At 43.5% G+C, this 499,119-nt stretch overlaps 2 protein-coding genes, 1 long non-coding RNA gene and 1 other non-coding gene across 7 annotated transcripts; 1 reads left to right on the plus strand and 3 right to left on the minus strand.

The window, feature by feature from the left end:
• Window positions 1-9,821: 9,821 nt before the first annotated feature.
• On the plus strand, window positions 9,822-13,244 carry Syx17 (syntaxin 17). Its single transcript, XM_076822572.1, has 5 exons — window positions 9,822-10,235; window positions 10,304-10,499; window positions 10,579-10,790; window positions 11,601-11,817; window positions 11,887-13,244. The coding sequence occupies exons 1-5, from the start codon at window positions 10,107-10,109 to the stop codon at window positions 12,033-12,035; spliced, it is 903 nt and encodes a 300-aa protein (XP_076678687.1). The 5' UTR covers window positions 9,822-10,106; the 3' UTR covers window positions 12,036-13,244.
• A 1,068-nt stretch (window positions 13,245-14,312) lies between these two features.
• Window positions 14,313-479,288, minus strand: LOC143374237 (puratrophin-1). 4 transcript variants are annotated; one of them, XM_076822217.1, is made up of 23 exons: window positions 477,917-479,288; window positions 419,053-419,919; window positions 374,270-374,467; window positions 210,238-210,438; window positions 208,012-208,981; window positions 182,674-182,763; window positions 156,805-156,922; window positions 142,875-142,968; window positions 142,662-142,748; window positions 142,237-142,323; window positions 137,370-137,587; window positions 136,602-136,740; window positions 85,550-85,675; window positions 19,067-19,514; window positions 18,383-18,635; window positions 17,948-18,023; window positions 17,678-17,851; window positions 17,103-17,474; window positions 16,752-16,895; window positions 16,448-16,661; window positions 16,241-16,357; window positions 15,882-16,085; window positions 14,313-15,674 (listed from the first exon to the last, which is right to left on the minus strand). In XM_076822217.1, the coding sequence occupies exons 1-23, from the start codon at window positions 478,067-478,069 to the stop codon at window positions 15,448-15,450; spliced, it is 5,577 nt and encodes a 1,858-aa protein (XP_076678332.1). In that variant the 5' UTR covers window positions 478,070-479,288; the 3' UTR covers window positions 14,313-15,447. The 4 variants fall into 4 exon arrangements, with proteins under 4 accessions (XP_076678332.1, XP_076678323.1, XP_076678341.1 ...); XM_076822208.1 differs by having other exon boundaries at window positions 15,882-16,088; XM_076822226.1 differs by lacking the exon at window positions 477,917-479,288 and adding an exon at window positions 446,208-446,980 and having other exon boundaries at window positions 15,882-16,088.
• LOC143378404 (U4 spliceosomal RNA) lies at window positions 355,831-355,971 on the minus strand. The gene has a single exon (XR_013088263.1). It is a non-coding gene; the product is annotated as a U4 spliceosomal RNA (small nuclear RNA).
• A 9,285-nt stretch (window positions 479,289-488,573) lies between the features above and the next one.
• LOC143374101 (uncharacterized) lies at window positions 488,574-491,686 on the minus strand. Its single transcript, XR_013086607.1, has 3 exons — window positions 489,396-491,686; window positions 489,145-489,308; window positions 488,574-489,080 (listed from the first exon to the last, which is right to left on the minus strand). It is a non-coding gene; the product is annotated as an uncharacterized LOC143374101 (long non-coding RNA).
• Window positions 491,687-499,119: the final 7,433 nt, after the last annotated feature.

The raw sequence follows: 499,119 nt of genomic DNA on the forward strand, positions 1-499,119 counted from the left end.
ATCGCGCGTTAGGCAGTAATCAAACGGTCATCGACGACTCGCGTATTAATTAATTCCCCGAACGATCGGCGTGATAATAGCCTAATCTATACGTTGCGCTGCCGTCGGACAATCGCGCGACAGTGGAGGCAGTGAAAATTGGTCAGCCGGGCGGGCTTCTGGCCGACCATTAGTTGCGCCAGTAGTTGCGGTCGCGATAGTCAGACGCGCCAGTAGAAGCGCGTCGCATTAGTCAGACGTCGGAACTCGGGTCGTTGTGATACTTATTTGGCGCACTTTTCTTTCAGCAAACGTTTAAACTTTTGAGATTACGATCGTTAAGTGTAGCTGAGTAACATTAATCGACATTGAATTACTCATATTAATATTATTAACGTCTTTATTGCACCAAGGGATCCTTAAATTATGTAAGACTTCTTTTCGGGGAGGGTCGCGAATTTCTTACGTTTTCTTGCACGGGGTGAGGAGTGAGGTAGCGTCTTACGTAATATTTTCAACCTAATTTCAATAAACACAAATTCTAACAATAATGTTCCCGAAAAGAATTTTACTTTAAATTTCCCCCAACCGAGTTGGATGAACCTTTAAAAGAACCCTTAACGGTTCAAACCTTTGGAAGAATTTGAGTAACTGAAAAGATGCAATTTAAAAAATATTACGTAAGGACGGGGAGGAGTGGGTTGGTGTATAAAATCTTACGAATTCTTGTACTGTAGGAGGGAGGGAGTGAGAAATCGTCAAAATTACCCTTACGCAATTTAAAAACGGCCTCCAATGGAGTAGTTTAAAGATAAGTTTAACAGAGACAAAGAGGAATAATGAAAGAGGACGGAAACAGAGAGCAAACGATATTCCGGAATCGAAAAATCGAACTCTAATCGTGAACGACAGTCGAAGCTCGCTTAACTGCTGCGACACTGGGATCCGCCGTTTTCACGCGATGCTCCCTTTCGCTTTTAATGCCGTCGAAATTAATTAAATGCCGACAAACGACAGGCGGATACGCAAGGTGGTTGGCTGAATGAGAAGCGTCGTCGTGCTTTCGCTTCCACAGACTTCCACCTACAGATTCCCTCCATCCACCTCTTGCATTTCACGCCTGGACGATTTCGCGCCCAACAGAGGGCACGTAACCCTGTTTCCCTCCATCTTCCTTCCCCGCCGCCCCTCTCCGTCGCCCACCCATTCGCGTCCCACGAATGGCTCGCTCGTCGGCTTATCAATGAGAGGACGATTGTATCGAGTAAATAGCGGGATAGAGTTTCGAATGGGGCGCGCCGAGGGGAGGTCGCTTTTGGAATCGTAGTCTCCTAGTTCCTCGGAGATTCGATTACCCGGCGCTTCTGTCGAGACAACGCGACAGTTGCGCGGCAACGGGCTACGTGAACCTCGTTCTGTAGTATGTACTACGATCGAAAGTCGCTGCAAACGCTGAAGCAACATTGTATCCAGCCAGCTGCCGTTTATGCGGCCACGTACGTGCAGATAGGCGGACGCGTCGAGGAGGAATTTCTTGAGGAAATTCGAAAACACGGGCCGGTCACCGTGAATTTTTCTATGCCACGTCATCGATTCAATAATCCTTATTTCTTAGGGGAGAACTTCGTATAGATGTCTAAAACAAAGACTGATTTTTTGAGATTTTTTTCAAACAACTTCATGGAAGCAGTTCCCACTGTAATTCCCTCAAACAAAAAGCACAAGAATTTTGTTGTTTAAATAAGATTACGCTATGGATCAATCTATTAGATTAATAAAAGTGTTTTATTAAAAAATGATTCCTACGCAAAACTTCCGTCTTCGTGGTGCAATAGATATTACATAGTTGAATAATATAGTTAAACTTATAGGCTCATCTAGAGAAGAACTTAATATCCTATATCCATTCACTGGGAGAAGTCGATTGGTCAAATATTTTTTTAGTTATGCTGCACACCAATTTATAACTTCGACGCCGTGAACGCTGGGAACTGCTTCCAAGAATCGACATATATTAACTATTTTTCATTATGGAAAATATTTTTTTTTACTTTTAAACGTGACACCTACTATTGTAACAAACATTTCATGGCGATAAAAATGTCCCACAGGATCGCATCGATAATTCCCTATACAAATTGCGCCTTATCTTAGTAATTATGACGAGGTTTTTTTAAGCGTAACGCTGAAAGGACTGCGGGGTTAATTAAGAAAGGGGATGAAAAGAAATCGCGAGGAGATCGCGGAAAGAAAGGGGAACGCGAGATATGCGCGTGTATATACCTACACGTGTAGTTCTTAGATAGAACGGCGCACAACCGAGCCGTTCATTAATCAAGAGGAGATAAAGAGCGGCCGTTGGTTCCTGAGCATCGAACTATATATATCTGGCGTGAACAATGACAAAAGAATTTAATTTCATCGCCAGTGATAAAAGGAAGCGGGCCCGCCGCGTTATTTACTCGGCCGACGGAAATGGCGCGGCAAGTAGCGATACATTATCCCCTAAATGCGGCGAATTTGTTCTTTCACAGCGCGCGGGATCTATTTCACCCAGCGTGGCAACGATTCCTTTGGCAAATGCGCAGCCCCGATAACGTCTCGCGAAATTACGGTAAGTTTCTTGGGCGACAGACGAATATCCATCATATTTCTTTGGAATTGTCGCGAACTACCGAACGCGAGTATTTCAAATACAATTAATCAAAACACGTTTCCTTTACTCCCTTTCGTAAGAACAGCCGCGGCTCTGACGTAACAAGTGTTGCTCTAATCTTTTCCAATAGAAGGGGCGCGACGAGAAGGAATTATAAACATTAAATACACTCGCACACGCCCACGCAGTAGAATACATGCTTCTTCCATTAAGGCTGATGAAAAAGTGTGTTGTCATTAGTCTCCATTTGTCACGTCGAACGTGAATGAAAATCAGTTTAACCAGGCGATAACAGTGGAAATGAATGTTTTTATTTCGACCGAGCGCGTTGTCCGATAATTTAACAAATTTGTTTACCGTCGAAAGGTGGATTTTAATGGGATTCATTATATTCAGAAAACTTCGCTTCTCGCGCTTGTACGGTACGCCGGTTAAATCGGATATTCGATGAAAATCAGCAAACCAATTTGCCCGTTATGCTCGAGCGATCCTTTCGTTGGTTAATCTGTTTCGAATACTCGATACCGTTTGGGCGAATTAATTCGCATGCGTGTGCGGAATACCTCCCATTATATTCCCCCGCTTGTCTTCGGGGGGAAAAACGAACATTATAATTGATAACGGCCATTCGTTAATTAAACTGTCTTCTAACTGCATAGGTACCAACGGGTATATCCTGAGATTCAATCGCCCGCGTTTTGATCCCTCGGAAACTAGATTGTTCCACGAATTCATTCACCAAATTGTCAATGAATTTTCTATTTCTGCCTCTGAAAAAAAACCCCGTCACTGTTCCCCGCGTTGAAAAAAGGAACGCTCGGCGAAACGAAGCGAGGTGCGGTGGATGGACCCAAACTGTCAGGATCGAATGTAACGAGGTCAGAGTTCTAATATCCTGTTCAGAAGAATCTGCGAAAAAAAAAACAGGTCACACGATTTCGAAAGTGACGCAGTTGCAGTGCAGGCAAGCTTCGGCTCCGCTGCCTGAAAAATGGCACCATTTATTACATTGAAATCGCGATGGCGCCTCCCGTAATTGTCTCCCTGCCTCGCTATTATTCAATTTCCGTGGTCCAAGAACAAGCGAGACGCCAGTAGCATCCGTCACGGGCAGTTTCTCTGCAGGACGAAAAGAAATTGCTTTCCACCGTCTCGGGAGCAAATTCGTTCCCGCGAGATACGAGTGACAAAGAGGAAACCGTTGCGCCGCCCGGGAATACCACTTGCACGGAATTAAATTATTGACAGGCTTGCAGGCACGTTTCAAAGGCCATAAACTCGACACCCCTAACGCGTAGATATTTGGGAGCTGCTTACCGCTGGGAATTACGTGAAAGTGATGCGCCGAAATTAACGAACGAATGGAACCGCATTGAAGTTTATGCAGAATTAAGTTCCCCTTTGAAAGCGACGCGCATTTCTCATGACTTGCGCATAAATTCTGAAGCGACGCACGCGAACTAGAATCCAACGGCGTGTACAATTTACTAGCATAGCTTTTCGCAAGCGCTGTAGGTATTCATGCCCGTCGAAGAATTCCCAGAACGTTCGGTATTAGCCAGCAAGGGGAGAAGGAAGGAAGGAGGAGAGAAAGAGCAGGCGAGTAGCAATAATTCTCCTCGCGACGATATTTCAATAACGCCGTATAAAGTATCGCCGTCCACCGATATAAGCCCGATATTCAATGGGTACCTATCAGTTCTCCGTCGCGCACGGCATTAAATCTGCATCCGATGAAACCGATTCCCCCTTGAAAATCGCGCAGAGGACTCGGCCCGAGCAAGAAAAAGGATCTGCCATCGACAACGACGTGTCCCCGACATTCGTGTCTGTCGATGATCCGAAAGAAAGGGGGACGCCTGCGTCCGTTTGTCTCCGGCCAACAGGACCGCCAGGGTAATCGAAGAAAAAGTGCGGTAATTACATTTGGACCTGCTACACAGGCTGCGCTGATAAACTCACAAGGAAGCGTCCCCGATCCGAAAATTCTGATTTTAATGTGGAGCATATATTGGAGTATGAGAAGCGATTTCTTTCTCCGCGGAAATTCACTCTGAGGGGGTGAAATCAACCCTTGAAATTATCAGGTTTCTTCGGTTCTTTAATCTATACCAGGGGTGCACAGGGAGCCGGTTTTGGAGCCTAGCTGCGAGCAACCCGCCTGTCCCGTTGATAAGATTGAAATCGGTGAGGAGAACTGCAGTAGTGTATATAGCTGGGTCCAAGTCACACCGAATGTACGTACACTACTGCAGTTCGCCTCACCGATTCTAACATTAGTAAGGGGATAGGCGGGTTGCTCGCAGCGAGGCGCTAAAAACGGCTCCCTGTACACCACTGATCTATACTATTATATAAAATTGAAGTTGCATACTTTGAAATGCGGTTTATTAGTAAATACGAATTGTACGCACAAGTGTGTTACATCACTTTGTTCGACTTGACGAGAGGAAGGTTCTAACGTTTTTAGTTTTTTTAAATACTGATTTTTAAATAATAGTAGATCGGGACGCGACCGCCAGGCGGCTACCGGACGAGCGCTTCTCGCTTGCAAAATAGCACCGCGGCGGGAATAAGTGGCCGAGGGCTCTCGAGTTTACAGATTACAGATTATGAATTAGTCACGCTAATATTTTGGGCGAACCCGAGACAGGGAATGCTAGTATAATTTAAGAACGCAATTTTAATTATAAGAATTGCTCGGTTTTCTATGCTCCATCACAGCACCAAAAGAAATATATAGTTTATCTCTGCTTTTCAAATCCATCTACCGAATTTTCGGTATTAATTCGGAAAATACTGCCTTCCGAACAGAGACTTAGAAAAATTTCTCATTCTGAATGGGAACTCGAACCGAGCCCTGATGTGCTCCGTTTACTGATATACTCGAAACCGAACGCTTTCACCCCGAGACAGCGCAAAAAGTAGTCGCCCTTCGTAATCGCGTTACAACTGCGAGCGATTTTGCAGTCGCGTTGCGTCGGGTCGCGCAAACTTCGTTTTCTAACGGGACGGCGGGGCGCGGAGGGCTAGGAAGTTTGATAAAAGCGTGAACAGGTGATGAAACGCGGCGCGAACGTTCACGGGCGTATTCAAATTTTAAACGTGGATGGGAGCCGCTGGTTACGACCGCGACGTGATGATAGAATATGGGAAGAATATAATATACTATATAGTGTACATATATAATAATAATAGGGCCTGCCACCCCGGGGGCCATGTACCGAAAGTTTAACCGTTTCGGACCGTCCGGTAACAAGTTCATGAATAACCGAGGAGGATCGCGAGCACGGTTACATCGTAACGCGCTAATGACGCGGCATCCCACGTTCCTGGACTCTGACGCCCCGTTCGGATTAATTTTCTCGGCTCTGCTGTCGTTGCAGCGGGTTCTGGCGGCGCCTTGCCCTTCTGGATCGTTGGATAATGCCCGTGAAGCGATAGGGTAGGTGGGGGTATTACTGCGGACTTTTAAGGTAGGTTAACTTTAAAACCCTCGATACGGCGTTCGAATGAATGAAAGTTCCTCCTTCTTTTTTTAAAAGAAAGGTGGAACCTTAATAATTCCATAAAAAATATGAGGGCAGGGTGATAAGCACAGATAATTAAAAACACAGAGATTTGTCGATCAATATCATTGCAGGTGTTACTGCGGACATGCATGCATTACTGCGTGTTAATTACTAACGAAATACCAGTTACTGCGCATGTATTACTGCGGTCCGACGTCAGGCGAAACATAACCTTAGTACAAACATCACGTCAGTGAATACGGTCGGAAGAAAGGTTAGATTGCGCTGTCGTCGGTCCGTAGTAATACATGCACATGCTGTAAAGTACTGCACCTAATACTGCGTTGAGAAATAAAAATTAAAACTAAAATGCAGGTAACTGATTTACTGTTTTTCTGAAAAAATAACTCTTACTCTATCGAGTAATAACGCTGCATTACATGTATTACTGTTAATAACAAAAATATAAATGTGTTTCAAGTAGGTGTTCATGACCGCCATATTGGGAATCGACCAAAGTTTCGCCTTGACGAATTTCAAAATACGATAAAAGAATTAATAATAACTTTGCTGTACATATTTATTAATAATTATCTGTGATAGAGTTTAAAGAGTAGTGTAAAAAAAAATTTATCATAAAATTGGAACTGTTCTTATTATTATTATAGTGCACTCTTTATACGTCTATTCTTCATACCTTACGTTTTTTTTTTTTTAAGTGAAATAAATAAAGTAGCAGTAATAGGGACACTGACAGTAAATGGGACATCTACCCAGTTGTTTTGAGTAGAGGAATAAGGAGGAAGAAGACTTTACTGTGTAATGTAAAAATTTGGTTTTGAAAGATGAGAATGGATATACATGCCACAGATAGAGAATCGTAGCGCAACAAGGAGGGACGATCACTTCGGCTTTTTCCAATAAGACAATTAGCTCCGCAGAACAAAGGGAGGAAACAAGATAAAGCAGAGGAGGGAAAAATGGTGGCGTGCAACGGGAGCCAGCTTTGTGTGCAAAGGGATAAGAAGACACTGCCCATTAAAATGCAGCGTGCTCGTCTGCAATCAGGCTGCTACAGGGCCCTAACTAGCTATGGATCCGACTCCAGCGAAGTATACGAACCTACGTCGAGATGAATCAAAGTGTAATATCGATGTCTGAAGAACTGCGAAGAATTCGCTTCCATTCACCTACGTTACAATTCCACTACAGCCATAGGATTAAATTTACACAAAGAAACTCAGGGATCGAAGAAAAATTAAGTCCATTACAATTTTTAGTATTCTGTTTTTGATGCACCTTCTCAATTATATTGAAAAAAGAAAGAATTTGGGGTAGGTACAACGACCGCCCACGATATTAAATTCCAATTTATTATCAAATGCTCGAGTCAAGCTGAGTAGTAAGAGTTAAGAATTCGAAGCTAAAAGGAGTACGTAATTTTGACACTGATTATGGTTGCCACGTACGACAGAGTAATCGATCCAGAGTACAGCTAATTGAATAGGCGCGAACAAGCAAACGAAGAGTAGTTGCGACTGTTCCTAGCCGGTCTGAGGAGTTCGAATGCCGAGCACGTGCCTTTGTTACGGGATAATACCACTTCCGAATTTATACCTAAACTCCGCCTTAGAGACTTGAGATTCGAGTTCCTAATTAACGGGCCAAGGAGGACAAAGCGCTGGCGAAATAAACAATGTAAACGTTGAAATTAAAAGAACGTTACCGCGCTGACTGACATGCAACACTGCTTCAGCTAAACGATCAAGAATGAGACATGTTCTCCCATAGAATTGGAATTCAGTTTAAATTAAAAAATAAACTCCTCAGTCCACTTACCTTCGTCGACAATGTCTACTCCCAACACTGGAGATCTCGATTAAAAATTACAAGCTCTAAAAGGGTAGCAAAAGATAAAAATACTCGAGACTGCAACGTACAAGCTGCCACAATGATCAATCTCGTCGAAGCCACCTCAACATCCACCCGTAAAAGGTAGAAGTCGATGGGCTGACCCAGAGGATGGAGAGTTCCTCAGGCGAGAGTACTGGCTCGGAAAAGGAATCACAGAAACAGGACGCGACAGACTCAAAGACGAGAGTGGTCGCCTATGCCGATGGGAAAGGCACAGGGGACGGAATTCATATCGAGATATAGCCCATGGTAATTTGAATGTTGTCTGAAATAAAAGGTCACCAGGAACCAGGACAACGCGGATTCCACCGGTATATATGACGTATGGCGGTTAATGGAAGCCTGCCGGACGGGAAAAAAAGGGAGGAACGGGAAAGAGAGACGAAACGAGGCCGTATGAAGAGGATGGGGGGACGGTGAAGGGACGAAAGAGAAGACTCGATTACACGTCACCGGCAGCCGAGAGCCTATTTGGTTGCAATCGGTTTTTCATTACCGAAAGCTTCATTGACTTTATACCGAATTGTACATTCGCCAGGGCCTCCGTGAAATTCATCAAGATCGCACGTCCTCTCGGTGCAACGTTCGCCGTGACTTTGCCGTTTGCTATTGGCTGACTGTGCGATTGTTCGCATTGATCGAACTCTAACTTACCGAAGTCGCGTTGCAAATGTGTTCGAAATTATTAGGAGTTCGAAAGCGATTAGGAATTATATGGAATCAGTTTCTTTTCTCGGTTGAATCGTGGAAATTGAGAGCTTAACTATTTGCATGTATCTATCAAAAGTTCTGAATAGCTCAGCTTCATCATTAACATTCCTACCGAGGAAGAATATAATTTTAAAGACTGTCTGGTGAAATTTTTAAAAATTTAAAAACGAAGCATTTTTTAAACAGCCTTCAAATGACCCTCAAATAAATTTCACACATTATTTAAAGGGACCTTCCGCTCTAAAAGTCGATTTTATTTATTTCATTATTCGAATGTTCGACCTTTTTAGGAATACGTGTTTAAAAGGATTTGTTGAAATTTTTAAAATTCCCGAAGTTATAGGCATTTGAGTAGCGGCAAATGCATGGGCAACAACCGGCCACTCGGCGCCCACGTATAACTTTAAACGCGTTTTTGTCGAAACAGAGTTCTCAAAACGGTGGGACCTGTATCTCCAAAAGTTATTATCCGATTCGACTGAAACTTTTTTTATTTTCAAGAATGGCTAGGGGGGATCCAAGAGAAAAATACAAAAAATTGAAAATTCATAATTTTCAAAGGCGTTGAAAGGATGAAAAATATAGAGAAAAAGTGATATCAAACTTCAGGTGTCGTTATTTTCTAAAAAAATGTCATTTTTGTAATTTTTTCTGGTTTCTCCCCTAGCCAGAAGTATATTCTTCAAAATAAAAAAGTTTCAGTCGAATCGGATAATAACTTTTGGGGATAAAGGTCCCACCGATTTGAATCAATTTTTTGATTCCTTGAATTTAACGAGTGCCGTTTGCAATGATTAATTATAAAACAAAGAATGTATTTCTATAATATAAGACATCATTAATACAATGCAAAAAGTCCCATTAAATTATATATAGTAGTTTTCCTTTAATTAATTCCTAAAGATCACCTATTTTTTTTAGCTCTAGACCGTTTCTGTTTGCAAAATGGTACGAATGCTGCCATCTCTGATAACAACTTCGAGTCCCCACAAATGGAATACTCGCAACGACTACCACAGATGGCACGAAGACAGCTGAATGGCTAAGAACGTAGTACGTGCGTAGCCCACGATTAATCAGCTGATTGGGTATTTGCGCGGAGCTCCAGAGGCAACACAAAAATAAATTGATTGTGACATGGGATATCTGCTAACGTGACTTGTTGATATTTCGGTGTTCTTCAACAAAGTTCTTCAAAATCATTAGAAAAGAGACCGTTTCTCCTAAGACATTAATGGATACGTCTCTGGGAAGGCCTGACTTAAGAATCCTCAGAACGCTGACGTGAACGAAGAAATAGATATTTTCGTAGCAAACAAATAAACGCTGAAAACATGTCCTCGCCAGAGAGCATTACGATAAAGCAGCCTATTAGGCGTCTGGAGATCCAAATCAATAACTTTAACGTCGCCATACCGCATCACGTTGATTTATTAAAGCGACACAAATGTAATATTCAGAAAGTAAGTACGCTTAAACGAGGGTTTGGTTAAGCGACAGGCGTTTACATGCAGATCCTTTGTTTCGGCAGTATCAAGCTCAGCACGAGTGGGACAAAATGCACAGGGAGCACATAAATGTATCGAGAATAGTGAAACAGTTGAAGGAATTACTGTACCAAATGGATACTCTCCGAGGACAAGTTCTCGATGCAGATATTACTCAGTTTGACAAACTCACTACTAATGCTCGTGCGAGTCTTATAAGCGCGATTAAAGAGTACTTAGGTAGGATGGAAAATTAATACTCGTTTAGCTGCATGGACGTATAAGCAACAACAATAGAATTACACTTACATTTCTGCAGAGCTGCAGCTGAATTTGCCCCTGTCGCGGCCAGAGTCACCCAAAGATGAAGATCAGACTAAAGACCACCCACTTCACGATCGCTATGTCCAGTTGCAGGAAGAACAGCAGGACTTGCATCGCCAGGAGGCATGTCTGCATACCTGGAATGATCTGCAAGAAGACATACACCAATTACATCAACTCTATGTTGATTTTACTAAGATCGTAGATGTACGTTGCTTAAGGGGTTATACCTAACCAGGCGGCCGAAAAGAGGCGAATATTTGTGAATTTTGTTTGAAGAAGCGGAAGCATATATTTTTACAAAACTTTTTGCGCTTAAAAGAGCAACATTTGAAGAGCATTTGGTAATTTTTTCGTTGAAAAATATTTATGTTTATAATAAAGTAACAACCGACATCCAAGAAGCATTTTTAAAAATTTGGTTTTGCGGTGAGCACTGCCATTCGGAACAAGATTGTATAAAATCAAAAAACAAAAAAGATTTCGTTAGCATATTAATGTATCTTCCGATTAACGGAGGGAATTTCCGAAGTATTAATTTAAAACAAAATGGCGGCTATATAAAGTTGAAATCCAGATTTTTTCGTGCAAAAAATCCCGCGAAAAATCTGAATTTCAACTTTATATAGCCGCCATTTTGTTTTAAATTAATACTTCGGAAATTCCCTCCGTTAATCGGAAGATACATTAATATGCTAACGAAATCTTTTTTGTTTTTTGATTTTATATAATCTTGTTCCGAATGGCAGTGCTCACCGCGAAAGCAAATTTTTAAAAATGCTGTAAATATTTTTCGACGAAAAATTACCAAGTGTTCTTTACATGTAGCTCTGTTAAGCGCAAGAAGTTTTGTAAAAATATGTGCTTCCGCTTCTTCAAAAAAAATCACAAATATTCGTCTCTTTTTGTCCGCCTGACTAGGTACAACCCCTTAATGGATACACTTTACGCTTTTACCCTTCTGTGCTCGTAGCTCTGAAGGGGTTGTTTAAGTAATATTTTTTCTTGTACAATTAGGATCAAAAGGAGTTGGTAAACTCTGTGGAAGATGGCATAGAAGTGACGAGCATAAACGTGAAGGAAGGTGAGAAGTTTCTTCAAAAAGCTGCAAGGTACAAAGTCGCTATGTACCCCTTAGCTGGAGCTCTGATCGGAACCTGTATCGGTGGACCGATTGGCTTAATAGCAGGATTAAAAGTCGGTGGACTCACTGCGATAGGTTGTGGGCTCTTAGGTAAGTTCTATGATTCTACTACGACTTATTTCATATTTATTAGTATTATAATGTGCCTGATGATTACAGGATTTACTGGAGCGTCTCTCATAAAGAAGAAACAAATAGAAATGCATAAAACAAGCAGTACTGTGGGGCTAAATATGACTGAGCAGGCATCGCTGCAGAAATCAATATCTTTGCCTGAAGATTTAAAGGAGAGTAAGAAAGAATTGTGACCCAAGCAGGAATGTGATACTAATGTTAAGAAGAAGAAGGCTTGTAATATTGTTTAATTCCAGTGGACTGATATTAACGTATATTCTCAACATTAAGACGAATTTTTTATTTGTGTAAATAAATCGATAGTACGTGAAAAACTACCAGCGATATTAAGATTAGATATTTATGGAAGTGGCTTGTGATTTATTACAGTAAACACGTTGGGTTTTTTAAACTGTACGTTTTTAATATAAAGGAAATTGCAAAATGTTTTGCTGGGGCCAAAGGTCATAGAAAACTCCGCTATTTCGTGAGATATAGGTGTACGATCTATGTAGATGTTCGAAGACGTTGGCGTTGCATTGTTCGTGAACATCGATATGAACGAATGCGATAGACTGAATAACAGTAGGTTATTAAAAACATCACTTTGGATATTTATACAGTGTTACTTATATATTTCTACGGACGCATCGTACTTACCTCGACTGTAAAAGCAGTTTGTAAGTATCTCGCTTGCCCGCGGAACCAGTACGATGGAGCACTCTGGTCACGTGATGAAACCAACTTTTCTATGCTTACACGCCTTGCACTTTTGAATGATTTGTACAATTGTGGATATTACACAAAACTGAGAGCCTACGATTGCTTGTAAATCATCTGTGCAAATAAAGTGTTTTGACACGAAAACCGAACACTGCCACTAAATTAATATACGAACTACGAACGAGAGGGAAAGAGCACTTCGTGCCTTACGCGTAACGAAAACTCGACTGATACTGGATATATCGATCATTCAGCCCGCCACTTTGATCGATATCTCGAAACTTGTACACATTCACGTTCAAGTACGATATACAGGACCTATATTGCAGGTAGATGCACGTGTCCGAATCAGATTTTATACAATTTTTGTTGGTAAAATTCTACTTTAAATGGACAAGTTCTGTTTATAGTTTATTTGGAGGAGAGAAAGGGGGCAACGTGAGACAAATCAGAGGTTAAGTTCGCTACAAAAGGCACCCAATACAGTATATTTAGCAAGTAATAAAATACATCGGTGTTAGACACAGTACAATACTGAAATAATCATGTTATCAATGTAAATATATGTATATATACACGATCTCGTTATAATGATGCGAAATACTTAAATCTATATAGACTAAAATGATCTACTTAAAAAAATATTAATAAATATCTACGAGCGTGTAATATTAAGTGACTATCGGTGTATCTTAAGGTACCGGCGTTAACGTTTTCTTCATTTTATTACCTCGCTAACCTCATTAAATTCGACATCCCTAATTCAAAAGCAACACCAAACTCATATCCGTGGAAAATAGAGAATCATTCCTTTATTTCCTTACGCGCTTTGTCTGGACTTTCGAAGAACGGGACGCTCAGCCGGATGCACCGATTCTTTTATGGCATGCGCTGCTCCCTCTCATCCCGATTCAATTTCGATTCTCGAAATAATCGCTGGGGATCGTAATGTACAACTAAAACTCACGAATCGTGAAAAAGAAAAAGATAAACGGGTGCATCGGACTGTGCCTGGTAATTCTTTGAAACGATCTACGGACTACAACTACGTCTCTAAATATCTTAACATTCTTTTTCCCTTCGTACCCCAGAACACGAAATAAACGAGTTTGGTCACTGTCCATGAGGTATCATCGAAATACCTTGGCAGACCTTGGCAATAACAATGGCTAATCCGACTGACTCGCTTGGGGACGGCGTAACAATGCAGAATTATGCGACAGGATAACTGCTGATTGCTACGTCTGCCAGCGTTATTCTCTTTCTTCGGAACCGGTACAGGCGATTGTGAGTTCTTGATCGAGGCTGCGAATTTTCTACCTAGAACGTGGCGCGAAGCTCTCGCATGCTACGCGCAGACCTACACGAATTTCCATAATTTCGCAACGGATAGCAATTCCGTTTTCCGCCAGAAACATCAGTCAACGAACCATAATCGAACCTGCACAGTCGAAGCGCTAAGCTTCTCGGGGGTGGCCGGAGAAAGAAACATTGGAAACTATGCGTGGACCGTCTTAAGTCAAGCTTACCATCGCCTTTTACTCCTAAGCTCTCCCAAAACGTCCACGCAAGGGTGCAACGGAAACAACGTAATCCATTTAACCGCGAACTATGCCGTTCGTGGGAAAGTAAACGAGAACGAAGATCGTTAAGGGGGTAGAAAATTTGGCTTCCGTGTACAGGCCAGAGTTAAGGTTTACATCTACGGGTGATCAAAGGTTTTACAAATGACTGACATAAAAAGAATATAATATTACATATACATATATTTAATATATAATCTGGAAATAATTATTTAGACTATTGGTTATGTTTACTTGCGGCTACATCGTATAAACCTTTAATATTACATTATATTACAGAGTGGTATGTACGTGTGCGCATTGTTTTGACATTCCTGAAGGGACGCGCGGTGATCGATTTACGGTCGGAAACGCATTTAGACAACGGAACAGAGGATGGGACCTGCACGATTCTCGACGATGGAGCACCCGAAGAGATGACAGCTTGTGAGACGGTCTTCGGGTGTTCCATTGAAATAAAAAAAAAAACAATAAACACCGCGTCCCCGATCTGCGACGTCACTTCGCGTCCTCAATATCGTAGTAAGCGCGAACACAACGTGGAGATGGAATATCAACATTTATTAGCTACACATATATATATAAATAAAGTATAAAAGTATCATCGGACGAGTCACTTGGGAATTTAAGAAATATTCTCAGTCGCTGGTATCAGGAATGCCAATGTTAATGAGAGAAATGGCAACAGGTGCATGCCGTTTGCGATACCGCAGGCGCATTGTAAACATGCAGCCATACACACATATATATATATATATATATATCCCGTCGGAACATGTCTCTACCTATGATTCTCTTGAGCACGTTGGTGGATTCGAGGAGATAGTATAAGAAAATACACGTGTCGCCGTTACTTCTGGAAATCAATTGGTTTTATAAAATTCAGACGTGACAACTATGCGATCGCGCGGATCGGTGAAACTCGAAGCGTATCAAAAGATAAATTCACTTGAAAGTTGAGCTCTCCAGGAACGTCCGCGAGTGTACCTCTCCTCTCTCTCTCTCTCTCAAGTCTGGCGAATAATTGCGTTCGTCTGTGTAACTCACGCGGGTGTAAGCGTAATAAAGCGCAGCCTATTGGACCTATACTTTCATCGTCTAGTTCACGGTACTATGATCGCCCAAGAAAATACACGCTCTAATGCTCTCTACCCCGGTACACGCGCGAGGGTATCGCCGCATATTGCGAAGCAGCGTGCTCGGGTGACGCCGCACTGCACTCGCCGTAAGACAACTTGCAAGTGAATCAACAAAATATACTCTGCTCTATATCAGTGCCATCCTCGTCAGGGCTGGCGTTTTATAAATTAATCGACATGTCTTGGTCGTAAGGTGTGAGATTAGTGTCGGACGAAGAAGCCGAGGTAACTGTTGTCGCTGCGGTCGCGCTGGTCGGTGATTGCAGGGGCGTTGAGGTTGTTGGCAGGTGGGACGTGGGACTCTCTAAAGTCGAGTTCCAGTGACTTCTCTCGGTACCGTCGCCACCATCGTCCGAGACGATCGAAATATCGGCTATTATGCCGCTTTCTGCAATTCAAGCGGTGCAATCAACAGTATAACGAGGTGCAGTATCTTTCGTATGTTAAGCAAGCGACTTTAAGAGCCATCTTCATTAAGACTTTTATGTTCGTTTCAAGGAATAGTAGATGAGCCTGTATCGACGTCTTATTATTATAGAAGTTTCGTTGAGTAACACGCTTGTTATCGTATCTCAACATCAGAAGAATTACGTACCAACGCTGCACTGACTGTTCAGAGTAGTGCTACGATGGTGGGGCCGAGGACTCGTGTCCAGACCAAGGTTCAGCGTTGTGGGAGGACCACTGCTACCACCGCTACTCGACGATGAGCTCACGGAGATTACGCTGTGTGGCCTCCTGCTGCAGCGACCCGAGTCCTCTGACATCGATACCGCTATCGAGTTCCTAAATCTAGGTGCTGCTTCAAGGAAGAAAGTTAAATTAATACCGCCCGTGATTTCTATCGGGACACTTTTCTGCCCATAGGTCTGAAATTTGCTTTCGAAGCAGGCGCTCTGCCGCCTGCGACCATTCAGAATTTATGACAATCCTGAGAAAACAGTATATACTCACTTTTAGAGAGTTGAGCTACACTGATAGAACGGTCATTGATCTGATCCGCGCTAGGCCTAATGTCCAAACAAGGTTTGTTTCCGATGCCCATGCTCGACATCTCCGCCAGGCGCACTTCTACCCTCGCAAAAGGCATTCTCGTTAGTGAACGCCGCAAAGGCCTCTGTTAGAGGACACGCTACATATCAAAACACAAAGTGACCGTACCTCTGTTTCGCAGCGCCTGTTTCCATAAAAGGTTGCTCAGCTCCTCCGTCCAGGCTTTCTTAATGTCCTCGCTGGCGCACTGCAGCGTGTACGTGTCGCCCGGTTTCCTCTTGCGGAACCAAATCTCGAACTTGGTGGGCGAGTCCGCGATCACGGCGGTCAGCCCGATATCTGTCGTTTTGATGCTGTGCTTGTAGATGTAGATGTCGAGGGTCTGAAACAAGTGAACGTATCGCTGCCGTTCGCCCACGACGAATGACGGAGGATGCAAACGCAAAGCCAGCCTCCGGTGGCGGTCTCTCACCTTCCTATCGGGGAATCTCCTCGCCTTGCTGAAGAGGATAAGGTCCTCGAACAGGAACACCTGTCGCAGGCACTTCTTGCCCTTGCCCTGCCACACCAGGAACTCGTTCTGACGGAGTAGCCTGCCCTGCTCCTTCACGTTCACCTAGAATTTCGCATGGTTTTCGGTACAGTCTGCGGGGAAGCGGGGCTACGTCAGAAAACGCATTACATACACTCTCCATCGCCATTGATGACGCGACTGTTTCTTCTACTACATCATTATTTGTTGTTAGTTAGTACGTTATCGATCCCGCGATTCGTGCGGTTTAGTGTGTTATCGTTCTCGAGTCAAAGTAAAATGCAGACGTACGTCGCAATCCCGAAGGGAGTCCATCGCAAGCAGGTCGTTCCCGTGGCGCAGCTGGAACCGCACCATCTGCTCGGCCGCCCTCAGGTCCGCCTCACCCTCGACCATCGGCTTCATGCCGTCCTCCTTCTCGTCCTTATCCTCTTTCCCGGTCATTTGGTCCGAGAGGTCGGTGCCAGCTTTGACCAGCTGCTGCAGGAGCAACGCGTACTTTCCCATCCGCTGCACCGGCTTCAGCAGGTAGCTGGCCAGGTCCATCTTGTCGCCCAGCTCGAGCTGCTTCTGCTTGAAGAACACGGTGCCGTACTCGGCCATCAGGGAGTCCGAGTTAGGCTTGTTCTTGTTGTACAGCGCGTACAGGTAAAACTTCTTCTCCTGCAAGGGATGAACCATTATTCAATAAACGTCATCGCTACTTAGATATGAGAAAGGATTCAACAAGAAGAACTTCGAGAAGAGAAGTGAAAAAATCTCAAAATAACACTCCAACGAATACCGATGAAAACACCCAAACAGCAACTCAAGAAAAAGTCCCCCAAACCAGGAAACCCGATGTAAAGCCAAAGAAGAAGACTCACGTGTCTCAGGAAGCACTGTCCTACGTTCATCGGCGATTGCTCGCACTGCTCCAGTTCCCGCAGGAAGTGTTGACTATGGAACTCGTAGATCTTCTCGACGTTGCCGAAGATCACGTTGCGCTGGCCCCTGAGGGCCTGGGGTATGTCCTCCCGCACCAGCTCCGGTATGTAGTTCTTCAGGGGGGCGACAAAGCAAAATGCCGTTAATCGGGAGCCAACATTCGCCGACTCGTCGCGCGAGTCTTCGCTAATACGAAAGGGAACAGTTACCTCTATTATGTACTCGAGGGACTTGACGTAGTCTCGCTCGGTCTGTATCATTTCCCTCATTATGAGCAGTATTGTTCTGCAAGGTGAAATTCCTCGTTAACGACGTAGCCCGGGCGCGCTCGCCTAACAATCCCGCGCATAATCGCGTAATGGAATTATTATGGATAAACAGCGGCCGCGCATTGTTCGCGCCAGCCGAACACGGAAGAAAAATCGTACGAAAACGTGACGTGAAACCCGCCGCGTCTCCCACGCCGCGCGGCGACGCAACCGCGGGCGGCTTTTGACGGCTGCTGGTGGAAACTTTTAATGAGAATATTAATCAGGCTGGCAACGGTAATTACGCGCGTCCATCGTTAATTGCGTCAGCTAGCGCGGGCCGAAAGAAAGGCGAAACGGCTCGAAGGGAGATCACTTCGCAGCGGCGCTACGTACTTTTTCGCTTTCATGCCGGGGGCGATGCTGGCTGCTCTGTGGAGGTGCGAGTTCACCGGCGGTTTCACCAGCCGCCGTGGAGCCGGGCTTCGGGGCGGCGTCCGCGGGGGTGAGCAGTCCAGCAGCTGTTCGGCGCTCTCCCGAAGCTCCGCGATGTTGTCCAGGACAGGTCGACCACCGCTTCCTCCTGATCCTACGCTCTCCATGGGACAGGCGTACGATGCGCTGCTGTCGCTGTCGTCCCACGAGGTTCCTGGGACGAGCATTGCAAGTTTTACGAGGGCGGATGCAAGAGGTCCGTCGTTGGACGGGTAAAATTGGATAAAACTTTGAACTCGATTTCTCTGTACGTAAAACTTCATCCAAGTTCGTGACTCGAACCTCGCGCGCTGCGCTCGTTAGAGGAAGTCTCTTCAGGGAATATTGAAATCTCTGGGTATATTAAATCCCCATGTTCACTCTCCAAAATTGTTAAACACTGTTTAAACTGTTTGAGAAATAATTAAATATCGTGCTTCTTAATAGTGATCAAGCATTAATTCTAAAAGGACGAAAGACTGAGGCTGCAAGACAAATATAATTCTGTGTGCCTATATCTAGGTGGCACTCGCAATTAAAGATGTTTCTGGTGATCGCGTTAAGTTTGTAATACTGAAGGCTAAAAAAAGATAAGAATAGACTCACTCTTGGCTAAGCTATCCTCCCAGGACGTTGCAGACTCCGAGGCAGCAAAGGATCGCCTCCTGGCTGGACTGCCAGGCGCGGAAGTCGTCCTCGCCATCTCGAGGGCTTCCGCGCACTTGTTCCTGGCGATGCGGCATTGTTCGAGGAGGATCTCGTTACCGAGCTTCTCGGCGAGCGCCATCATTTCCGTGAAATGCTCGGGCGGCAGGGGTGGTCTGGCCATCAGGAACTGCTGGGCCCTCCTCTCGCCGGCGAGACGGGCCTCCTGGGCCCACTCGTACGCCCTGTCCTGAAGCAGACAGCATCTCGACGTGTCCTCGAGGTATTCTCGCCTGTCCTCCAGGCGGGAGCCGAAACCTCGAAGGTGCTGCTTCAAGGATCTCGCGAGTTCGCGAAGTCCGCTCGCGCTCGCCGCCTCGGCAAGGTCGCTTCCTTTGTCAAGATGTCTCTGCAACAGAGAATCAGCAGATTTTGCAATGTAATCCATTGGTTCGTTCAGCCGGATGGGATGTGATCTACTTTACGACAGCAAATCTATATTCTGTTTCCATTGGAGAACAGCTGTCCCCCAGGGAGTAATGTTTGCTCGGATCTACCATGAATGCGATATCGCGTGTAAACACACGGAAATATTTCATTGGTCAGGTCACAACAAAAGAGAAGAATAAAGGCTCTCCTTCGCCGGTGGAAACGATACCCTGTTGTCTACGAATCGAACTGGAACACCCGCGGTGCAGCACGGAACCGTCCCTAATGGAGGGACGCCATAAATCGACATATGGGGGAAAGGAACGTGGAGATGAGACACGGGGACTGTGCGGTCTCCGCTATGGGACATTGTCTATTTGTGCACGAACGCGAGCGAGGGACTGTTTACACAAAACCCACTTCATCTATAGGGTGTTCACCTATGGTCGATTCGCTCCGTGCGTTGGGAACTTTGCAATACTTAGGAGCTTTGGAGTCGGATTAGTTGAAGTTCATGTGTGATTCACTAAGCTACGATGTTCTGTTGTCATTGAAGTAGAAGATAGGTACAACACGGAATTCATATTACATCGTGGAAGCCAGAGGACCATTGAAATTAACATCTGCGTGAGAGATAGATAAGAGGCTTTTTTGAGTGAATTTCATGAAAAGATGATAAAATTGAATGATCATGAAATTTCATGAAAAAGATGGCAATATTAGTAATAGTAATAGTAATAGTAATAGTAATAGTAATAGTAATAGTAATAGTAATAGTAATAGTAATAGTAATAGTAATAGTAATAGTAATAGTAATAGTAATAGTAATAGTAATAGTAATAGTAATAGTAATAGTAATAGTAATAGTAATAGTAATAGTAATAGTAATAGTAATAGTAATAGTAATAGTAATAGTAATAGTAATAGTAATAGTAATAGTAATAGTAATAGTAATAGTAATAGTAATAGTAATAATAATAATACATAGTAGTAGTAGTAGTGGTGTTGGTAGTAGTAGTAATAATAGTAATGGTAATAATAATAGTAATAGTAATAGTAATAGTAATAGTAATAGTAATAGTAATAGTAATAGTAATAGTAATAGTAATAGTAATAGTAATAGTAATAGTAATAGTAATAGTAATAGTAATAGTAATAGTAATAGTAATAGTAATAGTAATAGTAATAGTAATAGTAATAGTAATAGTAATATTTTATTTGGTGGAAATAAAATCCACTTATACACAGAAAAAAATGGCAACAAAGCCATAAGCAATAAAGCCCTTAAGTATGGAGCGTTGATATCGTAGATATTGCAGATATTCCACCGCTAATCAGGACAAATCCGTTACCTAGGTTGATCCTCTTAATTCAGACAAAATTTTAGAGTTAAAAGTGCGCAGGGGGTCGGCAAAAGAGGACTGCAAAAATGATACACAAATGTAAGGCTGCAGTTAAGTCAGTACGTTTTCCCATTTCTCCAACAATAGCAGAATAAACTCGATCGTTCAACTTTCAATACATCTCGCACGGATGAATGCGCATCCCTTTCCACAGCGGCAATATGTACCAGTGATCACGGAAGCGTGAAATCCCGTTGGACATGGATCAGTAGCATCCTGGAACAAGGACGATCCCGATTGAGTGCCCGTGACGAAACTGCATCACGTCCCACGGTGCTAGAGATACAGCGCTCGGTTCGCTCATAAACAGAGATAGATGGATCGTGTAACTGTTCACCTTGTAGAACAAATTCACGCCTGTAATCGCGGGGATCGAGAGTACATCTTCGATCACGATGGGGCACATTACCGAGGACAAAACCTTTCATAAATCGACACGCCTGTCGTCTCGAATTTCGCCCGCATTGTCCGTACAAACTAAACATTCGAACTGTGATCGAAGTTAAGATAAAAAAGCTGCTCTTCGACATTCAATCAAAGAGTTGCTTATAGGAATTGATATTAAATTGAGGATATTGAAAAGGATATTACGGATTCCATAGTAAGCTAAGAATTAGTCTTCGACCCTGAATGAGTTAAAAATGTTAGGACGAAGGTAAATAATACTTAGAAAATTCAAGCTGAAGAGGCTATTCTTTAATTCTGAATTAGATTTACTCGCGGAAGTAGACACAGGGGGAGTTCGGGAGACTTGAACATATGAGAGAGTTGAGCTGCTTCAAATATCTGTTTTAAATTTTGCGGTAGGCGGGCGGTTGTCAAGCCATAGCGTGCGAATTCTTTACCGTTACCATGTCATGTAACAAAATGACGATTGGTAATCCGCTTTAGCTGTGAGTCAGGAAAGCGTGTTTCTTCGTGTTCAGATTGAAATACAAAATAAAAGCTCAATTAAAGTATATAAGATAATTATTGTAACGTCTAAAGTTTGTGGCTACTTATTATAAACTAAAGCAACTTGTTGTTTTTTTTTCATTTGTTTCCGAGTTACTAGAGTATGGTCAAATCTCCCCACATGGTGGATCATATATCCCAGCGCTCGGGGAGAGATGAGCCAAATCTCATTTTTTATAAAATTGAATTTAGTGCTTACATTTATTAACTTATTGAAATGATATAACCCTCAAATTATAGCCTGATAACAAGGCTTTACTGTGACATAAATACAAAATCGATGCATCTCATACCCTAGATTTCATGGACCTTCAAGTAAAAGGTGGTTCGACTCTCCCGGACTCCCCCTACAGTTGGCGTGTCTTTGCGAAGATATGGAATATTTAGAAAGCTGAAGGAACTGTTCCATTTCTGTCGCCAGAGGTGCAGTTGATTAAAGTTTCTATGTTTCACGTTTCACAGCCGGCTGAATCTATCATTTCAGGACCCCCTCCCCAAATAGGGGAAGAAGGCTTCGTCTACTTTCTGTATTTGCTCTCTCTTGAGACACGTGGCCGGACCCCCGAGGGTCTCAAGCCATCGGAAGCACTTTTCTCTGCTCTCGGAATGGAGCACGCGGATCAGAACCGTGACACGTGCAGCATTATGCCGTTTGCTCCGTTAACGACGCGTCGTAGACGTCGATCAAGCACGGTCGCTCGACGGTTCACGAGCATCGTTAACGATCGTTGCGATTATTTGGAGAACGCTGTCATTCAGCTGCTATCGATTTGGTTATCGCCTTATCGGTATCAATCTTGTTCTACCCGGCAATCACTATAACAGGGGAACGTTGCAATGCCACGTGGGCCCAGCGTTACCATATCTGTCTTCAGTATTTATCTACGTAGAAACAAAGTAAAAAAAAAAAGAAGGGGAGAGATATATCACAATCTAACCCTTTAGCCACTTTCCAAATATCTACCAAAAGCCTCAACGATTAGAGCTCCTAATCAAATCTCAATGAGATGACATAAAAATTTTCAAATTTACACTCGCATAAATTTTTCAAACATTCTTCAACGCCACCCTTTCTAACGATCATCCTGTTTCTCGTCGCGAGTAAGTTACTGATTAAAACGAATGCGTGGGAGATAGTAACGTACAACCAGGATGCTCGACGAAATTTCAATTAGGATATTGAAGTTTCCATCGAATCGGATCGATTCGAGTTGCGTTCGCTCGCCCGATTATGGATGGTCGAGAAGGTACGTGAAATATTACCAGGGGAGGCTCGCCCTCTCTCACCGCGTCGCGTTTAATCAGCAGATTCATTTAGATCCAGAGCGCGGGTTCCCTCGCGACGAGCCAGCGATGCTCTCGACGAACATCGCGTGGCTGGGGTGATAATCGGCTCCGACCCGAGTGGAAATTCGCCCGCATCTCGGCGAAAGTTTCCATCAACTAGGCGGCCCGCATTTATTTAATTTTTACGAAAGTGCCACGGGTAAAGGCGGACTTAGACGGTTCACTTTGGTCGAGCAGCGTGTTGATCCAACAAAATTGAAAGCAAAGTACAATGTAAATTACCATTCAAAGTCTTTAATCGAACTAAATATTGAAAAAAGTTGACAGGGCTTCTACTTTTGTTCAATGTAGAGCGCAACGTAATTTGCATACGCGCAGTGTGCCAATTTAATAATAACGTAACAATAATAATACTGATAATAACAGTAATGACAATTATAATAGAAGTAGTGGAGTAAAGGGGAAGATAAGGTAACGGCTTATCTTGAGTTTGTTAGATTTGACCGCCTGGTTTTTATCTCGGCCTTGAGAGATGGAAGATGAGAAGCACCCTTGTCTCCAGTTATTATCTGAAGCGGTTGGTTCTCCTTGTTGACCTCCTCTTCCAGTTGCTGGTAGGTCTGTGCGTCACCTTTAGTTTTCACTTCCCGCCCCGCCGTTGGAGGTGGCATGCATCCGGTGCCGAAAAGGAAAATGTATTTCCATGCCCGCTGTCGAGGGTCGCAGGACGGTAGATCGAAATACTGACGCCAATCGACGTCTGGAATAGTTATTTTACACAATTTCCATTGTGGAATCCTTGATTCCCTCCTTGCTGTTTCCACCACTGCCTGCCTCGCCGTTGAAGATGGCATACATCCGGTGCCGAAAAAGAAAATATATTTCCATGCTCGCTGTCGAGGGTCGGAGAGTGGTAGATGTAAATACTGCCGCCAATTCACGCGCGGAATAGTTATTTTACGCAAATTCCATTTTGGAATCCTTAATTTCCTCTTTGCTGCTCTCGCTCTGCCACCGCGCTTCGGCATTTTCGCAATATTATAAAATATGTCTGTATAGACGTAATATACTTTCTTCTCGCGGTGTGACGATCAACTGACCGAATAAAGCTTATTGTTACCATAGTGCTCAACTGCGTTGTATATATTGTCCTGAATCTTCCGTGTCCTTACGCGGTTCGTTTACATGGCGAGTGTATTCTTATGGCGCAGCAAGCTGGTTACGACGGAAGTTCGAAGGTAGTGTGTTTACTATTTAGTGCAGGTACACTGGTATTGTAAGCAGGGATTGAATGAAACTGTTAACTTTTATAAATAACAGTTATTTATCGAACTTTTAACTTTTAAATCATTTCTCTTCTGTTTTGAGTTAAGGGGGCAGACCACTGTAAAAAATCGGAAAAATTGATTTTTTAACGACCAGCTTCTATTGTTTTTATCAACATTTCCCCAATTTTGTGCCCCGAAAACATGATTTTTTTATCAGTGGTCCGCCATATTGTATTTTTTTGCGATTTTTACTTTTTTGATCGTCACGTAATAGACGTAGACTTCTAGTTTCTAAATATTTTTCTCTTTTTGAATTCGGATTAACCATACGGCCTGGGCACTGTCAACGCGACAGGCACGATTTTACTGCAGCGCACATTTTGACGAAGAGTATACAGGAAACAGATTTATGAATTTGATTGAAATAAATTTTTTCTTACCCTTCGATATGTACATTATTAATTATACTAAGCAATACATTCATTTACTGGCGTTAAGTGGTTGAAATAAATTCCCGAAAACACCCTTACATTTCGGACTGTTACAGTGGTCTGCCCCCTTAACTCAGTACTTCGGATATTCCGTTTCACCAGTAGAGCGCAAAGCTCTTGCATATGCGCGCGGTTGTGCAGTGTGCCAACTTAATACTAATATAACAATAATAATAATAATTATAATATGCAATAAAAGTAGAGGAGTAAAAGAAAAAGAAGCGCTAGCGGTTTGGCTTAAGTTTGTTGCACACGTGTAAACACGCAGCTTGGGCATTGATAGGTTTTATTTCGGCTGCGTCGATGTATTGTTTGTAAACAAAGTTTGCTATATTGTAACAGAAATTTTTTTTAAAGGCAATAAGAATATTTTAATATTATGATGCCTTTTCTTTTATTCCGACGTATCGCCATTCACCCGTCGAGTTCAGCAACATCGACGACTTCGCTGCTGTTTCTTCGTTAGGTTTATTTTAATTTCCTGACCAATTGCCAGTAAACGTTCACGAATTATTTCAACCCTGGCACGTACAGTTCGCTTCGACGTCATTTGTATCAAAGTGAACCAGTTCAATGAATTTCATTGAAATGTGAAACATTCCCCTTAATGTTCCACGATCGCGACTTCTATCGCGGCCTCGTTCGAGAAATCATTCGGAGGAATGCCTAACACGCGAAAGTGTGCCTGCGCACGCCTTGTTTCGCCCGCGTTTCCATATTTATAAGCGTGTTACAGTCTCGCGCGTCCGCTCGCGACGGTGTCTAATTAATTTACTGGAAACACGATAATCCCGCGGTCAAATTTTCTGCGCACCGGGATTCGATTCTACACGACGTAATTCCCGGCAAGTAGCGCGGAGAGAATCGAACCTGGCAAGATCTCGGTGACCTGGACGACGTGGAATACTTTGAAGTTAGTACGCGGTACCCCACTTCTTGCTATTTATTCATTCATTTTCCGATAGGTGCTTCGGTATATGAATCTAGCGAAACTAAATCGGGGAATTCAGCTGGAAGCTCAGCTAAGCTAAGCTACGCTACGCTATGCTAACTTTTAAAAAATTAGCTTCAATTTCCAGCAAAAGCTAAGCTAAACTGTGCTATGTTTCTTTCGAAAGCTAAGTTAGCTGGATGTAGCACGAGATTCCCTTGCGAGCGATTTTCCGCAAACTCTTTCTCGAGCTAACTTAGCTTCCGAAAAAACATAACACAGCTTAGCCTACCTTTTAGTGAAAACGGTTCCATAAGGATGTATTGAAGCTAATTTTATAAAATTTAGTTCAGCTTCCACGTGGACCTCCAGCTTAAGTTGCAATACAGAAGAAACGTAAACTCAGGTGTAAATCATGAGTAATGCCAGATGATGTATTAAAATACCTAAAGGTGGGTCCTCAGCAGCGAACAGTTCGCGAACAGGAAATTCAATTCCCATACTGTTCGTGAACAGTTCGCGAACGCTGGTGGAGACGCACCTTAAGAAATCAATTTCTAAACATTACATGTTTGCTATGAATACTCAGCGTACCCCCTTCCTTCGTCAGGATCAAACCACTGACCAATTTACCCGCGCCAGTACCATTGCAAGAATAATAAGCAGATGTAAAGGAGAACGTAGCCCGAACTGTACTTTTGCTCGTAACGCAGGAAAAATCAGGGCGCTCTCTATCCCCTGATTAAACAACTGCCCCCCAGTTATGTAATCGAAGGCGGCAGTCTATCATCCAAACGCAATTGCATATTTAGAACGCCTCGACCGGCTCGGTACGCGCTCCCGCAGCCGCAATTACCATCCACCGATGATCGTCATCGTCGGATCGTGACACGACAAGTATACGCAAGTCGTGGATTGCGTAACGCAGCCGATAGACAGACGCAACGGGAAAATCTCGACACGCCGGCCAGGCCGTACACCTCGTTATTACGCCGCGGAATGTAGAAAGGCGTTTCGCGGTGGTGCATAATTGGCGAAGCGTGAAAGCAGATTAGCTAAAAACGTGACCAGCCTCCGCGCACCCAGCCCGCCGGTCGGAACGATCCGTGTGTGCCTGCTAATCGCCACGTATCGACAATTATAACACGCTAAATCGCCGATTAAAGCGCCCGCGAAGTCGCGACGTCCGCGATCGCTGACACGCGGAGATCGTCACGGCACGAGCGTAAGAAGATTACACACTTTCCAGTTACCCGCTCGCGGATAATCCGTTTCCTATGCTCTGCTAGTGCGGCGGATTAGAATCGTGGTGGAAGCAGAAATGCTTCCGTCATCTGTGCAGTTGTATGAAGGGGTTTTAGAATCCCCTCAGGGTATAAAGTTAGCATGCGTCAGGTCTGTTTTGCGTGAAGAGGAAGGTACAGTTTGGAGAGTAAAAGCAAATGAGTGGAAAGGGAATTGTATTGCTGAATTAGGATTTGAATTCATGAGTTGGAAGTATGAAGTGATTTTCTGAAGTGATATTCTGAATAACTGAACTGTAAGTTCTTTCAGAAAGTCTTTCTCTTTAAGCTTAATATTAGAAATTTTAGTAAACAGAATGCAGGTCCCCTTTGCTTAGAGTTCAACTGTGTTCCAAGTACCACCTCCTCGCTAACGATTCAAGGCTTCCGTACGGTAACCCAATCTTTTTCACTGTTACCCCAGACTCGACAACTGTTAATCCTCCCTCGGCGAGGATCGAAGCATTCCTCGTCGATCCCTCGCCAGGGATCGTTCATCATCGACAAGCTTCCGCGTCTATCGACTTTCTTGGGAGCGTGGCCGACGGTTCTACCGGTAGCCACTTTCCAGATTCACGACCAGCGAACCGGACGTGTCACCATTGAAAACGCGAGCTGGGCTCGCGTTTCAGACGCGCTGCAGGTCCGGTTCCGAACGGTTTTCCTAGTCGAACCGGACTGCGGGATCACGAAAAACGCGCTTCCCTGTTCCACGGAGGCAAAGGCGCCGCCGAGGACCGTTTCCAGACGACTGCAAGGATCGGGTTGTTGACCATCGTGGTATTTCATGCAAGAAAGTGGCAAGTACCGGTCCCATGGGAGCCAAGTACGCAAGTTCGTTGTCATCAGTGATTGCAACCTACGGAATTCCAATTAGGCGCGCTGCCGTTGGATGGGGAGGGACTTCAGGTTGTCGGGGGCTTATTAAACCTCGATTGGCGGGACCTGGGTCTTTGTTGACCCAATCGTAACATTCGCGAGTGCACGAGGAAATGGTAATGGCAAAGATCTCGAAAATTGAAAAAATAATGTCACGAAATGGAGCACTCAGGCAACACTGTCAGGAAACTCAAATGGACGTCTGCTCAGGGATAGATTTGTATATAGTAGGGCGGAGCGGAAAATTTAAATTTGAATTTTCAGTTCGCCTGGGTGCGGGATAGTTGTCTTTTGATTAACCAAACACCACTGTAAAAAGATTTTGGAAAAATATTCATGTCTGCAGGTTCCTTTTTCTCCTAAAAATGATTATATGATTATATGATTATATGATTATATGATTATATAACAACTATCCCGCACTCAGGCCAACTGAAAATTCAAATTTAAATTTTCGCCTATATAGTATGATTATATAATTATTTTTAGGAGAAAAAGGAACCTGCAGACATGAATATTTTTTCTAAATTTTTTTACAGTTGTGTTTGGTTAATCAAAAGACAACTATCACGCACTCAGATCAACTAAAAATTAAATTTTCAATTTTCGCCTATATAGTATCGCTCTGCCCTAGTATATAGGCTAAGGAGAATGCAGCCTAGGGCAGCAAATTGAGGGGCGACAAATTGAGGGAGGCAAATTTTGAGGAGCGGAAAAATTTGGAAAGCGACAAATTTAGGGGGGACGACGAAGTTTGGTAAGCGACAAATTTTGGGGAGCGATAAATTTTTGGGAACGATACATTTTTGGGAAGCGGCAAAATTTGGAAGCGACAAATTTTGGGGAGCGATGAATTTTGCGGAGCGACTAATTTTTGGAAGCGGTAAATTTTCGGGAGCGATAAATTTTGGGAAGCGACAAATTTTAGGGAGCGATAACTTTTAAGCGAAAGAAATTTGAAAAGGTTAATACACAGAGGCTTGAGACAACTTTAAAACTATTTCACTTTCTTTTCATCCAGCAAATTAGGAATAATTCATGTGTGTGTTATCAAATTGAAATAATTCTAAAATGCTCACAACTCTTTTAAATTAAAATATTTTATGATACTTCACGGGAAGGGCGGCAGACGGTTCTGAGCCTAGAGGCGCCAAATCTTCAAATCCGCTTCTGCTTTCGCTTGCTATTTGACTATAAAAATACAATGACTCTAAAATTCATCGATCGCTCTGATCCCTTTAAACCTTTTCTTCCTGTTTCGACAATCTTTTAGATACTCGAAAACGCATAAAAATTTGTGCGAAGTCGAACTGAGGTTCTAGATTGAAGTTACCAGTCTCTTTCAGCCATTAAATGCCTAACTGAAATGAATCCTACCCTCAGACTGGAATCCCTCGAAATTTAGACATCACAGTAGGTCTCACAGAAGTAGTTCCATCACGAGACCGAAACTATTCCGGCTGAGAATACGGTGCATATTAAAACAGTCTCATCTTGCAAGTTCGTAAATCTCGCTGCGGACTGGCGACGGTGTTTCGTGCACGTGCACAGTGGCATCGCGTGGAATTTTCTGCCGTTTCGGTAACGTGCAATAGAACACCGATAGGAGAAAGTTATCGTGGCAGGTGATTTGTTACTTGGAAAGGCTACGTCGTTGGGGTCCGTCTGCCTCAGACGCAGAAGAACTTGGCCGTTCGTTCGGTTCGGGGACGGAGAAGACAATGCCGTGTCACGATCGCTTTCGTTTTTCTATTCGGAGAGGAAGTCGGGCGGAATTGTGGCGCGACTTCAGTTCACGTGTCTTCGGAACGCGATGCAATCGTCACCCGCTAATGATCCGCGTAACTTTAACCCTCGATCTCTCTGGGATTCATCGTCGCTTTTAGCGTTTCAGCTTCATTTTTTATACTGCTTTGTTTCGAAGCATCATTAGGCGGTTCATTGAAATGCTTGGATGAGTGTGACAAGGTTGACCTTTTCTACTTGCAGTTTCTTGGCGTAGAGTGCACTTTGATGATCGAGTCGACGGGCCTGGCAGAGATGCTCGAGAGTTTTATGTTCTTTTCTTGTGCCATTCTTCGGTGTTTAGTGTCGAAAGACTTTGCGACACGGAAAGAAAATGGCTTGCTTTATGCCGAGTAGATTGCAATTTAGCCGCGCCGAAAGTTTCACTTGCCATCGCCTCCCGGTTCGAAGCGTAATCGAACGAGTTCGCGGGAAGAAAATTCCGTTTGTACTTTCTCGCTGCAGGTGCAAAGAGCGAACCGGCAATCGTGGCCGGCAGCTTCGGCTAGAAACATTCGCTTTCACGTTTATCCGCGAACGTTCGCTAAATCGATTGCTCATGAAGGGAGAAGCTGCAGCGAGACGCGCTAAGTAATTGACACTTTGCGATAGATTGATATTACAAATTATTATTCCACACGACGTCCTTTCCGATCGTCGCTGAGTTAAATATTCGATACTTGACTATATACAATTTTTAATTGTTCCTACTTTGGTCTCGATTTTATTTAATAATGTGCATTTAAACACAGGGCCGCAGCTGGGGTCTCGCGCTCCACGGACCACATGTTAAAACCTTACTTCTCACAGACAACAATATAAAAAACAGCCTAGTAATACTTGCAAAATAAAATACTTATTTTTAAATATTAAACTGATAATAGAAAATCTAGAGGCAGCTGAAAAATTTGTGAGGCCTCCCGTCTCCATTTCAAATACATCGTTCTTTCCTTAAAATATAAAACCAACAGGAACAACCCAATTGCATAAAATTCATGAACGTGAGCGTGCCACCAATGAGGCAAACAACTATCGACCTACCTAATAGCTATTCAGTTCCCTATATCTACATATTTCACACAACCGTAGAAACAGACTTGCCCTTTCTCTAATAAAAATATAAAAGCGACCCTGATTAAACATCAACCCGAACCTACCCCTATTTCAATCAGGAATTCTTCGGAGACGTCAGAAAAGATCTGACCTAAGCTGTCTCAATGGTAACGCGTCCCATGACACCCGAGGAATTTTCCAAACCTTGCTTTCACAGAAACTTCTTTCACTTGTGATCCTTGAACTTTCGATGCTTCATGGGTCACTGCGAAAGGTATAATAAAGAACTGCTCGTGCCGACGAAGGAGCAGTGGTAACAGAACTGGCGTTAAAAGGAGAAAGAAGAGGAAACAATGCAATTTTGTTAACCGATCATCACAGCGCCACGAAGCTCAGTGGTGCGACAGATAGGGTCAGTCTCGCGGTCAATCATTGTGAAACTTCGTGTCCTCGAGACTGGGGAGTTCTTCGGGTCGTAGGCCAAAGAAATTCCATCGAAGAGGACGTCGATTGCAGTCGAAAGCCAGGCAATCGCCGCGATCGTTAAACCGGAGTCATCAGCTCGGGTGAAGGGTACCGCGAAATCGTATATTTTCCTTGCAGCTCGAACGACGGGAATACGCGTGGAAAATTGCGGCATTACGGCCGCCGGAATTAGCTTCGCCGCGATAGAAATCAATGAAAGTGAAGGTTTTCTGCGCGGCCACGCGCTCGCGGAAAACCGTGATCCTTTCTTTTACCCCTAGGCCATCGAAGTTCGCGGAGAAAGACTGTCACTGGGATAAATAGACTTCGTTAAGATTCCTGGCGGACATTAGCCGGCGTGTGAAAGCGGCGTGAAATTGTCGAAGGTTGAGGTCAACGATGGCTCTTCTCCCTGAAAGTTATGAGTTTTCTAAGTCGGTTACACGCGCCGGGAACTTCTTGTTTATGGCTCGAAACGAAAATATCGAGTGATTCTCGCCCGATCGCTTTCTAAAGTAAATTCCAGCCGCTCGGCGGAAACCCTTTCCTGAAAAGATTCCACGTTACTTCGTTTTCCTAGCTTGTTTCTGTTCGAAACGATTTGAAGATCGACTTACGACGTCCCTCGACGGGTTCAACGCCGCGTGAAGATGATTCTTATTGGCAGGAAGACGCGCGATCGAAACGATGATAAAGCGCGTGAAAGGATCAAGGCGATTCGGAACAGCCTTCGATCCACGAGTCGATTGATCGTATTCTAACAGTTGCTTTTATTAAACGAATTATTCGAATGCACGCGCCTGGGCTACTGTGCGAACACACACGATCATTAAGAGGATTCTACCATCTGGATCGCATCTATGTGTTCACGATCCACATTTATCTCCACCGAGGAGATCGGCGCGGTTTAGTTAGTCGGAATACTTTTATACTCCGTGACATCTTGTAACTGGATAATTTATCGGCAGTCCAACAGATTTGTAATGTGTAATATGAGAAACTTGCGCCTGCGTGATTCCTAAGTGGCATTCAGTGTACATTCTGTATACGTACTTAGTAAACCGTGAAACATGTAGGGGAGACCGGGGCAAAGTGAGACGAAAAAAGTTTGTAGTCGAATAAAATTTTTCCCTATCGATAAAAATGTGTGGAAGTAAATTTATAATGTAATTTAAACATTACTGTTGATAAATGACGATTAGCAACACTTAAAATAAACTTAGAGTATATTAAAATACAACTTGAAAAGAAAAAGCCAAAACGACCACTTTACCCCATATATGGGGTACCCCTAACCTAAACCTAACCCTAACCCAGACCTAACCCAAACTCGAAAGTGAGCTACTATTTGGGGTAAAGTGAGCTGAAATAAAATAAGAACTTTAATTAAGGATATAGGTAATTATTAACCCCTTCCGCTGAACTGACGTGTGTAGCACGTCAGCTTCTGTTTTTTTTAAGCGTGGTTGTCAAGAACTGTGGCAGATTTTTCATTTCTTTGAGGTTAGGTTCTGTTTCATCACGTTTCTCTAGCCAACTGACAGGTTAGAATATTGCGCAGTTCACTTGCGCATCTGTTCTTTGCAGCTCAGTTTACTCCGGACACTTTGCCCCGAATGTGTACTCAGTGGAAAATTAATTATTTAATAATGTTAGGATTAATTTTTTCTCAAACGCGTGTGCATGTATGTTTATAAGCTTGTTTTAAACACGTATAAAAAAATTTCAGTTAAAATAACACATTTATGTCTCATTTATCCAAAAAGCTATATTGAAAAGAAAACCAATCAGAAGTCTCTAAAAATTAATTTTTAAGTTTTTAAATGAATTTCCATTTTTCGATATCTGAATCTCATAATTATCATTGTGGTATTACACACATTTATTACGTCACAGAAATTTGTAAATATATTCTATTGTTAAAGAACAAATTAAGAAAGCTCATTTCACCCCGAAGCTCACTTTACCCCCGTCTCCGTTATGGCATATGGAATGGAGATATGACACAACTGAGAACGTTGCAAAAGATTTTAGACCTGCAACACTTAATGTGCAATATAATAATAATAAAACGTCTTTATTACACCAAGAAGAGAAAATATAACAAATGAAATATTTTACAAATACGAAACAATTCACCCACTGAGCATAAAGAAAAGGAAAATAGAAGTCCTGTATTGTACTTCTTCGATACTCCATACCGAAAGAAGCCCCATTCTTGATTCAACAGTCGTCTGCAAATCTTCGACAGCTACTTCATAACTCACGCCGCCATTCAAACGTTCCGAAGCTCACGCAGGAGAAACCGTCGATAAAATATTTTTACAGGTCGAACATCCATCCAAGCTCGCGATACAGGTACAAACCACGAGCCGCGGTTACACCCTCGGAAACATTACCGAGAAGACCACGCAGGACGTACGATTTACGACAGTACCGAGCGGTACGTGGCAACAGAATAAGGATACACCCTCGTGGTTACGCATTCCTCTCTCGACTATTGCCCTCCTGGATGCACTCCACGCGCCCTTGGACCTTTAGTCTCGTTACACTGCGTACTTTTATCTCGGGGAACCTGGATGCGGGAGAACCGCAGCGAACCGTTCCAGCAACGCGGTTCTGCGGTTCCTCTTGGAGCTTTCAAAGAAAAAGGGAAAGGATCCAGGCATTGTATAGAGTACAGAATCGAGTGGAGAATGATTAATTCGAATTATTCAGTAGTGTGTATATTTTTTCCTGCAAAAATTACGCGAAAAAATCAGGATTTCAACTTTAAATAGCTGCCATGTTGTTTTAACTTAATATTTCGGAAATTCCCTCCGTTAATCGGAAGATACATTAATATAATAACGAAATCTTTTTTGTTTTTTGATTTTAGATAATATAGTTCTGAATGACAGTGCTCACCGCAAAAGTAAATTTTTAAAAATGCTTCTTGGATGTCGCTTGTTATTTTATCATAAACTTAAATATTTTTCTCCGAAAAAATTACCAAATATTCTTTAAACGTTGCTCTTTTAAGCGCAAAAAGTTCTGTAACAATATATGCTTCCACTTCTTCCAAAAAAATTCACAAACCTTCGCCTCTTTTCGGCCGTCTGACTAGGTATAACCCCTTAAACGAAACATGTAAGTTCTAACAGAATTTTTTTTAAAAACGAGGGTTGGAGAACATTTTCGATCCCAGATAAGAACATTAAGACAAATGACACTGGGTACATAAAATAAGAACGACAAAACAGAAACACGCGAGAACGAAAAGTGAATCTAAGCTAAAATGGCTCTAAGCGCACATACCAACGCCATAAAGCTTGGCAATTTAAAAACCACTCCAGCCATAAAAGCAACCAGCGACTCCCACCCAAGAATCGCCAGCGAACATACCTATCGGTGGGTTTCTACTCGCCAGCGATCTATGATCTAGTCCGTGCCTGTGAAACTCGCGGCGGTTTCGTAAGTCACGATACGTCGATCGCAGCGATCCATGCCGTGGAAAAGCGAGAACGCTTTCGATCAGGTTTTCGATTAACATTAGCCGCCCGTATCAATTACCATATGCAGCGACACGCTCCTTTCCAACCTCTCCAACGACGAGGAAGACATTTGCTCCTAGCCGCGGTCCGAAGGTCAACTTCCTTTTCAATCATCCGTTGGCAAAACCGCGCGTACCGTGTCTCTTTACACGCGAACGTAACGGGCGAAACGAGCGCGCGCGCGCGTGATTTAACGACCCTGTAAAATGTTTGTCATTCACGACAGAGCTAACACGGCCACAAAGCGCATAAAAGGACCCCGCATCTGTCGTTCCCACTGTCTGCCACCGCGGTGCTCGGCTATCGAACCGCTCGGAAAATCTGTTCTTTCTGTCGCGTGAAAGTCCGCAGCTGCCTTAATCCTGCACGCTCGAATCAAGAACGATCGTGGTCCAAGTTACTACTTCGTTGCGCCTCTTATCAGCATGCGATGCACCTAAACTGCATTGGTCTAGTTTCGCGCAGATTTCGCATTGTAATTGGAACTGACCTGTCCCACGAAACGAAACTTGAGCACAGAAGAAGCATCTTTAACATCTACGAAATTATTTTCTTGCGATCTCATGTGTGTTATACTTCATCTCTGATTATCAAAGTTCCAGATTTGCTGTTCCTCAGATCTCATCTAAAATATCACAGTTAAAGTAGAAATCTATTATTTTTTTTCTAATTTATTATTATTATTATTATATAGGAGATCTAGGAAAAAGTTTTAATAATATTTTAAGGAGATCGATCCTCCTACAAAAGCTGCACAGCTCCAAGGAAACCTAATCACCGAAGGCCATCGACACTAATTATTCGTGAAATTAAACACACCATTTCTATTGATGAAATCGGTACATTTTAAGGGGGAACGCTGTTCCCATGGTGAAGCTCGGTGAAATTACACCGGCGACAGAGGCGTACTCCGAAGCGTGCGAATCACATATCGGAACATATGGGCGAATTAAGCCCCTTTGTTGCCTTAATCGACCTTCTCCCCTTTCGTTTAATTTCCACGAGGCACACGGTCCGGCCGTGGCATCAAAGGCGCAGGAAGCTCGACGGTAATGCCCCCATGAAAGGACCAGCCACGAAAATCAGATTCGAGTGTCGCCACTCGAGTTTCATTGACGTTAATGGCCGGTGATTGTCCACGCACCTGGCTCGGTCGGATCAAAGAAGCAACGATCGAGCGGTACGATCGGGATCGTCATTGCTGCGGAAACCCTTGGCTCACGCTCAAACGCACATTCGCGGCACCTTCGAGGGCGCGTGCCCTTCGGGAAAGGGTAGCGACGCTAATTAGTGGAAGCAATTGCACCAGTGGGCTTCAATGCAGAAACTTGTAATTGTTTCCACGAATTTCTATGGCGGGCGAGAACTAAATGAGTTGCTCTGATTCCTTGGGGCATAAAGATACTCTCCGAGAATACGCTTTGAAAAGACTGGGCGCATAATTCAAGTCCAACCTTCTTCAATGTACTTCTGTACATTCAACTCTAATTGAGGGTAACATGGCCTGCATCTTTGGAGAGCTCGAGTAACTGCAACTGCAGAAACGAGGGTCTTGAAGACCTCGAGGATCTGGGTTAATATTGAAGTAGTACGAAGTATTATACAGGGTGTAAGAAAAGAATTTCTCATGGGCTTCGTGAATAAATCTTTTGATCACAGCAGGCTTCATAAAATATATGATTACAGAACTCAAGTAGTAGGTACCCAAGAGCGTCCGCAGATTTTTTTTCAGGGGGAAGGGAGGAGAGGGGCAACTTTGAGAAACGGTCGAGTTGAGAGGCGACGATTGGTTGCTTATTTAAACCCCTTTTGTAGCGTCAATTTAGTTAAAAACTTAAAATTGAGATTTAAAAATATTTCATCGTTTAGTATAAACTTAATAAAGATTAGTTTTTTAAAAATATGTGATTGTATCTCAAGCCGGGGGCTGAGATACTATCATCTTGCAGTGACGGTATTCCTATACCACCTATAACCCACATAACTTATCACAATAATTCCTCAAATCTCAGTATCTCCCCTCATTAAGCTATTCGCGACTAGGGGAGACCGGGGCAAAGTGAACCTCGGGGTAAAATGACCTTTCTTAATTTACTCTCGAACAATAGAATATATTTACAAATTTCGGTGACGTAATAAATGTGTGTAATATCACAACGATAATTATGCACATCAGATATCGAAAAATGGAAATTCATTTAAAAAATAGAAATGAAGTTTTAGAGACTTCCAATTGGTTTTCTTTTCAATTTAGCTTTTTGGATAAATGAGTCTTAAATGTGTTATTTTAACTCAAAATTTTTTATACGTGTTTAAAACAAGCTTATAAACATACATACTCACGCGTTTGAGAAAACATTAATCCTAACATTATTAAATAATTAATTTTCCACTGAGTACACATTCGGGGCAAAGTGACCGGAGTAAACTGAGCTGCAAAGAATAACCTAACCTGTCAGCTAGCTGGGAAACAACGCGGCGTGATGGAACAGAATCTAACCTAAAAAAAATGAAAAATCTGCCATAGTTTTTGACAACCACGGTTAAAAAAAAAACAGAAACTGACGTGCTACACACGTCATTGCAGCGCAAGGGGTTAATAATTAATTACCTATATCCTTAATTATACTCGTATTTTATTTCAGCTCACTTTACCCCAAATAGTAGCTCACATTACCCCATATCCCAGACCTAACCCAAACCTAACCCAGACCCCATATATGGGGTAAAGTGGTCGTTTTGGTATTTTCTTTTCAAGTTGAATTTTAATATACTTTAAGTTCATTTTAAGCATTGCTATTCGTCAGTTATCAATAGTAATTTTCAAATTATATTATAAATCTATTTCCTCACATTTTTATTGAAAGGGAAAAATGTTATTCGACTTGAAACTGTTTTCGGGTCACTTTGCCCCGGTCTCCCCTACTTCGCCGCGATGTGCCACAGCGATCTCGATCGGCCTCCACCCCTTTTCGCAACTCCAGCAAGCCACGCGTCAACCTATCGAAAAACAATTAACTTTCCATCCCCGTGACCACGGTATCTCGCGGTGATTGCTCAATCGTCGATGCAATCGCGTCGTCTGAAATTGCCGGTGACAAGAATTCCACGTTTCCCCGCTGAAAAAGGCGCAGACATGCACGGTCGGTTGCGCAAATCGAAAGGCATGCCGGTGGCAGCGCCGTTAGTGCCTCGTTTCGATTCTGAGACCCGGCGATTCGTAGTCACCAGCCGCGTTCCCGTATAAATAAATCATAATCTCGCGACTGGGGCATTTTCCAGGTCCGCGCACGGCTGTTGCCGTGTTAATTGCGCCCGGGCTTGGAAATGGGACGTCAACGGAGCTCCTTCTTGCCTGCCTGTCTACCTCTCCACTCCTGTGCTCCGTTCAAAGGAGTCCTAGAAGAACGCCACGCGGAGAGCAGACATTTCGCCTGACTGCTCCAGTTTCGATCGCGCGTGACTTTGCAGCCCCACGAGCCCAACGAGCCGTTCTCCTGCGCTCCTACTAACCCAAGACATTCACGTTTTATTTGGTAAAAAGGTTACCGATCGCGCAGCCTCTCCTCCTGTTCTAGCTGATCAATAGAAGGATCTGCTGTTCCGAGAATTAAGTTTACGATTTGCTACAGGTAGCGATTGCAGAGGCGATTAGAAAGAAGTCCTGAAGGCAGGTAGTGTATTTGATTTATTGGCTTTCATCTACGCGCAGGGGCATCTGGGAACCTCGCTGCAGCTCAGCAGAGTTGGGCATTGTTCGAATAAATTTTTATTAATTTTTATTATTACGAATAATCAGTGGATCTCCCATTTCTGCAGATTTTTATGTCAGCTTTGTGTAACGCTGAGGTCCGCTATTTTATCACTTCAAATTTGGATTATCATACACTGGCTTTACTACTCGACTTCGCACGAAATTTAAATTCTAATTTTATAAAAAAAAACTTTTTTAGTTTTTTTTTTTGTGAAAATGCTCACATTCGTCTGAATTAGTCAGGCATAATGAGCTGAGACACATTTCGTGATCCCACATTTTATCGTTCGAAAGTTTTTAAGCGACAGACAAACACATAAATATATAAAAGCTTTTTCTGCTTTATATATGAAGATTCCTATAGATTCTTTCGTCTTTCTATATCTCAGCTAAGAAATGCTTCTCGAACGGAGATGATTACGTGCACCCCGTGGAAAGTTAAACAACGTTACCCAACATCTCCAGGCACAATGCAATTAAACGTTGCACCGTTTACGTAATCGTGCGAAGAAAGCAGTTCACTTTGGACGCCGAGCATCCAGCGCCGCTGGAATTGCAGGATCTGAATCGATTTTAATGAAATTTCAGAAATGAATACGAATGAAATCCTTGGGAGCGTGCTCGTTATTCCGTCCGCGTTACTTCCACTAACGCGCACCGTCCTGTAACTGTAAACGAAAGCCGTGTACAGTTGCCACTGCCATCGCGCGAATAATCACTCTGCATGCTGCGCTTAATTACCATTAATTACCGCATCGAACGTTCTATCGTTAAAGCCTCTCCTCGAGTTATACATACGCTTACTCGCGCGCTCGTTCCTTTCATCAAACTTTGTTGCACCTTTTCGGAAATAACACCGAACGAAACGGTGTTTCGACACCGTTAATAATCACCCCGAGGCTTCGAGTACCTCTTCGTACAGCAAACAAGTAAATACCTTCGTGGTTCAACGACCCGTTTCTTACGCAGGCCGCAGCAATTTGCGTTCATTGTATGCTGATCTACGCGCAAAACTAAACAGCATATGATTCCTAAATTTTCCACAGACCAGCCTCTTCTTAAATTTATGGCAAAAAACTCTTCAAGATGCCTTGCGAAAGATTCTCAATCAGATCTACCTTCGCTAGCCTGCATAAAAGGTGCAGAGGGCTTTTGGAGATCCAGGTCTCATTAACTATCGCGAATTGTTCTCTAATAACGTAAGCGAGATGAAATCAGATTTCGCGATGTATCATTTTCACATGCCGACTTATGTTATCCGCCGAGGTTTTCCCATTTTCGCGGGTGCCACGCGCCTAGAAGCATTTGCAAGCTGAATTACTGAAGATTTCTATGCCGCATTAAAAATACAGTACAAGTCCGATTATTGCGATTCGCGTGTACGATAATTACCGCAACGAGCAACTGAAAAAGTGAAATCACCGAAATAATTGAATCCGAGTTAAACGGCGGGTGCACGCGAACAGAAATACTCGCGCATATTTACGTCGTTCACGGGGAAATACTGGGTTACCAGGTGATTCAAAGAATCCTCTCATTACGAGCATTACTTGCACTAACTGTCAATGGCACGGCATCAGAATACAGTTCACCCACCACTATTTCGTAATTTATTATGATGCTATATTTCATGGCGAGAAGCATGTGTCAGAATTTCGCGGAAAACTTGGTTCATCGCGGTCGATGAAGCACGCGATGCGTGTCAGATGTTTTTAGCGTAATTGTTACGTGTATATACTGCTGGTTCAGTAACAACGCTTGATTTTGACCAATAATATTTATTATAAATGACCGTTACTATGGTCGAAAAATATGTGAAATGTATTTAAAGAATATGTATTACAAATGTGTATTACAAAACGTGTATGGCCGTTTCCAAGGCCGACAAGAGCCAAGAACCTTTTCTTATTTTGCTGGTCTGAGTTCAGCTCTTCCTTCGCCGCGTACCCTCTAACGAAACCTCGGTTTTCCCCACCACCTGGTCTGCTACGGAGGTCCGTTCAGGGCGGAAATATTTGCTTTCCAATCAGTGTCCTTAAGGTGACACGTTGGGCGTTTTCCTGGATTTTACCAATACTCCGCCCACCTTTCCAAATGAACAAAATGCAGTGGGAGACACCGTACCGAGACCCCGAGACAGGCCCCAAGGTCCCGCGGCAGAAACGACCCTCACGTGCGCGACCTGTCCAGGGGGTTTATGATGCGGCAATCACTATTGAGTACCAGGAGAAACTCCAAGACCCGGCATACCTGGGATTCGGAGCTTTCCCCTGTTTATGATGCCAGATGTTTAACAGCTGCAAAAGTCGCGCTAATGAAAATTTAAGTTCAAAAATAGCGAAGAGAGCACGTCCGCATCATAAACCCCGTCGCCTTTCGAATCCTTAACACAGAAGTGGCGCGATATATCCTTGCCAGTGGAATCCTTCAAAGTTTCTTGTCAAATATTCATGCAACCTCCCACCCTTGGTTCATTACTAGAAAAAGTTCTCCCATTTTTCAACTTAATTGAGCTGCTTCAAAGTACCATTCCCAATGTGCGGTACACCCCGTGTTGCGAAGCTGTGATTAACGATCGATCAAATTCATCTACGCCGTCAGCCGCGATTATTCTTCGCGGAGGAACGCGATCTAGTGGCAGATCAGATGCTATCGATACTCGCCACGGCTCGGCTATCCGCTGATAATTCGATTCCGCCGGTGACCACGAAATGCTCAAGTACATCGAGGCGGCGTTAAATGGATATCCTGGTTGCCGTGGACCATTCTCATTCAAATCAGAACCGGCCTGTGTGCTCGACGTCGAGACCGTTTCATTTGTTATCCTCGCCGCACGCGTGTTTGCCCGCATCCCGTTTCACGGCCATGGGTAAACAACGATAACCCAGGTGCACGGATTAACGTGGCTTTCGCGTGTGCAAATCTGGAATGGGTAATAGCTACCCTCTTCGATATCGCTGGGTGGTTATCGTAGGATATTTGGCAAACACTGGTTGCTGTGCTGTGGAAAAGCAATCTTCAGTAAGCTTTTGTAGCAAAGAGATGTTCAACCTGAGCGTAGGCGCGCATTGATCTTTTCGATTGGCGATTTCGAACGTAGGATAAATTGCGCTACAACATTGCAAAGCCCAGTAGTTGAACTACACACTTTATATCTGGCAACACCACAAAGTGGGACACAGGGCTGAGTTTTAGGCGTTTTCTTAAAATTTTGATAAGGAATAGGTAACTATATTTTGTCGCTTTATAACTGAGTAATAGATTGAAATACAGATTTACCAAGAGCCGTAGAGGTTACAGCATATATTGAATTGTGAGGTTAAGTTACTAAAATTTTGGTGAGTAGAAATGCGGACACGACGGTGATTCACTTGACCCTAAACCTAATCACCTGTTTGCTACTTAAAAAAATTAAAAATAGTAAAAAAAATCTACGTCCAGTGCACAATGCGGTATCTGTTTTTGTTATTAAATAAGAACTTTCACTGCAAAAACTATATTCTGCCCAATTATCGAATACCAAAACGCTGCTCCATACCACAACCAGCTGAAACACAGTCGAAAAATCATAACTGTCTTATTTTAATAGTTTTTCGTTGCTTATGCTGCACTTTGATTAGCCCCAAGCTCGTGCAACACTTGCGTAAATGTTTAAATAATTATTTTGTTGCAACTATAGTACAAACGTAACGCATATAATAATAAGAAAAATACCAAATGAGCAGAAATGGCTAATATAAATTCATTTAACAGAAAATAAACAATACCAAAAGTGCACACAGTGGGACCGAAACTACGAGTCCAAAAGCAGACCGAGGCATCGACTCTAGTATAATCGTTCGACCGTTTGCCTTTCAAGAATTAAGCATTCAATTTCCCAAATATAGGTGCCTACTCCGAGGCAGGCATCACTTCCAGAAACCCCCTTCTGAAACCCCCGAAAAACAACGGTTCACGAGCCTAGAAGTCAAAGGCCCCCACGCAAAAGTGCCCGCCGCACTGGCAGCTCATTAGAAAGCAGCGCTGGATCGCCGCGACACCCGATGCCCGAAGTGATCGGTATAAAAATTGATTTACCAAAGTATGCCAGCCGCCGGGGCATCGTTAGACTACTAATCTTGACCCAGCCCTCCGACAGACCAAGCCCTGAATCCCCCTTCGCCTTTAACGGTATTCAGAAGCGAGTCACGTGGCCTCCAGAAGGCCTTCGAGCCTGTCCACGGAATACCGATATGTATCCCGGGACCGCGGGCCTCGAGAACGTTTACCCCTTAAAAGCATCCTCCTCGTCGGCCGTAGACCGTCTCCGGGGTCTAAAAATAATAGTAGCCGCGGCCGGTACACGCCGCGATAGAGGCGAACGCTACGATGCACTTTGTCACCGGAACGCATCCGTATGCGGCGCGCACGGACTGTTAACGCGTGCACGCCGCAACGGCCGCATACATTCCCCGAGATTTGCGGCTTGTACCGCCGCGGCGGGGGTTGTACGCGAATTAATCACGGCGGGGGATTATATCCCGCGCGAGAGTAACGCTCGCGTGACGAGGGGCCGCGGGCTCGCTGTGATTCGCGGGATTACAAGCCGGAATTCGCGTCATGCGATCGGCGCTTGCAAGTAGACGGACGCTAAAGCTAAGGCTCGCGCGGAAATTCAAACGAAGAGCTTGGTATGTGTAATGGAGTTGTTCGAAGGAGATCGCGGAAGATTACAAAGTCTGGAGTTTGCGCGGAGCTGATCGGTTGGCGTATCGCAGCGTTGCGTTACGTTGAGCACCGTCGCCCATTGAATTTTAATTCCCCGACAAATTCCTCTGCCCTTGGCTCACCCCGAGCAGTTTACCTGGACCGACTCCCCCTCCCGCGATCTCACCGACCGTCTTCGAGGCAGCTTGCGGTTCTCGGGTTCACACCTCGCGCGCGAAGACGCGATACGATCTCTCCTAACCGCTGTCCCACATATCAAAAACACGACGTCAGATATCCTGGTGGACGTGGCTCGTGCAACAGCACGCGATCGTGGGTCGATCGACCGCGTGCATTTATTATCGCGACCGCCGCGATAATCGCCAGATAACAGGATCGCCCACATGTCGCGCGCCCTCGACGACAGGAATGCCGCGGCATTATTCCGAACCGCCGCTGACGGATTCCTCCGTCTTCGGGCGGGAGATCGCGGCTTTGGGACCGACGGTCCTGCGGTCTGGCCCCTTATGGGGCGAAGGGACACGCCCACGGGGCGCTAAAAATGCGTCGCATCACTGTAGTGGAGCACTGCCAAAAGGACAGAACCTCTTTTGGACGCGTCACGACGCCGACGCGGGTGATTATTCTTCTCTCCGCCGTGCAAGTAATCCCTGGCGTCCTTTACGGTGTCTAGGTGATTCACTCGCGCAGAATTTGGCCTGGAATGGCCACGAGTGACGGAGAACGGTTTTCGTTCCGCCAGAAGGAGAGCTGGTGTTCTAATACAGATCGATGACTCAGGACACGCTTCCTTCGGCGGAAAAATATTCGCAGATTTAGCGCGAGGTCCTCGACGGGGTGGGTGAGAAGTTGTGGAATGTTTGGGAAAAGGTGAACAATTGCTTTTGAAGGGTTCTTTAATTTTAATTGATACTACAGCTTCGTACCTGTCGACAATTCCTCTAATATAATTAAAAGGGTAATTCGAATTTGAAGTTCTTCTGTATTCCGAACCCACCGAGCACAGGGGACAATCATTCCCCACCAACTTCAACCGACTCCAGCCGTGCAAACCCCCTGCGCGAGAATCCCAGGCGAAATCTCGCGCGTTCCACCACCGTCACCGCTAAAAATACATCGAATTAAGGGGAATTCATCGCGGTGGTAGGCCTCGAAACGGCCACAGGGTCTTTTTTCACGGAGCCAGGACAAAAAGTCGCGAGATCTCCTGCGCATCTGCGAACAATTACTAGCGTCGCTGAGAAATACAGCTACGAGTTACATTTCAAGCACGAACTCGAAGAACCACTCACCCTTTGGGGGATGTGACCCTTTCGCAACTCAACGTGGAGTGAAATTATGTCATAATGATTATTGTCAATTTACTTCCCTAGAATCCATTTGGGGGGAGGAAAATATTTTTAATGTAAATTCAGTAAAATTCATTAGGCGATTATAAAAATTTATTTAAAGAATAAAATCCAGTTTTCTTTTCTTTTTACAAAGACCCTTCTTCGGGGGTGCCAGAGCCCCTTGGCCTCCTCCCTCTGGGTGCGCCAATGGATAAACCACCGTCGCATTTTATATCGACAAACCCTCGCGAAGCTTGAAATTTGCAAGTACACTGAACAGAATCGATTCACCATCTGGTGGGAAAAGATGGATGAAAACCTCTCTGACAGCCCGATGGAAAGCGAAAGGCTAGGCCACGTTCTATCAGGGAGATTGTGCGGAAGGATAATCGTAAACCCTTGCTGGATACTTGCACGACAGCCCGTTGCGCAATCCTGCGAACCGGGCAAATTGAACATGAATTTTAATAAGCCGTGGCCAGCACTTGTTTCCCTCACGGCTATCGGTGGCTGCTGGCTCGTTAGGCGACAGCTAATGGTTACGAGTGTATTCGACTTAATGCTAACGAGATTGCAAATGAAATCGGCGCTGCAGCGTTGTTGCTGGTAACGTGATTTTGATTCGCTTTGTTCACAGTGCGCGGCGGTTATCCGCGGAAGATCGATGAATCGAGTGGTAGCTTTTTGCTTGGCAATGAAATTGCTTGGTTTTGCATACCGGTAGAGTTCTCTTTGCATTGGAATGAGCTTCAGAGCGCTGACCTTGTGGACTGTAGTACGATGGAGGAAATAGCAGCGATTTCATTCAGAATGATGCATTCTGTTCGTCGAGTGTCGTAGAAATGGGAAGATATAAAATTGGTTCAACATGGGTATTGAATGTAAAAACTGGGAAGCTTTAATATTCGCGAAAAACATGTATGGAAGTATTTCCATTTGGAAATACTTCCATACATGTTTTTCGCGAATATATATATATATATATATTTTATTTTTCGGTACTGGGTATTTTACCTGGTTTTATTGCTGTCGGCAGTTAACGGGCGGCCTACCGGGGACTGTAGGCCCTCGATCGCAGCGAGGAAGCAAAACTGTGGGGTGGGTAGGTCTTTCCCGATAATCCGGGGAAAAAAAGCATTTCAATAATCCGAGGAAGACTGTATATCGCAGTATATTTTCGAATACAACATGTTTGGTGATAGTGAGACTCTATAGTTGTATTCTATATATATAGAAGAGTCTCACTATCACCAAATAGTCTTTTTCTAATGAATTTTGATATGTTGAAATTTGTATTTGAAAAAATCGTTATGGATAAAAGCGATTACTTTTCCTTAAAATTCACCAAATTTAAAAATTGTATTATTCAGATTTAAAAATTCACAGAAATATTGGCAAACGCATATTGCGGGGTGCGGTACACGCCGTGTGACCACGGAGGGTTAAAGAGGAAGGACCAAAGTATATTTTAGCACATTTGTTATTAAGTAAATTCATTCAAATAAAAAATGAAAAAAAATTAAAACAGAATAACATATCAACTACCCCCACAGTGGGGTGAATTGATACATTTTGCCTTCGTCCAAATAACATTTTTTCATCCATTTTGTATGTATGTACTCAAATTTTCGCTTACTATATATTAAAGGGGAAGAACCAAATTATATTTTGGCATATTTGTTATTAAGTAATTAATTCAAATAAAAATGAGAAAAATTGAAAACAGAATAGTCTATCAACTAGCCCCGGTCTCCCCTATCAGGTACTGCTTTGGAAGTTACTCCGAAAGTTTCGTTCACAAGGAAGCTGTAGAACTGCACACCACTCTAAATCCCTGCTAATTGTCCCCGCTATCGGAAGCGAGTGGATCGCGCGGTACGCATGATCGTGAGCTACAGATTTCTCCGATCGATAGTTCCGCCCGCGACGGAAGCCAGCTTTCCCCTTGCGCGACACGCAACGCTCGGGACACCTCCCCGTCATTTGTATTCGGCCGAACTGTCAGCGTTGCGACAGCGAGGCCTTCGCTTCCTTATCGAGGAAAACGGATAACGCGACCAACCCGAGCAATAAAGAAAAAAAGGAACGTCCCCGATATGGAGAGCGGGTTTCGAGTGTCCCCTTGTCGTGAGCTGCGGCGTTCCTCGAACCAGATAGAAGTAAGCAGAGATTCGAGGGACGCTGACGTTTGGAAATTCGCGGCATATCGAATCGTTTCGCCTCGTCTTACTCGACCAGCCCGCGGTTGCGTACGCACCGAACTTCTCGGAAGCTATCGGTGCTTTACGGCGAAGCGTGCTAGCAGAGAAAAATAGTTGGAGCTCCGCGAAGCACAACAGCATCCATTTATTTGGACTGAGGTGCTCCGAATAGCGGATGAGACGCGTGCATGTGCTCTAAATCGAGACTCAATACGGCAAACTCTCTGGAATTCTGTAAACATTTGAAGGACAGGTAGACTAATGATCCTGAAGGAACGTTTATAAAATAAGCAATCGAAGATATTTGTTGTGACACAAATTTGAAATCTAATGGTCGGTGCAAAAGTTCGTTCGCTCACTGTTAAATGTATGGAAATGTGTTTATTATTATTACTAGTACTGTTATTAATTTTTTTACTTGAAATTTTATCAGAAAAATAGCAAAAGGTCATGGATAGCAAAGGAATATAATTTGATTAAAAAAGATGTAATATATATAATGACAACACACTCCTATATTTGAAGTAAAGACGAAATTGCGTTTTTCTGCAAAGACAAAAATTTTATTTACAAACCACGTGTATGTACAACATTCATAATTCCTAACTAAAATTTTGTACACTAGTTTACAAGATTATGTATCTGTGAAGAAACGAGTTCCTCACCTGCAAAGACAAAAAAACAACATTTAAAGCCTTTAATTCAGGGGCTATAAATTCTTTACAGGCAGTTATTTTACAGTTCTCTGCCTTGGTCGTTTTAACTACCTCTAACCTTTTCTTCTCTCCGTCTCATAAAGACAGTCATGACACCTATTGAATTCCGTCGATAAAGCGGTAAATTCAAAATATGTCACTAAGAAAACGACACACAACTATATGAGCGTGGTTGTTTACTTTACATGTTTTTTTACATTTAATTAGCACTTTGCTTCGATACAGCAGGCAAGCATTTGCACCGACCTAATAGATGCTAAGAAAATCCTCCGTTAAGAACTGTGGGACTGAATCCACGTTTCGAGCACGCATAAAATCGAGGCAAGCAGAAGCAGCGCGAGAGAATCACCGCGCGATACACTTTCGTTACGTAAAAGCCGGTCGTTGCGCCGACTAGACGCACTTTTCCCCGGCTGGAAAAGCGCGGAACACGGCGTATCCGAGGGAAGCATTCCAGCTGTAGATCGTGCGAAAGTTCGCTCGGCCGTATTAGCTGCGGCCGAGGCTCGTACGCGCGTGAAATCCGGATTATTGTCACGGTGCAGCGCTCGGATTAATGCGATTTAAGCAAATCCAGGCGAGCGCAATTAAACGAGGGCCAGCGGCGGACAGACGGAGCGGAACGCGGCCGGTATTCCGCCGCTCGCGGTCCCCGCGATCCTGAGCGCCGCCGTTCCGTTGCGTAATGGGACTTACCGCCGCCGTGCAGGTCGTAAGGGTCCCTTATTACGCGTTAATGCGACGGAATGATCTAGAAAGGCAATCGATGGTTTTTCGAATCGCTTCTCGTGCTCTTCCGCGGCGTGGAACAATGGGGCTGAACGGCCGCGTTGTTGCGAGATCTCGTCGCGACCCGATAAATTTGGGTCGCTGAAATTGTGGAACAACACTTCTCGAATCTCGTGCGGTAGGTATTCCGAGCGATAGAGAGGTCTCCACTGCGCATGCCCGAGTGGAAGATGGAAAAGTGGGCGGAGACTTTGTGTCCCTCAACTCTTTGGGACTGATACCGATGGCTAGATTGCTCGTGAAGAAAAATTTTATTGTGAAGATTTGAGCAGAGTCGGCCTTCTCTATAAAGGAACCCTGATGCAAAACATTTTTTGGGGCCTCAAGCGGCAAAAAAACATAACATATTTCACGAAGAAAAGGAGAATAATAACATTAATAAATAAAATAAAATAAAAAGAATAAAAGAAATAAATAAATAAATATCATTAAAGCTATAATTAAAATATCATCAAATACAAATATTATTATTATTAGTATTAGTATTAGTATTAGTATTATTATTATTATTATTATTATTATTATTAATTATACGGGAAATCCCCATGATTTACAAAAAATAAAGCCAGGTATTAATTACAGAGTCTGCACAATAAATTAGCCAATAATAAGTAGCTAAAAACGCTAATTTAACTAAACTTAAAGGATAAATAAAATACTAAGTACTAAGTACCGAAATAACAGTTTTTATTTTTTTATTTTGGTCGGCCCTGGATTTGAGGTGAATTTGTGGGAAAATTATTAGAAGTCTATCGTTTTTTCAGTGGTAAATTGGGAGTGTTCTTAATAATCATATCTCATTGACTAATACACAGAGAGTTGCAACGATTGGTCTAAAGAATGTTTGCAATCGATTGTAAGTAGCGTGAAGCGATTTATCCACGTCAGTAGGAACATCGCCAGAAAGTAGGATGCTATTTAAATGATTTTTCTCAAAGAATATTCCGCTTGGAATTCAATAAATGGTAAATTATTGGCACAGTTCCGGGTAGGATTACAAGGCGCACTGTTTACAGTTACAACCCGCCACCATTCATTATACAGCTGATTTAATTGCTCAATTTGCATGAAATTCTTACACCTGTTTGTTCCTGTTCGAGGAAAGTACGCGGCACCCTGTATATTATATAATCCTAAGTTGCACGCGCGGCAAGAAGAAATCTTATCGCGATTAAACATCGACCGATGAAAATTAATCCCCCCGATGCAGTTACTAGCGTAGCAATTACTGCATTACGCTCTCTCGTAATGCAAAAACCAACGGCGATCTATCTCTCTCTCCCTCTCCATGTCCCTCCATTCAGTAGAAAGCGGCGTTCGGTGGAACGTGAATTAGACTCCAGTAACTCCATCAGGAGTCATCTATCATTACTTTTTGCTTAAAACGATCGACTTCTAATTTTGATGGTTCTACTGCAAAAAGGTTATTCAAGAGTCAGAGTTTCCCAAAGATTGATTACTGTATAAGTAGTTCTATCTGAATGACTACCACTACTTAGTAGTTTTTCTCAGGATCTATAATTTATATTAAATTCACGACCTATATTTTTTATCTTCATCCAATATACTTTTTCCTGTCTTCTTTATCTGCTCCACTTGCGCTGCACGTGTTCGAAAGGAATCCTCAAGAAATTTTAGAAAAAGTGGTCCATTACAGCTTCTCTTGATAAAACTTGACCCTAGACTACCTTTCACAGATAAACACTAACTACCCTGCCACGAAATCTCTTTCTACTACTCGCTAAAGAACAATGGAGTCTGTGGAGTAATTTTACACCAAAGAGCGTGCCCTACAAAGATGGTTTCCATCTCTTTGTCTCAGATGACTCTGTAGACTTAACATTCCCCCTAGAATTAAAGTCTCCATCTACACACATACGTGTGGATATTTCTGGTATTAACCTTCGTGGGCACAGCTTCTTATAATCACAAATTCGTCGGGGTTCACTGCATCCTAGCGTAAGTTTTCAGTAACCATTTTCGTATTTTTGTATCTTTTAGCTTTTAAGTGATAATTGTACATCCGTAATGCTTTAATAGTGTTTGTCTCGAACTGTAAATTTTGATATAATGAAATTTAACTATTTAAAAATTAAAAAATTTAACTATTTCGTAGTTAAAAGAATAGTTTTGGATAAAAGCGATTTTCTTTGTTAAAATTTACCACATTTTTAAATTTTAATATTAATACCTAAAAATATACAGAAATACTGAGAAAGAAAAAATTCACCTGGGATGCGATACATCCTAGGTGACCACGAAGGATTAAAAATTGTAAGATCCCTTAATCCCACTACCATTCACGATCAAAGTACCCAAACAACCCTTCTCCGAATTAAATTCAAACAGATTATCAAAGTAGATTGGCGTAATTACAGTAACTGACAGAGGAGCCTCACATTTGACGAAGATTAACCAACGCTCTGTATTTTGTACGACCAGTGACGCAATAAATACTTTCAATATGTAAAACAACCCCCTCTGCACGTCTGCCCTCTTATGATACATTACATTCTGCGCATATTCGCCAGCGGCTACCTCTAACTCGAGCGTGCGAGCTCCTTCCTTTCATCCCTCGGTATTTATGCACTGGAGATTCCTTTAAAAGGTACGTGGAGCATTTTCGAGGATAAACGCGGTCCGAGACGGGTCCCCGCGGATGGCGAACGCGGGGAGTCATTTGCCTCTCGCTCATATATATTTTTAGCGCCTCGGTTGGTCAACATTTTCTCTTTCCCAGCGTCGTCTCCCTTTCTCTCCTCCCTCTCGTATTTTCTTTCGGGCACGTCCTCTATTTGCGTTCTAACGGGCGCAGCTGCCGCGGAATCGCGCGCATTTTAATTGCACAGATCACCGAGCTATTTCAAGGTAAAAGCCGCGAGGGTGCATCGGCCAGCTTTCGATCGGATCGTCTGTGTCGCTGCAGCGCCAGGTCGCTTTCAAACATTACTTTTACTTTCGTCCTGAATGTCGTCGACCAGGCGAGCCACTCATTCTCCTTGTACTCGCGGAACTAATCGCGGAGAGTTTATTGGCCATTTTAGATGCTGCGAGCTGATACTCGTTATCAGAATCCTCCACCGAGTAGGGGAGACTGTTGTACCTCGGGCATAGTGTACCTTGAAACATTGTCTATTACTGGATAGTGGTGCTATATAAACAGTTGAAACTCATTACAGGTTGTAGAGAATGCCGCTAGGTAACTCTAACGGAAGGTCTATTTGTCTGTGGTGCAACAAGTGTGTGTAGTGAAATAAAAAAATTTTTAAGGGTCAGAAGAAAATTTTTCGTTTCTGTAATTTTATTATTTAATAAAGACATTAAATTGTAACTGTGACCAGTATTACATACATTGTACTCTACATCTCCTGGTGAGTATTATCATGCTTACTTCAATAGTTTTAGTGAACATCTAAATTTTGCAGACATATTGGTATAAATGTGCACCCTCTTGTACCTTGGAACACATCCTGTACCATGGAACATGGTCCAAGGTACACGATGCCATTTTTTTATTTTTTTTTTTCTTGAATAATCACGCCACGAAGTAAAGAGGGTGTTAAGAGGGCTCCAATTGATCCAGATGTTCTGAAGAACGCTGTTCAGGAAGTTGCAGCTCCTCCAGCGACTAAAATATCAATTAGGTAAGCATGCAAAGTAAAATGTTGAATTAACCACTTCGTCGTGACTACTGGCAAAATTCCGGAACTCAGGAAGCGCAACTTTTGATTATAAACCAAAATTTGACAGAGTTCGAAAGTACAAGAGGTTGTGTTCCATGGTACATGACCATGTTGTACCATGGAACATTTTACATGGCACTGACATTATAATTTTTAACTTTCAATATCACTGTAAAACACAAAAATAATTACAGAACGTTGTAAAGGAATATTCAATAATCATCATCATCACTTTTCAATTAAAAAATATTCTAACCAAAAAATAAAAAAAAGTAACACGTAAAAAGTGTTCCATGGTACGACAGTCTCCCCTAAATAAGTCCCTACTTTCATCGGAGTTTGTTCGCAAAGTAGCTAGATCAGGATACACTAGCTTCCTATAACTGTTCTCCCCTTTTTTCACCCTTTGCAACGGTTCTGCGCAATCTTTCTTAACCATAAAAAGAGATTCATTCAGCGGCGGAGGAATTTGTAAAAGCGATGACGAGGGTTCTCGAAGGTACGTACCTAAGTTATTGGATCACTTCTCGATATAGATCTCGGCAAAAAGCCTTCAATCTACCCGAGAGTTCTTGGCGCGATATTATTCGCCAGCGGCGGTGGTCTATGATTAACGGAGCCCCCCGATCTGGCGCCACCAGGGAAATGTACGAGATACCGCGAGATACGAAGGAAAATATTTTCCCCTGGCCAGTTTATTTGCAGTGCGCGTACGCTTCCACGTGGAATTCGCTAAAAACACCGAGCAGATTTGTTTCCCCCGGCCACTGTAGCTGGTGGCGAGACTTCAATGCACTCGCATGCAAATTCTCAAACAAACCGTGAACACGAAGTTTGGAATCAGTGCAGATGTCTTGAGACTGTAATAGGCTTGGAATTCTTGAAATTCTGGGAAGTTTCGATTGCCTCGGCAGCATCGAGACTTCTGAAAACCCCCGTTTCATCTTTCTCGAGAAAGATTTGAGAACTGTAGTAAACAAAGAGCAGTCAGTCGATTTGTAAACGTCCATGTTTATGCAAATCTCCCATTATCCTGCTTCCTTCGTCGACCTTGTTACGAGTGTAAACAGGTAAACAACTTTTATCGCCAGACTTGACGTTAATCCCTCCCACTAGGATCGTAATAGAAGACTATAAATAGAGGCTAATAGAAATCCAAGTATTCCTTGTAAACATTCTTGGAATTAATCAAGTTGAAGTTGAACAGTTTTTAAAAAAATAGGTATTATACTTCCTACGTAACAGACTCTTGGCTGAATAAATTGAAGAACATGTCTCCATTCCCCAAACAATGATCTCCTAGAAATTTCAAAAATCGAATTCATAGAAACTCCTCAATCGACGAACATTAATTTATCTTTCACGTTCCTGTACACGTGGCGTTTCTACCAGTGTCCCTGCGCATGTATTTTATTTCTCCAACCATCGCTTCCTCGAGGTTTGAAAAGGAGCGGAGATCCGCTAATTAACACCACCGCGGTGGAAAACGCGAGCCGACAAAGGCGCCTGGATCGCGTCACACCCCTTTTCCACACTCAAGTATCGTTGCGTCTAGTTGCTGTCGATTCAATCGCAACCCCCCTCTTTTTCCTTGATTCGAGATCCATTCGAGCCCCACGCTCGTTATCGGCACTCCTCCATACGCCCCCGCGCTGCACCGTCTACTAAAAGATCGGGTCAATTGTAAATACACCGCAGACGCCATTGGAAGCACTCTCTGCTTATCGCGCACCACTCCAGTCGGGTGCGTTAATAAAAGTGTTTGCTGTGACATTTCCATGGGCAAACAAGTTTTCCAGTTTTAGACGGAACGCTACGGGGTGTTGCATCGTCGCACTGCATTGGGGACGCGCGTTTCGGAGCGAAACTATTTCGAGTCTACTACTTAGATCGATCTCTTTCAAATTTTCGAACTGTTCGTTGATTATCGAATAGGTGCAGCTGCATCTATGTCTTATTGATGAGACTTGAAGCTTTTAATTATTAAGGCGTAAGATTGAATTTATTTCTATATTTATAGGAAATGACAGGTCAAGTGGTGAATTTATTATATACGCGATAACGTTAATATATCTAGTGTTAATGAATGAACGAATGTTATGGTGTTCCTTAGAATGAAAGGTGCGATAAAATGCTGGGACGCCCGCTAATTTTATTCCTTTTGGCGTGCAAAGTAAGTAAGCAAAATTTCGGCGCAATCGGATTATTCCGAACCCTGCCTCAAGAAGCTTAAAGTTACAATATACCTATTATAAACGTTTGTTTATTTTTATTATTTTTCCTTCGTCCACCTCTAGAAAATAACCGTTCACTTGGAACAAAATTTGCTGGAACGCATTAATATTTGGCTGCCATAGTCCAAAGACTGGACAAATGGAAAATTTGTACCACCTTCGTTCTTACACCACTTGACGATATCATCTTAACGATATTATCGATATATCGTTAACTATCAATAAGTTATCGTTACGATACCGATAACCAATAGTCCCAACTCCAGTTCCCTCACACATTTGCTTACATACAGGGTTGCATATTAAAAAAAAAAAACAGCTGTTTGCAAGACCGCAGTTGCAAGTGATCCGAATGTCCCTCGTACCTACTATCTGATTTCGATAAAGTATGAACCCCCATTTGCAGGGAAGACTTGCAACGTTGCATTCGTTCATTCATCAACACTAGGTATATTAACGTTCTCGCGTACATAATAAATTCACCACTTGATCTGTCATCTCCTATAAATATAGAAATAAATTCACGACTTGGTCTCGCGGTGGACATTTCCCAAAAGCAGAGTGGTAGCCAGCTCGTTAGCTAAATGCGCATCGAAATATGTATAGCTTGCAAGGAAAACTTGGAAACTAAAAACGTAGAAGATACGTTCAAGTCGCCTGGCACTTGCATGCTTTTTCTCTTACGTAATCATCTTATTATTCTTTTACTACCTTTGTAGATTAAGCGTGACCGTGTTGCAGCGAACCTTGCATTTTAATGCCGCGTTCCGTCTGGCAAACTGAATATAAATGACGGAGATAAAGGAGGAAGTTTCTAAAGGGGCCATTCACGGTAGACTCGGCGTTTTCGTTCGTTTCAAATCCTTTTAAACCCGAATTGAAGGCGATTCGTATATCGCGCGAAAACGGCTACGCGGACGATACATATTCAGGTCAGACGTCGTACAAGTGCGACGAGAAGCCGTCCGCGTACGCTAAGCGAGCCACGTCGTGATAGTTAATTGTGTCAGATTCGCGGCGATTCGTCGGAAGAGATAAATGACAAGAAATCCCCATTAGCCCTTAATTCCCGGAAGAGGGAGTAAAAAAATAGGATCGTGGATAGGTACAGCTGCACTAGAGAGACTTTCAGTGGCAGGTACTATTGAAAACGTGACTCCCTATCGAAGACACTTCGTTCTACATGCGTCAGGGATGAATGTTCAGCTGTGAGAATGCTCACCTCGAATTATTCTGCCCTCCTTAGTTATTAAAATGTCCTATCTAGCATCTTGAAACAACCGAGGAAACTGAGGCCTTCTCATTTTTAAATTTGGTAATAAATTTACCATTTTTAACTATGAAAGAAGTGTATTTCTAAGTAGTATGAATATGTGTAATATTATGCACATATTTTTTAACAATATAAAAATTAAATTAGTACGAATAAAGGTTTAGTGTCCCTGCATAACGTATTTTATAAGTAATCAATTATTTTTACGGGTCTGGTAGAAATAGGTGTAAATTAAGGGGACTAGGCAGTCGTTTTCCGTGAAAGAAACACTTTCTTTTTAATGCATTTGTAAAAAATAACGAAAGCAAATCCGGATGTATCATTTTACCCAATGTTTATTATCATCAGAGAACATTTTAACGTTCTTCTGTAGCTTTCAGGTAATATTGGTCTTAAAAAGGGACATAATCTAATTTCAAGGTGTGATTCTTATTGGTTACATCCGTAGTTTCCCGCTGAACCAATAAAAACTAAAATTAAAACAGGATTATTAAGTTAGTGGCCGAAACACGGCGATTATTTCAAGAAAAATTTGATCGTGTTTCTGCGCTACTAAAAATCCGCGACTTATTAATTATTTGATGAAAATCTCGAATTCTTACGGACCATATCAGAGGTTTGGCGGTAAATGGCGCATGTTTTACACATCCTGTAATTTTTTCGAGTCGATCTGAACCTCCGTTCTTTCGCAATTACTTAGGCGAAAACCAAGAGAAAAAAGAGTCGAAAAACACGCGTTTAAAGTTTCTGGGCAAAGGCGACACTGTAGGTTTCCACTTGACCTTTTTAGCTGCCAAATCAACAATTTTGCGAATTTTAATATAAACCAAGCGGCAGTTTATGCAATAAAAAATCGATTTTTCAACTGCCTAGTCCCTTTAATAGACAGTAGTTCCAGTGATAACTAATGAGCATAACAGTATTGCTTCACCCAAAATCACGGCACCACTGTCTCACAGCGCATTGAAAGGCGTTTTGCCCCGGTAGTAACAGCAATATTCTTCTTAAGTCGCACCCATAAAACTGAGCAAACGCTATCACCGCCACTTTGACTGATTTCACGCACCTGATGCTTACCGAATATCTACACTGGCCACGAAAATAACGGACCACTATACCTAATTAAATTCATCCAAGTTCATCCTAATCCACCACACCCCTGCAACCATATCATTTAACCCAAAAAAAAAAATAAAGAATTCTCATAAGATTCGGTTGATTTGACATTTGGAAGGCAATCACGAGCGGGGCCCGTGTCACCGCAAAAAGGAGACGCCACGCCTTGCATTGTCGCGCGCATAAGAACACGGTATCGTTTCCGTTCGGCCGCCAGGGGCGAGCGGGAAAAAACGAAAGTGGTTTCAAACTGGATCGGATCGTTAGACCGGTCCTAGGCCTTTGGTGCCTATTATTTACCTCGCCACGCTGAACGCACCCCGCTGGACCATTAGCATTCCCGCAGATTCGTGCGCGGCGAAAGCCTCGCGCGAGGGCATTCTGCACGGATTTCGTCTGACTCCCGGCGGTGGGCATCCGACGAGGTAAACCACGATGCACAGTGTCAGTGACGGTGTCAGTTCGGTATACGCGTAACCCGAAGAGAATGCGACGCGTCACGATCGACGCGTCTCTCCGCGAAATTTCGACGGAGGCATGCGTGCTCCAAACGAACTTGAATCGTACGATTACTGACACCAGGTCAAGTATTAATTTAAATATACAGAGTGTTTAAAAAGCGGGTGGCTAATTTGCTGCACTTCTCGCGAACTGCTCTTTTTCATAGGTTCATTCGCGGTTTTGGTATCCAGCATCGTGCTTAAATGCTGCACCAACCCTTTCGACACACTGTGTATATATATAGTGTGCACAGACACTCGCGATATCACGATGGACGATTACTCGAGTTTACAGGGACATTAGACCGGCCAGCTCGCGGTTGCAAAGGTGAAAAAGAAGAATGAACAGGGCGCGTAATGTATTCTGCGTCGAAGTAGAGCGTTATCTTCGAAGGTTCTTAAAGTGTTTGCCAGCTGTTATCAGCGAATACGAGTATACTAACGTGACGTTAACAAATCGTTAATCATCCTTGTGCACTTTGGGAGCACGTGCGACCACGCCGCCAGTGTGCTCGCGATACGGAATGCGCCGGGCTTATTGTTTTTCAATAGGCAACGTCAGCTGTCGAAGAATGCCTGTCTTGCGTCGTTGCTGCCGTCGCTCCAGACATGGTAACAAAAACAAACGCTCTGCCATGCTCCGCGACCCAGTATAATTCCACCTTCCTTGCATCGATGGTTCCATCAAACTCCTATGTACATGCTTCCACTTTGTGACTGGTGGATTGGGGATGGTCGCAATGGTAATCTGCACTTCTCTGCGCGAGGAAATCGGAGCAGAACGGTCAGAGCACGAAAGAAATTGATGCTAGAATCGGCGGAGATCTTCGCAGGTGCAAATGCAGGATGTTTTTGACGGATTTGGCCAAACATACCGGGAAAAGATGCTCTAGACGAACAACAGAACAATCGAGAATCCAAAAAGTAGAAAAAAAAGTATAATGGCAAAAGTAAAGAAAGCGAAGAAGATTTTGATACAGTCAGATGAGTAAGCAATGATTGTTTAACTCATGTGTATCAAATGTTTAATAATCATCTGTGTTTTCATTTATATATTTTAGAAAAAAGTTTATTTATGTTCATATTTGTATTTAAATAAGTAAAACAGATGCGTTACAATTTATACATTTTCTGTGTTTTCATTTATATATTTTATAAATGTTTATTTGTGTTCATATTTGTATTTAAATAAGTAAAACAGATGTGTTACAATTTATATATTTTAGAAATGTTTATTTGTGTTCATATTTGTATTTAAATAAGTAAAACAGATGTGTTACAATTTATATATTTTAGAAATGTTTATTTGTGTTCATATTTGCATTTAAATCAGTAAAACAGATGTGTTACAATTTACCCCAGACTGCAGCACATTGCAACAAAGGTTGAGATTTGTTTAAGATGAAGCTAGACATCTAAGTGTCAAATTATTTCCTGATTGATGAAACAACTTTCGAGAAAAACTGCGAAAACTTTTTTTGTCGCAATCCGCCCCGGCCTCCCCTATGATATAGGAAAGTTGTCTAATTAGTGCCTAAGCTAGCCTTCGATTACATAAAACAATTCGTGCCATAAGCCACTGTAATCGCCTTACAGCCGCCATCAGCAGACAACGATAAGAATACAGCATTCCATTTAAAAAGAAAAACCCAAGCTGACCTTCATGTCCCGGAAGCGACATCAAATATAAAGAAGTCGTTATCATTGTCAGCGTTTCTGTACATTTCTAACGCGTCACTTTTGTCCGACCAAGTTCCCCTCTACCTGCTATGCTTTCAGAAATAATTATACATACTCCACTCCGACACAAGAGCAGTATCGAAGTCACGACACGTGAACTCCGCCGTCTGCTTGAAAATCGTACGATTTCATCCACTGGACATCTAGAACGCCGCTCCGTTCCGATAAACAAGCAATTTTTGGTGGCCGCGGACCGGTCGATTTATTTTCACCCACGTAGACGTCAGGTTCGACTACGCGTTTCGAGTAGGAGTCGAGGCGCAGAGAGCAGCGGAGAGAACACGCTCCGCGCGATTGGCGCACCAGGTAAATTCCTGGCCGGGTCGAGGCACTCGCCAACGCAAATACCCGAAGAGAGGCTTTCGCAAGAGGCGATCGGCCCGCATTTAAATACCACCGTTGCCGTTTCACTCCGTCCCCTCGGCCGTGTGGGTGCACCTTAAAGTACACCTCGATCGCATCCGCGACAGGGCCCGGGCGGGGACGGAGGGGCCCGGGGTTGCACAAAGCGATGCATTTTAGCAGGTTGATGCCGCGGCGTGATTTACTCGCGCAATAGAATGCGCACGATGCACTCCGAATGGTAGGAAGAGCAATAACTCCGCGCGTAAACCGATAGGCGTGCTTTAATGCCCTATCTGCATGCGGATCGACACGTCCCTCTTCTCCTCTCTTTTCCCACCCGTCGATATTCTTAATGCGTTCGTAACCTGTTATGTTACCATAACAATAAGAGGATTCCACGGCGGTGACGCGGTGGGACAGTTTTTATGAACACGCTCCGGGCGTTACTTTGTGCGTTTCTCTTTGGGGTAGTGTCGTTCGTGTGGATATAGAAATTCTTCTTGGCGCTGGTTGCGGCTTTCATTGCTGACGGGCGTGGGTACGTTGGTTTGGGATCTCTTAATTGGTTCCGCGCCACGGTGGATATTCAGATTTTTGGTGGGAGTATAAAAACTGAAGGGAAAAGTAGATTGCGATGTTCAATTCTAGGGAAATAATAGTTGCGTAATACTCTCCAGAGATTCGGCTGTTTTTTATTACCCATATTTTGATTTCGACACTGAATTGGGAAACGCAGTTTTTCGTGGAGGCCAATATCGTGGCCCACGTGGAACAAAAATAGTTTTGGTTGAATTGCGGAGATACTTTTGTATAAAAATTATCGATTAAAAAAAAAATTGAATTTAACCAAGAAAAAAACGAACCTGCTTAGATAATATAACTTCAACTTGATATCTAAGTCTCGCTGAAGTTTCTTTACAAGCAAACATTTACAGGTCTTCAAACTGTTTCCTGTTTTGAAAAATTGCAACCTTCTCTGTATCAATGAAACAGGAGTAAAGAAAGAAGATCTATTGGCGTCGATAAGAACGAAGCACTTGAATAAACTTACAAAGAGGACTTCAGAACACTATTGCAGAACCTAACTCCAAAACCCACTTCACATTGCCTGCGACACTCATTAGTAAATATTTAATGAAATATACGAAGACTCCGGAATATTCCCATGTTCAAAGAAAAAATTGTATACTTTACTCAGCTTCCCAGATAATAAGTGCACCAAATTTCCAAGGTACCCCTTGACAGGCATTTAAGATCACGAATAACCTTCGAAAACACTTCTACCTGCAAAGAAACCTCCAACTTCACTTCACACTGCCTGTGAACCACAAGCCAGTCGAAACGAAAAGCTCCCTCAATTTACTCTCAGGCTCGCAAAATCGAGAAGCAAAGATGCTTCGCGCTTGACGCGGGTAAACGAAGAGGAATCGCTCCACAGGCAACAACACGCGTGAACGTTAAACTGAACTCACATTAACCCTGGGCACCGAGGCCGATCTGCCGTTGATCCTTCTTCGTCGCAGGATCCTCGCGCGCTCCCTGTCCCGCCTGGTGCACCTGTCTTCCTGTCGCGGTACCAGAGGCAGCTGGGGGCCTTCCTCGAGGGAGCGGACCCCGAGCAGGACGCACCCTTCGTCCTCGTCGACGCCCGCCACGCCGCTGCAATTCCGCATTCCATCGGCCTCCGTCTCGTTGCTCGACGAACACTTGGACAGGTCCTCGGTGGACCTGGACGACGTGATCGTCGCCTGGCGACACTTCTTCCTCTCGATCACGAACGACGAGGCCCTGGCGCGGCGCGCCGGATGGTCCTGCTGGCTCCGCCTCGCGATCAACTGCTCTGTCTTGGTCGGCAAGTCCTGCGACCTGCTCGTCCGCGAGCGGTACCTGGTCAACTGGCCGCCATCGCCTCCCTTGCGCGAGGCCGCGCTCTTCGACGGGTTCTTCGCGAACACGGAGTCTTTGGTTTCCTTCCGATCCCTGGTGCTTTGGCTCTCGTTGTCTTTGGTCGTGGAGCTGTCCAGGTCCTCGGGTGTCGGCGAGGACCCGTTCCCCGGCGCGGAGACGCTCCTCCTCAGGCCTCGCGATCTCTCGAGCTTCGAGACATTGGTGGAGCGGGTCAGAGTGTCGTTGTACTGAAAGTTCACCGTTGTCTTGAAGCCTTGGTCGTCGCAGGTGGCCCTGCAGTCCACCACCTCCAGCAGCTTTATCGAGATCTCGAGCTTCTCCTTCTTCACTCTAATCGAATTCTCCTCGATGATGCGACCGATGTCCTCACCGTTCTCAGGAGCCGCAGAACCGGCCGGCGACTTCGTGTCCACGCGACGACAGGACTTGAGGCACTGATCCTTCCTCGCCTCCGCGCTCTTCTCCTCGAGGGAGGCTTTCCTGTGGATGTGCGAGGTCTTCAGCACACGTGGAAAGCACTTGACGTCCAGCAGACTAGCGGCGTCGACGTCGTCTTGGTCGGCACGCCGCTTTTCCGTGCACTGAGTCTCGCGCGCTCCGTCAGCGTCGACGCACTGACGGATGGAGATCAGACGGCACCCGCCGTCGTCCCCACTATCTTCCTCGATGATGTACATCCGAAATAACTACGTCGCGCGCGTCATCGTTTCGTTACGAAGGTATTTCGCGAACCGGAGGTCGCGCCGGTTCCTCGCGGTGCTTTTCGACTTGCTTTGGACGTCTCATAGTCTCTTCGCGCTTATAACAGTGCCAGCTTGATATTCGCTTGATAGTTGGTGTGCGATATTTGGTTAATAGCTTCTCTCACTGACCACCTCTTATGAAAGCCTGGGCACGTTTCCGGACCAATGTGCCGGGAAGTGGCTCGACTGAATCCTTATATTATTCTAGCTGTAGGTACATCCATTTAACGATCTACGTATCGTTTTATCGCGTCCATTGTATCCTTATGCGACGAACTGAAGTTTCAATGTTGAAACGCACCGGTCGGTTTGCAATGATTTTGGTGTGTAACAAGATTGAAAGCAACGTGACTGGAGCTACAACGCCGTTTCTTCTTTCAGGCTGGTCCTTCAAGGCTCCACTTTCAAAGTACAGTAATTAATTCGTAACCAATTCAAGGTATTATCGGCACGGAGGGGGAAACGATTATCCCTGTCGCGGTTTTTCAATCAATTGCGAGTTGCCTTCTCCTCGTTGCTTTTGAGCCTGCAACGCATTCGGAGGGAGAGCCTCAATTTCCCAACGCCGCTAGTAATTCGCAGTTATTCCCTCGAACAATCATTCCGCAAGATCATCGTCAGCAACATTGCACGTCGATATTAACCGCCCTCGAAGCGGCGTAATCATACCGCACCAAATAAAACCGCCGGTATCCGCTCGCGAACCGCATTTAAAAATACTTTTCTATCGAAACCCTCTGCCTGATTCCCTTCGAGAGCAAAGCGAAACGAAGGGCGACGACTGGCACCGGGTAGCTCGATTTCAAATTGCCCGGCGGACGGATCGTAGCCGCCTATGCTTTTGCAACACTCGAGTGGTGTCCTCTTTCGTGCTCCTCGGGCGAAGGCCTCGTTATTTTCGAGTCGTCGGTCAAGGATCCTCGCGATTACGAATTCCGTTTGCGCGCCGTTTCGTCGCGCTACTGCGAAACGGTCCCAAGCGACCAGCGAGCGGCTCCTGCCGAGTTTCGGGCTTCTTCCAAGCTTCGGTGTGTCCCTCGTAATCGCAGCGAGGCTCCTAGATCCTCGCCGGTTCAGCGAGAGGGCGCGGGCAATTTGCACGGGCGCGAGAGCCGCTGCTCGCGTCACGCGATCGGTCCTCGCGAGGGCGAGCCTCACGACTGATCGAAGGCACGGCCGCGAGTACCGCGATCTTTCCACCGCAACGTTCCTCGCGCTCCGTCCTTTCCCAGTCTCTTACATTCGCGTCAACCGAACTGCTCACCGAAAAACGCCCGGCAACCGACGATTACGCCTGGACCCGGCGAGCGCGGTGATTACAGGCTAGACACCACCGATATTCCCGGCCCCGTGGTGCCCTTTTCACGACACAGTAGATCAAAGATCAGCGCGTATGAAGCCGTCCAGTGAAACGAAAGGGAAGACACGCGGGAAGACGCGGCACGCGAGCGTGGTCCCCGTCGGTTCTAGCGATCGATCGCCGACAGCGGATCGCTGCTGATCATCGTTTTACGGTAGGTCGGAGCCGCGCGAGCCGGAAAAAGAGACGCAGAGGCGTCGAGCGCCGGTGGCCTACTGCTGGGGCTCTCCTAATCCCGCGCACGGTACAGCACGTATGCAACACGCACACTCACGCACCCAGGCCGGCACGCTCACGTTCACGCTCACGCACAGGCACAGAACATTGCGGTGCACATGCACGGGCCCTGTGTCAGGGTGGCACACACGCGATTCCGTTCCATTCGAGCACCGCGCTCTGCCCGAGCACTCGCCTCTAAACTCTCACCGGTGCGCCGCGGCTCGTTCGGGATCTCTCTATGCCGCGGTGCCCCGCCGCTGCTCTCCGTCTTCCTTTCTCTGTCTGCGGAGTGGAAACGCCGCGTAGAGGAGAGGAGAGCCCTGTCCCGAACACGTACGCGCGAACGGGCCCGCGTACGCGTCCTCCAATCACCGCCCGATCCGCCACTTTGCGGCCTGGAATGCCTTTTCCTTTCGGAAACCCGCTCGAACCGGTCGCCCTCGCCTCCGCTGCTCTCCACGCACCGCCGTCGATCCTTGGGTGCCATTGGCAATTGATAGATCGAACGGGGTGGGGGTCGACAGGGAGATGGGCCACCGCGAGGGAGGCGACGTCAAATCACCCCCTCGATGCTCCTTTCAGCCGCTCCTTTCGCATCGATTTCGAGTTCGGATTCCATGGGTTCCTGGGTTATGGTACTTAAGGCCCTTTCGCACGGGGCACTTTTGTAGCTGGCGATATTTAAATTTATTCGCAAGGTTTCTGCCTTATCGCGAATGTGCACTGCCGTTTAGAAGTGTTAGCGCTCATACTCTGTGTGGGATTATTGCGAAAATCGTTGCTTTATTGAAGGATTCTAGCAAATTTTATTTTATTGAGTACTAATTCTACTACTCGGCTTTGCCTGACATTTAAATTCTGATTTTATAAAAAATATTTCATTTATTTTTTGGTGAAAATAATCACATTCATCTGGATTTGTTAGGCATAATGAGCTGGAACATATTTCGTCACCCAGAGTTTACCGTTCGAAAGTCTTTAGGTGACAGACAAACACACAAACACTGCCTGCTTTATAGATTAAGATTTTCAATTAAAAGCAGTGAAAATTCGGTCTGTACCAAATGTCACGTTTCGGGCAAATACAGCGGGTCTCCTAATACTTATGCAGGGTATGATGTATCTGAAATGTTGGCCTCGAATCGGAGAAGTGACTGATTCAAGGATTCGTCTGGCTTTAAAGACTTCAGCTTTGTTGGATAGTGCATTGGCCCTGTGCAGATGAGACCATCGGGTACGTCGGTGTTGATCAAGGTGGGAGAAGAAGGTACGGGCAAAAGGTCAACGAGTTTGCTATTGTTACAAGGTTTTGTGTAATGCACACCACTGTGTCTGATCGTGAAAAGTAATTGCAATCGTAATCGGGGAATGGTACTCGTGAAGGAAGATAAATAAGGTATGGTAAGTCTAGGTTCGTAAACGATTGCATTGCAGTGAGGTGGCAGGAGATAGTAGAGTTTTAAAAAATTCACTGTCAACTTTGAAACCTAAGGGTACGTTTATGTTAGAGCTGCGATAAACGATAAGAGCGAGATGACTGTATAGATGACCAACGATATAAGCGTCGAGAAAGAAATATTTAGAAAAAAATATATAAATATAAAAAATATTAAATATTTTTTTTTATTTTCTCTTTATTGCAGCTCCAACATAAACGTATCTTAACACGAATATAAAGCAGGGAATCCACCGGGAAGCTAAGCTAAGCTATGTGATGCTATGCTATGCCATGCTACGTTTTAAAAAAATTAGCTTCAATACATTCTTATGGAACGTTTCCACCAAAAGCTACGTTAAAACATAGCATCGCATAGCATAGCTTAGCTTAGCTTCCCGGGGGATTCCCGGCTTTAAAGATAAAGAAGAGTGCAGCTCGGTATCGATTGGTCTTCAGTTTTTGATTCCATGATGTTTTGCAAGAGTTTGTATGGCTTTGTAAATGGAGTAAGGAGACGGCAGAAAGTCCCATTTTGTGAGTTGAATTTTCAGTTTCATAAGAATATTCAACACACAAAATACGCTTTTCATGCTTGCAAGTATGCAAACTCACGTCCATTACCTTATCACGCAACTGAATTACTTATTTTTCCAGAAACGCAATTATCGCGGAATGTTTGTCACCGTTTCGAATACTGCTATTAAAAGTAATGAATGCATTTCTTGCAAAAGTGACTTTGAACGTTGAATTTGAACCCGCCTTATTCATTGATTAATATATTCTGCTGTACTCTACTGAACAGCGCAACGTGTTGAAATGGAGTAACAGAAAAACAGATGCCAGGAAATTGCATCAAGTCGCATTTTCTACCTCGAATGTCCCCCTTTGATGAAAATATTGAAAGCATTTCATCAATCCCTGATGAATATTAATAAATATTATTTAATGAATATTAATATTATTACTATAATATTATTACTATAATATTATTACTAAAATATTATTACTAAAATATTATTACTAAAATATTATTACTAAAATATTATTACTAAAATATTATTACTAAAATATTATTAGTAAAACATTATTACTAAAATTTTATTAGTAAAATGTTATTAATAAAATATTATTACTAAAATATTATTACTAAAATATTATTACTAAAATAATATTAATAAAATATTATCAATAAAATATTATTACTAAAATATTATTACTAAAATATTATACTATAATATTATTACTAAAATATTATTACTAAAATATTATTAATAAAATATTATCAATAAAATATTATTACTAAAATATTATTACTAAAATATTATTACTAAAATATTATACTATAATATTATTACTAATAATATCATTACTAATAATATTATTACTAAAATATTTCGCAATAAGCACACTTTCCCACTGGTGAATACATTTTTAATACCCAAAGGACGCCAATTTCGATCTCAGTAGTAGTGTCCACGATATCCATGATAATTAATTAAAAACTCGTCAACCACGTATTCATTACCCCTTCTATATCTGCCAATTCTAATTCCACGACTGGTGCCTCGAACTGTATTCAAAAAATAAAATATCAATGAATTTGGCTGTACCCAAACTCTGCTAGCAGCGCGACCGTGGTTCGGTGCCATATGGCCAGGATCGATCGAGCTCCGAAGCAGAAGAGAAGTAAAAAAGAACCGTATACCCAGGAAAGTGTCCCGCATGGGTCGCTAATGGAGCCACTTTTGCGCAAGGAGCGCCGATACAGGCCTGTCGACAGCGTTTTCTATTGTGCCATTTCTCGGATTGCATCCGGTGTAAAATTTCACTTTGGATGTACCTGCTGGTATTAGCCGTCGTTATCGAGCCTGTTTTCTGTCTTCCTCGTGGTTTTCACGGGTTTTTGCGTGCGGCGAGCCACCACGCGACGTACCAGCCGAGACGTGAGACTGGTTTCGCGTCAAACCCGGTGCCGTTCTCGATCCTAGATCGACCGTTTGAAATCTTCATCCATTTCTTACAACGTCCACTAACCACTGCACGTCGCAGAAACCGCGACAGAACCGCGACAAATCGAGTCAATCGACTTAAAATTACTTAAAAATTCAATTCCTACCACAAAGTTCTACTTGAACGTTTTCATCCTCCAAGATCTCCACGCTCACAAATATCGCGAGCAGTGCAAAAATTCCGACACAGAACGGCTACCCTCTTCGCAGGGAATCGACAGAACAGACCTCGTTAACTCAAACTTCTTTTACACGCGGCCCGAACGAGTTTAGATTCCGGACCACTGTGCCGAGAAGAGATTCTCCTAAATCTTCGCAATATTCTACTTGCATACAATTGGATAATGTAAATATCGTTTTATTCTGTTTATCGGATCCTTATGCGATAAATCGAAGCTTCAATGTTAATATGCACCGTTCAGTTTGCAATAAATTTTGGGATTGAGATGCTTGAAAAGCAATGTGACTGGAGCCAACCCATTTCTTTCAGCATGCTCATTCAAGGCTCCACTTTCAAAGTACACACAGGTTAATTCATAGTTCTTTTCCACGCGGCACGAACGTGTTTAGTTATACCAATCAATCAGGACTGTATACATAGAGAAGGGATCCCCGCAGGGATTTTCGAAGCGACTGCACGCCGCGATACTCGCCCGGCTCGCGTCGAGGTTTCTCTGCTCGCACGTGCCTCGATCGCGGATTCGTTTACGCACGTGCACGCGGGATTCCATTAATTGCTCCACGCACCATCGACACGTGATGCACCCGCGACGCTCCCCGTCGCCGATGGACGCGTGCGACGCCGTTAATTATAGCCCGTGCAAATAAATCGGAATGCTCGCGCGATAACGAGACCGTGAGAAATAGCGGCGCACCGCTCTTGCCGCGGGAATAAGTGCAGCTCGAGTGATGACCTTTCGGCTATTTTCTGTGTGCTCTAGCGAATTCTGCTTCGCTGCATCGAGACATTGTAATGGAGGGTACTTAAAGAAGCAGTGGTGGATTTAAGGGAAAAGGCCCAGGTGGCAAATCTTCTGGGACACCCCGTATACATAACAGAATTAGAAATAATTATAAGCTGAATGTCCCAATTTACACTCATTTAAGATTTTTACTCGCCAAAAAGAAGGTGTGAAAAATTTGTTCGAGATAAAAATTTATTGAACTCCAAGAGCCCATTGTCTGGAGATTGTTCCCCAACGAACAGTAAAAAGGTAATTACAAATTGATCATTTGTACACAACCTCTCGAGTATCCCAGAGCGACAAGTCCCAGCACTTGTTCAAAAGCGGGGCTAAATTTTAATGTTACACGAATCGCGTTAAACTCCCTAAATCGTGAAGAAATAGGAAGTAGGGGGGTAACATAGGAGTTTTAATGGTTTCATAGCAGAGTAATTCTTTAATTCTTTAATAATAAATCAACCAACTCAAAAACTATTTAAGAAAGATATTTCAAGATGTTTAACTATTAGTAATTTGTAATTAAATACAATGCTCTAAATGTCCGCATTTCTCCTCACGAAAAAATAGCGATGTAGGTACGTATTTCTCACCATTTGTACCAATTTCTGCTCACATAACATGTTGCCTTTTCAGGTTCAAAGAATTTACATCTTTTATGGGGAGATTTATAACACAGTAGTAAGCATAAAATAGTGATAAATAAAAAATAAAAAGCCTTCGAATAGAAATAGAGGTTACAGATTCTACTCACCTGTTTTCCACTTAAAAAATTAAAAATATTTAAAAAATCTAAATCCAGAGCACAATGCGGTATCTGTTTATTTTATTAAATATTTTCTGCCCAATTATCGGATACCAATGGTGTCGATGTTCCTTAGTACAAACAGTTAGAACACGGTCGAAAAATCGCGAGTCTCTCGTTTTAAAAGTTTTTCGTTGCTTATGCTGCACTTTGTTTAGCCCCAGGCAACACTCGCGTAAATGTTCAATTAATTAGAATTATTTTATTACAACTATAGTCCAAACGTAACGCTTATAATAATAAGAAAACTACGAAATGAGTAGAAATCTGTTCATGAGTAGAAATGGGGACATTTCCCTTATGCGCGTGCGGTATGAAAATTATGAGAAACAAAAAAGATATAATGTTTGTATAGAATCATCATTGGAAAATGTCCCTAGGGGTTTTTCCGGGCAGGGGCCCAGGCGGCAACTTCTCATCGACCGCTCGTTAAATCCGCCACTGACCTGGAGTCTCTTTAAAGCGTTATAAAATCGTCAATGAGGGGTCGTTTAACGATTTCCTTGGTGAAAATGGCACGCAGGTAAGCAACGTGACCACGTTGTATTGTCCACAAATACGGAACACGGGAAAAACAATCAGCATTCAACTCCAGGTGTCCACAATTCAAGACCATTCACAACTTTCCGACAATCCTGTTGGAATATGTACAACGATAGACTGTTCCTAGAGTTAGAGTGTCAGGGACTTTAAGGACCCGGTAACTTATGAGTTTTCCTTTCTTTCTCTACAGGAGACCCAAAAGAGGGGAAAAAACGGTCTTCTCGACCCCTGCGCTTCTCAGTCCGAGAAAACCCTCTGAACGGATAACTTGTATCGCGCTAAAGACTATTCTTTCTATTACTTTTAGTTTAAGTTTCATACAGTTCTTATTATTATTATACTGACGTTCGACTGTGTAACTTTTATTTTCTTAAATAAATAAACATTATATTCTAACAAATCCAATCGCTATTGACAAGCCCCACCGCTCCACGTTCCAACTAAAATCCCGAAGCTTCCTATCCATAAACAGTAAACCAAATTACTCACTCCTAAAGCCGTAGAGAAACTGTTAGCCCGAGCCTCAGCAGCCAAATCAGGTCCCTACCATGAACCCTGTTCCTGTTATCTTCGACAATGTTCCTAACCAGTTTCGAAACTAAAATTTTCAGCAGGTACCCAGCGCGTAACAAACGATCGGCGGTAATTACAAGCTGAAAAGCGAGCGTGAACGCAGCGGACTCCGCAGCGTGAAGCAGGTAGGTGCATATAAGAAAATGCCTGCTACCTAATCGCGGTCGCGGCGCATTCATCAGCCCGATCGCGAGCCGTGCTATTAAGGATCGGCGGGCATCTCCTTACGGTCGCCATAAATTACTGGAACGAGGATGTTCAGCTGCCAGGATCGGTTTTTCCCGAGCGTGCGACCGTAACCCGAGCATCCGCGGATCGATAGAAAAAATCGCGACGTGTCGCGGGCTCGGCCCGCTTATGATTAAGCGACATCACCGAGGTTGCAATTAGAAGCTGCGACTGCACCGTTAGGCTGTTGCCCGGAGTGAGTACCGCGGGACACCGCGCCCGTCGTCCCTGGGACGATTAATTTATTCCTCCGCTGCGATTCGAGAAAAGAATGCACCGCAGGGCGGAGCGACGAGCACGCGTCTTGACCTTGCATCGATCATGGGAGTGACACCACTCCGTGCGAACCAGATACCGCTTGGTATTTCAAGGACGAAGGATTATCGACTGGCTTAGAGCCTGCGAGCCTGATCCCGATGTCCAGCGGAGTGTTTCTTTTAATTCGAAGTGATGTCGTGGGTGAACGTGTTTAATAGATGGCTGTTGTCGCTTGGACGGCTTAGGGATTCTGGAACAATAGGTCTCAGTAGCCAGCGAGGCGTGCACGGCGGTTCGTTGGTAAGGATACTCGAGGCTGATAGAATAATCGATTCTCAGACGGGGCTGTGCAACCCGCTGCAGAGCGGTCTCGCGTGTAGAAAGGCTGGCGTGCCTCTCGGCTCTGAACGGGAGAAAGGAGAGCCGAGTGCACGGAATCGATGTCCTTGCGAGGCTGCATGTCAAAAACGGAGTGGGTTCATGGAATTCGGGGCCGTAAACACGCTGTCAACCTTTATTTTCCACGGCTGCGGCGTACTGCCTACGTGCGCGGAATAAGCCAGCCGGGGAAACTTAAGAGGAAGGGAGAAGAGTTGGAGATTCATGAGCGTCTTGGAGTGAAGTTGCTTAATTTTCAAAGGGGAATAGGTGGAATAGTGTAGAATCACAGGCATTGAAGTTATCTTGATTATACGAGAAGAAACTATAAATGTACCTCTTAAGAAAAGATATTACACAACGTGAACTGGCAATATAAAACAGCTGCTTGAGCTACGCGAGAATCGAACAGCACCAAAATTCAGGTGCCGGGATGAGGTGAGTGTGACGGTGCCAGGATGAGCAACTGTGAAAGCGAAACTAAGGAAGCAGTGGAAGGATTGAACGAGTAATGAGTAGGTTCAATTGAACAGTAGAAATGATGGAGGACATTATGTAAATGCCAGAAGTGAAAATTTTTAGTATTTTCTTTTCAATCGCGGTAACGTGGTACTTGTGTGCGCAGCTCTACCTTGCGACAACCCTAGAAACTAAAAATATATAATAAACAAATTTTTGAGTGAAACGATTTTATTTAACTTGATCAATAATGAACTAAAAGGTAAAAAATAATTCCTTGTAATCTGTTAACGAAGTGCATATGAAGTATTAAAGGGGGATTCTCGTCTAACAGCCCCAAAAGTAACTGGTATTTATAATTTTTTTTTTAAAGAACTGTTGGATTAAACTCTTTTGGGATATAAGGAGGCATCTTTAATCCTTCGTGGTCACACGGGGTGTAATGTACCCCAAGAATAAATTTCGAGTTAAAATGTCGGGTCTTTACGACTTCCACAGGGGATTTATCGCAAGGAAAAAATATAAAAAAAATTAAAAAATCGCTTTTTTCCCACAACGGTGGAAAATCGCTCATTTTCAACTACAAATTTTATCGTATCAAAATTTACATTTCTAGAAAAAGACTAGTAGACCATGAATGTATATTACGAACGTACAATTATCACTGAAAAGTTAAAGGATTACAAAATACGAAAATGGTAACGGAAAAAATGACGCTGGGGTACAGTGAACCCCGTGTGACCAACTTGTAATTATAAGGTGTGGCCACGAAGGGTTAAACTTGGAGAAAATATATTTTTAATTATTGTGGAAGCCAGTGCACCTCTTCGACGATGTAACTCCTACATACATAAAAGGGATTCCACAATAATTAATAAATAATAAGAAGGGTCGACATAAAAAAAATATTTTCTACAAGTTTAAAGATGCCACTTTATATCCCAAAAGAGTTCAATGCAATATTAACATTAGCTTTTTAGAAAAAAAATCATAAATTTCAACAGCTTATAAATTTTTATAACGCATATTGAAAAAAAATTCCTACTTTGTATGATTAGTACAGCCTATTGGAATACATTACTGCTACTAACTCAATTTCGCAAACATCTGGTTAGTCCGTTTTTGTTCTCAATAGCTCATCAATGTACCCAGAATAAATTCTGCTTCATGAATTACTGCGTCAGTGCACCATTCCACCCGAAAAATAAAACACCTCTTCCCTTTCTTGCATAAGCAAGAACCAAACCCAGCCATTCCCTTCAGCGTTCCACGTCGATTCGCGACGTGCCGCGGCGAGTGTCGCAATTCGGGGCTGTCTTCGCGGACGGTGTTCAAGGCCGCTGGGGACGAGTCCAGTGAACCGGGTGGTTCGTTAGCTCCGAAGAATAAACGCGATGTTCGCGTAACGAATATGTAATGCCGGTGCATACGCACAATGGCATAGTTGCGACGAAAGTGGCTCGTAATCTGGGCTTAGCGTCGCGGCGGGAATTCATACGCGAGCGTCTCTCGTTAGCCGAGAAAGGAGTGTCCGTTTTAACGAAAAAGGAGGATCGACCGCCTTTTCATATTTCCTTCCGCTGTCACGAACACCCGTGGCCACGTTTCGCGGGGAAATCGTGCGGGACGAGAGTCGATCGATCGACAGGTCGAGCTACTTTTCAGGAAGTGGATCTGATTTATCATGGGAAGTAGAAGCTGTCGATGTCGGTACGTACAGCTTGACCTCTCGGTTTCAGGTAACAACGTCGAGCTTAATTGGCTGCTAGTTAATCGATGACACTTCCGCGGTCACTTAATTGCACCACCGCAGCTGATGCATGAAAGCGACTAGATTTATCATCAATTTATTTGTTATTACTGCGGCAAAGGTCTGGATGCTTTCGGTTGCATAAGGTGCGAAAGACACGTTCAGCCAGCACCGAGATACTACAATAAAACCTGCCTACGATTACCGGAGTCATTGATAGAGTTGTAATTTGTGGGAGTACCTCTGAGCTGCAAGTAACGCCGAGAAGAAAAAGGAAGCTGCCACTTGGAGCTGAAATCACCGCAGCAGTTTTTCAAGTCATCGTTGCGGAGCATTCCTCTTATCTTTACGATTCGCCGGCGTAATCTAGATCAGCCGTAAACGCGTATTATTACACGGCGGAGCGATAGCCCATGGAAATCATTAATTAGCCGACGATCTGAAGCGATTAAAACGGTCTCCGGGGAGGGACGAGGAACGGCTGCGAGCAGGAAATCAGAGCTCGCTAGACCAACGAGAGAGAAAAGGAGGAGCAACGCGACCGCTGGGTGCAAAAACTCAATTACACGTGTCTGCTCATTCTTTTTCTTTCTGGTTGTTTTACGAAAGCTGTTAATTCCAGAGAACAGTGGCCGATTTAGCTGAACTCGAAAGTGTAGTAACCCAGTGGCACGAATATCACCGCTGTTCCTCGCTGATTTTCTCGTTCGTGAGTGAATGTCGAGCAAGCCCCACCATTGTATGCCGAATTCCGCGCTCTTTTCGCAGAGGTTTGCGTCAGAATTGTAAATAAAAGCGAAACACTGTCGCGGCAGCCTTCGATGCTCGAACCATTCGAAACGACAAGTTGCGTTTCTACGAGCCTCGAGCGTTGCGCGATCCAATGCGCGTTTTCTTCCTCGACACAAGCGTTGATTCGCGAATGGATTAAACGGAAAGATTTTCTGTTGGAAATGCACGCGAAGTCGGTAATAAATGGGGAAAAATGCGATTTCACATTGCAAAATATTAAAGCAATTATTTCATACGCTAGAAGTTTCTGGTCGGACTCGAGCGCTCTAGTTACTGAAAATGTCGACAGCGTGTGTTAATTAGTTGAAGGTGCATGAAACGCGGGCTCGCTCGAATGATAGGCGGTTTAGTGAACGGCTAGAGATAGCGCGGAGAAGTGTGTCAATAAATTAAGGCCAATTATTTGACTCCGCGTTGAACCGAATCGATCGTTTTCATTCTGCAACGGTGCACGCTAAGTTTCTGCATCGGGAGTGAAGCGTCTTTAAAAAATTCTGCGCAAATGCCATCGTCCGTGCCTTTGTTAAGATTTAGTTTCAGTTTGTAGTTTAGTGTTAGCTTTAATTTTTTCTGTACCTTTGGCATTCTAATGTTATGCTCTGACGCTTATACTTATACAGAGGTTAGGCTTTTCACCATCCTATGTATTAAAATCGGTGAAATAAAGTCGAAGAAAGATATTCCACGCGTAGTGAAACAGAAAACAATACTCGTAAGTTACAGTAGCATTGTAGGGTAAATGTCCCAATACCTGGACATTTAAGGGGTTATACCTAGTCAGGTGGCCGAAAAGAGGCGAATATTTGTGACTTTTTTTTTGAAGAAGCGGAAGCGTATAATTTTACAAAACTTTTTGCGTTTAAAAGAGCAACATTTAAAGAACATTTGGTAATTTTTTCGTAGAAAAATATTTAAGTTTATAATAAAGTAACAAGCGACATCCAAGAAGCATTTTTAAAAAGTTGCTTTCATTACATTCGTAACCAGATTATCTAAAATCAAAAAAACAAAAAAGTTTTCGTTAGTATATTAATTTATCCTCAGGTTGACGGAGGGAATTTCCGAAATATTAAGTTAAAACAACATGGCAGCTATTTAAAGTTGAAATCCTGATTTTTTCGCGTAATTTTTGCAGGAAAAAATCAGGATTTCAACTTTAAATAGCCGCCATTTTGTACAATTTTCCATAAAAAAAAAATTTTCTAGCAAAATAAAGATTGCTTTAAAACTATGTAAAAAAAATCCAGGCCCAATATTTTTATTTATACGAACAAAAAAATCCCAAACTTTTTAGTGGTTTCTGGGTGGGGTCCCCACTTAACTATGACTGACTTAAATCAATTAAACTAAGAAATATTCGGTGTCTACTCGTTTCAAACATCCGTGCTGTTCAAAGATCCATGCAAACTATCGTAAGCGGTTCTCCATTCGCAGATTTCTCGGTTCGAAACACAATTACACGGATCGAACGTGACAAATTCACGTCACGTAATTCCTGACCAACTATAAAAGCAATAAACCACGAGGGACACTGGACATCTTTCACAAACATCTAAATTATTACAGTGATCGTTGAGAAAGTCGAATATATATGCATGCGAATGAACTCGGGATAGAAATATCCCAACTCCTCTTTCTCCTGATTTTCCTGATCTGCAAGATAAAATAGTTTGTGGCTCGGGATAAAACAAGAAACCTGCTACCATTCGAAACAGAGCATGAATTCTGTGGGAGTAGCGATGAGCAAGTTCGAGGCTTCCCAAGGTGATCTAGTATCGAGGCATACACTATTAGATGGCTACCAGCCAAAGGCACCTAGGCAACCTTGCCCCATAACGCCTACAAATTTCCCTATTGCTCTGATATTCCAGGTGCATCCCTTAGCAGAGGCGGGGCCACTCGACAAAAAAAAAAAAAACATAAAACGGTAAAAATGTTTAAGTACGTCAAGAATGCCAGTCGCGAGCCACGAGAGTGTCCCGCGTGAAGAGCTCCAGAATGTCGCCGACACCTCGCTCAGGTGGCAATGGACAAAACACTCGACACCAAACGACACGTTTTCAGCGATGACATCTCGTCGAAAGATATTAAGGTACAGTTACGTTTTCCACTCATTTCTACGCGGCACAGGTACGCTGGCCAGTGACTGCGCATAAAGCCGGGTCACCCATTCATTTTTCATGAAGAGCACGTACATAACTCGGCCCTGGCACGTCTGGGCGTCGAAGATTTTTAACCCAGCCGTGGATCAATTCAGCTTGTACCGTAACGCGTGGCCGTCGAGGAACCGTTGCCGCTCGAATCAATTGTCTTTTCGCGAATTCTGTCCAGCAGGCGACTAAAACGGAGTTGGAAGCCCGTTACCGTACCCGTGATCTATGGACGTCGCGTATCGGCCTCGGAAATCTTGAACAGCTACTCGCCTTTCGATACGTCACGGACTTGTCCACGTTCTGCAGTTACAGATAATGCCAGCTATTTATATTTCGTCGATTTGCATGCGAGATTATAGGCAAGGGAGCGTCAAGGGGCAGGGGAAATGCATTGGGGTGAATAATGCGAGTGGCTCAACGATTCGTATCGCTGGTAGAAGGGGAATGGTTGGAATTCTTACGACTCTGATCTCTCACTTCGCGTTTGTTTCGGTTCAGAACGAGCAGTAGGGTGATCTAGTGTTGCGGCTTTGCTACTGCGCAGCTTCTGGCCACGCCCCTTTCTCTGAGCTCCGCCCACAAGGACCACCGTTTCTTGGGACACCTATACGAATCACTACAGACAACTGTAGGTAATCGTTCTACTCCTAACATCGCTGAAATTTCAGATTGACGAACAGTGTTCAAGTTTCTATTCGAAACTTGCGTCGCCGTAAATGGCGAGCTGTCATCGAAAGCGATAAAAAGAAAGCAAACAGAGGGTTGCACTTGTGCTCGCGTGTGTCCCCATGGGGGACCGTGTTTCAGATTGCTAAACGGAGGCTTCGTGGGAGCTGGAGACGTCTGTCCACCAACGAACGGTGCAGCGAGACTCATTAGCCGATTAATACGCGTGCACATGCGACTGCAGGCATGCGGGTTCACACCCGGCGCGCCATTCACCGGCGAAACAACGACAAAGAGACGAATACTGGCCCGCGTCACGCATAGCTGCTCGCACGCGTAGGTGTATCGCGAAAAAATAAAACGCATTGCACTTCGACAGATATGTGGGTTAGTCGATGGCCGAAGTGGAACGAGACAGATAGTCGCTGAAAGGTGAGACTCGTTTCAACGCCCTCCTATGACTGATTAGAGCGAATGCGCGATTCTCTAATCGCGTGTCGCTCTTCCTAGTTCTTTTCTTATCGCTTATGGAAATTCAATGAAACGAGGGATAGGTGGTAATGTGGAAAAGGTGGATACTAAGTAGCGACGTAGATTTTGCGGTGAGTGATGAGCGGTGAGTCCATGTGGCACGCTCTTTAGTGTGTTTATTACAGGTAGGCACTGGTGTTTTATGGTTTGTAACGTGTTAAATGAAAAAGGGAATAGGATGCAGGCATAAGAAGTAATCGGCGCCTGTGGATTAACTTTATCAACGTCTTTTCTCTTAATACGTATGATTTGAGTCAGTGATTCTCAGATTCGTTTCCGCGAAAGTGATATATTGGCTCGTTGAAATTACAGAATCCCATTTGTTCCGTTAAAGTAGCCAAGCAAGCTTGAGGGTAGAGAGGAAACTCGATACATAATTAGAAGACGAGGCGATCAGTGTTAAGGCAATCAAGACTACTACTCTGAGTTCATTAATTCAGTTGAATTGCTCGTAAAACCGATCATTGGAGCAGCTAAGAAGAAGTTGATTAGGCCACTGAGGAGATAGCGAGCGGTGGTGAAAAAAAAAAAGAAACAACAACGAAACACGCTCAACCCAAATACGAGCAACTCTGAGAGGATCAGGCGCGAGGAACGACGAAGAGAATCCCACGTATACAAGGTATTCCAAGGTCTTCAGTTTCTTACGTACTAAGCTCACCGTGACCCGTTACATTTACGCGACGAAGGCGTGGGGTTTTACGGTTTCCTCCACCAGACGCCAGGTAATATCGCGAAAGCTCGATTGCATAACGCGATATTAACGGGGGAGGGGGACGTCGAAGGGAACGCGTCGCGACGCCCCCGACGTCCATTTTTGTGTTAAGGACGATGGATTTACGATAAGTGATTTCTCTATTCTTGAGAATGTAGTGTCTATGTTAGTTTTGGAAGATTCTAAAATTTTTAGTGCAACTTGGGGATTTCGAAGATTTCGAAGATCTGAAGAACTTGTAGGTTTCGAAAGACTTGAAGGACTTGGAGCATTTGGAGGATTTGGAGAACTTGTAGGATTTTGAGGACATGGAAACCTTGAAGGATTTAGATGACTTGGAGAACTTGAGGAATTTAGAGAACTTGGAGAATTTGGAGGTCTTGGAGAACTTGAGGGAATTGGAAGGCTTGGAAGATTTTACGAATTTGTACGATTTGGAAGATTTGAAGGACTTGGAGGACTTAAAGGATTTGGAGGACTTGGATGATTTGGAGAACTTGTAGGATTTGGAGGACTTGGATGATTTGAAGAATTTGTAGATTTTGTAGTACCTGAAGAACTTAGGGAACCTCTCTCCCTTTCAACTTTTCAATACTCTCATAACACCATTGCAAATCTCCAATAGCATTTCAAAAAAGGTCAAAGTTACTTCTATCAGAAGATACATTCCCAGCCCCAACTGTGAATGATTCAAAGTCAGTCTCGATGAACTTGTCTTTCAATGATATCGCGATTCTAATCGCTCCTCGATACGACCGCCCGCGGAACGGTGTTGCGACGCGCTATATCCGGTGGACGCCTGTCACGAATCGCGATCGGGAAATCGTTTCGAAAACTCGATTGCAACACGTCGAACCGGCACAAGGCGGTTATGCTCGTTAGTTTCAACGCTTATTCGCTGCTCGAGGCCCAGGATGCATCGGAAGCCAGCGTCCCCAGCTCCAACGAAATGCGCGCCGAGCCTCCATGTGCCGGTTTAATTAAGACACGCGTACGAGCAACGCTGTTAATTAGTTAATAAACATGGAGATGCGAGTCTGCCCGACGAGCTGTTCATACATGTTAATTAAACGATTAAAATGTTAATTGCCCCGCTGTGAATTCGATTTCCACTCCCCCCTTTTCTGTCTCTCAAACCTATTTCATATTTCGCCTATTACATATTTCGGATATATTATAAGCAGTACAGAATTCTGACGATTCAACGCCATAGAAGATTAAAATGATAGATTCTTTATAAAATTCAATAATGAAAGGCAAAAATTTTATTACGTCTGGAAGATTGAAAACCTGTTGGCAAACTTTTTCCATTTCTCTTACAAGCCGATCCATTTTTTAAATGTTCCATTTTCATCATAATATATCACGTTTAATACCCCCGCGATCGAGCCTGTTCGCCCCGGAAGATCGATGAAGCCCTCTCTGTATTCAAATTACGAAATATTCCGCTCGGTCGCGATGGGTGATCATCGTCGAATTCAATTGGCCGCCTTATCTATTATAAGAGCGAGGTTGCACTCGGGAAATTGGACGCCCTGCCTCTCGTCAACCCCAAATTTTATTAGCTCTACCCCTCTGGACGGCCTACGGCGGCAGTCGGCTGGTCGCGTGAAAAGGCTTAATCGCCAACTCGGGCTTCGTTCCGCGCGCTACGCCCACCCAAAACTCGATCCACTTGCTTAGGGGAGATCGAGATATTCTCTTGCATCGAACGCAACATCTGTCGCGCTACCAGCGAAATGCTCGCGCGTTCCTGGGATGTAGCACCTCTCGCGAACTGTGCATATCGCAATTTCAGAGCACAAAGTATGTACAGTGACTCGCATTAATATTCGGACACATTTTAAAATCGCATAACTTTTTTAGAATTGGTCCAAACAACTTGAGTTTTTTTGAGAAGCTAGAAGGATTAGTTTGCTAACTGACGCGTTTCGTCGTTTTGAAAAAAAATGTATTTGGTTGGAATAGCGAAAAGAATAGTAAAGGTCGATTTTTAAACTTTTTTTTGCGAGCTTGTTATGAAAATTAAAAAAAAATCGTTTGTAGATTGCAGTAAGTTGTATACGTGCCTAAAATTTCATCAAAATCGGTTAACGTTGCTCCGAGCTACAAACGTTTAAAGATCGCAGAATAAGGTCGAAAGTCGCTGATTTCGGGAATTTTCTCAAGTCATTTGGACCAATTCTAAAAAAGTTATGTGATTTTAAAAAGTGTCCGAATATTAATGCGAGTCACTGTAGGTATATAGTACCAATTGTATCGATGCGTCTTCTTCATGTTTGAACGTGTACAACTTGATGAAATTCTTCAGGGAGGATGGCACAAACTTGGGAATATCGTGTGGAATTATAGCATACACCTTTTAATTTTTTCTATGGGGGAAAAGATGAAAGGAACGTTTGGTTGGGTTGGGCTTTTTCCCCTATCAATAAAATCAGAATTAGGCCTGTTTCACACATTCACGGCACGGCACGGCACCGTTTATACGGTAAAAGGAACGAAGATCATATGGAGACCTTTCACACGTCACGGCGGCCGTTCGCCGTCTATGCGGCGACGGCACGTGTGAAATATAAACATACAAACAGAGGATCGAAGCTGAATAAAATCGTTTAAAAAGACCTAAGCTTTTACACTCCACATTCACCAACTCTCTTCAGTTTCCTCTAACAAAACACTATCCTCACTCAACATTTATGTACCACTTCTATAGTTTCCTAGAAGCCACAAAATTAATTTCCAAACCCCACTGAAATTCAAAGCAGACTGAAAACTGAATACAGTCAATTTCATGACCGCGATCATCATAGAATTCCACTTGGTACTCTAGAATTGGCTTGTCACATGTTTATCGGTCCACAGTGTATAGTCGACGGTAGAGAAAATTTGGAGTCGTAAATTATCCGAGGTGGTAAACAGAGTTATATCTTAAAGCATCAGCCCCGCAGAGGTTTAAAGTTCCAGGACCATTTGTCCGTAATAAAAAGCTTTTCAGAAACTGATCCACAGGAACTAATTTAGAAAGGAAATGCTTTGCATGTCCCTGAACAAGGTTTCGGTCACTTTTTTCCCCAGATTCTTAGTTTCAGCCACTTAGCCCGACAATAGGACCCTGCTTCCGTTTATAGCCCCGCCAGTTTTACGACTCCGGATTTTCTCCAGCGTCGACTAAATGTTTTCGACCGTTGGAATTTCCTTTTAGGAACCGCGAGTAGCCGTGATTTCACGAACGACCTATTAAAGCGGCCGTAAACGGCTCGTTTTTATTCTCGCCACGGACACGTCGCCTCCTCCGTCGCGTAATTGGGTTACGAGAACGCCATCGTCCACTACGTGGCCTACCTTGACGGTCTCTTCGACGCCGAGCCGTTTTCCGGTGCGCGACAATGCTTTGTACTTTGAGGAACCGTCGCCCTTCTCGACGGAAGCGGCTACATCGAGGGCAGCGCAGGGTCGACCGCGAATTTCGCCTTGTACGAGGCGAACAGCGCGAGCTAAGTGTCGAGTCGCGTGGCAATTAAGCGCTTCTTGTTCTCTTTCACCCGAAGAATCCCGGAGAAATTCGCGCTCGCGGAAAGCGAGAGCTGCCTGTAAATACCGAGGGGATTGTGTGGCTGAAACGGTTCGAGGCAAAAAGTGGACGTTGGGTGATTGAGAGGTACGGCGAACCGAGTCCAGTTAATTCTGAACGCAACCATTACAACAACGATTACTGCGCTGCGCGGAGAAAAATGGCTGGTTGAGTTCTTTGTGGGAGTATTATGACACAGTGCTGGAAGAATATTGTGGGTGACTGGAGGAAAATGGGGCAGAAATATGGTAATTGGTGCGTTGGGAACAGTAGCGGGAGGAAACTCGATATTTATTCCTGAATAACAGTCAATTTAGTATCTGAATATTTATGGTCGAAATTAGGGGTGACTTGGAGAGAAAGGGTAGAATTTCAGATTTTTGAAACCAGCGCGTTAGGGTATGTTTATGTCGGAGCTGCGATAATAGCGAAGAAAGAGAAATATTTCTTTCTCGACGCTTTTATCGTTGGTCATCTATATATTTATTTATTTATTTATTCACGGGACAAGCCCGTTAAGAACAAGAACACTTATAGTAAAAGATAATTACAGTAAGTTACAGAATAATAATACAGTCATCTCGCTCTTATCGTCGCTCGAATCGTTTATCGCAGCTCCAACGTAAACGTACCCTTAGGAACAGTAGGGAGACCAAGTTCGTCCACTTATAATATACTTGATCCCACAACTATCAAGCAATAAGGCACACCAATGACTCTACAGAAAATGCTGTTGTTCCCTGAACCTTCCTACACATGGATCACGTACTTTGCTAGCACAGCTTTCATTCTTGTTAACCTTTGCGAGGAAACTAGTGGGTCACTGGGTAGAAAGGAAGCCCAGAGCCTCGAGGAGCAACTGATGCGTTGGAACACAATGCACGAACACGTCAATCACAGGATCTAGCATTAACGCAAGTAAAGTCAACTACTCAGTTACATAAAGCCTGCACTCCGCCCACCGGTTCGATCGAAGCCAAATTGCCCCTTACCTCGACAGTTATGGAATAACACTCGACGTAACGACTACCTACCAGCAGCGCATTAAACCCCCCAATATTTCTCATATATAGAACGATGAGAAGGGACGATAACGTCGGCGCGTTTCAAAAACGTACGTACCTCCCCCTCCGGAGACGTCGGGGGCTTTTAAACACATGCATCTGGATCGACGGTAGGGGGAGGGTCTCGTATCATCGAGAGAGAGAGAGAGAGAGAGAAAAAAAGGATCTTATTCTCATCCAGCGAACCGGTCGATTCCACCGGTACCTTTATCGTCGAATTAATTTACGATCATTTCGATTGATACGCTCCTTTAGCCCGGACGTCTCGCAATTAACCCGATGCTCCAAATAATCGGGTTGCCGGCGCGCGGCAAACCTCCCGATCGCTTCATAATAAATCGACGTTCCAGTTCCGTACGGCCGACCCAAATAATCAGTTTTCTCGATCATCGGTTGACAATTATGACAGCGTGCGCGCGGATAAGGCCAGATGGGGGTCATTGGGCCGAGCGGGAAAAACGACCACGCGTTTTGGATAACGATCCGACCGTACCGTCCACCGCGAGGAGCATCTCAACGTGTAATTGAAGTGGGTGCTGCATGATTAATTAACGTCCCGCTCGGCGATCGGGATTTATATGTTTCTCTTGCCCGGGTTCGCCCCCCTCGGCCCGATTAATTGAGCGACAACCGTTTTATTGAGCCTCGACATCGGCTACCCGGGATCACACGGAGAAAGTCGGGTGAATCGAAAATCTGCGGGGTTCGAGGGACATTTATGGATCGTCGAGATAGATTGTTGGGCTTTCATAGCTGGAGGTATGAATATTGTACTTTGGGAAATGAAGGGTTGGTCGAGGGGGTCGCTGGATCGGGATTTGAATCCAAGTTGTCGAGCTGGGGGCGATTCTCTTTGGAATTGGAGACGTCGATGAATTTCTTCAGTTATAGGGTAAACTTGAGTGCTAACACAAAATTGGAAAATAGCCGAATTTTCAGGGGTTAATTTCACCAACTTCTAGTGAATTTGGGTAGCAAACCAAAATTGCGTTGTAATCAGGAGGAAATCCCCTACATATTCACAAAGTTTCTGAATTTTTTTAATTTTCGGGTTCGGGATCTTCCCTTGTAAGTGTTGTAGGTATTTAATAGTGAAAGAAATAGTCTGTTTAAACACTTTAAACTTCGTTTTTAAATTCATATGTTTTTCTGTATAACCTCAAATTTAAGGATGCCAATGATTGTATTTTTATGCCTATTTTTGTTTTTCATTGAATATTTTTAAAACAAAAGACTTAATAGGTAGTCAAAATGTTTTATTTTAATGAGAAATCCATAATCATTGATAATAACTAAAAATTAAGACCATGTAAAAACTTCACAAAAAAATATAAACATTCCAATTGGGATTTCCGCTTAGGGTGCCAGTCATTGTACACTTTACCCATGTCCTTTATTTTTAAAGTTAACGTTGTCTAACTGCAAATCTACAAAGATAATAAACCTTCAAAGAAAGAAGAAGGTATCCTTTAACCTCCTTCTAAACAGCAAACGGTAATAATGAAATAAAATATGAATTAATGGGTCCCGAATCCCAAAAAAGGTAACAGTGTATCATAACCGTAACACGAGACTGGGCTCAGATTACCAATCTATCCAATCAAGTTCGAACTGCTTTCGACTATCCAAGGAACAGGAGTCCCCCAGAAAATCCACGAGTCTCCAAATACAGACCCCCGCAGCATTCAAGCTACCACAGCAGAGCAACATTCCACTGTCCCGTTGCGCGGAACAGAACCAGATAAGCGGCGACAAACCGTCTCCATGAATCATTTCCTTGTGTCTCTCCTTAATTGCAATCCAAGGTTGTGCCCGCAGTTTCGCCGTTCTCTATCGGAGAAACGGGAAACTAGGAAAGCGGAGGTCACGTTTCGTCGCGTTATCGAAGAACGGAAAGCGTCGTCGTTGGACACGGGCCTGCGCGATTGATTGATAAGACCAGACACCGCTATCCACTTAGGATTCCATCGCGGAAGAACCCCTAATCGACTCCCTCCAAAGATACTTCTCTAATTGCAAAAGTTACCAGCGAACTTGGCGCGTTTCCACTGATGGCTGCGATCGGATCTGCCCATTATAGGGACCTGATGAGATTCCAATCGTTTAAACGGTCCCTTCTAACCGCCGGGGAAAAATAATCGCCGCGGTTAACGGAGCTCCAGGCATTTAAAACTATTTCAATTTCCGCGGTAAACTCGATCGGTATTGCAGAGTGCTACTTGGAACTAACGGCGCCAGGCGGCAGCACGCGACTAGAAAATCGTCTTACCGATCTCACGCGATCGAGGCGATCTATCGTGGATCGCGTGTGGCCGTTTCTCTTCGCGCCGTTGCGCTTTGTTCGTTTCTCGATCTTAAAGCGTTTTTAGTATTCGTGACGGACACAATGCAGGTGTTGATTAGAGGTAGATTAAAATTCACGCATGGCTTGTTACCGACGGATCGATAGATCACATAGATCCGTCGGTAAGATAGAACCGATCTACTGGATCATTGTAGCTGGTATGGAAAAATGCTTTCATTCTCAGTAGGGGTTAGTAGCAAAAAAAGTCGCGGAATTAAAGAAACCCGGATCAGAAATAGAAGTCACGATAGCCGGGAAGCGCGGAAGATCCTAAATTAGATCTCGATCGCTATCGCGCACGCTCCGTTCAAAGGAAATTCGAAAGTCATCGTTACATATTCAATTGTTACATCTGGCTAAATGAAATCGTTATCTACGATCGGCTCCAACCCGCCGAACGCCGAATAATCACGTTTCTATCGCTGTGTAACCGTGTGTTACGGGGCCGCGCTTTCAAACACGATACATTAACGTCGTTTCATCTCCTTCGTTCTTTTTTTTTTCGTCTCGTTAGGTACAGTGTTGCGAGAGTGTGTTTTCTCTAATCGTCGTTTCAGGCGATAGAGAACGAAGTTTGCGAAATTAGCGGCAGTCACGGCAGCTGTGGCTTCTCACAAAGAAACCTTTTATTAACTTTCGGTCATTCCGCGGCGACTCTTGGCAGAATCTCTTCCGTATCGAAGCGTGACGAAAGGCCCAATGGGACGTGAAAAAAGTGAAATCCTTGGGAGCATATATGGGCCGATTCGTCTCTCTGCTTTCGATCCCATTATATCGAGCGGAGCCGCCGCAGCGTAAAACGGCTTTGACGCCAAGTGTACTCACCATCGACGTGAAATAGAACTTCTCGAATTCCCTCTCGTGGAGCCGCGCCGCCGTCAGGCTCGTCGCCGCGTGTTGCGCGTGCTTCGACAGTATATCCTCGCCCTTCTTGCACAGCCAGGACAATACCTGCAGCAGAAGGAAATTCACTATCTTACTCGATGAGTTGAGAGTTAAGAATACTTGCTGGGGGATCACGAAGCTGTGATTTGCAAGGCCTTCGAGCGCTTCTGGAACGTCATTGCCATTTAAATAACCTTCAAACCCCAGCGAAATGACCTTCAGGCTCCTTTAAAGGGATCCTTAAATACTTTTAGAGGATCCTCAAGTGACCTTCCAAAAACCTTCGACTGATATTTAAATGACCTTTGTTACATGTGTATGGCCTTCAATTATATTTCTGACATAGTTCCGAAGCAATTTGCTGCGGTGAAGCCAAAAAGGAAAGTCTATGAAAAACGGAATAATCGAGCATCTAACGTGAAGCTTGAACGTGGCTTCGACATAACGCGCGATACATTTGGAAGGGTTAATATACGGCCGCTGTCATTATCGAGGTTTCACAACGCGGACTGCTTGAAATCTTCTAATACCCGGTTGCAAAACTTAACGTTGCAGGCGAGTAATTAGTGTCCGCCGAGATTCGTTAAGTAATTAAGAACGGTGGCAGCTGTTCCGCGCTCGACAGCCGGGGCCCTGTTATTTATGAATAACCTCGTAAATTGCAAGTAAAACGCTGCTGTAAATGACATTCCAGCTCGTTGTACAATCTATTCCTTACCCCTGCCGCCTAATAAATACCAGTTTCGTGTAACGTACCAGTAATTTATTAATAGGCTATCAGGAGAAAGGACGACTCCCATTCTAGCGCTCATATTTCATCGGGATAGATTTAATTTGATGTAAGAACATTTTGTAACAATATTCCCACAGCGAGTGTGCAGTAACATTTTAGAGAATCAATGAAGTTCACACGTACCTACCTATAGGTACCATTATATACAAATATTCCTGCCAGGTATGTTTGACAGGAATAACAGGAATTACAGGAATAATCATAATGTTATAACTGATAATTATAGTTAAAGTACAATACCTACTGTCGTTTTGTTCTTTTTCCTTTATTGAATTAGTCATATTTTTATTTTACTGATATTTTTAGGGAAATAATAAACTGTGGTACGAATCAGGTTTGTTTCTAACAATTTGAACCCCATATAAACCCAACACTGTGAAAAAATAATTTTGTCCAGCTAGCACGTAGCATACTCGAACCACTGTGCGTAGGGTGTGCACCCGGGTACCCGACGGGTCAAAAAGTAACAGCTCTATACCGTAGCGAAGCATTCTGTAACTATTACCATAAATTCCTTCATCCCCCTACATTCCCTAAAACACGCTCAATTACGTAAGCAGTTACTCAAACCTCTAGAATCTACATAACATAATAGAATGAAACAGGGCGAAACACGAGAGCCCACTCTCGTGAAATCAATTCGCTTCCACTCCATCAGCACCGCAACCACACGTGTTCAATAAATTTCCACTTGTACCGCTCCTCAGACACCCTTAAATACCGAACTCGCTCCATCACGACTCCGTGCTTAAAACAAATAGCACATCAAGTTATTCGCCTTCGCGAGCAGGCGGCAGGCGAGAATCGTCGAGGGAATGAATGCGCAGCTTTTACAATTTTCCAGGCTGGAAAATCAGGCCTCCGGAGATTAGTTCACCTGTCGAGCGCGTATTACCCCCGGGGGTCGGCCTGGCCGAGGGGAGCAGCGAGGCTGTTAGTCGATAATTAGATCGGGCGTGTCACGCGTGATTAATGATTCGTCGTCGCGGCGCGACGTGCCGGCGAGCGAAAAGTACGCGAGAATAATTAACGGGAGCAGACGGGAGGAGAGAATGCCCGCCAAGTGGGAAGACCGGAGGGAGAGAGACGCTGGATGTCGTCCTCGGCGTTCGGATCGACGGGGAACTCGAATTAAGAGAAGGGGCCCCCTATTTCAGTGCGGACCGAGGGGCCGCGAAACCACTTCGATCATAAGCAAAGCTGCCGGTTTTCGGGTCACTGGGCCGCGTTAGGACGACGGTCGAATATTGGCCGGCAGAGGCGTGGAAGCCTGCTCGTGGGGCGAGAGCACTGTCAGGATTCATTTGCTGGGATTTGCCATGGTGTGTGGAGAAGTATGTCGATAATTGCGACTCGGATCTGATGAAACTCCTGCGAAAATTATTCACGCGCAAATACTGGGGGGGAATACTATAGTCTCGGTAGTAAAATGCTAGAAGAGTTTGTGGAAACTGGGGCTGCGGAAGATTGCAGCGCCGTCTACTTGCAGAATTTGTAATTCGAGTTCTAGGCCGGTATTCATAGTCGCTACTTATTCTTAAGCAAATGCTTAAGCATTCGGCATCTTTTACTAGCTGCTCGGTTAGTAGAGGATGCCGCATGCTTGAGCATTTGCTTAAGAATAAGTAGCGACTATGAATACCGGCCCTACTCTAAAGTTATTGCAGAGTAAATTGGACCAACAGCAAGACACTTCTGGGCCGGTATTCATAGTCGCTACTTATTCTTAAGCAAATGTTTAAGCATGCGGCATCCTCTACTAACCTAGTAGCTAGTAAAGGATGCCGAATGCTTAAGCATGTGCTTAAGAATAAGTAGCGACTGCGAATACCGCCCCTAAATATTCTTGAATTACAAATTCTGCAAGTAGACGGCGCTGCAATCCTCCGCAGCCTAGTGATTCTCTAGGTAGAACAACGTGATCGGAAGAACGTGTATCGTCGCTGATTGGTTGCCGCGATTTGCAGCAAAAGCGGAAGTGGACAGAGAAAGAAACTGTAAAAAAGAAAGAGACAGAAAGAGAGAGAGAAATACTGATAGAAAGAGACAGAAGTACTGACAAAAAGAGAGAGAGAGAAATACTGATAGAAAGAGATAGATAAACGTTTAGGTTATGTTATTTCCGGTTTTGCTCCAAAATGGCTGCGGTTATACCGATCACTCCCTAGATGATCACTACCGCAGCCCTAGTTTCTACAAATTCTTCCACCGTTATCTACCGAGTTCTAAATATTCTTCTTCGATTTCTGTGTTACTCTGTTACCACACTACGGGTACTAAATGGTAATCGCACGTGCCTGAAGTCTGTTCCAGTCGCGAAAATCGATTAGTTCTAAGTAAGAAACGTCTGGAACACGAGGAAGTGCGAAATGTACCAGGAATAAGTTAGGTTATGTCACGAGTTATACGGGTTTTACGGAAAGCACGCAATAAAACAAAGCGATACGCAGGTGTACCATTAAAAGCTGCGTTTACGCTTGCGAAAAAAGGTATTGTGACGCAATCCCGTCGCGGAATTTCGAGGCGTCTGCACGGACACCTGCAACATTGCTGCGTAACGTGAAAGAAACACGTTCCATAACGAGTTTATGGTTCCTGGACCACATTCATTCCCATCGAGCCGCGTCCACCGAGAAATTCCACGATCGAGGGGGATCGCAGCAAGAACCGTGCTATGGACACAAATTAGCCAGCTCAGCTTTTACCTAAATATGCCCTGTATGGGGAAGACGCCACTGACTTGGTGTTTGTTGAATAACTGGGGGGCGTTCGAGGAGGAGGACTCGAGCAGTTCGATGCAACTGTGTCATCGCTTCATGAGAACTCCCTGTCAAAATACATTGCTATCACATTTTTCAGACTCAGATACAGAATGTCAACCTCTCTGGGGTAGTTAATATTCCACAATTTGCGTACCCCGCTCAAATAGACACCCTTCCTCAACCTGATGCACTAAACTCAGAAGCTACTACCATTGATTGACCTCTCAATGTCACTTCTCCCCTAAAGCTTCGCGTCAGGCGTGACTCCACCCCCATTTTCTCGGTCTTCGGAGCACGGAATTTTCACATACGCGCGGCACAGTGGCGCATCCAGAGGGGGGCCAAGAGGCCTTAGCACCCCCCAAAGAAAAAGGAGATTAATGTAACCACGACCGGAGTTATACAAGAGCTTTGTAAAAAGAAAAGAAAACCGAATTTTATTGTTTAAATAAATTTGTATGATCACCTAATTTTATTGAATTTGCATGAAATATTTTTGCCCCTTCAACTCGGCTCCCCCAAGATCCTTAGTGCACTACTGGCGCGACACATTCCCCCATATTCAGGGAGTAACATCCCTCTACTCGTAGTGACAAGAGAAGGAGGCGTGACACAGAGAATAGGTACCTACAGTGAATCTAGAGACGCGGTAGCGTCTCGACGCCAAGTACAGGAAAGAAAGTACAGGAAAGACACCCTGTATATGTCGACTGTCGCTACCGCTATCATTTACTCGTCGCCGGGCTATTCCAACCTAACCTGAAACTTATTTCATTAATATCTCATCACGCCTGCAATGTTTCCTAAATTTAAAGGCATTTTTCTTATGTAAACCGCATATAAGCTTTCGAATAAGACCAATTTCAATAAAATCGGTCCGCGCATAACAGAGATATCATAATATCGTCTCATGGATCAGTCAGAAATTTAAATTTTTTTTTATTTTTTTGTATATGTATATGTTCATGTATTTTAGATTATAAGAGAGTTATTGTAAATTATTAATTCGAGGACAATTAACATTTTTTCTGTTTCGCAGCGCCAAGTATTTTGAATAAAATGTTTATTCGTATTAAAATATTTATTTGTATCTATCATTACCTTTATGTACGTGCAGCTCATTTTGATTTCACATCTTTTTTATTTTATAATTATTCTTACCTTCTACTTTTTGTGATTTATTTGATTTCATGTACTTGGCGTAATTTTTTTACTTTTCTCAAGTTTTTTATGGAGATTATCAATACTACTGTCGCTACTTCAGCCTGGCGACTATGAAAGAACACCAAGGGAGTAGCCCGAGCGCCACAGCATCCCGCTGAGGGATCCAAGGGAAGCTCCTGGATCATAAGAGCGTCGCGCGGGTTACGCGGGTCACTGGCAGTGATGGTATTGGCCACGGGTTTTCTCGCGCACGCGCGAAATTTGCAGTACCATATCTATGTTAGAGCGCAACTAATAGGTGAAGAGTTATTGGCGGGAAAGCAGCAGGGTGATCAAGGTACCCCATTTTATCGAAACTTGTACCATACTGATGCTAAAATCGCCGTGCATGCGCGAGTAAACCCGCCCCCAATACCATCACTGGTCACTGGGCCGCGGTTAAGGGTATGACGATCAAATGCCATCGGTGGCCAGCGTGCACGCGCCTCGGCAGCGCGCACAGCCGCACAGGTGCGAGCGGAGAGGAGCGTCGGCACCAGGAGAGCGCGCTTTATCTCGCGTTCGCGCGCCCATGTTATAAACCGTGTAAACACGCGCGAGCGTGCGCGAGCGTGCACGCCTAACGGCCAGACAGGTATTTAGGTTCGCTGGCGGCGCGAGCCGCTTCCGCCTGCGGTGCATCTTCTCACGCGAGCGGTGTACGCGCGCGGCGATCTTATCGGCCGCGGGGAATGCCCGATACCGCGGGCGAGTCGATTAATATGGACACCTTCGGCGAGCGCGTCCCCGCGACACGGAGTTCCCGACCCCGGCGACCCCGTGAAATCGCGGGGTCGCGGTGCGCTTGAGCGATTGCGCGACGATTCGATCCGTTGCGCGTCGACTCGCGTGGCTGATCCAGGAATTTCGTCCGCGGAGGTTCGAGCTTAAAGGGGTACACTGGCGTAACTGCCCGTTTTTTCGACCCCATCTTCGCGGAATTTATTTAACGAAAACTGTAAGTTTATACTATCTGACGTTTTACCTGTATGTTAAGGTATGTTTCACGCGAAACTCAGAATTTTGTTTCATCTTTTTTATCGTACGTATACCTAGATATAGACGGTGGCGTAAGCTTCTCCAAAAAAATTCCTTTTCCGACGGGTGATCGTGTGGGAACTGTTCCAGTCATCCAAAATGGAAAAATTAGGGTTTATTTTATTTATTATATTTGTCGCTATGGTTGGAAACGTAGGGCCACTTAACAATACAAATTTACAGGATAGCATAATTTTTTTAAAAATGTTCGATTTTTGCTGATAAATTTAGCTGTTTTCGTTCTATGGAATTAATTTCATGCAAAGAGGAAACTCGACCGTGGTTTCAACTATAGCGGCAAACATAATAAAGATAATAAACCTTAGTTTTTCCATTTTGGATGAGAACAGTTCCCACACCAACGCACATAATGACATTTTTTGTTCAAGTCACCCTACAGGTCATAATTTTTCGGAAAACTTGACGATTTTTTTTTAAATTCTTCGCAATTAAATTCTCTATAGATCAGTCTGGCCGAAATTTTGAATTTCGTTGCTGATTTTTTTTTATATTTAGCGAATTATACAGCACTTTTCGAAGATCAGTATCTGTGGGCTTTTTTGGCCGCCTGTTCGGAATTTAAAGTCAGATTTTCGAAATTAAAGGCGGTGAATCCAATATGCCGAATATAGTTGACTTTTCTGACTCAATATTGATGAGCAGGATTTTTAATGTTTGATATTTTTAAACACGTACATAAACAAAAAATCGGATATTTGCTTGCAGAACCTTAAAGAAACGTTTCACTCGGTTCCAAGGGATGAAACAATGGAGCAGGAACAGCAGTTCGGAGTCACGGTACTTGGACTTATACACATTCAACCCATTTCCTCGGTACATTTGTGGCATGAAGAGCAAAAACGGACAAACCCTCATTTTTTGCGACATTGAATTAGTAGCAATAATGTATTCCAATTTAGGCAGTACTAATCATGTACAATAGGAAAAATTCATTTTTCTCAATGCGAGTTGGTCCGCCTTTGCTCTCAATGTCTCATTTGTCCGTCCACTTGAGAATTACGAGCGACTCGGGCCTTGTCGCTGTTCAAGGGAGCAAGGGACCTTTCTTCACGAGTCGGAGCAACAACTCAGCAGACCGATAGCTATATACACTGACTTTACGACGAGTATTTAGGACCGCTATCGCGGGGGACACTCTTGTCTCCGATAAATACCGACAGTGCTCCCCTTTTTTCCCGGCCACGACGGGCACCTTCCAAGTAACGATGCATCTTCCCCGAAACACGCGTTTTACGACGCCGCCCGGTTCAGCTTTTGGAACGAGCCTCGTTTTATCGTCCCACATTCACCGCGCGGACGAGATGGAAAGGACGTCGAACCAGGAACATGATCGCTTAGCTCGGAGACCTGACGAGACCCAAATTTTCGCCCGCGATCGCGGGGTGCTTCGGCCGCGCTTCATCTCCCTTTCACGCGACCCTCATTCAAGCTAATTGAACAGTTTCCGGGGGATCAATCGAGGGTTTCGATCATTTATTTATTTACCGGGAGGTGCCCTTTAGTTACAACGAAGTATACAGCTAATGAAAAAAGAGGCAGTCTATAATAATTAACCTATATAACGGAAGAGAAAAAAAGAAAAATATACAGAGTCGTTTTGCGATAATACCCTCTTCGCTTTAAGGGGGAAGCCCTATTTAGGACGCTAGGAATAAGGTGATACTTGGGAATTTTTTCTGAGAAACTGTTGAACGGATATTTTCCAAACTTTCAGGGTATTTTAGTACACGTTCAAACAATAAAAATTAATTTTTTCGGTACAAAGTGTTCGGTAGAAATGGAGATATAGGAACACGTTCGTTAGGACTCGCCGGAGTTGCAAATTTGCGATTGCAATGGTGGCCCAAATTCTTCCCTGAAATAAAAAAACCAAGGTTTTTCTTATTTCTAGTATAATTACATTGTCGATGGACCTATAACTTTGATAAATAAATTGAACTGAACACCTCTTTTTCCATAAATAGTACGAAATATCTTGGAGCAGAATCGTAACTTTTTCTTTCAAGTCCCACCAATTTGCCAACTTTCAACTTTTTTCCCGTCTGTTAGGTTCATCGACAATGTAATTGTACCAGAAATAAGAAAATCCTTGGTTTTTTTATTTCAGGGAAGAATTGGGGCCACCATTACAATCGCAAATTTGCAACTCCGGCGCGCGAGTCCTAACGAACATATTCCTATATCTCCATTTCTACCGAACACTTTGTAACGAAAAAATTATTTTTTATTGTTGGAATGTGTACTAAAATACCCTGAAAGTTTGGAAAAGATCCGTTCAACAGTTTCTCAGAAAAAAATTCCCAAGTATCACCTTATTCCTAGCGTCCTAAATAGGGCTCCCCCTTAAAGCAGCTTGAAGGGCCATTGTGGGCGTATTTAAAAAGCTAGTTGCATGTCTTAAAATGAAATACTAAAATTGCACAGTTCTCGATATGAATAGTAGCATTATTTGACGAGACAAAAGTGCATTCAAAGTAAGCCCCCAAAATGAACCAGTGACGCCAATTTGACAATCACAGTTCCACGTTAAACATTTACCACAGATGCAGGGAATATTAAATTAATCGGAACCTAAACTTATTCCATATTCTGTATTCTGAAGTGCCCCGCCACGTTCGATCGAAAGTTTGTTGTTTATTCATAAACAGAGAATGACCCAATTTAATTCACAAGGGATGACAGATAAAGCCTTCAAATTTTCCAACAACAATTCCGCGATTACCAATCACCACGTCCACGCCTCGTGGACAAGGGAGTCTGCTTGCTGATGTTTATACCCCGAGCCACCGCTGAGCTCGTATCGATCGCACCCACGCAGGAATCCCTGTCGTTGAAAGTTCGCGCGATGTTCGCACCGATAGGCGTATCGTTCGGTTTATCGGTCAGCCGGGTATCAGGCGTGCTACGAGATTATACTCGGTTTGACTTGCACGGAGTTACATCGGCGAAGTATGCGAGGGATTGATGCCGGATATTGTAAAACGCTCTTCTCTCGGAGCGCGTATTTATAGACTCCTCGTTGATGGAAGCGTTGCCGGGTGATTCGATGCAGCCCCTCGTGGAAAGCTCGCCGTTGTTATCTTTCCACGAGGCTGTTCCTGATTAAACGTTTCAACTTCTCTTCGAGTATTCACCACCAGCATCCATCATAATTTCGCCTCGATTCATCACCCCGTAAAGCGCGAAATCAATCGAGTGACGATTACATAAACGACAAAGAAATCGGATATAAAATCCCCGGGCGCAAAGAGAACAGACGCTCGATCGGCTTCCCCGACGAATTCTGCCACGCAAACACGTTGCGTAACGTCGATCACCGTTGAAGAAAGTTGTGCAGGTATAAAACCGAGCTCTTTCTTCGAGCTTCGACATCGCGGAGGTATTAACGCGCGGCGATCGTAAAGGAGAGAGACGATCGAGCAGCGTAGACTGGCGATCGACGCTATGCCATCGATCTTTTATGACCAAGTACCGACGGTACGTGGGACAATTACTCATGCCTCTAACAGGCCGTAAAATAGTACATCTCGGGGCGGAGGGGAAAAGAAGGTATCCGAAATTCGACCGCTCAGGTTTTCTTGCTCCGAAAAAGGCCGACTGTAAGGAGTCGATAAGTATGCCATAGCCGCAATCAACGTCTCAATGAGTAATCGCACCGCCCAGGGCCACTCTTTCGCTCATTCTCGGTCTCGTTGGGCTGGTAAGGTGACCAGCAGAGGGAGAGAGAGAGATGGCGGGGAGCGACATTCGTCTCGGTCCCTCTGAGTGGAGCAGGGATGGCCGTAGGAGGGAAACAATTTCGGGCGTCCGAGAATCGCCGCTGCGAATCGTTTCGACGGTTAATAACATGTATGATAATGTAAAATCGCTTCTCTGTTTCAGCTTCGTGCTTCCATTTAGCAGCGTTATGTCGGGTATAATCTGTAATGGCGTGGATGAGTCTTAAAATTGAGTTCAAAGTTGTGTGTTGATTAGTGGTCAGGCCATGTCTGTGGTAGTAATAGCGTTTCTTGCCACGTGTTTCGGGCGGTGAGATCTTATACAGGTGATCTTGGTACTGATGGGATTGAAATAGAGGACTATAATTTTGGAGGGTTTTGAAGAAAATATGTCTAAACTGCGTTCCAAATAAGAGCATACCGACGCTCCTACCGATTAGTGATGTATCCGATACGGATCTGACACACGCGATTGGTTGTAGCACTTTCCCTGCCGGTCAGTAAACCAATCAACAGTGTATCCCTGCGCGAAACGAGTATGCTCTAATGTGGAACGCTGTGTAGCGCTTAAGGGAGGTGCCACCTTGGAAGCATGAGAATCAGAAGTTTACGTAGCAATTTTTTTCTTTTAAACAGTGACCCAGATAGAAGATCTGATTAATGGCATTTACTGTACATCTCTTGAAGATGTCCAAGGTGCCCACCCCCCTTGAAGGGATCGATGTAGCTCTGATAGAATGTAATTGAAGACTCTGAAATTTCGTACACAAATTTTTATTTCAAATAATTTTTTGTCCATCTCTGCTAGGTGGCTCAGGGTATCACAAGGGTCCCAGAGGTCTAAGTAGATCTCCCTTCCTTCTCCCTCATAGAAGAAGTCTAGAAGTATCCTAGCACAGAAATTTTCAGGGTCTCCAATTTCATTCTATTCTAAAAAATTATTTGAAATAAAAATTTGCGTACGAAATTGTTATTTCAAATAATTTGTTGCCCATCTCTGCCTTCTAGGCTCCGCGTCCCTTCCCCTATTCTAGTAGAAGTAGAATGTTGACATCTTACCAGTTACATAGCCATAGCCTACGTCAGTTTCGCATATAATAAACAATAACTCAGTCGTTCAGAATTTTAATAAATATCTCAATTTTAGGCACCCAAAGTGGCTCGCGATTTATGACTGGCCCTGAGTGCTCCAAGGGGGAAATAATTTGACAGACAACCGACTGGGCCTGATTTTTCTGGCGCAAGGCGTTTTGAATAGAATGGTAGATACACTACATGACGATTTTATAAATTATGTAAGCGGTCTAGTATGCCTCGTTGAGCGACACCGCCGCTCATAAATTATACGTGATCAATGTACCGCGAGCGATTTTTATCGGGCAATGGCATGCAGTTCGTGATTTGAATGCCGGCGTTACGCGAGCACGCGGCGATATCGTGGCTTAATAACGAATTGGGTCGGCTGATAAGAATCGAGCGACTCGGGTATACCGGCCTTAACGTGCTATTTTAATAACAATCAGCCCGCCTGAAACGCGCCGAGTCATTTCCTAGAATTCATCGGGAGAAAATCGGACAGCGTAATCACCTTCTCATGGGCGTTTGTCTTTCACTTCGCTGGCAAGCATCGATTACCGATTCGGATTATTTTAAACATCCCTAAAACGTGCAGCTTATCCACATTTGCAACACCTTTCACGTCTTTTACCATTATCCCTCGTGCAATCCTCATCTATTTAAGTTCATCCTTCCTCCTAGATCCCTCAGGTTTAAATACCACCCCCTTTAACCCACTATGGTCACACCTTCTCATAATCACAATTCTGGTCACAAGGGATTCAGCTTCATTTCTGAGTTACCATTTTCGTATTTTTGAATCTTTTGACTTTTCATTAATAATTCTATATTCCTAAATAGCGCTCTAATAGTCTTTTTCTAAAAATGTAAATTTTGATATGCTGAAATTTGTATTTGGAAAAATAGTTGTGGATAAAAGCGATTATAAGGTAAATGTCCCAATTTCTGCTCATTTAAAAGGTTACTCGTCAGAAAGAAGGTGTACAAAATTTGTTTCTGATCAAAATTTGCAGAGTAATTGATTAATTCTTTAATAATAAATCAACCAGTCGAGAACTATTTAAGAAAGATATTTCAAGATGTTTAACTACTAGTAATTTGTAATGAAAAAATAGCGATAAATAGCGAAAAATATTTTGTTAAAATTCCCCTAATTTTCAAATTTTATTATTCATATCTAAAAATTCACAGAAATATTGGCAAACACATATTGTGACCACGAAGGGTTAAGATTCACCTCCGGTTCATCTATCTGATACTTCTACCGCTGATTCCTTAGTACAAACTCCTCGCAACGCGCGAATATTCACAGCCGGGAGCCAAAGCAGCAGCACACCTTTTTCGCGAAGACTTCCATAAAACGACCGAGCGGAGGTTATTAAAAAGCCCGCGGAATTCGATTGCAGGTGGTGGTCTGATTGGTAAGCCGCGATTAAAGAAAACGAGAACGCGGAAAGGTGGCGCGGCGACGGGGGAGCCCGTGGTATAATGAGGATACAATTTACTCCTAATAAGAAGATGCGCGTCATATTTTACGAGGCGACCAGCCGCTTCTGCGCCATGTACGGGCGTCCCCGTGTGTGAAGCTCGTTGCGCGGCGCGGCGGCCATTAACAGGCGCGAATGTCTTAACGAGAAGGACCGCGAGCCAAACGTAATCCCCTGGATATCGCGGGACAGCACAATGAAATCCTCGCGGTATAAAATACTGTATCCTGCCCGCGGGTTTTATGCGCCCGAGCTGGCTATGAAACGATCCTCTGGCCGAGGCGCGCGGTAGGAGCACGCCCGATTGTAAATCCTCTCGTGAAATTAACGAGACGCGGCGTCCGTTCCAACCCCCTCTGTGCAACCATGTTTTTCCTTTTCCTAGGGCGTCTAGGAATTGTTACAGCCCTGGCAGGTGGGATGATTTGAAGTTTTAAGTGTTGGGAGCTCGTAGTGAATCTCAGTGGAAGTGAAATCTAGAGGGGGTGCGTTTGGAATTAGGGGGTGGTTATTATATGGGTTAAGGTAAGTAGAGACAGTTCACCTAGCATAAAATGGCTCTTAAAACTAACACTGGTATTATTTATTTTATCAGAATGAACCTAATGTAGGATGATTGTTACTACGGAGTCACTACACTTTTTGAAAAACCGTAAACCGTACTTATTCCTGAAAATAGATTAAAGAAATCCACGCGCGTTGTGCAATTGTTTTTTCGCCATATTGAACTGTTAGTCAACAGAGACTCGTGTCGAAAGACGTGTGCTTAAGCGAATTATTAAATTTATTCTGTTTCTAAGTGCTCTGGTCTTATTTTCGACTGACCTTAAGTGGATTATATAGTGTTTTGGTAATTAGAATGTAAGTTACGCGAAGATATCTATTAACAGTATCTATTCCTATTATGTTTTGAAGATCAAGGCCGATTATTGTCATTTTCGTATTTAGCTGTAACGAAAAGTGTAAGTGCTTACGTCTCGGGGCACAACCGAACGGGGTAAAACCGTACCCCGCTATTTCAAGCAACAAAAAGAAGAAAACACCTGCTCTGAATATAGAAGAATCCATAAGAGCTAAAACTCAAAAATTGACGACCGAAAAATGCAAACCAAAGAAGCGTAGACAAAACAACGTTGAAAATAATTTTTGTGTATACATGACGAGGCACCTAAGACAAGCCACCCACAAGTAACTTCTATAATTTTTGAGATAGCAAGAATTGTTTGAGACAACAGTTGTTTAGTTCCGAAGGGCTCATTACGTCGTGGATAGAGCTGAATACTATTGTTGTTACTTTAGAACGGGGGCAAAATCGAAAAAAGAACAGGTTTTGTTTTATTCTTACGTAGCTGTTTGGATTTTCAAATATATTTTTGTTTATTTGTGTTGTTTATGAAAACATTTAATAAATACCGTTTTCATTACCCAGTTTGGTTTATAATTTAAAAAGTTATGGACCTTGAACCTTGAGTATACGGTTTTGGACAGGTTTCCCCTATGTATATTTGAAAAAGAAAGAAACAGTTCTGCTGATCACACAACAGCGGCCAGGCGACGAATGTCGTGCCTTCTCAAAGTTTCCTGTTGCCAGGTCGTCCCTACGGTCGACGCGGCGTTGCCGCGTTGCTGATGGGATTCATAGAATCCCACCGTTCTCGGTTCTTACACTAGTATGTTCAGAATTTTATGCTGATTCAGAAAAACTGTTGAATATTTGCTTGAAGACAATATTTGCTGAAAATCGAGTTGAAAACTGAAGTCATGCCATCTGACCATCTCTCCCCAGATTCTAGGGGAGATGGCTCTCGTCGTTGGGAGGGGTGGTTCGCGTCTCTGGGAGAGATGGCCTACGTAATTATTCATGAAGAAATAACAAAGAAGAAAGCAAAATTATTTACAACTACAGATTTATTGAAATTTCATTTAATAGGAATTTATTTTGATATTTTATTACATATTATATTAAATGGGAGATTGCGTGGCACAAGTTGATTATACAGGCACGACTATTTTTCAGCGATCTCATTAGACGATTTACAACGGGAAGGGAAGAGCCGAGGGAGGAAAATAGAGGACCGTGGGGAATTGCGGGGGAATCAATTTGATCGCGTAGCCGTTTGTATCAGAGCGAGTTTATTTCAACTCTAATCGCGCTCCCTCCTCTAATGACAGTGAACACCGGCCTGTGTGTGCCCACTGTGTGCCTCCAACGACCTACCTACCGTGCACGTCGGATAAGGTGATTCAAAGTGAGGAGAGCTGCTTTCAGTCCAAGTAGACGGCAACTGATTACGCCGTTCCAGGAGGAAGAGAGAACCCGCCTCGTGTACGCGAGTGTGCCTGTATCGTATATGGAAGGAAAGGGTTCTCTTCTCCGGCTGGGACTCGAGATTATAGTTATTACTGTAATAAAGATACACGGTTTGTTTGCTCTCGAACGCGAGGGAAAAGGGATTCCACCGACGGCCAAGAGAGGCGCACCGCGCGATTCATCCGGCCGGCTTGCGGGAATGCAAGCGCCATAAAATGTTTACACACGTCTAAACGGTTCCCTGCATTCCCTAACACCCTTTGATTACCCGTAATTTCCTCCCTTGGATCCTCTTTTTTCCGACGTCGCGATAACGAGATTGATACAATTAGCATCCCTCGTCGGTTGCTGCAGCGGCGCGCGACTCGAACAGATGACAACGAGCCTTGGGCAATGGTTGAGGAGTTGCTGCCGAAGAAAGTTTTGGCAACTGAAGATTCTTGTAGGAACTGGTTCGAAAATTGTGTTTAAAGAAAAATTGCAACTTCTTAACCTCGCGAGCATTTGGGGAGGATATCATCGTACTCAATGGAATAAATGCATATGAAACTTTATAGAATTAATATATAGTTAAGGAGAGGGTGGGCATGCTCACGCTTATATTACACTAAATCAGAGTTGGGCATTAACTAAATATAAAATTATTTAAATAACGGATCAAATAAAAGTTACTTTAACTTTATATTACTTGACGAATAAAGTGAATTTCTACATTCGACAATAATTTTTGTAAATTTTATTCGTTATTCGATATTTTCATTTAAATAAAACTTTTGCCCAACTGTGCACTAAATCTAACGAAGTACTTGAAAGATTAAAGCCACTCACAAGGAGAGTATTTTAGGTGTCCGCCTCCGACCATTTTGATTTTTGGATATGTTATAGAGGACCGAAAAATAAGAAATACGTGTTTTTTATTTTTCCCCGTTTTCATATTTGGGTGGTGAAAACTGCGTTCAAAGTTAGGGTTGAAAAATCATTTTTGTGGAATATCTCGAGAACTATTAGAGATAGGGGAATAGTGTCAATGGACGAATTTTGTGCCTTTGAATGCGAAATATGACTGACTCACCAGATTTTCAAAAATCCACAAAAATGATTTTTCAACCCTAACTTTGAACGCAGTTTTCACCCCCCAAATATGAAAACATGGAAAAATAAAAAACACATATTTCTTATTTTTCGGTCCTCTATAACATATCCAAAAATCAAAATGATCGGAGGCGGACATCTAAAATACTCTCCTTGTCAGTATAAACTACAGTCTCTCCTCCCCCTCCGTTTCATACTTAACTCGGTGCATAGGTACTCTAAGAAAGTTGAATCTTCTTATTACAGTCAAATTAAGAGAACACTTTAAAATGTAGCAATGTCATCTATACCTCCGAACTCATATCTTTAGTCTCTTCTGCATATTTAAGGTTCTTCACGCTGGAATTCCCCGAAAATGGTGTCCATACGCGTCTAGCAAAGTATCAGCAGATACTTTCATTTCTGGGGGGCACAGAGTCCCGGAGACGTGGAAATAAACGTTCCCCTTTCTTCCGAGGACAGAGAGCGCTGCTAATGAAAGATTAATGATACTCTTAGAGAACTATTGGAGGCGGGAAGCAGCGCGACATCAGAGGCCGATGGGACACGGCTATTTCTTTCGGGATCATCGTTGTCCTCCCGCGGATACGTAACTCTCGCGGCCCGAACACGGTTCTGCTTTTAGCAAAGCGCCAGGTGAGAGTGCATTTTACGGACAATTAACGATTCGTTCCCACGGGAACACTTTGTCGTGGAAACGCCGTTCCGCCGATCCTGCGTTCCCGCTGATAACAGGCCCGATCGAACGTGACCAATTAAAGGACGCACGGCTTGTAAGAGATCACTTTTTGCTTCGCCACGGACTTTCGAACGCGGTCTCGCCCTACGACCAAGACGGAACATCCCGAAGCGCTCTGCTTTCCATTTGTTGCGCAATCAGTTTACACACGGCCGCGAATCGGGATTAATCGGGGATCATTTGTTTGGTTGATTAAATACCTCCATCATGTGGCACGTACTGTGAACTTTCAGCTGCCACGCGGGGAACACCAAAGGGGGAGTGATTCTCTATGGAGAAATTAATTAAGTTTCCAGGGAAAGCAAACCGCATTCCGACATTTCTAATGTTCTCGTGTAAAATCAGTTTTCCCTCTTTTGATTCCGATTAAAGGAATTTTGAGAAGCAGGGTGAGTTGGGGCACTTTGGTGCAAGGGGCACAATCAATTAATATTCTCTTGATATCTAGAAACAGATAACCATTTACATATATTTTAATAATATTTTTAGTTTTCTTATTTCAGACGATCCTGTCACGAGTTCTGGTGGCGCCCATCAGGAGCTCTAATTTCTATAGCGGTACAATGAATGTTGTATATTTAATGCCAAAATTGATAAAATTCAAACAATATCTAATTTTCTTTACTTGTTCTTCAAATATGTAATGAGAAAGTCCAAAAAGCTTTTGTACTGTATGTTGTTCAGTTCCTTTTTTTTAATTCACGAGAATCACGCACTTTTCAAGCGTTCTGACCGGAAGGCACCCTTAACTCCAGAACTAACAACAATAAGCCCTATTCGTGCATCCCTGACTCGTTTTTTCGCGCAAAACCGTTGCCTCCCAGACACATTTTGCACACCTACTACGAGGCTCCGACTAAAGAAGCAATTTCAGGAAACACGTTGTAACGCAAGAAAGTTATCATCAACGTCTGCCCTAATCCCCCGCCGCCCCGCCGATAAGATAAGGCTCACGAGGGAAAGCACTCGCGGCGGCTCGAGTGTCGGTGCACGCGTGTGTTGAAAGTAATTACACGAGAATGGACGGAGCGTTTACACGGTGAACAGCGTCGGTTACACGCTAACTGCGTTTCCTCTTTACGAGTGACAGAGGAGGGCATTGTTCGATGCGCGGTGCCAATGGCTGCTCGATGATCGCGCGAGCGAGCCAGCACCCCCGGCCGTACCCCGTTAATTACAGCTTTTCTACGCGAATCCGCGGGCCCGTGTTCCCACGGCGGCAAGAAAAAATGAAAGTAGAGAGGCGCGAAGAGCGTCGCGACGCGTGAGAAGCTCTTAAATCGTCATGATCGCGTTTTAATGACGGGATGAGCGGATCATGGAGGGGATAATAAACGTCTGGATGTGGCCGCCGGCGCGGGCTGTTGGGAATGCCCGGGACAATGCAATTTAATAATTAATTTGTTGTCTTTGTACGCTGAGGATGAAGCCCACTTTCCACTTCCTGCTTCGCATTTCTACTCCGCGCTAAACGTGATTTATTATGGAAATGATGCGGCAGCGCTTGATGCAAGGCAGAACAGAGTTAGTTATGTACGCATGTAAGCTTCTGTTATTATAAGTGGAGTTTAGAGGGGACGTAGAGTTTGTTGTATTAAGAGGTTCAGCAATTATTTGTGCTTTGAATCTAGAATAATTATGTGTACCGTTAAAAGTGGCTGTTTCAAGAATTTTTCCAGGCGTAATTGCGGTTGCTTGTTTGAAGTTTCAGTTGGGAGGAAGAAGTTAAAAGGAAATGCATACATATTTCCTGAGAGGGGATACTGAAAGATTCGCCATGTGATTTTTCTATAAAAGTTATAGAACCTAAAAAATAAAAGTTATAGAGCCTAAAAAATAAAAGTTATAGAACCTAAAAAATAAAAGTTATAGAACCTAAAAAATAAAAGTTATAGAACCTAAAAAATAAAAGTTATAGAGCTATATAGGAACCGTAACTTATACTTATATAGCCTGATATTTAGGTTCTTTATAACGGTTATTCCGAATAAAGGTTCTGAATAACTTTTTCAGTCAGAACCTTCATATAACAATTTGAAACAGTTATTTTCGAAACCTATTCAAGCCCTGGTTCTAGCAGCTGGTAGCCAGCTCGTGAAATATTATTTCATCTTCTATAGCTTACACTCCAGGTACATCGAACAAGTATCTTGACTTATTATGACAGGACTGTGACAGGCAGAAATCCGTCTCTCATGCTTTACCCGCGCGATAGGTACCCATATTATTTGAGAACTATCCGTTTGAGCCACAAGGCAGGAGAAGCTTTCTTACAATTACTCCCTTCATTTTCGACAAGCAAGGAAGCAATAACCAGACCCTTCACTGTGCAAGTACAACATGATACTTCACATTAACAGCTTTGTGGCACGGGAATTTCAGGCGCTGTATGCAGAAAGAGAGAGAAAGAATGAGAGATAGAGTGTGTATGTTTGTGGGAGAGAGTGAGAGACAGAGGAAGACGTGAGTCAGGTGTGCCTAATTGGAGCGATAAGTAGTCTCTGTACGAATCCGATAGCGAACAGACATCAATTGTGAAATAAAGTGTATGTAACAAAGTTTCTAGAGTACGGAGAGTTTCATTTACTACAGTTTAAGCGGACTAGGCAGTAGAAAAGTCGATTTTTCTATTGCATTTTCCGAAAGTACTATCCTTTCTGAATAAAATGCTCCTTGGTTTATATTAAAATTCGCAAAATTGTTGATTTGGCAGCTAAAAGAGTCAAGCGGTAACCTACAGCCTCGTCTTTGCCAAAAACTTCAAACGTGTTTTTCTCGAATCTTTTTTTCTCTCAGTTTTCGGCTAGTTGCGAATGAACAGAAGTTCAGATCGACTTGAAAAAATTGCCGACAAAATTACAAAATAGTTTCATCAAAAAATTAAAAAGTCACGGATTTTTAGTAGCGCACAAACGCGACCGAATTTTTCTTGAAATAATCGCCGCTTTTCGGCCACCAACTTAATAATTCTGTTTTAATTTTAGTTTTTATTGGTTCAACTGGAAGCTACGGTTGTTACCAACAAAAATCACACCTCGAAATCTGATTACGTCACTTTTTAAGACCAATATTACCTGAAAACCACGGAAGAACGTTAAAATGTTTACCAGTCAGCACCGCCATTTTTAAAGCACATGTATATTCCGTACCAACTCAATACATTAAAAAGAAAGTGCTTTTTTCACGAAACACGATTGCCTAGTCCGCTTAAAGCACTCCGATTCCCTAGAACCTTTACCAGCTCTCTACATTCCCCAAAACCGCGCAGCAATTCCCCCCAACACTCCTGAAGCTCACCTATCCACCCAACAGGCCACCCACTTGCAAGGACACACGCCAGATGGCCATGGCGACTTGAGCAGTCGAATCCCCAAGGAGCTATCCACGTGACCGTGGGAACAGCATCCCGCCAGATTACACACGAGCAGTGAAACGACCGCGGAACACCGTTTCCAGAAGGTCCTGTTCGCGCGTCAATAGGCGACAGGCTTCGCGCCACTCGGTCCCCGTTGAATTATTGCCGCGACCGCGCGGAATATGATTCGCCGGGCGCATAATATATTGCGAAAATCAAACACGTCTCACGGCCGGTTGGCTAGACAAAAGGCGCCATCGGCGGAGCGTAAATCACGCTAAGACTGCGGCCACTCCGCGGGGTCACGCCGCCACCTCCACACCCTCCCCCTCGGTCTCAATTGGCCGGCGGGGGCCTAGTGCCCTCGGCGAGCTGCTCCCTCGAGGGGACCACACACCGCGGTCCCCAGCCACCACCACATCCAAGCCCTCGAGAAGTCACCGTAGGACACCGTCGCGTACGAGTGTTTACGGACCGGTCCGGGGACCGATTTCGAGTACCTGCTACTTGCCGCTTCGAGTGCCGCGATCGCTATCTCACGGCGATTTGTGAACCTCCCCCCTGGTACCCTCCGGGCCCCGAGACCTCTTATTTTTTATAAACCTTCGTCGACGCGGCGAGGGAGAGTTTGAAGAAGTTGTCGAATCACGGAGCACAACCGGTTGACGCGGGCTGGGCTTGGGGGTCTCGAGGTACTGGCTTTGGGAGCAGGGAGTGTTGCTACAATCGGCTTCTCGGTTTCAATTGCTTGCCTGCATGGGGTAGCCGGATCGTCATTGTTTGGGGAGTCAATGTTTTTGGAGTTGTGGGGAGAACTTTTTGCGGGATTCAAATCTGCGACGCGGAGTGTGTACCTCAATGAAAGTTGTGTTAAAATTTTGTTGATCTCGGCATTAATCGGGCCACTCTGTGTGTCACTGAACCCTCATTCGTTGCATTGCGTCAATTTGGCACAAACGTAAATGTACAGAATGCACGTCGCGAGAAATGTAAAGCACCAGTGTGCTCTGCATGCTGCTATATTATTTATGAACAATTATTATATCAGCATATTATTTCTGAATATACAAAAATTTCAGTTTTATTTTCAATAAAAGAATTTGCAAAATCAACTGCTTATCTTTTCATTATATTGTGTTTTCGCCACTGTGTCAATTTGCCACCAAGGGACAAAGTAAGTTGCGAAACACAGGGGCAGATGAGGGTTAAAACCCCAATATCTACAAAACATTGCCACAAAGACTCAAATAAACTGCACAAACTCTTAAGGATACTAGCCAGTCTAAAATGAAGCATTTCTGTTTCAATTAATTACAAGGAAATAAATTGAAACTGAGACTTGTTCTTTGGCGTCAAGTTTATTAACATCATAACCTCTAAGAAACATGTTTGTTCAATCAAAAATATGCACTTTTTTAGTGAAAAGTTTCTTTTGTTTCGCAGTGATACCTCAAAAACGGAGGTTCCAATCGATTCAAATCAAATTCGAGCATGTTCACAAAATGTGTGGTTTCGAAGCGGACCTAAATTAAACTTAATGAAAACTCTTATTTTTTATGAAAATAAACTAAGACCTCATCTTGTGAGATTTGAGGGAGAGTAAAACCTCGTCAATGAACTTTTAGTTTCTTTTAAAAAGCGTCTAAAATGATCCATCTGTAGCTTCATATAAAATACATATATTTGACTAAACAAACACGTATTTTAAAGCTTATGATGTTAATAAGCTTCATGCCAAAGCGCAAGCCTCAGTTTCAATTTGTTTCTTTGCAATTAATTGAAACAGAAATGCTTGATTCTAGACAGGAACGACTGCCTAGCACCCTTAACCAAATTACTCCCCCTCAAACAAACTACACTGATCCGCGTAACTGCCTCTAAGCACGCCCTCCAGTAACCCCAAAAGCAAGCAGCATTCTTACCATATAGAAAGCAGCACGGAGCACGTCCACCACCAGGAAGCACAATCAACTCGCGATCACCACAAATGTCAACTAGTCAACAATCACCAGGTATCAGCAGCGTCCCGTTCACCGACCGATCCGAAAGCCCCTTGCACGCGAGCAAATCGCTCCGGACATGTTGCTGGCTGAGCGCGTGCACGTCGACGTCGCCCATGTCACAGATTCGCTCTCGATCGCGGATTAAACGGTGCGTGTCCGGCGTGCGCTCGTCGATCTTCGAGGTGCAAATCGAACTCGCGTGCGTGGACGGCTCGAGGGGGGGCCGCGCGTTTCACGCATGTCTCGCGGCCGCTCGTGCAACGGGCGTAATTGTTCGGGGCACACGCGCGCGCGACTGGGCCCGCCAGGGACCGTGGGCTCCGGAGGATCGGCGAGCGGTCGGATGCTGCGCCAGAGAAACAGTCACTGATGCTGGGCCCGATCGCGCGTTAAGACGTACCTACGCGGCACCGAGCCACGCGCCCCTCCCACCTGGCCATCACACTCGCGCCACGTTGCCCCACACACCTCCCCGCGATTACCCAAACACCGATTTCGATTTAACCCTATTTAGTCTCGCGGATGCGGGGTTAGTTTCACCCATCGCAGCTATCAAACTGTTGCACACGAATTGCTTGTGATTAGCGTTACCTCTTTGAGATAGGTAGGCTTTTGGATCGCAACGAGATTGGATTCTGATATGAAAGCTTGCTGGGTAAAATTGAGTCTGCAAGTGACGCGTGGTCAAACTAATCGCCGATCATGGGGTTGAAGTTTAGAGACTCCACGGCTGGAGAGGACGCCCCGACCTGGACCGCTGGAAACTTGGATAATCAAGGTTTAAATGGAATATTTGAAAGCGTGTGGGAGGTTGTTATTTGACTTTGTCACGTGAGTGACTTAGGCTGTTGTTAGTTGAGGCAGTGAGAGCAACAACGGACTAGCCCACATTTTTTCGGAATTGAGTTAGTAGCAATAACGTATTCCAATAGGCTCTACTAATCATATAAAATAGGAAGACAATTTTTTTAATGTGGGTTGGTCCGTTATTGCTCGCACTGCCTCAATTCTCACGTTGATCTGGTAGAAGGGGTTTAATTTTAAGACCTGGAGACGTGGAGATGCAATATTTGTAGTATTTTATTTTAGAGTGCTCCAACTTTCTACTTCCGAGTTGCGGTTAATTTTAATTTTAGTTTAGAGGTATCAGACGAGAAGAGTCGATGAAAGGATAAACATGATCGTGGCCGACTCGATCAGAAATTTGAGACGTCATTGACATCGTTTAGAATGGTTTACCGTGAAATAAGACAAGTACGACGGAATTTGTTAACCATCTCACCTGCGCGCCATTTTCTTCCGCGTTTACGAATACTGTTTCTATCGTTCACAAGACAATTTCATTTAAACAGCCACCAAAATATGAATCCCGAAGCCATTTATAAATTCCCACTTGTGCATAATTAGCGTACTCCAAATTATACGAAATATTATGGAATTTGAATGCAATATCTTGCACATTTGAGAATTAATTTTCAAAACACTGACTAAATTCTAAAAATTCGTTGACGCGCAATGGATCGCACATTCAAGGTTAACAGAGTTCAGGGAAATAATGCACAATGTGAAAAAAATATTCTTTCTCCCACTGCTGTTACTTTGTTCCGACGACCACGGAGGCTTGGGAAAGACTGAGGCGTTCCCCGGTTCGCGACCGAGAGGTCGAGGTCCAATTAGGTGCAAATGCATATAGAAAATACCGTGCCTGATACGGTGTGGTTACTTTACACCGAAGGTCGCGCATGTTATCGAGTCCGCAAGTACGCGCAAAAAGCTTAAAAAATCAATCGAGTAATTAGCGTGCAAAACACACGACCTCGAATTTGAAACTCTAATAAAGATCCTCTCGGAAAACGAAGCCAAATGTATTCCACAAAACATGGACATGCAAAATATACGTAACAAAAGGAAGAAATAATCTGTGTGATAACGAAATACATGAATAATTACTTAGGGAGGGGGCTGAATCGGGGGAAAAGCTCGAGGCGATCCGAGGTCGTTCAATAACGATCGATAGCGTGTAATTATTTGCAGGATAGAGCGGCAAGGCGGAGAAATAGAGGAGCAAGGAGGTGTATCCTGGGTGGTAGATTAGAAGTTTTCGAGTTGCACGGATGTTCGCGGCGGTAGAGCCGTGCCTGTGGCCGAGACTTGCATACTTAATGACATGACTGGGTCCGACCGAAGCTATTTCCTGTAATAAGGATCTTCGTCCATCTGCCCGGATCACCGTGCGGGAGCAGGGGGAACAGGAGAAAACCCGTGCCGCATAATTCACCAGGCTGGCTAATATCCGAGCACGCCTGATGACTCAACGGTTACCGTAAAATACTAATTGTTCAACGGTCCCAACTGTAAATCGGTATGTTTGTCGTGCAAAGCGAGAGTGTCTGAAAGTCTCGCCAAAGGAGGAAAGAAAATCGGTACCTTTGACAATGGCTGCGCAGGATGTTTGTCCCTAAGGCGAAGCCAAGCGGGCAATTGTCAGATACAGGGTCCGTTCAATGTAAATTTATTCGTTGGAAATTTCGGGAAAAATGGTTGGAGTAATGTGTCTTGGGTATTTGTTATTTTTAGTTGTGGTATATCTATCCATTATCCCAATACCTGGACATTTAAGGTACGGCGGAAACGCGATTGAGAATTTTGCAGTTGTACAAGTCGATTTATATAAAAACGATTTTGCTATTACATGGGGCACTGTGTGTACTTTATGATTAAAAAATAAAACAACATGTTATTGAATTGAATAATTTTGTAAAATATTGAAGATTCATAGTCCTTAAAATGGTCCAATACCTGGACAGCTTAACTAGTATGTCCCGCTGTCCCGATTTTACTGTCCCATTACCTGGACACATGATGAAACAACAGCAATTTGGATGTTTTCTCGGGAAATTATATAAAAAAAACAACACAATAGTTTTTCCTACTCGCATATTTTTTCTGTATAAATAATTTATTCCAATCAGTAAACAAACTTGAGTAAAAACAATCTATTATTGAATGATTAATTTTAAGATTATGTGTATTCATGTGTGACACGCGAATTTTACACATGATTATTAAATTGTATATTATCATTAAAATAAAATAACAAGAATACAAAGTAATAATTGCTAAGGTGTTAAATAATGATTTTAATATTGTGTCAAGAAAAACTCGTGCTTATTTCACAGTTTGCACACATGGTCAGGTTTAGGGCCGTTTCGAGATTTCACTGTACCAGTAGATAGACTCGAGAATAAAAAACTAATAAGAAGTTTAATTTTAATCTTCCAATCAAAAAAGAATACTACGAGGTACCATTTTTCTAAAAATGTATCAGTTGTACCAATATACTAAACATTATTAATAATATTCGCTTAAGAAAAAGTAGAGACTTTTTAGCAAATCAGATAAGAGCAATACTAAAATGGAGTAAACTGGAGAATTCAAGAAAAATTATTTTTATTACGAGTGTTACGAGTTTCCAAAAAAATATGTACATGAATATATTTTATTAAATATCTGAATAATTGAATAAGATAGTTCTTTTATGGATAAAGCGAATATTAAATGTAATAATCAGTATTATTTACACTAGTGTCCAGGTACTGGGACGTGTCCAGGTATTAGAACATTTACCTTATCCCCCTCGAACGCTATAACATCGCAGAATAAAATTATTAGCGATCGTTACTTTGCAAGAAAACGTTGGAGTCTCGAAGTCAAGAAGATTATTATACCAAAGATGCTTGGAGACCAATTTCTTAAATCAGAGCAGACTTTAACAAAACAATGATAATATACCATAGTATCATTCTTGGAAGTCGCGTGTCGCACAGAATCCCCGAAGAAGCAACCCGTATCGCTGTATATTTACACCAGCCGCGACTCCGATTAAAGATTCACCAGTCACGCAACGCATAAATATTGCCGCGTCTCTATTTATCCCCCGCGGTGTTTATTAGAATGTAATTAATTGGCATCGCGATGTAGGTTAACGCTCGATGCAGCCCCAGCGTGTAGATAAGCCAGGCCAGCACGCTCAGCCGAGCCGCGGCGCGTCGATTTAATTGAATAAGTATGTCGCGGAGACACATAACTGCGGATTATCTGAGCCCGCGGATCAGAGATATTCAACGGCGATCAGCCCGTTCTGGATACGTGTACACACAGTTTCGTCTATAACCGAACACACAGATGCCCGGTGGATAAGGATTAAACGACTCGCGGGCTACACTTCGCCGAAGCGCTCGGCCGCCGGAGATCGGCCCCGATTAGCATCGTCGGAATTCGCAACGAGATTCTCCCGCCGCAGTAACAACGGGACGCGGTCCCGCGAAAAATTTCCCAGGATACGTGTATCGTGTGCTCTGCTAACCGCCTCGGGCCAACGTCCATTCATATTCGTCGGCTCGCAGTCGAATTATGTACACTCGCCAGTGGAGAGAAAATTTTTACAAGCGGGGTAAACACGAACGATGGAGAGATATGGATTACGCGATGTATTTTCAGTTACGGAGAGAATATGCTGTAGGCATTCGGCGTTTGGGAACGGTCTTTGGTGCGATTGGCACGTAGGTGACGCTCCGTTGAGTACAGTTCGGAGAGTCGGCGATGGGGAAATTGGTAGCAAGTACTCAATCGACTCTCCGAATAACTGTCCTCGGTGCGAAAGCGCAATATGCTTAGGTTACTAGATTTGGTTACCAGACACACATCACTTTATACTATTTCCATGTTTCTATGTTTCTTGTAGGTTTTCCCGTTGAAAATAAAAATAAAAATGGAAATGGAAGTGGAAGTGGAAGTGGAAGTGGAAGTGGAAGAAGAAGTGGAAGTGGAAGTGGAAGTGGAAGTGGAAGTGGAAGTGGAAGTGGAAGTGGAAATGGAAGTGGAAGTGGAAGTGGAAATGGAAGTGGAAGTGGAAGTGGAAGTGGAAATGGAAGTGGAAGTGGAAGTGGAAGTGGAAGTGGAAATGGAAATGGAAATAAAAATGGAAATGGAAATAAAAATGGAAATGGAAATGGAAATGGAAATGGAAATGGAAATGGAAATGGAAATGGAAATGGAAATGGAAATGGAAATGGAAATGGAAATGGAAATGGAACTGGAACTGGAACTGGAACTGGAAATGGAAATGGAAATAAAAATAATAATAATAATAATAATAATAATAATAATAATAATAATAAAAATAATAATATCATCCTGAGTTCGAGTCCCACCACCCGAGGTTCTGTTTTTCACCTTCAATCAGTCGCATTTTTAACGGTTAAAGTGTTGAAATTCCGGATGATTTGGTGGCAGCCAAAATTAAGAACAGTTCTTAGAATTATTTATATCTCAGGTTAACCACCTGCGAGTAGCCATCAGCTAGGAGGTAACCACGTGGTTGATTAACACGATTTCAATCGGTCCCATCGGTTTCTGATGTCGTAACCGCGCCCTTATAACGAGTTCCGCGCTTCCACGTGTTTCTCGAGCGCGCTATATCGCGGGAGCGACAACGACGAGGAGGAGGAGGAAAAACGACGACGAGGAGGGTGGAAAAACAACTGCGAGGAGGGAGGAAAAAGGACGACCAAGGAGAAACGAAGGGGGGTGGGAGCCGACTTAGAGATCCTACGCAGGATGCTGCACTACCAGGTGGACGAACGTGCGTGTACACGCATACGACAATGCTCGCCGCGTACTCGAGTACGCACGGGGATCGCAATTAGCATACCAGAGCGTTCCAGGAACCGAGGAGTAGTCGTTACGCTCCTCTCCGATCCGTGAGACGTCGGAGCGAGTCTGGTGACTCACCCGCTGGTACTGGGAGTCAGACTTCGAGGCTGCCCCCCCGCTGCGAGCACGAAATCGTCCTCGATCGGTGTTAATTTTGAGCTAATTGACGCTGATGCGAGCAAGGGGAAGTTCAAAGACCTGGCATGGTATGGCGAAGATGGATCGAGGCGGAGATATGTAATCTATTGGTCTGTTATAATATGCCTCGTGGATGTAAATAAGCGGCGGGGTGTAGACAGCGAAGGCAGAGCTGGCAAGTTAATAGATTAACTGAAACGGAACTAATTAGACACCCCGGAAAAGGTACATACATCGAAGAATCTATCATCAAATAAGCTCGGTACATGTTCCCATCAGCGTTACCTTTCATCATTTATAGAACCACGTCGTAGGCATCGCCATCAAGGAATGATTACCTCGTTCACACATTCCACGCACAATAGGGCCCCGGAGCTTAGGTGCTCTTTAGGTCCAATGAAAACATGAATTCCCAGCAACATCAAAGCGGCTCACTAGGGAACACCTCGAACCGGGAAATTAAAAAAATTCTGGAAGTTTGTGAATATGTAAGAGGTTTCCTCATGATTACAACGCAATTTTTGTTTGTTTCCCAAATTCACTCTAAGGGGGTGGAATTGACCCGTGAAAATCCGGTTATTTCCCGAACTCGTGAACTGTAATATATTTTTCTACTAAATAATAAATCTAATTAAAAGAAGTAACTTTTGCCTTGAAACTCTTTTTCTATCTCTTACAGTTCGCGAGTTATAACGCAAAATCGGAAAATAGCCGAATTTTTAGGGGTCAATTTCACCCCCTTCGAGAGAACAAAAATTGAGTTGCAACTCAGCAGGAGATCCCCTATGTACATATTCACCAAGTTTCAAATTTTTGTTGAACTTCCGGGTCCGGGATCTTCCCTTGTCAGTCGTTTCCTGAAACAGACCCTCCTTGACGAAGAGGAAGAATTAGAAATGACGAGAATTAAGCTACTACTGAACTCCGGCCGCCGATCGGGAGCCCCGATCGATCTGGAAAGCGAGGGTGTCGCAAACGCGTGAAACTCGAGCGACAAAGTATAGTTATGTGCGCGCCAGAGGTTACGGCGCCACAATAAAAGTCATGCCGCGACACCCATGGAGGACAACGGGGCGAAAGAGGAAGAGAAAGACGGAGGCCGTTTCGTAATAACCACGGGACGGAGGAACAGAGATGTGTGCATAATTTATGCGAGGCTTAAGCCGTTGCAAAATCGGCTGCAGCCACGACGTCTCGTGATTCGACGCGGCTTATCGTCGCGTAGCTGGACAAAGAGTCGACAAAGGATCGATCGGGGATCGTGGAACACACCAGGCCGATTGATCGTTACGTAGACACGGTGACGCCTCGAGTTCCACGGGGGCCAGACGATTTTAGGAAAAAATTCTAGCCTGCCTGATGATTTGCGATATCGAGAGCCTCCTATGTGTAACCTCGAGGTATAGAAAGTAACTTGTATGACAATTGAATTATGTAGGCAGGAGGTGAATGAGAACTGAATTTCGGTCTGCACAAATCACCTCGAAGGGGATTTGTTCGGGGATGGAAAATTGAGAGGCTGCAATTTCAGTGAAATAATGTGATAATTTATAACAGATATTTCAATCAAGTTAAGGGGTTGCGCCACCCTGAGGCGCTCGAAACAGCACTCAATTAGACGAATTTTTTTTACTGATACTATGAGGTTGAAAATTATTTATTTTCTTCTTATGGGTAGAGCATGTATTAGTGCATATATTGTATAAATACTGTACAAAAATATTAAAAAATGACCGAGTTATTTGTTCTCCCGCGAAGCTCGTCGGCCGTTACACGCGTGACTAACCTAACAAATTATAACGAACATGTTCGTCTGAAATCAAAAACCCGATGATTTTCGTGTTCCTTAATAAAATACCTACGATGTAGCATAGGGATTTGAGAAAAAAAATTTATTGCACAAATGAGAGCAGAGTGAAAAAAATTATACGTTTTTCACATGAAAAGCGAATTTAAACCATTAATTATATACGAATGGGGTATAGGATGGAAAAACTGATATGCTACATCGTAGATAATACCATTAAGAATATGCGTGCCAAGTTTGAACTCAATCGGACAAATAGTTTCGGAGATATTTGATAGGTCATCTTTGAAAATGTAGTTTCGAGAAAAACGCAAAAGAAGAAAAGTAGAATGGTCGCTACCTGCTGCGAAATATCGACATCCGCGCCTCGTTGAAAGCCTATAACTCGGTTAGTTTGGGGAATTTTTGCGTCTACAATGACTTAAATTATTCTTAAAACTTCACGTAATAAGAAAATGCAAAGAAAAAAAAATCGTGTTTTCAAAACTTTCAGGGTGGCGTAACCCCTTAAAGCCAATGTTCAGTCTAATAAGCGAACTTGACCCCTAATACTAACTATTTTTAGTTAGTTATTTACTTATACTTAACTATTATCAGTTCACAGAACGCACGCAAAGTGTTTAAGGAATATCTGTTCAATGAGCGCAACCACTAAAGAGGCTTCTCAACTTACGATTAGACTTTTCAAGTGGAAACACTTAGGTCTGCCTCGCGCGTCGCGCACGTGGGAACGTGGCTTTAGTGGCCATCGAGCGCGGAGTATAGGAACCTCGTTGAGCATGCAGGGCAGAACACGATGGCGAACAATTTAGGCTGGCGATTTCACCGAAATCTATCTTTCGCGGCGAATTAAGGGTATCGGGATCAATTTCGTGGAAAGTTAATGGAGCACGTATGGATTTCAGTCGGTTTCCGGTTCAGAAACCGCTAATACGCATCCGTGACCGCGAAGTGGAGGAAGCCCGTGTCCCTTGACGCGCGTCGTACAACCACAGAGCGTTACTTTCGCGGAGTTAGCAGAAAAACCGCAGGGAAGATGGCCACTTTTCTCATTACGATCTCAAGAAGACGTTACGATCGAACCCCTTTTGCGTAACCAGCAGCGACGATAATCAGAGAAAGAGAAAGTCTACGGTCCGTCAATGGTTCCTTCGTTTCAGAGACACCTATTCAGGCATCACGTTCGAGGTTCGTTCACCGTTTGCTTCGAAGTTATTATAGCCACTACGCAGCAAACGATCCCAGCGGGTGCCAGGGGTGTTTATTGTGACAGAAGCCTCGACTAATCCAAGTGGGTACACAGCGAGTGCTTCTGCGGACTACTGCGCATAAAGTACAAACCACTGTTGGGACCAGTTATGTATATCAGCGCGATAAATCCTGCATAGCAAACTAATCGGGATTCACTTAGTTGCGATAAGTTTCTGTAAAACACGATGCACTTGGCGCGAAACGGCAAGCGGGACATTCATCATCTCTGTCTGTGGAAAAACGAAGAGATGGGAAATTTCTCTGTCGTCTGTTCAGCCATCGATTAACACTTTTCGACGCGTTCATCCTCAGCGACGGGACGCGTTATTTATTCGCTTGTAGCTGCGATATATGATTTCAAATTCTTTTTAGAAGCTTGCGCCGAGTGTAAATGAATGTAGATAGGAATAAGTTTAAATAGGTACGCGAAGTTTCAGCAAAATAATTGTGGAACGATGAAGAAATAGGAGGGTGTCGCGAAAGTATGCGAGCTTCGGTGCTGGAACGTCGATTTGACCGTCGAAATATGGGCGAGATTATTCGCCGGACACCGCAGAGTGGGCTTGATTGGAGATGAGCAAACTCGATAAAGAGGCTGAGGCCCCGCGAAAGAATTTTCAGGTCTGGGAGCAGGTGTCGTGTACCCGGCAACCTGTTCCAAGATGGCGAGAGAAAACGACGAAACAGCCAGCCTGTCGCCTTCTACGATGCCCTGGTATTCAAATTCTTGGGGGCCAGTTCGATCGTATCGAGACTTTTAATAACACCCGAGACGTGTCGAGGAAAAACGCTGCATGCTACTCACGAGGGTATCGCGCGAAGTGTTACTCCTCGATTTAAAAAAAAAAATCGCAGGTTCGGAAAGAAGTGGGGAATATTTGATTCGACGTTTGGCAGTGTGCCTCGTGTTTTTGCAAATTCAAACTCTGTTCACGTGAAATGGTTATTTAATGATTGATTATAGGATGGCGAAATGTTTCGTGAAAATCGGTGTATAACGCTTCAATTAAATTATGTCCATTTAAGGGAATCTAACTGGATGCCCTGATTATTTAGCAGTAACCTGCAATGTCAACGCTTTATACTTAAGCACTTTATTGTGGCTATATTGCAACATTTTTCTTTGTATAAGTGGATCTTTTCCCTCTCGATTAAACTATTATTATTGTTATTAACCCTTCGTGGTCACGCGGAGTGTTTCGCCTCTAGGATATATCTTTGCCAATATTTCTGTAATTTTTTGGCCTTAATAATGAAATTGAAAAATTTGGTGAAATTTAACAAAATAAAATCGCGTTTATTAATAACTATTTTTTCCAAATACAAATTTCAACATGTCAAAATTTAAATTTCTAGGAAAAGCATTAAATTTTTAATCACTCGAAAAGTAAAAGATTCAAAAATACGAAAATGGTAACTCAAAAGTGGCTTTGGGGTGCAGTGAAATGTCTTGAGTGTTACGATATAGGCAACCCTTCCCTACTCCTACCATCCTTTTCCTAAATGAAAGAAAATCACCGCGAGACCTTTACCCAGGAACGCCAGAAATTTGATCCGCCATCGAGCACAAGTGACGTGAAGCTCAAGTTCAAAGAGAAAAGTCCCGGTCCTCCCTGCATCGCGTCGATCATAATCGATTACCAAATCCCCGCGTAACCGCGAGCCAGCTGTGCGATTTGCCAATTATCGGTAATCGAATGGCATAAAGCTTGGTCCCGGGACATTTAATTACCGGCCACTTGTTCCCACGTTACTGGATCTCGCGCCTCGACCTCGGAAAATCTCGGGCTCGCGGTAAACGCGCGCGTAATCCGCCTTTACTGCCGCTAATACGCTGCGACTGATTTAAAGTTCGTTTATCATCGGGCCAACAGACGCGCGCAACAGGTAAAACGGAGTAGAGTAGACGGCGGACGAAAGACCGGGACGGGACTATCGCGTAGAAGTTATGGGTATAGATTATCGTCGGACAGGGAAAGGACGAAGAATCGCACAACCGTTAGGAGAGATTGAGAGATTCTCGCGGTTGGAAAGTGGATACCAGGGAACGGAGGGACCGGATGATAGGGACCAGTGCCGGAGAAAAGGAGAGAAAGATAACGTAATCGTTCAATTAATTGTGATAATCGCGCTTTCGGTACGGCAGACGTCGGGATACGTGCGCGTCGGCAATTAACCCCCGTGATTAAGCGTAAAGACGATAATTTCGCGCGGGTATCGCGAAATGTATATTCGAGCGGGCAGCCGCGGAGGGGAGAGGGGCGGCCTGATTGGCTGCCATCCCGGCTCGCTTTATAGTATCTCGATCGTAATTCTGTCGCTTTCCCTGAAACGGGTCGAGGCGCTATTTAAACGCGCGAGTTTCGAATAATAAATCGAATGCCGCGCGTTTCCCGCCGCCAGGCAGCGCGGAGTAGGTGCAGAGGCCTTGGCTGCGGCTTTGATCCTCAAGCCTGAATAAATATTGATCCGCCGATGGACGCGCGCGGCCTTTGATGCGGTCTGCAGTCGTATTGTTCTCTGTCGCTTTCTCGCTTAGATTCTGCCCGATTTTAGCGGACGTTTCACCCTCTCGAGTTTCACTCTACGTTTATGTTTATTTTTCGTTAAATTTGCCTGATAATTGGTGTTGCGTCTCGACGACACTGTATCTTCCTGGAAGCGCCCGAAAGGAATTCGCCTCTTTCCTGGCAACAGTGCGCGCTAGCGACCGACGAAAGACGACGCTGCACGAGCCGAGCGCTGCGTGATCGGCTCGACACACCGGCAGTTGGATTGTCGTTACGACTCAAACGAGACAGACTATTAATAACGTTCGTTGCTATAAGATATCGTTTTTACTACCATCTACAACTCTGTTTAACGCGGCTCGATCATGCACAATTGATCGAGAAGGATCACCAATTGGTTTATCTGGAAAACTGCAATCGGAATAAAATTGATCGCTCAAAGAGATCAAGCGCGACTGCCCTCACCGCACTCTTTCGTTCGGTTGCTCCGTCCTAATGGAATTCGCGCGAGACTCTCATTACCAGATAAGTGACCACGAATTGAAATTTCAAGACGGCAAGTGAGCGCCACGAGAAATAATACATTCTGGAAATAACTGCTGAATGGGCTCATCAACTGGCCACTTTAGCGACTCAGCCAGCAGAAGGCCGTTCGTCCAGCAAGAATAAAGTCCGTGGAAAGGTTTCACCGGCGCGGCTATACTGTTGCCTGAAATTACGACCGGCCGTGGCAACTTTCAAGACGAATTCCGCTTTCGCGCGTACGTCTCTGGACACGCGGGCGAAAAGGACAAAAAGCGGCCAGATAAATAGCGAGCCGCGCCGCGAGAAGGAACACGCGGGGCATAGAGAAGAGCGGGCGCCGCGCGAAGACGCTCGGAAGATAGATCTACGTGGGTAAAACGGGGCGAAATCGTTGGAGGGAAGGCGCGCGGATCCATGGATCACGCTCGCTACCAATGGCTGAGCGTAACCTCAACAGCCGGCGCGCAGGCTTATATAGCACGTGTACACGCCGTGTAAATATTTGTATGATGCACGGCCTGAACCTCTCGTATCTTAACAGAATCTTTGCCACGCTCTGTACACGTATAATCTCCGGCTGATATTGCGCCGAGCAAAACGCTCGACCGTCGTCGGAACGAGATCGTTCCCCGGCGTGTCCCAAAGGATGAAGTATCGGGTCAGTCGCCGTGCCTCGCCCAGTTTCCATGAGAACTCGGCTCCGAGTCGACCTCCACCACCGTTCCCGAAGCGAGACTCGTCTTGGGGGACGGTTTACAAGGGGAGGTTGCGCTCTAAGTGATCATTTTTTAGATGGAACACGGATCCATTCTACTTTGTCAGAAAAAGGGGCCTATTTCTTATGAATTTTTTTTTTTAACAACTAATGTACGAATTTTATTTATTTTTTGTTAAATGTTTATTATCCCTTACTGTATAGAGTTGTATTTTTTATATTTCTAAAGTATAACTACATATTTAACTCGCAATGTTTGTGTTTTACAATCAGTGAGAACACAAGAGCTTTGGGGAAGTCCTCTTCGGCCTCAAAGTGGTCCTAAAATGAAAATAATATAATGATTATGTCCTTTAAGGGTGTACGGACAAAGTGGAGTAGAATCATCGAGATATCAAAAATAGTTTTTGATCCATCCACAAAAATAACACCGAAAATTAGACAAAAAGTCTGAAACATTTTCTTTACAAAGTCGTCATTTTGAAACCGCTGTTGATAAATCAATAATTCTAGTCCACTTTATGCGTACACCCATGGCCGTCTGTAGTAGAGTCCGGAACATAGTGAATTTGGCAACGCTGTCATCAGTGCGATTTGAATTTTTCTGAAGCCTTTCGCGCGTTGTCACGGCCGGCTCTGGTACCGGTCGGAACATAGTCATCGGACTGATGGTTGTTCGAAATGCGGTGTTGCAACAGCGTAGTATCCGCGCTGTACTACAGACGGCCATGGTACACCCCATAATCATTCTACTTTTATCATTTTAGGACTCCTTTGAGGCCGTGGAGGACTCCGCAAAGGGCTCGTGTTGTCACTGAGGCACAAACATTGCGACTGAAATCCAAACATTTGTAATTATATTTTGGAAATAGGAAAATCACAATTCTATACAGCAAGGCGTAATAAACATTGAAGAAAAACGAACATTAAATTCATTCATTAGTTGTTGAAAAAAAAATCATAAAAAATAGGCCTCTTTTTCGACGGACAAAGTAGAATGGACCCTTAATCCTTTAACAGCTGGATAAGTAAATCGTAAAATATTTCCACCATGATTCCAAACCTTCCTTACAGGATGATTATCCCAACTTCGGTTCCAGGTCTGGCATAGGTTCATCCCTTTCTTATATCCATTACAATTAACCCCACTGCGAAACAGTAAACCACTTCAACCCCGCTTAAACATCTTTCATCAGGCTTCAGCGCAAGTCACGATACTCCCCAAACGCCCATAACCATTGCACCCAAATCACCCTAACCACGACCCTCAATTAAACCATCAGCAAACAGCCATCTCCGACAGCTTTTCCCCAATACATTTCAAGCATCGACTCCTTCAATTATCCTTCGATTTCCCCGCGGTGCTATTCTCCGTTTGGGCGACCGAAGAATTTCTTTCCTATCCCGAAGTTATGGTCACCAGCCGCGTTAATCCCATTAACCTTCCGTTTCCTTGGACTCGCTTGACGGTGGACACTAGATACCCCGGCTCGCTAGGGCATCGGTGTCCCGCAAGGCAGCAGACCGGTCCGGAAGTTGGTTCCACGACCTCTCTCGTCGAAGACGGGGTATAATACCGGTAAGTTCTGCCTCGGCTAATGACGCACGCTGGTTCTGTTACCCGATAGCCGGCAGTCACGCAATTCCACCGTTTCCACGGCGTGCTCGAGCGGTACCGCGCGATCACGTAGGAACCGTTTGGCACGAGGGCTCGCTGCGATCGGGACCTCCTCTGAGGGGAGCAGCCCGCGCCACCTAACTTTTTTAATTAAGACGCCACCTCCACGGTGTACGCGCCAACGTCCAAGTAACTTTCTCGGTTTTTTAGCGCCTAAACCGCCGCCAGCGTCGATCCTGCGATATCAACTGCGGAAAGCTGCATCGTGGGACGAAATCTTTGATATCCATGGAATATGAACTCGGAGCAAGCATGCAGCTAGTCATAGGATAGCTGAGAATCGTGGGGGTGCTTGCGTTATACGGCTCAATTAAAGTGTCAGCAGGTTAGGTGCAATTAACGGCGGGTGTTAATCGAATTAATTGCCCTCTAATTTTCAAAGAACGTCCCCACAGGTGAGGCGACCTATCTCGATCACGAGATCTCGATAATCATCTCTAGCTGGCGGGGTAGACGCTGCGCGGAACTCTTCTCGGAGCGTTTAAATAAAAATCGAGAAGCACGGTGCTCGCGATAATTGGCCTCTCGCTTGCTCGTGCTTCCGCGAAACGCTCCGAGGACAGTTCGGGAAAGGGCCGACCGCGAGGATCGTGGAAAGGGTACCTATTGGTAGCGCGTCGCGGGGAATAGAAACCTCGGAAAGGAGACTCAATGACCCGTGGACATCCTGTCCTTTGTAGGGTCTTTCGTGGAAACGATAAACCGCCGGGGGATGGGGAGAGGCGGAACGACGACCGGCTCGTCGCCACCGCGGCAGGAAATGCTTGGCTCGGGATTCTACCTATAAGGCGTTATGACACAACAAGGAGGCTACGGGCCGCTTATTTGCATGCGCTTTCCTACGACAATGGTATCAGCGCGAGGGCCATTGCCTGGATGCAGCCTCCGTTGCATTCTACGCAGCCAGCGTGCTTCCCCAGCTCTTTTGTTTGCTAATAAATCACAATGCTGCGGCCACGCCGCCGTAGACCATCAGGGGAACGCACTCGAGTCCTTTGCTGAACCCCGTGTCGTACAAGCTTTTGGCAAATAAGAGAATTGCTAAACATTGTTACTCCTCTTACGTACGCGAAACTGAGCTATCGGTTCAAAATAATAGCATTAAACCCTTTTGGAGTTGAATAAATTCTAAGCGCAAAACGTCTGGCTTGCCGTGTAACATGTTTTACAAAGAAAATGTGGCAACAGATGACGATAAAATTGCGAATTTATATATTGCATTTATGTATACTGCAATTACGTCGCATCTTCTTTAGAAGCTAAACTATAGGTTGACACAATATTTACTGATTTTCAAAAAGCTTTTGACACTGTAAATCATTCTCTTTTAATCGAGAAGCTGTCAGCTTTGGGCTGCAAGGGTAATCTATTGGCATGGCTGGGGAGTTACCTTACTGATCGTTTTCAAATTATACGTATACGTAGTGGCCTATCATCTCCGATTCGCGTTTTATCTGGTGTACCTCAAGGCTCCCACCTAGGTCCTCTACTATTTATAATTTTCATAAATGACTCAACTACCATTTTCCAATACTGTAAGTTCCTCCTATTCGCTGATGATTTCAAAATCTTCAGAAGCATCTCATCCATTGATGATGCTTCCAGATTACAGGCAGACCTAGATCGTTTCTGCGACTGGTATCGCAGGAATGGTATGGATCTCAATATTGAAAAATGCCATGTTACGCGGTCCTCCCGTCGTTCTGAACCCTTCTTATATCCTTACCGTCTCAATTACGATATTCTCTCCTCTATAAGCGAAGTTAAGGACTTAGGTATTCATTTCTCCTCAGCTTTGGACTTTTCCAACCATATTTCTTATATCGTTAACTCGGCTTCAAGAACACTTGGTTTCATGCTACGTTTTTCCAATGATTTTCATTCAATTCACACACTGAGATTGCTATATATTACCCTTGTTCGACCCTTGTTAGAATATGCTTGGATTATATGGTCTCCGAACCGCTTTAATCACGAAATCATGCTTGAGAGAGTGCAACATAAATTTCTCAGATTTTGTTCATATAAGCTAAAGAACCCTATGTGAATATTCGATCATGATTACTCTACAATATTAAACACAGTCAACCTCGAAACATTAGCTGCACGTAGAAGAATATCCGACCATTTCTTTATTTTTAATTTAATCAATCACCATATCGATTGTCCCTCTCTTCTTATGCAAATCAATTTCTACGCACCTGAACGCGCATTGAGATCTAGAGCAGGACTATAACCACTTAAATCCAGATCTACATATGGATTAATTAATCCAATAAATCGAATTATCGCTGACTCTAGTACTCTCTATAATAGTATTGATTTCTTTAATGGATCTGCGCACACCTTTAAAAAACAATTACGTAGGATTATCGGATAATGTCTTATCCGGTGTACCATGTAATTTAGCATGTCTATCTTTTGTTATATTAGGTAAAGTTCTTTTTCCTTCGTAAACATTTATGTAAAGACGGCTTCGGTCCGTTTATAAATAGAATAAATAAAATAAAAATAAAATAGCATCGTTGCAACCTCTATGCGATTCCTCTGCCCACTCTGAGCTTCAGCGGAGGCGAGAAGGCGGTCTGCAACAGTTGGATCAACATCACCAGAAACTTCTATCGTTTCATTCCTCCTACCTGTCAGCCTTGCTACTTTAAATTGCGATCGATAACCAAAGCATCGCGCAGCTACGAAACAAAGCAACCCTATGGAACTTTCATTCCCCCCCTTTCAAGCTCCCCGCCCGCTCGGAATATTAGTTGCACATTAGTTATGCAACGCGGAGCGGCGCGGCGGGAGTGCAGCAACATTGCGAAAACAGCGTTACACAGCCGTTCAACAATGAGGGAGCCCGGCTGCGAGCGCACAATGGCTAGAAGATGATAAGGGGCGGCGCAGGGGGTGGAATGTTATAAAAGGCATACACCTAGCCTGTCTTTGCGCGCTGATATGCACGCGTGCGCTATAAATGCACGTCGCCAGAGCACAACGGGATGAATGCGACGGGGCCAGGCTCCATCGCCGAGGAAAAGTGTTCGCCTTCATTGGCTATGCCCCGCGCATCTCTTTATCTGATGGAAAGAAGCCGCCGCGACGGGACTTTTGCCCTCGTGCGAGATCGAGTCTGAGGCGCTCGTGAGCGCGCGCGCGGACACTTAAATTTCCTCCCCCCTCGCGGCACTAGCCGCGCTTTCTTCGACGACCGGGCCCCGATAAATGACATCCCGCGGAGAATCGGGAACCGTTCGTGACTCTCGTTTATCTTTCGCCCATTGTCGAGAACACGGACGAGATCGATTAGGAATTTATAAATTAACCCCGGTGCACCGCGCGCGCTTTCGAATCCCCGATGGCGGGGCGACGCGTAGGTAATTTTTGGACGTCGCGAGGCATCGCTCTTGGGAATCGTCTCCGAGGACTCGATGGATCTTTCTTTTCGTCTCTTGTGGGACTTTGTTGGGTGTGTACTGTGAGCGACGAGCTGTGAGAAGAAGGCTGCTAGAGGAAGGTGTAACGGAGGAGATTGATTTTTATTAAACTCTTGTTGCATTGCTCCGGAAGACAAAGGAAGTGGTGCCGAGTGGTATTTCGATGATCAGCTTGTTCTACTTTCGTCGTTACAAAGCGCTCGATGCAAATCGAGGCGCGCAGTGCTGGTGATTACTCAACCACTCAATGACACTCATTACTGCATCGTTCATCAAGGAGCATTACCGGGACAAGGCACCTCGCTCCGCGTCCAATCTTGTATCAATCATTCGTCAGCTGCTTAGGCACCTTCGATTAATTTCAATCGATCGTATCCGCAGGGCTCGGGGCGCATAAATCTTTTGCAAATGAAACGGATACAAGGTTCTCCGCAAGGATCCCTTTGAAGCTGCCTTTTGATCGTTGCTTGCGTTCTTTAGTTCTGATCGGTACCGTGTCCTACATCCATCAATCTTGCGCTATCCGGTGGGAACAAAGGCCCGCGTTCCACATTGTACATCTGTACTTAAATGCCTTTTTCTGGAAATCTTGAAGAATTGCGTTTCGGAGACTGAATTACTTTATTTTACCCACTTCTGTTCCATCCAGCTGTAATCGAACCACCTTAAATTTTCGAAGTTCCTCGTGCTAATGTAATTTGCTTCAGAGCTGTCATTAATTTTTCCCCTTCAATGAAACCAGATCGTATTGTCTCTTGAATATCACAGAATACTATGGCGTATGACCTTCGAATGTCCTTGCACTTGCAAGCATTCATCATCTTGGACACAGACGTCCAAGCGTGAAATAGGCCACTCCGCGCTAACGACCCCTGTAATAATCCGCGAAATCGGCGCATTTCCTATCATTACGCTATAAACGAGTGCATCCACGCGACGCAGCACGCGCTCAACTCCCCAGGGCTTATTACCTTCAGATGTAGCCACAAAGAAAGCCTTCCGCTTGCTCGCGCTATTTATCACATTGATAATGTTAAACGAGACATGGTCTTCACTTATGTAACGAAAGTGCCGGATTCACCTCTGTACAATCGAAGGTCCCGATTCTTCACGAAGCGCGATAAATTGACGCGAGAAGTTATAAATTCCAGAGCAAAATGCCAAAATAGTATTCTATTAACGATTTGAACTTGATTTTATATTGAGACACCACCAGACAGGGCTTTAAAATTTCCTGGAAATTCAAAATTTTCTAGCGACTGAATTTGCAACGAAGCTAATCCGTGAGAAGGAAACTCGTCGAGCACGAAGAAAATCGCGGAACCAGCCAGACACAGCTATTATGCAAAACGCGCCGTGACAAATGGCACTTCGGTGATCATCTAGCGGAAAGCAAGCAATTGGACAATTTCCCCGTCGTTCGTGTATTATTTACCACTATTTGCTCAAGCATCGCCCCGTGTAAGTTGAATTTTCACCCCGTCGTTTCATGAATTGGAGGCGTTCTTCGGTATTTATTTCGCCTGGAATTTGAAGTCCGTGCGTGGCGAAAGACGAAGGTGGCTCTTTGCGAGCCTCTCAAAAGCGCGACTTGCGTTTGGAATGATTCCAGCTCTGTTCGTCGAATGGGATTTTTCGGTCCCTGGATCTCGAGCAAAGCTGGCCTAACGCGGCGTAATCGTCAATCCAGGAGGCCTCTAATACCGGCTAGGAAGCCGATAGTTAGTGGAAAGTGCAGGTAAACGTAAAACGTGATGTGGTTTCAATCCATCGCGCGTAATTGGGTGGAAAAGTCGAAGATACGCCGAGCCAAATTAGGGAAGAGGCTGAGCTTCGCTGTGCCCCTTGCGTTAACTCGGCTGGGCGGAGGCCTGAACGGTAGTTAGAGGATTGGAAAACTGAAGGAAGACAAACCCATAGCAAGCATTCATATTGTCAAAACAGTAGATGTATAAACTTTGAGATAGAGATAAAATGTATGAGATTACATCGACAGGTATCACTCGCGTGCAATGCCTAGACCTCCTATCAAGAATCGATAGCCGCAAAAACGCATTTTCCCGAGCCTGGTTCGCAGGAAAATCGGTAGCAGGTAGAGAACTTGCGGTTCAGTCGCAACAAGAAGCTAATGAACCGCATCCCTGAGAGCGAGCCCCGTAATTACGGAATTACAGTTGCAGCAAAATCAATTGCACAGTCAAGGTCACTACCTCCATGGTGGATCACGTTAAGTATGAGTTCTGCTGTTATGAAGTGCAGGTTTGTTAGAAGAAAGGGTATGATGGGGATAACCTCGCAGTGGCAATGAGCCTTCTACTGATTTTGTTCCTATTGTAGGTATCTGTACTATGAACCTGTGCTTTGGAATGCTTTTCTCAAAAGGATTGTAAAACAGTATTAATTGAATCAGAGGAACTGAAGATTATTTATGTTTCATTGGATATGATAAATAGTTGCAACTCTTCCTACTGTCAAACATTGCAGAACATATACTTTGTATTTTAAGGAAAAAGGAAAAAGGAAAAAGGAAAAAGGAAAAAGGAAAAAGGAAAAAGGAAAAAGGAAAAAGGAAAAAGGAAAAAGGAAAAAGGAAAAAGGAAAAAGGAAAAAGGAAAAAGGAAAAAGGAAAAAGGAAAAAGGAAAAAGGAAAAAGGAAAAAGGAAAAAGGAAAAAGGAAAAAGGAAAAAGGAAAAAGGAAAAAGGAAAAAGGAAAAAGGAAAAAGGAAAAAGGAAAAAGGAAAAAGGAAAAAGGAAAAAGGAAAAAGGAAAAAGGAAAAAGGAAAAAGGAAAAAGGAAAAAGGAAAAAGGAAAAAGGAAAAAGGAAAAAGGAAAAAGGAAAAAGGAAAAAGGAAAAAGGAAGAAGGAAGAAGGAAGAAGGAAGAAGGAAAAAGGAAAAAGGAAAAAGGAAAAAGGAAAAGGAAAAAGGAAAAAGGAAAAAGGAAAAAGGAAAAAGGAAAAAAGGAAAAAGGAAAAAGGAAAAAGGAAAAAGAAAAAGAAAAAGGAAAAAGGAAAAAGGAAAAAGGAAAAAGGAAAAAGGAAAAGAAAAGAAAAAGGAAAAAGGAAAAAGGAAAAAGGAAAAAGGAAACAGGAAACAGGAAAAAGGAAAAAGGAAAAAGGAAATTCATATAACCACGACTGAAGTACCTAATTCAAGAGCTTTGTAAAAAGAAAAGAAAACCGGATTTTATTCCATGAATAAATTTTTATAATCACCTAATGAATTTGATTAAATTTGCATTAAAAATAAGATCCCCCCAAGATTAAATCCTGAGTGCGCCACTCGGCCCCCCAATTTACATGAGCAGAGAATAAATAAAGCAGGGGGTTAGTTAAATGTATGCCAGGCATATCCCCTTGGTGGCCTTGAGTGGTGAATTCAGTTTGTCGCGACTGTAGGCCGAAATACTTGAAAGAGGATCGGGAGGATCGGTCCCTCGGCCGATTCAACACACTTTCCCACACACGGCCGTGATTCCGTACGTGGCGCTCGCTCTCGTCGAGAGGGAGGAACCGGTGTTACGGCAATTAATTCGAGCCCGATCGGTCCGCCTCTGATCCTTCTTCGTCTTTCCCTGCTTTTTTTCTTCTCCTCGCACCTCCTCTACCCGCCGGGTCGGTACACGCGCGCTATTTCCGTGAACCAAATACGGCGATCGGTCGAAGACCGACGTGCAACGTCGAGGGCTGGGTGGAGGACGAAGGTGGTTGTTGGCGTGGCGATCAAAGTGGAACGCGTAATAACGGAATGCACAGAGTTGATCCGCTTCGAGCTGTCCCGAGGTCGTTGCTGCAAGTTAATGCCGACGCACTGTTGTTTCTTCAGAGTTTCGAGACTCGATCAGTGGGTGTTTCTGATCTAAGAAGATGCCTGTAGTTTACGTTCCATTTTGTGGAAATGTGGAGGCGTTTAGGATACAGCTTTGGTAAATGAGATACTTTTAATGGTTTCGGCAACTTTGATCGTCATTCCTTCAATTTAAATTAAAATTTTCATATATTACACGTTATAGATAGTCACGTTTTATTTATCTTGTGCTCATCTCCAACGCATGCTGCGTTCATGTTTCAGTCAAATTTTACTCACCTCGTGCTAGCATTCTATTCATTCTCTGTTCACCTCTTATTTAGCATTCATTCATTTTCTGACAGTTAACATTTCTCACTTATTTCACTCAGTTTACTCAACTTTCTACTCATAACTTTACTTTGTCTAGCTACACGCCTAATCCACGCTTACTCTCCTCAATTTTTTCCATCTTAAGTTCTCCTAGATAATAGTAAAATTTAGACACAGTGACGATTTTGCCTAAAGTGTAGCATTTCTCACATAATTACCCTACAAACATCGATGAAATGTAATAAGAACATTTAGTCAAAGAATTTTACTTAAGTAGTTACATACACCTAGAAAGATTGAAACAATCCATTTTTCCAATAAAGAATTCGTAGAAGCTACAACACCAAAGGAAGATCAATTCTATGGTCCCGGAATCGATTTTCTCTAAATTCAAAGAAAAATGTTAAACTCGAAACTATGTTTTCAAATGGGTGCCAATAATATTTCGGAAACTATTGGACCGACAAAAAGACTCCTCTTTCAACAGTCCTAGGTGTATGTAACCCCAAAGAATCAGCACAACCCACAAGCTAAAATTTTAATTTAGGTAAATAACAGAAAAAATCAAACCAACAAATAGCGCGATTAAATATAAATTCCGAATCGTGCTTCGTCCCAATAGTAGCAATCCAAATAAAATTTTATACGAACACCCAACTTTGCGCCTCCTCCGTTCCTTCTCCTCAGTTTTCATCTTCACCTGGACACACGTGAAAGCGGAACACGCCCCGATCGAACAATTAAACAATTGTCGGGATCGACCCACTTCACGCGAGGAATCCGCGTCCTTCCTCGCGCCTGTCGAACAACGCGCGCCACTGTTCGCCACGCGAAAAAAAGGAAGGAAAAGAAAAAGGGCGAGGCGCTCTCGGGGATATATGATGTGCGATCGATTCGATCAAGATCGAACGTCTTCTTATATGGAGAAACGTTTCGCCGCGAGGGGAACGCCGTTCAAGGGCTCCCTATATCGTTCCTTCGCGATACATCGGCCTCCAAGAACAATCCCGCCTGTAATTGTGGCGCCGTATCATCGAGATCTTCGGCTCAACCACCTAGCGAGAAAAGCTGACTGATGCCTGGAATAATATTATTTATTTGTCCGACTGCTTCTGTCAGTCGTCGATATGATAATGCACCTGGGGCGATGGCGTTACGATCATTGCGCGTGTGAAGCTTAACGCTCAGATTTGGGTCCCGAACCTTCAACTGCGGGAAACTCCTCAACCTTTCTGGTATTTTCTAATTAAATGTCTTCGAGATAAGTGAGCTTCAAATGAAGGTAATAATAACGAACTAAGTAGAGATAAGTAGCCTAAAATTGTAATATTGCGAATCAGAATTTCAATGGCATAGACCCCTTCCAATGCTCCTTGACTTCGGGCAGGACGATTCTTTATAGGACTGTAATTAACTTACATAGGGGTATTTAGTATTTAGTTTTGTGTTCTTAGTTCTTGTTTATCTTTTAGTTCAGTTTAGTTGGCTTTGTTAGCCGTGTACCCTTGGCTTATTTATTGTCTAGACTCTTTAGTTAATTTCTCTGCTTTGTCTCTTGTAAACCATGGGTATTCCCCGTATAATTATTTAACCCTTAACTGGTATCCTGTTTTTGGCAAACCTGACTGGTATACTGGGGTCGTGGCAGACCCCAAATAAAAAAGGGCACAGAAATTTGTAAAGTCGACACTAGAGCAACCACTATGAATATTTTCTTCTTAGGTAACGTAGAAAATAATAGAAGCGTAGAAAGTTAAACTATTATTATAAAATTAATTAGAAATTCATTTTACCAACTTAGACAACCGAAAATTGTACATCGAACCTTGGGTGCTTGGGGTCATGAGCGACCCCAGGATACCAGTTAAGGGTTAAATAAGTAAATATAAAATTCTACCATTGAAGTTTCTAGTTCTATAACGATTTTACTCCAAAGTCAAGCAGTTGGTGGATCGTCGCGCAGATAAACTCACGACCATCGACAATGAGAACCCTATTTCCTTTGATCTCCTCCGAGCATGTTCTCCTACGATCGAGATTTCGTACATCCCCGTTATCAGGCGATCGAAATTAAAGTTGCGACGCGAAGTCGCAAGTGTCAGGACGGGTGAAAGTCAAATACAGGTCTCGTCGGTATGAGTCTGCTCAGAAACGCGTCAGCGGAGCGAGGCGCAGAGAACATCTCGTATCTAATTATCGAGGAATGCTTTGTGCGTATAGGAAGCCGAACAACCGTTTCCAGGCTTAACGACTCCGCGCAAGAAAGGAACCGACCGCCGCAGGAGATCGTTCGCTACCTTGCTTTTAGCATCACTGCTTCTCGTGCAGACTAGATACATAATCCCTGTGTGGTACCTTTCGGGATGGTTTTTTGCACATTTCAAGATAGTTCTCTAGCGAGCTCTGTTACAACACGGGTTCGAAAGTTTCTTGCTAGAAGCTATTGAAATGTGTTGAATGGAAAGATAATTATGAAATTGGGTTTCTAAAAGAAGCTGGAGATATTGAAACCGAGCCAACCACGTTAATGTGTTCCTCTTACATAATTGAATGCTCGAAACTGATTAAGTGTCCTCAACACCTGAAAGATGGAAGATTTTTCACAACACTGACTGTTTTTTCAAAGAACAATTCGGTTTAGTATCGATGACGTTGTTCAAACGGAGTAAAATCCTGGCCAAGAATCTCTAAATTTCAGAACTTTGTTTACTTCTACACTGCGTTCCATATAAGAGCAGACCTACGCCCCTACAGATTTGCGACCGATCTGCGCAGCTCCCACGGATCTGACACATGCGATTGGTCGTAGCAGTTTCGCGATTGGTCGTAGCACTTTCCCTGCTGGTTTCTACCAATCAACAGTGTATCCCTGCGCGAAACGAGTACGCTCTAATGTGGAACGCTGTGTGGGTATGTTTGGCAAACCGCACTAATTAGGGAAGTTAGGCAACCCGAAAATTCAGAAAATTATGCAACTTTGTGTGCAAGTAGAGTAGTTCATCCGTAACAGAAACCTAGTTTTTATTGGTGCCATAGTGCAGCTTTAAGGGATAAAATCACCCCCTGAGAAAAATGCAGAATTTTCTTTTTCGTCGAATATCTCGAGAACGAAGAGAGATATCGAAAAGAAAATTAAACAAAAGTTGCATCTCTTTTTTATATCTACAACACCGCGTAAAAGTAATTATTGAATTAAGGATTTATAGTGGGCCAACTTGCAAAGTATAGATTTCTCGATAATTATTTTTACGCAGATTTGTAGATCTAAAAAAAAGATGCAACTTTTGTTTAAACATCTTTTCGATATCTCCCACCGTTCCCGAGATACATATTGTACGAAAAAGAAAATTCTGCATTTCTTCAAGGGGCTTTTTTCACCTCTAACAAAAAATAGAAATAAAAATAAAAATAGTCTTACTGAGAAACTACTTTATTTGCCTACAAAGTTGCATGCGTAATTTTCTGAATTTCCGGATTGCCTACCTTCCCTTGTATTTAAGTAACAGAAGTTCAACAAACCGCGTAGCTGTTCGAAAAATTTCGGCCATCAATGCCGTCGACCTATTCAGTGACGCTAAACCAACTGTCTCGAAGAAAGTCAAAAGAAAGTGATGGGAAACTTTAGAGCGAACCGTTCACGTGGACAGGTTGGTTAGGAACGCGTGAACTTCATTTGATCGCAGCTTCCGAATTCGCAGGATCGTAGTCGTGTCTCGTAGCGAACGACAGGGTTACGTCACAGCACGTTCACGTGTTTCCGGCTGAAACGGAGTTGTCACGTGTGTCGCGCGTACGTGCGGATCGTGTCGAGCCGCGTGTCCGTCTACGTGCACGTGGTATGTACTACAAAGTGATTACACGTCTAATTAGCATAATACAATGAGCCGTTGCAAACAACTGACGCGGTTCTGCGCGGTCATTAGCCACCCCAGGGGCTCTGTCGACGTGGTAATTGACAGAAACGGGAACAGCGATTTCAGGGTGGAGCACATGCTGCAATTAATACCTCAACCCCCTCAACTCTACGGAATTTGGTACAAAAACAGTTTAGGGGAAAGTTCGGATAGAGAAAGGAAACATGATCACAGATGTGTTATTAATATGTATTAAAAATATGTGCCTATTGTCGCGTTGTTATGTTAATATTTGCGATATGATCACACTTCAAGTTAAAATGGTAAATACAAAAGAAAAACGATAAAAAAAAGTAAAAAGAAATTTTTTGTATCGCTTGAATCGTATGATTTATTACATATTAAATATTTATGTTGTGTAATGGAATAAATTTTATTTTTTTCACGGTTTTATATTCACTGGAGAATCATTTAGGTTTTAAGTTAATTTATTACTTGCTTGAAGAAGTTGCAGTGGTCAAATCTCCCCTTCGGTGAGGGATACCTGTGCACGATCTTATTAGGAGAGAATGTTTAAATTTAGTAATTAAACATACTTTTCAATCATCACACGCGTGCAAATATATTGAGACAAATCGTACGAAGCCTTATGTAAATAATTAGGTTCAAATAAAATAAAAAACTATTATAATTTGAATAAAAAAGCAACAGTGTGATCGACTATCCCACCTTTCCCCTACTCATAAAATCATCAATACGTACTCTTCACTTGTACCGTTCCTTGAAATACACAATATCGAATATCTCGCATACCTTCCCCTTGTCCCTCAACGAAGAAATTCCGCGTGCATTTAGAATTCTCTGAGCAGGCCTGAGCAATCTCCCATACACGTATCTACCGAGCCCATGCCCTTATCGATCGCGATCGCGTCGTTGCCTCGCGATTACCCACATTTCGTCCGCCAATTTATCGCGAATTCGCGGGACATTCATGGGAGCCTTGAGGTCTCTCCGTCCGGGGGATACGTTACCCTCCCCCTAGCCGTTCGGTCTATACTCTATCAGAAGAACGACTCGTTCGCGCGGGAGTGTGAAACCCGATCCCTCTTCCGCGATCCTTTTCCAGGGCCGCGCGATTCCCACAATACGCCGCCAGTTGTCCGGCGTGCATCGCCACCAGGACGCCCTATTATCGATTATGCTCGGCCATGTGCAAGGGCCTCTCCCCCGCCAAGGCCATTATGGTAACGACGACGATAACGCGAGGAGCCCGTTGGAACGCAACCGCGGCTAATCGCGTCCGCGATTTCCATACGCGCCTAATACGGCTCAGGAGCATTAGCGCGTGTTATTCGCTGCAGCGTCCCGTCCCGTCGCGTCGTCTCCTCTCGTTCGCCTGGCCGGGCGATAGAGCAAAGCTGGGGGACACGCTCGACGACTCCCTGGGCAAACGAGGCCGAACATCGGCTACGAGGTCGTCGAGGATGCCAGAAACGAGGTTACCAGAGGCCGTGCTACTCCTCTGCCCGCTGGAAAAGCCTGGATCCGTGATCGAGGGAACAACGAGACGCGTCTCGATCGATCTGGCTCCCTTGGCGTGGCGAGCGGCAGGAGAGAGACCGATTCGACGATCGGCGACCGGCCAGCCGCGCGATTTCTCAAGTGAAAGTCGGGAACAGATGGAATAACGAGCCCTTTGTCTATCTGCTCGATGGGCAGCCGTGGCTTTCGCGTAGAAGGGATGGCTCGAATGTGGGGGAAGAATTGTGAGTGCGCTCGATGTGGCTTTGCTTCTGAGGGGGTTGCAGGGTGTATCATGTAAATTGTAACATATAGGTACCGTAAAATGGGGGAATATTGGCAGCAGGGGATAACATTGGCACATGCTGGGGTTACATTGGCACCTATACGCATGAACCTATACTGCATAAAGTCGCATTCGAGATCGAGATTTTAGGTACTCAATTGTTTCAACGTTTGCGGTTAGATATCCAATAATCGCCTGTCAAATAGATAACTTTGTTACGTTATACATTATATTATTATTATTATTATTATTATTATTATTATTATTTCGACGGGAGAACCCTTTAGAATACAAAGCTTGAACAATTCAGTACAATAAATATATATATATATAAAATAACGTAACATAAACAGAAAAAATAAAATAAAACGGAAAATATAAAGTAACGAGAAAAACATAACAACATAAACGGCGACATCGCTATATTATTAATAACATTAGATCGCAATAATGCCTAGATCTTATACAGCAAAGGAAAGGAAATCCCAAGAAAGGCACTTATTAGTAGGGAATCGTCGCACCTCGAAGACATCAACATTTCTATACCATCTACATCTGGCTTGCATGACATTATAAATAGAGCTATTATTATTCTGAACATTTTAATTTTTACATTATATAACAAAATGTGTCAAAAACCTGCCAATGTTCCCCCATTTTACGCTACATGTTTGCTAAGTGAATATTTTTTGGGTGATAGAGATAGTTTGCTTTGGATGTGGAACAGCTGCGACTGCTGCAACCTAGCCCTCTGATAGTCTAATGGTCTGGCCCTAGTGTAATGATACTTAGTCCTCAGATCTTAGATTATTCTGTTCTGAGTTCTGAGTCATACGCAGGAATATAATTTGCTAAATCTCACTGCTACATCTAAGGCCCTTACTTAAGACAATAACAGCAAGGACACCGAGAACCTCAATTTCTGTCTAATCATTCATCACCTGTGGTTTCATATCTTAATTTGAATCCTGCACTCTCATTTCACCCTGGAAACATGCGGCTGATTTTTAGGTCTTCGCTGAAAGGAGGTCTCCCTGTCTGCAAGGGAGCCAGACTTGCGTACAAACGTGCGCTCTACGTAATAATTTCAAGGTAATCATCGAGGGCCCGGGCAGGGTCTCTAATGGGCACGGTGAATAACGAGCTGAGGTCCTTTGGTTCAAGGCCAAAACCGCCTGACTTGACCTGCGTTGGAATTCAGGCCACGTACATACTCCGAAAAGAGAACAGCTTCCAGAGAAATACCCTACATAGCGTCTAGGAGAAATTAGGCGTGAATAACCTGTCTAGATGTGATAAATCACTCACTAAATAGTTGGATAGCTATAAAAATCCCTCTACATGTCCCAAGAATCATTGAACAACGCGTAATAATCTAGTTTCAAGAAAGCCGCTTCTAAAACTTCCACAGACCTTGAAAACCCTGCCCTTAGTCCCCACTATCTCTAGAAATAGTAATAAAAGTCCTTAAGGGCACTTCCACGGTTCCCTAAAGCTTCAAAACAGCTTACCAAGTACCTTACTTAACTCCGTTCACCCTCCCCAGGCCAAATTCTCAACATTTCAATGCGCACCATAAAGACAGCTCCCCTTATCCCGCTAAAAGGAGCTACCACTAACCCGGCCGCGACTTGAAGCGCCCCAGATCCCACAGGCACGCAAGCACCTCAGCGATAATGGGAGCCCAGTCTCTCCGAATCGCGGCGAATATATTAACAGAGTAATCTCGGGTGGATAATGGAGGAGCACTCCTGTTTGGGAGCGGAGAGAGTCCCCAGCCACGGTTAAAACAACCACTGCGAAGGCAGGCGAATGGCTGTTCGCGATTCCAAGAGCGAACTTACCTCGTCAGCCTGGTCCTCGATACTCCGTAGAACCGCGAGGTTGCGGATGGTCGCCCGTCGGGACTCGAACGAGGATTCGAGCCTGGTGGCGGCGTTCCCGACCTCCTCCACCAATCTCCGTGCCCGTTTCACCGACAATCTGGAAAGATAAAAAGGGCTCGTGATCGCAGCGCACCGTTAGGAATCCTTGTCGCGGCTTATCGCCGGCGGAGCATCGGGCCCTAACTCGCGGGGACGGTCCCCGAAGCGGAAGGCGCGCGAGTGGGCGCCGACTGGCACGCCACGAAAGTTATCCTCGCATTAAAATGTCCTTGGCTCTAAGCCGGCCTGGCAGCGGCCCACCGACGGGCACGTACCGACGCGGGCCTGTGTATGTGCACGTGCTCGCTCGCAGGGGGCCACTCGACACGTTCGTGCAACTTAGTCGCGAGGGGGAGAGGGTGTCACGAAAACTAACGAGTCACCGCGTGGCGGATCTCGCCTTTGAACGGGCCTTTTTCAGGGATCTACGCGCGGCAGAAAGAAATTAATAGACGAGCCGGCTATTCTATCCGCCGATCGAGCGGAGAGATCTCTCGTCGACGCCGGTGTGTCAGGATAATTAAAGCGGAACGGGGGGATATAAAGTGAGCGAGCGAGGGAAACGGGAATGGATGACAATAAGTTCCAGTAACGTATCGGTGCCCCCGCGAGATTCGCCCCCAGGGGAACGGCGTATACTTTCTAGAGTCCAGGACTTATAGACATGCTGGACGGAGGTTCTCTAACCTAACGTGCTCGAGGTGCAGAAGAGGTGCCGCGCGTTCCTCCAGCGTGGCGATCGCGTCCTCGGCGTCCCGGGACGTTCTTCTCAACGTGGGGTCCGTGAGTAGTCGGCTGAGGGGCGTCAGCGTGCTGGAAACGCTGCTGCACTCCTTCAGCTCCGACATCTCCAGGGCAAGCCTGCGACCAGCTGCCTGCCATTCTGTCATCAGACTGTCGTACTCCTGCGGAAAGAAACGGAAGGTGACATCGGTGCTAGTTTGTTGGATGTGGGTAACGTGGATGCGTTGGTGCACGGGTGAAAATTGTAGATGGAGATTCTAGATCTAGTTTGAATAATTATGGAAATTTTAGTGATGGATGTATTAAGTCAGTGCGTAAGTTGTTCAGTGTATGGAAATGTATTTTCTTTACTACTTGTACTTTTACCAGAGAGCTTCGGTCCGTTTATAAATAAATAAATATATATTTTTATTTTTAATAAAGGCTTCGGTTGACTAAAGCGAACGAACTTTTGCACCAACCTAATATTTTGGGATATATGCAAATTTTGATCCTCGCCGAGGGAATGGTAATATGTATTAATGTTTGGAGTTGATTTAGACATGCTAAAATACTGCTGTTCAGTCCTCGCTAAGAAACCATCGAATGATCGGTTGTTTATCTACCACAAAGACCCCAAGATGAGTCTTCCCAACTGTAATATTAAACGTTCAAAAAATGATTGACGCCCAGATGCTAAACACGTTCGCTCGGCCGCTTGAATCACAGATAAGGCAAGCTTATGCGCGAGCATGCAACACTCCCCAGCACCAATCTATTTGACGTCTTAATTCCGCGAAATCATCCGGCAGATTGATCGATCGGGAGATCAGTCATCGCCAGAGGCTCCCTGACTTCGTCGATATCGCTGTCGTAAAGTGGTTCGACAGTCGCGATAGCTCAAACTCTAGCAGCGCTCGTTCATAATTCTTCGAAGAGCGTACAGCGCACCTCAAGCCTATCTGGGCTGAAGACATCCAGTAGCCCGTTAAGCGAGCGCTTCTAAAACACTCTGACCGGCCCAATGACGCGTCATTAGGCTCGAATAGAAAAATCAATCGATGCTGCCAAGAGGGCGATGAAAAATTAACCTGCGACATCGCTTACTCCCCTTCCCAAGTATCGCTGACGACCCTAGACAATTTGCCAGCCGAGAAAGTCTGAAATTTCCAAAGGCTGCAGCGTGCAATAGGCACTCGGTATAAGTGCGTGTTATTCGAACACGCATAGTAAATTGTCGTTCCCTGGATGCTTCGGGAAAGAGCCGAGTGTCTTCCAGGGAAGAGGAGTGCTTACTTTCTGCAGAAGAATCCCAATCGCGCCGAGGCGACCGCGATGCGCTATGTTAATGCCTATCTCGGCGAGCATCGCTATCGACCGTTATTTATAAACATTTCCCGACGAGGGAACAGCGAAATTTTCTCCTTGTAACGCTTTTCGATCGGCTATCTGCAAGGTCGCGGCTAACTGTTGCCGAGTCACCCGCCTGTCTTTTCGACCGACTTTGCTTATCGCGCGCCCCCATGTTCAATGGGCCCATCGCGTTTGTCGTTGTGCCATTTTACAGTGGTTAGGTAATAGACACGAAGGTTTTTCAGGAGCTTTCTGAGGTGTGAACGGTGGGGGATGGAATCGGGTTAGGTGATGTGAGAATGGTTTGTTGGAAACTATCTGTGAGATACTTGGAGTATGTATTTGCTTGTGAGGGAAGTGTAAGTGAGTTGGTTACTGATCTAGTGCAAAGGGTATAGCGAAATAAGTGTGGTAAAAAGTGCCCCCAAAGCAAATTAAACTTGGTGTACCTAAAGTAATCGCTAAGTTTCTCACAGAAAACTATTTCTGCCAAGTATCAACCCGAAACGTAATTTGCAGCTGAAAATTCTGAAAAAATTCACAGACATGTACAGCAATGGGTAGAATTTCTCTAAGTTTTTTTATAATTTTCTATTCAATGGAACAAAAGTAATGGAGCTTAAACTGGAAATGGCGTTTCACCCAGTAACTACCCTAGTACTTGGCAGAAATAATTTTCTTTGAGAAACCTATCGATTTCTATACAGCAAGTTTGATTTGCTTTGGGTCACTTTTTCCCATACTTATTCGGCTGTACCCTTTAGCGTGGGGTTAGTGCACGCTATGTATAATAATCTATGAAACCATCAATTAGTATGGGAATTGTAATCCAGAAGCTTGATTTTGAGTTTCCCTTCTACGTATAATTATTTCTAATTATCTCTACTACTAGATATTTTAATTAGTTTCAATCTTACGTACAGATCCACATACGAGGTCCAGAAAGCGCAAAATTTTAAACTCGATTTTGTCCTAAATTTCGAAAAACGTCCCCCACGTATGAAACACATTATTCTACACACTATCTCTCTCTTTCTCCTTTTCTCTATCAGGTCAGGCTTAATAGCAACTATGCTGAGCCTCGCCTATTTCACCACTCTTATTTATTTCTTTTCTTTTTTGTTTCTACATAATTTTTTTTCTGTTATATTTCCTTTATTTCTTGGTGCAATACAGACGTTATATTATTATTATTATTATTATTATTATTACTATACGACGTTCAAGATTTCCGCCAATTTGCTAATTAAAACCTCCAGTAACTCCTCCATGAAGATTCTTTGCCCTCCAAACGTCCATAACTCCCCCAACAACGATTCCCTCGACGTTACACGCCTAGTAGCTTGCCAAAGAGCGAAAATTTTATCCCGTTACCACCTCTGCGTCATCCAAGGCCCGGCATTCCAGCATTACGCGCGATTCCAGCGGCCGAAAACGTGGAATGATCGCGTGGAAAAAATTGCGTGGAGCGTAACGAATCGTGATCGCGACGCGGGGGAACGCGGGGGGCTGCGGGCGGCCTTTTTCTTCGACGGGACCCATTAAAACGCCATTACGGGGTCCCGGTGGTTTGAGAAGCCCCGTATAAATTGGGTAACATCGGTCAGTGCCACCGTCGCGGGATAAATTCCCCGACAATAATTGCGGCGCGAGGGGGCCCGCTCGAGAGTGGCGGGCCGACACAATTATTTCGCCGGCCGGGGCCCCGTCCGAGCATTCATTTTTCATCGAACCTGCCGAATCACCGCCCGTGACAGTCAGTCAACCAGTCGGCGGCGATCCCTGCTCGTCCCTCGGCAGGTCCTCGTGACCGGAGGCGCGATCCTTTTCGGAAGCAATTTGTCGCGACTTTCGATTCGAGCGGACGAGCTCGGCCGATTTGCTTGTCACTGCGACACTCGGCCACGTTGAATCGCGCGGTCGTTAGGATCCTCGAGACGGCCGAGCCTCGGCTCGAGGAATCCCGCAATCGCGCCGCCAAGTGCTTTGACCGATGATTTTTGGGCCTCGAGTGGAACGGACGCGAAGCGCACGACGTTGCTGCTATATGCAGTCGACGGTGGAGGAAATTTAGAGTCGTAAATTACCCGAGGTGGTAAACGGAATTACCTATTCGAGGATCGGCCCAGCAGGGATTGCAAGTTTCAGGACCATGTATGTTATAAAAAGCTTTTTAAAAACTGATCAACGTAGAGTAGGTAATTTAGAAAGCAAGTGCTTCGTCGTTCCTAAACAAGGTTTCGGTCACTGTTTCTGAGATTCTTAGACTCAACCACTTAACCCAACAATAGGTTCCTGCATTCGTTTGTGGCACTGCCAGTTTTACGACTCCGAATTATCTCTACCGTCGACTATACGCGGAGTTCAGGTTTTGGGATCTACTGGGTGAGTGGTACCTAGATGTTTGAGTGGATAATAAATGGTTCCAATGCGTCGAGGAATGGATTAGAGTTGTAAATATTCGAATATTCAAATACTCAAATTATTCGAATAATTTCGAATACGAATAGTTCATTCGAATACGGGTCATTCCACGCGAAGTTACATTCAATTAATTTTCATTTCGCCAATTTTAAAACGTCCACGTTTTTCGAAACATGTCCATAAAGAGGAAAAACAGGGCTTTATCCTCCTATTTTTCCAAATTTTTAAAAAGGTGCCTTCAACTATAAAATTGCATTTGTTTAGAACAATTACTAAATAAATGGTCAAATATTAGTTTTTATTAAGTGAAATAATTTTTATTAGTTACTCTTATATCTGCATTGTAAGCACCCAAAAGGTCATTTTTATCAGTTTATTAGCTCAACAGTTATAATTTTTGGAAAAATAGTAAACACTATATTTCAAAGAGCTGTAACATCCACAATTTTTGACATTTCGAAAAATCCTTCGAGCTATCTTTATATACCCCTGAAGACTACAACATATCCAAGTTGCACCAAAATCCGAAATGTTACTCCGAAAAGTGTCCGACTTCGCGTGGAATGACCCATACCAGAGAATGCGAATTTGAGATTCGAATGATTAGGAGTGTTCGAATATTCGATCGTTATTCGAATACTCAGATAATATGGAGCTACAAGTGGTTTTTGATTCTGCTAGTAGTGGTTTGTTTGATGACAGTTGATTTATTACGAGTAACGTGTAAGGAATGAATATTTTGTAACATGCTTAGTTTGATGACAACGGAAAGGGAAGATACTATAACATTAGACCTGGATATCAAGGAAATTGAATAAATAAAAGCATTAATAATTTTATAACAGACTACTGCCCACGAAGAAAAACAAAGGTAGCAAACTACTGCTTCGCGATACCTTTGTGTCAAGCAAATCCAGAAAATTAGTCTCTAATGCTTTGGTTCCACGTGCATAAGTGAATTACGAAAAACTCAACAGCCGGAGGGAGAACAATAGAGCCATATAAACGCAGGAAACACTCAAGGGGAACGTAAAAGCAGCGCAACTTCAATTACCTTATAAAACGCGATCCATTGGGGCTGGTCGTGGTGTTCCCGCCTGGGAATGTGTTTTCTCAAAGCGTCGTCGTCCACGACGGTCGTCTGCAAGCAGAATTTAGAACGCTTAAACACCAGGGGAACAGAATGGACGGCTCGAGCGCCCTCCTGCGCTCGCAAAGGCCGCATTCGGAGCCAGTCGACGGTTTTCCATATGAAAAGGAACCTTTTCCTTTCTCTCCGCCGTGGCACATAAGCGACCGACGTAGAAACGAGACCACTTGCCAATACGCCCTCGAGGGGCAACGGTTCCAGCGACAAATGTGGAATTTGGACCGAGGGAACAATGTTTCGAAGAATAAGGGGCACGGTTACATTCGGTGGAAGGCAGGCGGGGGCCGCGCAGCTCCGTTTAAGGATCTACTTAATTGTTCGCCGCTTACCTTGACGCAGCTCAATGGTAACTGGGTGACGGCCGAGCCCTCAGCAACGGAAGCCTGCAGCAGCGCCTGGGAGACGTTGATTCGGCCCTGCAACAGCAACCGTCGCCATTGTACTCCGCGCACAATCGATACTTGTTGCCTGTCTCAATAGCTCTTACGAAATCACCAAAGACGCGACTCCCGGGGAATTATGCAAGCAGAGCGATCGTTTACCTGCACGATGACCAGGACCTTGTCCAGGAACTCCAAACACTCGGCAGAGTATCCTCGGACCAGCAGGGTGAATCCATTCTTCGCGCTGTCGGAGCTGCAATCAGATGGAACGTACCGGTCAGCTCGACGGCGATAAATTACGTTCGACAGCTGGTGAAACGTTTGTTGCATGCTCGCGGGATAAGCTATCGAGACATTCCTCGGGTACGCGTGAGTCACTGCGATACGGTAGCTCGATGCTTGACACGATCTCCCACGTGAAGTGGCGATTTCTCCTGCGAGTCGCGCGCGGAGTGAAACGAGTCGCTGGCTGCGGCGACGCGACGCGCGAGCGAGTCCATCGTGCATCAGCCTTTTAAGGACGATTAATCGTCTCCATTCGACCTTCGGGGGACTGATTCAATTACGCTGTCCAAGGGTGTATCGAGTTTCTTGGTAATCACGAGTTCTGTTCAAGAGGGTAGCAAAGTACATATTGGTGCACTAGAGGTTACTGAATAGGCCACCCCTCTATTGTATTAACCCGATTTGTTATTTATGTACTTATAGTAGCTTCCTACTTGTTTAGAATTCTGTTGATTTCAGGATCAGGGAATATAGAATTTCAATGATTTCAGGGTTGAAGAATTTTATCGAAGATATTTATTAATCTGCTTTGTTATAATTACAATAGCTTCTTACGTTTTTCGTAAAATATTCACTTCAAGATCAGGGAATACAGAATTTCGAAGATTTCAAGGTTGAAGAATTTTATCGAAGATATTTATTAATCTGCTTTGTTTTAATTACAATAGCTTCCTACTTGTTTAGTATTCTGTTGATTTCAAGATCAGGGGATACAGAATTTCAAAGATTTCAAGGTTGAAGAATTTTATCGAAGATATTTATTAATCTGCTTTGTTATAATTACAATAGCTTCCTACGTTTTTCGTATCCTATTCACTTCAAGATCAGGGAATACAGAATTTCAAAGATTTCAAGGTTGAAGAATTTTACCAAAAATATTTCTATCAATCGTTTAATTAAAAACCGACCTCGTCCAGAACTGAGATTGCAAAAATTTTGCTAATTAAATTCGTGGTATTTTTTCAAGTCCTGCGACAAGCAGGCAGTAGCTTGCAGAAACTTGTAGCGCCGCGGTGGACGAACTTGGAATGCTTCGCGGCGGACACAGACATCGTAAAACGGTATCGAATGCAGGAAAAGCGTATCGCGGTCCGCGTTTAGTTATGACACGTGGGTGGTTCGCGTAAGTCCACAGCGTTTCTCACGCGGCTCCTGTGGCACCCTTCTCCCTCGTCCCCTCGACCCCTTTCATACATACAGCAATCATGCTTCCACTTCTTCACAGTGGCGTATCCACTGCTCACAATGCCACTCTTTGTGCGCGTGCTAGCGATCCCTTTAATCCGCTTCGAATGAAGCGTGATGGGACCACACTTTGCGCAAAAATTATCCGAACATGTAGTCGTCCAAGACACACGTCCGATACAATGTGAATTGCAAAATTGAGAAATATAGGCTGGCAGACTCTCTGTTTATTATTATGTACCAGAAATCATTTACCTTCTCAGGTAGATTTTATGGGACGAATATGTTTTCTGCTACAAGGTCCTTGGAACCTAGGGGAACCTGAGATAAGGGTTCTTTACTATCATCTCATCAGAATACACCCTCGCCTTATTTCCACGTGCCTCGATTTTGTAGAAATAATATTGCTAGCACCGTTCTATTCGAATTTACTGCACCTCTAATCACTAGTTAGCCTTCACTTAACATTTAAATTTAAACCACACAGCCACGTGGCCCCCATCAAGATTCCTACTTGCTCCCCAGAAAGGACCCAAATTCTACAAAAGTCAAATTAAAACCATATCAACTCTACCACATCTGCACAGAAAATTCTCGTAAACGATACACCACCCAATATCTCGCAGAAGACCAGAGACAGCAGCTGACCAGGAATTTCACACGGGCCTGCCAGGATTTCCTCGAAGCGTGCTCCAGGAGTTAAGATGGGCTCGTCAATTAACCCCTGGACTTTTCGCGGGGCCGTCGAACGGGCACCGCACATAACCCTGACACACGTGGGATTTACAATTCGATCGTAACTGTCGTGGCACGACGGACGTTCCCTACGCCACTGCCCACTCCCGAAGAAGAAACTCATGCATTAGCAGCATTGTAAAGCTAGAGCCTGGTGGAAGCATCGCGGCGTTCGGTATCGCGACGGCTCATCGTGTGTATACCTAAAACCACAGCTGCGACCTGGGTGGGCAAAGGTTGTCGAGCAAAGACCTCGTCACGACCGACCGACCAGCCAACCGTTCTCCCTACGACCGAACGTCTCCGCGAGGATACGTCCTCCTACTGCGTGCTACCATGCCCTTCCGTAGCTGGACGTGCCGCAAACTACGAGGAACGTTCAACGGAATGGCGTGACGCTTTGCAATTGCAAATTTCCAATCGTCCGGGCAGTCATTTTTCCGTGCCAAGGGGAATAATAAGGTCTTGGGTTAAAGTAGTCGATTTTTTGGGGTAGTTGATTTTTTTGTAAACACGAAGGTTTCAACAGTAAAGCAGAAAGAGTGCACTGTATCTTCAGTTTTCGTCGAGAGAGCTAGGGTAGGTGTACCGTTTGTGGCCATTGCACTGTTTTTGGCCATGTGCATAATTATCTTATTTTTATATTCTTTGTAGTCCATTATTATCTGGAGAATTTCACATCATAAATATTTTGTTTAGTATACCGCCCGAAATATAAGGTTACATTTATTGCTTAGGTACCCGGAAAAATATTATATTTTTTAATATTATATTTTTTAAGAAGTGGCCAAAACTGGTACAATACCTTAAAGTGGCCACAAATGGTGCATCTACCCTACACTTTTCAAACCTTAGTCTTTAGGAAAATACAATTAGGGTAGATGTTCCAATTACTGGTAGTGTGCAAAAGAATGTATTATTAAAATGGGACTGTCCTTATTACTAGGTATTATTATTACTATTATTATTATTATTATTATTATTATTATTATTATTATTATTATTTTATTGTACACTATTCTTTATAAGTTACATCTTTATTAAGTAAAATAAATAAAGTGGTAAGGGACACAAGCAGTACTTCAGACATCTACCCTAAATTGATTTCTTTGATACATCTGTGCGTTATTAAATTGTGACGTTTTAACGAGGAATATTCAACATGCTCTTGCACACGTTACTTTAGAACTGATGCCACATTTCTGACTGGTTACTACGTTCTACTTTTCAAAGTACTTATTTGCATGAATATCGGTATCTGCAAACGAAAAAGACCTGCAGTTTCAAGAGAGATGTACTGAACATCCTTCACGGTTATCGTTTTATCCACGTAACAGAAGTTTGATAAGAACGCCGTCTATACAACTTGTCGGCTCGAATAGCTCATTTAAAATTCTGATAGGAGGTATTCATGCACCGTTGACACGACGATTGTCAAGCAAAACGTTGCGCTGCTCTCTTAATATACTCCCTGCACCTGATCAGCATACAAATCTTAGCATTGAAATTGCAGATGTCCTAATAAGAAGAAGCAAAGTTTTATGCCGCAGCCACTGGTACCCTGTCCGTGTTACACGTAGCTCTAATATGCCTTGGAATGCGGGAAAGATGAAGGAAACTTGATGAAACGCCTTTTTAATATTTCCAGACAACGAGTGGACGCGTTCATCAAAACTTAAGAAATAATTTATATACCAAACACAGTGTTCACGTGAAAAATTCAAATGAATGCCTTTAAGTTTATTCCTTTCGAACGTGAATACTGTGACTAAATATGGAAGAGAGTACAAAGATCTTTAAAGACCTTTAATGAAAGCAAACCTGACGTTTAATTAAATTTGAGGGATGTGGAAGTCTTCTTGGTCTAATATTTATATTTTTACAGTGCTGGAGACTGCTGTCAATCCATTGCTTTCTTTTTAAGCACTTAATGTACATTTATTAAAAACTCAAGTAGCAAGCGTTTCGTGCGATGATCATTTTCTTTATAACAATTCAGCTGAAAGTCATAGCTGAAGTCGATATTCTTCTCCACGATAATGGACCATTGTCTCGTCACGATACGTATTTGCATGCGATCAATGGCGATATTGCAATTACGAAAGCGTCAACACGACCTCTGAGATTACGTGCGGATCTTTCTTAGCCACCGCAGTTTCTCAATGTAATCAGCCACTTCGTCGAATTTCACATCACATTTTTTAATAGAAAGTCGAGGACTCGAGAAATGGAGCACGACCTTTTGCCGGCTGGACACTCGCGTGAAGACCCATATTCCTAATAACGTTCTAATAGCGTTAATACTGCTCTAAACGAGCGAACGCGCAGCATCTCGTGTGCGACGCTTTAATGGCGTTAATCGGCTTCCTCCGAAGCGTGTTGCTTCAGAAACGAAGTGGAACAGTAGAGAACCAAAGGAACATCGTCTGTTTCATCATGGATAAACCTCCCGCGTGGACTTTTTGTGAAATCCGTTGATTGAAAACTATCCACGGTGGTTAGAGGAATGAAAAAGTATCACGTGTGATCGTTAAGAATTGCTTTGGTACGCCAAACCGCATTGTCGGTGTTTAAGCTTCCGTGAAAGTTGCGCAAGGATTGATACGACCACGAATTCCATAGTAATCAATCTTTTACATTCTTTGTTCAATCCCCATACGCACTTCAAAGCTACGGTGCCTCTGAATTTCCTAACACCCCTAATCAAAGCCACAAACGATCTTCTAAATCCAGGGCTCGCGGAAGCTATTATGAAAGTTATGCGCCACATAAGGGTACCGGCCGAAAGGGGCGCTAAAAAAATATATCACACGCTTAATAATAATAGAATCCCACATAAATAAAATGTAAATGTAATTCTTTTTTGTACTCTGTACATCTGTAAAGGCAAAACATATTAAATAGAAAACAGGGGCAAAAATTTGGGGCCCCAAATTTTCTTGTAAGAATTTCACAAAAATTTTCTTGCAAGAAAATTGCAAAAAAATCCAAAAATTTTCTTGCAAGAAAATTGCAAAAAAATCCAAAAATTTTCTTGCAAGAAAATTGCAAAAAAATCCAAAAATTTTCTTGCAAGAAAATTGCAAAAAAAATCCACAAATTTTCTTGCAAGAAAATTGCAAAAAAATCCAAAAAATTTCTTGCAAGAAAATTGCAAAAAATCCACAAATTTTCTTGCAAGAAAATTGCAAAAAATCCACAAATTTTCTTGCAAGAAAATTGTAAAAAAATCCAAAAATTTTCTTGCAAGAAACTTACAAAAAAAATCCAAAAATTTTCTTGCACAGAAATTCCAAATATTTAAAAAAAATTCTTGCACAGAAATTCCAAATATTTAAAAAAATTTCTTGCACAGAAATTCCAAATATTTAAAAAATTGTCTTGCACAAGAACGCCAACCATCCTCACACCGGCCCTGTCTAAATCTAAATAACACTCCCCCAGAGAAGCATTACAAAACTTAGCAAAGAATTCCCTCTGTCGTCAAATCCTCAGCATCAAACATCCTATTCAACTATCCGCCGAAGACCAAAGGCAGACTTCCGTCGCTGATGAGCAAGGAACAGGGGGGCAGAATAAAGAAATGCCTGTGTCTATGTACCGTGGGAGGGAGGGAGATGGACAACGGGGGAAAACGATTGAAGAGGAGGAAAAGAGATGCTCGAGAGGCAGATACGATCTTGGAAGTGGGTCGGCAAACTGCAGTTCCAGATCTTCGTCCCGGGGGGAAAAGCGAGATAGCACCGAGGGACGTTTCGCCGAACCCGTTACCGTTACCGTCGAACACGAGGGTGGCTGAGGAGGGGGTGCGGGAGGACGTGGGCCGCGATCGCGATGGAGGGGGCAGGGTAAAAGGATTGATGCACGTCCATAACTCATGCAGAAACGCGGTCAGGTGCACAACTGGATCAACCAGAGATCCCCCGCGATCCTATCATCTTGCGATCTGCGTCGTGACTCCCTCTCGCGCGATACGCGATACCAGACGAGGTGCCAGCTGCCTGGATACTGACACTCCGCTGCATTCGTCTCGTTTCTTGCCGACTAATTGTTATCTGTTCTCGAGGAACGTGAATTGGCTGACTTTCAGTGGGTCGAGTGAAGGTTCAGCGGAACTGGGACTCTCTACTCCCCTTAGGTTTCATCTGAATTTCTGACGGGTGGATGGCGTTGCGCTGCGCTGAGGATTCGCTTCGGAACAGTTTTTTTCATAACTGCTTTGAGACTTACTAAGAGATTGTCATCTTAACCTATTGACAGTTTTCGGCGTGTGAAACACGGGCAGAAGAATAGGTAAAAAAGGTACCACTAGTGTAATATTCTGTTTTTCACTTTTGTGCATAAACGGAAATATTTTAGAACATAAAAAAGTGTTTTTAGAACTGCAATTTGAAATTTTATTAAATTATCAAAGGGTTAAGGCTTCGAAAGTGTTTAAGTACTTAGAATACAGTTTTTGGAATACAATCAGTGGGGTGCAGTCTTCTAAGTAAATCACTGCGAAAGTTGAATAGTCACAACCCACCCCCATCTCGTTCGCGAGTTAGTTAAACATCCCACCCATTAGAGTGTGCAATAATTAATTCCACATCAAGTTCTAGGTGCTTTTTCATGAAAGCTAAGATACAGAGAATCTAGCTACCATCTATCAATATTCTATCTGTTATTTTTATTACTTTAATAACTTAAAGTTTCATCAGAAACACTGACAGGTAAATAGCTTGAATATAAATTCAGCGGAAGGCAGAGGAACAACGCGGAGGATCAGGCTCTGTGTACAAACGCCACCGTGTGCCGGCACACGCGTGTGTTGAAGCCTGTTCCGGAACTTTCGCCATTTCACCTTCAATCCCCCGCAAAATGGAGGCGTGCACCGCTTGAGCACGAAGCGATTTTTCAGCCCCGCGCGCGACAGGTTTTGCCGGATCTAGGAAGCGGCGTCGGAGTGAAAATCTTCGACCTTGGGCTAATAAATCTCGACAACCGGCAATTAGGAGAAGCAGCCGTCTTTAGATCGCCGTATCGGTTGATACGGAAAATAGGATCGCCGGTGGTTATCGATACTGGGACGCTGGGATGTTGGTTCCCGTTATCTCGGTGACGTTATCTAGCGCCGATTCGACGCGGCGCTTTCGTTCGTCGTGGACAACTTGAACTCACCAGTTCAGGGAGTGTTATAGTGGTCTTGGAGCCCGAGAAAGGGACATAAAGTTATAAAACTTTTTCCTAGTCGCGGTGGTCTCCGAAATGGACCCTCACACAGGAAAACAACGTGTCACAGTTCGAAGTTACAATTAGTATATCTCTGTCTCTTTACTGCTCCTACTCCAAGGGTGAATTGACTATTTCTACGCGTGGCAGGTGTTGGAATGAGTTTCTAACGCCTGAGTTAAGTTTGAGTTAGGTGTGGCCTGGTTCAGTATGGGGATCCTCGACCGATGTAGAAAAGAGTGCTAACTCAGAATTAAATGTTTGACCCGACCAACAGATTAAGATCCACAAGTAATTAGGGAGTCTCCATCGTGGGCCTTCTGACAAGCTTCAGAGGGTGTCACCATCAGTGGCGGATTTAACGGGCGGCCGATGAGCAACTGCCGCCTGGGCTCCTTCCCAGAAGCATCAACCAGGGCCCTATCTTTAAAAAAAAATCATGAATCTATCCGGAAAATATATTTTCCCCTTGTGCTACTACATTTAGCCCGTTTTTGGTAAACTACCTCCTCAGTTTCCCGAAAAATGGCCCCTCGGAAAGTTTGCCACCTGGGCCTCTTTCCTTAAATCCGCCACTGGTCAATATATTCTCCTCCCATCATTTCCCTAGTACTACTACCAATACTTCCAAGCCGAATCTGACTTGAGTCTGATTTAACTTCAGCCTAACTTAATTTTATCCAAAATCGTCATCAGAATCAAAAACACAAATAAACCAGACAAACCCTGATATAAAACAAACAGCAGGAAACACGAGAACATATTCCTCTCCCATCCTTTCCCTAGTACTACTACCACTATTTCCAAGCTGAATGTGACTTGAGTCTGATTTAACTTCAGCCTAACTTAATTTTATCCAAAATCGTCATCAGAATCAAAAACACAAATAAAACAGACAAACCCTGATGTAAAACAAACAGCAGGAAACACGAGAACATATTCCCCTCCAATCATCTCCCTAGTACTACTACCACTACTTCCAAGCCGAATCTGCCTTGAGCCTAATTTAACTTCAGCTTAAGCCTAGCTTAATTTGATCCAAAATCGTCGTCAGAATCAAAAACACAAATAAAACAGACAAACCCTGATATAAAACAATTAGCAGGAAACACGAGATAAAAAATTCACCCCCAGATCCGCGGTTCATTGTTGCCCGGCAACGAGGCGTATAAATAATCCTCCCGGCGGCGTCCTCTATCCGCGAATAATCTGCCACCGATAGGCTCGACGCTATGTCAACGTCGGTTTTGCAGCTTTCCCACTGCAAGCGGGCAGGCGAATGGCCGTGGACGGGAGAGAGAATAAAAGAATGTTAATGAATCCCGCGTAACCGGTACGCTGATTTATGGCGATCGTGTTCCACTCCGAGGATCATTATGACACTGTTGGCTTTCGTCGATGGATTCTATCCACCGGCCAGCTCGCGTGCACCGCTCAAGATTTCTTCCTCTCGGCTACTGGCAGATATCGAGGCGGCGGTAATAATGGACACATAATGGCCGTGCAACCGGGCTGAATGTTTCGCAACCTCCGCGACCTTCCGCGTGCCCGTTTCGGGGATGCTGCGCCGCGAGGAGCGTCTCGCGAGCTGCAACTCCCTGGCGACGATTGTTTCGCGCAATCGTGGGAACACGCCGCCGCGAAATTTCGTCGTCCATCGGATTCCACGATTCCGTAAACTAAACGGGGACTGGCGACCTCCCGAGGAGGCTTTCCCATGTCTCGCCGAGATCCAGCGCGATTCATTGCTGCGGAATAATTGTATTTCATCCGCGCAGTGCGAGCGATGAAGCCTCCGTGCTCGCAGGGGCATTATATACGTCCCAGCGTGGAATTCCGCGAGGAATTCTCCGCGGGGACGATCGCGTCGAGGGGATCGCGCGTCATCCACCGTGCTCCCGCATTTTTCGCGTGATTCCGTTTCATGGGTATCCACTGTTCGAGGAGACGAAGTAGGCCCCCGGAATTTCTCTCGAGCCTCCCAGAACGCGGTCAGCTTTTCCACCAGATCCAAGTCACTCATTTTCCTGCTTGTAGCAATACGTTTTGCTACGCTGAGATTCGCTATCTATCGCTCCTAGCGTTGCAATTTCCCATCGGCAGCGGACACTCTCGACGAGACTGGCAATTGCAGTGGATGGCGGTTAAAATCGTTGGTGATCTTTGCTTTTCTGCTTTCCTTCGGAATGGGCGATGCGTAGGTACGATGTGTTATTGTTATTGGGTGAAAGAATCGGGGGAAATTGCGCGCGCGGGGAGAGGGAGCTGTGACACGATGAATGTCTGATCGCATAGTGGACGCTTCCACTTGCCTGCTTTATTTGCCACCATGTTCACTGCTGAAATCGACCGCTGTGAATTTAATAATTTGCAGGATAGTGGAATGAAACAAAATTACATATATTCAGACACCCTTAGCTAAAACAATTACCATTTTCACATTTCCTCTATGCTTAGAGCATAATAATGAGACCTCCATGTATATGTGCTCTAAGGCTCTAAATAAATATCCTATTATAACATTTCTTTCTATCTTGCGTGATTGTAGTGTCAAAATGCATAATTTTTTTGTCCTTCTCCTTCTTTAATGCATGTTAATTTACTGCCAATGTTCCCTCAGTTTACGGCAACTGTTACTCGCAAAAAAATGAACTGCAAACGTGGGCGTTTCAGAACATGATGCTATTAAAAATCGAAGGTAACCTACTACCTATAATTATCCTCCCTGAAAAATCTGAACTTCATCACAGGGTGTTCCCCTCAACACAAACTAATCCTAAAAAAAACCTGAAATATTTAAATATTACATCTCCTACCCATCTTCAAAGACAATAGCTTCTAATATTTATACTTATACATACATCAACACAATTTCATAATATTTAAATATTGCACATCCTACCTTCAAAGACAACACCTTCTAACACTCCTAATCTTTCATCCCCATGCAGAATCTATCCAGCAAATGCCAATGCGCGAGGAAGAATGATGGACGATTTTGAACGCAGGCGACTGTTATTTACAACCCACCACCAGTCGATATCGCGGTGAAACTCGCCGACGAAATTGGCCCGAGAATCTATCCGTCGAGTATCGCTGCCGGATCGCGAAACTTTCCGGCCGGTTTTCCCTCGGCTCCCGGAGGGGGAGCGCACGCGGAAACCGCGCTTCGAAGATGCCGAAAGATAGAGCGACGTTTCTCGAGAGGAGCCCCGAGCGGAATATGCGGCGCGGTTTCCCCGGCGTCCTCGCCTCTTTCACCACCGCGAGCATCCTCTCGCTCGGCTCGGGAGGACGGTTGCACGAGGCACCATAAAGCCGCGCGATCAACGATACCGCAATAGGCTGCCGTGGCTATCGTACGTGATATGTTTTATGAGCCGAGGAGCATACGAATGCGGTGAAACGACCGAGCCGAGGACCTCGCGGTCCTCTCGGCCACCGATCGCATCCTTTACGATCGCCTTCGGACTCCGCCACGCTCACAATCTCAACCCCTCCTTCCTCGAAGAAAAAAAAATAATATTTTTACCACATTCAATGGAAATAACGAGCTCGTGGCGCATGGCACGAGACAAACAGGCAGCTGGCGTGATTTAATGTCTATAAAATCTTGTGACCAGCTGTAATCGCGGATGCACCTCCGAAGTCGTAGTTGTTGTGAATTTTTAAAGTGGTTAGCGGTGATTTGAAATGTCCCTGACTGGTTCAGAATGGTTAGAACAAATTCCTGTGCTATACGCGAGTAAGGGGTTGACCTTAAATTACGTAAGGGTAATTTTAGCAATATCTTACCCCTCCCTCCTCAAGTATAAGAATCCGTAAGATTTTATATTCCACCTCCTTCCTTACGTAATATTTTTTACACTGCATATATTTAATTATTAAAATTCTTTCACGGGTTTACATATTTCATTTAACTCGGTTTCGCGTGTGCGATGAAACGTCGTTTTGGGGGCTACTCATATTGAAAATTAGATTTAAAAAATATTACGTAAGACGCTACCTGACTCCCTCTCCCCTTCTAAGAGAACGTAAGAAGTTCGTGACCCTCTCGCCCCCGAAAAAGCACGACTCCCAATTTGAACGTGGCTCGAGTGTATTAACATAAGATTATTATTATTATTATTATTATTATTATTATTATTATTATTATTATTATAATAATAAATTACTTCAGTCGTGTATACACTAATCTCCTTTTTCCTTTTTCTTTGGGGGTTTCAGGGACCCTACACTTATAATTAGGTAAATCTTGAAATTATTATTATTATTATTATTATCCACGGGAATACCCTTTAGTATACAAAACATGTTAACTAGTGCAAAGAGAAATGAGTCTGGTAACTTATTCTAATAACCTAAGCATATGTGCTTACGCATCGGGGACAGTTATTCGGAGAGTCGACTGAGCAATTTGTGCCGGAATGAATCACGCGATATAGAGAACACATCAATATCAGTGAGATATTGGTTCGCCGCATACATAGCTCTATTGATGGGATCAGCTGTGTAGTTAAGGGGGTACTCTACCCAAAAATTCAAAACGAGTGTCTAGACTAGAACACCCCCTTAAAGAACCACCGTTCTAGTCCACCGTAAGATTGTTCAGGAGCTCGTCGTTTTCGACCAGGAAATCGTACCTTCGGCTGCGAGCACTCGGATGGCGAAGAATTGGCGGTACGATCGCGGGCCCCATCGATCGGGGGACGCGGCGCGAATAAACGGAACCGGCTAGCACAGCAATAAAATAAATTGGCGTTATGCCCGATTCTTATCAATGAAATATGCACTTTCTCCGAACAATAGCGATATTACGTAATGCGAAATACATTCGGTTTCCTCCTGTTCACTTTCCTCGATGCCGCGATAATGGACGATCGTTATTCAAAATTCTATTCCAGCGCGTTAAGTAGCCGGTGATTTACCGCCTTTCTCGTCTCGCCTTTATCCAGCCGGGCGCTGGGCGCACCGTAAACACCGTTTTAATGCGCCGTCGATAGGATCGAAAATTCATGCCGCCGTTCCCTTGGAAAAGTTCCCGTCGGGGAAGGGCCCACACCTGTTACCATTTCTTCACCGTCGACAATAAACGCACCTTCCTCCCTTTCAGCGGGACGATCGATATAACTGAAATTTCTGATAAACGACAGTAGTTCGTCTTCCTTATTCAATTAACCCGCGACTAACATTCGCAATTAGCGATGGCCATTTTTCAGCGGTTCCAAGCCTCTCGCGGCGTGGTTAGGGAAAGATTAATTAGAAAAACATCGCAGACGAGATTAATTGATAACCGTGCTGATTTGTTGGAGGCAGGTGGGACGGACGCTAGGAGACTCGTAGTTGCGGGCACGATGTCGGGCAGGAGGATATACAAGCCGATATTTCGCACCTTGTCTGTGATTACGGTGGGCGTGTCGGGGATGTCACGGCCGCGGGAAATTATAATTATTAGGGAAACCGGTGTCGATCGGGTTCGTTTGTTGGAAAGCGAACGCTTCATCCTTCACAGCGAGTATTAATGAATTGCCAATTTCATGCTGGACGATCGCTGTTATTATTGCGGGGATCGTGGGGAAAAGCGCGGACAGGACGCGATAAATCGTATATTTGGAATGTAATGGTCGAAAGATGCGAGTTTCCCTTGGTAGCTATCTATTATCTCGGTTTAGACGATCAGGGAGTTTAGCAATTTGTGGTGCAAGTACATTTGTTACGCAGGTAGAGTACCTAGAGGGGATAGCTAGGTATAGCGAGGTCGTAAACGCTGTGGGAGTCACAAAGTTTGCAGCTTCGAGGTTTCGGAACAAGAGGTTTAGTACTTGTTTTCGAAGGTAGGAGTTCCAGACCTCTTGTTCCAAAATCTCAAATCCTTTTACGACCTCGCTATATCCATAGGGGAGAGCGAGGACAAACGTAACGGCGTCATGAAAGTAACACACCTTCTCCCTGCTCCCACAAACATTTCCAAAACGTTTGCTTTACACAGTTACATGTGTATAGAGTCTCTTTTATTGTACTGACAAGGGAACATCCTGAACCCGAAAATTCAAAAAATTCTGAACCTTTGTGAATATGTAGGGAATTTCCTCCTGATTACGACGCAATTTTTGTTTACTGCCCAAATTCACTCTAATGGGGTGCAATTGATCCCTGAAAATTCGGTTATTTTCCAATTTTCTGTTATAACTCGTGAACTGTAAAATAATTTTTTTACCAAATGATAGATCTAATTAAAAGAAGTAACTTTTGTCTCGAAACTTTTCTTCTATCTCTTACAGTTCGCGAGTTACAACACAAAATCGGAAAATGGCCGAATTTTCAGGGGTTAATTTCACCCCCTTCGAGTGAATTTGGGCAGCAAACAAAAATTGCGTTGTAATCAGGAGGAAAATCCCCTACATATTAACAAAGTTTCAGAATTTTTTGAATATTCGGGTTCGGGATTTTCCCTTGTGAGTGATGCTGAATAAAATTGTTATTTAGATCATTCAGGTAAGTTTCTCCTATTTTTTTTGTTAATATTCTTAGTTAAACTATAGATATTAAATATATAAATATTAAATCAATTATTTGCAAGAACGTTCTTAGATAATATCTTCATAAGTTCCTGTATTTGATTTTAACAAGTCTGGTATAGTTTGTACGTTTGTATGTAAAGTAGGATGAATACCTAGGCAAACGGGCGAGGTAGAGAAGAAACGACGACACGTCCTTGACACAGAGGGCTTCTCTTCTAGACAGGTCATCCTGGAACTCCAAAATAGGTCTGCCATTCACGTCCACGCAGCCTGCAAACAGACAATTATTCACAAATTAGCATTAAAATCAAAATCTTCCTCCTCTTCACTTAATCCTTGCCCCTCGATGTCTCACTTTCCCTCAACTACCCTCCTTCCTTCCCCTCACCCTTATTCTTGCAACCAACTCCCCCCAAATACCATGGCGACGAATTAATTACCACGCAGGGTAAAGCCCGTTCCACGGAACTGATGTCTGTTCGAGCCAACAATTCACAGGATTCACTTCTCTTTGAAGCACCCCGCGAAGGAAATCGGTCGAATTTATTTCGTCGATCGGAGATTACGCCCCCTCCGCCTGGTTGGCGCGCATACATTCGAACAGAAGTAAGCGCGCGCAGGAACGATCGTAGCCCGCAGTCGCATTAACGGCGTAATAAAAGTCGGTAACAGCATTTGATTACAGGCCGTGATCCGATTCGCCGTGTACCGAGGCCCGATCGTAATCTTTTAGCCGGCGTGAGTTATTAAATGATCGCCTTTTACCCTGTTGCGCCTATCGTTGGCAGAGTAGGTCATCATCTCGCAGCTAAATCTTCGCTTACGAAACCGGGGTGCACCGATGAAAATGTAGCAATGTCCCGAACACGGCCAGATAACGTGGGCAACGTGAAATACGGGGACACCGTGGAATCTTATTGTCTTAATCGTGACCATGGGCGACGCAGGGTTAGACGTGGGACGCCCGTATCGCTTCAGATCGCAGTTTTCTGACGATATGTCGGCAGGCATGTTGGTTTACAGGCTTGTCATTGGCCTTCAATTGGATCGCAGTGCCTCCTGCATTCGTTGTCAGAGGAATTTTTGATTAATATCTATTTTTGAAAGATTTCGATTAGATTTCTCAGGAGGATAGGTACAGTACCTTTAACCCTTAACTGGTATACTGTTTTTGGCAAACGTGACTGGTATACTGGGGTCGTGGCAGACCCCAAATAAAAAAGGACACAGAAATTTCTAAAGTCGACACTAGAGCAACCACTATGAATATTTTCATCTTAGGTGATGTATAAAATAATAGAAACGTAGAAAGTTAAACTATTATTATAAAATTAATTAGAAATGCAGTTTACAAACTTAGACAACCGAAAATTGTACATCGAACTTTGGGTGCTTGGGGTCACGAGCGACCCCAGGATACCAGTTAAGGGTTAAACAGAGGTATAGTACCTAAAAGAGACATAGCTGGGAGTCCGAAAGTTTACAGCTTCCAGTTTTCGGAATAAGAGGTTTGGGGGAGGTAAAGTTTCGAGACCTCTTGCCTCAAAGTTGACAGCTCTGAGGTTTAGGAACAGGAGGTTTGGCATTTTTTGGGAGGTAAGCTTTTTAGATCTCTTGTTGCAAAACCTCAAAGTTGTAAACTTTGGGGCGAGAGGTCTGGAAACCTTACCTCCCCCCAAAAACGCCTAACTTCTTATTCCGAAACCTCAAAGCTGTAAACTTTATGACTGAAGACAACTTTTACGACCTCGCTATGTCCCTTTTAAGTACCATACTAAAGTTACTAAGCTGTTGAAAATCTACCTCATTAACGTGAAATATCACCTAGGCAAAGCGAAGCCTACAATCTGAATATTATTAGAAAATTTATTCAACCTTCTGTCATGGAAGCCTCGAATCGCCAAACTCTAGGTACCCTTGTCTATTATTGAACTCTGAATTCAGAAATGTCTTCTAAGAGCATCATCCCTATAGCCACCCCACTAAGGCTGTTCCAGTACCTACTCGGAAAAAGCGAGTCGAACCAGGCTCGGTTTTTCGAGCCGAGCCGAGCCAAGTACCCGTAAAAACCGAGTGGCTCGAAAGAATCGAGCGGCTCGATAAAACGGAGTAGATAGCTTTAATTTTTTTTCGAGCGGCTCGAAAGAACCGAGTGGCCCAAAGAAATCCAGAAGCTTGAATTTTTTCGAGCGGCTCAAATATACTTCGAGCAGATGGATTGGACCATTTTCGAGTGGACCGACTGTGTCGAGTAGCTTGAAGCTTGAAGCTTGAACGTTTCGGGCAATACGAATGTTTCGAATGTTTTAGATTACGTTTATCTACGGGAATGTAAATAATAGTTCTCAATAAGTAATGTGAATAATTAAAATATAAGCTGTAAATGGAAATATTCTGTAACTTTTGAAAATAAGTACTAAATTCAAATTTTTCTTGTTTTTCATTTTTTTTTGTGTATTTGTGGACGTATTCATACACTTCTCTTTATGTTATCTTTCTTTTCTTCGCAACCTAAAATAATCGAAACATTCGTACTGCCCAAAACGTTCAAGCTTCAAGCTATTCAACACAGTCGGTCTCCTCGAAAATTTCGACCTGCTTCAAAAAAATTCGAGATTCTCGGTTCTATCGAGCCGATCGGTTCTTTCGAGCTACTCGGTTTTACGAGTCTCGGCTCGGTCCGAACTTCAAGCTACTCGAATATTGGAGTACTCGAACAGCCTGACACCCCACTGATTAAAGCCTCCAAGCTTTACTCGCTGAGAATACCCAGCAACTAAGTCTCCAGAGGAGAAATTCGATGAGCGCGCAAGAACGAGTGTCCACCGACCAAGTGACAAGCGTGATCGCAGGCACGTGACACGTGCGAGCTGGACAGCAACGAGCGTGAACGCAACACCTTGGAACACGCTCAAGGCGGCACGCTCAGGGCGTTAATGATAATTCATAGCAGCGCAAGTTATATGGACGATTACGTGGTAACGCGATAATAATGCCCAATGCCAGTGGGCAAGCGTCGAGGCTCTGCACGCTCGCAAATTCTCAGGGTGTTGGCGCTAATGCGCTTTCGCCCTCGGCAAAGGGGTTCCATTCACCCCAACGGGATCCTCGACCCTATTCTATGCGTAGTTAACGTTCCTCTATGCCCTGAGCTAGACAGCGCCGGACAAAGGCTTAGGAAGTTCTTCCTCAGCGGGTGAATCTGGTGTGGGGACGCAATCTTCAGGTGAAAACAGGATTTGGAAAAGGTAAAGGTTTGGACTAAGTAAGAAAAGCATTTATGTATGATCATGGGGTTGCTGCGGTACAAAATTATGTTCATTTATTTGGGGACCATTTTCCATTCTGGAGCATTTCAGATAATTCTGCTCTTGCGAGTTCTCGTGTCCTTACCGATCCCTATACCTGTTTCCTTCTATCTCCATATATTCCTCAGTCTAAAGCAGAATCTTCTAGGTAAGTTTTTGACAGGAGTGGTGACTCTGACGACTAGTAACACCAAAACAAAACGCACACCTTCGTTTTCCTCTTGCCTGTTCTACCTTCTACCTACTATAGAACTCACAATCCCCAAAATCTCCGCAGATCCCTCATTTAAATCTGTCAATTTTCATCAGTAAATCAGTATATATACATATATATCTCCTGAAACAAATCGGTTCCCCAAACATTCCCAATTCCTACACCTTCTCATCAAACTTCCTCCGCCAAAGCGCATCCAATCCCTACTCAAGTTCAATGCATTATCAACATTAGATTGTCCGAGCCACTCAATTTCTTCGTCGAAGTATCCGTTGCTGGAGCGAGGCACACGTTACCACGGAGTCACGTGACCGTTCCCCCGAAGCGTGCATGCGAAATCGGGGAAGCGGCCGAGGGAGCGGGCACGTTAATCGACCGGTAAACATCGAACACTCTCGGCTTGGCGTGATTTCTCGAAGCAAGGAAATGCAACGGAACGCCGCGCCGGTTGGCCGGCCGCCGCGACCTTTTTTAACGATCCAAGCGGCCGCTCGGATTACCATAACCGATCGATTACCGGCCTTCCAGCGGCGGTTTCACCGCGAGATGAAGACGTTAAGCTAGGACTGCCTGCAGCACCGAGACTGGCATCTCGCTGTCACGAGGAGCACGATGTCCGATGGACGTTTTCACACATTCACGAGCCAAGATCGGCCAGCCGCTAGGAACGGCCTCGGTTTTTGCCGACGCCGACGTCGATCTAGGGAACGCTCGGACGACGCCCGCCCCTCGCGCTGCCCCTTCCGGGGGAGGAAAAAGAGAAGGAAACGAGGAGCACGCCGGGATGTTTAAGGAAATGCAACTGGACTCTTGAATATCGATGGACACCTGCGAAGGAAGCTTTTAAGCTGGATGGGAGTTTATATTGTCAGATGTCAAGGAAAGCTGCACGGCTGTAATGTTACGATACCATCTGTGCGCGACTTTTAGGACTTCGAAGATGAGGAAAAGAATCAGAAATCTGCAAGAATGAAATTGTTTTTCACAGGTTTCAACTCTGCGGAGAGTTACGCCAAATGAGAGAAATGAAAACTGTCACCACGGGGATTCAAAGACTGGGTTCCCCGATTGTCAATCACTTAAGGGGGAAACACCACTGTGACGGCCGGAAAAGTAAGCCATTTTTAAGAATTTTTTTTCAGGAATAATTTACAGGTTTCATAGAAAATTTTGATTATCTACCTTTAGTACGCTGTCTTAAGAGACTATACATAAAGAAAAATAGAAAAACATCCATTAATTTTAATATATTAATTAAACTCCTAAACCCCCCAACGCGAGCTAGTCGAATGTGTAATTATGGAACAGCAGTTTCGAAAAAAATTTCATTTTTTTTATAAACTATTAAGTGTAGCTTCTGTTGTACGTATCGATATCTTAAAGAAATTATTTTTATAAAAATGGTGCGCTTTAGAAGAAAAGTTTCGAAAATCCGCGGTTAATATGGACTGTTTTTCGAGAGTATTTCAAAGAATTTGTTTTCAATCAAAGAATCCGTACGTACAACGGAAACTACACTCATATAGTTTATAAAAAAAAAATTAAATTTTATTTTGGACCTGCTGTTCCATAGTTACGCATTCGACCAGCTCGCGTTGGGGGGTCTAGGAGTTTAATTATTATATTAAAATTTATGAATGTTTTTCTATTTATTTTTTTGTATAGTCTCTTAAGACAGCGTGCTAAAGGTGGGTAATACAATTTTTCTACGAAAATTGTAAATTATTCCTGAAAAAATTCTTAAAAATGGCTTACTTTTCCGGCCGTCACAGTGGTGTTCTCCGTTAAGGGATTACACCACCTTGGGGCGCTCAAAAGAGCACCAAATTAGACGATTTTTTTATGATAGTATGGGGTTGAAAATTATTTTTTCTTATGTTTAGGTCATGCATTAATGAACATATTATACAAATATTGCACAGAAATATTAACCCTCATCCGTGCCTCGTGTCAATTTGACACAGTTTTCCTGTAATAATTTATACTGTTCTGTTAATTATGATTCGTGTAAACAAAAAGTTTGTCCTGCGCATCGTTTTATTCCCTGCAAAAGTTGGGAAAAATTGCAGATGTAAATGTTGACTTATCACTTTGAATAAAAAAATATCGAAAAATAACTGTTTACCTTATCATTTCACCGATCTTTTACCACTGTGCCAATTTGACACCGAGCGACAGATTCAGTTCGTGAAATGAGGAACGGATGAAGGTTAACAAAAGGCCAAGTTATGCGTTGTCCTTGAAATTCGTCGGATAACTCAAATTACAATATCTTGTACCCTTTTCCTAAAAAATCCTTAACCATCACCATTACCCTGCATCTTAACCCTGATTCAATCTAAAAACCCTCCAACAAGGTCGTGTCTCCCCTAACAAGCCCCTAAAGGATCTCAAAACCTCCATCAAGCTACCGGTAGTCAACTGAAGCGTCACATCCGATTTGAAACGAAACCCCAGCTCGTCCACAAAACGCCCCCAAAAAGCCAACCACAAAGAGCCGCAGCCTCTCTGAGCAAGCCATTCCCGAGACCACGAAATTCCACGGCTTTCTACCTGGCGCGTCCCAGGATCGAGTTACAATAATAACCGTCCCACGGAGGAGCGCGCATATATCTGCGCGGCGTGCATTCCGCCTCTACAAATCGTCGGTCGTCCATCATCATCGCATTACCCCCTCGATAAAGATTGAACGCGGGCCCGACTTAGCTTTTAGCGTAAATCAAGCGTACTTACGGGCCCCGGCGACCCACCGCGTCCCCTCTCCTCCCGCCTGCGCGGCGGGGGGAGCCGCCTCCGCGTCTGTTCCACGCGGGAGTAACGAGAGAGTCGGAAGGAGGGGGTAAAAAAGGAGCATGCAAAGGGGGCTGGGAGGATCGCGAGTAGCCGCGAGGCGGGCTGCGTGCCGCCGGGACTCGTGAGAAAGATGAACGATAGTCCGATGGATACGTCAATGTGCGTGCCATTAGCCGTTGCTTTTTCGATTTATTGGCCGATCCCTGATTTCTAATTACATGCCCGAGATCCCCCACCGGACTCGCCTCCCCTCTTCTTCCTCGCTCCGGTTTCCGCGCGCGTTCCTCCAGCCCACGGTCGATTTCTATTTGAATGAAAACGTCGGCGCTCCGCGGAAAGGGGCTGCAGGCCGGGGGCCGCAGTCCCTCGCCACTGCGGTGAATTATCGCTGGTGATTTTAATGGAGACTCGTGGAATCGCGGGGAAACGCTGGGGACTCGCTCGTCGGGCCTTTAGGCGCGTCTTCTACCGCAACTTCCACTTGGCTTTCCAACGAGAGAACCGCTAAGCGCTTAATTACTCGCTCCATGGGACGGATGCGACGCATAGGGTGTCTCGGGAGGTTGCCTATGAAGACATCTTAAGCTGAAACGAACGTGTAGGCGACGGTGGAGAAGTATTGGAGTCGTGAATTAGACAGCCGACGATTAGTGGAAGTGGTACAGGTGACAAATGGAAGCAGGCAGTCCACAGCTTTCGATGATAATTAGCTGTCCTGATATCAAGATTAGACAGCACTTATTTCAATAACGAATGGAGGTAGGCTCTTAATACGTAAAATGTTCTTGATTCAACAGAGCCTGCCGAAGGCGCTGGAAATGATCTTTAAATACTTCACAAGGCACCCTGTATTGTACACGCAGGAGTGGGGATGAAGACGCAACTTGCTTGTCCATCGTCGACGATGACGCTACCAGAGGACGCCGAGATTCCTCGCGTCGCTTCGTTTAACGGTAATTTGAACGATCGAGCGGGGAATCGGCGAGTGGTATTACACAAAAATGCGCGGGACCCGTGGGTAAGATGTGCAAGGTTCAATAAATTTCCATGGTTTTTCTGTTTGGCTGGGTTCTTGGTCGTAAGTCACAAAACTAATCCTTCCGAGAATATTGCGATATCGCCTATATCTGGACGACAAATAAATGAAGCTGTTCCTCGAATCGAGTCTTAAGGAACCCTCGAGGATAAATCCCTGCATTAGTCAAGCATTCATTCAGGATAATTTGAACTCGCCTCTTAATAGAAGTACCAACCTCCCTTTCAACGCGTCGAAGAAATTGATTTTAATTGGTGTGCAGACTAATGGGAGAGGCAGCAGCCGAGTCGCGAGAGGGAACAATCATTTACATTGCCACGGGACCAGGGCTTCGTATAAACACGCTGATAAGTAAAATTATCGTCGTGGTCAGGTGAGCGTGCAGCAAGTTGACCCTAGCGAGCTCTATCAGGCACGACTTGGCTCTGGTTTAACACTCGTTAGCTCTCCGGAGACGCTATAATCGCTTAATTAGTCGCTAAGATGCACCGCCGCGTACCATCGCGGAATAATTATTATTATTATTATTATTAAACGTCTTTATTGCAAACAAACAAGACACAGTAGGTAGAAAACAGAAAGAAACACGACAAATGCAAAGGCGGGGTTCAGTCAGGACTGCTTTTCAACCCAACCTTAAACGAGAACTTAATCTAGGCTTAAAATTAATACAAGAAAATTAAAGAAAATAAGAGAAACGACGAGAAGGCGAACCGACCAGATTGCAAAATATGATTACAATTGTAGAAAAATTATAGCGGATGAAGCAGGAGGAAAGATTTACAAGAGCATTTGAAAGAGGAGGGGGTGGGAAGAGCGCGGATTTCGGGGAATAATCGATTCCTCGCATGCTCCCCATGACAAGTTGCAATGGAAATCCTTCAATACCAACACTGATCTAAAGAAAAGATCTGCAATTGTAATCTTCACGCAACAAAGAAGTTACTTCGTCTCAATATTTGCTGAAGGGGTGGTCACCAAGAACAGGGTATGTAATCACAGACGAGAGCTTTTCGAATAGGTACTGAAAGTACTAAAATTATTTATCTATCCAAAGTATTAGAATTCTAAGAGCCAGCCACCTAAAAATTATAATTAAAGAAAAAAAAGAATTTGTATAGGATTTTAGAGTTCAAAATTTAAATACAGATAGAAGTGTTCGCTTCCTAGCTTTCTAAGGAAAATACGTAAGCACACATACACGAAAGTGATCGATTGCTTCTGATTTATTAGTTCGCAGGCCTCCCTCTGGAAAACTTATCTAATACACTCGTCACATTCTGTTTTTCCTACTTTTCGTTTTCCAATCCCCACTGGAATTACACGTGTAAGCATCGATCCGGACAGAGATCCCACGTGGAACGCGTTAACCAGTGATTAATGCCCACGTGAACATCTTATTCGCGGAAAGTCTTTCCGCGAAGGCCAGCGTGTGTTCGCTACTTAGACACGAATGTTCGCAGTAATGCGAAAAAGGGGCCCGACCTCTATTAACCTTCAATCTCTCACCTTTCGACAGACTATCGACTTCTGCGTACAGCTCGTCGATCATGCGCGACGCGCGCACCACGAGCGCCGCTTCGTAACGCGTTTCCGTATTTCATGCACGTAAATATATCAAAGCCGTCCAGGCATTAGCTGCGAATTAAGCGACAAAGTAGTAGACGCTCCAGCCGACCGTTGCTGCCTGGCAGAGGTCCCGTGATGTCTCGGTTAAGAGAAATTTACTGCATTCTTCCAAGATTATGATAACGCTAGTGGTATCTTCTATTGCAGGCCGAGTTTATCAATTACGGTTTCTTGGTATTTAATGCACGAGGCTTTCACATCATTTTCATTTACTCAGGGATGCCGGAATTTATTTGTGGAGAATCTTCGAGAAGAAGATTGCATAGTAAATAAAGGGATGAAGTCGTGAGAAGTGGGGTAGTTTCTTCATTTCCCGTCTGTAAGTAGATCGAGTCGTCGTTGGTCAGACAAGCTTGGAAATTAATTGGATTAATGGTGAAAGTCGGTGTTGAAAGTAATTTGCATTATGAACATTTGGAACAACGCATGTAAAGTGAAACTTTCTTAGGAATGGGGACTTTGTTGGAGGATTCTAAATAGCGGAGAGTTGCCAATATCGTACTGGTCGCCTACCATCGTACCTGATCAATTTCTCAATAATTAATAGTTAAAGACACGTAATGGTAAAAATATGAAGTAAATTGAAATGAGAAATAGAAAAAGAACCTCCCGAACCTTTTTAAATTGTATCTTTTACAGTATGTTACAAAGAGATTAATAACAAATTAATTTGTTCTGAACGAAAGCTTAAATATCTAATAGTAGGTGCCTGAAAGATCAAGCTAAAATATCTAATATTAATTTGCATCCAAATTAGTACCAAATATGAAATGTAACGTAAAATATCTTAAGTGTTATGATATAGGCAAACATCCCCTATTAGTTATCACGGACTGTGAATCAGGAATCATGACAGAGTAATTGGTAGATCAAGACTTCTGTACGTTTCTCACTCTTACACTTTGAAGATCCGCAGTCTACGCTGTCTGCAGGCAGAAACTTGTCCCCGAAGTTTCCCAAACAATATTACCAAATTTTCTTGTCTAGTAACTTCGACGCCCAAGAAACAGTGTCAGGAAACTTCGTCGAACAGAGACGAGCGATCGTAGCAACTTTTCCCGAAGCTGTAGCTACAAAACGGCGATCTTTTATCGAGACTTTCTATCGCTACAGCACGTACCAAATGGTGTTCGCGTACAAGCGCGTTTCGATCCCTGACCCGACCCCACGGCCACCGTGTGCATTGCGACGCTAAAATGACGTTCACCACGCCCAAGAGCTTTATCTTTCAATCGTGACCGTTCCAGAGAACCTACAGGAGAGATCGAACGGCCAATTAGTAGCCGATTGGATGGATCTACCATAGGAGCCACCGAATGGGTCATTAAACGCGAAACGAATTCTGCTATCGGCGACCACGTTTCGATTAGCCTAGAAGGAAAAATTGTAGCAGAGGAAAGAGGAATCAAGCAATCCCTCAAATATCTTGTACGAAGGCAAACAAATAACTTCACTGAAAAAAGAAAGTCTTATTCTGCATTTTAACTTTTAACCCTTCCAAGTTAATCAGTTAAGTGGTGTTCGTAGTGCGATGGCTGAAAGAAACTAAATTTTTTCGGGAATTAAAAAAGAAACAAGTATTGCACGTATGCTTTTCCAACTTTGAAGCTTTATTCTATCACCTTTTGAGTTTATAAAGAAATTTTTGTAAGTAAAAATATGCTTTTAGCAAAGATTACTCTTTTTTTAATTTTATATTTGAGATAACTACAATTACTGATATCAGGTCTGGTATCCGGAAGGGTATTGTTCTCTTCGCGATGCTCCTATTCCGCTATAAATGGATATTGTGTACTTATATATATTTTTTTATAATCTTAAAAGGTGATAGAATAAAGCCACAAACTTGCAAAAGGGTACGTGAAATACTAGTTACATTTTTAAATTCCCGAAGAAATTAAGTTTTCTTTATCGGCTCCACCCTCGCACTCCACTCTATTTATTTATTCAAATATCCTCTACCAACTGACATCCAGAATCCCAGATAAAGGCTCCACTCTCTCCCACCACGTCCACTCGCCATTCACACCTGAAGGGTTAATCGCGTTCGCGGCGTTCCCGAAGCGCTCCCAGAACCCAGAAGTGGGCTTCGGTTGGAAAATCCGCAGCCAATGGAAGCAACAAGCAAAGAAGACAGGGGAGCGCAGCTCGAGGGAACAGTTCGCACGGCGTAAGAGGCTCGCACCGGAAAACTTTCTCAGAAATCCTCATCTCGATCTCGTCCGAAAGTATTCCATTCGCGCGTGCACAGACGTGCACGTACACCGTGGGGCCCATGGTGTAGGGACGTGCGCGGGGAATATGGCCAGCTCGTGCGTGGCTAATGCGCTCGATCCAATCGTCCGGGTGATAACCATAATCACGTGGCGGCTAGGTGTACCGAACGTGTCCGCGTCGAGCCGCGCGGATCGCGCCTCCGTCGGCGAGGATTCAACAGGGGCCACCGCCTTTCTCCGTTTCCTGCGCCGTTGCTTTCCGCGCTCTGACGTCCCTGTTTCCTTGCGCGGGCCAGGAGGCCCCCGTGGCGGCTCTCACGCCTGGCCCGAGCAATCCGCCTTATTTACGAGTAGAAACGGAGGGTCCAGGGCGGACCCAGGGCTGGTCGCGACGGAACGGGATCGGGGTGCTAAGTGGTCAGCGAATTTTAATCGGGGGATGTGCTCGTCGATGAATAGATATGTACCTATAGCAGGGTAAAGGGCCCAAATTTCGTCCTCCTGCATTTATCGATTCCTGTGGTTGCATTTGCAGTGTCATCTGGTGGTAAATGTTCCATTAGTGCGCGTCAGTATTCTGACAGACTCGCAAGTAACAGATTAGGTGTTTGTGCGCTTGCGAAGAAGAAGATTTTCGAGCACGGCAAGTTTTTACACTTTAGTATGGTAGCACGTTACCATTCTGAGTTTTGCTGACTGCTGACAACGAATTTGAACTAAGATTTTCAAAATTCACGAAAACAGAAATAAAAATCAAGAAATGTAAAGGTCTGTGTAGTGGGTGCTTTTTTTAATATATCGTCCACCTGTTGAATCGACCATTGTGAATTTTGAAAATCTAAGTTCAAATTCATTGTTAGCAATCAGCAAAACTCACAATGGCCGATGCAATATAGTAGACGAAATTAAAAAAGCACCCACTACACAGACATTTATATTTCTTGATTTTAATTATTTTTTCGTGACTTTCGAAAATCTAAGTTCAAATTCGTTGTTAGCAGTGAGCAAAACCCCTGGAAATAATTGTTTAAATTACCGAACTGACATACAAGTCCGTACATCGAAGCGTATGGAGTGGAAATTTAATAGTCGTCGAAGGAGATAAAATCGTGTCAGTTGTTTCCTATCTCCACGAGAGCCGATCGAAAGTTCCGACTTTTTCATAGATCGCGTCAGTTTTCCGTGGAACCGAGATCGCCGCGGTGTTTCGTGGAACTGCTCGTTCCAGGAGCGCAGATCAGTGATAAGACCAGCCGATAACGGGTCTTCGGCGGGTGGGTGGGCGTACGTTACACTCGCAGAAGCGATCGAGCCAATCTCTTGCAGTTGTATCGATCGTTGATCGGGAGTCGGTCGCTATTGCTCCGGCACGAAAGAGGAGAAGGAAAACCTATCTTTGTTCTGCGCCACAGCAGCGAAACCTTTTTCAAATATTATACCTACACGAAGATCTCACAAAGTTACACATATACCTAAAGATGTCCCTCAAATATTTTGAATAAAAATTCTGCTATATTTGTGAACAAAAATGCAACCCCTTAGACAAAAGGGGTCAGACCAAATAAAGAAACTTCCCCCGAAATTCTATTTCACCCCTTTCCCTAAAAGAACGATATTCAAATGCCCCCAAAACTTCCACAATACCACTAAAATCACTTGCAGTGAATTTTACCCGCTTCAATTCCAAAAAATCCCTACTCACACTTCACTTTTCAGCCGCCTGTATATCCGTTGCGTATCTCCCCATCGCGATGCATCGGGAACAACGTTGAAGAACGACGTACAGGTGTGTAAAGCTCGGTTCGGTGTTTACGAGCGCGGTCGCTGGTTCGAAACAATCCAACGTTCGCCGTCGCTTCCACGGGCCCGCGGAGCACACGATTATCGGCCGCAATTAACGCCGCGAATAAGTCATCGAGATCCTCGATCGACCGCGCCAGATGCCGTGACAACGATCCACGGATCCGATAATCGTCCGTGGAGCTGCGGTACCGGGACCTGTCGCCCGCGATACCGATCTGTTCCGTTTCAATCGAATTCATCGCCACCGCGGCGTTCATTAAGTTTTTGCGCGGCCCCTCTGCGCACGCCATTCAGCGTTCCAAAGTGTACACTTACTTAGTAACGCGTGTCTGTTAACCGAGCCTGAGAGCCGTGGAGAATCCCATGGACCTGACTAATCAATGGAGGAAATTGAAAAGCCACTGTTTTCAGCAGAGTTGGCAATTAACCACTTAAATAAAAATGTATTTAAGTAAGGGATCGAATAAAAGTTACTTTAACTTTAGATTATTCGACGAATAATGTTTTAATACTAGATAATATAATATAATAAGTAAATTCTTTTGAATTTTTTATTTTAAATGCTCGACTTTCGAGCAGCAGTGGTCACCGCAGAAGCCTTGTTTTTTTAGAGAACCTTCGAGTGATGGACAATAACTTAGTTATTGATAAATAGTTTTAAATAAAAAAATTACGATGCACAGTACTAGATGCAATCCTTAAAAGGAAAAAAGATTTTTTGAGAAATGTGTTATAGCTTTTGAGTAAAAAATTTCCAAAGACCACCCTTTTTCGGCCTCCTGACTGAGCATGACCCCTTAAAGACACATGACGAATACATAGTTTTTTTTTTAACTTTTATTCTTTATCCGAAATTTTTATTTAAATAAATATTTTGCCCGTCCTTGGTTTCCAGCGAACGCTCGCGACGCTTCTGCTGACTGCTGGACTGATCTCGAGCGCTGGATAAATTTTAAAGCAGTAAATGGATTTGAATCCTTCACCGAGGCCCTCGCGAATTTTCTCGACGAGCTTCAGTAGCTCTGAGAGCTGCTTCCGATGCTCGTAGATATTAAAAGTTGCTGCGCGCGTAATAAGGGATGCTTGTGACATCGTTCCGCTGTGGGATTAGTGGTTGACCTTTACTACTGGCTCGTTCGATATTTACGCGTGGCTGACAAGCGTCTGACGAGCGCGGTGTCATTCCCCTTGTCGAGATGCGATTAGTGTCAAGGTGAACGTACGGGCATGCCAATAAATTTTCCTACGTGGCGACGGGATGATCGCGGCGACGTGAGAATGGCTTTCGCAATTGTCGCTTTCGTTCGGTTCCGAGTGCTTGATGAGAACACCGATTCGCGGCTCGTTTGCAAGCTGCTTGAGTAATTGCTACTTCGATTGAGGCCTTGGTCCAGTGATGCTCTATTCAAGGATTCCGCCGGGGTACCTTTTAAATGCACACGTGTGTAGATGACGTTACACGCGAGTACCATTGCAGGTATGTCGCAACAGATTGGATGGAAAACAAGGGGGAATGCTTGGAATATGTTAAGCGCACCAGGCACGTTATTAATTGTCAGAATTTCACAAGGAAATCGAGCTGAAAGATTGAAATCTTCCCTTTCCATAATTAAAAAAATTAAAAAAGGGATCAAACTTTGAACTTCATTTTCCCACAGAGTTCCAAATTACACCTCTCTGCATCTTTAACAAATAATTATACGCGATTTGCACTAACAGCTGACGAAACTTGAGACAAAACGGTAGCTCAAAGCTCTCGCCCTCCCGTCTTGTGACTCGTGAATGTTCGCCGACGGTTTTTCGACTTTCCCCGGTGGTCGACGTGAATTATTTTCCACGGTTGACGTTTACGACCCCGTGTCTCGGCGAGTAATCCGCGGTACGTAATTGCTACGTGTGTTGCAGCGCGGTACGGTGCGTTTGCAGGGCTTCAGTTACTGCTTTCCCGTTGCAGCCAGTTTCGCACGGCGCGCATCGACGTTTTACTATCGCGCGTCGATTAGATCGCGGCGCGGCGCAATTAGCGTCGCTGGAAATTCATGGTAAGTTAATAAATTGGAAGGAGCGACATGACGGCAATCAGAGGCGCGTTGATCGGCTTCCACTCGCCCCGCAGACGAACCGTAACGAAGAAGCAACGATCGGACGCGCATTCCTCCCTGCCAACCGAACGAACAGCGAGACGTGCTTACCACCTCGCCCGCCTTTAGCGGGCCGTTCCGCGACGTTCCTCGTCACTTCCTGTCTCGGCGTCCAGGCATCCCTGGCACGATTTACGCTGACACGTTACCGTTTCCGCGAAAGTGGCGTCCCGCTCTGACGGGGATAAGTGGATGGTTACGCAACGCGGTGGTTTGAGGTTATTTGTTGGCGCTTGGGTCAATAGCTTGCGTGAACTTCAGTTTTATACGAAAGGAGAGTTTGAATTTAACCCTTTGACTGCGACAGGGGTATATATTATATGAAAGACATATAACTTATATGCGGTGAAGGTACCTAATATCGCCAGGTGCGGATTTGGAGATTTGGCGCCCCTAGGCTAACAAGTTTCTGACTCCCTTTCCGTAAAATAGCTTCGAATATTTTAATTGTAAAGTATCTTCAAATATTTTAATTGTAAAGTATCTTCAAATATTTTAATTGTAAAGTATCTTCAAATATTTTAATTGTAAAGTATCTTCAAATATTTTAATTGTAAAATATCTTCAAATATTTTAATTGCAAAGTATCTTCAAATATTTTAATTGTAAAATAGCTTCAAATATTTTAATTGTAAAGTATCTTCAAATATTTTAATTGTAAAGTATCTTCAAATATTTTAATTGTAAAATATCTTCAAATATTTTAATTGTAAAATATCTTCAAATATTTTAATTGTGAAATAGCTTCAAATATATTAATTGTGAAATAGCTTCAAATATTTTAATTGTAAAATATCTTCAAATATTTTAATTGAAAAGAGTCGAGACGATTTCAAAATTAATTGGATATGACTACTGACATGTGAGTTTTTGTTAATTCGCTACATGGAAAAAAGGGAATTGTTTCTAAAGTTGTCTCAAGCTCCGTCGTTTAAACATTTCCCAGTTTCTTTCATTCAAAATTTATCGCTCCCCAAAATTTGCCACCCTTCAAAATTTGTCGCTTCTCAAATTTGCGCCCCCCAAAATCTGTCGCTCCCAAGATTGTTCGCCCCTCAAAATTTTCCGCCCCTCCAAATTGTCGTTCCCCAAAATTAGACGCTCCCCAAAATTGCCGCTCCCGAAAATTTTCCGCCCAAGGCTGCAGCCTACTTAGCCTATACACAAATCTGCCCCCGAAATACCGCCCATATTCCTAATATCGCCCCAAAAAATATAAATTATTATTCAAGTAAGGGCGATTTAATTTTTGCGATGCAACTTTAAGTGGATACCATCACCCTATATACGACTAATATTTTTATTTCACTAAAACACACTTACTGTTATACTAAACTGGTTAGCACAGGGGCGTATTGTTACATGTCCGTTTAAATAACTGAATATCGATAATTATTGATACTGATGGTTCCGAGTTCGAGCTGCAGTCAAAGGGTTAATGAGGAATGCGTTTAGTGGTTAAGATTAGTGTTCTACAATGCGATACGAAGAGCAGAGAGTAAAGTCTACGCTAAATGATCACTGCCGCTATGAAAAGAATAAGATTCAATTACATAGACTCACAACTGAAACTTATAACATAGAACAAAAAGAAACAGAGACGACAAAGTTTCTATATATTCAATTCCCACGAGCGTCGGTGTTGAACCGTGATAAACGAAAGGAATAATGGTCTGGCATAAATATCCCGAGTTATTGCAATAACATCGAGGTGGATGAAATTTCTAATCAAACATCCAATAGCGCGATAGAGCGCGTGGCTGGCGTGGCAGGAAATTTGCCACTTTCTCGTCGCGGCGGAACACTGGTTCCCATAGCGCGATCAGCGGAGCCGATTCTTCGCAATTAGTGGCGTGGAAAATTCAAAGGCGCGCGCGAAAACGGGCGAGGCGCATCGATCAGTCGGGGAGGAATTATCGATTGGCCTCGGCGAAACCTTAGCCGGACAGCTCCTTGGGATCTGGGTCGTACCCTGAATTCTACCTGCGTGCACCGATATCCACCTTTACCGCGTAATTGCTCACGTAGCCGGGCCGCGGATCGAGCACCGCCTAAAAGATGCGCGAATCCCTGATTATTAGCGAGTAACGAAAACTACATTACTCCGTTCCATCGTTTCTATTATGTGAGAGGCGACAAGAAGGTATTCCAAATTCCACTTGACAATTAAACGCGCAAAAAGTTGAAACTCTTTAGAATGATTCGGGTTTTAAGTATTCTCCTTTGAAACTGTTCTTCCATTTTTTTTTATACAAGGACACTTAGAGGGGAAACTTTGTAACTCGACGAAAATCAGGCGATCGTTGTGATTTTTTTTCAAAGAAATGGTTCAGGGGATCTTTTTAAAACTTTTCGAGTATTTAATTGGACATCTAAGGAGGTCGAGAAAATTTTGTTTTCTGTAAAAGAATTCGTTTATTATAAACTGTGGAGGTATTTATCCGCGTCCTCGGCGTCGAAGTGGTGAATCGGCGTGCCTCCACAGTTTACAATAAACGAATTGTTTTACAGAAAACAAAATTTTCTCGTCTTCCTTAGATGTTCAATTAAATATCCTAAAAGTTCCAAAAAGATCCACTGAGAAATCTTTGAAAACAATTCACAAAGATCGCCCCATTGTCATCGAGTTACACGAGTCTCCCTCCTTAAGAATACTACTTACAAAGGCACTGCCTCTAGAAATTCGCCATACTCGTAGAATTTACATTGAAACGCTATCGTACCCCTTCCTCTCGCAGTTTCCTTCCACCCACCAAAGGTGTACGGGTAAATCAACCAGTGAATGACTGAATTGTTGAATCTATGGACCTTTGATTATTAATACTTGAAGTATTATTAATATTTGAAGTATTATTAATACTTGAAGTATTATTAATATTTGAAGTATTATTAATACTTGAAGTATTATTAATATTTGAAGTATTATTAATACTTGAAGTATTATTAATACTTGAATATATTTATGTATATCAAAAAAACAACTGTTGAAATTGCGTTTAAATTTATTTTTCTTGAAATTTCTATAAAAATAATTACTTATTCTTATCGTAATTAAAAAAAAAAATTATAAAATGCAAAACGTGTAGAAGCCCAGTAAATGACCGCATACTTTTAATAAGAATTGTACTTATTAATGTTTGCTTAATACGCGTAACTAAAAACATAGGATATTAAAAGTGCAACTAGACTCCATTTATAAACATATAATAATGTTTAAATTTATAATTGACATTTCTTTGGCTGATGGCCATTCACTGGTATGCGATCAATTACTGGTTGGTTTACCCTACCAAGAATCTTAAAACACTTCGACTACACGACACTAATAAGAGACAAATTAAAGTGCAGCCACGTCGAAGCAGTATCGTCTGCAGGTGCCTCGGACTCTGGCAGTCCACGCGACCATTATAAATTCAATATCGACGAGCAACGACCAAGAACGACGAGGCCAAGGAAAGGCCTTCAGTTATCGCGGTGCACGAGTAACACAATGCACAAAGTACCGCAAACCGTGCATAGGTAATTAGTCTAATGCCTCGTCCTCGCATAGACGTGCTCATTATCATAACTCGCCTATACCATGCGAGGGGGGATGTAAATTTTCAGCTATCGCGATAAATTATCGCAGGCTGGGGGTCGCCTCAGCACTGTGCGGGACTATGTGGTCGATTCCACCCACGCGGGATCCATGGGGGCCTAACAGGGAGGTACGAGAGCCGTTTTTCAGCGCGGGTCACATCCTGGCCACCGTCGCGATGATGGAACGCTTCCTCCTCGAGTCGCGGTTCCGCGAAATCGTTGCCAATCAAACACCTTTGATTATGGCGGATGGTCGATTGTGCGGGGACCGTTTTGCTACAGACAACGCGATGCTCGGTGGTGATTGGAAGAATGTTTCGTTGCGTGCGTTTCGTTGAGTTCCGAACGGAGCAGAAGGCGATCAGTTTGGCATAGGATTGTAAATGGTAACTGATTAATACTAGATAATATAATATAATAAGTAAATTCTTTTGAATTGTTTATTTTAGATGATCGACTTTCGAGCAGCAGTGGTCACCGCAGAATCATTTTTTTTAGAGAACCTTCGAGTGATGGACAATAACTTAGTTATTAATAAATATATTTAAATAAAAAAATTACGATGGACGGTACTAGATGCAATGCTTAAAAGGAAAAAAGATTTTTTGAGAAATGTGTCATAGCTTTTGAGTAAAAAATTTCCAAAAACCACCCTTTTTCGGCCTCCTGACTGAGCATGACCCCTTAAAAAACTGCAAGTTGCTCTCAGGTTATCAGAAGATAACTATCCTCATCTGGATAAGTTACTTTCCACACTCAAACCCCAAAATACCCTTTGTATACTTACTGTGTAGGTACTCCACGCTAAAAAGTACACGCGATAGGCTTGCAGAGGGGCCTCGTAAGGAAGTTGTTTGCAACGACGATCCTGGAAAGATGGATCCCGCGACAGCGTAATTAGCGCCTGCAACGTTCCCACTCTCCAATTGACAGCGCGTACGTCGCCTGCTCGTGGCGTGCTCATAATTATCCGTGAACTTTTCAAGCGACCACGCGATGATAGAATATCGTGCGGCAGATTCGCCTGGCCGGGGAAAGATTATCGAAGTCCCCGGGTCAACGGCTTCGCAAACATCTTTATTGTCGAACGAGCAACCGTAAAGAGCGGATCGCTTTCACGTGCAAGCTCCTTCGGCTGAATTACGTGCCCGTGTGCCCGAGCATGAGTTAGATGATTCAGCTTGATCCGTGTATGGGCCAACAGAGCGAGGTCTATAGCGACGGGCTACCCTTTTGCAGGGAAAGGATCATCATCCACGATCGCTCGAGAACGAAAGAGCTTCTGCTTAGAATAGGGGAAACCCGAATTATTGTAACAGAAAATTATAGAGTTTGGTTTCAGTTGTTGGGAGAAATACGAACACAGAATTTTGAAAGATTAATTTTTACGGAATTTTGAATATTTTCTCATAGATTTAAACCCGAATTATTGTAACAGAAAATTATAGAGTTTGGTTTCAGTTGTTGGAAGACATACGAACACAGAATTTTGAAAGATTAATTTTTACGCAATTTTGAATATTTTCTCATAGTTAGATTTTTAATTCAGCATTCTTCAATTTTCTTACACCTGCGGACCGGCGGAAATAAAAAAAGTAAAAGTTGAAATCCTGATTTTTCGTGCAAAAATCACGCGAAAAAAATCAGGATTTCGACTTTAAATAGCCACCATCTTGTTTTAAATTAATATTTCAGAAATTCCCTACGTTAATCCGAAGATACATTAATATATTAACGAAATCTTTTTTGTTTTTCGATATTAGATAATCTGGTTCCGAATGACAGTGCTCAGCGCAAAAGCAAATTTTTAAAAATGCTTCTTGGATGTCGGTAGTTATTTTATTATAAACGTAAATATTTTTCCACGAAAAAATTACCAAATGTTCTTTAAATGTTGCTCTTTTAAACGCAAAAAGTTCTGTAAGAATATATGCTTCCGCTTTTTCAAAAAAAAATCACAAACATCCACCTCTATTCGGCCGTCTGACTAGGTACAACCCCTTAATGTAACGGCTACATGATCCGGACGAAGTTTTTCGCGGACCGGCAGGAAATTTCCGCGGACCATCGGTTGAAGAACACTGTTTTAATCGAAAGCTTCCTTCTGAACGTCTTCGATCTAACTCGCATCGCGCCGATCGCGTTCTACTCCCTTCCTAATCACACGAAGCATCTTCCATTTCTGATCGTTTCATTATCGTCTTGCCTCCCGATCGGTACTCGAGGCCAGCACTCGTCGACGTAAACGCAGGTCGATAGATTTCACTCGATAGGCGGTTATCCGCGGCGTAATTCGTACCCGGCGTTCCTAATTGACTAGGAAACAGCAACAAATTAATAACTCGCCAAACCGTTTAGCGTCGATTCGATTTAATCGCGCCGCGAAGGCCTGTGTTTTACGCCGCGGGAAATTAGAGCAAATGAAGGCGTGTATCCTCGATTGCCGCTTCGCGATCGCTCGGACGCCTCCGAGCGAAGAAAAGTTCCCGGAATACGTTCAGACTGTCGGTTAACTTTCGAATCAACGAGCACGCTCGGAAATCCCTCTTACTGGATCGATTCCCTCTTGAACCCTCGTCGCGAGGCATCGCCGAGCGCGCCGCGCTTCCTCTTCCTGTTCGTCCCGCCTCTTTTGGACGTGCACGACCACCATTTCCACTGGCTAATCGACGACAAAGCGGCTACTTTGCCAACTACGGGATTACAGTTAGCCTCTCGAGACTCTCTTTCCACCTGGGACGGGATTCGAGAGGCTCGCAGGGAGGATCGGCGGAATGACGAGGGAAAAGCACGCGGGGAAAAAATAACAGGCGCACGTGTGGTCGACGGCACCACTCTAGCTACATTTGCGAAGGATGGGAGGTAAAAGTCTTCGGATTCGATCAGACCTATTTTGGTATTTTTTTTTTTTATGTCTGGACTCTAGAGTCTCTAGACGATGGACCCGAGATAGCTCTCGAGATTTCACTCAATGCTGGGCTTATTGAATGGAGAACTTTGGAGTAGGGAGTAATACAGCGGAGTAATGTCGAAATCAGTGTTTTTGTATTTAGTTCCATTTGGAGTGCAAAAGGTTATAGCAGCGCAAAAATAGCCAAATTGCAAGCTTGAAGGGGGTGACTTGAAGCAGAGTTTAGAGCAGAAGGAAACTACTTTTTCGAGTGCTTGTAGATTTCAAGACGAATGTAAAACGAGTGCGATAGATTAGTAAAGTTGAAAATAATTATTCTGCTTCTGTACTATGAAAGGTGGATTGCAAAAGTGGAGGGTACTCTTAAGAATTGAAACGCATTCATATGGAAAGTGGACGATCCTACTGTTCCCAAGTGAAAATTATCAAATCGATTTTCACACAATCAGACCCTTTCTCACCACGAACATTTACCTACGCTAATTTGATGGACACAGCTATCTTTCGTTGTGGTGTGAAAGAGAATTATTGAAGAATGTTTTGCAAGTGGAGGATGTAGATGAAAGTATAATTATTGAGATCTTAACAGGTGAATATAGAAATGCGCGTGGTAGATTGAAGTAATTTATTCGCTTTTCATAGCGAATGGATTAAAACCGCGTAACGACTGCAGATATAATAGCGAAACAGCGCTATATCGCGGGAAGAATATAACGCGATAATGGAGACAAGAGTAGCGTGGAACTATAATGGTAATTTTTTATAACAGTAGGAAACACAAGAGAGCACACACACAGGATGACAAATAAGAGTCGTGTGAAATCTGTGCGCGGCGGAAGCGCTCGAGTTTTAATTAAATAATCAGCCGCGATTAAACGAAAACACAGTCGTACTTCCGGAGGACTATGCAAATATGAGGAGCGAAGTTGAAGGTGCGTACGTTCCATCGTGCTGAAATTTATAGAAGTATTATTGTAGGACAGTTGGAAATTAAAGTGCAGTATTCTGAACATTCATATCCCAACTTCGTTACTACCTCAAGCAGCAGAATAAAATTCAAATCAGTAGAGAAGCCAAATCAGTAAAACAATAAGGTACCAAATCAAGAAAATTGCAATCTAGACACAATGATCGTCTGAAAACTTTTCATTTCCGAGCATGGCAACACTTCCTTCATCCAATCCTGCCTACCTTCGCGTACAAAAGATAGAAGATCCACAACCCCAAGCCCACTTTCCTAAATTACTCCTTTCACCCTTCTTCAGATCAATTTCCCATACTCTCAGAAGTACCACAGGCACTTCGAGCGCCGCCCATCAAGTTCCCCGTCCAAAATAACAAGCTCCACTTGAAAAAATTTCCCACGCCTGGTCCATGCCTCGACCCACATCTTCGCCGTTTCATCCTTTCAGGAATCCCTGTCCAAACACCTTTCGACGTCGGTCGGTTAATCGTTGACAAAGCACCGGCGCGGGAATACAGTTAGCCATCCGCGGATCCGGCCAGCTGAGAGGGCCCCGAGGAAGAAAGGACAAACAGGACTCGAACGGAACCGGAGGGAGAGAAGAGGGAGGAGAGGAAGGCGAGAGAATGCTGCGTTCTCGAGGCGGTTACAGCTAGAACGCTAGAACGCGGGGAAGCGTCCTCAAGCGCGTAAATAGACGCGGCCAGCGAGGATGCGGGGGCGTGTGAACCGAGCTTAACAGGCCCACGTGGCGGTGGGTGTGTCCACGGCTTCCGCATACTCCTCCGCGGTCAACGAGCGTTATCTATCGCGGCGACAGCTGGAATAGTGTCGCGAAACGCCTGCGAGCGCCAAGCTTAATGGGATACTTTAATAAGCAACTGGAATTAGAGGATGCCCCTGCGTAATTCCGCGTTGCGGATCGCGGCGGATTACTCGTTTACGTGCGGGCCGCATCTCGGTGAGTCAGGGCTAAGTTGAACGCGGAAGGGGAATGTTGAGCGTATGGTGCATTCTAGAGCGAAGTGCACGACAGAGTTTGCTGTGGGGCAGGATATAGGTATCTAAGGCAGGAAGAAGTTTCAGATAGGTCTATGACTTGAGATATGAAACGTGGAACACCTCATTCTGATATTAGGTATTATACTTAGGTAGAATGTTTGGAAGGAACAGGAGTACAGGACCCACTTTATTTACTATTCAACCATTGGGCTTTTTAGGTGTGTGGGGCCCTATGGTGAACAGCGAAAAGTGTCTACACATTTCATACCTCGTACCTAGGATGATATTACACCTATTTACGCTCATCAAAATCGGTGTCTATCACATGGTAACCCAGACCTCCCCTTGTAAGTTTATCATTCCATCCTAAAATCTTTAAGGATTAATGGAAACAGTTAGTTTCTAAGTTTTTAATACCTAATACTTCTTTAACCCTTTCGCTACGAAAGGCCATCCTAATGTTCGTCAGCGGATCTACCCCTGCACAAACGACCATGATAATTATAACAGACTTAAATAGACCGAGCACAAGCATGTTCATTTATCTGTTACCTGAAGTACGCAAACAAAATCGTTATAAGACACTGCTCCATCTCATAATTTCTATCCACGACAAGCTAACTCCGCACCAGAGTGACAACTAAAGTGAGGTAAACTGCGTGATGTGACAACGTAACGAGCGCAAGCTCTATCCTCGTCAGAGTGCACGCTGCACGCTTGTTCGCTCTCCCTTGTAGTGGTAGCACTTTTTCTCCTGCTCCACTGCGATGAAGTAGTAAACGAAGTAAGAATTTTCAAGCGTAACCTTATGTTGCACTCTGATTTCGCCTGTCTACCTTCTGAAGCCACTATTCACGTTTATTGGCCCTCGGCCCATAGAGCACCAATAAGAAACCCCCTCGCGACTCACGCTTCTTTCTTCTCCGCGCGGAGACCGTCGCCCGTCCTTTTCGCACGCACGCACAGTTTCGCCAGCCTTCCTCGCCCTCGTCTACGACCCCGTCCGTCCTTTTTCTCCGCGTAGATGTCATCGGTCCGTCCTTTTTCCGCAACCGCTTGTTTACACTTCTCCTCGGTCAGTCGAGCGCGATAAAAACCGCATCGCCTCGGGCCAAGGCTCCCCCTTTCCCCTCTACTGTCGGCGACTTCGCCTGTCCTTCTTCCACGCGTCTAAGACATCGTCCCCCTTTTTCTGGAGCTGCTTATTCACACTTTTTTGCCCTCGCTCAGTTGAGCACGCTAAAGAGGACCGCCGCGACTCGAGCTTCTTTCTTCCGCGCGTGTGCAAGCTCGTCGATCCTCTCTCCACGCATCCACGACTCGGCTCCCCCTTTCTCTAGACCTGCATGAGCACACTTTTTTGCCCTCGGTCTATGAAGCAGCGATAAAAAAACAGGTTCAGTGGGGCTCGAGCCTCGCTTCGTGCCTTTTTTCTCGCTTTGCTTAAGTTGGCATTTTCGCACGCGTGTGAGACTACGACCTTCCCGCTTTTCTATGTCTGCTTGCGCGCACCCTGCTGCCCCCTGACCCTTGAGCATCGATGAAAGAGGAGACCGAGTCGAGCAACGGCTCCCCCTGCTTTAGAGTGCGCGCAGATATACAATTGCATCCGCCGTATTAAAATGCGCACGAGCGACGGATGGGACTCTATCTGTCGTGCGATCGACTGTCAATCTATGCGGAGGGTTAAAGGACAAGCGCAACTGCGCGTGTCTGCATTTCAGAGATGCAGACTGTCAAATTTGCATGAGCTATCACTTGAAAGTTGTTTAAAGTGATAGGTGGAGTTCCACGAGTGCTGGGCGCTTAAGATTATTCACCGGATTCTCGTCACACGCAACAATTAATCGATCTCCTTAGCTATACACACGCGACTGGAATGTATCTAAACCTAATTGTTGTTTCTTCTGTTCTCTCGAAGGTGGAATAATGGCTCGGTAGCGTTTCAAATATCACAGATATAATTATTCAATGTCTAGTACTAGGTGCAGGCCGGCGTTAAGAGAACTCCCCCTATTTCTAAGGGTAGAAACCATTAAATGTATTCCGCATCACCCTATTACAAGGTGCCACATATTCAGTCATATTTCTAAATGCCCCAGGATCTTATTATTTGAATATTTATGCATAAAAGTGTACCGAATAAGTTTCCGAGGTCTAACTTCGGGAAAAGAAACTGAGGGGTGCTTATCGACTCTACCCCCTGTTGTTTTCACAATATCTCTATATCTCTGCGAGTTTACTCTCTGCTAAAATCTACTCGAGTTTAATCTTGGCCTACGAGGCTCAAATGATTTCCCATCCAGCTCTTTTCAGTATCAGAAAAAGCTTGGCCTACCGTTGCAGAGGAGGACTACGACGCGCCACGAGGGGGGCAAGCGAAAGGTAGCGAGAAAAATTCGAAACGTGCAGTTTGCAGACTTACCAGGAAGCGTGAGGCCGCACGTGAGAACGTGTTCCGGTACGTCGTGAATGGTCCTGGGCGCTACCACGTCGTCCACTCTCTTTTTCGTTCCTGAAACAGGAGACAACAGGGATCTCGTTACTCCCGCATCCTTTACGAATCCGATCTCCGTACGCGCGTTTGTATCTCAATCGACGACGGAATCGTACACCAGCCGATTTCGGTAATCCGATATAACACTGTCGCGCGGCGGGGCTCTGCGCAAAGAGTCCTTTCGTGACAGTTGCACAAATATGACCGCGATCCACCCGAGGAAGGATATCGAATAACTTTCCCAACCCCGATTCGCACGGCGGAACAATAAATTACGCGTTTTCGCATTATCCCCCGCGAGTGCACACCTTTTCCTTCGATCGTCTGTCCGACATGTTATCTGAGAGTTACAGCGATGTGAGTTGAGGGAAGAGATGAATTACTTTGAGAGATGAAGTGGGACTAAATGAAATTAGGTCTTGAGGATCACTGAATATTGTTGAAGAATTATTATTAATTCTGTTTTCAAGTTTCTTTTTGTTTTAGTAGTTACAACGTAACAACCTCCACTGTTTAGTGACTTTTAATGGTAAAAATCTTAGTAAAGTTAGGCGGACAATTTGGGAAATTTGAGTCAAATTCACCCAATATTATATATTTACAAGAAACGATCATGCAAAAATAAAACTCTGTTCATTTAATTATTGGAGATTAATATTTTAAGCCCCTGTTAAATTTCTATAATAAAAAAAATAAAAAAAATAAAATTAAAAGAAATTAAAATCAGTAAAAGTTATCACATCTTTCCGTACATCTCTGGAATAATATTTTTTGGGGCCGGGCGCTTTCAATTTTTTTTTATTTATGTTTCTCTTGTCTGTACTACTGTTTTACTCTTTCTTATGTATTTACTGGGCTTAGTCCCGTGGAATAATTAATAATAATAATACTAATAATAATAAAAACAAAAAATTAAAAAAATTAAATTAGAACAAAATTATTATTATTATTATTTATTATTGACGGTTATTAGTTATTTAAAGATACGAAAGAGTTTCAGTCCAAATAATACACTAGTAAAGGAAGAATGAGAATTTGCGACTCAATTTTGCACCAAAATGCTCCAATTTCCGTACAAGGGTTAACTCATGCCTCTCGTCACCCTGACCTAACCAACCTTTAGTACACGTCAAAGTAAAACCACACGAACTGCATTGATATTCCAACCACGTCCTTCCTCTTTCAAAAGTATTCCCCGCGTGATTAACTCGCATTCACTTATTTTCAATTCCTTCCGCCCACGCGGCGGTATACACACAGCCTTTGCGCCAGCGTTCCTGGCTGCACACGCATTTCCAAACGACGGCTCGACTCACCTTGCCCACTTAACAAGTTAAATAAGCTGTCCGTCCAGGAAGAAGCATCGAAATTGCATTGTTAAGAGCAATTTGAATTGCACGCGTGCTCGCGCGGAAAGCAGCCGGCAACGGCGCTGGCGGTTCGCTAATCTGACCCTCGGACGAGGGACTCCCTCTAATTTCACCTCTTAACCCCGGTCACCTTCGGTTCGAGAGCAGCGAAGGTGAACGGCGTCATACGCACGCGCCTTTTCGTCCTCTAATAATCGCGGTGCATCATCGTTTCGCGGCCGGGATGCACTTTCTACCGCATGACGTGGACAAATTAATTGCAGGCAATTAAGACGCTCCACTGGCGGTTTATGGTTTATTGTGCTGGATTGTGTTATGGTTAAGCGCGCGCTGCAAAAATCGGGAGGAAAGTAGCGTTATCCGATGCCTGATTGTAAAACGGGAACGCCGCGAGAGTAATGTTAATGATTTAAATGTTCGATTTACTGCTCGGTCTATTATTGCTCGGCGCGGGAACGTGGTCTAAAGTTGAGGGAATAAAATCACAAAGCAATTGGGATTTCGCTGTGGTTGAATAAGTGAACATTGCCCGAGTCACCCGAGTGTGCCAAATTGTCAATTACTCTAGCTTTGATCAGAATCTAATGGTTAGGGATCAAATTTAACACGGCAATTTACTGATTTCCTATAACTGCATTCGTCACGGTAGATGTGTAATTGGTAGGCCTGTGAAGTTGAAAGCTCTTCTTGATTATTTATTGTTAAGCTGGGGATGCATGTGGAAGATATGTAAGCTAAGCTGAGCTAAGCCATAGCTAAGCTAAGTTTTAAAAAATTAGCTACAATTCTCACTTATGTATCAATGGGTTTCCGTTAATACACGTATTATTATTATAATTATTAATACACCCTTGTGGAACCGTTTCCACCAAAAGCTAAGCTAAGCTGTGCTACGTTTTCTTCGAAAGCTAAGTTAGCTCGACGTAGCACGAGATTCCTTCGCGAACAGAGTTTTCGGAAACATAGCAAGTAGTGATGGATATTCGAATCTCTCTTTCGAAGCGATTCGAAGCGATTCGAAGCGATTCAAAGCTTTCGAAGTGTTTCGAAGCGATTCGAAGCTTTGGAAGCGATTCGAAGCTTTGGAAGTAATTCGAAGCTTTGGAAGCGATTCGAAGCTTTGGAAGTGATTCGAAGCTTTGGAAGTGATTCGAAGCTTTGGAAGCGATTCGAAGCTTTGGAAGTGATTCGAAGCTTTGGAAGTGATTCGAAGCTTTGGAAGTGATTCGAAGCTTTGGAAGTGATTCGAAGCTTTGGAAGCGATTCGAAGCTTTGGAAGTGATTCGAAGCGATTCGAAGCTTTGAATATGATTCGAAGCGATTCAAAGCTTTGGAAGTGATTCGAAGCGATTCGAAGCTTTCAAAGTGATTGGAAGTGCTTCGAAGATTTTGAAGTGATTCGAAGTGATTCGAAGCTTTGGAAGCGATTCGAAGCTTTGGAAGTGATTCGAAGCTTTGGAAGTGATTCGAAGCTTTGGAAGTGATTCGAAGCTTTGGAAGTGATTCGAAGCGATTCGAAGCTTTGAACATGATTCGAAGCGATTCAAAGCTTTGGAAGTGATTCGAAGCGATTCGAAGCTTTCGAAGTGATTGGAAGTGCTTCGAAGATTTTGAAGTGATTCGAAGCGATTCGCAGCTTTCAAAGCGATTCGAAACTTTTGCCCCGGATTCGGAGCGATTCGATTTGCTTGGTGACCACGACTAATAAGATTCGAATGGATTCGGAACATTGCATCATAGATTGGAAGCGATTCGATCGGTCTTAACTCATCACTAATAGCAAGGCAAAGCTCTCCCCCGGCTTTAACGTTGCTACAGAAACTTCAAGCGCCCAATTTTCAAACTTTCAATATTCCAGAGAAATCTAAGTAATTTTCGATAATGAGGTAATCGCCGATTAACACCTCGACCTTGCTCAAAGTCATATCCTCCGCGGCCTGTGATTCGCTCGATCCGGCGGTTCACACGATCCTCGCGGCGTGTCAAAACATCCGCGTGCTCCGCATGCAAATTTCAACGCTCGAACTCGTTATGAATCTCGCGTTTCGCGAGACAATGAGGTCGATGCATCATCGCGAAGAGGCTCGCGCACAAAGGGGGCTAAATAGCGACGATAACGGAGGGGAAGGAGATCGTAGGACTTATCAGTGATTTATCGTCGTCACTTTCGTGGAACTCGTCCATCATTTCGACGGCCAGATGAAGCTGTGCAGGTGCAGCCAGTTCTTCCCTCATTCTGGGCCCCTTTTGTGCCGTTTATCTCCATCTTCTGGGGAAATTGAGGCGAAAAGAAGGGAATAGGCGAAGTGTACAGAAAGAGGAACTGGAGGAAGTCGTGAAACTGTGAACAGAGGAGAAGAATTGAAGGGGGACGAAAAATCACCGAAGGGAAGAATGAAATTTGTGATTTTTTCTCATAGTTCGTGTATTAAATTGCTCTTTAAGTCTGTATATTTTACGCATCGCCACAACAGGCCAATCTTTGGGAATTTTTCTGGAGAAATTATGAAGCAAATCATTTTGAACTTTTTTCTCGCTTTATATGTAACATCTGAAGATGCGACATTTTTTTTTATGTTTTTAAATCATGCTTCAGAGTGTGCAACATAAATTTCTCAGATTTTGTTCATATAAGCTAAAGAACCCCATGTCAATATTCGATCATGATTACTCTACAATATTAAACACAGTCAACCTCGAAACATTAGCTGCACGTAGAAGAATATCCGACCATTTCTTTATTTTTAATTTAATCAATAACCATATTGATTGTCCCTCTCTTCTTATGCAAATCAATTTCTACGCACCTGAACGCGCATTGAGATCTAGAGCAGAACTACAACCACTTAAATCCAGATCTACATATGGATTAATTAATCCAATAAATCGAATTATTGCTGACTCTAGTAGTCTCTACAATGTATCGATTTCTTTAATGGATCTGCGCGCACCTTTAAAAAACAATTACGTAGGATTATCAGATAATGTCTTATCCGGTGTACCATATAATTTAGCACGTCTATCTTTTGTTATATTAGGTAAAGTTCTTTTTCCTCTGTAAACATTTATATAAAGAGGGCTTCGATCCGTTCATAAATAAAATAAATAAATAAATAAATTATTTATCGAGCCCCCTCGCTCTGCCCCAACAGTTACTTAAGAACCTTTCGCACAATACGATTCTGTTTAACGTTATCTGAAGTTGAGGGAAGCTTAAAAGCAGCCGCTGGAAACAGAAAATTGATGACAAGGCGGAGGATGGAGAAAGGACAACAGAAGTTAAACGCTGCAATCATCGAGGAAACGTTAAATACAGCTGCGATCTGAAGCCTCGGGGGGATCTCGCGATACGGCCAGAATTTTTCCACGTCAGCGGGGCCGACAGCTGATTATCGGTTGCTCAGATATCCCAATTCAGCCCGGGACTCTGATCGCTCGTCGCTAACTCGCGCAAACAGCCGTACCCCTCCCGTATCGTGTATTACTCTAAAACGGGCGTTCGTGCCGGTAATTACAGCGATCGGATCGCGCTAACAGCCACGGGGGGAGACAGTTCTCGATGACGATTGCAATTAAAACGGGCGATCGTACGGCGTAATTATCGAGCACGCACCGGGGCGGGGGGGGGGGGGGGACATTATTTACGCGAGCTACGTCCGACCGGGGCCCGATTAACGAGAGGATTTATTGCGGTCGCCTGACAGCCAGCTCGTACACAGGATTTCTAATTTCTCGAGAAGACGCGGAGAGACGGCTGGGTCAACGATCGCGTTTCAGTTTTCCGGATGATCGTATAAACTGTACTGATTGCTCCGCGTCACGCGAAGGGAAACAGCTGATGCGCGGCTGCTTTCGATGCAAAGCGGTTTTCGAGGGAGGCTCCTCAAGGAGGAACGGTTGCCAAACACGCGACATCGTTTATTGGGACGATATCTCACGGAGGGGGGGATCCACGACTCTATTGTCTCCCCTCGGAGATTGAAAATATGAGTATTCTTTGGGTAGGCTTGGATCGAGCTGCCTCTGAGAAGGGAAGCAGTGCCTTCCACTCTGATTCGATTGCTTTGCTACACGAATGCTGAATAGTTGATGATCTGGGTAGGGTATGGTGAAATTGTGGTGGAACCAGGATAATGGTAAGCCTTTTTGATAAAATCAGACGAAAGTGTAGTGGAGATATTAATTTCTATATCGTGTGATTCATTCCGGCACAAATTGCTCAGTCGACTCTGCGAATAACTGTCCCCGATGCGTAGCACATGTGCTTAGGTTATTAGAATAAGTTACCAGACTCATTTCTCTTTGTACTAGTTAACATATTTTTTATACTAAAGGGTATTCCCGTGGATAATAATAATAATAATAATAATAATAATAATAATAATAATAATAATAATAATAATAATTTCAAGATTTACCTAATAAGTGTAGGGTCCCTGACACCCCCAAAGAAAAGGGAAAAAGGAGATTAGTGTATACACGACCGAAGTAATTCAAGAGCTTTGTAAAAAGAAAAGAAAACTGGATTTTATTCCTTAAATAATTTTGTATAATCACCTACTGAATTTTATTGCATTTGCATTGAAAATATTTATATCCTTTCAACTCAACTTCCCCCTAGATTGAATCCTCAGTGCGCTACTGTAGTGAGCAGTAATGAGCTCTCCAAATCTAGGGATAGCATTGCTTTAATTTGATACTTGACAGGCCATCTGGTATGATGGCATAGTAACTGTTATGGCGTGCCAAGCAAAGGTCTCCCACGAACTCCTTTGTTCCTCATTCCCCGCTTTCAACTCATCCTACAAATCTCATTATTGCTCGGTACACCTACAGGAAATATTTATATACCTACAATTCCCTTCCTTCCTCCCCTGAGAAGGAACTATTGCAAGAAAAGCTCACGGAAGCTTAGCCTGTCAAGCAAACGTTTAAGACACTTCCAAATATCGAAGTTACGTAATGACACCAGGGAAACTGCGACACTCGCCGCGTTGGCTAATTACGCGTTTAGGCGATGAAATCAGCTCCCGCTGGGGCGACGAATTAGCGATCGCGGCGAAGGGAATCAGGAAGTTTACGCTCGATGCATACGGATGAGGCTCTAGCGCTGCCGCGATAGAGCTTCCTCCTCTCGGATCTCCCCGGGATCATTGACATAATGATCTGAATGGAAGGGGTGGGGGAGAACAAGAGAGGGAAAGGGGAATGCACCGGGGGACGATCGAGGTCGCTGATACGCAATCGGAGGCTGCTGCGCACGGTGTCGCGGATGCAGCAGCTGTGCTCGTAGAAACCAGACCGAAGCCCGATTCTCTAAAACCGCTGTTATCAGCCTCGAGCAACGTAACACGAAAGAGAAACAGAATTTCGAAAATTCCTAGCAAGATCTAATTGCAACCCTAATCTAACGATATCAGAATCAATAATAATGTCAAAAAGCAGAAATTCTTAAATATCCGTAGAAGATAGAAACACGTGATGGAGGAAATCGATTTATCGCATTGACAATGACTCTTAAATCTACAAATATTTTTTAAATAAGTTTACAGGTGAGGTGGAAGACGCGAGGGTAGTAATAACTCACGCGTCTTAATAAAACTCAACAAAGAATACGGTTTATTTAAGGATGTAACACCAGAAACTTCTTTAGAGTAAAAAATGTTGAGCGGACGAAAAGCGCAACCGCTCAAGACGCTTGCTTGAAACCGAATGCCGTCAACGGTCGCGCTCCTTCCCAATCCGAAGAAAACGCACCGTACCGCGTGCAAAAATAAGGAAAAACCCCGAGTCCTGAGACAGGGGAGGTTTCGTCGCCTGGCAAAGTCCAAAGGCCACGAAACCTTCGGTTGAACTTTATTACCCTCCTACCTGGTCTTCTGCTTCGCTCGAAGTCCAGCGCTACGCACGCTACACAGGTAACGAATATACAGATATCTGAGGAGCAAGCTGCAACCGAAGGCTAACCAAAGAACTAGACACGAGCGCAAATCGATGTTGGCTCCGCTTTGTCCGCTGACAATGAGAAGCTGACTCCACAGACCTTGAGGCGCACGCGTGCATTTTTATGGAGGAAAAGCCGATTGTGGTGGCCGAAGGGAACCGTAAAGACGGGGATTTATCTGCTTTTGTGGAGGGAATGCGGTCAGGTGGCCCTAATCGCTTCATTTTACGGCTGTTCGTTTCCCCAGCTACCGGCCCACAGTGGTACATAATGACATTTTTTGTTCAAATCACCCTGCAGGTCGTAATTTTTCAGAAAACTGGACGATTCTTTATTTAAATTCTTCGCAATTAAATTCTCTATCGATCTGTCCGGCCCAAATTTTGAATTTCGTTGCTGATTTTTTTATATTTAGCGATTTATACAGCACTTTTCGAAGATCAGAATCTGTGGGCTTTTTTGGCCGACTGTTCCGAGTTTAAAGTCAGATTTTCGAAATTGAAGGCGGTGAATCCAATATGTTGAAGCAAAATTTCAGGAAATGGGCTTATTCGGTAGAAACATAGTGCGTCTAGATTTTCGGGGACGCTGATTACGAAAATGAGGTAATTATTATAAAGATCAATATTTTTTATTTGTACCACAAATCTAATACTGCAGATCGAATTGTAAAATTTAAAATGGCGGATGGACATTCGTATTTTGACAAATTTTCACGCATCTCAAAAATTTGTACACGTGATTTTGCATATTTAAGCCAATTCGTCTGTGTTCATACGCGTTCTTATAGTTGACTTTTCGGATTCAATATTGATGAGCAAGATTTTTAATATTTGATATTACTGATTCACTTAACGTTTTATCTCAGTTGTCTTTAGAAATCCCATTTTATTATGTGCAATCTTGTTGGAGGAGCAGGACTTGTGCTTCTGGAAGCAAATCTCTGATTTCGTGTTTACGTACGTGTTTAAAAATATCAAACATTAAAAATCGTGCTCGTCAATATTGAGTCAGAAAAGTCAACTGTATTTGGCATATTGGATTCACCACCTTCAATTTCGAAAATCTGACTTTAAATTCGGAACAGACGGCCAAAAAGCCCACAGATACTGATCTTCGAAAAGTGCTGTATAATTCGCTAAATATAAAAAAATCAGCAACGAAATTGAAAATTTCGGCCGGACAGATCGATAGAGAATTTAATTGCGAAGAATTTAAAAGAAGAATCGTCAAGCTTTCTGAAAAATTACGACCTGTAGAGTGATTTGAACAAGACATGTCATTAGGTACCACTGTGCGGCTCGCTTGCCAGTCGGGTCAATCAGGGCTAAGATTGCCCGGGAAGGAACGAAAAGCCACTTCGCTCCACTGCCACGGCCCGCGGAGCCGGTGGGTGCCCTCGAATTTGGGTTAATGCACGTTAATGCATCAAACCTGGAACCGGTTCTTCGTAGGGTGTCGTCTTTCAACCGCCGATTTTGGCGACCCGTTCTGTCACAGGCAATTCTAGTCGTTGCGTATTAATCGTGTCGATTACCGATCGACAATGTGAACTGAATTGACAAGCGACGATTTGCAAGGTTTCGGATGGAGATCGTTCGTGGACTTTTATCGAATCGAGTGTCAAATAATTTTGTGGGCAAGGTGTCGCAGAAGTATGCAACGGAGCGAAATATTATGCGAATTCTTGATGCTACGAAGGAGTCTGAAAGCCATTTAGCAGTTTGCAATTTGCAGCTACGTTTTCGGGGATGTAGGTAGATCGAAGATTAGAAGTCTGATTTCTGGAGTGAGTTATTTAACATTAGATATGAATTGTTGGATTTGGATTGTCACTTACGCGTCGAAGAGCTCCAATGAAAACAAATTAACAAATCTCACTTCACTATCACATCGTTCAGACTTCAATTTCTTCCAAGATTTACTGGCAACGAATCGCGAGGACGAGTCACAAGGACAGGTCTGCTTGCGTTCACGGCTGAAGTAATACTGACTTGTGTTCGATCTTCCGGGATAGTGGTGTTTGTTTTAAAATTCAGGACACGTAAGAGGTTCGGGGTAGGTGGGTGAGAATGGTGCGGGAGGGGGTTATTGCCAGGAGATCGGTTTATAATATTTTGATTATGGAAGATTCATAATGGAGTGGGGATAGGAATGGTCGCTGAGTTTGCTTTGCTAATAAATGTTCATATTTTTTAACTTCTCTTCTTTTCCCTTTCACCTCAAGTGCTAGCTGGGTAGTATCTACTATATTCACAGCTCAATGATCACAATGATCGATACAGAGAAAGTGGAACTCGAATATTCGTACCTTACTTTGTGACAAATATATATTATTTCTCAAATAGTTAGAGGAAAGGTGGGATAGTTGATCACAGTTTTGTTTTTTGATTAAAATAATGATAATGGTTTGCTTTGTTGGTATTTAATTATGTAAGTTGTAATTCCTAGAGTATTCTCAATATGCTTGTACAAATTTGAGAGCTGAAAACTAATTTTAATGACTGAATTTCAACAATTTTCTGCCAGTGATGTTATGCACAAGTATCCCCCACTGAAGGGGAGACTTGATCAGTGAACTTTAAGAGTATATAACACATTAAATTTCTAAAGAATATTTATTCTCTCCGTCAATAACATGAAATAAAGGGAATATCGTAAAAAGAAAGTAAACTATAACAAACTTGAAAGAATTACTGAAAAAATAAAACCGAAGAATTAAACTCTGTGACATAAAACAACATAAATGCATTCTTAAAAGACATTTCACTTAAATACCATCTGATTAAGATGATGATGACGAAGAAATGATTTTCCTTCTCACTTTCTTTGCTTTATTTTTCTGTTTCATTAGCCGTTCCATGGTTCTTTTTGGTGGCATTTTCAGCTGTTCAAGCATCCCTAAATGCACTCGATTTGAATAAGAAGAAAAATTAAACTTACCTTAAAGATTTAGATCAATCAATAAATATCATTAATAGACCAGAAATTGCTGTTTACTTAATATATTTCAAATCGTTGAAAATTACACATTTACTCGAAAAGGAGGAAGAACAAGCAGACCGAAATATTTAATTTTTGGCTGCAAATCAGATCGAAGCTTCTAATAACATTATTCTATGCTCCCAAAAGAAAACTGCAACGTGTTGCGATAATGCAAACATTACCACGATAACGCGACAGCAGGCACAAATTACCAATATATTAATTAAAAAGCTGATGTGATCATGTATCTTCGCTAATCAACTATCTCACCTTTCCCCTACTCTACAATTTCTACAGTAAGTAGCTTCCCCAAATTTCGAAGCAATATTGCAATATTTAAACAGTTCCAGTGTCCCACACACCTTAATCTTTTGTACCTCCAAAACAAAGCTTCAATTCGCGACGCAGTAACGAGCTTTTCAATTTCGTCTACCATGTCAGGCAGAATTCAGAATTTGCCCTGTCCCACAATTTTGCAACAAACTGTATATTTATACGTCTCGTATAATTAACGCGAATTTCACATTACAGTGAAAAGCTTAATGAGAAAATTTAAACCGAAATGCAGACGAACGATGATTTTAATGGCGCAGGTGCACAGTGCACTCAACCGCAACGATTATTTACAAAGGATATTTTTTAGACCCGATTACTTTACTCGGTCATAAGGCATAAACAGCCACCGCAGAATAATTTACATCGATGAACGCGAAACGTGTCGACGAGAAATGGGTACTTAACTTCCTCTTGCAATATCCCTCGCACAGTTTCCCGCTGCAACTGCACAGAACGAGGAACAATAAGTGAACGTTGTAAAGCGAATGCAGTAAAATCGGTGTTACCTACAATTGGAGCAAAAATTGCCTCGCAAGACTGTGCGCTATGAACAAACAGACTCCTACAATTTCGATAACTTGTATTACCTTTTGCTTTAAATCTTCACAGCCCTGCAATATCCGCTTCACGCCATAAAGGAACACACCTATTCAGCGTGAAATGTTTCTTCCAAATTGAATCCCATTTTCCAGCCATAAAAGCTCACTCGAAACGTGGCTTTGAGAGTGAAACGATGCACAGTTTCACCTCCCATTACCTCCATTTGCATGCGCAATTTCTATTCGCAGTGCGCTTCGAGGGGAGCGCGAAAAATCGAGTATGCGGGTTAACGTTATTCCCAGAGACCCAAGTTTTCCTAAGTCGAGCGGCTGTTAACATTGAAAGAGCCTTGGAAAATCGGTTGGAACGCAGTCAGGAGCCGATCACCCTGGCTGCAGGTCCGCTCGTTGGCATCGACTTCGATTGGCTCGAGCCGGGTTTAGTGAATCGCGACGAGAGAACTGCGTCTATTAGCATAAACCGATGACTGGGATTGACTTGTAACCGAAGGTTGATTGGATCTCCCTGCTTTACGACCAGCCGTTTGCAATTGAAACGTTTCCATTTGCGAGCCGTCTTTCTCTTCTCCACTCGCGGGTTTCGTTTCCTACAGTCGACACCTTTAACTTCTACTCGTAAAATGGCACCAGTTGCTGACTTATCCACAGAATAATTCACGTTCTCATTTATTCAAGATGATTTTATGTAACTCTCAGTTTCGCTAACGAGAGGAGGACACCATGTGGTAGACACCGATTTTGATGGGCAGAATTTACAGCAAATTTGCGTAAAGTTTATCGAATATCAAATCACGTAATGCAACAATGTTGTGCGCTTTGTGAGTGCTCACCTTGGCGTTCAATTTAAGACACGTAATGATGCAATTAGAACGGAAAATATTGTAGCAATATTTATACACTCGATGAGGATATTCTGTTCAGGTCATATTTGAATCATATTTGAGTCATGACGTGCTGCTAATATTTACACAAAATGAAAAATTATCCGATCATTCTCGAAAGCGTAATTCTATTTACCTTATATTTGTGCAAAATTTATCTACAGTTGTGCATTGAAAAATAGGGATCATATTTGAATCACATTTGCAGCAATCAATGCAGCACACAATGATTGCAATTTGCCATCATCACTTTACATTATATTTACGATATATGTTTTAGTCATATTTAGTAAATTAACATGATTCTAACGATGTAGCAATATTGATCAAACATGTAGTAAATGTATTGGTTCGTTGCGTGATCAAGAATTTAACTCATGATACGATGTAAAGTTTGGGTAAATTTGATGTTATATATTTATTCAAACAGAATTTACTGTACATTGCTTCAAATTTTCGATAAATTCATTTCGGCATCTCATGACGATCTCATGAATCCACTTTAAAGTCTATCTGGGTAGGCACGATGGATCTATGTCTTAAATAAGTAAATAGGTGTCCGAGCGTTTCTGCCAATGAACCTTAATAATAGAGATATTTACATGGAAATTATTAAAAATTTCATAGTGGCCGTGGGGTTTTAATGGGTAAAAATTACACACTACCCTGGCGCCCCCGGGGGATTTCCCTCTGAAGGAGTCGGGATGCATTTTGAAAATTTAACCAAGTTAAAATAAAATTTATAAAAAAAATAATGTATTAAAAAATATATTAAAAAATACATTAAAATATATTAAAAAATATATTAAAAAATACATTATTTTTTTTATAAATTTTATTTTAACTTGGTTAAATTTTCAAAATGCATCCCGACTCCTTCAGAGGGGAATCCCCCGGAGGCGCCAGGGTAGTGTGTAATTTTTACCCATTAAAACCCCATAAATTATTTTTTAATAATTTATAAAAAAAATTATAAAGTTTATTTTAACGTGGAGACATCTTCAAAAGGCACCCCGACGCCTCCAGAAGGGAATCTCCCGCGAGCGCCAGGGTAGTGTGGGATTTTTACCCACTAAAACCCTAAATTTTTAATAATTTACACGTAAATATCTCTATTATTAAGACCTATTGGCTAAATCGCTCGGACAGCTATTTACTTATTTTCGACATGGCTCCATCGTGCCAAAGCTCATCAAAATCGGTGTCTACCACCCGGCGTCCTCCCCTTGTAAGTACGAATAGCATTCGACGGTATTCATGGGAAATATATTAACATTTTCGGTAAACTTGAAAGAGGAAGATGAAGGGTACAAGAGAAGCTCGATGGTTTATTGCCAAGTGGCTGGGCATTGTACACTCACGAAGTAGATCCAAGCAATTTCCATCCACGATCACGGTGATTGAGAATGAAGCTAATCTGTCTGTTTATTACAACTCCCAGCGCGCCGGCGTCCAAACAGTAGTTACGCTGACGCGCGTTTCCTCGAACCTAACCGATCTATCCCACGACAATTCCCCGCCGCCATTATCCACTGTGTTTTCCATTCGAAGTTACTGAAATCTGGCGCAACTGGCTGGTAGCGGAAGCAGTTAAAGTCGCAAATGGAAACTGGAAATGATCTTCCACTTTAGTTAGGCTGCAAGTTCTCGGGAGCCTTGTCCACGGTCGTCATCGTGAGAGACGCTCCGCTGAATACCAACGACCTCGTCTCTCGCGAAAGGCCGCCGTAATTGCCGAATCCTTTCGCGTGCAAATTCTATTTGCGAGCTGAAATCGCTCCCGGCGAACTACGCCGCGCGCCGGGGGGAATAAACGCTCGTGAGACGAATTTCAGCGACGGTGGTCGCGGGTGTGGGCGAGTTAGGGGTCGGACAGAGGGTATCGCAACGCGCGAATGACAGGCTAGAGATGAGTTCGGACTCCTGAATGAGTAATTTAAATTTTGCAGACTTGCGATCGGTTTGATTTTGTTTTGTCAAGGTGAAAGTATTCTAGCTTCCAGTTAACGACTCTGTTGATGGTATTTTGAATGACCTGTAACTTAATCTCGTTAACATATTTAACACGCAGGTATTCTACGTCCTTTCTCTATTCTCTTCGTCATTTACATGCCACAAAATCATTTCCCTTCTCTTTTCTATTTTTAGTTATCAAGTTTCCTTGTGAATTTTTCACACAAATTTTTTTCTGTGGGGGAAAAAAAGAACCTCGGGTGATGGGATTCGAATTCATGATCTGCGGGTCCTCTGCGCACTACTGTTTTTTTTTTATCACGATATTTATTCTTGAGAATGAGTATAATTGAAGGGTCGGACGCAATAAGGGGATCACCGCCCGAAAATGGGAAAAATTATTGTCCAAACGCTAAGAAAGATTGGAAAATTAAATGTTGTTAAACTGAATTTTAAAAAATATAGTGTTGTAAAGCTCGCCAGGACACACACTTTTTCTATTTACAGATTGTTTATCCAATCATTACTATTCGAGCTAAAAATTGTAAATAAAAAATTGTTCATCATCCAAAATCATTATTTCTTTAAACATAAATTGTGATAACTTGAGTAAATATTAACGGATCGTTATGAAACTTAAAATATAATTTCAGAAAACTCTAGCGAAGCCGTAAAATGTATGCACAAAACCCTTATGTTAACAGATGTAATAATATTTAATTAAAAAGTAATCCTGGACAAACCCATGTTTGTCAACGTTCGCCGTTAAAAAGTATCGAGGCAATTTTGAGGTACATATAACTTGCAGCGACAAAGTTTTTCCTTAATATACAAGGAAGATTTCCACCAATTTTCACACTGATTAATAAATAATTGTAGAAGATATGACGATATATATAAATCGCGCACCACCAACAGTCAAGGCGAGTGCTAAGACTGCTAAGCATCGCATTATACGCGGCCGCTGACTAGTAATGATTAAATAACCAAACTGTAAATAGAAAAAATGTGTGTCGTGAAGAGCTTTATAGCGCTACATTTTTAAAAATATAATTTAACAACATTTTAATTTTCCAATCTTTCTTAGCGTTTGGACAATAATTTCCCCCATTTTCGAGCGCTATTCCTTATTGCATCCGACCCTTCAATTGCAATTAACAGTGAGTTCAATAAACATAAAAAAGAAACTAACTCTCCGAACTCCACAAATACCTAGCGAAACTAACAGGGCGCCACCTAAGTGCGAATCACACCACAAACCTAACCCACGTCGAATGCCTACCTTTCTGAACTCTAAAAGTCTCTTCCCAAGTATCTTCACGTTTCTCTCCCGAAAGTTCTCAGCCACCTCTCCCACATCCATACATTCTCCCCCAATTTCCTTGCATCCGCTCCCCATCCCTTCCGCAACGCAGATCGAATATCACATCCGCCAAATCGCAGCCGCGAAACGCCACAACTCCGGCCGCGCATAAAAGCAGAGGGGTGTAGATGATCGGAACAGGATTCATCCATGATTGAGAATGTTTAAAAAGAAATCCTCGAAACGGACGGTAACTCGATCGAGCGAAAGGGGTTGTCGCCCTGACAAGAGGAAGCGCCTAATGGCTTTCCGCCCCGTTGTTCGTCCCGCGTCCCATGGGATCCGCGGTGTCTGCTTGTTGGTAAATAAACCCGTAGCGTAATGGGCCGTGTAATTCGAGGGTATTTATTCGCTTCGTTGAAGACCGCCTCGACGACGGCTTTATCCACAGGCGGGTCGAAAGTGCCGGCGCAAACACCGCGCGACGAATTTCACGTTCATCGTGCCCGCCTCGCGTTTCGATCGACTGTCCAGTGCTCTCCCGGGCTCGCGGAACACGCGGACACGCGGTTTGTCCTTAATGCCTGACATTTAATACCTCGCCACGTTGCCCCCGCCCGGAGCAAATAGCGCGCGGAATCAAGCCATCTAACTCAATTGTCGGAAGCAGGGGAATTAAGGCACTGAATTAATCCAATTGTCTTGTTGGATAATTGAATTGGCTGAGAAATGAAAAATCAATACCAGGGCCGCGGTCGATTACAGGCGGCGCACCGTATCGCTCGCCGACAACAGGCTTTGCTCCCTCTGGAGATTAGACTGGGTGCCTTCGTTCCAGAGGAAGGAAAAATGTGCGTCGGTGTACGTAAATTTTATTTTCTTCTAATCCATAGAATATTGCTGTTGTCTCGATATTATTGCTTTACTTTTTACTTTTCCTCATCTCCTCAAACTGAAGAAATAATCTCCCTTCCTCCGTTCGATTATCCAAAAGAGAAGAATTGAGGGGTCCAGTGAGAAAAAAGTGCATGCCACCGTTTTGATTTCGGAGAAAAGCAAGTTGAAGGAAAAAGGGTTTTGATAGGAAATTCGTTACGAAATTGCGATTATTTTAAACCGTAGCTACTTGAATTAGATGGTAAATGACAATTATTATCAAATTTTAGCTGAAAAATTAATTTTATTGGGTCCCGTGCCCCCAAAGACCCTCTTATCTACTACGCATTTTTTTTCACAGCGTGAAGAAAATATAATATGATTCTACTCGGTGAAACGTAAGTATACCTGGCTATTATATTACCAGGTGGTGGAATTACATTACATTGCAAGCACGAATTAATGGCACAAAGAGACGAAAAGTAATACACACGTGGCATGTGCCTGTTTCCCACTGTGCCCGTCAATTCTTAAAAAGCTTCCAACGTACCCCAGACAGAGCAAGACTCGACTTCGATACAAGCGAAGGTTACGGAGCGACAGCAACAACACCGGCCGAAAATCGAGCGAACCGATGTCCCAGCCGATGTCGGTACAACCGAAAGTAGCGATCGACCGGCGGAGCATGAAACGCAGACACTATTTTACCGTGGCGTTTAACATCGACCATTATGTACCGCATGGAGAGCGAGCGCCGAGGTGAACAGCCTCCGTTGTGGTAGCCGGCTGATTCCCCGCTTAAGTAGATATGATTGAGGACCGCCATAGAGACGATCAATGAGCTACCAAGCATAGCAGGCCCGTGGAAGCGAACGTTCAATCAAGCTGCGGCCGTACACGGCCTCCTACACCGAAACGCTTTAATTCGATCAAACCTCCAGGTACATAGTACCCTTTCAGAGGCGGTCGGCCGAGCTTCATGGTTCGCTAAACGGCGCGCAAGTCGTTTTGCTTAATAAGACGGGGACCGAGTGGGAGCGAGCTGTGTTTCCTCGTTTCCTCGTCCCCCGTCGACGGTGCACCGTCGTCGCGGGACGCCGGTGAAACGTAGCGACGATGACATAGCGATACAAGCCCCCGTCCTGGCAGCTTTATCTCCGCGCCAGCGATAGATCGCCAGGTAGAAAATTGTTACGCAACGCGTCGATGAGCGATCGAGAGTCGTCCGCTGGATCACCGTCCCGCGACGAACGTCCTTGGTTTGAGTTTCGTTTCTGCCAGTGGAGGGACACGTCTGGGGACTTTCATGGGCAAGTCGCGGCTCTGCCTTTGGTACAGATGAGTTTAACCCTTAACTGGTATCCTGGGGTCGTTCGTGACCCCAAGCACGCAAAGTTCGCTAAAAAATGTTCGGTTGTCTAAGTTTAGAATCTTAGACAACCGAATTTCAAATTGATTTTATAATAATTGCTTATCTTTCTACGTTTCTATTGTTTTATACATTACCTAAGAACAAAATATAGAGGTTGATCTAATGTCGACTTTACAAATTTCTGTGTCTTTTTTTATTTGGGGTCTGCCACGACCCTAGTATACCAGTCACGTTTGCCAATAACAGTATACCAGTTAAGGGTTAATAAAAACCGTAGATGGAGAGTCCTTGAGGGCCGCCTTGGCCAGGTCAAGAAATACCGCATCTTTGGGAATTTATTTCTAAGTGACAAAAACACTTTTTTCGATTTAAATATTTCAATAGAGAGAGAGAGAGAGAGAGAGAGAGAGAGAGAGAGAGAGAGAGAGAGAGATATCTTTGAATAATATATACAATTTTATTCAAGTTTTCTTTAAAAACAAATATATATATTATTCAAAGATGTCTCTATCCTTCTTGAAAAATTTTAATCGAAAATAGTGGTTTTGTCACTTAGAAATAAATTCCCAAAGATGCGGTATTTCTTAAAAACTCTTAATAGGGAAGGTACGAGGATTTTATTAAAATCTGGTGTTAATTCAATCTCTAATAAAAGATCCATCACTACAAAAGCTATTGTAGAAAAAGACAGCAAACCCCTGCTTCAAATTATTTGACATTCGCCAGTGGAATTCCCACTTTAGATACTTTCCACCGTGACCACTCTGCTTTTCCATTCCCTTCCACTCCAGCCAGGCGATATCATCCCTCACGACGCGAGAAGAACCCTCAACGCTACTCGAGCGACAGATCCGCAGGCTGCGTCTAGAGATCGCTTGTTCAGCCTGGATCGCAAGAAAGGATCAACGAGCACGTCCCGCCGTCGACGCAATAAAGATTCATCTTAATGGCGTCGTTACGCGGCTTCACGCGCATTCCTCGTCGACGCAGCCACCGTTTAAAAATGAGCCGGCATGTCGCGATCGGTTTTTGCCGCGGCCGGGACCGCGCGAAAAGACGCACCGAGCATTTCCTGGCTTCGATCCAGTTTCCTGGCCGTCTCGTCAAAAACGCGGCGAAGAAGTGGACGGCGCGCAGCGGGGACGTGGAGCGCGATAGAAACGCGCGAATAAATATTGCGTCGGACCTGTCGACGCTCCGAAACCTGCGACAAGAACCGCCCGTTGGGTTAATCGAGGTCATCGACCACTGCGCAAGGTGGCTTTTCTCGCGTTTCGAAGCGCGACAGCCAGTCGATTTCTTTGGACTGCGAGCTGATGAGTGGCTGTTACATCGGAGACGCTCGGGGCTGCAAGAAAATGGGAAATAGAGATTTCTTCGCTGAACTGAGTTGGCGGAAGGGGAGGGACGGCGGATGCCATTGGTGGGATAACTTGAAACGGACTTTCCGCGAGCAATCTTCTGCTGTGTTAATTCGAAGAGTCGTATCTGGTCAAAAGGTGGCTCCGAGATAAATGACTTTTAGTATTTTGTGTTTTGTTATATAAAGCGGATTAGGTTAAATATTTAATTCGGGTAAAAAGGTATTTAAATATTTGTGACATATCCGTTAAAGCTGTTCGGGTACTCGAGTAAAGCGAGCCGGGCCTGGCGGCTTGAAAAATTTGGGTAGCCCGAATCGTTTCGGGTCGCTCGGATGAACTGGATACATAAGCACTATATATTGCACAAAAATACACCCTCCAAAAAATTATATACGCACACCAGATACGAGGAAAACATGAGTAGTGCTACGAAAAAGTAGTTAAAAATTATTTTAATAAATAAACTTCGAGATTATAAATTAATCAATACCCACTTGCAAACGGGTGTTTGGCCCGAAACAATACGGGCTACCCGGTTCTTCCGGGCGGCCCGAAACGATTCGGACTACCCGAATTTTTAAGCCGCCCGAAAAAATTCGAGCTACCCGGATTTTTCTGGCCGCCCCGATTTTACGGGTACCCGGCTCGGCTGGAAAACCGAGTCCCGGCTCGGTCCGAGTTTCAAGCCGCCCGAATGTTCGAGCACTCGGACAGCCCTAATGTCCGTAAAATATTTTATGAACTCCAAAGGAGATTTTGGGAGATACAAACGTAACGCATATAATAATAAGAAAAATACATAATGATCAGAAACGGGGACATGAGCAGCAATTGGGACATTCACCTTATGCTCTTCTCTTCTTTCCACGTGGTGCAAAAGCGACAAAAAATACGGAGCTCTCATTTTAAAAATCGCTTCTTTTCTACGTAATCACAAACCAAAATGCCACACGTGTTAATCAGCGTAGTAGAAAACTTTTCTCTTCCGAATTCTCAAGGATCCACTCCTTCTTAAAGTACAAGACCGTGGCTACGAGGACCACGCTCTTGTGGGACAGACTGCACATCGCAAAGCAATTATCAAGCGTCCACAAAAGCTTCCGCCCTCTGCCCTTCCTGTCACCCTACAAAAGAAGTTCAAACTTCCCCCACAAGCTCCACTAAACCCCAACTTCCTCCCCAACGAAATAAGTACACACAAAACCTTATTGCAATGATCCCCTCGGAGGTCCCCTTGATCTCGCCGTCCTCGGGAGGGAGGGATAACTGATTCCGCGCGTGCTCGAGCGTAGGCAGCGAGGCGCGCTCGCGTAAAGCACGTTCTCGCCTATTTCTGTGCCGGCGCGGGGACGAATCGCACGCGAGCGAGTGGGCCCACGGGCCGAGGCGATCGCCGACGAACGGGAAGCCGTACCGCACAATAAGGCGCGCGCTAATGAAACGCGACAGCCGGCGCAAAGTCACGTCCGATCTTATGGCGTTAAACGCCGGCAGACGAGTCGCGATGCAGGTTGTTCGACGCTGACAGTGCCGACTGACGTTCTGGACGGCTCCACGACCGGTTCCTCCGCGCGTTAGTGTCACAGGCTTGAAGGACACCTTTCGTTCGCCCGATGTTTCCATTCCCAGCCATTATTCGGGATACTTTTGCCCCGCCATTTGGGTCAACCTCTTGGATCCGCGGAGATGCGGGTTGCCGGAGGATGACAATCGTGACTGACAATTCGGCTCGTTTCTGGATAGCGGTTCCTGCATTTTACAAGCTGGAGTAGGTGCTGCATGGGTCGAGGATGATAACTTGACCTGGTTTCGCGGAGCATCCTTGTACACGTTGGCATACGAGGTGGGGTAATAAAGTTTCGGGAATAACTCAGACGTATACTATTACCGCCTTAGCTGTTTAGGTCGACTAGCGAAGGGTTCTGGTCAATTCTGGCTCCGAGAACGGGACTCGTAAATTAGCAAGGGTTTACTCTGGCAGGCGCCAGATAGTCTAGGACCCAAACATTGTAACTCGGGCGTCTGGACAGTGTTTGCAGGTGACGGAAAGTATAGACGGTCGTCCTGGGAGATTTTTTTACCTTCTTCTTGGGGACTGAACCGCAGAGCAAAGGTCACGCGTACATTAGGCGATCACCAATAAGCTGTTGATAATTGGGAGAAAGGAATAGGGCTCCACCCGCACAGAGACTGTAGGAGATGCTTTTGCTTGTGGCTAACATTTTCCGACGAGTCAATCGTATTCTAGAAAAGACCGTTCTATAAGACGCATCAAGCGTAAAGACGTTTATGTCTGTACTGTTATTATTTAATATGCTGTTATTTTGTTTTCCATACTTGTGCCTCTATTTATTTAACGCAACCTTCTCCACCGCCATTGATTTGCCGTTGGAGGCGTAGATCGCGAATTGACACAAGAAATTTCGTCTACGTACGTGAGTTACGCGAAATGTAAATTCACGGTCGAAACAGTCATGGTTTAGGGTCTGGAGAGGTTCGAGCGTCTTGGGCTGCTCTTCTTGACACGCAGCGAGGCATTTTATTGATTATAGTCAAATTTTCAGTTCTAGTCAAAACTTCAGATCAAGGAAATTAACCTACATCAATTAAATTACTAAATTTGAACACCCCCACTTTAGGGAATAAACTAAATTTTAGAAAGTATATAATTAATAATAATAGTTGCAGGAATAGGTTTCGTAAGCCCTATGCGTTCGAGAGCCGCGGAAAAAAGGACCTCTGGCGGTGGGACTCGAAACCCAAAATCTTCGGGTCCTCTGCGCTACTAGTCGCCTAACCAACTCCGCCAGAACTGTCCCCGCTGAGGTCTCTTATTCCAGATTTCCTCTTATAGGGGTTCCTGATCCCACATATACAAGATTCATTATGTAAAGTAAAGTGTGCCTTCGTCCCGCGACTCCCACGACCATGTCCAAACAAACCCAGCGATTCGCGGCGCAGCCGCGTCTAAACTGGGCACCTGAAGACTCTAGCCCAGTGAAACAACGCGAGGAATTAGCGGGTTATTAGCGAGGAACTCGAAGCATCGTTGATATAAATGGACGTGGGTGGGAACATCCGGTGGCGTATTGTCGCGTTCCATTATCACGTGGACGTTCATTGACGAGTTCATTACTCCGTTCGATGGGCGCCCGACCCTCGCGGTTCGCAAATAGCGGCGTCGCGAGTAAAAAAGTCAAGGAACCTCTGTGTAAAGCGTAAACGGTGTAGAACACATTGTGGCTACTAAACTTGACGGTGCTTGGAAACAGTTCGCGGTTTCACCGTCGTGAACTGAGACCAAGCAATTATTCCTACGTGATTATGACCGTGTAAATTAGCGCTTGTTTCTTTCAACCTAATCTGACTTAAAATGACACGCTTCGTAATTTAGAATGAAACGAGCGATTTTACTTTCGATGAAAGTAATATGGCAACTGGAGTTATTTAATATTTCAAATCTATCAAAAGGGTCCTCTTAATATTCCACGGATAAGATTTGAATTTAGACAGAGTTGGACACTCAGTAAATAGAAAATTATTTAAATAACGGACTAAATAAAAGTTACTTTAACTTCAGATTATTCGACGCACGATGAATAATTTTTTTACCTTATATTCGTTATTCGATATTTTTATTTAAATAATATTTTTGCCCACCTCGAGACTTAAGAAGCATCGCATATTACACATTCTTTGCCACAAGAATGTTAGATTCGACAGAAGTTGTCTGAGCCAGGATGTTGGCTAATCCTGAAGCAGAGGACTATCAATCAAGATCTAAAATAGACGGCGATAGAGCACTGTCCAAGAGGACTTTCATCTGCACCGAACCTAATAGCTCCCCACGAATTCGAACAATGAGAGGAATCCCTTTCAACATCCCGACTCGTTTCGCCGACGAATTAAAGGCAAAGACACTCGAAGAACGGTTCTCGTTCACCTACGCGAAGACGCTGGAACGGCACGTAGCCTCGAGACACGTGTTGCGTAACCGTGGCACCAGAGGAGACAAATACCATAAGTCAGTGTTGCGTTGCCGCAAACGCACCGCTAATGGCATGCCGCACGGGTGGGTGGTGAACGTTTTGGACGCGACATCTCTGGCCCGGCAAATCTGTCGGCGGCTCCAAAGGGCACCGGAAGACGAGCGTGGGAGGACGCGAAAAGAGATCGGTCCAGTCATGAAACTTTACAATCCGACGCGATTCACCTCCACGAATAAAAAAGAAAAGGAAGTTGGTCTTAAATAAATTTTAAATTCTTTAAACCTTATGTACACATTTTGGTACCCGGGTGCCTAACTCGTCATATTTTTGCTTATAACTCGAATAAAAATGGAAATTCCGACTTGAGCCTTCAGATCCCCATTATTTAACTCTTTCAAAAGCCAAAAACACACTGGTAAATTTTTTTCAAATTTTCTGAACCTAAACTAAACGACGTCGAAGTACATGTGCTTAGCGGACACACCCGGGTACCCACTAGATGAAAAATGATGTTTCGAATCCGGAATTAATTAATATCATCGATGAATATTTTATTGAGGTAACAGGGATTAATAAATAAACAATTACAATAATTTTCAATGTAAATTGAATAAATTTTTACAATCACCTAATGATTTGTACTGAGTTTGCATTAAAAATATTTTCAGCCCTTCAACTCGCCTCCGCGAAGTATTGCTAATTCAAAAGGGGAGGCCTTGAAAAAGTTAACATTCATTCTTAATTTTATATAAAATAACCACTGGAATCAGACTGTTTCCTTCCATCCTGAATCTAATTCCCTCGAACACGAAAGGAACCCCACCTACCAAGGTTCCCCACGCGCATCAAGGCATCAAAGTCTCGAATTGTCCGCGAGCTCTGAAAAATGCGAATGCTGCACTCTAAACGCGCAGCCTGTCTCTATTACCGTCTCGAGCGTCGTATTTATCATCGTCGAGCGATCCCAAGGCGATACGCCGGTTCAGACCGGTGTTTCACAACGACGGTCCGCGCTCGAAAGTGAATAAAGTCCGGCGACACGTAGCAAGAGCGTTTTCTCGAGCAGACAGTCGCGCACAATGCGTCCTCCGCGGAGCGTTACATCGGTCTCCTGGACGTCGAAGTTTTTCAGCGGCGAATGGAGCCAGCGCCGGAGCCTCTTCAATGGTCGCCGTGACGCGAAGTAGCCGCTTTACAACCGCGCGACGCCCACGCGCCGCTTCCGACAGAATTTCAAGTTCATCGGGGTCTTCGGTAAATCATGCCAGCGCGGCTGAATAAAGTTGTTCGCGACGGTTCGACCCGTAGGCGCCGCGATTTTTCCCGCGATCGCGAATCGGGAGTTCCGCGCGCCTGGACGAGACCGAGGGGCGATAAAGATGACGAGTATACGGGCTGGAGACTTCGATGCGCGCAGGGAAGGTGACAAGTTTGTTACCGCGAGCTGTTGCTGGGAATAGTAAGTGGAGCTTGAAGTGAATGTCTTCGTCTTCATTGTTTGAAGGACTCAGTGAGAAGATTCGAGGGGATTTGTTCTTGTTGAAAATAATAATAATAAAACGTATTTATTACGCTAAGAAAAAAGAAAATATAATGGACAAATATTAATTTGCAAATAAAGAAATGAGTGTTGAAATAAGCGAGGCTCAGGATAGTTGCTATTAGGATTGATTTGAGAGAGGAGGAGAGAGAATGACGAGAACTGAGGGGCGGTAAGTGCAGAAATACAGAGCATAGTGAGTTATACCCAAAAAAGAAAAATAAGGAAGATCTGTTCTTGGGAATGCGATATCGAAGTTCCTGCCTTGATTTGTAACAGTGCTTTCAATTAAGGAGACGCGTTCTTTCTATCCACAAGTAAGTAGCGCAGAGTATAAAAGAAACAAATGATTCATCAAGTCGAACATGATTGTCCTCGTAACAATAACCAGCCACCATTGTATCTACAGGCTGCTTATTGAATTAAACGATACTGAATAGAGCATGAAGCCGTTTCGTACTTATACAAATTCGGGCTCACGACCGTGTGCTTCAGCTTAGGTAATGCCTTTGCAGGTCCAAATGTATCGACAGATCGCGTAAAGCAATCAAAATAACGCTGAAGTGAATATGAACCTTGTCACGACAGGCATACAAATCCCAAAGCCGCAACAGTGATTAACAGGAGTGCCTCTACATTGACTACCTAAATGTAGAAAAAATCGTGTTGCTTCTATCCCCTTATATTTACCTATCGCCTACTTTCCATTAATCAAATCCACCCAATAAAGTAGCGTTCATAATTTATAAATCACCGCGTATATCCACCTCTAACAAGATCAAAGGCTACTCACCGAATCCCATCCGCACTTCCTCCTCATCATCGCTGTCGATATGCTTGATACCCGCCACCTCGAAGCTCCTCGCCGACTGCTCCATCCTCGTCTTCATCGAGGGCGGACAGTCGCAAGTGTCCTCCCCAGCCCCGCAGCTGCAATCGTCCCCGGCGCACCTGCAGCCGAGCAACGGGTCGTCCGTGTCTATATTCCTGCAGGCCGGGCACGGGAACGTAAGGTCGTCCAGCGAGACCCTTTCGATCTTCCTCTCGACAGAGACCAGCAGGTTGCCGATGAACGCGGGCAGTTCGTCGTCGTTGAGTTCGTCTATTGCACGAGCGCTCTGCAACCTGTCTTCCGCGCTGCTAGCGTTGCTCCCGGGCTTCTTCTGCTCGAGGACAGCCTCGTCCAGCCGAAGGGGCGTCTTCAGATCGTCGGGCACCAGGATCTTGCTCCTGGTCTCGCATCTGGTCGTCTCCTTCCACTTCTCCATGGTGGTGGACGAGACGACCTTGGCGCACCTCTTCACTCTGGCGCGACTCTCGTCGCTGGAAAGACTAGAAGAGTTGATCGAGCCGGCTCGCGACGGCGTTCCATCCCCGTCGAGCTCGATCTTCCACGTGTCCACGCTGGAGGCCGACCTGGACTTCATCACCACGTGCCCCGAGTCCTCGTCGTCGTCCACCTCGCGCCCCTCGCACGAGCTGTTGCACTCGAGCCTGTCGATGGACCGGGCCTCCTCCCGACGATGATCGACCGCGCAGCCGCTTTCGCGCGTCCTCGAGCGTGTCTCCTCGCGCGATCGGCGCCGGGGCCGGGCGATCTTCGCGGTGCTAGAGGATTGGGGCCCGACCAGGCTGCTGCCCGCCGCGCTCGAGCCCTCCTGCCCCTTTCGAGACACCTCCCGCCAATCCATGAACTCCTCCTCGCGGTCCCAGCCGAGGAACCCCGGGGCCCTCATCGACGTTGTTCTCCAAACTACTGCGATCTGCAGAGAAACGAGCGGGGTATTATGCTGGGGGCTGTTTTGCGAAAGCGAGGGGATGAAATCGCGGGATCTTTCATCGAGAATGCACGACTTCTTAATGTTAGAGATTTCAGTTGTGTTGGGTACTATTAAAATTATTGTGGTCCGTGCGTGTAGTGTCTTTAATATTGTGTGAAACTTTCATATTTCACTTAAGGGGTTAGGCCACCTTCGACGGAGCAAAATTGCAGTCATTTTGGGCATTTTTTTTTAGGAAGATAATGATATAAGCAGAAAATTTAATATAAAGCCTGTTATTGTACAACTCTCGCCGGAAAAAATCGTATTTTTTTCCTACAAAATGGCGGCGGTAGAGCCGTGATACGCAAGATCTTGAAGAGCGACGTTTTTTACGGTGTTCAATCTCACGGCTATACCGTTTGACCTAGAACAAAAAACCAAAAAGTTTTATTTTCTGCATGCCTAAAAGTAGAGAAGTACGTAGGGAAATCTAGAAACATTAATCCGTCTCGAAATGGTGACCATGGGGAGAAAAAGTGCACATTTTTTTTTATAAAAGTATCAATTGCAAAGAATATATTCAAGATATCGCAAAACCGCTACGTACTTCTCTAGATTTAGTCATGTAGAAAATAAAACTATTTGGTTTTTTGTTCGAGGTCAAACGGTATAGCCGTGAGATTGAACACCGTTGAAAACGTTGCTCCTCAAGATCTTGCGTATCACGGTTCTATCGTCGCCATTTTTGGGGAAACAAAATTATTTTTCCAGGCGAGAGTTGTACAATAACAGGCTTCATCTTAAATTTTCTATTTATTTCATTATCTTCCTAAAAAGAAAAATGCCGAAAATCACCCCATAAGCCAAGTGAAACGCAATACATCGAGTTTAATGACAAGTGTATGATTCCGTTTTAAAAATAATAACCTTCATATTCTCAAAGCGACCCACTTTTGAGAAAAAATTCCTCGCTATGCAAATCTCTTTCGTCGCCATATTTTTCTAAATTATCGACGTTCCTTAAATTCTCTACATTCGATACAACAAGTCATTACTGCTAGAGTCCAATTCAGAGCAGCTACAGCTTCGTTCTAGTAGACGCTTCTGATAGACGTAGCATTCGTTTTCAAAAACGTGAGCATTCTTAACGAATGACAGCTACTACTCGGAGATGTCCTCTGGAAGCTCATTGACTAGAGCCCGCGAATCAAAGCCCGCAAAAATAATGAAAAAAGCGACAAAGGAGCGTGACTCACCTCGACGGTATTCCGCTCGACGGTTTCACCAGCGGCCGCTTCGCCGCTCCCCGAGGTGGTTGCAACTGCAGCTGCGCTGCGTATGCAGAGGTAACATTCCCCGAGACGTAGTGCGGAGGCTTCGAGCTCTCCTAGCTGCAGGACGAGGCCACGTCTGCCTAACGTCAGAGGCCAGCCTTCCGGTACCACAGATTCGTTTCCCTGTAACAAAAGCAATTTCCGTTACACCGGCTCGTCCATGCATTTCGATCACGCGTCATCCATGACTTCCACCAGAAAAGTGGACAATAGAAAATAAAAAGGAGGTGGTTTATTTAAACATTTGACGTGCCGAGGATATTTTACAGTAGTTTCGTGATACCTATGCTGAGCAGCTCCCAACGTTTCCAAAAAACTTCATATTTCACCCTCAAGAAGTGCAATATTTTTATTGTCTACCTTAACCCTTTCGCTGCGGATTTCGATTTTAGTCAACGCATTAAGAAATGTATTATCTTCTCCTGTGGTACTCTACAATGTTCTCCGAACTATATAGTCGACTGTTTATTTTTTGGATTTCATTCTTGAGCCCCTCTGAGACAGTTCTATTAGCAATAAGTTGAAAATTAGAAACTTTTTGTATTCCTCTAAAATTAACACTGTTCAAGAATCGTTCAAAAATTTAAATAGGCAGCGAAAGGGATAAGTGGTTTGTATGAGTAAATACTATGGAGCATTCAGTGTTCTATAGCTCTAATCCTACCTACTGTACATAGAGTACATACTACTTAGTCAACGACCAGGGTCGATCTACGAAAGTTGCTTAAGTTCAAAATCATAATTTACCATAGTCGCCGCAAATGTTTAATTACTCCTGAAGTCTAAGACGACCGAACTTGCGAGCACGCAAGAGAACACCACCTGTGACCTCCCCCGACCGCCTCGCATCAATTCGAACCCTCCGCGTCCCTGAGGGGCGTTCAGACAGGGGACTGGACAATCGGGACGATTAATTAAAACCAAGCCGGAAGCTTCGCGGCTAATGAAATTCCTCTAAATAAGTTACACGCGAAAGGAAGGGTAATTGCTGCGGCCAAGCCCCTCAACGGAGGGAACGTTAATCACGCTGATTAGAGGGTAATCAACGTTACGCGGGTACGCCCAAAATTGAGGAGACGTGCCCTCGCGTGAGTGATGACGTATCTGCCATCGTCCCACGGTTTCTCCCGTTGCGAATGTGGCCAGAATTTAAACAGTCTCGAATTGCGTTAGACACCTCGCTTGAAGGGAACCGTGGCACGTCCAATGTTGATAGAGGCACATCAGCACCTCTCAGTTGAGTGGATACACCTTTGGACGCCGTTGTGTCATTATTTATAGTATGTTTCAGATTATGTCTCGTGTTTGAATTTGCCTTCGACGTTGGAGGTAAGTTTGAATTCTTTGGACACTTAGACACGTCGATCGCTTTGGGTGCAGCTTAGTTTCGGATTTTTATCATTGATAAGTTATAGGGTTAAGTATGTAGGACAGTGTTTCATGCTCAGTCAGGAGGTGGAAAAAAGGGTGGTCTTTGGAAATTTTTTACTCAAAAGCTATAACACATTTCTCAAAAAATCTTTTTTCCTTTTAAGGATTGCATCTAGTACCATGCATCGTAATTTTTTTATTTAAAAATATTTATCAATAACTAAGTTATTGTCCATCACTCGAAGGTACTCTAAAAAAAAAGGTTTCTGCGGTGACCACTGCTGCTCGAAAGTCGATCGTCTGAAATAAAAAATTCAAAAGAATTTACTTATTATATTATATTATCTAGTATCTGAACGAAGGATTTTTCGAAATATTGATTTAGGAAAAAATGGCTGATGTTTAAAGTAAAAGTTTCAATTTTTATCATAAATCATGCCTGATTTTCGTCAATTAAAAGAAAACTAAGCATCGGATAAAAAAATCCTTCGTTCAAATACTAGATAATATAATATAATAAGTAAATTCTTTTGAATTTTTTATTTCAGATGATCGACTTTCGAGCAGCAGTGACCTGTCACCGCAGAAGCCTTTTTTTTTAGAGGTACCTTTGAGTGATGGACAATAACTTTGTTATTGATAAATATTTTTAAATAAAAAAATTACGATGCACGGTACTAGATGCAATCCTTAAAAGGAAAAAAGATTTTTTGAGAAAAGTGTTATAGGTTTTGAGTAAAAAATTTCCAAAGACCACCCTTTTTTCGACCTCCTGACTGAGCATGACCCTTTAAGACGAGTCGAGTGGTACTGTTCTTTTTAGTAAACAGTGATCTGTCCACAGTAACACCAAACAATACGTATCGAACCAAGAATCTTCTCAATCAATTACAAAAATAAAAGTGTACCTAGCCACACAGTGGTCACTGTGGTCCAAACTTCTTTGAGAAACATAACGCAATCTTTTTCATAACGAAAAAGGTACTTAATCCTCGACGTATATTTCCTGTTTATGTGCAATCTCCCTCTAGCTACGCGCAATTTCTTCCATTTCGCGGTTTATAGGAATCTCGTGGCTGTTGGAAGGAAAAGATTGCCAAGAACGAGCAGAATCTTAGCTCCATGCATCAGATTCCGTGGCTCTTCGTCAGAAGCCCTGAAAGGACACGGTGGCTGCGCGGCAATGCGCCGGGTACTCCCAGCACCTCGTGTTTCGCCCACGTGCGTCGATGCGCGGGCCAACGTGTAAGCAATTAGACGCTGCAGCGCGCGAATAAAAGCGAGCGGTAGAATGCTCACACCTCTGCTGCATACCAGCCGCTGGAAATTAAACGAGACGAACACTCTGCGCAGGCACGCCACTTTTTACGGCCCCCTCCTATCCGCAGGAATTTCGTGAGGCTTCCTTCGGAGGGACTTGAAGAGACACATCATGAAACCACGTTAGTCGTGTGTCGAGGGAAAGAAAATTGGCCATTTGGGGGATTGCTGGATTAGATCTGAAAATTAATCTTCTCTGTACAGGACTATGCGTCAATATGGGATTATTATTTTTTTTTGGGAAAAAAAATTATCAATGGCATGGTGTGCAATTCACACGTAATCGGGTTAATTTATTTTAATGTCCCCAGTAGGCTCATCAGACAAACTATTTAGACCGCCTCTCTATACTTCCAGGTTTGGTCACGCTGACCCCTTTCACAGGATATCTAACCTGGCCAACTTGTTCAGGACTGAGATTGATCTCTTCCAGGGATCACTTCCTGCGTTTAAAGCCAGCGTTTACAGAGCGACTTCAACGAACGTTATATAGGACCTGCGTCGCGTTTTGTACTTTATATTTTTATATTTTGTTGCGTTTTTGCTTTAGTTTGTATTGTTTCTTCTGTTCTGGTTCTGGTAATTTTGTTGTCTCTACTCTGCGTCTCTTACATCAGCTTCTTTTTTATTTATTTATTCACGGGACAAGCCCATTAAGAACAAGAATACTTATAGTAAAAGATAATCACAGTAAGTTACAGAATAATAAAATAAAATAAAATAAAAAATGAGGAAAGAAGCGCTAGTCATGAAGATAGATTTCCAGGTAGGTACATGGGGAATAAACTACGAATTCAAGAAATGCCTTCCGCAATAAGGACTCTTCGAGCACTAGTCCTGAAGCTAGAAAGAGTACCGACAAAGAAATCAATACCCTCGTAAAGCTGATTAGCGATGCCGCAGATTCTGTGGAAGGGGTCGGTTCTTTTATAAATGGATATGGGCCCGTTCATGTGAAAATTAATAAATAAATAAATAAATAAACTCGAACCTCGATAACTCAAAGATTGTTCGCTTCCCTTGAGATTCGAGTTATCGAGGTTCGACTCTACAATATAAAAGCCTTTCCTTGACCCCAAACAATTTTGGAATCCGGCCCCTCAAAAGTTCACACTGGCCCGGAATTTAGGATCGACTGCACGGGACACTTTTACCCCAATGAACGAGATTTGAGAAGATTCGACGCTTAAAGCTATATTTTTATTATCCAAACACGTTTATTAACTCATCCTCTCCATTTTACAGAATAAAAACCAGATCCAACTTCCCTACGCACCGCGCGAGTCACTTAAGAATTCATTACCTGAATTAATTCTCCATGACGCTGCTATCAACTTGTCAACGTCCATTACATCTGCTATCTATTCAGATCGCAAAGTTCCACAGTTGGGGCGATAAATAACGAGAATAATATCGTTACCAGACCACGGGCAAAAATCTCACAGCGAACGACACTCGGAAGCCGGTGCAGGCCGTGGACGGTCGAATTCCATCGTTTTCGATAGCGATCGCGAAAAAGTGTTTCTCACGCGTGGCGATCGGCGAGTGTCCACCCCTTCGAGCGATCATATCACGCGGGGGAGAGGGAGGGAGGTTTGCGCAATCGGCGCGGGAATGCGGCTTAATTAAGCGGAGTAAGTGTGCGCTCGCGTGTGTGCGTGCGTCGCGTGGCACGTGTTGCGGTTTCTTTGCGTGTTTGCCGGGCACAGTAGCGCAGGAACGCTGGGCAGCAGGAACTGGCCCAGATTCCGGGACTCCGTGTTACGAGTGCGAAAGGGAGGTAACGAGAGAAAGACCGCCGAACGAAATGAATGAACAATGCAGCCCTGTTGGGGGTACATTGCGACCATTCTTCTCCGCGGCGAATAAAGTCGCGTGGCTGCGAGACCTGACCACCCGGATCGAGCCGACTGCGGTGCAATTCGCTGGAAAAAAAGTTGACGGGAATCGGACGTCATCGTGAATAACGGATTTCTTTCGTAGTTACATAATTACACGGGGTGTTCCAATGTTGACAATGATGATGTACGAAAAGGGTAAGTACGGGGAAAGTTCATCAGTAGAATTCCCTTATCACGTGGTGAATTAGAAATTCAATTCGATTTCACATTTAACAGGACTATGAACCCTTCGTTGACACTCTGGGTGTGATCCACCCAGCCATAAGCTGATTTTGACGCTCTGTACCTTCTATGTGCAAGATATATACCTTTTCTCCAAAGACGACTTGCAAACTATTTTTTCTCCGAAAATATTATGTCTGAACAACAACTCTGTAGATTTGTAGCTTTTAATACTGAAATTTGTAAAAGTTACAATTTTCTGAAGATTTTCTTCGTTTTTCCTCGACATATGGTAATCTAGAATTCTTTTACAAAAACTGTGATAAAATTTAAAATAAAAAACTAGTGGAATACATTCTAGACACCTCGAAATTGACCCATGATATTTTTCATTAAAATTGGATTCTTTATGTGAGTACGTCAGTCGTTCAAAAATTGCTCTGGACAAGGGCCAACCAGGTGTGTCAAAGTTGATCGAAAAAAGAGGTGCGTCAACGAAGGGTTAAAAAGACACTGACCAATCAACCGCAGCTAAGGGAAGGGAGGTCCCTTGACTGGAAGTGCCCTCATCACGCTATACAAAGGACTCTAATGATGGGTCCTACGACATCGTATCCGCCTATGGAACCCAATTCTGGTTGCTGATACAGTGTCAATAAAAAAAAACCGTCACATTTATCACTACTATAAATAATATCAGTCGAAACATCGCAATCTTATAACAAAACTTGAAATAAGTTCACAATTACAATTCAACTAACCTACACGTGGCTCCACGCGAACAGACCATAGAGATAAAATATTTAAAAAAAATTATTACTAAATTAATAATTCTGTATAATACTAATATCTCAAGCCACACTAACCCTACCCTCCAAATAAATCGGGGACCCACGAAAACCCTTTCTCCATCAGACTCCACCACGTCGACCTGAAAACCAACGGCATGCGAACCGATTGCAAGCACACGTGAGCAAACGCAGCCAGATAAAGCTGACAGCAGCCTGTACAGTCTCTCATTCGTTGCCGCTGCTCGCAGGGGGAGTAATATCGTACAATTTCATCGGATAGGGAACGCCGTGGCGCAGCGCGGACGGCTGGCGTTCAGCAATCAGCGTGGACGTGCGACAACGGGGACCGGAATCGGCGCGTTGACAAGAGGCTGGACGTTTATGATGGACGCGATAAGGAACGAGGCCCCGTGGCCTGTCACCGCGTGTCTCATTAGCGGTAAACGCTCCGCGAGAGATGTATCTACCCGCCGAAACTAACCGGCTTTCACTGCCCCGCGTGATTTACCGATGCAGCGCCCTTCAATTTACGTTCGCGCTTACACCTCGTGTTTTCGCCCGGCCGCGAACAAACTCACGGCGGATACACTTTAGAGATAGGAAGCGTGTAAATCAACCCGTTCACCGGTTCCGCCGCGCCGGATCGTTAAGGAGCCCGCTGCTCGCTATTCGCCGGGAGTTCCACGGGAAGTGTTGGCCGCGGGGACGGGCCCCATAAAGTATCGTGGAAAGTATCGTTCACCTTGCTTCGACGCGCATCCAGCTGAATCGCGACGTTATGAATAATATAACGCGGCGCCGCGAATGCTCCACTGGGGAGTAGACACTGCAGACGGGCTTTTATGACTCGCTCGCTCGCTGTTGGCACGGAGTCGTTGGACTGTTAACTGTTTTGTCGCGGCACGGTATGGGAGGTTGCTTCGGTTGTTTCGCTTCCGGCTGACCGATTGTTGGATCTAACAGTGACTCGGAACTTTGCGGCTTTTGTGTTACTGAGAGATGGAAGGGCGGTTTCGAATTCTTTTGGGAAGAATTTTGCCGCGAGGCAGGGGAAAGAAGTAGAGGCGTAGGGAATTCGAAATTTTTTATGTTTAAGGGTAGTTTCGAATTCTTTTGGGAAGAATTTTGCTGCGAGGCAGGGGAAAGAAGTGAAGGAGTAGGGAATTGGAAATTTGTTACATTTAAGGGTAGTTTCGATTTTTTTTCGGAAGAATTTTGGTGTGAGGCAGGGGAAAGAAGTGGAGGCGTAGGGAATTCGAAATTTTTTATGTTTAAGGGTAGTTTCGAATTCTTTTGGGAAGAATTTTGCCGCGAGGCAGGGGAAAGAAGTGGAGGCGTAGGGAATTGGAAATTTTTTATGTTTAAGGGTAGTTTCGAATTCTTCTGGGAAGAATTTTGCCGCGAGGCAGGGGAAAGAAGTGGAGGCGTAGGGAATTCGACATTTTTTATGTTTATGGGTAGAATCGCGAAAATTCCCGAAATCAGCGATTCTCGACCTTATTCTGCGATCTTTCAACGTTTGTAGCTCGGAGCAACGTTAACCGATTTTGATGAAATTTTAGGCACGTATACAACTTACTGCAATCTACAAACGGTTTTTTTTAATTTTCATTACAAGCTCACAAAAAATAGTTTAAAAATCGACCTTTACTATTCTTTTCGCTATTCCAACCAAATACATTTTTTTTCAAAACAACGAAACGCGTCAGTTAGCAAACTAATCCCTCTAGTTTCTCAAAAAAACTCAAGTTGTTTGCATCAATTCTAAAAAAGTTATGCGATTTTAAAAAGTGTCCGAATATTAATGCGAGCCACTGTATATATTAAGGCGATGGTAACTTCGCATGTACCACCACAAGTAAATAATTACAAAAATTCTCCTTCTTCAAAATTCACTCTACATTCCCCTCCCCGTCCTCCTGCGCTCGCAATCCCCGTTGACCGATCGCCTTAATCGTCCAGGCAACACTCGAATCTGGAGCGACGCATGTAAGCGCGCAGAACAAAACGTCGAGGAGCCACATTTGCAAATAGAAGCGTTGTCAGAGAGTATCGGTTCGATCGGTCGAAAGAATTCGTAATAAACGATCAAACGCGAAAGAAGGTCTCTTGTACCGGATGCCGTCAAAGTGACAGACGCGTGTACCCAACTGACGAGGCCTCGTTAATCCTAGGTTCCTACTACTCGCGCGTGCACCGTGAAACGCGGCACACAAGCGACTTCTAGCCGCGTTACACGCGCACCATCGTGCCGCGAAGGCGCTCGACATCCAAGTGCGTCCAGCACCGGCTCGATCCAAGTCCGGCAAGATCGATTTCGATCTCGTCGCGGACGAAAAATACTCGCCGCGGTCTTGTTCCCAGCCGTGTATGCTCTGCGAGATCAAATTAATCGGCATGACATCGTCGCTTCTCCGGCGTCTTTCACTCGTGGGGGGAACAAGTGTAGAGATCCTTGGAGAGAAAAATTTATCTGGGGTAGTAAGGGTCGGTAGAGTTACTGTACGCTCAAAAATATATTTGGAATTATACTTGGTCTTTAAATTACGTAAAGGTAATTTTTTGTTGATTTCTTACCCACTCCCTTTTCGGGGACAATCGTAACGGCGCACAGTGTTTCGAATATACTACATGCTAGCGGGACAAAATTATTTTCTCGCGGTGTTGGGTTTACATGGGGTTCGAATTGTTAGAAACAAACCTGATTCGTATCACAGTTTATTTTTTCGCTAAAAATATCAATAAAATGAAAATATAACTAGTTCAATAAAGGAAAAAGAACAAAACGGCAGTATTGTACTTTAACTATAATTATCAGTTATGACATTACGTTTATTCCTGTAATTTCTGAGATTTCTGTGGAATTTTAAACAAATTTCGAGCCACAGTTGACTCACCTAACGTAAAGTGGCAATTAAAACAGTGTTTTACTATATGTTCCACGTCGTTCCACGCAACAAGGGTTGAACGCGCGGAAAGTAGAGACTCTATAATGTAATGTAATGTAATTAACAAGAAATTAATAGTTGTAAGGCACACTTATAGTTATAGTTAATCTATAATACGTATAGAGTCTGAAAAATAACAACTGTGCTATCCCTCCTGCCGAGCGCTGTACTCGAAAACAATTCACAAAATATAGTTTTGCAAATTTCTGCAGATTGGTCATGTGATTAAAAAAAACTAGAAAGTCTCTACTTTCCGCACATTCAACCCTTGTAGCGTGGAACGACGTGGAACGTATAGCAAAATACTGTTTTAATAGCCATTTTATATTAGGTGAGTCAACTGTGGCTCGATTTTTTTTTTAAATTCCATAGAAAACTTAGAATTTACCTTTTTAACTACATATCACTTAAGGCTTAATCTGGGCTCAAATGATAGACCACGAAACATAGTATCTTAAGGCACAATTTTCATTTTTATATCTATAAAAGATAATTCTAGGCTGGGCCAAATGTAAAAAGTGTTACTTTTGTCCCCGCTCTCCCCTACAAGGATCCATCAGATTTTATATTCCAACCACCTACTCCACCTTCCTTACGTAATATTTTCTTCATTGCTTTTTACAATTATTAAAATTCTTTTAAAGGTTCATATAATTCATTTAACTCGGTTTCGAGTGTGCCATGAAACATCGTTTTTTTAAACTACTCATACTGAAAATTAGGTTAAAAAATATTATGTAAGATGCTACCCGACTCCCTCCCCCCTCTGTAAGAAAACGTAAGAAATTAGCAGCCCTCTGTCTCCCAAAAATCTTTACGTAATTTATGAACAACCCCTAAGAAGAACTACCACTTATTCCTTCTCTACTCTGAGCTGCCTCGAAAACTTTCCGCAAACAAAAACCAAGAACTGAAAGTACAAGTATACCAATCTTCATCGATCAATCCACCTATCACCTAATCCTTAACTCTCTCATTTCCCAATTTCCTAGCGTCACATCCACCCCATAACGCAACTCACACCAACACCGCCAACTCCCAGAATCACACCGTCGCCCAAAACCTTTCAACTCCTCCGCCCCCCAACGAAAGAGCGTCCCGTGGATCGGCTTGAAACGCGATTTGGATCCGGCGTTGTGGCAAATGGCAAGAGGAGAAAGCAAGACTAGCCTGCGCGCAGAAAAGCAGCTAGGACGCGGCTGTTTTACGGGCCCGCGGTAACGCGCCGCGAAGAGAGGCGTTGCACAGGCCCCGCTCCCCTTCTAGCAACGCGGCTGACCGTACGCCAGCGAGAGCAGCACGGCTCGTTTAAAATGCAAATTAGGCCTTAGGCCGTCTTCTAACGCGAGCCGCCCCGGCGTTGGCGTAGAGCTGCTCGTTCGGTCGTTCTTCGCGACACGCGCAGCCCCTTTGCGGCCTTTCAAATGACTCCACAATGGGTCTCCATTTGCGGCCGCGCAACCGGAACCGTATTTGGCGCGGGAGGCCGCGCGTATTTGTCTTTCCGCTCGACGACGCCACTGTGTACACCGTTCCGCGATAGCACCGCCGTCCAGCCGCTAATCCCGCGTCGGGATGCTTGCTAGGGACTTTCCGGGCACCTGGATTTTCCAGCTAATCCTCGTTACCGGGAACGATAGCGAGGAACACGGTCGAAGGCTTCGCTTGGTTCGCGTAAGGTTACCTTGGAAATGCTACTCGTGCAGCACAGATTTGTCCCGTGGGAGAAGGCACTCAAGAAAATGTGAAGGGTAAGGGAGGGAAACGAGAAATGTCCATTTTTCGTGATTTTACGATTTATAGCATATCTTGTTGGTGGCAACTGGAACCACAGAACTGTCGAGTGGCTTTCCTTTGTTTTGATAATCTGATAATCTCGGTAATCTGGAATCCGAGGCACGGGGAATATAATCAATTACTTGAAAGGGTTCAGGACAGGTTCATGCGGTTTGCAGCTCGGGTGTTAGGGAGTCCGATGACTCATCTAAGAAATAATCAGTCTGAAACGAAATAGATTAAAAGATACCAGATTAAATCAAATCTTGTTGCTAAAGAAGCAATAAAACCATTATTAGTCGACATTATTAATACGAGGTTGATTATTGTATAAGCAATATATACAGCTTGCAGTGTGTACATATTACGAATGTTCATATGTAGGGAATGACAGAAATAAAATGAACTAAAATAGAAACCGTTTTCTAATAACTGGCACAAAATTCATAAAACAAAATAAATTTATTGCTTATATATATATATATATATATATATATATATATATATATAATATTTATTTATATATATATAATATATTTATTTATATATTTTTATATATTTTATCATGACTACGGTCCCATCCAGAGTTCGGTAGGACTTTCCTCCTTATCGAACCGCAGGACGATTGCCGATTTATCTTTTATATATAAGATCGTCAACGACTTAATTGATTGTCCGGATTTAGTGGGGCTAGTTCGGTACAATGCTCCGACCAGAAACCTGCGGAGGCGACCCCTTTTCGCTTCCAGGTTGCCGTTGTATAATTATTGGGCGGTAGACCCACTGAATAGAGCCATGTTGCGTGCGAACGAATTCCTAGAAAACTGTCACCTATTCGCATGTTCATTAAACGCAATGCATGCACACTTATGGAACCGTCTTCCGTAGGTTTATTGTAAGAACTGTCGGATTTAAGTCATTGTAATCTCTATTTTGTAATTCTATGGGGTTTTTCCCGTTTATAAATAATAATAATAATAATAATAGAAGCGGAAATGTGTTATTTTGTTTCAGTATGCTGTCCTGTTCAAACTTGAAAAAATATTAAAATAATGTAAAACAATTATTATTTTATTGCTTACTTTTTTCTGATGCCTAAGTAGGGTATAAGAATGCAGATAAATTCATTCAACCTTGTTTCTTTCCTGATGGAGTAAGGGCCTGATGAATCTTATTTTTCTCGATAAAGTTGTGTTGTGACATTCCGTGTTTCTCCCCCTTACCCTTCATATTAGGGCGGTGGAAAATTAAAAGTAAAAATGCGTAACATATTTTCTTAATCAAATGATTTTCCTTGGTTAGCTAGTACCTTTTGCCATTTTTCTGTTAAAAGTACAAATAGATGCAAGACTTTTCACATTCACGCTTGCGTCACGATACTATTCTTGCTCTGGAGCTTCAAGCACAGAGTCCCCCATGGAAATCAATTTTGCGAGAGATATTGCGTAGGCTCGTGGGAGAAATGCTCAAAGAACCTACAAGAATTCTTCAACCCGTAAATTTTCCTCCCGGCCGATTAATCATCAGTTAACCTTTCGCTCCCCAGGAATTATTCAACCAGTGGCGGCTACTAATCGCGACAGAGATCTGCTCCTTCAAAATACCCACTAAATCGCTGTTCACGTTTTAAACGCGTCGGGGACGATCAACCATTACCTTTCTTCAGCAAGAATGAGCGTTTTACGAGGAACTTAACGGAAGTTAACGGAATTGTCTGCCACGAAGTTTGCGGAAGAAAAGTCTATTTACCATTTCCCAGCTGGTCTGTCTAGACGTTGCCAAGAGTTTACGAAGTTAACGGCAGCTGTAGAGGCATTGAATTATGTATTCTCGCCGTTTACTTTTCAGCTCACCCTGGGGTATTAACCGTTTTCAGTGGTTTCTCTTTCATTTGCGCCATCCCGCTCGCCGGAGAATTATGAGAATTAATATCCAAGTCGCTGAAAACATTCGATCGCCACTTTCTCTTTTATCATTCTCGCTTAATTAGTCCGGTAATACGCGCGACACGATGGGAGAAACGCCTGAGCACGCGAGGGCCTCATTAAGCGCATCGTTTTCTGTTTTTGCCCTTCTTTCGTGGATCAAGTGCGCGCTCGGATGTGGGAAAGTGGATTTGAGAAACTGAGCTGAGTTCGGCAATGAAACGTGGTTGCCTATGCTTTCGTTGCTGAAGAATATCCTTTGAACGCTTACCGAATCTTGAGAACAGCATTGTACAGTGAAATTCGGAAGATGGCTTCGAGGAATCAAACAGTCTCTTCCAGAAATCACTTGGAAATCCTTGATATTTCAGACGTTAATTTTTAGTAGTGAAAAATCGAACTTCCCTTAATAATTTGAGAAAAAATTACTTCGAAGTCCTTGATACTTCGGAAGTGGACTTTTAACAGTGAAAAATTGAACTCCCCCTAATATTTTGAAAAAAAAAAATCATTTGAAAGTCCCTTTTATACTTTAGAAGTAAAGTTTTAACTCTGAAAAACTAAACTTCCCTTAGCATTTTGAGAAAAAAACACTTCAAAGTCCTTAATACTACACAAGTGGAATTTTAACAGTGAAAAATTGAACTTCCCTTAATATTTCGAGTAGAAAATTACTTGACAGCCCTTGATACTTCAGAAGTGAACTTCGAGCAGTGAAAAATTGAATTTTCCTTAATATTTGGTGGAAACTAATTACTTAAAAGTTCTTGATACATCAGAAGTGTACTCTTAACAGTGAGAAATTGAACTCCTTTCAATATTTTGAGAATTATAAACCGTTTTACCAATTCTTACTCAAAGTAACATAACGTTAATATCCTGACTAGGATAGTCTCGGGTCAGTATCACGATTTTCAACTGAACGAGGCAGAGGGCAGGCTTCAGAGACGTCTTAGGGAGAGTGAAATCCTGAGTTGTCGCGTGGACATCGTACACCTGCATCACGATCGCCATGGCCGTTGCGTAACACCAGTAAGTGGAGTTTTAAATAATGCTCGACGATTATTCGCAATTAGTGTCAATGCGAGGTCTCTTTGTAGGCTAGCGGCGAACACTTTGAACGTGGTTATTACCCCTTGCGCAAACCTTCCATGAAGGAATCGTCGAAAATGCTCGTGCGCGTATATAGTGCACTGGGATTGAGACGTAACTTTAAGAATTCGTATAGAAATGTAATTGGTTTCGTAACTTGAAGTCTTGATGGGTTGTATTCACTGTCCAATAAACGACATCGTTGCTTGTGTGCAAAGATACTCCAATAGGATGGTAAAGAAAGATTAACAGGGGTATGGTGCATTTTCAAGATGAAGGGGATCCCCGCCCTGAAGCCACTAACAAAAGACAAAGTTAGGAATTTTTTTGTTCGTATAAATAAAAATATAGGGCTTGGAATTTACAGAGTTTAAAAGTAATCTTTATTTTGCTAGAAATTTTTTTTTTTATGAAAAATTGTACAAAATGGCGGTGAACAAAATGGCTTCCCGGAGGACTGCAAAAAAAATCGCTCACACTCCCGGTAATTACTGAATTATCTGAGAAGGAAATACAAAAAAGATAAACATATAAACTGGAATATATTATCTTCCAGTCTTCCTAATTATTTTTGAAATTACAGTAGTTTGAAGAATTGACTTTAATTTTTTACATAAAAATTTGCACTGAAATGCTTGTAAAAAATCGACTAATTGAAATACCAAAAAAAATCTACGCTGGTGGAAAAATATTATTTTTCCACCAGCGTAGATTTTTTTTGGTATTTCAATTAGTATATATATTCAATTAGTATATATATAGTATATATCTTTTTTGTATTTCCTTCTCAGATGATCCAGTCATTCCCGCAAGTGTGCGCCAACTTTTTAGCAATCTTCCGGACAGCCATTTCGTCCGTCGCCACCTAATACAATTTTTCATATAAAAAAAAAATTTCTAGCAAAATAAAGGTTGCTTTGAAACTATGTAGAAAATCCAAGCTCTATATTTTTATTTATACCAACCAAAAAAATCCCTAACTTTGTATTTTGTTAGTGGCTTCAGGATGCCCCCCCTTAAGTTCTAGGAAAAAGAAAAAAAATCACAAGTTTTAAGTGTTCCCTGTCTCTAGTGTGTCCTAATGAGTGTGAATTACCGCAACGACTGTGATAGACTTTATCCACGTCTGTAACGACCTAATCCTTGGGAACTGAGCGACTACCTCACATAAATTTAATTCTACTTTCTCACGTTGTCCATTACCCACGTTTTATGACCAGTAAAAGAGGCAATAGGACTCCCTGGCAATCACCAAGACCACCCACGATTCCAAGAATCGCTCGCACATCCCCCAGGAAATATAGAAAAATTTATCCGCACTGCGATAATCATCTGCAACCCCTCCAAACATTTCACCAAGTCATCACCTCAGCAAAATACACACCTGAAGTAATGTCTCACAGTAGATCTAGCAAATAAAGCACACTTTCCCTTCGCACCCACTTTAAAAGCGCTAGACGCCATCTCCCACGTCGTCACATCGACAAAATCAGCACCGGGGAGGACGAGATCACGAGCAGAGCTGAGGCGAACTGGCGTATCGCGATATCATCGGGGCCAGATCGGTCCAGGAACACTCGTAAAGTGGCGGATTAAAGCGCGTCAAAGGGAAAATCAGGCGGAAAAAGATGGTCGCGGGAGTTGAAACGGACACGGCTCGGGCCGGTGAAACGAGGGGGACGCGACGCGACCCGACAGCCGGTCGTACGACACAGGGATCGCGATAAGGCGACGTGTTAATCGGCATCCGCGATCGCCTCGAACGGGACTCGGACTTATTAACTCGATACCACCGCCGGCCCCGATGAATCGATCGTAATTCATGAGACGAATGCGCTCGCGAGAGAGAGGTAGCCGGGTAGTACGCACGTGATCGCAGATATCGCGATAATGAATTGCATCGTCGCCTTAAATGAGCCCCCTTCTCTCTCTCTATCGATGCCAGTTCGCGCTTAGGGAGCATTACCTGTGGCTCGAGGAGATACCGCGGACCACGAACTGGCTACCTGCTTAATGAAGTCGTTCCCAACATCCTCCATTGCGTTCGACTTCTTTCCACGCGGGAAATTGCTGGCGAAGATGTCGGTGCGAGAGTAAGCTGTTTATTCCTTCTTTTAGAAACGTAATTTGTAGATGGGCAGGGAGGAAAACGGTAGGGGAGACCGGGGCAGATTGTGACACGGGGTAATTTGAACATAAGTAAAATCTTTTGAACGACGAATCTGGTAACCCGCAGCATCCGAGAGCTGCTTGACGATATCAGCACCGTCGGTTTTAGAGAATTTAAAAAGTATAAAAAAAAGTATAAAAACAAAAGTAAAGAAAGCGAAAAAGAAGATTTTGATAGAGTCAGATGTGAATAAGCAATTATTGTTTAACTCATGTATATCAAATGTTTAATAATGATATGTGCTTTCATTTAGATTTTTTAGAAATGTTTATTTGTGTTCGTATTTGTATTTAAATAAGTGATATACTGGGGCACATTGTAACAAAGGTTCGGATTTGTTTAAGATGAAGCTAGATATCTAAGCGTCCAAGATTTTGTCAGGTACTTTCACGCAATTAGTTCAACACATATGTAAGTAGTAAATCACGCAAATTATTTCCTGATTGAGGAAAACACTTTCGAGAAGAAACTGTGAAAACTTTTTTTGTTACAATCTGCCCCGGTCTGCACTACCAATAAGTGGCAGGGGAAACGTAACTGGGGATGGAGATATAATATCCGCCATGTGAAGGTTGAAGATGTAGGTGAAGAAGGGTGTACTAGCTTTAAGGGGTTGCATACCCTTAATAGCGTCATTTTTATGATTTTTTTCCTATAAAGACACGTCATATTTAAAAATCAAGATGTACACCTTGTTGTGTATAATTTAAGCTGTATTCTCTTCAAAAAGAAATTTGATATTTCAAGAAATGGTGACATAGCAACCCCTTCTCCAAAGTTCTCTTCATAGTTACAGCATTTGCGGTACCAAAACTATGTCAGAGATTACTGGGCCGATTTGTATAAAATTTTGCAGGAATATTCTTCAGCCTATAATCTAGTGCTTCGCAGGGCCGATCTTGAAAAAATGTATTTTCTTGAAAATGGCAAGCATATCCTTTTCGACCTAAGTTTTCACCTTCTTTTGTTAATAAAAAAGAAAACTAGACACCAATCGAAAAATCGTCTCGACAAGTACTAGATTATAGTCTTAAGAATATTCGTGCAAAATTTCACTCAAATTGGTACATTCTATTAACCTCTGAGATATTTTTGGTACCGCAAATGCTGTAACGATGAAGAAGCATTGGAAGAAGGAGCTGCTATGCCACCATTTCTCAAAATATCAAATATCTTTTTGCAGAGAATACAGCTTAATTTCTACGCAACAAGCTGTACACCTTGATTTTCAAAAATGTCGCGTCGTTATATGAAAAAAAAATCATAAAAATGACCCCATTTTCTAAATCTGTCAAGGGTATAAAAGTTAAAATTGGATAAAATCCCTTAAAATTGGATATCCTTGAAATACCTCCACGTGACTCTAGCTTATACCTTTAAGGTCCCAGTTAACAACACCAGATTCTCTTCAGACCCTAACACCTACTCCCCAGAATCTGCAACCTCTACCAGTACCCCCTAGATTCCTTCTGAGCAACAAAACCGAGCAAACATTGGGCCATCCACGAGCATCTATCATTCGTCCAGATAACCGTTTAACGCGACAGCAACATCGCGTACGCGGACCGATCAGATACGAGGAACAGCGTTCCGAAACGTGACAGATAATGCGGCGGACACGGGTTTCAGCGGCTCGCGAAAGAAAACGCGGGCCAACTTTCAACATTGTCGTCGCCGAGCAGATGCTATCGGGCCCCGAGCGGGTAGGCCATGTCAGACAGCGATCGGGAATCGAGAGGCGGAATTGCGATCGCGTCGCAATTTCACCCGCGCGAGTGTAAACGCTCCGACCGCGACCGCCGCGATTCTTTTCCCAATCTCGCAACCCGCCATTATCTGATGTGACATTTCATGAAAATATGACGGCGACCGGTCGCCATTAGCCCGCCTATCCCCGGGCGCCGTGCCGCCGGGCAATTATCGTTCTCACGGTATAATTATCGCGATTGTTATCCAGCCTCGCGGGGCTGGGTCAACCGGGTCAGATCTGAAGGAAGCACGTCGCTGTATCAGCGACGGCCACCGCTCGTGCGCCGCGGTCCTGTCTGTCTCCTCCGTCGCTTTTCCGTGCCAACGCGCTGCGCGCCCTTTGCTAATTCCACGCGAGGAACGGAGAGCGGAACGGGGCTGACGAAATGCTGAATACGTTTCGGTGAAAGGGAACGCGACAGCGTATCATTAATGCGTGATGTAGGTGATGTTTGGGACGTTGTAACAACTGGGCAGTTTGGCTCGAAGATTTCTCCTGTGGGAATCGATTGACACTGGAAGTGGCACTGTTTGAGGATATTTGTGTAAATTGTGGTTTCTTTTGAAGCGTTCCGAGACTTCGGTAGCATCGCAATTAGATTAAGGGGTCAGGCTCAGTCAGGAGGTCGAAAATAGGGTGGTCTTTGGAAATTTTTTACTCAAAAGCTATAACACATTTCTCAGAAAATCTTTTTTCATTTTAAGGATTGCATCTAGTACCGTGCATCGTAATTTTTTTATTTAAAAATATTTATCAATAATATAATATAATATAATAAAAATATTTATCAATAATATAATATAATATAATAAGTAAATTCTTTTGAATTTTTTATTTTAGATGATCGACTCTCGAGCAGCAGTGGTCCCCGCGGAAGCCTTTTTTTAGAGAACCTTCGAGTTAGACAATAACTCAGTTATTGATAAATATTTTTAAATAAAAAAATTACTATGCACAGTACTAGATGCAGTCCTTAAAAGGAAAAAAGTTTTTTTGAGAAATGTGTTACAGCTTTTGAGTAAAAAAATTCCAAAGACCACCCTTTTTTCGGCCTCCTGACTGAGCATCACCCCTTAAAAGGGTCGCCAGGGATCTGAAAAGGAATTGGTGTGTAATCTTGTGGTTGTTTATTTAAAATTCTAAAGGCTGGTACTAATGTTTAGGATTCCGATGGTAACTACACTGCGTTCCACATTAGAGCGTACTCGTTTCGCGCAGGGATACACTGTTGATTGGTAGTAAACCGGCCGGGAAAGTGCTACGACCAATCGCGAAAGTGCTACGACCAATCGCGTGTGTCAGACCCGTGGGAGCTGCGCAGATCGGTCGCAAATCGGTAGGGGCGTTGGTACGCTCTTATGTGGAACGCAGTGTATTGAACATTGGCATATTCTTCCAACAGGAAGAATTATTCAGATATGGAAACCTCAAACATGCTATTTAACATCGAAAAGACAAGTACTATTGCGAGATGAGAAGAAACAAGACTACCCTCAAGCTGAAATGTCACAGGGGCATGGGGAATCGCCCGCTCGCGCCACCCAATTCCTTGCAACAAAGTCCGCCGCGTAACGCAGAACGCGAACGAAACAAATCACGACAACCCGCGGATATGGAGAGCCGCTAAGAACTTAAAACTAGGATTTCTTGGAGAGGGTAAGGTGGAGCGAGCGGGTGATTCCCCTTGCCCCTGTGACATTTCAGCTTGGCGGTAGTCTTGTTTCTTCTCATCTCGCAATAGTACCTTCAGTGAGGAAAAGACAAGTGTCACTGCACGTACTGCTTTAGCTGCAGATTGTAAAGTTTGATAGAACACACGATGCTGCGAGACAGTATGTCTTCCCCTTGCTATTTTAATGCCTCGCTAGTGGCGTCTTGAGGGCTGTTATGTATAAACTCAAAGATTATACTGTCTATATTGCTCGTAATTGTTGCGAGGGAAGAGCTTGCAGTTCATTTCCATAGGAGCAGCTCCGGCGAACGAGCGCGCTGTGTCTGAGATTGCTGCGGCTAAATATAGAGCGGCTAAGTAAATTGCGTCGTTTAATTAGCAGGCTGCCAATCATTTCGTTATCGACATTCTTTGTTAGGGAACGACGAGGCGGGTCTCCCCCTAGACAGACACATCCTGTCTCTGCCTATCGAACCGTCTGCATCCTCTCTATGAAGCTAAGTTCACGGTGCGGCGACTGTAACCTCTGTCACGGGCGTCCTCGACGACCTATACGCAGACGCCTAGAAACTTGCTCCAAAAGATAATGGACAGTCATCGTCATTCACTTCGCGTCGTCCATTCAGACTCATGTGGCTCTATCAAGAGAATCGATTCAAATGCCTACAACTGCGAGATAGGGTGGAGGGCGTAAGAGAAATGGACACCCCAGTTGGTTCCTTTCAGTAGCGCAGTCAGGATTTAATCTTGGGGGAAGCAGAGTTGAGGGGATGCAAATATTTCTAATGCAAATTCAGAAAAATTCATTAGGTGATTGTACCTTTTTTTTAAAGAATAAAATCCAGTTTTCTTTTTACAAAGCTCCTTATTTGGGAGTGCCAGGGCTCCTTAACCCCCGCTCTGGGTGCGTCACTGGTTTCTTTACAGAGTGCAGTCCCGAATTGCATTCTCTCCTCAATGCGCTCAAGAATGCACCCTCGACAAATCGGCGCACGTGACTTTAATCAGGCACGGCTAATTTGTCATACTCAGTATCCTAAGATTCCTAAGAAGCTGAGTGTGAGATACAGTACCTACTGGGAAATATTCATTTCAAATTTTTCTCATCATTTCAAATTATTCTTCATTTATTTTCAAATCATTCTCAAATTTAAGTAACGCAAAATTTTCATAGTAATATTATTAATGAAGGTAATGATTAACCACTAATATTTTGCTAAGTAGTACTAACAATAAAAATATTATCACTGATAAAGTATTTAATATTCGAGTGACGCGATAAATATTTCCAGCATCTACGATAATTATCAGGAATTTGATTCTATGGAGAAGCAAAAGATTTCGAAACTACGTAAATACCTTTACTTTAGAAAATTAATATGAATGATCAAGTACCTATCCAATTTCTGGAAAAGCTTCGGAATTAGCAAAGACAGTTGCTCAAGTCGCACGCGTGGCTGCTCGATATAAATTCATTACGAGCATAATAGAATCGAAGCGCGATCAAGATCCAGCCGCATTCGTCTCGACACGTCGCGAGTTATCTCCGTTTCGTTCGTTTGGTCGTGGTGTTAGCGTCCGCTGGAAACCCTCGCGGGACCATCGATATCTTTCAGGTGGTCGCGCGTATGTAATTATGATAATTGTATCGCCAGCCGATCTAGCGGCCGTGCCCGGCATCGGCCGTAATTAATCGGCGCGTTTCGAGGAACCCGCTGGACACGTCGCCCATTCACAATTAGAGTGTCACATCGGCGCAAACGGAACAGGACGGCTAATTGCCCTCTCAGCCGGAACCAGCCCGATAGCGGCTAGGTGAAATCTGTGAAACCTTGCGCGCTTTATCGGCGCACGGTTGCTGGCTGACGGGCATAATAACTTCATAATCCCGTGATATTTGCATCGAACGGCTCCCGCGTGGAAAATAGACGATAGACGGAGAGTAACGAGCTCCGCGGCGTAATATCTCCTGTCGACGGGGAAAAATTTCGTTGCGGCCTGATGAATGCGTTGGTCGGTGAACGGGCCCGTCGACTGCTTCGAGGCGCGGTTGTAAATTAGCGTGTCTTCATTTAAGCAGCTAATAACGCGCGCACTTCGGCTTTATAGGTACAGGGGAACGGTTCTAGGCAACACTGGCTAGGACTGCCGAGAATTTCCTTCGGATCGAACCCTGTGATACGTAACGTTCTAGAAAGGCAAGGAGCCGAGCAGGCGATTTTACAAGGATGTTCGGCTTCAACTGTTTATCTCTGATAATTGATAGCCCCTGCGCTGGGAAATCAGATTTCGCTAGTACGCTTTAGACGTTGCTGGATGCTGGGTAAAGAATAGTGTAGATATTTCGTTGAGAACTCTGTATATACAGGCACGGTTTCCATCTTACGAGGGGATGCGAGGATGAGGGCTTCTTTTACTTTGTTTTTCATTTCTACTATTGATAGTAGCGGTAAGGAGTGCGCAGTACCTAGACAGTATTCTACTGCTAAAGTAATAGCAGAAGATGATATCGTGGAGGGGAATTAAAATTTGCAATCTTCATAGGTGGGTCAACACCACATCAAGAAATAAAGATACACTTCTTCCCAAAGTTCGCATATCTCAGGTGGCAGTAAATAAGAAAGTGGAGGCTACTACGAAGGGAACTGAATAAATGCGGTGCGCTCTGTCACGGACCTTCCCAATGCCAACCAAGTGCCATGAATCCATCGATCCTCGTTGTCCTCGCAAGCCAAACACTAAATAGCTCATTACTCGATCTTTATAGCGCCCCCGTTGCAGGTATCCTCCGGTGACTCCAGTTGCAAGCTGTCACAGACAGGATGCCTCAAGTGGAGCCGCGCTGGAATCGTCCCCAAGCGACAGGATAGGGTACATCAGAGAACTATTCGCCATTTTCCTCTACCTGGGACCTCGGGCTAGGTTCTCCAGGTGCACGCATGCACATCAGCTGCGTATGGTCATCATGTACGCTCTTAGCTCCATTGCGTGCAGAAACCGCCTTTCCTATTCGTTGAAGCTTCTCAGGCCTCGGGTTTGATCGTTCCTTTAGCCGTCGACAAACCAGTAATCTGTTCTTCGTTCCTTTCATTGGTCCCACTGCTGCTATTCCGCTTTCCTGTTACCGAGAATTCATTTCCTGACAGCAATCTCTGCTTGGTACTCGAGGTGCAACTGATGAGGACATGTGTGTTTCAGTCTTGATTACATTTAGGCTGGGGTTAGGTTGTTCTCTAGGGAAGCAGGTTGTTATAGTGATATTAGGTGCCCTGGGAATTGGGCTCGAGTCCCTCAACAAAGTCCTTGAGTGTTACTAGTATTCCAAAATAAGTTTTAACCATGATTCCTCTGATCTCATTATTTCTTTCCACTTATTGACATCAACAAGCCAGAGGTATATGTATGGGTACCGAAAGAAGAGTCCAGCACAGTCATCTTGGTCCATTAGCATTAGCATATCTTTAGAAAACTTATTGCTTCTATGTAAGAATAAAAGGTATTTTCTTCTTAAATCAGATTGCAAGTTTTCGATTATATTTTGGTCCAAACACACAGAGAGGAGTTCCAAGCCGAGAGGCGGATGTATTTATACGCTAAGTAGGCTGCAGCCTAGGGTGGCAAATTTTGGAGACCCGTAAATTTGGGGGAGCGGTAAATTTTGGGGAGTGTAAAATTTCGAAGAGCGGCAAATTTTGGGGAGCGGTAAATTTTGGGGAGTGTAAAGTTTCGAAGAGCGGCAAATTTTGAGGAGCGGCAAATTTTGGGGAGTGTAAAGTTTCGAAGAGCGGCAAATTTTGGGGAGCGGTAAATTTTGGGGAGTGTAAAATTTCGAAGAGCGGCAAATTTTGGGGAGCGGTAAATTTTGGGGAGTGTAAAGTTTCGAAGAGCGGCAAATTTTGGGGAGCGGTAAATTTTGGGGAGTGTAAAATTTCGAAGAGCGGTAAATTTTGGGGAGCGACAGAATTTGCGAAGCGACAAAATTTGGGTAGCAGTAAATTTTGTGGAGTGAGAAATTTTGGGGAGGGGCAATTTTGGAGGAGCGACAGAATTTGGGGAGCGGCAAATTTTGGACGAAAGAAACTGGGAGAGATTTAAACTCAGTGGCTTGACGCAACTTTAAAAACAATTTCACTTATTCTTCATATACCGAATTAACAATAACTCACATGCGAGTTGCCATATTCTCTTGAATTAAAATATTTTATAATATTTCGCGGAAAGGGCGGCAGATGTTTGTTACCCCAGGGGCGCCAAATTTCCAAATTCCATGCCTTACAACTCCACAACAATCTTCCTATTCGAATACACCTATTGATCCAGAGTTCAGACGTTTGCCAGCTCGTTCCTCGACAGTCTGCAAGGAAAACCGCTGAAACGCACCTGACTACCAATGGAAAGTCACTCTATCAGCAATCTACACTTTGCGTGGATGTCAGCCAGCTAGAGCCTCGCCCTCGAAGCGGCACATCAGCACGGTTGCGTGCGATTTCATATTACGTGTGTCATCTCGATGGACCGTGGGCAGGGGCAGGGTGGCTATCTCTCAACCGCTCATCAGCACGATGAAAGGAGCTTCATTATTCATCGGTTAGACCGAGGAACACCTGACAACATAGTAAGTGGCGTCTACCGAACGCTTCGACATGGAAAACCTCGATTCTACCGCCAAATTTATCCACGTAAACAACACTGTTTACGATGACGCAAAAGCTGCTTATTTATGCCACTTTCAATAATTTATATAACCACGCTGCTGTGTCAGATTCTGTTCAACAAGTGGCTGCACTAATTTCCTAAGAAAACTGCATTGTCCCTTAATTAGCCAATAAACCTGTCCGTGTAATTTAAATTATTTAAATCAGCCTGTATATCTTCTTTCCGTGCTGAATAGAGTACGTTATCCAGATAATTCATAGTTAATTTAACGAACCGCTGGGTTCCCGCGATAACGATCGAGCAAGGCTGAGGCAAAGGTGGAATAATGGATGAACAATGCGCTATAATATCGGAATATCGGTATTAACGACCGATTCAGGCGAGTGTTACCGAGGGATAATCGATTCCCCTTGCGAGTGCTAGTCGTAAACCTGTGTCACAATATCCTGGAGAGACTGGAACGATCCACCTCCTGTGTAAACTTCCGGTTCGCCCGTGGGCTCGCTGCACTCGCGAGAATAATTCCATCAGAGCACAGTAATTTATATTTCTGTCTTTCGTTTCCAATCGTTGGAAATTCTCTTCAGGGAAACAGTTTTCGAGATTTCAGAAGCACTTGCCTTTCCTTTCCCCGAAGATAACACAGAGATCTCTCCACTGAAGATTACTGGAAATTAGCAAAGCGAAATAATTTGTAACTTCCCTAGGAATATTCTAATCAATAGGTCTACAGGTGTATTCTATTTTAGTGGGTATATTCTATCGACAGCTTACTATCGAAATGTCCAAAACATAAAACGCTACGCAACTAATCCTTCAGCTACTGTGGAACAGGTGATTTCTCTCTGAAGCTCTGCACCTGACAGCTCACTATCAAAATTCCCAATATAACTGAAGCTCTGCACCTGACACCTACCAAATGATTCGACGCGTTCAAAATTATTTCACGCTCGGAATTCTAACAAGAATCGTGTCGCGAATTCCACCTCCCCTATCGGACCTATTTCTTTAACGCGGCAGGCGAACCGGTCGCGAAAAATATCGGGATGAAACGCGAAGCGGAGAGGAGGCTGGCGCAACGGACGGCTTTATGGCGCTTTCGCAACGCCGGCTGCCGTTTAACTCGCTTAATAATTGCGCTCCTTATACGTGCGCGAGGATAATTGTTTTTGCATAATCGGAACGACTCCGATCCGAGGAAAGAAATCAGCCGCGACGGTGGCTGCGCGGATATGTGTCGAACCCGCAAAAGTGCATTGCACAATATCGATCCTCGAGTGGCCAGCTGGAGGCAACGGCTGGGCGTATCGGCTGCGACGAGATACATCGAATCTGGACGATTGAGCAATTACGCAACGGACGATGCGTTGTTGCGCTGGTCGAGAGTCCTCCTTTAATTGCTCGGGGAAGAAGGTTAAGAGAAAGCAGGGACATTTTCAGTCGCGAGGGTATCCTTTTAACTTTTGCTCCTCAAGGATTTTCAAGTCGATGGAGGTATGCACCTTGAAATTTATTTATTCCAGTTTGTAAATTGTTTCGTCAGGCTTTAAGAGATTGTAATTTGAAAGATGAAATTTATATATATATAAATTTAACGAAATTTCATCTTTCAAATATATATATATATATATATATATATATATATATTTTTTTTTTTGAAAGATGAAATTTATATATATATATATATATATATATATATATAAATTTTCAACTTAACAACTTTTCAAGTCGATGGAGGTATGCACCTTGAAATTTATTTATTCTTATTGTAGATGAAATTTATATATATATATATATAAATATAAAGATGTAGATGAAATTTATACATATATAAATATAAATTTCATCTACAATAAGAATAAATAAATTTCAAGGTGCATACCTCCATCGATTTGAAAAGTTGTTAAGTTGAAAATTTATATATATATATATTTATAAATTTCATCTTTCAAAAATATATATATATATATATATATATATATATTTGAAAGATGAAATTTCGTTAAATATATATAATAACGAAATTTCATCTTTCAAATTACAATCTCTTAAAGCCTGACGAAATAATTTACAAACTATATATATATATATGTGTGTGTGTGTGTGTGTGTGGGTGTGCGTGTGTAACGTGACATTTCTGTATTGATGTGTTTACAATCCTGTAAACTGGTAAAATTCAGACAGAGTTTTGGACTTTTTTTAAACAACTGTGATTTATGTAGCGAATGCAGGCTTAAATAAATGTAAATCTCCACTTCAAGGTGGAGCGGTGACATTAAGAATCGATATTTTCGAGTGCCGGTGAAATATCGCCCGAGAGTTTACTCTTTCGTTTACGAAGTAAAGGAATTGCAGTCTCACAGGCTCAAAACGCAAACCCCCTATTGAATCTATATCAAGAGAGTTTTAAGTTTGATATTTCAACATTAGACTATGCTTTGTAATCAAACTTGCCAAACAAAATTATGGACGATCCCTTCTGGAGGATCTATCGTGTTCTAAGGATCACGGTGGGGACTTCCGGCTGGGACGCGGGAAAATCGAAGATCCTGGTACGCGTGAGAACAGAGAGTGCCGCGTCGATGCATCATGGTCCACCATTACAATATTTCAGTGGAGCCGTTTTCATTGTTCGAACGCCGCGCGCATAAAAGCCGCAGGGGGCACTCATAAGCGCCGACTCGCCGCATGAATTACGACCGGTTTGCATACCGACGCTCGGGCCACGTGTTTCCGACTTTTTTCCCGCCATTCGCGCTGATCGCTCTCGAAAATCGCTCGGCAACGGGCAATTAGGTGTTCAGTGTTGCTCGATTAAATGCCTGGCGATGCTCAGGAAAGAAGAACATTATCCACGTCAAGATTTCAGGCAGAAGACTCGAATATAGAAATAAGAATACTAATGAAATAGTTAATTATGTGCGATTTACAAATAGGTGGCGGCCCGTTGGTTTCGGTTTTTATTAGCACAGTTCGCGAAAGAGTAACATCGGAGGGTCCGGCGTTGGCGGAATTGGTAAAGCCGGATCCAGACTTGAACGCGTATACGCTGAGCAGGCTGAACGCGCACGAATGACGCATACGGAGGGGTTGAAAGTGCCATTGTGTGTTTCTTCACCAATTTCTGTGCTTAGCTTACAAGGGAACACCGCGAACCCGGACTCACCGATTGGAACGCAACTTTGTGGGTTTTTACAGTGACTCAAAGCAAGAACAATTGTGTGTTTCATTTGGGCCCTGTCGCCCTTTAAGGTGGTGAAAACTAACCTCAAAGTCAAATTGGCACTTCCACTTTTTCGCGTATAACTCTCAAAGTACAACAGACAGAAAAAAATGTTTCAAACAAAAGTTTAATGGTGCAATAAGTACTACAAACTTGCGTTAAAAAAATTTTGAAAGGAGTTTTTTCCGTCAGTTATATATTTTTTTTTAAACTCTTTTCAAAATTTTGTTATCGCAAGTTTGTAGTGCATATTGCACCATTAAACTTTTGTTTGGAACATTTTTTTCTGCCTGTTCTACTTTGAGAGTTATACGCGAAAAAGTGGAAGTGCCAATTTGACTTTGAGGTTAGTTTTCACCACCTTAAAGGGCGACAGGGCCCAAATGAAACACACCGTTGTTCTTGTTGTGAGTCACTCTAAAAACCCACAAAGTTGCGTTCCAATCGGTGAGTCCGGGTTCGCGGTGTTCCCTTGTTAGCCCACTCCGCAGTCGTAAAGATGGTGTGATTAGCTAAATAAACTTACAGCTCAACCCTTCGAGTCTACCTGTTTACCAATACAGGGTGATTCTCCAGCGACGCCTGTCAAAGAGGTGCCGCCTGGTACCTCGTGGCGAGGACAACCCCCCGCAGTGCCTCGCCGAATTTTATGGGTTTCGACCTTCGAAACGGTTGAAATACCATTAAGAAGTCAGAAAAGTCCAAGAGTTCCGCATTTCTCATCAGATCTTTGCGAAAACGACGTCAAACGATTCCTTATGTTTCGCCGATAAAACTAACACCAAGAATACTACGTAATTCGGACCATAATGAAGTAATTTTTATGAAAAATTGATTTATATCATTTCAAGCTGAATTCGTTAAAAATAGTCACGTGTGATTTTTTAACGCAACAGTCGGTCAGGCTGTATGAATTAAAAACAATGCAGGGTGTAGTGGAGAAAAGAAAGACAAATTATTTAGTAAAATAGAGCTTTAAGGTCTATCATATGGTAATTGCATTATATTGTTGAAAATGTAATTTTTAGATTTTTGAAATTTCTAAGCGTTAACGTTTGATTCTGCAATAAGTTCGGATTCAGTTGATGAATGGTCCTCAACTCCACATTATTCAATACCCAATATTCCTGCTACGACTGAGATTCTCGATGCAACTGTTACTGTCCGAAATGACTCTGGCACCAGAGTTAAAGCGAAATATCCTGAAATTACGCAATCCCCCGCCAAGCCTTACCATTCACCGTGTAAATCCTCATTCCCACCACCATCCGAAAGAGCACGTACCCGAGTTGATGCAGCACGCGTGGCTCGTCGAGAGAGAAGCAGCCGGTGGCGCGTGCAAATAAACCAATTACCGTCGCGACCTTCGACAGACGTATAAATCCAAAGGTGCAATTACGAGGAGCGCTCGCGAGGCCCGGCGCGCTATCGATGGAAAATGATCGCGCGGCCGTTCGACGACGGCCTCGTGAAAGCGGACGAACGAAAGTCGACAGGAGGGCGCGTCGAAACGAAAGCTCGGGACCGGAAATTGAATCGAGTGACCCGACGCCGTGGAAGGTGCCGCGGTAGTGGGCCATCCGGGTGTCAGGGAAAACCTGGCAGCACGCGCTAAATTACAGGTCTTTGGATGAAATCGCCGTCTCGCGGCGTCGTCGCACGCTCGTCCCTGACTCTGTGTGTGCCTTCGTGGTCGAATTATGGCCCGTGACATCGAGTCATCGATCCCGCCAGGCGGTTTTCTAACGGCGTAACAATGAAAGCGCACGTTCAAGCAGCGATTTTCGCGCGGAAACCGCCAGCCAAGAGGTCGGCCGAGCGCGATTAACCCCTTTCCATTAAAGTGCAAATGCTACCCGGGCCCGGCGCGATAAATTCGACGCGAGAGAAATCAAGCTGCTCGCGTACAAAGGGGATAATCGATACGGGCATGAATAGAGCAGCGATTTGTCCGCTGAAATGAAGGTACACCGAGAAGACGGATAAAACGGCACTTCAGGAAAACGTGTTTCTTACTTGTTTCCATTGATTCAGTCTCTTGGGGGATTCGACCTATTGCACGCAGTGTAGGCAAGTGTTTCCAAGAGACTTTGGGAATTCTTTCACCTCCTTCGCGACGAGTTAATTCGTCTTGCCTGGTAGAGAAGCGTTTGTAAATAACGCCAACTTGTCTTCCACGGTTAACGGGCTTCAGAACTGTCGTTTATGTAAGTGTTCCTCTATTTTAAGCAACACGCTTTCTACTCATAACTCTAGTTCGAACTGTGAAACGACGACCCGAAAATGGCGCTGTACGCGTGCAAGGATGCCTGTGAGTGTGCGAGAGCGTCTAGAGACGCGTGCAGACGATGGTCCCCTGACCGGTCGTTATCGGCGCACTTATCGAAGCCATTTCACCGGTCGATTCCTAAAGAGCGCGTTCTGCGCGAGGTCGTCTAACGATCGCCTGTATTCATCCACGTCGTACCATTCAATTTTCCACGGGGAAAAGAAGGGCGGGAGAGCGAGCGAGGAGTTCCCACGCGACCGTTCTTCGGTACACGAGATCGGCCCCGGCCTCTCACGTTCCCCCGCCGCGCGAGAGATCGAACAGGTCGATTTCCGTCGTGCCCTGCGTTATCGGTGCACGAAAATTCGCAGGAACGCCGCCTTGAGAAAGCTTCCTCTTCTGGGAGTAATATTAAATACTAGCGTCCCCCATCTCGGGCTCGCCCGAGATATTAGCGTGACTGATTCTTGTTTATTAGAATTAATATCTTTTAAGGAAATTAAGTATTTTGGAAACAGCTTGATTTCTTCGTAATATTTCGGAGAAGATAACATTCTTGGTATAATGATTTTCTGACATTAGGATGAATTGTTGTTGCGCATCACCTGCCGGAGCAATGATGGCGAATATTATCCATCGCTCCTATTTGAACTTCTCCTAAGTTAGCATACCTACTTAGTTAATTCCTGGATCATAATTCAATGCAAACCTTCTGGTAATATTCGCTCTTATAAGTCCAGGATTTACCAGTGTATATTAATATATAAAGCAGAAAGTGTTTGTGTGTTTGTCTGTCGCCTGAAAACATTCGAACGGTAAACTCAAGGGGGTCACGAATTCTCTCCCAGCTCATTATGCCTACCTAATCCAGATGAACGTATCTATTTTCACAAAAAAGATAAATAAAGAAAAAGCAATTTTTTTTATAAAATCAGAATCTAAAATTTGGGGTGAAACTGAGTAGTAAAAGCTAGTATTGCATACTATTTAAACATTTTATGGCAGTGGCGTTATGCACAAGTATCCCCCACTGAAGGGGAGACTTGATCAGAAGGTTAGGGAGACTTGATCAGTGAACTTTAACAGCAAATAACGCATTAAGTTTCTAAAAAATATTTATTATCTTAGTCAATAACATGAAATAAAGGGAATATCGTAAAAAGACAGTAAACTATAACAAACTTGAAAGAATTACTGAAAAAATAAAACCGAAGAATTAAAGTCTATGACATAAAACAACATAAATGCATTCTTAAAAGACATTTCACTTAAATACCATCTGATTAAGATCATGATGATGAAGAAAAGATTTTCCTTCTCACTTTCTTTGCTTTATTTTTCTGTTTCATTAGCCGTTCTATGGTTCTTTTTGGGGGCATTTTCAGCTGTTCAAGTATCCCTAAATGCACTCGATTTGAATAAGAAGAAAAATTAAACGTACCTTAAATATTTAAATCAATCAATAAGTAGCATTAATAGACCAGAAATTGCTGCATATACTTAATCTATTTCAAATCGATGAAAATGCCACATTCAGTCGAAAAGGAGGAAGAACAAGGGTGACCGAAATATTTACACGTTGTCTGCAAATAAGATCGAAGCTTCTAACCACATTATTGCTCTCGAAAGAAAACTGCAACGTGAAGTGTTGCGATAACGCAAACATTACCACGACAACGTGACAAATTGCCAATAAATTAATTATTAATTAAAAAACTGATGCGATCATGTATCCCCGCTGATCAACTATCCTACTTTTCCCCTAATATTACGAAGCATAGTTTTAAATGTCACAAACACTATTAGATGATATTCAGTACCTACCTGAAAACTAATTTCTAAACCACTTAGAATAAAAATTCCGATACGGGTCAAAAGTGACCCGACAAGAGTTTGTCTAGTGACTGGTTCCACTGATCGCAGCTAGCTCCAAAGACCGAATCGCCGCTAAGGGACATAATTAGTCCCAACTCAAGTTGGTACTCCAGTGTCCCAGTACGCAGATACAATAAAACTTTTGCACGCACCCAAGAATGTTTGCCTGCGGCCAGCATAAATCCGCGCACCACCACCTTCTACGTCTACGACGTTCTTCGACAAAGCGACCAGGCATCTGCGAGCAATTCGCGGCATAATTGATTCTTCCGAGGCGGTCCACTCGCGCTTCGGCTCCACGGACTTCCACGGCTAACCGGAAGATTTATGGGCAGTACCGGCGATTCGTAGAAAAATCGCCTCGAAAGCATCGTTTCGAGGCCGCCGTCATGATTTACGGTTCAATCGCGACGAGTATCGATTACCGCGGTGACGCCGCTATTTTCTCAAGGAGCGGGGCCCTACCGCCCGCGTCCACTTTCGCCTGTTCGCGGCATGCGAGCGGCCCGGCGAGCATTAGCGATATTACGGTGCTCTAAATGCGCCCTGCTATCACGCTGGGCTTTAAGCGTCGCGTAATGACGGTTAAAAGTATTCCGCCGCGGAGGAGAGTTCCCACAAGGAACACCTACAATTACGGGCTATTACGAAGTTGGGCCAGGGGGTTTGTTTTGCAGCCATGCCTCGGAGAAGCTTTTTGTCAGCTGGCCCCGAGCTGGCACGGAGGTAGAGGATATGTATTACGTTTTTATTACAGTCACATTGTGGATATGGTACGAAGAATATAAATGGGAAATAAAGGTAAAAGAAAAAGGAAGACAGTGATCGGAAACGTAAATGTTAAAAGGCGAGGCTCAGGTAGCTGCTATTAAGGGTACTAGGCAGTCGTTCCTGTCTAAAATTAAGCATTACTGTTTCAATTAATTACAAAGAAACCAATTGAGATGGAGACTTGTTCTTTGGCATGAAGTTTATTAACATCATAAGCTTTAAAAAAATTGTTTGCGTAGTCAAAAATATGCATTATATGTTACGCTACAGACGGATCATTAAACAGGCTTATTAAAAAAAGTTTCTTTTGTTTTGCAGTGATAACTCAGAAACGGAGGTTCCAATCGATGCAAAACAAATTCGAGCATCTTCACAAAATGTGTAGTTTCGGACCAGACCTAAATTAAAGTTAATGAGAACTCTTATTCTTTACGAAAATAAACTAAGACCTCACCTTTTGGGGCTTGGGGGATGGTAAAACCTCATCAATGAGGTCTCAATGGGGTTTTAGTTTATTTTCATAAAGAATAATAGTTTTCATTAACTTTAATTTAGGTCTGATCCGAAACTACACATTTTGTGAAGATCCTCGAATTTCTTTTGAATCGATTGGAACCTCCCTTTCTGAGTTATCACTGCAAAATAAAAGAAACTTTTTTTAAAAAGCCTTTTTAATGATCCATCTGTAGCGTAATATATAATGCATATTTTTGATTCCACAAACAATTTTTTTAAACCTTATGATGTTAATAAACTTCATGCTAAACGACAAGTCTCAGTTTCAATTGGTTTCTTTGCAATTAATTGAAACAGAAATGCTTCATTTTAGACAGGAACGACTGCCTAGTACCCTTAAGCCTGACCCGGAATGTCGTACAAGGGAACGACCTATGCGGCTAGATCCTATTAGAAAAGGAAAGGGTGTTTCAGGAGATGCGGTAAGCGTGCCAAGTACAACGACCAATTTGAAATAAAACTTTATGTATCCACGTTATTAATAAATTTTAACGAAAAATTTGATTAGTTAATATTCTTTGATGCTTCTAGCATAGACTTTGTATAAATAAAATTTTATCACTCTTTATCTTTTCAGAAATATTAATAGAAAGACACAAATGTGCAGAAATAGGCATGCAGAAAGTATTTCTATTTCTATTTCTATTTTTTTTTTAAAGTACATTTCTTCTAGGAATTTGGGATGTACGTTTTGACAGCAACTTTGAAGGAAGGAAGTGTAAGAAGTTCGCGGATATTTTTGGGAAGGCCGTTGAAGTAATGACTATTCGAGAAGGAACCACTTCGCAGGATGGTAATGAAACCGTCGCCAACAGTTTGCTCTGCTGGGGACTCGGCCGCAGAGAAAGCTGCGTATCGGAACAGCGAAGCCCATTAACCCGCGACCGTTCGTCTCCAATTATTATTCTCCCGTATGATAGGTATTACCGAGTTAATGATGCAAGGTGAATCGCGGATTTCTCACCTGCGCGACGAACGGTAGAAAGTATGTACAACGAAAACACTCGTAGAAATTACGTGGGAAGACGGGCAGCGTGTTTACTCGCCACTGGCAGCCTCCTCGAAGCTGGTAATCGAGTTCCATAACAAGTTGCGAGCTTTCGACGTTCCCCAGGACCCTTTGGTCATTAGGGTTCCTCAAGTTCCTCGAACTTCCTAAGTTAGATGTAAATAACTTAGCTGCCTAAACTATTTAGTTTTCCCACGTTCCCTGAACAGTCTGAGTTCGTTAAGAATTTTACGTGTCCTAAGTTACTTGGGCTCGTCGGATTCTTAATTTTCTATGAGTATTCTGTCTGTTACTGGGCTTCCAAAATTGAAGAGTCCTCGCGGAAAACACTGTCAGTGCCACGAATCAAATTCTATACTATAATATTACCATTGGTACGTAGAGTATTTATTGATAAAAATTTTCTATTTTTAATTTTGGCACTTACAGTGTTTTCCACAAGGACTCTCCAATTATTGTCGAGGCTTTCTAAACTTCCTGGTCATCCTGTACCCAACTAAGCCAGCTAACCCGATCTAACGTCCAGGAGACCTCGGCTCTTCCTCGGCTCGCCCAATTTTCGCAATTTACCTGACTGATTAGCGGCCGTCCCAGATAGTACTTTCCCACAACCGTTAACGCGAAATGTCGCGTCGAGGGGTCATCGCGATTCCATAGAATCGTGAGATCTCAATCGGTCATGAGGCATCGTGCTTTCCAGCATTTTAAACGAGCCTCGTCGTCGACCGATTTGCCAGAGGCACGAAGACGACGCACATTAAACCTCCACGAATCCTTAAGCCCCCGTGAGATCCTTCCGGGCTCGGGTCCTCGTCGCACCACCCACGTGGCCGGAGCTGTCGAGCCACCGATCCTTTTCATCCTAAACGAGCGATTCAAAGCTCGACGTAAGGTAAATCCCCCGGCATAGTCACGGCGGAGTCGTATATATTTCGCCTGTACCACATGCTCATGGGGTCCGGGGCCTCATTCCCCCTCTTGTGCACCGTGTGTGGTCCTTTTATATAATTTGTTCCCGGCCTCCTCCTTCTTCTCCTCTCCAGTGCCCGGCGTCCGTTCCTCTTTCTGAGCGATTGCGTTACGATGCTCCTGGGAATTGTTTCCTCTGCGTCCGCGGCACGAGGCTTTTCGTGGACGGGGAAAATGGAAACGGTAGGCTGTTTTATTTGGTAAGAAGTTGTACATTTAATAGCGAGCTTGGACAAATTTGATGCGTGCACTTTAGTTGAATTTTCGTAAAAGAAACACGATGGAAAATTATTTGTGTATTAGTACCTACATGCCTGCGTTCGCGCGGAATATAAAACTGTAAATAGTAGATTCTTAATCAAATCGATACTGAAACAGTTTTATTCCATTCACGGGGAACACAAATGTACATACATTGGCATTTAATTAACATGTACTTATTAAAGAAGGAGAAGGGCAAGGTTTTATGCATTTTGACACTTGTGGTACAATCACAAAAGATGCAATGTTATAATTGGATTCTTAAAAGGAATTTAAAACTGTTAAGTTTTATGTTAGGGGAGACCGGGGCAAGTTGATATATACCAGAGTTGTTCATTAAACGGAAATCTTACAAATGTATTTTTTTATTTCATTTTTCGTCTTTATGTCACCAATTTAAATACGTAGGATGGTGAAAAGACGAGGCTCAGCTAGAGCTGTTATTAGGCCCAACTTCCGTACAGTGTAGGAGTCCAAGCATAATATTGAATACAAAACTAAAACTGAACACCAAAACTAAAAACTGAAACTAAAAGCTAGTAGCTAGAACATATTAAAAGCTAAGGCACGACTAAGACTAAAAACCCCACGCCCCGCAGTGGGGTAAATTGACACACTCTGCTTACATCCAAACAAAATTTTTTCATTTATTCTGTCTGTACTTTCTCAAGTTTTCATTTACAATACATTAAAGAGGAAGGACCAAAGTATATTCTAGCATATTTATTCTTACGTAATTAATTCAAACAAAAATTAGAAAAATTGAAAACTGAGAAACGTATCAACTTGTCACGGTCTCCCCCATATAACAAAAACACACCGAACTATTACGAAACATCCCAACATACGACAAGTAGTAGCTACCTTGTTAAACCAGTAAGTGCCATTTAATTGAAAGAACCGCGGCAATAAGTGGTCCCTGATGCGCCGATACGTTCCCAGCATTGTTTGTTTAAGCACGGAGGAATAAAGACGTCGAGCAAGGTGAAACTCGGCCGACGTAGGTGGAAAAAGGATAATCGTGTGGCAGCCGACGATCGATACGATCGTAATCTTCGATTGCTCGCGAGCAGAGCGAAGAAGGAGCCGCGCCGGTCGTGACTGGGGCCACGCGACGATTCGCGCGGGAAAGCGACAGAGATTTCGCCGATCGCTCGATAAATCGATCCGGCGGCATCTCGTCCTCGCCGTCCTCGTCCCCCGCTAGAACGCAATTACGGTCGCGTGCGGAATTTCTCTTCCGGCCAATATTTCAGCTCGCATCCCCGCGGCTGCATTGTGCATACATTATCGCGCGGGCAGAGTCACGCGTATCGCATGAATAATAATCACTGCGTTGGCTTTGATTAAACCGCGCCACCTCGATCTGGAACCCGTGAAACTCGCCGACGCTGATGAAACTTGCACGGCATTGCACGCGGTGTTCGGAAGGTGTGATCTATCGATCTGTTCGCGTTCCGAAGGATAATTCCCTCGTCCCGTGATCTTAGGTACCAACACGTGATCAGTCATCTATTATTGCTCTTGATCTAAGTAGAATCTAGATCGTAGGGAACTTGCACACCCTCGGAAGCAACCCTACGCAATTAAACCGACCGATATTTTGACGATCGAATTGTTCACACGGGATTCACTGTACCACAGCGTAATTTGTGAACTACCGTTTTCGCATTTTTCAATCATTTAACCTTTGAGTGATAATTATAAAATAACACTCTAAGAGTGTTCTTCCAGAAATGTAAATTTTGATATGATGAAATTTGTAGGTAAAAGAACAGTTATGGAAAAAGGCGATTTTTGTTCTCAAAGTTCACCTAATTTTTAAATTTTAATATTAAGGCCTGAACATTTACAGAAATACTGGCAATACACCTCCTGTGAACACGAAGAGTTAAGCTAGAATTGTTTAAAAGTTAGGGGAGACCGGGGCAAAGTTACGCGGAAAAAGTTTGAAGTCGAATAAAATTTTTGCCTTTCAATAGAAATGTGTGGAAATAGATTTTTAATATAATTTGAACATTACTATTGATAAAGGACGAATAGCAATACTTAAAATAAACTTGAAGTATATTAAAATTCAACTTGAAAAGAAAATGCCAAAGCTACTATTTGGGGTAAAGTGAGGTGAAATAAAATACGAGTTTTAATTAAGGATATAGGTAATTATTAACCCCTTGCGCTTCGGATGACGTGTATAGCACGTCAGTTTCTGTTTTTTTTTATTTTGAACCGTGGTTGTCAAAAACTGTGGCAGAATTTTCATTTTTTTGAGGTTAGATTCTGTTCCATCACGCCGCGTGGTTTCCCAGCTAGCTGACAGGGTAGGTTATTCTTTGCAACTCAGTTTACCCCGGTAACTTTGCCCCGAATGTGTACTCAGTGGAAAATTAATTATTTAATAATGTTAGAATTAATGTTTTCTCAAACGCTTGTACATGTATGTGTACAAACTTGTTATAAACACACAGAAAAAAATTGGAGTTAAAATAACACTTTTAAGACTCATTTATCCAAAAAGCTAAATTGAAAAGACAACGAATTGAAAGTCTCTAAAGCTTCATTTTTAATTTTTTAAATGAATTTCCATTTATCGATATCTGAATGCGCATAATTGTCATCGTAGGTATTACACGCATTTATTACGTCACAGAAATTTGTAAATATATTCCATTGTTCAAGAATAAATTAAGAAAGCTCATTTTACCCCGAGGTTCACTTTGCCCCGGTCTCCCCTATCTACATCAAATCTCCACTGATCCATGTGCACAGATTAACCCGTGAAAGCTGTGACCATTACATTTCTTACTCCCCACGCAATGGCCAGAAAAAGCGTGTCCAACGCAAATTGCAGTACCCCCGCTACTCTCGATACCCTCCCATCAGGATACCTTCGCGAAGGTGCGCGGGGCCGATACTAGAGGCTTGGAAACAGCGCGCGTCTGGTTGTCAACTTTCCACTCCGATAAAATCTCGTAATCAACATCGGCGAAAGGCTCCCCTTCAGGAGCGTCGTACATCATGCGCGGTATTCATAATAGCCACGGCGTTCCAGCTAAGTATACAGTGTGTGCCAGCAGTATGGAGAGCAGGTCAAGTGCATTTCTCGATGTCCGCGGACGGGGAGCGGACCAGCGAGCGAATAACACTCGCAACCTTTCACGCGACTTCCCTGCTGTAGGCGACACACCGTCTCCAACGTCCACGCGGCAAGGGAAGAATCTGGGTACCGGGGGCCTCGATAGCTCAATCGAGAGAGCGGCGGTACGACGAAGGACAGGATGGCTTTTCGGTTCCAGTTCCGCTCCAGTAATTCGTGTGCCTGCTTATCGGACGCCAGATTTATCGCTCTCTCACGTGGGAGAGAGAATCTTCTCGATTCGAAAATTACGAGTTTGGTGAAACCTGGTGGGACCGCAGATCTCTGATGTACCGAATTACTGAGTCACTAAATTACTATTCTTCGGAGGATAGTTAAGGGCAATTTCTGCTCGATACTCTTGGAAGTGAGACCAAGTTAGTCATTTTTTTTTGTAAAAAGGGATCCACTGCGAAATATATTTTTGTTTAAGGTAGTTCCTGAATATTCTACTAAATTCAAGAATTCTTTTAAATTTCGTTCAAAACTAATTTCGGATACAAGAAACCCTTGTGCAAAGTTTAAAATCGATTTACCACATTGTTATAGAGAAATTGTTATTTAAAGTCGATGCATTTTAACACAGTAGAATGTGATAGAGTCGGAAAAAGGGGGTTATTGTTTCAGGTTTTCTTCTGAAACAGGAAAACTATATTCAAGAAGTGTACCAAAAGTGGCACAAAGGTACATCGAAATGTGAGGAAATGAATTTATTAATTTCTGCAAAACTGACCACACAGTTTCTTTGTAGATGCCCATAAAAAATAGGTTTACGTGCAAATTCTTCAGAAACTACGTACAGCAGTCAACGTGGCAACCTCGCACTATCGATATGTTTAGATATTTAAATAGCGAACGACGATTAAAATTCATATGCAGGCTAATTATATTGTAAGTCATATTAGATATCCGAAATTAGTAGATGAAATATTAAATAACATAATTGTGACTTAAATTTATTTACCTACTGTTTTTAAACAATTTTTTCAAGTTTGTCAAATTTTCTTACCAAAATCTTTTTTAATAAATTCACCTTTGTAACGAAACCTTTCTGACATTTTGGTTATAAAAAACGCTCCCAATGTTTTCGTATTACAATTATTTATATTAACATTGAACTTTTTAAAATATATATACACGATGTTAAAAATTATTATTATTATTTCTATAGTATCATACTAAGTTATATTTATCGTCTATTACCCAACTCTAATTTTACTAACACAGTTGGTTAGGAACTAGCTTAAGGAAACTTCTGAAGGGGACAAAAGAAGAAGACAAGAGAAGGTACCTCCGATTATCTTAAATTTCAACCCCGATGCATTAGTCTTGACGACGTATCGCGCCAGAAATTCGAAGCAGAGTACCCTTACCGCGATCCAAGAAAGCGAACGAACCCTGCCGCGATTTATACTCGGTATAGGGTTCCCGAGGGGCCCGAAATCAACACCGAGGAGGGGCCCACAGGGCGTCGAAACGCAGATGATTATCTCGTGTACCTTTTCGTGCGCGCGAGAATTTATTATACCGCGACGTTCCTCGCGTGCTTGGCCCGACAGGGCGCATGCATATTCATGTTTTCAAAGGAAGCTGCGATATGCTTCTAATTGAAGAAGAGCGCGCACGCCGATACGTTTTATGGCGCGGCACCTTCGACCCTTCGAACAGGTGAACTGCAATCTTTGCTGCAACTGTGCGCTGAGTTCCTTTTCAAGTTGAATTCAATGGATTCTTGAATGCAGTTCGTGAAACTTAAGGTGGGTGCCACCTTAGATGCATGAAAATCATGGGTTTGTTTAACAATTTTTTTTTCTTTTAAATAATGCACTCAGTGGAAAATTTAATTAATGGTATTTATTATACATCTCTTGAAGATTAAAAAAAAAATTGTGTTGAGTTTCGACAGAAACTAACCAAGTACACACGGGTATTTAAAAATAAACATTTTTATAGAAATGGTGAGAGTTTGAGGAAAACACTTGGAATTTTTTAGCAGAAAATTTAGTTACAATGTCTGTAGCTAAAAATATTTTCAAGCAATCGTGAAATCCGTATGAACCCACTTCTTTAGATTAATATAAAAGAAAAATTTGAATGAATAATCCGCTGAGATCTGTGCAACGCTGATTGGTGAGTAAATTGTAAAGGAACCACCGCGTAGCGGTTCAAGCACTGCTATACTGTTCACAATTTTTTTTTTTAATCCTCAAAAGATGTATAACAAATCCCATTAACCAGATTTTCTATTGAATTCATTATTATAACACAAAATCGGGAAAAAATCGGATTTTCATGGGTTAATTTCATCCCCATATCTATAGAGGAGACCGGGGCAAAGTGACGCGAAAAAAGTCGAATAAAATTTTTCCCTTTCAATAAAAATGTGTGGAAATAGATTTAGAATATAATTTAAACATTACTATTGGTAAAAAAAATTTTTAAGTATTGCTATTCGTTATTTATCAACAGTAATGTTCAAATTATATTATAAATCTATTTCCACACATTTTGATTGAAAGCGAAAAATTTTGTTCGACTAAAAAACGTATTGCTATTCGTCATTTATCAATAGTAATGTTCAAATTATATTATAAATCTATTTCCACACATTTTTATTGAAAGGGAAAAATTTTGTTCGACTAAAAAAAGTATTGCTATTCGTCATTTATCAATAGTAATGTTCAAATTATATTATAAATCTATTTCCACACATTTTCATTGAAAGGGAAAAATTTTGTTCGACTAAAAAAAGTATTGCTATTCGTCATTTATCAATAGTAATGTTCAAATTATATTATAAATCTATTTCCACACATTTTTATTGAACGGGAAAAATTTTGTTCGACTAAAAAAAGTATTGCTATTCGTCATTTATCAATAGTAATGTTCAAATTATATTATAAATCTATTTCCACACATTTTTATTGAACGGGAAAAATTTTGTTCGACTAAAAAAAATATTGCTATTCGTCATTTATCAATAGTAATGTTCAAATTATATTATAAATCTATTTCCACAAATTTTCATTGAAAGGGAAAAATTGTATTCGACTTCAAACTTTTTTCGCGTCACTTTGCCCCGGTCTCCCCTAGATCCTCTATAAATCCCCACAGTTTCATAATTTTTTGAATTCCCGGATCTTTCCTTATCAGCCCCTTTCAGAATCATCTTCGATGTTACACGCTACGCGAGCGCACCAAGAAAGCCAGCAGAAGTACATGCTCCATCGAACTTCACGCGTCAACGTGTCTATCCCCAAGAACAAACGCCATCGATCATAGTCAGCATTGGTACCAAAAAGGTTACCGGCGTTTCCACGGAAAATCGCCCCTCGGGAGAGAGAGAGAGGAACAACGGTGAGAACGGCTCGTAATCAGCGTGTAACCGTTGCAGTCGCGTAGAAGGCGCGAAAGTGCAGGCGGAAGCGAGGAGGATCCCGCAGATGGTGAGCTGGCAGCGGATCCTTGTGTGTACTCGCGCTGGCACGGTGCTATTAGAATCGCATTAGACGAGTCGGAAGGCGTCGCTGGCAATGAATCACGCCACGACCCCAAAGGTTAACGGCCGAAACAATTTCTTAATTGTTTCACCGGCCACCCGAGTGCGCGGGGAGCACGCTCCGCTGATAAATCGCGCGTCCAGCTTTTAATAAATGCGCCGCCGCTGAAAAAAAAAGAGAAGCCCTGGCCTGCCACTCGGACACGCTGTCGCGGATTGTCGATAATCATCGACGGATTTATGGCCGATCGAGCGTCCACCTTCTACGAAGTCGCGATCCAGCCAGGCGCCAGATGGATCATCGCGATATTAATTTCCCCGGAGCGGCGGATTAATTCGATTTATCAGCGCCCGTATAATTGCGACGACGCGCGAGTTTTTGCACCACTCAACTGATCGATGCTGATGAATGGCTGAGAGGTACGAAGGTGCAAATGGATTTGCTTTTCTGTGGACCCTTTGTTTTGGTGAAAATGCAGGAATTTTTTGGAGCGATGGCTTTGACTGGGTTTATTAAATATTTATTTCTGACGTGGTTACGAATTGTTAATGAGAAAAGGGGTTCATTTAGGTTTGAGAAACTGAGTAGTGAAGTTTCAAATGACCAAATCATTTTGTTGGTAATTAATTATCAAAATGAAAGAGTACAGAGTATGTCTTTTATTTAATCCTGCAAAAGTTTAGTGCGCTCTTCTGAAGTAAAAGAACAATAAAAAAATTGAGCGATGGACTGGACCGCAGAAAAAACGCCGCTCGAACCGATCAGACTAATAAAATGAATCTAAGAGCAGAGTTGCAACGACTGCCAATAATTTTAACACCTTCGAGAAGTAAATTGCTGATCCTAGTATGTAGTTGCTTGTTCTAGGATTGCTTCAGTGCATATTCGTTTAGAGAGTATGCATTGTTCCTTTAAAGTGAATATTCCCGACTTCAGAAACGGTGGAATTGACAGGAATTGATTGCTGTATGCATGGAAGGAAGATGTTCGTCCGCTTGTATTCCGTTTTCCGTCATTCAAAGAAGCCGTACACTCGCGATTGGCTTATCGTTCGTGCACCTACAGCTCACGCTTCGCTGCACAGGCGCGATCTCTCTACTCTGTTATCCCATAAAAGTCCATCCGATTTCGTACAATAGAGTCAACACAATTCCCCTAACAACTGAATTATCGAAAAGAAACATTATACACGGACTTCTACAGTCTACTACTCGAGCCAACGAGAAACCGACCTCTGGCTTCTCCCAAGTGAAATGAGACGACCAGCGTCAGACACCGAACGCTACTCTGTCTCGATAATAGAAGCTCTAGCCTTCAGGATTACATTTAAATTAATCCATTGGATATTACGATTGGAAAAGAGCCAAACTACACAATATTTATCTATTACACTTGAGAATGAAATGATTCGGTACACGAAACATTCGAAATTCAATAACGAAATCAAATCCGATAGACTAAAATCTGCTCCCACGTTTCTCTTCTCTCTACGAACACAATCTCGCTTAATCGGATACATCCACTAATTAAAGCCTGTTGTGATAGGATAATCAAGCATAATTATCGACAGGAAGGACGTTGATCGTCCCTGATGCAACAGAAGTTCGAACACGTTTAGAAGGTTCGCGCATCCCGCGATCTACGAGGTCTGCGGGCCCCCTATAAATCAAGCGGTGGCTGCTTATGCGTTTGTTCATTAGTTTCTTTCCGGCGGCGAGCATCGCGTGCGATTATCTCGTCGATTAATCTCGAACCGGTCACAGCCGCGACTTCTTCCCCCGGACGAGGAGTACCACTCGCTGCTTCTCCCCTCGGGACGTCTGCTACTTCTTTGCTCGAGGTACTCTGCGGAGTTTGAAGTCTTATTTTGTAAAGTCCAGCCGCCCCGAGTTCTTCGCAAAGGGGAATCTTCTTGTCCATGTGGTTCTCGATTTGCTGACAGTGAGAGCACTCTGTTGCTTTTTAATATTGTAGGAAGAAGGATAGTTTGCGATATTCGGGACAAGTTGAAGATTGAGACCATAAAGGTAGAGGATGATTAGCCTACTATAAAATATAATGGCAGTTAAGACGAAGCGCAAGGTCTTCGATACAACTGTAACTTGTAAAGTTATTTCCATGGGATATATGAAAGCCTTCAGAAAGAGTATCAATTTTCAAAAAATTTCAGTGATCCCTCCTTGCGCGAGTGTTGTATCTATATATAGATATCTAGGAGGGATCACTGAAATTTTTTGAAAACTGATACTCTTTCTAAAGGCTTTCATATAGATATCTATATATAGATACAACACTCGCGCAAGGAGGGATCACTGAAATTTTTTGAAAATTGATACTCTTTCATATATATATATATACACTTTTTTGGATTTTATATATCCAAAAACCACTGAATGACTGATTCACTCACTCACTCACTCAGCACGATTTCTCTGAAACCACTGATCCTATGATTATGAAATCTGGTAGGTACAGTCGCATCGGAAAGTAAGTAGACACTCTTTAAAATCGCATAACTTTTTTAAAATTGGTCCAATCAACTTGAGTTTTTTTTTAGAAGCTAGCAGAATTAGTATTCTACGTGAGGTGTTTCGTCGTTTTGAAAAAAAATCACTATTAAAGCTCGTTATTCTTCAAATTTTGTTTGTGCATTGAAGTAAGTTGTATACATACTGAAAATTTCATCTAAATCGGTTAACGTTGCTCTGAGCTACACACGTTTAAAGATCGCAGAATAAGGTCGAAAATCGCGAAATTCCACTACAAACGGGTTTTTTGAATTTTCATTGCAGGCTCAGAAACAATTTTGACAAAAACCGAGCTTCACTATTTTCATCGTTATTCCGACCAGTTGAATTTTTTTTCAAAACGACAAAACACGTCACCTATAAAACTAATTCCGCTATCTTCTAAAAAAAAAACTCATGTCGTTTGGACCAATTTTAAAAAAGTTATGCGATTTTAAAGAATGTGAACTTACTTTCCGAAGCGCCTATAGATTCCTCTTAGGAAGCTCGCTAAGAATTCTTTTTAAAACTCCCTCGCCTTCACCGAAAAAGGATATACAACCCGGACAGCGCCGCGAACTATAACCTAGTATACTAATAAAACAAGTTCAATGTCTAACAGTTCCCTTTTCCCCAGTACCGAAAGCACAGCCTCCTACATAATACCGTAACACATATTTCCTCGTGGAATCTCCCTCCGTCCAGCCGTGGCGGTCTTCCCCGTTTCCATCGATCGCTGCTAATCGTTCCCGGGACAGCGACCTTGCGCGTTTATTAAGAGCCACGAGGCCAGATTGCCCGCGTCGATCGTCCCCCGTGAGTTAAGAGAATGGGCGCGATATCAACGCGACAATTAATCAGTTATCTGCCGCAGGAAGGATGGGAAAGAAAGAGGCGACGAGATAAAGGGTGGCGCGGAGGGGGCAAGCTACAGGAGGAGCAGGGGGGGGGGAGAGCTGGATGCTTCTCAGATTTATCATCGCCTCGGGCCACGGACTCCTGGGCGAGCGTGTGCATTCAATTGCCGCGTTGCCAGCGTATTCGTCTCTCGTTAATCCCGGCCGATCGTTTGTTACCTCTTAACTCGCGATCCACGGGCAATTATTCTCGGCATTACGCCCTCCGCGGCCAGCGATAGGCCGCCTCCTGCACGACGATTAAGTCGGCGAAACGGTCTCGAGGCGGTCGCAGGTGGCAACCAGCGGAACCGGCGAACCTCGCTCCAAACAGGAAATCATTAACATACCTAATAATGGATAACTTTATACGCCCTGAAGAACGACTACCGAGATGGAATTACGCGGCTGGCCGATAAGGCAAATGAGCCATGGGCAACGAGACGCGCGGATGCCCCCTGGGTTAGGCGCAGCCGCTGCAGCTGAGAGATCACGTTCCTTCGCGGGGCTACGTCGACACACAGAAATTCTGTTGTTAGTACGAGTATTAGGACACATACTCTGTGCCGAATAATTGTGAGAATCGTTGGGAATTTGTGGAAGAATTATAAACAATTTTACTTTATTTAGTATTTTAAATTATGTGCGGCGTGTCGCGATGGAATTTAATATTTTAATAGTTAATATTTTAAATTATGTAGTCGCATGCGTTGAAAATCGTACACCGCTTAACGTTTGGAGGGAATGTAGAACTGAATAACTAATAACTAATCAAATATCTTAAAAAAAATAACAAACAAAAACTAATAAATAATTAATTTTCTTCAAACGGAAATTCGAAAAATTCTGAAACTTTGTGAATATGCAGAGAATTTCTTCCTCATTACAACGCAATTTTTGTTCGCTGCCCAAATTCACTCTAAGGGGGTGTAATTGACCGCTGAAAATCCGGTTGTTTTCCGATTTTGCGTTATAGCTCGTGAACTGTGAAATAATTTTCTCACCAAATGACAGATCTAATTAAAAGAAGTAACTTTTGTATTGAAACATTTTTCCTATCTCTTACAGATTGCGAGTTACAAAATAAAATCTGAAAATACCCCGAATTTTCAGGGGTTAATTCCACCCACTTAGAGTGAATTTGGGCAGCGAACAAAAATTGCGTTGTAATCAGGAGGAAATCCCACATATATTCACAAAGTTTCAGAATTCTTTGAATTTTCAGGTTCGGGATCTTCCCTTGTTAGCTTCCAGGTGGATTCCTGTGTAAGTAGAAAATACTGTGCCTATAAAAATCTGTGAGCCGAACATCCTGCACTCCCCTCGTGTATTCCTCCTAGATCAAGTTAAAATATTTTTACCGCAATGGAGACTTGCTATTATTACTGCAAGCCCTCTTCCATTGAGTTGCTGAAGATATACCAAGAGGAAGTAACCAATTCATCAGGGTATTCAAGAATATCGCACGACCCCAAAAGGCACTTCCGCTAAAAGCAGCTCGACAGTCAAAGTGATAAAAGATTATCCTCGTATATCGAGAAACAAGCGGCCACGTCGTGTTCTCGGTTCCTCCATTGTCTTCCCGGACGAGCTGCAACACGGTGAACGCCAGGTTTTATCGCGCACCGGCGAGAAACGAGCCCAGCGAAGTTCGCAAGAGATCTTCATATCCGAACAAGCCTCGCACGGTCCCGATATTCGAGCCGAGATAAGGCCGAGAAGGTCTCGTTCATTTTACAGAGAGTAATTAGCGGAGGTTGTAGCGTTCTCGTCAGAGGAGTGGCGCTAGCCATTTGTTGCAGCCTGGGAGCGCGACTGCCCGCAGTGGCCCCGCAAACGATCTCGCTGAAATATCGCCGCCGTGCCACCGAAAACACGCTGACACTGCCGTGTTAATTCCAACCTGGCCGTGGAACTTCCCCCTAAAAAAGAAGCGTCCGGGCCCAGTGGCGGCGAAGTTATGGCCACGTTGCAGCAGTAAAACGCAGGATGTCGCGACGAGCTTCTTGAATGCGCGTATAAATTCCGAGAAAATGATGCAGACGTCGTGGCTCCTGGATACTTGTTATTAGTGTAAAGTAGATGGGATACTTTCGTGGCGGAGCGATAGGTGGGAATATACACTCTGAACGGTATTGATAGTTTGAGAAGAATGGCTGCTGGAGTGGTCTATAGTTTGTACTCTTTAGGTCAGTGATTCTCAACGTGGGGATGTGGTAAAACTTTTTGGGAGTGCGCCGTGAGAACTCAGGAGCCGCTAGATCGGTGAATGTTAAATTTTATATATCACTCTGTGTGTTTATTGATATATGGAGGGCTCAGAAGAAAAGCAGTGTAAGTCCAACTTTCCCTGAAAATAGGTTACGTAATTCAAACACTTCTTTATTGTTAAAACTTTCAGTTGATACATCAATTAAGTCAGTACTTTCACACGTAAGCAATAAATAAGGGGTGCTTATATTGACCACGCAATTACTAGGTAAAATTACTTAGAGGACAAACAAGATGGCTCCTCCTGATATCAGATTTCCCAAACACCCCCTCTTTCCGAATTCCTTAGACTGCTCACCTACCCTACCTCCCACCCCTTCAGTAGCTAGTTTAAATACCGGTCCTAAAGAGAGGAATGCAGCAGTCGCAAACCCCAGCCCAGTAAGGTCACAAGGCGGTTCCGAACGAACATTGTAAAAACTTAATAATTGTAACAGTAATCATAATAAAGAGTCAGTGGTTACTGAATCGGAGTTACCTCGAGACGACACCCGCGACCGCCCGCCAGGAGTCTTCTTTCCGCGCAGTAATAGTACCTATGTAGTATTTTATGTCTCCATCTGTATGTAAATCACGTGGAGTATGGGTATCAGTTACCAAACCTATTCACTATTAGATACTTCTGCTGCGTTATAATTGAGAATGGTATCTCTAATTTAGGAACCCCCTCAGGCGTAGGAAGGTACGACTCCATCGAGAAATCATGTAGCTCGTTGAAAACTAAGCCACTTGCTTCCTGGCGTTTCTAACAATCGAGGGATTAATTCAGAGACAGTCCATATATATGAGGAGCAGGGACGTCGACGAAAGGCGCCCCGGATGTCGATGGAGGTTCCCCGACAGGAAGCGACAAGTTCGCTTAGAAAACGCCAGGCGTAAGAGTCTTACGCCGTAGTTAACGTGTTAATCCGGGGGCAGTTACTCTTCGCATTAGGCGCCGCTCATGGCGGTAAGCAGCTTAAATTGTCAAGCACCTTGGGGCACTCCCAACGGTGGGATATCCTGCTACACGCCCGCTTAGAAATACGGGTTCCTGTAAAATCCTCAGGCACGTAAGTCATCAGCCAGTCGAGAGGAAACCCGCGAGAAGCTGCCCTTTGAGGAAATTCATTAATGCGTTTAGAGTCGAGTGACCTTCAATGAAATTGTGCGGCTATCGGCTAAATGGAACCCACGTAAAGCAGGCAGTTGCGTGGCAAAGTTCACGCGAGGATACGAAAGCAAGATTAATCCGACTGGGAAACGAAAGGAGCACGTTCAGAGGTGTTGACGATATTCAAAGGTACAAATTGCTTCAGCACTGCGAGGATTTAAATAAGTAAAAGGGAAAAAGGTAGGGGAAGTAATTTTTTAGATTTTTAAGTTTTCCCTACTGTCATTGCACTCGTAACCTGCTTGGGTCCAGAAAGACCCAGCACCGCTTGCCGAGGATTAAAGAAACCCCCATTACTGACAAGGGGAGGACTCCATGTGATAGACACCGATTTTGATGAGCCTTGGCACGATGGATCTATGTCGAAAATAAGTAAATAGGTGTTCGAGCGTTTCTGCCAATGGACCTTAATAATACAGATATTTACATGGAAATTATTAAAAATTTCATAGTGACCGTGGGGTTTTAATGGGTAAAAATCCCACATTACCCTGGCGCCCCTGGAGATTCCCCTCTGAAAGAGTCGGGGTGCCTTTTGAAGATTTCCCCAAGTTAAAAAGAAAATTATAAAAAAAAATTATAAAGTTATCTTTTAACGTGGAGACATCTTCAAAAGCTTTGAAGACTCGAGCTTTATAAAACACTAATTTTTACCCACTAAAACCCTAAATTTTTAATAATTTACATGTAAATATCTCTATTATTAAAGCCTATTGGCTGAAACGCCCGGACACCTATTTCCTTATTTTCGACATAGATCCATCGCGCCAAGGCTCATCAATATCGCTGTCTACCACATGGTGTCCTCCGCTTGTGAGATTAAATCCCTCGTTCTGAGATAACTTAGTAGCTATTCACTGTTCCCAGGTCACTATGTAGCCTGTGCAAAGATTACTCCTGCTTACATTAAGCATAATAAAAGTTCACCGCATGGACCACAGGCAAGGCAACTGGTCTCCAAGTGCCGCGCGCGTACGTGCCCTCCACGTCCGGTTTGTCCTGTGGCGCGAACTTTGAACCACGAAGGAGAAGCCTCCTCGACCGACGACGTAACTGTACAAGTCATCAGACAATTTCCATTCTTTTATCCTACCCTGCTCGAACGGTGCTTGCCGATATAAGCGCGCTTGCACCTTAAGTGGAAATCAGCTGTTCCTAGCGACGCCACGAGGGAGATATGAGATCAGAAGGTTACAACTTAATCCTCCGATTTCCATTTGGGTACACCAGTCCGTTTCGAAGAAGCCAAATTATATTCTCCTCAATTTCTATTTCATTACACCGAATAGGTACTATAAGAATCAAACTATTTGAATCACTAAACCAGAGTGGGAGCAATCTGAATCGCAGTTGATCACAATTGACTCACAGAACAAAACTTAAAGTCGAAACTGAAATAATTAAAATACTCCACACTCCCAATTCATCTGGTACGCAAATTACGAGCGTCTGCAATCAGATAAAAAACGAATTCGTTGGACACCGAATGGTTGCTTTAACGAAATCGTTTCGCATCGGAGAAGTCGGAGCCACGCGATAATTAACGAGCCGCTCAAGCACCGAGCCGTTTAATTATTGTCGACCGCGTGTCGTCCACTTTCCTCGCGTAAAGTCAGCTGGCCGGGAGGCCTGCGGGTTCCGATCGGCACGGACGTATGAAATCGCGCAAAACGCGACGAGCAACGTCCCTCGTTCCAAAACGGCAGCCGCGGCGACTGCAGCCCGATAGACCGTCGCCAGCCGTCGCGGCGGTGTAATTAATTGCACTGGTGGCGAGGTAGCAGGTACGCAGAGTTACGTTTTCACGCAGAACTCGTTTGGCGGGATGCGGACCGACCGCGCGTTTAGTAACAACAACGGACGCGTTTGCGTCGCTGTATGTAATTAAGAGCCCACGGTAATGCGCCCGTAATTGAAGCGCGGAAAGTGATTCTTCCGCAGATAAACCGCGAGTCGGCCGGTTCCAGCCAATTTGCGAATGCCTGGTTGAATACAGGAATCGCGTTGACGTGCGTAAGCACTGTCTGTGTATTCTACGCTCTGCGGTATATTACTATTGGAAAACGCGTAAGAAAACGTGGAGGCTGAACGGAAGTAGCTGAGCCAGTAGCGAGAGTGTATTAAAGCTTTCGGTGCTGAGATTAGAACGTTTGATACATGCCACGTGCGGAAATGCTGCAGTCATATATCTTAACCGTGTAGAATGAACGCCCAAGGGCGTTCTACGCACGGGCTTCGCCGTCTGATTGGACGCACATATATTTTAGATTTGGAGCAAAAGGTTTAATTAAGTACACTGTTGCATTAGACCAGTTACTTTGCATCAGAGTTGAGTATTAACTAATGAAAACAATTTTTAAATAAAGGATCAAATGAAAGTTCTTTAACTTTAGATTATTTGACGAATGAAATTAATTTTTTTATTCGTCGCTGGTTTCAATTAACCCGGGTCATATTTATTCGACACATGACGAATAATTTTTTTAACATTTGTTCGTTAGTCAACGTTTTATTTAAATAAATATTTTACCCATCTCTGCTGTGCATTGACGAAACAGATCTGAAATTTTTCAGATTCAAATTTCAAGGCATCCCAGAAAATATATCGATAAACTCGAATAACTTCGTTACCCTCAAAACCAATCGCCAAGATACCGAACGCTTAATGACCGCTGCGTGCTCAATTCACAGCGCATTAATTCCCACAGTTTCATTAATTTCGAAGTGGTCGCGACGTGGATCGAGTCGGACGTACGAGCGGCACGCCGTCCTCGGCCGATCTCCCGGGCAAAAAAGAAAGCACCTCTGGATCGATCGCCTCTCAGCGGACGATTTGTAAACGTCGCCTCGCAGCAGCCGGCTAATATCGCCGCTGCAGCGTGAAACGTTAATCGCGGAAACTGGCCGCGGAGCGCGAACAGACAGATCCTGGACGTGGCTTCATCACGCATGAACGGCCAGCGGAGGAGCCAGAGGGATCGGGAATGAATAATTCCAATTAACAGGGGCGAGCGGTAGCGAGTAACTGGGAGCCCCGCGAAGAGAGAGCTCACGGCCTGCACTCGGTATAATATCGGTTACGCGATTAAATGCCGATTGTATATCGACTGCTCCAGCGATACCGCTCGACCGTGAGCACTTTCCTATCTCGTCTTAATTACGCCGTGGAGAGGCGTGGCCAGCATCGACTTTGTTGCTGAGCATCGGCTTGTGCTGATTGGTAATGATCTCTTGTAGGTATCTCGGATGGCAGTGTTCTCGGGAATTCTCTTTCATCCGGGGCGATCACCGCGCCGAGGTGTTACTTATTAATTTTAATGGCGTTGGAACGCACCCACCCCGTTATCACAGCTAAGCATCTGTTCGCTCTGGGAAGCCTGCGCTATGGTAGTTCGTGGAGCGCTGGAACTGATTCGTGGATTGGAAGAAGGTCTGCGTTAGGCTAGTGAATATCAAGGAGTTTTTCACGAAACTCACTAAATACGATTTTATATAAAGTTGTAAAACAGTATTATTTTACGGAACAGTATTATTTTACGGATAGTAATATTTTAGTGGTTTCTAATGGGGGAAGCAAATTTAAATTTACATAAAGAAAAATATTTCTTTAACAACAAGTCAATAAAATACCAATGGTCTATTTGTAAATATTAGTCAACTAGCCCCGGTGTCCACTACTCGAAATTTCGAGACAAAATGGAGTTCAGAGTTTCGTCTCTTCTAGATAGTGCATAAGTAATGTTTTAGTGGTTAAATATTTTTCTTTATGTAAATTTAAATATGAACCAGAAAAATATTTCTTTATGTAAATTTAAATATGCTTCCCCCATTAGAGACCACTAAAATATTACTTATGCACTATCTAGAAGAGACGAAACTCTGAACTCCATTTTCTCTCGAAATTTTGAATAGGGGACACCGGGGCTAGTTGACTAATTTTTATAAATAGACCACTGGTACTTTATTGACTTGTTGCACACATTGTCAACATGTTAAGGGTCGTAAGTACAAAACCTCCACGCACCGGATAAAATAAAATACCCTAAATTATAGTCACTGCATCACGTTTCCACAAAATATTCATGAAAAACCATCCAGCAATACTTAGTGGACAAAAATTCATAAATAGTCGAAACAGAAATGTTTACTTCCCGCCGACCTTTTTAGATTTTTCATTCTCACTGATAGAACACGCAAGTTTTTCTCACGGTCACACATTAAATGGCAAGCTGGTCAATCATATGCCTCAATATCCCGAATCGCAGCATAATTTATAACATAATACAGCAATTAAAGGGAATTAGTCAACTAGCCACGGTCTCCCCTACTGTATAGTATCTAATTTCTGATTAAAATCTGTGATTAAAGTCGCACACACTACCCTTGTTAGACTTTCCTCGATCTCCGCAAGCTTTCAAGCTTCTTCTACCCTGTTGACAAGTTTAATATCTAAAATAAGTCCCCCCGCAATACTATTAATTTTAATTTTACTATTAAAATTAAAATACTATTAATTTTAATTTTATTAGTTCATTAGTTCTATTATTCTCTTGTTCGTTTATTTTTGTACTGGCTATTCTCCTTTCTTTCCTTTCACACTGTTTCTTCGTTAACTTTACGAATTGTGTATAGTAAACCAAAGGGTCCATACTCGTGAAATAAATAATAATAATAATTAAAAACACCACTACTGCAGCGCAGGATCTTTAATTCCAGCGTGACGAATACTAAGCATCAAAAAGGAACAGCCCCGAAAACGTGCCAGTGGCGGATAACACGCGAAAAAGCCAGTGACGCGCGCGAGGTGACCCAGCGAATTTGTACACGTCGCCTCGGCGAGGATGGCGGACGCGGAGGGTATCGCGCGCGAACCCGCACCACGGCTGCGTACATATGCGACGCACGTGTTCCCATCGTTTACTCATGTTCCCCACGTAAAGAGCAGAAAGAAAAGGGACACGTTTGCTCACGTCTCGCCGCGACGACTATCACGACCGTTGCTCGCGGAAAAATACGCGCACGTTCTTCCCCGGAGGGGCGGCGGGCGGGGGGTGGAAAGGCGCGCGCGTAAACGCGCCCGTCGACGGGGACGAATCGCGCCAGCACGCAATCTTATTAGGAACGTGACATCGGCGGAGCAGGAAGTCCACTGGCGATATTCTTTCGTCGATAAGGATAACGAGGCAGGTCAGTGAGCGGCCGGGCCACGAAGCCCGCTTAATAAATCACGTTTTCCCATGGCCCGACGATAATCGACGTGATCGCCGATAACTGTCTGTCGATGCCAGATATAACAGGATCGCTGCGAGGGGGAAGAGTGTGGTGTTGGGATTTCGTGGGGGAGATGCTGGTGATGTAAGGTCCTTTTCACACGGCAGGCTTCTGTGGTGCATCCACATGGCCGAGGTAACGTTGCTTTCAGACAGATGGATAGGCAATGTGTGGATAGCTACATGGAAAATAGTAGTCTCCACCCAAGTATAGTGTAAGGACTTGATTCGTTTCGTGGGGACTACGACGGTGTTTTTTATTTTATTTCCCATATTTATTTTCTGTGGCATTTCTGTTTTATTTTATTCCACTCTCACGCTTTCTATATTATTTTCCTTTGAGTTATTAAAATATAGCAAAGGGTTGTTAGCCCGTGAATAAATAAATAATAATACTAATAAATCAGAGTAAAGAACTGGGCCCCTCGAAAATAGATTAATTTTTTTTACAGATACTATGAGCTTGAAGATTATTTCTTTACTTCTTGTGTGTAGAGCATGTATCAGTGCACGTATTGTATAAATATTGTACAAAAATATCAAAAAATGGCCGAGTTATTTGTCGTCCCACGAAGCTCCCCCGCGTGAGCGGTGCATCAAATATCTCCAAAACTATTTGTCCAATTTATTTCAAGCTTGGTACAAATACTCTAAATGGTATTACCTAAAATGTAGCATTCCTATAATTTGTTATGCAATAACCAATTCGTATATAATAAATGTTTTAAGCTTGTCGTGTTAAGTAAAAAATGAATAGTGAACCTTGCTCTCATTTGTACAATAAATTTTTTCTTAAATCCATATGTTACATTGTATACGATATTTTATTAATGAAGAGTAGAATCATGGTCTTTGTCATGTCAGATAAACCTGGGCGTCATAATTTGACACACCACTCACGCGGAGGAGCTTCGCGGGACAAGAAATAACTCGACCATTTTTTAATATTTTTGTACAATGTTTATACAATATCTGCACTAATGCATACTCGACCCATAAGAAGTAAAGAAACAATCTTCAGCCTCATAGTATCTGTAAAAAAAATTCGTCTAGTTTCGAGCGCCTCGGGGTGGCGTAATCCGTTAAACACCCTCCCGATATCAGATTCTTCTACACACCTCCTTGCAATCTGCATCCCCTTTTCCTCGCGCCGCTTCATACCTCACAGAAACTTCTCGAAAAGCTCCCACACCTGGACAAAACCTCCCCATATGCAGCATTCGGCGGTCGGAGCGCAAGGGGATCAAAAGGACAACCGAAACAGCCTCCATCGAGCCGCGTTCGTGGATCTCCCCTTGTAACACCCACTTGGAGCACGGTACGTACAGTCCGCGCAAGGTCAAAGCAATGGAGAACAGGAACGAGAGTGGACAAGTTGTCCGACACTGTATGTACGGCCGCGAGTTCGTCGCGTGGGTATTTGCGACTCTCGAGCAGTTTTCTTGTCTCGAGCGTCGGGACTACGGAATACGAAATTCACCGCATAAACACACGTCGTCCGCGGCGTTCCTCCGCCCTCCCTGGCGCTGTCCACTCTGTCTACGATCCCGCGGTGCGTGTAGACACGCGGCGGACTGGGGATCGCGTCCCGGGCGCATCGCGAATGCAAGGAGAACTGGTATCGCGATATCTCACGGCGGCTGCCGCCATTAAGCGCAGATTGCGCTTTCGTGGTGGTCTACCTATGGGGTTATTACCAACGACCTGCCACCCAGGATCGAGGTGGGTGTGCCGTGTACTCGCCGCTGCGTCGTTGCTCCGTTATGCTAAGCAGCCGGGTACTCCCTACCTTCTCCGCCGTAGCTGTGCTTCCCTTGGGAACCCTTACACGTGTCTTCCTGGGAGTCTCCCAACGGACACCGACGATTTCATCAAATGGACCTGTTGGGACGGCGAGATGCTGAGAGAAACGAGAGAGAATTCGTCAGAGGAAGTTTGGCGAGGGTTTGGGGTTGTTGTTGGGAGATATCTGGTGAGGGAAGTTCAGGGTGTACTCATGAATGGTGTTTAAGGGGGGGATTCTCGAGTAACTGCCCCCAAAAGTAACGCATATTTATGAATTTTTGGGGGGAAATCTATTGTTAATATTGGATTAAACTCTTTTGGGTTATCTGGAGGTATCTTTAAACTTGCAGGAATTATTTTTTTACGTTGATTATTCTTATTATTTATTCATTATTGTGGGATCTTGTTAACCTCTTCGACGACGTAACTCGCGTTGGCGGTACGTGTAGCACCTGTCACAGTCATCTGATAGCAAAATGAAGAAATATTTCTTGAAGATCGATACTTTATGCTGGGACTGAAGATAAAATTGTAATTTTATTTTTTATTTTTAATACTTTCTTCATCAGTATAAACTAAATTTATCGAAGAAAAAAGTTACTTTTTTCAAACGCTATAACTTTTTCAATTTTTCATTTTTTTTTCTTTAAATAAGGACCATACTCAGGGTTAACTACCTAACTTTAAGAAACTTTTCTTCTTCTTGCTATCAGATGACTGTGACAGGTGCTACACGCACCGCCAACGTGAGTTACATCGACGAAGAGGTGGACAAGATTCCACAATAATTAATAAATAATAACGACGTAAAAAAATATTTTCTGCAAGTTTAAAGATGCCTCCTTATATCTCAAAAGAGTTGAATGCAATATTAACAACAGTTTTTTTTTTTTTAAATTATAAACATCAGTTACCTACTTTTTAAATTGTTACACGAGAGTCCTCCCTTAAGGCATTAAATAAGTTAAGTGTGTGTCGTTAGAATTGGGTAGTAAATACCTCATTTCGCGCTCTTGTAAAGCACACTTGGTGTCACTCGAGGAAGTCAAGCAAGGAGTTTATATAAAGTTTGAAAATGGATCTGGGTTATATGAACCTACGCGCTTGTAAGCACTCAAGTCTTGCTAAGTAACGAATTCTTCGCAAATTTCCTGCATCCTATTTTTCTCGCCATCTCACAATCAATTTTAAGAAACATAGAACAGAAGCTTAGCCAGATATTAAGCCGCAAGTGAGTTTCCAAATGAACAAAGGTTGCTCCCTGCAGGCCTCAGCTTCCCCTACGTTCACAGCACGCTCCAAGTGGCTTGAGTGAGTGTCGCGAGAATGTTTGCACGACTTTATGGGCTCGAAAGAATATCCTCGTTGTCCTGGCAACGTTAAACTGCTTGTTCGTCTCAGCAGCAGAGCAAGGCGACAAAATGTATGCAAAGGAGAGTCCTGTTGAGATCGTGCGCGTTTACGAGCCGGGCCGAAGAAATCTGTTACAACGCTTTATATCCTTGCCTACATACAGGGTGTCTTGTAACAGGTGATATAACAACTAACTGTTGAAGATTTTACGCGTGTAGTTTCTGTCTCTGCTCGTCTGCTCATCTTCGATCGCGCCTAGCCCCTGAAACACATTAGCTACTCCTAACGGTGACGATCACATTTGCTACCATGGGTCATATTGATATTGTAATGTTCCTGTTCTAGTCACAGCGATTAAATCAGGACCCACATCGATGAAAGGAAGGAGGACCACTTTGTAGTTTACAAGTTTAAAAGAAATCAGAGATGGGCTTAAATTTTGCTAGGCAACATGCAATACTCATATATCTTCTCAATATTCAAACTCCTTTCAACCTCCACTTCCCAAATTACACAAACATCTACACGCTCTTTATTTCTCCTCCGCGCTATTAAAAAGATCCCGGATCAATAACCCCAAAAATTGCAGAGCGAGGGAAATCATCCCTCCGCTTTTCACCGCGAAGAATCACCACTGGTAAGTTAAAGCCGGCCCCGATCGAGCCACGTATAAACCGCGAGCTCTAATGATCTGAAACGCATATCTCACTCATAACGGTAAACCGTGGGATTATAATTATCGCTACACGAGTCGGGCCCTTCGCGAATCGTCCATAGGGCTCGGAACCTGGTCGAGCCAAGCCCTTGGCGCTCGCCGATGAGCTAATGCCGCTCTAACGCCACCGAGAGCGACATTTCGCTCGCGCGCGATTCGCTCCGGCCGGCGATACGAATTCGCTGGCACGCACGCGCGTGAATAATGCGCGCTCGCCCACGCGCAGGCGCTGCAAGCTCGGAGACACGCGCGCTTGCGCGGCGGACACGCCGCGGCTAATGGGCCCGGTCCCCGTGAAAGCTGAACGGGGAGGGGGGAAATAGAGAAAACGCGTGGGCGTGCTCGGCAATCGGATCGCCTGCGCGATCGGGAACCGCGAGTATCTCTTGCGCTTTCGCCTAATTAGCCCCGATTACGACTTAATTGCCACGGAGACACCGTCCACGCCTTCGACAACTGCAGAGCGACAGAGGGGAAGAAATCGTTAGGCACTGGGAAGTGGTGGGAAGCGAGGGTGGAGATCCGAAGGGAATTCTCCAATTGGTTGCTCGATTGCTGTCATGTAATTGATATCTAGAGACGCGGTAGCGTCTCGACGCCAAGTACAGGAAAGAAAGTACAGAAAAGACACCCTGTATATGTGGACTGTCGCTACCGCTATCATTTACTCGTCGCCGGGCTATTCCAACCTAACCTGAAACTTATTTCATTAATATCTCATCACGCCTGCAATATTTCCTAAATTTAAAGGCATTTTCCTTATGTAAACCGCATAGAAGCTTTCGAATAAAACCAATTTCAATAAAATCGGGCCGCGCATAACAGAGATATCGTAATATCGTCTCATGGATCAGTCGGAAATTTTAAGAATTTTCTTCGTCTTCTCCAAGAAATTTTTTCGATAATATAATACGTATACGCGTTACACGCACACCTTCAGCCAAAACGAAACTAACACATGGTTCGTTCGTCAATCGCTATCTTCAGTATGCAATCCACTCCAAATTTTGACGGCTTACTGTCAAGTTATAACCAAGTTACCAACGTGATTTTACAAATATATACATAACTAAATTTCTTTTTACTTTAAATGATAAAAACCAATTTAAACCAATTCCACCAATCCAATTGTCTTGAAGCTTTGCAGGCGTGCGTAGTTTCGATGACTCTCAGGAGACAAGTTTCAGGATATATTTTCAAAAATCTCATCTCTCGCGAGTATTTCCACTATTTTATTTTAGTTGCAGAAATTTTTGTCTCATGATAGAATCGATCGGAGGCGATAGAGGCGATCAAGAGTAATAAAATAGAAAAATATTATGACATTGTGTATTATTCTGTATAAATAATTAATGTGAACTTAATTACTTTAGCTATAGTATCAGATAGGGATATTAAAATATAAATTATAAGCAATTTTCAAATCTTGTAATACAAGGTTCAAAAATGTACTTATATACTTTTACATATTTCACCACCTACAAGAAAGGCTCCTGAATCCGCCTCTGGATAGAAAAGTCTCAGGTGGATTCGTACCTTAAGGGATGCGTGAAATTTTGTTTCTGTTGATGATTCCTTAAAGTCTAGGAGGTCTTTCTGGAATTTTGAGTGTAGGTCCTGTCTCTTAGGATATTATTCATGAAGTTATACTTTGCGTATTCAGACCTGAATTGCTACCACCAAGGCTGCTTCACTGAGTAGTCCTTGATTTGTAAGATTATATTTCTAAGATTCTACCTCCTGTGACACAAACCCCTTGTATAACAACTACGTATTTGCTAGCTGTGATTACAAATATGCACATTGACCTACATTCTCATTCATCGCTGTAACTATTCCCCTCATCCTTCCTTTCCCCTTCAACCATCCCCTAGAACACCCTTCACCTCTCCTAAAAAATCACCAACACCTCGCGCAGATTCAATCTGAACACCCCCAGTGACACCTGACGTGCCGATAAGCACAATATCTGTCACACACTTTTTCGACTACCAGAAGCGCCTGCGCCGGTGTAGTTGGCACGCGAGCCAGCCGAGAAGCCGTACTCGGTTCCCATACGGGTCAACGAGCCGGTTTCTTTCGTCTCCTTCGATTAAAAGGGTTAAGCCTCTTTTTTCCAGCGAGAACGCAATCGCCCCGTCTGGCCCAAGGGAAACGTGGGACAGGCAGCGAAGCTTTTCAGGTCGCCGTCTCACCAGCGGAGGTGTCACGCGTGTCGTATGACCGGCCCAGCGACACACCTGCGCGCTTAATCCGATTACAGGTCTCGGATCGACGCTGGCGTATCTCGTACTCCCGCGGAACGATTGCGCGGGATCTCGATCGGCAGCCACCCGAGCCGGGGAAACGAAACCGAGATTGCGTTTCAGGCTTGTCGCGTGCGTTGTTCCGCGAACGATGCCCCCCTTTCAGCGTCCTTTCGCGTGACCGAGCTCCTGGACCGTGCAAAAGATCCCCCCGATCGCGGCCGCGCACCGCCGATCCCACCTGGAGACACACACGCTCCGGTCGTTTTCCATTTTCTAACGAGCGTTTAACAAGCGGTCTTCAGGGGCTAAGGATTCTAGGAAGCCCGGCCTCGATCATCAATCTCGAGTTACCCTCGCAGCACTCGCCACTCCCCGGGACGATTGAATTAGAAGTTGATGGGGGCTAGGAAGAGGACGATGATTCCACTTTCCTTGGCCTTGAGTGGTGAACAATTTGTGGAACAAGGGGGAGCGGGTGGGGGCTCGTTTAACACGCGAGAGGGAATTCGAGGGAAGGAGACAAGGGAAGATTGAAGTTTAGTATACGAGTGGAATAAAGTGGAGCTTAAGAGTTAAAAAAGAATTAAATATTTTTTTATAAGTTGACCACCCTTATTTGTTCCTTTAGATATAGAAACACTGTACAAAAACATCGGACAATACATTGTTATGTTTAGGGATTGCTCGAGTGAGTCAGAGATAATTTATACATTTACATTTACATTACATTCATTGTTTTAGTTAATGAACGAATGAATGCATTTGAAAAAATTTTAGTGTTCCATGCTCGTCTAAAAAATTATCATGTACATTGGAAGTTTCGCCAACTTTGAGCTGCCCCTAAATATAGATAAATTGTGCTCATATTCTGCTCGATTTTATCCTTACTAATACATAAAAGTGAAACGTTGTCTGTTTGTTTCTCCTTCTTTCACGCCTAAATGGCTGAACGGATTTCAATGAAATTTTGAATACACATTACACGCGTCCTGGATTAGATTATAGGCAATTTATTTTTTTTTGTTTAGGCTTTTTTATTTTTTGAACGTCATAAATAATTCCCGCGTGAAACCGGGTAACGGGTCAGCTAGTTTTATATAAAAATATGTTCATAGTTGAAAAATAAACTCCCCCCTAGAGTGGAAGCTGCGCGTTACAATGGGCGTAATTACAGCTGGAAACTATTCTGCATAGTTTGAGTTCCATCGGGGTTTAATAGCAGCGAATATCCTCCCAGCTGAATGCCACCACTCGCGCCCTTTATACTACTTCTTAATTGCAGTCCCCCTGCTATTATACGGTTTAAAAGGGTGCAATAAAGTTACACTTTTATTACCATCCTCTTCCCTTCCACTTTACTGCACATCAGTTAAGGTTTTTACGAGACGCCTATAAACGACGACTCATCCAATCGACATCGGTGTCTTTCACTGCGGCCTGGCGTCCCCTCGATCATGCGCGGCCCGCTCCTCCAATAACAATAAATCTCAATCCAGCCGTAAAGTCGACAAAACGGCGGACAATTCATCACTAAAAACGTCTTCCTCCCGGAAGCCAGGCGATTCTCTTCTGGCCGCCGCGATACGTGACCATTGGAAAGGTCAAGAGGGGGTAAGAAGCACTTCGCAGGCGCGCGGCGGGCTGCTGCTGGCCAGGGAAATATGTACGTTCGGTTACTATCTCGCTTTCCATCGTTAATCACGGTAGTAAATTAAACGGACCCGATGCATCATTATCTCTCCGCGGGATTACAACGTACCAACCGAATCGAACCCACGAAATCGATTCACGCTGTTCGCTCGCGACCTTCTCGGCCGCCTCCGCGTTTCCCTCCGAACAGTCGCGGTTTTTGTCCGTTCCCTGCCTCCTCCACTGGGTTAATCGATTACCGTGGCCAATTAGTCGCGGTTTTACAGTTTTAAACGGCCTTCGGCGGATCGCTGATGCTCAGGGTATTCCGAGTTTCTAAGTGGTCAGCTGGGTAACGAGGCTTTCTTGACTGGGTGCCTCGGTGGCGCTACCATTTCGAGAGTAGGTGCATGCTAGTGATTGCTAGTGTTTGGAAAAAGGCGAGTTAAGTGACGATGCTTGAGATATTAACACCGATAGAATATTAATGTGGGCTTCTGTAATTCAATATGGGAAGGACGTGAACGTTTTGAAGATATTTTTCAGCAGAGCTTCGAGATCTACAATTTCACCATCTAGTTAGTAATAATAATAATAATTGTTTATTGCACAGTAGATACTGCGAAAGTAACAAGAAGATAAATATGAAATATATGTAAGACAACAAGAGAGAGAAAAATAATAGTACATGTAAAAGTAGAAGTAGAGTGCAGAAGGCGAGGTTAGTGTTCCTGATTTCTCGGTATTTTTTCTTTCTCGAGAAATAAGAAATTAGATCATACTTCTCGAGAATTCTCGAGAAATTGAAAAAAAATGTTACAAAATTTATATTTTTGGAATAATGTTGATTTATCAGACACAAGAAAACTTTAACAAATTGTTCATTCTTGTTCAATTCGCACAAAACTTGTGTAAATGAAAAAAAAGATATTAAATTTAATTGATTTTTATTTAATACAAAATTTGTGCAAAGTGAAACATTACTTTTTTGTTTTAAAGTAGGTTTTTAATCTATTTCTTTTCTTTTTCTTGTGATAAAATTTGCAGCTGCAGAAAGATATCTTTCGTTTTGAGTGGATGTTGGGTTCATCGTATGTAGCACGCGCAAAAATTATGGTAAATTGAGTGTTCTTCTTCCAGTGGATTGAAAAATATGAAATTCCTATGTTAAAGTCCGGAATTTATATTTTTCTTGGTTGATATTAAATTCCTGGAGGCTCTCTGCGATTGTTAACTCTAATTGTTTTCTTAATGGTAATTCTTCATTTCGAGGATCCGTAAGTTTTTCAGTATTTCCTGTTCCTGTTATATTTTCCGAAGAGTCTAGCTACTTAGAATTTGTTTTGCTGCTTTATACATATCTGTCTTGGATATTAAATGAAAAAACGCGTCTTTTGAATATTTTTGAAGAGATACAATAATTTTTTCTCTTCTTTTCAATATTTTTTTCTATCATAGCCACAAGAAACTCATTACTTAATTCAGTAGGTATACAATTTTTCTAAATTGTTAACTAAGAATTTAAGAGCACCGTCACCAGTAAATAATGTCGAATCTTCTCTACTGAGATTCTCTATTTTAATTCATACAGGTTCTAATGTTACTAATAAGACTTATTATAAATTGTAGATGTGTTTATACTTTCGCGATTTCCTAGACTTAAGTTTCTCGAGAAAGACAGTATTTCTCGAGAAATCAGAAATAAGCAAATTTTAAAATTTCTCGAGAAAGAATTCTTGACAAGGAACACTAGGCGAGGTAGAGCTGTCAGCTGTTGTTAACCTAACCACTTAAAGCTAGATACTTAAAACCAATAAGACGTAGACTACAGTATATTACCACTTCTAATCTTCGCTTTAAATAACCTTGCATTCTACAGCTCAGTGATTACTCAAAAATTCGAAAATTCTACAGAACTTTCTACCAAAGCAAAACTTCCATGAAAACAGTCTGCCTATAAGAACCTGGGCGTCTCGCTTTCTAGCTCGCCAGTCACCAAAATAAATGGTTCCGAGCACACCGATCGATTTGTTGCATAGCATAGTCATTCTCGATTCACGTGTCCACTGTCGAGGATGCCCTGCTCAGAGGACACGCGAATGTCAAGAGCCCAGGACGAAGGGAGGGACGCTAGGTTCTAATCCGATTTGCCGGAGGTACATATATCCGTGGCGGACCACCCAGTCGAATGGAAATCACATCAACGGTCCCATGATAGCCGGGGAACAGCTCGATGACTAATGGACCCAGTTGGCGAAGAGGCTGCCAAGGATCCAGCCAACAGAACGATCCTGCACGGATCGTGAATTCATTGAAGAACTACCTGGCATTTACTCGTAACGACCTTTTCGTTCATCGGCAACTGTTAATGGAGGGAATCTGATACCTGGGGAACAAGCGTCTATTAATTCTCCTTTTACGTGCCTTTGAACGTGTTTCCGCGAACAATCGCGGCCCGCGCTGGTATCGGTGTGTTGTGCAATTCGCCGTGTAAAGCGGCAGAAGAGTCGCGTTACATTACTCCGAGTCGTCTTCGTAGAAGGTAATCGTGACTGCGTCGTGATTGTACCTCTATTTATAGGAAAAACTGCTAGGTGTAAGGAATAATGAATTGCTCCATGTGAAGATTCCTATTCTAGGACATAATGAGTCTCACTTGTACCTTTTATGTGGTTTTGAGGGAACCTAAGACTTTGTTTTATCCGCAGCACTGGGTACTCTTAAAACACTATTCCAAAACTTTGCACTGCGGAAGATAATCCATATTTCTGTGAACCTTGCTTGACGTAACCCTATTGCTACTACCTCGAAAGGCCCTTAAAAAATACTGCTACAATTTCCTAACCAGCTCATCCCACCGCGAATAAAATTCTTATTTCAATTCCAGTTCACTTCTACACTCACTTCTATGAAAATTCTATTTATTGGAAATAAAAAGAATTGCTCCTCGCAAATCTCTCACCTCATAACATTTTTATTTCCATTCCAGTTCACTTCTACACTATTTTCTATGAAAAATTCTATTTATTGCAAATAAAAAAAATTCCACCTCTCAAATCTCTCACCTCATAACATTTTTATTTCCATTCCAGTTCACTTCTACACTCCTTTCTATCAAAAACTAATTATTGCAAATAACAAAAACAAATTCCTTCCTCACTAATCTCTCACCTCATACCATTTTTATTTCCATTCCAGTTCACTTCTACACTCCTTTCTATCAAAAACTCTAATTATTGCAAATAACAAAAAAAATTCCTTCCTCAGTAGTCTCTCACCACGTTCCAAGTTTGCCAAAACCCTCCTCCCTCAAATCAACCTCCAGATAATACCAAATCGAGTTCCTCCTGTACCTGGACGCATCGTCATCTGCTCTTGTCCCTTCAAAACGCGTCCACCGAGAATAAAGGGCGACAGGATCTCCACCAGGTAGCACGATAATCATCGCTCGACTGGAGAACAGGAACGCGGGGACGGTGATTCCAGTTCTTCGGCTGGCGGAGCAGGAACCAGCGCGAGCAGAAGGTGAGCGGAGTGCACGAGGACTCGGGGTACGCGGCTTGGCCGCAGAAATCCCGCGGCGGTAACGAGGCAAGAGCGAAGAGACTGGTCACCGTGGAGCAATTGTCGGGGCATTGTGCAATCGCGTCGCGGTTATTTTTGCCGCAGCGAGATTTTTGTCGGCGAGATCCGCGAGCTTTAAGTTCACACAGGAGCAACGGAGGGCTGGGGCGAATAAATCGCCAGGAAGACAAATTCCTCGCACTGGCTAATTGGTAGTCCCGTTCCAGGGCGTAAATTTTCCGCGAGAGCGCGGTTACGTAACGAGCCTCGAGGAAGATCGCGACGTAGCGGTACAGGTGCGACGCGGAATAATGAACCGCGTGGTTAATGGCGTCGACTAGCCTCTTTGACCGCTGCAAAACGTTCAGGTAGGTGTAGGGACTTGCTTCGAGGGCATAGAGTGGGTAGCTTCAATCGAGCTGTGAAGCATCGTTAAGGATGTTGAGGATGTCAGAGAGGTTGGTATGTGTGAGCGCATTGCAACGTTGGAGGGTTACTATTTTACTTAACGGGAAATTTGTCAGTGTGAAGGGAGTTTATTTGCAAATGGTATAGGTACGGGTTACGAGGAAGCTAACTTTATATATTATTTTATATATTTCGCTAGGGGGCGTTAGTGGGGGACGTTCTAGAGGTAGAGTATTGGATTTCTAAATTAAACTTTATTGGTCGCGATGAACTCCCTACTTCTTTGGCAGAGAGGTGGAGACAGTGTTGCCAGGAGAAATTCCCTCTGAAGGAAATTTTATGACGTTGCAATTACTCCATGGGAAATATTATGACGTTACACTACCACTCTACACCACTTTTTCCCTTTTTCCCGCATTTTTCCTTCGCACCGAGTAACACTGAGTGGAAACGCGCCTCGGAAAATTATGATATTGCCAAAAAGTACTAGGAGCCCTAACAAATTGCTAGCGGACCAGGGTTTATCGCGAGGACTCTGCTAAAATTATTTTATCTCATACGCGTTATGGACTAATTAAACAATCGTGTGGTTGTTAGCTTGTAGAACTCGCAGGGAAGTTTCAACGCTTATCCTCAATAATTGTTACAAGCTAATCTCTTTATGTGGGGCATACCTAGTAGGGCTGGGACTATTCGAATAATTTTACAAGTATTCGAATGCTACGAATAAACTTCGAATACTATTCGAATATTTGAGTATTCGAATACTATTCGAATATTTGAGTATTCGAATGTTATTATTCGAATACTATTCGAATACATCAGTATTCGAATGTTATTATTCGAATACTATTCGAATACATCAGTAAGCTAATTTTGACCCACTTCACACCATACTATTCGAATACTGATGTAATAACATTCACACCATACTATTCGAATACTGATGTATTACAAGATTTCACCCTGACAAATGAACCTAAAGAACTTGATTTATAATTCACACCATACTATTCGAATACATGAGTATTCGAATACTTAAATATTCGAATAGTATTCGAATACTTGGATATTCCAGTTATATTCGCCAAATAATTGAGCAACTGAAATATTCGAATATTCGAATACCGAAAAATTCGACAAATAGTCCCAGCCCTAATACCTACTATCAACCGTGTTCCACTACAACATGGTTAGGTGAACTATGCGCTTTGTGAGAATGCTAAGTGTTATAAAGTGAATGAGGAGATATGGAGAAGGAGGGACTCTTCGGATGAAGTGGCACGAGGGTATGTGGAAAGAATGATTTGAGAACAGTCGCTTCCAGAAGTTTATAAAGTGGAATCAAGAATAGAGATTTAGAATCTAAATTCCAGAGCATGCGTTAAAAGTGACAGATACTTGGTATTGGGGCTTATAGCTTTTTCCCAGCACCTGTCTATCGACCAAATACACATTCCTCCACAATATTAATACACATGATGCCCCGCCGTACCAAAACTGCATTCCACAGGCTTAGACCTCTATTCTCAATCGTTAAACATCAGCGCCAAGAGCGGACGTGTCCTCCAGGGACTGGCATGTTCTTCTCGGCGAGGAAAAACGAAGGAAAAGGAGGAGGGAAAGACGACGCAACGACGACGACAATGAAGAGGACCGTACGGCGTCCCCGCGCGACGTAGGGGGGCGAAGGAAGATGACGAGGGAAAAGAAGAAGAAAAGAAGACGAGATAGAGGACACTGGATGCATCGACGTGTCCTCGCGACAGCAGGTCGCGTGGCCTTCGACGTGCACGGAATGATGCGTGCACCTCGAATCGAGGACTTCGAGGGAAGATTAAAAAGGGGAAAAAAGAGCTACGGTCAGAGCGATTCGCTGCAGGACAGCGGACGAAGAAAATCACTAGTTCTCCGACAGCAATTAAACTTTGAAACGGGGAAGACCCTCGTCAGCGCTTTGGTCATCTCGCCGGAAGCTACACTTCGTACCTCCCAGATTAGAGCACCAAACGTTGGGAAAAAAGGGGATGTATCAAGGTCGAATATCCCTCACCCTTCTGTATATTCTACTTGATAAGAAGAAAAAAATTAAAAACGAATCAAACGTCTAAACTTCTAGCCAATCAGATCGCGCTAAGTTGCCTCCGAGGGAGGAGCGTATCCCCACTCCGTGGAAAGAGGCACGCGAGCGCCTCCACTCGTAAACATTGCTAACTATCGATCAAAACATTAACCGCGCTTTCTGAGAAAACAGTTCATTTACGACACATGGTACCTTCACAATTTTTAATCCTCTTATCCACTAAAATACACAGGAATAAATAAAAATATTTTCATGTATCTTCGCCCATTCAAACGCGTTAATTTATGTAGCTGTGTAATCCATCACCATCCCTTTCATACAGCCTGTAACATTAATGTACCAAACAGTGTCCATTTACACCGTAACTCGGATTTTGAGAATGCAGAAGGCCCCGTAAAAACTGTAACAGCGGCACGACGCAATGTCTGGAAGAGGACGGGCTCGCGTAATTCGCGAACGCACGCGGGAAGCCCGACAGCTCCGCAGGGGGTTGCTAAGATGGATCGGGCTAGTTTAATAACAGTGAGAGGAGGCGACCGAGAGTGAAAACATTCTCACGCAATGTGGCATTTTTTCTCTCTCCGCCGCGGGACTTTCTCTGTGGTGTTCGCGCCAATAAGGACTTTTACTCGCCACAAAGTGCACGGCGCGCCGCGGGATTTTTGCCCGTTCCCTTAATCAGCATCCACCGTTAACGTTATGGTTCCGCTGTTTGACAGGCCGCGTGTACGACGGGTGAATAGTGGACTTTCCGCGGGGAGATGAGAACGGAAGATTACGGAAGCTGGTGCTTGAGAATTTCTAATAAACCGCGGGCGCAGGCTATTCCGAGACTGCTGGAAATGTTTGCTCAGAGCCGGGCGCAACGATTACGATTAGATTCCATACTCCTTGAACATTCGTGTGCAACGGTAACGAGGATTTGTTCGCAGTCGGAAATGAAATCGAGAAGGATATTTATTTTTTTATTTGCGCGCGTTATTCGTTGGGAGAAAAGTGTTGCTCATGGGAGAGTCGAGAAGCTTATCGATTTGGTACCAACTTGCTGAATTGATGGTGCAACTTGCGAAATTTCTTTATCGTGTGGGAAGCGGGACTTCTTTTGTTAAAAAAATCTTCGTTGCACCAGATTGTTACAATACGATTTAATTATAACAGAAGGGAAGTCATAGTAGAAGGATATTATGTCGAACACAAATCAGTTCATAAATTTGTTTCAAACTACTATCATAATACTGGCCTTCGTCCAACCAGCAAAGCTCAAGAAAATATTCAAGAAAATCTCACGTTTCGTGCAACATAACAGACTGAATATGTCTCAGATGACACTGAAGCTTTGAAGAAGAAATATATCAAGTGACACCACCTACTCACAAGTACCACAATCAAAATGAGGAAGCAAAGCGTGGGAAGCGAGACTTGTTTTGTTAAAAAAATCTTCGTTGCACCAGATTGTTACAATATGATTATAATTATAACAGAAGTGAAGTCATAGTAGAAGGATATTATGTCGAACACAAATCAGTTCATAAATTTGTTTCAAACTACTATCATAATACTGGCCTTCGTCCAACCAGCAAAATTCAAGAAAATATTCAAGAAAATCTCACGTTTCGTGCAACATAACAGGCTGAATATGTCTCAGATGACACTGAAGCTTCGAAGAAGAAATATATCAAAAAACACCACCTGCTCACAAGTGCCACAATCACAATGAGGAAGCAAAGCCTGTAGAGCCTATGTTACACAAAAATTCTCGCCACCGAGTTGGATAACCCGGACTCAAATGGGATGAAACATTGGAAAGAAGCCAATCTTCGTAGGCTGAGGTAGTTGCTAAATTCGATCGGCAAATTCTCTCTTTTCAAGACTGTTGACAAAGAGCCTCACAGCTCCAGGGGGGAAAGCGCATCAAACCGTGCCACCCCTGTCTCTGAATTTCCAGGCAGCCATTGAACGAGCATAGGCTCCTAGGGGAGTCCCTCGATCCGGTGGAAAAGCGTCGAAAGCCCAGCCGCGGGTCGGTGTTTCCTACAGATCGGGACGAATCATGCAATATGTATGTATCGATCGGTCGCTGGAGCCGGGGACTCGGTGCCTGGAGTAATGAACCGTGGAAACGCGACTCGTTTTTGCCCCCTTCGTCGACTCGTCCGAGCCAGTCTTTTTACCTTGAGACAAGGACTGTCGGCGTCGGTTGTTTACAAATTGATCGTGTCAGCGAATCCGGATTCCGAGCGGCAACGGAGTCGATTTGTCGAAACGATCGGCCACCACTCCGCCACCTCGACATTCCTCGAGTAACGTGGACAGGAATATGACTGGGGGTGGCTGGGGGGTGGTTAACCCTTTGCACATTCATTCATCCTCTCGTGAGTCGATCAGAGATCTGTTTTTAAACAGTGGACTTGTTGAAGAGAGAACTTTGCGATAGGGGATAGTATGGTACAGTGATTTCAAGGTGCATATAATTTATATAATTTTACGGATCACGAATTCTCCCTTTTCTAAAATGGAAATTTGATGCAACTTTGTAGGTTCGTAGAATAGTCTAAAATATCCCAAACCTGTCTTTTCTTATCGGCAATCATGCATGTTGAAGGGATGAAAAGAGTCCTCAAAATGGGGGTTGGAAAATATATTTTCTGGAATGTCTAAGGAATTATTATACGTAGGAAGAAAATTTGGACCTCAAATTATGTGTTTCTGGAAGACGAATTCACCCCCCTGCGCAGGTTTCAGAAAAATTAATTTCTTCCAACCATATAAACTAAAAATAAACATTCCAGAAAATGTTTTGAACCCCAAACATACAAAGTGCTATCAAAATCGGTATGCACGGGTTGGATGTGTTCCCTTGTGAGATACAATTTCGGTATAAATCACTCTGTACTTCAACCTTCCTCAGTTTCAAACAGCCCAGAAGGGAGCAGCGCTCTAATCGCACCCAAGGAAGGGTTTCTCTCGCCAAGTGAAAATCTCAGCAACTGGTCGGCCACGTTCACCTTCGAAAGATCGAGCCAGCGTAGTCGACAGGGATCGATTTATACTACGACACTGGGCTCTCATAGCGGATCACCGATCGGCAACAATTGCCGGGCGAGAAATCGAAACCGAAGAAGGAAGAACACGCCCCTGCTGCCAGAATTATTTCCGCCAGTCGTCGAACGAATTTCTATGGTCTCGCGCGACTCGCGCACACCACGGCCGTGCTTTCACACGTGCGGCCGCTGAATTACGGGATATCACACGTGGGCGGCGACACTTTTGTGCTGCGCGACCCGCGAAATACGAGCGCGCGCGGATCCGCGGTGTTCCGCGTTTGGACACTTGGAAACTGGTTCGCGGAAACGCCGGGTCTCGCGATCCTTACGACGGTCACGGCGTAATCTGGCAGGCTTGTCGCGTACGCGCGCGAATCCCTCGAAATCGGAGTGAACTGGAAGAACCGCGGTGTCACGGAGCAAGAGCTGTGCGTACGAAATGAACTCCTGTTTCAAGGGACTACATCAGAGATTCTTGAGTCTTGAGAAAATTGTCGTGAAGTCGTGGGAGAGCTGCTTTCTTATATTGGCAACCCCTAAGCGAAATTTAGGAGAGACTATTCTTTTAGTTTAGCGTTCTTATGTCGAGTTGTGTGTCTTCAGAAAAAAGCATGTAAATTAAAGAGAGAGAAATTAAAACGCCAGTTTTTGGTCCCACGACTTTCGAAATGAATTTTGTGCAAAATTATACCTTATCGCGAGACATCAAGCGTAACAAATTTTTTAATTCAGCCAACAAATTAGTTTCTGAGCCGGCCATTATGTATTTTAAAAATCTAAGTTCAAATTCGCTGTCAGCAGTCGGAAAAAACCCTGGGAGCAATTCATTAAATTATCGGAGTGACTGTCTTTCACTTCTTTGACTTTCCATATCTCAGAAACTACTTAATTGTCGGCTGAATTTGAAAATTTATTATGATTGATCTCTCATTATAGAATTTTCCGAAATATTAAGTTAAAACAACATGGCAGCTATTTAAAGTTGAAATCCTGATTTTTTCGCGTAATTTTTGCAGGAAAAAATCCGGATTTCAACTTTAAATAGCCGCCATTTTGTTTTAACTTAATATTTCGGAAAATTCTCTCCGCCAACCTGAGGATACATTAATATACTAACGAAATCTTTTTTGTTTTTTGATTTTAGATAATCTGGTTCCTAATGACAGTGCTCACCGCAAAAGCAACTTTTTAAAAATGCTTCTTGGATGTCGCCTGTTATTTTATTATAAACGTAAATATTTTTCTACGAAAAAATTACCATATGTTCTTTAAATGTTGCTCTTTTAAACGCAAAAAGTTCTGTAAAAATATACGCTTCCGCTTCTTCAAAAAAAAATCACAAATATTCGCCTCTTTTCGGCCGCCTGACTAGGTATAACCCCTTAATGCGTTGATAACGAGGTAGGTAGATTACTCCAGTATTTACATCCTTCGTGACCCTATGCCTCTCACTTTAAGGGTGTAACAAGACTATTCTGAGAATGCCTCCATTGCACATCATACCAAAAGTCGTCCCGTTCAAACAAAAATGTTCGCGCTGCGTTCGAACCCATTACTACTTCCACCAAACAATACCCATTTCCCACTGTACAAATCACGACTTAAAAAAACGAATAAGAAAAGAGTTTCCCTCGGTGCAACTGATGCGGCAATCTTCCCAGGTCGATTCTTCCTCCGACTTCAACAGTCCCTGACGAAGTCGACAGACGAAGGCCTGGACGGCCCGTGTTATTCGCCGTGGCAATTATCAGCGAGCCATTGGCTGGCCGCTTCCTCCATCTTCTTGTCGATATTCGTCGGGGCCCCCTGCAGAGGCACGCTAGTCCCCGAGACAGGCCGCTTTCTCCGAGATTCTCCTATCGCATCTTTATTGGCCGATCGGAGCGCGAGTCCAGGTGCCGCGGTGACATTAAACACTCCGGATCGCGCCTCGATCCTGCTCTCTCGACGAGCAGACAGCGGCGTGCTCGCGCCGAACGGAACTCCACACTTTCCGTGACGAGGGGCCCCTGCCTCTCATCCAATCTTTCCTCCATCGCTCTTATTGCCCCATTAAACTCGGCCTTTCCAGTTTAAATTTCGCGCCACGGTCGCGAGAGGGCCCGCCGCGCGATTCGCCCGATAATTAAGCTTTCTCTGGTACAGTCACCCTCGATTTCTAGCACTTCGAGCGCACGCGGTCGTATTCAAGTATTGAGACGTCATTTTTTATGGACACGTAGCGAAGTACTGCGAGGGTAGATCAATCTTTGATGGAAAGTCGAAGGTAGCGTTGCTTACGAGGGAAGATCTCGGAAATTTAGAAAATTATGAAACTGGGGACAGGTAGAGGATATAGGTTTTTATAACGCAATTTTTCTGCTGCCCAAATTCACTGTAAGTGGGTGAAATTAACCCCTGAAAATCCGGCTGTTTTCTGATTTCTTTTTTATAACTCGCGAACTGTAAGAGATAGAAAAATAGTTTTCAGACAAAAGTTAGTTCTTTTAATTAGGGCTATCATTTCGTAAAAACTGGTACGCGAGTTATGAGAAGCGAGTTATATTCAGGGGACAATTTCACCCCCTTCGAGTGAATTTGGGCAGCAAAACAGAATTGTGTAATAGATAGGTATCCATACATCCGCTCCAAATCCCTAAAGCTTCATAATTTTTTTAATTTCCGACCTGAGGATTTTCCCCTGTTATTAGGCACTTGGATTTTAAATTTGTAAACGTTTGGTATTAGTATATTAGTGTAACGAATCTCTCTCGTAATTGAAAGTTTAGGCTTCCACTTTATTCTTGTTAATATTTAAAATATTTTATAGCGTAGGGAGAAGGAGAAGCAGAATTGAATTTAAATCCTTCATTTCCCGGAACACTGACAGTGAATCAACCCATTGAGCCGCCTACACCACTACTAAATTCTTTTTACAAAAATTTAATAGTCCCCATAACTCCTACATCCACCAGAAACCCACTGATTCACCCAGCCGAAGAGACTTAGTTGGCCAAGTAGTTTTCGTTCGCAGTCCTCTGCCTGCCATAATTCCACAGAATTTTAAACAACGTGGAGCGCGAATTGGGACAAAAAATCGTCGAGTTTGGAGAAATAACAGAGGTCCCGCGCGAGACAAACACTCGCGCGGCTCGTTCGTTATTCAATAAAACGTCGCGGAAACGATAAACGCGACACGATGAATTATACACTGGGACGCGCTCTTTCGCGCTCGACAAAGACACAGTAGTGTATCCTGGTTGTCAGGGAAGCCATACACACACGGGTAATATATGGCGTTCGGTCTTTTGTACGTTCACGTGTAACGTGTACCCTGATTTATTCAAAAGAACCAGGCGGATCGCTCGCGGAAAGTAATTACGCAAACCGAATCGGCCGTTTCGACGAAAAGAATGTTATTCGAATGTCGCGCCACTGATATATTGCGTCGCGAGGAATGCGCACCGGCGTAAAACTGTCAAGTCTGTATCTAAAGTTATCGAAACCATCGTCATGGAAGGAGCAAAGTTAAGCTGCTTAAGTTCCGAACAGGGTTTGAAATCAGCACCTTTAAACATTCGAAGAAACTGATGAACATGATTGAGAGGATAAGTTTATGCTTTACATTTTCACCAGCTGCTCATTATCAACCCTCTAAGGGTGTAAATCCACGAGGAGGCAAAAATATCGTGCTTCACGCGAGACATTAATCCCATGGGACAATTACTTCATTATTTTATTATCTTTTAATTATTTTGTCATTAGTTTCATGAAACTAGACTCTCATAAGTTTCATGATATAAGGTGCGAATCTACGATGAGATTTTACACGATACAAAAACAGGTATATCACGAAATTTGTCTCACGAGAGTTTAATTTCATGAAATCAATGACAAAATAATTAAAAAATAATAAAATAATGAAGTAATTGTTTCGTGTGATTAAACCTCTCACGCGAGACACGAAATTTTTGTTTCGTCGTGGATTTGCACCTTTATTACTGAGTTTCACGTAAACTCTCATCGTGGATTAGCACCTTAACCCTCGGTTGTCACAGCTACTTTTTCGAACGTCGTTGTCACACTGGGTCAAATTGACCCTGCCAATATTCAATTAGTTGTTATTTAAAAACTATTTGCTAAGTTAAGTCTCAAAAATTCGTAAATAAAGTTTGAACATTGTAGAATATATGCCCATCGTTGAAAGTTGACATTTAAAGTGTCACCATGCTTAAAAAAAAGTTTGAAGCAATAAGAGTTCCGACAAAAAGTTTTTTGCTTAAAAAATTGCAAGCTCAATTTGACCCAGTGTGAGAACCGAGGGCTCGTTCTGCGTTAAATATTCTTCCCGTTACTAACTCATTCGCTGCCCGATAAAATGACAAACTAGGTACAGTACAGTAATCCATCAATTTTAAGAATTAAATTCTGCTTGCTCGCCATAAAATTTCTATTAAAAAAATGTGTTCTCTTGCCGTCTTACCATTAAGTAGTATAATCCATATAGTCAGACACGCTTCCTTCTGGCGCGTTGGGGAAACTAAACGATGCAAAAGTTACCATTGATCGCTCCTTCTTTTAAAATTCCTATATCCTTACGTTCACCTTTTCCCTCGATTCGAAAACACTCACACCCATCTAACGATAGCGCCTCCCCCCAAGAATACTGCAGCAAGGGAATTCAGCTGGGCAGTAGCGCAGGGTACGCGCTCCACTCGCTTTCGATTTCTTCCCGAGCGCTCTCAGTTTCACCGGACGTGTCCACGGTCGTCGATAAAAAAGGAAGAGAGAGAGAGAGAGAGGGGGGGGAAAAAAAGCGCCGCGGACGGTATATCAATGGGGACGGGGCGACGATCAAAACGCGATAAATCTGCCGAGTGGTACACGGGGCGTTCTAGCCTCGATCGTGCGATGCGGCTCCGCCGTGGACGATTCGCCAGCCAGGAGAGAGAAGGGGGTCAAAGGACGAAAGCCACCACCGTGGGATCCCAGGTGAGATAAACACAGGCCCCGGCAGAGCAAATCGGAAAGGAAGGAGAGCCGGTCTCCGGTTCCCCGTCCGGTTTCTAATGCTAGTCTTCCAGGAACCCGTGCAACGCCGAGATCCTTCGAATATATGAATGCCTTATGAGGGGAGGACACGCCGTGGGGAAACAAAAGGGAAAAGGAGCGCGGACGGGGCCGGGGCCCCTGCTATGCAAGTGGAAAAGTGGCGATTGTGGCCACCCCCGCGGCCGCGGTTGGGGAGAACAGGAAGGCCAGATTCGAATCTTCGTGAAATACTTTACGCGGAAACGGAACGCGAGAGGGGCGAGCCACCGTAGGCAGCTCCGCGGCCGGACCAAGGAGTCTGTTCTGACTTCCGAGACGCTTACGTGGGATGCTGCTGTTTCGAGTCTAATAGCTCATGGCGTTGTTTCGGGAAGATGGTTGGCATAGATTCCGTGGGATATTGTTGATATTTGTGTTTGAATACGGTGGTTGGAGAATGTGGGAGTTTCTGACTATGGTAAAACTCTTCAAATCTGTTAAGAATTTAAGGGGAGGTTCCGGTCTAGAGCCCCAAAAAATAGGTGATCTTTAGGAATTAATTAAGGGAAAACTACAATATATAATTTAATGGAACTTTCTGCATTGTTTTAAGGATGTTTTAGATTGGAGAAATACATTTTTTGTTTTATAATTAATCATTGCAGACCGCACTGGTGAGTCATTGAAGTCGAGGCGTCAAAAAATTCATCCAAATTCGTGAGACCTGTATCTTCAAAAGTTATTATACGATTCAACTGAAACTTTTTTTATTTTGAAGAATATACTTCTGGCTATGGGGAAGCCAGAAAAAATACAAAAATGACATTTCTTAGAAAATAACGACACTTGAAGTTTGAAATCACTTTTTCACTATATTTTTCGTCCTTTCAACGCCTTTAAAACTTATAAATTTTCAATTTTTGTATTTTTTTCTGGTTTCTCCCCTAGCTAGAAGTATATTCTTTAAAATAAAGAAGGTTTCAGTCGAATCGGATAATAACTTTTGGAGATACAGGTCCCACCGATTTTGAGAACACTGTTTCGAGAAAAACGCGTTTGAAGTTAATCTCTCAAGTCAATCAGCTACGCGCACGTTTAACTTGAAACCTGTAAAACTTCATTAATATATCGAATTCCTAAAAAATATTTAATCAGAATACTCAAGAACCTTCCTACCAATAAAAAATATATGTATATTAAAAAAAAATCAATGTTTCAAGGGAATATCCCCCTAAAGGAGCTCTGAGGAGTAACTAGAGGTTCACTTTCACCACGTATCACCACCTAACCCGGGGCCTGACCCAACCCTTCTTTCTTTCAATTTGTTCCTCCTTTCCTACGAAATAAACTAGCCCAACCTGATTATAACCCAAAGAAACTATTCCCATAATCACCCAAAAGGCCCATTATTTAGCGCAGCATCAGAATGCGCGGAACATCTGAATCCTCCCCGAAACACAGGCGATTCATTAGACTCGGCCAGCCCACAAGAAACTTCCTCCACGATCCGCCTCGAAATAGAGCATTGTCTGCGCCTAATTAGAGCCTACCAGACACAGGCCAAACCCACGATTGGCCCCTAACGATCTACGAAAATGTTCGCCGGGCTGATCGTATCCCGCGGCGTGTCTCCGTTTCCCCGCGGTTCTCACGAGCAGCTCGTGCAGCCGGCTCGGGTGCCTCGAATTCGGTCAGGGAAACTAGTGCAGCAGAGCCATGGAATGGTGACACGACGAAGACGACTATCGACGCCAACGACAACGCGGAGACGTCGAGAGAACGATCCAGCCCGACTCCGGTATCGCCGTCACGATCCCATAATAGTTCCACGGCCTCCTGCCTCGCTCTATACAACGTGTCCTCCGAATCTATGGGGCGAGCCTCGGTAACGAAACAGCTAATTGCGGAGCGACTGTCAGACAACTGGCAGAAGATGTCTGGAGATTGCGCTTGATTCTTTGGGAGATACACTTGGAATATTCTAGAGTCGCGAATATTCTCGATTTGAAGGTGCAAGATGCGTGTGTGGGTCTAGCGAAGAGAATTCTGGAGTGTTGTCGTTGTAATTTATAGAAATATTTGATTGATAATAACAGTGGCGGATCTAAGGAAAAAGGACCAGGTGGCAAACGTTCTGGGACACCCTGTATTCATAACAGAATTACAAATAAATTTACGCGCGTGTGGTATGCAAATTGTGGGAATGAAAAGAAAATATAGTAGTTGGGTAAAATAGTAGGTTTTTTGGAAGATGGGACCCTGGGGGACTGCACAGCGGCCATCCGTTAGATCCGCCACTGGTTATCGAGTGACTATTTGCTAAACTTCTGTTAGAAGAATTATATACGAGCTATGATTACTCCAAAAGATCGCTATCTCGACTTTGCTACTTCTTCGTGTTCCACTCATTTTTGGCTCTCGTGATCCCTTGGAACTCGAAATTTCCTTCGCACTGGAGCACACTTTTTACACAGAAATCCAACTTGTAATCTATTCTACCTTCTCGAAGGAACAGAATAATAAACGCTCGAATGGAGACTCTCCACCAACCCTGAGGTACGATTTCGCGGGGACACCCTGTATGCGCGAAATCCAAGGACAGTTTAGACGGCGAGGAAAGGAGGTAGAATCGGCCACGAGGATCGGCAGATCGGGAACCGTGCGATCGTGTGACGGGCCTCGTGTCGACCGGTCACGGTCTGAGACCCCAGTGGGACTCGAAGAATCTACCTTAAGCCGCGTTCACACCAACCGCCCTATGATTCGCCGCGCTTCATGCAACCCGCTTCTTTCTGCCAGCGTTCGCAGCTTCGAAGGCAACGCAACGAAAGCTACAAAAACGTCCCAGTAGCCTAGCAACCACCCCCGCGTACCTTTTCAAGCCTTTCCGGCATTAACCGCGCATTAACACACACCGAAATTCCTCGCAAATCATCTCAGCCGCCCAACGAAACTGCCACATTCCCACGAGCACGCGAGGAACAGTTTTAATCCTAACCCTGTGATATTTAAATGCCTCGACACACTCAGCATCGGCCCGGCTACTGCCAATCATCGTAATTATTGGGTACGCGACGGATCACGGAGGATCGAGCGAGCAACGCGCGACTTTTCGCCGTCGCTGGAACACACGCCGGGCCCTCCTACGACCCGTGGCCACAAGGATTTCTCTCTTTTGTCTAGGCATCGCGCGGGCAAGTGGAAGCGACGACACTGCCAGCGATTTCACACAGTCCTCGAATCGGTGAAATCAGTGGCTTCGTTCGCCGGATAATTTCGTGGATCGATTTTCCAACGGGAACGTGAGCAATCCCGATTCCCGCAGTTTCGTCGCCGATCTTCCAGATGACACAGCCGCTGACCACTCGGCTCCTTCTGCCCGCGCTCGTGACGGACGCGCAACGCCGCGGCGTGAACACGTACTTAAGATCGGCGCTCGCTTAACTGGAATCACGTAGCGGACAAGTTCGAGTGTTCCACGACTCGGCTCGATCCGCGCCAGGCACACCCACGTTCCCCGATCGCCTAGGAACTTATTCAGCCGGTGCATTATACTTGCAACATCGCTGCGGGGGGAAAAATGAGAATTGCCTGCCATTCGCGGCGATTCGACGGTGAGTAATGGAGCAACACCTTCGCCGGGGTGTTTGATCGAGGAGCTCAGCGACGCTGGTCGTTTTGAGTTTTCTACCGAACCGCGGAATACCGGAGCACGGACAGGTGGAGAGATTAGTAGCCGTCGTGTTGGTCGCGTTGCTGAGCGGTGAGGATTCATTAGGCTGAGATGGGAAGCTGAGGAGTTGGCTGCGAAGCGAGCTCCTGGCAAGAGGGAGCAGGGAAAGATATATCTAGGGGAAATTGAAATCAAGCGGTCATTTGCGTCACTCACGAGCATCTGTGGTGTTTTCCAGAGCCACTTGGTTGGAAGGAGAGCTTGAAGCTAATTGTACGTCTACACGACGATACTTTTGTGTCTAGATCAAGTGTCTTTTGTTTCTAGGTAGAGCTAGTTGCAGTGTCTTCAGTCTAGCTCTACCTGCAACTCCCGCGGCTCTAGGCCGAATTCAGTGTCGCGGACTGCTCTAGGTAATTCCCAATCTTTCAGAATTTTTTTTGAATGTTGTATACACTTCTAGACACAGAAGTGTCAGGATACCGCGGGCGCACATTCGTACAACTGATGGGGAAGGCTGTAGTAGCGTGCGTGTAGGCTCATACCTGTAGGAAGGGATGAACCGCTCCAAGTAAATACGAGTAAATACTCGATACTTTTGTTTCGATACCGAGTAATTTTAGTATCGATACCTACGGTTGCAATATGTACTTGGTGTCGGAAAAAGGTGCTCGTATCAAAAGATTTATTTTTTGATCGATTTATATGTCAAATAAATGTTTGTTACTAAAATACTATTTTTCCTCTCTCTTCTCTGCATTGTTTAAGTTTGTTAAACATAACACATTTGTATATATCAATTTATCATTTATGCATTTATTGTATTATGTGTTATGCTTCTCTTGTTTCCACGTCGCGAAACGACTGTATATTTTTTTTCTCTTCCGTTATATAGATTAATTATTATAGACTGGTTCGTACTTACTTATATACTTCGTTGTAACTAAAGGCTAGTCCCCGTTAAATAATAGTAAAATAAAATACGTCTTTCTTTGATAAAATATATACATAAAAAAACAATCTGTATTAATTTTCGTTCGATACAAGTAGGTATCGATACTGAGTAGATATCAATACTTTCATTCGATACAAGTTATGAGTAAAAGTATCGACACCTTTACGGTATCGGCTCATCCCTACCTGTAGGGAAGCTTGAATGACTGGGATTCTTGGGGGCCCCAGTGTTCGCTACCAAAGTAGCTTGCTACATGTAGCTTCCCCGGTTCTTTGGTTACATTTATTTTTTTACTTCAATTGTTTATAAAACTGTATTACTTCTGTTTCTCACGTTGTACAAATTTTTATTTAAATCAGTTCGTTTAATTAGTTCAGTGTTTTGTCAGAAAGTAATTCACAATTACCTCTCTCAATGTAGGGTGAACCGCACTAATGCTGGCACTCCTGATTAAAAAGCCAAATATTAAGGACTGCGAGCTTAGAAAATACGTTTTTAGAATTTCTTATTTTTCTTTCACTAGAACACTGCAAATTCCAGTAGCTGAACTACATTTTACATCTGACAACACCATAGAAATGTCTTAAAGGTAGCGGTGGGACGCAGGGCTGAGTTTTAAGCGTTTTCTTAAAACTTTGGTAAGGAGTAAGTATACTTTGTCGCTTTATAACTAAGTATTCGGTTGAAATACAGATTTACTAAGTGTTGTAGGTATTTGACAGTGAATGAAATAGTCTGTTTAAACTTCGTTTTTAACTATTCTTGTCTATGTAGCCTCAAATTCTTTGTTTCTCATTGAATATTTTTAAAATAAAAGACTTAATAGGTGCTCAAGATGTTTCACTTTAATAATAAATCCATAAACATCGATAATAACTGAGAATTAAGACCATATAAAAACTTCACCACAAAATATAGACATTCCATTTGAGATTTCCGCTTAGGGTGCCAATTATTGTACACTTTACCCTACGTACTCTGACTGCGTTCTTCAAAGTCTCATTACTTTCACCAATCTATGTACGTGTGCATAATTTTGAGAAGAACAAAATAGCAATGACTAATTTGCGTAGTAAATTCAGAAGTCAAGCAGAAACTACCAACACTGTGGTCCTATCTCACACCTGTCACCATCTCGTACAGATGAGCTTCTCTTCCTAAAATCACTGAAGTCGAGAAGAACTTTGTAGTAGATGCCACTAGTTTACCACGAAGTGGCGCCAGGATCTAACCGCATAAATTGCTCGCAGTATTGCTAGGGAAGCGCTTAACGAGCTTTCTATTCGATTTTAAACTGGCTCTCCGTGAAACTCGTCCCGATGATTCGTGGAATCGCGAAGCAAACAAGAGTGAAGCCCGCTAAGCAGACACGACGACGGACGCTTGATATCCAGGTTGTAATAAACACGTTAACGTAATGCCAGAGATTCCTGTTCCAATCCTGTTGTCTTTCCAGGAGTATACACGGCGAGCGGGGATCCGACGAGCATTATCATCTATCTACGTCCCAATGGCACGACATTTATCTGACACAGGAGGGATACCCGTGAGAATGCATCCGGTTACATCGGCGACGCGACGTAACTTCGCCAAGCGGTATCGCTGGGCATCTTCCTATCGAATGGTTCAACTTCACTTATCGTTCCTGCTCCAAGTCACTCCACCTTCTATCCCCGCTCGATTACGTCCCGGCCAATTAGAGGATTTTAAGTTCCAAACAAACTTGTTCGCAATTAACTCAGCTTTCCTATTCCCTCTTTTTTTTTTAATTGCGACCCCGCGCGTGGAAGACGCGTTCTTCCTGTCGCGCCTAGTTCTGCGACTTTCTCTGCTTATACATGTAGACAATAGCGAAAATAGAAATTAATATACCGTCCGCCATAGCTGCCAGGTCGGAAGCTACCGTATAAATCCTGTCCCTGATTCCAGGAATCAAATTTCTGTGAATTAGAGCGGCTTCCTTTACTCGCACAACTGGAACAGGCACATAGTCCAGAGTGGCTGAGCAGCTTGGATTTCTAAAAACGTCTCGCTGAAATCACTTCGGGCTCGCTTCGTGCCAACTCGTCGGACAAATGTTACGGAACCAGAATCGTTAGCATCATTAATCTCTATTAGAACGTATCATTAGGAGATGACTGTTGCAAAGGGCGCAACAGAAGAGTTCGGATCGTTCTGCTGCCTACAACGAGATACATATCCTATAATACGATCATAATTACAGATCGCTCGGTAGAGCCTCCACTCCGTCCACAAAATCGTCAAACTCCACGGCAAGTTTTCTATTACGGCCGGCTTGCGCAAAGCCGCTTCCACGTTACCCAACTCGCCGATCCACGGCGTCGCCGTTCGCCGTACCTCGCCGCCGAATCTTGCATCGGTAGCCCATTACGCAAACTAATGCGTCGAGCGTCGTATTAATCATCCGCCCGCTCTGGGAACCATGACGTCCGTGCATAATCCCCATTACTCGCGCGAGCATCGCCGGGACCAATGCCCCCGCGCGGAGGAGGGACCTGTCCGTGCCCTAGAGACAGTTCAATCGTCGGATCCGGGTTCGAATACCAGTCCAGCGATCCCGATCGGTCGCGATTCTTTCAGGCGCACGTTAATTGAATGAACCGAGGAACGAACGGAACGACACGTATTGAGTAACCGCGGCCGGGCCGGCTACTCCAAATAAGGCCGAAGCCGAGGCAAAGCTCGCGCCAGACGTTGGGGGGCCCCTGTTGCGCTCGATCATTTCCAAAGCGGAGGGGCATAAATTCTCGCGATCGTAAAGGACAATCGGCATCTCTCCGAGGCGGTGGACTATCACTTTCCAGGTCGTCGCGCGTGACGGAACACCGGCGGCACATAGAAGGGCGCGCAACACGCTCGAGAAAACGGCTCTCTCGGCGGGGCCCGGCGCGGTCGCCGTGGAATATGCAAAACGCCGTTCGTTACGCGCTCGCATAAAAAATACGTCTAATGCCGCGCTCGACTGGCAGCCGTGAGCTCGGCCGGCGTGCCTGCTGCCCCGTTGTTGGTAATTACGCGTTGCAAAACAGAGACACGACATCCGCGACCCCGAGCGACCCCGTCTCTGCCGAGCCCGCCAGCTCTGGGCCCCGGGGGAGCCTCGTGCTGCTCTCGAGCGCTGAGGATCACGAGGACGAACCTCCAGGAGGCACCTGGACCGGGCACCCTTTCAGCTTTGAGCGGGTTGTTGGGAATGATGGGGTTGTTGAGGGTTGGGGTGGACGTTTGGACTTCTGGAGAACGGGGCTGGGGAGTTTCTTTCCATTAGGGGTGAGATATGGGTAGGTGGCAAGTGACTGAAGTTGAAAAATCGAGGTTTTAAATGGGTCGGGGGTAGAGGTTAAATGGATGAGGGGATTTGGAGGCTGAGAGGGTGCTACGAGTGATCTGCACGTGTTTGGGAGTTTGTAGGGGGATTGGAGGTGATATTTTTGTTCAAATAGGGTGCATCCTTGGGAATTGAGCTAGGCTTCGATGAGCCTGTGTAGACCTCTGAGGATGATGGAGAACTGGTAAACCTTTGGGGCGATCGAAACTGAGAAACAAGTCATTATGGGTGTAATTGAGTTCACTTCAATTCAGGTTTCGATATCTGCAGGTACGACCCATCCAGGAAAGCTTCTTTTCAGGTGGAATGGAATTTTCCGAGGCATAGTGGGATACCGTTAAATAGCGTAACTTTAACCACAAAACTAGATATTAAAATAAATTCCTCTTTGCATAAACGGTATTGGGGGAAGGTGTCTAAAACGACCCCCTTAAGATGTAATTCATGTAAAAAATACAAATTTACATTATTTAAATAAAAGTAAAGTAGTTTTTGTAAGTTAGATTGTCTACCTTATTATTGGCTTAAATCAAATTCAGCTACCTGATCAATTATATTTTTTATTCGCATTTTTGTGAAGGTATACCAAAGGATCATTTTATACACCTATGCGTATAAAATGATCCCTAGAAAAATGACTCTTTGGATCATTTTATGCCTACTGATAGTAAATAAAACGATCATTAAAAAGCATTGGTTTATTTAAATAAAAAGAGAAAATAAACTCAAGCACAAAATATGCGAACATAATAAATTAAAACAATTTAAAAAAAAATCAATCTTAGATGATTTTTGGTACATAATCAATGAATAGAAATGCTTAAAATCAACTAACAAACATAAGAAAATGAGGTCAGCTTCACAGGCTCAAATTTTATCGCGCACCCCCTGGGACGCAGGGGATCATTTTACCCCACTAGAGAGGGATGATATGACCCCAAACATCCAACTCACATTCAGTGGTCGAATATAACGTGAAATGATTACATTCGAAATACACATTAAATTATTGTTGAATTGTCATTAAATTCGCGAGAAAAAAACAGCTATCACACTAAGCCGTTTATAACAAAAGTTACACACCATCGAAAATAACCTTACCTTATATAAAAGGCAGTAATTTTGACTTTTTCTTGTTTATAACACACACAACCCTGCTATTTACATGGCACTTCGTGTGACGACGTACAGGCTGGCCTTTGTACACCGATATTAAGAAACAGCAGCACTAATAGCCGCAGAACAGCCAGGAATCATTTTACCCCGGGGGTAAATAACACCTGTCCTACAATAGAAGCTAGAGGAATTTATTTTAAAACCTAGTTTTGTGGTGAACGTTACCCCCTTTGACGAAAGCCACAGCGACATAGAATATCCTACTGAAACGATTCCACCATCAAAACTACCAAAGACATAATTCTCTGGACCAATTGCAAACAAGTACCCAACCCTGGAATTCCTTCTAAACAGCCACCAAAGGTTCCAGCCTGGGCGAGGAAGAGGAATTCGTTGCAGACTTCCGTTCGTCATGGGCGCCCATACATCCCGACCCAGTACCGCATGAATTCAGTTATGAAAGGGGCCGATACATATTCATGACTGAATTCATTTGCCGCGGACGATGAGGAGGGCAGCATGTCCCTCATCGTGGCGGTCCACTCCTCGTCCTTCTGTTGTTCGCCTCGTGGTACTCGCTCTCTCCTATTCATTACGCTTCGCGCAGATGAAGGGGGCAGGGGAGAGAGAGAGAGAGAGGAGCATCCCCCTGTCTCTCGAGTATGTAACGCGACTTCAGCAATTGATTTCAAAGCGGACCGCCCCATCCGTCCTTAGAATAAAACATGAGCGAACGATTTTCATTCGAGTTACACCGCTACGTAGATTCGTGAGGTGCCTACGTGACCCCGTGGGTAAGTAACGCTGGATGGATCTACTGCTTCCTTGGATGGGGCCCGAGTCAGTGGACGATTTTATAGTCCACCAGCTTGGCGAATTAATTCTGAGATTACGCTCGTGATGGCAATGTGGAGTGGACAGTGTGTCGTGCACTGTGAATTGCTTGATTTTGGAACGCTGGTGGTTGACCCTAGTGAGCCTGCTGCGAGGACTGTCGCGGTTATCGTTGGAGACTACGAGTGGGATAGGTTCTTTGTGTACCTAGGGTAAATCCGAGAGACGCGGTCGGGCCGGAGAGTTGGTCGAGTCGTTATATATTTCTGATTATATACGTACAAAGTTAAAAACTCGTTAAGGTGCAGACCAATTACTTCTCTAGAAGCGAAACAGTGGAATGAACAGCGTCATTTCGATTCCTTCTGTGATTTTCTGGATTTCTAGACTATAACAGGTAAATTCAGGTTACATTTAACCAATCTTGTCAAACCGCGATGTACAGAATCGTATTTAAAATATACTTCTAACAAGGGATGATCCCGAACTCGATAATTAAAAAAATTCTGAAACTTTGTGAACATGTAGGGGATTTCCTCCTGATTACAACGCAATTTTTGTTTGCTGCCCAAATTCACTCAAAGGAGGTGAAATTAACCCTTGAAAATTCGCCTATTTTCCGATTTTGTGTTATAACTCGCGAACTGTAAGAGATAGAAAAAAAGTTTCAAGGCAAAAGTTACTTCTTTGAATTAGATCTAGCATTTGGTAAAAAAATTATTTTAAAGTTCACGAGTTATAACAGAAAATCGGTAAATAACCGGATTTACACCCCCTTAGAGTGAATTTGGGCAGCAAACAAAAATTGCGTTGTAATCATGAGGAAATTCTCTACATATTCATAAAGTTTCAGATTTTTTTCGAAATTCACGGTTCGGGATGTTCCCTTGTAAGTTTATTTTATTATTATCTTTGTTTATTTAGTTTATTTATTCGCTTTCGTATTCATTTGCCTTGTTAATCGCCAGTAGGTAGTTCACTCTTTTTTTTATATGTTCTTTACTTGTTTAGCGTAAGCAAATTAAATATCAATGAATCTGTAGTTGTATTCACTCATAAATAATTTTGCTTTCTTCTTTCTTATTTCTCCACGAATAATTATATGAGCGGTCTGTGCCAACGACGAGAACCATTTCTCCCGGCACCTCGGGGGAGGTTGTCAGATGTTATGACTTCAGTTTTCAACCCCATTTACAGTAACTGTTGTCTTAAAGCAAATATCGACTAGCTTTTCTGAATGAGCATAAAATTCTGAACATATAAGTTTGTTCTGATAAAATAAGTGATATCTATATTAATTTTAATAGCCATTTTATATTAGGTCGACCACGTCTCCCGGATTTACCCTAGAAGGGTTATGACGAGGTAAAAGCTGCGAGAGTCCCACAGTTTACAGCTTCGAAGTTTTGAAACATTAGGTCTGGAAAGCTCACCCCTCCCCCAAAATTGCCAAACCTCTAGTTCTGAAATCTGAAAGCTGTAAAGTTTGAGACTCCCATAGCTTTTACCACCTCGCTGTATGTATCTTATTTAGGTACTATAACTTTCAGATTAAAATTGTTGGTAGACGTAGAAAATTTTGTGAATGTAGAGTGTTCCATTTTTTGAGTTGGAGCTTGCAAGTGTTACTTATGATATGGGATATACCTAAGTAGATACTGCTATTTCATGGTTACGGTTTTCTGCTTTTACAGTTACCGATATCGGCCCGCAGCTTTTATATAAGTTTCAATATTCCTGCCCGTACAGGTTAATAGATAATAGACGAAACGATAGAACCCTCTGTTTTCGCATTTTCCTGGTCTTAACCTGTTCAGCCTTTAAATGCCGCTCTAGGTTGTTTAATTTCGAAATATTATAGTTTTGGGAGAATTAATTATTATTCCAGTGAGGAATAGAGTTTCACATAATACAAATCTTTAAACAACTGAATATTCTAAGTTTCCAAGTTGTGTCCCCTCCTGTTCCCCGCGTGAAAGGAAACTTATTAAACTGAACGATTTTTCCTCTGAACAGCTACTTTGACTAACAGCTAAAATTTCCCTGTGCTCAGAAGAGGTAATACAGCCGTGAAATATTACAAGACCTCGCGTAACGGAATAACTTGACTCCCAATCTTTGTTCGCGGCGTGTTACGCGTGGGAAGGAAGGCGTGTGAGATCGAAGGTGTTTAAAAGAGATCCCATCGACGGCAATTGTTCAATTGAACGGTCGTAATAGCCGTTCACACGAGTTACCGACGCGACGTTGTCTTAAGGGCTGTTAAAGCGACTACCTAAGTGCGCCAGAGCGAATTAAGCCCCAAGTGGTACCACCAGTTTGTTGCTGCCTCTTAAAAAGTCACTCGGACAGGGTACCCAGAAAAGAATGCCAGCGGTGCCCGGTCTGGGTTTTCGCATCCTCTCTGACCGATTATGAGAACGCAGGTAACATAATTTCAATTAAAGTAGTTATCGCTAATACATCTAACTTGTTATAGGTAAACCTAGGAGTACCTAGTGATTCTTTTTTGAAAGGTTACACCATAGAGCTAGCGATGATTAGGTTTTTTAGACTTCAACTTTAACTGTTCTTGACTGTACCTGAAAGTTTACCCTAACTCTATAATTTATATTTGATAAATTCTACTGCTAAGTTTACCTAAGTATGAAACAAGCTTGTACCTGAAAGTTTACCCTAACTCTATAATTTATATTTGATAAACCCTACTGCTAAGTTTACCTAAGTATGAAACAAGCTTGTACCTGAAAGTTTCCCCTAACTCTATAATTTATATTTGATAAACTCTACTGCTAAGTTTACCTAAGTATGAAACAAGCTTGTACCTGAAAGTTTACCCTAACTCTATAATTTATATTTGATAAACCCTACTGCTAAGTTTACCTAAGTATGAAACAAGCTTGTTTCATACTTAGGTAAACTTAGTTTATTATCAAATATAAATTATAGAGTTAGGGTAAACTTTCAGGTACAGTCAGGTACGGTGCTTCGGTGTTCATAAATATACGAATCTCGAAATAAACTTCTCGACCAAGAAAATTACTAACAATAAGTACTATGAGGTAGAAATAAGGAAGGTATCCTTAAAAACTTAAAATTAAAAGGTTCCTTCACTCACGCGTTGCTCAGCCAAATGCATTCGAACGTAGGCTGGCACATGAAGGTACATACCTGAAACAGAAAACAAAATCCTATTACAAACAATGCACGTAATAAATCCGTCATATACAGACATCGCGATTCAATCACGCGAATGGGGCGACTGGTGAGTACCTACGTATTCCTGGCAGACAGCCACGTCGAAAATAACGTTGGGTGATAGTTGGGAGAAATTGACGGAAGCTAAAGTTAGTCTTGCCGCAGTTGCAGCCTTGAGGATGGTACATCGAAGACGCGTCTGTCGGCAACGCATGTGAACCGAAAGGCTTATAAGCCTGTTTACACGTCTTACAGACATTCGCATTAGTATCCACTAATTCCATCAACTATTAAATGATGTGTTTTGTGTAAGAATCAGAGGAGTTAACCCTCGTATGGTCGTGGATGAAGCATTGCGCTCCTTCATTGTTTTTAAAGTCATATTAGGAGTTATAAGATTATTCTCAACTAGCTTAACCCCTCAACGACCACCTCAGTATCTCGTACGGATCCTAAGTTTTCCATTGGTCGCCCACCTACGAATCTCGTACGGACCTAGGACGGAATAAGGTCGAGAATCGCTGATTTCGGGAATTTTCGCGATTCTCGACCTTATTCTGCGATGTTTAAACGTTTGTAGCTCGGAGCAACGTTAACCGATTTTGATGAAATTTTAGGCACGTATACAACTTACTGCGATCTACAAACGGTTTTTTTGAATTTTCATTACAAGCTCACAAAAAAAAGTTTAAAAATCAACCTTTACTATTCTTTTCGCTATTCCAACCAAATACATTTTTTTTTTCAAAACGACGAACCGCGTCAGTTAGCAAACTAATCCTTCTAGCTTCTCAAAGAAACTCAAGTTGTTTGGACCAATTCTAAAAAAGTTATGCGATTTTAAAAAGTGTTCGAATATTAATGCGCGTCACTGTATTTCCAAAACTCCGTGGAAACGCTGAGCTTCTTTCATTAACCCCCCAAGGAGCAACAGCTCCAATCCTCTAAAATCTAAAACATCTAAAAACTCTCCCCTTTACGCAACGGTTTATACACCCAAAGAGGTCACGCAATCCAGTAAGTAACTCCTGGAACGAGTTCCCCGCGACGAAATTCGCGCAAAATCACAGGCGTTGCGCAATTTAGCCGCGGCAGGCCAAACTTACGCGTCCAGTTTCGAGGCTGTACAGGTCGATAAATAAAACTAGTTTACAGCCATTTTGCGCAGCAGATGCCACTATTTTTTTTCTTATGTAAAATGGCCCGCTGATTTCGAAAATAAGGTCCAAACATTTTTCTACGGATACGTTTTCCAGATATCGACAGGTGAACGTTTCTACCTGCCTGTCAAAAAGGTAGTCCCACTTAATTGCGAATATCTCGAGTTGCGAATGTCCGATTTGGTCGAAAATTATATCAAATTAAAGATAATTGAATCACCAACAAATGTATCTGAACAAATTTTCAAATCGGTTCGGTAGTTCGGGTGAAATCGATGGAAATATGTGAATAAAGTCATTTTTCTCGACCGAAGTTGAGATCGACAATTCATTTAATCATCTGGGAAAAATCGAAATCGGATCAATAGGCCTAGTTTCTCATTTTTTACGTTGAGTCTGCACTTTTACGAAGAAAACAAGCTGCTACTGAAGAAAATCTATGGATAAATACCGAAGCCAGAGACAATTGTGTGAAAACACTAAAATTTCATTTTTTTCTCGGTTTGTGTATTTTTTTTATAATTTTATTATGTTATTTAATTTTAATTCATTCTGTACATTTTTTAAAGTATTTTGTTAACATGTGTGTGTTTTCCTTATTCGAGGAATTCGCCTGGCCCCGGCGTGTTTCGCGCGCGCCCCCTCGCAGTCGCGAAAGAGGGGCAGGGCGCGCAGTTAACCTGCCACGCGGATATTGTTTAACGCGTAATAAACGAGTCGCTGGGCGCGTCGTGACGACTCGCAGCGGCGTTAACGAGACGAGGAGCCAGGGTTCGGAGCATGGCAATCGCGTTTACGAGCTGCTCGTAAACGAGCACCGAAATCGGGGCCCAGCTTTTCGACACGCCTACCCTGTCAACCTCGGGATTTGTTGCGGGGATTTCGGCGCCGGCAGTCACTGGAGATGGGAACGGGAGCAGGGAGCTGCTGGGTAATGGGAGACGGAGGCTGTATCATTCTTGATGAGGTGTCTTCGAATGTTTTAACTGGGAACTTGCGTTTGGAGACTTTGACTTGATAAGTCGATTGATTGCTTTGCTAGAAAAGGGTGCCAGTTGCACTTGCACTTGGAGGAGATGTAGTGCTATAGTCAGCGCAAGTGATATTGGCTACTGGAGGTCAGTGGAGGCCTGAGCCCCACCACAGCGTTTGAGCAAACGCTGCTCCATCTCTTCTCTTCTCGCGGCAATCAGAGATGAGTAATGTAAGAATTTAAGGGGTCATTTCGGTTAGCGCGCCAATGAATTCAGCGATTTTCAGGAATTTATTGCGACGAAAATAATTATATCAATGGAATAAAACTTTTTTCTATTCATTAAACTACACTTCTACAGTAAATAAAAAATATAAAAGTAATAACATTATTGCTTTTAAAATGCTTTTGAAAGCGGTCTTGATGACATGTTTAAAAATTCATGCCTCGGTCGTGGCGGCCATTTCAGCTGTTAGACTTATCTGAATCCAAAAATTCCGAACAGATTCTTGATCAGTATGACTGTCGCTATCGCTCGGGCTATAATTAGTGATTTATCTTCAGAAATAGCAAAGTGGCGGGCAAAATGCTAGAATAATGATTTTCGGCATTTTCTCTTGGTATTTTCGATTGTAAAAGCAGGTTACACTCAATGAAAATACTTGGCTATAGTCACTGCGAGAGTCATAGGTGTGCAGAGTAAGCAGTCAAATTTATAAAGCAATCGGTTCGATAGATTTTGAGATTTTATCATCACGATGTGAAAAAATGACGTTTCGAGAAAAACGCGTTCAAAGTTTTTATCTATAGAGGCCGATCCTCTGCGCTCCCTACAAAATGCCTCTGTGGCAGCTAAAATAATCAGAATTTTTCCATAAAAATTTAACAGTACATTCTTGGGGAGATGTACTTTCGAAAAATGTTTTTAAAAAATCGATTTCTTCAACCCGTCTGACCGGAATGACCCCTTAAGTTCCATGGATGGGGAGAACTTGAAGGCACAACTATCCTCCCTAAGTGGGGGAGGTAATAAAGCTTATCATAGAATGAATTGAAAGCGAGAAGCTTCTGTACAGATCTATCTTTTGTTAGGAGCATCGTACGCAGTTCCTTCTTCACTCTTGTTCGCTCATCCCCACTTTTCTTCACCCTGTTTAATTCACAGTGAATCCAGTAATCAATGCCACGTGCTTCAGGAAACAGCAGGTTAAAACACAGGAAGCGACCAGCGATTGCGCAACAATTAAAGCCGTTGAAAAGTCGGAAGAATTGAAATGAAGTAAAAGTAAAAGTCCGCGAGGAGTAAATTAGCATGAATAAACTGGCAGTGAGTAGGCACTCGGTGAAAACAAATTTCGAGCGAGGCATTCCGTTTCCACGCCTAGAAACGGAATTGCCATTTCAGAGAACGGGTTTCGACGTTTCACCTAATGTTACATTGTCCTCCCTGCGCTACTTTTTATCACGATAGCACTGTTAATCCCATACTGGGGTCATGCTAATTTCGCGCTGTCTCCTGGCAGGGCAAGTGAAACTGCTAGCTGTCTCAGCACGCGGAACGCTATCCAAATGGCAGTCCGAGAAGCGTCACGTGCTCCTCCGCCGCTGCTAAAAGCCACCCCGCCGCCGTCGGTGCAAAGAAAAGCATCGGGCGTTTTAACGAAGCCAGCTGTTTAATTCGCGCAAGGTGCGTCGCGAAAACACCCTTTGAACCGTCAGCGCGAGACGCGGTGAGAAGGAGTCAAAGGGAGAACGTTTGCAGTGTAAACAAGGGAGGAGGCTATCTGGGCCCCTGTAGGTGGCTATCCAGAGTGACCGAAAATAGCACCCTGGCGGAGATTTCGCCGCGGAAACGGGGACGGGCTTCATTAAATTCCTCTGGCTCTATTGTCGTGCGCTCCTAAACGAAGATGGGACAATTTTGATGGGACGATACCATCTCGCTCTCCCGTTCGAACAACGGTCGCGCGTCCTTATTTATTCGAGCGGCTCCGCCCGCAGGCTGCTCACAATGACGCATAATAAGAGTTTCGCAGAAGCTTTACAAAAGAAGCTCCCGGCTCGTGACCGGCGTTATCTAAAATACGAGTTCCAGAAACTAGAAAATACCGATCAAAAGGGGGAAGCAGCGGACGGCGAGGGTTCAGCAGCTATTTTTAAGAGGGGCCCGCGCGAGGGGATCCTATTAACATACAATAAGGACATAATTCTCTGCCGCTCCTGCGGAACACAGGATGCCGCGTGCTCGCCCCTCCTCCCAACCCTCCTCGTCCTTTACAGTTCCGTGGGGCCCAGGAACAAAGGAGCTGGCAATTTCGCCAAGCCCTAAGACTGATTAGGACCACTGTTCTCCAAAAACGGACCCCTGACAAACCCGAGGAGGGTAGCAATTACACTCGTCCCTTTGCCAGGTGCTTGTATCGTCCGATTAAAAGAAATCTAAATGTAGCTTGATCATCGAGCCGTCGCGGTAACTACTTACGAGGCTGAGTTGTTCCCTGGGTGTGGATTTTCGGGTTTTAAGGGTAGCGTTGAATGGGAGCGCGATGCAGCACGGTGAAAGGCGTGGAAATATCGAAATACGTCTGCGGAGAGATAAACTGGCTGTTGCGCATCGGGCACGCTTTAAAATAGGTGAAGTGCTCCGCGGTGCCGATTTCCATCTTAACAGGGGAGCGACGAGAAACGAGTATAGGCTTCTCGCAGTTCGTTATCGTCCCAGTGCTATTGACCTCGTATCGACGCCACTCTTCGGCCACGGTTCAGCATATTTAACGACGCTGCACACCATCAATGAATCGCGTCGGAACTGTCGCTCCACCACTCCCTGGATAGTTATTGTCGCCGATATCGAGGCGACCGTAATTGATCGTTCAAGTTTAAAGTTTCGCTGAACGCGAGTAGACGCGGCGCGGATTCAATTTGTGAGTCGAATTGCCATTTTCTTATTTCCGCTACGCAATCTGGTGGCGAAAATTCAAGCAGTCCAATCGGGTTAGCTGTCAGATGTAATTGGCAGTATTGGGAACTTCGACTGTTTGATGATCGATTTTGTAAAATTTAAATTTTGTAAAATTTGACTCATCATTTTTCGACAGTGTTTTAGCGGGTTGTACTAAGGAACAGCGTCACTATTGGTATTCGATAATTGGGCAGAAAATAGTTTTTGCAATAAAAGTTCTTATTTAATAACAAAAACAGATACCGTATTGTGCTCTGGATGTAGACTTTTTTTACTATATTGTTTTATGTAGAAAGCAGGTGATTAGGTTTTGGGTCAACTGAATCACCGTCATGTCCGCATTTCTACTAGGGCTAGGACTATTCGAATAATTTAATATTCGAATAGTATTCGAATAATTTAATATTCGAATGGTATTCGAATACTTGGATATTCGAATGGTATTCGAATACTTGGATATTCGAATAGTATTCGAATACTTGGATATTCGAATAGTATTCGAATACTTGGATATTCGAATAGTATTCGAATACGTGGATATTCGAATAGTATTCGAATACTTGGATATTCGAATTATATTCGCCAAATAATTGAGCAACTGAAGTATTCGAATATTCGAATACCGAAAAATTCGACAAATAGTCCCAGCCCTAATTTCTACTCACCAAAATTATAGTAACATAACCTCACAATTCAATATATGCTGCAACCTCTATTTCTATTCGAAGGCATTTTATTTTTTGTTAATCATTATTTTATGCTTTACTATTGTGTTATAAAACATCTCCATAAAAGATGTAACTTATTTTTACCTGAAAAGGCAACACATTATGTGAGGAGAAATTGGTACAAATGGTGAGTAGAAATACGTACATCGCTATTTTTCGTGAGCAGAAATACGAACATTTAGAGCATTGTATTTAATTACAAATTACTAATAGTTAAGTACCTTGAAATACCTTTCTTAAATAGTTTTTGAATTGCTTGATTTATTATTAAAGGATTAATCAATTATTCTGCAAATTTTGATCACAAACAATTTTTTTTACACCTTCTTTATGATGAGTAACTTCTTAAATGAGCAGAAATTGGGACATTCACCTTACCCTCACCCAAGGCGAACCGATGGGGGCGCGAAGCGTTGTTTCGGTTTTTCCGCAAGGGCTGCCTGCCTGTAGCACCCTGGTGGCAGTTGAATTTTTGCGGCAGTCAGTCACAGAGCGTTCGAGCAGTTAGAGCTCGTATATTTGTATTCACTGTAAACCTCCATGTATCAGAATTTAAAATATTTGCTTTCGAATAAACTTAGTGTTTAACTTTTGAACGAGAGTCTAATTTCCTGGTACACAACAGAGGAATACAGTCAACCCTCCTATAACGCGATTAATTCGTACCACATTCTAAGAAACTCAGAATTCCATAGTACAGATCATATTAGGGTGAAGGTACCAGTAGTTGACCATGTATCAGTAGTTGACAGCTTTTCAGAAAAACGTGAAAAATAAGGTTTTTAGAAGTGGCGAACTGTGGGTATTAGGAGCCGCGGCGCGCTGTTGAAAAGAGATAGTTGCACTTCTAAAAACCTTATTTTTCACATTTTACTGAAAAGTGGTCAACTACTGGTGCCCTAATTCGTATCGCGTTGTATGGAAACCGCGTTGGAGAGTACCATAGGATGGTTTATTGTACCGCAGACTTCCAAAATATGAGAAGTCACTAGGAACAGTAGAAGACTCCTCTGCACTGCTTCAGCGGAACAGTCGCTTTTAGAGAATCGCAGAGCAGAGTCGAAAGACGCGTTTCATCGATGCTGTAACGCGGTTCGGCGTGGACTTAGATGGACTACCTGTTCCTACCGGTTTGGTATCGGCGCCAACGCTAGCAACGACTCCGTCTGTCTCTCCCGCTGTCGCATACCGGGCTACACGTGCGCGATTTCTCGCAAGACATAATCCGCAAGAAAAGACAATAGATAATAGAAGCGGCGCACGGAGATGGAGCGACTTTTCCTTCGGATTCCTGCTGGTACTATGTCAGAGCAGCGACAGGTATCTTGCTGCTGCATCAGCGGAGAGGGATCCTCTGCAATTCATGAGACGAAAGAAGGAAAAGGGATTTGCATTCCTTTATGTTCCGCTAATACGCTATTCAAACGATACGACCACACCAAATCGTCTGAGTGCATTAAACTTCTATTTTCTTCGTCCACTCTTCTAGATTAGAAGCTGATCTTGAGAAGGTAAAGGGTTGTGAGTTCGTTAGTAGACGGTTGAGCAATAAAAGGAGAACGTTTAGGGGAACACCACTGTGACGACCGGAAAAGTAAGCCATTTTCAAGAATTTTTTCAGGAATAATTTACTGTTTTCATATGAAATTGTTATTACCTGCCTTTAGTACAATGCCTTAAGAGACTATTAAAAAATGAGTAGAATAACATGCATAAATTTTAATATATTAATTAATCTTCTAGACCCCACACGCGCGCCAGTAGACTGTGTAACTATGGAACAGTAGGTCCGAAATGAAATTTAATTTTTGTTTTATAAACTATATGAGTGTAGTTGCATATACTAATTTCTCAAACAAATTATTTTTGTAAAAATGGTGCGCTTAAATCCGCGAATAACTTTACTTGATTTTTTAGGACGAAACGCGGCTATAGGGTTCACGGCCGGCGACAGGGTGCCTGGCGCCTTTATGCAAGAATTAATACAGCGCCCTAGAATCAGGGCTTCTCAAAAGACCCGTTTAATAAAATTAAAAAAATCTCCATTTGCGTTTGATGACAGAGGTGCCCCACACAAAAAGCACAGAACACCAAACAATATACCTCTGCTTCTCTAAAATAATAAAAAATAAATAAATAAAAAATAAAAAATTCTCTTTTTGCATCCGAGGTGCCCCTGTCATTAGAGCCCTTGGCATCAAGCGCCCCTATGCCTCCGCCGGCCCGGATAGTGGCTCTCTTCTTCATCTCACATTAAAATCGACTGACCTTACCTAGCATAGATACGATGAAATGTACAGTTGCGAGCAATGAGACACTAACTGCGGTACTAACGTCGTTAACTCGCGCTCCGCCTCCGAACCGTGCGTACAGCCGCACAGCGTTGCACCCAGCTCAGCGGTAACACAAGGGTTAAACGTGCAAGACATTTGGAGTTAAGACGAAACAAGCATGCATGTATATTGCTACTTGACTGAGAACTTACGAGAGGATCTCAACTGAAATACCCTCTCGCAGCTCCCATGAAGACATCGCTGCAATCCAGCGTCCCCCCCACTTGGGATTAACATCAAACCCACCTCCTATTTAGCATCTACTTCAATAAACACAAGTTAATGCCGCCGAGAGCAGGCTGCCGTTCCACTGCGAACTTTATTGGAATCAGGAATTCCCGCTTCTATTCCCGAGCGCGCCGCGGAATCGACCCACGCGCGAGTGCATTACGCGCCGCGGCACGTGACGATTCGGGAGCGCGTGGCGTTCCGCAAATAAACGGGCCCACGCGCCTGCTAGCACGCACGGGAAAATACGGCATCTATAATAATCGCGTTGGCCTGGTCAGTGACATGGTACCTTGAAGCCCGTTCCACGACCAAACGAACGCCAGATAAGCAGCTATCCGCGGCCGGCACCGCGAGTTCCCCCGTTGACAAACGGTGCAAAGTGCGCCCGCGATTAGTCCCACCGCCGCGTTTTTATTTCCGCACCCATTTTCCGCGCGCCCGCCGTCGTAAAATTCGATTCGTTTTAGGTGTCTCGCGCCCCGTATCTCCGCGACTCGATGCATAACAGCTGTGGGGATATATTAATTATTTATGGCGCCACGTTACAGGCTGTATCCAGCTTTTAATGCGCCCAGATAAGCGCCGTTCGCTCCGTATCCACGGGACAGGCTCGAATCGCGACGCATGCTTCCACCGCGGAGTGGTTGGAACGGTAATCGTCTAGTTTTACACGTCTGGACAAATCATTATTGACTTTTCAAGCGACCCGCCGTTTCGTTTCGCGCAATCGAATTTAACTAAACTTTGACGATAATGTGCTTGGTTTATCGAGATATTCGTTATATATTAGTGGGCTTGAAAGTGGAGCGTGTATCTGGTGTTAGAATGTCTTACGGTTAGGTTGTAAGTAGACTGTAAACTGGATGTAAAATATTGGTGATAAATTAGCGCTACCCAACCATTTTTTAGACGCGATCTGCTTTTATAATAATATGGATTAGACGCATTAAAGTAAACGCATTCAAAATAAATATTTCAAAATATAATTCTAACTTAAGGTTTGGTTTAATGTTGGTTATTTAGTTACGGTTAGGCTTCTAACAGTATTCTACTGCAGCCTCGCCCTTTACTTCGCTGGTCTTTATGTATTATTTTTCTCTGTATGCTTCACGTAATAAAGACGAATAATAATAATAAAAAAAAAATTCTGGTAATCACGCCGCAAAATTCGGCAACATTCAGGTTTTTTTTCTCAGTGAATGCAATGAATAACAATGTCAAACTTTTTTTTCATTTATTGAGCTACTTATAATGTATACGGAACAATTTTTTAAATACACTTTTAATTATGTTTTTTCATTATTATCTGGAGGTAAAAATCGCGCCTTTGAAAAGCAGGCGGAAGTGATTTTAGCCCACAGACTCGTCTGAAATAAAAGAAACAAGCTGATTCTTAATCATTATGAGTACCACTAGCGCAGGTGCTAGAATTAGCCACGTAAGTCAAAATTTAACAAAATTGCGCACATTTAAACTTCAAGTAAGAATGGAAAATTTCGAAACTTGAAGTTTAAATGCGCACAATTTTGTTAAATTTTTACTTACGTGGTTAATTCTGGCACCTGCGATAGCGGTACTCATAATGATTAAGAATCAGTTTAGTTTTTTTCTTTGAGATAAGTCTGTGAGCTGAAATCACTACCGCCAGGGAGGTATTTCTTTTCAAAGGCGCGATTTTTGAATCCAGATAACATTGAGAAACACAATTAAAAGCGTATTTAAAAAATTGTTCCCTATACATTACAAGTAGATTAATAAATGAAAAAATCCTGAATGTGGCCGAATTTTGCGGCGTGATTACAGAAAGGACCCCTTAATAATATTAAAAAAAAAGGCGAACCCCCAGAAAACACTTCGCGATTCACCGGTTGGGAATCATATGATAAATAATTGATTCAATCTACTATTTCCAGCAAAGTTCAATAATAACTTGGTGACTTTCAAGTTGCGGGCTCTTATCGCGTATAACCCTGCAAATTTAATCTGGTTCCATGTTAAAAATATAAACGTCGCCGGCATAATCCAGAAAATCTCCAGTCCGCTCCAAAATGCGCGAGCAATGAAACTGCACAAGCGTCAATGTTCCAAACGCTCTGAAACTTTCTCACAGAGGCACTTCGTTCGAAAGTGCACAATTGGCTGCACTCCGGTACCTAGGTACTCCACTTTCAAAATACACTTATTGCACGAGATCTGCTCGAGTGTGTGCCTGTCCCACGTGACGTTGCTGCAGCACTACTTATCTCGACTCCACCCTGCCACTTAAGGATCACGGCATCGATCGGCACACGATTTGACATCAAGTGTCTCTGGTACACGTGTAGCTGGTGATCGACCCTGCGAGTGCTGGCTCGCGTGCCTCGGCTCGCGTGTATCGCCAGCTGGCCGTCTCGAAATCGTTTCGACCGACGTCACATCTAATTGGGAAACGCGCGCGACGGACAGGCAGACCGACGCGAGACAGAGCCGTTTAACGTACGTGTGTACAAAGGTAGAAAGGGAAACAGAATTAAGCGGAGACGAAGAGAGAGAGAGAGAGAGAGAGAGAGAGAGAGAGAGAGAGAGAGAGAGAGAGAGAGAGAGAGAGAGAGGCATAAATTTCCGATAACGGGCGTGTGCGTGGAGAGACTCGAGGAGGATAAACACGCGGCGTGTGTGCTGTACCGCGCGCTTAATATGCGCATACTAAGAGGCACTGTGCTGCCGATGGGCCCCTTGATTTATTGAAAATCGATTCGGGACCGACGTTCCCGTTGCCACCGGCCGTCCGCCGTCTCACAGGCAACGCTGACCGACGCCGATTACATAATAATTACGGCTAATGAATTCGTCCGCGGCGCGGGGCAGCGATAAGAAACCACGATTGCGCGCGCACTTCGCGGTGCATTCCCGTCGCGTCACTCGACTGCGCCTTTTCCGGAGACCCGGTGCACCGTGCGCGCCGCTTCGAACCCTGCCGGTGGACATCGAACGGCCACGAGGTTCCTTCTGCCCCGTGGAACGAGAGGACAATGCGTTTACCTCCGAAGTCACAAATTCTCTCAGACAGTGATGCACTCGGTATTTAAAACTCTTAATGCGAATTCAGTAAAATTTATCAGGCGATTTTAAAAATGTATTTAAATAAAATCTAGGTTTCGTTTCTATTTACACAGCCCCTTCTTCGGGGGTGGCAGGGTCCCTTGCTCTCCTTTGGGTGCGCCACTGCTTTCAGATATCTTAAGAATCTACGAGCCACGTTTCGGTAGTTCGAAGCTAGAGTCTCCAGGCACATTGGTCCGAGGCGGAAAGTCGCTAGAATTGCCACGCAGCGAGCAACGCGATGGAGAAACTGTGTCACTATGGATTTCATCGTGAATATCTGAATACAAAGAAATTTGCACTGATTCTTATCAGTCTTATTGGCTACTGTAGAAAGGGAACCAACGTCCCTTACTCTAAGACAGGCCTTCCCAAGTAGGGGAAATGCACTCTCCTAAAACAGATGTTTCGGTTCTCCCTCCACCGGTGCGCCTTCAGCTAAGGTGGGACGACTCCTACAACCCTCTCTCCGAGGAGACAGTAACGACGCTGGGAAGCATGTTGGGCGCTTTAGGGCGTAAGTACCAAATGTGTCAAATTTTTATAGGAAATTTCACAATGACTTAAAAATAGTAAGAAAAATTAAAATTTAAACTAGCATTTCAAAATGACGTAAAAAGAATTACAAAAAATGTATTACATACATTGTTAAATTACAATTTAAACCAGCATTTCAAAATGACGTGAAAAGAATTACAAAAAATGTATTACATACATTGTTAAATTAAAATTTAAACTAGCATTTCAAAATGACGTAAAAAGAATTACAAAAAATGTATTACATACATTGTTAAATTAAAATTTAACTAGTTTAAATTTTAATTTTTCTTACTATTTTTAAGTCATTACGAAATTTCCTATAAAAATTTGACACATTTGGTACTTTCACCCCAAAGCGCCCAACATGCTTCCCAGCGACGTTACTGTCTCCTCGGAGAGAGGGTTGTAGGAGTCGTCCCACCTTAGCTGAAGGCGCACCGGTGGAGGGAGAACCGAAACATCTGTTTTAGGAGTGCATTTCCCCTACTTGGGAAGGCCTGCTCTAAGATAATAAAGTAAGCTAACGAAGCCTGGTGATCTACAAATCAGTAGCTCGATGACACGATTGAAATACTTGAATTACTTGAATCCATGGAGAACAATATGCCAAGGCCGCAGACGCGGAGAATAGAGAGCAAAGACATCCAATTAAGAGAGTTTAGCTTCCTAATGAACCGGGAAAAGCCCCCTAGAACGCTTCGCAAAAGCGGCTGACTCTTATGCCAGTGATGCATGTAACTGTACAAGCCCGGAATATGATACAGTCCCTGTGTTCCTCTTTACGAGGCCGCGCGGGCAGCCGAGAGTCGCGCGTAGGGCCCACTTTATGTACTCGAGTACCTAGCGTGGATTATGTAGTGACCTATGTACCTCGTGTGTTTCTTGCGTCCCGCGAGTCGGGCCCCGAGTCCTGCCGCGCAGACGGTTTCGTATTGCAAACTGGGCTATTGCACGCGATGCATCCGCGCGCTTCTAGAACAATGCACCGCTCGCCGCGCTCGTGTTCCCGTCTATGCGCGTTCACGTGCAACAGCGGCCGCTGTGTGCAGCCTGCACGCACGACAGGAATGCCGCACGTGCGACTGTAGTCGCATTGCTTACGTATGCCCCCGAAACCGCGTTGCAACTTCAACGATCATTCGTTCGAGAAATCGCAGAACTCACTTTTTACCACTCTCATCTATATTTAGGGTTTTTGAGACTGGGTTCGGAGGAATTAATAAAGGATTCCTTCTCTGACGCATTTCCCCGACTGATGGTTCCTGTGCGCGGAGGTGGGTGTCGTTTGGTGAAAAGTAGTGATGGGTTCGAACACATCGCGAGTATTTTTGTTTGAATGAAAACTTTTCGATTCTAATTATTTACTAGTAGAGTTATCTTTTGGTTTAAGGGGGAGGGGTGCTACCTTGGACGCACGTAAGTTGTAAGTTTATTTAGCAAATTTTTTTCTTTTAAATAATGAACGCAACGGAAAATCTGAATAATGGGGTTTATTATAGATCTCTTGAAGATTGTTAAATTGTTAAATAAACCTATCATTTTCTCAAGCGTCTGAGGAAGCACCCTCCCTTAAGTATGCGTCAATCATTCCTCAGATATTGCTTCCTGATTACTCAGATGTTGCATACTCAAGTGGATTTCTCCTCTAAATCGATAGCGATTAGCTTGAAGTATGCAAAATGCGAACATGCAACATGACACGGGTAGAAGTCGAAGTTCCCAGCGCTTCTGCCACAATGTAGACATCGAAGCGCGGGATTCTCGCGACTGGAATCACGTTAGACCAGAAGCGGCACTGGCGAGCGGTAAATCATCGCGCCACGCACCCGACGATCATAATTTACCCGCGAATAACGAACCGCGCCATGGTACGAGCGATTCGCGCGCGAATTTGCATCGCGGTAAGATCCGTTAAGCGCACCCACGCGAGCGCAGCGCGAGCAGTATAGCTCATTAACGCGGTTCATCGACCGAACTTGGCGTTTCCGAGTGTTTCCAAGACTTCCTATCGTCTATCTCCCGAGGTCAATGCTTCGTGTCGCGAACGCAGCTCGCGTAACTCGATCCCGCGAACCTGGGCCAGCTTGGGTCTCGCGGCTTTTTCGAAAACGAGTACCTCGTGGCGCGATTCGTGCCCGAAAAGTATATTCTGCCTTCGTGTTCAAGATCTTATCCACCCACGTGGTGCGTTCAAACTGGCGCAACCACTCCACCATTCGGAGAAGAGTTTTCGGGGATTTATGATCGCTGAATGCGGAGAAGAGAGGCCAGTGACGAGGGTAAATAGAGAACAGTGGGTTTTCGTTTGTACCGTGGCTGATAATTATCAATTTTTACACTCACAGTGTTTTCTACAAGGACTCTTCAATTATAATTTGAAGAGTGTCAAAATTAATTTTTTCTTATTGGAAAATGTTCTGCGAGCTAATGGTAATATTGTAATATAGAATTTTAATTAATTTTTCCTTTGCAAATAAGTTACCAATAGTGCTAAGAGATGGTACCGCTGGTACTTCCAAATGTCACTTCTGCAGAAAACTATGGAAGAGCCAATTAAGCGATAGGTAATCAAGAGTAGCACTCACAGTGCTTGCGAATTTAAATAAATGGCACATTCAGTTTTCTCGACAACCAAGAGACGACACATACAGGATTTTCTATAAACACAATTATTTTTCTCGTGAATTTGGACTGTATTAATGCAAAAAATAGAAAATTTTGTGATGCATTTGGGTTATTGTACCTATACATAAGCATATAAGCAATCGAAACAAATAAAATTCTGTAAATAATTTAAAGTCAGGGAAGTTTTTTCTCTCTCCTGAAAAATTTGATCTTTAGCACTTACTTGTGTTTTCTGCATGAACTCTTCAGTTATTAATTGTAAGATCTTATACAATATTTGATCATAGAGAGATTTCTATCGGTTCGTATTTGTACAAGTTCTGGACTTGCCTCCAATTCCTTCTCTTGATCACTAATTGCTATATCTCTATTTCATGAGATATAGCTACTTACAATTACTCGTTAAGCTAATCGAACCTTGGTGATCAAACCGCGCTACACTCGAGTGCAATACGAGTACAGATAGGAAGTTGGTCCGCAACTTCCCTCGATGTAACGGTTCCCAATTGAGTGGTCCTCTTCCCAGCTATTCACGCCAAGCTTCCCATAGCTAGCCCCAACAACAAATCCAAATCCAACTCCCTACAATTTCGCCCACCATGCGCGCAAGCCTAAAATTCGCCCAAACTCGCCAAGCAACGCGTATCGATCACCCCCATTCATCGCCCATCGCCCGGGGGCAGTCCACGCGAAGCTCGCTACCGATTCGGAATAAATTGCGACGTTCATTGTTCATAGGAAACTAATAAGCTATCAGAGCCGCGAGCAAAGCGAGTCTCCCAGCCGAGTGAGTCTGTTACACGCACAGAGACCGGTCCGAACAATGCATAACAAGCATTGTTGTCTCTCAGCTCCGCCCTCCAATTCCATTCCACGCTATATTGCCTTTATCTCTTATTCCGCTTATTCGCCCGCATGCACCGACACGCAACCCGCCGTGCGCGCGACGGAGGGGAGGGCAGCGGGGCCCAAAGAGGCCCAGAGGGGCCCGGCGGAGTCCAGGAACGGTAACACGGCGAACATGCGCGCTCAATTATCCGGCTGCTTAGCTTCGTTTCTGACGATCGTGCGTCCACCCAACAAATAATCGGCCCCCGTGCGCCAGGGCAACGGGAGGGGGGGGGGGGGGGGGGGAAACGGCACTACACGGTGAACCTGCAGAGCACGCCGCCCCCGTCCCTGTCCATTCACCAGCCCCATTTATCCGTCGCACGGTCGATGGACAATCGGTCCGGTTGAATAAACGGCGCGGCATGGCCGTATCGATCGTGTAATGGATACCTGGGACTCCGGGGCGATAATGCGACTCTGATTCATTCGACGGCCAGATTAAAGGTTATCGGGTGCACGGCGAGCGGCGTGCTTGGAATTCGCGGGCAAAAATCGTCGCCCAGAGGTGGGAGGTTGCGCAATCCGCCCCTCCTGGCGAGCAATTCAACTGGGTTACCTGATCGCACGGGGAAGAAGTTTTGAGAGGGGGTCTTGAGCTGTTGCGCAATATGGTAATCGAGAAGTGAGCTTCTGATGAATGTGACGCTGGGTCTGAACAGACCCATCTGGCATAATATCAGTGATAAAAGTGGAAGTTGTGTATGGAACGGTAGAAGTATATCCTTGGTGTATACGAAGCCAAGTGTCTCCTTACAAATGGACACCTGTTCGTAGGCCCCAGACACCTGTTCACCCTGCTGCGCTAGAGCTCAACGCACATGTGGATACACGAGCGCAGGATACGTTGGCGTGGACTGTATACTGCACGAGAGGTCACACGCCGCAGGTTTTATGATTTTAACCCTTAGACACACATCTTTTTTTCGATCAACTTTGACGTACCTGGGTGGCTCACACCCAGAGCAATTTTTGAACAACTGCCACTCTCATCTAAAGAATCCAATCGTTATGAAAAAAATCATCAGTCAATTTCAAGGTCTCTAGAATGTATTCCAATTGTATTTTGATTGAAATTTTAGCACAGTTTTTTGTAAAAATATTCTAGATTACCATATGTGCTAAAAACGTAGAAGCTAAAAATCTACAGAGTTGTTGATCAGATATAATATTTTCAGAAGAAAAATGTATATCATCTTTGGAAAAAAGATATTTATTATACATATAGAATGAATTGCAATACAATTTTCAGCAAGAAGCGAATTAAATATCCCTTGAAACTTTAAATAGTTTCCTTCAGACTGGAATATATTTCACAGTCCCACTGGAAGTCCACTGATCGGGGACCGAACTGATGCAGTGGCGAACACTGTTTGCACACCAGTGTTCAATCACAAAGTACACAATCTCGTTGAGTAAACGGCAAACGGCGCAAAGCTGGCTTTAATTTCTTCCTGAATGGCACCCCAAGTACCGAGCATTACAGCGGGCATTAATAACGGTAATTCCAAACGGGGCAAAGTGGGTGCAAGAGCACTTGGCGACCCATTCATCTGCGCCCTGAAAAACGGTAATTTCGCGTTTCGCACCGAGTTCCGCCTGTTGCGCGATGAATCTGTTTCTTGATCGTTCCACATCCTCCTGCGCGTACGAAGCGCTCGTTCAGCGATCCTCGAAAATGTCGAGCGAGCTCTTTCCGCGCCGCCACACGCCCACAGCATCCCTTTTTCTCTTCAGCGTCCGATCATTATTGTTTGCTCTACGACTAACGAGCAATAACTGACAACCCCCGGCGGGAGTAGACTCTAAATGGGCGCCATTAAACATCGACAGCGAGGGAATGAAAATCGAGCACCGTCTTCAAGTTAATTAATGGATCGTTGGCGAAATTCATCGGCAACTTTGCCCGGCGATAAAACTTCCTCTGTAAAGTGGATTTAATGGACCAGAAATTATTCTCCGCTGGGATTTGAGCAGACAGCGGCTGCACTTTACTCTGATTTGTCGACAAACTGATTAATTCTGTGGGGTGATGGAGAATCGCTCAAACGACCTTCGCTATTTTCTTCGCTATTCCGACTAAATGCAAATTTTTTCAGAACGACGGAACGCGTCACGTAGTAAACTATTTAACTAGCTTCTAAAAAAAACTTAAGTCGCGTGGACCAATTTTAAAAAAGTTACTCTGTTTCCAGATGTCTCCAAATACTTTTGTACCCCACTGTACGTGGGAATATTAATTTTAACTCCAAATCAGTTGATCTCATATTCGAAATTAGCTCATCTACCTTGGACTTACTCCCTACGCAATCTTTAAAAAATTCAAGTGCACGGAAAGTAGTAACAGTATCAGAACAGTCATTCTTTATAGGACTGCAACTAACTTACATAGGGGTATTTAGTATTTAATATTTCGTTTTGCGTTCTTAGTTCTTGTTTATCTTTTAGTTCAGTTTAGTTGGCTTAATTAGCCGTGTATCCTTGGCTTATTTATTGTATAGACTCTCTAGTTAATTTCTCTGCTTTGTCTCTTGTAAACCATGGGTATTCCCCGTATAATTATTTAAATAAATAAATAAATAAATAAAAAATAAATTATTACTATTTCGTCAGAAAGTTGACAGTAAACGCATCCTCTAAAATTAGACACCAACATCGAATAGAGAATTCGACGCAACCTAACTCTCCATCATCACGTGAAGACAGCACGTTGCGTTTTACCACTGGTAAAACGCAAGGGAGCACGGGTTATCCCGGCTCCGCGAGATCGACACTTTCCTCCTTTTTTAAACAGAACTGCTGGCAATCGTGTAGACACAGGTGGGCTGCCGTGGCTGGTAACGCACCCGCCGCACTCGATGCACTTTACGCGCGTGTAAACTTCCAAGCTCCTGCGCGTCAGCGACCCAAGCAAATGTTAACCAGTATCCAGCGTGCGAGTGTGCCTCGTTAACGCGAATCCCGTCTCGAATTAATCGACTCGGCCTCCAGATCCGCGAACTTTATTCGCGATCGTGACCACGGTTGACGCGTTCACCCCGAGACGCAATTTGTCAGCTGGCCCCGGTTAACCCCCGCCTGGTGGGTGCAGGGTAGGGAATTCGATCCCGGGATCCCGGCTGGTTTTTGCATTCTAAAACTCCCGGGATTTGATATATCAAGTCATAACTTATCCCGAGAGTTTCGAGAATTTTTAAAAACGTAAATTACTTTACGAACAACTGAATAATATTAAAATGGAATCCAAAAAACAGCCGGGATCCCGGGATTGAATTCCCTAGTGCAGGGTCAATTTTGACTCATCCTAAATATCAAACGCATGTGTTTATCTGTTACTAGTAAATTTATAAAATTCAGGTTATTTAGTTCAGTTTATATAGATCAATATTATATATTCCTATAGAGTTAATAAATTTATATATATAAATTTATAAAATTCAATTAACCTCGAATACATTTTTATAAAATTCAGGTTATTTAGTTCAGTTTATATAGGTCAGTATTATATATTCCTATAGAGTTAATAAATTTATATATATATATATGTATATATAAGTCGGAATAGGGGGAAACGTTGAAACCTCAGAGGGCGATTGGGTGTTTCCGTTGGCTCTTCTCCTCGTAAAGCGTCTCATTTTTTTTACTTGAATTTAACAAGAATTGAACAATGTAATTATAAAGAACTTTCAAGGAATTACTTTAAACCAAACTATAAACTATAATTCTATTTAAATCGAAAACTAATGAATTCTCGGGAAGAGAAAGCTGAATTGTCTTCGATGACGATTTCTTTCGGAATCCATCCCCTTTTCTTTCTTTCTAAAATTCCGCATTCAAATTATCAACCTTTTCCGGTTGCTAAACAACCACTTCCGTTTCCCTTCCGAGACTACATTCAAGCGCCCACTAACAGTCCCACGCTTGCGTTTTCGATTGGCGCCAAAATAATTTCGCAATTCAATCATACATGACTTCATGTCGTCATTAGTAATAGCATTAGTAATAGATCGTAAAGATCGACTATCTACTTGCTCAACCCTGTGTAAGCATTGTAACGAAATAAACGATACATCTCAATTAAATTTATTCATTATTTCTTTTTTTTTATTCTCCGACTCTTTATTTTATATATTGCTTATTAACCAGGTGAGGATATGTGTGCGATTGAAATTATGTGGCAAAACGGAGTGCACCCAACGCGTGGTCAAATAATTAATCCATCGTTCAATGATTAATGAATATCTTGCCACGGCTCACCCTTACGCTTACACAACGGCTCGAATGGAATTGTCAACCGCGAGGTAGCAAGGCGATCTCTATACAAAATGCGCAGCGAGACGGCTTACGAAACTTGCATTTATTACGAGCAGAATGCAAATGCTCGCGAGCCCCACGTGCCCCCCCCCCCCCCCCAGTATTTCCGATTGGTCGCGCCACGGAATGGAAAACCGTTGAAAATGTCACCAACGGAGGCGAATCAATTATCCCAAACGTTGGTCGGGAACAGGGGGGAAAAATGTGGCAACCGGTCCGCAGCTTGGGCAACTCTCTCTCTATCCGTCTCACGGGTTCTTGTTTTGCAGATCGGCGCGGATTCGCTGGGAGAGCGTTCCTGACATAGCTGTCGACGGCCGCGGCCCGATACGGGGCCCCATTCTTTCCTCCCACGAACAATAAACATCCTTCGCGTTCACCTCTGTATTCCAACGAAATTGGACAATTAACGGCAAGTTTATCTCATTGCTCGCGGGCCGAATATAGCGCGCGAGGAGAATTTACTACGTTATCGAGACGGCGATAAGCCTGCTGGCTAGCGGAGCTGAAAGCGTACGGGCTGGGCAGCAAGTGTCCGCGCGTAAATGTTAAATCCGTAAGAGCGCTTTCAGCCGGGGTATGACTCAATAATTTCCCCGAGTGTCGATTACATCGGGCCTGGTTCACGATTTCCATCGATCACCGCGCGATCTAACATCGATCGCGGGACTAATCCTCGGCCCGCCTCGGGGAGCCTTCCCATTTACCTGCGCTTTACGGCGTTACAACGTGACATGGAAATGGGCGGTGTGCCACGGTATCGCGTAGCTCTGGGAACGAGCGACGCGGGTGTCGGGGCGGAACGCCTGATCCGCTTGCGAAATCTTCGACGACCGGTCGCGGCGCGGAGTGGGCCCGAGCCTGAGCGACGACCACTCCGCGCCGTGGAAACCTACGACCGTTGACCCAGCCGTGTACGTGGTGCATTCGCGCGGACGTGTACAGTGTACGGGGACGGGAGCGCGAGCTTTGTTCCACGCGCGCGCGAAAGTTTTGTTACGTATTTCGCGTGCGGGACGAGGCGGCGGCGTGACTAACGATTATCGCTCGGCGGTCACTTTTCTTCGGCCGAGAGAGAGTTTCGAATATATTCCAAGATACTACCGGAAGAAAGTGGTTTTGGTTGACGCGCGTGTGAAACGGGTCCCCATTTGGACGAACGGTTCTGCGCCGAGCTGATTTTCTAGCGATACGGGGGATGAATAGCTGGAACACACTTCGACTGGGGTTAGGTGAACCACGTTGAAGTGGGAATAATTTTGTGATATAGTTTGAGGTGGTAGCAGCAATGAGTAACCATCGTAGGAACCGCGGAAGAAGCTGGGGGATTAGGTGAATCGCGTTGAAGTGGGAATAATAATAGCTGCAGGTGGTAGTGATGAATAACTTAGGAACCGCAGAGGAAAATCTGGGATTTCATTTGGGTGTATCGCGTTGAATTGGGAATTGATTGTTGAGAGGTGGTAGCTATGGAGTTAACGCAGCAACCGCGAAAAAGGGAAGCCGGGGCGACGGGATTTGAACTCGGGATCTTCGGACTCCCGCGTACGTACTGGTCAAACTGAGCCTTAACCATCTCGGCCACTGCCGCCCTCTCAGTGTCTCTTCTCTCTGGGTCCTCTTAAGGGGAGGTTCCGGTCTAGAGCCCCCCAAAATAGGTGATCTTTAGGAATTAATTAAAGGAAAACTACTATATATAATTTTATGGAACTTTTTGCATTGTATTAAGGATATCTTAAGTTATAGAAATATATTTTTTTGTTTTATAATTAATCATTACAGACGGCATTGGGAAGTCGTTAAAGTCAAGGCGTAAAAAAATTGATCCAAATCGGTGGGACCTGTATCCCCAAAAATTATTATCCGATTCGACTGAAACTTTTTTTATTTTGAAGAATATACTTCTGGCTAGGGGGGAAACCAGAAAAAATGTAACATCGTGATCGACTTTGTCAGAGTTGGATCAAAATGACCCTGCATTCCTTGTACGAGGGTTAATAGTACTAGTAGGTAATAGTTGTGCTGGTGATTACGAAAGCGCTGCAAGGCAAAAATCTAAAAAAAAATTGTAATTCGTCACTTACTTTGTGTTACGCCACCTTAACTACAAAATAAGTGATAAATCCATTTCTTATCAATTTTAGACTTACACCGCTTTCATAATTATCGGCACAGTTACGAGTAATAGTGGCGACAGTAAAGATACCATTTCCACGCTTCTTTTCAACGAAGCAACAGAAATGAAATACGTCGCGAAGGCAGTCACTCCATTACAACCGGCGAACTAGCACATAAGTCATTTGCATACCAGTAGAAAAAAAAGTAGAGAAACTCTACTACAATTAGCGATTACTACCAGCCAGTCTAACCGCAAACCAATTACATACATTATCAAAAGAACGTCCCAAAAAGGAGCAACCACAAACGCCAAGCTCTACCGTCAAACAGGTTTCACAATTGCTGAAAAGTCGGCGATCCAGCAACGATGGAGCGAGTATTCGAGAACACAACCTCGGGAAGAATGCGCGAATCGCTCGGAGAAAGTACCCGCGCGTACCCTCGCGTATCCACAACAACTTCGCGCGGGTTTTTTTCGTAAACGAACACCCTCAAAACTCTCGAGAAACCGTTCCTATTACGACTTTCTACTCGACGCTAACCAGAGAAGTCACAGGGGGGAAAGAATCGACTTACGCAACAGCGTTTATCGAGCGGAGCACAAACGAGTCGATCCACGTCTGAATCGGGCGCGTCGAGGCGCCGCTCGCGAGACGCTAAAACTCCCGTCGTGACTGAATACAATTAATAACGAGCCTCGAGACAAAGAGAGCGATTGTTGAGCGTCGACCAGACGCCGCGAAAAGCCAGATAAACGGAAAGCACGTCGCAGAACGGAGAAGACGTCAGTTATGAAGGCGGCGGGAACGACGAGATCCCCTGACAGGGAAAAACTCCCGGTGCGACGATTAATCGATGACTGCTCGATGGAGAAACGCGAAACGAGATCGACAAGCGATCAGATAACAGACAATTCGAGAGAATAAGGGTGCTCGTGAGATCGAAGAGAAAGCAACGGTGGTTTTGCTTGCAAGTTTGCACAAACACGACCGGGTCCTGACTGACGCGATGGAAACAGCTGCTGGCGATTCGATCAGACTGAAATAAATTTATTAAATATAATCGCTACCAAAATACTCCTCCAGCAAAGAACAGATTCATAGCGGTGTAAATCGCTCGTGATTTGTTAAATTTATTGTTCGCAGGGGCTCAGACATCAGGCGGTATTTGTTACCTGCTGTCAGGGTACAACCTACTAATTGTTTTACTTAATTATACGACGGATGGGGCAGAATGATACGTTTTCTCAGTTTCTATTTTCATTAAAGGGGCAGTTTACTGTGAAGTCGTGAAAAATTTTAACTTTTTAGGATTTCTTTTTTAAAAATTCACAAAGAATTACCTATTTTTCAGCCCAATAAGGCGCAATCCCCCCTTAATGAATAAATGAATGCATTTGAAAAAATTTCTAGTGTTCCATGCCCTGCCATATAATTATCATGTACACTGGAAATTTTACCATCATTGAGCTACTTCGAAATATAAATCAATTGTGCTCATATTCTCGATTTCATCTATACTATTATATGAAGAGAGAGCCGATTTTTATGTTCGCGCAAAACTCAAGACCTATTGAACCGATTTTTTTCGAATTTTAACACGTTATTTCTGCATACTCTAGGATGGACATAGGCTATGTAGCATGTCTCAGAAACGCATTATTAACGTGTAATTTATGTGTAAACATTTCATGTGTACGGCTGTTTTGCAGACCACGTGACCCGTGTATACGACAGTCTACTTCGCGCGCATGCGCATATTCGGCCCGCGCGATACCTCGCTCGCAGCAGTACCGTGATGTCACCACCAGATGGCAAAGCTTTTTGCGCGCTTTCTCGCTAGAAAAGTGGATTACCGCGTACATATATGTGAGAATGATCGTATGGTTACAAATTGCCATTGCAGTTTCATGCGTACCCCGTGTGGATGTTACTATACCCCGGATGCGATCAAATTTGTCAAGATCCATCCACACCTGTTCGACATATGCAATACTAGCTTTTATTACTCAGCTTCACCCTAAATTTAGATTCTGATTTTATAAAAAAAATTGTTTTTTTAGTTATTTATCTTTTTTGTGAAAATAGACAATTTCGTCTGTATTAGGTACAAACACATAAAAACACTTTCTGCTTTATATATTAATATACACTGGTAAATCCTGGACTTATAAGAGCGAATGTTACCAGAAGGTTTGCATTGAATTATGATCCAGGAATTAACTAAGTAGGTATGTTAACTTAGGAGAAGTTCAAATATGGATAATATTTGCCATCATTGCTCCGGCAAGTGATGCGCAACAACAATTCATCCTAATGCCAGAAAATCATTATACCAAGAATATTATCTTCTCCGAAATATTACGAAGAAATCAAGCTTTTTTCAAAATACTTAATTTCCTTAAAAGATATTAATTCTAATAAACATGAATTAGTCACGCTAATATCTCGAGTGTGGCCGGGATGGGGGACGCTAGTTTTTTTTTATAAAGGAACAAATTAAGATGATAAGAAGATCATATTTCATAGTCGGGAAATAAGCTCCACCCTAACCACTGCGATTCTCAGCCCTCCATATATCTGTCACGGTTTTCAACGCGTTCCCTGTGTTTGGAGATACGATGCCGATTGTCAGGCCTCCGTTTCCTGACACCCAGCAAACACGCGACGCAAGGATGCATAAAATGTGTGAACAGTGCGGTGGAACGCAAGCATGTTGCAGCAACGATCTAGCAGATTGCGATCGTCAGCACGTGGAGTCGATTCTGCGAAGCGCCAACTACGAAATAACGAAGTTCGAGGGAAATGGGAACGAAAACGGACGCTGTCATGCTGGCGGTTAATAACGAGGGTCAAATGCCTGACCTGTCACTACATCAGATTGAAAACGCGTCCAATTAATGGAAACGATCTGTCTACATCTATCCTGAACAAAAAAAAAAAAATTCTACCCTTTACGTTCCACAAAACTCAAGCAAAGGCTACAACTGTGTTTATCCACCTGCAATTAGGACTTACGCCCCCGGTTCTAATTTCCAGGATTCCCCAGAATCGCGAGTAAAACCCGCGGTGTATAATCAAACTCTCAATGCCCAGAATAAAAGCTCGCCTTCGTCGTAAACGTTTCACAGGCGAGCAGCAAACGGAACCCATAGGTTGTCGTGTCAGCTGTGACCCTCTTACGCTACTTGTCGCCCGCCATATCGTTATTAATTAGCGCGCCTGCGTGACGGCAACGATACGGCCCATGTCGATCGCCCACACCGCGCAACACCGTTAATTTGTCGATCCCGTGAGCAGCGCTCGCGTTAAACGCGCCGTTATTTATCGACGCCGCGATTACGATGACGAATCGAGGGGAAATCGAGTCCGGCTCGTTTCCTTTTCCAGATAACTACGTCCACGGTGGCACCGCGGTTTTGCTGTTATCCGATCGCCTAGTGGAGTCGCGGTACAAGGGTGAACTCTGATTGAGAGTTCGTGGACTCGAAATCGAGAGGAGAAACAGTGGAACGTAACGATACTTGCTAGTGGAACGGGCCAACGGCCAGACGTGGTACGAATACGCGACTTGCTTGATATATCGCGTAGACGACACACCCCCTCGCCCCGTTTCAATTCAACCCTGTCCGCGAATCGCGTTGGTGAATAATCGCGAGCCAGCGTCTGGTGGATGGAATACGCAGGGGCGTAATTCACGTCGCTCCATTACCAGGATTGAGCAGTGTTCTGCTATAGTCTGGGTGAGGTATATTGATCCGTCAAGGTCACTGAGCGGCTATTCCCCCTCTCTGCTATTTCGCTGTACCATCGCGAACACCTTTCCACTCTTTGGTCCTGTTTGGTTTTTTGCCCGGTTTCTTGGAAACTTTAAAATGTAAATAGGTGCTGTGCAGAGTGTTTGCATACTGATACTAGGATTTGGAGGTGGGAATTTTCTTTGGTAAACAAAGCTATCGTCACAGGATACGGTTAATTTTCTACCGAACTACTGTATACTGAGAAATCGTTATAAAAGTAAGTTTCGAAGTCACGATCAGAATTTCCACGAAGAGCTAATGGCAAGCGAGGCTGTTTTCCATCCATCGTGGCACGATAACGCATAACCGCGACACACGGTGGCAATCAGCCGGCGTGCTTCCCTTTCGCATCGCGTTATTACGATACATCGTGTCCGCGGTTATGCGGAGGTTGCAACCGCCAGGGATGCAGCGGCGTGCAGCACGTAAATCACCATTGAATCTGCATTAGACGCCCCGAGGTACCCGCTGACCGAACGTTAACGTCCGCGCGCATGTGAGTCGATTTCTTTTCCCCGGGAGTAAAAAGGAGGGAAGCTGGGGAGCGTAACGATCACTGTAATTCTGGAAACGGGAGTTTCCTTTTTGATGGTCTGTACGTCTGACGATGGGAATGGCCGTTAGAGCGGGGTTCGCGATTCGCGCGGAAAGCTCGCTTCGGCGAAGATTACCTAGGTATTGGTTTATCAATCTGGTTGGAGAAGAAGAAGTTGATTACCTTGCATATCAAGGGAAATCAAAGATTTGATGCCCGGAGAATCCTAAGGATTCTGATAAGTTTGGGAACTCTGGGATGTTTAGAAGCTCAGCAGTCGGGGGGCTCAGAAGTCGGAGAGCTTAAAGGTTGGAGGGCTTCAAAGTCGGGAAGCTCAAAAGTCGGGGAGCTCAAAAACCGGGAGCTCAAAAGCCGGAAAGCACAGAAGTCGGAGAGTTCAGAAGTTGGGGAGCTCAGAAGTCGAGAAGCTCAGGATTTGGGAGCTCTGAAGTTGGGGAGCTCAGAAATAGAGGATCACAGAAATTGAGAAGCTGAGAAATTAAGAGACTGAGAAATCGGGAGCGCAGATATCGGGGAGCTCAGAAGTAGGAAAGCTCAGAAGTAGAAAAGCTCAGACGTAGGGAAGCTCAGAAGTAGGGAAGCTCAGAAGTAGGGAAGCTCAGAACTCGGGAAGCTCAGAAGTAGGGGAGCTGAGAAGTCAGGAAGCTGAGAAATCGGGGAGCTGAGAAGTCGAGATGCTGAGAAATCGGGAGCTCAAAAATCGGGTGCTGAGAAATCGGGGAACTGAGAAGTAACGGGGCTGAGAAGTCGGAAAGCTCAAAAGTCGGGGAGCTCAAAAGTCGGAGAGTTCAGAAGTTGGGGAGCTCAGGAGTCGAGAAGCTCAGGATTTGGGAGCTCCGAAGTTGGGGAGCTCAAAAGTTCGGTGACCTCAGAAACAGGGGAGCTCCTGATTCGGAAAATTCCGAAATGGAAGAAGTTATGAATCGAGAGCTAAGAAGTTGGTAAGCTCAGAAGTCGGTGGGCTCAGAAATAGGGAAGCTGAGAAGTCGGGAAGCTGAGAAATCGGGAGCTGAGAAATCCGAGAGCTGAGAAATAGGGGAGCTGAGAAGTCGGGAAACTGCGAAGTCGAGATCCTGAGAAATCGGGAGCTGAGAAATCGAGAGCTCAGAAATCGGAAAGCTGAAAAACCTACGCTCTGAGAGATCCAGAAGCTCTGAGAATATGCGTGAGTTTTCGGAGGGCCTCGCACCCACGAACGATTTTTTTCCCCGCGTGGCACAGCTCAATAGAAAGTTTCCCAAGACCTCCCCTTAGATAAGGGCGTCTGCGGAGGAGGTACGGATGCGATCGAATAATCCAGCGAAGAGAGGATAATTCCACGGTTGTTCAGTGGACTCGAGAGTACCCCCGATAATAGCAGCACGCTGTCTGTTTACGCCACTTTGATCCCTGTGACCAATTACCGGACAAGCGTGTTATGCCAGTAATGAGAGATTACCGAAACCGGAAATAGTCGCCATTACGAAAGGCAAACAATGGCGTGGAACGTGCTCGACGGCGTATCGAACACGCGAGCACGGTGGTCCCTCGTCGACGTACAAAGGCCCGCAACGCAACGAAAGCAAATATCAACGGGTACAGCGTCACGAACTGTTGCGAAAAATTTGCGGCCCGGTGAAAGGAAGCGAGGAAATAACAAGATCCACGATTCCTGACTTCTCAGACTCACTTCCCCACGAATCCACGCGTTCCACGTGTTTTTACCAGATTCCAATCTCCCCCTTCAATTTATCGCTCCTACGAGCCTCTAAACGTCCACATTTCTTTCCGACCCCTATAATCCTCACGATTCCATTTCACTCGTTATCAAAAACCTCTAAATCTCCTCTCGTCATCAAACCTCCGTGCGTATCATAAATCTCTCCACGTATCAGCTGACGAAAAATGGAAGTTCGCGCATATTCCGAAAGCAATTCGCAATCTTCTCCGCGGCATCCCCGCAAAGAATTCGGCCAAAGGGACTTGGAACTTGATCAGCGCAGGACGAGAGAAAGCTCGCGAATTCAGCCCCTACCCTGCATCCTCCTCGGCAAATGCAGCTACGCTTCTGTAGGCAGATACGTGGCGGAATACTCGCGAACTGGTACTATCCGCGTGCACCGCCGCGGAGGGCAATAAATCACGGGACAATCGTCCCGGGCGATCGTCCGCGAGTTCGCTCCGCTTGGGAAGCGGGAAAAACTCGGCTCGACTCTTTCGCCTCCTACTCTTTCCGGTGATTCGTCGATACGATGAAACACGACGTTTCGTACACCGCGGGAAAGTATAATTTAAGTGGCTCCGCTAGCTCCTTCAGGATGAGAAACCAAGCGGCTCATTTTTTATTCAGTTCCTCAGCGATTGGAAATTATTCTGATTGCAAAGCAGGATTTCATTTCTGTTTAGTGCAGGCTACAATTTTCCAGATATTTTCTGGAAAACATCGAAGGTATTGGCGTTTAAGCGTTCTTGAATGTTTAGTCTGACAAGGGGAGTATTTTAGGTGTCCGCCACCGATCATTTTGATTTTCGGATATGTTATAGAGGACCGAAAAATAAGAAATACGTGTTTTTTTACTTTTCCCCGTTTTCATATTTGGGGGGTGAAAACTGCGTTCAAAGTTAGGGTTGAAAAATCATTTTTGTGGAATATCTCGAGAACTATTAGAGATAGGGGAATAGTGTCAATGGACGAATTTTGTGTCTTTGAATGCGAAATATGACTGACTCACCAAATTTTCAAAAATCCACAAAAATGATTTTTCAACCCTAACTTTGAACGCACTTTTCACCCCCCAAATATGAAAACGGGGGGAAATAAAAAAACACGTATTTCTTATTTTTCGGTCCTCTATAACATATCCAAAAATCAAAATGATCGGAGGCGGACACCTGAAATACTCTCCTTGTGAGAACAAACCGAACAAGGAGTCCGTTTTGTGCGAACTTTCGAAGCATTTTTCGAGAGCTTGAGTCAGTCAAAGTGTTTGGTCTCAAGGCTTCGAGAAAGACAGCGCATTTCTGTTGAAATGGTATGCACTTTTGTGCCTGCTGTCGGATATAAAAAAGGAGGCTACCGCTAAGTAGTGGCACCGTGTCGACACAGTTCTGTAACTATAGCGATAAATGGAGCAAGATAAGTGGAGAATGTGTAACGCGTGTCGGCCGCAGCTATTAGAAAACAAAAATTGTCGTCCACAGAAGTCCAATGGAAGGAACGTCGTCGTTCCATTCGAGGTTAATTACACGATACGCGGTATCATTTGCCACTGTGCGCTGCGCAGGAGGATGCTACGAGCGCGGTGACATCAAAAGCGCTACGGTGATGTCCTAGCGGGTACAGTCTAATATACCCCGTCGTAGGTACTATTGCCTCTCTCTATCACTTTGACGGACAGATCCGTTTTGCGGCTGGAGGAGCACTCCGCTGAATTTCACAGCCACTTCGTCACTTTGGATCGCTGAACGGAGGAAACGCGGGGTAGAACCGAGCGAGTGCAATCTTCTGTTCCCACGCAGACACATTGAATGACGTGACGGAAAATTTAAATGGACGAGTGGAGAGATGCACTTGGGGACATTATTTAAGGGGGTAGGTTACCCTGAAAATCTTCGAAATATTTTTCACGCAGCAAAAGCATAAAATCTTACACATTATTAAAACGCTTTTGCTTTATGTTTAGACAATTCACATTTATTTCAGATTTATAACTTTTCTTTATGTAAATATATTTAAAATTTTCTAAAGGCTTTTTTTTTAAATTAAAAGAAAATGTTCACTCTATATTCATTTATTACTTCAGAACATGAGTTTGAAATGGGGCCTGTTTTGGGGCTGTCGAGGGTAACCTACACCCTTAAATGAGTCCCCTTTCGCATCATTAAAGTTTACACGTGGTTGATTAACGTTTTCGGTGTTCCTACGTGGTGGATTTTAGAGGAAAATTAGGAAGACAGTATTAATGAAGTAAGTACCAAAACATCAATACTTTGGATATCATAAGCTTCCAGTATAGTATCCCAAGATCACCGCCTCCAGTGCACAACATCTACTACTGTCACAGTGTCAACGGAAGGAAAGCCACTTTCTCAATGAAATCGATTACATTTTCAACGGTGCAATTCGTCAAGGTATCCGCGTCGAATTTGCCCAGCAGCCTCGGACACGCTCGCCCGTTCCTATTCGTTTCTAACGACCGCGAGCCATCGACTCATTGCGAACTTTTCCCGAGCACCAGCAGCGATGGCTAACAAGCATTTATCCGGCGATCGCGCGCGATTCAGGGACTAACGACGTGTCCACGAGACGCTGTGGGCCCAGCAGCGTATTTGCCGCATTCTTCGCCTTGAACGCGGTGTATGCACTGTATGCAGGTATGTACATAGTGTGTTGCAGAAGTATGGCGATGTAAACACAGTAGGATCCTTGAGTGACCAAAAAGTGTTCAGCACACTTTTTGGATATAAGTATTTCAACCCCGGCGAAATTATTGACAGTCGATTGCAGAAGGCCCCTTTAGGCCCAGAAATTCATTCTCGTGGTCTAAGATTCTTATTTAATTAAACAAGTGATGCTAATAGGTACGGAGTAGGGGAGAAGGTGGAAATATGGACCACTTGGTTTCGTTTGGTTTCGAGGAAAACATTACAAATATAAAAAATTACATGAACAAAATATAGAAATGGTAGCTCATAGATGTGAGATAATGTATCAGTAGCTTTTTAGCGTAAAAATTCATCTATTTTGAAGCTGTGCCATTCCCAAAAAATTGTATCAAAAACATGGTTTCAGAAATTGTAGCAATAATGTATTCCAATAGGCTTCAGAATTAATAGCAATAATGTATTCCAACAAGCTGTACCGATCATATAAAATAGGAAAAATTAATTATGTGGGTTAGTCTGTTTTTGCTCCCAATGCCTCATACCAGAGTCGAAACAGGCCCCGCATCCACTAAGCAAGGCCCAAGGCCCCGACGTGTGCATACAAGTGACCAAATAACCACAGCCCTGTAACAAGTGACGAAGAACACATTTAGCGATCGTACCCTCAGGGACACCGCTTCACACGGCTCAAGTTAGCCACAATATCTCCGCGACGCACACTACGATCTCTCCCGAATTTTTCCCGAGTGGCCGTCGGCGCGCGCGTATACGTAGCTGCGCGCGCAACCCACACGTAATCGCGGGCCGGTGCACTCGCGTCGAGGGCCCAGGGATCTCTCGGGCCGATCTTTATGGTGAATGACGTAGCGAGTTGTCGGTGCACAGGCCGCAGGGCCTCGTAATATCAATGATATGAATTATCTAACGTCGTGGGCGTACCAGCAGCCTACCAACACCGACCGCCGCGCCGCGGCCTTAGAGCGCTCTCGAGCGCTAGAGCGCTAGCCACCTCGCTAATAAAGACGGCTCTCTCGTTGCTCGGTATTAGGACGATAATACTCGACGAACCGCCCCGGCTGGCTGCATACACGCATTCCACGCTGCCCACGACTCGGCAGGTAGCACCAGGTGACTACGACTGTCCACGGGGGAGGGGTCCGAGGGGCCCACGGGGCCCCGGGACGCATGGGTGCGACGGGGCGGTGGGGGCGGGAGACGGTTAACGGCGCATAATCGAGCGGATACGTGGGCGATGTGCTCGCGAAACTGGCGATTTCGAAAAAATAGATCGTGAAGGGGCCCGCATTCCCCCGGACCGGGCCCGGCCGCGCCGCGCCGCGCCGACACGCTCGCGGATAGGGAGCTGCTTCGTGTATCATAATTGCTGCCAGGTGCACGCGCGCGTCGGGAATACCAGAGCGGACGCTGGCTGCTGAGGGGGACACCGCGCGGACCAGAGATGCTTTTCTGGGGCCCTGCTCGGTTGAGATGGTAATCGATGCGGAGAATGGAGTTTGTGCAACCGGTTCGTTCGATTTTGTCCTGTCTAATAGAAGTAAGTCGTGGATAGTGGGCAACTTCATGTGGTTGGGGATCGGTTCGCGAATACTGTTAGAACATTTTGTGAACTTGTTATTGGGGAGGAAGTTATGTTGTAGTAATGTATTTATAAAATAATTGTAAAGGTGCTCACGAAGTGCATGGTAATCTAATGAAGCTGGGATAGGAGTAGCCACTTGTTGATGTTAGAGCGGACAAAATCGAATGAGTCTGTTTTACCTAGTTAATTAAGCATGGATGCATGGAACGTTTCTTCGAGAAGGTGTTACGTAGGTATTCGAAACTTGAGTTGAGTGTCCAGAGGCTTTGCTAAATTAATATTCAGTGTAGGTTTGTTATATTCAGTGGCGGATTGGGTCTACAAATATTGGTTGTCAGGAGACAAAGGGGGCCCACCCATAATTATAAGGCTACCACATAACCCAAATTAGAATTAGTTTTTCAGAGTTATTTATTATATTCTTAAATATAAAGTACCCTCGAAAAATAATTTTATTAATTTTTTTTATTTAAATAGCAATACAACGTAAATTTTAGTTGTATACAGTAATAATATTGCAACTTCTTAACAGGTCTACAATATTTTCTCTCAAACATAAGGAAGACAACAAGCATAATGCCACAAGGGAATACGCCTTCACCACAAAACATCAAAAGCACAACGAATAACTTCGAAGAAAACCACAGAAATACAATGGGGGACAAAAGTATGTGGACACCCTTTAAAATCGTATAACTTGAGTTTCTTGAGAAGTTAGAAATGTTAGTTTACTAAATGGCGTGTTTCGTCGTTTTGAAAAAAAATGCAATTGTTCAGAATAGCAAAAAAAAAATAGTGCAGGTCGTTTCTTCAACTTTTTTCTGAGCCTGTAATGAAAATTCAAAAATCCCGTTTGTAGAATAAGTTTTAAATAAGTTGCATAGGCACATGTTCAAAATGTCATAAAAATCGGTTAAGTTGCTCTGAGTTACAAACGCTTAAAGATCGCAGAATAAGTTCTAAAATCGCGAAACTCCCGAAATCAGCGATGAAGTTGAAAAAACGACCTTTACTATTTTTTTTACTATTCCAACCAATTGCAATTTTTTTCAAAACAACGAAACACGTCAATTAGCAAACTAATCCTTCTAGCTTCTCAAAAAAACTCAAGTCGTTTGGACCAATTTTGAACAAGTTATACGATTTTAAAGGGTGTCCACATACTTTTATCCCCCACTTGTAAATAATAGCTTCGCGTTTCCAGAAAGCCAGAAGCGCGCTAACGACATCGCGGAAGAGTGACACTCTTGCGCGTTGATTCGTCAAAGAGTGACTTAACCTTTACACGAGAAGCGACTGAAATAATTACGAGCGGCGGACTCGCATTTAATAAGTCTCAGTCGAGGAATGCTCCGAGACACGCGAAAACGAATCGTCCCGCTGAACAGGCAGGGTGAGTTTCTCCCTTTCCGGTGCTCGTGCATCAGATACCGCGAAAAAAACGGTAACATCGAACGGGGCATGTTTAAGGGAGAGAAAACGAGTAAATGAATGTGCACCGAGGGAGTTGAGCTACCGCGAACGAACCACTCGTTACGCTTCACCGAGCGATTCACACTTCTCTGCGGCAACACCGCGACGAGACACGGAAAGGACGTCCTCGAGGAGGATTCGTCCTTTTTCAGTGGCTACCGTATGCCTGTTACATTCATCGAGATCCTGTCGATTCGAGGATTACTCCCCTTACGGCGTGTAGAATTTAAATAACGTTCGTGTCCCCCGAGTTTTCGTGTCGGCAGCAATTGCTTCTGTCCACGATACCCATTATCCGGTGTATCGAGAAGAATACATCCGACGAGGATGAACCCCTGCCTGCGATGTTGTTAAAAGCTCCGAAGATTGGGTACTTTCGTAATTAATGACGGGTATGCTTGCATTTATAGACGAACGTGGTTTCGTAACTTTTCATTGCATTTACATTGAATCGATCTACTTTGATCCCAATTAGCTCCGTCAGTAGAGATCCGAGATGTGATTAGACGAGAAAGAAACGAGCTAGACTACTGAGGAAAGGTTTATGTGAGTAGGTTCAGTATCAGTAGAAATGCCAGAAACGATATTACTGGATTGGATTTATAGCGTATCCAGAAGCCTCTGGTTTATTTAACATTTGCAATTCAAAACTTGTACCTTTATAGTTCCTTTGCCACTTCTATTGTAAATCGACGTTTTCTTACTAACATACTAGTTTCCCAAGCTCTTTTGACTCGCGATTTATTTTATAATATTTAAATAACCTGCGACCCCCACCCCCATATTAGGTATGGTGAATTTGAAAAGGTAAAGAAAACACTAGGTTAAGAATATTTTTAAAAAATGAAGGAACAATCCAGACCCCTCAAAAAACACTTCGTGACTCAGTTGGGGGTTGCGAGCCACAGGCTGGGAGTCACTGTACTAACAAGGGAAGATCCCGAACCCGAAAATTAAAAAAATTCTGAAAGTTTGTTAATATGTAGGGGATTTCCTCCTGATTACAACGCAATTTTTGTTTGCTGCCCAAATTCACTCGAAGGGGGCGAAATTAACCCCTGAAAATTCGGCTATTTTCGGATTTTGTGTTGTAACTCGCAGACTGTAAGAGATATAAAAAAAGTTTCAAGGCAAAAGTTACTTTTTTTAATTAGATTTAGCATTTGGTAAAAAGATTATTTTACAGTTTCCAAGTTATCACACAAAATTGGAAAATAACCGAATTTTCGGAGGTCAATTACACCCCATTAGAGTGAATTTGGGCAGTAAACAAAAATTGCATCGTAATCAGGAGGAATTTCCCTACATATTCACAAAGGTTCAGAATTTTTTGAATTTCCGGGTTCAGGATGTTCCCTTGTAAGCTACCAAGATTAGATTTTGTAGTACAAAATATTGAATACACATACCTGCATGCAATATTGGAAAGAAATTCAATCTCTTTTTGATATTTAAATATACATACAATATTTATTCTGTGTAGATTAAGAAGCAAATATTTTTTCCGATTGTAAAGAAAATATTCATTTTACAGTAGGAAAAAAAAATTTTGTCCAAATATAACAAAAATCTTTATTTAATATTAGAAAAAAAGGATTTTTCCTAATATTCAGGAAATATTCATAAACATTAATTTTACATTTCCTGAATATTTATTTTACAATTCTGAATATTTATTTCACATTTGCTGGATATTAGCTTTGCATTTTCTAAATATTTCTTTTATATTCTAAACAGTTATTTCAAATTTTCTGTATATGTATATAATACTAGGATTCCACATTTTTCATAATAAAAAGTGTAGCTCAAAAAATATTTGTTCAATATTTAAAAAAAATATTTAACCAATAGTTTCTTCTACTAAGGGTTGCCGTCTGCCACCAGTAACCCCCTAAAAAGCAATCTCCTCCTTTCTGCAGATTTTTAAGAGACACCGAAGTCGATATTCAGATAACTAAAACTTGCCAGGAAAGTATTACGAAATATTTAGATTAAATGAAAACATCCAAGTAAAAATTCACAGATGGATTCCCATATCCACCACGTGCACGAAATAAGCGCAACGACGCGTAACAAATACTTGTTCCACCCGCGCTCGTAATCCCCCCGTACACGCGTGCCAGCAGCTCCAGCGAAACAGTAGCGCAGAGCGATAAATCCCGTCGACGACACTTAACGACTCGATAGTACGAAACGTTTGTCGACGTCCCGCCGAGAAAGTAATCCGCGGCGACTTTGCGCCGTCGCGTTTTCACCAGACGAATCAATCCGCCGCGGCCAGGGGACCGGGAAGAGTCGTCGCTGGCGATAAGCGCGAGACGCGTTGTCCGCCTCCCCCCGATGAACAACAGAGAGGCAAGCGTGAAAACGCGAGTCCCCCCGAAATTCGCGATCACCGCCGGAGCTTTCGAACTTTCGAAACACGCGGCTATCGAGGCCTCGAACAACGTTAGCCCATTTCGTGAACCTTGTACGCGGGCAATATACACGCCCAGCAACGATACGATAACGAGACCGCGGAGAGCTAAGGGGGCCTCAAATCCACGATCGCCGGAGCGTGAGATCGAACGTCGAGTCCCCGCGATCGAGACGCGATTAACCGGTCGATCGAGAGCGTTTTTCTCACGGCCCACGGTTTATTGGTCGCCAATGGCGAATCCGTTCCGCGATCATCATAGCCTGCTTCCAGACGAGGGGCATTTTCAACAGTCCACCCTTTAGTGGACTAAACGCTGTAGATCGATTTTCTTGGGGTATCCTATTGGCACTAACAAGGGAACCACGCGAGGTATTAAACTTCAGAGGGCCGGGATTTTTTCATTGAAGTTGTAAATTTTATTTACTCAAAATTTAAACCGTGAACAGAACATCTGCTTTTAGAAGGTGAAAAAGGGTGAATACCGTTGACAGTTATAAACATATATACAGAAGAATATATGAACATGAAAGAAATATTTTTTCATCCCCCCTACAACATACTGCTTTAACCAAACATTCGCTAGAATTTGATCATAGGTTTGACTTTGACAATGTTAAGATTGTTGATAAAGAAACTAATTTAAATCAGAGAATTCTTTTGGAGACAATTCACATGATCAAACAGCCTGGCGTAAATCTTAGGTATGAAACACCTAAAATACAGGAATATTACGCAACATTACTAAAGAAGTAATGTCTTATAATGTTTTTGCTCCATAGAATTACATATGATCTAACTAATTCCTACATATCAGTATATTTTAAAAAAATTAAAACATAGATTTCGGTGCACAGTTTCGGTCAATTAGAAGAATGAAAGCTAATTTGCAAATATTAGAAGTATCATCTTCCGACGTTTCGGTCAATATTTAGACCTTTATCAAGGGAAGTTTGAATAACTAAATACTGCGTATGCTTATATGTAGCATGCTTGATAGAAGCGTCCGACGTACGAGTCGATTGAACAATGACTAAATGTTGTTGTTTTAATTTTTAAAAAAAAATTTACGGTCGAACTTCCAACTTCATTATATCAGTTTATTGGTATGTAATTGTTTGTTTGCTCGTTAACACTTTTAAGAGTGTATATAACACACCATATGAGCAAGAATGTTTGGTTACTGTAGACTGTATATCCTTTAATTTTGAATTTCGGGGGTTTTAGATATGTTTATAACTGTCAACGGTATTCACCCTTTTTCACCTTCTAAAAGCAGATATTTTGTTCACGGTTTACCTTAGTCTTATTCCAACCGACTCGCGAGTCACACGTTGTGCCAGAGCACGGTGACTTACTTTCAATAGCATGCGCAGTATTTTATATATGTTTTTAACTTCCCTTGAAGATGATCTAAACCAAGATCGAAACGTCGGAAACTAATATATACAATTAATTAATTGCAAAATAGCTTTGATGTATTATTTTAATTTATTAAAATAATAATTGTTTTAATCTGACCGATCCAGCGCGCCGATACCATTGTAGTGTTAATGAATGTTTCGAAATTCAATTCAACGCGCCAAGTTCCCCTGGCACCTGTTCAACTCGTCAAAACGAAAGGAAAAGGAGAAGCACTGGGGTGCGCGTGCACGCGACGCGGCATTCGCTAAATGAGAAACGAAAAGTCGCGAACGTGCACCTGCCTGACCGACAGCGTATTAATAGAACCCGCGAGCTGGATTTTCCGCGCCAGTCTCGGCAATTTTTCTCGCGCAGAGGACAGAGGCACGGCGGAAAGAAGGAAAACGAAAGGCACCACGGGGCCATTCATAGCGCGCGGCACAGTTTTTTCGCCGCACGCCGGTCAAAGTCTCGCGGCGGCCGGCTTCTCGGTCGAGATAAACGCGACATTACGGTGGACCAACCTGCCAAACTCGTTTCGCCTGGATCGCGAGCACCGGGCAACGCCGTGAATGGAAATGAGATTCGCCAGAGTGGGGAGCTGGCTTAAAGGGCCCGCGACGTTGCGATTCTTTCGGCGGTTTGACGTAGGAGGCACGCATGGTGGACGTTTTTATAAACGTGTAATTGACAGATGGTTGCTTCGAGGAAGCTGGATAAAGGTGACACGTGAAGCTTCTGGCTTGAAAAATTATTGTACTTGAGCAGTGGCGCCTAGAGCTTTGTAAAAAAAATTAACAGTGGATTTTATTCTTTAAATAGATTTTTATAAGCACCTAATGAATTTTATTGCATCTGCATTAAAAATATTTTTATCCGTTCCCCACTCGGCTCCCCTACAAGATTACATCCTGAGTGCGCTACTGTATTTGAGAAGGAGAAGTATTGAACTTGTTAATGGAATTTGGGAAAGTAATTATGAGGGAGATGATTACGCATGCACGTTGAAATTTATCTTTGTGGAAAGCATTGTATGAAAAATTATGGGTACGAATCGGTTTGCAGACAGAAAGTTAGAGTATCTATGAACTTCCTCCTTGCATCAGATACTGTGTACCCAGTTTCTTCTTTTTCTGGAGGAATCACCTGCTAATGTTATCGTTGCAAGAATTGCTTCTATCTTGTTCGATATTGCTGGTACCATATAGTCTGGTTGTTAGTAAAACTGACTAAGTACACTTTTCTTAAAAAATGAGATTTGTTATTTAACAAATGCCAAGTGCATTATCTTTTTGTAGAGAAGAGGAGGGATGAAAAGGACTTTTTTTTAGAATCACATAGTAAAAAAACTAAATGACCATTCGAGTTGAAATTGGTAACATTAGAAAGGTCAGTTATCTGGCTATAGTCAGTTGTAACAGTACTTATACTGTCATATTAAGCTTCTCTCTATATTTACGTGTTATTTTAACAATTTTAGGCAAGCAGCTTCGTTGTTCATAAAGACTGAGAATTTGTAAGTTATTTATAACAGTAATAGGGTAGGATTTTCAAACAGCATGTTGCTGAATCTCGCCCATTGCACCGCAAAAGGAAAAAAAAGCGACTGTATATTAATCTAACGCAATTTTATGGTGTATTAAAGACGTATTATTATTATTATTATTATTATTCACTTTTTAAAAAAGTGTTTTTGCCCCTTTCATAAATTGGCCGTATTGAATGGGACGTGGGTATTATTTATGAACAGAACAGTGTAATAATACAAGTTAATATTAATATTATTTCTTTAACTATTATCTCCGCAGCTACCAAAATCGCAGTATTGATGTCGACAAGTCTACAAGTCGACGTTTCTCTTAAGTTGCATAAATACCACGGCATTGCCAAAGTATTTGTAACAAAATTTCCATTAAGCTTACATTGAATCCAAGGACCGAAATCTCATTTTTGGAAGAAAGTGGAGTTACCCAGTTTTAACAACCAGTCATACTACTTATGATCAATTTTACTGAATCAACTACTTAGCGTGTAATATTCGACATACTATATCTGAAGCAGTGAGAGTGACATCGGACCAACCCACATTAAAAAAAAGAATTTGTTTTCCTATTTTATACGATTAGTAAATCCCACTGGAATACGTCACTGCTACTAAATTTCGAAAAAAAATGTGGTTTAGTCCGTTATTGCTCCCACTGCACTCGGTTAAAAATATTGCTCCAAAACAGTTGGCAATCATTTCACGAACACTTCTAGAATCTTCCACGAGCTCCTGACTTTGCACTACCACCATATTCCCGCAATATAGTCGAAGTATTCGCAAAGTGTTTCACCTGCTTGGAGCGATATGTGTTACCCAAGTGGAGCCTAAATCGCTAGGCCTGCCTGCTCCAACTCATCGCGCGAAAATCGCGACTGCTTTGGGCCCTTTTGCCCTAGAGTTGCCGTGTTGCGCAACTGCTTCGCCCTCGGAGCTTTCCCGATTCACAGTGGCTGGCCGAGGGGAGGAAGGCAGAGCGCGAGAGCGTGTGGCTTTTAATTAATGGCGCCTGGAAATAAACGTGTCGCAAGGCCGATTTACGGGCCGGCAGGCCGTTGTAGCGTGCACCGGGATTTATGGTAGCGCTACGCCGTTTCCTGATGATATTTAATACCGTTCCGGGAGAAGAGAGGCCCCCGAAGAGCGCTTTACAGGCGTCCTTTCGTACCGTTGCTGCGCCGGGCGACATCCTCGTCGACCTTTCCTTTACGTGCGAACGGACGATAACGCGGCAACGGTATCGCGGGTGGACGCGGTACAGTAGTGTAGGTAGTGGGCGGAGGAAACGTAGCGGGCTACAGTTGGCGCAAGAGATTCAGGAGGCTCGCGAATTCGGGAATCGAGTGGTGGTGTCAATTTAGACAGCAATATGGTGAGATTGCCGCTCGCGAGTGGCGTAAAAGTTCCTTCGTTTATGCTGGGGATACGAGACAGTTGCTACCGCCGACTTACGACTCGAGAAATGTCACAGAAACTCAAAAAAAAAAAATATAATTATGACAGTTAAAAGCAAAAAATATTTTTATTCAAACTGTTGTAGCGTGCGTAGCATCGAATTTTCGAGCGGAGTAGAAGGCGACCAGGTAAGGTCATAAAGTTCAACTGAAGGTTTCGTGACTATTGATTTGCCTGGCGACGAAACCTCCCTTGTTCTCAGGGCCCGGGGTTTTCCCAAATTTGTGCGGTTGTTTGTTCGTCCGCTCGATATTTTCTCCAAAGTAGTTTTTGGTGTTAAAATAAACCATATTTCTTTGTCGAGTTTATTAAGAAGTATAATTTATTACCACCCTCGCTTCTCCCACTTCATTGTCCAGCGCGGTTTCTGAGTTTACTGAATTAAAGGGAAAATATGGAATTGAGTTTTATATATAAAGGATTAGGATTATCCTAAAGGGTGGAGTGATGTTTTTCGGGGGTAAAAGTTAAGGGTGCGTTTTTCTCCACACTCGCAGGCTCAAAATTCTGTTCAACATTAATGCGCGTAGGGGTTTAAAGTACTCGGGTGGAAAATGTTGAACTGGTCTCTAGCCGACTGACAGTGAGGAGTATTGCCGTCTTCGACCCTTACGAGTTCGCAATATCCGCGCTATCAACGACCCTTCGTACAATTCATCTCCCCACTTCCCCATATTTCTTTCCAGCCACATGTCTCGTCGCTGGAAACACGTTTATGCTTGACACCCCGCTGATTTTACGACACCGCCATATTTTTCCCAACAACCGTAGTGGAAACAGGCACAGGTGGTGTGTAAGCCGATATCGTTAACCATTTTTCTCCCTACGCAAATAGCTTGTCTGTTTTCAAAATATCGAGGAAGTGCCATATGTCTTCGAACGTGTTGATAGGTTGTCAGCGCGCGAAGGTACTGTTTCATCGAAACGTTTCCGTTTACATCACGCAATATCGACCTGTGCTCCATTGTTGGCAAAGAGAAGCAAGATTGAATAACGAGAGAGGGTCCTGTCCTTGTTCGTGACAACGCTCCGCGACATTCTCACGTCGTTCATTCTAAAAACCGAATGACCTCGAATATGAAATATTCTCATGTCCGCCATACCCGTCGCATTTATCTTCTGCCAACTGTCACTGTACGAGTTTCATCCTCCGTGACAGTACACAGCTAGATTATTCTTCTCAAAACACGTAAATATCACTATAAATCGCATTTGTCTCGGAAATGTCGAGGTCAACTGCATTCGTTACTGTTTAATTATTTCGCCAATTCACTGAGCAGAGATTACTTTTCTCATATCGCTAAGGAACAACAGAGAACGTCCGCCTAAAATGCTTAGAACCGAAAACTATGAGGTCCCATAAATTTCACACCCTTCATGCAAGACACTCATATTTTTCCTTTTAGTACTCTGCGACGTAAAGAGAACCTCCCAACAAAACGTACCCCAGAAACTACGAAGGAATCTCTCGAAACACCAGAAATTTACAAAAAAAAATATTGCTTTTGAGTCTCCTACCTTAGGCAGCCGAAGAGTAATCCCAAAGGGCGCGGAAACTCCAGAAGTACCTCCCACACACTGGCCACTCAAAGTTCTCCGTTTTACCACGCCGCTTGCGAATACACTCTGTCACGACTCCGTAGCGTTCGAAACGCGCCGATCCCACAGACTGCTTCACCGAAGGGGCCTCACGGGGCCCGGCACCAGTCAGCGATGACCGACTGCCGCGGAATCCACGAGGACACTCACTGTTCCGCTCGGTCAGAGTAACGTTTCGCCAGCTACCACGGAAACACCACTATCGATCGCGACCGCGACGTGCCAGGTGCCGCGATCTTGTCATCTCGCGAGACGGACGTTCGCGCACGGTGCACCTCGCAGGCCCGAGTGTAAGGCCCGGTCGGGGCCAGGGGACATGGTCCGCGCGCTGCGCGTCGTCGGGGAGACGGAGCACGGCTGCGGTGGACGACCTCCTTCGAAGAACTGACCTACGACGAATCGTTCACCTCCGTGCGGTTCATTCAGCGGCAGCCAGCTGAATGGGCCCGACGCTCGGCCGCGTACGAAAAATGCCACGAAACAGCGCCGCTCAGCTAGGGGGGGCACGAGGCGTAACAGCGCCACTTCACTTTCCTCGAAGACCTTCGGACCGAGCACCCTTTGTTCTACGGAATCCTCGGTAAATTGCGCGATTGGTTGCGTGGCTCAGGGGCCTGACGAACCGTGCTCCGGACGATCGAACTCGCGCATCGTGTCCGACGGTTTTCGGCTTTAGGTGATGGTAACGCGTTATGTGGACGGTGACGAGGGTGTTCGTTTTTTTTTTTTTTTAGTGAACAGCGTCGGCCGTGGAGCACAAGCGCGACGCGCGAACACGTGCCCCGGGTGGGTTGGTCGGTGGTAGCGAGTGCCCTGCGAGAGGAGTCGCGGACGCGCAGCGAGACGCTCGATCGGATCGTAACTGCGGCCACGACGGCAATGCCCCCGCGACGAACGCTTAAGCGCCGCTGACGCGCTCCGAACCCTGCCTGGGCTCCTTCCCCACCACCGCGCCGCTATCCCCACCAGCCGCCACTTTTCCGACGGCTCCGCTCGACGCACATCGCTTCTCCCTCGACTCTCAGCCGCTAGCAGCTCAACCCCCCGGCCACGCATCTGCACGGCGCTGGGAAAAGTGTTTTGCGAAGGCAAAGTTTAACCTTTTCCTGGTCGAGCGTGTGATGGCTGGGCGGGGGTAATGTCGGTGATTGTGGATGTAATTCTAGGGCTTTGTAAAAAGAAAGGAAAACTGCATTTTATTCTTTAAATAAAATCTTATAGTCACTTAATCAACTGTATTGAATATGCATTAAAAATATTTTTAACCGTTCAACTCGGCCCCACCCCAAGATTAAATCCTGAGTGCGCCACTTAATTACTTTTCTGAATGTATAATCTATGTCGCGTTTAAATTTGCAAGTGGTTGAAATAGTTATTTCGAATGTGAAGAGGGAATATGTATGTATATTTAAGGGAACGCCCTGGCGATCGCGAGGGTGGTGAAGAGCTTCTTGAATTTTATATTTCCTATATATTTCTATATTTCTATATTTTTCTATATCTCCCATGGATCTCTCTCCTTTTTTTATACAGCGATGTCAACTGTAAATAGGACTCAAGTCATCATTATTATTATCTTTTATATTTTTTTCTATTACTTTCTGTTTTTCTTTAGTGGTATCTTTTGTTTCTCTACTCTGTATCTTTTTACCTCGTTCATGAGAAAGGAAATGAATAAATAAACATTTTGAAACCGAAATATTCCTTACACACAAAGAATCTTTGGTGGCAGTTTGAAATTGCTCGTGTTCCAACAAACTACCGTTGTTAATAAGGTACCAAGGGTTAGACCTAAGAAGACGGAGAGTTTTTAATAATATCGTAAGTGTGGGAGTTTGGCGCTACCAGGACCAAGGGTGTCGGAATGAAAAATCACCGTCTGCTCCACGTCGGGGGTAGTAACCTCCACTCGCCCCGCGCAGGCGGAATTTCAGACGCTCCACGAGCCCAGCCCGGCTCTTCTGCTACGTAGAGGATAGCAGCAGGCTTTCGAGATTCCCGGTACCAACTGCGCGCGGATAATGGAGCTCGGGACTCTCTATTATTCGGCGGATTGCCACCCTTCGCGAATAGTGGGAAACAATGCACGTTGTCATCTAAACATGTCGGTGGCTTGTACAAGTAAAATTGAATCGCATAATATGGTACAGGGGAGCTGCTAAATTTACCACTTAATAGCAAGAGAGTTGATAGCATAGAGACTGAACAAATTGGTGGCATGTACTTTTATGAATTCCCTCCCAATTCTGTACTTCATTTATTTTTCAGTATCCCGTAGAGCTATTTTATAATATATTTTATAATATATATTTTATTCTAAAATTTCATCAAAATCGGTTAACGTTGCTCCGAGCTGATTTCGGGAATTTTCGCTTTTCTCGACCTTATTCTGCGATCTTTAAACGTTTGTAGCTCGGAGATTTTGATGAAATTTTAGGCACGTATACAACTTACTGCAATCTACAAACGGATTTTTTCTAATTTTCATTACAAGCTCACAAAAAAAAGTTTAAAAATCGACCTTTACTATTATTTTCGCTATTCCAATCAAATACATTTCTTTCCAAAACGACGAAACGCGTCAGTTAGCAAACTAATCCTTCTAGCTTCTCAAAAAAACTCAAGTCGTTTGGACCAATTCTAAAAAAGTTATGCGATTTTAAAAAGCGTCCGAATATTAATGCGAGCCACTGTACTTCACCCAAAATACTACAACAGCACCTGGAGCACCACGCGGGAAAAGTTACAAGCACTCTATTAGCACCGTCGCTACAATTTCCCCCGTGTAACTGTGATGTCATCATCCGACAAAGCTCCCCGCAGAATCATAAAGATCCAAAGCCCCCGAATAACTCGTCCCTCGGTACAGGGAATGCGCCAGGAAAGCCGCTAGGTATCGATCGGGCCTGTAGTGGCGATAAAGTAAGCCTCTTCCTCGATCGGGATCTTTGCGATCCATCGGGCCCATAATGCCCGGGACCGTAGGAGTCAAGGATGAGGGTACGCCGTCGGAGGTCGTTGCAGAAATAATTCACGAGGGCTATTGGCTCGGCGTGGCGGTTGTAAATCCTTCTCCCCGACGATAGATGGAAAATCTCGAGCACCGGGCAATTACGTGGCCCCCCCGAATGGGCCCCTCGCGCGTGCACGGTGCCCTTTGAAGTCCCCGGGCCCCCCTGGACGCGGTTTTTCGACGCTGGCGAAGGACTCGGTCGCCGCAGACCGCAACAGAAACAGACACGGTGCTACTTTGTGCTAGGTTGTACCTTGCCTGACCTACCTGCGCCCCGACACACGGCACGAACATGGAAAAATATGTAAATATCGGGGGTCTCATCCATTATCCAACACGAACAGAGAAACGGGAGGAAGAAGGGATCTCGCTGGGTCGTACGCGCCCGCTCGCCCGCTCGCTCGTGCACGTGATTCCAGACCGGAAGGTACAACGACCTACACCCGTGCATCGATGCTCCCCGCTGCTTTAGCAACGCGTCGGGTATCGATCTCGATAGGACTGCGATTTCTTCGTGAAACTATAGATTTGTTGGTGCAGCAGGGTTAAGCGCGTCCCGGTGAAACCCTGAGCTTTGCGATTTTAGAGCCAACCTACCCCTGTACGGTTGATTTGGTTAAGGTGGATGAGCTGGTTGCAAGGGAATCGAGGAATTTGAATTGAGTAAGTTTCAGCATGTCTGATAGTGACATCTGTAGGTGATTAACTGTTATCTTGTTCTTTTTACAGTGTGTAGGCATTCGGTGTTTGAGAACGACTTATGCGATTGGCACATAGGTGGCGCCCCGATGGTTTCGGTGTGGTGTACTTTTCTACTAGGCACTGTTGCCGGGGTAGGTCCATAAATGAATAGAGTACTCGAGGTTGTAACAGAAAATAAAGTCTTATAATCTCTTTCAGGTACAAGGGACCTCGTGGTATCCTCTAACGTCTTTTTTTAAGTCCCCGAGGCGGAAAACAAAAACAAAGCGTTACCACTGAATACTTATAAAACTAGGATTTCCAATCCCTTAAAATTAAAATCTCGCGCGACACCGACGCGGTGTCGCTGATCTCTTCGCTGGTTCTCTAGCACCATATCGGTATTTGTACAGTTCGGAAGAGAGTTACATCGGAGAGTCGGCGTTGGGGGAATTGGTAACGCGACGGACCAGCAACACGAGGACTCCCGAGGATCTTGGGTTCGAGTCCCATCGCCCAAGGCTCATTTTTTTCGCCTACAAGTGCTACGTGAAAGTTTAAAGATTCCCAAGTGGATCACTCCCCTCCTGAATCGTTGCTCCGCCAACGTTACGCGTGCAAATGGAGAAATTTCGATGATTTAACGAGCGAATCGTAAAGTTCTTAACGATTTCCAAGTGAATCGAGTCGCGCCAGGGACAAGAAGGCATAGCTCGTGGTTACCGATCGTAAATGCGTACGGGTTTTCGAAGGGAGTCGTACGGGGATATTGCCGCGCCACGTAGGTGGGATACCTCGGGGCGGTTACCAGGTGGAATTATAGGGGAGTAACGAGATGGGTGAGTGCTGACTGTAATGACGCTCGTTCGGGGAACTACGCGTTCATCCGTGTCTTTGGAAAGTGCAAGAATAAATAGTTACACGATAGGGGCGACGTAACACAGCTACGAGAGATGCCCTTTTCCATTGTGCAACTGCTTTACGTAAGCGTGAAAAACGAGTAACCGCGAAAATACCAAGGAGCTCGCCTTAACTGCATTCACTGAATTATCCCTTATTCCTTAACCACCGCTAACAAGCGCCAAACGTTATGGCAAGCGAGCTTTCATAAAGGGTGACTCTGCAGCGGTGGGAACCACTTCAGACTTACATTCAGCATTTACGAATAATAGGGAAAGGTCGCACAATAACGCAAGGATCATCCGCGAATCTATCTGATTATTTCAATGAAACCGTATACCGGAGGAACATTGGCATATTTTTGTAACAGTATGTTATCTTAATATATAATGCAGAAAGCTTCTTATGCTTGTGTGTTTGTCTGTCGCCTAAAAACTTTTGAACGATAAACTCTGCGATCACGAAACATGCCTCAGCTCTTTATGCCTGACTAAACCAGATGAGTGTGACTATTTTCACAAGAAAAACTAAAAAAAAATTTTTTTTTATAAAATTAAAATCTGAATTTCGAGCGAAGCCGAGTAGTAAAGCTAGTATAATATAAGAAGTACCATTTTTACATTTGCTATCCGTTAGCAAAATAAATTCTCCCTTGGTGTCAAATTGATACAATAGTAAAAAAATCAGTATAATAAAAAGATAAATAGTTGACTTTGCAGATTCTTTTATTGAACATAAAAAATGAAATTTCTGTAGATTCAGGTATAAGATTGCTCACATCGTTCTCAAATAATATAGCGATGTGCAGTAGGGCGGAGCGGAAAATTTAAATTTGAGTTTTCAGTTGACCTGGGTGCGGGATAGTTGTTTTTTGATTAACCAAACACAACTGTAAAAAAAATTTGGAAAATATTCATGTCTGCAGGTTCCTTTTTCTTCTAAATAATCATATAATCATATAATCATTTTTAGGAGAAATAGGAACCTGCAGTCATGAATATTTTTCCAATTTTTTTTTACAGTTGTGTTTGGTTAATCAAAAGACAACTATCCCGCACCCAGGCCAACTGAAAATTCAAATTTAAATTTTCGCCTATATAGTATCGCTCCGCCCTAATGTGCAGGGTATATTGTTTTTTTTCACATTTATCGCCACGTGCACTTTAAATATTTAAATTTATGTCAGTCATAACATTACATCTTCCGTAATTGTACTACAAGTATCAAAATGCATAAAAGTTTCACCCTTTTCCCTCTTTATTACATGTGAATTACCTGTCAATATTACCCCGTACTGCCAATGGTCCCACAATTTACGGTTCATTACAAATCTGTAGAGCAGCAAAATTAAGAAACTTCGATAGTCCCAAAATATATTTCTCTCTGAGCATACAAAACCAGTTTCCAATTCTAGACTTCCAAAACCATAAACTCAGTTTGTCCCTCGAGCTATCACATTTAAAAGCAAACAAGAAAGAATAATTCCCATCACTGAAACGGTCATCCATCTATTACACAAAGCACTCGTGACCCTTTTCCCTCACACAAAAACACCCGTGACCCTGCAATCCCATTTATCCAAAGCGAAACGCCCAGTGGGCCCCTAGCAGGGGCCCGCGAAGGGGTGAGGCCTCTCCCGCGGCACGGCGAATTTAATTTATAATTGAGGGAACCGCGCGCGAGCACGTGAGCGGCCGAGATCGCTCGAGGGAAGGAACTGCGCGCCGCGATATTCTAATCGGCGTGACGACGTGATACGCAATTAATCCATCGCGCGTCAGTGTCTCGGCGGCGATAATAATGGATACGTCGGGTCCGCGGGGCCAAACGCTCGGGCAGCACCGGCGCCGTGGCGCGCATGCGCGCTCAGAGCCCGCCGCGCTCCCTGGATATGATTAATGGCGTTGCTATCAGTGCATGAACGGTGCAAAACGAAGACAAATAGCCGAGTATGGGCCTCTTTAAACGCGCTCGCCGTGGATCCGCGCCTCTCCGCCATCGGAAACGGTCCAAGGAGACGCGAGATTACCGAGTTCCCGTGGCACACAGGCCGAGAGAGTCCCTCCTGGCGATCCAATTAATGAGTGCGCGCCGAAAGCCGCGCCTTCCTGCGCTATCGCGTATCCTTTCGCGCCTCTCCCCGTCTCGCTCCTCCGTTTCCCATGCACCCAGCACCGCTGGAAAATTTCATTTCGACGGTGTCCGATTTATGAACAGCGGGGCAAAGGGGAGGGGGCGCGGTTGTTTCGTCGATGACGATAGGTAAAACGTGAGAAAGAGAGAGTCGTAGGCTACGTGGCCCGTGTATCTGGTAATTGAGTCACCTTCTGGGTCAAGCCGCGATTAAGCGTGAATTCTACGGCAATCGAGGAGATACGATCCCGCTGCGAACGGGGGGAATTGTTTTGTCCGTTTCCGTGCGCTGGGATGGACACGAGAGATCGGAACAATAAGAAGCGCGCGAGGCTGACGCGCCTGGGAACGGACCGACGATGAGGGAAGTAAAAGGATTGGACTCGAGGCTGCTCCTGTTGCTACTGTGCCTTTGGCGTGGTGCTTCTGTTTCTTTCGGCATTAAGCGATCGTGCCGGGGTTGGTGGCTTCTTTTTAGGCAGTCTTCGAGTGCAGTGGGCTGTGTGATTGCTCCGTTTGGGTTAGGGAATTCTGTGCTGTATTTTTCGGCTGATTTCTTCTGAATGGCTTGACGCTGACGCAATTAGTTATGTTCGTTGTGGCGTACCTACTTGGCATATTTCGTTATGGCATATTTTTATATATCCGTGCTCCGCTACGGTATAAATTAGAATTTTTGTTTTCATTTCATTTAACATTTAATTTTAGAAGTAAGTATCACGCCCTCCCACGTTTATTTTGGAAATATTTTATAGCTTGTAGCCGTCCCATTAAACCTAAGATTTTTCTGCTATTTGGTTCATCGAAATTGGTTCAGTAGTTTTTGAGTTTTGCGCTTTCAATCATACATACATAAACCGCACGAATATCTTTATATAGTGGTATAGTATAGACACTGCTGGATCTACTATTTTTTACCGATCGGTCACGCAAAAAGTAAAACGAAATTCATGTAAAGTGAATAGTGTATCATCTGACACATACATAGATGGCATTGCTTTTAATTATCAATTATTATTAGTTAGAAGAAGATGGCGTATTGTTTCAAATTTAAGAATTAGTAAACAAGTCGATGGCATAATGCACAAATATTACATGGCCACTTTAAGCGTTTTCGAGAAAAACAGATTTAAAAATGCAATGGCACATAAATAAGGTTCAGGGACACGCAATGAAGATAGATATTACTTCAGACCAATTTATGAAGTAGATATAAATGTGATTTTTATACAGCATAAACAGTCAGGAACTATTTGCTGCATATAAAATCTGAAATTTCACAAAAAGTGGAGATACAATATTTGTAAACTAAACTTTAGTAAAAAAATGTGTCGCGATAAATTAGCTCTTGTTATAAGTTTTCTAAAGGTGTATGTTGTTTTCTCTGTCTTATTTATTTCTTACATGATATTTAAGAGCTAAATAAGACTAAATGATATTTAAAAAATAAATAAATACATTTATTTTTAAATTAATCATATATTCAGTAAAAAATAGTCTCGACCAGTATGTATTACTCTTCTATTAAGAGAAATCTCGTTCCAGAAACTTCCCTTACCGTCCAAGATCCTTTCACCGACCAAATACTAAGCTTGCAAACGAACACACCGCGCGCGACGTATTTGCGAAACGTTACCCTCCGTAACATTTCCTGTCTACCGATAAACCTATATCTCTGTAGATTAAGAGATACAGGCGACAGTAATCATGTAGAAATCAGAAAATTCGTACCGTCGGAAGCCTACTTGCTCCTTTCTAAACACACTGCTCACTTCTGAATACATCTGCGCGGTCCAAAGTTCACCCTTGCGTTACAACATTGCGCTCGCGCGCCTTTTACGTCAATCACCTCGCAGAATGAATGACAACGGAACACGTGCCAGCCAACGAACTACACAGAAAGAATTTACCCAACCTAATTTGCGATACTACACCTTCCACATACTTCCCAATCGTCCCCACGTATCGAAGCGAATAAAAGCTACAGGACACAAATTCCTGCACGCGAGCCTCCATTTACGCCGAGCCGCGATTTAATTAAAAAAAAAAAAGGCAACTCCGTTATTCGTATCGCGGCTGCTCGAAAGGATCGTAGCGCCGTTTCCCAGGATTGTTGGCGCGCAACCGGAAGGCGAACTTCCCCGTCAAAATTTCCAGCCGGAACAATATTCTCGGCGCGGCGCGAGATAAAAATCGCGGCTGTAATCGCGGCCGCGGCATCGAAACACCGCGGGGCAGAGTTCTTCCAGGTGGACTGGCCGTGCAAACTCGAAAATTCGTACGGAGCGGCCCGCGCTCGTTTGGGTAACGCCCACGCGCGCTCAAGTTGCACCCGCGAGCGCGAAAAGTTTCGGCGAATTCTGGGAACCGAGGGAACTTCGAGCCTTCGAATGCGCGGCGCCTTTCTATCTCGGCCCACCCCCCCCCCCCCGGACTCGTTCCACCCTTGGGCGACAGGAGCAAAGGGGGGTTGTGATCGACGACTGCAGACTTTTAATTACTCCGACGGGGGCGCAGGTCCCGCCACGTGGAAGCGAGAGATAAGCCTTCGCGGAAATGGAACGAGCCCGACGTTCCGGGCGCGAAGTTACGCCGCAAATTATGCAATTAAAAGTACGGAACGGATGCAGGTCTTCGCCGGTGTCTTCCAGACTAACGACCTTCCTGTAGTCGATATCGACGAGCGGCTGCGCCTTGGGAGACCGTTCGCGTGCCGATTTCTGGATGCTGGTGTGGGTGCTGAGGATTTCCGAGGGTGAATGGGAGAGACGACCTGTCGGTGGGAAGTTCAGTGAACTTGGCAATTCTGCAGGGGGACATTCTTCTGCGAGGACGACTGCGCGATCGTGGAATGAGGTGAGCGGAAATTGGACTCTGCTTGGGAAGGATAGATAGAGGGTATGGTGTTAGTAGTGTGGATGGACGGGGTGGAGATTGTGGAATTGATAATGGTAATGAATTGTCAATGATTCTTTAAGTGTGCACCCGTATTTGGGGAATTTGTGACTATTACTCGAGTTTGTATCAAGAAATAGGAAATGTTCCGCAATTTTTGGACAATTTTCTGAGAGGTTTTACGATGGTACCTTACTTTCGTCTGGATTGCCCAGAGATGGAATATATAGGGTGAAGGACCCAATTACTGTCACCCTAAGCTGTTTTACTTAAAATCTATACTATTATATGAAGAGAGAGCCGATTTTTATGTTCGCCCAAAACTCAAGACCTATTGAACCGATTTTTTTCGAATTTTAACACGTTATTTCTGCATACTCTAGGATGGACATAGGCTATGTAGCATGTCTCAGAAACGCATTATTAACATGTAATTTATGTGAAAACATTTCATGTGTACGGCTGTTTTGCAGACCACGTGACCCGTGTATACGACAGTCTACTTCGCGCGCGCATGCGCATATTCGGCCCGCGCGATGCCTCGCTCGCAGCAGTACCGTGATGTCACCATCAGATGGCAAAGCTTTTCGCGCGCTTTCTCGCTAGAAAAGTGGATTACCGCGTACATATATGTTAGAATGATCGTATGGTTACAAATTGCTATTGCAGTTTCATGTGTACCCCGTGTGGATGTTACTATACCCTGGATGCGATCAAATTTGTCAAGATCCATCCACACCTGCTCGACGTATGCAGTACTAGCTTTTTACTACTCAGTTTCACCCTAAATTTAGATTCTGATTTCATCAAAAACTGTTTTTTTATTTATTTATCTTTTATGTGAAAATAGACCGTTCATCTGGATTAGGTACCAACACACAAAAACACTTTCTGCTTTATATATTAAGATACACTGTAAATCCTGGACTTATAAGAGTGAATGTTACCAAGAAGATATTTACATTGAATTATGATCCAGGAATTAACTAAGTAGGTATGTTAACTTAGGAGAAGTTCAAATAGGAGCGATGGATAATATTCGCCATCATTGCTCCGGCAGGTGATGCGCAGCAACAATTCATCCTAATGCCAGAAAATCATTATACCAAGAATGTTATCTTCTCCGAAATATTACGAAGAAATCAAGCTTTTTTCCAAAATACTTAATTTCCTTATAAGATATTAATTCTAATGAACATGAATCAGTCACCCTAATATCTCGGGCGAAACCGAGATGGGGGACGCTAGTAACGAATAAATCTTGTGAAATGACACATAACAAAATTTATCATACAATTGAAACCGTAATTTCTACGATACAAAAAACAGCACTTAATTTTTTCTTCGTTAATTTGGATGAAACGATCAAACATTTTAAGCTGATATTAGGAGAGTGAAAACGATGACTTCCTTACTAGCAAAAGAGAAAACAAGGCGTTAAAGAAAATGCTGTAACTGTAATATTTAAGCTATTACACAACAAAATATAATGTTTTAGATAATATAAGCATCATAGAAAGTCATAACGATCGGAATTCAACAATTCATTAGGCCTGTTTATTTATTAATTGGGTGACAGTGATTAGTACAAGCGTTTAAAGTATTTTGGTATTACTGTCATAGCAGTAGTTGCTCATGTACATGAAACGACATAATCTTAAAATGAGATAAAGAGTATTAGGTTAGCTGGCAGTAATTGGGGTGTCAGTAATTCAGTCAAATAGGTACATTTTAACCCTCGATTGTCACACCTACTTTTTCCAACGTCGTCACACCGGGTGAATTTGACCCTGTCAATTTTCGTTGATTAATGCCCAACTCTTTCGCCAAAAATCTACCACAAAGTTAACCAGAATCAGAACGCAACTCCTGGAACGCGGGGATTAAACGTTGCACGCGACGTGCCGGAGAAAGAAAAGCTGCCTTTTCAGCAATAGATCAGCGATTAATCTGGACAAGCCGAAGACAAACTCGCCGCGATAAGTTCGGAATAGGGAACCTGCTCGATTATTCGGGAAGAACAGTTTCCCTATCTCTACTACAAGGATTTCTGTTCGCGTGTCGAGATAATCGAGAGGCAGTGAATCAAGGGGGCCCTGTTGCAATCGAGAATCCGACTGCTCCGTGTAACAAGCTTGCCACAATTCCCGCAATAAAATCCCGCTGAAAATTCTAGCCCAGGCTTTCCCCGGCGCTCGTTATCGCTGCTAATTTGTCAGAAAACAGCCTCGAATAATTCAAACGCGCCGGCGAAATATTGCGCGCCGCGGACAACCGAGGCACAATAAAATAATGATGCAATATTTCTTCCCACGGGCAGCGAAGTTCAAGAATCGCGCACGACTGCCTGGAACTTCCGACAAATCTTCGCCCGATGCCTCGGAACGCGTAATTATTTCTCGCATGCCGGCCGCACACACGGCCGCGTATATTGCGTGAGAGTAATGGAGCCGCGGTATTGTCTGAACGGATCGAATTGGTTCGCACCGCGTTTAACGGAAAGTATTACATCATTATGTAAATACGCCGTATCGGTGGACGGAATACCGCTTCAGGTGCACCGTCCGGGAATTACCGTCGGCTTCGTTAACATCGTTTTCATTATTATTCATTCTTACCCGCCGCGGCTCGTCCACTGCATATTAAGCGCGATTCATAGGATCGTATTGTGCCCCATGTGTCATTAAGGCCCTCTTGTTCGAGTTTTGGGTCAAATTGTATGGATTGCCAACAATCGATCGCGATTGTGTGTTGAAATAGTGATTAATAATTGTTGATATCCCTGTGCCTGGTCTGTCCTTATCACCGATGATCAAGCTGGAGACGAAAGGGATACAAATTCTGAGATAACCAGCATTTCAAATTTTGAAATTCCACGTACCTATATAAGTATGATAAAGCAGGGTTTCCCAGCTTTTGTTGAGTCGCGATCCCCTGTTATAATATTCAAATCACCTGCGATACACCCCCTCCCCCCAAATATAGGGGAAGATAAATTTAATAAGGTAAAGAAAACACATTAAAAATAGGCATTTCAGAATATAATTCCAACTTAATAATATTTAAATAAAAAACCGTGGTGACCCCCCCGGAAAACACTTCGCGGCCCGCAGGTTGGGAATCACTGTGATAAAGGTACAGGAGTGTTCATTAAATATGGTAAAAAAAAAGTACCATAAATTATTTTATGCTTTTTAGTCTTCTTCTTAGTTATATGTATATAAATAACTAACGAACTAACAAGTGAAGTTAAATATAAAATCTTGTTTTAAAAAAAAAATTGTTACAATTATTTTATGCCTTTTAGTGAAAATATTGTATTGTCATCGGAACTGCGTATGTGTGCAAAGTTTCAAGTCGATCGGATATGCGGAAGTGACTCAAAATTAGCTTACAAGATTGTACCCTAACAAACTAACGAATTCAAAAGTGAAGCTAAATGAAAGCTTGTAAAAAGTGAATAGAATATAGATCCCACTATGGATCCATATTCTTCCTCGAATAAAGATCCTCAAAACCGTACAACATCCTCTCTAAATCACTTCTGCGGTAAAACGAGCATGAAGAGACTCGCGTCAGAGGATTAACTGGTTCACCGTGTGCATTTCTTGTACAAAATCTCGTAGCCGTCGCGTTATCCAACCAGATAGTCGGTAAACGACAGAACCCTCGCCTGCCATCAGTTGGAAACAAAATTACATAAGCACAAGGATGCTTCCCTGCCCGTGGCTCCGTTGCAAGACAGAGATAACATCCTCGGCGGTAATTGCGCGTAACAACCGGCGGATACACATCGATCCACGTCGAAACAAGGTTGCCGGAAGACCTCGTCGATCAATAGGTAAATAGGTTAATCGTAGCGCCGTTCGTGCTGAATGGAGGTTCGAGCTGGCTCCGAGCGGCAGCGCGCGCGATTCTTCGCTGCCGATTCGACGGAAATCGCACGCTCGATAGACCCGAAACCGCGACCTCGACCCGGCTGCACGCAACACGCGCGCGTGCATTGTGCCAGCGGCCGTCCAGGTGACTGTGCAAACGCGCCTTAATTGCGCCGCGCACAATGCGGGAATCGAGCCCCTGAATGGAGTGAAATCGATAAGAAGTTTACCGCGGTAAATGGACAGAGAGATCGGGAGTCAATGAGCCGGAGTAAACGGCGGGCGGATGAAGTTGGGAGCAGTTGGGGAATAGCATATGGCGAGATAAATGCGGGTGGTCTTATTTGGGCTAGTCATGGGCGTCCGGAGGAGGGTGCAAAACGGGCCGTTGCCCCTCCCTGACTTTTGAGAAAAAATCGCCTATTTTTAAAAACTGTTCTTTATTATGTTTATACTAAAAAACTGAATGTTTCTAAGTTTCGGATTTAATTTTTTAATTAAATTGGCACTACAAAATGACTTGAAAAAAGCAAGCGAGCTCCTCGTTTTTTCATTACTATATTTTTCTTCACCGTCACCCCAAAGTTGCCCCCTCCTGGAAAAAAGTCTACGGACGCCCTTGGTGCTGGTGGGGAGGGTCTGCGTTATTTGTTGTGGTTGTACACTTGTGAATGACGATCACGTATTTGCTGTATGGAAGTTCATCGGAGAGCAGGGGAGAGATATTAGGATGGTGGAAAAGTTCATTCGATTTTGTTGAACCAAAATCTTTATTAACAGTAGAAATGTAGCAGATGGTTTTTTAATTAGAGTACTATTTATGAGTTCTGCTAGTTTTCTGGTAGAAATGTAAGAAGGTAGTAACAAGAGACACTTCTGTACAGCTAGCATCACCTAACAGTCAGCGAACGAACTTTTATACCGACCTAAGAGTTTATTTTATGGCGTTGTTTTGCTTCGTGGAGAATGAGATATAGAAAAAGAAATAAATGACTGATGTAAATACAGAAAGGAGAAGAATGGTGAGAGAAATCAAAGTTGGTAGTAGTTATAAATAAATGTAGCCGGCGGAAGTGGATTATGGTAATGAGGGACTTTGAACCTGAGTTCTGCGAATTGTGATGAATGTACACTGCAGAAATTAACGACAAAACTGTTTATGAATGGAGCTACAGACTAAACAGTTGATAGTTAACAGAAATTAAAGAAGGTGTAAGAACGCGGATTTGAATGGAACTCTGTATATTTTCAAAGAGCGCGAGGTTTCATTCACCGCTTAATTTCTCGCAACAATACTCCTGGAAGCATGAGAATCGGTAAGAATTACCGAGTATCAGCGCTTGGCAATCTCCTCTCGTGATACATGTTTGTCTCTCTTTCATAAAAGCGTTATGTATCGAATGCTATGTTGTAATTCATTCTCGCGCGTTGAATGAGAATATCAGGGAAAAGCAGTGTGGTATCACAACTACTGTAACTATGAATAGGAGCAGCAGAAACACCTCTTACCTACAACAAATGAACATGAAAGAAGAAACCCTCCATGAATGGAAAAATAATAACTATGAAAGACATGTAATAAACAAACTCTAATGCACACATGTGGATGAGCTAAGAATATATTTATATAAAAACTACAAGGCAGGAGGAGACAACATTATTACACAACCTCGAACAGCACACGAAACAACAACAATAAAGGATTTGTGTTTGCAACAAATTCACAACCCCCGTAAGGGTTATCAAAAATTGCCGTAGCCGATGATTTTTCACATCGTCTTGGCGGGGTATTGGTAAAAGTTTTCAACTAGCAATAATCGCACCTCAGTAGAACCTCATCGGTTACGATATCGCCACTGCGCAAAGCTAACAAGCCAGTGCGCGGTCGAGGCAGATATAACATTTCCTGAACACTTTTACCCGCGAGAAACTTTGTGAACCGAGTCGCCATCTAGGAGCCGTCGAGCGAAGCTTCGCACATAGCCCCCACGCGCGCCGTAATTCGCCCGGCTTTTTGCCGTTTACCTCATATTAACGAACTAAACATATGAATCTACAAATATTATCAACAATTTATTGATAAATCGCTGCATAAACTTCCCTCTGGTGTTTTTATAATAGGTACGTAAAACAACTTACCGATACAATTGTCTCTTTACATTCTTTTTCTTTTGTTCATTTTTGCTTGCTTTGCTCGCTATTGTTCGCTTTTTTTTCAGTAATGCAAGGTTAATTCTTATTTATTCACCAAAAAATGCACTTGCTGAGATCGAACACGTTATATCAAATGCATGTTACAGACTATTCTGGAGAATCGTTTCATTTTCTGAGAAGAGCGTATAGCGACAAATGTTTAGCGAATTCCAAGGGGGGCAAAGAACCGTGCACGTCTAAATTGCACCCTCGAGAGGCAGCACTTATCCACCGTTCGCAGAAATAAAAATCAATTTATGGACATCCGTGGCGCGAGCGAAGTGGAAAGTAAATGAATGCTTCCCGCTGCCCTCCTGCAATTATTCTACCGCGCATGCTAGTGAGATTTATTGTGGGTTTTTATAAGTATAATGGCGCACGCATTACCCTTTCATCAAGGAGGCACGTTCGAACGAGCCTGTAAACACGAATGGCACACGTGTTCGACCGTGCTGAAAGTTTCTCTTAAATGGCCAGAAAAGGAGCATTTGCACCCAAACTCCTTTCAATTTTACGATTTCATCTATTTGTAGAAGAGTCTCCCTTGAAGAGGGGTGCCACAATCTAGTACATACATATTTAATTGCTTCAATTTCATTGACAGTCGACAGCACTTTTTTTTATTCACCATTTCTCAGTTAAGTATACCTACTTATAGTTCTGACACACCCTGTAGAATTCCCACGATGTTTGCCGCACGAAAACTGGCGCTGGCAGCAAACAAACACTAATACCTATCAAATGCTCATTCCAACGCAAACTCCTTAAGCCTGGGAAAACGTAATTATCCCCAGCACGATGTTATCTTGTCACGTGCAAAATTTCTACCGCGAAAATCCTTCCTAGCGCGCGCGATACACTTTCTCCCGCGACTTTGCGTTTTCATACGCCCACAACTGGGTCGTTCGCTCTCGATCGCGATACTATCACGTAAAGCTTACGCGCGGTCGCAAGTTTTCCAGAGACTTTGTTCAGACCATTCTAACTGCCCAATGGAATAAAAAGGAATACAAAGTCTGACCGCAGCGTGTTCGTTTAAATACACACCTGTAGCATTAGAATCATAAATACAAACATTAAGAATGATCCAGTGCCAGTGTATTCGAATTCTTAATGAAATATCATCGTGATTAAACGGTTAAAATATTTTGCATTTGCATGCACATACAGGGCCTTTCAAAACGAACCCACCAACATCCCTGGATCTTTCACCGTGTGATTTCTTTTTGCGGGGCTACATAAAAGGTATCGTCCACGTGCTACCTTTGCCCTGAGATCTCAGAGTACTAAAGAATTGAATCACGTGTGCTGTGGAAAGAATAAAGGGGTCAGTTGGTGCGAGTGTGGGGAGAATTGGACTATCGTTTAGATGTTTGCGGGGTTGGGCATTAACTAAGTAAAAAGTTATTTAAATAACGGATCAAATAGAAGTTACTTTAACTTTAAATTATTCGACGAAGAGTATTTAACCCGGGTTGACTGTATTCGACACATGATGAATAATTGTTTTAACTTTTATTCTTTATTCGAAATTTTTATTTAAATAATGATGGCAATGCAAGAGCTTATAAACTTGGAGAGCTTCAGATTCTATTTAGCGCAACCTGTATATTTTGAAGTGTTCAATAACCAAAGTCATATCCACCTAGAATGCTACCGATGCTCCTTTTGAAAGGCCCTGTATTATTCGAAGAGATTGGATATAGGACAATAACTGAGGACAAAGGCTGAAAATGTGCAAGCGTGCGAATTGGTGGCGCATCATTACTGCTCACCGTCATTAGGATGCGACGTGCGCGCTATGCGCGAGATGCATCCGCGATACTCAATCTACTTGACAATCAATCACCGAGGAGAACTACCGCGCGCTTTCACCGTGAACACAGCGAGTTTTCTCCGTTTTCGTACGGCTGTCATCAATATCGCGGCAACCGCGGCTCGACAGATCGATTACCGTCGGTAATTATTTAATTTCCTAGCGATCGCGGGCTGCTGATCCATTTACCACCCAAGTATGCGCCACGGTTCCTTGGCACCTGCGATCTCGCCTATCGACTTCCCCCCACGCGCCGATCAACGAGCGCCACGCTAATGAATAGCGGGCAGAGCAGGACGCTCTTATTGTTGGGAGATTCAATTACGTTATCCGCTTGGAAGTGTAGCGATGATGAGTTGCGTCTGGGTTGGCGAGTATGCGTGATAACGGGAGAGGGGGAAGATCTATGAAGAGTGTTCTAGCTGAAATAAGTCGAATAGCGAAGCGTGGAGACCTTCAAATCGCGTAAAATGAAGTCTAGGGTGCAGACTTTGATGTGATTCAACTTTGATTGATGAGAAATTCAGAACTGATGCTTGTGGGTCGTGAGATACGACACAAATAAGCTATAGCATACTAGAAGCATAATGTCTGTGACACTAGATTTATGACACCCTGTACTAATTACTGCTTCAAGATAGAGTTCTCCCAAGTAGTAGGGCGTTGATTAAGGGGGTGCGCCACCTTGTAGGCCTAAAAGAATGGGTGAATTTAAAAAATTTTTTCTCGGGTAATTTTGCAGTGAAATATCGGGATCTTTTTAGGAGATGTTAGGCGATATTTTGACTTTATTTTCATACATTATTTATTACTTAAAGTTTTAAAATGGCGGAGTTATACTACATTGTTTACCGGCATGTCTGGCTGGACCTTGTCAGCTGACACGCAGCACCGAAAGCGATTGCAACATAAGAAATAAAAAATTCTTATGTCAACTTAAAGAAAAATAGACTTTCCTCGATGTAGCTTACGATTTTTTTAATAATTATTAAAAATAAGGAAATGGCGGCTTTGTAAAGAAAAAGTGGCCCGAGAAATCGCCTCTTTTTGGTCCCACGATTTTGGAACGGAATTTTATGCCAAACGATACCTTATGATGAGACATCAATCACGCGAAATTTTTAAGTTGAGGTGACAATTAGTTTCTGAGGTATGGGAGGTTAAAGAAGTGAAAATTCGTTAAGCCCTTACGCTTTGATGTGCGGACTTTTATGTGAGTCCGATAATTTAAACAATTATACCCAGCTGTTTTGCTGACTGATAACAAAGAATTTGACATTAGATTTTCAAAATTCATAATGACCGATTCAATATAGCGAATCGTATGTCAAAAAATATTCAAATTTTCATAAAACTTTGGCCTAGCATTCGTAACGTATAAAATTATAAAATGAATTTTCGAAACTAAAGTAATATTTCTGGTTTTAACAATAATTATTTTCAATTTTGTGGAAGCCGTGTATTCTGATTGATAAAATGTAAATATACGTGTTTACTTACGCCCGTGGCCGCTGAGTGACTCTGTATTAGCGATATTCTCGCAATAGATGTTATGAATTTTGAAAATCTAAGTTCAAATTCGTTGTTAGCAGTCAACAAAAAATCCCTGAAAACAATTTTTTAATTATCGGACTGACATAAAAGTCCGTACATCGAAGCGTATTAGCTGGTGGAACATTAATGAATTTTCACTTCTTTGATCTCCCATATCAAACAAATTAATTACTTGAAAATTTCGTGTGATTGATGTTACAGCATAAGATATCTATTTGGCACACAATTCAGTCCCAAAATTTTGAGACCAAAAAGAGGCGAAAAAAGGCCTCATTTTTGGGTCACACTTTCTTTTTCCTTCACTGAAACAGGTCGGCTTTGGAGGATCATAAAAATTGAACCATTATTCTACCTTCATCCGATTCAAAGTACGAGTACCTACTTCAGAAGCTTTTTAATACAGTTTCTTAAAGCTCCGTTACGTAGTCCTGTCAATACCGCGCTATAATAGCCGTAAGCCAAGTGCAGGTGAAACTTCTTTCCCAGAAGCAAAAATCGGAGGATCGCAACGCAACTGAACGGCAACTTACATATCATACCCGGTGCATAATAGCAATTATTGCCGGGACACGGGGTCCCAGAGGCTAACGATGAGAGATTCCACGCGGTTTCGCGGTATTAGCGCTTACCGGCAATACCGTAAATTCCAGCTGGCGCGTGTAACATGAGCGCGCCTCGAGTGCCTAGACAAAGCCAGCAGGCCTCTCTAGCGCGCTTAATAAGACTACGCGTTTAAGAAACAGGAATATGCGTTTTGAGCCGCGGCAGGATCGTGGGCTACTAACGCGCGACACGCTACAGGCAGACGCGTGAGAGCCGGTAGGAGCTTCTCACTCCCACGACTTGCGGTACAGCTTCGAATCCTCGGATTCCGATGGCCAATCTTATTCAAGCGCGGCAGCTGAATCGCGAGCGTTTAATTATTTCAGATTTCAATTTTCCAAGCGAATTTCACGCCTCCGAGCTGGGAAAACGGTTCCAAGTTCCTTTCAACGGGAAGTCATGGCTTATGAACGATTGCAAGAGTTATTAGGAGTCGATTATACGGGCGCTCCGTGCTGGAATTTAAAAGGCGAGCGTCAGCAGCGAGGAGGAAGAGCCTGCGGGGTTGCAAGCGCGCGAGAGGATGCCTCCCCCAGTGTGAAAGCGGCGGGTTTTCAGCGGGCAATAGGCTGGACAACGGAAAACCTACTGATTGCCAGTGGATCTGCGCCGCTCTATGATTGCTTTCTCGGCCACCGCCGGCTACCGTTTGACTCGAGAATTTACGAAGACCACTTTCTCCGTTCCGCGACGTTATCCTGCGTAACTTGCAGCTCTGGAAAAGCTGTCCTTCCTGCAGGAAATGCTGTTAGCAAAATGAGCTACAGTCGCAGTGCAACTTTTCAATCATAGAAATCTACGGGTTCGCCATTTGCTTGTAGGCGAATATTCAGGGTGGGAGCTAGAGGCAAGAAGTCTCCCTTGCTAATCAAAATTCAATCCTCGCTAAATAGTGCCTGTATTATATACACGATCTTGGAGCGAACAGAGTATCCAAACGCGTTTGAGAAATCTGGACGATGCGAAGGAGGAAAGCAGAAGGATGGTCTCCGAGGTGAAAGGCTGAGGAAGCCGAGCTCCAATTAAATTGTACCTCCTTTAAGAGGACCGCTGTTGCGGATACCTAGCGGGCTGGTTGTTTAAGGCAGAATGCAGCTCTTGCCCGCGACCACGGGGATCGCGGGCACAGCTTCCCGCATAGGGCAACAGCGAACAAGCTTATGAAGTAGCGCCAGTTTTTGCGGCCGCCGCGACGTTATAGGGGACTAATTTATTAACTACCTGGGCGAGCATCGCGGAACCGTTTCATCGGCAACCGCGGCCTTCGCCGCGCAAGAAACGCGCGCAATCTTCCGTCCAATCTTCGTGAAATGCAAGCAGTCCGATTCCCTGGGTTTCTTCGCGCCACTTTCTTGCCCCTCGAGGCCAGCACCCTCACTCTGGCCAGGCCCAAGGTTCGACTTGCTTCTGCGCGGAGAATAGATAGGCTGCTTCGATTTTGGCGGAGGATATACCAAAAACTTGACTATGCGTGAGGAGCCTGCGGATGGAAGCTGGGATTCTGATAGGAACGCGACTCCTCTGAAATTTTTCAGATTGTACATTGGACTGTTTTAAACATCCAATTAAATTTCAATTTAATTTTATATGAAATTATTTAATTTTTTAACTCCAATTAAACCATTTTCATTTCATCGCAATTTGGATGGTAGTTTAAACTTCTGCAGAGGGAAGAACTGTAAGCGTCCAGCTAGGACTTGGAGGACTTTGCGAGCTTCACCACAACCCCTTCGACAATTTAATTCGCCTAGAAGACTTTTGCGTAAAGAACACACTTTCTTCGAAAGTACTGCGTCAATTTCATTACATTAAATACACCACTACATAAACCCACTAACACGTTGAAGTAGGGTGGATGCACCATTTGTGGCGACTTTAAGGTATTGTACCAGTTTTGGCCATTTCTTAAAAAATATAATATTTTTCCGGGTACCTAAGCAATAAATGTAACCTTATATTTCTGGCGGTATACTAAACAAAATATTTATCATGTGAAATTCTCCAGATAATAATGGTCTGCAAACAATTTAAAAATAAGATAATTATGAAAAAACAGTGCAGTGGCCACAAACGGTACATCTACCCTAGGTCTTGGACCGAAGACTGAGGGATCTACCTAAAATATGAGCAGGTGCCCGCATACCCAACAGACTGCTCGCAGGCGGGCTTCCTGTGCGCCACGGGGGAAGATGTGTCCGCGGAGGTAGGGGATGGCGAAGGGGAAGAAGACGAAGGTGGCCAGACGGAAAGGAGCGGATTTCCGCGGTCGCTCGGTCGGCAGGCACGCGGTACGATGACAAGCCGCGCGACGGTGTATCTTATCGCGATCTACCATCGCGGGAACGCGCGCGTAGTTAAGCGTTTTACGTTGGCGGGGCTGTCCCCGTGGCGCGTTACCAGTTTCCCCGTGTCCCCTAACCTGCTATTAGAAATTGGTCGCAGTTGTTTCGCGCGACAGGGCCCCGGTGGCCGTGGTCTCGAGCAAAATCGGCCCCCCTCAGTTCCTTCGCTTACGTAAACAAAACGAAAATTTCCACACCGGCGACGCACGGTTTCCTTACTTTCCTATTCATTACATAAAGGGGCGAGTGTGGCCGCGCCATCGGAAAATAACACTTGCTTCATTTATCTTGCTGCCCCCCTCGCGGATACAGGAAGAGAGAAAGGCTCCTCGCCAGCCAAGATTGAATCTTCCGCGAACAATGAGCCGCCGTGATACGCGTAAGCGATGCTGCCCGAGATAGGGCCTCGTGCTTGGGCGAGAAAAATTGAAAAATAATCGCCCGCCGCGGAGAAGGAGGATCCACTTTTCTGCGTCGAGTGCGCCCAGTGATCGGGGACGCTGTGAGTCGTTAAAGCGTCGATCTTAGGAAGACGATGTAAACGAAAGGTGTGCGAGTGTCTGCATAACAGCAGTGGAGGATTTAAAGGGCGGCCGATGAGCAGTTGCCACTTGTGTCCCTACCCAGAAGGCTCCCCATCTTCAAAAAAAATTATGACTTAATTATTAATTAATTGCAAAATAGCTTTGATGTATTATTTTCATTTATTACAATTATTATTTTAATTTATTAAAATTATAATTTATTAAAATATTAATTTATTAAAATTATAATTTATTAAAATTTTAATTTATTAAAATTATAATTTATTAAAATTTTAATTTATTAAAATAATAATTATTTTAATCTGAGCGATCCAGTGCGGCAATACCATTGCTGTTTTTAGTAAACTACGTCTTCATTTTCCCGAAAAAAATGGGCCCCTCAGAAGTTTTGCCACCTGGGCCTTTATTCTTAAATCCGCCACTCAAAATCATAAAAAAATACCTTCTATTCATTTACAAATGTCCGCTAATTCTAATTATGAACTTACAGACCCTAAGCACCTAAAAGATTTTCAGGCCCCCTTATACAGGGTGATCACTCCAACGCAGTGTGTTTTCTTAGGCATTTCCGATAATTCGACTAAAAAGTGTTTCTAAGAAAAGTGAGAATTTAAAATTCAGAAAATTTCGTTCTGCTGATGCCCAAACCATGTGCTTACTCTGCTTATTGTTTAATCCAGCATTAAGTGCGCGTCATAATCAACAGAGACAAGTAAAATAGTGGAACAAGAAAAATTCGAACAGCTTTAATACTTTCCAACACCGTCCCTTTATCCTAGCTTCTCTTACCAAAACAATTTCACGACACAGAAACAAGTCTCTCTCCCTCGATCCGCAGGATTTCGCAGGCCAGCGGAGGCAGCGTTGCGGGTCGTCCATAAAACTATGGGCTCTCGGAGCCGCGCGGGAACTCGCCGCAGACGGTAGCCGCTTCGAAAGCGAGGATGTCTCGTCTCATTGTCCCTGGCATGGAGGTCGATCCTCGTTTGGTAGGTTGGCAGGCCATTCAACAAGTAGGTAGGTAGGTAACGCAAGCAGCCGGGCACGTAACCGATTGGTCGCGGGTTAAGTAGCTGCTGGTAGCCGCCACGCGGATACTGTCTTCTGGATATCGATATATCATGCGCGGGAGAGGATCGAGCGTGCTTCGAGCGTGTCTCCCATCGGCGCGCACGCGAAAACTTCCGTGACGATGGGGGCCGGCGCGACGGCCAGCTCGCCGCGGATCGTGTGCGTCGCCTACCATGCGGACCGTGCGTGTTCCGCCGGGGAACGATTTGCGCTGACCCTATTGGACGTCGCTGTAAAATCCAACAACCTCGCGCGCCCGTCCATTAAGACGAATGCTTCGCGCCAAAAGGATTTCTCTCCGGCGAGATTCCGGCACGGTTCTCTCCACCGGCGACCTTCTATGATAATGAAACCGCGCTGCGGAGCCGAGTGCAGGATGCTGCTCCCTTGAGAGTTTCGAACTGAAGTCGTCCAGTTCGCTGGCGGAGAAGAATCTACTGTGTGGGATGAGTTTTAATGGGGGAAGAGGGATCGGTTGATTGACGGGTTTTGGAGAATCCTGAGCTGTTCGAGGCATTCAGAGGTTCCTCTTTATGTACTGTGTTCAGTATTCTATATGGATGCTGCCCGTTATAGTAATGTTCAGCTTGGAGACACCCAATTAGGTCTATCAGGATTGGGAATATGCGTCTACAAAGCTCTTCCTGGTGGTCTGCACTGTCTTCAGTGAACAACCTTCTAGGCAAGAAGAGTCTGGTTCTAGTTGGGTCATTGAAGTTAAGCTGCACTGAGAACGATTAGTAGTATATTAATTTCTTTCTTTTGTATTTTAATAATAAACTGAAATTTGTTCCAACTTGAACATAAATTATAATGTATTTATAATGAAATTTAAACAAAAAATAAAAATCGCTTTCTGAATAATAAAATAACAATTTAAACCTTATTAACGTTATTAGTCCACCAGCCCCGACCGATCATTTTGAGTTAAATAAGCTATGTAACGTTCAATTATTTGTGTATAAACAAAAATACTACGTCAATAGATCGTCTAATAAACAAACTTTGAAATAGTCCCTTAACATTTATTCTATTGTAATTATATGGGGCGCGAAAAAATAAAATCTGTAAGGAATAATGTTTACTTACGTAGTCAATTTTTCAACAAACGCTGATAACTATTAAAAAATGTGCGATCGCGGGGTTGGACATAAATGTGTGGCATAGTAGAAGTAACTTCTTTCTACAGTGAATCTTTCCGCAGTAGAGCATATGTCGGTGCAAAGTTGTCAACCTACCCCTTGAGACAACCAGCCCCGGTCTCCCCTATATACTGTCGTTAGCTGAGAGATCTAGGAGTTTCCATGAACTGTTGTAGAATCAGTGATTCAGAGACCATGCTCTGCAATAATCCCCAGCTAATGATCCTCAGTAATTGATACCTCATCACCGAAACACTCATCCAACATCCGTCTGTCGCCTTTTCCGTGAAGTATCATCAAATACTTTAAAGAGTTTAAACAATTTTTAGACTAATTTGCTATATAAAGAAAATTAATCGTTGTTAAAGTTCTCCCAAGCCTCTGTGTTTAAAGATCACCCTTCACTTTTGGTTTTAAAGAAACTAGACATTTTATTTTAAAAATAAAAAGTAACAGGCAAAAACAATTTGCTATCTTTCTCACTTTTTCAAAATTTGTCGTCCTAGGCTGCAGCCTGCTTAGCCTACATACAAATCAGCCCCTGCCAACATCCAGCAACCCGAATGCAAACCCAGATCTTTCCTCTTCCACAAGACAGCCCTCCAAATTTATCTATCAAAGCAGTACCTAAGATCCTCCAGGGAATCCTCAATATTCTAACGAGAAGTAACAGTCGCCCACGCGGTTTACCGTTTCCGTAGCAATTGAAAAGTCAATCCCCACGAGACATCGGGGTATCGCTTCGATCGGGTTAATTCAATCAGTTAGAAATTATAGGAGCGCGATGGGAGGGAACGTCGCGATCGGGCGGATAGGGACGCGTGATCCTGTGCTCGCTGGATTAAAAGAAGATCGCCGGATAACCACGGCAGAAATGTGTACACCGGTGTGGTTTACACGGTGCCTGGGACCTGGGACTCTGTGTACCGAGTCGAAACGCGCAGCCTTCAATCATTGTCAATCAGTTCGGACGAGGCACCGTTACGGTGTCTTCGATGGTCATGGCTTCTCGTCGTCCCGCGCTATCTGGCTACACCTACTACTATTCTTTGGCGGCGCACCAGCCTCACTACGCAGTCCCATTTTCCACCAGCCTTCGTCCACCTATACACACCCCTCAACTACGTGGGACAGCCTCTGTCCCTGGTCCTTGGCCACCTGGCAGCCTTTCGATCACAGCTCCATGCGAGACTCTTCTCGGTGCTTGTGGCTTCTCGTTTCTGGATCTGGTTACTATTGGTGCTCGAACCTAATTCTCGTGGGCTAATGACTTCTTGGGTCGGAAGGTAGTATATTCTGTTGCAAAGGCAGTTGTTCTGCTTGCTTCTAGCTGGCGTATAGGGGGAATGGGGAAGTAGGGCATTGGAATACTAATGCATAATAGTTTTTGGAATAGGGAATAAGGAGATAGTAGCAAGTTTCTGAAGCATTTTGGTGTAGTTGTAGAATAGTCGAGGGGATGGAGGGTTCACCCCTTAACGTCCCACTGAATTTTAGAAAGATGTGTAAATATTACCTCTTTTAATCTTGAGACTGTGCGCAAAAAACATACAGTTATGGAGGTGGGACTTAAGGGGTTATACCTAGTTAGGAGGCCGAAAAGAGACGATTTTTTTTTAAAAAGCGGAAGTATTTGTTTTTACAGAATTTTTGCACTTAAAAGTGCAACAAATTGGTAATTTTTTTTGTAGAAAAATATTTACGTTTATAATAAAAATACAACGACATCCAAGAAGCCTTTTTAAAAACAGTGAGCAAGATATCTCAAATACTACTCCACCAATCTTTCTAATATTTTGCGGGCTTATTTTTCACATGCAAATCTACTGAATGACGGAAGGTTTTTTTTTGAATGTATAGTTTTGATTATATCAACGAAAAATGGCTTCATGATTATCACTAATGGCCGTTTTTCGTTGATAAATGCGAAACTATACAATGGAAAAAAATTCCTCCGGCATTCAGTAGATTAATATATAAAAAATAAGACCACAAAATTTCAGAAAGATTAGTGCAGTAGTTTTCGAGATACCTTGCTCACCGTTTTTAAAAAGGCTTGTTGGATGTCGTTGTATTTTTATTATAAACATAAATATTTTTCTACAGAAAAAAATGACCAAATGTTCTTTAAATATTGCTCTTTCAAGTGCAACAAGTTCTGTAAAAATATATGCTTCCGCTTTTTCAAAAAAAATTCCCAAACATTTGCATCTTTTCGGCCTCCTGACTAGGTATAACCCTTCAAGGGGTTAGACCACCCTGACCAGGGCAAGAAATACTGCACCTTTGGGGATTTATTTCTTTTGTCCAAAGAGGTGCAGCAATCTTAAGACACTATTCAACCCTTACGCACACCTTTAACCGCGTTCAGCTAAAGGTGGTGCGCTACAATTCACTCCAAATTGAAATCTACGACCAAACCCCAGAAAAAGTAGCAGCCCCAATGAAAAGTAGCTGAACATAGACAGCCAGAGGCGCAGTAAGCCTGCTCGGAGCAAGGGGCTGGCCAGGCTAAGCCTAGCAGCATGTACTTGCCCAAGGAATTATTACTATTACAGTCGCGAGCACGCACGCGCGTAACCTTGTTATCGGTTATGTTGATACGGCGATTACGGATGCGCCGTAAAGCAGGCGGCGATGTAAACACCGCTGGACGTAGCAGGCGACCGGAAAATCACGAATCGCATCGAGTCAATGGCAGCGGCTTTAATTGGATTCAACCTGGGTGTAACAGGCTCTATCGAATTACTCGTCCGGCAGGTAATTCACTCGGAGCAGCATTCGACAACCTTCCGATCGAACGGCCGTATTTAACGGCGGATAATTCCCGTTTCGTTGCACGTATCGCGCGGGACGATATCGATCGAGTCACGCTGGCAAATTGCACTGATTTACACCGCCTCCTTCATTACACCGCAGCCATCGTTTCTCTTGCAGACTGTTATCGCGTGGATGCTAGGTGTTGCGTAATATAACAGGGTAGAAGTTTCGCGAAACGTGTGGCACAGTAAATTTCGCTGCTGGGGTGTGGGGGGATGTTGCTTTCGCTTGAATGGTGCTTCAGTGGAATAGAGTTCAAGTTGGGGGGCCTGAGTGCAAGTGAATTGTAATTCTATGTGGTTAGACGTATTATGTAGGTGTTTATTAGGTTTTAAGCGGTTTTCGAGAATAATAGTAGGCAGAGAGTTGGGGTTAGGGTAGATTTTCGCTGGTGCAGATATTTTATCTGACGTAGTTTTTATTAATTATGTAGCATCGTCAACCTACTTAGTTTATCATTTGTCGAATAACTAGCTACTTAGTTTTGGGTTAATCAAAGTTGTTTTTTGTTTGTTTTTATTGTTTTCCTGTGCTTTAAGCAGGATGGCGGTTCAAGCTTGTTTTTGCTTATATTGCCCAACGAACTATAGTCCCATTTTTTTTATCCCTCCTCTCTCCTTCGGGTCCCAGCAGCAGCAGTGCACCGGGAGAAAGGTGGTCACCCATCTTTCCCCAGTACACCGCCCGTGACGCTTAACTTCGGTGATCTAACGAGAACCGGTGTTTTCCATCACGGCTACGGCCGCTGGTCTAATCAAAGTTTGCGCGTGCAGTTGTGAAGAACGCGTTGCAGTTAGTTCAACGAGAACTTCTGTTCGCAAGGTAATCAGAAGGATCTTTTTAGTGGCCTACCAAACACTAGTTCCGTTTTAACAATTTCACTCTTTATTTTCACAAAGGATAATCAACAGAAGGTGTGTTACTTGGAAGGATACAGGGAGCACTGCGCTGGCTCTGTGTCTCTCAGAGAGAGCGCTTTATAGTTTTTTTTACATGAGTATATAGAAGGAGCAGAGGGAGAGAAGAAAAGGAGAAAGAGAAATAGAAAGAGAGATCGGTCTCGTGACAACTTCTACCACCTACAATCTACCTTATTTCACTTTCTTTTGTTTAATGTAATTATTAAATATGTATACGCACTTTTACTTAACACCTTCGTTGGAACCGTTCATTTAAAAACCTGCCTCCCATAAAGCACGCAGCATTTTCAGTATATTCGCTCAATATAGGGCAAAATTTTAATTATCCACAGAAAGAATGTATGTATTTATGTATTTAAGAGAAAAAGTAAAACTTCCGGTAACACTTAAAGAATGTTTTAATGCTAAGAAATATGTATGTAGGGAGAATAATAATTTACCTAAAAGAAACCAAAATAGTCGGATAAAATTTGACAAAAAATAGGAAACAACTAAAAATAACATAATAAAATACTGTGCCATAGTAAGCGTACAGTATAAAACAATAATAAACAACTAAGCATGATCAATTAGACATTAGACTTTACGTAGACTTAATTATAAAATCTGTAATCAGCACAAGAAGTTTATATAATATTCTCTTATGAAGTGCAATTCACCGTGGCCGTTAATGGCTAACAAGTAGATGCGACATTATTATAAATAAATAAATAAAATAAAAATGTATGTATTATAATAAAGGAATGAAATTACTATAAATGTCCTTTAGGCTATGCAACTCAAATGTCCCAAAGAAAATAACCTCCCCTATTTCATCCACACGAAACACAAAATCCGCGATGCCGAATATAAATATGACACGCAGGCACATTTTCCCCATCCTGCAACACAGTTACTAGAACATGCCACTACAGTTTCCCCGAACGATCTAAAAACGCCAGCATAATTGGTACAAGACAGCGCGTCAGTGTCACTACACCGAATCACCGCGTCTCCCTACGTCCCATCAAGATTACCCCAGTTAAACGCTCGCCGAGAACTCGCGTAACGCCGCGACGCACGCTTCGTTTTCCTCTGAGAAACCAGTCCTACGGACCACTCGTCTCTTCCTTCCCTCCCGCCGAGGGCATTCTATTAAGAGCAACCGTTGACGCGAACAAAGTGGCGTTCCCGAAGAAGGAAGTCCTAAAACGTTCCCAGGGAGTCGCGGGACAACGGACAAATTTGCAGATCGACAGCGGCGGATATCTCATCTCGCTGCGCCGCCGTTCGTCCGCTGACAAAGCCTGGTCTTCGCCTATATTAGGTAGAACGCGCCGGTTCTGCCTGCCTACTTTCAGAAATTCTGCGCTAACGAGCGCGCCAGCCAACAGGCTCGCGTCGCCCCGCTTTCCACCGCGGACATCGCTGCCCCATATCTGCCAAATTGTCCTTTTCTTTATTGGACTCCGCGCAATTTATCGACCGTCGCTCGTCACGCCGTGGCCCGATCAAGTCTATTGTACGGAAACTTCGCTGGATATTCGATGGTGGTGGGAAGCCACTCGCTAACTACGGACGGGATCCTCGTTTGTAGACATCAGCGAGGATGCGTTGTATTCGCTGACGTTAGAACGAAAAGGGTTGTGAACCCCCAACTGTCTCCGCGTTGATTAAACCTTTCGCTGCGTATATTTAAATTTTCGAATGAAACAGTTTTTATTTCTCAACTTATGGTTACTGATAACACTGTCTCGGAGGGGCTCAAGAATGAAATCGAAGAAATAAACAGTCGACTACTTAGGTATATATCAGAGAACATTGCTGAGTATCACAGCACTAGAGAATACTTCTCCGCATTTTTTAATGCGCGGGCTAAAGTCGAAATCCGCAACAAACGGGAATGTAACCGCAGAGAAAGGGTTAATATTAAGAAAAAGCACTTAAAATATTGTGGTGTAAGAGGGTTGTGCATAGTGGGTTGATTGGGGATGTGGAATACTCGAGTCGAAATTCTTGGGAAATGGAAAATTCACTGAGTAAAAGTATACCTTTGCCTCTAAATATCTAAACCTCTAACACAGAAATTGAAATAAATGCGAATAGATAGGGTGTCGTCCTTAAATTACGTGAGGCTTTTTGGAGGGAGAGGGAGTCGCGAATTTCTTACGTTTTCTTACAAGGGGAGAGGGAGTCAGGTAGCGTTTTATGTAATATTTTTTTTAACCTAATTTTCAATACATGAATTAGCCTAAAATACAATGTTTCATCACATCCGTGAAAGCGAGTTATATAAATTAGATAAACCTTTAAAAGAATTTTAATAATTGAACAAAATATTACGTTAGGAGAGAGGGAAGGGGTTGGAAAATAAAATCTTACGAATTCTTACACTGGGGGAGGAAGAGAGCCGAAATTACCATTACGTAATTTAAAGTCGGCTTCTGGAATGTGCTACCTAGGATTTCGTACCAAAACCAATAACTTCCATCTCAACATTGCCATGACTCGAGTTTTGTTAAAATTTAGTCCTCGACTGATCTACAATAATTATCGTGTTCAATCGCGTCTACCAGAACCTCACCTATCCACGAGACCTAGAAATCCTTCAATCCTTCAATCATCGTTTGCACTAGTAAGGTTCACCCTCTGACGCGCAGCAGATTCCTAGCAGCGATTCCGCATTAACTCCGAGGGATTCAATTAAGCCGCCAAGGATTCTCGAGGACAGAGAGACGTCGCGTAAGCTTGTTCGAGAAGAAAAGCAACCCTTCCACCGTGATTGCCAGTAATAACCCCTGTAGTTGCGGGTAACCGGGCTGTCTCGAATCTCCGGGGCGGCGCGGCGAGGGTTGCTGGCGCGTCGGAGCACGTGCCTCCTCGAGGGTTAATTTATTTAAGTCGAGGGCCACGCCAGCCACACGAGGTGTCTCGAGAGGGCGTTTGCAAAAGCGCCCAGCTAACCTAACGATATCTCCAATCGGACCTCGTTCGTGAACGTTAATTAAAACTCGCCCTGGGAAAGGGTCAGTTCACAGATGGGGAGAGAATGGGCTAATCTTCGACACCGAAATGCTGCTTCATTGAGGGGGAGGGCTTTGATTAGGAGGAAGATGGCAATGCTGCGTTTCATCACTTACTACTTAGGCTTTATAAATGTTATAATTGACCACCTGTTTTAAATCATCCCCTTTCCTTCTGCACTTGAAACTGATGTAGGGTGCAGATAGTGTTCCTTCTCGAGAATTTCTCGAGACATTTTATAATTGCTAATTTCTTACTTCTCGAGAAATACTATAATTTCACGAGAAACTTAAGTTTAGGAAAAATATTATGAATCGCATTTATTTTCGTAAATGAATGTATTACTAGTTAATCGCGAACGTATAACCACATCTACGATTTATAATACATCTTATGATATTGTCAACATTATTCCAAAAATATAATTTTTGCAATATTTCATTTAATTTCTCGAGAATTCTCGAGAATTCTCAAGAAATATGATCTCATTTCTAATTTCTCGAGAAACAAAAAATATGGAGAAATCAGGAACACTAGGTGCAGAGTGGGGAAAAATTCATTCGAATAATCATCGAGTAAAAATTTCGAATGAAATGAAGTTATTCAAGAATAACGAATAAAAATTAATTAAAAAAATGCCCAACTCTGGTAGGGTGGAATATAAGGTGTAGCAGAGAAAGGGTTGGTTCTTCGCGTTAAAGTATTTCTGACAGCAATGCCTGCAAGTTCACTGTGAAATTCAGTTCTTGCTCTATGCACAAATCTGCTGTCACACAGAGAACCCTGCACCCTCTACGACATCAACTGCAATATTATCGACGGCACTGGCGGCTACGTCCAATTACTCAAGCCTCTTCTTCTTCCCACTCGAATCCAATTCCACTCAAAAGGAACCGAAACTCGACCTGACGGAATAAAAAGGACGACGGGAAACCTGCTCTTGGAACGTGTTCGGTTCGCAGCGATTCACACGCGCGTACGTTCAGCCGGCAAGGGGCTTTCCTCGCCTCTCGGTCCACGCTTTCATCGGCGATTAAATCGGTCAGGCATTATATAAATAGAAGCTCGTGTCATCGGGACGACCGGCAATAACTCAGATTTCGCAACTGCCCGCGAACTGGATCCAAGGTATCCCGGCCATACTTGGACGCGAGCACGCGACTGATTACTTTAATCGCTTCGCGGAACAATCCGACGACCACATTCTCTCCTCTCTTTCACCTTTTCTACCTCGCGGACAATCTACGCCGCCGACCAGGTTTCACGGATCAACAATCTCACTCCGAACATCCTTCCCCGACGAATGAATTCTAGAGAGAGGGACCCAACGTTCCGGAAACGATCGATTAAGGGGTTATGCCTAGTCAGGCGGTCGAATAGAGGCGAATATTTGTGAATTTTTTTTGAAGAAGCGGAAGCGTATATTTTTACAGAACTTTTTGCGTTTAAAAGAGCAACATTTAAAGAACATTTGGTAATTTTTTCGTAGAAAAATATTTACGTTTATAATAAAATAACAAGCAACATCCAAAAAGCATTTTTAAAAATTTGTTGCTTTCAACTTTAAATAGCTGCCATGTTGTTTTAACTTAATATTTCGGAAAATTCTCTCCGTCAACCTGAGGATACATTAATATACTAACGAAATCTTTTTTGTTTTTTGATTTTAGATAATCTGGTTCCGAATGGCAATGCTCACCGCGAAAGCAAATTTTTAAAAATGCTTTTTGGATGTCGCTTGTTATTTTATTATAAACGTAAATATTTTTCTACGAAAAAATTACCAAATGTTCTTTAAATGTTGCTCTTTGAAACGCAAAAAGTTTTGTAAAAATATACGCTTCCGCTTCTTCAAAAAAAATTCACAAATATTCGCGTCTTTTCGATCGCCTGACTAGGCATAACCCCTTAAAAGAATCTCCAGTTTCCCTTCATAGAATAACATATCACCATTTAAAAAAACTTCTGCTGCCTCACAGACTGCCGAGACTTACGAAACAAAGGCATAGCACGAAGCTTCCCAAGTCCCACAAATCAAAATGGGTAGTAGTACGCCCGCGACCGAAAATACACGACGATACCATGGCAGGCGAGGCATAAATCTTACGAACCCGGCCCGGTGGTGCAGCTCAAAGAACTGAAGAGAGAGGGACTCACCGTTTCGGAGGCGATGGACTTCACTTCCGCGAGGAGGGACGCAGCCGGTGAGAGATAAGTCCTGAAGAAGTTCTCCAAGTTGCCGTGATAAGCGCAGACCAGGATGTCCCGGGCCTGTCTTATCAGCAGATTGATAACGCCATCGCCGTAAATCGGGCCGAGCAAGTTCCGGACCAGCGAGGCGACATCTCCGCGACCCTGCAACAAAGAAGCCCTTTCATCAGTGTTTGCTCCACGAATATCAGAGGTATCGTCGACGAGGGGATGCAGGTGTTCCTGTCTGCAGATGCGGCGAGGCAACCTGGGCTAACTAATTAATTGTAAACTGTCGTAAAAGCTGGTTCAGCTCTTGAAGCTTGATAGTTAAATCCTAACGCATAGGGTTGATTTCTAAGAAGACCAATTTTTATTTATGATTTAGGCAAAGCTTCAGTTATGGAGTAATATAAATCAGCAAAGCTCGTTTTGTATCGATGATGAGAATAAATATAGGTATGTGAAAATTGTATTCTGCTTTGTCCTATATTACTGCTATTCCATTAGAAATACCTTTGAACTCTTGTAGCCACTCTGATTCTTCACTACGTAATACTTCGTCGCATTAAATTCATTATATCATCACTATTATTACATTAGAACTCGTTTAGTACTTCATCTTTCCAAGTGTCCCTTGCAATTCGCCAGAAGAGCCCATTCATCTTGTCGCTTTTACCAACGAAAGTTTAAATCAACGTCTCCTACACATTTCACCGTAATAGCACGCGAAAGTGTGATAGATAATAATGACGCGAAATTGCTTCATTCGACGCCAGCCATCAATATATTCGAAAATCTTCCGCGACCCGGGGCGGTACTTTTACCAAAAGCCCCTCGGGCGATCCGTTTAAATTGCCATTGCTCCTTCGAGGCGGTTTTTTTTTTTTTGAAGAACAGTATTAAGTGTTAAATGCGCGTTATCAAGAATATTCGTACGGTGGAGATTTGACGCGATAGCCCGCGGCATTCCTGAATTACGTAACACTTCTTCGGGGTTTCCGCATTCCCAGAAGCTCTTAACACGCGGGGCCAGCGGGTTCCGGAAACGGGAAGCGGCCGAAGCAAGGGGACAAGCGAAGTAACGGTCCCAACTTCTTCCATATTGTTATGGAATCATGGCCTACGCCGGGAGAATCTGTTATCGACGCTGATCTCCCCCAACGGTGAGAATAAACAAGGGGGAATAAATTGAATTTTATGGCAGCGGCCGACGGGGACTACCGACGAAACCTGCCAGCACGATTTTAGGGAAGAACAATAACTCCAGCGGCGGTAATCTTCGTCGTCCTTTCGAGCACCGGCCGGTCTCGCGTTTCTTAGAGAACTTCTAGCGAAATTCTGAAGCGGGTGCAGAATTCCCATAATCTCGAATTTGGGATTTAGAACTTTGATTAAAAGCCATAGTTGGGCCACTGGAGAGTTACAAAGGAACATAATGAACTTCGAAGTTTGGTGGAGGAAACACACCAAACAGTTCCAATAAAAAAATTCTACATTAAAAAAAAAACGGAAAACCTGATAACTTTGAGGGTTGATTTCACCCCTCCCGAATAAATTTCCACGGGGGAAAAAAATTGCTCCTCGTGTACTCCAATATTCTCTACATTCACAAGGAGTTTCACTGAAATCAGAATTATTATTATTATTATTAAATGATTTTATTGCACCATTACAATTTAAAATTACAATGGTGAGTAGGCGAGGTTCAGCATTAACTGCTGCTCTACAACCTAACCAAAAAAGTCGTTGGGAGATAAAAGAAAAGGAAAGAAAACAAATGGACTAACATTAAATACAATACAATAAAATAACTAGGAACAAGATAAGAATAAGAAAAAGCCATTTACATAGGGAACCGCGAGAGGACGAAAGAACGAGCACTCAGCTTAAATGAAGCAAACGATGACAGAGGACGTATATTAGACGGAATGAGGTCTAATGAATCATTATTGGCAACGTTTCATTATAACTTCTAAAATTAGTAAACCCTGCTTCGAAAGTCTGCGAACCCCAGGCAGCGATCATAAAACTTTCTGCGTAACGATAAAGCCTCGAGCCTTCCCATTTCAAAACACCGCACCCATTCATCCACTCCACCGACTCGAATCGAAGAACCTCCAGTAATTTTCACCTGAATATCGAAAGCCAGCAACCACCGCGAAGCCACCATTCCCTCGAGGTGTCCTTCGCGCGGGTCTATTGGAGTCAGGGGGGGTATCCAGGGATTTTTGCGCGGCTATCGAGAGGGAGTGGAAGGCTGGACGGGCACACGAGACCGTAAACTAGATAGTTTGGTGCGAAATCAGCTCGTTGCTCGCGGAACGGCGTCGTAGCGTCAGCGGGGCTATCTGGCCGGATCGTTTGCCCGCCGGGACGCGAATACCAAAGCGGACAAGTGGCGCGCGTCCTCCCCGCGGCGATGTGGGTGCATTATATCGGGTCGCATCGTTGCACCGCGCTGCATAAACAGCGGAGTTTAGTGAGGGCAGCGGGCGGGGGAGCCCAGCGGTGTGAACATTATACGTGTGTGCTCGATCGCCCACGTGTTTCCGCCCTCATCCTGCATCCGCACCGTGCACCGTCGGCGTGCTCGAGTGGGCTCGTTTTTTCGACGGAAATTCACCGAAATTTAGCGGGATATATTACTTGGGGAGGGGTGGAATTTTGTGTGAGAAAAGTGGGTGGTATTCGTGTTATTGCTTGACGTGCATGACTGTGGTGGCAGAGGGTTGAAGGCGAGGGAATGGATAAAATTGAGCTGTGGGCTTTGTTGTGGAACTGCTAGAGGATTCGGTAGAAAGGGTTTAGCTAGTAGGTACTCGGCTTGTGTTCGGTACAGAGGTAGGTGGAGGAGAGGGTAGCTCGGAGGTTAAAGGAAATTGAGATTGAGGGAGGCTGTATGGGACTTGGATCGGTTGAAGTGGAGGGTTCCTGTAGTGGCGCTGTGAAAGTATCGCTGTTATTTTGTGTGGTTGGTAAGGTGAATCAGAGTTGGGCAAAATGTAATCTAATTGCAAATTAGAAAGTACGATTAAACTGTAATTGTGCAATTTATTACACATTATTTTCTGTAATTGTTAATTTAGGTAGTTGACCATTTGGTTTTGGCAACTATCTAAATGAAAGATTACTGAAACTAATGTGTAATCAATTGCACAATTACAGTTTAATCGTACTTTCTAATTTGTAATTAGATTACATTTTGCCCAACTCGCATGTTATTCGCAGAATCGTAAAAACCATAGAACTTTGAATTTAACTTCTTTTTTTATATATTTTACAACTTCGTAGATATTCACGATAATGTGAAAACCCACATATTTTTCAAGGGGTGTTTTCACCCTTTAAACCGTTTTGTTACGTGATTGGCAACACTTGACCTACAACTCTGCAAAGTTTCAGAATTTTTGAATCTTGGAGTTGCTGAATTTCCCTTATGAGTATCGAGGAGTCGTTCGAGGAGGGATGAAGATTTTGAAGATATGGAACTTGTTGTAAGAACGAATAGACTTCTCAGACTTGATATAAAATTTCAAGATTAATTACAAATTTAGCAACAAGTCCTTCCATCAAACTTCCACAAACCTACTTACTTGGAATACAATTTCTTTTTACCAATTACCATGTGCACCCTTAATTCCACCAGCACCTCCAGTGATAGCAAGAAGCTAACTTCTGCAATGATTCTGCGCAATTCACTGGAGCATTGGCAGGAGGGAGGGAAATTCACAAGCTGCAGTCGCTGGATGCAACGTTGAAACGACTGCAGTTTCAATTTGTACCGTGTCGATTACACAGACCGAGCGACCGTTACCAGCTCATAAACGAGTAGTATAAATCAGCTATTGTCTCGCGTCCGCCCAGCTCGGCGAGTACATATCGATAATATTCGCTGTTCGAGCAGGGGGACGTCCCATGGGGTCACGCCGATCGGAATAATAGCGGCCACTCTGCCGCTCGTCACAGCCAATATTTGGCGGCGTGGAAATTTATGGGAAAAGGGTAAGTGAACGGTGGATAAAGGGCTCGTTAGGGTGGGGCCGGGACACCCCATCGTGGGCTCGAGGGGATGGAAACAGACACCGAGTCCAAGTCCGCGCATAAATTAACCAAGCCGTGCACCACGTGCCCCCGCTTTTAATCGACCACCTTATGGCCGCGCGTTTGTTTATTAATGCGTTTGCCCGCGCAAACAGGCGCACCCTGATTTACCGTCGCGTATTTACGCTTACGTGCGCTAACGCGCGGTGATTTATCCCGCGGAAACCAGACGCCGAACAGTTTAACGTCTTTCTTCGAGCTGCGAAACTAGCTGTACCGCAGCTCAACGCTCCGATGTCTGCCGGGCATTTGCATACCGTCAAAAAACCTATCCATTTCCACTGGATATCGATTGCCTCCGAACATCACGCTCCACTGCACACTCCATTTTACTTTTCCATTGTATTCTGGATTAGGCGTACACCTGCGCCTCAGCTATTACGCCGCGAGTACTCCGTAGACATTCATATTCTATGCAAATCCTTCGCACTGACGACCTAATCTTGTCGTCTCTCCCAAGTCACACATTTCGAATTTCGAGCATAATAGAAGAGGCCTTGTAGAAAACACTGCAAGTGCCGAAAATCAAATTCTATACTATAATCTTCAGTGGCGCACTCAGAGAAGCGGGGAGGGCGGTAACAGGCCTTGGCACCCCCCAAAGAAAAAGGAAAAAGGAGATTAATGGCCCCACGACTAAGTAATTGAAGAAAGGAAAACTGGATTTTATTCTTTAAATAAGTTTTTAAAATCACCTAATGAATTTTATTGAATTTCCATTAAAAATATTATCCATTCAACTCAGCACCCCCAAAGTTAAATCAAGGTTTTACCATTTGCACGTAGGGCATTTTCCAGTACAAAATTATTTTTTTAATTCAGCTTCAATTTCTATTTAACCTTCCAGACCATCCCCCAGTAATCCGAACCTCACTAGTGGTTCAAAAAATTCATGCACCGGGGGATCAATTTAGCACACGCAGCGCGCAGTCACGGTAACCAGTGAATCGACGTGTAAACGGCTACGTACGCGCGGGACCCCACCGATTCGCTGTCATCCCTGCAGCGAATGCGTTCATTAAACCGCGGCGCAGTCCGGGGAGGGGGAGAAAAAGTCAGTCGAAAACGTCGGCACTACAAAGTCGAATGCCGGCATAGAAAGAACGCGAGGAGAATTGGGACGTCAAGCTCAAAGCAACCCCGCGCCTTTTGCATGCGCGCTGCGCTGACAGCAAAGCGTTCCGCCCACGGAATTGAAATTGAGAAAGAGCGCGCCATAGGGTGGGCCTTGATTAGCCTCTTTGTTTAACCGGCCGCTTTGTTTAATCGCGTCCCGTTATTCCCGCGAAAGGGAACCTTCACGCCCACCAATTTGCATCCCGTCCATTTGAATTTCGGCCCGGCCCGCCGACCCTGCCCGAAGGGGAGTGTCGAGGAAACGTCCAGCCGGCAGTGAAATGAAAATTATGCGGAAACTCGAATCGGAGTCTGTTCGAGGGAAAGGTCCGCGCTGTATCGCGTAGCGTTGAACTTTTCGAGTGTCTTGTCGGGATGGGAACAAGTGTTTGAAATGAGGGAAGCTTGGCTGGATGGGGGGTGTCTTTTGGCACTAGCAAGTGTGTGTAGAGAACAATTGTTCATTCTGTTAATTGCTTATTCTGAATATTCTGTTTTATAGATTAAACTGTTGGGGACTTGAAATGCATCAGCGTTTCTCTAAATAGGGTAGTATGTCCTCAGTCCTGGGATTATAATTGGGGAGTTGAAATGGTAATCGAGGTAAGTGCTGAAGAAATTAAAAATTGGTTTTGTAGTGGAAAGATAAGTATAACTTTCAAGTTGAAGACGGTGGTAAATGAAGTGGTAAAATAATTTATTTTAGTCTCTAAGGGTGTCGATAGATTCAGTTGAGATCATAAGAATATGTTGGTAGGGTTTTTAGTAGGTATTAATCCTTCGTTGAATACCTTCTTCGACTTTAGAAAAAAATACATTTTTGGACTCCTACAAGTGTTAATAATAAGGGAACAATAATAAAAACAATTGTGACTTTTATTTTTCCACTTTTTCCACTATTACGATTATGATTACTTATAACTGCGGAATCACAACGTTCAACGTGATCCATGTAAATTTTTAGACACTAGGACACGTATCATTCATGATAAAGTAGTTACATCACACTACATGCTAGGGTAAACGCGCCAATAAATGAACACTTAAGGCTAATGAATGAACGCTATTATAGAATTATGTTTGCAGCGCGATTAATTCCACGTGCTGCAAAAATTATTTGGATACGGAGCAAGAAATTAGAAAAAAACTCTAATTAATTAGTTGCTTATTTTAATAATCTATTTAACTCGTTTTAATGAAAAATGTTCAGTTACTGGTACAGCCACCCTACAACAAAAAAATTAAAAAGAAAAAATATGGTATATATTTGCAACAGTATGCGACGAAGGGTTAAGGTAGTATGTCTGCATGGTTTGAGTTGTGCGCAATTATTTGAATTAAGGAATGTGTGAATTTGGTTGTAAGAGTAACTTGATTTGAATATTCTTTCATTCTAAATATTTATTTGTTACTACAGCTTTGTGCTCATTAATTGTAGAGTCCTTATAGAAAAAACTGCAAGTGCCAAAAATCAAATTCTATACTATAGTACTACCAGTGGCACGTAGAACTATAGTAGAAGTTTTATTTACCAATAAAAATTAAATTGTTTAATTTTGACACTTACAGTATTTTCTACAAGGACTCTTCAAGTGTACACTGACTTTTGTTATTACCAACTCTGACTCTAATCAAACAAGACAAGTTTCCCTTGTGCACTTATTAAAACGACTAATCCAGGAATTGTAGTAGCCCACAAATATACCAACGGCGCTGTGGTTGAAAAGAAAATCCTGAAAAATTCACTTCCAGCCCCCTCATTTACCATTTCAACTCCACAATTTACAGAAGAGGAATTCAAGTGTGTGCGATTTATTGATTATCGAATAATCCTTTCAGAATTTCCCCTAACTGTTTTCCCTGTTTTCATGCGATTTAAAACGTTTCTGCTATTCGCCCAGAGGCAGAAGAGTTACGTTTGAACGCCGTAAAACGGTCTTCCCGACGATATCTCACTCGGGAACGTTCGATCGGTGCCAGGGGTTTCGTAACACTCTAATGTCTAATGTAATCTCGGGAGATTTGTCCCGGCATAACGCGATTGCGGTTCGAAAAGTCGAGTGCATGGGAATCTATGGTGATCATAATGGAAACAATGAAACGCGACGGCGCGGAGGGGGGCAAGCGGGCTGCGGGGCATTTTTCTCCAGCCGCGAATAATACAGATCGTGAAAACATTCGTTACACGATCTACCTAACCAATCAGCCAGCCGTCCAGCCCATTCTCCGCGATGCGTGTCTGCGCAATAGAATATAATTTAATACATTTATATAACTGACGGGTTATCGCTCTCCCTGGCGTGTCTGACACCTTCTTACGTGGCCTCTATTCACTTGGGGGCTCGTGGCAAATTCGCGCCCGTCACTTGTGCTTTCGTGGTCGATTCGACTCGCGAGTTCGCGAAATATCGGGGGGAGGAGGGCTAGGCTTTGTGACCTTATTGTCCGACGCATCACCCGTCGAATTTTTCGCGGACGAAGGGGTCGATAGAATTTCGATGACGTGAGACTGGGGCCAGGGAAGAGTTTGCATGTGCATGCTCGAGATGTATTATTTGTGGAAATGAGCTGAATGAGATTGCTCCTTGGTCTGAAGAATATCGACGGGGGTAAGTTATCATTTCGTCAAGTAGAATTGGTAAGTCAATACGGAGGGTCATTTGGGATGATCTTTCAATATGTCGTGTGGGGTAGATAAGAAGGTACCATCTTCATGTGAAGATATGAATTGAGGGTGTAACGATACCTCTGTATTCGCCACAAGAGGGCATGTTAGCCGATCTCACTCTCTCGCAAGCTTTTACACTCAAACGTCACGTGAGTATTCCAAATAACATACCTACTGTGATATGCTTTAGCTGTGCTCCATTTTAGCCCTGCACTTTAGCAATGCGATTACTTCGATTACCGCAACTTGAGAGTGAGATTATTTTATGTACCCAGCGCCATCTGTCTTAAGGGGAGGTTCCGGTGTAAAAATCGATTTTTTTTTTATTTCATTTTTCGAATGTTCAACCTTTTAGGAATGCGTGTTTAAAAGGTTTTGTTGAAATTCGTAAAATTCCCGAAGCTATAGGCATTTGAGTGGCGGCAAATGCATGGGCAACAACCGACCACTCAGCGCCCACGTAAAACTTTAAACTCGTTTTTCTCGAAACAGTGTTCTCAAAACGGTGGGACCTGTATCTCCAAAAGTTATTATCCGAGTCGACTGAAACTTTTTTTACTTTGAAGAATATACTTCTGGCTAGGGAGGCAACCAGAAAAAATTACAAAAACTACATTTTTTTTTAGAAAATAACGACACCTGAAGTTTAAAATCACTTTTTCCCTATAGTTTTCATTCTTTCCACGCCTTTGAAAATTATAAATTTTCAATTTTTTGTATTTTTTCTGGTATCCCCCTAGCCAGAAGTAATATTCTTCAAAATAAAAAAAGTTTCAGTCGAATCGGATAATAACTTTTGGGGATACAGGTCCCACCGATTTGGATCAATTTTTTGACGCCTTGACTTTAACGACTCCCCAGTGCCGTTTGTAATGATTAATTATAAAACAAAAAAATATATTTCTATAATTTAAGACATCCTTAACACAATGCAAAAAGTTCCATTAAATTATATATAGTATTTTGCCTTTAATTAATTCCGAAAGATCACTATTTTTTGGGGCTCTAGACCGGAACCTCCCCTTAAGGGGTCTCCCTACCTTGACGGCCCGAAAAGAATGCGATACTTGGGATTTTTTTTAACAAAAACCCTCAAATTATATTAATTGAAAAGTTGATGCCTAGACAACAGTTTAAAGAAAATCAGTTAAAAAGCACTACCTAAAACTGTAAACGCGTTTTACTTAAAACCATGCACACTAAAGGGAACCCTTTCCCGTTTAAAAACAACAACTAAATAAATAAATAAACTACTGATTCCCATGTGTTTCGTCCTACCTCCTAACATCCCCGCGTCCAAAGCAGTGTCTGCTAGCTGAATCCTTACTGAGTCCACTAACAGGCCCAGGCGGAAACGCACACTTCCTTCCTTTCCTCCCTTTTCCTCCCTCCCATCCAAGATCATTGTTCAGTGAAACTTAGTTAACGCTGGCGAGGGTACAGTACTTAGAAGGAGCATAGCGAGGTCGTAAAAGCAGCGGGTGTCCCATAGTTAACAGCTTGAGGTTCCGAAACGAGAGTTGGCATTTTTGGGGGAGGTAAGCTTTCCAGACCTCGCGTTCCGAAAGCTCAAAGCTGTAAACTTCGGGACTTTCGCAGCTTTTACGACCTTGCTACATCCCTTCTAATTGTAAGTACTATAGGTACTGTACAGTGCCTCGCAGAGATGTAGTGATGTAATAGCAACAGAGGGCACATCTTCCCTTAAAACATGACCACCCCAGCGACATATTCGTCATCCTTTTTGCATACTACTTCCACAAGGCCAGAAGTGTATGTGAATCTAATCAAATAAATGCAGTTCTATAATAGATGATGAACAACACATTTGTTTGTCCGTACCCTCGAAGATATCGACTACACACCCCACTCGACTGGACTCCAGGTAAGTCACTATACCTCAGCAAGGCAAGGGTATCTACAGCATTGCCATTGTGAAGTACGGAGCGACGTGTCCGTCCACGGTCGATACATACTACTTTCGCCGATATTTCCTCGAGGCTCGTCTCGTTAGCAGTTCTGCCAGCCAGCGTTGCGTTCGCTGTGACGCGGTGTCTCCCGGTAATTATCGAAAAATAGCCGCATAGGGCTCGACGTCGTTAATTAAATAGCCGCCAGCAGGGGGATCGCGGGAGGCCATCGGAAGCGGGGCTGGCCGACGCTGGAACGGTTGCACAATACACCAGAAGCGCTCGCGATATCCATCAATGCTGCGCTGTTTAGGCGCACGATAATGCAACGGACCACCGAGTCGCGACTCACGGGAGAGAGTTTCTCGAGCGAGACGGAACGCGAGCCGCGACCAGAAAGAGGAGACAGCATGGAAACGCGCATTAATCAATCCCCACGCACGTGGAAACCCCGTGCCTGCCTGATCAACCGCCTCTCGCCCCGGCTTCAACTTTGAGAATCGCTTCTGAACGGAGTTTAACGACACGCGGGAAACTTTGGGAGCTCGCGAACAGTTTATAGTTGAACGAAGGTGCTTCTGTCTTTCGTAGTATATGCAAGCTTTATTTTAGATATTACGTCGTCGCTGGTTCCCTGGCACTTAACTATTGCTACTGAATAGAAAATAAATGGTGGCAATCCTCATGTTTAATCCGTAAGTTAGCATTGAGTTGATAAAATACGGCACAAAACGGAGGAATTTTCCCTTTCTTCTTAACATTTGGATCATCTAAAGTTACTTCGCGTCTGAGAACTTTCGCATTTTTCTACTTAGAGATGCATATGGGCACTACCGTGGAACCTGCGGAGATAAAAGAGGGCACACACAAACGCCGAGATTCTCAGCCTAGGAGTTATACCTAGTCAGAAGGTCGAAAAGAGGCGAATGTTTGTGAATTTTTTTTTAAAAACCGGAAGCATATACTTTTACAGAACTTCTTGCAATTAAAAGAGCAACATTTGAAGAACATTTGGTAATTTTTTTAGTAGAATAGTATTTAAGTTTATAATAAAAATACAACGACATCCAAGAGGCCTTTTTTTAAAAACGGTGAGCAAGAATCTCAAAAACTACTGCACCAATCTTTCTGAAATTTGGTGGGCTTATTTTTTATATAAAAATCTACTGAATAACGCAAGGATTTTTATACAGAAAATAAGCCCACAAAATTTCAGAAAGATTGGTGCAGTAGTTTGTGAGATATCTTGGTCACCGTTTTTAAAAAGGCTTCTTGGATGTCGTTGTATTTTTATTATAAACATAAATACTTTTCTACAAAAAAAATTACCAAATATTCTTTAAACATTGCTCTTTTAAATGCAAAAAGTTCTGTAAAAATATATGCTTTTGCTTTTTCAAAAAAAATTCACAAACATTCTTCTCTTTTCAGCCTCCTGACTAGGTATAACCTCTTAGGCCCGGTACAGACGAGCGGTTTGCGGCAGTTTGCCGCTGCGTTCATTCGCGGTGTAGCAATACGGACGTTCGTCAAAACTAACGCAAAGATGCCGCCTAGTAGCCGCAAATCTTTGCGTCCCGTGTGAACTGCTTCATATAAATTTATGTTCTGCTAAAACGCGCGCGGCAAACTGTCGCAAGCCGCCCTTCCGGTTCCTCTCTTATATTCCATGGAGGCCCTGATCCCACCCTATACAAATATTTCTTACCCATTCTATACGAAATCTGTGGCCCCCACGATCAATACTAAACAACCATAGATCCCACTACAGACAACCGACATCTTTAAATACCACCCAGCCAAACCTCCAAGTAGAAAAATCTGAAACTTCTCAGCCAAAGTAGCCTGCGCGATAATCGAAACTACTGAAAATCTCGCTGCATGTGTCCCCTCCCCAAATTCTTCCCATGGCTCCCCAGGACCAAGTCACCACCTCCTGTCACCCCGTAGAAAGAGTTCACCGACCTGATCCGCAGCGGAGAACGCATGCCCCCCCGACAGCTTTATATGTCACCGTGATATTTCTATCTAAAATTGATCCCTTATCTCGGTTCCACGGCAACAGTCTTCCGTCGATGGAACAATGGCCGGCTTTCGAGGGCGCAGAAGGCGACTCGGTTCGATCCCAGGACGAGCGGCGCGGCGCGGTGCAATCGCAATCGCGCAACGACGACTCAATCCAACCGCGGTGCATTCCAAGGATTTGTTTCCACTCAGATTACAACGGCAGATATCGGCGACAACCAGCCGATATTTCATGTTAGGAACGGCCACCAATGGGCGCCGTTAATTCCACCGGGGTTCCACGCTGCCACGCGCGCGCGCACCGCGGAAAGATTGGCCCCGCGACGCGTCGTTGATGTCTGTCGAAAGACAAACGACTGTCGTCCCGAGAAAGTTCCAGAGGACCAGAGGTCACGCTTCCTAATGTTTATCGATTCAGATATTTACGTTAGGACGTCCAATTAATAATCCGACGATAGCCAGACGTTCCGAGACGCGTCGCACAAGTGGAAAAGACTTTCGAACCGTTACGTGAATTGAGCCGTTGGACGGAACGGTTTTTGGTCCAGGGAAAGGTCAACGCTGTCACAGACCGCGCTGACTAGGGTTACCATCCGTGCTATATTATATAGTACTGTACCATATTTTGATAAATTGTACTATATACAGTTGAAACAAAATATAGTAGATTGCACCGCTATGTTTTCACTTCATAGTTAATTAAAAAAAATAATTATAAACCCAACTGAAGTAATGTAATTGCAGTGAGTCTCGGTGCTCGGAACGCACCCTTAGCTATTAATGTCACGCGACACTGTGCATGGCCAGCTAAATTCTCCTAATAAATATTAAAATACACGAATATTGAAACACGTAATAATATAGCCTGAAAGTTTTAAAAATTTTGCATGTATAATTTTCTTGAAAAAAATTCCCGGAAGAAGAACCATGAATTCTGCCTTTTCTCACCAGATTCCCAAGAGGCATTTAAGAAAATTGGATATTCCAGAATCTGCAATTGAACATGGTCTACTTGTAACCGTTCCATTCCTCCAACAATAAGATCTCAATGGTCACACAATACTCCATTCTGACCTACTCTCGAACTCGTTGCACAGAGCCACGTATATCGCATGTCCCCTGGGCCCGTCAGAGATCAAGATTGATCGGGCCAATTTCACAAGACGAATTAATAAACCTGGACGAAAAAGACCACAGCAGCGTGCGTCCATTATCACACCCCTGCCAGCGGACGTATCAATCGCTGGCCCGTCCAGATTTAATTGCTCGCCGGCAATTAATTCGTTCCACTCGGTGGAGGTGCTCGACAACAGCATCGCAGGCACGGTTTCGCTAGCCGACGGATCAGCGACCCCGCAAAAATCTCTGCCCCCGGTGCCAGCCTATTACCAACCACTCCGCCACGTGACTGGAGATTGCGTTAACCAACAAACACCAACGCCGTCGCGGTAATAACCGTTCCGCGGCGAACGATCTCGTATCGCTCGGCCCAACACCTTCGACTCGAGGCAGCACCAAAGGCGAACGATAGAGAGAGAGGGAGAGAGAGATCGGTAAATTAGACATCGATGGGATACTCGAGCAAATGAGCAAATCGTTTAGCTCTAATTACATTTCCCGCCGTGAGTGCGGAAGAAAAAAGGGCCCCCGAGTGGATAGTTGGAAGGAAACCGGCGACAAATGGCGTCATGCCCCGCTGGAATGCCACGGTGGTGTGTTATCAAGCCGGTGGTATCAGGAATCCGCGCGGCCTGCGGAACGCCGCGCCGAGCGGACTTTCGCGCGCGTGGCGAGCAAAGAAATCGGTGTCTGCGCGGGTCGCGGCGACGGGTCACGGCTGCAGCACCCTGTATATAGGACGGTGACGTCACCGCCGCGGGTTACCTACGAGAGCAGAGCGTATAAAATGCATCCGGTGGGTGTGTCGCTCCCATACCCTTTGTGACTCCGGCTGGCGCTAGGAGCGACGAGGCCGCGCCATTACAAACGCCGCCGTTTAACCGGCAAGCCGCGTTAACCGCTGGACCACGAAAGGGAAGGTGGTACCAAGCGGGCCCGCCACCAGATACCGTAGTTGGGAGCTGTTCTTTCCAAGAAACGCTAAAAAGTTCGTTGAACAGTTTATTGCGTGGGACAGTTCTAGTATGCAGCTTGCAGAGATTCTTTGGGGTCGATTCTCACTGTTTCGGGATGACTCTGCTTCCCGCCAAAATGATTGAAAATTAACGTGCTTTCGAGCGTTTATTCAGTGACTACCTATGCTTGCCTGGTATTTGTGGGGGATGCGATGTTGCTCGTGTTTGGATTTGTCACTTCATATTTACTCGATGTATTTGGGTGTGACCCTATTGGAACGCAAATAAAGGGAAAACACGAAAAACTGTACAGAGCTGTTGGAACGCAAATTAAAGAAAAATCAAGGATAACAGTACACAGCTATTGGAACGCAAATTAGAGAGAGAAAAAACAGTACACAGCTATTAGAACGCAAATAAAAGAAAAAACGAAAAAACCGTACACGGCTATTGAGACACAAATCAAATAAAAACCAAGAAAAACTGTACACAGCTATTGGAGCACAAATAAAAGAAAACAGTATCGGTATAGAATTTCTAGCTAACGTAGAGACACACAGACAATAGATCAATGAAAAGAGAAAAGTAAGTAGTAGAGAGTACAAAAAATACAACGAATAATTAAATACATGATCTCTAAAATAATATTTAACTTAAGTAACATGTTTTATATCTCGCCTGAGCTTGTACAGTCTGGAAGAACGCTGAACACTTGAAATGTTTTTCTGAACAGTGAACACCCATAAAGTTCAGTTTCTGGAAAGCGTTTCGAGATTAAGTAATTTTACTTTTAAAGTAGAACAGTTTAAAATATAACTGGTTTATGCATTTCTAAATTTCAGCATTTATTATTGTAAGCTGGTTTCACTTGACAAGCATTTGGCATCGCGAGTTTCCTCGTCGTTCGCAGATAGAAAAGGAAAAATTCACGCCTCCGTCGGAAGGCGTTTGCGCATTGATCGCCTGGCGAGGCAGGGTCCGAGAAGCTAATGACATTAATCGAACGTGGAAACAAATAGGGGAAAGTCCAATAACGTCGAGCGCAGTACGGATAATAATGGAAACGCGACAGATCACACGAGACGCCTGTTTACCGTTCGATATCGTTCAGCTCTCTCCTCCGAGCGGAAAAATCGGGCTGCACGGTGCCCGAGCAGGCTGACAACCGCGCTTAGAAAAGGCCCCGTCAGGTAGATGAAAAATGACGGCGGCTGGTAATAACTGTAATTCGAGCGACACGTTTCATGGTATCGGCGACATTGCCAATTATGCTTTTAATGTTGCTCGTAAGAGAATCGGCGCACGGTCCCTGCGCATGGAGATAAATCCACCGGCGTTCGTCCGTTACGTGGACGCTGGTATTAAGGAAATTAGCGGCAACGACGAAGTTACAGCTGCGAGCCGAGTGTTTAGCGAGCCGAGAAACTTCTGTGATCGATCGAGGTGGATTCGACGTGGTCGTAAATTAGCTAATATTCGCGAAACCGGGTGGCCATTCCGATGGATAATAAAAACAGGACTTGGAACAAATGTGGAGGGAACTGGATATGTTGCTCGCGTACTTATTTTCACGCGAGGACGACAAAACTTGATACAGAAACAAGTGGAACTGGAATGAGCCATCGCAATTTATTATCGGAAAGTCTAAGGCACTACAAAAGGCAAATGTTCAAAGATCAACGATAGTAAAAATTAATCTTTATTATATCAGTGCCAAATACGTATTACGAGGGAAGGCGAGAGAGAACAGAAGGAGGTACATATCTATGTGTGTGGCGCATGGAAGGGTCTGGAGAAAAGGTAGGGACAGATGTGATGTTAATCATTACTGTAAAACTGTATTCATGAGTTCATATTTTCATATTTTACACTGCAAAAAATTTATATTTTGTGCGGATATTAGTTTTTCTTTTCATTTGGTTCTGTATGCTGTCTATTTTATGGTGCTATATTTTTTTAGATCCATAAATATTAAACGAACTAACAAATTGTGCGGATTTTAGTTAATTTAATTTTTATTTATTTATTTGGTTTTGTATAGATACAGTATATTTTATTTTTCTATATTTTTGTAATTCCATAAATATTAAGGAAACTGAACATTTTTAAAATAAGTACAAATATTTATTTACTATTTTAATTATATATTTTTTGTGAACATTCGAAAACCGGTTTAACCGGTTTTGGGGGAATAGTGGGATTCGAAAACCGGTTTTTTCAAAAGTCGTTTTTTTTTATAAACCCTACTATATATTACATAATTAAATCAGTTAAAAATATAAATAAATTCCTAGTAAAGACGAGATAGAGCAGTATACTGTATAAACCAAACCGAACTATACGTCTAACAAGGAGAGTATTTTAGGTGTCCGCGTCCGATCATTTTGATTTTCAGATATGTTATAGAGGGCCGAAAAATAAGAAATACGTGTTTTTTATTTTTCCCCGTTTTCATATTTGGGGGGTGAAAACTGCATTCAAAGTTAGGGTTGAAAAATCATTTTTGTGGAATATCTCGAGAACTATTAGAGATAGGGGAATAGTGTCAATGGACGAATTTTGTGTCTTTGAATGCGAAATATAACTGACTCACCAGATTTTCAAAAATCCACAAAAATGATTTTTCAACCCTAACTTTGAACGCAGTTTTCACCCCCCAAATATGAAAACGGGGAAAAATAAAAAAAACGTATTTCTTATTTTTCGGTCCTCTATAACATATCCAAAAATCAAAATAATCGGAGGCGGACACCTAAAATACTCTCCTTGTAAGTAGATAAATAATTTACTCTATCAGTCTTTCTTTCCGCACCCCATCAGACGCTCCTCGAATCATCAAAGTCACCTTCTCCCTTCAATATCGCAGCACACAGCTCCTCCCCTACACCCACAAATCCACAAACTTTTGTTTCATAAAACAACGCGTCCCACGAAAACATCTTCTCCGCGATCTTCCCCTGGAGGCCGCGGAACGCGTCCGCGCACCCCGTAAATCACCAGCAGCGGAACATCGCGCGTTGCACAACGCCGCTCCGTCCCCGCGGTAACAAAGTCCCCCGTGATGGACGAGTACACCGCTCGGAGGAGTCGGATTTCCTCGGCGAGACGCGATTTTCCACGTGGCGAGGTGCACGCGCTCGCGCGGCCCGAGCGAAGGACGAGCCGCAGTGAAGAAGGGACGGAGGCTCTGGCCAGAGGACGATGGAAGCGGAGGAAGAGGAAGAAAGCAGAGGAGGCAGACTTTCACCTGGGCTCGCCACGACGCGGACGATCACGAGGGATCGAGCGTGCTGCATAAAAGAGAGGATAGACGACGCCGCCTGGAGTTCCCTCGGCCTCTTGAAACGGGAATCGCACGGCAAATGAAATCCCTCTTGCTCTCGAGCGCGGAAACGTCCCTTCCGGCGACTCGTAGGTGGAAACTCGCGTCTCGATGCTCGTGTACCGATCGACCACCAGGAGCAACCACCTCTCGAGTGGTTCGGCCGCGACGTGCAACTCTCCACTCGCTTGCCTCCTGTCTCTCCCTCTCGCTCTCTCTCTCCCCTTTCCTCTGCCGTTCCTCGCGGCCGCTTTTATTAACCCTGCGCTGACGGGGCCGTGTACGTACCACCGGCAACGACGATACGGCAAATATTTGCCCGGCGACTTTACGCCGTTCGTAAACGATGAAGAAGCAGGTCGCTGGCCTTTACAAACATTCGACGCCGTGACAAGGATTGTCCTGGCATCCGTGTCGTATTAAAGCGAGCAAACGCGCGGGCTGTTGAGGCAAACCACTGACTTGGTATCGTGCTTTCGTTTTACGTGCGTCGAATGGGTGAAGCAGAGAAGCGATACAAGTTGATTTTTAGTGGGATTCTGTAGGGTGATGGGGTTGGGAATATTGAGCGGGGAGTATGAGGAGAAGCTGAAGAGGAAGGGAGGTTTGAGTTGAAGGTAGGGCTGAAGAGGAGAAAATGAAGCAAGTGTACGACGGTGCTTCGCCCTGGACCTGCTAGTGGTCTCATCAGTAAGGCTTTACTTACATAGCAGACCCTGCTTTACGATTAGACGCGGGGATGTTAGGAGGTAGAACGAAACAGGTATATATAGGAGCGGTAGCTGAGGGAGAACTTGCGAATTGTCCTCTTGTGGCGAGTACGGAGGTATCGTTACGATCAGGCTCGGCTCGTTCTTATAGGCAAAATTAGGCAGCTGCCTAGGGCGTAAAGTTGACAAGGGGCGCAAAATGGTCTTTTCATTATTAGCATTTTTTAAAATAAAGTTTTCAATGTAATATTACAAGTTGTGGGTACTCTAAATGTTTTAAGAGGGGAACCTGAAGAATTATTTTCTCAACAAATATAAAGAGAATTTTTCCAAAATTTTAAGGGTGTTTTACTGTATATTCAGACATCAAGAAAACTTTTTTTTATTCAATAATTCATTTAATATTGTTTTATTGGTGTATCTTCGTAGCGCCGCGCCGTCGGAGTTGTCAAAATTGTATACATCCTAGCGGATCCAATTTTTGCCCGAAATAAAAAAGCCAAGGTTTTCTTAATGGACTAAAATTGACAAAATTATGGGACTTTAACAAAAAAGTTACGAATTTGACGGAAAAATTTCGACGTTTTTATGCAAAAAAATAGTTTAATTTAATTTCTGCATAAATGTTTTACATTCATCGACGATATAAATTCATGTTAATTAAGAAAAACTTCGACTTTTTTATTTCGGGCAAAAATTGTATCCGCTAGCGGCTAGGATGTACACAATTTGACAACTCCGGCGGCGTGGCGCTACGAAGATATATAAATAAAACAATATTAAATGAATTATTATTGAATAAAAAAAAAATCTTGTCTGAATATACAGTAAACCACCCTTAACGTTTGGAAATATTCTCTTTATACTTGGTGAGAAAATAATTCTTCAAAAATCACCGTGTTTTCAGCGTCCTAAACCAGGTTCCCCCCTTAAGCTACGAATAACAATTCCGAGTGAGGCCATCAAAAAGCTGAAATAAATGTATTATAAATAGAAGGCGCAATTTGGCAGGTTCGGCTGAGGCACAAAAAAGCTCGAGCCAGGCCTGGCTACGATATTCTAGTTTGGGTGACGATAGTCGAGGGGTTTCGAGATACCTAAGTATTCTTCTGAGTTAAGTACGTGGTACAATGCTACCTTTATTGCGACTTACAAGAGGGATATTAGTTTGGGACATTCTGCTCCTCGATCTGTGTAGATTAACCAAATGCCGTCACAAAACTCTACCTATCACTCAACGTCGACTGAAACGTAATATCCGCGGACAGTTACATCAATAGCCTGTGATTCGAGTTCCAGTTAGGATTACGGAACGTGACTGTTGCTGGTTAGAGAAGCAACGCCAGCTGGATCGAGGAGATAGCAGCGACCGGTATTAATTGTCCCGTAATTACAATTTAAGGGAGCGTAGGCTGGTCTTTTATTGAAACAGCCTGGGACCTGTAACTAGGGAGTAATAACTGTGCAACGTTACTTTTAATCGAGTTATATGTTGCGCTCGTCTATGGACTGATGGGAGAGGGAACTTTTTTGTAGATAGAAGAAATTGAGGAGAATCTCCAAAACTCCATTACTCCAAAGGAAATGGAATATTCGATAAGTATGTACCTAAACATACTAGGTCAACGAAACTATTTGGTCCATCCTCACCTCCGCTTTTCAAAGCGTGCGCAAAGTTCGCTAATAAAATTTGCCAAGCGTCTCTTATCCCAAAACTAGAAGCTAACCCATGCCCATTTTCAATCTCGTACACTCACAAGGAGAGTATCCCAGGTGTCCGCCTCCGATTGCTTTGAATTTTGGATATGTTGTAGAGGACCAAAAAATAACATATACGTGTTTTTTTTATAGCGGTCCGTTTTCGTATTTAGGGTGTAAAACCACCCTTCAAAATTATAAGATTTCCAGGTGTTCGTCTGCGGTTGCTTGGTTATGCTTTCCACCTTTCGTTATTTAAAATTTATTTATTTTTATCGTTACTTAAAATATATTTATTTAAATGTTTCTTTCTATCGTTTTTTTTTTTAAATCCTATTTTGCGTTGGACGAAGTGTTTTTACTTAATTCTCCTGAAAATAATTAGTGTTACTTTTGTCCTGCAGGGGTAATGACAGTCACTGCGGAAAACTGCCGTAACTTTTTAACTACTTATCACTTAAGGCTGAATCTGGGCTCAAATGATAGACCAAGAAACATAGTATCTTAAGGCGCAACTTTCATTTTTATATCTATAAAAGACAATTGTAGGCTAGGCCAAATATAAAAAATGTTACTTTTCTCCCCGTTCTCCCCTACACTCACCTAAATAACACACAGAAAATAACCTCGTCCCTAGACTTATTAAAGAAGCAGTTCCCCCTCTGCACAAATCCAAACCTTGAAAATAGCCGCCAGCCTTATCAGCCAGACTCCAGTGACTCAGGACCAACAGCATCCCTCCACTTTGAACCGGCCAGTTGCCCTTGAGCAGCGAGCTATCGCCCCCGGCCGAAGGCACTAGACTCGACGAAACCAAGGGCACGCGAAAATGGACCCGAGCGCGCAGATAGCTCGGAACATTCCGCCAAGAATGGAACATCCATCACGGTGGAATAATTAAGCGGAGCCACCACCCAAGCTGCGCTCGTCCCCGGCGAAAGAAGCTCGGGTATCGGTGCTCGCGTACAACCAACAACAGTCGGGATTATTAATCAACGTGCCGGGAAGTCTGAGGGGCTCAGGACGGCGGGACAAGCGGAACCGTGATAAATCGTGGCGTGGCGACGTCGTCCCAGCCAGCGTCGAAAGCGAGAATGAAAACGTCAGCGGGCTGTTTAAAGGCGCGACCGCGGCGTAACCGGCCGAACCGCGAGGATTAGGCGCCGCTAATCGCCGCGACTAATTATTTTCACGTTTCATATTTCAGCCTGCCCCGCGAACCGTATCTTTTCCCTGGAATTCAACGCGATAACGCGGCAAGGATAATTGAAATAGTTCCAAGTGGAACGCGACCGTTCCTCGAGCTCGCGTGCTCCACGCCTCGCCTCCAACCTAATCCTCGCGGAACGTACGGGGTAATTAAGCTACGTGCTGATTGGTCTAGAAGGGTCGAGAGAAATAGTACGGAGTGATTGATCGGAACTAGGGAAACTGGCACGCTCGCAGGATTTATTCCTTTTGCGGGTGGTTTGAAAGAGGGTTGAGGATTTGAGGGGGAGGTGGAAGACTATTTTACAAAAATCTGTGCAGTACCTATTGGAAAAAAGAAAATTTCAAATTCGTAGACTATGGTTTATTCTTCTTGCATTATATAAATATATATCTATTTACTCTCATTGTATTTTATTCGTTCTTGCTTGTTTTCCATCTTGGCACTGTTTCTTTTTTCCTCTATTTTGATCATTTTTGTGTTTCTACTTTTATATATTAATCTTCTACTGGTTTTCTCTATTCTTTGTGTACCGAAGGGATTTCCTGTATATATAAATAAATAAATAAATATACTTTTCTGTTGTACCAATTCAACTCGACATTGGGAACAATGCTCGTCTCCCACTTCGCGAAGCTGAATCGTAGATTTCCTAAGTCCGCGACGGTGAGGTTGGCGCGTAATTAAACTGGAAATTTACAGCAGCCATTAGCAGAGCGTACAGGATTGATTTCAGTTACTTTTAGGCTGGCTTTCACGCGAACGGATCTAGCGGGCGTGCAGGCAACGGATCCGTGCGAGTTCTCTTCCTCGAGTAGAAAGGCGGAATTATCTCGCGCGTCAGCATACCGATAACACAATTCCCCGCTTAATATCAACGAAACGGGAGAACGATAAGGCGGCGCGCGTCCGATGCGACGAGGAGTTCGCACGCCACCCACGCCAAGTAACTGTTTGCGCGCCATAGGGGGAGAAAATACGCGCGAAAACTGCCAAGATAGTGTCTGACGTTAACGCTCGCGAAACTCTAGTTAATTGTGCTGTTTTAATTTCAGCCTGTGTCGTTTCTGTTATTTGAAAATAAAAGACGCTTGTTAGATCGGCGTAAGAATTCCTCCGGTTTATTGAAACAAAGTAAAAATATATTACATGTCCTTTAATCAAAGTAGTTTCATTGACTGTCTACGAGCTTCTGCCATTTTTCTGATAAGAGTACAAGTAGGGGTAGTAAAGTATTTCAAATAGCTAAGTAAGCAATTTTTTATATTTTTTGTGCCGAAGAAGTTAATTTTTTGTTTAACTTTTTTTATATACCGTATGAGATTTGTACTGTTTGCATCGTTATGAGAATTTTCTTAATATTCCAGCCGCTGAATTGCATAACATATTAGGGAAAGTTTTATAAAAGAAATAAAAATTGCACAGTGCAATTTAGATATATAGTTAATCACTCAGAGGCTAGTACAGAATTTATTGGAGTGAAGTAGGGATTGCAAAATTACCGACTTTTTCAATTACCGGTAATTCGGTGAAATTTTTAATCAAAACCGGTTACCGATAATTTACCGGTATTTTGTAAGGTATTGAAAATATAAGAGTAAACATTACAAAAAAACTTTTTTTTAACTCTAATCGAGCATTATAAAAAATATATGGAAATAAAACTATTCTGAACATAAAATATAAAATAATATAACACAAAATAGCGGTAAAAATTTTAGGGTATTCCTCACGATTTACCGGTATTGCAATCCCTAGAGTAAAGCACTTCGTTATCAACTAATCCTTATTTACTACAACTTAAATCTATATCCTAAACTAAATTTAACACTAAAGTTAACACTTTGAGTAGCTTAAGGAGGTCGAAAATCTCACCTGAAATCCACCACAGATACACGGAATAACATTTAAAAAAAAAACACCACAGTCCCTAACAAAACACAAATTCCTCCCCCAAGAACAAATCACAGAGGAAAAACAAAAAAAGGGCACGAAACCATTTGAAGCGGAGGGAAGCCTGGACGAGAAGGAAATATGGGGAGGCTCGACCCCGTGGCCGTGTCCTTCGTCCCGTCGCATCGGTTGGCGCAAACGAGAAAAGCCAGCTGTACCGTTGGAGGAGCAGCAGCGTGCTGAGAGAAACCGAGCGATAGCGAGTTACAAGCCCTCTCCATCGTGTTCCTCTGATTTGCATCAAGTTAGCCTGTTACGGGACGGCCGTGTACGCAAAGGGAAGGAGTACCGGAGCGGAGCGCGTTTCCACCCACGCCCGGTGGCTGCTTGCTATTCCCTAGGATATCGTTGCAAAAGGCACCGCGCGCGGCTTCCCTGCACCTAAACGCGGCCGAGCGCACACGCGCTTACTCCGCTCACTGTGCTGCCCGAGCCAGCGACACGCACAGCGCGCCCAAGCTTTTACAGTCTTTATCACTCTAATCTACGGGCCGATGTTGCTCCCAACGTCTGGCCGCCGCGCGACCTCTCCCGGCGCGGATCGGATTCCGTACGCGTTTCACGTTTATTAAGGGTTCCGTTAGGAGCACGCTTCCTGCTGCTCGCGGAGGCTCGCTACGTCGCGACAGCGGGCTCGCGAAACCGACGGGCACCTGGATGCTCGATCCCTGGAAATTAGAAAGCTTCAAAAGTGTCTTGAATCCCACCGCTAGCCTCCAGTCTTTTCGAATAATTACGAGACACTCGGACACTACTACCGCCAGTGGCGCGCTCAGGATTTAATCTTAGGGGAGCCGAGACGAAGGGATAAAAATATTTTTAATGCAAAATCAAGGAAACTTATTAGGTGATTGTGAAAATTTATTTAAAGAATAAAATCTAGTTTTCGAGGCTTTTTGCAAAGACCCTTCTTCGGGGTGACATTGACTACCACTGCGATCAGTGCGCTATCCTAATTAATAATACACCTGCAGAAGTTTAGGACTCTTCCGCCCTCGCATCCCACTTTCCTTCCGCTACAGCCACCAAAATACGTACTTTCTATCGCACCGAATCGACGTCGGGGTATCCACGCGAGCTAATCCCCAGCGACACCGTTGACCTCCTTTTTCCCGAAGAAAAGGACGCCAGGCCGAGTCGTCATGGCTGACGTACGATGGGAACGTCATCGGGGGTTATATACCGGAGACGACGATAGCCTGGCTTACGCGAGGCAGAACGCTAAGCCAACCGGTCGTACACGTCGTAGGGTTATCTGCTCCCAGGTTATAGGGAGCATTAACGTCGCGACCACCGATCAAACTTGGTACCTGTCGACGGAACACGGCACACTTCCATCGCTGCACGAACGCAGACGCACGCTCCCGTGCGCCAACATCCGGCGAGCCTTCACTGGCAACTGGATGGAACTTTCATTACCATTTTTCTATCGGGAGATGATGATGGACACGTCAGCTCGCAAACCGAATTCTCTGCTCGCTGAATATGTCCAAGCACCTGGGTACCTTTTTAACCTAATCCGTGCTGACCACTTATATGTTATTGCTTCTAATCATCATCCCCTCGTTTGTGAAATTCGTTTCATCGCGCAATCAAACAAATCCTACGCTTCCCTTTCCTATATCTCATTCCATTATTACAGCCCTCTTCGTGGAGAAATCTGAACTGTTAATAGCTTCGGTGCCTTCATATGTACCACCAAATTCTATATCCTGCTATTCCCTCGACTAGGGTAAAGGACCCAATTACTGACACCTAACCAGTTACTGTCATCTTAAGCTATTTTACTTAAAATAACGAATAAATAAACTATAGTGTATAATCTATAGTATAGTATAGTAAACGTTGTAAAGTCATACCCAAAAAGAATTATGTAATTCAACCTATAATCTATAGTATAGATTATAGGTTGAATTACATAATTCTTTAATCTTATTCTTTCATTACATAATTCTATAATCTATAGTATAGATTAAAGGTTGAATTACATACTTTTTTAATCTTATTCTTTCATTACATAATTCTATAATCTATAGTATAGATTATAGGTTGAATTACATAATTCTTTTTTGGTATGACTTTACAACGTTTATTTATTCGTTATTTTAAGTAAAATAGCTTAAGGTGACAGTAATTGATTAGGTGCCAGTAATTGGGTCCTTTACCTTATTTTCTTTATTTTCTGAAGTGAAGAGTGCTTGTAGAAAACACTGTACATGATGTTCCTTTACTTACAGTCAATACTCTATAAACTATAGGGTGATTATACAGGCGAAAATGAGACAAAAATCAAGAGTGACGAAATTACGGTAAAGGCTTCGTTTTCGAGAAAATTGACTTTGAATTTCAGTTTAAACCTTTATCGCAATTTCGTCACTCTTCATTTTCGTCTTATTTTTGCCTATGATCAGCTCCTAAAGTATTTGCTACAGGTAGCTGGCAGAGTAACGCCCTGTATAAGTGCCAAAATTAAAAAAAAATATTGGAAAATTTTCTACGCAATATTATAGCATAGAATTTGACTTTTGGCACTTACAGTGTTTTCTACAAGGACTCTTCAATCGTCTATGGGTGACGCTTTGGTTCCTTTTATTTTGCTGTTTGCTTGCTGTGCAGGTAAAGTTTGAACGATACTTGTACGACTGTACCTCGCCTTTTATGCGGGATAGAATTGTTTATTTATCGCGCGTGCCTATCGCGTATGATATTAAGCTGCGCAATAAAAATTTACGGACCGCGCACGGTGGTTCCGTAAGTGACTTTCGCGGCTGGATGAAAGTTCCCGTTTTCGGAGATTCCAATCGCGCGAGCATCTCGAAAGAGGGAGATTGAGAGTTAAATTAACCGAGGAACAGCAGCCGACGCGGTGCTCTCCGCGGAGCACGAGTCAGCGCTAGACAAGACGACAAATATTGATCCTCGAGCTACTTAGCTCGCCAGCCTCCTCCTTCAATTTTTCACCGCGAGAAAAATTCCTTGCGTGGCAGAGTACTCCGGGAATCCTCTGATCTCTTAGCTCGCCGCGTATTGCGAGGGATACTTCTGATAATATAGAAGCAAGTGGATTTAGAGCCGAGTGGTGAAAGAGTAGGTTTAATCTTAAACGTAGGAATATTAAATAATAATGAAATAACTCCACGATTTTACGCTTTAAGTTATAAATTATGTATGAAAATAAAGCTAAAATGCCTAACATCTTCTAAAAAAAATCCCAATAACTCACTGAAAAATTATCTCAGTAAACAAATTTTAGTGTTACCCATTCTTTCAGGCCTACATGCTGGTGTGTCCCTTTAAAGCCTCAACCATATTCATTTTCAGTTCCCCCTCACAGAGACAGAATTCACTGGAGAACTAGAATAATTGGCTCACGTGGTCTCACTCCACAGACGTCGATGAATAAGAAAGCGAGTGATGAAAAATTCTGTTTAAGATACTCACAGCCGCCTCTCGGCCAGTTCAACGCAGACATCGGTGAAAACCTTGCTAAAAAAATTCAGTCACCCTCCCACGGTGCAAATGGACCGCGAGCCCCGACGTTTAAAGTGATCCCCGACGTCCCTTTTCAACGGTAATATCTCTGAGGCGTGTTGACGCCCGTGCACCTCCCCACACGGGGCCCACTGATTCGATTCGTGGCAGTATGTAGTTAGTCGCGTCGCTTGAAAGGCAGATAGATAATCAGCCGGTACACGCTGCGGGCACGCTGTCCAGGTACAGCGAGAGTAAATATCGAGCAAAGAGCGATGCTTCGGCGTGCATCCTTGGCAAAAAGGGCTGGGAGAGCGCGTGGGTTCCCTCTCAACGATTATCCCTTTTCTTGCGGCACGTTTAACGACCCCAGTCGCCTACTGCTCGCGTACGGAACCCTTTCTTCCGTAGCGCAGCTCGTCGTAGTAATGAATACTACCCACCCATGCGGTAGCCTGATTATTCAGGCAATGACGATTGCAAAGATGGTTAGTGTAAAAGTGAGACGAAGTTAGGTTCGCAAGTTATTTGTACCAAGCTTGTTTTGTACCACGATCGCGTGCGATGCAGTATGGCTCGGGTAACGTGTCTGTTCATAGCACGTCAGTTCTACTGGAAATTGTCAGTCCTACACGTTAGCCGTGCGATAGTCTGTCGCACAGGAGCTCAGCTTTCTCAAGCTTGTACATAATTCTATTTTATAGTGAACATTCATTTTTATTGGAAGAATCCAGTTGCGGGTTTAAGAAAAATGGCCCAGGTGGCATATGCTCTGGGACACCCTGTAGGTGTAACAGAATTAGAAATTAATTTACGCGCGGGTGGTAGGAAAATTATGGAAAACAAAACAAAATATAGTATTTGGATAAATGTATAATTTTTGGGGGAAAATTGGACATGCTAGATTTTGGGATTAACGCAATAAGAAGTTACTTAAATAAAGGATCGATTAAAGTTACTTTAACTTTAGATTATTCGACGAATAATGTTAATCTAGAGACGCGGTAGCGTCTCGACGCCAAGTACAGGAAAGAAAGTACAGGAAAGACAGCCTGTATATTCCAACCTAACCTGAAACTTATTTCATTAATATCGCATCACGCCTGCAATATTTCCTAAATTTAAAGGCATTTTTCTTATGTAAACCGCGTATAAGCTTTCGAATAAGACCAATTTCAATAAAATAATTAAAAAATAAAAAAAGATGTGAAATCAAAATGAGCTGCACGTACATAAAGGTAACGATAAATACAAATAAATATTTTAATACGAATAAACATGTTATTCAAAATACTTGGCACTGCGTCCCGAATTGGTGTCGCTAAACTGAATAAATATGTATAAATTGCATTAATCTTTTTCTTTCTTTCTTGTGCGTGCGTTCATGAATGTGTGTATGTGTGCGTGCGCATATGCTACGTATGACATTAGAATTAAATATACGTAGAATAAATCTGACTGCGTTTCTAATATGTATTAGTATTTGTTTATGTATTTTAGATTGTAAGGGAGTTATTGTAAATTATTAAACGAGGACAATTAACATTTTTTCCCTTTCGCAGCGCCAAGTATTTTGAATAAAATGTTTATTCGTATTAAAATATTTATTTGTATTTATCATTACCTTTATGTACGCGCAGCTCATTTTGATTTCACATCTTGTTTTATTTTATAATTATTATTATCTTCTATTTTTTGTGATTTATTTGATTTCACGTACTTGGCGTAATTTGTTTACTTTTCTGAAGTTTTTTATGGAGATTCTTTTATTCGTCGAGCGTTTCAACTTCAGCGTCGAATAAAGTTTTCAATTTCAACTTTAACTTTAACTTTACTCGACGTATTATTTAACTTAATAATATTTGTAACTTTTATTCGTTATTCGAAATTTTTATTTAATTAAAAAATTTCCCAACTCCGGATACCACCCCGAGGTGCCTTCTGGGCAGGGGTCCAGAGGGCAACTGCTCATCGGCCGCCCGTTAAATCCACGCTGAAAGAATCGCCTCCCCTTTGGTAGCCCCGTTAATTACGTTCCACCTGCTACAATGAAAGATCGAATGAGACTCGATTAAATGCTTCCATTCGCAGTGTGAAGTTTCGCTTCCCCAGTATCGATACTTCTCAACTAAATTCGTAACCTTAAGGTGCCAAAGCCTCCAGACTATCGCCACTCGGCTCATAAGAAGCGCCTACAGTGCACGGAGGCTGGAGGACGCGAAAATAGACGGAGGGTCAGATGGAAACGCAATTTCTCCTCAGGAGTTGCGAGACGGGGGTGACCTTTAATTGCGATGCCAGATGCGATGATGACCCGACGGAGCGCGAACTATCGGGATGTTTTACACCTGGAAACGGGCCCGCTCGCACCGGGGGGGTATCCTCCCGTGGTTGCGGGGCCCCAATTGAGCCGTCCAGGTGGACGTCCCAACACACCGGGACGTCTGAACGGTCTTTAATGAAGAAAGACATCCAGTGTCGTCGTGGCTGACGGACTACAAGCGTTGCTAACGCGCCGCTGATCCTCCGCCCTCCTCCCCCGGCTCGTCTCCTCCGTTTCCACCTCCGTCGTCGTCGTCCTCTTCGCCCTCTTCGTCCTCCCTCCCGTCCCGTCCCGGCGCGGACTTTCCAGACGCCGCTCACGGCTTTCTTCGCCAAAGAAACCGGTGAAGTGCGATCAAGCAGTCGTCAGGTGCTTTCTACCGGTCACGGCGACCACCGAGGCGAGAAAAAGAAGAGGGGAACGTGGCCCGGGCAAAAAGGGCCGCGTGTCGTATTACACGCGAGCTGGCCCGCGATTCAACCGTCCTCCACGAAAACTGCTTTCGCCCGGGCCCGATTCAATCAACTTTTTCAACCGTCGCGAGATCGGGATTTATTAACGGCTTCGTTTAGCCATTGTTCCACGGTTGTGGTCCCAACTCCGAGGTTCTGGTGTAGGTCCCATGGGGGAGAGGATGCTTGGGGTGCGCATCGAGGACTGGATGCGCTCAGAAAACTGAAGAATTAGAGTTTCAAGGATTTAAAGGGATTGTAGGCATTCCGCGTTTGAGAACGGCCGATGCACAGTGGTCCCAAATCGTCAAAACCTGGCCAAAATTCAATTTTTGAAGTATATAGCAGCTTTTTGCTATTATAGAAGATTTGTAGTATATATATGAGGGCATCAAATACCGCTTGAATTTCTTAAATATATTGATTGGTTATTGAGATATAGGCCGTCAAAGTTGGCGAAATTTCATGCTCCTTGATGTCTTGAAAATGGGAGCATGTTTAATGTGTCAGAGAAAGTTTATGTGGAAAGATCAATGTGTGAAACAGTTTACCATTAAAGTAGGTGTTATAAACTTAAACTTTCCACAGAAACAAAGTAAAATATCTTTGATTATATCCTTGTAATTCCCTTCTCAATGTGTTAAAAATCTAAGTCAAGTTTTAATAAAACGGAAGGAAAACAAAGATGAGTGTCACCGAGTTTCATGCTGTGACAAGTTTCTTGATATAAAGTAACGTGTCAAGTATGATATCCAATTGAGAATATTTGTGGAAATTTGCGGTTTTTTAAGATATTTAAATCTAAAGTGCCAAGTGTATTTAGTATATGAATAAAACAGCATTCGTTATTTCAAACAACGCTTATAATCCATAGTTTTTTTTTATCATTTTCGACAATATACTTTAACTATGTGACCTACTAAACAGAGAAATGTTGAGTTTTTTTCATTAGAATCGGAAAAAATACAATTTTTAAAATAATTTTTAAAAAAGGTTTTAAATTAACGTCGTCATATTAAAATCGACGTTCTAGTTATATCGTTTTAGTAAAAAATCGGAAAGTAATCAATTTTCACGAAAATTAACTTGAAAGCAACGTTTGCACCAGTGATATTAGACCTGCCATTAGGTTTCTTGCAATTTTGACTTCAGATACTAGATAATATAATACAATAAGTAAATTCTTTCGAATTTTTTATTTTAGATGCTCGACTTTCGAGCAGCAGTGGTCACCGCAGAAGCCTTTATTTTTAGAGAACCTTCGAGTGATGGACAATAACTTAGTTATTGCTAAATATTTTTAAATAAAAAAATTACGATGCACGGTACTAGATGCAATGCTTAAAAGGAAAAAAGATTTTTTGCGAAATGTGTTATAGCTTTTGAGTAAAAAATTTCCAAAGACCACCCTTTTTTCAGCCTCCTGACTGAGCATGACCCCTAAAGCGTCCAGCACTAGGGGAACTCCCTCTACTCAACGAACCCCGGGCCCGGAAACTCGAACTTGCATATTCTAGCCAACGCTTTATTCACGAACGTCCAATTCTACGCGATCTCCTGATCCATCGTACCCCGTGAAGTTCACCTAGCTGGGGCTCCAGCTCGAAGGAGCGCGAAAGGCGCGGTAACCCTTTGCCACGGAGATAAATCCGCCGTGCCACTTTCCTGCGGGTAACGCGCCGCGTCTCTCCGCAGTCCGCCGTGTCCCCCTGGGGACTTCAATCATAACGGCCGAGCGAGGCTCCATAAATTTGTCAGCACGCGGGCGGGAAGGATAGCCTGGTGCTCGCGGGGGGATACACGTAGCACGACTGTCGCGTCGTGGCTCCGCCGGGACGAGAGCGGGCGTGCAGCCTGCGGACGAGCACGGAGACAACGACGTGGAAAATGTCATCCTCGTGCCGGAAGAGGTGCCCCGACGGTGTTGCGCGCCGCGACCGTGGGATGTGGGTCACAGGGCTGGGTGTGCTCCTCTTGGAAAAAGGAGAAGCACCGCGAGGGGGATGCGGCGTTGCTGGCCGCGCGGACACGACCCCACCGCGATGGGGCATCGTGCTCACGTCACGACCATAATCACCGTCCATTACCTAATAGCCGTGCACGGGGCGGTCCGTGTTCCTCGGACGTGCACGGGCGTCGCGCCGCGCCGCATCGCGTTGCCGTCGATACGGTACTTGCAGCGGCAGTCGATCACGTCGCGGCTCCCAGCGAACCGTGCGCCACGAGGAACGCTCGAGTACGGGGCACTGGGTGTCGTGGGCGATATGTGGCGGAAGCTGAACGCTGAAGGGGTTGAAGGTGAGAGTAGACTGGAATATTGGGACTAGAAGAGATGGGTTTTGTAGGTTTTTGGATAATAAGAGATTGAGGATCTGTAACGGTATGCTGAGTATTGGGAAAGGGTCGTTGGATGTTTGGCATGGTTTGGAGAAAACTTTGAGGGTGGGTTCAGAGTCTAGACACGGTCTAAAGCACTGATCTGAACTATTTAAGGGGTCGGTCTACTTTGATCGGTCAAAAAATGAAGCTATTTTTAAAGATTTTTTCTTAGTAAATACAACATATAATGAAATAAAAGTTTTTGGAATTTATTATGTTAATCTTGTATTATACAAAAAAATTTAAACAGATTTTTTGAAAAAATCCGGTGACTTCTTAATTTTTTTTAAGAAAATCTCGAATTTTTACAGACCATATCAGAGGTTTGCGCCGAAATGACACATGTTCTACACATCCTGTAATTTTTTCCAAGTCGATTCGAACCTCAATTCGCTCGCAATCAGGAAAAAAATATTCGAGAAAAACGCATTTAAAATTTCTGGACAAAGGCGACGCTCTAGGTTGCCGCTTGACGTTTTTAACTGCCAAATCTACAATTTTGCGAATTTTACTATAAACCAAACGGCATTGTATTCAGAAAAGATAGTACTTTCGGAAAATGCAATAAAAATCGATTTTTCGACTGCCTAGTCCCCTTAAGCAGGGAACCTACTTAGTCTAATCGGCAGAAATCAAGGTCCTTTTTGGAAATTTTTTGTAAGGAAACTGTACATGCAGTCATTTTAAAACTATCTGGCTATGTTATTACCTATTTCAAGAAGTGAACAAACCTTTTTTTTTATATAAAAATAACGCCTAATACGAAAATCGCCTGCGGATGAGCCTATCGTGTCAGGGTGCAACGGTTGCGTAGCGCGAAGGGTTAAGCGTGCGCTCGTGATCGATCGTAATAATTCATCTACGTTCTGGGAGGGAATATGGGTTAGTGTACAACCGTGCAGTCGTGCCGTGGAAATAGAATCACGCAACGCTTGTCCCAAATCCCGAGCAAGCCGTTCTTCACTGCGAAACACACGAAACCCACCGCGCCTGTTGGGTAAGCCAACCAACCAACGCCACGGTCGGCCATTAATCGACCGTATCCTTTAATCCTTCAAACGTGTACGACCGCAACTGCGCTCAGCGGCAGAAGAAACACCGCTCGAACCTTCCCTTTGTTCCTCCGCGACTTCTGCCAGCCCTCGAACATTCCCACAAATTTGTACTCCATTTAAATACCTGCCGATTCGACTGCGAAGCGCAGTGCATCGGCTGCTGGATTTCCAGACGAGGGAATCGCGAGCGTCGACTTTATTTCACGGAGGTAGAAAAAAAAAAACTGTCCAGCGTGTTTGCTCGGTACAGATTCGACGGTAGAGCGAATAACGAGCGTGGAATTCCAGCGAACGAGGCAGATTAATGGCAGGCAAAATCGTTTCATCGCGGGAGGAAGTTAGTCAGCGTCAAACGCGCGCGGGTTTTATAATTCACGCGTTTAAACCCGTGACGAACACGCCAGGCGCGTTAATTTCGGCTCCGGAGCACTCGCGCGCGAATTCGAATGCGTTAGAACGAGGAATTATAGTTTCGAGTGGCTTTTACTACATTCTCTTTGGTAGAGACGAGCGAGGTTTGTTACGTAAAGGATTATCGAGGCTTTTTAGTCGCAGTGAGCATTCATTCGCATACGTCAAGCTCCTTTTATTAATGCGTCTAGCTTTTTTGCCTGCTTAAGTGACTTCAGCGGGCTCCTTGAACCGTTTGACCATCGTAGATCTGCAAAGCAAATTAAGTTAACAGCGAACTGGTTGAGAGACGAAGTTCTGTCATCGAAATCTTCCTGTATCTTGTCCTTTATTACTCTGCCATTTTCTCATTCTCTGTTCCTGTGAAACAGAAGTTCTCATGTCTCTTCCCACTCCTCATAAATCTTGCAAATCCTTTCTCCATTTTCCTGCACAAGTATGTATTATCCCCCTACTTTGTTCTCCATTCTAAATCTTGGCACCCTGATTAGACGTTTATCTTGTGATTTCCTTTCCAAATACCTTGCTGTATATGGAGACCAAGGAATAGCGAGGTTTCCAATGCGCATGGCGAAACAGAAAATGGTGAAATGGGTGGAGGAGAGTTGTCGGGCTTTATTACTCCATAGCACCAATTTCTGTGTGGATATTAGTGAACTTAGTAGAAGATTTGTAGGTGATTCATACTGTAGGAATAGGTTTTGTAACTTTTGTGTTCAGGAGCCACGGAAAAAAATCCTCGGGCGATGGGACTTGAACCCACGATCTTGCGGGTCCTCTGCGTACTAGTCAGCCGCCTAATCTACTCCGCCAAAGCCGTCCCGCCGAGTTCTCTTATTCCGGGCTCCCTCTTATGGGGATTCCTGAACCCACAATACAAGTAGCTCGCAATTGTGTCGGTGGTTATGAAAGTGGTGTAAGTCATGTGTTTTTTATTTCGAGATATTTAGAGTGTTACGTATGGACGTATTAAAAAATATTTTTCCATTATCAAACAAAATATTTCACAACATATATGCTCTTGTAATGTCAAACTTATCTATCATTGTAAAAATTTATGAGTATGTGATTTTTAAACCATTGAAGGTCTCCAAAATTACAAAAGTGCTCATTATGAAAATGACACTATCATGTCATTGCTTAGTTGACGGCTATTTTGCAACAATTCTTTCATAATATTGAAATACAAATCAATATGACATAAAAGAAGGAAAATCTTAATTTGTTTGGTTTTTATACTTACACGAGCACTTACTTACACTTTCATAATAATCAGCACAATTAAAGATCTCTCACAGACTCTTCTGCTTCTCATCCCGTCCTCTTAGATCTCCCAAGAAACGTCACTACTGCTTGGTGTACCTTTAGATCTTCCTGCAAACCTCACTACTGCTTGGTACACCCTTAGATCTTCCTAGAAACCTCACTACTGCTTGGTACACCCTTAGATCTTCCTAGAAACCTCACTACTGCTTGGTATACCCTTAGATCTTCCTAGAAACCTCTGGCACACCTACACCCTTATCGTCACTTGCCCATACCACCCATTAAATTTTAAATTCCTCCTTTCCCTCCCTCTTCCACGTCCCACCACCTAATCCACCCTTCCCTCAATTCCCCCTTACCTTCCCACACCATATACCCTCTACCACTACGAAAAAGCTAATCACCTTGCTGCAAATATCGAGGCTCGACGGTTACCAGCGTCTGTGAATAAACGCGCGGCACGATCGGTCCGTCCAGCGAGCGTCCACGTCCGGATGCAACAAACGATCGACAGATGTAACCGGTGCCTCGACCTCGCCGATGACGCGAGTCATTAATTACCGGAAACGTGACCCGTTCGCCAGGGACACGCGCGGTACGGCTCATGTGCATCGGGTGCAGCAAGAAGATATCGTCGTATCACGAGCATCACGAGAGACCGTCGAGAGACCAGCGATGGGCGCCCTGCCTTAGAGCCTCTCTGGCCAATCACTTTCTCCGAACGTCAGGAACACGTCTGCGACACTGTTCTCATCTGCAGGGGCGAGCTTTTCCCTCGCGACGAGCTGAACCCTCGAAATCCATCTAAATCCTATTATACCATCGAGCCGACGACCTGGATCCAAGTTGGATATTATTACAGGACAGTAAAATGTGAACCGAAGCCTTAATCCTTTTGATACTTGAGAGTGAATCGCTGAGCGTACCACCACGTGCGGAAATCCTGTAGTTCTATGTGCTAACCATATCTGTCGAACGCCTGCAGGGCGTCCAACGCACAGGGTGCGTCGGATGTACACGCAAACTTTTTGAAATCTAATTAAACATAGTACCTGACGAATAGTTCCATTAGATAGGGGGATGATACTGCTGATTTATGACTGATTCGTTCAAAATTCTAAACCTGTACGAGCTGAAGCAATGACCTCGATTCAAGGAAGAGTGTTACAAAGAATTTTGCAGTGCCTCAAAGTGCACGTCAGTGGAAAAAGTGTCCGATTAATGTGCTCCGCGGTTTCGTGAAAGCATCCGTGAAAACGGCTGCTTTCTCCGAAGGTTACTGCGATTTCGACGATTCTTATCAGAACTAAACCGACAATCGTTCGGACCTCGAGTTTCACGACGGTTTCCGGAATCGACGGCGCGCGAAAAGAGCTCGTTAAAGTTTCTTAGGTCTTCAGGGATCGTATAAAGATTATTTAGTGGCCGATAACGAGAAACGAATGCATCGCGCCGATTTCACCCTTCGTCCATCGAGGTCGACGTGTCCTCTCTCGTTCTCTTAATGGCAATTACGATTCCCAAGGTACGGAGGCTGGTCAGGCTCCTTGAATGCCAATCGAGCAATTTCCGCGGATAAGAAGTGGATAAAATGCGGTCGTGGGGGGCCGAGAAAAACGTGTCGGGTCGTGACACCACGTTAATTGGCGAGAATAAGGCGATCATAGGCGCACTGGACGGTTATCCTACGAAAGTTAACGCAGATAGATCGCGAGAAAGACCACCATCTTCGTCGATAAGAAAATCCAGAACTGGCTTAGAACTGAAGCTTGCTCTAGAATTGAAACTGGAATCACACCTTCAGGGCAACAGAGTCGAATTAAAATTTTCCATAACAGCTCTCACGATTTTTCACCTGTTTCACTGACAGGCACATGGGATTCCTATCACAGTTCAGAGGAACAATAATTTCTGAAGATAAAATAAATATCGAAATAAAGATTGGTGGTGGGGATAACTTGAAAAGTTTGAATCTCTCCACAATTATTATCACGCAGTTTTATACGTATAAAAAAAGATGTAGCTTTTGTTTAAACTTCTTACCGATATCTCTCACTGTTCTCGAGATATTCCACGAAGAAAAGCAGCATTCTTCACCCCCTAAAACCGCACTATGGCACCAACAAATAATAGCTTTGTATTACGGATGAAGTGCTCTATTTACATACAAAGTTGCATAATTTTCTGAATTTTCGGGTCACCTAACTTCTTAATTACAAAAACCGTGGGTGGCAGGTTGTTTTATTTAATAACCGAACCTATCAATCTAAGCTCAGAAACTGGAATTGCAATTAGTCAGAATGAAACTGTACCCAACTTGTAACGCACAGTGGAAATACACAGGCTCTGAAAGAGTTCTGCGCAGCAGGAGCACGTATGTAATCTCAGACCACAGTTCACAGCAATGCTTCAGGAACATGCATTCTCCAGCAATTGAATCAGACACAGTGACTCACGATCAGTCTTCGCACGCAACAATGCAGCGTTTACGCGATACAAGGTGCCACTGAGAGGCACGAGGAATTCTCCATTCCCTTGGACAGATTTGCAAGAGGGCTGGAAACCTTTAGTTAGCCAGAATGGGTACATTAGACACGCGATAATCGATCGGTAGGCGCGGTAGACCGCAGGCAGCGTGTCGCGAGCGCGCGTGCTCGGTAAACCGCGAAATTTAATTGCTTATTAGCCGCACGGCCGGCGTGCCATTGAATCGGCGTGGGTTGCCATTGAATCGCGGCGGAACTCGGCGACCTTGAAAGCTGATCTCGCCAGGGATCGTCGCCGAGCAGGACGCGGAGGGACACGTAACGCGCTCGACTCCTCAATCGGCCGAAGGCAGCTCGATACGGCGATGGCCGGGCGCGCGAGGGCGCCGCGACGCGCACCGAAACACGCTGTAAAACATATATTTAACGGTAGTCGAGTACCGTAGCGAGAGGATTGTAATCTTATACGTTCCAAGTGGTGGGTATCGGGTGTTGCTGTTTCGAACTACGGGGGAATTATTAATGACGAGACGTTTTCGAGAGATCCTCGAACGGGGCCTCTGCTCGCGAGCCGTAAAAATACCCCGAAGGGGGCCCTGCAATCGCGCCACTCACGTATCGCGGCTTGTATACGCAGGTATAGGGATGAGGAAGCAACGAGGAGGGAAGTTGGTAGCCCCTTCGGTGTCTTCCTTTGAGTCAAGTCTCTGGAGTTATGCTTGGTTTAGATAGTTTTTGGGTATTATTATTATTATTATTATTAAGGGGAAACCCTTTAGTGTACAGAGATACAAAATTATTACCATTACTATATAGAAAGATAAAAATAAGAGAAAGAAATAAAAAATATATATATAAAATAATAACATAAAATAAAATAAAATAAAATAACAAAGATAAATTAACATGAGATAATAATAGATAACAAAAACATAACATAACATAAACTTTTTAAATACTACTAATAATACATATAACAGTCCGCCTGTTTATGCCTAATCACGGAGCAAGAGAAAATTTTTTTTTGTGGGACCAAATAGTGGCAGAACTTTTAGACACCCCAGGACCTTACACCACTAATACTCCCTGACCTGCTCAGAGATTATGTTAGACACTGTATCTCTAAAAGGTACAATAATTCTCACTTCTGTTCAATACCTGTGACCCTAAAACAAGCAGTGCAGTGTCTTGCAGAGGTACAGTGACGTTTCATACTTGATCTTGACTAACACTTTGCGCGGGCGTGTTTGACACCGAGGGTGTCCACCTGCTGCATAGCTTTGGCGTATTTCCACGTTTATGCTTTCTGGCAAGCATCGGGGGTATTGTTTGAAGCACAGGGCGAGTTAAGCAAAACTTTCCCAGCAGTATCAATGGTTCAGAGAGGCTTGACCGACTCGGAGGCTGTGAGTCCCCACGGGCTAACCCGTGGCGACGGATAGATCGGTTCCTTGCCCGTGTACACAGTCGAAAACGATAAGAATCAAGGAAGATTAACCGTGTCGGGCGTTAAGCAGCGTTCGTGCGAAGGTGAACTCGTAGCCTCGTTCTCGATCGATCGGCCGAGCGACGTCTTTGTCGAGAGACATCGACAGCGGTGCCGTGATTACCAGTCGACCGAATACCGCTTCGGTCGTTTCGGTTCGCACGAGCATAACCCGGAAATCGGCTGACACGGGACCGAGGGGTCCGTGAACGTTGACACCTTATTATCGGCGCGCCTCGGGCCCGCGATCATCGGCAAGAAATTGCTCTCTCGCGCTCTCTGCGCCCAGGCGAAAGTCACCGAGGAGAAAAGAATGGCCCGCTAAACTATATTCCGATCGGAAGTCACGCGGAATAATCCCGGCCTGGTTGTCTCTCTCGTCCAATGGATCGGTTGCGCGATTCGATCGGCCGCTCGCCATCGACCAGGCCCCGCCATGGTTCAATGAAGAAACGATCCTTTATTCGACGCTCCGCGGCCCCACGTAACCAGCTTATTCAATATCTTCCATATTTAAACAGCCTCTGAGCGATGCTAATAATGAAACTAGAAAGGCACCGGGAAATTTCGAAGTCGGAACGACGCGAAGGCACCTAAAACCTAAAGGCACCATATGAATCTTCTCTATGGGGTTCTGCGATTTTCGGGTGGAGTTTAGGGAGTTTAAATATAAGAATTGTTCAATTCTTTATGCTAAATATATCACGCTAACAAAAGTAATATTAAGTTATATTTAAAAAAAAAAACGAAAAATCGCGATAACTTGAAGGCTCAATTTCATTCCTTCAGAATGAATTTCCGTAGATAAAAAGAATTTCTCCCTGCATATTCCTTATATTATTTACGTCCACACGAAGTTTCATTAAAATTAAAATTTTCGGGTTACCGAAGTTTCATTAAAGCCAGAATTCTCGGGTTACCGAAGTTTCATTAAAGCCAGAATTTTCGGGATACCGGAGTATCATTAAAGTCAGAATTTTCGGGTTACCGAAGTTTCATTAGAGTCAGAATTTTCATATTACCGAAGTTTCATTATAATCAGAATTTTCGGGTTACCGAAGTTTCATTAAAGTCGGAATTTTCGGGTTACCAAAGTTTCATTAAAGTCAGAATTTTCATATTACCGAAGTTTTAATATAATCAGAATTTTTATGTTCCCGAAGTTTCATGAAAGTCGGAATTTTCATATTACCGAAGTTTCATTAAAATCAAAATTTAACAGTTGCCGAAGTTTCATTAAAGTCGGAATTTTCATATTACCGAAGTTTCATTAAAATCAAAATTTAACGGTTGCCGAAGTTCCATTAAAGCCAGAATTTTCATATTACCGAAGTTTTATTATAATCAGTATTTTCATATTACCGAAGTTTCATTAAAGTCGGAATATTCATATTACCGAAGTTTCATTAAAGTCGGAATTTTCATATTACCGAAGTTTCATTAAAATCAAAATTTTAGGGTTACCGAAGTTCCTTTAAAGCCAGAATTTTCGAGTTGCCAAAGTCCCCTTGCCAATCATGTCTACAGCGAACAAAAAAATCCCCCCAAATAGGACCCACATCCTCTTCAGGCTCATATCAGCTTCCAGCAGTACCACAAAACTATGCCGACTCTGAGCATCGCTATACCTCGCACCGAATACTCATTGAAGGTAAAGGAAGAGGCGAGCACGTGTGCAAGTACGTTTGCTCGCGGTCCCGCGATCGTAAGTATGCAGGGGGCCAGGGGTGCGCGACGCGGGGGCCGTTTAATGGCGACGGTGGTGGCAGCGGCGGCGTAAAACCATCATTACCGCCAATTACAATAAATCCCGCGCCGTATTCCGCTTATCGTTTGCCGCGCAAGAGAGGCGCGGCTTAATCTATAATCCGACGCGGAGGCTAACGGGCCCCGTAGGTATGCGTGCGCAGCTGAAAAGACCGCGGGGCCCGGACGGCAAGGGGGGGAGGGACACGTGCGTGCGCGGCCGTGCACCGAGCAACACGGATCGCCCGATCATTTTCCCTGGCTACACTTTCACGACTGATGATCGGGTAGCGTTTCAGCGGCGATCGACACTGTCGACCGGCCAGATTTACGCCACCCCGTGTGCGTACGTGCCGAGCCACGGTCGACCCACTGAGAACGATCTAACGCCTGGTGCGAACGCACCCACCTATCACCTGTGGCTAATGGCGGCACTTTACACGTGCTTCGAGATTTTTCAACAAACGGCCAACACGCTGTTTTCAGATAGCTCGAGCGTTTAGATTCGAAAACAGCACCGGGTGCGTGGCTAACTTCGAGTTTTTGAGACGGAGGAGTTCAAATGCGGCCGCAGTCGCGATTACGTTTGTGAATGGGAAAATGTTGTTGATCACGTTTATTCTGATAAAATAAATAATATCAGCATTAGTTTTAGTAGCCGGCAGTTTAGTAGAGGAGTAGTGAAGTTATGTGGACATTCTCCACCTTATTAACTGATTTGATTCTTGATTCCTGCAAGTTAATATTGCTAAGTAGTTCAGGAAGAGTGTAATAGGAAGGATAATAAATTTGAAGGCTTTCCTGACGTTAGAGACTGTCGAGTATAAGATTTGTAGAATATTTCGAGGGTTAATGAGTTTTGCTACTTGACTGAAGCTGCCTCTAGATCGTTTGCGTCCCATCGCTATCTGTGGCACTCGCGTGCACGCGCCAAACACACTTTCCGCAGGCACCATCCGCCCTGAGACAAGTGGAATGAACTTCGCCGTGCTTCGCCACTTCCTGGAGTTTCTTCGCGAGCTGGATATTTACGCGACATTCCTCTAACCGATGCTATTTCGCGGGCTTGTTACACGGAAGCACTGCTCCTTTTTCGCTGTTGAAGAATTCAATTCTTCAGGAGCTTTAGTACCTTATAGTACCTTATTTTAGTACCTTATTTCTGACCGTAATCTCCTTTTTTTATTCTTTTGTAACCACAATGCTTTCTTCAGTAAAGCAGATTTATATCATCCCTAATGCGTGTAATTCACTGTGACATTTTCGAAGAAGTCTTGAAATAAAAGTAAAAATCCCTTTTTATCGTTTTTTAAAGATCTGAGTCCCAAAGTTTGCTACTGCACTACTGAAACTCGGAGAAACTTCCATATTTCATGATGAAAGTAACCGAGGCAGTGCATACTTCTAAGGGAGACTTCAGAAAGGAGAGGTTTGCCAAGTTACTTGAAAAATTGCGATAGTATAGATCTTGGAACCCCGACAGTTTACCCCCAAAGTTTTCGAATCTGCTTTCCAACAGCAGCTTCTTGCGAAGTTGGCGACGCGTCTCCGTCGTATCGAGAATCCGCCAAACTCGTTCCACCGTCGATGCACGACGTCTATAAACTGCACGTGGGGGACTCTTGAGCGACCGTACAACCGACTGTGGTCCAGATAGATCACATCTGATATAATTAATGAGCACGACCTGCAATTCCCATACACACCTCTGGCTCCACGGGACCGCCTTAACAAGTACCTCGACGAACCCAGCCTAACCTGGGCCAAACGGGGTAGCCGTGCCCGCTACGGAACTATTCTACTTGCTGAGAGACATTGTGTATTACGTAGCTGAGCTTTCCTGTGCGACCAGCGAGCTGCTTGCGTTTCGTCTAAAGATTATTTTACCAGAATGATAATTCTGGAGAAGGAGCACTATGAGTCTATATCCAAGACCAAGAAGTACTGAGTACAACTTCAAGTACAACATAAAAACTTCAAGATTCTTGAGACAAATTCATGTCACACAACTGTGGAACTTTAAATTCTGAAATTTCTGCAGATTTATTGAAGTTCAGGCTTAGAGCGTGAAAAACAGCCAACTCAAGCTCTCGTGCCACATAAATTATTGGTCCCCATATAATTTATTTAGATCTACAGTGCTACCTCTTCCCATGCCACTTTGTATCCTTAGATTAGTGTGCAATAAAGACGATTTATTTATTACCATTTACTGTTGAATTTCCGAACGCAATAGTTTCACCTAATTGCACGAACCCTGGGCCTTAGCTTTCCCTATTTCCATCCTCGCAGCAGCATCTCGCCGTATCATGCGCCATAAAATCCTCGGCCCATAAATCTTTGACAGCCGATTAAGCGAACCCCGGCTATACGACCGCCGCGACCCCCTTTCTCATACGCAATCTTCCACTCTCATTGTACGCGGTTCGAGCGCAATAATTAAATACGGTTTAGTTCGAGTCGGAACACTTGTTTGGCCTCGGGGCTTACGACTGTTCGCCAGTGTCACGACGAATAGCGAGGCGAGCCGTTCTGCTGCAGCACCGGGGAACATCAGTCGCAAGTTCAACCGTACTGCGGTCGTGCCACAGGCATCGCTAACCACTGAACACGCTGATGTCGTTTGTCACGTGGTCCGTGGTAACCTCGCGTGCGAAGTAGGGCTGCGATTGCACAATTTTTCTCTGTTCAAGGCATTCCATATGCACTGCATTAAATTAGGATGTTAGATTCGAATTGGGGTCGACCTCGAACATTTGAATACTCGACCGGCGAATAGGATTTATAATAAATATTTTGTTACATCAACTAATTTTGATACAATTTCAATTTCTAATCTCGAGATTAACGTTATTTATTTAATAAACCCTGATACAAAAGGTAAAAAAAAAGAATTTGTCACCTGAGTTTTCAAATATTCTGGAATTATAGTTGTGTGATAATGCTTCGAAGGGTTGACACCCCTTTGAAGTTCACCACAGAAATGGTCTTCCCTAATTTTCCGTTTAGATAAAAGTCACTGAGCTCTGAAGCTAGAATTGTATTAAAAAGTTTCCACTGCTTGAATATTTGAGAAATATTCGTAATGTTCGAGTACTTGTGAAATATTAGAAGCGTCTCAACGCCAGCTCGAGTTCCACGAATCATGCCCCACCCTTCCCAGCCCCTGTGTATTGTTATCGATAAGGCATGATCGATAAACGAGACAAATTCGCGGCAATCTCGACGACGCTACGCCCACGCGAATTTCAGGCGGGAGACAACGATCGAGGGAACACGGACGACCTCGCGTGTCCGCGCCACGTGGCCCTTATAAATCCACCGATAACCGCGAGTCTTTTCCCGTGTCGCTCGCCAACTTCAGCGGAATCTCTTGGGTTTCGCTTTCAAGTACACAGGGACCACGGCCTGAGGCCCAAAACTGAGAAATCGAGAATCTTCTTGGCGAGTTTCTTGCAATCGACGGGTATGTGGGGGAAACGAGAGAGAAAGGAAGTTCCAGTTGGTTTGGAACAATTCTTCTGTGGGTCACTCGAGGGATGACAAGCGAGGAAGTATTACCACTCACCTGGCAGATAAATGGTCCATCTTGACCCACGATGAATATCAAACTACACGTGTTACTTGTTACTAACAGTGGCGGACTGGATCTAAAAATATTGGTTGCCGGGAGACAAGGGAGGCCCACCCACAACTATAAGATTATCGTTTAATTTTTATAAGAAATAAATAAAAATTTCAAAAAATAGTGGCAGAAAACTATAAGTAAAATTTTTGTGAAATAAATTTATATTTTCTAGTAATTAGAGTGTTTAAAGCGGCCCACAGTTCCCACTTGCCATCGGGCAAGCTGACACCTCAACAACTCCGCCACTGGTTACTAAATAAGTAGTATTACTTCTTGAAAAACTGTGGGTTTAGGATAATACCAAAAAGGGAACCAAATTTAAAAGTTTATCCCGAGGTGTATATACTTTAAATTATGGGGCGAATCTTCCAATCTAGGGTCAGTGACGAAGAACGTGAAGCTTTGAAGGTGAAAAGTAAGTAATTACAAGGTACCTACTTGCGCACAGCTGTTTTAAATGTAAGAGATATTTAAAGCTAGAAGTAGGTAGTTCCACTTCAGATATATTGATGCAAAGTCAACAGTGATAAAGGGAAACAAAGCTGGCACTTTGTGCCTCATGAAAACTGAACTAAGCAACGACTAAGTGATCAAACCACTATTATAACCAAACTCTTCCAAATGTCCTGAATTTCTAACCTTCTGTAATCCATCGCAACCAACAAAAAGCTACAAATAAAATGTCACCTCTTTCCTTTTCCCCCAATTCTCGCCCGTCGAAAAAGAAACACAAGCACCATCTATACCCAAAGTTGTACCGCTCAGCCAGGCGAAAGAGCGAGTGTAAATCACAAGAAACTGAGTGCCGTAAATTATAAGCCCAGAAGGGGGAAGTGGAAGAAAGAAACGGAGCCGCACGTTTTCCCCCTATCGGTGGAAATTACGTTTTAATCATCGGTACAAGTGCATTAAGCCAGGGGGCATAAATTACCAACAATAAGCTCGCCACCGTCGCCACGCACGTGCACGCGCCTGTGTATCTTGTGCTGCAATTTGCTTTACTGCCGCGCGACGCGGTAACCGTTTGCGGTTTGTATTCAAATGGGCCCAGCACGCTCCTTTTATCCACCGCCCGGCGCGGTACCGTTAAATTCAATACTACCTCGGCCAGGAGCTCGAGGATCGATGTTATCGGGCCGCTGTTATCACGGGAAATCTCCCCGCGTTATGAGTAATTCCTGTGTTTGCTCAGCGGCCGTAAACCTGCCGCGGCTCTCACCCGGTAGGTAAACAGGTAAACAAAGGGGTCTACTCACCCCGAGCAGCGACAGGGCTGGCAGCGTGTCGCCATCCGCCTCGTCTTCGCGGTCCCGCGGCTCTTCCTCCTTCCCCTCGGCAATGGCGGCCGGCGAAGCCGCGCCGAACACCGTTTCCACCACTTCCGCTATCAGCGTGTCGTTCGAGTCGCACTTGTTCAAGTTCGTGTCCTCGGTGGTCAGCGTCTCGAGCGAGACCACGTCGTTCCTCTCGCGTTCCGCTTTCCCAGGCGCGGAGTCCTCGTCGATCGCGGTGGAGTCCCTGGCATCCTCGTACAGGGACGTTCGGCTTCTCCTCAGGTCGTTCCTGCGGTCCTCGTCGAGCAACCTTGCTAGTGCTTCGTCCGCAGTGACCTCGTGGCTGTCTTCGCAGGGATTCGTTGGGGGATTTTTGTCAGGCCGAGGAGTTGTATTGTCTTCAGCTTCCTGCGACACCGGAGCTGATGTTCCTTCAGTTCTCGCGGTGCTTTCGCTTGGAAGGTCTGACTGTTTCTCGGATTGAATTGTGTCCTCTGGGTGGAGTTCAGACTCGTTGAGGAACCAGGAGGTGCAGTGTTCCTGGCGCTTCTTCTCCGTGGCACTTTCATCGCCTTTGGAGAGGGCGCCCTTGCACTTTCGTAGGTAGCTCTTCACCTTTTTCGTTTTACTCTTCCGGGTCTCTTGGCTTCTGGGGAGGGTGCCACTCTCTGTTGGCTCGGTAGTGTCAGGTGGAGCTGCGTCTGCGGTGATCCTTGTGTTCTCGACGTCCTGTGGGCCCTTGGGCTTAGCATCAGGGACGTCGTCGAAGAAGGTGCATGAGTCCTGATGGTCGGGGGCTAGGGTCCAGGTTTCCTCTTTCTCAGGCACCCGACGCTCTGCCGGGATCACCTGCGACAAACGATTGGAGTTGGGTTAGAGAATATGCTTCTGGGGTTACAGTGATGGTCAGTTGTGGGGTGAAAGAATATCATTCGCGTGTAGAAGTACAATTGTTACATTGGTAGCGTGAGTTCATTTTATACCGTAGCGAAAGTACATAGTACTGTCTTTGGCGGATGTGGCGGAGAAAAGTATGTTGGATACGAATCATTTTACCAATCAATAGGGTAAAAATTCGAGAGACGCAGTTGCGCCGGAGAGTTGGTCGAAACAGTTGATTCCTAGAGATTTAATTGTTCAGAACCTTAATGCACTTTTGCACATACACAGATGTAGAGTCTGAATATAGCCACTCGACCAACTCTCTCCGGCCCGACCGCGTCTCCCGGATTTACCCTATTGTACTATGAAAATTCTGTGCGTGATGAAAATTTATGAGGGATGCCATAAATATTTCCCAGTACTGTATTTTATTGTTTCCTTTGGGTCCTGTTACATTCACGTGCCCAGGGGTCTTTTTATAACTGTAAAACAATTCGGAACCACCGTTCCTAAACGAACGAAAATGTATCTTGCCTCCGTCGCCAGAAAAGAAGAGGTGCGCCGCGCGCAGCATTTGAATCGTGGGACCGTTATAGCCAAACTCATCCAGTAGGGCTACAATCGACAGACCCAGCCCTAAATACATGAGAACCAAGAGGAATAAGCTGGGAACTTGTATATATACGAACGAGACTTGGACCTGACACTTGCGAGAAAGAGTCTTTGAAAGGTTAGACCTCTGGTGGCGCTGACGAGCACTAACAGTCGCGATACCATGGTGGGACTGAGACGCGACATTACCTACAATATATGCAAACTACATTCCTAAACGTTTGACCCTCAACACACCCACTTTAACCACCCCATTCTACTTCCCAAAATTCTCAACCACTAACAAAACCACAGATGGCAGCCACTAACTATATTAAACTCAGAGATGAAAAGAACCTCGAACCCCCAGATAATTCTGACAACCACTTACAACCGACAGTATTACATTTAATTCTCACTTTTCCTATAATACAGAAACGTGACCTAAAATCAGTCGCAACGTCACAGGCGACAATTGCTTTTGCAACGTAAAAGTTGTTCAACTCTCCTTGATCTACGATGGGAAAAGTTGCGATAAAAAGGCTGCGCGCCGATCGAAGGCGAGCGGTCATTCAATTGGATTTCGCAACGGCAGAGTTGCTGGCAGCGTGGTAGCGCGCGGAGGCGAGGCGTACAACTGTATCAGCGGCTGTCCGACGGGCTTCAGCGCCGCATAAAACAATGGGGCTTATAGTAAATATCGCGGACTGCCGGCGCCGCGACTAATATTAACCTCAAGCGGTGCATAACGATGATATTTTACGCTACGCTTCGCCACCACCTTCCACGGCCGTGCCCATAAGATCCCCGGGAATACAACGTCCGCGCGTAATATCTCCGATTTCATAATGCACCCCGACTTCCTGCTTTTCCAAGCCTTCTGAAATCCACCGATCCTCTGTGATCCTGCGAACGTGAGTCACGCAGCGCCTGACTTACGAGAACCGCTGGTTCACTGTCCTCTTCGCACGCAACGATTAGGCCCTCATGCGAGTCCCTCGTTTCGAAAAGGAGCCCTCGCCGACGAGGTTCACTCGATTATCATCGAGAGTGGCTTGGAAAATTGCATTGCTTGGAGCTTTGCAGAGAAAGTTTATGTGGGTAAAATCTTTGACATCAACGTACTTTGGGAAAGTTCGCTTGTGGGCTCGTGTACCACTTAGTTCGCGTTTATTGGAGTTGATGCAAATGGGAGAAATGATATCAAAGGTGTTGCTTGGAGTTTTATTGAGGAAGAAGTGAATGACGTGGATGATTACTACTGTAGAGCAGGAGATTCTAAATTTTAATTAAATTTGATAAAATTAGATAACAACTCCTGAAATAAGTGGATGCTATATACAGTAGACTCCCGTATAACGCGGTTAATACTTTATGCGCTGCATGAATTCGCGGTTTAGGAACTCGTGCTGTACGGGAATTTTTCTCGTATATCGCTCATAATCGATTATTGCTTTGCCAACTTTTATTTTCTACGTTTTATCGAATAGGACAGTATTTTAAAAATACATGGCATATATACGAAGTTGATTAACCCTCATCCGTTCCTCATTTCACGAACTGAATTTATCCGTCGGTGTCAAAGTGACACAGTGGTAAAAGATCGATGAAATAACAAGGTAAACAGTTATTTCTCGATATTTTTTCATTCAAATTGATGAGTTAACATTTACATCTTAGATTTTTCACAACTTTCGCATAAAATAAAACAATGTGCAGAGCATACTGCTTGCTTACAAGACTCACAAATACCAGGACACTGTAACTTATTACGAGAAAATTGTGTCAATTTGACACAAGTAGCGGATGAGGGTTAAAAAAACATATTATTAGGTAATTCCTAATTATGAATCGCGTTATATGAAAGCAGTATTCGCAATATCTTTGGCGCGTTATAGGAATTCGCGTTGTCTACTGCAGTGTCTTCCACCCTCGATTAAAAATACGACAGCTACTGGAAGCAATCAAAAGAATTTAATCAAATTTACACTTCCCCTAATTCTCACCTCAATTTACCTAGGCGCACTCCAAACAATATTAACTAACATCGCGCGCTGCATTAATTTCCTATCAATAGTCCCCTAAAAGACGAAAATCGCGTGACTTAAAGAACGCGCTGTACATCACCCTGCCAGGCTTGGTAAAAACCCGAGGACCAGGTTTCGCGTTTAACGTCATCGTCGTTCACCGTCTTAGCGCTAATACATCAGGACTTATCTCGCTGTTCCGTTCATATTTCCCCTGATTTACGCGTGTACCGCGTCCAAGTCGATAAGCGGCTCGTCCACGGGGACATCAATTCTCCGCGCGCGGGTATTCGATGTACACGCGGAAACCACGAGCGAATATCTCTTCCTTAATAAGCCGGCCTAACAGAGTCCGCGTGTTCTCGCGGCGAGCAGTTCGGGTTCGACACCGCGACCAGCGCGCTCCTCGCTTTATCGTTCGAGGGGTCTGGAAGCGCGAGAGATCGAATCTCCGCGATGATGCGATAGCGAGATGAGGCGTGGGAGCGAGCCGAGGCTAATCTTTCGAGGCAAGCAGCTCATTCAAAGCGCGTGTCTATCCCCGGCCGTGTTTCCTCTTCTCCAGGCCCATCAAGAGGGAAAGTTCGCTCGAGCGTCGTACTCGCCTTTCCTCCCGCGCTGTGCACGCCGCGCGGAAAAAATAACGAAAGGATATTAAACGGCCGCGGCAGTTTATTGCTGGAAGAAAACGAGTAGAACGCTGACGAGTACCCTTTCTCTCAGACAAACCGTACGTTTAAGCTCACTTTGCCTCATTTTCCTGAAATCTCAACTTCGTTCCTAACCGTCTCTCTAACCTACTAATGTACCTTAATAAGCAGCACACCGCATGCACACTGACAATCGCTATGCCATTAGAATCGCTTTTCCTCTCCCCGAAACTTAAGCATCGCCTTTGTAACCCTCCATCACTGCAGTGGACGAGAAACGCGTCCACGCGCAGCGCCAGTACGCAGCACGCTCGCGCGTGCGCCCTGCGTCGGAGCCGAAACCTCGTTTCGCATCGCTTTCCCCTAGCAAATCCCCCAAAACCGCTCCGCCTAACCTAACACCTCCGATTGAAACGTCACTGCGCGGAGATATCTTTGAGCAACGATCAGCTTCTAATGACCGCTACCCGTCGGATACGATTTTATATCTCCCTCGCAGCGGCAATGCAGTTAATGCGTAATACGTGGAATCGACGCGTTCCAAGCGATGCATTACGCGATTCCGTCTGCGCGCCGCTAAATCACCGAACAGCCGGAACCGTGGGTGAGAGATGCGTGTGTACGCGACACGACGCGGCGCGCTCCGTGCGCGGAGTACCCGTTAAGAAATGGCCCCTCGTAGGACAGCGGTAGTCGGCGGTAACGAGAAGTTACCGATCGTCAATGGCGGCCGCAACGGGGGTTTATAAATGGATACACCGGTACAAGCTCTGCACGCGGCATTACGCAACCACTCTCGCTAAAAGGGTGCACGGCCGCGCATAATTGCGCAACAATGCGCGGCTAGACAATGAGATATCGCGAGAATCGCGAGCCGCCGAGAGGAGCTGCCGACGGTGTCGCGTACACAGGGATCATCTTTCCAACGTGTCGCCGGGGCAGTCTCTGCGGCGGGCATTTCCTGAAGTTACGGGCGCATGGAATACGCGGGTCTCGCGGCCGGCCGGGGACGTTCTAGAGAAACGGTTCGAGGACTCTCGGCACGTAAGAGACTGGGTAACCCTTTCACAGGTTGATGTGCGCGACGGGTAAGACGGAGAGTAGAGGTACGTAGGATGTATGGGACGACGAATGACGCAGAAAAATGGAAAGGAGTAGATGTAAGACGTGGCTGTCTTTAGGGGTTATACCTAGACAGGAGGCCGAAAAGATGCGAACTTTTTTTGAAAAAGCGGAAGCATATATTTTTACAGAACTTTTTGCACTTCAAAGAGCAACATTTAAAGAACTTCCAAGATACATTTCTTGTAGAAAAATATTTACGTTTATAATGAAAATACAACGACATCCAAGAAGCCTTTTTAAAAACGGTGACCAAGATATCTCAAAAACTTCTGCAATAATCTTTCTGAAATTTTGTGGGCTTATTTTTTATATAAAAATCTACTGAATGACGGAGAGATTTTTTTCCATTATATAGTTTCGATTTTATCAACCAAAAACGGCCATTAGTGATAACCATGAAGAGATTTTTCGTTGATATAATCGAAACTATACATTGAAAAAAATCCTTCCGTCATTCAGTAGATTTTTATATAAATAATAAGCCCACAAAAATTCAGAAAGATTGGTGCAGTAGTTCTTTTTAGATATCTTGTTCACAGTTTTTAAAAAGGCTTCTTGGATGTCGTTGTATTTTTATTATAAACATAAGTATTTTTCTTCAAAAAAAAATTACAAAATGTTCTTTGAACGTTGCTCTTTTAAGTGCAAAAAGTTCTGTCAAAATATATGCTTCCGCTTTTTCAAAAAAAATTCACAAACATGCGCCTCTGTGCGGCCGCCTGACTACATAGGTACAACCCCTTAAACTGCTGTGATGAATCAAGGTACCTGGTTGGGGTACATAATTCCAACGGCGGAAGGGTTTATTTGCTTTCCAAGCCTGATTGTGAATTGGGGACGTAAGAAAGTTTGGAGTGACAAAATGAAAGAACTGCGACCTGGAAGAGAAGTTTTTTTGGGAAAATGGGTATTCTTTTGATTTCAGTATCTACGAGTGACACGTAGAAGTCTCGCGGTTAGAAATCAGTCGAGCAACTTTGTAATGAAACTCCACTCATCTTCAAGATAAAAAGCACACACGCTGCCATCCCACCCAAGAACACTTTCCTCCCAAGAATGCAAAAGATGCTAGAAGACACCATACCCAGAGTCACGTTCGCAACCGTCGCCCGCTCAGTCGCTGGCAAGCGACAAAAAGAAACCCCGTCCAACTCCCGCCGTAATAATTGGAAATCCATTACCCGAGCGCCGTGTCCGCCTAACGATGCCCGCCAAGTCGCGGCGAAGCTTTTCACGGGTTAACGCGCCCCGCCCATAACGGCCAACTTTATCGCCCATTGGATTCAGATAACGAGCCCGATTACGGTTCCAAACTTGAACGCACTTTGAGTTACAGTCTCGAGGCGGCGTGGCGCGCGATCGCCGCTGTAAAACAGCGGAGGGAAACGAGCCAAGCCTGTTGCGGCCCGCGCTGCCCCGCTCCCTGCGAAATTTCTCCGGCGCAGATTAGCGCGCGTTGGAAGCCGGGCGCTCCCCCCTTTCGCCCCGATCTGCCCGACATTTATTTTTGCTCGTCGCGTCGTTAGGGACGACGTTATGGGAAACGATACCCACGGCCGTTCCTGTCCCGAGGGGGGAGGGGGTGACGCGCGTAGAGCCGATCTCGCCACGCGGTCGCTTTCGAACGGCGAGCAACAAAAAGTCAGCGGGATACGAGCCGGCTCGACGATCGCGCAATTTACACGCGGAATTAATTCCCTCGTGGCAGCCAACGGGTTCCCGCGAGTACGCTTTTCAGATAGCACAGAGGGAGGGGCGGGGAGAGGCCTCGATTAATCTTGCTGCCCACCCCCGCGGTTAGGTGGTAAGGCCGGCTGGCTCCGCGGAGCCATCGTCTGGCGACAATGTTAATTGGTCCGCGTGTAATTTATACATCGGTGCTGTATCTGTCGCCTGCAGGCTGTCGAAGCGGAATGGATTGCATTAGGAAACGGAGAAGAGAGGAGAGGACGACTTGTCCGTAAATCACGCGCGAGGGGCGACGTATGAACGAACTCCTCTGACTGCCTCGCGTACACCGGCGAAGCATGAGCAGCGCGCAGGCGCTCCCTTGTCGCGCGGGCTTGCAAAGTCACCAGGGACTCGCTTCTCGATTTATTCCGTGCTTTGCAATTTTCCACGTGGCACTTTATGGTTTCGCGGCAGCATGTCGGATCTTTTAATCAGCCTGTGGTGGACTGTTTGAGTGATCACGCGGAAGTCGGAGGCTGGGTCAGTTTGCACCCGGGAGTATCTTACTGTAGATGCTTTGAACGGTGTTCTTTTTTTGTTAGAGCAGTAAGGGAGTAAGCTTTTAGATGTCGAAAGGTTTCTTCGATACTGTTACACTCGGGAAGGTTAGGCTGGGGTCTAAAATGATTCAGGGTGGTGGTTGGAAGGTTGTTTGTGAGAGATGATGTGGAGATTTTTTTTTTTCGTTTGTAAGGTGGTGGATAGGGAGTTTGGGAAGCTTGAAAGGGATTTTTCTCGTGTACCTTATGAATTTTTAAGGGGTTGTGCTTTTGGAGTTACGACGACTCGAATGCAGTCGATTCTCATTGTGAGGAATTCGTTGCAATTATTTGCATTTGACATGAACTTCAACTGAATTTATTCGCACAGAATTTTAGGAAGGTTTAGTGAGAAGGACTACACCTTAACCATCTATTACTAGCAGTTCATAGAAAGATATACTTAATTATGTAATAATGTGCGTCAACGATAGAACTAAAAATTCCACCGCTAGTTGTATTGCAAATCAATAACAGAGCAAACAATTTCAAGAGAAATTCAATTCCAGAGAGAAACCTCAGGAACAGATTGCAAGAAGGTGAGCCAAAAAACTCTACAAACAAAGTAGTCGCCGAGCTGTGATTAAAAAAATACCGACGGTTTCTCTGTCCATAGCACTTAATGGCGGAGGCAAACCCAAGGGAACACAATTTTTTGCGGCGAAGTAGAAAACGTAAACGTAAGAAAGTTGTTCCATCCAGCTAACTGCTAATAAGCACGGGCCGATCGAATATTGAAAAATATTAAATTCGATGATTTCGCGGTAACAGCTTCGGGTCTCGTTCCACTCTTTGTCCCCTACTTTCTACGTGCAGAGGTCAGTTGGCCCCCTGTTTGATTCCGGCTTAATGACACGCTCGATGGAACGAAAATACGCGGTAGCGTCAAAACGGCTGCTGAAAGCGGGATCGTTAATCAGAATGGAGCTTCGAGGCGAGAGACCGATTTTTTACACCGTCATGCCACCTTACGAAACGTGTTTCGCGAGATTTTGGAACAGCGTGGTTCGCAATGAGAAATAAATATCCCCGCCAACGCATTTTGTGGTTACCATCTCCGATGAAAAATATCCTTCTCATAAATTGACGGACCTCCAAGAATGTAATTAAGTGTCAAAGGGATTTGAACATATACCTACAGTAAATATACCGTGATTGTACTATAATTCATTATGACGGCTTATTATTGTTTATTCCAATTGAGAATAGATACCGTCTTGCGGTAGTCGTTTAATGTTTAATGCAATACTCCACCTTTAGTCAATTTAATCATGACTATGCAGAGGGAACATAACGGCACGTCCCGCGGAGCCCAGGCCACAATACTCCACCTTGCATCTATTTTAATATCGAGATATAAGAGTCGGTGGAACATGGAATATTTTATTAAGTTGTATAAAGTATAGTGATAGTTGAATAATTATTTAAACCTTTTCTGATTTCTATTTACCTTAAGGGGTTGCCTAGTCAGGCGGTCGAAAAGAGGCGAATATTTGTGAATTTTTTTTGAAGAAGCGGAAGCTTATAATTTTACAAAACTTTTTGCGTTTTAAAGAGCAACATTTAAAGAACATTTGGTAATTTTTTCGTAGAAAAATATTTAAGTTTATTATAAAATAACAAGCGACATCCAAGAAGCATTTTTAAAAATTTCGCGTGATTTTTGCAGGAAAAAGTCATGATTTCAACTTTAAATAGCTGCCATGTTGTTTTAACTTAATATTTCGGAAAATTCTCTCCGTCAACTTGAGGATACATTAATATACTAACGAAATCTTTTTTGTTTTTTGATTTTAGACAATCTGGTTCCGAATGGCAATGCTCACCGCAAAACCAAATTTTTAAAAATGCTTCTTGGATGTCGCTCGTTATTTTATAATAAACTTAAATATTTTTCTACGAAAAAATTACCAAATGTTCTATAAATGTTGCTCTTTGAAACGCAAAAAGTTTTGTAAAAATATACGCTTCCGCTTCTTCAAAAAAAATTCACAAATATTCGCCTCTTTTCGACCGCCTGACTAGGCATAACCCCTTAAGAATTGTTACACATTCAACGCAGAAACGAACTGAAAATCTAGCTCCTCAAATCTAACAAGCAATTTCTGTGATTGATATGTCAAAGAAATTCATATTCCCTACCACTATTATTATTATTATTACTAAATGACTTAATTGCACCATTACAATTAAAATTAAAATTAAAATGAAAATTACAACGGCGAATCCACTGTCCATAGTAGATGGCGAATCCCCTTTTTTAATCCACCTCCACCTCCGCCAAATGAACATACCCGAGATAAATCATATTGACCAAAACGAGCACACGAACGCAAACAGTAGAATTATTATTCATTCCCAGCCGCTTCAAGAAGGATCTCTCAACCAAAGAGCAACATTCTCTACCGCGATTATGCCCGCCTCGACTTCAACGCCCGCCGGTCGAGAGTCCGGCGTAAGTCGAGCGTGAAACCTCGTGAAATTCGAGCTTAAATTTCACCGAACCCCATTGACGTCTCCGCAGCCGATCGTCATGAAACAAGGCTATTGAGATGTAATCGCGGCCAGGCAAAGCGAATATAGAGGATCGCTGGTAGACACGGATGACCGCGAGTAACAGGCACACGGATGCACCGAGAAGGACCTGTACACGTTCCACGTTGCTGCGGCAGAGAAATTTGCCTGAAAAAAGAACGGGCCGCATGCGGGTGGCCCGCCAACCGAAGCGTTCACGAGTCCCGAGACTTTCGTTCGGCGTTCTTGCGCCGATCTCGCGGTTTCCAAACCCTCCCGACAACGCTTCGTCATCGGCCAACTTTTTCGGCACTGCAGACCCCCGAGCCGATCTTCGAATCTCAATTTGTAAGAACGAATTGGGACTTGTTAGAATGGAACAGGGAGCATCGTCTGGGTTAGTTGAAAGTTTTACTCTACGAGGCTAGATGGAGAGATGGATTTTAGAAGCAGAATTTTTATTTGTTTTGTTCATGATTATCTACGCGAGAGAAATAGATTTGTATAATATTATGCTGTTTCACAAAATTGGTTACAAGTTAAAAGCAAAATCTGTTAAATGTAAATTAGATGCACAAATTTGCAATTTTTATTTTTCACATTATCACACATTTCTGTGGTAGAAAAATTCATGAGGAGCCGTACAAATGTAATGTTACTATGTGCTTAACATCCTAAGGAAATAAGGGTATTAAAAAAAATAAATATTCTGTTTTTATGGTAAATTTATGGAGACAGTGGATCTGTAATGAATACTGTTACCTACGATAGTCCTTCGTAGAAGTTTATTTTTTAGAGAAACAAGGGATTCCTTTCGCGGACAGAACTGGTTTAAATAGCAACGCGTAGAGAATAAGAAGCATACTTATTATTTTTATATGGAAAGCAAGAAAACGTTGGCAACATTAAGCAATTCGTATTCAATTCTACTTCTCCTCGAATCATTTTACGAATAAAAGCAGTGGAATAGCAGCGTTCCTATTCATTTCTTTTCAAATCGACTCTAAACAGATTATCACCAACTCCATATTTCTGAAACCTTCAAAGGGAACTGTACAGTACCCAGAAAGAATATAGCAAGCCCATAAAATCTGCGAGGACCGCAAAGTTTACAGCTTCGATGTTTCGGAATAAGAAGTATGGCGTTCCTTAGGGGAGGTAAGCTTTCCAGATCTCTTATTCTGAATCTTTGGGAATCTCCCAGCTTTTTACGACCTCGCCATATCCCTTCAAATAGAACTGTACCAAGGAGATGCTCGCCGGGTGCACCGCGAGATTCGCAGTTTATCCAAAAATCACGCTAGAGTTACTGTGGCTCCGCGTGGGGAAAATTGAATCTGCCAAGTGTGATGAGGTCGACGCCAGTGTTCGTGGATTCGCACCATTCGCGAACGTAGGGAAGAGAAGGTCTGGCTCGCGTCCAGCCAGTGTCCAATGAAGTTTCCATTATAACCTGCCGCGGATGAAGCGGAATTTCATTCACGGACCACGTACAGGTCGTCGTGCACGTTACGGTAGTAACGAGTGTACGTGATCACCATAATACACGAGATTGGATAAATCGCGGCTACACGCCTGATTTATTTCGCCTGCGGAATGCCACGATGGAAGACGTACGAAGTATCTGAACCCCCGACGGTGAAATAGTGAATCCAAGCGTTGCTCGACTCGGTGGAAAAATTTCCACTGTTTGGCAAGTGCTTTCAGTGTCATAGCATTGTGCGGATTCCTATTCGACTTTTCTGAGATAGGTGGAACTGAAGTTGGGGGTGAAATAATGTTGAGAGGGTTGGAATTTTGAAATGCAAGGGTGGAGATGGAAGGTGTTATAGAGTTTGACTTGATTCTGAAGTAGACATTTTAAATCCAAAAATGTGGGATACAGAAAATAGGAAAATAGGAAATATGACGTAACTCTTCGTGGTCACACCTTCTTATAATCACAAACTGGGCACATGGGGTTCACTGCACCCCAGCGTCATTTTTGAGTTACCATTTTCGTATTTTTTAATCCTTTAACTAGTCAGTGATAATTGTACGTTCGTAATGCTGTAATAGTCTTTTTCTAGAAATGTAAATTTTGATAAGATGAAATTTGTAGATGAAAAATAGTTGTGGAAAGGATCGATTTTTTTTGTAAAATTCGCCAAATTGTGAAGCTTTGATATTAAGGTCTAAAATTTACAGGAATATTGACAAAGAAAAAAAAAATTGCCTGGGGTGCGATACACCCCGTGTGACGACGAAGGGTTAAAGTTCCTCGCAAGCCATATATTGGGGATTAAAATTCTGAAAAACTCTGTAAGCTACCTATCTGACTTTCAACCTCCCTTGAGAGAATTGCGTCGTCTAATCATCCCTCAAAAACTCGATTCTCTGAAAACTAACTGGAATTTCAAAAGCATTAAGTTCAAAGCAAACTTTAAACAAAGTACCTCCACAGCACACACCATGCACACAGGTGTGACACACTCGACTTACATTTCAATTACAGAAACCTCTTATCCCTCAGAATAAAATGACACTAACACATCTTCCACCCCACTGCAACATACAAGCACCGTCAAACCTGTATCCAAAGCTCGTCACCAACGCCCGCAGGCACAGGCAGCTTCAAACAACTCCCCAATACCCTCCCACCTTGCTCCACTCGCAAAAATGAATCTTCAAATCCAGTGATAAAAAAAAATCAGAAAAAAAACAAAACAAACCCTTCAGTACACAAAACACCCTTACCCACGCGATTAACACAAGCAAGCCGGCATTCCCAAATATCCCTGACCCCGAGCAGGGATCTGACGAGGGCGGAAGTCGTGTCTGCCAGTGGTTCGATGAAAACGGAGACAGAAGTAGGGGTGAGGCTTTGGTTCGATGAAAAAGAGGCAGATCGAGGGGCGAGCCTTTGCTGAAATGCTCGGTCCAAGGGCAAGGTGAGGCAGGCTCGAGGGGGATGAGAGATGTGTGGAGCGGAGGGTGGAGGGGGAGAGAAATAGCGGAGGAGGGCAATGGCGAAGTCCACAAAGCAGCGGTGCTTTAAGGGAGAAAAAGCTTTTTGCTGCGGGGTTGGAGTCCCCGAAGCAACCACGACTTTGCCCGAGTAAGAGCGAGCAGGCGGAGAGCGGCTGGGGGAGCAGAATCGATTTCAGCCCCACCCGGATGCGATAGACAGGGAGAGGAGGCAGTGCCCCCGATCCTCCTGCGCCGGTAGACGTATCGCCGACGAGGACGGCGGAGTCGGCAACCGGCTGTACCGTACGCTTTATAATAAGATACTTTATCGACGACGCGGCAGGTATAAAATCGCGAGATATATCACTTGTCGGGGGCACCCACCGACACGGTCTATCTTTCGCGAGGAAGACGGAGAGTATAGCATATATAGGTACGTAAGTTCCACGCGAACTTCTTAGGTATAGGCCAGAAGACGGGGCTTTCTGTTAATAGCGAACTGTATTGTGAAATATTTTTTTTTTAGAAAATACAGGTAGTTAGAAAAGAAGGATTTAAATTCGTTGGGGCTTATAGTAAGTATTTACTGAGAGAATTAAAAAATGATTAATAAACATAGGTCCTAAAATCAATCCTTTCGGTGTGAAATGGATTTTTAACCGACTTCAAAAAGAAAGAGATTCTACGTTCGATTTATATGTATGTATGTATGTCAGCATGTATTATGTTTGTCGGCGAATTTCTCCGTAACTACTGGACCGATTTTCGTGAAACTTGTTGCGTTTAGTTTAGCCTTAATCAACTTAGGTCACGGAGAAAGAATTATCAAAATCGGTTCAGTAGTTTTGAAGTTACACCAAAAATAAGAAATCTGTTTCATTAACCGACTTCATTATTTAAATAAATGTAGTTATATAACTTGAAAAGGTAAAAAGTAAGACAATTTAAAGAAAATTAAAACCGACTTCAATAAAATAAAAATGCGCTAAAAAGTAAAAAATCATTTTGTTCCTTATTTAATCTACATACAAAAATGGGGATTCGTAGATTAAATCGTTTTTAGCATCTTTACCAACATTGCCTTTTTTGTAAGTAATTTGTAAAAACCTTATTTATCTCAGTTCGAATGCTGATGAATTCTTTTTTTTTGGTATCATTGATTTCTCCGATTGTCAAACTAAAGTATAATCTCAGATTGTATTAAAAGGACGCTCTACAACAAATCTCTCCGACCATAACATTTTATCCCCATTGAGATGCAATATTTGACTGCCTCCGTGACAGTAATTCTACAAGACCCACCCTATTTGTCCCGTAACTCGGGATTTAAATAAACTTGTTGCCATCTAGATTAACTTCAACACGCGTGTACAGTGCCCTGCAGATATATAGTGACGTCGTAAACGTACCAGGGGGCAATGTTGGTAGCTTACTTGAGAGTCGTCTCTCAAATCAAGACCCCCGTGAGATATTCGACACACTTTTGGAACATTAATTCTTTACAGTCCCATAAGACGTAGAAAGCTGACCAAATGAGTAGATACAACTGTAGAATAATCGCTCAAGAACAAATTTAGTGCCTTGGACCCTCAGAAATATAAATGTACCCTATATTTAAGTTAGTCCCCAATTAGTCACTATATCTCTGCAGAGTAAAATAAATTTTCTAATAGTAATACAGTGAAATCATACAATCTGACAAATATTAAAATAACCACATTCCAATCACCAGGGTAAGCTACTTAAAATGTCCATTTTGGCAGTTAGTTCAGAGCAATAACACTCATCAACAGAACCCACCCATAGACGTCCTCATTTTAGGCTTCCAAGCATTCATCAATGAGTCACTGGAATCTAAATGAAAGGTCCATACAATCAAAAGCGAGGCTCTGTTTATTTTCCCACGTTTTACAAATCTATTGTCTCGACACTTAAAATCTGTTTGCATTAGCAATGGCTGACCTGACCGATTTCTCCATTTCGCTGGTCTTGCATGTAGGCCCAGTGGAAGAGCAATAGTCGTGTGGTTCAAATCATCTAGCCGCTAGAATCAACAGCTTTCGAACGTTGGGGCAAGGACGTTCAAAAAACGTGGGAACACATGGAGACGAGACTCGCTTAGGGTCGCATTTACTACGTAGGTCACTTCCCATTCGGTTTCTATTACACACTCTATAAAACACTGAAATAGGACACCGTAGACGGCCTCAGTCTTCCTGCCTCGATCGGTGCCTCACTTAATCTGCCCTGGCGGATACGGGGTCTTTTGGGACCCAACCTACATATCAAACTACTTGTGTACTTCTATAACTTACTCCAATTACGAGATAACAAAACTGGACCTGAAAAAGTGGAAGACCTGTTCGACAGAATTTTGTCTTCGTTACGTAAGTGATCTAAGGAAAACGTCACTTATCGCTATGAAGATGATAGGCATGTCATTTGCAGTCCAAGGGTTAAATAAGAAATTTACAAACTGACTATATCTATACTACCAACAATAAGTATTAGGTCGACGCAAAAGTTACGAAAATGTCTTCTGTATTACACCAACTTGTACTTGCACCAGAAAAGTGACAGAAGGCCATAGACCGACCAGGAAAATCCTTTGATTAAAACAACACGTAGGTAATGTATTTTTATTTTTAATAAGGACTTTAGTTAAATAAAGCAAACGAATTTCTGCACCGACCTAATACACCTACACCAAGTAAAGGCTCAAGAAAGATTTCTCCACTGGTTTTCGGAATAGACAAGTACACAGTTGATGCGTGGACGATTATGGGTGCGTGACTAGGGGAACCAAATACGGGAGCGACAGCGAGGAGGAACGCGCCTCGTAACCCGGTGCTATTTGTTTTCATAAAAGTGGGCGTAACTCGTAAAAAATGTATTGACAGTGCCATTAGATCGGATTGCCCCTTTCTCGCGGCGTGTTTGCCCAGGCTCGTAAAACTACTGAATTTGTCGAGAGGGTTTACACTGGCAGCGCGCGAAGACCAGTCCCGCGGGTACCGTTTTCCCTAAAAATTAGAAAACTTTCGCCCACGCGGAAGCCTGCTTGTTTTAAGTAACTGCATCAAGCACGATCGCGGCATCGTGAATTTGTTTAGCTGATGGTCTCTTCGGACCTTGAGATAGCTTTACTCTAAGATTTCCTTGGTTTCTAGTGTGCGAACCCCGTGAAATATTATACAGGAGGACAAGAAGTAACGATAGAAGGTACGAAACACAGGGGAACATGAATCAAGATCGTCAAATAGATATTGAAAAGAATATACTAGGGGAGAAGGTGTTAAAATGGACGAGTCTTTTTAAATCGAGGGAAACACATTAAATATGTACAAATTGCGGACGGTGGAACAAACAAAAGGTGGAAATGGTAGCTCATAGATCTGAGATAATGTATCGGTAGAACTTTAGCGCGAAAATTTAACTATTTTGAAGGTACGCTATTTCTACAAAATTTTGTAGAAACATGTCTTCAAGAATTGGAGTGTTAATATGCAGCAGAGCAGAAAAGGTAAAAATTACGTAAGAAAGAGTTGATTATTTACAGATTTTGTATTTTAACATTAAAACAAGTTTCTTTTTCCTGTTTGTAGTAATTACATGTAAAATTTCAAAATTATTTAGGCCCAAAGAAATTATAACAAAATCGAAAAAAATTAAAAAAGTTTGAAAATGAGAAGAGAAAATGGAACAATAAAAAATAAATAATTGAATGGACTTTTAAAAAAAAATTATGGTTTATCAATGAAATGAAATGTGCATTTGATGTTTCATGAAAGTTTCTTACAAATTTTAACAAAAATTACATATTAAACATCTCTATCACATTCAGTGGAAAAGTTAGAAAGAAGAAGGAAAGAATTACTTGGCGAACTAACAAAAGTTGTAATATGAACCACCGCGGTCCACATTGCCACTTCCCGCATTTTTTCAGAATAATGTAAAAGTCTCAGTTTGGGAAAGTTATTTCCAAATAACTAAACATAGCATTTCGAAGTTCAACCTTATGACTAATTATGCCTGTATAACTAACATACCCATTTGGCAATAAATATAAGAAAAATAATTAATTAATTACAAGTTACTTTTGCACGAACAAAAACGGACACTGTCCCTATTTACTTAAAGTAAACACGCCAATCGCAGCAGTTCCGCCTAGTGATATTAGAGAACACTAATTGTAGCGTTTATTTCAATCCTACCTGGTATTACTACGAGTAAGTTATAAACCAAGAATCTAAATAAAAATTCAAATAAACTATGAGTAACAGGTAGGTAGGCCTACAACTAGGAAATAAAGAAACAGGCATAAACAACATAAATAACTATTACAAACGCGAAAAGCGTGTTGCGAAGCGAGAGAGCCAATAAAATACTGCTATCACATATAATGGCAAAGTGTACAGCGAATTTTTACTGAAAAAAGCCAGCGTGGGGCGTTTGCGCGGCTATTCCTGGGGCAGGCATTCCCGACGAAACTTAAATAGCCAACTGCAGACACGATTATTGATTCGAAACTGCATCGACCCTCCTCTCTCGTCTACCCTCAGCGGTGCTGGGCAATGCACGGTTCTGTTGGCCTACTTTAACCCCGCACCCTGCGAGCCCGACCAACGCCATACCCTGCCAGGCGAGTGGAAATTCTGCTCGCCGTTTCGCACGCGACGGAACGACGATTCTCGATTGCGGCTGACGCATGGCATACACGGAATCGCGATCGGTTCCCCCGTTTACAGAGCAATACGTGACGTTTCGCGCTTCGCTGCCCAGCAATCCAGTCGAGAACGCTGCGAACTGATGGAAGTAACCAGCGGAAAATCTTACTTTTCCACGCGCGCCGATTCTTCGTTCTGCACCTCAGCTCGCGAGCTGCTCGACTGTGAAGGATGGAGTTTTCTGAAGGAAGGATTTCGAAGGGCTCAAGCTGGGTTCACGGAAGAAAGATATGGCTTGGATTTTCTTGCTTCTGCCTTTCTATCAGTGAATTCATAAACTGTTGGCCACTGGAAAGATGTTGGAAGGTTAAAGCTGGGATTCTTGATAAAAGGATTGGATATTGAAGGGTGGAATTCTGTGGCCAAAGAATTTTAAATGACCATAGATGATGCAATACTGAAACACCCCTGTTGAATTTAAGCAGTCTTTTCACTGCAACGCCCTTAAAAAATACCGTTGTTTGAAACTTTCTTTTGCCACGATGAAAATGTGTTTACTAAATTGAATTTGTTTCTATTTACTAAGAATACCAATTATTCGGAACATAATTTTTTTTCATATTTGTTTAATGCTGGCTTTCGTCAAAATAGGTGGGTATAATATGTGCTGTAAAAAGCGCAAAAAAAAATTTTGAGGAACCATTCATCTGACATAAAAAAAAAACAAATAGATTTGTGATCAGTATGACTGTCGCTATATTCCGAATTATTTAGATTGAATCGGATTGATGAAGGATTAACAAAATGGCGGACGTCCAAAGTTGAAATATCGAAATTGGCTAGATTTTTTAATCATTTTGCAACGCAAAAGATGAGAGAAATACAATGAAAATTTGTGATTCCAGTTCAGGCCATAGCGACAGTGATACCGATTGCAATCCTTCCTATTTTGGCGAAAGCAAGCGGTAAAAAAAATATGACATAAACCCCTTTGCATTCCCCAAACACGCATTAACAAATAGAAAAAACCTCAACCCAGCAACACCATTCTTTTTGTGACAAAAAACAGTTCCAAAAAACGGCAATTCCCTAGGGCGTTATAGTGGAAAGACCCCTTAAGGGGTCTATGCAGTAGAAAAATTGATTTTTTATTGCATTTTCCGGAAGTACTATCCTTTCTGAATAAATTGTCGCTTGGTTTATAGTAAAATTCGCAAAATTGTAGATTTGACAGCTAAAAACGTCAAGCGGCAACCTATAGCGTCGCCTTTACCCAGAAACTTTAAACGCGTTTTCCTCGAATATTTGTTACTCTTCATTTTTTTCCTGATGGCGAACGAATTGAGGTTCAGATCGACTTGGAAAAAATTACGGGATGTGTAAACCATGTGCCATTTCGGGGCAAACCTCTTATAGTGCCTGTAAAAATACGAGATTTTCATAAAAAAATTAAGAAGTCACCGGATTTTTCTAGCGCAGAAACAATGATGGTCTTGATTAAAAAAATTCGGTGACTTCTTAATTTTTTATGAAAATCTCGAATTTTTACGGATCCTATAAGAGGTTTCCCCCGAAATGGCACACGTTTTACACATCCTGTAATTTTTTCCAAGTCGATCTGAAAAAATAAAGAGAAAAAAATATTTTAGAAAAATGCGTTTAAAGTTTCTGGACAAAAGCGACGATATAAGTTGCCGCTTGACGTTTTTAGCTGTCGAATCTACAATTTAGCGAATTTTACTGTAAACCAAGCGGCATTTTATTCAGAAAAGATAGTACTTTCGGAAAATGCAATAAAAATCGATTTTTCCCCTTAAGGTAGTAGAAAAAATCTGTTACCTTTCGCGTTCCTTGCCTTTCAATCTAGAATTCGTGAACCATCGAGCACATTGAAATTCGATGTTATAGAAAATTTCAAGTAAGCAAAGCTGCACATTATCTGCTACAGTTGAAAGAACGCGTTCACTCGTCAACGGTAACAGATTTCTCAATATCCACGTAAAGGCTGTCTTTACAGTTCCATTTGACCGCTGCTCAAGTTTCCCAGCACGAACCGTGCTCACCGCGGTTTGAATACCGAAACGTTTTAAAACTCTTTCCATTACGAGAAACCGCGTGTCGATACCATCGAACGTACACCACAGAACAACGGCTTATGTAACAACAGCTGCCCGGTGTCTGCGCAACTATTTCATCGGAAACACGCTGATCCGAGGCAACAATAGGGCGAAGCGTAATTCCGATGCTTGAGGGAAAAAACGAGCACGATTCTACGTGCCTGTCGCTGCGACAATAAAACGGTTTTACGAAGAATTGGACGTTTATCACGGTAGATAGGTGTGCTACAGATAAAAGAAATATGATCAAAATTAATTCACATTCATTTTTTGTGAATGGAACTGCTCCCGTATATTTGTACTTTCTTTTCTTCATTTGTCTTTCTTAATTATTATTCGGGTGATGAATCTCTACTATTGTATATATTAGGCTCTGCACCGTTAATAAATAATAATAATAATAATAATAATAATAATAATAATAATAATAATAATAATAATAATAATAGTTAGTTGGTCAAAGAAAAACAAAAAAAGATAGCACAACTTTGATTACATCAGTTTCCAATTACGACACTAATTAAGTTGGAAAACATAAAAATGAAAGAAATTCAAAATTTCCTTAAAATAAAAAGCTGGAAGCAATTCAAAAGATACAAGTAGGTACCTTTATCCATAAAGGAAGCAGAAACCCAAATGGCGTTTTGAACTATCAGGGAAAAATTTAAAAAATATGTACCTCCATGGAAGAAAGCAGAATTCTTTAATAACTCGAATTTTTTAACAATTCAACCTTGGTAAACGTAAGGAAAAGATTCCCTATCAAAAAAAAAAAAAATAAAGAAAGAAATTACAAAGCCACCCTTCTTCCTCCAAACGAAGACACGCAAAGACAGACATCCCATCCGCTTCACGCGCAGCTCAATATCGATGGTCGCCGCTAATTACGCGAAGCGGCAAGCGGAGTCGCCGGGCATTCGCGTCGCGCGTTGCGGACAAGGTTGGAGCGCGTTCGGCGGCTTTCGCACGTATCGACGCGATCCAACCGCGATAATTAGAAACGGTAAACGAATTAAGCTGTAAGTGGCTTTCTCCGTGCGCGTACGGCGATAATTTATGCAGGAAAGTTGGCATTATGCCGCTAATAGGGCTGCTTCCGATGATATTTATAGAGCACGTTTCATAATACGCTGTACGTTACGGAGCGGCGATAATTAGAGGCAAGGCGGTGGCAAGAGGCTGCCCGTCCCGCCCGTAACTATTCCCATCGGTTTTTCGCCGCGACAAAGGCCCCCTGAATCTTGCCGAGCCGTGCCCAGGCCGCGGGCCGCGAGTTACGGACGACTGTTTGCTCGCGGCCGGATCGAGGTGTCTTTGAGAGACGCCGATGGTGCACGTGCGAGCGGGCCCCGCGCACAAACGCCGGCGAGCAATAATCGTGCCTCATCGAGACGAATCGCGAGCGGTCCGCGGCCGCCACGGCCCAGGCAAATTTGAGAAAGCGGAATGATTGGTATAATTACGCCCAGCGGAGTCGTAACTTCGCTGCTGCCCCCTTTTCAGCCCGCGGAATGGATGAAGGCCTGTGCTAGCCGAGGTACGCTGGCCTATTGTGTTCCCCGGCTTCAATGTGCTACCGTAATGGGCTCGAATTCTCAACGAGAGTGCATACGTGCTCTGCAAGATGTAGAGTAGCCGAGGGTATTGGATAGAGACATCTTTATTAGGCAATTTCTACTGGGATCGTTCTTTCGGGGAGAAGAGTTGCTGTGGGCATTTAACCCCTGACTACGGGCATGTTTGCAAGTCGCTACCACGGACGTGTAATCTCTCTGTTTACTTGGCGATTGTGGTTATCAGTGGGTCATTCTGGTTAGACGGTTTGAAAAAATCGATTTTTCCATTTAACATTTTTCGAAGGATATATCCTTAAGAATATACTGTTAAATTTTCGTGGAAAAATTCTAATTATTTTAGCTTCTATATAGGCATTTTGTAAGGAGCGCAGAAGCTCCGCGTCTTTAAACGCGTTTTTTTTTGAATAGTCATTTTTTCACACAGTGCAGGTAAAATCTGAAAATCTATCGAACCGATTGCTTTATAAATTGCACTGCTTATTCTGCACACCTAGAATTCGGGCAGGGACTACAACCAAGTATTTTTATTGAGTCTAGCCTACTTTTAAAATCGAAAATAGCACAGAAAAAAGGCGAAATGCATTGATTCTTGCATTTTGCCCGCCACTTTTGCTAATTTTGAAGACAAATCACTAATTATAGTCCGAACGATAGAGACAGTCATGCTGATTAAGAATCTATTTGTATTTTTGGTTTCAGATAAGTCCAACAGCTGAAATCGCCTGCAGGAGCGAGACATGAATTTTTAACTATGTCATGAAAATCGCCTTCAAAAGCGTTTTAAAAGCAATAATTTTATTACTTTTATATTTTTTACTTGCTGTAGAAATGTAGTTTAATAAATAGAAAAAAGTTTTATTCCATTACTGTAATTCCTTTCTTCGCAATAAATTCCTGAAAATCGCTGAATTTATTGACGCGCTAACCAGAATGACCAGAATACGTACAACGGAAACTACACTAATATAGTTTATAAAAAAAAAATGAAATTTAATTTCGGACCTGCTGTTCCATAGTTACACCTTCGACCAGCTCGCGTGGGGGTCTAGAAGATTAATTAATATATAAAAATTTATGGATATTTTTCTATTTATTTTTTTTATAGTCTCTTAAGACAGCATACTAAAGGTAGGTAATGACAATTTTGTATGAAAACTGTATATTATTCCTGAAAAAAAATCTTAAGAATGGCTTACTTCTCCGGCCGTCACAGTGGTGTTCCCCCTTAAGTCACTGTGTTATAAAAATAAATATATTATGTATCTATTTTATTTAACCCCTTAAGGAATCATCTCCGTAATATTATGTTTCTTGCGAACAGTCTCAAAATTCCACCTCCGTAATATTACCTTCGATGGGATAGTAACCACTCACGCTTTTTTTCGAAAAAAAGTGTTTCATCCCAGTTTATAAACATTTATACAGTAAAATAGAAACATAAAAGAAGGTTGTCATTTTTTAACTACCTTCTAAAATTTAGTGTGTCGTTAAGGGGTTAATGATTTGTATTTGTTTGCACAGATTTTTTATAATATTTCATACAAAGTGTATGTTTATAATATAGTGTTTAATAGATTGCGGAATGAACGTAACAGCAGAAATTCTTCAGCAGAATATTGAGACCTGGGAAAACGGTATTTCAATTTACCATCGTGCTAGAGTAATGAATTGTTCACTGTTACGAGAGGCATGGTAAAAAGCGTCATCAACGCAGTCGAGCACGGAACGGTCGCGGCTGAAAAGCGGCCGCCGTCGCTGGTACTCGCCCCTTTTACCGAAAAGCGCCGTCCACGAGGTAACGAAGTGGCAATTACGCCGTACGCCGACGAAGCTACCACAGGTGAAGTTGCTTGAACTCGGGAGCAGCGAGCCTCGAAATTTCATATCCGCCACAACGCCTTCCTATCGTTAGCGCAATGCTTGCAACGTTCCACGATGTTCGACGCGTACAAAGGAATAATTGGGGGAGGACGACATAATGTGTACAGGGTGACTTTAGAACCTGGATGAATACTCAGAATATTCCTTGATATTTTCTACTTCGATTTGTCTGCATTGATCAGTGCGAGAAGATAACGATCATTTTTGTGACTGACATTTTTGGAAATGGTATTAACCCTTTAACAGTTTATCACGTGCAAGGCACGAGCAGAGTAAGGTAAAACCAATTTAAAAAATGATTTTTTTACAATTTTGATCACAAACGGAAATACTTTAGAACATAAAAAGAAGTTAAAATTTTATTAAACTGTCATGAGGTTAAAGTATGTATTGGCTACATATGCTACATTCATACTTAGCAGTATGATTACTCAAGTTGAAACTTCTGTTCACCAAAAAGAAGAATTCAGTTACTAAGGGCTGATTCGAATAAAAAAAAAATTATCTTTAACCTACGAGTCTGATTGTTGCATATGATTACCTAAGACAGAAAAGCGGGGGCTCCTTATCCAGTGGGCCCAAGGGTGGCAGTGATCCAAGGGCGCTTAAGAATCAAGTACGTTGAAATGCTTTTTTCTTTTCCATTTTTTATGAGAGCAGAGACACGACAACCGTTAAGTCTATCCGATGTACCGCCTTGCATCGATTGTGAAAAAACTGCAGTCTATACGCTGTATAGAGTTGGTACGTGAGGGGTTAGGGCGTTCAATTTGTTTACCCCAGGGCGCTGAAATTTGTTAAAACGACCTTTCAGAAAAGTAGGTATTATCAAGTCATTGATAAAAGTGAAAGATATACGACTGCAGTTAGTTACAGTACCCTATACTGTATTCACTACGTAGAGTTTACTTTGCCACCCTTCACCTTCAATCTGAATCACCCCATTCACATATTATGAATCTAAGAAATAAGAACACCTACAACCAAACAAAAAGAGGAAACTCAATCCACCGCATAGTTCTCCAAATATCATTCCACAAACCCCCTACCAATTCCCCTCCCCCTGCTCAGAAAACACGCGCGGCAATTTCTAAAATCACCCCGCACATCGTGCCACAATTATTTACATAGTTCTCGAGCCACAATGACCACGGAGCACGCTGTTGTCCAGCTCGTAAAGGATCGTTAATTGGAAATGAGTCTGCTACACATTTTACACGGTAGAATATCCGCGGCAAACGTTACGAAAGAGTCGAGGGGGTGGAAGAGGGGATAGAACACGACGATAGACGAGATACGTTAGATTTATGTCGAACGGCTGAGCGCAACGAGTCACCGTGTCTCTCAGCTTAGTCGTGGCAATTCGATTATTAATTAACCAAGCCTGGCTGGGATCCGTGGGTTTTTCTGTCCCGCTCTAACGTCGAGTATCGACCGGTCGCGCCGTCGACGGAGAAAGCACGACGATAGGACGCACACGCCACGGCGTTACGTTCTTGCGGCGTGATCTGCTCCCCCGGTGCAACTCGAAATTCCCATTAGCTCTGCCTGTCCCAGCCAGTTCCTACATCTTGTAATATCTGGATGAAAGTAACGCGAGCCGCGTCCCGGGTATGTATAAACAATGTGGCAAAATTCGAAAGCGACCGAGGGGGGACAATGGAATACCGTGACCCCATGAAAGAACCAGGCGGCTCGTCTCGCGGTTATATCGCGCGGGGACTTTCTAGAAAACCGATTAACCTCCTAACTGGGTCGTTTCTCCGCCAGAAACGCCCTCCTCGGGTATTTAAGCACGATTAAACGCGAATTCATTTGTCTTGCTCGCGGTGCTGTATGTTTCTTATGATATGTGCGACTGTGAATCGGTAATGGGCTCTTGAAAGCTGCGAGATTTAATGTGAGCAGGACTGTGCTATTGCTCTAGGATAATTGTACGGTTGGATGCGAAAAGGGCCACAGCGCCACAAGTGTTTTTCGTGAAAAGTATGTGTAAAAGTTATGAAGTTAGGTCTTTTTTTATAAAACTGTGTGTAATATTTAAAAATTTAAATATTTAAAAATTTGACGTATCTCCTTTGTAGCTGCATTATTACAATCGGAATTATATAAGAGATTAATCGATGAAATTAATTTTAATTATTGGCCCCTCAGGCCCTTCTTACATAAAATGGAGAAATATAGAAAAATTGTTGTTCTTTAACATTTGTTTACTATTTATTTAATATTTGCATAATATTTGCAAAAATATAGAGTATTGAAGAAGTATCTGTTTTTGTTATTAAATAAGAACTTTTACTGCAAAAACTATTTTCTGCCCAATTATCGAATACCTTCGAGTTCCTTAGCACAATCAGCTAAAACACGGTCGAAAAATCATGAGTCTCTCATTTTACAAGTTTTTCGTTGCTTATGCTGCACTTTGATTAGCCCCAAGCTCGTGCAACACTTGGGTAAATGTTCCAATAATTTAGAATTATTTTGTTGTAATTATAGTACAAACTTGACGCTTATAATAAGAAAAATACGAAATGAGCAGAAATTCGGACATTCACCTTAGGCATAGATCGTGTCATGTTCAGGTTGATGTATGCTTGGGTTAGGTACGAGTTAATCGATTCACAGAATTTACTATAGCTCTCTCAATTTTAAAGATACAGCAATGAAATTTGAATTGGATACGTAGAAAGGAATGATGAATCTAATTATGCGTTTTATACAAAAACGGCCTGAGTGTCCTGAGGCTGTTCTTGAATCCAACAGTACAATTGTATCTGAAACCCCTCTCGAAGGAAGCACGTAAATTCTCTTTATCTAAATTATTACTATATACTTCGAGATATGAAAATTGGATTCTTTTATAAGTCCATATAATTTGGATAACTGTAGTGCTATCTTGTAGAGTTATTAGTTTTGCAGGAAGATACTTAGAATATTTAAAATGCCATGTAAGATCAGATATTAAATTTTCGACGTGAAAGATGGTTACATATATGTTAAAAGAGACTTTTATTTTTAACTTCGCTTCAGAAAAAAGAGCAAAAAGGAAACTGTGTAAACTACAGACAATATTTTACCTATACTCGTTTGCCCGCCCAGCAAAGATATAATGTGGACTTCAATCTTACATCTCATTATCCTTGTACATATTACAGTGCATGATCTTCCACAGTAAATGCATGAATAATAACAGCACGATATGGCGCTACATGTACTCCTCTCGAAGAACCATAATTCTTAACTGACTTAATTGAATTCTTAATGATTAAAACTTTCTCAAAGAGTTATCCACTTAACACTTCCACCCACCTCATCTTCATATCAAAGTAAACACAAGAATATTAAAAAAACAACTCAATTCCCCAGGAATTTCCAAGCACCACTACCCACCCCACTCCGCTCGCAACCCTAAACAACTAAACAGAAGCACTCCACCCTCCAAGAATCTCCCCATAAAAAGGACGTCAGTTCATTCGGATCGACGCCTGACCAAAAAGCCATCCACGGAAATTGCACTGAAATCGCCGCCTCCGCCTCGCGCACAGCCACCTCCCTCCACCATTACCACCAGCCACGAAGAGGGTAGAAAGAGGTGGCGGAAAGTCGAGGCAGCCGGCGTGAACGACTCGGTCGCGACCGTTGACAAATGGATCGCAGCGGTTAGTGACGCCTCTATCAGAGCCATCGTCCGTTCTACCTCGTAGGTAAAACGCATTAGGCCCATTAGGCGCATTAGGTCCCCGTCCCCTGGAGAATCCACCCCCGCGTTAATTTTTCCGCGGGTCGATAAGTCGACTAACGGTGACGGGGCATGCGAGGGGTCAAGAGTTCGGAATAGGAGCACGGAAATTGTGTTCGCGTTCCAAGGGACAAGGTATGCGCGGTACCTTCTTCCGGCGCAGCAGCTTCCAATCGAAGTGACTCATCCTGTACGGGCTCGTTAGCCTCCCCTTTATCGTCCCCCGTTCCTCTGCCGCTGGTCCTGCTCGTCCTGTGCGCGGCTCCTTTCGCCCTGGCCACTCGTGTCACACGGCCGGTCGATTTATTCCCACGGTGCACGGCTCGTCTACGCTCGGGACGTGCTGTGGCTAGGTTTCGTTGACGCGTCTCAGCGGCGAGGACCGCGAGGACCACGAGGCTACGAAGGATGACGACCAAGAGCACGACCGACACGAGACGCTATGGAGTCTGCATTCCCGACACGGCATCCTCGCGAGCCTCCACGCTGAAATCCTCATTGTTCTCCGGTCTCGCGCCCGAGGATACGTGTCTTTGGTATGGACAGCAGCATCCGCCCACTCCGGGTACACGCGAGCAGCGGGGATCCTCTGGAGAAGTCGCTCGCGAAGATATTCTCTCGCCAAGGCCTTCCGGGTGATTTTTCCTTTTCCCTCCTCCCCGGTCTTCCTTCCACCTCGTCCTTCTTTTCTACCGATGCCTCGCCGATTCTCCCTCCACCTCCACCCCTCGTAGCGGGGCGCTGGTTCCGTTCCACTCTGACGGACGGGCGATGCCAGGGTTACGGTCTACGTTAATAAAAGGACCATTTTCGCGCGTGGGCGCCTCGCTGCTCCATTTAATAATATCTTTTATCCAACCGCCTCTCGCCAGCTCCCTCTCGGTGGTTCTCCTCGGCTCCTTCACGCTCCATCGGGTTCCCGCAAAAAGCTCGCGACGAGCAACGACCGCCACCTCGTACGCGGACCTCGTATCGGTGGTCCTGTACCGTGCCACCGATCGAATCAGCGACAGAGCTGAAGGAACGAGGGGGCTCGTAACACCGAAACGACTGACAGGCACTAGAAGCCGATCAAACGACCGCGCATCGCTCGTCGGCTTTTATCGCGTAGGATCGATCCTCCTCGCGCCAGGTAAATGATTAACGCGACGATCCGCGGGGGGCCGTCGTCGCGCACCGCTCGCAGAACTCGCGTGACGCCTCCTCGAGCCCGACGAAGGTAGAGCCTCGTGACTCTCCGGGATCGAGGCTCGTCCGCGGGTAGACACGCATCCTAGCGATCCACCTAGCTGCCCGAGCACCCCCGCCCTGGCATCGCGGGGAAAGCACTCGCTTCGCGCACACAACACTCCGCACAAGTCGCTCGGGGTCTATCGACTGACCCGATTCCAAGAGGCGCTGCTCGACGGCCCAGCGCTAACGCGTAGCACACTCGCTTCTCGGAGGGATGATCGCGCACCGAGCTGAGGGACAAAAGGGCCGCTGGAGAGCTCGCGACGGGCTGTCATAAAGCGCAGGATGCAGGGCGGCGTACTGTCAAAATATCTGCCACTTCCGCGGTGCCGTGCGATGTGCCGGGGCTCCGCTCCGAGAGCGCCGCGCAACACGGGCATGCGTGATAACGCTCGCCCCCGTCCGACGCGGGGACACACCGAACTTGCCGACTCGCCATCGACTCGCCACCGCTGCCCCAGTAGCGATCCAAGTGCACGGCGCGCGGCCTGTGTCAAGCGAATATTCCGACGAGCACGGTGCCGCATGACGGGTCCAGGAATTTCACGCTCCGACGAAAACAGTGCAGTAACGCAGACAGTCACTCCGTTGAATTAAGGAGTCTTCCTAGTGTGACGGTTGAACCAACTGGATTTCTCGGGAATTAAAAAATAAACAAGTGTTGCACGTATCAGTTTGCACGTTCGCAACATTATTCTATTAGCTTTGAAGACTAGAAAAAAAAATTTGTAAGTAAAAATATCTATTTAGGGTAAACGCAACAATAAATCAACACTTAAGGGGTTATAGTCAGGCGGTCGAAAAGAGGCGAATATTTGTGAATTTTTTTTGAAGAAGCGGAAGCGTGTAATTTTACAAAACTTTTTGCGTTTAAAAGAGCAACATTTAAAGAATATTTGGTAATTTTTTCGTGGAAAAATATTTACGTTTATAATAAAATAACAACCGACATCCAAGAAGCATGATTTTTTATCGGGATTTTTGCACGAAAAATCAGGATTTCAACTTTAAATAACCGTCATTTTGTTTTAAATTAATATTTCGGAAATTCCCTCCGTTAATCGGAAGATACATTAATATACTAACGAAATCTTTTTTGTTTTTCGATTTTAGATAATCTGGTTCCGAATGACAGTGCCCACCGCAAAACCAAATTTTTAAAAATGCTTCTTGGATGTCGCTTGTTATTTTATTTTAAACGTAAATATTTTTTTACGAAAAAATTACCACATATTCTTTAAATGTTGCTCTTTTAAGCGCAAAAAGTTCTGTAAAAATATACGCTTCCGCTTCTTCAAAAAAAATTCACAAATATTCGCCTCTGTTCGACCGCCTGACTAGGTATAACCCCTTAAGAACTGGTCTACTTAATGTCCCTCTAAACTGATGTGTGTTTGGTACCAACTTCTTACCCCTAAACTTGAAATCGCCAACTTTTCACAGTACTCCCACCTGATTACGGAGCTATGACTGCTAAGTATCATTTAATTCCCCCTAATGAAGTCACAGATCACTACAAACTTAAAACACCATCCTTTAATTCTCACTGAATCTGTCAAAGAATCTGTCAAACCTATCATTGAAAGTTGAAAAGATATTGCACGAAGCTTCAAGGTCTCTAAATCGAACATATGCCTAGTGAAGTATAATTCTGATACTAATAAGTAGAAAAATAATAAGTAAAATAAAAAAGCAGACGATGCAGATCGCCTATCTAATAAAAGATCCGAATCAAAGAAAAAGAAAGCCAATGGAATGACAAACACCTGGAGATAACTGAGAATATCCAAGTACCCGTGTAATCGAGACGCTTTCCCACGACGCGAGCTATCGAGCAAAGGCCACGAAATTGTTTATCAACGTCGGATGGGGATTTTACGGTTTAATGGCGCATTGTACGCTCCCCGTGGCGGACGAACGTATCCGCGTCGTATATCCGCGAGGAAAGTACGTTTCGTCGGATTTAAAGCGACGATTGTCATCGGGGCGAACACAAAGGTTACGACTCTTCTGCTCGTGACGCTCGCGTGACTATAAAATCACAGTCTTTAATGTCGTCGGTGAGCCGCGGAGGAAGGCGAGCCGCCGCGAGCCTCGCGTTTCGTTAGATCCCTTGTCCGGACCGCGGCGCTTCGCGACTCGTCATCTCGACCTCGTGGTTAATTGAATGACTCTTTCACGGACGATCAAATCGTCGTATCACCACCGACAGCGAGCCCCTCTCGACGACAAGGGAAATACTTCCTGCTGCATTCCCCGTTATTCCTGCGAAATCTTCGATTACAATTATTTATTGCACTCCATTGTGGATACTAAATCAAGTTCAAGGTGTAAGTTGTTGGTTTGCGTTTGTAACTAATATGTTTAAAGGGGTGTTTCTAGGGAATTTTGTTGCGTGATGTCTTGCGTTAGTAGTTTCCAGAGTTTTCCTAAAATTTCCCCCCTAAATTACATGCTGTTAAGCAGCGTTGCTCTGTTTATAAAATAATAATTGATTGGCAAAGAAGAATTATTTAAAAAAGTCAGTGTATTTATCAGGTTAGTACACGGTTTCATATCAGTTCTCTATTTAATAAATAATATTAATTTGAAGTATGGTAATTGAGTTTAGTGTAACTAAATAAATATTAAAAATTGGCACTATAATAGCCAAAGTGTTGACTGGGTCCTCTATGTAAAAGCATAGGTGAAGGATCGATCTTTGATTGATCTTTATAAACATTGGACCTTTTCTACCATAAACAGTGGAATGGTTCAAGATTGCACAGAATACTGTTTTTTTTTCATTTAATAATCCTGTTTTCTTGAGGTGTTAATAAAGATGATTAGCTGAGAATGTTATGATTTGCATTTCAAAGTGACGTTTTAAGGGCACGAAGAAAGCATATGGTGACTATTTCCGTTTCAGTCGTTCCACCAAAGACATAATAATGAATTGTTGTTTCAATTGTGCTATCAAATTCAATCTCCAGAAGCATAGCGTGCCCCTAACGTGTTCGCCCGGTGCTCACGAAAACTATTCCAGTGACTTCCTCGAAGCTACAGTTCAACAATGGAGATTAATTCATAATCCTTTCGATGCAAATCGGCCTTCAATCTTCTATTTCCTCGACGGTGTTCATTATGGTAACTTTCGCCTCCTAAGTCTCACATTTTCTATTCTTTCCTGATAGAATAATTTTTCCTGAAGCTTTTAAATCACGAAAGGAAAGATAAAAAATAGGTAGGCCTTCGTTAAGTAAGCGGTAAGTGTAAGGAGGTTTATCGTGGAAACTCGTAACCGTGGAATATTAAAAGGAACGCAGAAGTGAAAATGGACAAAGTTTGGCCCCGCGATGTGTGGGATTTTCACCTGGCGGGCGAACGATCACGCGAATCGCTTCGCGTGAGATGAAAGTACGAGGAATAAGTGGCGGCAGTGGATTCACGAGATAAGTGCGACGTACACGGCAGCTGATATAAATTCTGCCCCGCTTTGTTGGACAGCGATGCCTTGACGTTGGAAACGGGAATGGGAAAGAAGTGAAGGAAGTCATCACGATTAACCAATCTGAAGAACAACTTTCGTCCCTATTATTTCGTGGTATAATGAGTGGTTGGAACAGGGTGATTGGTAATGGTAGCGTAACGATCTCTTAACGCCAAGGAGCAAAGATGTCGATGATCTATTGAAGTAAGAGTATTCTCCGGTTCAAAATGAATTGTCCTTCGGGGGAATGAATCAGCGGCTACTAGATTAGCAGACATAAACGCTTTTGTAACTTATGTAACGCACTACTGCACGTACTAGTACTTATGGGAATACTACTTAGAGTAGCAGTACTACTTATGGGAGCACTAGGTGAAGTAGTAGTTCTGCTTATGGGAATACTAGGTGAAATAGTACTACTTATGAGAGTACTACTTGAATTATTAGTACTACTTATGGGAGTACTACGTGAAGTAGTACTACTACTTATGGGAGTACTACGTGAAATAGTAGTACTACTACTTATGGGAGTACTGCGTGAAATAGTAGTACTACTTATGCGAGTACTACGTGAAGTAGTAGTGGTACTTATGGAAGCACAACGTGAAGTAGTACTAGTTATAGAAGTACTACGTGAAGTACTAGTACCGTACGCAATTACTATTTCGAGTGGTGTTACTTATGAGATTACTACGTGACGTAGTACTACCTTGTGCAATTGCTATCCACAATAATACTTCCATGTGCAATTACTCCACAAAGTACTTAGTACAATCGTGTGCAATTGCTACTTCAAGTGGTCCTATCTATAAGATAACACCGCGACCTAATACTACCACATATCTGCAATTGCGATCTAAAGTAGTACCTACATACTACTATGTGGAATTACCTACTCCACGAAGTAGTACACCGTAAGGGACTACCGCGTGAAGAAACAGATACTACCGTACGTAATTACTATTTGAATATCTACAATATACGTATAAGTCTACTATAGAACGTAGTACTACCACCTACAATTGCCACGTAAAACACTGTTGCCGTGTGCAATTACCCCACAAAGTAGTGCTACCACGAGACTATTACACGAAGTAGCGCTACCGTGTGCAATTGCTACACGAGGTAGTACTACCGTGTGCACGATTCCAAGGAATGCCTTCGAAACTACACAAGCGATGTTTCGATTCGCAAGGAAATTCATCCACCGTTATTCAGCACGGAACAAAGTGGAGCCCACGTACAGGCGCACGCGTAAAATTGCAATGGACTTAGCCTGCCAGGCCGACTGGCGCCATCTGTCAGAAGAAGCCCGCACCAGACGAGCCTCTTCCGCGTTTCATCAACAATGCAGTCCCGATCGTGATAGAGCAACCGCGAGGCCCAGGATGCCCGTCGCCGCTAACGAGAAAGCCATTGCAAATTCGCATGCAAATAGACCCACCTTATCTATTTCCCCCCGATGAACAATCAACGATATCGCGATTCATCCTTTCCCACTTGCTGCATACGAGAACGCGCGTTCCTCGTCACTTAACCCTCCGCCAGCAGTGCCGGGGCCTTTTTGGGCCCGAGCGTAACGTCACCGCGTGCAATAGTAGGAGATACTTCAGAAATCGATTTAAAGAACCACATAATTCCACAATTTCACAAAAAGTGGACATAGAATACTTGTGCAGTAAGCCATCAACATGTTCCCTGCATCTTGCACTAACAAATTTTCATCTTCCTTTAAAACCGCGTAGGCGAGGAAAAGTTAAATAATTTCGAGGTCACAAAAAGTGATATATTCGAAAGCATAACACAACTTCCACATATGTAGATGGAAAACTGTCATAAATAATAATGTGAAATACTTAAATATATTTTAAGCAAGTACCTAAAACATCTTTTCAAAAATCAAACTTGCAAAAATCGTACAGTGATTCCCAACCTGTGAATCGCCACCCCCAAGTGGGTCACGAAGTATTTTCCGGGATGTTGCCACGGTTATTTACAGTTGACGATTTTCATCACTTATTTATTTGCATATGGATACATTGTCATATTCTATTAATGATCTAACACTGACTTCTCATAAATAAAAGGAAGGGAATAATTACTTACCTTATATGGGTGCGGGGGTTATTTGGATATTACAGAAGGATATCGCGACTAAAAGAACCTCAGGAAACACTGTCATACATTACGCAATAACCTAATACTTCCGGCCACTTATCCAGCAATTTCACCGAAAAGGCAAACTACCCAACCTACTCGCATTCCGTCGTCCGCGCATCCGCCACTTTCCACGACGCACCACCATAAGCCCCCGAAATTGTTAGAACGCTTTCGCGAGGACGATTTGCGCAAGAATAGAGAGAGCTGAAGCGGGTAACGAGTTCGGAGGATCGAGTTCAGCAGTTCGTCTTGTCTCCAAAACCGCAAATTACGTGCCGCGAGTGCGGGTTGGAGGGGCGCGTGAGCGATTCATCGGAACGGGGATCCGCGGCGAGTCGACGGCCGGCGTAAAGAATGTGTACGACCGGTGCGAGGCGCTATGATTCAATTACGGGGTAACCGGCATCACGATCACGTGTAAATCAAGATAAATCGCCGGTGCAGCGGGGCCCGGCCTGCTTCGACGATGTTGGAATACCGCTGCCGGATAGCAATCAAATTGTCAGACGCTCTAAGTGCGAATCCCGCTTCTTCTACCCTGCTCTGAATATACGAGGAGCCCTTCTCCGGCTCATCCTCCTTCCTCCACTGCCGCTGCCCCTCCCCGAGTAGGCACTTTAAAAGAGCAGAGAATATCGACGCGCCAGGTGTCGATAATGCAGTCCCGACCGCGTGGGGTCATTCTGCGAGTCACGCTGTTTTCAGGCGTTCGGTTTATTTGCAAAAATGCCTGCCGCACAGTTGCCTTTCACACTTCAGGCATTGAGAGCTGTTTGAATGGGTGCTTTTACTGCTTTTCTTTTCAGGTGGATTGTTCGTAATCGAATGTAGGGGAAAATGGGCAATAGCAGTCACAGCGGGCAATGATGGTCAGTATTATTAAAGCGGGTTGAGTCGTGACACCCTTTTATAATATTCAAATAATCTGCGACACCCTCTTCCTTCCTCATTTAAGGTGAGGTAAATTTAATAAGGTGAAGAAAACACATTAAAAATAGATATTTCAGAATATAATTCTAATTTAATAATATTTAAAAATAAATAAAACCGTGACGACCTTCTAGAAAAACACTTCGCGACCCACCAGTTGGGAATCATTGTTCTAATTAGATTTTGATCTTGTTACGATCTAAAATTCTTGTAATTAGTTTCTAAACCCAGAAATAATAGTGAGTTGTGAGTGACATAAGTAGATTCGAGGTGGATCTAAATGGACCCAGCATCCACCTTGTCAGGCTTAATACCTAGGGATTGCAAACCGGTCAATCGGTAAATCGGTTTGAAGTTTTTTTTCACTGATAACGTAGTAGATGTCGACGGAATTATGCGCTATATATATGCGCTACATTGCTATACATACAATTTTTACCGGGAATTGGATAAATTACATATTTCTCGATATTTACCGGTAAATCGACTTACCGGTAAATTACGTATTTCTCGATATTTACCGGTAGATCGCGAGAAATACGTAATTTATCGAATTACCGGTAAAAATTTGGCGAATTACCGGTAAAAATTTTATGTATAGCAATGTAGCGCATATATGTAGCGCATAATTCCGTCGATATCTACTACGTTATCAGTGAAAAAAAGCTTCAAACCGATTTACAGATTTACCGGTTTGCAATCCCTAATTTTGATCACAAACAAATTTTTTACATCTTCTTTCTGACGAGTAACCTCTTAAATGAGCAGAAATTGGGACATTCACCTTACTTTTATGACTATACTTCTTCAAAACTCTATATTTTTTCAAATATTATGCAAATAACACCAAAAAACACCTACAAACTTTACCACTGCTCACCATACTTATAACTCGAGAACGAAGTGTACAAGGCCACCATTCACAAAAATCTTTTTCTACCAACCTGACGCCCACGCTTTACAATATGTATAAAAATACCATCAGTACTGAACGAAGGTGGAGCTACTGCAGGCTGTTCCAGGCAGCAGCATCGAACGTTCCCGAGCACGTGCTATTGTGGCAGCGCGTCCGATTGCGTCGAGGATCTTAATGAGGCGAGGAAGCTCCTTTCGCAATTGATTTGCGTCAGCCAGCGTAATGCGCACTCTCTCGCGCGCCTCGTCTTCTTTCCGGTTGATTTAAGTGTTACAAACGCGCGCGAACGAAACACGCCTACAGTAGGTTTCAGCGTTAAATCCGAACAGCCCTGCCTCTAATCGTCGTTTAATCAACGGCGAGTCGATCGAACGAAGAAAAGAAGGAAATCTTAACGGTAAAAATTCCAACACCCGCTCGCAAGCAGAGTGGAAAGTCAGCGCTCGCGACCATTAAATACATTAACAATCGGATCTCATTGAGAGTTTCTGAAATCTCCATTTCAGATTCAAGCACCGTGGAAATATCGTTCCTCCGTCGTACACGCCGATGAAAAGCAGACTTTCCAGTAGTTACTGACTCGAATTCCACCGATAAAAGTGCGCCAGCTTTGCAGCTTGAAGTACACGCGAGTAAATGCAATCTCCTCGATTTAACCGCCAGGAAATTTCTCCCGGCAAATGCGTCTGCGTTGCTCGCTCCACGCGCGTTACTCCAGCCGTGTCCACCAAATGAGACGCGATTTACGGTCGGGGAATAAAATCGTAGCTTCTTTCAGCGACCGAGGGGCAGATCAGGATGCGAGATAGACTTCACGCCTCGCGGTTTCCCAGCAATCGAATATGGGAAGAATCGCTCCGCGGCGCTTCGGGGAATGAATCGAAATTGCGTTGCCCGCGCACATGTAAACACAATAGAATAACGCGGGACCACATAATTCACCCCAATCAAATCAAAATTCCTACCACTCAACAGATCGCTATCTACCGAAGACTCCAACAAATATAATACACCAACCGCGGTAATTCGTCTGGTAAAACTTCGAATCTCTCTATTTACTGTTCAACGACCAGGGACAGATGAAAATGGCAGAAGCAGGAAAACAATGACTGCTCAACGTTCCGGCGAAGTGAATGAAAATTGCGGAGGAATCTGAATCGCGATTAAAGTGATTCTCTCGCGCTAACAATAAGACGGAACCGCATAATTCGTCTGAGCGAAGTCAGGATCCGTTCCACTAAACAGATGATGGTCTAACGAGGATCATCCCGTGCCATCCGCGTGCGGAGCACGGCCAACCGACCGGCCAGATATCGCCCCGATCTAAAGAGCTTTCGAATTAATACCCGGGGTAATTGCCAATCTAATTAGGAGGCTCGTATCGCAGCGATCGCGACTCGTCCCGAGCCTTTTCGCGGCTGCAATTCCGCGGGAAGAATGCGGGACGCCTGCGCCACTGCACGGATCGCGTATTAAGGTCGTTCGACGATTGGGTAATATTAGAAATTTTTATCTAGCATTGTTAGTCGCCTAGTAATAAATAAGCGAGATTTCTTTCGCCAGGAGTGAAAAAAGGCGGGAAAGTCGCGCTGTGTTTGGGTCCCCCGAGTCAATGCGAGTAGAAGATTGATTCAGCTGTGCGTGGAGATTCAAATTTGAAATTGGGGAAGGTGGAAGCTGAACGTAAAGTGGGTTTTAACCCTTTGAATCCCGGCGATGTATATCTTCTAAATTATATCAAATTAATAAATATTAATGCGGGGAAATTGTTTTTGAATATTTTTGTCTCGAGATTCTTCGGATTCAAAGGATTAAGAGTGTTAGGCAATATGCTATTATTTCTGGTAAATATAAGTTGCAGAAGAGCTTAGACTTTGCAGAGCTTCTAGGTTTGAGGGACGACTAATCTAAGATTGTAAAGGAAAAGGAGCGTTAAGAGACTAAGGAACTTTTCTTAAGATGTGAGAAATCGTTTTTAGTTCCCTACTAGAGGGGGCAACTTTGGGGCGACGGTGAAGAAAAATATAGTACTGAAAAAACGAGTAACCCGGTTGCTTTTAATTAAAATTTTTAAACAGAAATTTAAAAATATTCACGTTTTTAGTGTAAACTTAATAAAGATCAGTTTTTAAAAATGAAATATTTTTCTCAAAAGCCAGGGGGTAACTGCCCCTTTTGCTCCCGCCCTCCGAACGCTCATGGTTATAATATCTTTGAATTTCACTGTTCCGAATTTTCTCCCTCCATTTCACTAACATTCTCCTTTAAAAATAGACAAAAGCTTTTCAACGTCAAAGAACCTTCTTCGTTCTGGAGTTATTTTGAAACCTTTTGGTACACGAAGATGGCGATGAATTGAAACGCGACTAACATGAATGCATTTTGCAAAATTGCATAACAGCGATCGTTATCGAGTGATCCGCGCCCGAGAGGCTGCGGCAGGTATTCGCCAGCGAAAGTTTCGTTTGTGTTTTGAGCGCTCAATTACACCTCCGTCCTTATCTGCCGCGATATTTACATAAGAAATTGATACCTGGACGCGGGTTCCACGTACACCGACGCAGCTCGGCGTCTTTGTCGTCCTCGCGGTTTAATCGTCCCGTAATTACACGGTCGCGACGACGAGCCTGTTATTAACGAACATTAATTGATCAAGTTGACGAGAGGGCCTCGAGTTTCGCGTTCCAGTCGATAAGGAACCACTCTTCTACGCGTGCATACATACGTGGTGTTGAATCGAGAGAGTTGCAAGCTGATTTCTCTGAATCATTGCGAGACATCCGACTACTTAACTTTAGAGATTATATTGGAGTAACTTAATAGCAGGCTATAGCTGTATCTCGCTTCTTATACTCTATTATAATTTTTAAGAAGGACATCGCAAAGTGATTCGTTAATTTCTGTTTGCAACTGAAAAGATGTTGGTGATACTAAAATCATCTTGATTTACGAAGGGATTTGCAACTCATTTCTTTATGAACTCATTTCATTTTTTTTTCATTTTTTTTATTTTTTCTTACGAATGAAAGGTTCCTTTATTTACAAATAAAATGGTCATACACAGTGGTTGCAACGGAGGAACAATGAGTAAGCAGTGAAATGTGTTTAATTCGTTCGTGTTGCAAATAAAAAAGTGAGATAATTAGACTTCAAAACTGATTCTGAAATATCTGGACCCCAGAGACAGAGTGCATGTCCACTTTTTAAAAAAATAACATGTCACGCGTTTCCCGCGTCAAATTTTTCACTCTTTAGGAAACATGTGAAATGTCATTTTTTAAAAAAAAAAAGTAGACTTAAAACACTTTGTTGCTGGGGTCCAGATTTGTTGACACGAGATTCGGTATAGGTGAGGAATGACCCGCAGCAGGGCAACTGCCCAGAGCGGCAAAATTGGTAGAAGGAGAAAATTGATACTAAATTCAAATGTATATATTATTTTTTTACTTTTAAAAGTTTTACTTTTTTTATTGTTTTTTACTGATTTTATTTTTTTATAAAACAAAAGGCTTTTGTTACTCGGCAAATACCAACAACAAATTTTACTCACTCTCAAAAATTGTATTTTAAAATTTTTATTTATAATTGAATATAAGGGCGGCAAAAATAATTTTTGCCCAGACCAGCGGAAGAGCTAGATCGGGCCCCGGCTACGCCTTTCACGAGCCCGTCTTCCGAGGGTTAATCAGCCACCCCACGTGTATGCAGTATCCATCTATCGAGCACTCCTATCGGCGCGAGATAAATAATTACGCGGGTAAGCTCTTCCTGCCGCGATAAATCTCAAGTTTAAAGTACAGTGGAGCAGTGGCTATTCATTGTGTCGCGGTTGTCTCGCGATACCGAGCGGCCAACAACAGGAAGAATTCCAGCAAGCCTCCATTTCGATCTCGTTTCCGTATCCGCGGAAAAAGACTGGCGATACGCGTTAAACAAAAGGCCCCTGCTGCTTATTAAAGAAACGAACGATCACCGGCGATAATTCGTAACAATAGGCGAGAAACTCCATTGTACATTGTGCCTCGATATGCTATCGCGCTTATCGTCCGATTGATTTAGTGCCATCGGGGACTCGCCAGAACGGTGCTGCGAATCGTCGGAAAAACTAACGAACGATCGTTTAACGACGAAAAATTCGAGTGGCTGGAAACGATGGGGCGGGCAGACAACGTTGATTCGTTTCCTCCAAGAGTCTCCAAGCTTTTGTACTTTCGTTCTGGCTAGTGTGGTATTAATTGTCACAAGCTTCCTTTTCTCGCGAGGGAGGTTGGGTAATTCAGAAAATCCTAAATAATTTAGTACTTTCCACAAATGTATAATACTGCTTAAGGGGGGTTTGCGCCTTGTTGGGCCGAAAATTAGTTAATTGTTTGTGAATTTTTTTTACAGAAAACGGTTCGACAAATTAATTTGAAATTTGGCAGGCTGTTTTATTGTATCTTGAACTATTGTTCTGAATTTTTGTGTGACAGTGAAAAAAAACATGGCAGATACAAAAAGAGCGAAGAAAAATAATCGGGTGGTCCTGGCTTTGACGAAAAGTACTGTAAGGTTTATCCGAAACCTTTAAGTAGTTTAAGTGGTCCCAGTGGCATATCTATATATTTTCTTTTTTAATGATTAAACGGGTCTAAAAAGGGGTGGGAATGGTCTTTCAAAGAAATGGTGGGCTATTAAATATAATGTTTTGTGGTCCCTAATAATCTACGACAGGGATTACATATACATAGCACGCGACAGATTTTGACAAAATTTAAGTTAACATCGCGCTTTATTTTCGAGAAAACTAATTATAAGCGAGTTATAACAAAATTGTATTCTATATTTTCGACTTATTTTCTCGTGTACAATCACCACCCCTCCGCATGTGCAATTTATCCAAAATCAGATGGATAATGACAAGTATTATCAAATATTAGCTAAAAAATGAATTCATTTCCTTTTTAATTTTTTTTTATTTCCCTGTGTATATTGTTTACCACTACTTCTTAATATTTTTCTGGCACACGAAAAAGGGTATCTTTTTGATAAGGAATCTTATAAATAAGACTTTATTTTACTCGTTGATTAAATCCTATTCATAGTAGTTCTTTATAGTAGTAAATTATTTCTTAAAAAACAATTATTTCACAAGATATTTCCACCCCCAAAAGCAGAAAATGAATATATCATTGGGATCATCTAAAATCTAAACTGCATCCCTTCATTGTATCAGATGTCTTTAAATTCTCGAGTTGTCTAACAACCCCTATCAGTCAGAGACAACGTAATCGATGTCTAACCAGAGTTTGCCTCCGAGACGCCCCAGCGTCCTTTGTCGCCTGGATTTACACCGAAAACAGAAGCAGTCGCGTGGTAGCGGTCCCACGACAAAACGAAGATCACAATCGGACGCGTAGATAGCCAAGTCAGACTCTGATACTTTAGTGCGGGACGTCGCGCGATGTATGTACACAGAAGCCAACTAAGGAACCGAGTGTTTCAATTTATCGCCCCCTGCCAGCACTCCCTGTACAGTTACTCGTGTGAACGCCGACTCTAATAACATTATAAATAAAGATACGAATCTCCTGCGCGCCTCTTCATCCTCCGTCGTCCCTGTGCTCCAACGATACGGGGCCCGTTTACCATAGCTCGCTCCTCTCCACCCCGCCCGATCCACCGACAATTAAGTGGCCCCGTGAAATGCTTATGAAGCACTCTTCATTATCATCGACCCGCTAGTTTCCCTCGAAGCTTCCAACCACCGTTTATCCTTGAATCTGCTTGCCGGTCTCCGGGGAGAAATTAAAGGGGTGGGAGGAAGGGGACGTTTTGCTGGGTTGCTTCTTAGATTTTGAAGAAAGTAGAACTGGGGACTGAAAGATTTGTGAGATGAGGTATATTGGTAGAAATTGGACTAGCAAAGGGAAATGGAAGTTCTGCTTGAGATTGATTACACATTCCATGTGAGATATCCGAGTCCTTCATAAATTGAAAAGTATTCAAGGAAGGAAATCTGATAAGAAATAACTTTAAACTTTTTGTCAGTTATGTCAAAATGACTTTTTACTCCCATCGAATCACTCAAATAATAGGTCACTTTTAGAATTTTATTTTAAAAAAAGGAAACGTCACAGTGTTAAAAAAATTTTTGGCTGTATTTGTAGGTAAATAAATTTTTAAACTTTTTTTAACACTCTGACGCTTACATTCCTTTTAAATAAAATTCTAAAACTTACCTATTTTGGAGTGATTTGATGGAGTTGATGGATTCCCTTAAGGGAATATCCAGAGTATCTATTTCCGAAAGAACTGATCACTAGAATATAAATAGATTTCGACTACCACAAAAATTCGAGGGTAAGGTTACCCAATCACAATCCGGGTGCCTCTTAGAACTCCGGAGAAGGTAACTTAACTTCCCCTTTCTTTCCACTTCGCGCCCTCCTAAGCGTTACCTCCACCCAAGCTTAACACTCTCGAATTCAATATTCCAATATATATATATATATATATATATATATATATATATATATATATATTTTTTTTTTTAATTAGTTATTTTAAGTCGCATGAACCTCTAAGTTGGGTTATTAGCGACACAGATCATAGAACCGATATTCACAACTCTTTAAAAAGATTGGTATTTTGAAGGAATCTCAGCAGCTGTTTTATCTTCTTGTGGTCGGTAAGATTTTTCTGTAAGCAGGTGTCAATCTCGCAGTTTTTCCTTTCAGCTGAGAATTGGCGGCAGGAGAGTATAAGATAATCGATGGTTAATTTGGTGTTACATGTATCAAAATCGCTGATTTCGGGAATTTTCGCGATTCTCGATCTTATTCTGCGATCTTTAAACGTTTGTAGCTCGGAGCAACGTTAACCGATTTTGATGAAATTTTAGGCACGTATACAACTTACTGCAATCTACAAACGTTTTTTTTTAATTTTCATTACAAGCTCACAAAAAAAAAGTTTAAAAATCGACCTTTACTATTCTTTTCGCTATTCCAACCAAATACATTTTTTTTTTCAAATCGACGAAACGCGTCAGTCAGCAAACTAATCCTTCTAGCTTCTCAAAAAAACTCAAGTCGTTAGGACCAATTCTAAAAAAGTTGTGCGATTTTAAAAAGTGTCCGAATATTAATGCGAGTCACTGTACATCAGTTTCAACCAATGGGCAATAGTTTAGACCACCTCTTAATTAAATCACACCCCCGCAGGGGTTTCGTGGTCTTCGTAGCGCCAGAGAGAACACTTTGTAAAACAAACCAAACAAAAGCATACAGCTTTCTGCGACACTACAATCGCATAGTATCACAATTACAACTCATCCTTGTCCTTTACTTATTTCAACCAGTAGTGGTTAAAATATATCGTTATAGTTAATTGTTACGCGCCGTAGTGTCTGTGTTTGATTCCATTAAACCTTTCACACTGCAATCACCATCATCCAGTGAACTCGTGTGGCGTAAAAAACCGCACGGAGTGTGACATCGTGTCGTCGGAGAGTTACACCCTCAAAGTATAAAGACGACATTTTGGCCACAACGCAATATATCCCAGCAGAAAGAAGACTGAATTCGAAAGTGGAAGAATAGCATTCCCATCGCCACGCGTCGTGTTTCGAATTCCAGAGCCAGTCAGCGACGTCCACGTGGAAGATAAATAAAATCAGAGACGTATACAGCTGTTAGCATCTAGCTGACAGTGTAAAACAGGCACGAATTCAACGGCGATCGATCATCCCGCACGCACTAAACTGACCTCGCCCAAGCCACACACGAATCCCCCCCAGTGAAAGCGATACAAGCGTCTCCGGGATGTAATAATTATTCAAAAGTGGCGGTGTTCTCGTTCACAGATGAACGATAGGACCGCCGTGCCGGAAGAGGCGCGCGGACAATGTTAGTCATCGATGGATGATCGATGGGACCCGGTGATTTTTCCGCCGAGACAACCCTTCATCAACGGGCGTACGCGATCGCGGGATTTTCATGAAAGCCGAACCCCTCTCTCCGTATAGAAACTGTATTTCGAACGCAATGCCTCATAACTTTGGCTAACTACTTCCTGAGCAATAGCAATAAATAATAAGCGTTACGGGTGCTTCCTCATTGCTTTACACCGTTTACTGTTTTCCACGCGAGGAACATCGGCCTTCCACGGGGAAAAAAGAAGCCAACCATTCCTCCGGCTGACCTGGATTCGATTTCCGCGCGGAATTCACGATCGTGACTCCGTGGGCTCACGGATCATAAAGTTGCAGGAGTTGGTAGACGATTGTTCGCGGATGTCGTTGATTAAGGTTGGTCTTCGCGAACAAATGTTTGCAGGCATTACGGTTCCTCGGAGTAATCGATTTTTTTAACGGAGTCTCTGGTGGGGAGAGAAACGATGATTAGCGTTGCGTGGAAATGGAATAGGTGGCTTTTTGATCAGTGAATTAAAACAGGAGGAGAAAGGTAATTGAATGGTTTGAAGTGATGGATCGAACAGAGGAAAATGTCTGTTTGCCCTGCGAGATATTTCTGAAGTAATTATTCGATTGCTTAGACCACGTCACGCGCAGAAATGCCTGTTTGAATCCCTCGATCGAGAGAGATCTGAGCCGACAAAGCGGGGAAATCGGTGAGCGAATTTCACGGATATCTATCGCAGTGCGGTAAAACAAACAACGCCGCAGGAACATTCCCACGCTCTGGTCGTGACAAAATCCATTGTAGTGGAATTAATATTAATCTAGGTGCGTGCTGGATGTCGGCGCCGCTTGTATGCAGATAGGCGATTCAATATGCGTGCAACGGAAAGTTGGAGTAATTGCAGTAACGCTTCGGAGGGAAGGGCTGGGAACATTTGTCGGTTGTTAGAAGTGTAATCAAACGCTAATCGGATGGTGCGAAGGTGTAATTAAAGTAGGTATTGGAATATCAGAAATGTTTCAGCTAATGGATACCTACATTCCGTACCCTTGGGATTTTGATCACACTACTTTATAGAATTGAAGTACTGGACTATTAGACATAATTGCGTATTTTCGAGCTTTAGTTACTAATTACCTAATTCCTCGAATATTGGAGGCATAGAAACGTTTTACAGTAGGTTTACAGAGAAATAGTGAAGTCTAGTGCAAACCTAAACGGAAGATAGAAAAGTGGAAAACTCCTCCACTTCGCAGCGCGAATTCAGTGCGAGCAGAGATCCAAGTGCACTGCCAAACTGGGTAAACTGGTAATCATTAAATAGAAGAAAATTCCATTCTAGTAATAATAACTATTTAAAGTATTTAAACACTTCGAGAATATATATATATATACCTGAGTGCTCAGACTTTTAATTATCATTTCTAACCAGAGACCAATAGTAATTATTATTTTAAACATTTGGTCGGAAAAGATCGTTGAAAAAAGTTGATTTTTATTTAAATGGCAGGCAGGCTTCATTAAATCTTGCAGAAATTTTTCAAAAATGAAATGATTAAAAAATATTGATTTTTAACTGTTCTGGTTATGAATAACCATTATAAATAATTTTAAAAAAATTTATTACCATTTACCATTACCGATAGAGATGGGATCAAGTTCAATATGTACTCATGAATCCGAGTCAATTCCAATAGAAAAGTTTCACTTCATGGGATTCGAATACTACTCATAAGGGCTGGCGTTTCATTCTATATACTTCACAAGAACTTGGGTCATAGAAGCCGGTTTCGAACCTCAGAAAAAGTGCCGGAAGAGTTCGAGAATGTACTTCTAAGTTTTATCGAATCTCGTAAAAGTAGTATTCGAACCCTGGAAGACAAAAATCTACATAGCTGAGAATTGCCAATATCGTACCACTTAAGATATTTTTCGTAGTATTTCGTATTTGGTACTAGATTGAACGCAAGTTAATATTGGATATTGTAGCTTGATGTTTCAGGTATAGTTTTTAGTTAAAAGGTTCGAATCTATAAATAGTCAGAGTTCGATTATACTTGCAAGTACCGCTGACGTTTCTCAAAGTTCTTACAAAGAGTTCAAACCTTTCTCGTCAAGGTTCGAGTCTACTTGAAAGTAGTGTTTTTTTTCCCCGAAGTACTCGTGAACTGTTCGAAACTATACAGTCAGATTCGAACCTACTTCCAATATACTTGATCCCATCGCTAATTACCGATGATAGAAATTCTTTTTGGTTACTATTTAATATCCATTATCGACGAGGGAAATTCTTTTTGTTTACTAATGTCCATTATCGATGACGAGAATTTTATTTTGGTTGCTAATACTTCTACTATACCTTGCATCGTCATTCATTCCGCTTCCGAGAATGCTACCGGAGTATACAAAAACGGTAAACAAAGAGTCGCGTGTCGCGAGACTTAAGACCTCGAAAGATGACGATAGTCGAGGCAAATAACCAAAACAAAACTCCTATCATCGATAATGTTTACCGGCAACCAAAATAAAGTTTTCGTCGATAATACGCATTAATAACCAAAATCGTTCGAACAAAAATATTAATACTTGTACCATAACTTTTTTAATTTTTAAAAATCATACTAATAATAATAGGTTATTGACGGAAATAAATTCCACTTATACAACGAAAAATAAAGCGTTGACATCGTAGATACCCAATAACTAATAATTGCAAGTAATTAACTAGGTTGATCCTCTAAACGTGATCATAATTTTAGATTTAAGATTTCAAAATTTGGATTATAACAGCTATGGTCTCTATTTCTACCTTTCAAATCCATACAAAATATCCCAGCATGAACCCTTCTGTTATTCATCACCCTATCAGTCTTAACCTACTTAATCATTTACATACAGACATATCAATACAAACAATTAAAAAGAAAAGTATTCTCAAAGTTCAATTCAAGTGTTCGAATAGATCCAAGTAGAGGAACAGAGCGAAATAATAACAGTAGCTTCAAACCTATCGCAAGGTCGACCGAAACACGGTACCACCGCGATGAATGGGTTTCACGCATTTCCGCGGTGCGTTATTGCGCTGGTGATTTAATTAACGGCACAGGCGGAACACCGTAATCGAGCCGCAGCCAGTGCCGTTGCGCGAATCGCTTTCGTACTCACGCGCTCCGCGCGGCGGGCGCCGGCGCGCGCAAATTGAACCGAGGCGCGGGAGCTGCGCGCGCAGCTTTGCGGACAGTGGCGTGGAGGCTCGAGCTCTCGAGGGCTCGCCTGGCGCGCGGTTGAAATTCGTGGACGCCCGCGCGTTGCGCAATGAAAAAATAGTCTAGAGATGATGGAATTGAGCGATTCACGATGGTTTCCTGGCGAGCCGCGGTATTTTATACCAGAAATCGCCTGTTTGCCAAGCTGATGTATTCTACACTCGTTACAACGGAATTGCATGCTTCGATGCTCCGTGTAATAGAAGAAAGAAGAGGATTCCTCCTACGTCGAGGTCGTAAGAGTGACGGGGTGGGACTTAAAGAGAGTTACGAGAATGTGGCACGCTTGAATATAAACAGAGAAATTCTTTTCTAATGTCAATCTCCTCTAACTAGAATTCAATCTCTGAGACTTTGTTTTATAAATTTGTTTTCTAAGAGAAATTTAGAACATTTAGACATTTTCCATCCTCGAAGTGATGTAGTATACAAATCTGAAGGTCTATGGAAGATTGCGTGCTAAACAGACAGGAGAAACATTCAACCAATTAACACTAGAACCGTCGCACCGGTCATTTTTTACCGTTTTTAATTTTTGTGTCTCCATAATTTTCTTATTTCTGCAACTAAACTGTGACTTTTCCTTAAAGTAGGTACTCTTTTATACTGTTAAATAAAAAAATACAAAATAGTCTATTGCAATTAATACACTGTGTATCTATGTGAATACGATATAATGCTACTTTATATTAATAAATTTAAGCAAATATATACTTCCTTACATTATTTGAAAATCTGCTTCCGACACATCGTAGAGAATGGTTTTCTGCATCTCTGATTAAATTTTCATTCAAATCGTTGCAGCGGTTTTCGAGATTTTATGTTCACCATCAAACGGTACACCGGGTACACGTCTTTACGTTTTCACTCACAACTGTTATGTACATAGAGATATTTAGACTTTTCTTTTTTTGTATTAAAGCTCATAGAATAACGATTAAACCTAGAAAAAAACGTTCTTTCTACTGTTATTTATCATTTTACAATTTGCGTTTGAAAAAGGGCCTGTTTTAGGGCTATCGAGGGTAACCTATCCCCTTAAAGCATGCCTGCCACGCATTGCGACAAATAATTGGAACTTCCCAATTCTCAATCAAACATGCAAAACAATTATCCGGAATTCGAATCTACCACACCTCAATCTTCCACTTCCAAAAATACAATCCCTTCCCCCTATCATCCACGTCTCCTTACCATTACCACACAATTCCTTGCAACAATGTGCGATAACCTCTGCCGGTGGTACCACGTTGTATGTACTCAAGCGGGAACCCAGCTGAATGCCCTTTGATTGTACTAATTTAAATTTTTCAGGCCAACGCGGCCCCGTACGCAAAAGGCGTCGAAGAACCTTTTGTGCGCCGGCTGCTAAGCAACTATCATCAATTATCCGCGGACACAAGCCGCGCACCGCGCACAGGCTGTGGCAGATCCCGCTCGCGAGGAGCCTCGGCTCTTTCCTATCCTTCGCTGGAGCGTTCACCTTCGCGAGGGAACGCTCGCGAGAGGAGCAGAGCCAGACGGAGCGGCGAGGGCCGGCGGGCACCGCCGCGAATACGAAACGATTCAAGACAATGCCCATTCCTGCCGTGAAATTGGCTTAATTGCGATTAAAGTTTTTGCCTAGCACGCCGGAAGTCCCTCTACACGGCTGCGGTTTCACCGCGACGCTTGTCGCCGCGGAACAAAGGCCCCGCTGGATACACGGGGCGACACTTCCAGATACGTATCGTCCGTGGAAACTGTAAAGCTACGTGTACACTGGGGCACACGTTCCGAGTGAGGTATCACTCGCTGTAGAGGAGTTTCTACGTGTTTGACAGATTCTGTGGGAAAAATGGTATCCGTGAAAATTTTTAGGGTATATCTGTCTGTGATCGAGTATCATTATTGATATGTATATTGGAAATATTGTTGTGGCAACGGAATGAGGATTTAGAGAACGATTGATGACGGTTTAATGTTTATAGAGGTGTGTGTCGCAAGATTTACTGTACAATTCTTAAATCAGTAATTAGAGGAATCGAATTTTCCAAAGTAAGTCCTGGGATAATATTTTTAGAAGTATGATTATGTGGTTTAAGTGCCAGTCTGTGGTGCACCCAAATGGGGAGGGGCCGAGAGGCTCTGGCACCACCCAAAGAAAAAGGAAAACGAAGATTAATGTAACCACGACTGAAGTATGTAATACATAGAGCTTTGTAGAAAGAAAAAAAATGGATTTTATTCTTTCAATAAATTTTTATAATCACGTAGTGAATTTTATTGAATTTGCATTGAAAATATTTGTATCCATTGAACTCGACTTCCTGCAAGATTAAATCCTGAGTACGCTAATGATGCAATTAGACACCAAAATACAGAATGTAAGATCTCAGTTTTACCAAAAAAAACACAGATAGCAATATCTTAGCACGCCTTCCTCGGTGGACTAAAATTTGCAGAAGATGTGCCAGTAACTTGTTGCGAATCTATTACAGTAGAAGTCGAACATGTGCTCTAGTGTGTACGTAGCTTAACCCAGTCATACCGAAATTTCGCTCCGTTTCACCGACAGCGGATTGAATGGTTCAAACGCGGCAGCTGACGCGTTACACGCGCCCTCATTGTGCTACCGTAATCGCGGACTTGATCGTGTTGATGGCTTTGAGGTGGAACGATCCCACATCGCGAGGGAATTTTACTTAGGGGAAGGTTGAAGCTAGACTGCCAAACGATGAGTGTTCTTTGTGAAAGTTTTTTGAAGAAAGAAAATAAGGAAAGGAAACAATATGTCTACCGAAATCCTGGAACTCAACGACTGTTCACATCAAACTTGTTAACCTTTTACGCTCCAAATCATTCGGCCATTAATCGAATTGAAATTTGTTCCTCAGGGTTGAATTTATAAGATACGAAAATTTGGAGTACAAGCGGATATAGTAGGTACTGTGATTTTGAAATTAATGCATTGTGTAATTCTATGAATCACAAATTCCTTCACTTTTGTAACTTATACATTATAAGTTTAGTTGTTATAAGTTATCACTTATAACTTACAAGTTTAGGTGCTATAAGTTATCAGTTATAAGTTTAGGAGTTATAAATCATAAGTTATAAGTTTAGGTGTTATAACTTATAAGTTATAAATTTAGGTGTTATAATTTATAAGTCATAAGTTTAGGTGATACAATTTATCACTTATAACTTACAAGTTTAGGTGCTATAAGTTATCAGTTATAAGTTTAGGAGTTATAAATCATAAGTTATAGCTTTAGGTGTTATAAGTTATCACTTATTAACTTACAACTTTAGGTGCTATAAGTAATCAGTTATAAGTTTAGGAGTTATAAATCATAAGTTATAAGTTTAGGTGTAATAACTTATAAGTTATAAATTCAGGTGTTATAATTTACAAGTTATAAGTTTAGGTGTTATAAGTTATCACTTACAACTTACAAGTTTAGGTGCTATAAGTTATCAGTTATAAGTTGAGGAGTTATAAATCATAAGTTATAAGTTTAGGTGTTATAACTTATAAGTTATAAATTTAGGTATTATAATTTATAAGTTATAAGTTTAGGTGTTATAAGTTATAAGTGCAGGTGTTATAATTTATAACTTATAAAACCCAAACGTGTAAGTTATAACTTATAATTCGTAAGTTTACATCTCAAAACTTATAACTTACACCTTGAAAGCTATAACATTCCCACTACGTAATACCCATTTAATCTATGCCGAGCCCAAGGGGCACACTCCAATCGCAAAGGGTCAAAGGCGCCAACGGAACTGGAGTCCCGCGACAGAGGAAAAGCTTCGCAGGAAGGGGAAGGGCGCGCGCCTCGTTTTTTCGCCGGAATTTGCATAGCACCTTTCTCTAGCCCGCACGAACGGGGCAACTCGGCCGTCTGAGAGAGGCGAGCACGATTAATTAGCGGCGAAAGTAAGTGAAATTGCGCGCGGCGGCGGAGCATCCCCGTGCAACTGGAATCGAAGCATCCTGCCGTTGTTGTTCGCCGACATTTAGCCGACTCCGCGCCGAGAGCACAACGAAATGCTCGGCTGGTTTGTTTTTTCCTTTCTCGGTTAATCATAATCGTGTCCATGTAGGCCACGAGAAAAACGAAACGAGTCCGCGACTTTTAGCTCGCATTCCTTGCTCTATTTCACCGTCTTCGTTCCCAGATTGAACAAGCCACCTCGCCTCATTGTGACTCGACTAAGCAGCAGCCAGCATCATCAGCGGCGGCTCGCTAATGCGATGTAAATGTCTTCCACCGGCTTTTTTCTCTGCCCATTCTCGTCTCCAGTCTACCGCGAGGAACAATGACTGGTAGCGGTGACTAGACGGAAACGCTTTTCGGTTGTAAATCAAGATATCTAGCTGGAATGACGCGGAGCACCAAATCCCGTGGAACAGGAACCGGGGCAAATATGTGCACACGCGTATCGCGAGGCTGTTAAACTGTGCTATGGTACCCATCGTTGTTACAGGAAAGAATTAAATTTTTCAGCGGTGAAAAATGTGAAAATAGTTTGTACAAAATTTTCCTGACGAAGGGCAACCTTAGAATGCTTGTGGAAATGGATGATGTAATTACGAGAATTGGTGAAGAAAATTTCAATGGGGTTCTTTGAAAGGAAGAGGGAGAAGTCTATTTAAAAATATGATTACATCGATCTGACAAAGTCTCTTGCTCCCTTTGTTTCGAATTCAATTATGAATTAAATAAGGGAAAAAATATTTTTTATTTTATAGTGCCTTTTAATTTTGTTGAAGTGGGTTTTAATTTTTTTTTAGTTTTTACTCTTTAGTTATTTAAGTTATATAACTGTATTTATTTAAAAAGATATGGGTGGGCCTACAAAATGAGCTGCCCCCAACGTTTTTTATTTATTTCTTTATTTTACTTCGCTGTTTTTTTTAATATATTGTATACTTTTACAATTTATGTGTCAATATATTGACGCAACATACTGAGGAGATGTGCGCGCACGTACATAAAATAATAATTAGATGACAATAGCTTTTTATTGACCAGTACTGGCAAAGTATTGTGCCAATATTGATGCAGTATAGGATGCGACCACCGGGGCATCAAACTTATAACTCATAACTTAAAACTTATAACACCTAGACTTATCAGTCATAACTTACAACACCTAAACTTGTAACTTACAACTTGAAACACCTAAACTTATAAGTCATAACTTACAACACCTAAACTTGTAACTTACAACTTGAAACACCTAAACTTATAAGTCATAACTTACAACACCTAAACTTGTAACTTACAACTTGAAACACCTAAACTTATAAGTCATAACTTACAACACCTAAACTTGTAACTTACAACTTGAAACACCTAAACTTATAAGTCATAACTTGCAACACCTAAACTTGTAACTTACAACTTGAAACACCTAAACTTATAAGTCATAACTTACAACACCTAAACTTGTAACTTACAACTTGAAACACCTAAACTTATAAGTCATAACTTACAACACCTAAACTTGTAACTTACAACTTGAAACACCTAAACTTATAAGTCATAACTTGCAACACCTAAACTTGTAACTTACAACTTGAAACACCTAAACTTATAAGTCATAACTTACAACACCTCAACTTGTAACTTACAACTTGAAACACCTAAACTTATACCTTACAACATGAAGCATAAAAAAGTACACACGGGTCGAATCCATAACCTCCTTTTTGAAGTCGGTTAAAAATATCAATCGTAATGGAATCACCTCATAATAAACTTGTGAAAATTTCAGAACTACGCAAAAAAAAATATAACAACATAAAATGGACTTTCGTTAATTTATCCAAGGCGCCACGAGGCTGCTGTACAGGTAGAAACAGCATTTTCTTTTAAGAATAGCGTGCTATTTTCTGCCATAATGTTTTCGTAACAGCCAGCAGCTAATTAAGACGACAAACAGCCCGAAATGAGTATGCAAATGCATCCGTGGATAGAATGCAAGGCTCGTTCGTTCAACTGCAAGACTCATCTCACATGGCTGATCCGATTTGCAACGGCCATGAACGTTAACAATAGCGATTAAAGAGCCATCGATCAATCTGTCCGCCTACATTCGTTCAAAGGGAACATTCTTCTCGGCCGTTTCCACTTTCGATTCAAGCGCGCCCGATAATGGAACAAATTATTGCAGATAGACGAGCGAGTATCATCGCCGGCGATACAGCGTCGGGGCAATTAAATTAACAGCGGGACGAAACAATTAAACGAACGGGCAAAATGATCTTCCTCCCTCGGCCTCGGCTACCGGAACGATAGGCAGCCCGCAGAATATTGCGCTACGACGTCAGCGGGAGAAAACGCTGCGCTAATCAGAAGCGCGATAACGTCGTGTTTGAATTGCAGCAACATTTGTCACTATCCCTCCGCCCTCGACAACAATGGATAAGACGGAGGCTTCGAACCCACGAAAGTGCTACCGGCATTGTGCTGCCTTTGTCACTTTCTCTCCACTCCGAACTTATCGTTAATTGATTTTGACTGGAAGAATTTATGCGTGGTGTGGCATCAAGAGAGTGTGTGTGACAAAAATAATTGCTTGCTTGTGGGTAAAGTTTGTTGATCCTCGGATTGGAAGTGTCTGTTATTATTTTATTACATTGTGCGCTTGACTGAGTAAAAGATCAGATGACGCAAATAAGTAATATATATTTCCACGCAAGCAGAAGATAGAAAAGTGGAAAAGTAGAAAAGTTGGCTGTAAGTCTTCACAGAAGTGCCCATCTTCGGGGTGAGGAGTAAATAGCTTCACCTACTTTTCTATCTTCTGTTCAGGCATTCACGTTGGATACCTACTAAATTTCATCAAAATCGGTTAACGTTGCTCCGAGCTACAAACGTTTAAAGATCGCAGAATAAGGTCGAAAATCGCTGATTTCGGGAATTTTCAATCGACCTTTACTATTCTTTTCGCTATTCCAACCAAATACATTTTTTTCAAAACGACGAAACGCGTCAGTTAGCAAACTAATCCTTCTAGCTTCTAAAAAAACTCAAGTCGTTTGGACCGATTCTAAAAAAGTTATGCGATTTTAAAAAGTGTCCGAATATTAATGCGAGTCACTGTAGGTACATACTTCTTCAATGAATAAAACTACTCTAAACATGTACTACTTAATCTGGTGCAAACTGCGAAACAGCAAAGAAAGGGAATATACCCTATGTAATACCTCGGATCGCTAAATGGTAAAGTCCTACTATGAAGTTCCCATTAAACCCACCTGTAAAGTTACTTCCACCACTCATCCTCAAAATCTCATTCCTCCCCTCCATTGCTCGCAACCGCGTATACCTACATTTCACCAGGCCCAATACACGACCAACATCTATGAATAATCTCCAGTACCAAAGACGATTGCACCGAACACCTCCGCACTGCCTCGCATCTGGTTCGTCGATTGCGTTTTCCGCCGCGTCCTCCCGCCGCGAAGGGCGGAATATTGTCAGCGCCGGGGTCGCCAATCGTTACCGGACGATAACGGCCACGGTCCTCGCGCGGCGGTTGTCTCCGTCGAAACGGTGAAACGTACGACGGAGAAAATCGAAATAGATCAGCGGCACGCCCACGCGGACGATGTCTCCCCGGAGTTGGGGCCGCTCGTAAGCACGATAAAACCGGGAAACGGTTCGCGCCGGAACAACCGCGATCAGGAGGTGGTGGTGCGCGGCAGAGGAGGACAGATAGCGAGATACACGCGAGAGGAGGGAGGGTGGCCCGGCCGTATTTATCACTCGAAGATCCCGAAGAGCGCACAATGCAACGCGCCAAAGAGAGAGAGAGGGAGGGAGAAAGGGGAAGAGAGGGAGAGTCGAGCGAGTTCAGCCATGGAACGAGACGCGATGTAGTGCAGGTAGATTTATGGATGGCGCGAGGGAAGGGAGGGGCAGAGAGAGAGAGAGAGAGAGAGAAAGAGAGAGAAAGGGCCGAGGGAGGGAGCTTGTTTGTGTCGCAGGTCAGCCGCGGTTCACGGTCACGGGGACCAACCGCCGGACTAACCTAACGTAACCTAACTCGGCGACCGCAAACTGAATTGCATCCCCTCCGCCCCCGCCGCTAGTCAGCCTGTTTCTGACCGCCTATCGCTCCTTTCTTCCCGACTCTGCCCTCGCCAGTCTCCCCAGAGGGAGCCAGAGCTCGCCTTACCCTCCTGGCCGAACGTGCTTTCTGCCCCCTCGCCCCCACCGCCGGCGCGCTTAATTTATTAAGATGGTCAGCCCCGCGGGCCAGCGACCTCGGACTCTACTATAGCGCCAGCCCCTCCCCCGCCATTTTTTTCTACATCGATAATTACACCGCGGGATGCGACGGTCTGTCTCGCCGCGAACTTCTCGGAAACGGAGCATCGAATATTCTTGAGAAGCTGGCAGCTCTGCTGGATTCGTGGACTTTTGTAGTGTTCTTTAGAAGCTCTGGGAGAGAGAACGTGAACCACGTGAGTATGAAAGTGGTGTGAGTGAAATATATAAAGAAATTGAATTTGTCACTTATTTTGCAGGGCTTGAAACTGTTAGTATAGAGATTTCGGTTCTTGAAAGAGTTATGAAGAACCTTTATTCGGAATAACCGTTACAAAGAACCTAAATATCAGACTATATAAGTGTAAGTTACGGTTCCTATATAGCTCTATAACTGTTATTTTTTTGGGTTCTATAACTTTTATTTTTTAGGTTCTATAACTTTTATTTTTTAGGTTCTGTATAAGTTACAAAGCGGTTACAGAACCGATTCTTGTAACGATTGTACAGAATTTTACAGTAAATGAAATCACAACATATTACAACAATACAGCTTTGTAATTTATATAGAACCTAAAAAATAAAAGTTATAGAACCTAAAAAATAAAAGTTATAGAACCTAAAAAATAAAAGTTATAGAACCTAAAAAATAAAAGTTATAAAGCTATATAGGAACCGTAACTTATACTTATATAGTCTGATATTTAGGTTCTTTATAACGGTTATTCCGAATAAAGGTTCTTCATAACTCTTTCAGTCAGAACCTTTATATAACAGTTTGAAACAGTTATTTTCGAAACCTATTCCAGCCCTGTTATTTTGTAATGCAAGGTGATGTAACACGAGGTAAGCGATGAATTCAATTTTTACATTTTTGTCTTACACCACTTCGATAATCACCGCCACATTTATCACGCTGCAAGTTGTAAGTGGGAGGGAGGATTCGATGAAGCAAAGTTGAAGAAGTTTTGTAATAGGAATTTGAGGAAAGAGGGAGATATTTAACTAGCAGATGTCAGGAATTGAGAAAAGGAGGGTTTGTGGCGCCTACGCAAGTATTCAAGGGTAACAATACATAACTGGGAGCGTGGATTTGAATAGGACTCGCATAAGTACTTCTTGTTTTGTCAGAGGATCGCGTGTTGCAGAGAAACATAGGATAACACCAATTTTCCACACCGCTGGCGCCCTTTTCTATCATCCTACCGTTCCGAGGTGGAATTTAATCCAAAGCTTCACCCACAGGTACCACGGAACAAAGGGTTACTGACTTTCATCTCGCGCATTGAACGGCCCAGTACTTAACCTGCACCCCCACCCTCCATTACCTGGGAATAAAACAGCCGTTTGCATAACCGCTGGACGGATCGTCCACCGGACGGATCAAAGTAATCCAATCCGACACATCGTAAATTGCATCGCGCCCTTCCTCCTCAGTATATTTCCCTTCCGTTGTACGAAATTTATTAGCAGGGTGTGCCACTAGGTACACACACACCGCCATCGGAGAACCTCTTTTCCTTGATTGATTAAACACGCCTGGGGAACCCCGCCGGCGTCCTGCTCGCCGTGAACGACCGACTCATTCAACGGGAAAATTTAATAACAGGATCTATCGACAAATTAGACGCGATAGTCGTCAACGGTGAATCGATGGTTAGTACACAGTCGCATCGGAAAGTAAGTTGACACTTTAAAATCGCATAACTTTTTTAAAATTGAACCAATCGACTTGAGTTTTTTTTTAGAAGCTAGCGGAATTAGTTTTCTAGAAGACGTGTTTCGTCGTTTTGACAAAAATTACAACTGGTTGGAATAGCGATGAAAATAGTGAAGGTCGTTTTTTTTCAAATTTTTTTCTGAGCCTGTAATAAAAATTCAAAAAAACCCGTTTGTAGATTGAAGTAAGTTGTATATATGCTGAAAATTTCATCTAAATCGGTTAACGTTGCTCCGAGCTACACACGTTTAAAGATCGCAGAATAAGGGTGAAAATCGCTGATTTCGGGAATTTCGCGATTTTCGAGCGCTACGCGATTATGGAATTGACCGAAAAGGAGCGGTTCCCCATTGATGAATAACGATGGCGAAAATGCCGTGGCTCAATGGGGAATCAATGAACCGTGCACGACGCATATCGATCACGATATTTACATCCGTCCAAATCGACATTGATACCGGTACGAAACGGTAGGAAAGAAGTGGTACGCGAGCCAGCACGGCAATTATCCAATTACCATGCTCGCGTTTGCTTCCGTCGCAGTCTAATAGTTGCACCGTTTGCTGAAACGGATACGTTGGAACGCAGCGGACTTCGATGCAGGAGAATTGGGTTACTTTTATATCGAATAACGAGTAAAGCTTGAGGACTTGGCCCTGGATATTATTTATAATTATACGTGAAGGGTTAAATTAAATTTCAATAGGAAAATAATTAAAATTTACCCGAGCAATACCCAATTCTGCCTTCAAGATCTGAACACGAATTTCATTGAACATCAACTTGAAAATCATTTAAATACCCTGAATTCCAATTCGACCATAAAACATCCCCCAATACTGCAGATTGAAAAATGGCAATATGGTGTTCAAAACTCTGACTCCCATTATGGATCTCAATTTATTAATTTCTGCTAATGACAAAACCCTCCCAGAATCTCCACAATCTTCATTACGAACACGGTTTTCTAACCGACTCGTTGCATAATGTTTATTCAAAGGCTGCCACAATTACGGCGGCTGTTTCGCGCGAACTTCACCAGCAAAATTCCGACCTTGAGTGTCACGGTGCAACCGGCACGTTTACCTGTACCCGGGGTATAGTGCCTCGCCGAGAAATAGTGACTAAACCGAGCCCCACTGAAGTATGCAATGGATGCCATTTATACAAGCTGCTAAATGTGTCCTTTACTATTTGTTACAGGACTCTATTTATTTGGTCACGTGTTTACTATAAACCAGTAATTCCCAACCGGTGAGTCGCAAAGTGTTTTCGGGGGTGGGGGGAGCAACGATTTTTTTTTTTTTTTTTAATATTATTAAGTCAGAATTAGATTCTGAAATACCTATTTCTAAGGTGTTCTCTTTAACTTATGTAGAGGTGGGGGTTTGCAAATTATTTAAATATTATAAAACACTGGTATAAACTTCCTTTTAGTACACAAGCGACATGCTTTTTACACTAAACTATTTAAGAAGAGAAGAAACCTATATTTTCAGCTCGAAATGTTGATGTAATTTTTCCTCTAAAAATAAATACCAATCTCTTGAAATACTACTTGTACTGACTATTAAGAAAGGTTCCTTGACTATGTGTACGTACACGAAGCGAATACATAGATTGTCCACGAATTCCAGTTTATAATATTTGCCCGGTTACAAGCGTACCTAACCTCGGCAAAAGTCATAAAATGGACCTTCTCCAATTTTTTTCTTTACACCTATTCTGTAGGATTAAGCATTTGTCTGCTTTGGTATATCTCTAGGACCTCAAACAACTGATACCCTGCACGTATGATACATACATTTAATACATCCCTGCTTTTACCACGCCACTATATCCCGCTGGAAACTCGTCTGGGGCAATGGTTTTTGCCCCATTCGACTGTTGCATTTGCATCGCGAGCGACCGCACGCACGCCCGCGCGCGTCAACTCAACTGCACGCGTACGGCGCCAAATTACGAAGCATGGCTACGTGAACCACTTACCGGCAGATTCCTGATGCCCAGCCGCACCTTCGAGTATTTCTTCATGAAGACCCGCCACAGCACGTAAGCCATCACGATTATCCGTGTTTCCGTTCCTCCACTGGTCGCTGCACAGTTTTCCTCCACTTCGTAACTCTTCCCTCGCGACAACATCCGCGTCCTAACCGTCAGCGTTCCGAGTCGCGCTCGTCCGTGGCACCGGGGCCGTTCGATTATCGAAATACCTCCGCATCTCGATCCAGTGCAACGGACGCGTCAGCACACTTCACGGCAAAAAAATCTCTATCGAGTTTACGCTCTACGACTGTCTCCCGCGCGAACCTAACCAATCACCGTTCGACTGTCAATTCTCACTGTGCACATGGTGTTCGCTGATGGCGAGCCGAGGGACAAGATCGTCGAGTAACAGAAACAGCAACACTCGTCTCGCTTGCGTTACGTGGCGGAAACAAGGCGCCTCGGTTCGCATACAAATCGAACCGACGAACTTCATACCGCACCGATTCCCGATGCTGCAAGGTTAGTTACCACTTCGCTCACTTCGACGAAAATAGTAATATGCTTCTCCGCGATCCACTGTTTTTTTTCTGAGCTCTCGTAGTGTCGCACTTGAACGCGGCAGTGTCGCGGCAGCTTCCGACAACACCAGGCACTTATGTTCGCGCACAACGACACGCGGAGTGAATGAATACGATCCGTGCATTAACACGGGAAGATAAAGTGTCCGATGCCGATGATCCTCGAATAGCCGTGATTCGATCTCTTGCATAATTCATTATAATGTCCCGGCAGTAATTGCGCCCCGCCATGCACGCCACCGATACTACCGACGCGCGCGGTATAACTGATAAACATCGGGGCTCCGCTGCTGGCTGGTTCGATCAATCGAAATCGCCGGCCGTGCACACAGACGGAACTTGCAGCCTCGCGGCCGACAGGAACAAAAAGCCCAGCGGCGGCGCGATCACGTGTCGGTCGGCAAACTTCACCTTGAAGCGGCCCGTTTTTGCGAAAGTGTCGCGCGTGCTTCCTCCGCTGGCGGAAACGATTCGAGTGCACCGGGCGCTGGGAGAAATGCCGTCAGACCAGAATCGAACGCGACTGTCATGATTTAATCGACCGAGGAACCTGACTTTTTGTCGCGCGGCTGAACGACGGTTTCGAAAGAACGGTCGGGCGAAAAGGATCGCATTAATCGCGGGGAGTGCACGCCGATGTGGCGCGGTGGACAGTGACGGAGGAATATCGATGAGCACCGAACGTTCGTCTGGATCATGTAAATATTTCGACTGCCTGCGCGGAATGCACGAGGATTTTCAACGAACGAAGCGCGTCGCAACACCCGTACGCCTGACGGCACTCGCTGCCGAGATATAACTGACACGACACACGCAACTGCCTACTCTCGCGCTCGAACCCGTGGAACGATGAAACGGAACGTCCGGAACGCCGGAACTGCGGAACGATATATACCTGGATCGCGTTTCAGCGCGAGTTTAGGTGTGCCCGGCCGCCCCACGTCGGCGTTAAATGAGAATGAAGGGTGCGCGCTAAACCCTACCTCCTTAAACTCTTTGGTTCGATGAACTCTGCTATCTTGATGCATTTTCAAATTCACGATACGCGGTCGCGGCGATCAAGCAGAGAATTTCAGCTTTCTTTTCTGTCGGCTTGTTGGACTGCTAAGGGGAATGAATTTAAGAGGAACGTTAGTGGTGCTGTAGATAATAGTAGGGAGTAGTTTAGATTATCTTTAGGGGATTATCTTTCACGAAATAATATAGGCGCATAGAGTATCTCTAATATCGTTTAGGTGTGGAAAGCGTACAGTGTGTGTATACATAAATGTAATGGCACAGCTTTCACGCATGAAGTGACATAGTTTGAGGTATTTTTAAGTAATGAAGCCTGCCGTGAAATTCATCGTGGCCTTGAAACTTAAATTCTACAATTTCTCTCCTTTCACCTCCCGGTCCAATGGAATTCGAATAAATAAAGAATCCTATTTTGCAATTTACGTAAGGAAGCACTGTACTCCCACGCGAGTCTATAATAATCCGCTTATATTGTCTTCTGCGCCGAGCTTCTTTTTATTAGTCCGAATATAGCCTCTGCAACGTGAAATTTGTTTTTATACTCAGTGCTGTGCTGGGATAGAGGTCAATGTTTCTTACGAATCGATCTTTGCTCCTCAGTTTAATGGACGTGACTGGAGGGGGGCGGGGGAGGACGAGAAAAAGCATCGTTTAAAGAGCAATATAACGCCGCGATCGTAACGAAGGAGGAAAGGGTTAAAGCGAAGCAGCGTGTCTCATGGCGCAGCCAAAACAAACAGAGCTAAACAAGCGGAAGGCTCGATGCCCCCGCCACACGTGCCCCCTCTTGTTTACATTTGCTTGTATTCGCTCGAATAACTAGCTGCTCGACTTCCATTTCGCTGCCGCATTGTATTATCGTCTGCACACGGGGTGTTCGGAAATTTAGAGCGTAAACTTTGCATGGGTGTAATGTGCAAAGTGAACGAGAAAATGGCGGTGAACGGGGGATCTGAGAACCGATCTTTTTCGAGTTATAAAGTAGATCTTTTATAACAAAATTTTGACGCTGAACTTCGAGGTCAAGGTTAATTTTGCGGAATATATTTTTAGCAGATCTCCACCGATTCAGAGGTATGGAATATAATTTTTTTACACCCTGTATAATCGCATAAAATACTAAATACTGACAAGGAGTAAAGGGAAAACGTGTTTCAAAGTACAATCTGTTTTAGATAAAGAAACCTGTTGGTGAGTTGCATGCTTCCAAATAGAAGAAAAGACGCGTCGGACTTCTATTATGAATAGAAACATTTCATTTTATAATTTAAGAATGTTTATGTTTATTATTACTCTACTGTTCTGTACTTGTACGTAAAGTTGATACCATGATTTTCTGAACATCTGATATATACGTCACGTCCGTACCAATTCATTTGTCAATCGATAAATTCCCATTAACGGGACCTATTGCCTAGAACAATTAACTCGCGCAAAAATTGCTCGTTATTAACCATAGCGCGATCGCATTGTCGATTCTCTTTACAGCATCGATTCTATTTCTTTCCCCTCGTTTAATTTTGTTCCCAGCGTACGTTTCGCGGTGTAAATGACGCTCGAATACCGACATATCCCAGTGCTAATGATACGTTCCATGGAAACGAGAGAAAAAACCATCAGCAATAAATTTTCAAGCCGCTGAACCGATCCGTGTTCAATCAGCCGTGGAAAAATTAGAGTAATATCGTAAAAGGTACGAAGCACCGTAGACCGCGGTAATTTTGCAAATACCTTCGATAGTTGATACGCTTAAATTCCAAATACGCGCAAGAACTGAACATTGTGAAAGTCAACGGCGAGAGAGGAAACGGTAAAGTGCTCGAGGTGAATAGCAAAGTGAAAAGCGTCAAATGATTCCGGATGAACGGTGCAGTGGGTGCTACGATGACGCCATTAACCGCTGAATCTTTAATAGGTGAACGTGCAGCCCTCGTGTGTCATGAACACTAGGGCGGAGCGATACTACATAGGCGAAAATTTAAATTTGAATTTTCAGTTCGCCTGGGTGCGGGATAGTTGTCTTTTGATTAACCAAACACAACTGTAAAAAAAATTGCAAAATAATTGCATAATCATATAATCATTTTTAGGAGAAAAAGGAACCTGCAGACATGAATATTTTTCCAAAATTTTGTTACAGTTGTGTTTGATTAATCAAAAGATAACTATCCCGCACCCAGGCCAACTGAAAACTCAAATTTAAATTTTCCGCTCCGCCCTAATGAACACCCTTAACATGGGGGGTAACGATAGGACCAATCCTATGATATAGGTAGGTAGGTACCTAGAAAAGATATAGCGATGTCGTAAAAACTGCGGAACTCACAATGTTTATAGTTTTGAGGTTTTGGAACAAGTGGTTTGACATTTTTTGTGGGCTTCCAGACCTTTTGTTCCAAAATCCCAAAGCTGTAAAATTTGAGACTCTAGTGTTGGGCATTATCCGCATAAATTTTTATTCGAATAAAAAATTATTTGTTATTTCCAAATAACTCCATTTCATTCGCAATTTTTATACGAATTTATTCAAATAACAATTTATTCGAATAAAAAATTATGCGAATAGCAAAATAATATTGTCATTCCACGTAGCATCCGACAGAATCGATCAGGTCTGAAATTTGCGGAAATATTAGGTTTGTGTAAAATAAAAACATTTTTTCTCTTTAACTATTTTATTATTTTATTTGATTTTTTTGGTCTCTGCGATATTTCTCGAGTCATAGGCCTACATTAGCAATTGATGTTGCATCCCCAGCATAAACAAAGGAACTTTTACTCTATCTGCGATCGGCAATTTCACATGCACCTATCCAATAAACATCAATATGACAGTCACCCTAGAACGGATTAGTACAGAAGTGCCCCATCCAGCCACGAACGTGTCGATAGTACCAGAACAGGATTACTCCCGTCGCTAATGGTGTGTAACGTCGAAACGACATTGGTCGACGTCGTGCAGTCGTCGTGAAAAAAGGGGAGGCACTTTAGACGAAGAAACAGAGGCTAGCAAAATAGTTCTCTTTGACGATTAGCGTCGGTGTCGCGGTACTTCCGCTCTGTCTCCACCACGCGCCACATCCTATCGCCTTTTACTTGTTCCCCTCTTTAATATTCAGCCACTGTTCCCGTAACCTGCGTTATGCCGCCGCCAGTCAGCCGCACACACGCGCGCAAGTATCATTGAAGAGTGACTGCGCGCGGGCTCGCCACACACGCACACAACCGTGCGTTCTCCGCGAGACAATGGGCGTGCCTACCTCACGTGACAGGCACGTGAGCACCCTCGAAAAGGGCCCTCAGTACCCTGGCGTTCATTCATACCTGCTCGACTGATTCGTGGCCGACGCCGATGACCCTACAGCCCGTCGAAAAGTTAAGAAGAACTGAACCCTCGCTGTAGGATGAGGGCAAAAGGCGCCCTTCACGGCGGCGCCCGCATATGCTGCGGTTTTGTGGTTTTCACGAATGTGCGAGGGCCTGTTTTTATTTTAGAAACACTGTACGTATACAGTATCCTACTGGTGGGACCCAAGCTGGGGCAAAATCATATAATCATGTATGTATAGTCGATGGTAGAGAAAATTTGGGGTCGTAAAACTAGCAGGCCCATAAACGGAAGCAGGGTCCTATTGTGTGGTTAAGTGGCTGAAACTGAGAATATGGGAAAGTGTCAGGAACCTTGTCCAGGGACTTCTGGAGCGGTTCGTTTCTAAATTAGTTTCTGCTGATCAGTTTTTAAATTTTTTTATTACATTTATGGTTCTGGAACTCGAGACCCCTGTTGGGTTAATTTACGACTCACGTCAGAGTTTTCTCTACCGTCTATTATAACCTATTTCGTCTGCCGTTCGAGTTATACTTTTAGGCATTCTTATATTCCAAACAATGACTTCACCAATTACATGTAATTACCTGCAGTACTGCACCAATTCGCTCATTGCTTTGCAAATACTATTTCGAGTATTCTACGAGGCTATTTAAGTTCGCACGGTTTTACAAGATGGTGAATCGTAAGCGTCGAAGATTTATTACCCGCGATTATTCGCGCGGGAATGGTCGCCAGCTGGAAGCAGCCGATTCACGAACGGCTGACGGTCGTTACGATTATTGCGGAGCATGACGCGCTGCGACGGCGCGGGCAGAAAGCGTTAAAAAGTTTAAACGCACCGCGGGGGAGTGACTCAGAGGCTAGGTATCTCATAGACCAGCTAGACGTGCCTGTCGGTCGGCCGGCAATTACGATTCGCGGGGGTCGAGCGCGTTCACACGGGAGGGGTTGCTTGCGAAATAATAAACGCCGGGTACCTTTATCGATTCGAGGCACGAAACTGCTACGCGGAGGAGATCCAAGAATAGTCAGGGAAGCGTTGACATTGCCATTCACTTGCACCGTCAGTCTACGTTTTAATGGATCAATTGTCGAACGGGTGCCAAGGGACGTTACACCACTTCCGAGCTCGCTTATAAGCTCCCGTACTTTGAATTCCTCCCGTTGTCTATTTTAATATCCACTACCGCCGCTCACTATCCACTTTAAATGCAGAGGCCCCGGTAGTATGAATCATAGACACGTGAACGTTGCCTATTAAAAGGCTGAACGCTTGTGCTACTCATCCGCGATCGATAGAAAGTGTTTACCATTGTTCCATTTTTGGTTCACTCGCTATTTCCTCGGAACTGACGCCGCAGAAGTAAAGAGAACCGGTGGTTCCACCTATCCCTCTGCTCAAGCATGCGCGCTGGAGGCCCCGCTATCCCTCGGCGTATCTGGGTACCTACGCGTCAATAAGCGCGAACGCGGGTGACAGGAAATGTAACTGGTCGTTTCTAATCGCAAGGAACGAAGCGATCCACCGACCGTGAACGCCTCCGCGTGATGTCACCTGGGAAGAAAAGTCCCTCGAGCAGTGATGAAGCATATAAGACAATGTCAATCGCCTCCAATGGAGGATGATTAAGGTTTCTGTGCCGTTGGATGAGGTTATAAGCTATAAGTCGTTGGACATGCATCCCGGACGCGTGGAAGGAAGCGCGTGCAATTAGCGTGTAGATTAACGTGTCGTAAGACATATCTAACACACCACCGACATCCTCGCGCGTCCGTGCACGCGTGTGTGCGTGTGTCCCGCACTGAAATCGTAACGTGCAACACGAATCGTGAATCACTGCAGCGGCCGTTGAGCAAGAGGGAGTGCTGGCCACGAATGCCGCGCCACGAATTCACGATAGATAATGCGGGAGATCGTATTATCACGATCCTTGGGGACCCACGGGGTTATCCGGGTTAATCGAAGAACCAGCCAGTGTAACGACGATTATTATTCGATCTGGCGAAATTCACCTACGTATCGATCTCTTGTAGAGGCGCTTTCGCGAGCGGCGCCCGCCGTGGTCCTTTAGAAGCCACTTATTATCCAGACCGATTCCGTCCGCCGATTGAGAGTGTTTCTCAAGCCGTCGGACACGGTCATTAGACAGTTTAGATCAGCCGCGAATTTCAGATCGCGATTTCGTAATCCCTGAATTTTATAGCGCAAAGTATGCTCGGTCTGGAACTTTATTAGCCGTGTGACATAAAGGCGAGCCGGTTTGTTCCAAATCTAGCGAGAATGATAAGCAGCACGTAGCAGCGATAAACCCATAAAGCCAGCAGATACAGCAATGGAGGTTCTCTCAATTCATTTCCAACCCGTTTTTAAAACCCATATCTCTAACTTGTATTTATCAGCGTGGCCTATAAATCTACCGGCTTTATGGCTTCATTGCCTACGCCTGGGCTGCAACTGACCACCCAGATTTCGCATGGTCGAAACAACCCCAAACCTCCTATTGCCGGTCTCACGAAAGAGTCACAGTCACAGGATTTTTATGTTTTGAAGCTTTATTTCGCAGATGTGTACAGTGTATTAATGACATGAGGGAGTACTTCGAAAGATGAAATATAAAGCTTTATCTGAGATGTCTGCGTTTTTTTATTATCGCGGCCGGGGAACTTTAGGTGTCGTCAGACCTTGTATTACAATTCTACCGTGTCCATTGAACTTGGACTTAATTAGCAAACACTAGCCCCATCGAATCGTCGTCCCAGCTTTCACTTTCGAGCTCGGATTGGGAAACGCTTACTCCATAGTCGAATTTCTTTCTCTCGCAATTTATGAAGGAAACTGGGAGCGCAAAGGTAACGAGAATGGTGATACTTAACGGTGCACGGGCGCGTAAAAGTTTGACATTCCGCGGATTTACGATTCTCGCCCAGGAGGACTGAAGTATGGTGCCACATACCCGGCGGCGCATTTACAAACCCGTCGTACAGCGCGTTATACGGCGGGCTGGTCTTGCACGTTACACTTTATACCCGACGTGTATGCTGCGACAGGTACTTACATGGTCAGCATAAGGTTACACTGAATATAACGAAGGAACATTCACGGGGTTACGGCCCTCTTAATAATTAGCACGTACCGTTCACCGCCAACCTTCCACTACCATAAATGCGCTGCGGACCATGCGCGATAATGAAAACGTAAGCCCTGAGCTGTTAAAGATGCTCGTGAACGCAGCTGAATCACGTTTGCGTGTATCAACTGGGTGTACCCTGTGCTCCTGGTAATTACACTTTTTCATTAACTTTCTCATTAACCCCTTGAACGAGGGAAACACTTTTGCAAGTCTGCTTACTCTGCAGTCTTTGCCACTTCACCGGCTATAATCTATTCAAAAATTTCCATTTTGGTGTTTCAGAGTTTCTGGGAGTTTCTGCAGAGGTACTCTACACATTTGCACGCATCTACTCGTATGTAGCTTGGGAGATTAATTTCTCTAGTGCATCTCGTACACCTGGGCATCTCAATCGCAGGACTTATTGCATCAACAAGAAGTCTACATTCAAATTTGGGGGAAACAAGCTTCAACCTTGAAACAACTAAATCTCCTATGGGTCTTATAATTAGTCTCATCTGGTCCCAAGTTCCTCTTCCACTCTACAAATGGCGAAGCGTGTCTCACGATGGAGATTCTAACACAGCAGAGCGATCTTAGCGCATCCACGAGTAATACACCAGGGGGCGCAAGAGTTTCGAGCGCTACTCGCAAATCACTTTTTGCCACCGCGTTCTAGGTGACTCAGTGGCTTTCAGTTCACCAGGGATACACTAAACCTGCGATCAGCTTACGTTTCGGTCGTCTCTTCGTTCTCTCCCCCTTTTTTCCCACCGACTACACGTCGAAGCGCGTTTATGGCGCGCCTTTTTTTTCTTGCTCGACGACGATGCAGCCGAAGAGTTGCATATACCCTTCGCTACGCGTTCAAAGACTCCTCCTCCCGGAGCCTTTGTCCTCGTCTGGCGCGGCCATTTTCTTTCTCTTCGCTTTCTTTTCGGTGAATACCTTGGCCAGCGGCGATGCAGACGCGCGCGCGCTCGTTCGCCGTACGGGCAGCGATACCGAGGATGCAGAAAAAGGATGGGAACCGGCGTGGAAAGGAAGACGGGATAGAAGAAGCGAGGATGGAGCCACCGATGTCGGTGCAGGCGGAGGAGGAAGAACGCGAGAAAGAAGCTAAAGGGCGAGCAGAAAAGACACACGAGCGATGACTCATCGTAAAAAGAGGAAAGCTGGTGGTCGACTACTCTGATTCCAGCGATCCTGCCTCGGGATTTTCTGCCGCTTTTTGCGCTCAGCGCGTACATACCTATACCGTTTTCTTCCATCATTTTAATACGCGCAACAGCCCAGCCACGGGGCGGAACGGTCCACGTCCCGGTAACACGGAAAACGAAAAACTGGAAGCGGACGATGGATGCGGCAAGTGACAAGCGCGATCCCAGCTTCTGATCGATGATCGGACAGCTGCTTTGATCTCCAGGACGCAGGATATATATAAGTTGCCGATTCCTGGTCGTTGTAAATCGAGAATCTTGCGAGGATTTTTCCGCGTGTCTCATCTTTGCGGGCAGCCTGATGGATTATTCCCAGCTTGCCCAGCCTTCTTCGGGGAATATAGGCTAAAGTATTGTATTTTTCAACGGCGAGGACACGCGGCTGACAATCGCCGGCCGACTACCGTTACGAATGCGTAGACAAGGATACCGATCATCGGCGTTCCGAATGGGATCGGTAATTGCCTGGTATACATCATCCTCTTGAATGTTAAGTAGCCTTCTTAGCAGCAGCGCGGAGGAGCTGACACGATAATGATTCGGTCGCGAGTAATCGGTGCTGTTGACGGCAAGCGAGTACGTCTGAAAGCACCTTGAATAGTTTCAAGAAACTTTCTTGCGGTGGAACGTGTGTGGGAGAGAATCGCGAAACGAAATTGATTTTGCTTGGGGTTGGTTAAATATTTGGGGAACTGAAGGATTCAATAAATTAATTCATCTGCTGTCAAAAAAGTATTATTTAAAGTATTGTTCCCAGCACCGAGTGTACTGGTGCACACACATCCCCAACTGGTGCTGGTTTCAGAAGAGAGAAGACAGTCGGTCTCCTTCAACGACGGTCAGGATATCAATTTGCCGTCAATCTACAACACGAGCGCCATAACGAACGGGCATATAAGATTTACTGATCCTCCATTATAAACTAATAGTTATTGCTCGGAAGATTGCGTATAGTCAATTATAGTTGAGTTGATGTGTTTGTTTGTGTACGATTAGTTCATTGCAACGATGGCCAACGAGGAACACTTCATCGGCGCAACAGTATCGTATACCTTAATTAGCAGTTAACAGTCCAGGAGCCATCGATGCGCAAGAATGCCTGCGTTTTAACGCGTTCCGCGCAGCGTGGGTCGTCGGTGACCCATGACATTTATCAGAACTGAAACTTCTGTGAAATGGTCATGAAGATCTTCCAATTCAACGCAGCTACAATTGAATGTTGCAATTTAACCTTTTTCAACCCTTCAACTACATTTTCATCCAAAAGGCGCTCACCTCGAACAACATCTCCTCGTTTCTTTACAAAATGAAATACAACAATAAAAACACTTGGAATTATTAAACAGTGCGCCGCGAATCAAGATTTGGGATAGGCCGGCACACGTATCGCCCGCCGTTTTCCCTTTCGACAGCCCGATCCTTATAAGAAGCGATGCTGCGCCGCAAGCGCGTCCACGGGGCACGAAACGAAACGAATTCGTGGCCGTGGTGCGCGGAGCATAATCGCACCCACGAGCAACGCCATAATCGACTGTTACGTTACGTCTTTATCGCCACGGGTGTGCGGTGGATTCGCTGAGAAAACCGCGCACGCCAATTTCTGACGAGGGCGTGGCGTCGTTCAACGAGATCCGCAAGGACAGAGACGCGGAGCTTTAAGTCCGTTGCGCCACCATTTGCATCCCGCGCCACGGAGTTTCTTCTTTACCTCTGTCCTCGCTTCACCCCCACGCGTATGCGAATCGAAAAAGCCACGGTGACGCTGACTTCTTTCAAGGTGAACGCCGGTCGAACCGTGGAACGCGACGTCCAAGCGTGCGTCGACTGCAGATCGACGGCAGTGAAACGGATGTGGCTCTTCACTCGTCGGACGTTAGTCCCGCCTGGTCTCGCCGCCAGATCGTCGCGCTAAGGAGATAAGGAGCATCTAACACCCGCCGAAACATGGGAAAACTGTTGACGCCAGACTTACCCGCCAAAAGCGGGAACAGCCAACGCCACGCCCTCAAGGGACATAACCTCGAGTCTCCACCAACACATCAGACTCGAATCCAGACCGCGGAGCTAGGCACGACATCCTATCGCTTCTAGTCCGCATTCGTGTGTGTTTCCTTCTCGAGTGTAACAAAGCCTATCCTTTGTAATAAATTAAATACATTACTTGGAGAACAGGAGTGCTCTTCTCTACCACGTAACAACCTCGGAAAAGGGTTCACGACCTACTTGTTACGATTTGGATGAATGAAAGGTAGCTCCAGAGAGCTGTCCTCTAGCCACAAACTCTCAAGTCGAATTCGCAACAAGAGTTATAAGATATTAAGCCTTTTACAAACAGAATTGGAACACTGAATCTCCGGTCACTCTTGCTCTGATGGACATTCTCTAGAGATTTTCTTGGGGTTGGATGCAACGGTTGATTGCTTATATTGAAACTGATGGTATAGTGGTGCGTTAGTGGGACACGAATGAAGGAAGTCACGTACGCCTGCAGACGTTGGAATCTGTGAACCTTTTAGGTGATAAGATATCGTCAGATATCACCTGATGGAGGATTCTGTAGACCTACGAATCCTGGAGTTTTGGGTTGCATCGTTGATAAGATATGTAGTCTAGGGCTAACAGCATCCAAAAGTGTTCAGTGGACAGTAGTTCTATTTATTTAGGTCCATACTGTTTATGAGTTAGAACGATTCATATCGATCTTAATCATACTTCTGAACTGCTCTTTGATTTTTTAAAGCCTTCGTAGCTGCATCTTGTAAATGGTGTAGAGATCTTTCAGTGGGTACAGTTTCATCGTGATTAATCTTCTGTGCGTCAAGCTGTTCCCTCGTCGATCGTCCAGGAATATTTTTATTTAAATCTTTGCTTATTAAATGCAGAACGATGATTTGAACTTCGGTACGCCCGCGAGGCATACTTGGAGTGCAAATGGTTAATGTGGAATATGATTGAAATCTTAGGCTCACGCGCGGGAATAGATTGAAATCGTGAAATCACGCACACGTGACAGCGGTAGATTAAGTGTTAAGCCTCATTACAGTTAAAATACGTTCGTATAGATACCCTACCTTTTTAAGCGAATCATGGTTTCCATAAATACCGCGGAAAGCAAAGTAAGATACTCATATTAGCGGAGTTCCTGCAGCTCGAATTTGGAGGTACATGAAATTTAAGCACTCATAATTAATTCGAATTTGAGGATTATCCGAATACCCCCTTCAAATACTTAGATTCCTATTCCGATAGTAAATACGTATTGATAAAAATTCTGCAAATGTCAATCTCGAAACTATTACCAAGGCATGAATCACAATGCAACAAAGAAAGCTAGGAATTTTAATAAAAGAAAGAAGAAGATAACAACAATAGATAAAGAGGTAGGGCGTACATGCATAACAGCTAACCCAAGGTATTGTTCAATAGCTGATTGAGTAACAATTAATGATACAAGTAACTCTCGGAAGTGCTCTCGATTACACCTCCTCGATCTGCCTGACCTGCAAACATTAACGCGCGTATCCCATCGACAGCTAGAACGATAGGCTTAGTTTTCTCAAAGCGTAATTATAGCCCCGTGGCGTATCGAAGGAACACAAAGACTAAATTAACGCAGAGCGGATGTGAGCCTCTCCATAATCGAACTGAAACAATAGGCGCGACTACCACGCTCATCGACACGAGGAGTGCAGTAAAATATGCGGATATTTCTCCGAATAGTAAGAAGCCTAGCCCTGGGATATCATCGTGCGTCATATTTCCAACGCAGAAAAGAGAAAGTGATCCTACGCAAACGGACTGCACGAAAATCTCTATAGCTACGGACCAGTACACCCTTCTTTCTTTCTTCTACAAGAGAATCTCGCGATTAGAATGAATCGATCGGGGCGCACCAATGCGCAACCGTAGCTTAATGCTATTCATAGGCTCCGCTGCAAAGTGATCGTTTCGAATAACCCTCTCCCGAGGCTCCCCACGTCACTCACAACTCGCAATCCCAGCGAGTGGCTCGCGTGCTCGCACTCGCACTCGCGTATCTCTCTTTAGGAGCTGAATGAATTCGATCGCGTAATGAAAGAGCATTGTTTCCAAGCATAATAACCCCAGGAAGCATGTGCTTCCAACAGCTGACACGATCCTGCGTGTTGGCCTTGCGTAACACGTGTTACGTAATGGCTGCCGCGATGATGACAGAGCCTTGGATCGCCGTGATCGGCTTTGTCCCGAGCTAAATATCGATCACTGTCCCGCGCGCCGCGAGCTTATTATCACGGTACCGTTGCGCGATTTCCCACTGTCTTAGCCTCCCTTCCGTTCCAGAAGGAAAACCTACCGGCCGGCAGACTCGTTATGAAAGACTGTAAACTCTGTCGCCAGGCATTGCGCAACGGAGCTTGCGCATTCGCAATAGTTTCGCCTTCGGCCACGGCTTCGTTTCGACCACGCCACCACGCTGCACAGAAATCAACCAGGTCGTCTGCGCGAATCCGCTTTCCAGGTCATCGGCGACTGTTGGCATTACGGACAGCTTTCGTTGAAGAGTTTCTTCCGTTTTTCTTTTTGCACTATCATGCACTATAGAGTGTTCCATGATGGCCAGACACGGGATGTTGGTGATTCTACAAATTTTTATTTAAATATAAAATATAGTTATTCAGTTAAAAAAATTGAATAATCGGAATCGACCCGTTTTATTTAAATAATTTTTTATTTAGTTAATGCCCTACTCTGTATACATATGACGGAATAAGTCGAAACGTAGCTCCTTTGGTGTCACATATCTTACATGGCTTCTGTCAGTTAAGTGAAATAGAGATAGATGGAGGCTTGGAATAATGCAGCGTCTGCTGAATGAAATAGAGACTGGTACTCCGCAATGTAATTTTCAGGGATTTGCAATTGAAATTGCATCTTTGACCCTCCAATGCCGGAGCCTGGACGGCGATTTGCGCAAGGTGGTGCCTGGGTCATTTATGACCCACGCCTTTTCTTTTTGAAGCAACTCACTATTACTTACGTACTAAAGATTCTATCTTCTATTCCGCAAATTAAAATAAACAGTTGAATCACGGGTCTCGAAAGACCCGGACCGCCAGCGAAGCCGACGACATACTTTTTCATTTACAGTTTATTGACAATTTCTCAGCTATGCCACTAGCTACGGGACACCCTATACGTATATCCCGTGTGTCAGCGAATAGGCGTGGATTTTGCAATCGAAGGAACGCCGGGAGACAAAGCAAGGTAATCGCCGCGATAAATTTTCGCGGGAACGGACTTTACTGTTAATCACAAGGCATTACGTATGTATATTCGTTATAGGTGTTGCGTCTACCCATGGTCATGCTTCGCGGAGGAAGTCATTCGCGCGGCCAATTGTCGGAATGAGTTAACAACATCCTGCAATTAAAGTACTTGCTCCGATATAGTTCCCGGAGGTGTTGGGCGGCGAATGGTCGAAAGACATAGACTAAGGAATACGGTAAAATCGTTTTGGCTTAAGTATTAGAAACAGCGGCGGATTTAATGGCCAGCCGATGAGCAGTTGCCGCCTGGGCCCTGCGCAGAAGGCCCCATCTTCCAAAAAAATTTGGATTTTATGCAAACTCTATATTTTTTTTGTTTCCCAAAATTTTCATACCACATGCGCGTTTTACATGTATTTGTAATTCTGTCATGTATACAGGGGTCCCAGAACATTTGCCACCTGGACCTTTTTCCTTATATGCTCCAGAGATTATAATCCTTCGTTTTTCTTTTTGGAGAAAAATCATTATCCTCTAGGATGCTAGTATCTGATTACTGGTAATAAGTGGTGCACTTCTATTACCTGTAACGAACTTGGAAAATGTGACTACTCTGACTGGCGTCGGCGTGTTCCCACGCCGAGAATTTTACACCTTGTTCACGGTCTTGACGTGCATTCACCTCCATATTTTCTGGAAAGCATCGAAAGTATTGTTCAAGACTCCCTAAATGTTTACTTTGGGACCAAATCAGGGAAAGTGTTCACTTTCTACGCTTTGTGCAAGACTTTTTCCAGCAGATGTAATAATTTAGAAAGGCCTGACACACTTGAGATCGGGGCACTTTTTAAAACTTTCTGCCGGCTAACCCTCGGACGGCGAAAGGTTCTAGTGACCGCATAGAAGTCCACCGAGCCCAACACCGAAGCTACTGTGGACGATTTGCGAACAGTTCAGCTAGAATGTGATCCTAAAGTGGATGTACCGCCGAGGAGTCCTTCCGAAAGCAATCAACATAAGGCATACCGATCGGTTCACCAAGTATTGTCAAATATGACTTGCAAATTGGCGAATCGATCAGTGGCAGGTGCAAGTAACGGCGACGGGACTTGGTAATTAAACGAGGACAGCGGCAGTGAGTCTTGCTTTGCTAGACACTTAACCGTTGCCTCTTTGTAGCCGTGCAAATGCAATTTAATCCGACTTGTCGGCTGCCACGCGTTCGCAACTCCTCGATAAATCCAAGTTAACCCCTCGACTACCACGAGTCAAATATCTTGATCGGTGTCATCAGTCTCTGCCACTACTGTCGAGGCGTCTCTGTCTCGCCGATCAGCAAAATCGGCGACGTTACCCAACCGGGCCCCCCACCGAAAGTCAGCGAAGCCGTTGACGAATAACGCGCAAAACGTCCTTTCGTCTTTTTGCCGCGGCTAGACGCGCGTGAAATTAAATTCCACGATGAAAGAGACGACGTGAAAGTGAATTACGACCACGCAATTTCTTATCGCTGAAGACTACGCGCTAACCTTTCGATTCGCGACGGTGGATCGAGTGTAGAGTAACAAAGTCGTATGAATTGCTGATTACCAGAGATGGTCGAGTGTTTTGTGGGCTTGTATGCTCCTTGTCGATCATGGAGGATGAAACAAGCGCGCTTCGACGTGGTATGCAGTAGGGATTCACACGCGAGGCTCCCGCGTCACGCAAATCGAGGCTCGTCAAGAAATCTTGGAAATAGTCTATACGCTTTGGGCGTTCTCCATTTACTTACTCAGTATCCCTGAATGCATGCACGCACTGGTAGCGATATTACATTATGCTCGCCCCTAGGATCCAGTCGATTCGACTGCCACTGACCAAAATCACGCGACGCTTTAATTAATGGAATTGAATGTAGCTGTTCCTTCAGTTCTCGTTATCTTCTTGAGCATACGTGCAAGTATCAACCCTGAGGGTAAGATAGAAATGCGATTCGGCTCATTTCGAGGTCGGATAAGATTGAATTAGTGGTCTTATAGTAATGAGAAGTAGCTCCTGCACCCCTGTCTATAATCACGATACGATTCTTCAGATTATAGTCGGTGCAGAAGACGTGTGGCTGTTTAAGCTCTTCGATTCACTTTCGTTAGAAATCAATATAGCCGGGATCGCGTAATGCGGAATTACTTCACAATTTAACTTATTTTTATTTTGTAATAAATTAATTTAATTTCGGACGAACAACTAATGTATTATTTTTTTAACCCATGCCCCACCTTGGCTACACCCATGGTCCAAGGCTTACTATTTATAAAAGTGTATTATTGTTGATATGGGGATTCTTAATCTACGTGTTGTGGATCGTTGGATATTTGAATTTCTGCGGCATCTTTCCAGAATTTCACCATTCGATTCGCGTATAACACGAACGCTGTGTGTACGTGGATTCCCACAGCATCGAATACGGTTAGGTCACCATTGTCCATGGTCATGGGCCGTCTAGGTGGTCCTCGTGAAAAGGAAACGTGCATAATATATGCGCGCGCGTTTTATTACGGCACGCGGGCAAACGCATAAAGGCAGAGCCGCTTTATACGCGACACGAGTTCACCGACACGTTGCTTTATACTGCGCACAGTGATGGGGCCACGTGTGACGCAAGTGATACGCCAATGACGGTTTTTTCGTCTGTTGAAATTGCACTTTATAAAAACGAAATGCAATTATGATGATAATGAGAGCTTTATTGCATACATAGCGAATTACAATATTGATGAGAGCACCGTGTATAACGGTATTTATGGCCTGATGGTCGCATCCGAAGTTAGAAGACGGACGGAAAAGACAAACCGAAGTCGTGATTGATTTCCTGTCCATCATGGACTACCTAACTACAATATATAGAATTGGTCACAGATGTGCCAAGATTATTGTACCAGATACTATCTGTTATATTGTAAACAGTTGGTACTCTGTTATTGTGTGAGTAAAATAACCTATAATAATGCTTAACGAAGAAGCACCGAATTCTCCTAAACGCAACAATATGTTATGTAACAAGGAGGGGGGGGGGGGGGGTAGAAATTATATTGCAGAATGCGAGGTACAGCTTTCCTATTAATCTAATCTGATCCATCCAGTGGCACACCCAAAGGAAAGTCAAGGGGCCCTGGCAACCCCCAAAGAAAAAGGGAGAAGGAGATTAATATAATCACGACTGAAATAATTCAAGAGCTTTGTAAACAGAAGAAGAAATGAATTGTTTTTCTTCCCTTATCTAACCTTTGCGTCGGTCATCTCGAAAATAGTCGCAATATATACATACAAAATAATGAAATTTGCTTAATCGTCAACTGTAAGACCAGTAACGTTTTACACTAACCCGCGTTAGAATAACTTGGCGGTGTGCAGTACCATTCCAGTTAAAGATATGACGTTATTGTTAACGGGCTAAAATAGGTATTGTTACCTCAATAAAAGAACGTTCTCCTGCTTAAAGTTCTACTTTCCCCATACAATCCTTTTACAGTGATTTTCCTTGGAAACTAATATCCCTTGATTAACCGAAGCAGATTCGCCGCTGGGATTCCCAGGGCACCGTAGGCAACAGAAAGGGTTCTCACTGACATGGATTTTCAGGTGGTGCGGGACCTCCTCTTCTCCTACGTAGAAACCACCGATACGGTGTCCCGTAAAAGAAAAACCGTGGGAGGCGAAGAGAGTGCACTCGCGTGGGCCTGTATCCTGTACCGCGTCCATTTGTCCCTGTGTCCGTTTCGTTTGGCGACAGTAGTACTTAAACGCTATCGAGCAGAGATTATCTTTTGGCGGGTGTTAGAAATCTTGGATGCATTAGATTTTTCGTGGGAAATAATAGGAGCTTCTCTTAACGTACCACACGCAATATATTCTTTACTTGGAACAGAACAGGAATGAGATATCGACCCGGTGCCTTACATAGCAGAGAACACGCGCGTAATTTTGAGTGGTTGTTTCACCCACTATGGTTTATATAGGGTCACGCCCCCTTGAATCCACAACTCGAACTAAACAGGCTTTTGTTACAAAAATTCACTTAAGCCTACGCCCTTTGCAAGTTTGGTATGCCTCTCTTTGTGCGGTGATTTGGTAAATGCATCTGCTAACCTGTTCTCTGTTGGTACATGACTTATTTTTACATAATCTATATACAACGTATATACATATATAAATCTTTTATCATTAAATCCTTTTCTGCTCCTGATGACAGAGGGTACCTGATCGAACTATATTTTACCACCGGTCGGTAAGTCTCATTGTAACCGTTGTAGTCTTCGTTTACTTTAAACACTCATTTTGTGTAGATTATTTTTGCAGCTTTTGGTTTCTCGACGTATTCCCAACGTCTCGTTTCTTTTTAGCGCGTTAGACTCGGCCCGCTCTATTTCGTGTGTGCTCTTTACCGCCTCATCCACATCTTCAGGTTCGTCTACTGATAATTTTGCGGCAAAGTAATTTCCATAACTTTATTTTACTGCAGATTTCCATGGTTTAGAACTTCTTCTTGGATCTTGTTCTGCCAGAGTTTATTCTCCTCGGTTCCTTGGTCTGCGTTCACTTTGCTGTGGCGATTCTGCTTGCTTGTCCACACTACTGTTCGCACTCGGGATTTCTGCGTGCTGAATTTCACTGCCAGAGTCGTTGCTGGGCTCCGTATTTACATCTTGTATCGCAGCTTACGGCTCTTTGTTACTCTCTGGTTCCTTATCAGAAAAAGTCGACCTCCACAAGGAGTTTATTGTACTTCTTTTCTCGTGTAATCCTGTCTTTTTAAAGAAAACTACATCTCTACTCGTAACTATTTTTACAGTTTTAGGATCTATACAGTTGTACCCTCTTAGATGTTCGTTGTATCTTATAAAAGTTCCCTCTCTTCACGTCAAATCCCATTTATCTCTTTTTACCTTTAGAATGTGGATCATTGCTTTGCATCCAAATACCTTTGAGTGTCTCAGATCTGGTTTTTTCCCGGTCCATTTCTCTTTTGGCATATTTCCTTCGGGGGCTTTTAGTGTTTATTAAATATATTTCTGCCCAATACATTTTTGGTAAGCCGCTATCTAGTAACATTGATCTCACTTGCTCCACTATGGTCCTATTAGCCTTATAGTCCTTTCAGCAACGCCATTTCGTTCCGAGTTATACAGAACCTTGGTTTGGTGTTTGATACCTTTATCGTTGAGAAATGACTTCAAACTATGATTAACATATTCTCTACCATTCTCTGTACTAAGTACTTTTATAGTATGGTCCTTTTCATTTTCTGCCAACGCTTTGTATTTTGTAAAAGCTCCTAGCGCTTAACTTTCATGATTGACAAAATATAGTTACCTTTTGACTGCTGTTGTCAATAAATGTTATAAAATAATACACGTCTCCTATTGATTTATTTATTGATTTGCAGACTATTTTGTGAATGGAAAGCAGATTTGCTGTAAGGTTTGACACACATAGAACATTCTTGACCTTTATTTCTTCTCTTTTTCTCTCGACTATTGTTAATAGGCTCATTAGACCTTTCGATTCAGCACTAAGCTTCTCATTATTAGCAGCTATCACTGTGATGTCGCACTTTCCTTGTGCGTCTTTTATAAGTGATTTGTTACCAATCATATGTGGCAATACACAGGAATCTAAATTTCTTTGCATTACTCGTCCCTTACACAAGCTGTGACGAATGTCTTGTCCCCTGTAGAAAGCTTGAAATCATTTTTCCTTGTGTTGCGAAATCTGCATTTTGCAGCAATGTGCCCTAGTTTGTCGCACGCAAAGCAACGTTGCACCTTTGTATTGTACTTTTTCCACTAGTACTTGCTTTAGCGTATAATGCTGAGTCCTGCTCACCTCCTGCGAATCTTATCTCTACTAGCAGCTTCACCTTGATCATATAGCCTATGATCACTGTCCCTGAGCTTTCAAGTCCCATGATCATGGGCTTATAATTCTTCCTGTAGGCTCGAGAGTAGCGTGGTTCTTATTCTTTCTTATTCAATTTTGAAATTGATAATTTTATTAACATACTCGTCAATGGTGTTACAATCTATCAGTCTCTTAGAGATTAACGCCCTGAGCAATCATACTTTGCGTGTTATACTTGTTTTTGAATGCTCCTTGCAAGCTTTCCCAAGCTTCTTTCGCCGTTCCAGTGTCCTGGACATGCCATACTTACTTTTCCTTTCGATTAAGAGTATTATTTTAACTCGCGCCTTCGCTACCATTTTACTGTCTGCCGGGTATTCCGCAATTCCTGCGACACATCCCAGAGGCCTTCGTTTCTTAGGTATGCTTTTAGGGCAATTTCCAGCTTACATAATTTTCTCGGTCTCTTATTCTTTCAATCGGAAAACCATTATTGCCCATTTCGTTGCTAATCGTTAATACGTGGCCTTTTAAGGTTATCAGCTTGTGGCTCATGTGGCGCCAGAAATTCTTTAATTATGTTTAATTATGCGTATAATGTTTCTTCGAAAACATGCTAATGCTACTTTAACCTAACCACTTTTCAAACTTGCGATTTTTTTTTCTCGAGGAGTGGGAGAAACCACCTGACCACAAACAGGGTTGCCAAACGTGGAGGTTGGTTTCTTACTAAGTCCTTGAAGAAAATCCACTAGAATTCTACTATTTTTCTGTGCGTTGTCTGTGTGTGTGGAGGGGCACGTAGTTGGCATTAAAAAAAA

Source organism: Andrena cerasifolii, chromosome 1, assembly GCF_050908995.1.
Source record: "Andrena cerasifolii isolate SP2316 chromosome 1, iyAndCera1_principal, whole genome shotgun sequence".
In the NCBI taxonomy this organism is placed as follows: Eukaryota; Metazoa; Arthropoda; class Insecta; order Hymenoptera; family Andrenidae; genus Andrena; species Andrena cerasifolii.

Excerpts from the sequence above, each read along its gene's own strand:
- Syx17 (XM_076822572.1), top strand. The coding sequence starts at position 10,107 with ATGTCCTCGCCAGAGAGCATTACGATAAAGCAGCCTATTAGGCGTCTG. Across the intron at positions 10,500-10,578 it reads CGCGATTAAAGAGTACTTAG|AGCTGCAGCTGAATTTGCCC; the intron begins GTAGGATGGAAA and ends ACATTTCTGCAG. Across the intron at positions 10,791-11,600 it reads ATTTTACTAAGATCGTAGAT|GATCAAAAGGAGTTGGTAAA; the intron begins GTACGTTGCTTA and ends TTGTACAATTAG.
- LOC143374237 (XM_076822208.1), bottom strand. The coding sequence starts at position 478,069 with ATGTTGTCGCGAGGGAAGAGTTACGAAGTGGAGGAAAACTGTGCAGCG. Across the intron at positions 136,741-137,369 it reads CTGCACCTCGAGCACGTTAG|ATTGTCGGTGAAACGGGCAC; the intron begins GTTAGAGAACCT and ends TTATCTTTCCAG. Across the intron at positions 85,676-136,601 it reads TCGAGGACCAGGCTGACGAG|GTATTGTCCTGGCTGTGCAA; the intron begins GTAAGTTCGCTC and ends CTTCTGCTGCAG.